The 562,788-nt window shown below is 36.0% G+C and overlaps 61 protein-coding genes, 2 long non-coding RNA genes, 5 other non-coding genes and 11 pseudogenes across 86 annotated transcripts; 29 read left to right on the top strand and 50 right to left on the bottom strand.

Moving 5' to 3' along the window:
* Positions 1-824: 824 nt before the first annotated feature.
* LOC132188236 (CASP-like protein 4D1) lies at positions 825-2,991 on the top strand. Its single transcript, XM_059602649.2, has 3 exons — positions 825-1,069; positions 1,665-1,794; positions 2,679-2,991. Exons 1-3 carry the CDS (start codon positions 933-935, stop codon positions 2,892-2,894), a joined length of 483 nt encoding a protein of 160 aa, XP_059458632.2. The 5' UTR covers positions 825-932; the 3' UTR covers positions 2,895-2,991.
* A 5,446-nt stretch (positions 2,992-8,437) lies between these two features.
* Positions 8,438-9,370, bottom strand: LOC148585136 (uncharacterized). The gene has a single exon (XM_088517709.1). The coding sequence runs from the start codon at positions 9,368-9,370 to the stop codon at positions 8,438-8,440; it is 933 nt and encodes a 310-aa protein (XP_088373835.1).
* A 3,577-nt stretch (positions 9,371-12,947) lies between these two features.
* On the top strand, positions 12,948-14,884 carry LOC132188093 (CASP-like protein 4D1). Its single transcript, XM_059602504.2, has 3 exons — positions 12,948-13,108; positions 13,677-13,806; positions 14,675-14,884. The coding sequence occupies exons 1-3, from the start codon at positions 12,948-12,950 to the stop codon at positions 14,882-14,884; spliced, it is 501 nt and encodes a 166-aa protein (XP_059458487.2).
* Positions 14,885-16,916: 2,032 nt separating this feature from the next.
* LOC132188650 (CASP-like protein 4D1) lies at positions 16,917-17,943 on the top strand. The gene is made up of 3 exons (XM_059603168.2): positions 16,917-17,112; positions 17,242-17,377; positions 17,542-17,943. The coding sequence occupies exons 1-3, from the start codon at positions 16,949-16,951 to the stop codon at positions 17,743-17,745; spliced, it is 504 nt and encodes a 167-aa protein (XP_059459151.1). The 5' UTR covers positions 16,917-16,948; the 3' UTR covers positions 17,746-17,943.
* Positions 17,944-21,710: 3,767 nt separating this feature from the next.
* On the bottom strand, positions 21,711-24,855 carry LOC132187243 (heat shock cognate 70 kDa protein 2-like). Its single transcript, XM_059601490.2, has 2 exons — positions 24,192-24,855; positions 21,711-23,667 (listed from the first exon to the last, which is right to left on the bottom strand). The coding sequence occupies exons 1-2, from the start codon at positions 24,406-24,408 to the stop codon at positions 21,845-21,847; spliced, it is 2,040 nt and encodes a 679-aa protein (XP_059457473.2). The 5' UTR covers positions 24,409-24,855; the 3' UTR covers positions 21,711-21,844.
* Positions 24,856-26,290: 1,435 nt separating this feature from the next.
* On the bottom strand, positions 26,291-29,211 carry LOC132186709 (heat shock 70 kDa protein 18). Its single transcript, XM_059600726.2, has 2 exons — positions 28,859-29,211; positions 26,291-28,674 (listed from the first exon to the last, which is right to left on the bottom strand). The coding sequence occupies exons 1-2, from the start codon at positions 29,070-29,072 to the stop codon at positions 26,480-26,482; spliced, it is 2,409 nt and encodes an 802-aa protein (XP_059456709.2). The 5' UTR covers positions 29,073-29,211; the 3' UTR covers positions 26,291-26,479.
* A 4,321-nt stretch (positions 29,212-33,532) lies between these two features.
* LOC132188094 (heat shock cognate 70 kDa protein pseudogene) lies at positions 33,533-37,798 on the bottom strand (annotated as a pseudogene). Its single transcript, XR_015912698.1, has 2 exons — positions 37,545-37,798; positions 33,533-34,374 (listed from the first exon to the last, which is right to left on the bottom strand). The product of XR_015912698.1 is annotated as a heat shock cognate 70 kDa protein pseudogene (transcript).
* Positions 37,799-45,593: 7,795 nt separating this feature from the next.
* Positions 45,594-49,428, bottom strand: LOC132188095 (heat shock 70 kDa protein 1-like; annotated as a pseudogene).
* Positions 49,429-50,396: 968 nt separating this feature from the next.
* On the bottom strand, positions 50,397-55,206 carry LOC132187099 (heat shock cognate 70 kDa protein 2). Its single transcript, XM_059601273.2, has 2 exons — positions 54,834-55,206; positions 50,397-53,075 (listed from the first exon to the last, which is right to left on the bottom strand). Exons 1-2 carry the CDS (start codon positions 55,045-55,047, stop codon positions 50,563-50,565), a joined length of 2,727 nt encoding a protein of 908 aa, XP_059457256.1. The 5' UTR covers positions 55,048-55,206; the 3' UTR covers positions 50,397-50,562.
* A 7,716-nt stretch (positions 55,207-62,922) lies between these two features.
* Positions 62,923-66,291, bottom strand: LOC132186277 (heat shock cognate 70 kDa protein-like). The gene is made up of 2 exons (XM_059600171.2): positions 65,977-66,291; positions 62,923-64,719 (listed from the first exon to the last, which is right to left on the bottom strand). Exons 1-2 carry the CDS (start codon positions 66,188-66,190, stop codon positions 63,077-63,079), a joined length of 1,857 nt encoding a protein of 618 aa, XP_059456154.2. The 5' UTR covers positions 66,191-66,291; the 3' UTR covers positions 62,923-63,076.
* A 1,397-nt stretch (positions 66,292-67,688) lies between these two features.
* LOC148585137 (uncharacterized) lies at positions 67,689-68,150 on the bottom strand. Its single transcript, XM_088517710.1, has one exon. The coding sequence runs from the start codon at positions 68,148-68,150 to the stop codon at positions 67,689-67,691; it is 462 nt and encodes a 153-aa protein (XP_088373836.1).
* A 3,953-nt stretch (positions 68,151-72,103) lies between these two features.
* On the bottom strand, positions 72,104-75,788 carry LOC132188098 (heat shock 70 kDa protein 1-like). The gene is made up of 2 exons (XM_088517382.1): positions 75,432-75,788; positions 72,104-73,926 (listed from the first exon to the last, which is right to left on the bottom strand). Exons 1-2 carry the CDS (start codon positions 75,643-75,645, stop codon positions 72,281-72,283), a joined length of 1,860 nt encoding a protein of 619 aa, XP_088373508.1. The 5' UTR covers positions 75,646-75,788; the 3' UTR covers positions 72,104-72,280.
* A 9,811-nt stretch (positions 75,789-85,599) lies between these two features.
* Positions 85,600-86,508, bottom strand: LOC148585138 (heat shock 70 kDa protein 4 pseudogene; annotated as a pseudogene).
* Positions 86,509-88,044: 1,536 nt separating this feature from the next.
* On the bottom strand, positions 88,045-91,848 carry LOC132186280 (heat shock cognate 70 kDa protein-like). The gene is made up of 2 exons (XM_088517333.1): positions 91,522-91,848; positions 88,045-89,863 (listed from the first exon to the last, which is right to left on the bottom strand). The coding sequence occupies exons 1-2, from the start codon at positions 91,733-91,735 to the stop codon at positions 88,218-88,220; spliced, it is 1,860 nt and encodes a 619-aa protein (XP_088373459.1). The 5' UTR covers positions 91,736-91,848; the 3' UTR covers positions 88,045-88,217.
* A 4,353-nt stretch (positions 91,849-96,201) lies between these two features.
* Positions 96,202-99,339, bottom strand: LOC148585139 (heat shock cognate 70 kDa protein-like). Its single transcript, XM_088517334.1, has 2 exons — positions 99,028-99,339; positions 96,202-98,064 (listed from the first exon to the last, which is right to left on the bottom strand). The coding sequence occupies exons 1-2, from the start codon at positions 99,239-99,241 to the stop codon at positions 96,425-96,427; spliced, it is 1,854 nt and encodes a 617-aa protein (XP_088373460.1). The 5' UTR covers positions 99,242-99,339; the 3' UTR covers positions 96,202-96,424.
* A 1,458-nt stretch (positions 99,340-100,797) lies between these two features.
* LOC132186278 (heat shock cognate 70 kDa protein pseudogene) lies at positions 100,798-108,212 on the bottom strand (annotated as a pseudogene).
* Positions 108,213-110,415: 2,203 nt separating this feature from the next.
* On the bottom strand, positions 110,416-111,705 carry LOC132188795 (heat shock 70 kDa protein 4-like). The gene has a single exon (XM_088517788.1). It carries the CDS (start codon positions 111,519-111,521, stop codon positions 110,505-110,507), a length of 1,017 nt encoding a protein of 338 aa, XP_088373914.1. The 5' UTR covers positions 111,522-111,705; the 3' UTR covers positions 110,416-110,504.
* A 3,526-nt stretch (positions 111,706-115,231) lies between these two features.
* LOC132188757 (uncharacterized) lies at positions 115,232-116,863 on the bottom strand. Its single transcript, XM_059603292.2, has 2 exons — positions 116,453-116,863; positions 115,232-116,169 (listed from the first exon to the last, which is right to left on the bottom strand). Exon 2 carries the CDS (start codon positions 116,150-116,152, stop codon positions 115,376-115,378), a length of 777 nt encoding a protein of 258 aa, XP_059459275.2. The 5' UTR covers positions 116,153-116,169; positions 116,453-116,863; the 3' UTR covers positions 115,232-115,375.
* A 6,430-nt stretch (positions 116,864-123,293) lies between these two features.
* CER10 (3-oxo-5-alpha-steroid 4-dehydrogenase family protein) lies at positions 123,294-127,039 on the top strand. Its single transcript, XM_059602032.2, has 4 exons — positions 123,294-123,718; positions 124,087-124,126; positions 125,397-126,151; positions 126,687-127,039. Exons 1-4 carry the CDS (start codon positions 123,650-123,652, stop codon positions 126,753-126,755), a joined length of 933 nt encoding a protein of 310 aa, XP_059458015.1. The 5' UTR covers positions 123,294-123,649; the 3' UTR covers positions 126,756-127,039.
* Positions 127,040-128,545: 1,506 nt separating this feature from the next.
* Positions 128,546-131,929, top strand: LOC132188637 (actin). Its single transcript, XM_059603152.2, has 5 exons — positions 128,546-128,806; positions 129,982-130,051; positions 130,217-130,610; positions 130,994-131,607; positions 131,699-131,929. Exons 2-5 carry the CDS (start codon positions 129,992-129,994, stop codon positions 131,762-131,764), a joined length of 1,134 nt encoding a protein of 377 aa, XP_059459135.1. The 5' UTR covers positions 128,546-128,806; positions 129,982-129,991; the 3' UTR covers positions 131,765-131,929.
* Positions 131,930-132,049: 120 nt separating this feature from the next.
* Positions 132,050-133,608, bottom strand: LOC132188639 (ENTH domain-containing protein C794.11c-like). The gene is made up of 4 exons (XM_059603154.2): positions 133,298-133,608; positions 133,080-133,202; positions 132,760-132,921; positions 132,050-132,646 (listed from the first exon to the last, which is right to left on the bottom strand). The coding sequence occupies exons 1-4, from the start codon at positions 133,402-133,404 to the stop codon at positions 132,256-132,258; spliced, it is 783 nt and encodes a 260-aa protein (XP_059459137.2). The 5' UTR covers positions 133,405-133,608; the 3' UTR covers positions 132,050-132,255.
* Positions 133,609-135,155: 1,547 nt separating this feature from the next.
* Positions 135,156-139,383, bottom strand: LOC132188638 (Nucleotide-diphospho-sugar transferases superfamily protein). The gene is made up of 10 exons (XM_059603153.2): positions 139,209-139,383; positions 139,064-139,112; positions 138,154-138,260; positions 137,936-137,981; positions 136,903-137,037; positions 136,684-136,773; positions 136,420-136,551; positions 136,231-136,314; positions 136,015-136,079; positions 135,156-135,709 (listed from the first exon to the last, which is right to left on the bottom strand). Exons 1-10 carry the CDS (start codon positions 139,319-139,321, stop codon positions 135,523-135,525), a joined length of 1,008 nt encoding a protein of 335 aa, XP_059459136.2. The 5' UTR covers positions 139,322-139,383; the 3' UTR covers positions 135,156-135,522.
* Positions 139,384-140,855: 1,472 nt separating this feature from the next.
* On the top strand, positions 140,856-140,928 carry TRNAK-CUU (transfer RNA lysine (anticodon CUU)). The gene has a single exon. It is a non-coding gene; the product is annotated as a tRNA-Lys (tRNA).
* Positions 140,929-144,463: 3,535 nt separating this feature from the next.
* On the bottom strand, positions 144,464-145,801 carry LOC148585140 (uncharacterized). Its single transcript, XM_088517860.1, has one exon. The coding sequence runs from the start codon at positions 145,592-145,594 to the stop codon at positions 144,914-144,916; it is 681 nt and encodes a 226-aa protein (XP_088373986.1). The 5' UTR covers positions 145,595-145,801; the 3' UTR covers positions 144,464-144,913.
* A 3,810-nt stretch (positions 145,802-149,611) lies between these two features.
* On the bottom strand, positions 149,612-152,297 carry LOC132187301 (O-Glycosyl hydrolases family 17 protein). The gene is made up of 4 exons (XM_059601574.2): positions 151,806-152,297; positions 151,108-151,686; positions 150,018-150,300; positions 149,612-149,855 (listed from the first exon to the last, which is right to left on the bottom strand). The coding sequence occupies exons 1-4, from the start codon at positions 152,253-152,255 to the stop codon at positions 149,827-149,829; spliced, it is 1,341 nt and encodes a 446-aa protein (XP_059457557.1). The 5' UTR covers positions 152,256-152,297; the 3' UTR covers positions 149,612-149,826.
* Positions 152,298-154,519: 2,222 nt separating this feature from the next.
* Positions 154,520-157,075, top strand: LOC132168157 (uncharacterized). Its single transcript, XR_015912739.1, has 3 exons — positions 154,520-154,794; positions 156,711-156,829; positions 156,914-157,075. It is a non-coding gene; the product is annotated as an uncharacterized LOC132168157 (long non-coding RNA).
* A 552-nt stretch (positions 157,076-157,627) lies between these two features.
* On the bottom strand, positions 157,628-157,893 carry LOC148585141 (putative cytochrome c oxidase subunit 5C-1). The gene has a single exon (XM_088517899.1). The coding sequence runs from the start codon at positions 157,869-157,871 to the stop codon at positions 157,677-157,679; it is 195 nt and encodes a 64-aa protein (XP_088374025.1). The 5' UTR covers positions 157,872-157,893; the 3' UTR covers positions 157,628-157,676.
* A 7,412-nt stretch (positions 157,894-165,305) lies between these two features.
* Positions 165,306-169,647, bottom strand: LOC132188536 (cruciferin (DUF506)). Of its 2 annotated transcripts, XR_015912611.1 has the most exons (4): positions 168,959-169,647; positions 167,116-167,332; positions 165,880-166,659; positions 165,306-165,538 (listed from the first exon to the last, which is right to left on the bottom strand). XR_015912611.1 is itself a non-coding variant. In XM_059603027.2 (3 exons), the coding sequence occupies exons 1-3, from the start codon at positions 169,184-169,186 to the stop codon at positions 166,169-166,171; spliced, it is 936 nt and encodes a 311-aa protein (XP_059459010.2). In that variant the 5' UTR covers positions 169,187-169,647; the 3' UTR covers positions 165,306-166,168. The 2 variants fall into 2 exon arrangements, 1 of the variants encoding a protein (XP_059459010.2); XM_059603027.2 differs by having other exon boundaries at positions 165,306-166,659.
* Positions 169,648-172,397: 2,750 nt separating this feature from the next.
* PSF2 lies at positions 172,398-179,390 on the bottom strand. Of its 3 annotated transcripts, XR_009440870.2 has the most exons (9): positions 179,115-179,390; positions 178,955-179,029; positions 178,728-178,842; positions 178,102-178,201; positions 177,991-178,021; positions 177,778-177,870; positions 176,638-176,790; positions 176,327-176,409; positions 172,398-172,458 (listed from the first exon to the last, which is right to left on the bottom strand). XR_009440870.2 is itself a non-coding variant. In XM_059602689.2 (8 exons), the coding sequence occupies exons 1-8, from the start codon at positions 179,160-179,162 to the stop codon at positions 176,392-176,394; spliced, it is 594 nt and encodes a 197-aa protein (XP_059458672.2). In that variant the 5' UTR covers positions 179,163-179,390; the 3' UTR covers positions 176,180-176,391. The 3 variants fall into 3 exon arrangements, 2 of the variants coding, with proteins under 2 accessions (XP_059458672.2, XP_059458671.2); XM_059602689.2 differs by lacking the exon at positions 172,398-172,458 and having other exon boundaries at positions 176,180-176,409; positions 178,728-178,803; XM_059602688.2 differs by lacking the exon at positions 172,398-172,458 and having other exon boundaries at positions 176,180-176,409.
* Positions 179,391-181,727: 2,337 nt separating this feature from the next.
* TPI (triosephosphate isomerase) lies at positions 181,728-186,985 on the top strand. Its single transcript, XM_059602065.2, has 9 exons — positions 181,728-181,849; positions 182,206-182,281; positions 182,791-182,914; positions 183,324-183,408; positions 183,565-183,697; positions 184,538-184,632; positions 186,020-186,098; positions 186,592-186,674; positions 186,761-186,985. The coding sequence occupies exons 1-9, from the start codon at positions 181,811-181,813 to the stop codon at positions 186,809-186,811; spliced, it is 765 nt and encodes a 254-aa protein (XP_059458048.2). The 5' UTR covers positions 181,728-181,810; the 3' UTR covers positions 186,812-186,985.
* A 4,729-nt stretch (positions 186,986-191,714) lies between these two features.
* Positions 191,715-194,868, top strand: LOC132186363 (receptor-like cytoplasmic kinase 176). Its single transcript, XM_059600296.2, has 6 exons — positions 191,715-192,024; positions 192,805-193,130; positions 193,350-193,485; positions 193,615-193,757; positions 193,863-193,986; positions 194,226-194,868. The coding sequence occupies exons 1-6, from the start codon at positions 191,973-191,975 to the stop codon at positions 194,624-194,626; spliced, it is 1,182 nt and encodes a 393-aa protein (XP_059456279.2). The 5' UTR covers positions 191,715-191,972; the 3' UTR covers positions 194,627-194,868.
* A 1,358-nt stretch (positions 194,869-196,226) lies between these two features.
* On the top strand, positions 196,227-200,000 carry LOC132186364 (transcription initiation factor TFIID subunit 11). Of its 2 annotated transcripts, none has more exons than XM_059600297.2 (6): positions 196,227-196,286; positions 196,691-196,971; positions 198,056-198,143; positions 198,653-198,752; positions 199,264-199,400; positions 199,672-200,000. In XM_059600297.2, the coding sequence occupies exons 2-5, from the start codon at positions 196,712-196,714 to the stop codon at positions 199,389-199,391; spliced, it is 576 nt and encodes a 191-aa protein (XP_059456280.2). In that variant the 5' UTR covers positions 196,227-196,286; positions 196,691-196,711; the 3' UTR covers positions 199,392-199,400; positions 199,672-200,000. The 2 variants fall into 2 exon arrangements, with proteins under 2 accessions (XP_059456280.2, XP_088373385.1); XM_088517259.1 differs by lacking the exon at positions 196,227-196,286 and adding an exon at positions 196,507-196,527.
* A 745-nt stretch (positions 200,001-200,745) lies between these two features.
* On the top strand, positions 200,746-205,326 carry LOC132186958 (Radical SAM superfamily protein). The gene is made up of 10 exons (XM_059601088.2): positions 200,746-200,995; positions 201,190-201,265; positions 201,397-201,494; positions 202,032-202,133; positions 202,771-202,857; positions 203,123-203,239; positions 203,411-203,514; positions 204,184-204,323; positions 204,408-204,544; positions 204,663-205,326. The coding sequence occupies exons 1-10, from the start codon at positions 200,783-200,785 to the stop codon at positions 204,837-204,839; spliced, it is 1,251 nt and encodes a 416-aa protein (XP_059457071.2). The 5' UTR covers positions 200,746-200,782; the 3' UTR covers positions 204,840-205,326.
* Positions 205,327-206,067: 741 nt separating this feature from the next.
* Positions 206,068-211,071, top strand: SCL30 (SC35-like splicing factor 30). Its single transcript, XM_059602084.2, has 8 exons — positions 206,068-206,195; positions 206,829-207,048; positions 207,210-207,287; positions 208,612-208,776; positions 208,872-208,918; positions 209,979-210,057; positions 210,150-210,332; positions 210,733-211,071. Exons 2-8 carry the CDS (start codon positions 206,837-206,839, stop codon positions 210,854-210,856), a joined length of 888 nt encoding a protein of 295 aa, XP_059458067.2. The 5' UTR covers positions 206,068-206,195; positions 206,829-206,836; the 3' UTR covers positions 210,857-211,071.
* Positions 211,072-212,124: 1,053 nt separating this feature from the next.
* On the top strand, positions 212,125-214,341 carry LOC132187675 (Calcium-dependent lipid-binding (CaLB domain) family protein). Its single transcript, XM_059602066.2, has 5 exons — positions 212,125-212,265; positions 212,763-212,828; positions 213,269-213,407; positions 213,817-213,952; positions 214,039-214,341. Exons 1-5 carry the CDS (start codon positions 212,199-212,201, stop codon positions 214,096-214,098), a joined length of 468 nt encoding a protein of 155 aa, XP_059458049.1. The 5' UTR covers positions 212,125-212,198; the 3' UTR covers positions 214,099-214,341.
* A 1,126-nt stretch (positions 214,342-215,467) lies between these two features.
* Positions 215,468-215,540, top strand: TRNAK-UUU (transfer RNA lysine (anticodon UUU)). The gene has a single exon. It is a non-coding gene; the product is annotated as a tRNA-Lys (tRNA).
* A 92-nt stretch (positions 215,541-215,632) lies between these two features.
* TRNAK-UUU (transfer RNA lysine (anticodon UUU)) lies at positions 215,633-215,705 on the top strand. The gene has a single exon. It is a non-coding gene; the product is annotated as a tRNA-Lys (tRNA).
* A 94-nt stretch (positions 215,706-215,799) lies between these two features.
* Positions 215,800-215,872, top strand: TRNAK-UUU (transfer RNA lysine (anticodon UUU)). Its single transcript has one exon. It is a non-coding gene; the product is annotated as a tRNA-Lys (tRNA).
* A 548-nt stretch (positions 215,873-216,420) lies between these two features.
* LOC132188506 (ternary complex factor MIP1 leucine-zipper protein (Protein of unknown function, DUF547)) lies at positions 216,421-219,294 on the top strand. Its single transcript, XM_059602983.2, has 9 exons — positions 216,421-216,496; positions 216,631-216,747; positions 216,833-217,148; positions 217,450-217,882; positions 217,963-218,062; positions 218,148-218,207; positions 218,529-218,612; positions 218,703-218,810; positions 218,900-219,294. Exons 1-9 carry the CDS (start codon positions 216,428-216,430, stop codon positions 219,206-219,208), a joined length of 1,596 nt encoding a protein of 531 aa, XP_059458966.2. The 5' UTR covers positions 216,421-216,427; the 3' UTR covers positions 219,209-219,294.
* A 153-nt stretch (positions 219,295-219,447) lies between these two features.
* On the bottom strand, positions 219,448-228,329 carry PAT2 (protein affected trafficking 2). Of its 2 annotated transcripts, XM_059600788.2 has the most exons (11): positions 228,019-228,329; positions 227,792-227,868; positions 227,167-227,416; positions 226,381-227,043; positions 225,321-225,494; positions 224,198-224,324; positions 224,007-224,116; positions 223,146-223,346; positions 221,738-222,747; positions 220,920-221,189; positions 219,448-220,187 (listed from the first exon to the last, which is right to left on the bottom strand). In XM_059600788.2, the coding sequence occupies exons 1-11, from the start codon at positions 228,232-228,234 to the stop codon at positions 219,818-219,820; spliced, it is 3,468 nt and encodes a 1,155-aa protein (XP_059456771.2). In that variant the 5' UTR covers positions 228,235-228,329; the 3' UTR covers positions 219,448-219,817. The 2 variants fall into 2 exon arrangements, with proteins under 2 accessions (XP_059456771.2, XP_059456772.2); XM_059600789.2 differs by lacking the exon at positions 228,019-228,329 and having other exon boundaries at positions 227,167-227,376; positions 227,792-227,867.
* A 6,149-nt stretch (positions 228,330-234,478) lies between these two features.
* Positions 234,479-237,035, bottom strand: LOC132188508 (uncharacterized). The gene is made up of 2 exons (XM_059602985.2): positions 236,890-237,035; positions 234,479-235,443 (listed from the first exon to the last, which is right to left on the bottom strand). The coding sequence occupies exons 1-2, from the start codon at positions 236,897-236,899 to the stop codon at positions 234,689-234,691; spliced, it is 765 nt and encodes a 254-aa protein (XP_059458968.2). The 5' UTR covers positions 236,900-237,035; the 3' UTR covers positions 234,479-234,688.
* A 4,488-nt stretch (positions 237,036-241,523) lies between these two features.
* LOC148585142 (uncharacterized) lies at positions 241,524-242,252 on the bottom strand. The gene has a single exon (XM_088517711.1). The coding sequence runs from the start codon at positions 242,250-242,252 to the stop codon at positions 241,524-241,526; it is 729 nt and encodes a 242-aa protein (XP_088373837.1).
* A 3,570-nt stretch (positions 242,253-245,822) lies between these two features.
* On the bottom strand, positions 245,823-256,998 carry LOC148585143 (uncharacterized). Its single transcript, XM_088517712.1, has 3 exons — positions 256,979-256,998; positions 256,162-256,748; positions 245,823-246,076 (listed from the first exon to the last, which is right to left on the bottom strand). The coding sequence occupies exons 1-3, from the start codon at positions 256,996-256,998 to the stop codon at positions 245,823-245,825; spliced, it is 861 nt and encodes a 286-aa protein (XP_088373838.1).
* Positions 246,626-249,039, bottom strand: LOC148585144 (uncharacterized). The gene is made up of 5 exons (XM_088517227.1): positions 248,869-249,039; positions 248,604-248,696; positions 248,423-248,524; positions 247,885-248,326; positions 246,626-246,765 (listed from the first exon to the last, which is right to left on the bottom strand). Exons 1-5 carry the CDS (start codon positions 249,037-249,039, stop codon positions 246,725-246,727), a joined length of 849 nt encoding a protein of 282 aa, XP_088373353.1. The 3' UTR covers positions 246,626-246,724.
* On the bottom strand, positions 249,321-255,183 carry LOC148585145 (uncharacterized). The gene is made up of 5 exons (XM_088517228.1): positions 254,980-255,183; positions 249,831-250,134; positions 249,567-249,692; positions 249,359-249,465; positions 249,321-249,326 (listed from the first exon to the last, which is right to left on the bottom strand). The coding sequence occupies exons 2-5, from the start codon at positions 250,126-250,128 to the stop codon at positions 249,321-249,323; spliced, it is 537 nt and encodes a 178-aa protein (XP_088373354.1). The 5' UTR covers positions 250,129-250,134; positions 254,980-255,183.
* On the bottom strand, positions 250,329-250,922 carry LOC148585146 (uncharacterized). Its single transcript, XM_088517197.1, has one exon. The coding sequence runs from the start codon at positions 250,908-250,910 to the stop codon at positions 250,329-250,331; it is 582 nt and encodes a 193-aa protein (XP_088373323.1). The 5' UTR covers positions 250,911-250,922.
* Positions 251,068-253,764, bottom strand: LOC148585147 (uncharacterized). The gene is made up of 4 exons (XM_088517229.1): positions 253,703-253,764; positions 252,383-253,597; positions 251,436-251,525; positions 251,068-251,173 (listed from the first exon to the last, which is right to left on the bottom strand). Exons 1-4 carry the CDS (start codon positions 253,762-253,764, stop codon positions 251,068-251,070), a joined length of 1,473 nt encoding a protein of 490 aa, XP_088373355.1.
* Positions 256,999-261,692: 4,694 nt separating the features above from the next.
* Positions 261,693-262,687, bottom strand: LOC148585148 (uncharacterized). Its single transcript, XM_088517713.1, has 2 exons — positions 262,668-262,687; positions 261,693-262,404 (listed from the first exon to the last, which is right to left on the bottom strand). Exons 1-2 carry the CDS (start codon positions 262,685-262,687, stop codon positions 261,693-261,695), a joined length of 732 nt encoding a protein of 243 aa, XP_088373839.1.
* Positions 262,688-271,422: 8,735 nt separating this feature from the next.
* Positions 271,423-272,513, bottom strand: LOC148585149 (uncharacterized). The gene is made up of 2 exons (XM_088517714.1): positions 272,494-272,513; positions 271,423-272,242 (listed from the first exon to the last, which is right to left on the bottom strand). The coding sequence occupies exons 1-2, from the start codon at positions 272,511-272,513 to the stop codon at positions 271,423-271,425; spliced, it is 840 nt and encodes a 279-aa protein (XP_088373840.1).
* A 16,694-nt stretch (positions 272,514-289,207) lies between these two features.
* Positions 289,208-296,048, top strand: IDN2 (XH/XS domain-containing protein). Its single transcript, XM_059599910.2, has 8 exons — positions 289,208-289,412; positions 290,347-291,268; positions 291,511-291,692; positions 292,097-292,186; positions 292,287-292,574; positions 293,023-293,232; positions 295,032-295,276; positions 295,770-296,048. The coding sequence occupies exons 2-7, from the start codon at positions 290,374-290,376 to the stop codon at positions 295,272-295,274; spliced, it is 1,908 nt and encodes a 635-aa protein (XP_059455893.1). The 5' UTR covers positions 289,208-289,412; positions 290,347-290,373; the 3' UTR covers positions 295,275-295,276; positions 295,770-296,048.
* Positions 296,049-297,375: 1,327 nt separating this feature from the next.
* On the top strand, positions 297,376-305,785 carry LOC132186104 (factor of DNA methylation 1). Of its 5 annotated transcripts, none has more exons than XM_088517302.1 (8): positions 297,376-297,704; positions 298,611-298,887; positions 299,918-300,066; positions 301,357-301,482; positions 301,612-301,824; positions 301,907-302,159; positions 302,789-303,461; positions 305,600-305,785. In XM_088517302.1, the coding sequence occupies exons 2-6, from the start codon at positions 298,632-298,634 to the stop codon at positions 302,135-302,137; spliced, it is 975 nt and encodes a 324-aa protein (XP_088373428.1). In that variant the 5' UTR covers positions 297,376-297,704; positions 298,611-298,631; the 3' UTR covers positions 302,138-302,159; positions 302,789-303,461; positions 305,600-305,785. The 5 variants fall into 5 exon arrangements, with proteins under 5 accessions (XP_088373428.1, XP_088373429.1, XP_059455894.1 ...); XM_088517303.1 differs by having other exon boundaries at positions 297,376-297,682; XM_059599911.2 differs by lacking the exon at positions 297,376-297,704 and adding an exon at positions 297,728-297,791.
* LOC132188911 (small nucleolar RNA snoR143) lies at positions 304,361-304,505 on the top strand. Its single transcript, XR_009440970.1, has one exon. It is a non-coding gene; the product is annotated as a small nucleolar RNA snoR143 (small nucleolar RNA).
* A 1,394-nt stretch (positions 305,786-307,179) lies between the features above and the next one.
* Positions 307,180-309,155, bottom strand: LOC132188272 (expansin-A4). Its single transcript, XM_059602693.2, has 3 exons — positions 308,886-309,155; positions 308,333-308,651; positions 307,180-307,752 (listed from the first exon to the last, which is right to left on the bottom strand). The coding sequence occupies exons 1-3, from the start codon at positions 309,031-309,033 to the stop codon at positions 307,443-307,445; spliced, it is 777 nt and encodes a 258-aa protein (XP_059458676.1). The 5' UTR covers positions 309,034-309,155; the 3' UTR covers positions 307,180-307,442.
* A 16,100-nt stretch (positions 309,156-325,255) lies between these two features.
* TBP1 (telomeric DNA binding protein 1) lies at positions 325,256-330,935 on the top strand. Its single transcript, XM_088517117.1, has 9 exons — positions 325,256-325,508; positions 326,597-326,745; positions 326,834-327,668; positions 327,793-328,002; positions 328,109-328,171; positions 328,273-328,352; positions 328,755-328,996; positions 329,783-330,097; positions 330,687-330,935. Exons 2-9 carry the CDS (start codon positions 326,665-326,667, stop codon positions 330,844-330,846), a joined length of 1,986 nt encoding a protein of 661 aa, XP_088373243.1. The 5' UTR covers positions 325,256-325,508; positions 326,597-326,664; the 3' UTR covers positions 330,847-330,935.
* A 2,888-nt stretch (positions 330,936-333,823) lies between these two features.
* Positions 333,824-337,452, top strand: LOC132188631 (scarecrow-like protein 14). The gene is made up of 3 exons (XM_059603144.2): positions 333,824-334,041; positions 334,360-336,871; positions 337,012-337,452. The coding sequence occupies exon 2, from the start codon at positions 334,539-334,541 to the stop codon at positions 336,753-336,755; it is 2,217 nt and encodes a 738-aa protein (XP_059459127.2). The 5' UTR covers positions 333,824-334,041; positions 334,360-334,538; the 3' UTR covers positions 336,756-336,871; positions 337,012-337,452.
* A 2,689-nt stretch (positions 337,453-340,141) lies between these two features.
* Positions 340,142-342,463, top strand: LOC132187207 (FtsJ-like methyltransferase family protein). 4 transcript variants are annotated; one of them, XM_059601441.2, is made up of 6 exons: positions 340,142-340,346; positions 340,438-340,524; positions 340,627-340,689; positions 340,876-340,977; positions 341,795-342,035; positions 342,122-342,463. In XM_059601441.2, exons 1-6 carry the CDS (start codon positions 340,269-340,271, stop codon positions 342,244-342,246), a joined length of 696 nt encoding a protein of 231 aa, XP_059457424.1. In that variant the 5' UTR covers positions 340,142-340,268; the 3' UTR covers positions 342,247-342,463. The 4 variants fall into 4 exon arrangements, with proteins under 4 accessions (XP_059457424.1, XP_059457425.1, XP_059457422.1 ...); XM_059601442.2 differs by having other exon boundaries at positions 341,798-342,035; XM_059601439.2 differs by having other exon boundaries at positions 341,795-342,463.
* Positions 342,464-343,182: 719 nt separating this feature from the next.
* On the bottom strand, positions 343,183-346,580 carry FZR3 (FIZZY-related 3). Its single transcript, XM_059600206.2, has 10 exons — positions 345,776-346,580; positions 345,468-345,590; positions 345,258-345,362; positions 344,770-344,949; positions 344,535-344,597; positions 344,230-344,424; positions 343,948-344,049; positions 343,783-343,845; positions 343,592-343,657; positions 343,183-343,464 (listed from the first exon to the last, which is right to left on the bottom strand). The coding sequence occupies exons 1-10, from the start codon at positions 346,265-346,267 to the stop codon at positions 343,411-343,413; spliced, it is 1,443 nt and encodes a 480-aa protein (XP_059456189.1). The 5' UTR covers positions 346,268-346,580; the 3' UTR covers positions 343,183-343,410.
* An 892-nt stretch (positions 346,581-347,472) lies between these two features.
* Positions 347,473-355,038, bottom strand: ARP5 (actin-related protein 5). Of its 2 annotated transcripts, XM_059600204.2 has the most exons (12): positions 354,817-355,038; positions 354,640-354,710; positions 352,660-352,784; positions 351,788-351,832; positions 350,952-351,054; positions 350,584-350,693; positions 350,203-350,312; positions 350,027-350,117; positions 349,509-349,952; positions 348,815-348,942; positions 348,168-348,507; positions 347,473-348,067 (listed from the first exon to the last, which is right to left on the bottom strand). In XM_059600204.2, exons 1-12 carry the CDS (start codon positions 354,915-354,917, stop codon positions 347,561-347,563), a joined length of 2,175 nt encoding a protein of 724 aa, XP_059456187.1. In that variant the 5' UTR covers positions 354,918-355,038; the 3' UTR covers positions 347,473-347,560. The 2 variants fall into 2 exon arrangements, with proteins under 2 accessions (XP_059456187.1, XP_059456188.1); XM_059600205.2 differs by lacking the exons at positions 352,660-352,784; positions 354,640-354,710; positions 354,817-355,038 and having other exon boundaries at positions 350,952-351,059.
* Positions 355,039-356,732: 1,694 nt separating this feature from the next.
* LOC148585150 (cyclin-dependent protein kinase inhibitor SMR4 pseudogene) lies at positions 356,733-357,124 on the top strand (annotated as a pseudogene).
* A 2,612-nt stretch (positions 357,125-359,736) lies between these two features.
* LOC132187678 (uncharacterized) lies at positions 359,737-362,364 on the bottom strand. Its single transcript, XR_009440842.2, has 2 exons — positions 361,866-362,364; positions 359,737-361,683 (listed from the first exon to the last, which is right to left on the bottom strand). It is a non-coding gene; the product is annotated as an uncharacterized LOC132187678 (long non-coding RNA).
* A 24,226-nt stretch (positions 362,365-386,590) lies between these two features.
* LOC132188235 (small polypeptide DEVIL 11) lies at positions 386,591-387,397 on the top strand. Its single transcript, XM_059602648.2, has one exon. It carries the CDS (start codon positions 386,745-386,747, stop codon positions 387,000-387,002), a length of 258 nt encoding a protein of 85 aa, XP_059458631.1. The 5' UTR covers positions 386,591-386,744; the 3' UTR covers positions 387,003-387,397.
* Positions 387,398-394,334: 6,937 nt separating this feature from the next.
* LOC132186685 (FKBP-like peptidyl-prolyl cis-trans isomerase family protein) lies at positions 394,335-396,904 on the top strand. Its single transcript, XM_059600694.2, has 6 exons — positions 394,335-394,484; positions 395,352-395,480; positions 395,622-395,755; positions 395,837-395,916; positions 396,314-396,406; positions 396,550-396,904. Exons 2-6 carry the CDS (start codon positions 395,372-395,374, stop codon positions 396,698-396,700), a joined length of 567 nt encoding a protein of 188 aa, XP_059456677.2. The 5' UTR covers positions 394,335-394,484; positions 395,352-395,371; the 3' UTR covers positions 396,701-396,904.
* Positions 396,905-397,283: 379 nt separating this feature from the next.
* SDIR1 (RING/U-box superfamily protein) lies at positions 397,284-401,460 on the bottom strand. 4 transcript variants are annotated; one of them, XM_059600691.2, is made up of 9 exons: positions 401,262-401,460; positions 400,144-400,280; positions 399,967-400,021; positions 399,803-399,855; positions 399,479-399,707; positions 399,178-399,292; positions 398,961-399,006; positions 398,104-398,229; positions 397,284-397,629 (listed from the first exon to the last, which is right to left on the bottom strand). In XM_059600691.2, the coding sequence occupies exons 2-9, from the start codon at positions 400,219-400,221 to the stop codon at positions 397,504-397,506; spliced, it is 828 nt and encodes a 275-aa protein (XP_059456674.1). In that variant the 5' UTR covers positions 400,222-400,280; positions 401,262-401,460; the 3' UTR covers positions 397,284-397,503. The 4 variants fall into 4 exon arrangements, with proteins under 4 accessions (XP_059456674.1, XP_059456675.1, XP_059456676.1 ...); XM_059600692.2 differs by having other exon boundaries at positions 400,144-400,298; XM_059600693.2 differs by having other exon boundaries at positions 398,104-398,226; positions 400,144-400,311.
* A 5,916-nt stretch (positions 401,461-407,376) lies between these two features.
* LOC132187146 (Eukaryotic aspartyl protease family protein) lies at positions 407,377-409,004 on the bottom strand. The gene has a single exon (XM_059601343.2). The coding sequence runs from the start codon at positions 408,838-408,840 to the stop codon at positions 407,527-407,529; it is 1,314 nt and encodes a 437-aa protein (XP_059457326.1). The 5' UTR covers positions 408,841-409,004; the 3' UTR covers positions 407,377-407,526.
* Positions 409,005-417,863: 8,859 nt separating this feature from the next.
* LOC132187088 (putative E3 ubiquitin-protein ligase RHC2A) lies at positions 417,864-419,688 on the bottom strand. Its single transcript, XM_059601260.2, has one exon. It carries the CDS (start codon positions 419,498-419,500, stop codon positions 418,367-418,369), a length of 1,134 nt encoding a protein of 377 aa, XP_059457243.1. The 5' UTR covers positions 419,501-419,688; the 3' UTR covers positions 417,864-418,366.
* Positions 419,689-423,475: 3,787 nt separating this feature from the next.
* Positions 423,476-431,850, bottom strand: LOC132186743 (DExH-box ATP-dependent RNA helicase DExH12-like). The gene is given in 6 exon segments (XM_088517838.1): positions 423,476-423,778; positions 423,781-426,945; positions 427,477-427,866; positions 428,277-430,891; positions 431,100-431,471; positions 431,622-431,850. Coding segments are annotated over 5 exon segments (6,525 nt in total). The 5' UTR covers positions 431,425-431,471; positions 431,622-431,850; the 3' UTR covers positions 423,476-423,748.
* A 1,355-nt stretch (positions 431,851-433,205) lies between these two features.
* LOC132187786 (glycerol-3-phosphate acyltransferase 5-like) lies at positions 433,206-434,928 on the bottom strand. The gene is made up of 2 exons (XM_059602220.2): positions 434,309-434,928; positions 433,206-434,134 (listed from the first exon to the last, which is right to left on the bottom strand). The coding sequence occupies exons 1-2, from the start codon at positions 434,864-434,866 to the stop codon at positions 433,220-433,222; spliced, it is 1,473 nt and encodes a 490-aa protein (XP_059458203.2). The 5' UTR covers positions 434,867-434,928; the 3' UTR covers positions 433,206-433,219.
* A 10,433-nt stretch (positions 434,929-445,361) lies between these two features.
* On the top strand, positions 445,362-452,746 carry LOC132186117 (pumilio homolog 2). The gene is made up of 9 exons (XM_059599937.2): positions 445,362-446,399; positions 447,280-448,850; positions 448,939-449,080; positions 449,229-449,336; positions 449,939-450,151; positions 450,282-450,392; positions 450,985-451,179; positions 451,762-451,936; positions 452,284-452,746. The coding sequence occupies exons 1-9, from the start codon at positions 445,809-445,811 to the stop codon at positions 452,328-452,330; spliced, it is 3,153 nt and encodes a 1,050-aa protein (XP_059455920.1). The 5' UTR covers positions 445,362-445,808; the 3' UTR covers positions 452,331-452,746.
* A 610-nt stretch (positions 452,747-453,356) lies between these two features.
* Positions 453,357-454,399, bottom strand: LOC132188501 (thaumatin-like protein). Its single transcript, XM_059602977.2, has 2 exons — positions 454,305-454,399; positions 453,357-454,208 (listed from the first exon to the last, which is right to left on the bottom strand). The coding sequence occupies exons 1-2, from the start codon at positions 454,360-454,362 to the stop codon at positions 453,532-453,534; spliced, it is 735 nt and encodes a 244-aa protein (XP_059458960.1). The 5' UTR covers positions 454,363-454,399; the 3' UTR covers positions 453,357-453,531.
* A 2,541-nt stretch (positions 454,400-456,940) lies between these two features.
* LOC132187197 (uncharacterized) lies at positions 456,941-460,601 on the top strand. Its single transcript, XM_059601420.2, has 5 exons — positions 456,941-456,985; positions 457,226-459,040; positions 459,474-459,675; positions 459,775-459,971; positions 460,047-460,601. Exons 2-5 carry the CDS (start codon positions 457,243-457,245, stop codon positions 460,121-460,123), a joined length of 2,274 nt encoding a protein of 757 aa, XP_059457403.1. The 5' UTR covers positions 456,941-456,985; positions 457,226-457,242; the 3' UTR covers positions 460,124-460,601.
* Positions 460,602-464,310: 3,709 nt separating this feature from the next.
* Positions 464,311-466,808, bottom strand: LOC132188657 (Concanavalin A-like lectin protein kinase family protein). Its single transcript, XM_059603177.2, has one exon. The coding sequence runs from the start codon at positions 466,624-466,626 to the stop codon at positions 464,608-464,610; it is 2,019 nt and encodes a 672-aa protein (XP_059459160.1). The 5' UTR covers positions 466,627-466,808; the 3' UTR covers positions 464,311-464,607.
* Positions 466,809-472,848: 6,040 nt separating this feature from the next.
* LOC132186576 (L-type lectin-domain containing receptor kinase S.4 pseudogene) lies at positions 472,849-475,890 on the top strand (annotated as a pseudogene).
* A 7,905-nt stretch (positions 475,891-483,795) lies between these two features.
* Positions 483,796-485,965, bottom strand: LOC132186574 (L-type lectin-domain containing receptor kinase S.4 pseudogene; annotated as a pseudogene).
* Positions 485,966-498,803: 12,838 nt separating this feature from the next.
* On the bottom strand, positions 498,804-501,004 carry LOC132187411 (L-type lectin-domain containing receptor kinase S.4 pseudogene; annotated as a pseudogene).
* Positions 501,005-503,026: 2,022 nt separating this feature from the next.
* Positions 503,027-520,513, bottom strand: LOC132188102 (L-type lectin-domain containing receptor kinase S.4-like; annotated as a pseudogene).
* Positions 520,514-527,857: 7,344 nt separating this feature from the next.
* LOC132187672 (L-type lectin-domain containing receptor kinase S.4-like) lies at positions 527,858-532,156 on the bottom strand. Of its 2 annotated transcripts, XM_059602064.2 has the most exons (2): positions 529,714-532,156; positions 527,858-528,007 (listed from the first exon to the last, which is right to left on the bottom strand). In XM_059602064.2, the coding sequence occupies exons 1-2, from the start codon at positions 531,690-531,692 to the stop codon at positions 527,980-527,982; spliced, it is 2,007 nt and encodes a 668-aa protein (XP_059458047.2). In that variant the 5' UTR covers positions 531,693-532,156; the 3' UTR covers positions 527,858-527,979. The 2 variants fall into 2 exon arrangements, with proteins under 2 accessions (XP_059458047.2, XP_088374048.1); XM_088517922.1 differs by lacking the exon at positions 527,858-528,007 and having other exon boundaries at positions 529,555-532,156.
* Positions 532,157-543,788: 11,632 nt separating this feature from the next.
* LOC132187489 (L-type lectin-domain containing receptor kinase S.4 pseudogene) lies at positions 543,789-546,209 on the bottom strand (annotated as a pseudogene).
* Positions 546,210-550,212: 4,003 nt separating this feature from the next.
* On the bottom strand, positions 550,213-552,531 carry LOC132187565 (L-type lectin-domain containing receptor kinase S.4 pseudogene; annotated as a pseudogene).
* A 5,935-nt stretch (positions 552,532-558,466) lies between these two features.
* Positions 558,467-560,694, bottom strand: LOC132188524 (L-type lectin-domain containing receptor kinase S.4). Its single transcript, XM_059603005.2, has one exon. The coding sequence runs from the start codon at positions 560,656-560,658 to the stop codon at positions 558,616-558,618; it is 2,043 nt and encodes a 680-aa protein (XP_059458988.2). The 5' UTR covers positions 560,659-560,694; the 3' UTR covers positions 558,467-558,615.
* Positions 560,695-562,788: the final 2,094 nt, after the last annotated feature.

Genomic DNA, 562,788 nt, shown 5'->3' on the forward strand with positions numbered 1-562,788 from the left:
TTTCTCTGAGGGAGAAATGCAAACCAAAATGGGTTTGGACTTTGGACTCGACAACCAAAAGTGCAAAATGGATCAGACAAGTGAATGGGTTCTTTCACAAATATACAAATTTTGACGTCTACAATTCACAAATTTCCTTAAACTTTATTAATGAACTTGACCCAAACATTGCATTATTTGCCTTAAACTTCCACATCTTTGTGGAAGATGGGGAGCCGTAGGACCAAATGATGGGGCACTGGAAGACTCGCTTTTGTTCATTCATTAACTTGACCCAAACATTGCATTATTTGCCTTAAACGTCCACATCTTTGTGGGAGATGGGGAGCCGTAGGACCAAATGATGGGGCACTGGAAGACTCGCTTTTGTTCATTCATTTTCGGTCAATTGGAATCCTTTTGTTTCTGTCCGACCAATTTCCACAACGATAATCTTTTATGTTTTCGCAAGATATTGATGCTATTGAAAGAGAAAGTAATGCTATAAAGAGAATTATAATTCTTGTGACTTTTAAGATTACTATTAAATTTAAAATTATTATTATTTGTTCCTTATATATATATATATATATATATATATTCTAATTTATACATTATTTTTCTTCAAATTGATTACTTTTTGTTCTTTATATATATATATAACGGGAGAGAATTCAGTTAATTGTATATTATAAATATTTTTGTCTTCTTATTTTTTGAAAGAAACAAAAATATCCGTACAATATAATTAATCGGATATTATCCACGAGAAAAAGATCCTAATTCCATAGAGGTAGAAGTAGACGGAGGGCCAGCTTTTGTCTAAGAAAAAAGTTGTCCTTTTCTATATGTTTCTGTAGAGGCCTGTCCAGATTGATTGTCGTCCCAACCTCTCGACTGTAATATAAATATGGCAGCATACATGTTTTAGAGTTTATAACAAGTTGAAGAAGATGGCGTTTTGGGTTTCTTCTTCTAAGGTCACGCTTTTCCTGAGGGGGCTTTCTGTACTTTTCCTAATAGCATCAACCATACTCATTATTACGGACGATAAAGGCAACTTCCGCTATAAGGATTTCTCTAGCTACAAGTAAGTAGTTCTTTCTTTACTCAAGAGTAAGGCTCACAATTTTTGATTTACGAATCTAATATAAGGATTAGCATTAAAGAGTCTAATCCGTTCAATTAAATTGATCGGGTTAGGATTGACTTGTATAATTTTATACTTATGCGTTGATATAATCTGAACTCGACACGTGACATAATGGCTGAATTTTTTTTTACATAATTTGGAAACTCAACACGAACCCAATACAAAATTATAGGGTTATGGTTGATGAGTTTGATCCGTTTAATTACATAACTCTGGTTAAGGTTGACCTATATATATATATATAGTCTTATACCCATATCTTGACACGACCCGAACTCGACATACAAAAACGAAATGTTACCCTCTTACTCATGAATATGCGTTTTCTTATACTTGTTTATTTTCAATGCGAAAATTTTAATTTTATTTAGTATTCACACACATGTTTCATGTATAATTACCCACTGATATCTTTCTCTTCGTCGAGGGAGGCCCTTGTAAGTTGTAATATTGGTAATACTATATCTTTCTTTTTCTATTATTTTCTCTTTGTTTTACTATTTAATTCACGTTAAACTTTTATAAACTGCAGATACATGGTTGGTACTGGTGTCATTGGCATTGCATATAACTTCTTGCAAATAATTTCATTTGCAATCTTCCGGATGTTGATGAACAACGATAGCGACGTATACCGCCTAATTGAATTTTATGGTGATAAGGTACAACCACCCCATTGCTTTAGTTGATCTAAATTATCCTTATCCTGGCACTAATTTGATCTATATTCAATACTTTGAAGCTCATTTTGTGCTTAATACCTATTTATATTTTCAACTAAATACTAATTTTATTCTCTAAAAAATGCATGAAGTTCTAATTTAGTCCTTTTTTTTTTTTTTTTTTTTTTTAGGGTTCTAATTTAGTCCTTGAAGCTTAAAAAATTGTATTAAATATTCAACATTTAAAAAGTAGCCGTTTAGATCCTTTTGTCAATTAAGTTTTTCCAAGGCTTATATATGCATTGTTATATATGCACGATTTCAGAGGAACATGAGGCCATAATGTTGTGACCTAAGAGAGACCTATTTCACCCTTATTCTTTCAATTCCTTACCTCTCTTAGAGTTTCTTTAAACCACACAAATTCTGAAAAAAACAACCCTTCAAGCCACGGAAGTTACAAGTTGTAAAGGAGATTGAATAGAAGATTGCCACAATTCTGGAGCTACTACGGTAGAAGAAAAACATGTCGTTTGTTTTGTATACGTTAGATTTTTTATTGCAAATGTTTTTTAAGTATAAACTGATTGTATGTTTAATCTTCTATAGTGAATTGGTTTTCTAGGTTTGACTGTCCCTAAGTGATATTATTTTTGAAAAATTCTTCAAAAGGTTTTTACTTCGTAACAAAGATAGTTGTTTGATCTTTTTACTGTTTTATTTAATTTTGGTGATGTTGTGTGCGGTTGCCATATTTTTATTGATTGAGATTATTGAAAAACACCTATTTATATATTGTCATTTGTGATCAAAATTATTATGTCCAAAATAACCTTTTGGTTCCATGTTAATTGCAGAGTTTGACCTTATAATTTGTTTTGCAGGCTGTATCATATATTTTAGCCACAGGGGCAGCTGCAGGATTTGGCGCTACCATAGAATTGAAGAAAGCCAAATTTCACAATGCTGATCAAGTACCAGTTGGCATGAGCGGATTTTTCAATATTGGATATGCATCAGTTCTCCTTCTCTTCCTCGCATTCTTGTGCACTGCAATCTTGTCTATTTTGTCTTCCTATGCACTTCCAAAGAAAGTTTAGCTGTTAAGGACCAACAAATGCTTCTTTTTCAATATTGGATGCCATTGATCACAAGTCAGCGGTTAACTAATTAAAGGGGAAACTTCACTTGCTCTCTTGAATTGTTACTCATTTTGTAATGTCTCCCTAAAGTTCAAAACTTCTCGATTTAGTATATCAAACTTTTAATTTTTTTCAATGTCCCCCATCCGCCCATTTTTTTTTGAAACTTTTGGCGGATTGAGGCAAGGGTATTTTTGCAAATACTATTAAATTCGAACCAACGCCTTAACACTACAAAAAATCAATTTTTTGCTGACACAAGTTTCCTGACGTATTAGGTGGTCTAACACATCAGAAAATCTTCCTGACGGGGCATTTTTTATGTGTTTCAGGCGTTAAAATTATGGGTGTCATAAATGGAAAATTTCTGACGTGTTGGATTTAACACATCAGAATTTTCTGACGTGTGAAAAATGGCCCGTCAGATAAAATTTATGACGAGTCAATTTATGACACGTCAAAAAGTTTTTTGACGTGTTAGAAAGAAACACGTCAGAAAATTTTCTGACGTGTCATTTTTTGACACGTCCAAAATTTTTTGATGTGTGGGAAATATACATGTTAGAAAATTTTGTCGTGTCAGAGATCATGACATGTCAGGAATTTCTGACGTGTCATAACACGACATGTCAGAAAATTTGGTGATTTTCAATTTTTTTTTTCCCTCCCCTATATACTTTTTGAATTTTTTCAAGACTGTACCCGAATTTTGGATTACAATTAACCTGATATACAATTTATCCATCCATCCATGCAAATAATATACAATTTTTCCATCAATCCATGCAAATAACATAAGTCATATCCATTAACATCAATCACAGACTATCCACCAAAACTAGCTTCAAGACACAAAAAATGACATATATACCAACACAAAATCACAGACTATCCACAAATAACATAATATACACTAATTTAACTATCTCTGTTATCATCAAGAAAACTACTACAAATACAATTACATTAAAAAAATAACTTATGTACAACAATTGTGAATGGCCAACCAGACGTTCAATGCTGATCATTGACATCGATAGCATCCTCTCCATGATGTCCATTACCTACAAATGATAAAACAAACAATCACCAAACAATATTCACCAAACAAATGAAATCCACTAGCTGCAAATGATAATACAAACAATCATTGAGCAACGTCACTATGTAAAGTGAAAGAAAAATGTCCGAATATTCACCCAACTCAGTTGTTGATTCTTCCACAGTAAATTAGATAAAACGTTGAAGTTAGTAGAAAATTCATTTAAAAAAAAAAAAAAAAAACTAAGTCAACAAATATATATATTATATGCATGGTCACAAAGCAATCAATGCTTTTGTTAAATTTATAGACATGAGAAGATCATGAGCTTCGTTTTTGCCATGGCAATTATGTGAGACATGAGAACTTTCTCTTTTTTCCATTGCAATTATAGAGCTTCCATGCCTTTTTAATGTCGGGGGTTCAATAGAAGAGATGATAAACAAAAAGGAAAACCTCCAACACACCTGCGAAAGTGAAAGCTTCATCCCTCTCTAGAATTGAGTGTTAGGTAGCTGCAATCCTATAAGAGTGATTTCATATAATTAACTACTAATTTCCAATTATTTAAAACACCCTTCCTTTCTCTATTTTATCTAAAAATATATTTTCAAAAACACCATATATAGTACTCTCTAAATATTTCTATACTCTATTAAATCATCTTTTTAATAATCTATTATGTAATTCCATATATGTGGACAATACATGTACTCCTTCTCAATGAGATTGATTTAACATGTAAAGTTAGAAACAAAAGCACAAGCAAGAATATGTATGGAAGAGGAACCACAAACCCCATTTTTGTTTTAATGACCAGATATTTAGCTTAGATTTATTAATTATATAGACTACGCATCTATTTTTTACGAAATATTGCAAGGCTAACTTCCATTTAAATGTTTAACTAATTAAGTCTTGAATTGGTTATTCACAACTACATGTACTGTTAAGTTAAACTAATATAGATTACAAAACAAGTTTTCTTTTCATATGATAATTAGAAGGTTAATTAGACTCTTTAGATCTTAGAAGCACACACTTGAATTGCATCTATTCATGGCAAGAGGGGCTAAAGAAAATTTATAACTAATGTCAGATCGATTTGTACCGTGATACAATTCATTTTTCTTAAGAGATTGTCTCTAACTTAATTTATGATTTTATAACTTATTATGCTATAACAATATACTTTTACAGCCCCATTCATTTTATTTCAAAAAATTTGCCAATGGCCTTCCATCTTATAAGATAAATAAAATAGATACATACATACTTTTAAATTTTTGATTGACCGATTCAATGTTCAAAGCATATAGATGTAAAACCCTGGGGGGGTAGTTTTTTACTTAAGGTTAAGTGTCAAATTCCTACATACATGTCAAGTACAACCGTGCCCAATCTATGGCTCGTTGTGCATTACTCCCCTCAAGATAGGATTGTCAAACATACAAAGCTACTCAACCTAGGTACTTTTACCCCCAGGCTATATCCATTTATATTTAGAGTTACAAAATTAAGTTTCTGAACAACTGTTCTTGATGATATTGATTTGCATGTATTGCTTTGTGCCATGCATTTATATCCATTTATATGCCCATAATAACTCTAAATAATTATCTCAACCAACACTATTTCATACCATACCAAATTAAAGCCAACAATTTTAAATATAAACATAATGCATGTAGCATTTTGATGGAGATTCCAGTAATATTTTAACTTGTTGAGGAGATTAACACATAGGAGTTTATATATATTCAAATCATATTATATTAACTACTAAAAATTATGATATTCATCTAGTGTAGACTTGATCGTTTCATACTCTCACACAATCACGTACACTAGATTCTTAATATTCTACAAGGACCATAGTGGTCCATCTCAATAAATATTGACGTGTCACATACAACACGTCAAAAAAAAATTTGTTGACGTGCCACTTTTGGCACGTCAACATTTACTGACGTGGCAAAACTTGGATACTGTTTACCGAGTCAAAAGATGGCCGGTTTTTTGTAGTGTAATCTTTTCAATTTTTTTTTTTAATTCTTTTTTTTTTCCTAAAACAAATTGGGGTATTTTGAGAATTTTAACACCCCTCAATTAGAAGTTAACGGAAAATACTAACGGATGAGTCACATTAAAAACAATTGAAAGATGAATGCACTAAATTTAGAGAAATTGAACTTTAGGGTTAAGTGAAGTTTTTTCTTAATTAAATTATAAGATTGCTTACTTATTAACTTTATTAATTATGAATTGTAATATCAGTTTGTAAAAAGGTTTGTAGTAAAAGTCATAGTATCCATTGCAATATTCTTTTAATTTTTTTTTTGTTTGTCCTGATTCTGGGGCTTATTAGGTACTTTACCATAAGTGAGCATGGCTTAGATAAAAGATGCTAATATTTGATAAAAAATAAATTAATTAAATATCTATATGCATACAATTTCTATGCTTTTTCCTTTTTCTGTTATACATGTGCCCCACAATTTTTCGGTCAATGACTCGGTCCTTACATTAAGCCGCCATAACAAAGTAAACCCTCCATTATATAGAGCACTTGAGAGGCTCATTGACTGGTTGCCGACGAAGCTATAGTCAATGGTGGCGCAGCTTCTCACTGAAGAAAACACATAATGAAATGAAAAATAAAGAAAATAAAGAAAATATTTTAAACTTTAAATTTAATTATTGTTAATATAGTGATAAAAAAAGGCAGAAGGTTAGTTAGAGCAGTGATCACTATCCGATGATGACAGCGAAACCATTTCCAATACTTAAGCCGGCCAATAGGCCAGTAGAGAAAGGGCAAGTGATCAAAAATAGGTAAAGGGTTTGATTAAAGGAAGTTCATTTTCCATATCAATTACTATCTCATTAGAATTACACATCATCATTTTCCATTAGTCAAATTGATAAAAGACTATTACGAGCTTTTAAATGTTTTAAGAACTTTATTATAACTCTCTAATGTTAATTAGAGACCAAAGTAAATTCATGGACTTTCAAGAACTAAAATAAGTGTTTGTCTTTCTTTTTTCTTTCTTCTTTTTTTTTTTTTTTTTTAAAAAAAAAAAAATTAAAGAATGGTGTTATATATTTCAACTTTCAAAGAAATTACTAGACTGCTTAATTGGTCATTAAAAACGGAATTTGCTGAATAAAAGAATTACAGAAAGGTGGCGTGGGGGCTTTGGCAAAAACATCCGAGCAAATCGAAGCATGGAATTGTTTCCTAATGAACTTGAAAACACAAGCAAAGCAAAGCAAAGGTTGTCTATAAGTACAGATTGATATTGTCCGAATTACTACCAGTAAAAAGACTTCCTCTGACATTAACGGCAAACAGCTCCCTTTGGCCCTAAGACTTTCACTAGCTACAGGTTTGTTATGATATTACGTTAAATAACGATGAACAAGCATTTTCATACATGTTTCATGTATAATTACCCAATGATAACTTTCTTTTTGTAAGTTGTAATATTAGTAACCCTAAATATTTCTTTTTGAATTATTTCTCTTTTGTTTTTACTATTTACTTCACGTAAAAGTTTTATAAACTGCAGATACATGTTTGGTACAAGCGTCATTGGGGGTGGATATAACCTCTTGCAAATAATTTCATTTTTAATCTTCGGGATCTTGATGAACAACAATAGCAACCTATTTGGCCTACTTGAATTTTATGGTGACACGGTACGTACAACCATCACATTATGTTATTTTAATTAAATGGTTCAGACTCGTCAACTCTAACCCTTCAATTTCGTGTTTAATTAAAATTAAAATTAAAGCTTTTATTTTATTTTATTTTGCAGGTTGTATCATAACTTTTAGCCACAGGATCAGCTGCAGGATTTGGCGCTGTTAAAGTTGACACATGGATGAAAATAATTTCCTCACATACACATCTGATTGGGCTTTCATTAGCTTAAATAGAATTGAATCCTACGGCTGTTACAAAGAGATAATGGCAAATTAAATGTACAGTTACAAAGAGATAATGACTGTTACAAAGAGATATTGAATCCTACAACAACTGTTACAAAGAGATAACATTAAATTCAATTAACTACTCAACATAATGTCAAAAACAAATATCTTGGAGCAGTAACGTGTGGAGCAATAAACAAAAACAAATATCTTGGAGCAGTAACATGTGGAGCAATAAACAAAGAGTAACGTCAATACTCCCCCTCAAGTTGGATCGTGTATGGAAATAACGCCCAACTTGCAAATTAAACCATGAAATGCATCTTTACCCAATGGCTTTGTGAATACATCTGCAAGTTGATGAGATGCAGGTATGTATCTTGGAGCAATAAGTTTGGATTGTAGCTTTTCCCGAACGAAATGACAATCTATTTCTATATGCTTGGTACGTTTGTGAAAAACTGGATTGATTGGAGGACGTGTCTCTGATTTTCCTATGGAGCAACACTTGCATTTATCACCAGATGATGGGTGGTGGTGACACCATGGCACAATCTTCAGCTTTAGTGGTTTTAACAGGAGCCTCGCTCTTCTTTGGAGGATACCCAACAAGCTTGAAGCAGCGATCTTTAGTGTGACCGTCACGGCCACAATGATCACAATGGTAGCGTGGCTTACGGTTGAGTTGGCCACCACGATTTGTGGGCTTGGTGGTAAAAGCTGCAGCATCTGGAGTTGAGGATAATGAAGAATGTATCTCTTGTTGTTTTTCTTCTTGACGAACGAGTGAATAAATTTTGGTTGTGCTAGGAAAAGGTTCCATGAGAAGTATTTGGCTACGAAGTGCAGCATATCGTTCATGAAGGCCTTGTAAAAATTCCATCGCCCTATCTTGTTGCAATTTTTCTGCAGTAGTTCTCCCATGTCCACATGTGCATGGTTGGATACTTACAAGAGAATTGAGCTCATTCCATAATGACTTGAGCTTTGTAAAATATGCAGAAACAGACATATTGTTCTCTTGTTTGAGAGAAGAAATTGACTGCTTCAACTGATAAATTTGTGGTGCATTGGATTGAGAGAATCGCTCCGAAAGATCTGACCAAATCTCCCTCGCAGTCTCAGCATATAAAATACTGCTACGAATCTCACTCGAAACAGAATTGAGAATCCATGAACAGACAAGATCATTACATCTCTCCCATTGAGGAAGATCAGTAGGTGAATCTGGTTTAATCAAGGTGCCATCTACAAAACCCAATTTGTTTTTGGCACGCAAAGCCATAGTGATAGCACGAATCCATGTGCCATAATTATCGCCAGATATAAGAGGTGTAACAAGCACCATGGTTGGACTATCTGAGTGATGAACATAATGAGGATCATTGATTGATCCCTGTGAATCACTGCTCTCAGAGGAAGAAACTACTTTAGGTTGTGCTTCAGTCATTGTAAAATGAGCACGAAAAAAAAAAATACGAATAGTTGAGGAAAAAAAATGTCTAAAAAAAATCGTTGCCTAATGCTTTGATACCATGTTAAAGTTGACACATGGATGAAAATAATTTCCTCACATACACATCTGATTGGGCTTTCATTAGCTTAAATAGAATTGAATCCTACGGCTGTTACAAAGAGATAATGGCAAATTAAATGTACAGTTACAAAGAGATAATGACTGTTACAAAGAGATATTGAATCCTACAACAACTGTTACAAAGAGATAACATTAAATTCAATTAACTACTCAACATAATGTCAAAAACAAATATCTTGGAGCAGTAACGTGTGGAGCAATAAACAAAAACAAATATCTTGGAGCAGTAACGTGTGGAGCAATAAACAAAGAGTAACGTCAATAGGCGCCACCAGAGATTTGAAGAAATACATGGGAGAAACATATAACATCACTGGTTTTTTTAGATATGGGATATGCATCAGCTATCCTCCTCTTCCTTGCATTCTTGTGCACTTCAATCTTTTCAATTCTATCTTCCTATGCATTTTGAAGGAAAGTTCACCTGTTAGGATCACACCCCAATTATCCCAATTAAGGGACTAATTAAGATGTATTTTTGGCTTCCGAGGGGCGAGGAGGTGATGACGTTCGAGAAGGATATTCATTTTTAGTTTCCTCCATTAAAATTGATACACAAATTCTACACATTTTTCAATTTTTATTTTTTTAAATTAGCTTCTAAAATGACATGTCACAATCTCACGAGATAATGAGATATTTTTTAATTATTTCCATGAAAATTACGATTTCTAAGAATTGTGAGATAAAAGGTCCATCTACCACTAATGGGCTAAGCAAGGAGCAAATTCTCAACGAGTAAAAAAGCAACTTGAAAAAATCTTGGGTTTCTTTTACTTGTTGGGCCCAACTAACCTGGGCCGCAGCATCTGTTCAATTAACCCCTGTGCATATGGATTTTTCTCTTTTGTCGGTTCCGGCCTGATAAAATGACATTTATTTATATTTAATTCTCATATGCATTTTAAATAGGAATAAAAATTTAATCAGACACAATAGCAGTAATAAGAATGTTACTGCCTCTATGTTTTATTGAGATCACGCACACGTGGACTTATGTCTTTCTTTGTTAGGAGTTGGGTGTGTATATATAAGATTTATATATATATATATAAACATCTTGCATTGATTAATTAATGAATATTTATGCATAGAGAAAAAATTGGAAATTTGGACTCCCAACCTACAAGGCAACAGCACATAATTTGGGGTGATCGAGGAACATGTATAGCTGATGATCGGATATTCTTCGACAATTGTATTTAATATTTGCTAATAAAAAAAAAGACCGACTGAGATTTCATCATGCAATTGGCTGGATTGCAATGCAATCAGGTAAGTAATTGAGAGAGGACTCTATCATGTCTGAACAAATTTTAAGTTATTCAAGCACGTGTTTAAATAAGTAAATTTCATTTTGAGAACTCACAAAATGAGAGTCAAATAAGCTGTTGTAACCGATCTCGGTGAAGAAATTTGTGGGCCTAACTCATCTCATAAAACCGGTTAAATAAGAGATTGTTACGCATTCCTTATAAATATGCCAAAGATCTTGTCTACAGGCAATGTATAATCATTTCTCAACACCCTCCCTCACGTGCAGGCCAGTATTTTTTCTAATTCTTGTCATGAGATAAGTAGTGTGAGTCTCATTCATCCTGTGGTAGGCTTTGATACCATGATGAAATTCGTGGGTCTAATTAATCTCATAAAACCGGTTCAATAAGAGAGTTGTTCATTCCTTATAAACATGCTCAAGATCTTGTCTACAGGCAATGTAAGATCATTCATCAACACTCAGTCCATAAAAAGTATCTAACTATTCTCGAATACTTTTTGCTCATATTACCTCCATATTTATTTTGTTTGGAAACTAACTCTCAATGAACAAGTTTAATTCAAACCTATATGACTCACCTACCATGGATGCGTTCTATATTTTTTATGGTGACAAGGTCCGTACGCCATCATCTTATTTGTTTAGGTAAGTAATATTTGAAATAGTGATTTAGTGAATACCGGCATGTATGCTGTTCATGCACGCCGATGTTATAATATTATAAAATATAATTAAAATAATATTTGAACAGCAAATATATATATATATATATATATATATAGATTATAACACCGGTGTGTACACTGTTCATGCATGTCGGTATTCACTAAATCACTACTCAATATTTGATTAATAGAGAAAAAGATAATAATATTTGTTTGTTAATTTTTATATTAATTTCCATTCACTTCATTTTTTGTCATGGCGGCGTTGCATTTTTCTTTTTGGAGCTAATGGTGTTGTGCTTAATACAGTAGTGTACTAGTGTTAGGACTTAGGGTTGCAGGAAAATTTTCAATTCCATCTATCTGTTAAGCTAATCACATCATATTCTTAAGGCATATGATTCTCAAATGAAATTTTAAAAATACATTTCATAAATGTTCGGTTAAAAATGCACGTTATTCTAAGAACGTAACATATTCAATTTAAAAGAAAAATTTATTTTTCAAATTTCCCTAATGCCAATTAAAAACAATGGCATGAGTGGAAATCCTTCCAAGAGTCTTGGCAGAATAATTTGGGCATGGTATGCATAGCATTTTTCTTTAGGGGCTAGCCAGATAAATGATAAAAAAACCAAATTCAAGAAATTCAATAGCAATTTAAAAAAGTAAGTCAATTAAAAGGACAAAAAAAAAAAAAAAAAAAAACTGTAATATTTCTTCTAGCATTACTCAAGATTTTGAAGTCAATCAGAGTGTCATGACTTTGCCGACCAAAGCCATGCATTTACCCTTCAAGATAAGATCGATAAATGGAGAAGGATTCTTTCCATTTGATAGAGCATTGTAGACCACGAAACTTTTGGCTCAAGTTGAGAGCATGCAAGCTGGCGCACGTTGGGGCTTTGGAAAATCACATCCGATCGAGCAAAGACAATGAATTATTTTTAACGTTAATATAGAGGGCCAGCTTTTGTCTACCAAAAAAATTGTCCTTTTCTATATGTGTCGGTAGAGGCCTGTCCAGATCTGATTGTGGTCCAACCTTTGGACTGGAATATAAGAATAGTGATTTACTGAAACCGGCGTGCATTAACGGTGTGGATAACGTTGTTATAATATTATAAAATATTATTAAAATAATATTTAAACAATAAAAAAAAATAAAATAAAATAATATTATAATAACGGCGTGCATGAACAGTATGCACGCCGGTGTTATAATATTATAAATATTATTAAAATAATATTTAAACAATAAATAAAATAAAATAAAATAATATTATAACACTGGCGTGCATGAACAATATGCATGCCTATGTTATAATATTATAAAATATTATTAAAATAATATTTAAACAATAAAAAAATAATATTATAATACCGGCGTGCACAATGTTCATGCACGCCGGTATCCATTAAATCACTACTCGGAATATAAATATGGCTGCATACATGTTTTAGGGTTTATAACAAGTTGGAGATTATGGCGTTTCGGGATTCGCCTTCTAAGGTCATTCTTTCCCTGAGGGGGCTTTCTGTACTTTTCCTAATAGCATCAACCATACTCCTTATTATGGATAAGTCGTCCGGTTCTAACAAAAAAGGCAACTACCGCATCCGCTATAAGGATTTCTCTAGCTACAAGTAAGTAGTTCTTTCGTTACTCAAGAGTAAGGCTCACAATTTTTGACATACAAATCTAATATAAGGATTAGAGTTAAAGAGTCTAAACTGTTTAATTAAATTGATCGGGTTAGGATTGACTTATATAATCTTATACTTATACATCAATACGATCTGAACTCGACACGTGACATATAATGGCCGAATTTTTTTTACATAATTTGTAAACTCAACACAAATCCAATACAAAATTACAGGGTTATGGTTGATGGATTTAATCTGTTTAATTAAATGAATTGGATTAAGGTTGACCTATATAGTTTTATACCCATATCTTGACACGCGAACATGAATTGCCACTCTCTTACTCATTGATAGGCGTTTTCTTATATTTGTTTATTTTTCAATGATTTTTAATTTTATTTAGTATTCACACACACATGTTTCATGTATAATTACCCACTGATATCTTTCTCTTCGTCGAGGGAGACCCTTGTAAGTTGTAATATTGGTAATACTATATCTTTCTTTTTCTTTATTTTCTCTTTGTTTTACTATTTAATTCACGTTAAACTTTTATAAACTGCAGATACATGGTTGGTACTGGTGTCATTGGCATTGCATATAACTTCTTGCAAATAATTTCATTTGCAATCTTCCGGATGTTGATGAACAACGATAGCGACGTATACCGCCTAATTGAATTTTATGGTGACAAGGTACAACCATCCCATTACTTTAGTTGATCTAAATTATCCTTATCCTGGCACGAATTTGATCTATATTCCATACTTTGAAGCTCATTTTGTGCTTAATACCTAATTATATTTTCAACTAAATACTTATTTTATTCTCTAAAAAATGCATGAAGTTTTAATTTAGTCCTTTTTTTTTTTTTGGGGGGGGGGGGGGGGGGGGGGGGGGGGGTTCTAATTTAGTCCTTGAAACTTAAAAAAAAATTGTATCAAATATTCAACATTTAAAAAGTAGCCGTTTAGATCCTTTTGTCAATTAAGTTTTAAACTTAAGGCATATATATGCATTGTTATATATATGCACGATTTTCAGAGGAACATGAGGCCATTATTTTGTGACCTAAGAGAGACCTATTTCACCCTTATATATACTTTCAATTCCTTACCTCTTTTAGAGTTTCTTTAAACCACTCAAATTCTAAAATAGAAACCTTCAAGCCACCGAAAGTTACAGGTTGTAAAGGAGATTGAATAGAAGATTGGCCACAATTCTGGAGCTACTGTGGTAGATGAAAAACATGTCATTTGTTTTGTATAAATCAGATTTTTACTTCAACAGTTTTGTAAGTATAAACTGATTGTATGTTTAATCTTCCATGGTGAATTATTTTTCTAGGTTTGGCTGTCGACCCTAAGTGATATTATTTTTGAAAAGTTCTTCAAAAAGTTTTTACTTCGTAACAAAGATAGTTGTTTAATGATATTTTTACTGTTTTATTTAAATAAAACACCTATTTATATATTGTCATTTGTGATAAAAATTATTATGTCCAAAATAACCTTTTGGGTTCCATGTTAATTGCAGAGTTTGACCTTATAATTGGTTTTGCAGGCTGTATCATACATTTTAGCCACAGGGGCAGCTGCAGGATTTGGCGCTACCATAGATTTGAAGAAAGTACTTCAAAATGCTGATGTACCACTTGACTTGAGCGGATTTTTCAATATTGGATATGCATCAACTCTCCTTCTCTTCCTCGCATTCTTGTGCACTGCAATCTTGTCTATTTTGTCTTCCTATGCACTCCCAAAGAAAGTGTAGCTGTTAATAAAGGACCAGCAAATGCTTCTTTTTCAATATTGGGTGCCTAAAATGTATGATTGATCACAAGTCGCCGGTTAACTAATTAAAGGGAAAATTTTACTTACTCTTTTGAATTGTCACCCATTTTGCAATGTTTCCCTAAAGTTCAAAACCTCTCGATTTATCGTATCAAACTTTTAATTTTTTTCAGTGTCCACCATCCGCCCGTCTTTTTTCTTCTTTTTTTTTTTTGAAACTTTTTGCAAAGATTGAGGCATGGGTACTTTTGCAAATACTATTAAATTCGAACCAATACCTTAATCTTTTCAGTTTTTTTTTTTTTTTTTTTTTGTTTTTTTCTTCCCTAAAACAAATGGGGGTATTTTGAGAATTTTAACACCCCTCAATTAGGAGTTAATGGAAAGTACTAACGGATGAATCACATTGAAAACAATTGAAAGATGGATACACTAAATTGAGGGAAATTGAACTTTAATTAGAGTTAAGTGAAATTTTTCCTTAATTAAATTATAAGATTGTTTACTTATTAACTTTATTAATTATGAACTGTAATATGAGCTTGTAAAATGGTTTGTAGTAAAAGTCATAGTATCCATTGCAATATTCTTTTAATTTTTTTTTTTTTTTGGTTTGTCTTGATTCTAGGGCTTAATTATTAGGTACTTTACCATAAGTGAACATGGCTTAGATAAAAGATGCTAATATTTGATAAAAAAAAATAAAAAATAAATTAAATATCTTTATGCATACAATTTCTATGCTTTTTTCCTTTTTCTGTTATACATGTGCCCCACAATTTTTCGGTCAATGACTCGGTACTTACATTAAGTCGCCATAACAAAGTAAACCCTCCATTTATACAGGGCACTTGAGAGGCTCATTGACTACTGGTTGCCGACGAGGCTATAGTCAATGGTGGCGCAGCTTCTCATTGAAGAAAACACATAATGAAATGAAAAATAAAGAAAATAAAGATAATAATTTAAATTTTAAATTTAATTATTGTTAATATAGTGATAAAAAAGGTAGAAGGTTAATTAGAGCATGAGTGATCACTATTTGATGATGACAGCGAACCATCTCCAATACTTAAGCCAGTCAATAGGTAGAGAAAGGGCAAGTGATCAAAAATAGGTAAAGGGTTTGATTAAAGGAAGTTCATTTTCCATATCAATTACTATCTCATTAGAATTACACATCATCATTTTTCCATTAGTCAAATTGATAAAAGACTATTACGAGCTTTTAAATGTTTTAAGAACTTTATTATAACTCTCTAATGTTAATTAGAGATCAAATTAAATTCATGGACTTTCAAGAACTAAAATAAGTGTTTGTCTTTCTTTTTTCTTTTTTAATTTTTTTAATTTTTATTTTTTTAAAAAAGAAAATTAAAGAATGGTGTTATATATTTCAACTTTCAAAGAAATTACTAGAATATTTTTTTGTCAAGTTGCTCTCATAATAATTATGACTTGACTTACATATCACCAAGCGTTGCCCCCTAAGCACGAATGGCTTAGACTAATTATAGGCAAGTAGGAATGAAATTGAATGAATTATTTTATAGTTTAAATTTAGTTTAATTACATTTAATGGGTATATAATGTCATATAAAAAACATTCTACTTGTTAGCTGTTTCAGTTAACGAAAAATTGTAGCAGTAGGATCGGAGGCCAGATGATTAAAATGTGCTATTAGATTAGACACTTTAAGGATGACATTGCAAAAGTCAAGGCAATTCAAAAGATTAAGCCAAGTTTTCAAAAAAAAAAAAAAAAAAAAGGATCATTAAGACACGTTCGCGTAAGACTAATTTCGGGGTCAATGGTTTTTGAGTCAATGATCTCGGCACGTACGTTAAGCTAGCTGCCATAACAAAGTAAACCCTCCATGTGGAAGCACATAATTGGAGCTTGTTGACCTTGGGATGCTGCTTGGTAATGAGGCTGATCCAAGTCAATGGTGGCCGAGCCTCTCACTTGGTTATAAATTGAGAGCATGCAATTCTGCCAATCCACAGCATAAGGCATTGCAGTTTTAGTGTATTTTGGTCGACAATGGCATCCCCAGCTGCTTCTCGGGTTGCCATTTTCATATTGAGAGTCCTTACTTTTATTCTCCTATTGATATCTCTCATTGTCCTCACCACCAGTGCAACAACAGGAGAAGTTGGCATTGATCAAACGATCAGAATACACTTCAACGATATCAATGCCTACAGGTGATCAGAATACTCATGCTCATGGAGTTTTTTTTTTTCTTTCTCTTTCTCTTTCTCTTTCCATACGATTATAATATTATGATAATTAACAAAGACCCTTTTGTTCTCTCTTTCTCTTTATAATTGCAGGTATATGCTTGCTGCGATTGTCATCGGATTCGCATACAGCCTCTTGCAACTTGCATTCTCAACTTGTCATCTTATTTCGGGAAATCGCTTAATAAGTGGGGATGGAGGCATTCTGGTTGACTTCTACTCTGAAAAGGTATATATAATAATTATAAAATATACTCTCTCTTTTGTAGGTAAGTGATGATAGTTTCAACATTTTCTTTTCTTTTGGATAAAAAAAGAAATCAGTGTAAATTTTGAATGAAAAGATGAGAAGATAGAGGCTGACCCGAAATGTTGTGTTATATATATATATAGGTTATATCGTACCTATTAGCCACAGGTGCTGCTGCAGGATTTGGAGTTACAAAAGATATGAAGGATTACTTTGAAGCAAATAACTGGTTTTTTGGGACGTTTTACGAAAAGGTGTATGCATCAGCTAGCATGCTTTTCCTCGCCTTCGTGTGCTCAGCTGTCTTATCAGTTCTCTATTCCTATCAACTTCCAAAGAAAGTTTGATTGTTGAGGCAAGGAAAATCTACCCCTGCGCCTCGTTGTTTGATTATTTTCTCTCTCTCTCTCTCTCTCTCTCTCTCTCTCTCTCTCAATAGTTTTAAAGTATGCATATTTATATTCTCCTTCAGTGGGCATCGATGTAGCTCTACTAGAGCAAACTCCCACTGATCACAAATAATAAATTACTAATTGAAATGTGTACTTCTCTCTTGGATGTGAAATTTCGAGTTGTTATCTGTTGATTAATTAACTATACATGCATGTTGTCATGCAAGTTGGCAAGTTGCACGTTTTGTTTTCATCGAGAATTAAGCTAATCACTAGCTCCCCTGCCTTCTACTACCTTCACGTCCCTTTTTTTTTGGCTTCAAATCCCACCAATTTGCTGTTCGAAATTACTAGTAAATGTGAGATGTCACTTATGAGGTCTATTTGTCTAAACATGCGGGTAAGTTGTTCAAGACCTAAAAAATCTTTCAAATTTACTATTTAAATTGCTAACAATCAAACATCAAATTGGCATCGGGCATAACCATTAAACACAGTAGGGTCACTGGCTCAGAATGTTCTTTACTTGGGCTTGACATAAATAAGAAATGATTAAAATGTTCATCGGGATGTAAGATTGATAAGGAAATTCTAAATACTCACATGACAATTACAGTGCTACATATTTTATGCCTCTTTTAGACAAAGCGGCACTTAATTTAACAAATTAAGAACAACTGCGAACAAATAATAATATATGTAAAGTGTAAATCTCTCCTCAATTAAAAACGCATAACACAAACTTTCCATCCCGTCATTAAATAAATCATCATGAAGTGAACGCGTCAACAAAACTATAAACCGCGGAAATTGGATCCCCACTACTGATGACTGAAATAATGAGATTGATATTCATTTAATCATTACTTTAATACCCCTTACGCGTAGGCTCAAACTAATGAAATATTTAATTTTAATGGGGTTATTTGACGGAATTAAGGTTCGATCCTAAGACCTTTAGCTTTAATACCATGTTAAATTATCAGTTGTCTCATAAATTTAAGCTGATAAGAAGATGTAAATTTAATCACTTAATCATTATTTTAACAATGTGCATATCCTGGTTTGAGTTTGTTTTGTTGTGTTGTGAGGTGGGTGTTGGGGATTATAATTTTGTGTCTGAAACTGAAGAGAAGATGGATCCCTTAGAGTTTTTAGTTTGTAGAGGATCTTCTGTTGGCATTTGAATTGGTGGATGGAATTTTTTTGTTGCTGGCCGAAATTAGAGAAGTTCAAACAAAACAGAGATGAGAAAGAACTGAGAAACAGAGGAAAAAAAAAAGGGAGAGAAGAGAGGGAAGAAAAGGAAAGAAGAAGAAGAGGAAGAGAAAAAGAAAGAAAATGGGAAGAAGAAAAGAAAGAAATGGAGAGGTGTAGAGAACCGAGAGGAAAAGTAATAAAAAGGTGACTTCAAATATGTCGTAAAAGTTGGAGATGCGGTGTACCATATGGTGGTTGTCTTCAAAGAAAAACTTATACCCAGTACAGGTACGATAATGATTTTATATAGAATTTATGGTGGACATGTGGAATAATGATTTGATATCAGGGGAATTATAAGGAGGTATCTGTATTTTTCCCCATTGGGATGCTCTATATATATATATATTGGGCTATTTTTCTCTTCCAACAAACATTTGCTACATAGTATCTTGAAAGTTTTTTTTATTCTTTTTTTCTCTCATTTCTCTTTCCCTCTTTCTCTCTTTTTCCATCATTTTCCCTCATAATAGTAAGATAAAAAAAAACAAGAAAAACAACATTGAGAGTTGAATGTTTAGAGATTATAGTAAAAAAATTATAATTAAAATACCAATTAAAAATTAATAGTTTTGCATATACTGATGACTCATAATACAAGAAGGGCGAATTAGAGTGTTTTCCAAAAAAGAAAAGAGAATGGGAGATTACCAAAAACAGAGTTAGCCGAGTTCCAGGCGACCTGGTTCTTGGGGTGATCAAACGCTCATTGCGAGTGAAGGCAACATGAGACGGCGTCGTCCTGTTGCCCTGATCGTTCACTATGATCTCTACTCGACCATCCTTCCATGCTGCCGTCGTCCCCGGATCAATTCCTATTGCTGGGCACTCTCCTAATTCTCCGGCCTTTCTAAATGAAGTAGACGAATGAAGACTCTGAGTCTTTTGTGCTCTTTATTGTGGTGTTATAAAATATTCATTCATCAAAGAAAGAAGGAAGACTTTTGAGTCAACGGCTCCGATTCACCGAACGATTCAAGATGCATGGTCCTAAGCGAATCAGACGATGGCGAATCAATTCGCACCCTGTTCCCCATCGATGACCCGCGCGAGAAAAGTCCTAAACTCCAGCTCACAGACGTCCACCTCAACTCAGGTGGTACAAATTCTCTCATCCCCACAACCACAACTCCTATCCCCGGCCACATGTGAGGGTTATTTATTTATTTATTTATTTTATATTTTATATTTTATATTTTATTTTATTTTAAGTGGGGGAAGGACAAAAAGAAAATTGCAAGAAACTAAAAAATAAAGACGACTGAGCCTTCAGAAGAACAGTCAAGAATAAATCAAATGAATGATCCGACTTATTAAGCGAATATAAAAAGCCAATAAAGGCTATAATAAATGACAAGATTCCCTAAACGGAACAAAATCCATCAGGGTTACCATCACGATCATCCGTGGTTGGTAGAAGACCATGTGAGGGGGTCTTTATTTGTCTTTCATGGGTTGTTTGCCAAAAAAAAAAAAAAAAAAAGAAAAAACTCTTATACTATTTATCTCAAATCCAACTCTAAAACATCCTTAATTTTTACATCACATTAATCACTCTTAAATCCTAGCAATTTGCTGTTTGAAATTACTAGTAAATATGAGATATCAGTTATGAGGCCTACTTGTTGTAATAGGTGGGTAAATAACTCAAAACCTATAGGGATAGGTAAGCCCCATAAAAGCTCACTCAAATTGTCTATTCAAAATTGCTATCGATTCGAGTTACAAAATTACAAAAAAGCTTTATATGCATGATTACGCAACCACTGCTGTAGAGCTCCTAGACTTTTCAATTGATGTTGGGATTGAATCCTGAAGGCCTAATTAAGTTGGCATCGAGCATAAACTTGTCTTATTGGGCTAGCTTGACCTAATTAAATAGAAATGGTTAAAATGTTGAAAGCGACCTAAGATTGATAAGGAAATTCTATGGGTTTGGCTTAGGTCTAGTTTTAAATTTGTAGTAATTTATTGTCTAAATTGCCATCACGTTTAATTACTAGCTAGCTAAATTGTTGCTAGCACTAGCAATATAGGTAGGTGCATGTGACAAAATGTCTTGATGATGCTAATAATCAATTTAACGTTATATAAATGTAAAATGTTTTTGTAATTTTAATAATATTTTGTATTTGAGATATTTGTTAATATTTTTAATTTTAAAAAAGAGAAAATAAAAGAAAAACAAAAATGTAAACAAAACAATTGTGCTTCAAGACGGCAACTAGGTTAGCTACTTAGTATTTAAGGAACAACATTGAGGTGTTAAAATTTTAAAATTGTATTGGTGGAGAACCCCACATACGTGTTTCACCCAATAAATGCATAATTTTGGCCAAACTTTTCTGTTATTTTTTATTTTTTTTGAAGCAATAACATCCTATGTGATTCTTTTTTTATTTTGTATTTTTTTTTTAATAAAAAATGGTATTTTTCTTCATAAAAATGGTTTTTTTTTTTAAATATAAAAAATAATCATTATTATGAAGAAAAATATCATTTTTTTTTTAAATACCAAATAAAAAAAGACCACATAGGATGTTATTGCTTCATAATTTTTTATTTTATTTTTTTATCTTAACTTTTAAAAAAAATGACCACATAAAAAAACAAAAAATTTAAGTAAAATTATGCAAAACAAAAATTATGCATTTATCATTTCTCCTTTCATATATCTTCGGTGCATGCATAAACAAAATAAAAGTAGGAGGAAAAAGAGACAAATATCACACATTTTTCGAGAGGAGACTTTTAGTTTTACCAACGACAAAATGTCGACGCTAACAAATAACAATCACTTTTTTTTTGTAGTTTTTTTGTAGGGAATGAGGTTGAGACCCACTTTTGCCATGTAATTAAAAACCGAATTTCCGCTTGAGCTCCCTTTCCTTTGTTGTCCTACGTCTTCTTCTGGTGCCATATTCTGCAACATCATGTCATCATTTTGTCCATTCTCAAGAATTAAGTCCATCACACATGCCACAGTATCATTCTTTTGAATGATGGGATTGCAGATTAACTTCAGTTGAGTCAGTTTCTCCTCAAACTCATGTACCTCCGCGAGCTGGATGCCATCTAACCAATGAATTGCCTGGCCAATAGCTGCCTCAATCGTCTCCTTACTAGTAGTGTCAAGTTTGTCACCAATTTTCTTATCATTGATAATGTTCCTCATTTTGAATGTATACTTCTCCAAAGCCTCCTTAGCCGTAACCCCCTTCTTGTGCTCATCATCTTCAACCTTGTATTTCTCTGCATCCTCCACTATCCTATCGATCTCTTCCTTGGGCAGCCTCGCCTTGTCATTGGTGATGGTGATCTCGCAACTCGTGCCAGTAATCTGCTCTACAGCAGATACATTCAAAATACCATTGGCATCTATCTCAAAGCATACTTTAATATCAGCGACACCCTCGGGTGCTGGAGGAATGGAGGAAAGTATAAATTCTCCCAACTGATGGTTATCCACAGTTCTTGCTCTCTCACCCTCAAAAACAGGGAACAAAATAGAAGTTTGGTCGTCAAACCTGGTGGTATAGTACCGCTCCATCTTGGTGGGAATGTCAGTATTTCTTGGAATCACAACTGACATCTCACCTTCACCGACCTCCACCCCAAGGGACAGAGGGGTGACATCCAAGACTACAATGTTTTCAACTTTCTCATTGCCCATACTAGCCAATTTTGCAGCTTGAATAGCGGCTCCATAAGCCACAGCTTCATCTGGGTTGATGTTCTTGTTAAGCTGCTTTCCATCAAAGAAGTCCTGCAACAGTTGTTGCAGATCAGGAATTCTAGAAGAACCACCAATAAGAACAATATCATCGATTCCACTCTTGTCCATCTTAGCATCAGTTAAACACTTGTCCACAAGCTCAATAGACTTTTTGAACAAGTCCATATTAAGTTCGGCAAATCTGGCGCGAGTAATACTTAAGTAGAAATCAATACCCTTATACAAAGAATCAACTTCAATGCTAGTCTCATTTGCTGAAGAAAGAATCATCTTTGCTCTTTCACAAGCAGTTCTCAACCTTCTTAGAGCTCTTACATTTCCACTAATGTCCTCATTTTGTTGCCTATTAAATATTTTAACGCAATGCTCTAACATTCTGTTGTCAAAGTCTTCACCTCCAAGGTGAGTGTCTCCAGCAACGGCCTTCACTTTAAAAGTACCATTTTCAATGGTAAGTAGTGAGAGATCTACAGTACCACCGCCCAAATCAAAGATCAAGACATTTTTCTTGCCTATATCTATCTCATCAAGACCATAGGCAATGGCAGCGGCAGTTGATTCATTGATTATTCGCATGACGTTGAGTCCTGCAATGTTTCCAGCATCCTTTGTGGCCTTACGTTGTGAGTCATTGAAGTTTGCTGGTACAGTGATTACAGCATTCTTCACACTTGTGCCAAGATAGGCCTCGGCAATCTCACGCATTTTATTAAGGACCATAGATGAAATTTCCTCGGCAGAAAAATGCTTCTCTTCATCTTTATAAGTGACCACAATTATAGGCTTGTCTTCAGGGCCTTCAATGACTTTGAATGGCCAAAGCTTGATATCGTTTTGAACTAATAAATCACTAAATCTCCTACCAATTAAGCGCTTTGCATCTGCAAAATAAAGGAAAAATAATTTGATAAGACTAAAATAGAAGAAGTGATCACAAATCTCAATATTGATGAGCTTTTAAATTGCCATTTATTTTATTTTTTTGTTTTTTTTCCGTCTTGCATTCCTTCAAACCAGCATATAGTTTGTTCAATTAAAGTTTAGCTAGGGGCTGAAATCTTAGACATATATGATTGAGACTATTGAGATGAATGATAAAAACCAGCAAATGCAAGATGCTATAACAACTTTCAGCCAAAAGCACCCATAGTAAGAAATTGTTAAAATAATAATTAAATTTACTTCTTTTTATATGATTAAACTTTTGAAATAAGTGATATTTTAACATAAATCAACATATTCAGTGCTAAACTACCCCTAATTTTGCATATACTGATGACTCATGTTACAAGAACGGCCAATTAGAGAGTGTTTCCCAAAAAAAGAAAAAGAGAAGGAAAGAAAAGAAAAGAAGTGATGAAGAAGAAGAAGAAGAAGAAGAAGAAGAAAGAGGGTGAGAGATTACCAAAGACAGAGTTATCGGGGTTCCTTGCGATCTGGTTCTTGGCTGCATCACCCACCAAACGCTCTTTGCGAGTGAAGGCAACATGAGACGGCGTTGTCCTGTTGCCCAGATCGTTTACTATAATCTCTACTCGATCACGACGCCACACAGCCACGCATGAGTACGTTGTCCCCAGATCAATCCCAATCGCTGGCCACTTATCTCCTTGGCCGGCCATTATATATCGACGTTTGGAAGATAACGGCAATATTGGAGTAGATGATGAACGAAGACTCTTGAGTCATGTGACATTTGTTTTGGGGTTATAAAAAATTCATTCATCGAACCAAGAAGGAAGACTCTGCAGAGTCAAGTCGTCAACTGCATTGAATGATTCAAGATGGCCCTGAGCGAATTGTCGGTCGGCGGTTGCTAGTGAATACATTAATGCATGAGAAAAGTCGTAAACTCCAGCTCCACAGACGTCCACCTCAACTGATCATCAGGTACAAAAGTCTCATCCACAATTTCCACATGATACAAAATTTCACTTCCTCTCCTCCACAAACTCCCATGCGACTTGGGACCCGTCATACGCGGTATTGTATGTAATAGCTAACCAAACCATGGTTAATATAATGCAATGCCTTTGGAGACATGATCAAGGAGAGAGTGGAGAAGTTGTGAGGAAGAAAGCTAGGGCAAAGCAAAAAGAATCTGCGAGAAAGTTTGTTTATGATGCATATTTTATTAATTATTATTTTAGAATTTTCCAATTTAATGAATTTCTTATGATATTAGATGCCGTAAACAGATCCATGATTTTTCACAGCCAATGGAAATAACTTCCTATAAAAAATAGGAAGAAAATGAATACTACTTCTTGGGTTGGGTAATGGATCAGCCAAAATGCCAATAAAGACCCCCAAAACAAAGAGTTAATTCTGCAGGCCCATGAATAAAAGGCCCAAATCTAATATCTATGCAAGCCCAGGGGAAAAAAGTAGAAATCCAGTCATCTAAAGGTGAAGCCCAAGTTCCAAGAGAATGCGGCCGAGCTTAAAGCGCCAAGCCGCGTGCTAAGTAAATGTAGCCGAGCTAAGAGTGCCAAACCATGTTCTGTATGAACGTGGCCAAGGCTGGCTTCGACAGGATCCACGATCCCACGATTTGCCACAATCCATGATCCCACTGTCCACAATTTCAACATTAATTATTTGCATTGGACTCTTCGGGAATGTAGGGGCCGAGAATACAAGGCCATACTCGACTATAACCGCTACTTAATGCCCATAAAGAAAAGTTCCTATCAGGCATGTGGTTAATTATTCTCAAAAGAATTCATTAATTTGTTTTCCCTGTGAAAAATATTGACTGACTTAAACATTTGAGCTATTTCTTGCTGGCACACTCGACAAGCTCTTATCATACTTTCTCAAAAATTGTTTTAACAGTACTAAACGTCTGCATGCATATATTTATTCAACCTACGAAATTATCTCAACTATAATCTGTCTGTTGCAAATATACTCCAATCCTAGCAACAACGTACTTGGCTTCCCGCAATAAGCAAATAGTGGACCAATCATACACTATTTAGTATTAAAAATAGATCTTGGGCTTAACTCAACCCAAAAGCTAGTTCAAGAGTTGAGGTTTCCCTTTACCTTTATCAATGGCTCATGGGACTTCCAACACGCCTCATCACGTGTGGCGGGAGGACATCCAAGCCAACACATGCGACAATAGGTGACGGTGGGCCACAACCAATTAATTGGGTTAGGCTCTGATACCATATTAAAAATAGGTCTTGGGCTAACTCAATCCAAAAGCTAGTTCAAGAGTTGAGGTTTCCCTTTATCCTTATAAATGGCTCATGGGACTTCCAACATTTAGTTAGTTAAAATTGAACAGTTGAAATCTGGTTGAGAATTCAAATTCATTCATTTGTTGATAATATTCACAATCTCAATGAGTTTTCAATTTTCATGCATGCTAGGCAAAATGCCTTGACATTCGTTCCTCTAAATACACACTTAATTAACATGTGAAAGCATTTTTATAGGATCTCCAATTCTTTCTTTCATTGAATCAAGAGTGATAAAGATCTTTATTGTAACCACTTTTTTCCCTATTCAATTAAAAAAAATAAAAGTGCTCAACATATTTTATGCCTATTAGACAAAGCAGTACACCAAGAACAACTGCGAAGAAATAATAATATATGTAAAGTGTAAATCTCTCCTCAATTAAACACACACACAGATACAAACACATAACTCAAACTTTCCATCCCGTCGTAAAATAAATCATGTTGAAGTGAACGCTTCAATAACACCAGTAACCGCAGAAACTGGATCCAAATTGAGGGCTGAAACAATGAGGTTGATACTCGTTTTAGCCGCTATCAAGCAAATCTTCTTTCCTCTTGAGCTCCCTTTCCTTTGTTGTCTTACGTCTTCCTCTGGAACCATGTTACTAATTGAATCAACCAAATCATTTTGTCCATTCTCAACCATATTCTCGAACATATTCTGCAAAACCGTGCTACTTGTATTAACCACATCATTTTGTCCATTCTCAATCATATTCTGCAACACCGTGTTACTTATTGTATCAACCCAATCATTTTGTCCATTCTCAAGAATCAAGTCCTTCACACATGCCACATGATAGCAATATTCGCCACAAGTCGATTCATAGGACCACCCACTGAACCCCTTTGATATTTCCATACTTCCACATTTTAGACACTCTGTTGAGATGTTTTCACTCAGGTGTAATGTCACTCCATCACCAATTAAGGTAGGTGGAAGATTTGTACAAGACGGGTCTTGTTGGGCCTGTGCTTCCTTGTTGAACCATTGTTGTCTATATATCTTTTCAATGGTGGGCTTGCAGATTAACTCCAGTCCACTCAACTTCTTCTCAAACTCATCTACCTCCGCAAGTTGGATGCCATCTAACCAATGAATCACCTCGTTAATAGCAGCACCAATTGTCTTCTTACTAGCAGCGTGAAGCTTGCCACCAATCTCCTTATCATTGAGCATGTTCCTCATTTTGTAAGCATACTTCTCCAAAGCCTCCTTAGCCCTAACCTTCTTCCTGTGCTCTTCGTCTTCAACCTTGTATTTCTCTGCATCTTGAACTATCCTTTCAATCTCTTCCTTGGACAGCCTCGTCTTGTCATTGTTGATGGTGATCTTGCAACTTATGCCGGTGGTCTGCTCCACCGCAGAAACATTCAAAATACCATTGGCATCTATCTCAAAGCATACTCTAACATTAGTGACACCCTTAGGTGCTGGAGGAATGGAGGAAAGCATAAATTCTCCCAACTTATTGTTATCGACGGTTCTTGCTCTCTCACCCTCAAAAACAGGAAACAAAATACAAGTTTGGTTGTCAAACCTGGTGGTATAGTGTCGCTCCATCTTGGTGGGAATGGCAGTATTTCTTGGAATCACAACGGACATCTCACTTTCACCGACCTCCACCCCAAGGGACAGAGGGGTGACATCCAAGACTACAATGTTTTCAACTTTCTCATTACCCACACCTGCCAAGATTGAAGCTTGAATAGCGGCTCCATAAGCCACAGCTTCATCTGGGTTGATGCTCTTATTAAGCTGCTTTCCACCAAAGAATTCCTGCAGTAGCTGTTGCACTTTAGGAATTCTGGAAGAACCACCACTAAGAACGATATCATGGACTTCTCCTTTATCCATTTTAGCATCAGTCAAACATTTCTCCACAAGCTCAATAGACTTTTTGAACAAGTCCATATTAAGTTCATCAAATCTGGCACGAGTAATACTTAAGTCGAAATCAATACCCTTACACAAACCATCAACTTCGATGCTAGTCTCGGTTGTAGAAGAAAGAATCCTCTTCGCTCTTTCACAAGCAGTTCTCAACCTCCTTACAGCTCTGGCATTTCCACTAATGTCCTCCTTGTATTTCCTCTTAAATATTTCAATGCAATGCTCTAATATTCTGTTGTCAAAGTCCTCACCTCCGAGGTGAGTGTCTCCAGCAACAGCCTTCACTTCAAAAGTACCTTTGTCAATTGTAAGTAGTGAGAGATCTGCAGTACCACCACCCAAATCAAAGATCAAGACATTTTTCTTGCCAACGTCCATCTTGTGAAGACCGTAAGCAATGGCTGCAGCAGTTGGTTCATTGATTATTCGCATGACATTGAGTCCTGCAATGCATCCGGCATCCTTTGTAGCCTTACGTTGTGAGTCACTGAAGTTTGCTGGTACAGTGATTACAGCATTCTTCACACTTGTGCCTAGGTTGGCCTCAGCAATCTCACGCATCTTATTAAGGACCATAGATGAGATTTCCTCGGCAGAAAAATGTTTTTCTTCATTTTTATAAGTGACCACAATCATAGGCTTGTCTTCTGGGCCTTCAATGACCTTGAATGGCCAAAGCTTGATATCTTTTTGAACTATAGAATCACTAAATCTCCTACCAATCAGCCGCTTTGCATCTGTAAAATAATAAGAAAGCAAAAACGATTTGATAAGACTAAAGCAGAAGAAGCAACAAATCTCAATAGTTATGAGCTTTTAAATTGGCATGACTTTTTTATTTTTAACAAATTAAGTGCTTCCCCCACCCCCTTCCCCCCACCCCCCCCCCCCCAAAAAAAAAAAAAGAAGCTGGGAGATTACCAAAGACAGAGTTAGTTGGGTTCCTGGCAACCTGGTTCTTGGCTGCTTCACCGACCAAACGCACTTCTTCAGTGAAGGCCACATAAGACGGCGTCGTCCTGTTTCCCTGATCATTTACTATGATCTCTACTCGATCATCCTTCCACACCGCTACGCACGAGTACGTCGTCCCTAGATCAATCCCTATCACTGGGCACTCTCCTCCGCCGGCCATTCACGAAGTCTCGAAGGTAATGGAAATGAAGTAGACGAAGGAAGACTCTGAGTGAACGGCACTGAATGGTCGTGATTCCTGAGCGAATCAGCCGGTAGCTATTTATATTATCACTTCATTTAAATTAAAGCAACTGTTGCCTGATGAAGCGCGTGAGAAAAGTAGCTCCACAGGCGTCCACTTCAACTCATCAGGTACACGTCTAATCCCCACAAGTCACATGATACAAATTTCAACTCCCTTCATCCACTGGCTTCTACATCGTTCTTTAATTCTTTCCCCCCATGGCCCATGTAAACTCCCGGGGGACCCCGGGAGGAATCTTTATGTGTGTTCTTTGTTCACATGTACCAAAGCTGATCAAATGCGTGTTGAGAAGACTGCGTCAAAAGATTCTTGTTTCCTCCTTTGGTACCGTGCTAATTAAGTTCATGCAGATAACAGGTTGCGTAATTAATAAGTTTATTAATTTGGAGTTTTAACTCATTGTACTCAAGTTCTTGCATTTTACGATTAGTTTTGAAATATTATTATTGTTCAATTAATGAACTTGAGCTTTAATGATGTATTAATGCAAGAAATCATCTTTTGTAAGAATTTGTAGATTGATTTTAATAAATAAAATAAATCATCTTGTAAATTTGTAATTGTGAAGCTTGAAAGGAAAAAAAAAAAAAAACTGTTATCTATATATGTGCAGATGTCATTTGATAGAAGATATTTTGGCCTTTTGTTCTTTCGGTCTTTCGTGCCTGATACATTGTTATTTTGTGGTAGCTAGATGGCATATCCTCCAATTGTCCGTTAATCAACAAAACGTGAAGAAAAATACAAAAGAAAGAAGGAGAAGGGAGGATGATCAGCTGCCAACTTGGGAGAAAAGTCTTGCGTAAGAAATTTTCCACAGTTGTTTCGATTCGATCCCCACAAACTCCCCGGAGGAATTTTATTTGTCTTGTTGTACGGAAGTTCCAACGAGGTATTCAAGTACAACTGATATACGCTAGCTGATGGAGTCTCGACTTGGGACCAGTGATACACGGCATTGAATAAGTAATAGCTAACCAAACCATGGTTAAATATGACACTAGACAGAATTAAGATTGTTAGCAGCATAAACTAATAAATTAAATATTGAAAAAGAATTCACGAACAGAAAAAATTACAAATAGAAAAAAGAAATACATTAATTACCCTAAATAAACAAATATAAAAATAATTTTGAAAACCTAAATTTAATTGATAGTTTAAACTGAATTGAAAAATAACAAAGACTAGTTACCTTTTATATAAGCTAAACACCTCCTAATTTACAAGGAAAATGAAAACTAAACCTAATTGAAAAAGAATGACATAATTCTAATAAAAAAAGGAAAACATAATCCTAATAGAAAAATAGAAACACATTCGTAATGGAAAAAAGAAAACTCAATCTTTATTAAAAGGAAAATTAAAACACACATAATTAAAATAATAGTTTTATCAATATCCTCCTCCATAAAAAAAAAAAAAAAAAAAAAAATTAAAAAAAAAGGTCTTCCTATAAAACACATATATGAAGAAAATGAATAGTACTAAACGTGTCAAAATATGACACGTTACTAAATTTTCAGTAGTTACGACTAATTTTTTAACATGCCAAACACATTACCATTGATACCTCACTAATCGTTAGTAACGTGTTAATACCCTTAACTCGTCACTAATGGTCCGTGCACAAAAAAAATATATTTTTGTAGTGTATTATATATAGTCACTCTTACGCAATATGAAAATAGTGGACCAATCATACACTATTTACTGGTATTTAGTTAGTTAAAAACAATCTGGTTGAGAATTCAAATTCATTAATTCGTTGATATTCACAATCTCAATATATATATATATATCTTTCAATTTCACACTTTCATCTAACAAATAACATAGCATGCATGCCTCCTTCGAATTTTTCTTCATATTTTTGTTTCTTATATAGATCTGTCATTCTATGTGGATTCAGGGTTTCTGCCTTATGGATTGGGTTCATGGTAGTATTTAAAGAAAGAATAAAAAATATATATATTTGACTAAAGTGGAGAAAGATCGAGGTAAAAAGGTTGATCTTTGATTCATTTAAAAAGTGGCTCTCACTACTAGTATTCCTGGACTCAGCAATGTTGAGCAAAAAAGGACAAATAAATCATATATTTTCATCCTTGTTTGAAAAACGACGTAAACAAATTTTACTAAGGACGTGGTTTAAGTCAGCAAAGATGGCCAAATTGTGTATTCAAGTTTCAACTAACATTACTTGTTAGGTCATTTTAGATATAATCATATGATTAATTTTTATCATTCAATTATGTATTATATGGATATATACTTGTATTAATCATAGATATAATTATATATTGTATACCAATTAATTATTGTATATTAATATTTTTTTGAGAAATACTTAATAATCAATATACATTGACTATTGTTAATTGTTAATCAATAAATAATAAGTAATATATTATATAAGATATTTTTATTAACGCATTATATACACATATATTTATTAATTAATATGTATATATAATAAATATATACGAGTCGCGCTAATTATAAGCGAGCCGAGTTTTATACGGGTATGGATCATTTAATAATTAAGTTTAGTTTCGTGTCCACGAGCAAATCATTTAACAATCGAGTCGACTACGAGCTAGCCGAGCTCGAGTGAGCTCACGGGTAGTTTTGTTCTTTTATATTTTTCAAATTATCATTAATTATAATTAATTAATTAATTGCAAATTGGTGACTTGCCATTGTGACACGTCACCCAATGGTGACGTGCCGGTGTGCCACGTCACCAATTGGTGACGTGTGATTATGTACACATCACTAATTTATATTCATTTCAATTTTTTAGTTTTATTTTTTCCTTTTTCGAAATTTTTTTAATTGTTTTTAAATTGGTGACATGTTAATATTTAACACGTCACCAAAAAAATAGTGATGTGTGAGAAAGTGACACGTCACCAATTGGTATGTGTGAAAAAATAAACATTGTAGACACGTTACTAAATCCCGATTTTTTTTGTTGTTGATTTTTTTCCAAATTTTATTTTGTTAGGTTGGCCACTTGGCGGATTGGGGTTAGGTTCTTTTTTTTTTTTTCAAATGTTTTCGCAACTGCTTTCACACCATGATTAATATCTTTTTTAGGCCAATACATACCATATATGATTAACACAAATCAACTTGCAGGTTAGATACTTGCCCCAATCTAATTACTTAATTAAGCTCTATTTGGTTTGCGGAATAGACCATTGGAATAGACTAGCTAATCCTAAGTATAACTATGCATTTGTTTGATAACACACTATTTCTAAGAATAGTTTATTTCCATGGGACTACTAATTAATTACATACACACAGGATTATCTAAGCTATTAAAAAATGAGTGGCTTAGCTAATCCTTAAGGAATGAAATACATTTTTCAAAAATACCAATATAATTTTTTTTTAAAAATTTTATACTTAAAACAAAATAAAAAATATGAAAAATAAAGTGGGTGGCTTGACCACCCATTGGGGTTGGTCGGCTACCCAAAGAAGAGGTTAGAGGTGGTCGGCCACCCTTTTCATTTTAGGGTTTTTTTTTTTTTTTAATATGAGTTTGAAAGAAAAATAATAATATCGATCTTCGTAATTTTGATTCAATTCCAATATTTGCAGGTGAGTTGTTATCAAACTAAGGAATATGAATAACCTTTTTTTTTTTCTAATTGAATAAGGAAAAACAGGTTACAGGAAATATGAATAGCTATTTTATTACGCACTCTTCTATTCTTTTTTTAGTAGTAGCTATTCATTTTCTAATGGACTAGACATTCTACGAGCCAAACGAGGCCTTAATATTTTAATTTTTTTTAATTAATTAATGTATAGTCGTGGTAATCCAATTCATGTAGCTAGTCCTATTTTGCCTAAAAGTGAACCATCGTTTCCATTTATGTACGTAGTGAGGAAAAGTGAACCTGCACGGACCAGTTGATTCCATGGAAGCCAAACGAGACAAGTTACACAATGACAAAATTTCCAGAGCAAAATCTACCCACATGTTGTGAATACTGGTCTTGATGAGAAGTTTGATGAGGGAGAGAGACTCTTGGGGTTCTTGGGTATGTGTGAAAAAATAAACATTGTAGACACGTTACTAAATCCCGATTTTTTTTGTTGTTGATTTTTTTCCAAATTTTATTTTGTTAGGTTGGCCACTTGGCGGATTGGGGTTAGGTTCTTTTTTTTTTTCAAATGTTTTCGCAACTGCTTTCACACCATGATTAATATCTTTTTTAGGCCAATACATACCATATATGATTAACACAAATCAACTTGCAGGTTAGATACTTGCCCCAATCTAATTACTTAATTAAGCTCTATTTGGTTTGCGGAATAGACCATTGGAATAGACTAGCTAATCCTAAGTATAACTATGCATTTGTTTGATAACACACTATTTCTAAGAATAGTTTATTTCCATGGACTTCTCCCTTATCCATCTTAGCATCAGTCAAACATTTCTCCACAAGCTCAATAGCCTTCGTGAACAAGTCCATATTGAGTTCTGCAAATCTGGCACGAGTAATACTTGAGGAGAAATCAATGCCATTATATAAAGAATCAACTTCAATGGTAGTCTCGGTTGCAGAAGAAATAGTCCTCTTTGCTCTCTCACAAAAAGTTCTCAACCTCCTCAGAGCTTTGGCATTTCTACTAATATCCTTCTTGTACTGTCTCTTAAATATTTCAACGAAATGCTTTAACATTCTGTTGTCAAAGTCCTCACCTCCGAGGTGAGTGTTTCCAGCAACAGCCTTTACTTTAAAAGTACCTTTGTCAATGGTAAGTAAAGAGACATCTGTAGTACCACCACCCAAATCAAAGATCAATACATTTCTCTTATCAATGGACACCTTGTCAAGACCGTAAGCAATAGCTGCAGCTGTTGGTTCATTGATTATCCTCATGACATTGAGTCCTGCAATGCTTCCAGCATCCTTTGTGGCCTTACGCTGTGAGTCATTGAAGTTGGCCGGGACAGTTATTACAGCATGCTTCACCGTTGTGTCCAGGTAGGCCTCCGCAATTTCACGCATCTTTCTTAGGACCATAGATGAGATTTCCTCTGCAGCAAAATGTTTCTCTTCACCTTTATAAGTGACCACAATCATAGGCTTGTCGGCAGGACCTTCAATGACCTTGAATGGCCAAAGCTTGATATCGTACTGAACTAAGGAATCACTAAATCTCCTGCCAATTAATCGTTTTGTATCTGCAAAATAAATATGAGAAAAAGGAAAAATGATTCAACAAGACTGAAGTAGAAGAACCAACGAATCTCAATTCACTAATACTTTGTTATGGTGGCATAAGACAATATTTTGAAAAGGACTCGGCATATTAACTATAACAAATGCAATCTCAATATACCTATAACAAATGTAACCTATAAATAGACTCGGCACATTAACAGTTCTTCAATATACCTATAACAAATATAAAAAGAAAAAGAAAAAGAAAACACTCTTGGCATATTAAGAAATGGAATGAAAGACCGGCACAAGATCAATGTAACCTCATAGGTTAAAGTAAAACAACTTAGGGGAAACTTCAGTTTGCCTCCTTGAACTTCCAGCTGATTTGGCAAGACCTACCTCAACTTTCAAATCTCTCATTTTGAACCCCTGAACTTTGATTTGCTCTCACTTGAGACCACTCTATTAGTTTACACCATTAAATTTATTTTTATGCCCAATATACCCTCACTTGAAACTATACCGTTTTGGCCTTAAAACTACAACACCCACCCCAGCCCAAAACGACGCCGTTTTGGGCTAGACAATTTTTTATTTTTTATTTTTTTAAAATGAAAAAGAAAATGAATTTTTTTTTTAAAAAAAAAAACGGAAGGGTGCTCGAGCCACCCTTTGCCGGACCACCTTGTTTTGGCCAGCCACCCCCATGCTCGGTATAGGGGTGGAGGAACCACCCCCATGACCAAGGGGGTGGTCCGGCCACCCCAAAAGGCCAAAAACAAAATAACGGGAATGGATTCTGGGCCGTAGGGGGTGGCCGGACCACCCCCAAAGGCCTGGGGGTGGTTCGGTCACCTCCATATCGGCCGTGTGGGGTGGCCGAAACCACCCCACCCAATCCTTTTTTTTTTTTTTGGCCTTTTGGGGGTGGCCGGACCACCCCCTTGGCCATGGGGGTGGTTCCTCCACCCCCATACCGGCCATGGGAGTGGCTTCAGCCACCCCCTTGGCCAAGACGGGGTGGTCCGGCCACCCCATTTTGGGCAAGGGGTGGCTCGAGCCACCCCTCTATTTTTTTTTTTTAGTAGTTTTTTTTTAATATATATATATATATATATATATATATATATTTTAATAGTTTTTTTATATTTTTTTATATTTTTGTCTAGCCCAAAACGACGTCGTTTTGGGCTGGGGTGGGTGCTGTAGTTGTAGACAATTTCAGAATTTCAACTAGCTGATTGAGGGTATAATGGATATAAAAAGTTAAACCGTTTGAGTTTAACATTGAAAACTAACAGAAGGGTTCAAAGTGAGAGCAAATCAAAGTTCAGGAGTCCAAAGTGAGAGATTCGAAAGTTGAAGGGAGTCTTGTCAAATAGGCTGGAAGTTCGGGGGCAAACTGAAGTTTCCCCAACAACTTATATGACTAATTTTCTTACGGGAAACTATCATTTGCCCCCATGAACTACAATGCATTTTCACTTTGTCTCTATAAACTACCAACTGTAACACCCGACTCCCATGAACTACCATTTTGTACCCAAAACTCCACTTTCGTCAGTTAAATGTATTAACTTAGACGGTCAAAGTGACAATGGGTTGTAATTCATGGAGGCAAAGTGATAATGAATTCTAGTTTATGTGGGCAAGATGACGGGTAGACCATCTGAATTAATGTCTTTGACTAACAATTAAAATGTGCATTTGACTGACCGAATGAGGGTTTTGGGCACAAAATAGTAATTCATGGAACTCGGGTGTCATAGTTGATAGTTTATGGGGGAAAGTGCCAAGACGTTGTAATTCATAGGGGCAAAATGTAGTTTCCCCATTTTCTTAAGTGATTTATCATCTATTTTTTGGACCAAGATCAAATTTGGTGATGTGAAATATATGGAACAGTTACCAATACTAGCATATGTGAAATATATTGAACAGTTACCAATATTAGAAAGGAAAACTAAAAATACAATTTTCTTTTGTTTTGTTTTGGTTAAACCATCCTCACTCCTCAAGGTTGAGAGGATGGTACAGCAACCCCCCTCAAGCCTGAGGGGTGATGAACCAAAATAAAAAATCTTTACAGTTTTTTTTTTTTTTTTTTTTTAAATAAAAATCTTTGGAGGTAATTTGGATATTTTAAGTACAAACTAACACATATGCTAGAAACTTATCGATTTTCCTTCCATCTTAACGTCAGAAGCAAACGGAGAGTGTAACTTGTAAAGGAGTTATAGTTTGAGGGAGGCTAAGTATCACTTTTTAAAAAGTTTGAAGGAGTCTTTATAAAAGGTGTATCAATTTGGAGGGTTAAATGTAGTTTTCCAAAAAATTAAAAACACTTTATATAATCAATTTTCTTGATTTTTTTTTTCTTTTGTCAAAAATCATCCATTTTTTGGGATTGAAACTCAACAGTGATGTGAAATATAAAACACTTAAGGTGATTGGTTATAAGTTTAATTACTTTTATAATTCTACAATGATGTAAAATGCAATTTAGTACCAATAAATCGAGCAACTAGGATGTTAAGGTACAAATTTTGGCAATTGTTGAGAACAATCAATGTATATCTACGAGAAGCATTTGGGGTTACTGACATTTGTTGGAAAATCCAAAATCAGGGCATTTAAAAGTATCAAAGACCGAATTTAGAATAGGCTAAATAATTGGAAAGTCACATACCTTTCTCAAGCAGGAAATAAAGTCCTCTTAAGAATAGTAATTCAAGCAATCCCAACTTACAACACGAGTGTCTTTTAACTACCAAAGACTTTTTGTAGGAAAATTAATTCGATGATGCTTAAATTCTGGTAGGGCAAAAGGAGAAAGAATCAAATATATATCCATCGGATGGGCTGGGAAAAATGGGTTTCTTGAAGTCCTAGGGTACTTCAAAGGGTTAATTTTCGGTTTTTGAGAGCTTGCAGCAAAAAGGTTCAGAAAATCTTATGTGAGGGTTCAAATTTCTTCATGTAATGGAGGAACTAGTATATAGATGAGAGATAAAAGAGTACTGTGAAGAAATGCTATGGGACATTAAAATAAAATTATAAGAATGCAATCAGATCTACCCAGACAAAATCAGATTCTTTTCTATAACTTGTTAAATACTACCTACCAGGTAAGAGATTCATAAATTTGGACGTAAAAGAGCTAACATGGGTATACACTAAAAATTACCAAAGATGGAGTTAGTGGGATTCTTGGCGACTTGATTCTTGGCTGCGTCACCAACCAAACGCTCTTTGTCAGTGAAGGCAACATAAGACGGCGTCGTCCTGTTGCCCTGATCGTTGACTATGACCTCTACTCGATCATGCTGCCACACTGCCACGCACGAGTAGGTCGTCCCCAGATCAATCCCTATCGCTGGGCCCTCTCCTTCGCCGGCCATTCTTGAATCCCAGAAGGATCACGAAACTGAAGTAGATGACAGGTTGAAGATGGCCACTTTACAGGACTTTGTTTCCTTGCTCAAGAAGTAGACACAGTTTTCAAAGAGTATCTTATTAAAGATTTTTCGTACCAGCTTCTATTGGTTGAGGGGTTTGAAAATAAAAGTTACCTCCTTTTCATGATTTCTAAAGCAAATACGAAGTTTCCTTTATCCCTGTTCCTTTTTTGAAGCTGGGTGTGTAATTTTATTGGTTTAATTCGTGGCTTTATTTAAATCATTCAACAAAATCTTATTAAAGATTTATCGTACCAGATTCTATTGGTTGAGGGATTTGAAAATAAAAGTTGCCTCCTTTGCATGATTTCAAAAGCAAATACGAAGTTTCCTTTATCCCTGCTACTTTTTTGACGCTGGGTGTGTAATTTTATTGGTTTCGTGGCTTTATTTAAATCATTCAACAAAATCTTAGAAGCATGGCTTTAGAACTTGTTTGGATTGCGTTTGAAGAATCTAATAGTATTTTTGACTCAAAAAGTCCGTTTGAAGAAAAAAAAAATACTCATTTGATAAAAAAATTAAAAGCGTTTTTAAGGGTCGAAAAAGCCTAAAAATCTCTAAAACACATTTTTTGCAAAAACTTAAAAATGAAGCTTTTGCCTAAAAGCGCTTTTTGACTTAAAAGTTCTGGCCAAGACCCAGCGTGGGTCACGGCCAGACCCGCGTGGGTCTAGCCTGACCCACAAGCTAGTCTGCCGGACAGAGAACCTTATTTAAAAAAAAAAAAAAAAAATTGGAATAATGGGTAAATTTAAAATTTTATAAAAAAAAGTCAGGTATAAATGTCATTGTCTTACTTTTAACGTTTAAAATCTGATGGAGGAGATCAAATTGACGGGTTTTGAAGTTTTGAAGGCTTGTCAAATCGCACGGTAATTCATAGATTTAAAGTAAAGTTACCCTAATTTATAACACAAATATGGAAGTTTATTGATTATTGAAAATGTGAGGGAGCTAGAGAGGAAGAAACACTGAGAAATATTTGGGACTACATTTTTCCCTTGATTCGTTTCATTACAAATGATGGTTTATTTATACAAGTGGTGGCACTACATACTAGCCGTTAGCCATTGTTAGCCGTTACAATGTTTTCTTTTGTCGCTTTGTTTCATTTTCTTCCTTTATCTCCTTGTCTTTCCTTTTCTTGCTTTGTCTCCTTGCCTTATATGCCTTAATAACAAATAGTACTTCAATTCATCCAAAAGAAAAAAAATAGGTTAAATACTAAATACCCTCTGGGGTTTCGTTATTTTATTTTTCCTCCCTTAGGGTTTGATTTTTATTATAGGAGGTTCATTGGATTTTGATAATAGACCAAATTAATTCTCTGTCAGTTGACCGTTAGTTGACTTAACGGAAGTCTACGTGGACCAATTAAATGTTGGCACATGACACCTACTTAATTTTTTTAAAAAAAAATTAAAAAATGTATTTTTTTTTTTAAAAAAAAAAACAAAAAAAATTGGGGTAGCTCGGCCACCCCCTTTGGCCATGGGTGTGGCCTGGCCACCCCCATCTGGCAGGATGGGGGTGGCCGAAACCACCCCCGGTGGGTACCGAGCCACCCCCAAAGGAGCCTAGGGGCCCCCAATTTTTTTTTTAATTAAAACAAAATTAAAAAAATTTAAGTAGGTACCACGTGTTAACATTTGACTGGTCCACGTGGACTTCCCTTAAGTCAACTAACGGTCAACTGACAGAATGACTAATTTGGTCTATTATCAAAACTACATAGACTTTCTGTGATAAAAATCAAACCCTAAGAAAAAAAAAAAATAAAGCAACAAAATTTCAGGGGAGGTATTTAGTATTTAACCCAAGAAAAAAAACATGCACATACACAAACTTCCCATCCTATCATAAAATAAATCAGCATGAAAACAACGATTCAAAAAGAGTACAAAAGGTAAATGCATCCCAAAGGATGGCTGAAATAATGAGCTTGAGAACCACTTCTGACTTACTCCCATACATACTAGCCTTCCTTCCGCTTGACCTTCCTCCCCTTTTTTGTACTATGCCTTCGTCTGGAACCATATTCTGCAAAAACACATTATTTTGTTCATTCTCAAGAATTAAGTCCTTTCCATGGTGGTGTAGCGTCACTCCATAACCAATATTTAAGGTAGGTGGTGGAAGCATCGGAGAACACAGGTGTTCGTCATGTGCTTCCTCGTGCAGGCATTGTTGTGTAGATATCTTTGCAATGATGGGAATGCAGATTAACTCAAGCCCAATCAACTTGTCCTCAAACTCATGTGCCTCTGCATGTTCGATACCATCTATCCATTGAGTCACGTGCTTAATAGCAGCTTCAATCTTCTTCTTACCAGCAGCATCAAGCTTGTCACCAATCTTCTTATCATTGATAATGTTCCTCATTTGGTAAGAATACTTCTCCAAAGCCTCCTTAGCTTTAAACATCTTCCATTGCTCATCATCTTTAACCTTGTTGTATTTCTCTGCGTCCTGAACCCTCCTATTGATCTCCTCCTGGGACAGTCTCACCTTGTTATTGGTGATGCCGATCATGCAACTCACGCCAGGGGTAGAAACATTCAAGATATCAAATTGGTATCTATCTTAAAGCATACTTTGACATCCTTAGCGATACCCCTGCGTGTTGAAGGAATGGAGGAAAGCTGGAGTTTGCCCAACAAATTGTTATCCACAGTTCTTGCTCGATCCCACCTTTAATACAGGGAGCAAAATAGACGTTTGGTTATCAAACTGGGTGGAAAAATAATACTCCTTGGTGGGAATGGCGGTATTGCAAAATAATAATAATTAAAAAAAGAAAAAAAAATCATTTGTGATAGAAAACATAATTAATAAATAAGAGAATATAATTAAATCGAAATCATGACAAGATTAACAAAACTAGCTGGAGGATGATTTGAAGGGCAATTAATTAGCTAGATGCCGATCTATGCATGGGCTTGTGAATGAATTGGGAATGTAATGTAAAGCCAGTATTTATAGATATCATATATATATATAACCGACCTCCTTTATTTTTTTTATTTTTTTATTTTTTATCAACAACCAATCTTCGCATCCATTTCCTCAATATTGTTGACTTTGATTCTCATGCATGCATGTACCGCGTAAATATGAAAAATAACAACCAATCTTCGCATCCATTTCCTCAATATTGTTGACTTTGATTCTCATGCATGTACCGCGTAAATATGAAAAATAAAAGACATTAGCCAAATTTCAATAACCCTCATCCACACACCGGAAAAGTCGTAACTGTTAAATTTTCCACAGTACGTCCACCTCAACTCAGGAAACCCTTGTCTCATCCACAAGACCAACTCCAGGGGGGCCGCCAGATCAGGAGTCGCCACTTGGGACCCCGTCAGACGCGGTATTTAATAAGTAATAGTTAACCAAACCGTGGTTAATATAATGCAATGCTTTGGAGATCATATGAAAGAAAGAATTATATTCTCTAAGCCAAATACTCTTTAGAAATTGGGTGCATTGAAACCCATCGTTTCCATTTATGTACGTAGTGAGGAAAAGTGAACCTGGACCAGTTGATTCCAAGGAAGCCAAACGAGACAAGTTACACAATGACAAAATTTCCAGAGCAAAATCTACCCCCACATGTTGTGAATACTGGTCTTGATGAGAAGTTTGGTGAGGGATCCCGGAGAGAGACTCTTGGGGTTCTTGGACTCTCTTTGTGTTTGAAAAAGAAAGACTTTTTCAAAATTTTGACGTTTATAGAACAAGTTGGAAGAAGTTTGAAGGAAAATTATGTTCATGCATTAAAAAAATGTCCCTCGCATGTTGAAAAGACACATATCATTTTATTAGACTGAATTGGAAAAAATTTTCCACCAATCCGATTTGAAGGAAATTTTTTTCCTGATATATTATATGATTCCATATTTTATAAGATATTTAGTATTTACTTTCTAGGATTAATAAGTTTGATTGTAATCACATCATTTTGATTTGGTTATCATATTTATTTTATCTTCACGTACTCCAAGATTTGATTATCATTCTTATTGTATCTTTTGAAATAAATCGTAAGTGCTTTAGACTTCAATGTCTAAACAACACAATATATAGCTAGATTATGTATTATATAGAAACTTGTACAGATTTGAAAGTAAGTCTAATCTAGATGACTAATCTGATCTATATAGTTTGAATATCAAATACAAGATAAGTGTTTAATCTGATCTATACAACTTAAATAGTAAATACATGCCAAACAGGTCGGGTAAAGCATGTCAAACGGGTAATTGGGCTAAATGGGTTGTGTCAACCCGTTTAACCCGATATTTTTTAGCTGGTCGTGTCGGGTCATGGGTCGTGTCAACCCGTTTAACTTGTTATTTTTAACGGGTCGTGTTGGGTTGACACAACCCAAAATGACCAGCTAAAAAATAGTGGGTTAAACAGGTTGACACGGTAACACGCTAATTTAATCGTGCCATGTTTGGATTTAGGGTTTCCACCCGTTTAATAAAGGGGTCGTGTACAAGTTGAGGGTAAATGGGTGGCGGGTCATAATGGGTCGACACGATAACTCGTTTTGCCAGGTCTATATGAGGCTCGTTTTCGCCAGCTTTAGGCCATGATGTAGTCGAGGCCCACGCCCGAGGTGAGTCATCAGACTCCACTAAACAGAGATTCCCCAGCCAATGTGATTGTGAGATCTTCAGTTGAGATTAGTGGATCAGGTAATGCTATATTTTTGTAGTGTTTTTGTTTTTCTTCTGTTAACACGTCTATCTTCCGTATCAATCATTTTAACGGTTAGCAACGCATTATTCCAATGGTTCACTTTAGATGAGACAATATTTGCACCACTATATTTGTGGTTTGATTTTTTTATTAATTATTATTGGAATTCGTAATGATATTGCAACTCTTATTGAAATTGACTATATCTGGGTTGGTTTGGTGGTGGATGCGGGTTGGAGTTTTGAATATTTAATCTTACCACATTTAATATTACCATATTTTTGGAATTTGGCACGTCATTTTGTTCTTATTAAATCAATAGTAGTGATGAACATATATATATATATATATATATATATATATATGTGTGTGTGTGTGTGTGTGTGTGTGTGCGCGCGCGCGCGCGTGCGCGCTTTGTGTGTTTTGATAGTGTAGATAGGTTGAAGTTATTGTTTTGGCTCCATTTTTAGTGTTTGGCAACGTGAGAAATTATACAATGTTGTTTGTGATATTGTTTGGCGTCCATTTGCTTTGATCATGAATACATAGAATAAATATGCAAAGAGCAAAATAAATTATAGATATAAAAGTGATTCTGTTGAGTATGACGTTGACGTTACTCAATGCTTAGGACTTGATAAGATTCTATCATATTATTTGCTGATTGTTTGTTTTATCATTTGCAATTAATGCGGATAAGTCATTCGGTGATGATGCTATTGACTTGGATTGAGTAAGTGGTTGGCTGTTCGTAGTTGGTGAAGTACTTGTATATTTTGTTCATGTTTTGTATTATGTATGTAGTTAGATTTAACTATGTCTCTATTTGTAATGACAGAGATAGTTTGATTAATGTTTGTTGAAACTGTTTTTTTTGTCTTTGATATATATAGCAGATGGAACTTGTATAGTTGTAATAGTTGATGGAACATTGTATATTTGTGATCGATGTTGCAATTGATGGATAGTTCTTTTGTAATAGATATGTAAATTGTGTATCAGGTCAACTTTGAAATTCGGGTATAACTCCAAAAAATTCAAAAAATATATACAGGGAGCAAAAAATAAATTTTTAATACATTATTAAATTACCTATTTTACTGATGTGGCATGTTATGACACGTCACCTTCTATTGACGTGTCATACCGTGTAACACGTCAATAAAAGCTGACGTGTCATATCTTGTCACATCACTAACTTTAATGATGTGGCTCATACTAGCACGCCAAAAATGTTATTGACATGGCAATACTGTCACATCAAAAACTTTATTGACGTGGCAATATTGCCACGTCAAAAACTTTATCATAGTGGGAATATTACCACGTCACCTTCTTTCTTGACTTGGCAGTATTTGCATCGTCAAAAACTTTATTGATGTTGCAATATTACCGCATCAATGAAGAGCATGACATGGCATTATTGCCACGTCAATAAAGTTTTTGACGTTGCAATATTGACATGTCAGAAATTGGTGACGTGGTAAAAATTACATGTCAAAAATTATTTTTTGACATGCCACTGTTTGCCATGTCACCAATTTCTGACGTGTCAAACATTAGCATGTCAAAAAATCTCCAATTGTGACACCATGATTTTTAACTTTTGACACACGTCACTAAACTTTAGTGACGTGTCAGGAGGCTTGACACGTCAAAAATGGATGGTCAAGAAAAAAGCAATTTTTTGTAGTGTCTATAACTTGTTAAATACTATCGGCACAATTTAGAAGGAGGGTTTTGTGAAATTTTTTCAAATTTTAATTATGCTCCGAAAACAATTGAATTCTCGTCTCTATGAGTAAAAGCAAAAATCTCTCATTTTCTTGTTTCTCCTTCTTTAAATTATTATTTTTCTCTAATTTTTGCAATTACTCAATCTGTTTCTCTTTCTTGTTTGAAAACAAGAACTCTAAAATCTCAACAAAAACTATGGAATATTCAATCTCTAAATTTTAATAATTTCTTTTCAGTATAACATCTCAATAAAAAAAATAAACTCATCATGTAGTAATATGAGAAACCTTTCTTTTCAAAATAATTTTTTTTTTTTTTTTTCAATAAAAATACAAAAGTTAGAAGAAGGGTGTACTTGGTAAAATAGGGAGGCCGAGCCAATTTTTGGCCAAATATCATAGGGTTGTTTGTTTGGCCACCCCTCTCACCGGCCTACTAGGAAGAGGTAAGGATTTTCATTTCCAGGTGGGGGGCTGCCAAGAAAAGGTCGGACGTGAAAAATGTTGCTAGGAACGTGAATTTTCTGTAGAGGCTGGGGATATTACTTGTGATATGGTGGAGAATTTGGAGGCATCGATCTATATATTAAAAAAAAAAAAAAAAATGTCGACCCAGAGATATTTTTAGTCATCTTGTAAATTTTTGTAATTGTGAAGCTTGAAAAAAAAAAAAAAAAAAAAAAAAAATTGTGGATAGAAGATATTTTGGCCTTTTGTTCGATCAGAAGAACGTGAAGCCACCAAGCAAAGAAAAATAAAACGCAACAAAAGAAATTACGAAGGGAGGGATCATCTGCCAACGTAGGAGAAAAGTCTTACGTAAGAAATTTTCGACAGTTGTTTCGATTCGATCCCCACAAACTCCGGGGGGACCCGGGGAGGAATTTTATTTGTCTTCTTGTAAGGAAGTTCCAACGAGGTATTCAAATATACTAGTTGATGGAGTCTCCAGTACTTAATTGGGACCCCGTGATACACGGCATTGAATAAGTAATAGTTAACCAAACCATGGTTAATATAATGCAATGCTTTGGAGACACTCGTCGGAGGATGATTAGAGAGCTTCCAGCTGAACTCCGTCGTGAGATGGGAAGAATGCGGGGAAACCATGCCTGAAAATTGGGGGTCTTCCAAATGGTAATTAATGGACACACTTTCCCTGTTATCAAGTGAAAACTTCAAATAAACTTTAAAAGTTGTTTTAAAACACCAAGAAACATTAAACATTCGCACCGTCAATGAAAAACCCATAAATTACACATAATATTTCAAATTTTCCAACTGCTACGCAACAAAGCCACGTCAAAACACACTGGCAACAAAATTTACTCAAATGAAGTCTTTTTTAGTCTTTGCAATGATGGGATTGCAGATTAATTCAAGTTCAATCAGTTTGTCCTTAAACTCCTCTGCCTCCGCATGTTGGATACCATCCAACCAATGAATCACCTGCTTAATAGCAGCTTCAATCTTCTCCTTAAGAGAAGCGTCTAGCTTCTCACCAATCTTCTTATCGTTGAAAATTCTCCCTGTTTTGTAGGCATAGTTCTCCAAAGCTTCCTTAGCCCTACCCTTTTTTCTGTGTTAATTATCTTCATCTTCGTATTCCTCTGCTTCCAGCAGCATCCTATGAATATCTTTTGTGGATAGCGAAGCCCTGTAATTTGTAATTGTGATCTTGTAACTTATGCCAGTGGTCCACTCCATGGCAGATACATCCAAGATACCATTGGCATCTATCTCAAAGCATACTCTGATTTTTATATCACCCTTGGGTGCTGCAGGAAAGCCAGAAAGCTCAAATTCTCCCAAATAGTAGTTATCCACAGTTCTTGCTCTCTCACCCTCATAAATCGAGACCAAAGCATGAGTTTGGTTGTCATACACGGTGGTGTAGTTATGCTCCATGTTGATGGGAATGGCGGAATTCCTCGGAATTACAACAGACATCTCACCACCATGTATTTTAACCCCAAGGGACAAAGGGATGACATCCAAGAGCACAATGTTTTGAATTTTCTCATTACCCATACCAGCTAAGTTTGCAGCTTGAACAGCGGCTCCATAAGCCACAGCTTCATCTGGGTTAATGCTCTTATTAAGACGCTTTCCATCAAAAAAGTCTTGCAAGAGCTGCTGCACCACAGGAATTCTGGAAGAACCACCACTAAGAACGACATCATGGACTCCTCCCTTATCCATCTTAGCATCACTCAAACATTTCTCCACAAGCTCAATAGACTTCATGAACAAGTCCATATTGAGTTCCGCAAATCTGGCGCGGGTAATACTTGAGGAGAAATCAATGCCATTATATAAAGAATCAACTTCAATGGTAGTTTCGGTTGCATAAGAAATAATTCTCTTTGCTCTCTCACAAGCAGATCTCAACCTCCTCAAAGCTTTGGCATTTGTACTAATATCCTTCTTGTACTGTCTCTTAAATATTTCAACGAAATGCTTTAACATTCTATTGTCAAAGTCCTCACCTCCAAGGTGAGTATCTCCAGCAACAGCCTTCACTTCAAAAGTACCTTTGTCAATTGTAAGTAAAGAGACATCTGTGGTACCTCCACCCAAATCAAAGATCAATATATTTTTCTTATCAATGGCCACCTTGTCAAGGCCGTAAGCAATGGCTACAGCTGTTGGTTCATTGATTATTCTCATGACATTGAGTCCTGCAATGCCTCCAGCATCCTTTGTGGCCTTACGCTGTGAGTCATTGAAGTAGGCTGGGACTGTGATTACAGCATTCTTGACCATTTTGCCAAGGCAGGCCTCCGCAATTTCACGCATCTTTCTTAGTACCATGGATGAGATTTCCTTTGCAGCAAAATGCTTCTCTTCACCCTTATAAGTGACCACAATCATAGGCTTGTTGGTAGGACCTTCAATAACCTTGAATGGCCAAAGCTTGATATCGGACTGAACTAACGAATCGCTAAATCTCCTGCCAATCAATCGCTTTGCATCTGCAAAATAAATATGAGAAAAAGGAAAAAGATTCAGCAGGACTAAAGTAGAAGAAGTATCGAATCTCAATATTGATGAGCTATATTGGAATGCCTTTGTTTTTTTTTTTTTTTTTTTTTAACTAATAATTTGTTATGATAGCATAAGACAATATTTTGAAAAGGACTCGGCATATTAACTATAACAAATGCAATCTCAATATACCTATAACAAATGTAACCTATAAAAAGTTCTTCAATATACCTATAACAAATATAAAAAGAAAATAAAAAAAACACTCGGCATATTAAGAAATGGAATGAAAGACCGGCACAAGATCAATGTAACCTCATAGGTAAAAGTAAAAGAACTTATATATATGGCCTATTTTCTTAAGTGATTTATCATCTATTTTTTGGGCCAAGATCAAATTCGATGATGATGTGAAATATTGGAATGGAAAACTAAAAACACAATTTTCTTTTTTCTTTTTTTAAGAAAAAAAAAAAAAAAGGTAGGCTCACGGGTGGTTGAACCATATATCCTCACTCATCAAGGTTGAGAGGATGGTTCAGCCACCCCCCTCAAGGCTGAGGGGGTGATGAACCAAAAAAAAAAAAGATCTTTACAGTTTTTTTTTTTTTTTTTTTTTTTTTGTTGAGGTAATTTGGATATTTTAAGTATAAACTAACACATGCCAGCAACGTATCGATTTTCCTTCCATGTTAAGGTCAGAAGCAAACAGAGTATAACTTGTAAAGGAGTTGTAGTTTAAGGGGGCTAAATATCACTTACATTTTCCAAGCTGGAAATAAAGTCCTCTTAAAAGCAGTAATTCAAGCAATTTCAACTTACAACGTGAGTGTCTTTCAATTACCAAAGACTTTTTATAGGAAAATTAATTTGATGATACTTAGGGTAAAAGGAGAAAGAATCAAAGATCCATCGGATGGGCCGAGTAAAATGGGTTTCTTGAAGTCCTAGGGTGGTTTTGAATTCAGAGATTTAGAATGTTTCAATACAACATTACTTTCTGCATACTATATAATACAGAAAAGTAAAGTAGCATTCAGATAGAATAATTATGGAAGCAAGCTTGGGTAGAAGACCCTCTTTTGCTTGGAGAAGTATTTAATCTTCTTGTAATCTTCTCAAAGCTAGCTAGACTTCTATGCAGAATCGAAGATGGGGCATTGGTTAGAATCTGGAAATTAGATAAGTGGCTGCCTATTCCAACTACTTATTCAGTCCAATCTCCTAGCTAGAACGATATTTTCAAGAGCAAGCATTTTCTATTAGTCACTTGACTCTAATTCCCTATCAACAAAAAGACTAATTGATTTGGATGGGTACTTCAAAGGGTGAATTTTCGGTTTTTGGCAGCTTGCAACAACAAGGTTCAGAAAATCTTATTTGAGGGTTCAAATTTCTTCATGTACTAGATCGGAGGAACTAGCTAGCTAGTACACAGATGTGAAATAGAAGAGTGTGAAGAAATGCAACGGGATATTAATTGGGAAGGGGGAATCAAAATGGCATAAGAGTCTCTTGATCGATGAATTCCGAAAAGCTTCACTAATGGCGAGTTACCTCCGCTAATTTTCTGACTTAGGTTTCAAACGCTTCAGAGGTGAATGACTCCTTAGCGGATCGAGATACCCCATTTATCTAACTGCCAATTAGCTCTTGTTACAAAAATAAAAAGAAATATTCCAGCTCTTAAGTGGGTTTCAAATAATTATACATGAGGCGTGTCTCAATTTATAACCAATCACCTTCTCGTGAAGTCTTTGTCTTTCTCCCTTTCGAGTTCTAAGAAAAACCATACATAATTAATACCTCCAGCATTTTGATTTAAATTTCTATTTGTAATTAAATAACGCTCTCTCTTTCTCCCTATAACTTGTTAAATACTACCTGCTACCAGATAAGAGATTCATAAATTTGGACGTAAACGTACAAAAAGAGCTAAGATGGCTATAGACTAAAAATTACCAAAGATGGAGTTTGTGGGATTCTTGGCGACCTGGTTCTTGGCTGAGTCACCAACCAAACACTCTTTGTCGGTGAAGGCAACATAAGACGGCGTCGTCCTGTTGCCCTGATCGTTCACTATGACCTCTACCCGATCATGCAGCCACACTGCCACGCACGAGTACGTCGTCCCCAGATCAATCCCTATCGCTGGGCCCTCTCTTTCGCCGGCCATTCTCGAATCCCAGAAGGATCACGAAACTGAAGTAGATGACAGGTTGAAGATTGTCACTTTACAGTGAAATAATGCGATCGAGAGTACTTAGTTTTTAATACCTAGCAGCACATCCAACGTATATGATATATATTTATATAGAGTGTAGAGTTTGTAATTATCTTAGTAACTATACAATGACTACGTATCTGACTCTAGAAGTAGATAATATTTAAACTAATATCTAATCTAGCTAACAGATATGAACTAGTCTAAGAACTATAATACAATGTAAATTCTTAGACTATGAGATAAATATTATCTCCTTCTAGCTAGATCGTGATTCTTCTTGTGGTTTATCTTGCACATGGCTTTGATCTTTATCTCTAACAATAGGTTGCAATGTAAAGATTCAAATTCAAATGTATATAAAGATGAGGATCGGACGAGCTTCCTTGTTAAAACAATTCTATTATATTCTCTTTGAGCTATATGGGAGTTGGGTGGAGAGGCTGGGGATATTACTTGTGATATAGTGGATAATTTGGTGGATAAAGATTCAAATTCAAATGTAGATAAGTATACTTCCCTTTTACCATTTTGCCGAAAATTTTGTCTCCCTAGGCCTACTCCATGTTCATGGAGAATAAAATATACATGATCAGTTCTTTTTTTTTTTTTTTTTTTTTTTTTTTTTTAATCCTTGAGAATTTGGCTGGACTTCGGCATTTAGGCTCATCCTCATCAGTGGACATACTTTCCCTGCTATCAGCTGAAAAAATAATAATAATTGGCATCGAGCGTAAGCAGTGGGGTCAGAATATTGTTGTCTACTTGGGCTTGAACTAAATATGAAAGGTTAAAATTAATGTTGAAAGGGAGGTAAGATTGATAGGGAAATTCTAAATACGCACACACACAGATACAAACACATAATACGAACTTAATTTCCCTCCCGTCATAAAATAAATCATCTTGAAGCGAAGGCGTCAACAAGAGTTGATGGCTGAAATAATGAGGTTCAGATCAACCCACCACGAACATAAATTATTGGTTTAAAGAACATAATTTATAACACCAAACAGCGTACTACAATTCATCCAAAAGAAAAAACATGCGCACATACACAAACTTCCCATCCTGTCATTAAATAAATCAGCTTGAAATCAACTCGTAAGCAGTATCAATCATGGTAATTGGATCCACATAGATGACTGAAAAAATGAGCTTGAGAGCAACTTTTGCCATCCACCCATACTTACTAGCCTTATTTCCGCCTGGAACCATATTCTGCAGCAACACATTATTCTGTTCATTCTCAAGAATTAAGTCCTTCACACATGCCACGTGATAGCAATATTGGCCACAAGTCGATTCATAGGACCACCCACTTAACCCCTTCGATATTTCCTTTCTTTGGCATTTTAGACACTCTGTTGAGACCTTTTCACGGAGGTGTAGCGTCACTCCATAACCAGTTAAGGTAGGGGGAAGCTTCGGAGAACACATGTGTTCGTCATGTGCTTCCTCGTTCAAGCATTGTTGTCTAGATATCTTTGCAATGATGGGAATGCAGATGAACTCAAGTCCAATCAACTTGTCCTCAAACTCATCTGCCTCTGCATGTTCGATACCATCTATCCATTGAGTCACGTGCCTAATAGCAGCTTCAATCTTCTTCTTACCAGCAGCGTCAAGCTTGTCACCAATCTTCTTATCATTGATAATGTTCTTCATTTGGTAAGCATAGTTCTCCAAAGCCTCCTTAGCTTTAAACATCTTCTTGTGCTCATCATCTTCAACCTTGTATTTCTCTGCGTCCTGGACAATCCTACTGATCTCTTCCTGCGACAGTCTCGCCTCGTCATTGGTGATGGTGATCTTGCAACTCACGCCAGTGGTTTGCTCCACAGCAGAAACATTCAAGATACCATTAAGAATAACCTCTTGCACCTTTGGAATTCTGGAAGAACCACCAGTAAGAATAACCTCATCTACTTCTCTCTTGTCCATCTTAGCATCAGTCAAACACTTCTCAACATTCTTTTGAATGATGGGATTGCAGATTAACTTCAGTTGAGTCAGTTTCTCCTCAAACTCATGTACCTCCGCGAGCTGGATGCCATCTAACCAATGAATTGCCTGGTCAATAGCTGCCTCAATCGTCTCCTTACTAGTAGTGTCAAGTTTGTCACCAATTTTCTTATCATTGATAATGTTCCCCATTTTGAATGTATACTTCTCCAAAGCCTCCTTAGCCGTAACCCCCTTCTTGTGCTCTTCGTCTTCAACCTTGTATTTCTCTGCATCTTGAACTATCCTTTCAATCTCTTCCTTGGACAGCCTCGTCTTGTCATTGTTGATGGTGATCTTGCAACTTATGCCGGTGGTCTGCTCCACCGCAGAAACATTCAAAATACCATTGGCATCTATCTCAAAGCATACTTTGACCTTAGCGACACCCCTGCGTGTTGCAGGAATGGAGGAAAGCTGAAGTTTTCCCAACAAATTGTTATCCACAGTTCTTGCTCTCTCACCTTCATAAACAGGGAACAAAATAGACGTTTGGTTGTCAAACTGGGTGGAAAAATAACACTCATTCTTGGCGGGAATGGCGGTATTTCTCGGAATCACAACGAACATCTCACCTTGACGGACCTCCACCCCAAGGGACAGAGGGATGACATCCAAGAGCATAATTTTTTGCACCCTTTCATTACCCATACCAGCCAAATTTGCAGCTTGAACAGCAGCTCCATAAGCCACAGCTTCATCTGGGTTGATGCCCTTGCTAAGCTGCTTTCCATTAAAGAATTTTTGCAACAGCTCTTGCACCTTTGGAATTCTGGAAGAACCACCAGTAAGAATAACCTCATCTACTTCTCTCTTGTCCATCTTAGCATCAGTCAAACACTTCTCAACAAGCTCAATACACTTCCTAAACAAGTCCATATTTAGTTCTGTAAATTTGGCCCGGGTAATACTTGAGGTGAAATCAATATCATTATATAAAGACTCAACATCAATGGTAGTCTCACTTGCAGCAGAAAGAATAATCTTTGCAGTCTCACATTCAGTTTTCAACTTCCTCAGAGATTTGACATTTTTACTAATGTTCTCATTGTGTTGCCTCTTAAATATTTCAACGAAGTGCTTTAACATTCTATTGTCAAAATCCTCACCTCCGAGGTGAGTATCTCCAGCAACGGCCTTCACTTTAAAAGTACCCTTATCAATGGTAAGTAATGAGACATCTGTAGTACCACCACCCAAATCAAAGATCAACACATTTTTCTTACCAATGCCCACCTTATCAAGACCATAAGCAATGGCTGCAGCCGTTGGTTCACTGATTATTCGTATGACATTGAGTCCTGCAATGCCTCCGGCATCCATTGTGGCCTTACGTTGTGAGTCATTGAAGTAGGCTGGGACAGTGACTACAGCATTCTTCACAGTTGTGCCAAGGTTGGCCTCGGCAATCTCACGCATCTTTTGGAGGACCATCGATGAGATTTCCTCAGCTGGAAATTGTTTCTCTTCACCCTTATAAGTGACCGCAATCATAGGCTTGTCGGCATGACCTTCAATGACCTTGAATGGCCAAAGCTCGATATCATTCTGAACTAAGGAATCACTAAATCTCCTACCAATCAACCGCTTTGCATCTGCAAAAATAATAAGAGAATAAAGGAAAAAAAAAAAAAAAAACAAACAAACAAACAATTTGACAAGTCTAAAGTAGAAGAAGCAACATAACTCAATATTGATGAGGTTTTAAATTGGCATGGATTTTTCCAACTAATTAATTGTTTTGTTGGCGTAGGACAATACTTAGGATTTGAAAAGGAGTTTTTGCAATCAGTAGGTTCAATATACCACTAATTAAGAAAGATATGTAAAAAAAAATATTACAATCGACACATTAAAAAATATTGGAATGAAAGACAATATGGCACAAGATCAATGTGACCTTGTAGGGAAAGGTAAAACAAGTGATATGACCAACTTTTTGAAGAAGTGATTTATTTTTTTTCAAAATAATCTTCTTCTTTTTGTCGAGATTAAATTCTATGTGGATATGAAAAACTTGTGATGGTGCTGAAATCCGCATAACTTATCCCGCATTGTAAAAATATTTGAAATAACTAAACAAAGAACTTAGAGGCCTGTCGAGGAAAACTCTCGAAAGACGGCTCTAATTCCTAAGTGTGACACTGAAAAAGATTTTGCTATATCGCAAATGAGTTTTTTTTTTTTTTTTTTTTTTTTTTTTTTTTGTTTAAGGTGAATGTGATCGATTGAATGAGTGAGGGACTTACCTCTCATGCTACAATTTTGCCACATGTTACCTTCTGATTGGGGTTATGTGTGGCTTGTTAGTGACTCATGGTCACAGGGTCTAGCCAGGGGAGTTCTCAATATTCCTCTGCTTGCTATGGCCCATGGGCCAGTCGACATCAAGGCTGAAGAAGCTTGGTGCTCATTCACCGTTTCCGGCGGAGGTTTTCTAGCTAGGAGAAATGCCGACAATATCAAGATTTGGGTCCAATTTAGGTGAAGAGAATGATCGAGTGTTTTCTAGTCTAATTCTGTTCTCTGCGGCCGCGAGAAAGATACTCCTAGGCCCGTATGGGCCTGGGCTGGTCAGCCTCCATAACGGGCGATCTGGCTCAAGCCCTAGTGAGGCAATTGCCCCCATTTCTCTGGCCGACAGAGTCACCGGTCAACTGTTAGGAATTGGAGGTTTTAATTGTGGCAGTTGGACCCCCAAGGCGGCAAAGTATAGGTCTTTCACTCGCACATTCACATGGCTTACTTCCCCCTTTTGGTCCCTCTCACAAAGGAGTGTTTTTTTAGCAATCAAACTAATGAGTGAAGGGCTTACTTTCCCTATTTTGTATTTTGTTCTTGACTCCTGGTTACCAAATCTGGCAAGGGGTAATGTTCCCAATAATCCTTTGTCTGCTACGGGTCAATTGCCATTAAATGTCACTACCACCATGATTGAAGCCCTTACCATTTCTGGTATGGGTCTTCCAGGAAAACTGCTAACAATATCAAGATTTGGGTCCAATTTAGGTGAAGAGAATGATCGGGTGTTTTTTTGGAGTCTAATTATGTTCTCCTACAAGCACCTTTAATTCATCTTTTCCAAAACACAAGTGATCAAATGTTTTAAAATAAAGTTCTCTAGCCCAATGTAAGTGAAACTCTTCTACTTTGATCCATTTAAGTGACTTAATGCTGATATGATACATGATTTCGTGCTTAGCAATTAGCATGAGATAAACTAAACAAGGGTGAGAAACACCAAATCTATAATTTAGTTTTGCATTTCTTCAAACCAACGTATAGTTTGTTCAATTAAAGAAAAAAAAAAAAAAAAAGAGAGAGAGAGAGAGAGAGAGAGAGTGGGAGATTACCAAAAACAGAGTTAGCAGGGTTCCTGTGGACTTGGTTTTTAGCTGCATCACCGACCAAACGTTCTTTGTGAGTGAAGGCAACATAAGACGGCGTCGTCCTTTTACCCTGATCGTTCACTATGATCTCTACTCCACCATTTTTCCACACTGCCACGCACGAGTACGTCGTCCCCAGATCAATCCCTATTGCTGAACATTCTCCTTTGCCGGCCATTATCGATGTCTGGAAGATGACGGAAATGAAGAAGCTGAAGGAACTCTCTGAGTCAACGGCACTGAATGGTTCAAGATGGTCCTGAGCGAATTATCAGTCGGCGGTTGCTTGTGAATACATTAATGCATGAGAAAAGTCGTAAACTCCAGCTCCACAAACGTCCACCTCAACTGATCATCAGGTACAAAAGTCTCATCCACATGATACAAAATTTCAATTCCTCTCCTCCACAAACTCCCATGCGACTTGGGACCCGTCATACGCGGTATTGTATGTAATAGCTAACCAAACCATGGTTAATATAATGCAATGCTTTTGGAGACATGATCAAGGAGAGAGTGGAGAAGTTGTGAGGAAGAAAGCTAGGGCTAGGGGTGGGCAAATTAACCGTTACCGTTTAACCGGCCGTCTACCAGCTTCGACCGAACCGATATAAACCGTAGCCGATATGCCGATATCCTTATCGGTTAAAAAAAGTATACCGGATTTCGGTCCGGTCCGGTCCGGTTAAGCGGTTCTTATCGGTTAACCGGTTAACCGATAAGAAACCGGAATTTTTTTTTTTTTTTTTTAAGTCCTAGTCCCAAAACGGCGCCGTTTAGTCTTTTAGAGAGGTTTCCAAATTCCCACAAGTGACACAGGTTTCCGAATTTGTGTAATGGTGTTGCCCATGACTTATTTTCCTTTTGCTAAGTGACTTTAATTAGTTAATACTTTGTTTATTATTCATTAATGAATTTTATTTTAATTTGGGTTTGGGTAGGTTTGATGTTTTTTTTTTAAGCGATGGCATTTGATGAGATTTCTTTGCCTTTGGTAAAAGCATTTTTCATTAACTAGTTTTGCTAGTCTAATTAGCATTCATTATGTTAATTAGTCCATTTGCTTTGGAAAAATGTATTTGATAATATTAAAAAAAAAAAAAAAAAAAAAAAAAGTTGAAGTGGATCAATATAAAAAAGCTTCAATTTTTAGCCCAAAAAACAAATATTTGGGTCCCAACAAAAAGTATTTGGTCCCTAAAACAACTCATTTTTAATAAATTATTTTAGCCCAACAAAAAGTATTTGGGCTCTCAAAAGTCAAAAAAACTCATTTTTGGTTTTTGGCCCAACAAAATAAATCAATATAAAGCTCTCGGTTAAATCGGTTAACCGGTTTAACCGGACCGTTTAACCGTGTACCGTTTTAACCGAAATTATCGGTTAAAATTCTTATTGGTTCGGTATCGGTTAATAAACCGTTTAACCGAAAATTATCGGTTAATAACCGATAAGGTCCTTAACCGGACCGTTTTGACCGATACCCAGGCCTAGCTAGGGCAAAGCAAAAAGAATCTGCGAGAAAGTTTGTTAATGATGCTATTTTATTAATTATTATTTTAGAATTTTCCAATTTAATGAATTTCTTATGATATTAGTGCTGTAAACAGATCCATGATTCTTCACAGCCCATGGAAACAAGTCTTCCTATAAAACATAGGAAGAAAATGATTACTACTTCTTGGGTTGGGTAATGGATCAGCCAAAATGCCAATAAAGAGCCCCAAAACAAAGAGTTAATTCTGCAGGCCCATGAATAAAAAGCCCAAATCTAATATCTACGCAAGCCCAGGGGAAAAAAAGCAGAAGTCCAGTCTTCTAAAGGTGAAGCCCAAGTTCCAACAAGAATGCTGCTGAGCTTAAAGTGCCAAGCCACGTGCTAAGTAAACGTGGCCGAGCTAAGAGTGCCAAACCACGTTCTGTATGAAGGTGGCCGAGGTTGGCTTCAACAGGATCCACGATCCCACGATTTGCCACAATCCATGATCCCACTGTCCACAATTTCAACATTAATTATTTGCATTGGACTCCTTGGGAATGTAGGGGCCGAGAATTCAGGATCCATACTTGATTATAACCGTTAATTAATGCCTGTAAAAGGGAAGTTCCTACCGAATATGTGGTTATAATTACTCTCAAAAGAATTCACTAATTTGTTTTCTCTGTGAAAAACATTGACTACTTAAGCATTTGAACTATTTTCCGGCACATTCGACAAGCTCTTAAGTCTTATCATACTTTCATTTTGCAGATTGCATCTCTTGAATTGCTGAGTCACCCATCTCAAAAATTGTTCTAACAGTACTACACGTCTTCATGCATATATTTATTCAACCTGCGAAATTATCTCAACTACAATCTGTCTGTTGCAAATATACTCCGATCCTAGCAACAACGTACTTGGCTTCCCGCAATAAGCAAATAGTGGACCAATCATACACTATTTAGTTAGTTAAAATTGAGCAGTTGAAATCTGGTTGAGAATTCAAATTCATTCATTTGTTGATAATATTCACAATCTCAATGAGTTTTCAATTTTCATGAATGATAGGCAAAATTCCTTGACATTCGTTCCTCTAAATACACATGTGAAATAATTTTCACATGATCTCCAATTCTCTCTTTCATTATATCAAGAGTGGTAAAGATCCTTCTTGTAATCTCTTTTTTCCTGTTCAATTACAAAAAAAAAAAAAAAAAAAAAAAAAAAAAAAAAAAGTGCTCTACATATTTTATGCCTGTTAGACAAAGCAATACACCAAGAACAACTGCGAAAAAATAATAATATATGTAAAGTGTTATGGGCCACCGTAACAAGGGATGAATAATTAATAAGAACGATAGATTTGTGGTAGGATAATTCGAAGAATCCTGGGCCTCATAGTTTTAGGGTAGTACGAGGAATCCTAAACCTCTTAAAACAACTAATAAAGTTGAATATTAACTTCTCATATATTTTATTGATTACTCTTAGGTTTATATAGATTATCACATAACAAAAATAGAAATACATATAAATAGAAAATATAATTCTAATGGGAGACAAATCCCATATTTTCTACTAGAAATATTGCTTTATGAGCAAGTTTCATATTTTCCTAATAAGAATAATAATATATAATTACCTTATTTAATAATAATTCTAATATACTATTACCGGGTCATAGACCCGTAACAGTAAAGTGTAAATCTCTCAATTAAACACACACACAGATACAAACACATAACTCAAACTTTCCATCCCGTCGTAAAATAAATCATGTTGAAGTGAACGCTTCAACAGCATCACTAACCGCAGAAATTGGATCCAAATTGGTGGCTGAAAGAATGAGGTTGACACACGTTTCAGCCGCTATCGAGCAAATCTTCTTTCCTCTTGAGCTCCCTCTCCTTTGTTGTATTACGTCTTCCTCTAGAACCATGTTACTAATTGAATCAACCAAATCATTTTGTCCATTCTCAACCATATTCTCAAACATATTCTGCAAAACCGTGCTACTTGTATCAACCACATCATTTTGTCCATTCTCAGTCATATTCTGCAACACTGTGTTACTAATTGTATCAACCCAATCATTTTGTCCATTCTCAAGAATTGAGTCCTTCACACATGCCACATAATAGCAATATTCTCCACAAGTCGATTCATAGGACCACCCACTGAGCCCCTTTGATATTTCCATACTTCCACATTTTAGACACTCTGTTGAGATGTTTTCACTCAGGTGTAACATCACTCCATCATCAATTAAGGTAGGTGGAAGATTTGTAGAAGACGGGTCTTGTTGGGCCTGTGCTTCCTTGTTGAACCATTGTTGTCTATATATCTTTTCAATGGTGGGCTTGCAGATTAACTCCAGTCCTCTCAACTTCTTCTTAAACTCATCTACCTCCGCAAGCTGGATGCCATCTAACCAATGAATCACCTGGTTAATAACAGCACCAATCGTCTTCTTACTAGCAGCGTGAAGCTTGCCACCAATCTTCTTATCATTGAGCATGTTCCTCATTTTGTAAGCATACTTCTCCAAAGCCTCCTTAGCCCTAACCTTCTTCCTGTGCTCTTCGTCTTCAACCTTGTATTTCTCTGCATCTTGAACTATCCTTTCAATCTCGTCCTTGGACAGCCTCGTCTTGTCATTGTTGATGGTGATCTTGCAAATTATGCCGGTGGTCTGCTCCACCGCAGAAACATTCAAAATACCATTGGCATCTATCTCAAAGCATACTTTAACATTAGCGACACCCTTGGGTGCTGGAGGAACGGAGGAAAGCATAAATTCTCCCAACTTATTGTTATCGACGGTTCTTGCTCTCTCACCCTCAAAAACAGGGAACAAAATACAAGTTTAGTTGTCAAACCCGGTGGTATAGTGTCGCTCCATCTTGGTGGGAGAGCAATGTGACCTTGTACGGAAAGGTAAAACAAGTTATATGACCCAACTTTTTGAAGAAGTGATTTATTTTTTATCAAAATAATCTTCTTCTTTTTGTCGAGATTAAATTCTATGTGGATATGTAAAACTTGTGATGGTGCTGAAATCCGCATAATTTATCACGCATTGTAAAAATACTTGAAATAACTAAACAAATAACTTAGAGGCGTCTCGAGGAAAACTTTCGAAAAACGACTCTGATTCCTAAATGTGACACTGTAAAAGATTTTGCTCTCAAATGAGTTTTTTTTTTTTTTTTTTTTTACAACATCAAGGTGAATGTGATCGATTGAATGAGTGAGGGACTTTCCTCTCATGCTTAAATTTTGCCACATGTTACCTTCTGATTGGGGTTTTGTGTGGCTTGTTAGTGACTCATGGTCACAGGCTCTAGCAAGGGGTGTTCTCGATAATCCTCTGCTTGCTATGGCCCATGGGCCAGTCGACATCAAGGCCGAAGAAGCTTGGTGCTCATTCACCGTTTCCGGCGTGGGTTTTCTAGCTAGGAAAAATGCTGACAATATCAAGATTTGGGTCCAATTTAGGTGAAGAGAATGATCGAGTGTTTTCTAGTCTAATTTTGTTCTCTGCAGCCGCGAGAAAGATACTCCTAGGCCAGTATGGGCCTGGGCTGATCAGCCTCCTTAACGGGTTATCTGGCTCAAGCCCTAGTGAGGCAATTGCCCCCATTTCTCTGGCCGACAGAGTCACCGGTCAACTGTTAGGAATTGGAGATTTTAATTGTGGCAGCTGGATCCCCAAGGCGGCAAAGTATGGGCCTTTCACTCGCACATTCACATGGCTTACTTCCCCTTTTTGGTCCCTCTCACAAAGGATCGAGGAGTGTTTTTTTAGCAATCAAACGAATGAGTGAAGGGCATACTTTCCCTTTTTGGTATTTTGTTCTTGACTCCTGGTTACCAAATCAAGATTTGGGTCCAATTTAGGTGAAGAGAATGATCGGGTGTTTTTTTGGAGTATAATTATGTTCTCCTACAAGCACCTTTCAACTCTTGATCATCTTTTCCAAAACACAAGTGATCAAATGTTTTAAAATAAAGTTCTCTAGCCCCATGTAAGTGAAACTCTTCTACTTTGATCCATGTAAGTGACTTAATGCATGATATGATACATGATTTCGTGCTTAGCAATTAGCATGAGATAACTAAACAAGGGTGAAAAAAAAAAAAAAAAAAAGGTGAGAAACACCAAAGAAAAAAAAAATAAAAAATAAAGAAAGAGAGAGAGGAGGACATTACCAAAAACAGAGTTAGCGGGGTTCCTGTAAACTTGGTTCTTGGCTGCATCACCGACCAAACGCTCTTTGTGAGTGAAGGCAACATAAGACGGTGTTGTCCTTTTACCCTGATCGTTGACTATGATCTCTATTCCACCATTTTTCCACACTGCCACGCAAGAGTACGTGGTTCCCAGATCAATCCCTATTGCTGAACACTCTGCTTTGTCGGCCATTATCGACGTCTAGAAGATGACGGAAATGAAGAAGCTGAAGGAACTCTCTGAGTCAACGGCACTGGATGGTTCAAGATGGTTAATCACTTCATTTATAGCAAGTTGGACCGCGTGAGTTTGATAATTTTAGTCCACGATCGTGCAGGGTCATTTTCCGCAAAATCCAGCTCCACAAAGGGCAGGAATCTTTGTTTGTCTTCTTGAACGAAACCGCGTGGGCTTGACTGTAATTCTAATCCAATTTATTAGAATTTTAATTTGTGAAAACTGTATTTGCAAGCAACTCAACTGGAACTGGAACTGGAAAGAAGGAACGGCTAGAAACACTTGGAAAAGTAGTTACCAAATCTGTTTTTATAATTTACATTGGGCGTCATGGTTACACATTCAAGCAAATAAAATATTATTTTCTTTTCAGAAGTTTGTTTAAAGGAAAACCATGTTGCTGAACAGTTTGTCTCCCAACTCTAATGTTCATGGCAAAATAAAATATCCACGAGTTCATATTAGAATTTGATTAATCCATGGCTTAAAGCTAAAACAGCCGTTCATATGAAGTTCTTAAAATATAAATTATTTTCATATTTTTAATATATAAATCAGCTTGAAAAAACCTAATTATTAGCGTATTAAGAAATATTGGAATGAAATACAATGATTCAATGGTGTTGTTAATTGTTATGTGACTTGGTCTTCATCAAGTCATGAAGTCGGCCAGCTGTGTTTTGTTCTTTCCATGTTGGTTTTTGAAAGTCTAAAGCAACATGAATTTGAAGTCTTGTCCTTATCAAACTTGGAGTTCCTCTCCAACACAATTGGGAATCTTCCCTTTACAACATTATGGCTTAGTGTAAAAAATAACTGATGTGATATAAAAAACAAAAAAATTGAGAAGTTGAATTTTTTGAAGAATAGTATCGAACATTAAGGTTTTTTTTGCCAAACAGGCCTTAAATCTCTTGCTTTTGACAACTGAGCTCCTTATAAAAGGAGTGCTGCCCATCTTGATTTAATTAACCCCAAAGAAAAAGGGGAATTTCAAATCACCTCTTGTTCTCTCATGGCTTAGTGAGCAGTAAAGCACTTAGAGTAAAAATAAAGTTTTCTTTTGTTATTATTCTCTTTTGTGTAATAGTGAGATTTTGATGTATTAGAACTTTGAACTTTGAGTATTTTTCTCCGCTACTCTTTGTACGTCATATTTTGATAAAATATCTTAGGGGAAAGGAGTGAGCTAGTATTGTGTGCAAACGTTGCCTCCAGCGGAGAGTATATTGATGGGGCTAAGCAGAAACAAGCTGAGAAAGAATGAAATATGTTCTTTTAGCCACCACGTTGGAACCCATATTTTATTCAGGACGAGCGATGGCCTAGCTTTGAAGCCAAATCCAATTTGAGCATGATTTGAACATTTTTGCTTGTGGGTTTGTTTGAAATACATTTTTGCTAGTTTTGGTTGATATTTACAACATGCCTCAAATCCAAATCCAATTTATTAGGATTTAATTTTGGGAAACTGCATAAATGCAAGCAACCCAACTGGAAAGAACGAACAGCTGGGCTTCGGCATTGAGGCTAAAAGTTGAAATGCAAGAATTTTTTTTGATTCAGTTTTCAAAGTGTCATGTATTTTTAAATGTATAAGAAGCAAAAAAAATTTTGCTAATGTTATTAAAAAAAGTATAAGAGAAGGCACATGCTATTAAAAAATATACATTTTTACGTGCTAAGAGATAAATGCATTTGTAAAACAAAATTTCTTTACTTTTCGAGATTTGAGTTGAAGGAAAAGACAGTTAAATGCCTTTCTATTAGCTAAAAGTTGCTTGCTTAAATGAAAATCACAAAAAAAAAAAAAAAAAATCCTTGACCTCGATCAACTCAAAATTTGAGATGATGGTGTAACTTAAAAAAAATTGCAAATAATTAATATTTCAAACAACTAGGAGTCTAGGAGAATAAAAAGCAAAGAAAAGAACCGACACATACGATTTTACACTAAAACAGCCGATTCAACAGCTGGGCTACGGCTATTTACTTTCCCTGTTATCAGCTAAAAACTCCGAATAAACTTAAAAGTTGATGTTTTAAATCGCAATGAAACATTAACATTCGCACCAATCCATCAATAACAAAACCATATATAAAGTAAACATCATATTTCACCTTTTCCAATTGCTACCAGACAAAGTCACGTCAAAACATAAGTCGGGATACTATTGCACTGATATGGTCCTATTAACGGACTCTAATTGTCATCATCAAAATAATTGTCTTCTATTTTATGAGACGACCTGCTCAATTTCTAGATATCTTCGCAATGATGGGATTGCAGATAAACTCAAGTCCAATCAGCTTGTCCTTAAACTCATCTGCCCCCGCATGTTGAATACCATCTAACCAATGAATCACGTGCTTAATAGCAGCTTCAATCTTCTCCTTATCAGCAGCCTCAAGCTTTTCACCATTCTTCTTGTCATTGACAATGTTCCTCATTTTGTACGTATACTTCTCCAAAGCTTCCTTAGCCCTAACCTTCTTCTTGTACTTATCATCTTCAACTTCGTATCTCTCTGCGTCATGGACCATTCTATGAATCTCTTCCGTGGATAGTGAACCCTTGTAATTTGTAATTGTGATCTTGCAACTCATGCCACTGGACTGCTCCATAGCAGAAACATTCAAGATACCATTAGCATCTATCTCAAAGAATACTTTAAACTTAGTGACACCCTTGGGCGCTGCAGGAAGGCGGGAAAGCCTAAATTCCCCCAACCAGTTGTTATCCACAACTCTTGCTCGCTCACCCTCATAAACCGAGACCAAAACAGAAGTTTGGTTGTCATACAAAGTGAAGTAGTCCCGTTCCATCTTGGTTGGAATGGCGGTATTCCTTGGAATCACAACGGACATATCACCTTCTGATCTTACACTCACCCCAAGGGACAAAGGGGTGACATCCAAGAGCACAATGTGCCGAACTTTTACATTACCCATACCAACCATGTTTGCAGCTTGAACAGCTGCTCCATACGCCACAGCTTCATCTGGGTTGATGCTCTTGTTAAGCTGCTTTCCATCAAACAAGTCCTGCAATAGCTCCTGCACCTTGGGAATTCTCGAAGAACCACCCGTAAGAACAACATCATGGACTCCACTCTTGTCCATCTTAGCATCAGTCAAACACTTCTCCACAAGCTCAATAGACTTCCTGAACAAGTCCATATTGAGTTCTGAGAATCTTGCACGGGTAATACTTGAGGAGAAATCAATACCAATATATAAAGAATCAACTTCAATGGTAGTCTCAGCTGCAGAAGAAAGAATCCTTTTTGCTCTCTCACAAGCAGTTCTCAACCTCCTGAGAGCTTTGGCATTTCCGCTAATATCTTCCTTGTGCTGCCTCTTAAATATTTTAACAAAGTGCTTTAACATTCTATTGTCAAAGTCTTCACCTCCAAGGTGAGTGTCTCCGGCAACGGCCTTCACTTCAAAAGTACTTTCGTCAATTGTAAGTAAAGAGACGTCTGCAGTACCACCACCCAAATCAAAGATTAATACATTTCTCTTATCATTGGCCACAATGTCAAGACCATAGGCAATGGCTGCGGCTGTTGGTTCATTGATTATTCGCATGACATTGAGCCCTGCAATGCCTCCAGCATCCTTTGTGGCTTTGCGCTGTGAGTCATTGAAGTAGGCTGGGACAGTGACTACAACATTCTTAACAGTTGTTCCAAGATAAGCCTCTGCAATCTCACGCATCTTTTTAAGGACCATAGATGAGATTTCCTCTGCAGAAAAATGTTTCTCTTCACCCTTATAAGTGACCACAATCATAGGCTTGTCGGCAGGACCTTCAATGACCTTGAATGGCCAAAGCTTGATATCATTTTGAACTAAAGAATCACTAAATCTCCTACCAATCAACCGCTTTGCATCTACAAAATAAATAAGAGAAAAATGATAAAATGATTCAACAAAACTAAATTAAAAGATCATGTAACCTCATAGGAGAAAGTAAAACAATTTTTTTAAGAAGTGTCTATTTTCGTCAAAATCGTCTATTTTTTTTAGGTGAAGATCAAATTCGATGGCGATTTGAAATATGTGGAACCGTTACCAACACTAGTATATGATTGGCTGTAAGTTTATTTTATTTGTTATTATTTTTATATAAAAAACAGTCATAGAGAAAGTGCATCTTAATGTTTCTTAAGATATCGCTTCAAATGATTTTCATGAATGTTTTTCAGCTCTTGATAGAGTTTTAAATTGAAAATTGACATCTATATTTATAGTTTTTAGGTCCAAACCTCTAATAACAAATACAAAGGATTAAAATAAACACTTAACAATGGGCTTATATATATATATAAAGAGGAGAACCTTGTATGCATGACCTACCAATTAGATGTGGTACTGTGTTAATTTATCCAAATTACTCCTAAAATTAAAATATATATATGAAAACTAAAATTTTCTTTTTTTTAAAAAAAAAAAAAAAAAAAAAAAAAAAAAAAAGAAGGCTCACGTACGGTTGGGTGAACCATCCCCACTCCTTAAGGTTGAGAGGTTGGTTCTGCCACCCCTCAAGGCTGAGGGGGTGATCAACTATGCCCTTAGCCTTCCTTTTATTTCTTTTAATTTTAATAAAGAAAAATTAAAGTTTTTTTAATAATTTTTTGGGAGTAATTTGAATATTTAAAAGAAAATAACAATGATCAATTTTCCTTCCAATGTAATGTCAAAAGCTAATAGGGACCATAATTTGTAAAGGAGTGATAATTCGAGAGGGCTAAGTATACCTTTTTTAAAAAAAAGTTTGAAGGTATTTTTATGAACGATGTGTCAGTTTGGAGGGTTATATGCATATAGTTTCTCAAAAGATTAAATATATGATCAATTTTCTTGATTTTTTGTTACTAAGATTATCTATTTTTTGAAAAGAGTAAGGTAAGTTATTATAAAGTCAGTGCTCTCCATCACCGTCCTTTAATTTCTATTAAAAAATAAAAATAAAAATCTGTTCGATTCCTATAAAAGGTTCTGTTTTTGGCTTTAGCCATTTTTGGAGATGAAACTAGAAGAATGCAATCAGATATACCCAGGAATAATCAGATTCTTAAATACTACCAGATAAGAGATTCATAAATTTGGACGTAAAAGAGCTAAGATGGCTATATACTAAAAATTACCAAAGATGGAGTTTGTGGGATTCCTGGCGACCTGATTCTTGGCTGCATCACCGACCAAACGCTCTTTGTCAGTAAATGCAACATAAGATGGCGTCATCCGGTTGCCCTGATCATTCGCTATGATCTCCACTCGATCATTCTTCCACATTGCCACGCACGAGTATGTCGTCCCCAGATCAATCCCTATCGCTGGGTCCTCTCCCTCGCCGGCCATTCTCGACTCCCAGAACGATCACGAAACTGAAGTAGCTGACAGGTTGAAGATGATCACTTTATGGGACTTTTGCTTCCTTGCTCAAGAAGTAGACACAGTTTTCAAAAGCTACTTAAAGAAAAAAGAGAATCTTATTAAAGATTTATCTCACCAGCTTGTATTGGTTGAGGGATTTCATGAAATGACTTTCATTCGTTTCTAATTTAAAGCAAGTACGGATTTTACTTTATCCATTTTCCTTTTTCGATTCTGGGTGTCCAATTTCTTTTGTTTCGTGGCTTTATTTAAATCAACCATGAACAAAAGCAAACCTTTATTTATTTATTTTTTTTTTTTTTTTGGTGTAAAAGCAAATTTTCATTCAACTAAGGAATAGCTTGAACAAAATATTAGAAGCATGGCTTGAGTTAGCTTAAAAAATAATTAAGTTAATTTCACGGGATGGGCTTAAGTGGGAAGAGTTTAATTTGGTTTTGGTAGTATCCCTTGGAGTCTAAGGTTCAAATCAAACAATATTTTAACGACACATTCCCAGGTAATATCAAAGTCTTACCATATGGAGGAAAAGCTTTGCACGAATTTAAAATTTACCTAACACGAATAGATACAAGAAATTGTCATACCCTAATACTTCGTAGGGACGAAAAGAGAGTTAATATACATTTTTTTCCTAAAAGTTGCTTACTTTATTTTAAGCTACTTTTTTTCAGGGACAGCTCTCAGCCTGGAAGCACATGGCAGCTCTCTATCATTCATCGTGATGACTAGTACATACACTACTCTCCCCTCTCCCTCTCTCTCCCTCTACATATACACGTGTGTGGTTCTCTCGGGCCTCATCTCTAGTGGGGGGGTAATTCATGGTCTCATTTTTGGAATAACATAATAGAACACAAGCCAAATATCTAGGATTACTCAAATATTAGAAGCATGGCTTGAGTTAGCTTAAAAAAATGATTAAATTAAGAGAAAAGTATGAAAAAGCCCCCTCAATTAACGGTTGTTTTTGAAATAGCTCCATGAAGTTTAAAATGTGTTAAAGTGGTATCAAACTATCAAAGTGTGTCAAAAATGACATTTTTTATTGTATTCTTATAATACCCTTATTTTCTTACAAACTGAATTAATAATAATAATAATAAACTAAAAAAATTAATTTTTTTTTTGTTTTTTTTTTTTTAGAAAAAAAAAAAAGGAAGGAGTGGCTGCCAGTTGGGCTATCTCTGGACCTCTGAGTTTTAACGGAATTCGTCAAATGTTTTAATGGAATTTGACTCTAGGGAATAAATTGTTTTTTTGGCATATCCCAGGCCTTTTGAGTTCACTTTCATTAGTTCATACGACAATGAGTAATTTTTAGTTTTTAATTTTTTTTTTTTAAAGGGTAAAATAAACTTCATTACACAGAAATATCATCAATTACAGAATCACAGACATACCAAGGGTAGTCCTCTCTCCACAATCTCTCCTCACCCAAAGATAAAGCCAACTTAGCAAGTCAATGAGCTGCCATATTTCCTGTGCGTTTCACATGACAAACACTCCATTGATGAGCACTTTGTAGGAGCAGCTTCGCATCATTAATCAAAGGACCATAACAACCCCATGTACATTCCTCTATACCCAAAGCTTGAACAATTTCCAAAGAATCACCTTCTAGAATGACATCATAGAACTCCATAAACACACATAATTCAGCCATTTTCCAAGCTGCCAGTGCTTCTGCCGTTGTAGGATCGGTAATATACTGTCTTGACGCCACCTGTGCAGCAAGAATCAGCCCATTATGATCGCGAGCTATGATTCCTATCCCCATTTTTTCCCCTTCTTTGTCTACAGCCGCATCCCAATTAATTTTTACAACACCAACAGGAGGAGTATGCCACCTCTGCACTATTGGATTCGATTGCTGAGGATGTTGCACCCACCGTCCCTCCTCTGTTTTCATAAACAAATCCATCTGTTCCTGAGCCAGCTTATACAGTGTTGAAGGGGATTGAAAATCACCACCAAAAATAACTTTATTCCTTTGCAGCTAGAGAAGTCTTGCAATTACTGCCTCCAACTGCATCCCATCGTCCTCCAGACGCCCATGTAACATTTCCAACACATGGACAAACGAAACTTCAGTTGAAGAGCATTTTTGTATCAATTTCATACATTCTGCCCAAACATCCACAGCAGCTGGACACGTCCACAATACATGCGCAACAATTTCACCAACCAAACCACAAATTGGGCACATGGGATCAGATATAATACCTTTTTTATGGAGATTAACCCCTGTGGGCAAAATATCATTACAAGCTTGCCAAAGAAAAATCTTCACTACCATGGGTCCTTTAATTTGCCATACCGCCTTCCATTGCTTTGATCTGATGGTCTTATCCGAACAACTTCCTTTAATTGCCTTAGACATTCCTTTAGCCAAATGGTACGCACTCTTAACTGAAAAAAAAAAACACCATTTTTCGTACCCACCCAAACCCTTCTATCATGTTGTCTCCCCGGGCAGATTGGAATACTTCACCAAGGCAGCTTCTTCCTTTATAAAATCCTCCTTCACAAGTGGTATATTCCACCACCTTGTATCTTCATCAATAAGAGTGCTTACCTTTGCATCCTGTTCTAACACCCTCACAATAGATTGTATGGAATATCTTGAAGGCACAGGAATCCAACGATTTTTTCAAATTTTAATAGAAGTTCCATCACCTACCCTCCACATCAATCCCTCTTCCAGTAATTTTCTTGCATTTCATACACTCCGCCAAACAAAAGATGGTCTATTTCTCAAACTGGATTCAAGAAAAGAAACTCCCAGATAATACTTTTCCTTGAACACTCTTGCCACCATAGAATCTGGATTTTGAAGGAGACGCCACCCTTGTTTCGCCAAAAGTGTCATATTAAAACATTCCAAATCTCTATACCCCATTCCACCCTTCTCCTATTTTTAGGTCAACCACAGTGTCTAGTTTTGCAATTATCCCTATTTTTTATACCATATGAACAATTTGTAATTTAAGCCAACTATAGCGACTAATTTTTTATTTATCCCAAAATGAACTCTCTCTTTTTCTTTTTTCTTTTTTAATTTATCCACTCCTTGGGTTTTTTGTTTCTATTTAAAAAAAAAAAAAAAAAAAATTTAAGAGAATAAGACCATAATTAATAATAATAATAATAATAATAATAATAATAATAATAAAAATGTGATCTTTTAGACACACTTTAGTAGTTTGATGTACTATTTTAACATACTTTAAATTTCACGAGACTTTTCTAAAAATGTCGGTCAATTGAGAGAACTTTTTTATATTTTTTTCCCCTTAAATTAAATATTTAAAGTGGAAGGAAAAGAGAGGTAAATGGCTTTCTATAAGCTAAAAGTTGCCTACTTCAATGAAAATAGCGCAAAAAAATAAAATAAATAAAAATTGGCCTCAACTGAAATTTTGATATGATGGTGTGACTTAAAAAAAATTGCAATTAATTAATTATTCAAACAACTACGAGAATAAAAAACAAAGAAAAGAGCAGACACACAGGTGCTCGATCTATTTGGCAAAGGCCAAAAATTGTTTAATACTATTCCTGAAAAATTTTAACTTTTCAACATTTTTTTTTATATTACATTAATTTTTATTATTATTATTTAAATAAAAAAAATTATTACAAAATAAAATCTTTTTACATTTTCATACAGAATATTTTTACGCTTTGTTCACCTTAGTAGAAATAAAAAATGTCAAAACCCTTTAGAGCATTCATAGCAACCTCATTAAAATAACCAAAAATATAATTTTCTCTATTTTAACAACTCATCTTTTTATAGCACTCACAACAGCCTCACTATTTAAACAATTCACTTTCATTTTTCCTTTTAAATACTATTTTTCAATGATTTTTTTTTTCTCTAACTTTTATATTTTTGAATGTTTGTATTTTTCTAATGGTCTATTTTAAGAATATTTGTCTTATTTAATATTTTTAAAATTTTGTAATTTTCCAGTAATATTCTTTCATGAACGGTAATATTCTTGGTTGGTTTTCTTCCGGAGAAAACCGTCTAGATTGTGAAGGAGGAAGTGGGTTTGTGGGGGCAAAATGGTGGAGAGAAATTGCGCTAAATGCTAATTAGGTGAGAGAAAAGAAAAAGAGAAGGGAGAGAGGCATGCAGAAAAAAAAAAAACAAAAACAAAAACAAAAAGGAGAGAAATTATTTTGTTTAATTAATAGGTGAGTGAAAAATATTCACTAAACTCACTATTCACTCACAATTTTATTTTGGTTAAAATAATAAGTCTGAAAAATAAAAATTTAATCTATTTTTATTAAATTACCTTATCAAATTAAATAACAAAAAAATAATTTTGATGAAGAGTGCTAAATGAAGTAGCTCAATTACACTTCAAGAACCCAACTCCTGATGAAGTAGAGCTAACCTGCGGATTTGTACGGGATCAATATATGTAATATGGACCGTTCATAAAAAAAAATGAACGGTATAGAATCTGCCACATCATTCGCATGTGAAAAGAAAAGGGATGTTGCAGCTTTGAATTTTATTCCTTTACAAGGATGTAAACGCCCCGGAAATGCAACGGACATCTCCATTGGAATGGACATTAGGTCACATCGCACATTTGGATGAAAAATGTTAAACTTATAAATACATTTTATATATATAAAAAAAAAAATTACAAACTAATGTGGTAAAATATGATTAAGTTTTTTAAAATTTAAATTTATCTTATATCAAATCATACTGTACTACATTAATTTTTAAAATATATTTATAAACCTAACATTTCTCATTTCTTTAAATATGTTTTGTAATGAAAATGGGTGTGCAATTACAGCGGCTGCGTGTTATGGGCTAATTAATAGTATTATATTTTTTTTTTTTTGAGAAAAGTATTATATTTTATTAATAGGTGTTTAGTATTTGCTTAATTATGTTAGTTTAACGTGCTGCCAGATGAGTTGTTAAGAATGTATTGCACGTGGGCCACTTGAAGAAGTTATTAGGGAATGGGTTAGTGGGTCAATCAACTTAGGAAATGGGCAAGCTTTGTGACCCTGAGCCACGAAGCTGAGTTAGTTATCAATGTAATGGGTTCAGTAACATAGTGGGTCAGTTCAAGTTGGAGTCAGTTATTTGGGTCAGCACTAATCTTTTAAGTGTAGTGGGTTAGCCCGTCAAAAAACAAAAACAAAAAAAAAGTGTAGTGGGTTAGTGCGTTATGAAGATTTTTCAAATAGCTTGATATTGAAATTGAATGACTCCTTTCTCATAAATTATTTCTTAAACCTAGTTCCCTGTGTCTTGGTACAATCTTTCCGAAAGATTGTGCAAGGGAACAAGGTTAATTTCCCATGGGATTAAGTTAAATGTCATTGATGCAGAAATTGTTCAGTTATTATCGTGGTAAAAATTGTATTTATACCAACAATACTGTTTTTTCCCGCTAAAAAATGAAAATCGTCCATGAACTGCTAAACTTACTGACCAAATTTTTGTATTATACGTAATTTTTCTTTATAAATTTAAGGTATTTAGATCATTTCAAATTTTTTAATGAGTTTGATTGGCTGAATGGGGTTTTGGAAAAAAAATGATATTTTGATGTGATCAAGCGATAAGTTTAGTAGTTCATAGGGTATATTAACGGACAATAGTAGTTCATGGAAAAAAAAATATAATTACCCCTTATTTCTTAAACCTAGTTCACTCTGTCTTGGTACAACCCTTCCTGAAATCCCAAATCCACCATAAACAATTTTACTTTGTTTTCTCCTGGGCTTGCTAGAAGAAAAGCCATTAGGTTTTGAAAATACATATTTATAATCCATTTAAAACCCTACGTTCATGAGTTCATTTAAAAATTTAATTCAACATCCGCCATGAAACATTAAACATTCGCACTATCAATGACAAGCCCATAAATTACACATCATACTTCAAGTTTTCCAACTGCTACCCAACAATTAAAGCCACATCAAAACACACTTGGGCAACAAAAATACTCAGAATAAGTCTTGATACATTTGCACTGATAAGGTGTTATACCTGACTCTATTGTCCTAATTATCATCTTTCTTAATCTTTGCAATGATGGGATTGCAGATTAACTCAAGTCCAATCAGCTTGTCCTCAAACTCATCTGCCTCCGCATGCTGGATACCATCTAACCAATGAATCACTTGCTTAATAGCAGCTTCAATCTTCTCCTTACCAGTAGCATCAAGCTTTTCACCAATCACCTTATCATTGACAATGTTCCTCATTTTGTAGGCATAGTTTTCCAAAGCTTCCTTAGCCATAACCTTCTTCTTGTGCCGATCATCTTCAACTTTGTATTTCTCTGCGTCCTGGACCATCCTATTAATGTCATTTGTAGATAGTGAACCCTTGTAATTTGTAATTGTGATCTTGCAACTTACACCAGTAGTCTTCTCCACGGCGGAAACATTCAAGATACCATTGGCATCTATCTCAAACCATACTTTTATCTTAGCAACACCCTTGGGTGCTTTAGGAATGGGAGAAAGCTCAAATTCTCCCAACCAATTGTTATCCGCAACTCTTGCTCTCTCACCCTCGTAAACCGGGAACAAAACCGAGCTTTGGTAGTCATTGAGGGTGGTGTAGTCCCCCTGCATCTTGGTAGGAATTGCAGTATTCCTTGGAATCACAATGGACATCTCACCTATACGAGTCTCCACCCCAAGGGATAGTGGGGTGACATCCAAGAGCACAATGTGTTGAACTTTCTCATTACCCATACCTACCATATTTGCAGCTTGAACAGCGGCTCCATAAGCCACAGCTTCATCTGGGTTGATACTCTTGTTAAGCTGCTTTCCATCAAACAAGTCTTGCAACAACTCCTGCATCTTGGGAATTCTAGAAGAACCACCAGTAAGAACAACATCATGGACTCCACTCTTGTCCATCTTAGCATCAGTCAAACAATTCTCCACAAGTATAATAGATTTCTTGAACAAGTCCATATTGAGTTCCGCAAATTTGGCCCGAGTAATATTTGAGGAGAAATCAATACCATTATATAAAGAATCAACCTCAATGGTAGTCTCAGCTGCAGAAGAAAGAATCCTTTTTGCTCTCTCACAAGCACTTCTCAACCTCCTCAAAGCTCTAGCATTTCTACTAATGTCCTCCTTGTGTTGCCTCTTAAATATTTCAACAAAGTGCTTTAACATTCTATTGTCAAAGTCCTCACCTCCAAGGTGAGTGTCTCCAGCAACGGCCTTCACTTCAAAAGTACCCTCGTCAATGGTAAGTAGTGAGACATCTGCAGTACCCCCACCCAAATCAAATATCAACACGTTTCTCTTACCAATGCCCACCTTGTCAAGACCGTAACCAATGGCTGCAGCCGTTGGTTCGTTGATTATTCTCATGACATTGAGTCCTGCAACACCTCCAGCATCCTTTGTGGCCTTACGTTGTGAGTCATTGAAGTACGCCGGGACAGTGACTACAGCATTCTTCACAGTTGTGCCAAGGTAGGCCTCTGCAATCTCACGCATCTTTTTGATGACCATAGATGAGATTTCTTCTGCAGCAAAGTGTTTTTCTTCACCCTTATAAGTGACTACAATCATAGGCTTGTCAACGAAACCTTCAATGACCTTAAAGGGCCAAAGCTTGATATCCTCCTGAACTAAAGAATCGCTAAATCTCCTACCAATTAACCGCTTTGCATCTGCAAAATAAATAAGATAAAATGATTCAACAAGACTAAAGTAGGGGAAGCTACAAATCTCAATATTGATGAGCTTTTATATTGGCTTGCCATTTTTTTTTATAAATAAATAGTTATGGTAGCATAGGACAATATTTAGGATTTGAAAAGGAGCTTTTGCACTTGGTAGGTTCAATTTACCTCTAACAAATATAAAGAGCAAAAAAATAACAATCGGCATATTAAGAGTTGGAAAGAAACACAATGTGGCACAAGATCATGTAACCTCATAGGAGAGAAAGTAAAACAATTTATATTGCCAATTTTCTTAAGAAGTGTCTATTTTCGTCAAGATCATCTATTTTTTTGGAGGAAGATCAAATTCATTGGTGATTTGAAGTATGTGGAACAGTTACCATAAAATAGGAATCATAGACACGAAATGCAGTGCATATTCTTTACATACAGCATAGGCCATGCTAACGGCTACCATATAGATAATTAGATATGTCATTAAGATTAATTTCAAGTTGGATAGATAGAGGACGCCTTTCGTCCACAGTCCACTTTATTATATCTTTTAGAGCATTGGATTGGGGAAGGTGGAGGTTATTACAGGAACATATGCGTGTATGGAGTGTTTCAAAGGACAACAACTTTCTTTTACATTAATTACAAGTTACTCAGGAATGAAGATTCCTGAGTACCAAAATGACAAGTTATATACCATAAGAAGTCAAATAATTGATGTTTTTTAGGTTTCCATGTAACATACAAAATGGAGCAATTAATGCATAGAACCATTTAATCAATTAATTAAACATTGGATTTAATTAGAAGCAACTTGATCCAATAACTTCGATCCTGAAACAAAAGATTTTCCTACACCGACCATATATAGATTGAATATCAAAGTAATAGAGAAGCAGATAGATGATAAATAAATAAAGATTAAAGAGATTATATACCTTCAGATAATAGAACATTAGCAATTCTAGAACACATGAAAATCAGGGAAAAGTTTATATTCAGAAGGCTTCAAAACTCTGAATATAAACTCTAGCCAAAGCCACAAAGGTTAGCAAATAGTCCATGGAAATTTAAGTCCTTCAACACAACAAATGTAGCACTCAGCAGATGGTCATTCTCAAATCTATTTAGGCTATACAGATTTAGCCTACTCTTATAGGAACTTTTATGGTTTTAAAAAATGGGAAACTCATTGATTAATATTATATATGGAGAAAGATCAAACTTTTCTATTCATATATAAATAAAAAATAAAAAATAAAAAACCAACATTTTGCAAACTTTCAGGATAGAAAGACCAACTTCGACGGTCTTATTGTCTCAATCTTAACAGATAGAAGGTTTTGAAAGTTTAATTATCTCAGTATAAAAGGTCTTATTGAAAATAAGCTTTTTTTTTTTCTTTTTTTTTTTTTTTTTTCTTTTGTTTTGCTGTAGTTTCACAGAGAAAAAGGAAAGAGAATGAAAGAAAAGGAAAAAAGAGGATGAGAGATTACCAAAGACAGAGTTAGCGTGGTTCCTAGCGACCTGGTTCTTGGCTGCTTCACCGACCAAACGCTCTTTGTCAGTGAAGGCAACATGAGACGGCGTCGTCCTGTTGCCCTGTTCGTTCACTATGATCTCTACTCGGTCATTCTGCCACACTGCCACGCACGAGTACGTCGTCCCCAAATCAATCCCTATTGCTGGCCACTCTCCTTCGCCGGCCATTCTTTTCGTCTGGAAGAAAACGGAAATGAAGTAGCTGAAGCCTGAAGGAAGATTCTGAGTCCGGAACGATCACAAAAGTGCAGTAGATGACAGGTTGATTTATAGACTCTGTTTCCTTGCTCAAGAAGTAGACAGAGTTTGTAAAAGCTACTTTTTCTCTGTTCAGAGAAAAAAATAAATAAATCAGAAGATAATCTTATTAAAGATTTATCGTACTAAACTATATTGGTTGGAGAATTTCAAAAAGTTGCCTCTTTTTCATGGACTGACTTCCATTAATTTCTAACGCAAATACGGAGGTTACTTTCATCCTTCCTTCTTATTTGTCATTTTTTTCCGCATAAAAAATTATTGACGAATCAAAAATTGATACGCCAAAAAAAATTTTTATTAATAAATTTTAAAAAATTATTAAAAATAATAATTAAAAAAAAAAAATCTGAAATTTTTTTATTCAATTAAAATAGTTTTTTTTTAAAAAAAAATCTTTCACCAATTTCGTTTCTCCAGCTCTCCCTTTCCATTTTCTCACACACTCTCGCCAGCTCTCCCTCTCTTCTTTTCTCCATTTTTGTTTCTCCGGCCAGCTCTCCCTCTCTTCTTTTCTCCATTTTTGTTTCTCCGGCCAGCTCTCCCTCTCTTCTTTTCTCCATTTTCTCACTCTCTCTCTCTTCTTTTCTCCATTAATTCTCAAAAACTCAAACCCAAAAAATCGTCAAACCCAACAAATCTTCAAAAACCCAAAAAAATCATCTTATCTTCTCTTCTTCTTCTTCTTCTTCTCTTCTCCTTTTTTTTTTTTTTTTTTCTTCTACTTCTTCTCTTCTCCTTTTCTTTTTCTTCTTCTTCTTCTCTTCTTTTTCTCTTCTCCTTTTCTTTTTCTTCTCCCCTCTAGAGGGAGCTGGCCGACTGTGCAGAGAGAAGAGGGAGATTGAGAGAGGAGAGAGAGAGTGTTGGGAAAAAAAAGAAAAGGGAAAGAATAAATGTTGAATAAAAGAATAAAGGGAAAGAAGAATAAAGAATAAAGAATAAAGGAATAAAGGGAAAGAAGAGGAAAAAAGTTGAATATTTCGTTCATTTTTTTAGTGACGTGTCAACATTTAACACGTTAGAAATTTCTGACGGGTTAAAATAGCATGTCAAAAAATTTTTGACGTGTGAAAATAGCACGTCACAAATTTCTGACGTGCTATTTTTGGCCACGTCAGAAAAATATTTACTGACGTGGCAAAAAATCTTGTACTGTAGCCACGTCAAAAATTGATTGTTTTTTTTTGTAGTGTCCACTAGTCCTTAGATCAGTATTTGTGAACAGGCACCACTATATCTATCGGGCACTGCTCATACATCAATCTCATTTATGGGTGAGAGTCGGATAATTCGGTTACAAAAATGAGGTTTGCACATTTTGCACTGTCATTGTCAATAAAGTCAAAATTTTCACCAGCTTATTATGCCGACTTTTTGTTCATTACCGAATGGCGGTCAATAATGTCGATTCAATAATATCAGTTGGTAATGATGGTCGATAATGTCGGTAAGCAAAGAAATGGAAAATTGGTCGGCAAAGTCAGTTGGTGTTGGTCAGTAAAGTCGATTCGGTCAGAAAATGTTATTCCGCCTACCGCACCGAGTTTGTCGGAAATAGAAAAAGTCTACTGCCTATCGGCTATCGGTTAAGCGGTGTCGGTCGGTTCTCGGTCGGTAGGCAATCAATAATCGGTAGGCAATTAATTTGTCCACCCCTTAATATACTATTTCTCTCTCCACATCTCTCTTTTCCCTAAATTTTATCCTACTATTTCTCTTCTATATCTCTCTTTTCCCAAAATTTTATTCTACAATTTCTCTCTCCACATCTCTTTTTTTTCAAAAAGTTGAAAAATAGGATATTTAAGAAAAGAGAAAACCTTTTATCATGAGCATCCTAATTACACCCATTTTACAGCCATCAATCAATAACCGACATATAAGCAAAAACATAAAAAGTGCACAAAAATAAGTTAGATCAAAATACACTAGATTTTAGGGTGATAAAATCCCTAAAGGGTTAACCTTCTACCTCTAGGTTTTAGTTTTGAATTCAAAAACGAGTTTTGAGGCATTAGAAACGAGTTTCGAGGCATTAGAAACGGGTTTTGAAACATTAGAAACGGGTTTAAGGCATTATAATTTAGTTTTTGGGCATTAGAAACGAGTTTTGAAGTGGGTCACGGCTAGCGGGGTTTGAGGCGTTCATCGCTGGCCAGACCCGTGGGTCCGGCGAGACCCATGGTGTGGGTCCTTGGGTCTAGCCTGGATCTTGCCGACTATGGGTTTTTTTTTCTCTAATTTGGTATAATTGTTCTCACTTTTATTTTTTGCATTTTTCTTAAATTGATGATGTGTCACATAGTAATTGGAGGCTGCAAAAGGAGTATTATCAGGATGGACCCGAAAATAGGGGCTCTCTTAAAAAAAATACAATCCTTATAAAAAAATAAAATTTAAATGATATAAATATATAAAAAAATAATAATAATAATAATGGGATGTATGTTGTCTTTTTTTTTTTTTTTTTTTTTTTTTTGATAATGAACTCAATTCATTTATTAAGAGGAACCTTGCTCGGCAAGGACTTTTACATGGATACAGTCAGGATACCCTCTGTTCCACAACATCTCCTCCTTTGTTGAAATTGCCACCTTAGCTAAAGTGTGAGCCATGTCATTTGCTTGTCTGCCCACATGTCTAACATGCCACTCTCTGTGTTGTTGCAAATTTCTCCTGGCCTCCTCAATTAGCATGCAATAACTCCCATGCCACAGAGTATCGCGTTGCAGAGCTTGCGTAATTTCCTTCGCATCACCTTCAAGTATAAGAGACCTCACCTCCATCTTTTTACTAATCTCCGTAGCATACCAGGCAGCCATCGCCTCCGCATCTGCAGGTTCCATGGCCGTGTGTTTGAATGTGCAGTAGGAGGCTAAGACAGCACCCATGTGGTCCCGAAGAATGACGCCCACTCCTGTAATGCTTTCCTCCTTAGAAATTGCCGCGTCCCAATTTGCTTTTATAAAGAACTGTGGAGGTTTTTCCCATCGTGTCACCATAGGACGCTCTGCTGCAGCAGTGGAAACTTGGCCTTGGCTCCGTGATACCCTGGTTCTCTCGTAAATCGCTATTTGCTCCTTCGCTTGTTTCATGATGGATGCCGGTGACCACATCTCCCCACCATGAACAATGTGATTTCGTCTGAACCAGAGCAAGCGTGCTACTGTGGTGAAGAGTTGAAAAGTGGCATCATCCAACTTTTCCATAAGCAGCAGAAATATTTCCTTAAAACTGGTGTCATCACTGCTGCATTTGTGCAATGCCTTTGGGCCCTCAAGCCAAACATCTCTGGCTGATTGACAATGCCAAAGGAGGTGTCCCACTGTCTCGTCGTATAAGCCACATAAGGAACAGAGGGAGTCAGATACAATGTGGCGCCATTTTAGATTTGCTTTTGTTGGCAAAGCATTTTGGCATGCTTTCCACAAAAACATCTGAAGAGCTGGAGGTCCCTTTGCCTGCCATATTTGCTTCCATAACTCCTTGGTGGACCATGAATCCGAGCAGGAACCTATATCCCTCTCCCTTGCCGCCTTTGCCATATGATAACCACTTCGAACAGAGTACACCCCATTCTTTGTTCCCTCCCACACAAGTTGGTCGGCTTGTCTTCCCGGGCAAATTGGGATTTTGCAAATAGTTTGCACCTGCAATTCTGAGAAAAGCTCTTGCAATTTTGGAACATTCCACCACCTGCTGTCCTGATCAATCAAACTACTCACCCGTTCCTCATTACACACCCCTGCAGGCCTTTGCAAATTGTGACTCAGCTTCGACTGGACCCATCTATCCTCCCATATCCTGATAGAGCCACCATCTCCTACCCTCCACAAGAGCCCCTCAGCAAGGAGTCCCTTTGCTTTCCAGATACTGCGCCAGGCGAAAGAGGGGTTGTGGCCCAATGACGAATGCAGGAAGGAGCTATCTCGAAAGTATTTTTCTCTGAAAATTCGACCAACTAGTGAATCCGGCTGCTGGAGTATACGCCACCCCTGTTTTGCCAAAAGTGCAAGGTTAAAAATTTCGATATCTCTAAACCCCAAGCCCCCACCAGTTTTTGCTTTGCTCATACTGTCCCAACTCATCCATGCAACCCTTGACAAGTTTTCCTTATGGCCCCACCAAAATCTCCGCATCATAGAATTAATTCGACGACACAAAGATTTGGGGAGTTGAAAGATACTCATTGTGTAAGTGGGGATCGCTTGGATGACCGCTTTGAGAAGGACTTCTTTGCCCGCCTGAGACAGGAATTTCTCCTTCCAACCTTGAAGTCTATCCCAAATCCGGCTTTGTATATTTTGGAAGGCTCTAGTTCGGTTCCTTCCAACAAGGGCCGGAAGGCCCAAATACTTCTCATAGCATTGTGTGGAGGTCACTCCAGCCACTTCCAAAAGGTGGGACCGCGTCTCTGGATCGGTGTTTTTGCTGAAAAAAATGGAGGTCTTATCCCTGTTAAGTTGTTGTCCAGAAGCTTTTTCGTACATTTTCAACACCTCCTGAATTTTGTTCCATTCAGCCAGGTTTGCCCTACAGAAGAGCAAACTATCATCTGCAAAAAAGAGATGACTTAGCCGCGTTCCCCGTTTTGAAATAGCAAGGCCTGTGATGTCCCCCCTTTGCTCAGCACTGTTCAAAAGAGAACTCAGTCCTTCTGCACATAAAATAAACAAATAAGGAGACAAGGGGTCACCCTGTCTAAGACCCCTAGATGGGGTGATGGTGTCATGAGGCCTCCCGTTCACCAAAACTGAGTAAGTAACTGTAGAAATACATTTCATGATCAGTTGTATCCACCTATTGTCAAAGCCCAATTTAGACATAATAGACTCCAAAAAATTCCACTCCACCCTGTCATAAGCCTTGCTCATGTCGAGCTTTAAGGCCATAAAACCCTTTTTTCCTTTTAATCTTCCATTCATCGTATGGAGAGCCTCAAAGGCCACAAGGATATTGTCTGAGATAAGCCTTCCAGGGATAAAGGCACTTTGATATGGGGAGATAATACAATCCAGCACCTTCTTGAGTCTATTAGCTAACGTTTTTGCAATAAGTTTGTAAAAAACATTGCAGAGGCTAATCGGTCTGTAATCTGTGACACTAGTTGGTTTCTTCTTTTTTGGAATCAGGGCGATATAGGTTTTATTAATTACAGGATCGAAAGAATTGTAATTTAAAAAACCAAGTACTGCCCGGCATACCTCTGTACCAACCGTGTCCCAAGAGTTTTGGAAAAAACTTGCTGCGAAGCCGTCGGGCCCTGGGGACTTCATTGGAGCCATATGGTTTAGTGCTTCCTTCACCTCCATCTCAGTATACTCCTTGGTCAGAAATATATTCATTTCGGCAGTGACACGTGGTTGCAAGTCTGCCAAACAAGCTTCCACCCCCCTGGTTCCACCCGTAGAAAACAGGTCTGCAAAATATTGAGTGAAAGCTTGGGAAATATTTTCTTGTCCAGTACGTTCAGCTCCAGAGGCATCACAAATGGCACCAATCCGATTTGTGTTTCTTCGGTGAGTGGCCCAAGCGTGGAAATAAGGGGTGTTGCGATCCCCAAACGTATACCAATTGAGTTTGGCTCGTTGTTTCCATTTTATGTCCTCTTTCTCCAGAATGGTATCAATCTCTTTCTGCAACCTCCTGATTTCCTCCAAGTTATGAGGTGACTCATCTTCTTGAAGTGATTTCAGGTGGTCAGAAAGTTCCCGCACAGTGAGCTCCATGTTCCCATTCTTATGCCGACTCCACCTTTTTAAATCCACTGCACATTGCTGCAATTTGTTGCAGATGTTTGACATGCTGCTCTCTTGTGCCCTCTCTTCATTGTGCCTAAGACCCCAACGCCCCCATGCTTCACTTACCACCTGCTGGTAGTCCTCCTCTAGGACCCAATTAGCTTCAAACCGGAAAGCCATTTTATTTTGTTTTATTCTTCTATCCTCTTCCAGCTTGACCAACATGGGTTTGTGGTCAGAGGACCTAGCCTCCAAAATGTATACTTCACATTGCCGAAACAACGTACACCACTCCAGGTTCCCCAAGGCCCTGTCCAGCCTTTCTTTTGTAAAATCTTCACTGTCACGCCCATTTGTCCAGGTAAACTTTGGGCCAATATAACCCAAGTCAGAAAGTTGGCAAGCTTCCAAGGTTTCCCGAAAAATTGCCATCTGACTTTCTCGACGGTTTGCTGCTCCCCACTTTTCAGAATTGTCAAGGATTTCGTTGAAGTCTCCCAAGCAAAGCCATGGTGTCGGTGGGAAATTTCGTAGGTGCTTTAGAAGGCTCCATGCTTCATGTCGCCTGGTGGGATTCGGGTGTCCATAAAAGCCGGTGAGTTTCCATGTTCTTTTTGCAGTTTGGGAATAAATCGATGCATTTATGTGCCGTCTAGAGTAGTTTTCGATGATAACTTCTACCCCTTCTCTCCACAACAAAGCCAGTCCCCCACTACGACCCACCGGATCCACTAGAAACATTCCAGGCAGCCCCAACTTAGTCCTTATTCGATCCATCTTCGTTTTAAAACATTTTGTCTCAATGAGAAACAAAATGTCGGGTCTCTTTTCCTTCACCAAGAGGCAAAGGTCACGAATTGCGCGGGGGTTCCCAAGCCCCCGGCAATTCCAACTAAGTAGAATCATGGTTGTTGGCGGGGCTGCGCCGCAGCCACCGCCGTTTCACTGTCCACTGTGCGTAGAGATGGCCCCTCTATCTGGCCATTTCCCAACCTTTCCTTCCCCAATCTTGTGTCAATCTCCTTTCGGGCCCATGTCTGCTCCATAGTGTGATTGTTATCCCTTTTCCTCTTATAGCCGTACTCCCCTTCTTTTTGAGAAAGGTTTCCCTTCATGGAAGGATCCATTTTCCGCTCCTCAGTCCTCATCTTCCCTTCGGCCCCCTGTGGTATGCATGTGAGCCCACTCCCCTTTCTTGCGATATTTTTCATTCTCCTCAGAGACGAGGGTGGGCTATTCTCATTCGGCCCATGGTGCATCAGCTTAAATTTTTTTGCTGACTTGGATGGGAACGCACTAATATCTCTTTCCTCCATTCTGACTTCAAAAAGTCCCTCCACACTTGGTGGGTGGGATTTATTAGGAAACGAATCTGCCGTTACGTCTGCAATTTCCTTGGAGCTGTTTGATTCCTTGATTCCAGGCGAAAGTTTTCCCCCGTTTCTGATTTGGCTAGAAAAGTAAAAAAGATTACCTTCCTTATCAAGATGTCTTGAATTGCTAGGGTTACCTTCTGAGGCGCTTCTTTCCATCTCAGGGGAGCTTAGGCGCCGCTTCTCGCCGTCCGGTGACTGTTCCCGTCGCCATGATGAAAAAAGTCCCTCGCCTCCAGTTTTTTTGGGTCGGCCTTCCAGCTTCCGTCGTGGATCGTCAGCTCGCAAGGATACCCCCCAATCCCCTGCTCCTTCTTCACCGTGTAGGCGCCTGGGCTTTTTGAAGGGACAGCCCATTGCTTCATGCACAATACGACCACAATGGAAACAGAAAAGTGGGAGGTTTTCGTATTTGAAGTTTACCCACACTGATTTCCCTCCGATGATCAATTCTCTGCCCCGTTCAAGTGGTTTTGTAATGTCAATACGAACACGTATCCTTTTGCTGAAAAGTTTGTCTGACCAACACCCGGAGACAACATACCCGGAGAGCCTTGGGCAGTGGGTATGTTGTCTTTTAAAACTCATTAGATAAACAAGATAAAGTTGGTTTTGATTAGGCATTTTGCATAAAAATATACATAAATTAATGTGAATGCTCTAAAGGAGTAGCTTGAACAAAAATATTAAAGCATGGCTTGAGTAATTAGTTAATTATCTTTTTAGTATCTAGTTTTCATTTTTTTTTTCTATATAAGTTTCAAATCATATTACAGATAGTATATGACTTAAGGAAAAATATCAATTTAATACTTCAGTCACATTCCGTTAGCCCAAACTAACGGACTACCACGTGTCGTCACATAAAAATGTTACATGTCCTAATAAAAATAAAAATAATTAAAAAAGACTACCCTATATATATAATTTTAAAAAAAAAAAGTTCAAAAATTATTGAGTGGCCGGGCCACCCCATTTTGTCCTTTAGGGGTGGCTCAAAGGCCGATCTAGGTGTGGCTTAGCCACCCCCAAGGGATGGCCAAAAAGGTGATGGCCAAAACCACCCCCAAAGGCCAAAATGGGGGTAGCCGACTACCCTATAATTTTTTTTTGTTTTTAGGGTTTTGTTTTTAAAATTTTAAAATATTTTTATTTTTATTAGGATATGTGACATTTTTATATGATGACACGTGACAGTCTGTTAGTTTGGACGAACATAATGTAACGGAGATACTAAATTTGTCTTTTTTCGTAAGTCAGATACTATCTATAATATGATTTGGAACCTAGGTGAGAAAAAAAATAAAAAAGTGAAAACTTAAGTACTAATAACGTATTTAACTCTAAAAAAATGATTAAATATTTAAAGGAAAAGGAAAAGAGAGAAATACACTTTAAAATGATCCAATTCATGCACCATAAGTTTTGTGATCACGATTCTTGAGTAACATTCAATTGTGACTACTACCACTAACAGAAAATGTAACTTTTTTTCTATTATTTAAATTTGTTCATTTACCTTTTGCTGAAAAGTTTGTCTCCCTCCTTCATATTCAGGGCAAAATAAAATATCCTCGTAATTCATCATTTCATTTCTTATTTTCCTTAAGAATTTGATTGCATGGCTTTAATTATAAAACAGCCGATTCAACAGCTAGCTGGGCTGCATTGTTTTTTTTTTTTTTTTTTTCAAGGATCGTATGTCCAGAAAAATTCTCCACCGCAGCCGGTGAAGACACGGATTATATCATTCGTTCTCTTCTAAAACTGCATTGCCTAGCTAGTGTCTTTTCCAACGAGCTACCTTTATCGATTGGGAAACTGGCCTTGGCCATCCTACTGATCGTATAATTCATCATGTCCTGTCTCTTCCAATAAGAAGTTCATTGTTTGCCTTGCCTGTTAGCAAGCTAGGGAAAGCTAGCGGCTTCCCTTTTATTTGTCTGAAAACAAATGAAGTCTTGAATTAGTTTTTTCTAAAGTTTGGGGCCATCCCCTACTTTATCAAATAATGGTGAACACTATTATGTTATTTTTGTCCATCATTTTAGTAAATTTACCTGGTTTTCCAAGATCGCTCAAGTTTAAGCCACTTTTAAACCCTCCCCTGGCAGTGTAAATTTTCATCTATCATCATCTAGCCATCTAGGTATAAGTAAGTTTGGATTCATTTGATAAAACTTTTTAGACAATGCTTTTTATTTTTTGGTTGAAAAAAAATATTTTGATACGACAATAAAGGAAAAATAGTTTTGAGTATTTTATTTTTTAAAGTTATTTGTTAATGTTTTCTGCTTTTTTGCTAAAAAGTAAAAAAGATCCAATATTTACACCTTGATTATCCCAAAATAGGTAGCGCATAAGAATAGAGTTGGAACTTAGCAACGTAATTTGTGAGTGGACCAGCGTGAAGCTTTAGCTTTGTTGCGAGCCAGAGCTCCTAGCCGATGATTGGCTACACATTTTGTGCTCAATTGATTTTACTTTCCCTGCTATCAGGTGATAACTTCTAAATCGCCATGAAACATTAACATTCGCACCATCAAAGACAAACCCATAATTAATTACACATCATATTTCAAGTTTTCCAACTGCTACCCAACAAAGCCACATCAAAACACAATCTGGCAACAAAAAAACTAGAATTATAGGGTTGGACCAATTAAGTAGGGATACTCACGCACTGGTAACATGATCTGGCCCTTGTCCCCTGCATTCGTTATACTGATAAGAGGAGCTGGTCAAATTGCTTAATGTTGTCTAAATATTTTTGCAATGATGAGATTGCATATCAAAAGATCAAGTCCAACCAGCTTGTCCTCAAAATCATCTGCCTCCGCAAGCTGGATACCATCTAACCAATGAATCAGCTGCTTATACCGCCAGTTTAATCTTCTTCTTACGAGCAGCGTCAAGCTCATTTTGAATCTCCTTTAAATCCTTGGCCATTTTCTCCAAAACTTCCTTAGCCTTAACCGTCCTCTTGTACATATCATCTTCAATGTTGTATTTATTTGCATCCTGGACCATCCTATTAATCTCTTCTTTGGACCGTCTTGCCTTGTAATTAGTGACGGTAATCTTGCAATTCACACCACTGGTTTGCTCCACAGCAGAAACATTCAAAACACCATTAGCATCAATCTCAAAGCATACTTTGATCTGAGGAACACCATTGAGTGCTGCAGGAATGGTGGAAAGCCTAAATTCTCCCAACCAATTGTTATCCACAACTCTTACTCTCTCACCCTCATAAACTGAGAACAAAACAGAAGTTTGATAGTCACAACATGTGGTGTAGTAATACTCCATCTTGGTTGGAATAGCGGTATTCCTCGGAATCATAACAGACATCTCACCTCCAATTACCCTCACCCCTAAGGAGAGAGGTGTGACATCCAAGAGCACAATGTGTTGAACTTTCTCATTAGCCATACCAACCATGTTTGCAGCTTGAACAGCTGCTCCATAAGCCACAGCTTCATATGCTCTTATTAAGCTGCTTTCCATCAAACAAGTCCTGCAACAGCTTCTGCACCTTGGGAATTCTAGAAGAACCACCAGTAAGAATGACATCATGGACTCCTCTCTTGTCCATTTTAGCATCAGTCAAAACACTTCTCCACAAGTTTAATAGATTTCTTGAACAAGTCCATATTGAGTTCTGCGAATATATCTGAATGAAATACCACGGGATTAAGGTAAATGTCATTGATGTAGAAATTGTAATCCGTCATTATCGTGGCAAAAATTGTATTTATACCAATAATACCCTTTTTTTCCTGCTGAAAAATGAAAATCGTCTATTTCTAATCAAAATGACACAATTCACTCAGTTTTTTTTTTTTTTTTTTTTGGGAAGTATACGTATAAGCACTAAGCAGCCAATGCCACTATGATAATTCTTCTGTTATTTTGCAAGTGACCAGGCATCTAGCATCATTGATTTGAATTTGAGTCTTTATCTTCTATATGCCCTGCAAGCTGAATAGTGGAGGAAATATATATTGAGCTTTGACTACATAAACATCTAATTTAGAGTATTCACAGTAGCCTAGCCAAAAGCCTTAGCAAATTGCTGAAAAATCAATTGAGTGTGAACAAGCATTTGGTGAGCACTCTCTACTCACCAAATTTTATAAAAATAAAAATAAAAAATAAAAAAAATTCAAAACATTCTCTCCCTCTCTCTCTTTTCATTTCATTTTCCCCTCTCCTCTTGGTATACCAACCTGAATATATATTTGGGGCAGGGGCGCCATAATTATAAAACGAATTTGAATATATATATATATATATATATATATATATGACGGTTAGAAAAATATAAATTTTATAAAATATGATCATTAGATAAAAGACAAATCTTTAAAGATATAATTGTTGGAAAAAAAAATTAAAAAAAATATATATCCGAATGAAATACCAAAAGTTTTTTTTTTTTTTTTTTTTTTCTAATTGAAGAGGAAAGAGGTTACAAAGGAGGATCTTTTCTGTTTTTGAAATACCGAAAGTTGATAGCTATATAATGTCTATGTACTTTGAAAAAATGAATGGCTAAATAGAAAATATCAATTTTTAATTATTTTGACTAGCAAATTTGTTGGGCTGGCTTATCTTGACATTAGAACATGCCTCAATCCAATTTATTTAGAATTTTAATTTATACGAAAACTAATTGTGGAAACTGCATTTGCAACTTGCTCCCGTCATCTTCAACATTGACCAACAATATTATTAGACAGAAAAGTTTCCTTGTGATCCAATTTGATTGAGACATCCTAACATGTATATTCTTTGGACCTAAATCCCAGTTTTAGAGGCCCAAGTTAAAACCGAAGTGGAATCTTGAAATCCCAAATCCACCACAAATAAAATATCATTTGTTTGTTTTCTCCTGGGCTTGTTAAAAGAAAAGCCATTAGGTTTTGATCGAATATACATATTTATAATCCATCTAAAATTCTATGTTCATGGCAAAATAAAATATCCATCAGTTTATCCAAGAACTTTTTTTTTAATAGAAAGAGGGGAAAAGGGCTACAGGGGATTTTTATCCAAGAACTTGATTGCGTGGCTTTAAACTAAAACAGCCGATTCAACAAAAAGCTACGGGCATTGAGGCTCATCCTCCATCGTCGGTGGACACGTACATTTTCCCTGTTGAATAAAAGTAGTTGTTTTAAATCGCCATGAAACATTAAACATTCGCACCATCAATGACAAACCCATAAATTACACATCATACTTCAAATTTTCAAACTGCTACCCAACAAAGCCACATCAAAACACACTCTGGCAACAAAAATACTCAAAATAAGTCTGGATACATCTGCACCGATAAGGTGTTACACCTAAATCTATTGTCCTAATCGTCATCTATTTTAGTCTTTGCAATGATGGGATTGCAGATAAACTCAAGTCCAATCAGCTTGTCCTTAAACTCATCTGCCTCCGCATGTTGGATACCATCTAACCAATTAATCACGTGCTTAATAGCAGCTTCAATCTTCTCCTTACCGGCAGCCTCAAGCTTTTCACCAATCTCCTTATCATTGACAATGCTCCTCATTTTGTAGGCATAGTTCTCCAAAGCTTCCTTAGCCATAGCCTTCTTCTTGTGCTCTTCATCTTCAACTTCGTATGTCTTTGCATCTTGGACCATCCTATGAATCTCTTCTGTGGATAGTGAACCCTTGTAATTTGTAATGGTGATCTTGCAACTTACACCAGTAGACTTATCCACGGCAGAAACATTCAAGATACCATTAGCATCTATCTCAAAGCTTTCTGTGATCCGAGGGACACCTCTGGGTGCCGCAGGAATGGGGGAAAGTATAAATTGTCCCAACAAATTGTTATCTGCAACTCTTGCTCTCTCACCCTCATACACCGGGATAAAAACAGAAGTTTGGTTGTCATAGACAGTGGTGTAGTTCTGCTCCATCTTGGCGGGAATGGCGGTATTCCTCGGAATCACAACGGACATTTCACCTCCACTTACACCCACCCCAAGGGACAGAGGGGTGACATCCAAGAGCACAATGTGTTGAACTTTCTCATTGCCCATACCAACCATGTTTGCAGCTTGAACAGCAGCTCCATAAGCCACAGCTTCATCTGGGTTGATGCTCTTGTTAAGCTGCTTTCCATCAAACAAGTCTTGCAATAGCTGCTGCACCTTGGGAATTCTAGAAGAACCACCAGTAAGAACGACATCATGGACTCCACTCTTGTCCATCTTAGCATCATTCAAACAATTCTCCACAAGCTCAATAGATTTCTTGAACAAGTCCATATTGAGTTCCACAAATCTGGCACGGGTAATACTCGAGGAGAAATCAATACCATTATATAAAGAATCAACTTCAATGGTAGTCTCAACTGCAGAAGAAAGAATCCTCTTTGCTCTCTCACAAGCACTTCTCAACCTCCTGAGGGCTTTGGCATTTCCGCTAATATCTTCCTTGTGTTGTTTCTTAAATATTTCAACTAAGTATTTTACCATTCTATGGTCAAAGTCCTCACCTCCGAGGTGAGTGTCTCCAGCAACGGCTTTCACTTCAAAAGTACCATCGTCAATGGTAAGCAATGAGACATCTGTAGTACCACCACCTAAATCAAAGATCAACACATTTCTCTTACCAATGCCCGCCTTGTCAAGACCATAACCAATGGCTGCGGCCGTTGGTTCGTTGATTATTCTCATGACATTGAGCCCTGCAATGCCTCCAGCATCCTTTGTGGCCTTACGCTGTGAGTCATTGAAGTAGGCTGGGACAGTGACTACAACATTCTTCACAGTTGTGCCAAGGTAAGCCTCTGCAACCTCACGCATTTTTTTGATGACCATAGATGAGATTTCTTCTGCCGCAAAATGCTTCTCTTCACCCTTATAAGTGACCACAATCATAGGCTTGTCGGCAGGACCTTCAATGACCTTGAATGGCCAAAGCTTGATATCGTTCTGAACTAAGGAATCACTAAATCTCCTACCAATCAACCGTTTTGCATCTGCAAAATAAATTAGAGAAAAGTGATAAAATGATTCAACAAGACTAAAGTAGAAAAAGTAACAAATCTCAATATTGATGAGCTTTTATATTGGCTTGCCATTTTTTTTTTTATGGTAGCATGGGACAATATTTAGGATTTGAAAAGGAGCTTTTGCACTTAGTAGGTTCAATTTACCTCTAACAAATATAAAAAGAAAGAAAATAACAATCGGCATATTAAGAGTTGGAATGAAAAACAATGTGGCACAAGATCATGTAACCTCATAGGAGAAAGTAAAATGATTTATATTACCAATTTTTTTAAGAAGTGTATTTTGGTCAAGATCACAAGATCAAATTCATTGGTGATTTGAAATATGTGGAACAGTTACCATAAGACAGGAATCATAGACACGAAATGCAGTGCATATTCTTAACATACATAGGCCCTGCAAATGGATACCTTATAAGTAAGTCATGAAGATTAATGTCAAGTTGGATAGACACAGGAATCACAATATTTTTTCTAATTTGATTGTGGAAGGTGGAGGTTATTACAGGAACATATGTATGGAGTGTTTCAAAAGACAACAACTTTCTTGTACATTAAAAGTTACTCAGGAATGAAGTCCTGTTCGCTTAGAGGAGCAAGATAAAGATAGGTAGTAGCAAAATAACTAGTTATATACCATAAGAAGTCAAATAATTGATGTTTCAGGATTTCAAGTTACATACAAAATGAAGCAATTAATGCATAGAACCATTTAATCACTCCAACATCGGACTTAATTAGAAGTCCAATAACTTCGATCCTGAGACAGAGGATTTCCCTACACTGACCATATATAGATTGAATATCAAAGTAATAGAGAAGCAGAGAGATGAAAATAAATAAAGATTAAGGAGAATACCTTCAGAGAATAGAACACTAGCAATTCTAGGACACATGAAAAGCAGGGAAAAGTTTATATTCAGAAGGCTTCAAAACTCTGAATATAAACTCTAGCCAAAGCTACAAAGGTTAGCAAATAGTTCATGGAAATTTAAGTCCTTCAACACAAGAAAGATAGAACTCAGCAGATGGTCTAAAGCCAAAAAACGTTCTCAAATCTATTTAGGCTATATAGATTTAGCCAACTCTTATAGGAACTTTTGTGGTTTTAAAAATGGGAAACTCATTGATTAATATATTATGGAGAAGGATCAAACTTTTCTATTCATATAAAAAAAAAAATAATAATAATAATAATAAAAAAAACCCAACATTTTGCAAACTTTCAGGATAGAAAGACCAACTTCAACGGTCTTATTGTCTCGATCTTACTGAAAATAACGCCTTTTTTCACATTTAAAAAAAAAAAGAAAAAAAAAGAAAAAAAAAAAAAGAAAAAGAAAAAGAAGAGGATGAGAGATTACCAAAGACAGAGTTAGTGGGGTTCCTAGCGACCTGGTTTTAAAAATGGGAAACTCATTGATTAATATATTATGGAGAAGGATCAAACTTTTCTATTCATATAAAAAAAAAATTAAAAAAAAAAACCCAACATTTTGCAAACTTTCAGGATAGAAAGACCAACTTCAACGGTCTTATTGTCTCGATCTTACTGAAAATAACGCCTTTTTTCACATTTAAAAAAGAAAAAAAAGAAAAAGAAAAAGAAGAGGATGAGAGATTACCAAAGACAGAGTTAGTGGGGTTCCTAGCGACCTGGTTCTTGGCTGCTTCACCTACCAAACGCTCTTTGTCAGTGAAGGCAACATAAGACGGCGTCGTTCTGTTGCCCTGATCATTCACTATGATCTCTACTCGGTCATTCTGCCACACTGCCACGCACGAGTACGTCGTCCCCAAATCAATCCCTATTGCTGGCCACTCTCCTTCGCCGGCCATTCTCTACGTCTGTAAGTCAACGGAAATGAAGTAGTTGAAGCCTGAAGGAAGATTCTGAGTCTGGAACGATTACGAAAGTGAAGTGGATGACAGATTGAATATGGTCATTCTATAGACTTTATCTCTCTTCTTTACCCATTTTCAGAGAAAAAATAAATAAAAAAGAAGAAAATAATCTTATTAAAGATTTATCGTACTAAATTATATTGGGCTGTGTTTAGCAATGGAATGAAAAAGTGGAATGGAATGGAATGGTACTGTAGTAGATTTGATTGATATGAGAGAAAATAGTAAGAATGTTTTTAGGGGTGTGAATGCGGACGGTTAAAAACCGCTCGCTAACCTCTAACCACTAACTGCTTAACCGTTTAACCGTATTAACTGCTAACCGCCTAACCGCTATAACCACCTAGCGGTTAGAGCTTATTGGGTTTACTAACCGCTAACCACCTTTTTATATAATATATTTTTATGATTATAATTATAATAATATTTATACATATAACATAATCACTTGATCATTAAATCACAATTTTTAAAAAAAAATAATTAAATCACAATTTGAGTATTAATATATTATCACTATAATTTATATGATTATATCACATGATCCATTGATCATTAAATCATTTGATTACATAATAACAAATTATACATATATAATATGACATAACTCATAAGTATACCAATTCATACTAATACAACAATTAAGCATCTAGAGACTTAATTCCAATGTATGTTATAACTTATAAGTCTATATATGTTATCAATTATAATTATACATATATGTATATGAATAATATAAATGAATAATATCAATACTTAATCATATGATTTAATTACAATTCAAATACTTTATTCAAGTTAATCATATTATTAATTATTAATGTACAATGATAATGTAATTCGTATAATATCAAACTAAGTAATTGACATTGGATTAAACAATGTGTTACTTATAAACACAGTTAAAGTATTAATGTATTATTATTCTAATTTTAGTAATATTATCACTATGATTGATATGATTATATCACATGATGAATTAATTATTAAATCACATGATTATATAATAACAAATAATACATATAATCATATATATCATATGTTTTATTTGAACATCTTTTACATGTTATGTTTAACTTTTTTTATATGTTATGATAGTTGTGTTAAACTTTTTTCTATATGTTGTGTTGAATTTTTTTTTAAAAAAAGAAGTTAACCAGTTATGATTAAGTACAAGTAAATGTAAATTTGAGGTCAAATATTTTTGATTTTTTAATATGGGCTCTTTTTATAGCAATTAGGCCTAAGAAGACACTAAAAATACAAAAAACAAATGAGGGTAGAAAATGATATAGTAATAAAAAAAAAAAAAAAGCCCACAAACGCCCAAAAAAAAGTCAAAAAAAACCCAAAAAAAGGCCCAATTTTGAAAAAGTGGTTAGTGGGCGGTTACCTATTTCACTAACCGCTAACTGCCTAGCTACACGGTTAGCGGTTGCAGTTAGTGAAATCTACTAACTGCTAACCGTAACCGTATTGACACCCCTAAATATTTTGTATAAAAAAGTGAAAAAAATTTGTTTTGTAATGATTTTTTTATTTGAATAGTAATAAAAAGTGATTGATATGATGTAAAAAGTAATAATGTTTAGGTTAATTTTGAGAATAATTTTTTAGATTTTTTTGTCAGGTCCGGTCTGGCCCTTTGCCAAACACAACCTTGGTTTATGGATTTGAAAAAGTTGCCTCTGTTTCATGAAATGACTTTGGTTCCCATTCAAATTGGTTTATATATATTTTTATGTAAAATAGTTAATTAAAAATGAGTTTTAAAAGATACTATACATTTAATTATCTTTATTTATTTTTTATTTTTTTTGTATCTATATCATTTAATTTTTTTTTTTTATATATAAGGATTGTATTTTTCAACTTTTTGGAAGAAAAAAAGATGTGGAGAGAGAAATAATAGGATAAATTTTTTGGAAAAGAAAGATGTGGAAGAGAAATAGTATGAGAAAATTTTGGAAAAATAGAGATGTTGAGAGAAATAGTATATTAATGAGATGGATACGTGAACATTTTCCGCTACATGTAGTGCATGTTCACAAATGAAAAAAAAAAAAAATTGCATTTGAGATCCATAATCTAATGTTAGAGGGTTTTTTTTAGTGTTTTGCTTACCTATTTTAGATAAAAGTAAGAAATGGCTAAGTACTCTTTGTGTTTTTTCGTGGCTTTAAGTAAAGGGGTAGCTTCAACAAAATATTAGGAGTAAACACTAGAAATTATTTTTTTTGTGTCATTTCAAAATAATATTCTTTTTTAAATTATCATTAGACTTTTAATTTATCATTATTAAATTTTTATCAAATTGTAATTTTAAAAGGTACCTCATTTTTTGAGTGGACACAAGATGAATTTCTAGGATTACTCAAACATTAGAAGCATGGCTTGAGTTAGCTTAAAAAAATGATTAAATTAAGGGAAAAATATGAAAAAGCCCCTTGAAGTTTAAAGTGTGCTAAAGTGGTATATCAAACTACCAATGTATGTCAAAAATGTCACTTTTTTATTGTATTCCTATAATACCCTTATTCTCTTACAAACTAAAATAAAAAACAAAATTAATAAAATAAAAAACTAAATAATTATTATTATTATTTTTTTTTTAAAAAAAAAAGGAGTGGCCGCCAGTTGGGCTATCTTAGGGACCTCTAAGTTTTAATAGAATTCGTCAAATATTTTAATAGAAATTGACTCCAATGACTAAATTGTTTTTTTTTTGCATATCCTAGGGATCTTTGAGTTCACTTTCATAGGACAATAAACGATTTGTAATTTAGGTGAACCACAATGTCTAGTTTTGCATTTATCCGGTTATCCCTAATTTTTTATACCATACAAGCAATTTGTAATTTAGGCCAGGTACAACAATGACTTATTTTTTATTTATCCCAAGACAAACTTTTTTGTATTTATTCACCCCTTTTTTTTTCCTTTTTTTTTAAAAAAAAATTAATAATTTAGTTTAGTTTTTTATTTTATTAATTTTTATTTTTATTTTAAAGAGTAAGGGTATTATAAGAATATAATTAAAAAAATGGTATTTTTCGCACACTTTAGTAGTTTGATGTACTACTTTAACACATTTTCTTGGTCAACCAGATGAAAAATGAAAGTTTTTCCTACATTTGTTATAATGAACTTTCATATGAAAGTTTTTGGGAAAACTTCACTAAGGACTCCCAAACTTCCACCAATTTTGAAATACCCCCTGAACTTCAAAATCTCTCAATTTAGTCTCTTAAACTTTCAATTGCTCTCAATTTGGACCCTTCCGTTAATTTTAGCCATTAAAAATTCAAAAAAAGACCAAAATATCCCTGATTTTTGTTTTTTTTTTTTAATAAAAGAACGTTTTAGAAGTTGGAATTTTATACAAAAGGCAGGGGTATAAACGTCATATGAAGTTTAAAATCTGACGGAGGGGTCCAAATTGAAAGCAATTGAAAGTTCAAGGAACTAAATTGAGAGATTTTGAAGTCAGGGAGTATTTCAAAACGGGTGAAAGTTTGGGGATCCTTAGTGAAGTTTCTCCTACATTTGCTAGGGTGACTGTAGCACTTTCTTTCTTTCTTTCTTTTTTTTTTTTTTTTTTTTTTTCTTTCCTTCTCTCTTCCTCTCTCTCTCTCTCTCCCTCATTGCTTGTTCGTTCTCTCCATTTTTTAGCTTCACTGGAGTGGACGACGCCGGTGAGGCCTGGGCGTTGAGCACCCTCTCAGAACCACATCAACATCATCATCAAAACCGCACCTCCACCAAGCCATGGATACCATTCACCATGAACATGAAAATGGAGTTCAAGAGAGATGAAGGCTTGGTTTTGTAGCCCATATCTCCAACCCACCACGCCAAGAGAGACGAGAGGGAGAGATGGTCTAATCTAATTTTGCTCCCCCATTTTGTGGTCCAATCTGATTTTCAGTGCTGATTTGTCGGTTTGGTTTTGCCAAGAGAGAAGAGAAAAATAGGGAAAGATTTGATTTCCAGTTGTTGATTGTTTTGCTAAGAGAGAGAGGAGAGAGATGAGAGAGGGGTTAGATTTTCCCTAGTTTGCAAATAAAAGTAGATTTTGAGCGGCTAAAATAGCCTGCATGTCATTTGTAGAAACACAATTTCTTCACTTTAAGATATTTGAGTCGAAGGAAAAGCCACTTAAATGCCTTTCTATTATCTTACAAAAAAAAAAAAAAAATGCCTTTCTATTAGCTAAAAGTTGCTTGCTTAAATGAAAATCACCAAAAAAAAAAAGAAGTAAATAATTAAATATTTCAAACAACTAGGAGAATTAAAAAACAAAGAAAAGAACCGACATATAGGATTTTACACTAAAACAGCCGATTCAACAGTTGGGCTACGGCGATTTACTCTCCCTGTTATCAGCTAAAAACTCCGAATAAACTTAAAAGTTGTTTTAAATCGCAATGAAACATTACACATTCGCAGCAATCCATCAATAACAAAACCATATATAAATTAAACATCATATTTCACTTTTTCCAATTGCTACCGAACAAAGCCACAACAAAACATAAGTCTGGACACTCTGATAAGGTCCTATTAACGGACTCTAATTGTCATCATCAAAATAATTGTCTTCTATTTTATGAGACGACCTGCTTAATTTCTAGATATTTTCGCAATGATAGGATTGCAGATAAACTGAAGTCCAATCAGCTTGTCCTTCAACTCATCTGCCCCAACATGTTGGATACCATCTAACCAATTAATCACATGCTGAATAGCAGCTTCAATCTTCTCCTTATCAGCAGCCTCAAGCTTTTCACCATTTTCCTTATCATTGACAATATTCCTCATTTCGTAGGCATAGTTCTCCAAAGCTTCTTTAGCCCTAACCTTCTTCTTGTGCTTATCATCTTCAACTTCGTATATCTCTGCATCTTGGACCATCCTATGAATCTCTTCCGTGGATAGTGAACCCTTGTAATTTCTAATTGTCGTCTTGCAACTTACACCGGTAGACTTATCCACGGCAGAAACATTCAAGATACCATTGACATCTATCTCAAAGCATGCTTTCGTATTAGGGACACCACTGGGTGCTTCAGGAATGGGGGAAAGCGTAAATTCTCCCAACCAGTTGTTATTCACAACTCTTGCCCTCTCACCCTCATAAACCGAGAATAAAATAGAAGTTTGGTTGTCATACTTAGTGGTGTAGTTCCGCTCCATCTTGGTGGGAATGGCAGTATTCCTCGGAATCACAACGGACATATCACCTTCATCTACACTCACCCCAAGGGACAGAGGGGTGACATCCAAGAGCACAATGTGTTGAACTTTTACATTACCCATACCAACCATGTTTGCAGCTTGAACAGCTGCTCCATAAGCAACAGCTTCATCTGGGTTAATGCTCTTGTTAAGCTGCTTTCCATCAAACAAGTCTTGCAACAATTGCTGCACCTTGGGAATTCTAGAAGAACCACCGGTAAGAACGACATCATGGACTCCACTCTTGTCCATCTTAGCATCACTCAAACAATTCTCCACAAGCTCAATAGACTTCTTGAACAAGTCAATATTGAGTTCTGAGAATCTTGCACGGGTAATACTTGAGGAGAAATCAATACCATTATATAAAGAATCAACTTCAATAGTAGTCTCAGTTGCAGAAGAAAGAATCCTCTTTGCCCTCTCACAAGCAGTTCTCAACCTCCTGAGAGCTTTGGCATTTCCGTTGATATCTTCCTTGTGTTGCCTCTTAAATATTTCAACAAAGTGTTTTAACATTCTATTGTCAAAGTCCTCACCTCCGAGGTGAGTGTCTCCGGTGACGGCTTTCACTTCAAAAGTTCCTTTGTCAATAGTAAGTAAAGAGACATCTGTAGTACCACCACCCAAATCAAAGATTAATACATTTCTCTTATCATTGGCCACAATGTCAAGACCGTAAGCAATGGCTGCGGCTGTTGGTTCACTGATTATTCGCATGACATTGAGCCCTGCAATGCCTCCAGCATCCTTTGTGGCTTTGCGCTGTGAGTCATTGAAGTAGGCCGGGACAGTGATTACAACATTCTTAATAGTTGTTCCAAGATAAGCCTCCGCAATCTCACGCATCTTTTTGAGGACCATAGATGAGATTTCTTCTGCAGCAAAATGCTTCTCTTCACCCTTATAAGTGACCACAATCATAGGCTTGTCAGCAGGACCGTCAATGACCTTGAATGGCCAAAGGTTGATATCATTCTGAACTAAAGAATCACTAAATCTCCTACCAATCAACCGTTTTGCATCTACAAAATAAATAAGAGAAAAAGGATAAAATGATTCAACAAAACTAAATTAAAAGATCATGTAACCTCATAGAAGAAAGTAAAACAATTTATGTTGCCAATTTTTTTAAGAAGTGCTATTTTGGTCAAGATCGTCTATTTTTTTTGGGTGAAGATCAAATTCGATGGCGATTTGAAATATGTGGAACAGTTACCAATACTAGTATATGATTGGTTGTAAGTTTATTTTATTTGTTATTATTTTTATAACAAAAGTCATAAAGAAAGTGCATCTTAATATTTTTTTTTGATAAGTATGTGCATCTTAATATTTCATAAGATATCGATTCAAATGATTTTCATGAATGTTTTTTAGCTCTTGATAGAGTTTTGAATTGAAAATTGACATCTATATATTTATAGTTTTTAGGTCCAAACCTCTAATAATAAATACAAAGGATTCAAAAAACAATTAACAATGGACTTTTATATATATATATATATATATATATATATATATATATATATATATATATAAAGAGGAGAACCTTGTATGCATGACCTACCAATTAGATGTGGTACTGTGTTAATTTATCCAAATTACTCCTAAAATTAAAATATATATGAAAACTAAAAATACAATATTATTTTAACAAAAGGAAGGCTCACGGGTGGGTGAACCATCCCCACTCCCTAAGGTTGAGAGGGTCGTACCCCTCAAGGCTGAGGCCTGAGGGGATGATCAACTATGCCCTTAGCCTTCCTTTTATTTCCCCTTTTTTAAAAAATAAATAAAAAATAAATCTGTTCGATTCCGATCAAAGCTTCTGTTTTTCGCTTTAGACATTTTTGGAGATGAAACTAGAAGAATGCAATCAGAAATACCCCCAGGACAATCAGATTCTTAAATACTACCAGTCTACCAGATAAGATCATAAGAGATTCATAAATTTGGACGTAAGATGGGTATACACTAAAAATTACCAAAGATGGAGTTTGTGGGATTCCTGGCGACCTGATTCTTGGCTGCATCACCGACCAAACGCTCTTTGTCAGTGAAGGCTACATAAGACGGGGTTGTCCTGTTGCCTTGATCGTTCACTATGACCTCTACTCGATCATGCCGCCACACTGCCACGCACGAGTACGTCGTCCCCAGATCAATCCCTATCGCTGGGCCCTCTCCTTCGCCGGCCATTCTCGACTCCCAGAAGGATCACGAAACTGAAGGAGATGAGAGGTTGAAGATGGTCACTTTATAGGACTTTTGCTTCCTTGCTCAAGAAGTAGACACAGTTTTCAAAAGCTGCCTAGTAAACAGAGAATCTTTTCGTACCAAATTATATTGGTTGAGGGATTTGAAAAAGTTGCCTCTTTTTCATGAAATGACTTTCATTCATTTCTAAAGCAATACGGACTACTAACTTTACTTTACCTCAGAAGGATTCCCCTTCATTTACAAAAAATTAAAAAAAAAAAAAAAAAACCTGACCTCATCCGAGTGTGCGACTTCAAAAAACATAATAATCGCAATTAATTAATATTTCAAACAACTAGGAGAGAATTAAAATAAAAAAAATAAAAAATAAAAAAAGACGGGATTTTACACTTCAAGTCAAATTTTGTTTTTAATGGTTAATATAAATTATCGTAGTGGTTTTTTCTCACGCACGCAGATGATTTGAAAATTATTAATGCATAATTCATGTCTCCTGGCCAGGCACAAGTGCTTCTGTTTGGCAACGGACCAAATGACCTGTATTATTTCTCAAAAAAATTTAACTTTCTAACATTTTTGTTTTTTATATTACATAAATTACTTTTTAGTACCATTTAAATAATAAAGTTACCACAAAATAAATAAAAAATTTCACTTTTTCATACCTAATATTCTTAATCTTTTCCACATCAATTAATTTCTGATATAATAAAAAAGCTCAAGGCCTTTGCCGAACAGGCCATATGTACTATAGATTATACATGATAGTAGTTTGTGGGTTATTATCTAAAATTCTTCGATAAAAGATTTGGATCAATGAGCTTTAGAGACATTATTTTGATTGAAAAACACGATAAATGATAGATAAATATTGAAATCAATGTTAATTGAAATAGAATAGTACGTGTATAATTTGGAAAATATAAATTGACACAGAGAGATATCATGTACAATTAAAAATGATCCAATTCATGCACCTTAAGTTTTGTGATCGCGATTCTTGAGTAACATTCAACTGTGAGTACTACTAGCTACCACTAATAGAAACGTGACTTTTTTTTATTTATTTAAATTTGTTAATTTCGTAGCTTTTGCTGAAAAGTTTGTCTCCCTCCTTCATATTCAGGGCAAAATAAAATATCCTCGTATTCATGATCACCTCATTTCTTATTATCCAAAAACAGCCGATTCAACAGCTGGGCTACGTCATTGAGGTTCAACCTCGTCGATCAGTGAACATATTACTTTCCCTGTTATCAGCTGGAAACTCCGAATAAACTTATACTTTGTTTTAAATCGCCATGAAACATTAAAACATTCGTGCTATCAATGACAAAACCATAAATTACACATATTTCAAAATTTTCAATTGCTACCCAACAAAGCCACATCAAAACACACTCTGGCAACAAAAATACTCAAAATAAGTTCCTTGCAACCATTGTACTAATAAGGTACTATTACGGACCCTAGTGTCCTAATTGTCATCATCAAAATAACTGTCATCTTTTTTATGAGAGGACCTGCTCAATTTCTTAATGTCGTCTAGATATCTTTGCAATGATGGGATCGCAAATTAACTCTAGTCCAACCAGCTTGTCCTCAAACTCATCTGCCTTCGCATACTGGATATATACCATCTAACCAATGCATCACGTGCTTCATGACAGCTTCAACCTTCTTCTTACCAGCAGCCTCAAGCTTTTCACCAATCTCCTTATCATTGACAATGTTTCTCATTTTGTAGGCATAGTTCTCCAAAGCATACTTTCAACTTAGCGACACCTTTGGGCGCTGCAAGAATGGGGGAAAGCCTAAATTCTCCCAACTAGTTGTTATCCACAACTCTTGCTCTCTCACCCTCGTAAATCGAGATCAAAGCAGAAGTTTGATTGTCATCGACGGTGGTGTAGTAATCCTCCATCTTGATAGGAATGGCGGTATTCTTCGGAATCACAACCGACACTATTCCATGATTGACCTTTATCCCAAGAGACAAAGGGGTGATATCCAAGAGCACAATGTGCGGAACTTTCTCATTACCCATTCCAGCCAAATTTGCAGCTTGAACTGCAGCTCCATAGGCCACAGCTTCATCTGGGTTGATGCTCTTGTCAAGTTGCTTTCCATCAAACAAGTCTTGCAACAGCCACTGCACCATGGGAATTCTAGAAGAACCACCAGTAAGAACGACATCATGGACTCCACTCTTGTCCATGTTAGCATCACTCAAACACTTCTCCACAAGCTCAATAGACTTCTTGAACAAATCCATACTGAGTTTCGCGAATCTTGCACGAGTAATACTTGAGGAGAAATCAATACCATTATATAAAGAATCAATTTCAATGGTAGTCTCAACTGCATAAGAAAGAATCATCTTTGCTCTCTCACAAGCACTTCTCAACCTCATGAGAACTTTGGCATTTCCGCTAATATATTCCTTGTGTTGCCTCTTAAATATTTCAACGAAGTGTTTCACCATTCTATTATCAAAGTCCTCACCTCTGGGGTGAGTGTCTCCAGCAACGGCCTTCACTTCAAAAGTACCATTGTCAATGGTAAATAGAGAAACATCTGCAATACCACCACCCAAATCAAAGATCAACACATTTCTTTAATCAATGGCCACCTTGTCAAGACCGTAACCAATGGTTGCAACCGTTGATTTACTGATTATTCACATGACATTGAGTCTTGCAATGCCTACAGCATCCTTTGTGGCCTTGCGCTGTGAATCATTGAAGTAGGTAGGAATAGTGACTACAACATTCTTCACAGTTGTGCCTAGGTAAGCCTCTGCATTCTCACGCATCTTTTTGAGGACCATAGATGAGATTTCCTCTGCAGCAAAATACTTCTCTTCGCCCTTATAAGTGACCATAATCATAGGCTTATTGGCAGGACCTTTGATAACCTTGAATGGCCAAAGCTTGATATATTTTTGAACTATAGTATCACTAAATCTCCTACCAATCAACCGCTTTGCAGCTATAAAATAATAAGAACAAAAAAAGATAAAATCATTTGACAAGACTAAAGCTAAAAAAAAACAATGAATGTCAAAATTGATGAGCATTTATATTGGCATGCCTTGTTTTTACTAATAAATTGTTATGGTGGCATATATATATAGGACAATATTAAGGATTTGAAAAGGAGGTTTTGCAGTTAGTAAATTTAATTTACCTCTAAAAAATATAAAATGAAAAAAATAATAATAATAACAACAAGCATATTTATAATTGGAATGAAAGACAATTTGGCACAAGAACCTCATAGGAAAAATCTACAAGAATTTATATGACCAATTTTCTCAAGAAGTGATTTATTTTTTATCAATATCGTCTACTTTTTCGGTCAATATCAAATTTGATGGTGATGTGAAATACATGGAAAAGTTGGCAATACTAGCGGATGATTGGTCGTAAGTTTATTATATTTGTTATTAATTATTTTTATAACAAAAGAACCGTAAAGGATAAAGTCATTTTAATATTTCTTAAGAGATCGCTTCCAATGATTTTTATGAATCATTTTCAGCTCTTGACTGGGTTTTGAATTAAAAATGGACTTCTAGATTTATAACCAATCGCCTTTCAACTCTAAACTCTTCATGTTTTTCCTTTTTCAAGAAAAACACTGTATCTTAATTGAGTTATGAAAAACCCTCATTAATCTAGTCTAAATTTATGTTTGTTTAATAATATTTACATATTGCCTTTAACCTGAGATTTCTAATTTCGTCAATTAAAATCTACTGCAATATGTTCCTTTCTTCCAACTTGAACACGTACACGGCACCGAGCATAGACAAATAAGGCCTAGTTTTTCTTTTTCTTTTCCTTTTTACTGTAGTTTTACATAGAAAAATGAAAGAGAAGGAATGAAAGAAAAGGAAAAAAGGATAGTGATAATAGATTACCAAAGACAGAGTTAGCGGGGTTCCTGGCGACCTGGTTCTTGGCTGCATCACCGACCAAGAGCTCTTTGTCGGTAAAGGCAACATAAGACGGCGTCGTCCTGTTTCCCTGATCGTTGACTATGATCTCTACTCGATCATGCTGCCACACTGCTACGCACGAGTACGTCGTCCCCAGATCAATCCCTATCACTGGCCACTCTCCTTTGCCGGCCATTCTCGACTCGGGAAGATAACGGAAATGAATAGGCGAAGGAAGACTCTTGAGTGAAACGGCAGTGAAAGGTTCAAATTGATTAAATACAAAGATTATAATTTGCAAATGCTTTTCTTCCGATTTATAAGACTGAGAAAGAAAAAAAAAAATTAATCTCTTCATTTAAATCAACTGTCCCCGATGGAGGGAGGGAGGCCAAAAGTTAATTGTTTTTGGTTTGTTAACTTTTTTTTCCATAAACAATACGGTTTGGGATTTTGGCCTTTCGTATTTTGGAGTCCTTTACAATTCTCAGGAAGTGTAGGAAGCCTAATCGAGGGGTCACTATCTCACAAATCAACATTTACTATGCAATTGGGCTGCGTAGAACATTTGAACCCCCAACTTTTGCAATTTCTCTGTGTCTTAGTAATTGTAGTATGAAAGTTTTGTTTGGGTTTACGATTTCAAAACTCGCAATTACAAAGAAAGTAATTTTTTTTTTTTTGTTAAAAAAATGTGACTTAAAAATGAGATGTTTAGTAAAACAATTAAACGTTTTGTAAAATTGTAATTTGGCGTTTAAAAATTGGTGTTAAGATTTGGATTTTGTATTCATCATTGATCATGTAAATTAATGTATACATATAGAAACAAGTAAAATCTCAACACCAAGTGAGGGTTTTTCTTTTTTTATTTCAAATGAGTAATTATTTCTACAAATTTGCCTTTAAAACAGGAAATAAAACATTTTATCTAAAGATTCGTTGTATATGACAATTCAACCATTAAAGTAAGGAAAAACAAAAGTCAAATTCAAATGGGTGCTCTCAATTTCACTGGGGTTTTACACAATTCTTGACTTTTCTAATACGTACTTTAATCAGTTACCAAAAAGTTTTATGAGATTAAAATAAGTGTTCTTCTATTTCAAGTTTTCAACAATTGAAAAACAGTTCGAAAATTAAATACATATGTCTAGCTAGGCACTTGTGTGCTATACATGATCATTGGTAATTTGTTATTAGTTATCTATATATAATTCTTCGATAAAAAAAATTATATTTAGATTATTGATGAGTTTCGTGGAGACATTATTTCGATTGAAATTCTCGATAAATTATAATCATTGAAATCAAAGTTAATTGAATAGAGAGAACATCCAATCCATGTATCATAAGTTTTGACAACAACCGATCGATTCAACAGAAATATTACCAAATTAAAGACAAATTTAAAACACTTGAAAAGTTGTGGGAGTACCATTCAAGTGTGACTATATATTACCACAAATAGAATTTGATTGCATGACTTCAACATTACGGTTGTTGTTTTAAATCGCTATGAAACATTCAAGATAGCATTGGCATTAATGGGTGGTGATAATTAAAGTGCAGATATTATTTCTTCCTAGTTCTCCTAATCTTCTTCTTTCCCTGCTCGTCATCTTTACCTTCATATTTCTCTACGTCCTGGACAATCCTAGGAATCTCTTTTGTGGATACCGGAGCCTTGTAATTTGTAATTGTGGTATGGCAACTTACACCAGTAGTCTTATCCACGGCAGAAACATTCAAGATACCATTGGCATCAATCTCAAAGCATACTTTCAACTTAGCGACACCCTTGGGCGCTGCAGGAATGGGGGAAAGCCTAAATTCTCCCAACCAGTTGTTATCTACAACTCTTGCTCTCTCACCCTCATAAACCGAGAACAAAACAACAGTTTGGTTGTCACTGAAAGTGGTGTAGTTCCCCTCCATCTTGGTGGGAATGGCAGTATTCCTCGGAATCACAACGGACATGTCCCCTATACCACTCAACACCCCAAGTGACAGTGGGGTGACATCCAAGAGCACAATGTGTTGAACTTTTTCATTACCCATACCAACCATGTTTGCAGCTTGAATAGCTGCTCCATAAGCCACAGCTTCATCTGGGTTAATACTCTTGTTAAGCTGCTTTCCATCAAACAAGTCCTGCAATAGCTGTTGCACCTTGGGAATTCTAGAAGAACCACCTGTAAGAACGACATCATCTACTCTTGTCTTGTCCATCTTAGCATCACTCAAACACTTCTCCACAAGCTCAATAGACTTCTTCAACAAGTCCATACTGAGTTCCGCAAATTTGGCACGGGTAATACTTGAGTAGAAATCAATGCCATTATACAAAGAATCAACTTCAATCATAGTCTCAGTTGCAGAAGAAAGAATCCTCTTTGCTCTTTCACAAGCTGTCCTCAACCTCCTCAAAGCTCTAGCATTTACACTAATGTCCTCATTGTGTTGCCTCTTAAATATTTCAACAAAGTACTTTAACATTCTATTGTCAAAGTCCTCACCTCCGAGGTGAGTGTCTCCAGCAACAGCCTTTACTTCAAAAATACCATCGTCAATGGTAAGTAGTGATACATCTGTAGTACCACCACCCAAATCAAAGATCAACACATTTCTCTTACCAATGCTCACCTTGTCAAGACCGTAACCAATGGCTGCGGCCGTTGGTTCATTGATTATCCGCATAACATTGAGTCCTGCAATGCCTCCAGCATCTTTTGTGGCCTTACGCTGTAAATCATTGAAGTAGGCTGGGACAGTGACTACAGCATGCTTCACAGTTGTGCCAAGGTAGGCCTCTGCAATCTCACGCATCTTTTTGAGGACCATAGATGAGATTTCTTCTGCAGCAAAATGTTTCTTTTCACCCTTATAAGTGACCACAATCATAGGCTTGTCGGCATGACCTTCAATGATCTTGAATGGCCAAAACTTGATATCATTTTGAACTAAGGAATCACTAAATCTCCTACCAATCAACCGCTTTGCATCTACAAAATAAATAAGAAAAGAAATGATAAAAGAATTCAACAAGATTAAACTAGAAGAAACAAGCAATCTCAATATCGACGATGAGCTTTTATATTCGCATGCCTCATTTTTATTTTTTTACTAATAAATTGTTATGGTGGGCATAAGACAATATTTAGGGTTTGAAAAAGAGTTTTTGCCGTTAGTAGGTTCAATTTACCTCTAACAATTATAAAGAAAACAAATAACAACCGGCATATTAATAATTGGAATGAAAGGCAATTTGGCACAAGATCAACGTGCAGGTAACCTAATATGAAAAAAACTAAAACAATTTATATGACCAATTTTCTCAAGAAGTGATTTATTTGTCATGATCATCTACTTTTTGGGTTAAGATCAAATTTGATGGTGATGTGAAGTACATGGAAAAGTAACCAATACTAGATAGCATATATCTGGTTGTTAGTTTATTTTATTTGTAATTAAATGTTAACACCAATCATAGTGTGACCCATTAACTGATTTTGTCATGCAACACCCCCACTTTATCGTACACGCCTTTGACTGCGCTTGCATATAGCAGGCTTAGCAGCCTAAGTAATAACTCATTACGCTGCTTTCCAATTCTCGTCGCGTATATATGGATATGTTTATTGGCATTCTATAGACACACACATATATTATATTTAACTAATTTGTTAATATTTTTTAAGTGATTGGTGTTGATATAACACATTAACAAATTCTATCAACTTTTCTAATGGCATGAACATATTTGTGCTTTTTGCTTACCACAGTGAGTGTTTTATCTCTTTTTAAAACTTAGATAATGATTTGCCAAAACCTCTAATCACAAGGACTAATTTTAAATTTATCCCTTATTTTATAGCAAAACAATCATAAAAGAGAAAGTCATTCTAATATTTCTTACCCGTCCCTTCAAATGATTTTTATGAATCATTTTTAACTCTTGACTGAGTTTTGATTTAGAAATGAACATCTAGATTTATAACCAATCACTTTTCAACTCTACATCTTTTCTTCTTCTTTTTTTTTTTTTAAGCTTTCTTTGGCTTTTTTCTATAGACAAAAGCTTCAAGGCAATCCCAAATAAGTTGTTGAACATGTTTAAGGGTGCGTTTGGGATTGCTATTTCACAAGAATAATCTAAGTTTTTAAAAAATATCGCAGGCGTTTGACATTGCGATTTAAAAAACACTTAATTTAAAATAGGAAAAAAATCTGCGATTTCTATAAGCAGTATATGGTATGCTTATTTGAAAAACGTGAATTTAAACCAAAATCACGATTTTTGCATGACAAATATTTGATAAAAAAAAAAAAAAAAAAAAAAAAAAAAAAAAAAAAAAAAATTAACATATTTTACCAAATGCCTTTGCGATTTTAAAAACGTAATTTTTAAAAATGCAATTTTTAAAATCAAACTTATTAAAACTGCAACCTCAAACGGACCCTAAGATTGTATTAAAAAGCTTAAACTATTTTTCATACATAAAAAATTATGTCAAACAAAAATAGAGAAGTTTGGTAAAAAACTTTAAAAAACTACATTTTGACTTTTTTATTTGAAAAAAAAAAAACAAAAACAAAAACAGAATGCCCAAACAGACTTTTTTTTATAAACAAAAATTCTATTTCTCAATGCAATTGTTATATCGGCGCCATTGACAATAATTTATAAAACCTGGGTTTTTTCTTTTGTTACTGCACTTTCACATAATAATAAAAATAGTTTTTTTTTTTTTTAAAAAAAAAAAAAAAAAAAAAAAAAGGTGGGAGATTACCAAAGACAGAGTTAGCAGGGTTCCTGGCGACCTGATTCTGTGCCGCGTCACCGACCAAGCATTCTTTGTCAGTGAAGGCAACATAAGACGGTGTCGTCCTGTTGCCCTGATCGTTGACTATGATCTCCACTCGATCATGCTGCCACACTGCCACGCACGAGTATGTCGTCCCCAAATCAATCCCTACTGCTGGCCACTCTCCTTCGCCGGCCATTCTTGACGTTGGGAAGATAATGGAAATGAATAGGTGAAGGAAGAGACTTGAGTGAAACAGCGGTGAAAGGTTCAAAGTTGGAATCAGCCGGTTGCTATCAAATACAAATTAAGGATACCTAGGAATGAAATAGCTGATCGATCTGAACCGTTGAATTCAAAATGAACGATCAAAAATCACGTTATCTGGAGAAAAGAAAAAGAGTCTGGTACGTCATCTATGGAAAAGAAAAAATTGCCGCTTGAATTTGATTAGAAAAATAATCTGCCGCGAAGAATCAGCCAACCAACAAGGAAACAAAACTGAAATGGAAACTCAAGATACACAAGGCAAACGGCTAGCATCTCTCAAAGGAAACCAAATCAACGTTAATGGCTAGAATGGTTCAACAAAGGAAATCAAGAATAAATCCCACGATCTCTGTAATTTTATTTCCCTTTGTAAACACTGTTATAAAATTATTTGGATGGTTCAAAAATTCATGTTGATACTAAATAATGTTAATATAAACAATTAACAATAAGATAAATAGAATGCAATAAATTAAAAAATAGAACAAGGAAAAATCTCACAAAATTATAGAATAATGTAAGAGTGTTGTCCTTAAAGTTTGATTTTATGCCTCTCGGAGCCTTTAACTTGGTGCGATTTGATCTCTTGATAAAAACCCTCACAAGATTAGACTATAACTTCTACGTTTATTAAGGACACACTTCCAAATAATGAAGTTCAAATAAACAACTCTTTGATTGAATTGGAAGAACATGAAAAAATGACTAACATATAATTCTATCTCTCTCTTAGTAAAAAATGAAAAATTTTGGAGCATAAAATGAAAATTCACTAAAGAGTATAACACTTTCTTATAAAGACTTAGTGGGATTTTTTTTTTTTTTTTCCTTTTAAAGCTTATTATCATGTAATCCATGTATTAAAAACAAACGGTTAACGCGTTTATATGCGTTGAAAACAATTGGTTTTAACTTCACTAGTTTTGTTATTATTTTATACCTAGATATGATTCGAATCAACACTCAATGGTATGTACAAAGTCTCTGGTCTTGTGGTTCTCACTTTCATTAAAAATAAAAAATAAAATACCAAAAATAACACTATTGGGGCAACGACGGGGCTGCAGAAGCTGCTATGGTACTGCCAGATGTGCTAGAAACAGTGCCGCAACGAGAACGACTTTAAGTGCCGTTGCATGAGTGAGAGCCAACATCGGCAGATGCAAATCTTCGGCTAGAACCCCATGCACATCATTGAGGGATACCCTGAAGAGGGTTAGAGGGGGTTGTTTAGTCAACCCAAGATTCGTTTGCTTAGCGCAAGGAGTTGTAAGCCACTTTTTAAATTCTTCCCTGACTTTGACAATGTTAATTTCATCAAATATCATCTTGTTTTTAGATGGTGTTTTTATTTTTTATTTTTGTTGAAAAAAATATTATGATACGATGTAAAGGTGAAAATAATTTTTGTTTGTTAATGTTTTCTGCCTTCTTTTTTTTATGGGGAAAAAGTAAGAGGCTCCAAAACTTTTTAGATGGTGTAATTAATTTCGAGCTCAATTGATCATCCCACTTTCTATCCCCTGAGCACCCAGCATTTGGTTGATGTCCAGAGGTTCTGGTTCTACCTCATTTGGTAATAGGAAAGTGTTAGAAAGCCAAACAAATGAACCCAGAAAAATTTTCAAACTGACGTGGCAGACCGTAATTAGCAAACAAGAGAGAGAGAATTATATTTTTTTTTTAATTTAAAAACCCTTGCCACATCAATTTGAAAAAAAAATTTGAATTCATTTGTTTGGCTCCTTAGCATTTCTCCTGATAATACAAAAGAGTTTGTTTCAGAAAATTTATTAAGTTGTTCTGATTTTAAATAAAAAATTAATTTGATCTCCAAGACAATTAAGTCGCAATTAATACTAATTGACTCGACGACATGCATGGTTAGATTTGGCACATTAACATTCGCACCATCAATAAACATACTTTCCCTGCTATCAGGTGGAAACTCCGAACAAACTTAAAGAAGTTGTTCTGAATAGCCATGAAACATTAACATTCGCAACATCAATGACACAACCATAAATGACACATCACATTAATTTCAAATTTTCCAACCCCTACCGAACAAAAGCCACATCAAAATACACTGGCAACAAAAATACTCAAAATAAGTCTAGATATATTTGCAATGATAAGATCCAATGACGGACACTAGTGTCCTGATTGTAATTATCCAGATAATTGTCACTTTCTTTTATGAAAGGAGATGCTCAATTGGTCATTGTTGTCGACATACATTTGCAAAGATGGGATTGCAGATTAACTGGAGTCCAATCAGCTTGTCCTCAAACTCATCTGCCTCCGTATGATGGATACCATCTAAAGTATCCAACCAATGTATCACGTGCTTAATGGCAGCTTCAATCTTCTTCCTACCAGTAGCGTCAATCTTGTCACCAACCTCCTTATCATTGATAGTGTCCCTTATTTTGTAAACATAGTTCGCCAAAGCATACATGGCTTTACACTTCTTCCTATGCTCATCATCTTCGACCTTGTATTTCTCGGCGTCCTGAACCATCCTATTAATCTCTTCCTGGGACAGTCTTGTCTTGTCATTGGTGATGGTAATCTTGTTACTTACACCAGTGGTATGCTCCACAGCTGAAACATTCAAGATACCATTTACATCAACCTCAAAGCATACTTTCATCTTAGTGACACCCTTGGGTGCTGCAGGAATGGGGTAAAGCCCAAATTTTCCCAACAAGTTGTTATCCACTACTCTTGCTCTCTCACCTTCATAAATCGAGAACGGAACAGAGGTTTGGTTGTCACAAGAAGTAGCGAAGGAGTTTCGTTCCATCTTTGTGGGAATGGCGGTATTCCTCGGAATCACAACGGACATCAACCCTCCAAAACTCTCCACTCCAAGGGACATAGGGGTGACATCCGAGAGCACAATTTGTTGAACTTTCTCATTACCCATACCAGCCATGTTTGCAGCTTGAATAGCGGCTCCATTAGCCACAGCTTCATCTGGATTAATGCTCTTGTTAAGCTGCTTTCTATCAAACAAGTCCTGCAATAGTTGCTGCACCTTGGGAATTCTAGAAGAACCACCAGTAAGAACAACATCATCTACTCTTGTCTTGTCCATCTTAGCATCACTCAAACACTTCTCCACAAGCTCAATAGACTTCCCCAACAAGTCCATATTGAGTTCCTCAAATTTGGCACTGGTAATACTTGAGTAGAAATCAATGCCATTATACAAAGAATCAACTTCAATCATAGTCTCAGTTGCAGAAGAAAGAATCCTCTTTGCTCTCTCACAAGCAGTCCTCAACCTCCTCAAAGCTCTGGCATTTACACTAATGTCCTCGTTGTGTTGCCCCTTAAATATTTCAACAAAGTGCTTTAACTTTCTGTTGTCAAAGTCTTCACCTCCGAGGTGAGTGTCTCCAACAACAGCCTTCATTTTGAAAGTATCATCATCAATGGTGAGTAGTGATACATCTGCAGTACCACCACCCAAATCAAAGATCAACACATTTCTCTTACCAATGCCCACCTTGTCAAGACCGTATTGGTTACGGCCGTTGGTTCATTGATTATCTGCATGACAATGAGTCCTGCAATGCCTCCAGCATCCTTTGTGGCCTTACGCTATGAATCATTGAAGTAGGCTGGGATAGTGACTACAACATTCTTCACAGTTGAGCCAAGGTAGGCCTCCGCAATCTCACGCATTTTTTTGAGGACCATAGCTGAGATTTCTTCTGCAGCAAAATGTTTTTCTTCACCCTTATAAGTGACCCCAATCATAGGCTTGTCGGTATGACCTTTAATGGCTTTGAATGGCCAAAACTTGATATCATTCTAAACTAAGGAATCATTGAATCTCTTACCAATCAACCGCTTTACATCTACAAAATAAATAAGAAAAGGAATGATAAAAGGATTCAACAAGACTAAAGTAGAAGGAATGAATCTCAATATTGATGATGAACTTTTATATTGGCATGCCTTATTTTTAGTTTTTTACTAATAAATTGTTATGGTGGGCATAAGACAATATTTAGGGTTTGAAAAGGAGTTTTTGCAGTTAGTAGGTTCAATTTACCTCTAACAAATATAAAGAAAACAAATAACAACCGGCATATTAATAATTGGAATGAAAGGCAATTTGGCACAAGATCAACGTGGTAACCTAATAGGAAAAAACTAAAACAACTTATATGACCAATTTTCTCAAGTGATTTATCTGTCATGATCATCTACTTTTTGGGTTAAGATCAAATTTGATGGTGATGTGAAATACATGGAAAAGTTACCAATACTAGCTAGCATATGTCTGGTTGTTAGTTTATTTTATTAATAATTAAATATTAACACCAATCATATAGTGTGACACATTAACTAATTTTGTCATGCAATGCCCCCACTTTGTTGTACATGACCTTTGACTGCGCTTGCATATAGCAGCCTAGCTAAGTGATAATTCATTACGCTGCTTTCCAATTCTCGTCGTATGGATATGTTTATAGGCATTCTATAGACACATATATATTATATTTAATTAATTTGTTAATATTTTTTAAGTGATTGGTGTTGATATGACAAATTAACAAATTCTATCAACTTTTCTAATGGCATGAACATATTTGTGCTTTTTGCTTACCCCATTGAGTGTTTAATCACTTTTTAAAACTTAAGTAACGATTTGTCAAAACCTAAAATCACAAGGACTAATTTTAAATTTATCCTTTATTTTATAACAAAACAATCATAAAAGAGAAAGCCATTCTAATATTTCTTACCCATCCCTTCAAATGATTTTTATGAATCATTTTTAACTCTTGACTGAGTTTTGAATTAGAAATGAACATCTAGATTTATAACCAATCACTTTTCAACTCTACATCTACTTCTTCTTCTTTTCCCTATAAAGCTATTTTTGGCTTTTTCTATAGACAAAAGCTCAAGGAAATCCCAAATAATAAGCTGTTGAACATATTAAAAAGCTTAAATTATTTTTCATACATAAAAAATTGTGTCAAAGAAAAATAAAGAAGTTTGGTAAAAAAAAAAATTTAAAAACTACATTTTGACTTTTTTATTAAAAAAATAAAAATAAAAATAAAAAAAAAAAAAAAAAAAGAGAGAGAAAAACCCCAAAATGCCCACCTAGAAAAAGAGTCTGCTACGGTGCTACCTCGTTGAAGTTTGAACGTCTAGAAAGAAAATCTTTCCGCTTGAATTTGATTAGAAAAATAATCTGCCACGTCATCTACAGTTTTGGATGGTTTGTACAAATTCCATGGGCCGTTGTCTCACTTTCATTCGCTAAAGCCCAACTCTAACATTATTGGGCCCAACGGCTCGACAACTTCCATTCTAATTTGGATCGTTGAGCGCTACTCCGAGGAGATTGACATTGTGATGGAGAGTTTGAGAGAGAAGGTGATGTGTCTGATGAAATTCCAAGTGGGGTTTTAGAAGACAATGAGACAGATTTCGTGTGGCTGAATTGAAATGGCGTTTCTTGGAAGGAAAGCTATCTGGCGTTTCCCTTCTTTTCCTACAATTCTCTCTCAAAAAAAGAACAACAGAACATACACCACAAAACTGCATAATCCAACATTTCCTATAGGGCCTGTACTCCTCGATCTCTGCATTCCGATGGTATACAACACCAGTTTAAATTTCTTGAATGTTGCCGGTTTATTCTTTGTAATAATATTAATAGCCCCATTCTTGATCATTTGGTCTCCTTAACATACCAACAGTCATCAGCATGAATAAATGGTTAGAATTGTGTTGTACTAAATGCTGAATGTGAGTTCCATCACTGGCTTGGTTAAGTACTTTAACAAATTCACATTGAGACAGAGCTCTCTGTTATCTAAGTATATAGAGCACATTTTATTTCCACCACTCTTTTTTTTTTTTTTTTCTTTTTTCTTCAAGGATATGAATAATAAGGCTGAACTTTTTTTTTAAGTTCTCATTTCAGGAGCAGACCCCTATGGTCGTGAGCTCTAATTATACTGGTCTGAGGTATGGCACCCGACATATTTTCTCCTTCATTGTTATTACCTTTTTTTTTTTTTTTTTTTTTTTTTAGTAGAGCTTGAAATAAGATCTCTTATTTGTACTTTATGTTTTCATTGAGTTTGGAACTGGTGCAGCTAAGGGTTGATATATTTTCTGTTAATGATATCCAAAAAAGAAAAAAATTACATATTGCAGCCTGGTGTTCATAGCTTTGTCGAAATGTAATGTGAGAACCTTATGAGAAATAACTTTGAATCATAATTGAGCTAAACATGCAGCCATCTATATACAGGAATCATGAATAACAATCTAATGCAACCAAGTTGATAAACTCTCAAGTCATGGAGAAAGCCAAAATCCAACTTCAGAAACTTGATTGCTAAGCCACAAAACTAATCTATCCAACAGTAACAGTAATACATATGAAAACAAACGCTAGGATAAGAAGAAAAACAAAGGCGTTATCTGAGGGGTAACACGCTCGGCCAAGGACCATGTCTAAGAAGAAAGATTGACTCAAGGATGAGAGGGAAGAGTAAATGATCTCATCAGTCATGAAAACACAGTGTAGGCTTCCCCAGCCTGTAGGAGACTGCAACAAACCAATTTTATTGGCTATTGAGAAACTTCCAAAGAGCCACAAATTGCAGTGACAGCAGAAAAGGTTGATGGATTAGGTATAATCAGCAAGAAGAATCAGTTATGGAACAGGAGTGGGAAGAATAAAAAAGTAGAAGGCAAAGAGGGTTACAACATTAAAGGAGAAGAATACCAACTAAGCAAAAATTAACTAGAGGTAGGATAGTATATATATGTGTCCACAAAAACATTACAGTCAATGAAATTTTCCTAAAGCCCAAACAACCCCATTAATTAAAAACAGAAGGTACAAATAACATTACAATCAATGAAATTTTCCTAAAGCCCAAGCAACATCAAACAACCCCATTAATTAAAAACAGAAGGTACAAATAACATTACAATCAATGAAATTTTCCTAAAGCCCGAGCAACATCAAACAACCCCATTAAACACGGAAGAAACAAATCCTTTCTAATATCTCGAGCACTAGCTGTGGTACCCTGAGGATCACTTAGACACCAGTTCCACTAGGAGGCCAGCCAAAGTTAAGGTGGGATCCCCTAAAAGAATGGTTACAATGGTCCTAAGGAATATCTTCACAATCCGCAAATACTTGCTACCTTTTCCACTACTTCCACTTGAATTACGTTGAAGTGGTAGCTCCAAGTTCTCCAATGCCAAACATTTATTATCATCTTTAGGCCTATTGTTCCAGCTCTCAAGGACCATTTCCATTGCGCAATACACATGAAAATGGTAATTCTCACTCTTTGACACATAAGACCAGCCTGGGATACCCTTGGCACTATTTGGAAGCTTCTTCTTCTTGCACCATATGCATTTCTTTGACGCCTTATCGCTAAGACGGAATTTCTCACCATCAACGTAAATTTTATTTTTGAGGTTGCGACAACATGGATGTAAATCCCAGCCCTTTGCTTCACAGTGGTAAACAAAGCCATTTATAGCCTTTCCACATGCATCACAATACCTTCTGCAGTTGTCACAGTTTCTCATACAGCATTTTCCTGGTGGTTGATTGTAGAATTTGAAGGTGGATTCCTTGAAGAACTCATGGTCAGTTTTGGGGGAGGTGAACGTGCATTCCACATGGAGATCATAGTCGCAAAGCTCACATCTATATCTTGATCCATAACCATGCTCCTTGCATCCATCACACTTGTATGGCTTTTGATAATTCTTTAGCTCAAGCTCATGCTCATGCTCCAGGTGTTTGATGTGTGTTTTCTTTATAATTGTTGTGCCGATGACTTCTTGAGACATTGTGAGTAAATCGATTCCTGCATGTAAGAAAAATTGCTCATCATTTCATCTTGGGTCTTACTTTGCACAACTGTATCATTAGGGAAAAGTAGTGTTGCATTGCTAGAGCTATGTAAGTTACATCTTTTGAGCATGTGATTGCTCTGGAACTGGAAGCATTAAAAAGCACTCTAGCAATAACACTCCTTGGATACAATGATGATCCGTAAATAATCATATGCAGCTTAATTTGATAAATGAACAACAAATGTAATTTCACTAGAGCAGCAAAAGAAAGAAATGCAAAAGATTTAAGGTTACCCTGATTGTGTAGCCTGTCGATGAGGAAGTTGATGTCAAATGTGTGCTGAACTTGCTTGATTGCAGGAGGCAGATTTATGAAAGAATGGCAAAAAACAAGCAATCTGACAAGACAGGAGTGTGATTGGATCTCTTTTTATAGGGCGTAAAAGATGTGGGAACTTTGAGGTTCACTTAGATTAGCTGGGGTACCGAAGCTTCATGGAATGTCCTACGCGGTTTGTCCCTGGTCGTTCAAAATTAGCATTGACTTGTGTCAACTGTCGGGGCTGGGGAGGTTGGGGCTGTTAATTATCTTCTGCATTGCAATAACCATATACTCCTGGAATACCCAAAACGGATTTTGGTCGGTTTCCTGTGCACCTTTCCGTGTCCTTTCCGTGTATTGGTTTGGAAACAACTAACTAGATTCATCTGGAAGTTGTATGGATATCTCAAGAGTCAGAGTTTCTTCTTTGAATGCAAAGTCTAAACATAGGACAGGAGGTCATTTCCTGGCTTTACTTGGGCTTCAAGATGGAGAAAGAGATCAGGGACCGGGAGGATTGTGGCCCCACTATATGTGGAAAAATGTTATGGACAGGGAAGTTTCCCTGTCTGTACTCACTGCATTACATCTGGTTTGCTCATCGTTCTTCAATGATATAAAGCAATCGGTCAATATTTTATTGACTAAAGATTTGGGTGAACCGGAAGGAGGAGAGAAAAGAGTGAAAGAGTAAATTTGGTTTGCTTATAGTGAATTGATTTAACACTCTTCACCAACGACAAGGTGTTATCCGAATTGGGTGCTGTCAATTATAATATAGCTTTTCTTATAAATGTGACAATTATGATTGGTAAAATTTATATTCAAACGGGACATAAATTTCTTATAAATTTAGTTTTAGAAAGAAAAAAAAATTCAATTTAGTCCTTTAAAAGTGACGTGTGTTTCTTGTCATATGAAAAACACATGTTTTTTTAATAGTATGTTATTCTCATATGCTTTTTTTTTTAATAGTATGTTATTTTCATATGCTTTTTTTTAATAGCATTAATAAAAATGTATGTGCTTCTTACAGGCTTAAAGACACATGACACTTTTAGAGATTGAATTTGAAGGATTCTTACAACTGAGTTAATTTGTAGGAAACTTATATTCAAACAAAAAAAATTGACTTGTCAATTTAATTAGGTAATGGCCAACTTGTCAACTATACAGTTTTTTTTTTTAAAAAAAAAAAAAAAAATTATTTTGTCACTTATGAACGGTCACATTAGATTATAAGAAAATTGTAACAAAAGTTACAGCAACCCAACTATTTTTAATCCTAAATAACTCATCATGCTCTTTTGCATTTCACTTGAAACAAAAAGCAGCCATTTTACGGTTACGATTTAATATTGTTGTATTTAAAGGTGTAAATGATGACATATTGTGAATATGTTATCATGTCATTCAAAATATTTAAATGATGTACCATCATTTATTTAATTAGATAAAATAACATTAAGGTCTGACCATAAAAAAAAAAAACTCATCCATTTCACTTCAAATTGAGAGGATCTTGTACTATTAACTATACTTTAAATTTGTTCCTAAGAGGTAACTCAATCGGTTAGGAACCACACCTTTTAAAGCAAAGATCACTAATTCGAATCCCTCATCCCCTCTTGTGTCATTAAAAAAAAAAAAAACTAGGCTTTAAATTTTAAAATTGATTAGGAGAGATGGGTGGTTAGTGAGCCACTAGTGTGCTTTATTAAGAGAGATGGGTGATTAGTCTATGTAATGTTATTTACAAGATTATTGCTAAAGTGCTAGCTAACCGAATGAAGAGAGTGTTACCCATGATTATTTCTTCTACTCAGAGTGCCTTTATACCAGGTAGACTTATAACAGATAACATATTGGTGGCTTTTGAAGCTCTACATACTATGGATAGTAGAATGAAGGGGAGGGAGGGTTATATGGCACTTAAGTTGGATATGAGCAAAGCCTATGACAGGGTGGAGTGGGATTTCTTGGAGTTGATGATGCGTAAGATTGGATTTAATGAACGGTGGGTTAAGCTAACCATGACTTGTGTTCGTACTGTTTCTTATTCAGTGGTAGTTCATGGGCAACCCTATGGCAAAATTATACCGACTCGAGGTATTCGACAGGGAGATCCACTTTCACCTTATTTTTTTATACTATGTGCGGAAGGGCTGAGTTTCTTGTTACAAAAGGCGGAGCAGGGAAGAAGAATTACAGGTCTCCCGGTTACTAGAGGGGGTATCCGATTGAACCATCTATTTTTTGCTGATGATAGTCTTCTATTCTGTAAAGCGAATAGGATTGAGTGGGAGCATATTCAGGAGATTTTGGAGATTTATGAGAGAGCTTCAGGTCAGAAATTGAATAAGATGAAGACTTCTTTGTTTTTTAGTAGGAATACTCCGGCAGAAACAAGAGCCCTTATCCTATCTCTTGCAGGGGTTTCTTCCACACAAAGGTATGAGAAATATTTAGGGCTTCCTGCTTTAATTGGTAGATCAAAAAGGATTGCTTTCTCTAGTATAAAAGGGAGGATTTGGGACAGAATGAGTGGTTGGAAAGAAAAGTTTCTATCTCAAGCTGGGAAAGAAATTATGCTTAAAGCAGTTATTCAAGCGATTCCTACATATTCAATGAGTGTATTTCTTCTACCTAAAACGCTTTGCCATGAAATCAATTCCATGATGTCCAAGTTTTGGTGGGGGCATAAGGAGAATGACACTAAAATGGCTTGGATGAGCTGGGAGAAGCTTGGAAGGGCAAAGGAGAAAGGTGGGATGGGGTTTCGAGATTTAGAATGTTTCAATTTAGCTCTTCTTGCCAAGCAGGGTTGGCGGCTCATTCATAATACTGATTCCTTGGTTGCTCAGATTTTTAAGGAGAAATATTACCCTAATGCATCCTTTCAAACATCCAATTTAGGGAGAAGACCCTCATATGCTTGGAGAAGTATTTGGTCATCCAGAAAACTTCTTCAGGAGGGTATGATGTGGAGAGTAGGAGATGGCAAGTCAATTAAAGTCTGGCATGATCGGTGGATTCCTCTACCAACTACTTATGCAGTTCAATCTTCTATTAATACTCTTGAGTATGATGCTAGGGTGTGTTCTTTGATTGATGAAGATACTAAATGGTGGAACAAGGCATTGGTTTATAGCATTTTTAGGAAGGAAGAAGCAGAGATTATATGTAGTATGCCTATATGTCCTAGACCGCAAAGTGATCGTATGGTGTGGGTAGGATCTCGCAAGGGAGATTTCAGTGTGAGAAGTGCCTATCACTTTGCTAAATCCATGATGGAAAGTACTATAGGCAGCAGCTCCAGTACAGACCATAGCATCCAAATTTGGAGGGATATCTGGCGTGTAAAGGGACCTCGGGTATTAATGTCATTTCTTTGGAAGGCTTGTGCTAATATCTTACCTACAAGAGAGAATTTGCATAGAAGAGGTGTGATTGAAGATCCTATGTGCCCCATTTGTAAGATGGAACCTGAAACAGTAAGCCATGTTCTTTGGAATTGTCCAGCAGCTTCGGATGTTTGGCTTGAATGCTCTTCACGGATCCAAAAATGTGTTGTGGTTGAGGACTCTTTTTTGAACATTTTTAAACAAATGCATGACAAGTTTGAAATGGAAGACTTACAGTTTATTGCCATCACAGCAAGGCTCATTTGGCTCAGACGTAATGATGTTGTTTTTGGTGGCGAATTCCTGTCTCCTTCCTTGTTAATTCGTAGAGCAAAAGAGCAGCAAGAGGTCTCTAATTCTGCTGATCAAGTCCGTCGTGATAACCTATTTAAGCCAAACACCTTGCTGGAAGCTAGTTGGAAGGCGCCGAATATGGGTTCAGTCAAGGCAAATTGGGATGTTGCGGTGGATCGAGAGAGAGGGAAGATAGGTATTGGTGTAGTAATTCGTGATTATGAAGGAAAGGTTGTTGCAGCTCTTAGTTGTTTTTTATCTGCTCATCTTGACCCTTCATCTGCGGAAGCCTATGGTGTGTGGAAGTTGGCTGATTTCTGTTCCAGAAGGGGTTTCCATAAGATTGAGGTGGAAGGCGATGCACTAGAGATTGTACAATCCCTACGTACAGATTCAATCTGTATGCAGAGCTATGGGCATCTGATTGAAGGGGCAAAATTATTGCTTAACACGGCAGCCTTCTGGGAGGCTAAACATGTTAGAAGAACGGGTAATGAGGCTGCCCATTTATTAGCTAAGTTTGCTTTTGTTTCCACTGTAGAGCAAGTTTGGTTTCTGGAATGTCCTACATGTATCCAGGAGATTGTTCTTGTTGAGCAGGAATGTTGTTAATTAATACAAGTCTGGATTCTCTTTTCAAAAAAAAAAAAAAAAAAAAAAGAGAGATGGGTGATTAGTGGGTAGCACCACAAAATTTAATGAATGGGATGCTCGTAATTATCTGTAATTACTATAAATTTTATTTTATTTTATTTTATCTGGCCATGTTAATATAGGCAGGTGACAATTAGCCTTTTAATTAAAAAAAAATTAATGACTGATTTTCAATCTTTTAACACATTAATCAAATTTAGGATAAACTTCAAAGGGCAATCTTTATGTCAATGTCAAATCAAGAATTTAAGTTGGAAAAACGATAAGTTTAAAGGTTGAGGACATGTTATACCAAACCAGTGAAGAGGACTGGACAGTCTGGACAGTTGGGGGCTAGGCGTGATTAATCGCTCAGCCATCAAGTTTGGCGTCGGAATGTGGGCTAGCAATGTAGTTGGCAATGCAACCAATTAATAACCAAAACAACAAATAAAAATAATTCAATAAGGAAAAAATAAATTATCTCCAAAATGTTGGACAAAGTATTCCTCAAAATTGGGTTAAAAAAATTTTCTTCAATCTAGTTTATAAAAGTGATATATGTTCCTTAAACATGTGAAAAACACATTTTTTTTAATAGCAAGAATAAAGTTGAAATAAATTTTATTAAAACTCCATGTGCATCTCACATATTATTTAAAAAAATAAACACATGTCACTTTTATAAATTAAATTGAAAGAAATTCATCTAACCCAATTTAGAAGAAATATATATAAATATATCATTTCTTGAAGCAATGGTTTATAAATTTTGAATTTCGATGTCAAATGATTAATCAATTTAAAAACTATTTCCATTCAGTTTATTTAAATTAAAATGCATTGTTTACTCAAATGTGAAAAACCATGGTAAATAAATGCATAAATTTTATGATTTTCTTTCTTCCTTCGGGGTAGGGACTCTCGAGGTCGGTACTATCACTACCTATAATTTAATTTTTTTAAAAGAAAATATAAAAAAATAATAATGTTAATATATATTAAAAAAAGTTGCATATCCCTCTCATTTTAGAAGAATATGTAGTTTTTATTGAAATACTATCATTAAAAATAAGTTTTTACTAAATAAAAGAATGATTATTTCATATAAATAGATATTTTATTTTGCAAACCAAAAGTTCCTTTAGTATTTCTTAAACTAAAAGTGCTATAATAGTCTAGCATCACTTTTACTTAGGGGTGTCAAAAATTATCGGAAAACCGAAAAATCGAAAAATCGAAAATTGGGAAACTGGGTCTCCAGTTCCTGTTTGAAAAAAATTCAAAAACCGGGTACCCCGGTTCCGGTACCTGGGTTTATATTTTATTTAATTATATATATATATATATATATATATATATATATATATGATAAGTTGAAATTTTCAGACAGTAAGTTTTGGAGAGTAGGAAAAATGGAAAACAAAAAAATATATTATTTGAATATTTATATACATATATATTTATTATTGGTAGTTTATATTTATTGTTGTAATATTTATATATATTGTTACTTAGTGTATAATATTAACATCTAAACAAGATTTTATGGAATTCTAATATTGGGTTTATTGGGTTGATTGTAGTAGTTGTGCATTTTCTGATGTTGGGGTCTTAAGCATCTGAAAATTTGGTCAATTGAGTCACTTATTTGATGTCTTTCTTTGCATAAAGTTTGGTTCTTACAATTTCTTAGGCTCACAATGAAATATACTGTTTGAATATATATATAAAGTATTTATTGTTGGTAGTTTATATTTATTGTTGTAATAATTATTCGGAACAATCACAAAAAATCTTATTTAATTTATATAAAAAGATTAATAGATTTTTTTTAAAATGAGCCAACTTATGAAAAAAAAAAAAAAAAAAAACTTATTTTAGGCCAAATACCTAAAATCAGCCCAAAAAACAATTTTCTTAAAAAACCGGTTACCGGGCCGGGTAAAACCGGAACAGGCCGGTAACCGGAACCCTGGTTAACCGGGGTCCTGGTTTCTCAAAACCGAGAACCGGAGTACCCCGATTCCGGTTCTCAGTTTTGGCCAAAATCCAGAAAACCGGACCGGGTTGACACCCCTATTTTTGCTTCCCTTACAATTATTTTAATAAAAAAATGTTTTATCTCCTCTTTGTTCTCTTTCTTTATTCTAATATTTATTAAAAAGAATATTTAAATGGTTTTAATTTTTTTTATTAACAATTGTTTGAAAGAATACTAAGTGCTTATTTGAGGAGAATAAAAATGCATTTAACACTTAAAAAATTTATTTAAAAAAATAAATATTTGCTTTATAAAAAAAATTAAAAGCACTTTTAAAGGCTCAAAAATGTTAAACGATCTTTTGACAAAAATTTAATTTTTTTTAACTTTCTGTCAAAAAAATATTTTTTTACTTAAAAATTCTATATATTTTTTTAAATAAAATTCCAAACATAATGTAAATAATATAAAGACGGAAGTTTATTTGAATAAGAAAAACAAAAATAATTTGGTTCGAAAAATATAAAGAAGATGGGGATTGTAGCAAACAATTCCGGCTCGTACGCCTACGCGGAGGAATTAAGGGCAGTGTGGTTCATCGGCCTGGACAGTTAGCTCTCCTACTCCCAACCACACGCCATTAATATATCTCCCTAACCCACCTATTTCTCTGCAATAAATCTTACTAGTATTCTCAAGGCCTACCCATTTTTGGGGATCTCATATAAGTTTCCCTCATCTTTGCTTTGCTGCTCAGCCTCTGGATGATCTTTGAAAAACTCGCTCCCTAATCAGAGGGCTTCGTCGCTTCGGCCATTTGGTGAAGTGGGTCTCTCTCTCTTTCGTGCTCAAAGATGAAAGTCTCTGTCGTTTCAAGGAGTGGTAAAGAACTTGTTAAGGGTGGCCTTGACCTCAGTGATTCCGTACGTTCTTCTTTTTTCTTTCTCTTACTCTCTCTTTTTTTTTTTTAGTTCCTAAAATAAGTGCTAGTTAATGTAAATCTCTGTCTGATTCCCGAGGAAAAACTGGAGGAAAGTAAACCCAAAAGAAGTTAGTCTTTTGATATTAGTTTTTCTGTTCTGGGGTTCAAAGAAATGGAAGACACTAAATTCAGCTGGGTCAGAAAGTGGTGCTAGGTCCATTTTTAGTGGAAGATTGGATTTTCGCAAAATAATTATGAACAAAAAAAATTCTTTTTTTTTTTCTTGGATTTATTTATTTCCGTTATAATTTTTCTATTTTTGTTTTAATGGAGCAATTGTGATTATTTATGTCTTTGTGTTTATTGCAGGCTACGGTAGCAGATCTGCAGGAGGCTATTCATCGGAGAAGTAAGTGCTGGATGTGCTTCCTTGTTGTTAGCCTTTTTATGCAAACTTTTAGATTGAACTACCAATTATACCTTGCTGATCACTTAATCAATGTTTAGCGAAATAGTTCATTTACATTTTTGAGAGGCAAGTTTCCTACATAGTGTTACTTTCCACTTGTGGGTCTAGTATTGGTGTCGTAGTGTGGATTTGAGAACGAAAACTGAAATTTTTGTTCTTAAATGTGTTCATTTCTTACTTATCAAAAGAAAAGAAAAAAAATTGTGGTCATTTCTTAAGTAAGTTACCCAAAGTTCTATAAATGGCTGCCAAATTTCGAAGGCAGGTGAACTTCGGATTCTCCGATTGACCAGGTCCTACATGGTGTTGTGTGTTTGGAGAGGCGTGAAGGACATCTTCTCTATTTCCTCTCTTCACTTGATCGGTCATTTAAATGCTCTTCCTTTCTTGAAATCATCTTATTAAGAACCAGTGAGATGCTTGCTTCCTTCTTCTGAAAGCTAATATCAGAGCTTTGGTTGTTAATTGTCTACATCACATAGGCACAACCTTTCTAGTAATGACTTTTTTCAACACAGATTTGATTGTTGAACTGCATAAAGCTAATAAAGATTTGATTTTAAGAGGCTAACACATTTTATTTGTATATACCTTGAAAATAGTTCTCCCTGCACATAGAATATTGTTTATCCAAGCATCACAGCATTTCAGAAACTTTATTTTTGCCCTTCTTGATTCAATTCAGTTATTTTGGCATTGCAGAAATCATTGTTCATTTTTATCTGTTAAAGCAGTAGGTCTTGTTTGAGATTTGTTTGACTAAGTTATTTTCAGATTTCAGAGAAACCATTATTTCTATATGGTGTGAATTTATGCATGCTGCAATGAAAATATTTATACTGTAAATTGCAATTTGTTTCCATATTTTTGTTGGGGATGTGATCTTTCTGTGAGAACTTTGTACTTCTAAGTTCATGGGATCACTAAGATTTGTCAACAAAATCAGCAATACTCTTTGTGCTTCATTTATCTTGATTGGTCTTCATGTGTCGCTAGAATTGAGGCATGGCTTTTCCTAGTTCATCATTTTTGGCTTTTTCACTAGTGGACTTAAATTTATTACTGCCAATGCTGAGATTGTACTTCTATAATTTGTTTAATTTTTATTTTTGCCCCAAAAAAGAGAAGGGCGAGTGCATTTGCATGTGTGTTGAGAGCCTTGCATGTCAGGCGATTTCATTAATCCAATTTGCTTGTCTTAAATCAACAGCCAGAAAGTTCTACCCTTCGAGACAGAGGTTAACCCTTCCCCTCCAACCGGGATCAAAGGAGAAGCCCATTGTTCTTAATTATAAGAAAAGTCTCGAGGACTATTGCCATGGAAACTTGGACCATTTGACTGTAGTGTTTAAGGACTTGGGTCCACAAGTTTCCTATCGCACACTTTTTTTCTTTGAATACCTGGGTCCTTTGATCCTTTATCCCATCTTTTACTACTTCCCTGTCTACCAGTATTTTGGATACAAAGAGGAGCGTGTCATCCTCCCAGTTCAGACATATGCTTTATACTACTGGTGTTTTCACTACTTCAAACGAATTATGGAAACATTTTTTGTGCATCGGTTCAGCCATGCAACGTCACCACTCTCCAATGTGTTCCGTAATTGTGCATATTATTGGAGCTTTGGCTCTTATATTGCTTACTATGTGAACCATCCACTTTACACCCCTGTTAGTGACCTCCAAATGAAGATCGGTTTTGCATTTGGATTGCTTTGCCAAGTCTCAAACTTCTATTGCCATCTCTTGCTGAGGAATCTTCGCAGCCCTGATGGGAATGGAGGGTATCAAATTCCTAGTGGTTTTCTGTTCAATATTGTGACATGTGCAAATTACACAACAGAGATTTATCAGTGGTTGGGCTTCAACATTGCAACTCAGACATTTGCAGGATACACTTTTCTTGTAGTTGCTGCTGCTATAATGACCAATTGGGCCCTTGCAAAGCACCGACGCTTGAAGAAGGTAACTTTCTTTATTTTTTGTTCAACAAGTAATTTTTAACTTCTTTTTTGCCTATAACTGCATGCGTTTGGATGCCTATGATAATGTGAATCAGATTTGATATGAAAGTTGTTTTTGATAAGGAAATTGTTAATCTTTTACGAATTCAATGGAAACTGTTACTTTATTGCATTGTATCTTAATCTGCATTCTTGAAAATCATAGAATGCCTCCCTTAAAATAAATAAAGGAGAATGACAAAAAGGCAAGCCTAGTTACTGCTACAATTATTTAAAAATAAATAAATAAAATTGAGGGTTATAGAACACAGATTAGTCCATCTAACGTAGATGGCAGGGAGGACATGAAGATTTAGGGGTGACATCAATCTGTCTCTCAGAGTCTTTGCACTTCTGAATATCTTGATCTGTATTCTATCTGTCTTTTGTAAAAGTAATTTCGACGACAGCAAAATGAGAAACTTAAAGTAGAATCCCTCACATCTTTCCTGTTTTATCAATATTGCTTCTTATATTTGTCCCCTTGTCATCTGCAGCTATTTGATGGCAAGGATGGAAGACCCAAGTATCCACGCAGATGGGTAATCCTACCCCCATTCCTGTAAAAGAGACTGCTCATCTTGCCGCTTGTTGGATCCTTTGGAGCCAAGATTTCGATTCGACAGCATGAATTCAAGATTGTTAGAGCTTTGTTCTTGTCAGAAATGAACTTCACATCTATTTAGACAACTTAATAGTCACTCCCATTTGAAGGACCTGAGGATAATAATATCTTTTTTCTATTTTTTTCTTTTTCTTTTAGCATGTTTCCTCTCAGTTTGTCATATTATTTGGAACCTTGCTGGTTTATCTTTTAATCAGGTTGGCAGCTTCTTGACTGTTTTTTATATTCACTAGTCTTTTCCTTTTGCCCTCTAGAACTGGAAAGTTCTGAATCATGGCTCTTACACAAAGCAATACCTTGAGATCTTGAAGATGAAATATTTGCAAGATTTGCTGATAAAAGAATATTTGTAGTTATAGCTTAAAGAATGAGTAGGGGCTGGTACTTGAATTTGGTCCATACTGTTCCTCCATTTTATAATGGCTGATAGTGATTTTTTTTTTTTTTTTTTCTCCTATTCATGCTGATAATGATGTCAACATCAAAAAAAAAAATATTAAAAAAAAAAAAAAAAAAAAAAAACCTAGCATGTTTAAAAAAAATAAAATAAAAATCAAACTAAAGTACTACCCACTTTTTTTTTAATCATATGTTCTTTCAACGCACTTTTAATCTTTTTAATCTTTTGCTTCTTGGTTCTATCATTATTTATTTCTTTGATATTTAATATGTTATATTTACTATTAGACGTTGTTAATTTTAGTTGGTTGTTGTTACTAGTTTCGATTGCGTGTTGTTGATTTGTGTACAAAATTAACTAAATCCTACTACTTACAATCGTTTATCTTTCAATAAAAATAATAAAATAGAATTAGTCATATTATTTATTGAAAATAATATACTAACAAAATAGTTTGTACCTTCTGCAATGGCTAATACTTTACATTACATAAGAACTTGGATAAGCACGTCCAAGTAGACAAAAGTGGTGGACAACTATTCTTGGCTGTAAGAAGTTGTCAAATCTAGTTTGGAGCATACTTTACGCTAAATCAAATTTTATATTGGATTATAATCTATTTTAAAAATTTTCCTTTCTCTAAAAGAAAAAAAAAAAAAAAAAAAAAAAAAGTCTACAACTTTTCCCAGATGCCAGTCCATACTCAGAAGAAAGATGTCATTATTTTTTTCTTTTGCATCCCAAAAAGCATATCTCAAAGGTACAAATATCATCACTTTAGTGGCTTTTTTTTTTTTTTTTTTTTTGAGAAATACAAAATCATTGAACAATGTCTATGAAGGGAAAGAAGTATGTAATGAGAACAATGAGTTATGAAAAGGGTTTAATTTTTTGTAATCATTAATCTATTTTACTGGTTAATGGGTGGTGGGTTCAGTTCCAGCTCTACATTTAAAAAAGAAAAAAAAAAAAAATTGGCTTGCATCTTGTTATTTGATAGCAATACATCTTCTATTATTGAATATGAACAATTAAAACTTATTCTTTTAAACATAAACTCATATTTTATGCTTAGAGATGTCGTTATTGAATAACAGAAAGTAATCCAAATAAAAATAAAAACAAAAAGTCATAAATAGTAATTAATATTAAACACGAATGTAAGAGAATCCGGATGAATATTCTATTTATTAAATAATGTTTGTTTAATTTTAATAATTATATTTTTAAATTAAAAGAAAAAAGGTCAAAATAAAAACAAATATTACTACTAGAAAACTAGGAAATCGGAAGCAAGAGGAGGCACCAGCCATTAAATCAAAATCATAATTAGATACTCTGGAGCGGAGGAAAGCCAGTCCAGCCCAATGGACGCGTTCTCTCTCTCTCACACCTCCGGTCCAGATTAATTCCGGACTGTACCCACCTCCAAAATCCAACGGTTTACATCGCATCTCGCGCCTCTTATATTCCCCATTTTCCCATTTCGCCCTCCTCTGTCTGTGTCTCTGTTGTCTCTGTCTCTCTCTCTCTCTCTCTCTGTTTCTCTTTCGCTCGCTCACCCGCCTTCGTTCTCCGTCAAATTCCGAAAGGTCAATTCCCCTATCTCTTTCTCGTCGATCTGTTCAGTTATCGCTCAGATCCGTGCCTCTCTTTCGTATATTTTCGAAATTCTCATTGAATTTCTTGAGTTCATTTCTCTCTCTCTTTTTATCTTTCTCTGCCTCTCAGTTTTGATTAACTGTTTTTAGCATCGTGATCGATTGCATGCACAAATGTGGATATTTATGATCTTTTTTTTTTTTTTTTCCTGATAGATTTAGTTTTGGGCTTAAATTTTTATTTTTCTGTTATAACATTGTAAGATGAAAACGTGTTGGATCTAAATGGAAGGACGGAGGAAGGGATTGGCATTGTGTTAATCGTTTTCAATCTTTGTGCTTTTGAGAAAACAATAAAATGAAAATTGTAGGAAAGTTTAGTAAAATGAAAACAAGAACAAAGAACACGGAACGACCAATGCTGTCTCATAAGGTTTGTCTTACACGACAATTCTAACTGTGTCTGAATTAAGGAAAAGAATAAAATTTGGTACCCTTTATAGATCTATATCTGTTTAATCTTTTTCTGTTGTCTGGTTGAATGCATTTTTTCTTTGTTGGTGTCTAACTTTAGCTTTTTATTGTGAAGTGCTTGATCCATTCTGTTGTTGCTTTGGAAAAAATAAATTTGCAATTGTTGATTGCAATGAGGTGGGGTTACATCTATGGGAAATTGCTGTTACTTTGATAGCTTTTTGTGGGGTTTTTTTTTTTTTTTTTTTTTTTTAATCTGGGTGACATCCTTTTCCCTCCTGTCGATTTGATAGCCGTGGAGAGATGTACAGAGAACTATATAATACTTTGTTATTGTCCTGCTGACTTTCATACTACAATGCCCAATCCATGGTAACCCATTTGCAGCACGACTATATTTTAGCATCTATCTTTCTGTTAAATTGGTTTGATTTATGCATCTTCTCTTGTGAACTAACGGAAAATGTTTTCTCAATCAAATTACCTAAATACTAAAGAAAGTTGTGTGCGTGTGTGTGGACATGCGTGTTCTTGTGTTGTGTCTCAATTGGGTTGTTTTATCTGTGTGATGTTCTAGCCGATAGATGCAAGATAAGTAGAAAAAATGGAAGGAAGGGAACTCCTTGATTGGATTCTTGTTCTGGTTGATAAATATTGTGCACTTTTTGGACTTATCATAGTTTATCCAGCAGGTTGTAGAAGATGGCAGATGCTGAGGACATTCAGCCACTCGTGTGCGACAATGGGACAGGAATGGTTAAGGTATTAATTGAGTCCTCTCTTTGGTATGAATTTTGGTTTGATTTTTAATATGCAAAGCCGTTATTCACTGCTTAGTTGAGGTACTGCTCAATTTTCGGGCCTTTTCTCCCCTTCTTTCTTTTGAGCGGCGAATCTGAGAGAACTTACTATAATATTACATTTTAGGCTGGATTTGCTGGAGATGATGCACCACGAGCTGTGTTCCCTAGCATTGTAGGCCGTCCTCGTCATACTGGTGTGATGGTTGGGATGGGCCAGAAGGATGCATATGTTGGTGATGAAGCTCAATCCAAGCGTGGTATTTTAACTCTCAAATACCCAATTGAGCATGGTATTGTGAGCAACTGGGATGACATGGAAAAGATTTGGCATCACACCTTCTACAATGAGCTTCGGGTTGCCCCAGAAGAGCACCCAGTTCTCCTAACTGAGGCTCCTCTCAACCCTAAAGCCAATCGTGAAAAGATGACCCAAATCATGTTTGAGACCTTTAACACTCCTGCTATGTATGTAGCCATTCAAGCTGTTCTTTCCTTGTATGCAAGTGGTCGTACAACTGGTAAGTAGTCAAAAAAATTATTTTAGTTAAGCAAGGGTTTAGAATAGAATTCTTCATTGAGACTGATGCAACATCCTTTAAATACCCAAAATTGCATGTGTTCTGCATGTCTTATTTCATCTTAACATATAAAAAGTCTAAAATTATTGTCATTCTTACATGGTTTGTTGTTACAGTACAGTATGCATGTAGCCTAAATTTTTAGGATGTTGTCTCACCTGTTAGGGATCAATTGGTGTAACTTAGGCCCTTGACCATTTTTTTTTCTGAAACTAATAGTTAGTTTGACCCTACCCTCTAAAGGCAGTTTCAGGAGTCGGAACATTAATATGATGCATCTCTCTTCCCGTTGTTGTTGATGGATTGTTGCCCTTGCCTTGCAGGTATTGTGCTGGACTCTGGTGATGGTGTCAGTCATACAGTCCCCATATACGAGGGGTATGCCCTCCCACATGCCATCCTTCGTCTTGACCTGGCTGGCCGTGACCTCACAGATCATTTAATGAAAATTCTCACCGAGCGTGGCTATTCTTTTACCACCACAGCCGAGCGTGAAATTGTGAGGGACATGAAGGAAAAGCTTGCTTATATTGCCCTTGATTACGAGCAGGAGCTGGAGACTTCCAGGACCAGCTCTTCGGTTGAGAAGAGCTATGAGCTGCCTGATGGGCAGGTTATCACTATCGGTGCTGAGCGTTTCCGATGCCCCGAGGTTCTGTTCCAACCATCCATGATTGGAATGGAAGCAGCAGGCATTCATGAGACCACATATAACTCCATCATGAAGTGTGATGTTGATATCAGGAAGGACCTGTACGGTAACATTGTCCTCTCAGGTGGTTCAACAATGTTCCCGGGCATTGCTGATAGAATGAGCAAGGAAATCTCTGCACTAGCCCCAAGCAGTATGAAGATCAAGGTGGTGGCTCCGCCTGAGAGGAAGTACAGTGTCTGGATTGGAGGATCCATTTTGGCATCACTTAGCACCTTCCAGCAGGTATGCTGTCATTTCATACGTGCATTTTAACATGATCAGTTGCTTTTCTATGATTACTGATGAAAGGATTTTGCTTATTTCTCGAGTGCAGATGTGGATCGCCAAGGCCGAGTACGATGAGTCCGGGCCATCGATTGTGCATAGGAAATGCTTCTAAACGTTCAAGAACAGGATTTTTGAAGAAACAAACAGGAAGAAGTGCAGCTTGCAACCCTTTCGATCCAGCTTTGTTATCCTTTGATGTAATTCTCATGTGGGAGTGGTGAGTTTTTGAGAAGGCGGGGGAGTTGATTTGAAAATTCGTCCATTTCTTTCATTTATTATATATTTTCCGATTTTTTTTTTTTTTTTTTGGTATACTCTGAGGGAGTATTTTTGAAATATTATATATGTTTATTACTGCTATTTAGGATCCTCTCTTAGATATGATAGTTGGCTCATCCTTTTTCCACTGGCCAAATGCAAAATACATCGAGATCTAATGCACAAGAGAATTACACGCTTTAAGAATAGGTATCAGTTAACATCTTATAAAAGAGCTACATTAAAAAAAAAAAAAAAAAAACATCTTATAAAAGGGCTGCTGTGTAACAGTAAAAACTAAAAACTGAGGATGTTAACTGTTAGAAAAAAAGAGGACACTTAAAGCTAGTCTGATAGCAGCGATGCTATAGACTGATTTGCATCGTCACAAAATGGATGATCTTGATCTCCGGCGTATCCTTGCCGGGAGCCTGAATCATTTTCCGGCTCTTTCGGCACTGAGTTGATATACCGATGAGTTTGTTGTGCTCTTCTAGTCCCTTCCTTGATGGAAGAATTTTCGTTACAGTGAGAATTACATTTCCCATATATTTTGAGAGACGAGTTTTTCAAGGCTGCATCTGTTGAAGAGAACCGGAGGCCGAAGCTCCCAAACCCTTCAATCCCATTTGTTAGCTTTCGAGTTCTAGCCCTCTCTTCCTTGAGAAATGGCTCACTTTCCAGAAGCTTCAACACCCTCTCAGATGAGTTGGTGACACTCGAGCCCCAGTTGAAACTGCACATTTAAACAGAGGGAAAGCTTATTGAAACAGGGGTTGATTGGACGATGATGATAGTGAAAGGAAATGAATAGAGAGATCTTTATATGATGCATGCCAAGTTGCCAACCCTCTCTCGTCGATATACTGAAATCTTCCAATCTCCTTGATAACTTGTTTATCGCACTGAAACTCCTCCGCAACTCTACGTGGTCCATGGGTTAGAAGATGTTCCAATAGAACTAGAGCATTGTAAGAAACCCGCCAATTCTTTCTATCAAATTTCAACAACCTGAATTTGCAACCAAAAAAAAGAGAAGAAAAAATATTGACAGATTATTAAATTAATCATTTTTTACCAGCTTAATATTTTGAAATAAGTGACGATTTAACCAAAACAAAAAAAAAAAAAAAGCGCCAATCAAATCGAACAAGAAGAAACTTAGAGACCTCTTGTGTAGAATCTCCACAATTCTCCAATAATCATCGACTTCAAAGGCAGCCCGAGAAATTACTCCCATGGTACGTGTGTCCTGTGGCCATGCATGTCCATTTGTGGCTTCTTCTGTCATTCTATGAATCCCACCCACAAGAACCCATATCAGAAACAAATCCAAAACTCCCATATATATATATATGAACTTTTTCAAGAGTAAAAAGTGACTTACAGCTCTGCAGGAGTGACATCCGTCAGCGCCAATCGGGCAGTTTTTATCTTCTCTGTCAAGAACAAGGAAGCTTGCCTCTTGAATCCATGGAAAAAATCACTGCCCATGTTGCTTTTTTTTCAATGGAAAAACTTCAACAGGCCTCTGAGTTAAGGGAAAAGGTGATAAAAAAACTCATGACACAGATTCTTTAGGAAGCCTTATCAACGTACGTAAGAAATGCAACCACTCCATTGTTTACTGCAATAAACCCCAACTGTTCCATAAAGGTGGATTTGCTTATGTAATGAGAGGAAGAATACGTGTTTCCACTTTCAGTTGGAATTATATGAAAAGATGGTGGCCATTGACATGGAAATTTCCAAGTGAAGTATGGTTACCCTCTTATATATATATATATATATATATATATATATATATATATATATCCTATTTCCAATTAATGAAGGAATGGCTTCAAAAACTAGTTGCAGCCAAAATATTGCAATTCTTACCAAAAAAGGCGGCTCCATCATGATGTAATCCCAAGTCTTATGTCTAGAAAGAATAGGTTAGGCATGGTTGTTATCTACCTACTTTACATTCACAATTTGTACGATTTCTTTACATGGAGGTAACTTGTGACATTTAAAGAGTGAATCAAATGATTCAAATCCTCTGTTGAAAGATTGAGATTTTTTGCTATTAAGTTGCCCGAATTTTTATGACAGATAAAAGATAAGAGTTGTGGGGTTCATTCTCTTAAGCTAATAATTTTTTTGTGAAGAGTCATATTAGAAACCACATTTTTATTTCATTTTGTTGATGTAGTAGTGTCAATCAAGTTTGATTTATAGAATTATTTCTTCTGTGAAATTTAGAATGCCTAATAATAGTGTAAAAGAGTTCTCAAAATCAGTATATTAGTGTGTTTGTGTAGATAAATACTTTATGATTTTGGAATGTTTTAAATTGAAGGTTTTAAAAGGCCTTAGATGAAGAAAGTCACATTTGGCACGAATTATTGGAGCTTTGAGCGATCAAATCATGAATAAAAATCATGATCATACGATTTAGTGATTTGATTTGGATCGTAGGATGATGATGTATGGGTGATCATACCATAACAAACATGGTCATCCTCATACCAAATCATTTCCATGAAAGGTGATAAGTTATATGAAAAGAGAAACAGTGCAACTCTTGGCTAAGAGTTGCATTGCATCATATAAATAGAATGTGAGGGTCAGAATATTCATACATATAATTCTCTCTGACATTTTTCGTTTCTCTTTGTCCTCCATCAAATTTCCACCCAAATGGTAACAAATCTTTCTAGCGAAAATTCTTTCATAATTCAACATAAGATGCTTCTAAGGTAAATCTAACGGTTGGATTTACTAGACCGTTAGCAAAGTCAACTATAAGATCAAATTAAGTTTAAACAAATGGTTGAAATTAAGTGATCGTTAATAATAATTACGGTCTAATAGTTATAATTAAATAACCATTAATAATAATTTAATATAAAGGTCAAAATTAAGTGTTTGTCAATATTTGATGGTCATATTTTATTGACTGTTAAATTAGCAATTAATCACTATTAGTTGTGAAATTTTATGTTTATCAGTGAACACATTAAAACTTTGATTTGATACAAATATATACTAATATATTTTGCACTTGTACTTTCTTAGTTGATTAGTTTGCATTGTCAAGTACAAGGAGACAACTAGTGCGCTTAGACTAAATCATAGCTTGAAGCCAGTCGGTACTAGGTAGTTTGTGTGGTTATCAGCTGGATCACAGGTTCAAGCCTTTGTGCCTAACATGTATTCTCCATCCCAGTCACTAGCATTAACGATTATTGCAGTGAAGCAATATCCAACATGTCGTCCATTTTTTTTGGTAAATATCCTACATAATTCAAGCACTTATTTGTTGTGAAGATCAGGTCAGAATCTGAATTTTGTCAGAAAAAAATGTACCCACAAAGAGCGAAGGGGGAGAAAACAAAAAAGAAAAAAGAAGTACCCCCAAATAATTTTACATGCTGAAACCCTAAGGTAAAGATCATGGCTTTGCATAAACAAGCTCCAAAAATTGCAAAATTTTCTTAATGGAAATGCTCTTGAAAGAAAAGAAGTGTATACCCTAATGCCTAATCAGGTGTGTCGCTTTTCTTTCTGTGGTATTGCACTAGGTCGAGTCGAGAGCACAATGCCCTTCCACATGAACTCCAATACTCAAGTAGAAACTGTCCACATTCGGGTTCGATATCCCACGGACATAAGGGCAAGCTCCCAAAGCATATTTGGTATGCTCAGTGGATTCACCTTGGATCCAGGAATTTCAGACCAGTTGACAGATATCTCGAGCATTTTGATGTCAAACCACTTGCATAGAAACACTAACTCAACATCAAAACACCACCTGCAGAGAGTCCATAATGCAAGTCAGTTCCCTAACTTCCCTCAACAGGTTCTACACATAAAAAGAACAGCCATCACAAGTCATTTCCAGAAAGGGAAGGGAGACCAACCAAATTGACTAATGAAAAATAAGAAAATAAAAAGATTACCCAGCCATGAGACCCTCTTACATTTCTACAAATTCGACAATGAAAGGATAGCATGGAAGGGTAAAAGAATCCTCTATTCTATTCAATAAGAAGAGCAAGCATCTGCATGATCTCAATGCAAAATGCCTCTATGAAAGTTGCATATCAATCCAGTTACCTCTTTAAACGGATGTTTTTGAAAAGCTTCCTTGCAGCAGCCCTAGTAAACATCTTGAAACCACACTGATGCAGTGATGAGTCAACATCAGGATAAAAATTGAAGTGTAATTTCCCAAGATAGAGCTTCATGGGTAAGCATAAATGAAGTCCTGGACTTCTATACTTGTACCAACTGGAGGTCAATTAATATTACCAAAAAATGAGGCAGAATTACCTGTGTGTCACGAATTCCAGAACCCGCAGTCAAGAGGACCACAAGATGGAAACCCTTCATCAAAAAGTTGCGGTACCATTTCCTCTGGGGCATATAAGCGAAATGATTCAACAAAGTAGAATATGAAACAAAATTGCCAAAGAAACGAAGTATAAAGCATATAAAATGGGCAGCATTAGAAGACTGAACTGTAGCCAGAGCTTTCTCCTCAAGATGAGCACGAGAACCAAATGCAGCCATTGGGATATCAGATATCCTAAAACTCGAATTGCTAGCTGCTGAATCTCCAGGCTGAGATTCCTTTCTGGCAAAAGCATGGATCTGGTGGGCATAAGAAAAGTATAAAATCAGGGATTTTACAAACCTGATTTTCAAGTTTCTCTAGTATAAAATCTTATCCCAAAAAAAAAAAAAAAAAAAGTTTCTCTAGTATAAAATGACGATGATACAAACCTGACTTTCAAGTTTCTCTAGGTCATTAACCTTAGTTGCTCCATCAGCATCCAGCATTAGAAGTAATTCACCACGTGAATGAAGCATGCCCTGTTTTACAATGCTTTCACAGAGGTAAAGAGCTTCAATCAATTGTCGTCATACAAAGGGGATAAAAAAAAATGGAACATCCAACAACATCAGAACATGTTCACAAGAGATGGTTCGAATTAGACTCACTTTTCTGATAGCTTCTCCCTTTCCATGATTTGTACCAAGAAGGATAACTCTCACATTGTCTACAGTGTATTTCCTTACAAAGTCAAAAGCTACTCTTTTTGTCCCATCAGTACTTCCATCATCAACAATCACCACCTGTTAAAAATTCATCCATTTGAAATGTAAAGGAGTAGCAGAAAATTGAAGTAAAAACTCAAGCTAGCAAAACACATTGCATAATTTTTTTGAAGGATATAGAAACATGTATAAATTAAAATAATGAACTGGCTCAGAAATTACTAGAAGAAAAGCAGCATTCTTTTAAAAATGAAAGCTTGTGAAAATTAAAAGGCAGGACTAAAGACCACATTTTGGATTCTCGTCCCAAGGCAATGCCAACATAAGCACACAGAAGGCAGTACCTGGCAACTAAGAACAAGACAAAAACCAAACTGCGCAAGGGAAAGCAGCAAGTAAATGTAGATGCCTCTAATGAACAATGGCTCAAGCAAGGAGGGCGGGGTGATTGAAGGTAATATTCATGAAGTGAGAGTTCAAATATTAGGGGCAATGGTTTACTCAATTAAACATGCTAAGGAAGATTATTTACTATGTACTGAGAATGGTTTGAATGCCTTATTTTTTTCTTTTTTCTTGTGTGTGTGTGTGTGGGGGGGGGGGGGGGGGGGGGGGGGGGGGGGGGGGGGGGGAGGATGGGGTGGTGTTATCTTCAATGTGTTGTCACTAAAGAGCTTTACATACTAGATCCACAAAAATGATCAAGCACAAGATCCCATTTTTTGAAAATATTACAGAACCCAAATGGGAAAACTAATCTACCATCTGCTTGTATGGAGGAGCCCTCACAATTCATATCCATTATATTGTTAAGGCAAAGCGCTAGAAAGATAGGCATCCCAATTTGAATTTCATTAATAGAACATGAATATGACAATGGATACAATCTGAGGGTTGCAATCAATGATACAATCATCCCTCATGGCCATCATAACCAACTGAGATGATCCCGAAACTGAAAGGAGAGAAATGATACCTCATAAGAAAATGACTTATCCTTTGCTGCACGTTGTTGAAGATAACTACAAAGTAAAGACATAAGTATCACTAAGAAACTCTCTTAGCAGTAGCTGTCAACATAAATCACTATGGTAGTAGGGGTCTGGTTGTCATGCTTAACTACAAACAAACACCAAAAACACATAGCTTGTTCAAAAAGAAAAGTAGAGTGCAATCAATTATACTCTAACTTACTTCATAGTTTCCTCGAGAGCTCCAGGAAGTCTATGCTCTTCATTGAATGCAGGGATTATTAAGGATATATACTTCTCCGCTGGATCAGAAATATGTGGGCATGGAACCTAAAAAATAAAATCATTCTAGAAACATTAAAATCATACCAAAACCACTACAAACACAACATTGTAAAGGGAATAAATTTATCAAAATAATGCTACCAAGAGAATTATTATAAGTCTTTGCAGACACTTTTTAAGTCCATATTTTGCTCAGACACTATATACTCTTCTCAGACTCAACAACAATGTCGACTTGACATCAGAAGTTTATAATTCTTCTAAACCTTTATATATATATATATTAAGCAGATTGTGCTAGGGTTTTATCATCTAATCTTCTCTGAGGGGATAGCTTCTCTTTCCATAGAATGCATCACCCAGGACCTTTTACCTCAACGACAAAAAGAGAATAATAAAATGGTTCGATTTAACTAGGGCATGAAAATGGTGACATAGATTCTTTGATAGAACCAAGCTGACCTTGCTATTCAGTTAGAGAACTACATTTCAGTTTGCCCATTTGGCGTATGCTATGCATTTGAATTGCTACATTTTAGTTTCCATTGTGTCAATTGTGTTTGGAACTTGTGCATCTTAAAATTGCTTTTACACTGAATTGAATCCATAATTCTTCCTAGAACAGCTACACATTTCATTAACTTCACCCATTTGTAAGTCCTCAACAAAGATCAAAATTGATTGCTTCAGATAATTTCTTCACAAAACAAGAACGAATTTCAATACCACAGAGTAACAGGAAACTAAATCTCAGGAATTTCAAATCCCTAATACTCCTAAAAATCCTAATCGAAGTTAAAAATGTATGTATTTCTATGTATGTACGTGCAAGTGCAATGTAGATTTACCTGTTTTAACGAATTAGGGTCCTCAAATATCGCGGGAGCTTCGACGTGCCTATCAAAGGATTAAATCAAATATCAAACAACAAATTAAGCATTTTATTGGAAAGGAAGAGATTTTGAGAAATTTGATGTGGGGATTGGAACGTACGCGTGGTTGTGCCTTCTTCGAGAAGCTTCGAAGAAGATCGCACAAACTAAGCCAAAGAGTGCGATCAGAATGAGGGCGAGCAAGAGCTCCACCACCGTCCACAGAAACCCCATTTTCGCTTGCGGAGTTTCTGTGCGTATTGGTCAGCCTCTAGTAAATAAGCAGGTTTGACAATTTTGGTTAGTTAATGTGGTTCGGAGTAAACTTGATTTTTAAAAAGGTTAAATACCTCATACCCTTTTAGGGTTTGTCAACTTTTTTTTTTTTTTTTTTCCTGAAATTTCACTTTTATCACAAGACCCCCTGGAGTTTTGATAAAAGACTAATTTAGTCCATCCATTAGTTGATCGTTAGGACTGACACGTGGACCAATCAAATGTTGACACGTGACACACACACACACATATATATATATATATATAAAATTTTAAAAAAATTATTTATTTAAAAATAAAATTTTAATTTTTTTTTCTTTTTTAAAAAAAAACTTGGGCTTAGCCATTTGGGAGTGGCCAGAGCCTTGGGGGTGGCCGAAACCACCCCCAACCACCATTGGGGGTGGTTTCGGCCACCCCCTGGTGCCCAGGGGGTGGCTCGGCCACCCCCATCCGGCCAGATGGGGGTGGCTAGGCCACCCCATGGCCAAAGGGGGTGGCTCTCCACCCCCAAGTTTTTTCCTTTTCTTTTTTTTTTTAATTTTTATTTTTAAATAAAAAATTTTTTTAAAAAAATTAAATATGTGCCACGTGTCAAAATCTGATTGGTCCACGTGTCAGTCCTAACGGCCAACTAACGGATGAACTAAATTGGTCATTTATCAAAACCCCAGGGGGTCCTGTGATAAAAGTGAAACCCTAAGGGGGAAAAATAAAGTTGGCAAACCCTAGGGGGATCTGAGGTATTTAACCCTTTTTAAAAACTATTTTAAAACGGTAAATGCTAAAGGCCCAACTTTTAAAAAACGCAGTTAACCATTTTGCAATCCTTAACCATTTAGCCAAATGGTTGTTTGATTTTGACTTTTAAAATTGCAATTCAGTCTTTAAAATTATACGTTTTTAAAAAAGCACCTCATTACCTTCGGATTTGAAAACACATATTTTCTGCTTTTTCAAACAACATTTTAAAAAAAAAACAAAACACACACACACAATCCCAAATAATTTATTTTTTGCAATTTAATTTAAAATCTCACTTTTTAAATTTTTTTTTTTTTTTTTAATAAAATTGCAATCCCAAACATACCCTTAATCCGGTTGTGTCGATTTACTTTAGTTGTTAATTTGTTAATAATTAATCCTAATACGATATGACGGGGCGATCAACTCGGCCCGTTTAATACACAAATCATGTTGGGTTGATCCAACTCATTTTATAAATAGTTCATATTAGGCCAATTGGTTAAACAACTCATCCATGGTTAAGCAAGTTGACCCGATATTGACTGTTCAATCGATTCAACTTAGTAGTGACACAAATCTGATTATATCAAATGTTAGCATGTTAATTTTGTATTAGGTTTGTATTAACTTCGCAAATTGTTAGCTCTACTTAAGATTCATAATGAATGGGATGGAATGGTTATAAGTTATACTCAAACAATATAGAATACGTGTTATATTGTTAATCAAACAACAAGAGCCATAAGCCCGTCTAGCTCAGTTGGTAGAGCGCAAGGCTCTTAACCTTGTGGTCGTGGGTTCGAGCCCCACGGTGGGCGCCTTGAGATGGTAGATTAAATCTGTTTTAGCCTACAACGTTTTACTGAAAAAAAATATGAAGCATATATTAATAGGTTTTTTTTTTTTAGCACGTATCGGTAGTATGATTACAGAGATTTAGAGGGATTCTTCTAATGATTTGATTATCAAAGCCTTCAACATTTTCTTGCAGCACATATATACTGGCTAATAGGCAGTATAAAACTACAAAGGTCTGTTTCTGATGGATTTGTTCCTAAAACCCTAGAAGTTTCTGAGTACAATTATGTTCCAATCAGAAGATCATAACATTGAGTTGAATGCCTTAAGCAAGGATGCATGGCAACATATACCCAAATCACCAGAATTTCTCAATAGCCTGATGCTACAATTACCATAACAAGTTTCCTTAAGGAGAAGACCATGCTAGTTTTAGATTAGGAATGATCACTGGATAAAGATTGTAGTTGGGACTTCATGCAGCATAGATGCAGTGGATCATAAAAACAACAATACTAGATTTACAGTTCTTCTCAAAATTAACCAAGAACAAATCAAGGAATTGATACAAAATAATAATAATAATAATAAAAAGTCAAAATCCTACTAAAAAAATAAAACAAAACAAAATTTTCGAATTACGTTTAAACGGATAAAAGTCTCATTCTACCTAGCTTGCGATGAAATCCCCGTTCAACGAGATATCGATTGTTTCAATCAAGGCTCGATTGTTGTTGGAACTTCATGCATCCTAGGTGTAGTGGATCACAGACACAACAGTACTACTAGATTCACAATTCTTCCTAAAACCAAGAATAAATCAAGGAATTGTGGCAAAAAAAAAAAAAAATCATATAAACCATCATAAACCGCAGATAAGCCCGTTCTAAATGAGTTTATATGTAAAAACAAGTCAAAATCTCACTAAAAAAAATGAAAGTTTGAATTGCATTCAACCGGGCATCGACGGTTTCGATCAAGGCCCGTTTTGAGCCAATAAATGTTGTAATTTGAAAATCTTGATGAAATAATACTTTATAGTCTTTTGAATAAGTTTTCCAACACAATCAAAATTGTCTTCCTAAGATATTGAAATCTCAAACTTCAAAGTCACTTTTTTATTTTTATTATTGTTATTATTATTATTAAGGAGGACCTGCTTGAAAATTGGCTTTCATCAGGAGTACTGAAGAGCAACAAAAGTGGTTCTCATGTTCTCTTTTTCTACTGGACCCTTGAATCAGTTGTGTCACACCAACTTGCCAGGGAGTCAGGAAATACCATTAAGGTGGGATGTCATGAAGTAGTTTGGTTCTTTAAGGCTCATATTATTAACTTTTATTGTATTTTCTGCAGTAATTGAAGAGCTGTTTGCAACAGATATTTCATGTGTCACTTTCACTTTAGTAATGCTATTATCAGCTTTCAGTTCCCATTATGGTACCAACGTTTGATTATCCATCTTGTGCTAACATAGTACTGTCATGATACTTTGAAACATTGCAGAGGACATGCCTCATTTGAAAGAGTATTGTCACTTAATACAGCTTTTATTACATTTTTTTTATAAATTGATGTGGTAATTCAAGTAATACTTGTTATGTCAACTACTAATTAAATAATTAAATTGAAGTAATATTACTCTTCACACTACTAATGTTGCATGTACTCTTAGGTGACTTTTTTTTTTACTTTCTGAAATGATTGACACGAAAAGCCATTTAAAACACACAATGTGAACCCGTGTGAATGAAATATGTATGATAAATGAGTCTAATAAGTAGCATTACTCATTAAATTCATCTACCAACTTTTGTTATTTACTCTTTTAGGAAACTTCACTTTAGACCTCCGAACTACCACGTGTTTTGAAAAAACTCCTCAAATTTCAAGAACTTTCAATTTAACCTCGTAAACTTTCAATTTAATTCAATTGACCCCCCTCCGTCAGATTCAACCGTTAAGCCCTAATAAAAATGACTAAAAAGATCAAATTACCCTTCAATTTTTGTTTTTTTTTGTTTTTTTTTTTTAATTAAGGGTAAATTTAAAAAAAAATTAAAAAAATGTTAGGGGTATAAAGGTCATGTTATCACTTTTAACGTTTAAAATCTAACAAAATGGTACATTTCATCAACTTGAAAGTTTAGGGAATGAAATTGTGAGTTTTTAAAATTTGCGAGAGTCTTTTTAAAATACGTGATAGTTTAAGGATTAAGTGAAGTTTTTTTTTTTTGAATTTTTTTGAATTTTTTTTTTACTACTGAACTAGTACCATATGAATTTTTAGGAGAATTATAGTAAAAAAGGGAAGTAGTTAAGGCTATGAATGTTGATTTAATTATGAGATGAAGTGAAAGGGACTTGTGACCGACAAGTGGCAAAAGACTTTGCTCAAGCAACCACTTTGGTAACATCAACAACACACTTGACCACATGTTTGTTTACTACTTTGAGAGCTTAAATTATAGCAATGGGGGGAGTACTGCTAAACTGATCAGCTATTTGGGCACGGCAAATTAATTATTCCGTACATACGCCATGTGATATATATATATATATATAATGCATTGCCATCGCATGCGATGGAGCTAACCATACACACTTTTCTTAAAGCTCATTTATGATTTTTATTCAAGTTGCTTCAGAATTTGGACACAGAGATGTCCAAGACTCATGTGAAAAAAGTGGTTGGCATGGGGTCTTTGCCTTCTCATGCCATGATTGAGACCACAGAGGTGGCCAGGAAATGGGAACAAGAAAAAAGAAATTGTTTTTCCTTTTCCTTCACTTTTGTAGACCATAATTCTGCGGTGGAGAAAATGGCCCTTCACCAGTCACACACTACCCCTACCCATTATTTCTGCTTTTTCCATCATGCCAAACAGCCTTTTGATATGCATTCTCTCATGAGTCATGATCATCATCATTGTCGTGCATGGCAATTGGCATCCATCCATCCATTTATAGATAGAGAGCTTAATTAATTAATTAATTAATTCTGGTATTTGGGTTTTTACATATTAATATTAGGGAGAAAAATGCTTTTAAAATTTAACCCTTCGAGAAATAATCAGATAAAATAATGGCACGGCACGTGTTCTAAACCAATTGCCGGGATGCATGTGTAGCTTCGACGTTTGTGTTCACGGGCTACCTATATATATTTGCATCAGCACAATTTACTAGAAAACAGTGACGAATTAAGATGGACCTCAAATTCACACACCAATGGAAGCTTGCTTCATGTATTCGTATGCAATTGCGTAAAAGCGCAGTACTTTTAAATATAATTATTAACATTATTCTTATCAGAATGCATTTAAAAAAGATAATGGGCTCAAAACATGAAAGAAAAAAAAAATTACTATATTATTTTAGAAACCAAACCATAATTTATTAAATGCTAATTATATATTTTTTTAAAAAAAAATTTCCAAACTAGTGCACCAAGGTCCCAAATGAAATGGGCTTAGAATTAATGACAAATAGAATTGATGGAGAAAAACGAAAAAGAGAGGAGATATGGGTATAGTACCGAATTATTACTGATTTATTAAAAGGTGATAGAAATAATTATTTTTACATTACCGTTATTCAAGAAAGGAATATTATCTCTACAGATCGACTACAGTAACCCTTTAATGTTTCACTTACCTCTCCTTCAGCACTGACCAGAGCTGGTCAGAATAGGTCCACTAACACGTGCCACAGTACTGCAAATGAACAGAGACATCAACAATTCGACATACACAGAGATAGAGACTCTGGTTTAATTATTCATGCTAAAATACAGTTCATTTTTCAAAGATGAAAAGAAAATTAGAAACAAAAACTCCAACAAATCAATAAACCAATCCCCCCATCATAATCATAATATGTGAAACATTCCACACAAAAAAGTCAGCTAATTTTTTTTTTTTCTTTCTAAAATAAGATGATGATGTTGATGATAAGGATGTGAGGAATATGATGACGATTCTGCAAAAAAAAAAAAAAAGTTGGCTAGTGAGCCATGGCCACAGGAGGCGCAAAGCTAATGGTTCGTTGGTTGGGCATGGCGAGCATGGCAGTGTGATCCAGGAAATCCTTGAGCTCAACCACGGACTGCAATATGGTCCGGAGATCGTCGGCGGATGAGAATCCCAAGCTGCCGACTTGTCGAACCGCGTACACATAAAACGTTATGCAGCCTTTTCTGAACTTAAACCTAGCCATCTCGCACCCATTCAAGCCTCTGATGAGCCGCTTGTTCACTTCTCCGAGCGGTATCTCCGGCGGCCAAACGCGGTCGACAGCCGCCTTCATGGTCTCCGTTTCGAAAACGAATAGAAGTACTTTGGATTTCTTGGTGCCAAGGCCTAGCGTGAGGGTATGCCAGGCATGGTGCGCCAGGATTGTGAAGTTTGTTGGCAAGAAAGCCGTGGTTGAAGGAAAAGGGAGTTTGTTTTTGTTGTTGGTGGTGGGTTTGGGATTAGTTGGTGGGAAAGAAAGCAGCCGGAGAAGTTCAAGAGGCCTAGCGCGGCGGATCGTGAACGATTTTACGATGAATTGACCGCCGAACCGGAGACCCTTTACGTCGGAGGTGGGCTTGAAAGAGAAATCTGAGGATGGTTTGGTTGTTTGGTGGTTTGGGTGTTGATGCTTTTGTTTCTTGTTCTTGTTTTTCTTCTCCTTTTGTTCCATGGTCTGTTGGGGGGGTTTGGTGTTGGTGGTGGTGGGTTTTCTTTGTATATGATAACAAAACCAATCTAAAGCTTTTGATGGTATACAAATAATATTGGGGTTTTCCTCTATTGTGTGAGAGATTACAGTCAGTTTTAGATTGGACAACCACTCCACTTCATATAAATTTGATTTTCTTTTTTTTATTCGATCTCCAGGGAAAAAAATAAAAAGGTTTTCTTTTGTTTGAGTTGTCAAATATTATATGGTTCTTATACGTGTCATTCTATTTAAAAAGTGGGATTTGAGTACATTGTTTGGGGTGGAGTTCTTGAGTACATCTCTTTTATTTTATTTTCTTTTCCTTTATATTATGAAACGGCTCATGATGCTGCCATTTCCTTTTATGGATCATATTTTCCTTGTCTCTGCAGCCTTTAAACCCTCCTTCCCTCCTCTCCTCCAAAAAAATAAATAAAAGAGAAATTCTATACATACTTTTATTCGTACGTTCATTAAAAATTCAGGATTGAAATATCTTACAATTAGTTATTTGAATTACAAATAATTCCTGCTATTTTAGATTGATTGCATGACAGGTATTTTGTGGATCCGTATTCCTAAAAATTTGATGTCCGAATTGCAAGTGAAAGAGTCTTTATAGGACCTACTTGCTCGAGTAAGGGTGAATTGCCGAAAGTTGCTAGGGCAATATTGCCGCTGTAAACTCATAGCTAAGGGTTTTCTCATATTTGCTGTCTTAATTACTAACAGTCTGAACAGAAAAATTATTAGGGATCTCAAACTAATTTTTGCAAGATATGAAATTCAAATTTGTTTAGCTAAACCGGCTGATCGATTCCTTAATTTCCGAAGTCAATAGCCAAAAGATATTTAAAAAGAAATAATAAACAAAAGCATTACATGTGCAGTGGGATGATTTTGGGCTCATAAATAATAATTACCCTCTCAATAAGGTAAATTGGGACCACATTATGATAATCCCATATGGGAAATTCCCCTAATCAAGAACTCCCATCTGTTTCCCGCAATCATAATGGAGCCCATTTGTTTAAGACCCTTGCATTGGATGGCTAACATCGATCCTTGATCGCCAATGCAGTTTTTCACTCTACGTGGATTGACCATTCGCCTTCACCATCATCTAAAACTTCTTCTTATATATTAAAAACTTAATTTTCTTTCAAATTGCATTTAAAAAATTAATTTAATTTACTCTATTAAACAAGTGATTCTCATATCAGAAAATAACATAGAGATATTAATTTCATGGTCCAAGCTAGAAGAAGAAGTGGTTGCCTGGCTTTGATTACCTGGGTTGAGAGAGAAAGGGAGAGGATCGGACAACCCAAAAGTCTTCTCAGTACAGTTGTTTCCTTCCAAAAGCAACAATATATATTGCCTTTAATCATTTCATGGGCAAGAAGTTTCAGAGGTCCTGAGAAGACCAACCAAAAAAGAGAGAGGGGCCACAATGGGGTTCTGTCTGTCGAATTTCATGTCCTTTGGGAGATATGGTTAATGGTTTGCTTTTATTTGTCATCCTTTCTTTATTAAAGCTTAAGAGAATTTTCTTGTGTTGGACAAATAAGAATTCCCATTTTCTAATTAATGTATGTGCTTGTCCACAATCATGCCTACAAATCAAAACTATAGCACTTGGTAAAGGTTATATATTAATATTTTTACTATTTATGCTTTCAAAAAAATATGACATTGTTTATACCCAAATTTTATAAAGAAAAAAAAAATCAAATTTAGTCCTAAGGTTTTCATGCGAGACGCAAATATAATTCTTGGGTTTTCAGTTTCAATACCCTTAGATTTTTCTTTGATTAGGTCATTCAGTCAATTTATTAATATCATGTGACTCTCGTTTGACATGTCTCGTGCCAATTGTATGTGCCATATGACAAAGTTGGCCGGAAAGCTTATTTTTTTAAAATGTTTTATTAAAGTTCAAGGACCAAATTATCGAAATTGAGAATCTAGGGATTAAGTCAAAATTGCATGAAAACTTATGGATTAAATTCAATTTTTCCCCAGATTTTAAAATTTGTTCTATCAATTTCTGGCACCAAAATTGATTGGTAAGTTGGTTGCTAAGGTTCTAACAACATTAATTAGCTCGGATCAATTGGGAACTTTAAGTAAGCTTATGTCTAAATCTACTTAATTGACACGATACCTACCCATAATCATCTATCAAACGTGCAAAAAACAGCTTTAACTGCCGAAAAATACTGCATAATTTGCCTGCATTTTCGGGTAAAACAAGAAATTGTTTGTACAAAGCATAAATGTGAATTAGGAGCTTATTTTTTTCAACACATGCAAATTTGGCTTATTTCCCGTGAAAAAAAATTACTAGAAATCTCTTATACAAAAATTAACGGTAAAGATTGTAAAATTTCCTTTAAGGCAATTCAGTAATTTTTTCACTGAGGATATTAAATTAATTAGCTAGCTTTCAACATTAGTTTTGAACGTGGTCTTCCTCAAGAAGCCATAATATTTTGAACCAAAAAAATAAAAACAAAAATAAAAAAATCAACTACTAAAGGGAAAACGTAAATTTCTTTTAAGAAACATCATGATTGGAATTATATGTTGTAGATGGAGAAATGGCGGAGAAAGGAGCTTTTGCTGTTGTTGTACAGGTAGGTTAGGTCTGCATGATTATCATGCTAACTATACTTATCACAGATCTAATTGCTTTATTTCTAATTTTCCTTTAGCAACGATTCTTGATCAGCAAACTATGTTATATATATATAGCTAGTGGGGAATTAATGAGTATAATTTCATCTTATTTCACTGTCATTGCGTTAATATAATGCAATGTGTTGGACGTGGATCAGTCCACCCACCAGTGGATCAAATTATGAAGAGTCACTTGATTATTTATTAGTTCTGAAAATCCCATGCAAAAGGGCAAAAAAGAAGAAGAAAAAAAAATCATAATTTAGTTCTTGGAAGCTTATTTTTAAAAAAATTCGTCAAATCCAAGGAGTACTCATCTATTCTCACATTATATCAGCCTACAGCTTTTAACTTTTGCTCTGTTGAGTACATGCACTTACTTTGGTCTAGCTAGTCAAAAGTTTAATTCGCTAGCCCATAGTTTTGAATTAGTACTTATAGCACTCAACAATGCAAAATAAACTATAAATAAAATAATAATAAAAATAAAATAAAATAACCACTAATAAGGGTGATAGTTGAATGGTCTTAAGGGAATTTCCATAAGATTTTTTTTTTTTTTTTTTGAGCAAATTTCCATAAGATTGGGCATGCACTAGGGACTGAGTTCAACTCCCACAATGGGAATCCTTTAGCCTATTAGTGTTAGTCACCTTGAGTCTCATTAATGCCATGGTGAGGCGGGTATTAAGCTATGGCTCTGTTGGTCTTGAGGGTCCTGCAGTTCCCACCGTCTAGGTCCCTCCTGAGCGACGCCCCACTGGTTGGTACTACTATGGTCACATCTAAGTAGGATAACTACAATTGGTCTCCCCCTCCAACCCTTTTTAATTAAAAATAAAAAAATAAAAAAATAAAAAATCGTTTGATTCTCACCCCTTTAAATTTTTTATTTCTCTTTTCTCCTTTGGTTCTCTCTTTTAGAGACTTTCTTTGTACTCTCTCTCTCTCTCTCTCTCTCTGCACGTACATAGAAGCCCTTCAAGACTTCACCACCACTGTTTTATATCGCGCTACGTACCTTAGTTCCATCACCTGCTCAGGGATGGAGCCAGAGCTTGAGTTAGGTAGTGGTCAATAGGCAAAAAAAAAAAATTTACCTTCAAGATTGTGTGTTGGATTAGTGGGAATAGATGAATTTTTGAAAATATGAGCTTCTCTATAAACAAAATTCAATGCCACCAAAGAGTTAATTGTGAACATCATAACATTGAACACCTCGTTCAATAGGCCCCAAATTTCTGGGAGGTGAAGACAATCGAGAGAGTGCTAGATATGATTTGGAATAACATTGCACGTGACATCATAATTAAACTGATGAGACAAAATTAGTAACGAGGCATATATTATCATCAAATTACCACAAATATGACCTACATAAACTAGAATTGGCCGTGTTAAATGCAACGTTTGTTACATCAAGATATTTGATGATAAAAACAAATGAATAAAAAGTCGCAATTAAGTGAATAATTTTCTCCAAGTATGGTTATTGCAGCCCTACAGTACCCACATCCTCCATTTCAATCTCATCCAACGTATCTACATGCGCCATGACCTGATCATCAACACGAGCACACAAAAATCGAATATTAATTACGACACTTTTACTTGTTTTCTTTTTTATTTGATGGAATATATATATATATATATATATATATATATATATATATATTTTTTTTTTTTTTTTTTTTTTGGGGGGGGGGGGTGTTTTACTTACTTGGGTCTTGGGTGGTCAGGACTCCGGTGTGAGCGAAATCACAGTTGTAATCGTGGCGACCAGACTTCTGATAGAAGGCATTCATGACGTATGATGCGTGGGAGGCAACGGCATTGGGTTGGAAGCAGGCTCCACCAGCTTGTATGGGCTTGCAATCCACACCTGAGCTGCAGGCGTAGTCTATGTTTGACTGTAGCGCTGCATTGCTAGCGCCTGGCTTTGGTACACACCACTTCTTGCCTGATACGGGTGTGGGTCTGGGCCTTGGTCTATTTTGACCCGACTGGTATAATACGAAGAATAATGACAAAGATTAATTAAATATTGAGAATCAAAAATTAATACAATAACGAATAAAAGACAACTAGTTTGACGTAACCAATTAGCATGTGATCCCTTAATTTCCAAAGCAATTTAATATATACTTAACACCACAAGATCTGCTCACCCGCAAAAGCAGAGGAAAAGAAAAGACAACTACAAGAAGGCGCCATGATCGGATCAAAATTTAAAAACACGTGCGTACTCACTCTAAGCATGTGCCAAATCAATTAGAAAAGATTTGCACAAATTCTCATCTTGTCAGAGCCAAGTCCAATCAACACGCCGGGTGCGATTGTGACCTACAAACTAGAGATTAGATCGGGTGGCCGCAACTACTAAATCTTCCTTGTCAAGAATAGTTGCGACCGTTCCGATAGCTAGTAGGGCGAACACTCTTTAGAGGTTTGAAGAGGATGACCCACCATCCCCTTCCCTCCAAAGGAGTGGTACATGGTTCATGCCCCCACTCCACATTGCAAATAATAACAATTTTGATGTTTCTGCTAGCAATAGGGCAAGGGACAAAAAAATATATATCTCAAAACTTATAAAAAGAAATTCGAATGTGCTTTTAAAATCAATACATTGCTCGTAGTCTTAGTAACGGATATATTCTTTAGAAAAACAAATTCCATTCCTCAAGAAATTAAAAAACAATATTCTTTTCTTTCCTTGTTTATCAGACAAACAACAACAGTTCTACTATAAAAATTATAATAATAATAATTAAAAAAGAAAAAAAAAAGAAGTGAATTATATTTCGTACCTGTTCATTGCGCATAATCCCAATGTCATATATCGGAGTGAAATCCGGTCGGAACAAGCCCCAGTTCCTCTCAGCGGTCGGACCCGGCTTAAGGTTCTCATCGAACAACGAGAAAAGGTAGGTCTCGAATCTCCGGTTGGGCATCAACGGCGTGCCTCTACGCGAGCTGACATGATGGACCAAGTGCCCATTAAACGTCGCCGCATGGGCCACGCTACAGGCTTCGTAGCCGTCGCAGTTGGTGGGCCAACCGGTCTCGCCCACGACCAAGCCCACGTCGCCGTACCCGACGCCCTTCATGGCCGAGTGGAGGGCGTCCATCATGGCGTCGAACATGTTGGTGTATGTAATGCCTGTGAACTTGTCGTGGATGCCAGCGTTGCGCTTGAAGAGCGCGTAGTTCGCCATCTTTGGAGAGTAGGCAAAGTAGGGGTAAGGGTTGACCATGAAGGGTGCATTTGTTTCGCGTAGGAATTTCAGCATCGGCGCGAATACGAGCCGGTCGTAGCCTCGCCTGAACCGGCCGAGACTCGGTGGCTCAGAGATTGAGAGAATGCCAAGAGAGTGTGGGGATGTGACCTGGTAATTAAGCCGACAAGAAAAACGCGCTCAAAAGTCAAAAACAAATCAAAGGAAATCTATGTACCCAAAAAAGGGGGAAAAAAACAGAGCCAATTAAAATTATAATAATCTCCAACCTTAATGTCCTTGATTCCGGCGAGAACAAGAGCCTGGTGGAGACTCCTCATCGCAGGGACAAGGCGACTAATGAGGATTTTGTCGGCGGTGGCCATGATTTCATTGCCAACGGCAATATAATTGATCCGTGTCTGCGGGTGGAACGGGGCGATGTGGGTGGCTACCCACTGGCGCGCGTTGGCTAGTACGGCGAGGGCGGGGATCTCACCGTTGCCGACGGTCACAGTGACGAGGATGCCAGTGTTGGCAAATGCGCGGAGGATGTCAGGGTTGGTGTCGAAGATCTTGATGCGGTCGATGATGGTCTGGGTCTTGAGGAAGTTGGCCACTTGAGCCGGCGGCGGAAGGTTGTTTGCCAGAGTGCCGTAGTTGACGCCGATGGAGTGTGCGGTGGCGGTGAGGTAGAGGAAGAGAGTGGAGAGGACGAGGATGGGGTGGGAGAGGGCCATGGTTTTCCGGACTTGGAGACACGGATTGGAAGGAGGGGGTTTCTGGTGTATTTATAGTGGGGAAGAATATAGAAAAATGATTGTGTTATTTCTGTGGGTAATTTTGTTTATCCAACAAAATTAAACCTACTAATCTTTTTTGGATAAGTTCTTGTTCAGAATTAGCAAAGTGCTTCAACCACCCTTCATTAGTTTCATTAATATCACCACGATTTTATGCTCCTTAAATAGTTCTGATTTTTTCTTAGTTTTTTTTTTTTTCTTTCTAGGGTGCTGAGATCTTATAGGGAACTAAGGAGGTAGGATGGTGTATGCAAATACAAGTTCTTCAAACTGGTTTGGAGTAAATTTCCTTCAACCTATTATAATAAGTGTCAAATGTCATCTTTTACATGTTTTAATTAATATTTTTAATAATCATTTTATTGTCATTCTATTAATTTAGAAAGTCAAACATTAATTTTTGAAAAACTTTAGCATGTTACATGAGTTATAACACTTGTCACTTACTAAAATATGTCGAAAGAAAATTTTTGAAATTTGTATCCAAATCTAACATTATCAGTTTATCATTAATTGTTTTTGATAATAACTAATTTAAGGGTAGATTAATAAGGGACAGGCTTACCTGCCGTAGACAAAACTACCGCATATCTGCGGTAGTTTTGTCGGAAGGCTGGGATTTTAAGTTGGGCTTTTTTTAACTCCAAAGGCTAACGTGAACTTTAAAAAAAAAAAATGCCGTTAAAAACAAACGTTTTGGCCGTGAACACCCTTCCAAACAAAAAACCCGAACATGTAAAAGATTCAAAGCGATGAAATCCAAACAAAAAACCCATTTGATCTGCTCGTTAATCGCGGCCTCACACTCGTCGGAGTAGTTCTTGCGAGAAAGCGAGAGGTGAGGGACGGTGGGATGAAATCGAGCTCCTTCTTGGCCTCCTCGAAGGGAGGGAACACGACGCCAGTGGGCGGAAGGTCGTTCGGACCCTTTGACCCATCCAATACTTTTTCTACCCAAATCCTTGGTTTTGGGTAGAAAAAGAAAACAAATCTGGTCGGTTTTGGGTAGAAAAAGAAAAAGAGAGAAAATAATGCAAAAGAAAATAGAGAAAATAATGCAGAAAATAATCAACCTTTGGAGGAGATATGCGGCCGGTAGAGGTTCAATCCTAGCTCCTTGACCAAGATCCTCAGCCCTGGTGGCTACTACAGCCAATGGAGCGCTGGTTTTGGGTATGGTGAGAAAAAAAGAGAGGGAGACGGTTTGGGTAAAAAAAAAAACAATTGAAGTTAACGGAATTTTTTACGGCTTTTTTTTTTTTTTTTTTTTAATTCCACGTTAGCCTTTTGGGTTTAAAAAACTCTAACTTAAAATCCCAGCCTTCCAACAAAACTACCGCAGATATGCGGTAGTTTTGTCTACCGCAGGTAAGCCTGTCCCGATTAATAATACCAGATTAGCTTAGTAAAATAATGATTGCCGTATATCATAAATCTTTTATAAAATTCAATGGGCCAAACCTAATAAGTAAGTAAGTAACAACAATGCATTCGAATCCAAAACTTTCGCAATCGGACACAGGATAACTTGATTATTAATTAGTTAGCGGTTTCTTTCACGTCTCGAATCAACTTGTCGTGTTTACGTGGCGCTTGGACAAAGTTTCCGAGTCAAATGTTCAAAGCTGACAAGAGTCCGACGCTGAGCTCCCGCTAAAATAAAACTTCCGCTTCACCGATTCTTTCTTGTATGATCCACGCGCTGTAAACACGAGAATGGCCCTTCGACTTTGGCGTGTGAACCCGACCACCTCTTTCAGGTTGGGCGGCGATCACGCACGCGCTTTTCTTTTAAAGGAAAAATAAAGAAAAGTGACTGGCCCGTGTTTTAGCGCGTTTTACGCGGGTTCTGAAGGTTCGGGCGGCACAGAGCCTCGAGAGAGAGAGAGAAAGTCCAGCCCGCCGCATATTTTGCTGTAAAGGTTTAGAAAGTGTGGGTTGGCTGTATACAGTGTAAATATCCAATTGTCATGATTAAATAGTTTGTGATTTTACAGGCGTTGGATCATGGAAGGTGTCTATGCTGAGACTCATTATTATGGTCCTAAACGAAAGAGGTTTGATAAAGACACAACACAAACCCAACTTAAAACCAACTTCTCTCTTACATGGCATTTATTTTTTTTTTTATTATATTTTTTTTAAAACCAAATTAAAGGCCTGTAAAAATCAAATTTCAGAAATCTTAAAAGTCTCTCTCAGTCCCGCTCTCCCTCCCGCGCTCACCCTCTCTCCTCCGGCGAGTTCATCGGCCACCGGAAATCCCCTCTCAGTCTCTCGCTCTCCCTCCCGTGCTCACCCTCTCTCTCCTCCGGCGAGTTCTTCGGCCACCGGAAATCCTCTCTCACTCCAGCACTCTCCCTCCCGCGCTCACCCTCTCTCTCCTTCGGCGAGTTCTTCGACACCGGCGAAGCTGTCCGTCCACTGTCTCTCTCACTCCGGCGAAGCCGAAGGCTCTCTCTCTCCTCCACCGGTGGTAAGCAATCCCTCTCTCTCATCCACATTCAAAATCTAGGGCTTTTTGATTTATGTGTAGTGGGTGCTAGAATAGTGTATTAGATTTATGTGTATTTAGGGTTTAGATTTCTGTTTTTTGAATATTATTGGGTATGGATTTGTTTAGGGTTTAGGGAGGTATATATCCACCTTGATATATCAAAAAGCTCAGTAATTTCTGACTGGTCGGAAAATGAATCCCGTTGGTTTGCTTGAATCGGATCCATTGCTGCTGCTCTGGATTTGGCCTGAGAAGAAAATTGTTAACAAAAAAAAAAAAAAAGCTCTGTGAGATGAATAAAATAAAATACTATACTAGATTAGAAGGGATTGTACTGGAGATGGGGTGTGAAGCAAACTGCCAAACTGGGAAAGAATTTGTACGTACAGAGAGCTAGAAAGAAGTTGAAAAACTTTTTCCGAGAAATTTGGATTTATGCACATAGTGCTCTGATCTCAATCCTTTTAAAGGAAAGAAGTGGAAGTGGTGGTAGATCAGACAAAGATTTATCTTTGTAGTTTCTGTACTGTGCTGACATTTTATTTGGATGTCATCACCAGTCCAACAACAGAGTACACATGTCAATATTAATATTTAACTGGGATGAACAAGGACTTCTTAACTTTTTGGATTGGTTTGCTATCCCTTTCATGTGTTTTTCTAAGATTAACATTTGAGGAGACATAGATTACATGTCTCTGAAATTCATTTATGATGGCCCACATTCAATTTAGCTCTGCGGACCTTATTAAACATCATGGTTTATATAGTCTACTAAAATCAGTGTTGTGACGAGGACAAACTCCTGCAAGATGTTTCCTTGTTAACCAAATCAGTTGTTAGAGTGCACTTCTTTGCAGCATCGATCTTGAGGATAGGTTTTAGGTTTGTTAGCTAATTGTACTGATGCAGGCTCTTATTTAATGTTTTTTACCCATTTAAGATAAGCTTCACCGTTTCCGAGTTCTTACACTCGAATCACATTTCTTGTATAAAGCCTAAGCTGGGATGGAGTTTGTGACTTCTCAGAAGTCGAAATTGAATTTGCTCAAAATTTTGACTGAATGCTTTTCTTTTGGACTGGCCTTGGTTTCACTAGACGGTTGAATACAAATCAAACCTTGAAGGACCACACCATTCTCATGGTTTTAGATCACCTTTAAAGATTGGAGATTGACATTGCAAGTTGTGTAGTAGATTGAGGGGATAAGTGTAGTTCCCCTATGGATAAGTAATGAGCAATTTTGTGGGAATGATTAATAATAATTTTTGTCATCACATGAAATATGATTCTGGTAAAGTCTCAACCTCTGTACATTGGAACCTTTTGTTTAGATCTACTTGGATTTGCTTAATGTTCTCACTTTCAAAATGTGAACACCAACCACTGACTACTTTTATGCTATTCCATGAATCCTTGGATATTGTTCCCTTGCTACTGATATATGCAATTCATGCTAGATTTTATACCTTGTTTGTCTTCAAAAGTCTATATCATGACTACCATGAAATTTAGGCTCATTGTAACCCCCATCAAATCCTATGATGCTGGAGTGATATGCATTGGATTTTTAGCTTATTGTATGAGTAATGATTTTAAATCTTTATAAATGAAAATTGGAAGCAAATTAGGGTACCTCATCTGCTGCAGGCTTTTCTTGGTTGGAATATTTTGGTCATTTTCGAAAACTCAACAACCTTATTTAATAAGTGATTGCATATTCTAGTTTGTCTTTTTGCATGTGTTTTGTGATTTTACAGAGAAAAGTAGTGTTTGTTTGTCTTTTTGCATGTGTTTTGTGTTTTTTCTTTTCAAGCCTATTTAAGTTCTTACTATTTGTATGCTTTTTATAGTTCACACTGCTTATACAATAATATTTTGAATTATACATTAGGTAAGTGGAAAAGTTACTCATTATAGCTGCCTAAATGGACAAGGATGGTGAAGTTGAATCTTTGTATACACGTATTCCAAATGATGAAGATTTTTTGGAGCAAGATTGCCCTCAAATAGGTTTGACTTTTCATCTTTTGTTTGTGTTATAATTTTGCTTTGACACACCAAGATGGCTTTTAACTTTGTATCCCGTTTTGATAGATGTGGATGAAGAAGTTGAAGAACCAAATGTCTTAAGGATCACTTGTTCGGATGAAGAGTTGGATGGGGACGAAAGTTCGAATGAAGAGTTGGATGGAGATGAAAAATTTGAAGAAACAGAGATGATCGGTGGGAATGAAGAAGTTGAAGAACCAAGGATGATCGGTGGGAATGAAAAAGTTGTCTCCAATAAAATTCAATCCCAATCTTGTAATTTACCGTTAGTTTTTGTTCAAGAGATTTTCAATAATTTATTCACACCTCTTTCAAGATATGACCAAAAGGAAGAAAAAGGGTCATTGGCAGTGCCAAACTACAAAATATTCAAAGGAGTTGGAAGTATGCGGAATTAAGTCAAAATGCAAGGACATAATTAGAAAAAGAAAAAGGTTTTATTAAGGAAAAATCTGGTATTGACAAAACAAATAGTAAAATAATTGGTGTTTAGCCTCTTTGAGACACTAAAAATGGGAAGCACATCATCCTCACAACCAGCATTTCTCTCCTCCCTCCAACTGTTTGGTGTTTTAGTTGTTGTAGGAGCAAAATCCAGAATCAAAGACAAATGTGTTGAATCTCTTGTTCAAACCAAACCAAAGTGAGAAAGACAAAAAGATAAAAATAAAAGTAAATATAAAAAAATAATAATAATAAAGAAGAAAAAAGAAAAGAAAACAAAAATACACCCAGTAAACAAAAATAGTAATCCACAAAATGATCAAACTGCAGAATGTGTCCACTCATGACAGAAACAAAGAAAGATTTATTCTTCGGCAGTAACAACACTAATCTCACTCTTCTCCAACAAGTCATAAAATTGCCACACTTTCCTCTGTTCATTCCAGTGATGCATTTTCCAGAGGCCACCAGCAGCCAAACCAAGTGCCAACCCAATGCATAACTCCTTCACAACACTTGGTCCTTTCAAGGTGGCATGAGCAACCCTAGAGCCAGCCATTGTGCTTCTTTAGTAGAAAGCTTGTAAAAGTCTGCAAGTAGAGACGACAGGCCATTTTCATTATTTTCTTTTTAAGAGGCACAAAAGTAAAATCAACAAGCCAATCAATTAAAATAACCAAAGCTGAGGAGAAAGTGCCTCTTGTTTGGGATATAATTCTTGTTTTGTGTCAATACAAATTCATTCATCAAAAAAAAAAAAAAAAAAAATCATAATCACAAGACATGTTACCTAGAATCAATAACTTCTAGCAGGTTACTAATGTAGTTGTACCCAAGCACCTGAAACCTCACATGTTAAACAAGTGAACACTGTACTCTTGAGAAGGAAATGGCATGCAAATTACTGCCTCTACCCAAACGGGAGATCAACATAGACAGGAAAACTTCTCAACTAAATTTTTGCTATTGTTCTTGCATCCAGAAAGGTCTTGATAACTTTCCACAGAATCCGAAACCCAGAGCCAGCATTAATGATAAAGAGTCTATTTAAAGTCTGGGAGAATATCAGCAACCAAAATTTAGTATGATACATAAGTGCACATAAGCCAATTATTCAGTATGCTAAGAGAGACCCTTTGCATTCATATGCCTTCAATTTTATATTTCTCCTAGACTTTGTTTAAACCACAAAAATTTCTAAAAGCCTTCGGCCATTGAAGTTTTGAGTTGCAAAATGAGACTTGATAGAAGAATTAACCAGAGTTCTGAGCTGTTGCGGTAGAGACAAATAAATCGTTTATTGGGGTACACAACAAGTTTAATTACAAAAGTTTTGTTACAGAGTATATTACCGATCGACACGAGTCTTACTGCAGCTAGGGGCGAAACTACATTGTGAAGCCCCCAAGCCTCAACGCGTTCCCCATATATATATATATATATATATATATATATAACCCTTTCAAAATCAAAATTTTACTGCCCAAAAAAGTTCTTTTTGGTTTTGTCCCCTGCACCTAAAATTCTAGTTCCACCCTTGATATGCAGCCTATGAAAGAACAAGGACAAGCTAGTTATTGCAACTTCAATATTGTGAAAATCTTGATAATCATATGCTGCTAGAATCAAATATTAATTGCAACCTGACAGCTTCATACTCATGCAATGAGTTGCACGGTTAGACATTCAATTTGTTTATAAGAAAGCAAAGATCAGTGGGCAAACTTCTAATAACCTTTAGGTATCATCACTGGTTCATCATACATTAATGTTCATTTTAAATTCCAAATCTGTTCTTGTCCAATTATCAGTCTCAAGAAAACATATACTTTCCTACTCCAAAACCGCACATTTGACACCTAAAAAGGCCATAAAGTACAATTAAATGTCAATGCCCAGGTTCAGTGGAAAGAGAAAACTTTCCTATAACACTAAAATTGCATCAATACAATAATACATATAATCTCCAACAAGAAGTTCCAAATTTTAAAACGATGCTTTACCTTACCGCAGCACAAGCACTCCCCACCAAAAACAAATATTCACTACCCAATCAAACATAGAACTAAAAAACAATAAAACCACCAAAACTGCCAGCTTTCTCGGCATCCAACCAAACAAAAACACATCAAAGACACAGAGGCCGAGAAAACAAAACCAAAACCCTAATCAGAAGAAAAAAAATCAATAATAAAAAGATCTAACAGGGGGATTTGAGTTTATAAGGAAGAAGACACACCAGGATGAGATCGAAGGGGGTGGCCTGGTCGACCTTGACGAACTCGGCGTCCCAGGCCTTGAGGTCGTCGTCGGAGGTGGAGCGTTCTTCGGACGCGGCGGCTGCTTTGGGAGTCTCGACGTGCTTCTTGCAGTACTCGGTGGCCGAAGACGTCGCCGGAGTGAGAGAGACAGAGACGGAACGTTGCGCCGGAGGAGAAAGAGGATGAGCGCGGGAGGGGGAGGGGGAGCGAGAGACTGAGGAATTTTGGATCTGAAAGGGAAAAAGACAGCGTCAATGATTTAAAATTTAAACTTTTATTTTTTTATTATTTTTAAATGCCATGTAGGAGAGAAGTTGGTTTTAAGTTGGGTTTGTGTTGTGCCTTTAACATTTTCCTAAACGAAAGCCCATCAAATCTATTGCGTCTGAATTTTTGTAAGAACATCGCAACCTCCGCCCAATTTTTTATTTTTTATTTTTCTTTGATAATGAGTATAATTGTATTTCCGTTAGTTTATTTTCGCGTAAAATAATTTAAAAAAAATATTTTATGTATTTTTGGGTGTTTGGTGTAACAAAAAATATTTTTTCTCAAAAACTTTCTTTAATTTTCAGAAAATTATTTTCATTTTTTAAAATATTAAACATTTTTCAAGTTTGACCATCTCATTTTCATATCAACAAACACAAATAGAACGTCCCCTTGTAAACCCCACCTGAACTTCACCAAGCCACTGCTGAGATCTGGTCAGGAATCACCGCGATGTATGGGATATTGGTATTTCCTTTTTATTTTATTTTTGGTTATAATTGTTCGAATTAAATAACACTTTTTTTTTTTTTCTCAATAAATAATGGTTTCGACTTTCGAGTACTTGAGAATCATGAAGTCACCAAAATAAGTACTTTCAAGTGAATTCACACGAATGAATAAGTCCAAAGGCCCTTAACCGTTGCTGAAACAAAATCCAAAACTGGCAGATATGCAAGCCTTACTTGGGCTTATGATCCGGAGAATGACAAAAGTAAAAAGCTGCCTAATTTGTTTTATTTTCATATATACCTTCTTTTTCTTTATTTGCCACCCTTACGTTACGTTTACGTGCATGGGCCTCAAATTCAGTTCATCTTTTGCACCGTACGTTTTTTTACTTTTTCTTTTGGGGGCATTATTAGGATTCTCTACAATTTTTTTTTTTTTTTAAAAAAAAAAAAAATTAAATTTTAAAATTATGTGAATTCAGGCCATTTTTTTACGTCTAAGCGATTTGAAATGAAACCGTCAAAAAATAACTATAGTACGCTAAGCATTTTCATTACAAAAAAGTGTTGTAGTACATATAATGAGAATATAAATACTATCTTATCTCATGACTAATATATTCAATATCGCCTCTTCTCTCACCCTAATCTCGATCTCCTACTCAAATCTGCAAAAATTGATGTTGCGCCGACATAGTCCCTTATCCAATAAGCACTTACTTGTATCGGATTCAGATACAGAATCTGATACTCCAAGTTATGGCGTCTACGACTCTGAGACACTGAAGCAAAATAAAAGGGGATGTCAAAAAAGGAAAACGAATAATAAAGAAAATTTTGTCGACGAAGAAAGTAGCCGAAATGTGAAGGCTTCGAAGGAAGATCCAGGTTTAAAGTTGCTAATTACTATCATTTAATTGCTATATATATACTTTTAAAGCCTACTCTTTCCATTTGTACACCATATTCAGTAAATGTTACTTGTATTCCAAGGTAAAAATATTAAATTTCTAATGAAGAAATTTTTTATGGGATTAATTGAAAACTAACGTTGCTTCTTAAATAATTATTTTAAGATTGTTTCATAATATGCAGATAATTCATCATTAATATTGGTGGAGCAGGCAAAAAGGTATCAAGAAAACATGAAACAAATTCCAATCCCTACAAGTCGTGGGTCGTGGCCAGATATTGATGATGATGATCTGTTCATCACATGGGAGGGATTAGTGAAATCCATGAAGCAGTTGTACGGACAGTCATTGCACTACCTAACCCATGTTCTTGTGAAGCAGTGGGATCGGTCAAGGATTGGTGCCGATGAGGAAGACAAGCCGGTGGACAACATTATTCATCGTCACAAGGCTGAGGGCATCGTTTGGGACGTGGAAGAAGTCCACCGGCGTTGCACCTCTCATCTGCACCTGGCTAAGCTTTGGCTACAAGACCCCGATTATCATGCTTTTGTTGATGATGTCATCCCGCCGTTTTAAGGCTATGTTCTGTTATGGAACTCGTGTCTCAATTCTAAGGATACTATGGCCCTGTTTGCCAATGGCCCTGGAACGGTACTGTTCCAGGGCCTTTTTTTAGGAATAAGTGTTTGATTGGTTTTAGTGAAAATGTTTTGTGAAGAAAAGTAAAAAAAAAATATTTTATATGAAAAAATGTAAAAAATTTGTTTTGTAGTGATTTTTTTATTTAAATAATAATAATAAAAATGATTGATGTGGTGTGGTATAAAAAGTAGAGATATTGAGATTAATTTTGAGGTAAATTTTTTTTTTTTTTTTTTGGATTGAGGGAGGCCCTGGAACGGTACCGTTCCAAGGCCATTGGCAAACACACCCTACAAAAAAAAAACATGGTTTATGGGTTTTTTGTATTGAGGTTGTTTTAGCAAAACGATCCCATTAAGAGAAGAGAAAAAATGTCCCAAAAAAAAATGTATGTGAAAGGGTAAGTGAGTCGTGATTCTTGAACCTTTGTTTTATTATTTTGGATAGGGTGTAAATAGCTGTTTATATTGTATGTGAAAGAATAAGTGAGCCCTGCACCTATTTGAACAATTAATTATACGGTTATACCCCATCCCAATCCACTTGGTTGTTATGTAGTCCCACTTTTACAGTCATAAACAACTTAATAATCCGTGAGTTTCTTCAAAATTAAGGATATTATTTTGAAATTTGTGTTTTACCAAATAATTTTGACCCATCGAAGTTACCCAAGCAAGTAAAATTGTTAGTACTGTATTTTCTCAATTTAGTAATTAATGTTATTTTACAATTTATGGTCATCATTAATCTGAACCTGTTTGACATCCTTGGCAGCATGGCGGGCAATAGTGCGGCGACGCTTGTTATCAGCATTAATCCTCCACATAAACGTACGGTTACATAAATATTCAATGCCCCACTAGGGAATCTAGTACGAGCTGACGTGTATTGCAATAATTATCGCTAAATCTGGTGATCTGTTGATAAAATTTTAACCGTCATAATACTTTTGTAATGAGGACCCATATTTTGGTTTATTTACAATTTACCCATGTTTTTCTCGTTTTCTTAGAGCCTAGATGTAGAAACAAGGATTTGGGTTCTAAGTAAGGGTGAAAATTTGGTTTCGGTTCTTGGTTATTGGTCAAAATTGGAACCGGAACTAGAATCCTCAGTATTGACTATTTTGAAAACCGGAACCGGAACTGGTTGGTACCGGTTTCAAAACCAGGTAACCGGTTTTTTTTTTTTAGGAAAAAAAAAAGAATTTGGACTTATTTAACAACAAGCATGGAGTATTGAGAGGCCAAAAATTTGTATTTTGGCCCAAAATTTTTGTATTTTGGGCTCTTTAGGCTCAACAAGTGGCTTGGAGTTGAATTTAGAAGTCGAGGATATACTCCCTTTTATGGAAAAACAAACTTGGAGGTTTTATATTTTGAGCAATGTGAGACAATTGTTAAGGAGAAAAAAAGAAAAAAAAAAGAAAGAAAGTGGGACAATTTTTGGTTCAGTGGCCCAACGCAAGGCAAAGGGCCACTGTCCACTGAAGCCAAAAAAAAAATATATATATATATATATATATATATATATATCCAATTACTCGGTTATAATCGGGTGCTAAAAACCGGAACGAAACCGGGGTACCCGGTTACCTGATTTTTCAACCGGTTTCAAAACCAACTCTCCAGTTTCTCGGTTCCCCTGTTTTTCGATTTTTCGGTTTTGGTTTTCTGATTTTTTTTTATACCCCTAGTTCTAAGGAGTAGCTCAATCGGCTAGAAACTACGCTTCATGAAACGGAAGTCACTATTTCGAATCTCCCCTCCTCCTTATTGTGTGGACATGTAAAAAAAAAAAAAAAAAAATGATTTGGATTAATAGGGGATTTGACTGATTTAACTTCACTCTTTTTCATTTTTTTCAAAAGAAAAATTGGAAGTAAAAGGTGATCCATAAATGATGGGTTATAAATTTAATGATGTATTAAGATGATCCAAAAATTATGGTGATGCAAAAACGATCAAAATTTCTAATAAAAAGTCATCCAAAAAATAATGATGGCCTTATAAAAGGTGCTGCATGATGGCCTTAGAGCATCTCTAGCAGTATAGTTAAAATAGAGATATTAGCTACATTTAACTATTTTTGTCATTTTTTTTGCTCCAACAGAATAGCTTCATATTAGCTATTATACCTTAACTGCTACAGTGAATAGCTTCATATTGCTATTCACTGTAGCACACTAAATTGTTGAATATAATATTATTTCACATTATTTGCTCTCTTCTCTCCCTCCCTCAACGTTTCTCTCTCTTCTTTCTTCTCTATTTATGAATTTATGATACAAATTCAAATATTTTGAATTACTAAAAACTCAACAAAAAGAAAAAAAAAGAATAGTATGCATATATTGACAAACTAAAAATGGAAAAATAAAAATAACACATAGGTATGCTACGTGAATCAATTCTATTGCAATTTACAAGATGATAAAAAAGCGGTTGCGGATTAAAAAAAAAAAAGATTAAAAAATAATATTTAATGAAATAAAGAATCTGTTAGAATTAGTATTAAAAAATTAATAGTTAAAATAGAGAATTGTGTTTTTTAACTAGGTAAAATACCTCTTACTGCTGGAGATGCTCTAAATAATTCTATTTGTAACCGGGGGTTACAATCGAAAAGAATTTTGGCAGTGTTGGCAAAAATGAACGACTTCCCATGGCTTTGGCTGGCTGCTCCCTTAGATGGCTTGCTGAGGAGCGGCTTATGAAGTCTGCAAGGGTTATAGGGTAAATACCTCTAATATTACTTGATGTTAAAACTTAAAATTGCAATTACAACCAAAAAAAAAAAAATTGCTAAAATTGCTAACAGGGTCGATAGCTTGAGGAATGAGGACCCCAAACTTGGCTAAGCTGGTCTCAAATTTACACGTGACTCTTATGTGATTTTTTTAAAATGTATATAAGAATTACATTCTTTAAAGACAAAAGTTAATTTAATGAGTAATTTACGTTCTATTAGAAAATATTCATCCAACCCGATTTGAAAGAAAATTTTGTTATTGAAAGCCTCTCTTCTCTTGTGTACATGCTTCATAACGCTTTATTTGTTAACCTTTTTTTATTTTATTATTATTTTTATTTATCCTTTTATTTTCTATTTTCAAACAAAAACATTAACAAATAGTTCAAAGCAGAAAACACAAATTATTTTCATTTTTATCACATTAACATATTTTTCAAACAAAAAATAAAAAATACCCTTTAAAAAACATTAACCATCGGAGTCTATCCTTACACGAAAGGAAGAAAATCCTCCTTTCAATCAGGCTTTAATTTCGAGGTTGCGTCTTTCATGTGATTGCTTATATACCACTCCCAAGTTTTGATATTTACATCAAACACACCATTCTTCCGCTTGTGATCAAGTAGACTTGGATTTGTTAATTTGAGGGGTCAAGCATCAAGCAGATTCATTGAAGCATCAAAGAAGGAATTGGCAATGCAGAAAATGCCATTGCACATTTTATAAACCAAGAATTGAACATTCCCAATCAATTAAAAAAGAGACGATGTTTTCGGCAAGTATAAAAGGACAGTCAATTCAAGTACTTTTTCCTCGTAGTTTCCAAATTGTTCCGCAGTACAACTTTGACCCTTCTGGGCGCCTGTACGACAGCCACACGAAGTTATCCATGCTTGGGAAGAGCTGGGCGTGGTCGTCATTGACAAATGACTACAGAAAAGGTCAAAGTTCCGCTATATCTTCAAACCATTCAACAAGTATAAAAGAAATGTGACTAGTAAGAATAACCAAACAAATTTCAGTCAGCTGTAGACATACAACCATCAGAAGCAACTATATTACTGAAGTGGAAAACTTATAGTTCAAGCAACATTTGACCCGCCAGAAAAGAGATACAACTCAAACTTTGTGAGGAAAAGATATCGAACACAAAAATATATGAGATATTATAACAAAATTTCCAAGACCCACAAAAATAAGAGGCAAGGAATACATTCAAGAAGATATTCAAAAACCGAAAGAAAATATAAGCTATATAGGATAATGCGCACCATGGTCAAGCAAGATACCAACCAATTCGCCGATGGCTGTTGGTGATGCAAGAGAGGACCAGCACTGGCTTGTTGGGTTCTGCACCATGATAGGGAAAAAAAGGAATGTCTCTGCCATGTTATGGCTTATTGCTATCACCATCGATGACGATATGAAACCTGCCCTTTGTTCAGGTCGTAACTTATTTAGCATCAGGGAGAAAGAATTGAAAATACTCAAAATAGAAAGCCGCAATACAATCTCTCTTGAGAGAAACTCTCTCATCTCCAAGGCCAAAATCTGTACACCTTAAAGATTCCGGAACAAAGAGTGCCTCCGCCTCTCAGGCTTCAGTCTCCAGTTATTATCGCTGTTCATGGGCTTCAAGAGTCGCTCTGCTTCCATTTCAGATTGAAGCAGAGACTGCAGCCTCTTCAAATGTCCACTACATTGCATATGGTCAACAAAACTAGTCTTGCTAATCTTCTGTTCTTCTGGATTAAACTGCCTCTCATAGGGCGACTGCCACTTAGCCTGAAGATATGCAAGTGATCTCCAGGGAGGAAGTGGCATTGAGTTCTGCTTGAGAGAAGATCTAGCAGCCTCAACCATTATCTGAAGAAACTGTTTCAGCCTGGACAAGGAGCCCACATAAATGACTGGAAGCGAATTCAATATTCTATCATATGAGTCAACAGCTCGAGCTATTTCAAAGTGACTTCGGAAATCAATATCAATGATCAAACGCTCAGAGGTTCCAGTGCTGTTGCAGTTGACCACATCAATATATTCATGATCCCCTGCAAACAAGTTATTAAATCATTCACATCAGTACTCCAGACAGATGTATTGTATTCCAGGGAAACCTCTCGACCATCCATTTTAAACAAAATGCCCCAACTCTACAAGGATATAACTCAACTCTCATTTAGTAGTCATAATAAATTGTAAATGATTCAGAAAAATCAGATAAACCTCCAAAAAAATTATGAATTGTAAAAGAACTTTTGCTCCACAAATAGATGTGATTTTCGGTTACAGAGGATAGATTCCAACTCCAGTGTACATGAATATAGCTAACAGATATGACAGAAACATGGTTACTAAAAACTCGCCAGATAGTAAATTCCTGGTAATATCCACTAAAAACTTCTTCTTTTTTTTTTTTTTTTTTTTTTCCTTCCCTTATTTCTCATAAAATTATTCATTTTTCTCTTGATTAAGACAATTGTAGTTCCAAGAGTTCACTAGCATACCTCCAGGGACCTTGCCAATACCCTGCCATTTGGTTGCACATACAGCAGCATCATAACCAGAACGTCTCAGAAGCTTTACCAGAGAAAATCTGATGCAGCTGGCGTTACATGCACTCGACTTGACAACTTGAAGGTCGGTCTCATTGATAGATAGTATAAGAGAATTAACCACTGAAAGCATGTCACTCTCATACTGAGCCACCGGGATCTTACAAAACTGTGATATGACAGAGAATCAGCAAAATGTTAGTAGTTTCAAACTGACAGAAAATTATTAGATTCTCTTGTAGTAGGTTAAATTATATGTTTAATACAAAATGGAGTTGAACCATTAATAGCAAGAAATTACAGATTTTAGTGAAAAACGCGAATATACCGGATCTTAATAGAAAAGCTATCAAAAAGAACCAAAGATTGAATTGGACTTGTGTATGAACTATCAATATGTTGCAATGATAACCAATTATTACTTCTCTAACTAAAAAGAGGCTCAAGAGTCAGAACTGAAAAACCAACAACCCTAATCAACATTTCTATTTAAATCATGTCTGATTATAGCAATTCAATTGTATTTACAAATGAACCCATCATTCAATCAGATTACATACTTTCATCTTCCAAAGAAGTACACTTAAGACACTTTACTATTCGTTGTGTCACTACCCACCTTTGTGACTTCAAACACTTTTGTAGTTGAAATCCTATACTATACATTCTGCATTTCGATTATAATAATTCTTGTACTAACTTTTAGCCTGCTTATCCAACCACACTCATACAACTACTTTCATGGTATTACACCTAAAAACATTCATTCCCCATTTTTCGAGTCTTAACATATGAAAAGAACATTGCAGGCAAGATGATCATACTCAAGGGAACAAATACTGACAATACATCTCCAACCCATCTGAAAATTCCATTTATGAGAGCCTCTAAGTTCATATCCATATCCAACCAAATGTATTGAGATGGCACTGGAAGGGATGGAAGTAAAAAATGAATACCATTCATAATGGAATATCAACACACTATTTTCCATGAGCTAATATAGATTTCACATATATTCACTGATTCCCTCAAATATACAGCCATCACAGATAATGCTAAATTAGAATCAATTTGGTTCACTGGAAAACACAAATGGAAAGGAGAAAAGGTTCACTGGAAAACACAAATGGAAAGGAGAAAAACAAATTATAACCAAATGAAAACCCAAAAAAGGGAAACATTTTGGATTTTTTTTCCGTTGCCCCTGTAGTTTCTAGGGATTAAGATTCCTCTACAATTGTGTGGTATTGTACAATATATAACTCTTAAAAACCTAACTAATGTTTTCCAATCAAATGGTTGGAATTTTGCCACATCAGTATGCATCATTTTCAAAAAATGAAATACATGGTAAATAATAAATTTGTGGTAAAATCCCAACCGTTTGATTTTTTTTTTTTAAATGGTGAGTTTTAAGGAATTGTACAAATAGAATAGCCTAGGAATTATAGAGGATCTTCATCCTTTACAAGAACCAAACAGGGAAGCCTTATGATTGACATCCCACTGAGGCAACCAAGTACTCTGAATCATTGTCCAAGGTCCCAAATATTGATAACTAAATGATGATAGCTAAAAAAAAAATCCAATAATTCACCGACTCTGACCAACATCTTTCTGGGACCGCTTCTTAATCTTCTTAATAAAGCAATCATTGCACCAATCGCCTTCCCATCAAACAAATTCACAAAATTCAACAAAACCATAATTTTCACGTAATCGACAAGTAATTGTGGTAAAGCAACATTTTATAAGGCTGGGGGGTAAATAAAATTTTACTGAGAGACTTTACCGGAATCTTCTCGGCGGGGTTGGTGAGATCGGAGAGAGCCGAGTCACTGTCACTGCTACACCGGGAGTCGGCCCCACCGCTCCCGTTCTCCAAGAAATCGCTGACCATAAGCGCCAAGTCGTGCTCGCTCTCGTGGCTGAACCCTCCTCCGATCTGGCCCGCTCCTCCTCCTCCACCGGCCCACCTCGCCAGCCAATCCCCTGCCGCCACGCACACCCGGCAGTCCATTACGCGTCGTTTCACCTCCTCCTCCTCCTCCTACTACACCTCCTCCTCCCCCCGATCACTACCACCGCGACGACTCCTCTTCCTCCTCGCGATACGTTAAAGCCATCATTTCCCAAAGCGCTACACACCGAATAATTTCGCGAAACCTAGGTTTACAAAGCTATCGTTCAAAGAGCAAACAGGGATATAAAAACCAATGGAATTCGAATTTGAATTCGTATTCTTCGTGTGAATTATTTATATAAGAATTAAGAGTTAACTGTTTTTGCTTTAGAAAATAATAAAAGAAACTCGGTGCCGTAGGTGCTTTTTGAGCAAAACGTGTTTGGTGTTGGTCGTAGCTTTCGGATGATCCAAAGGGAAGAAGAAGAAGAGAAGGAAAGAAAAACGCCTGTGCTGAGACAAACCCAAAATAATGGAGAATGCTAAAGCAACGGGAAAGGGAAATCATATAAAAGTGTGAAACCACGTGAAATGACGGTATTGCACTCGCCTTTTTGTTTTATGGATAAGGGGGAGAGAGAGAGAGAGAGATTGAATTTGGACGGGAAGGAGAGGGATATTCGTCGGTAACTAAAATGTGCCGGAATTTGTTTTTTCGTAAACAAAAATTAATCTCATCTTAATAATCTTTTTGGATAATTATCTACATTAAAATGGGAGCTAAATTAGCTAATTGCCTAATTATGAAGAGTAACAAGAGATTGATCATTTAATGGAGACCCATTGCCTATGAAATTTAATTATTGCTGGCTAATCAACCCCATTTTCCAATATGGCAGTTTGTTTTTTTATTTTTTGAAAGCCTATATGGTATTTAAGAGTAATAGTGAGACTATCTTTTTATTTTCATAAAACTGATATGGCTTTTAAAATCACCATTAAATTTTAAATGAATCATACTTGAATTTTGATCTAATTGTAATTTTGAAAGCTAAATCAACTTTAGGATGATAAAAAGAATCAAAGATGGTCCCTAGTATTACGCTGGCATTTATATGTGTTGGTATTGACTAACTTTTTTATTATCTACCATGAGTATTATTGTATAACGATGTATAATTAATGCAATAATAGTTCACACAATTATGAAATTTTATTTCCCATCTAACTTGTTTTCTTTTTAAATGTTGAATTTTGTCCAATAAGAAAAACTGTCAATTTAAAATTAAAACACACGGGGAAGTATTTAATAAAATCATAATTTAGTAATTAAAATTGTGGGTTAATCTTTAAAATTATAAATTTTTTTAAAACACACGTATTTAAACAAAACCTTTTTTTTCTTCTTAATTTTATTTAAGAAGACACAATTAAGTTAGGAAATGGTGGGCTAAAACCAACCATAACAAACCAAATATCGACCTTTCAGGGTCAACATCTAACCAACCAATTAAATAATCGTAAACCAGACTCGGAAAAACGTTTGGTGAATGATTAATTGGTTTTTAAGAAGACTTAGCACGGCGAGTGGGTGTGTGAATATTTAAGGCAAAGGAGATGGGATAATGTTAATTTCAAAGGCAGGCAAGATATGGATGAATTGGGGACCAAGCAATCACAGCTTCGAAAGAAATAGGAAAGAAGTGAAAATTTAACGGTCAAATTGCCTGAACTGAATGGAGGATGACGTGAGCCACACGGATAGAACCGCTTACGTCATATGCATCAATTACCAGACTCTTGACCAACGACTTGGATCACCCTCCTCTTCCGTTCAAACTTCAAACTATTTTTTTACCTACACAGAAACCCGCCAACACGAAACAGAAATGGTCAAATTAATTATAGTTTTTTTTTTTTTTTTTTTTTTTTTAGGTTTTTAAAAATATCTTAATATTAGTCTTATCTTGCTTTATTCCTATATGAAGATATTTGAATTTAATATATTCTTTTAAAAAAATAATAACTAAAAGATATTTGATTGTGTAATTTCAAAATCTAACTTAATGAATCATATTACCATTATAAAGACTAAAATGAAACAATAGATGATTAACAAAATTAAAAACGAACACATAATTTGTGGATTAAATTCATAGTTTGGCCAAAAAAAAATCGAAATCATTGTTTGAAAGCTCTTGTTAATGCTCCTTCTGTCTCAAAATATATAATTAACTATGTTTGTTAATATGTTTTGGTAAATGTTTTTGGTTTTTAATTTGAAAAAAAAAATTAATATGACATAAAGGAGAAAATTATTTTTGTGTCTTTCGAGTGCTTTGTGATTAAATTGTTTGAAACCGTTTTTATTTTCATAAGATAAAATAAAAGACAAAAACTACGGTTACGTTTGGTTTGCAAAATAGACCCTTAGAATAGACTACCTAATCTTAAATATAACTATTCTTTTGTTTGATAACATACTATTCTTGAAAAAGTTTATTTGCATAGAACTACTAGTTCGTTAGGGGTGGCCACGCGGTTCAATTACCAGCCACCCCGCGGTTCATTAAGGGTGGCAGCGACCACCCCTGGCCGCTTCTGTGGTGCACCCACCTCATTTTATTTCTTCTTTTTTTTTTCTTTTTAATACGAGAATAACGTAAACATTTTCATCCATTTACCAAAAAAACAGAATAATTGGATGGTTAAACGGTAGAATATTCGGGACACTTCGGATGATGCTTCGTTTTCATGGTAGTGGGCCCATGGTTTGAGTGATGACCGGCAAGGAAGACAGGCAGAGCTGGTGTTTCGTAACGAGGAGGGAGAGAGAACTCAGAAAGAAACCAAAAGAAAAATAATTATTACTAGCGCGGACGCGCCACGCCCGGTCCCATTGAGGGGACCACGCGCTCTGCAGCAGTATCTTTCTTTACTTTAAACGGAGGGACAAAGACAATTGGCACTCCAGCAATCAATCATGGCGCCAGGAGATGGACCAAGAGAGCGACCAGCCCAGCTCTCGTGGTTTAAAAATAGTGGATGGTCGGCAAAGCTAGAACTGGAGGAAGAATCCTCTATTGTTCTGATAAAAGGAGATTCACATTCAGGCCCACATTCGCTTTGGTTTGCACTTTGCATGGCGACACAAGGCAATAGTGCCTCTTCCAATGACTTTTGGTTACTATTTGTGGACACCTGATAAAAAAAAATTCCTTGGGGGGCACATTGTACTTGATTCTCTTACAAGATGGGTGCAGGACAGCTAGAGATTGAGCTCCACATGATGAAGATACTAAGCAGGTTCAATGGGTTAAATATCCTCAAAATTGTAAGGAATGTGTGAGAGGAGTTTTCTTGTGGACTCTTGTTCAGGCAAAGAAGCCCTGTTCAAAAAAAAAAAAAAAAAAAAAGTGACAAGAGTAAGAGAAGAAATCTCCGATCGTAAGAAAGCTCAGGCCGCTTCAAGGGGCTCAACTTGGATTGGAGAAACTGTAAGAAAAAAAATTTGCCAATTGGGTTTGATACTCACATATTAAAGGACATGTGACAAATTTATAAATTAGGTTGAAAAATATTCCTTCAACCCCATTTTGTGGAAATTTACGTCATTCACAAGGCTTACTAAAGGTTTGGAGTTAGGCAATAGTTTAATAAGTTGAACAAAATTTTCTTACGCCGAAAGCTCATCTTTATGCCTAACTTAAAGTTAATGCCACCACATAATAAGTGCCTTCCTTGGAGACTTCCGGTTAGTGCAGCTTTATCCCTTGGGTGTCCCTCTATAGGACCACTATGGCGACCCCAAGCAGAAAAAATTGAAAGCCTTGATACCTCCTGTCTGTATCAATCGTGGTTCTTGCATTTAATTGTTTGCCAAGTCAGGTTAAACCCTAACGATCACTAAGTAATAAACACATTGCTAAAACATAAAACCTCTTGGACTTAAGCGCTTGGCCCTATGCTCTACCACTTGGCCCTTGAAATGGACCCCTTCATAAACACATTCAATCCCCAACCAGGATCCCGTTAAGAAAATTTATTTGTCAAGTTAAGACAATAAACCACCGACATCCCCGATGCCGTATGTGATACAATAATACATAGATTCACATCATTTATATTATGAATGTTATTAGAAGCAACAACACAGTCTAGATGATAAAATACATGCAAGAAAAGTAAACCTTAAACAGGGAATCTAATAATTGCCAAAAAGAAGTGTAAAAGAATCATAACACAGCTAACAACTGTCAGATATAAAAAATTCCTATGCAAATAATACATCCTAAAATTGTAGATTAAACGATAATCCACATTATTAGCTGCCTAACACCCAAGTTGACTTCAAAAGAGACTTTAGTTGTCATGAAAACTCGTCAATGACTTAAAGAGTTTTTGTCGTAAGTGTTAAAACTAACGTGTACGCTGGATACGTCCTGTGCTGCCAACTCATAAATTACTATATGAAAACAGGGTCCTCCAATGTGAACAGAAGCTTAATCAAATAAAATCCAAAATCGGCAGATTGGTAATTTGGGGCTAATGTGGCAATGTTCAATCTACCATATACTTCCCGCTCGCTGTCCATAGAGCCAACGAGATGCAGATTTGATTGGATATAAAGACACGTTTGGTATGTAGATTAGAGCCTAGAATGGATATAATTATTTCATTTGTTTTGAATTTATTGGTCCTAGTTTCCGACGAAAATAGAGACATTGACAAAAAGGGCCCTCCACATTTTTCTCGTCCCTCTTTCTCTATGGCCATCCTATCTCTCTGAGATGGATGTGCACTTCCAAGTTCCATCGCAACAACCATAGCTATCTGCTCTGCATACAAGGGAGTTGTCAGAAGGGTGACTCGTGCAAGTCCACTCACGAAGTCGAGTGATGGCTCCACCCGCCTCATTATCAAACTCAACCATGCAAAAACGGCCCAAGTTGTCATCGCCAAGTTTGCTCTTTTGCTCACACGTTAGAGCAACTTTGAGTCCTATCCCAACAGAGTTCGAGGACTCATGGGTTGGGCGAGTCCTTCAACGTGTCACTAATTTATCATGGCCATTGCCCAAAGACTCGTTTGTTATGTGGCCCACTTTGATCGTGAAGTAGGTGTTACTCTCTCTTTTTTACTTCTTCTCAAAATTTGATTTGTCCTCAGTATTGTTCGAATAAAAGTAATTAAATCCTGATCATGAGCTATTGTTATTAGCCATTCTTTCTCCTTTATTTATAGAAACGGATCCTATCGAGCTAGTGCTTTTTATGTGGAGGGTAATATTGTCATTTGACAATTCTACCATTCACTTAAAAAGACAGGCTCCTCTCCTATTGAAATCAACCGGAAAGAATCTAAATACTTTATTTATGGGTTCTATATCGAAGTTACAACGAATACAAAGCCTAGAAGACCCACCCCCATGTGCAACACAACTTTACCTACCCATAATTTAGAGTGGGGGTTGTAGAGGGGGAACATGATACACGTTCTGGTACCCTCTACCTAACTCCTTGATGATTCTAAGATTTTAGTATTATTTCCAGTGCACAGTATAGACATCTGGCATATATTGATGAAATAAATATATATATATAACATGAGAAGAAGAGAGAAATGGCTTTTGGACCACCAATTTTCTGAGGCTCCGGTTTGTTTAAACTGAATTATGAAAGGTACTTAAATGCGTTTTCAACATCTAAATTCCCTTATTCTAATGTCGACGTCTACTCAAACAGATAAGATAAGGTGTACATGAGGCTAAGGTACACGTCTACATATCAATTATCCCCATATAAGTCAGACATGCAAAATAATGAAACCAATGATGACCACAAGAAAAAAAGGGAGAGACCCTCTTCATTTCATTGCCAAAATTTTATTTTGTTTTATTTAAAAGAATATATAAAGTCACATAATTTTTAAATGAAATAACAACAAATTCACTATGTGGTACCATATATACCGTTACATCAAATAAAAATAAAATCTCGACCAAGGAAGCAATTAAAAAATTGTAAAGATAATATTGAGAAACTTCACCATATCAATAACCAAATAAAAGGTAAGGGGAAAAAGTTGAACTTTTTTACATAAGAAAAAAATTCAATATCTTCTACGGAATGAATGAATGAAAACAAATAAAATAAAATAATAATAATAATAATAATAGTGTTACTATAATCTTTCATATAAAAACCTGTACTATAAAAGACAATTAGGATGTCTCGATTATAAGAGAGCAACTAGCGTGAGTTTCAGATATGGATCAATATGAGAATTGAGAACAAAGTTCCCCAACACGTTCAATAACTCCTTTTGTTTTGAGCCTTTCTTATCATAAGAATCTTAGAAATCCATCTCAAAATTAAGCTTTAAAAGAATATCTTAAAAAAAACATATTTCTCTCAAAGAATAATGTTTCAAGCAACCAAAATGAGATCCAACGTTTTCTTCTTTTGCTTAAAGAGATGAAGGATTTAAATGTAACAACTGCTCAAACCCCAAAAAATTGATTATATGACAAATGATAGTTTGAGAACCCTAAAGTAAACAACAAATCAAACTAATTGATGACCACAACGAGCCACTTAAGATATACTAGGAAAAAGACACAAAAACTCCCAACTACATCGATCCCAGACAACAAACGCACCCAGCCATCTGAACACTAGACATCTAGATCCCAGGACAATCAACAGAACCCTTGAACCCTTGAACTCTATCTAAAGCCATATCCCAAAAATCCTTAGCAATCAAATCTGGTTGCTCCCTCAACCAACCTGCTAATTTTCCCTTGTAAAGCCGTCAAATTAAATTAAACCACTTTTTTACTTTGTGCATTGGTCTTCATTCGACCTTTCCAAGCATCTAAGACGACCATCATCTTGTCATCAGTTGTTGACATATATAACTTCCCACAAATGCAATCATTTCTTAATCTAGCATTCCCTTCATTGACATTAAATATATAAACATACTCATGTTGACTTGCTAATCTGAGGGTGTGCATATGTAGTTTGGTCCACCATATTGTGTTTAAAATCAATGGTTATGACCAGCTAATTTGATTAGAAAAAAATATAGCAGGACCAAGACGATTCGTATCAGAATTTTCATAACTAATTAAGAAAAAAAGCAAACAACCAAATAAAGTGTTTAACTTGAAAGCTATTGCCATTTCATAATAACAAAGAGCAGAGCACAGTCAAAGATTCTGTTGGAAATTTTATCCATAGAGCACAGATATACCTCCAAGTTAGCTGGTTGAAATTGTTGTTTCTGATTGAGATGGAAGGTGAAAAGAGAAGATGACATTATCGCCGCAGATGCCGCTGGAAAACAAAAGGATTAGTTAAATAATTTAAACTCTTTATCCATTGACGATAATATCTTTTTGTAATAGGCCAGCAAAACCACTTTGCCAACCATTAGACATGCTTTAATTACATCAACCAAAAGGTAAGGTTATGAGCTTTGCAGAAAACCTTTGTTGTTATCATAAGCAATAAGAGAAACAAAAGAAAAAAAAGGAATAAAAGACAAATAATACTAGAACATACTCTTGCTGCATTATTAGCTACTTGTGGCCGTCTATCAGAAATTCTCTCTTGATCTGGTATTAGCTCTGGACTATCATGCTTATAAAATGCCTGTAGAGCTCTCCCAATAAATGGGCGAACTATATTTACTTCCATTGCAGATAGATTGTTAATCTGCAATTCAAAATTTAAAAAATTAGGACCATAAAAATCAAAGAAAAAATTGTTTTCATCAGAGATATATTCTCACCTGGATTCAACACAAAGTACTATACATTCACATATACAATGCATTAAAAGTAAATAAAATCACACATAAGAAAACAAAAACATTACCCCAATCCATGCTATAAGTTATGTACAGATGTCAGAGAGCAAAACCATTTTACGAGCCCTAACAAAGAGGTCTCATCATCTAGTATCCTTCAAGTATTCTTCTTACGCATACGACACATTGTCATGACAGATGCCTTGCTTTCAAGTTAATGTTGTTTATTTATAATAATTTAGGAATATCATTTGGTTTCGTCATAGTTATAAAAGAGAGGGCTGTTTTAGCAAGAGTCTGAACTTTGGATTGATTGCTCATATTAGCTTTTATGTGGAAACTATGCAATTAACCAAATAATTTGAAGTTAAAAAGGTGGAATTACCCCCATCAATATATCTTTCTATGAGCATTGTTTATGTTATGTAATCAACATCCAGTTCTGTATTGAGAAAGTTAAAAGTGAGAACTTTAACCCTAGTTCTGAAATAGTGAATTTCTTCCCCCTTCTCCTCGCCCTCCCCCTCCCAACGTGCACTCAATTTGAACACTGCCAAATCCCATAAACTCTAATATATGTCTCAATCTCACATGCATTTTCATTGTGCATTCCATATAACAGGAAATATTCAGATGTTAGATGGTTGAAATCGTCACTTTAATAGTTTATGAACTTGAAAAGTCAAAAATACAAAGCAAATTGGAGTGCTTTACATTTACACATTACCAAGGTACACTATCCTCTACAACGTCCAAATTCCACTTTGTAAAAAGGAACATGTTCCAAAAAAAAATTAACCCATTTTTTGATGTCTCTTAAAATTACAAGGCTACTAATACCACTTTATCGTATGCAGCATCAACAGATTCACAAAGGGACATAAAAAGCATACCTTCAAAGCGAGTGCACGCTCATTAAGTGTCTCTAAATTAGTCTCCACTTTATGAAACCTCACATCCCTGATATCCTCAATAAGAGACCTCACCTATATAAGAGATCTATTATCAAAGTCTTGGCAAAAGCTCAATGCATATTTATGCAAGTTAAAATAATCTTCTTCATTGTTTTTCTTTTTTTGATAAGGTTAAGAGAATCTTAAACTCACCATATACACATCCGGAATGTCATCACGTGCACTGTAGTCCACAAAGTTATAGTTGATATTAGCATTGTCAAGTGGAAAGATATAATGTTGTAGCAACTTCTCAACACTTACTGATCAAAAAGAAGTCTTGAGATTTCCACATAATGAAACGGTAGTTGCTCAAACACTCGTTGAGAATCCCGTTCTGCTTCCAAAACCTGCGTCAACTTTTCTAGTCCACAGAAAAGGAAATGATGAGAAACCTTTTTCATATTTTTACTTTAGTATTACAAGAATATAAAATCACCCAATTTCAACAATTTTTTTATTGGTAAGATCCACGCATGACGCACCCTGGCTTGAACCCCTGACCAAAACCTGTTTCAACATATTTTAGGGAATGGGTAATTCGCGCAGCCAGTTCAAGCTAACCAAGGCCATAGTGCTGACGAAAGAACGACCATGTCAAGAAGTTATTTCTTTCCTTTTGTTTTTTGGTAAGCAATTCTTTGGGATGTTATTCAGCTGATCTCCAATACCACCCGACAAGACATACACCTCCTATTACGTTGAGCATTATGTTGATTCTATCCTCTCCCAGAGGATTATGCTGACCTCGAAGAATGCATATAGTAGACGTCTTGATTCGAAAGGGTATATACAAAGTGATTAGTTTCTGGTGCGTGTGTATATTACAGTTGGTGTATGTGTGGGAAACAAACAAATAGGCACGCACAACAAATATAGTAAAAGCTTACCAACTGACATCCACAGTGGAGGTCGAATGGTGCACTTCCCTCTCTTCTTCAAAGCCACAGCTAGCCACAGCGGCACCTGAGTTGCCATTTGTGGAAAAAATGGTCCAAAATCCCCCTGTCAATACATTAAAAAAAATAAAGGAAAAGAAAGAAAGATAGATCATGTATGAGATTGCGTTTGGGATAGAGATAGACAAAGGGAGGGTAAAGGCGGAAAAGAAAGATACACAGATGAAATTGAGAGCATCCATTCTGAGATTGGGGACTATCTCGACCATCTCGTCCTCTGCAATGAACTCGACCTGAACAACAAACAAGATTTTCCAATCAATCCAAAACAATCATGCTAAATCTCAAACCCAGAGAGAGAGAGAGAGAGAGAGAGACCTCTTCAGCAGAGAAGAGTGATAGGTTGGGGTCGGATTGGCCGGCCATCTCTGTGGAATCAAATGGATCTAGGGTTTATGCTTATACAACGTCCGAACGGGTAATGATGTGATGAAATTAGAGGAAAAAGAGCAGGGGAGAGAAATGCGTCGAAGGATTTTGAAATTATGAATCAGGACTTGTGGAAAGAGGTGGCAGCAGAGATGGATATGGTGAATTTGAGATATTTGTGACTGAAAACCGTCTGCCCTACTCTCTCTGGTGGCGGGAAATCATGTCCCTCGTATAGGAGGGAAATTTAATTTTTCCTCCTCCTTTTTTTTAAAAAAAAAAAAAAAAAAATCTTCAAAATGAGTTTGAAAGTCATGTTAGGAAGCCCACAATTCCCAACCCAACTCTGTTTAATTAGTTTCCTGGATTTGTGTTTGGGTCCAACAACTCAAAATCCAACCTTTTGTTTTTTTCCTTAATCCAAGCCAATTCACTTTACCCGTATTTATTTTCAATGCCCAATTCGCACTCATAAACCAATGAGAGAACACTCGTTTTTGGATTATGAAATTAGCTTTTATGTATTTCTGTTTTCAAAATTATTCATACATAATTTTTGTAGTTTTTTTAATTCTTAAAAAAATATGAAAAATGAATACAGCAAAAACTCCTTTTTACATTTTTTTATTTTTTGACAAGTAACGCTAGATATTATATTTTTATTCTATAATTGTTTGACAATATTGACATGACATTCCAAAATAATCATTAAATTTTTTTATTTATTTAACAATGATTAATTAAATAGTTAATTAAGAGTGTCATGTCGGCCTTGTTGAATGAATATTTGATAAAATTATACTATCTAGTATTTTTTTCTTTTTCAATTGTATCTTTGCTCAAGTGGTTTTGGAGGGACTGTTTCTTGCCATTATACTCCTTTTCCCTTAAATTTTCTAACATGGCATATTGGATAAATCTCATTAATCTCCCAAGTTGGAATTTACTTGTGATCTCATGCAGTTTTTCGTATACAATCCTCATCAAAGCTTTCCATCACCATCAGAAAATGCAAAGAATTACTTTAAGATAAATGATGACATTGTTATCGGTGGCTCCTCATTTGTTGAAATTTTGAGTACATAATAATCAAAATTGTATCTCTCATCAGTCTTTCTTGTGATTTAAATTTGGATGAAGCTCTCACGGTCTTCTTTGCAGATAGGTTAGCAGCCTCCCTTCAATTTAATTGTTTTCATTTTGAAAGGTAACTCCTTAATCGTAACCCTAACTTTACAACAACCTCTCATTACTCGAGATTTTTATATCTCCCCCACCATCTTATAAATTCTTGCTACCATCTTAATATCTTCATCATAGGAAACTCAAAAAGTAAATAGAAATTTTTACTTTAGCGCTTACAATGCAACAAATGAGGTCACAACTAGACTCACACTAGTTGCATTCTTATCTCTCTCTCCCCCCCCCCCCCCCCCCCCCATTCGGTTCCCACATTTCCTATATGTAGTAGGAGGGATCCTCCCCCTCCCTGTCCCCCTCGGTTTGATTTTCAATTGTCGTAGTTACACAAAAGAAAAATGACCAAGCCCCAACATACAATGATTTCCTTAACTCAATGATTTTGGATACATTTAACATATAGGTAAAACAATTGCACGTGCATGGCACGTGATGAGGTATCTTCCTAATATAACATCCAATTGGGACAGCAGGGGAGACATTACAACCCTTTTGTAATTACGTAAGATACATTGTAAAAATCATTTGTTATCATGAATATCCTCCTAATTGATTTCCTACAAACACAATTTCATTGCAATATAATGACTCTAGATCAATTGATTTCAATATAATCTTTCTCGAAGTGTCAATCAAGACTTCTTATCGCCGGTGTAGCCTGTAGGTATGCCCAACAACAACCTTTTTTTTTTTTTTGTCAGCTACAAAAATTCCATTTTTAGCTATCTTTTTCTTGGTTGGTGGGCCAAAAAAAGTATTGGACTAGATAATTTATTTGGTTTATTTCTAGTTTTTTATTAATTGTAAGAGAATGTAATCTACACAATATGGTGGGCTTGTTTGTTAAAACTTCTTAATTGTAACATAAATATAAAAATAATTTGTAAGTATTTTGTGTTTTAAGTTTTTAATTATTTTTACTTTTTACTTTTTATTTTTTATTTACTAAAAGGCCAAAAATTGTCCAAGGAGTTACCAGCGAGCCCGGTGTTTTCTTACTGGGTCTTGTTGCGCACGATGTCGTTTAGAAATAGACATGACCGCATGAGTGGCCCATAAAGAGGGTAAGATTAGGTGGGTTAGCCTTTACAATTACACCAATCCGATAATCACCACCCGCTTTTGTGACGCAAAAACCTGTGGCTTGGAACCACAAAAACCCGTGAGCCCAAAGACAACAACCAATTAATTAATTTCATTACCTAACAAAAAAAAGGGAAATTCACTCCTATTGACCAAACTACCCATCTGCATGATGTTCCACGGTAGCCAATAGATGCCAGGTGCTCGGAGCATATTCCACGTATGAGGATGTAACGGTAGTTTCACTTGTTCTGAGATCCACATATATTTTGTTCCCAATAGCAACCATAAAAATACACATAAGTATCCTCGCTCACCAAAACCAGAAGCTCACTCTCTGCGAATTGCGATCGTTGTAAAAGATGGCCAGGAAGTTCTTCGTCGGCGGAAACTGGAAATGCGTGAGTCTCATCTTCAATTTTGATTATCTGCTCTGTTTGGTTGCCGAGAAAGTGAAGTTGAAGGCTCATTTTGCCGCTTAGTTCACTAGAAAAACAAGTTGCGATTTATTCACTTTCTCGGCAACCAAACAGGTCGATTGTTTTGGATCCGCTGCTCGATCTTATTTTTCTCTTCGCTAGTAGTGATCGATTCCGTTGGTCTAGTAATTTTGTTATTGTTTTTTATCGATCGCACAAAATTCGGTGTTGTATTGCATATTTGTCTAATTCCCTGTTAGAAATCACGCACACACTGACTCAGAGTTTTTGATTGTACGAATACCTGATTTTCTGGATTGAATTGAATGTGAATGCAGAATGGAACCACTGAGGAGGTGAAGAAGATAGTGTCCACGCTTAACGAAGCCCAAGTGCCTTCACAAGATGTTGTGGGTAAGTGAAACGAAAGTTGGATATTGATATATGTTGCGTTAACCCGGGAATGGTATTTAAAAGAGAAAGAGGCTGTATTACAAGTTTCAGTTCACTCTCAGAATTGTTTTTGTTATATACTTGATATGCATTATGTTGTTCTTCTTGCATATGTTCGAGGTTTTAGCGGCTATATGCAGGATTTAGAATAATTTTTGCACACTTTGTTTTGTTATTATTATTGTATTTATCTTCGAGTAAATCTCACTGTTGTTCCATGGAAAAGCTAACCTTGTAAGATTTCAAGAGTTCACACATCCACGTTAGTTTTATCTCAAAGTTGCTGCCATGCCACCTTTTGTTTTCTAGAAATCAATTCAGCTATTTTAATTCACATTTTCGTATAATATTTTTTTAATGAGTGTTTTTTTTGATTGCATGGGCAAATAATTTCCTCATTATTACTTCCAATTTTACAAGGAAACTAACCGCGTTTCTTTTATTGCATCAAAAACTTGTTCTTCTTGCAGAGGTTGTGGTAAGTCCTCCATTTGTTTTTCTTCCATTGGTAAAGAGTTTGTTGAGGCATGATTTCCATGTTGCGGCACAAAATTGTTGGGTCAAAAAAGGAGGCTCGTATACTGGGGAGGTTAGGTATGTTTTGATCTAGAAATACTTATTTACTTCTCGTTGCTGTCCTTGAATTGTATTTTTTAAGCGTCTTTACCTTGTTATGCAATTTGTGGTGTTGGATTCTTTAATGAAACATGTATCTATTTTAGGTTTTTGATCAAATGTTTAATGAAATATATTTCTGGAAGGAATCTAGACTTTTTGCCCTGGGTTGTTACTTAAATTTATGTAAATGGTATTGTGTAATTTGAGCAGTGGAGTGATTCTCAGTATCCTCTTCAATTTAGCTTGTGGCTCAGTTGCTGGTTCTTGTGATTCCATAGTTTCTTTGATGGTTCATCTTTGGTTATGGTTTTTTCATTATTGAGACAAAGTCTTGCGTATTTCTTTGTTGGAAGATATTTAAAGTTGATTTATTATCTCTGTGCAGTGCAGAGATGCTTGTCAATTTGGGCATTCCATGGGTTATTCTTGGTCATTCTGAGAGAAGGCTTATCTTAAACGAGTCAAATGAAGTAAGCTAGTTTTCAAAGACACCTAACTTCTTAAGTTTTGCTCATGGCGCTTGATTTATCATTTGACTACTGTTTCATGAGTGCTCATCATTTTTTAAATCAATTAAGGTGCCTATTTTGAGTAATAATTTCCTTTCTCTATGCTTTTTATTTCAGTTTGTTGGAGATAAGGTTGCATATGCACTTGAAAAAGGTTTGAAGGTGATTGCTTGTGTTGGAGAGACTCTTGAGCAGCGAGAATCTGGATCAACTGTGGATGTTGTTGCTGCACAAACTAAAGCAATTGCTGGTAAATAGTTCACTGCTACTTATGTGTCTTACCCTTGACATAAGAGGCTTTTTATTTAATATTCTAAGTTGGTTGGACTTCTTCTTTTTTTGTTTGACTTCCCCCTCAAGTTTCTAACATAACTGGTCTTTGGAATATCAGTTATAAAATGCAGTGGATATTCTGGAATTAAGAGAATGTGGCCTTTTGGAGGCACTCTTCGCATATCTTGATTGCTTTAGTCTTATTGTTGTCAGAACAAGTTTACTATTGTTTTGTGTAATTTTATATTTCATACTTCAGGTATTCTTTTGGGTTCAATATTTTCTTTCTCTACTCTCTCCTTCAGTGGTTTATATCTGAAGCAAAATTCGTCACAAGTACATATATTTAGTAACCATGTTTTATTAGTTTTTTCATTGTTGTCTCTTTGATGAATAATCGCACCTTACTTTCTTTTTAAAGATCCTTGGATTCGAAATAATAGATACAGTAATGAGTGCACAATCTTTTTTTCTGGGAACTTTAAGGAGAACCTGCTGTTTCAGGAGAGAATATTGGACAAGAAAAAGAATTAAGGGAGTTTTCAAATCTATTAACCAGTGAATTTTCCTTAGCCTGGTTCCATGTTTTATCATGTATCTTTTGTATGGACCTTCAACAGAACACTTGTAATGTATGATGATGGACGTGCTACTGTTTACTTTAACCTTGCGCTTGATTGCTAGTTCAGAACTTTCTATGTTCATTGAAAGCTCTGGTGTCCAAAGTTTATTTGCTAAGTGCTAACAATGTTAATCATGCTTAAAGGATTGCATTGATTTTTTGTGATGATTGCCTCTGGTGTGATTTTTTTTGCAGAACGAGTTTCGAACTGGGCCCATGTTGTTTTGGCCTATGAGCCTGTGTGGGCCATTGGTACTGGGAAGGTTGCTTCTCCAGCTCAGGCTCAGGAAGTAAGGCATTTGTCTTTTGTTTTCACTAAACTCGTTTCTTGTCTCTTAGCCTCACATTTAACTCAGAGGTGTTTCTATAGTATGCTAATAGTGAAGTTCAAGTTTTTGACAGTAGAATATATTAGAAAAAGGTACTGCTTGTTTTCAAAATTTGCCTGTGTCTGAAACATAATAAATGTGACTTCGTTTCCTTTTTCACTGTGGACTGTATAGCAGTTACTGCAAAAAAAAAAAAAAAGGATTCTACAGCAAAAACCAACAAAATACTGATCTGCGTTTGGAAAATTTTCCATCTATTCAATATGTGCAATTTCTTTTAAGTGAATAGATCCAGCTATACCCTGTTTTTCTCAGTTCTTTTTTTTTTTTTTTTTTTTTTTTTTTTTTTTATAATTATTATCATTATTATTATTATTTTTTTTTTTATAATTTTTTATTTTTTGTCTTGTAGGCGGATTTGTCAAAGGCATAATAAAGTAGTAGGGATGAATCCTATAGAGACCGAGTCTTTTGGTTTGCTGGCTTGTAATTGTGTAGCAAATTTGAATGTAATAATATACTGGTAGAGGAGTTGGAGAAAGAGGAGTATTTCAGTTTGGTTGGGTTTAGAATTATCATGATTATCAACATCATCATCATCATGATTATTGTTATTAGTATTATCGATATTGTTATTATTATTTTTTAAGCTTCTGCCAATAACCCCTAAATGTTCCTATTGAAGTTTAAGCCTGTCTTGACCAATAAATGCTTTTGCCTTACTAAATGTAGGGATAACTAGAAGTTTTGAGTGACATTTTAATAATTTGATGATATCGTATAAAGTAGTAAGGAGTATTAGAAATTCAATTAGCTAGTTAGTTTTTTTAAAATGTCTTTCTTTTCCTCTTTCCTAAACTAAGATTTTTGCAAAGCTAGATTATGGTTTTATGGTTAGAATGATGAATCAAATTTTTGTGTGTTAGAGAGAGTGAGAGTGAGAGAGGTGCTTGCACCTTTCTGTAAAGTAAAAATTGTTTTAATGCTAGAATATGGTTTCATTGTGAGAATAACTTGTAGTCAGACTTATTTTAGAGAGAGAGGAGCTTGCATCTGAAACATGTATATGGAGTTTGCTTTTGTAAATTTTGACAATCGAATACAATGTTAATCTGGAACACCATAATTGTTACCCAGTTATATGCTAGCATAATGCCCTCAAATGTTCAGTCCCTTATAACCCTCAAATGTATACAACTCTTATGGGGTCTTCCATGTCTATAATAATTCCTTGTCATATTGCTGTGCTAATTTTTAGTAAAGCTGTAGTACAGGTCTTGTTGCATCAAGTTGCCTTGTTTTCTAAATTATTTAGTTTTTTGACGCAAGGTTTTTAACTATATGACAGGTACATTTTGAATTGAGGAAATGGCTTCATGCAAACACCAGTCCTGAAGTTGCTGCAACAACCCGGATTATTTATGGAGGTCTCTTAATTTCTTCTGTCCCTCATCCTACTCTTGTCTTTGTCCTTCTGCCATCCAGGCATTATCCCAATTTTGAAGTTTTGCCAAATGAAGCAATAGATGCCCTTTGTTCTCATACCTCGCAATAGAACAATGCCAACAATTTAGTCTGACAATCGCTGGATAAGAGGGTGGCTACGAGTAGTGGATTATATGGTTGCCTCCTAGCATGTTGAATAAGTCATTCTGGTGCCTTTGGGTTTAGGTGAGACCGACTCTAGGAAGTTGTCGTGTGAGTCTGCACCTTTGCCAACAATGCCATAAAGTTAGGTTTTTGAATGTTCTACTCATTCTTGGCTGGAAAATGCAGTGTGTTTGCACTTGTTTGGGTTCCTCTTTCATGGGATGAATGGTGATTGCAGAGTAAAAATGGAATAATGTCAAAAGTTGTTTAATATTTACTCTTTCCAGTTTGCTTTGCTGTTTCATTACCTTAATTGCATACCTGTTGCAGGTTCTGTGAATGGTGCAAACTGCAAAGAATTGGCAGCTCAGCCAGATGTTGATGGCTTTTTGGTTGGGGGAGCTTCTCTAAAGGTATTAACGTTGCTGCTTATTTATTCTTTTAGAACTGTCTTTTCTCGTGCCCTTATTTTCGGCTGACCACTTCACACACTCTTCAGCTGGAGTTCATCGACATTATCAAGTCTGCTGAGATTAAGAAAAGTGCCTAAGCTTGCACCGGGTATGAGTAGGTGAGACTCTCAAGCTCTCATATGGGGACCTATTGAATCCGTGCAATACAAATTAAGAATAACTTTTTTGAGATAGTAAGTTCCGTTTTGTGTTCAAATAAGCATCTCAGACTGGCTTTTGTGTATGAATAAAGATGACCAAGTATTAACTTCTTTATGCCTCTAACAAATCTTTTTTATTACATCCAGTAACTTCATTCCCTACATGCTTTTGTGTGTTTTGGGGTGCATGCTTGTGTCTGAATCTCTGTGGAAATGATTGATATTTGCCCCCCTTCCCATAGAGCATAAGGACTACAGTTATAAACTTCATATATATCTTTTGGAGTGAAGGTAAGGCCGCCCAACTTCTTCAAAGCTGGGCCAGAAGGAAAGATAAATTTTGCCATCCGTGTACAAATGGCTCCACATATTATGAATAACTTCTTTACAGACAAGGTTAATTAGGTAAAGTAGAGTTTCCTCCTTGCTGTGGATTATGTAATGTCATTATTAGTTGTTTAGAGTTATTATAATATCTGGTCGTTATTGCGACACCACCGGTATGGACTTTTGAGAGTCAAGTGCCTATTAACTTCTAGGTGGCCTTAAATTTAAACCCCACGGGTTGCGGTCATTGCAAGCAGGGTATGGTTGGTAAAGTTGCATTATTGGAACCTGTGTGAACTGTTAACTATTTTAAGAGTAATGTTACTCTCACACATGCTACATTTTTTTTTTTTGTAACGCATGCCACATTAATTCGTGTAAAATGGGTTTAAATGATAGATTATTTTAATTTTCTCCGACCAAAGTAAAAATTGTCTTCGTTGTGGTTTGAGAAACACCATATTTATAACTATATTTTATCAATTCATGGACAAAATCCTTATTCTCCCATTCTAGACACATTAGCCGCCCCTATCCCCTGCCCGGGTGAACGCCACCACTCCTTCCATCTAACTCCATCGTCAAACAGTAATCCTTGTTCTCTGCTGTTGTTCCAACATCGGTAAGCAGTCTCTACAACAAGAAGTCTATTCGAAGATAGAGAAGGGTGTGAAGATAAAGCTTGTAACTTTGTCACCTGTTAAACGTTGCAAATGGCCTCACGTGAAGAGGCTGAGGGTTTGAAGGCTGGCCTGGCATTTTTTTTTGTTGTAATTCTGGCATATCTTTGAAAGTTGCAAGAATCCACTATAGTTGAACAACGTATTTATATGACCCAAAAATTCAGTGCTAAAGAGTCTTCCCGAAATTAATGACGTCTGGTCTTGTCTGTTTACTCTCACTTCCACCATGGAAGCTTTACAAGGCCCCCTTTACTTCCTGCTCCCAAATTCGAACCAGATATCGAGAATTTCAAATGGAGGCTCATCCAGAAGGGCGTGCGCCCAACCCCCGAAATCACCCACAAAACATAAACCATCTTTTTGCATAAGTGTGCAATGAAATATTGTGACCCATTATTAGAGCATCTCCGACTCTTCATATGGCTCATAGTAGCTAAATATAACTATTATGAGCCATTTTATCCTTTCATCATATGTTTCAAAATATAAAGTTTTGAAAAATTTACTATAGAATATGAAAATTTATTGCAGCACATCTTAAGACTTCAATTTTTTTTTTCTCCCTCTTTCTCTCATTTTGAAAAAAAATAATATTTAAATAAAATAGAAAGTATAATAGAGAGTATGTTGGAGTGTGTATAAAAAAAGTAGTAAAATAAAAAGGAAAATGATAGGTTTTCTTCTGGTGTCTTCCTAACTGTGATGTAACTTTTAAAATTATCAATAAATTAAAAGTCAATAATGATAATCTCAAATTCAACGATAATTTTAAAAGTCACATCACAATTGGGAGAACACCAGAATGACACTAGAAGAACATCTAGCATTTTCCAAATAAAAATTACACTTTTTCACTAATTATTTTAACAAGTATTGCTAGAGATGCTCTTATAGTTGGGCTCGGTTATTGATGGTGGGTTGTGATTGAATTTTAGGATTGGAAGAATTATAAGCATTTTTCAAAAAAGATTTTACGGAGCCTTTGAAGATAATTTGGACCTCATGCAAGTGTTGGATGCTTAAAAGTAAGTAAACTATAAGATTTAATATTGACCGTTGAATAAACTACAACATACATACTGTTTTATTTTAATAACAACATGTAAACCAAATCCTTTGAAAAATGCAATAATTTTGAATTTTTGGAATTAATCAAGAATTTTGTTACGGTCTTACATGATTGACAGTATCAGTATTGGTCATTGAAGTACTTGAGAGTGTACGTGCGATATCGCGCGTGCGTGAGAATGGGAATGGGACTGCTTCCTCAATCCTCATGGCTGGACCAGCTTATGGTGTCCGTGTGCTAGCCGATTCAACTTGTACCAAAAGCAAATGTTGCGTTGAATTTAACATTTAACATTTAGCATTTTCCTTCCCTGAAAGGGTAGCTTAGAGCACAAGAATGACTGTTTTTAGGGTGTGGACGTAAGGAATGATCAATTTTGTCATCCTTCTAGAACTGGCTCCACATATTATAAACGACTTCTTCGCAAAGATGTTATTAGTTAGGTAATTAAGCGGTACCTTTATTTGCTGTGGATTACGTCAAGTCGTCGTGAGTTGTTCAAAGTATTGCCCGTTTTGTAAAATCTGGTCTTTAATTGTGATGCCAACCAATATGGACTAAGAGAACACAAGTGCTTAATTATCAACTTCTACCTGCCCTTTACTGTAGACCCATGGATCATGGGTCATTGCAAGCAGGCTATATGGTTGGCAAAATTTCACTGCTTCTGTTGTATTCTACCAACCTTAAAATTGTCTTCATTTTTGTTTGACATATGTGTCTGAGTTATCACTTGATCTGGGAAAGTTGGGTTTGTATTACTTCTGAATTAAAGCCTCTCTTTTTTGACATATATGCAAGGAAGGATTAATTGTGATCACCCATTACAGTCCGCCCTTAGCTTGTTGATCTTGGCTTATAGGAGTGACAATTTGTGTTTACGTGTTGTGTCAAAACGTGAGTAAAGAGGTCAACACTAACCTGACTCATTTAAACTCGCTAATTTCATGTTAGGTCTACGGGCCGTATAAAAAATTATCAATCCTAAATATCGTATGTCAAGCTCGAGACGTGTTGAAGCATAAAGTGACGGTCATTAGGTATAAGATTATTTTGGTCAATCTTAACTTGAATCAAACCTCTCTTACTTAATCAGTTAATTTTATATTAAATTCGTATCGGGTTCACACGGGAAAAAGTACTTAAGCATGACTTTACACCCAAATATCAATGTTGATCGAATACATTAATAATTGCTAGTGTGAAATGATTCTTTAGTTAAGGCCACATATTAAGAATTGTTGGCCATCTCAATCCTACTGTTGGTCGGACTTGCTTCTGAGTAGTTCATGCCTTGCGTCATGCCTTGCGTAATTAACGTATTTTCCGGGAGGTAAATAATGATTGCCCAACTACATTTACAGGATAACTTGCCGCACGGGGTAGTCGTCAACGTTTGAAAAATACCAAATAACTTGGAAATTTGGGGAATGGCATTATCTCATATATTGACTGTCATGGTGAGTCATGAAGTTGAGAATCTGTGATGGCATGTGACGATCGATGAATTTGGTGAACGGTAAACCGCTTCACCGGAAGACACTAAATTATATAAATAACAAAGCAGGAGGCCAGCAGGAGCTTTGCGTGGATTCTATAGTCAAGGAAAAAGACTATTATGAGTTTGATCATTGTCTTATTAAGAATCTTTGCATGCTATTTCTATTAATTATAGACGATGATTTGTATTGAGACAGTTTTTTTTTTTTTTGGGTCGAAAGAATCGACATTTATTTTTAGAACATATGATTCAGAATCTTCTGTTCTAAAAACATATGTTAATTTAATAAATTGAAAATCGCCTTTGCCGAACAAGAAAAAATTATGGGGGCCGTGCGTGAAATCATGGATGTTGCAGGAGCACAGCTGCACAAAAGTCAGAGAGTACCAAACAAGATGGACTTTTTGTGAAAGAATCTTATAATCACGAACACCAAGACATTTTTCTGTTTTATTACTAAAGTCAACCTAAGTTTGGTTAGAGGAAGTTAGAAGGTGACGAGGATTTCTTGTATTTTTCCGACATATAACTCCAGCATTCCCATCTACATTACTATTGACTTCTTCAAGAATTTCGTTTGTTTAAATTAATTAACTCCGGCAATTACAGCCTCTATGGTCCCCCATTTGACGATGTTTATTCATATTTTGTTCTTCAAATTTCCTTGGAAATTAATATGTTACCACCTATGATTAATCAGCCATCATCAACACGGCTGATTACTGATAAAAAAGCTTATGCAAAGTTAATTTCAGACGACAGTCACGTGCATTCTTTCTCACACTTGCAGAGAAAGTAACCAAACAGTAGGCTATAGGTCAACTCCTTAACGTTTATCCGTCTGGAAGATATGACAAAAAGATCCGGGCAATCGGAGCAGAGTCCGGGAAAAAACAACTTTCCAAGAACACGAACACACGTACACGTACATAAGTCCCCACGGCACTACCTTTCGTGGGCTTTCCAGAGAAAGCATTCAATCTGGCGGTGGTAGTCAGCAAGTGACAGCTAATTTGCTGAGCGTCAAGGAAAAAGTCCTTGCTTTCACACTAGAATACCTGTTTTGTTTCTTTCACAGGATTAGCTGGTTTGACTTTCCAGATATGATCGTGTTGTTTATGATTTCTTATTTTGGTAATATAAAAAAGAAAAGAAGAAGAAGAAGATTTGATGACTTGTAAGGCAATCGATCCTTGTCGCTTCTACATATATATACTTCGCCGTAATATTTCTTGTTATTCTTTCAAATCATTTCTCGACTGGCGATTAAAATTATTTAATGCAAGTGAGAACTAGCTGAACTTCACTTTTGTTTTCACACCTGAAACACCCGCCATTATTACGGGGATTTTTCCTTTTTCTAAGCCTTTCCTACCGGGCTTGGCTGGCTCGCTGGATTGACTTCTGCTCCTTCCAAGTTGTTTACACTTGGGTTTCTCTATTTTCCAACTCTTAAGCAGTTGCTGCAGTGTCTTTCCAGTGGAGAGGAGAGAGATAGGATTTCAAGCTTTTGAATTCATGGGTTCGTGCTTCAGTGTTAGAATCAAAGCCGAGAGCCCTCCTCACAATGGTATGATTGCAGTTTCAGTATTCCACTTATCTTATATTCTTTCACCTTTTCCTGATGCGTCTTGTAGCTGTTCTTGGCCAAGAAATTGTTGGTTTTTTTTTTTTTTTTTTGAATTTGTTGTGATGGAATTGTATGCTTTGCGATTGGTGAAACATGCAATAGAACAGAGAATCTCTAGCCTGCTTTCTTTCTTTCTTTCGATTTCTTTTTGGGTGCTATTTTGGGTCCTGCATCTGGGTCTCTACATAGTTGGCTTGATTTAGACGAGGTTTCAATTTCCTGGAAACCAAATGAATGGTTGGCGGTGTGTGCTTGATCAGAGTTCTCTCTCTCTCAAATTAAAACAGTTTTCTTTTCATTTGAGGATTTTACAAAACCCCATTGATTTTGCTTTGCAGTTTTTTTTTTTCCTTTGGGTTGCCAAACAAGTTTAAGATAACAAAAAAATTTTGCTTTTTGAATCTATATACTTTCGTTGGATGGAAGTTTGAGAAAACTAAATCAGCTGTAGAAGTCTATACTTATTACTGATAACATTTCCATATAGATTTAGATTTATGAGTAATGCTATTTAGTAGACTACTATACGATTTTCGGGGTTCTATTGGCAATCAACATTGCTCCCTGCTCTGAACTGAGTTAATTTGAAGACAGAAATGCTCTTTTTCCCCCTACCTCTGTTACCATTTATAATTTGTGATTAAGTTTGTAAGAAGTGTGCTAATTTTTGTGTTCGAATTATAGATGAATTTACTAATTATATGGGATTGATGGGTGTAGGTGCGAATTCAACATATGGTAGAAAGGAAGGGATTGATTTGAGCTGTTTAAGCAGTAAGTTCTCACCTGTCTCAGTGCCTTCAACGCCTCGGACAGAGGGTGAGATCTTGCAGTCCTCCAATTTGAAAATCTTCTCCTATAATGAACTCAAAACAGCCACCAGGAACTTCCGTCCTGATAGTGTGGTGGGTGAAGGCGGTTTCGGTTGTGTCTTTAAAGGGTGGGTCGATGAGCATTCATTTGCGCCTGCCAAGCCTGGAACCGGCATGGTTATCGCCGCAAAGAGGCTTAATCAAGAAGGTTTCCAGGGTCACAAGGAATGGTTGGTGAGTTCTATTTCTACCCTTCTTTGGCTCCTTTGCATTTCTTGATATCTCTCTGAGATTCTGAGCCTTTTTGTTGAACCTTAAAGTTGTCCTTTTGAGTTGCATGTAATAGTTTATGATCTTTTTAAGGGATTGGATAACCTTCTTTTCAACATTACCAATAAGTTCAATCTTCAGGAGTTATGATTAATTAATTTTGTGGATCCTCTTGAACTGTAGGCAGAAATCAACTACCTGGGGGGGCTGGATCATCCTAATCTGGTGAAATTGATTGGTTACTGCTTAGAGGATGACCAACGACTTCTAGTGTATGAATTTATGCCTAAGGGCAGCTTGGACAATCATCTGTTTAGGAGTGAGTTCTTGATCTCCTTCTGCAGTATTTACTTATCAGCTTTTAATATACTTCACTGTCCCATTGTTTAAGACCTTAAACATCTCTGTTGGCATTGTGTAATCAAGAATCTTGATCATCTTGGAACAGGGGCTTCTTATGTTCAACCGCTTTCTTGGAACCACCGCATGAAGATTGCACTTGGTGCTGCTAAGGGTATAGCATTTCTTCACAGTGACGAAGTAAAAGTGATATATCGGGACATCAAAACGTCGAATATCCTGCTAGATAGCGTATGTTAAACATGTTTCAGTTGTTCTAATTTTAGGGATTCTGGAGGAGTTTAAGGCTGTTTAGTTGAACATGCTCTCTCACCCACTTCTCATATTAAATTGCAGAACTATAATGTAAAGCTCTCAGATTTTGGGTTGGCCAAGGATGGGCCTACAGGTGACAGAAGCCATGTCTCTACAAGGGTCATGGGTACCTATGGGTATGCTGCTCCTGAGTATATGGCTACAGGTACCTTAAAATTTTAAGCTTTGCTCATTTCTCCCAAGTTAAAAAACCTGAATTGTCTTGTTTCACCACTTGTTTCTTGAAACAAGAGAATGAACAGAATAACAATTACTTTTTCATCAAATTTCTGGCTTTTTAAGGAACTTAAGCATATGGGGATCTCAAGTGCAATTTGGGCTATCAAGTCCCAAGTTTCTCACAAGCTTTGTAACTGATACTTAGTTCATTCTATTATTGTGAAGGTCATTTAACGGCCAGAAGTGATGTCTACAGTTTTGGGGTTGTTCTCCTAGAGATGTTATCCGGCAAACGAGCCATGGACAACAACAGGCCACCAAGAGAACACAATTTAGTTAGTTGGCTTAAGCCTTACCTTACCAGCAAACGAAAAGTTCTCAAAGTTTTTGATTCTCGAATCGAAGGCCAGTACTCATTGAGTGCAGCCCTGAAAGCAGCCTACCTTGCAAGTCGATGCTTAGCAGTAGAACCCAAGTTGAGACCAAACATGAACGAGGTGGTAAGAATGTTGGAGCAGCTTCAGGACTCAGAAGACAATGGGGACTCTCCAAATTCAGGCAATGGAACTCGCATTGAAAAAGCTGCTTCTTATCCCGGCACACCTGCTTCTCACTTACATATATGAAGGGAGAATAAAAAAAGATTTGACGCAAGCTTTATTCATATTTATGCAATCTATGAAGAAGAAGAAGAATAAATGGATGGTTTACTGGATGAACGTTGTATCTTGTGCTCAGAGTATGCATTACCATTGTAGATTACTGTACAGTTCTGTTAATGGTTTCAGAAAATCCGTCTTTGAATCGTTTTCTTGTTGCGTCTGAAATATGATAAACATGAGAAAAGAAGCCTTTGCAGTTTGCAACATTTACATGATTGTTACACAATAGTGAATTTTATGAGCAAGAAACCAATTGGATAGAGTTTTCTGTGTGTGGTAAGTTACCATTTATTCTAAATTAATAAAGAGTAATTAAGTTACGATTAGTGTTTTTTTATATTCACTTACCAAATTTAGTCTCACCAAGTAAGAAACAAATGTAAAAATTTTACACCCATGTAAAATTATCATATCCAATTTGAGATTTAACTTTTGGGGTCTCCAATATTTTAAGGCCGAGTTGTTAATAATATATTCTTAATTATTTTATCAATTATAATTTGTCACCAACCGCTTATCGAGTATGAAAGAAAATGGTCGAAATTGGGTAGAGTTTCCAATATCAATGCCAAAAGGCCCAAAGCAATGGACCATGTACCCTAAATATTTTTCCAATTAAACGTGATTGTAACCATGTCAATTTATAAGGAATTGTAATAAAAGAAGCTGCATCTCAATATATATATATTAAAGTATTGTCTCTAGTAAAATTCCTTGAATCTCAATCATTTATTTGAAATTCTTACCAATACTCGTAAAAAAAATAAAACTTACTAATTATCAATTTTAACAATTCAATATAATTATCACATCAGCAATTACTATTTATCTGTACAACTATACAAGTGATAACTTTTGGAATCGGATCTTCTCTAATTCATTTTGGATTGGAGGGGATCAGTTCATGGTCAGAATCTCTTTAAAGAGATCCAACGACCACAAACATGCCACGTGTCCCACTTATTAAAAAATAATAAAATAATATAATAATAATTTTTTTTTTGATATGGTACTTGACTACCTCCAAGGGGCCACCGTTTGGCCTAAGAATGACTTCAGCCACCCCAAATCAGTCAGTCTGGGTTGGCTGAAGCCACCCCCATGGCCCTTGGGGGTGGTTCGGCCACCTCTCAAGGACCTTTTTTGTTTTTGGTTTGGGGTGGCTGGAGTCACCCCCATGGCTCTTGGGGGTGGTTCGGCATCCCCTCAAGGGCTTTTTTTTTTTTTTTTTTTTTTTGGCTCATGAGAGGTGACCCTCGAAAGTGGTTCAGCCACCCTCAAGGGCCAAATCTTAAATAAAAAAAAAAAAAAAAAAAAAGAGGCCCTGGACCGGCCGATCTTCGGCCACCCTTAGGCCAAACAGTGGCCTTGGGGTGGTCAGTCACCCCAAGGGCATATTAAAAAAACAAAAATAATTATATTATATTATTATTATTATTTTTTTTTTAAAATTAAATAATATTTTATTATTTTTTAATAAGTAAGACACGTGGCATCTTTATGCTCGTTGGATCTAATATCTAAGAATTCGAGTTCTCTATTTTGAGATACGATCGCACAAGTTGTTCGCTATAGCTGCGGTAACGTACGAGGCCCAATCCAAAGCAATCGCTCTCTCATTCTGGTAATGTTTTCTACTCTTAAAAGACCACATGCTTTGCACTCTATGCGTTCGATAAAATGTTTAGTTTATGCCTTTTAAGTAAATCTTTAAAGAGACTAGAGATTTGATCAGCAAGGAATTTGATCTCTGGAATTACACAGTTCAATACACGATGAAAAGAAGTCTGCCAAACACGATGTACTTTGTCGAAAAAAGAAAACTGAAAATGGTTAACTTGTTTATCTCGTTGGTTTACTAAAATGTACGTAGAGTTTGATCATAATCAAGAACTAGGTTTTTGCATTTTACATGTTTGTTGAAATGCTCAAATGAATTTCGGGAAAAACGAAAAGCTTGTTAATTTGTTGATAGTTTAGATTTTGTTATCACATTGATTGATAAAGTTATTATCATTGGAAAAGCAGAGGATAGGACTTAAGAAATCGATGGACCCGTTTGAAGTGGCATTTGAGGATGTTGAAGATTTGTCACCTGATTCACCCACTGATGATCCTGTTCACGTTGAGAATCAATTTCTCACACCCACTAACTCATTAACATCCCCAGCCCTGGCAGCGTCAACTGGGACTAATGCATCCACGGGCAACAATGAAGATGAGGATGAAGAGGAAGAGGAGGATAATGTGGACGTCAACATCAGAAATATTGCATTCAGGAGGGACCCCAATAAATTAGCCAAGACACGGTAAGTAGATTTATTTGATTTGGTGGACCATCAAAGAGAAATTCTAAACGACTAAGTTCCGTAGTTGAATTTTCGAATTTGGCTACCAATTTTCGTCATACCAGCAATTTGGTTAATGAAGAAATAGGATAGTTGGAAAGAGATCTTTTTTAAAAAGAAGAAAAAAGTAGAAAATAAAATCAACACACTCAAAGATTTAAGGTCGATAACTAGACAATGGGATCATCAATTTCTATAGTACCCAAAATTTAAAGAAATGGAAAAATAAACTAATTCAAACAAAAATCGTTTCTCAGATAGCCTAAGAGGGGGGCTTTAGATTAGCATACCTTTTCAAGGAGTTGTCTTATCTAATGGCCAAAAAAGATATGGTACAAAGAATTAGTCTTTTTTACTTTATCATTGGTATGGGGTATGCTTATATCGCATGGAAAAGGAAGAGAATCTGAGAAAAAAGAGGGAAAGAAGAAGCCTTCTGTTCTTGTCCACTTCTATTTTGTAATGGGCTAACATGACATGTTTGCTCTGGAAATTATATGAATGAGAAACCAACAAAACTTATAAAGATTTGTTATTAGAGTTTTCTTATACTTAATTGAAAGTCAAGTATCCTAAGAACTTCTCAAAAAATTTCAAAAGAAAAGTTTGCCTTTTTAATGGTTCTTCATATATGAAAATTCTTAGTTTTGACTTGGGAGAGCCGCAAGCTTTGGATGTTAGAATCCCCATAAAGATGATGACACTTATTGAAGGGGCTATGGCCCTCTGGTCTGCATGTGGCTTCATAACTGCTTCTAATGCCTTGTAGATATTTCTGTGAATGAATCACAGAAATAGAAGAAACCAAGATCATCCTCTCGTAATTGCTAGTTAAAACATTGTATGAAATGGTTTTTTTTTCTTCATTTTTTACTCTTCAAATGTTATGATAACTGATGTAGAACCAATTGAATGCCAATTAAAACACAATAAATAATTTAGCTTTATGGAAAAACTGACAGACATGATATTGTTTTGCATATGTATATTATGGATAATTACAACTACATGTTGCTTCACACTATTAGTTCTCTTTTCTTTGCAGGGCTATGCTATCACAGTTCACAGAGGCACAAACGGAAAGGTATGAGTCCTTTCGGAGATCTCGATTTAAAAAAGCTGACATGAAAAAGGTACATTTGTTCTGTATCTTTTCTGTGCATTTTCCCTTGTTTAGTTGGGTGTCTTTTCTAAGGCTTTATCAAGTTTGAGTTATTGACCACCTTAGAAACCCTCTTTCTTTAGCTTCAAAATTTGTTGGTTCCCCCCATTTTTGTGATCTGAAGTGGTGGTTATATTGAGGATCCACCCACCTCAAATGAAACATGTCCATTGTACTGAAAATTACCAATGGACATGCTTCATGCCTGTGTAGAGAGAGAGAGAGAGAGAGAGAGAGAGAGAGAGAGAAAATCTAGAACAAGATGGGCTTTCATTTCAATTACATGGTGGTGTTTCGGGTTTAATCTCTGCTCATTAGGAGATAATAAGTTGGCAAAAGACCTTTTTAGGCTTGTTGAGCTCTTAGTAGGCATGTATTTATTTCGCTTTCTTAAAGTGCAGCAATAGAACCTGTTGGTGATTCACTTATGCAATTGGAGTCTGCCATAATTTTTAGTTCTCTTACATGGTGAGAGTGCAGTTGTTACTGAGCATCACAGGGATGAAGACAATTTCTGAGCCAATGATAGTTGCAGTTTCAGCGACGGCAAAAATGTTTGTTGGTGATATTGTTGAGACTGGTACGCATATTTTATGCAACTCAAAAATGATGTTGACTTGTAACTTCCAAGTAACAGGTGATCCCCTCTGGCAGTGGTCAGGGGGACCTAGCAATGGACTTTGAGGGGCACAGCTTCCCAAAAGTTTTGCAAATTTTCATTTAAAGTCTACCTTTTACAAGAATGCTATTTTCAATATTTTTCTCTCTAGTTTTAAGGTCTTCCACATAAGCTCCATGAGAATAATTTTTTACACCTTACTCCCCGTGGGGACTTTTCACAAGACACGTAGGCTTAGCTCTGCCAAATTAAAACAGAAGGAGAAGCAAAAGGATATCTTTATTACTAGGTGAATATGAAATAGAATGACCAAACTGTCAGACATAAAGCAGTTTGATGCTTTCTCTATCACATTCTGCAGAATCACATGCAAGTCTAGTGCATGTCTTAGTCTTCCATAACTGTATTTTCAGATACTTGGAAATTAGCTCGGTGTTCTATGTATCTTCAATTGATACATTTCATTTTGCAGCTAGAATGGTTATGACCGAGAGGAAGGATTCAGGTCCTATTCGACCTTGTCACATCAGAGAAGCGTATAGAAGACTAAAGCTCGAAGGCAAAGTACCAAGGAGATCAGTGCCAAGGCTCTTCCAGTAGATGGAGCCAGTATGTAGTCCTTATGGCCTGATTCCTCATGTTTTCATTTTTTAGCATTATTCTTACTCTCATCCTCTGTATGTTACTATGTTAGGCTGTAAAATTTAAAAACATACCACATACCTAGCCAATAAAGTGGTCTTTTACCTTGCCACAAATGACTCATCTCTTAGTTTTTCCGAATGGAGAGGCAGCTGTCATATTTCTTTTCCTTTTTTTCTTTCATTTGGATCGTTTTTCATATCTTCCTAATTTATCCTTCCTTTTCCTTTCTTTTCAGGCCACCTGGGCTTTATTCTCACATTTGTGATGAAGTACATCAACTATATGTTGCTTAAGAAAGTCCAGATTTTCGGTCTCTGAGCTTGCAGACATCTCCCCTTCCAGTAGATACTAGTGTATAAAGTTGAAATCACAGCTCAAATCTCTTGTAGTGGTTTAGGATTGTGGTTATGAGCAATGTCAACGAGGATTATGATTTCTGACTCCTGTCATTGTTCATCTGAAGTTTTTAGTAAAATTGGCAAATATGATATTCTGCCCTTTTCATTGTCACAGATAAATCCAGGCTCTTGATACTTCTGAGCAGTTTTCTACACTTCCCTTACATGCATCTATAGCAGCTGATGTAATTTTGGCATACAAGCTCCATGCTGTAATTTTTTGGCCTTGTTATTTTGGGGTTTCAACTTTGTAGCTTGATACAACAATAGATGAATGCTTTAGCTTGCTGGTCTATGAATCCAGACGCTGACAAGTGACAACTGCTCGCATATAATTGCCTTTTCAACATGTCAAGATTTAAACGCTATGGAAAACTATTTTGCTAATCTTTTGCTATTATATTTAACATCATAATAATTACACCTTTTCTTTTTTTTCCCATCTCCACAACTTCCTAGGCCTACCATAAAGCCAGTTTAGAATGAATTCTCTTGAGAGAATCAATTTAGGGTTAACATGACACAAGAAATATGTGTTTCAATCTCAACGAGTTTAGTTTCAATTAGAACTGGATTCAAACTGAATTCACCAATTAAAACCCTCTTGCGATTTTATTAGACCAATATATTTTCTTGAGCGACAAAAAATGCTCAATTTATTTTGGATAATTTGTCCAATCCGAGGATAATTATAATGTCATGAAGTTTGGGATATGGTAATTGTGTTTTCCCTATTGTGAACGGACATGTACTAAGGTCGTTTTGCATACCCGTAACTACAGTCGTACGACCATGTAGGTTACCATTTGCAATAGACCCTAAACAGCATGTCGTTGAAGAGAACAAAGCAAATATCTAGGGGCTGTTATCGTCTTTTTCGTGCGAAATCTGAGGTTTAAGCGATGTTTATACTGCCGGGTGCTCTGCTTCTTTTGCGTTTGTGATGATATGAGGATTGGCACTTCAATGGCGCTTGTCCAACTCCAGCACGTGTGCTTCTCGCCTCTCGCACGTGCCGTTCGCCCTCGTGCCCTTTCCCTTTTTCCCTCCCGCAACTTCTCTATAGCCTCCCCCACGCGTGCCTCCCAGGCTGAATTGCAGCACGTGCTCCTCGGCATGTCCGAGCCGGAGCTCCAACAGCTCGCCCATGACTTCGATCAGGTAAAGACACAAAAAACCTCAATCCTGTGTTTGTTTCCCAAGAAAATGAAAGAAATTGACTAACGTGTGGTGGTAACACTTTTTGAAGTTCATTTTTTTTGTTCGAAATATCTGGACGACTTAAAACAGAAGGGTTCAGGCAATTGCGTATTTTGTATTGATACTTTTTGATTCTTGGGAATATTATGTTTTAGGAAAAGTATAGAGGGAAGCAACTCCATCATCTTATTTACAAGAGGAAGGTCAAAGAAATTCAAGACTTCAGTCACCGTGAGAAAATCCTCTCCTTCCTTCTCTTGGGTCACATTTTGTTTTTTCTGACATTTACATTTTCCCAATAAGTAAATGGGTGAATATAATTCTTTTTTTTTTATTGGTGTTATTGTCATGGTTTGTTACAGTGCCTCAGGCATTCAGGAATGATCTTCAAGAAGCGGGATGGAGGGTTGGGCGGTCGCCCATTTATGGCTCTGTCACTGCTGCTGATGGGACTATTAAGGTGAAAAGCAACATAATTGAATCGTTTCTTGTTGTAATTTGGTTATAATAATACATTTCTTACTTGGGCAGTTGTGTAAGTGTTTTGATGAAATGTATTGGTTAATTCATATGATGCTATAGTTCTTTCTCTCTCTTTCCCCCCCCCCCCCCCCCCCCCCCCTCTTTTTTTTTCCTTTATATATATATATATATTGGTAAGTTACGCACGTATCCGGTGGGACTTCTTTTTTTAGATGAATATCTGGTGGGACTTGAACCCACAATCTCACCCTCCGCCTTGCTACAAAAATGAAGAAGTACTATTTGAGCTAAAGCTCATTGGCCATATGATGCTAGAGTTCTATTGTTCATATGCTATTGTTTAGGACATGATCATAAATTTTGGGTAGCCAAGTGTGTGTATGAATATGTTATCTGCAAATGTCTTTGCTTCGCATTTTGAATTGATAATACTGTGATTCTTGGAAGTTATCTCTCTCTACTTTATCTTTACATTGATTCTCTTATTTTATTATACTTTCCATTGACCGTGCAGTTGTTAATTAAATTGGAAGACAACAGATTGATTGAAACCGTTGGCATACCAGTCAAAGATGACAAAGGTTCAGTGCGTCTTACAGCGTGCGTATCGTCACAGGTGATTTTCTAAGTGGAATTGTGATACCCTAAAAAGTTAGTCACACATTTGGGAAGATTGATTGCCCACATTAAATAGGTGGATTATAAAGGTGCTCATGAGTGCTAAGTTTTACATTGACTTTTTACTAGGTGAGACTAAGCTTTGTAAGTGATTATAGAGAGCTTCAATTGGAACTTGACTAACCCTTTTGGGGTGATAGTGTAGATGTGGCTAATTTTTTTCTATGTTGTTACAAATGATACCAGAGCAATCTAGTAACACCATGTGGCGCTTTGCTGGACATAAACCTTGATGATGACGTCAAATATTGAGTGGTGGAAATTATGATCCCTTAGAAAGTTAGTCACACGTTAGGAAGATGGATTGCCCATATTGAGTGGGTGGATTATAAATGTGCTTATGCGTGCTAAATACTACATGAGCTCCCTATAATTACTTATAAAGTTCAGATGTGACTAGCATTTTTCCTAGGTTATTAGAGTACTATTTAATGCCAATTTTTTGCCCATTTTCTGGGAGTATTCTTTCATTGGTTCTGGAAATTGTTTTTGTGTACATCAGCAATATATTTCTTGTTAATTTGATTTTTATACTAGGTTTGTTTTTTAGGCTCCTTATTGTTTTGGATATTCAGGTAGGCTGCCCCCTGCGTTGCTCATTTTGTGCCACTGGAAAAGGGGGATTTTCAAGGAATCTTAAGAGGCATGAAATTGTTGAGCAGGTACTCTTAATGTCTTCTTATATTCACTCTTCATAGTCCACTCTATGGTAGTTGTCTTTGAATATTTTATGGTATACACAATTCTGGACAAAGTTGCTAAGGTGGAATTGAGATACTTCAATTACTTCGGAAAAAAAAAAAAAAAAGAAGAAGAAGAAGAAAAAAACTGTCACTGTCATCATATACTAGAAACAATAAATGTATTCGAGCAGGCTAGAGTTTGTTTAACATCATGAAGTGGTTGTAAATACATTTGTATACATAGGTATTAGCTATTGAGGACGTCTTCAAGGATAGGGTAACAAATGTGGTGTTCATGGGAATGGGTGAGCCAATGTTGAATCTGAAGTCAGTACTTGAAGCACACCAGTGCTTGAATAAGGTGCGTTTTAGAACTATTACATGCACATAGTCTAGTTGCTTCACGACATTGTTATGTCTGTGAAAACTTTTTAATACGTGGTGTAATTATTTTTCATTTGAACTTGATTGTAATTTACTTCTAGAATTTTCCATTTACATGTTAAATTCTTGCGTCTTTCTTCTATTTAAGGATGTGCAAATTGGGCAAAGAATGATCACGATATCCACTGTGGGGGTTCCAAACACAATTAGAAAGCTGGCTTCTCACAAACTTCAGTCAACATTGGCTGTCAGGTGTGTCATTTACAATAGGAAATTAAAATTTTTTGGTTGATAATTCTGTCAACCATTTGATGATGTTGTTTGCGTGTGAGTAATTGTCCTTTTTTGTTGAAGTACACATGTTAAACTGATAAAATTGACCTAATATTCGACATCAGGAATTTAAACAGCATTAAGCCTATGATTCAACTTAATGTAAATCATTATGTCAAATTTGCGGTTTATCTTTTAAGCCTTTTGTACTTTGAGCAGAAATATTTGGCAGGAGAATGGATTTTACTGACCAAATACTGATGAGAAGTAGTGAATTCTGCCTGCCGTTAAGCCCTATGATGTAATATAAGTCATTGATCCAAATTTCTAAATTAATTCACGTCTTTTTTCTTTTTCTTTTTTTAGCTTCTTGTTCTTGTTCTCCTTCTCCTTCTTCTTTTTTCTCCAATAAAATAATGTCCAGGGTATTGACTGTAAATCAGATATCCTGGGTTTTGTGGTGTCGTCCCTTCTCATTTCACTGCTCCCCCATTTTAGCAATTTCTAGGATCTACTTTTGGTCTGTCCTGTAGGTATTTTAACTTGTTTTGTTTTTGCTTATACTTGTTTGATGTCGATATCTCTTTCTCAGATTATGCAGATGTAACTTTGTTTTCTTGTTAATTCTCTCGTTGTCTTGTGCATCAGCTTACATGCTCCAAACCAGAAACTTAGGGAAGCAATTGTGCCAAGTGCGAAATCCTATCCTCTGGATGCAATCATGAAAGATTGCAAGGACTACTTCCTTGAAACCGGTCGGCGGGTTTCCTTTGAGTATGCACTCTTAGGTACTGACGTTTCACTTTTTTGCACTTTTGTACGCCACTCCTTTAAATGACAGCCTTCTCAAAGTTATTATTGCTTATGGGCAGCTGGAGTCAATGATACAACAGCGCAGGCAGTAGAACTTGCCGATCTTCTCCATGAGTGGGGACGTGGTTATCATGTAAACCTGATACCTTTCAATCCAATAGATGGCTCGGAGTATAAGCGGCCACACAAAAAAGCTGTATGTTGAACACATGCTATTATGCCATAATTCTCGACAAGAACACGCCTCAATACCTCATCACTTGATTCATTTTGTGATTTATCTATAGATATATGGTTGTTATTTCATTTGGCAGGTGATGGCATTTGCAGCTGCTCTGGAATCACGAAAAATAACGGTTAGTGTACGGCAAACAAGGGGCCTGGATGCTAGTGCTGCTTGTGGTCAGCTAAGAAACAAGTTCCAGAAGAGTCCTTTGCTCGCCGACTCTGACAACCTGGAACCTCAATTAGATGTTGCAGCTGCATGTTGATGTATCTCTTTCCTCCATCTGTATGGAGCTTGATGAAGGAGGTGCATCGTGCTGATCGTGAGCGGGACGAATATAAACTTTGGATAATGCTGAGTCAACTGCAGAAGTGAAATTTTTCTGATGCATATTGATGATCGTTGGCAAAGAAATGTATATGGATGGTGCACTATGCAGAGCTGCTGGACACGCTGGATTGTGGATGCCCTGCAAAGTCACAAGCGAACTGACTCCTTTCCTCATAGAATCACCATTTATGTATTTTTAACTGTTAGGTTTGTTCCTTAAGGTGTAACTTGCATCCATAGCTGGTGCTGGTTTCTTTTCTATTATACAGCATTTTCTCGGTTCAATGGAACTTCGTGAGCAATGTGAAATTTGTGTATTAGTTGCACCAAACTTACCCAAATACTTCATTATGAATCTTGTTTTAGAATGAGGATGTGAAATTTCCTCCAACCCAAGTTGCAATGGAATGACTATTCCTATTCTTTGTTTAGTGACAACACATATACCTTGAAATTGGAACAAATTTTTTAAAATGCTCATTTTTTTAATTTTTTTTATTAAAGAAAACTTCTTAAAATCCCTTGGGTGTGCCTGGCCACCCATACAATATTCATATATTTTTCAAAACAAGAAATTTGGATTAAAAAAAAATTAATGTGGGCTTTTTGGAAAACACATTAGGTTCCTCTAAGAATAGCTATTTCTCTTTAGGGAAATAGTCATTTTTCATTGAAACGGCTATTCCAAGGAAGGATGGGATATATTTTGCATACTAAATGTTCCCTTACAATAATTCTGAGTAAATTGAAATTGCCCAATAATTTAAATAGTTTTAATCATATTTCTCAACAAGAAAGAAAATACATTTTAAAAATGAAAATTTTTTCTTTCAAACTAAATTGGAGAAAGTTCTTTCAACTTAATCTATATAATTTTCATGTGTCATTTAACATATGAGAAGCACGTAATTTTCTTTATAACATTAAAATATGTATTTTTTATATATGCTTAAAAAATATATACCAATTTTATAAATTAATTCCGAAAAACCGAGCTTAGAGAAAGATTCGCCTCAAAGAGGATAGAAGAAAAAAAAAAGCCCAACCCACTTATCAAAAAACCGGATCGACCCGCCCGATGTCATTTCAAAGACTGACTAGGGTTTAGACTTTAAAGTTTGAAATATCGTGGAAAATACCGAAGCGAGTTTTTTTTTTTTTTTTTTTTTGATAAGTCGGAAATTGAGGCTTTTTAAAAGCAAAATAGGCGACATAGTTCGACGCGCATACTTCAGATCTAAGTAAGAAGATTTTGGGTTCTCTCTGTTCTCTCAAGCTCTTGTTGTTGCAGGTAAATCTGCCTACTTTGTTCGTTTCGATTGATCAGGAAAAGAATGAAAAGAGATACCCTAAGGCTTAGTTTGGTTTCTGAGAAACCGCAAGCTGGGAATCTTTAGGTTTTCTATTCGGTGAAAACTGCTTAAGATTCCTCTGTAATTCTCTCTCTCTCCCCCTCGTTCTCTAGTTTGAAACCTTAGGGTTTCGTTTAGGTGGCTAGAATTCGCAGGAAAAGAAAACGAAAGTTTCGATCTTTGGTTCTGTTTTTAGGTTTTTATTTTTAAATTTGAAAATATTTAAGTAAAGTAGTTTTATTATGCTGGGTTGACTAGAGGTATTTGTTGTTCTCTCCCCGCCCCCCAAAAAAAATAAAAAGAAAGAAAATTCGAAGAATTGAACTCTTTTCTTTGCAACCAAGCAGGGAATCTAGGTGTCTTTTGTCTTGGCATGCGAATTGTGATGAGGTTCTGCGATTTGAAGGATTCATATCGACTGTTATTACATTATAAAATAAATTTTATTTTATTTTTTATTTTATTTTATTTCTAAGTTACCTTATTCATAATGGGTTTAGAAATTTCATTTAGCAAGTGAAAATGTGTATTTTTAGGTATTAGTCTCATATGGTTTGTGGTTGTGATGTTAGGTAGCATCATGAGGAGGTATAGTCCACCGTACTATAGTCCTCCTAGGAGAGGATATGGCGGTCGAGGGAGAAGCCCTCCTAGAAGGGGATACGGTGGTGGTGGTGGTGGTGGTGGTGGTGGTGGTGGCGGTGGTGGCGGCGGCGGTGGTGGTGGGTATGGTAGACGCAAGGAACAGAATCACGGAAGCCTTTTGGTTCGTAACATTCCTCTGGATTGCAGGTAGTGTTTTCTTTTACCATGGTTGTCATTTGGTTTGTGTTTCAGTGTAGCCATAGGTGGGTTATTGTTTATAGTTGTTTTGGCGGTTGAAGATTCCACCTTTGATGTTGTTGATTTGTCAAAACAAGTTGGTTAATTTAGATCTCTTTGTCTGTTTGCAGACCAGAAGAACTTCGAGTTCCATTCGAGAGATTCGGAGTAGTAAGGGATGTGTATATTCCCAAGGACTATTACACAGGGTGAGTTTTTGCCAGTAGAGATTTGCAGATGTATTATGTGTTACATTCCTGCCAACTAGCTTGCTAGATAAGACAGTGATGTAATGGTGGAAATAAGCTGGGTTTTGCGCACTGCCCACTTGGACTTGGAACAAGATTTAGCTTCAATAGAGCATAATTAGCGATTTCCAAGCATAGTTCATCTACATGCAGCCAAGTTTGCTAGCTTGATTGAGCTGCTTGTTTCAAACTAGTGGGATATTAGATTCTGTATAACAATCCAACACCTTAACTTCACAATGCAGGTCATTTATAATTATAACATGTTGCTGAAGCTCTTCTTTGCTTTACCCTACACCAGCTTTACATCACCGCTCAACTTAAAATTTTATAATTCTAAAGGGGCTATTGTAACTGCTGAACAACTACTTTAATTGTTGATTTTCCTAATTGAACCAAGCCAAGGCTTGTGTCTCAAAGTTGATGTTGAATAATTTGCTTGAAAGGAAGCATGAATTTGCTAAAGTTGAGTTCTTTTGACGTCGATGGCAATTAGGTGTTTGTATTTTGTGTTGCTAGTCTTTGCAAGCAAAATTCATAGGATTGATAAATATGGATTTGAATTGCTGATTGTTTGAGACTCCACTTCTTTACTAATTTTGTTTGGCATCTTTGGTTAAGATACGCGAGTAGGGGATGCAAAATTTGTCTATTGAGTTACATTCTAAACTATTTATGAAGGTATTTATTGTTCCTTTTCATAGTGAATTAAAATCTGAACTGGTTTGTCAGGGGGTATGTTGGTTTGAACTTTGAAGTTAAAACAAGCCCAAGCCCCACTTTTGGTGAAGACCTACTGTTTATCATTGCCTAACTTGTTGGTCCCCAAGAGTGTTAGAGTAATCCTCAAATGAAGGAAATTATATAATTACACAACCAATAGAAGTTTGATGAGGAAGAAGATTTATAGTCTTGACCAATTGAAGACTACATGAAGAGATTTTTAAGTTTGTGGGAACGTTGATTTCAAGTGCATCGTGTAACTACAAGAATGTGAAGAATTTTCAAGTCACTTGCCTCTTTTGAAGTTGACTTTCATACTTGACTATAAAGTAAAGGGCAGCCACTAAGCTTGGATTTTATCTGCTTTAAGTAAATTCAGCATGCACTTATCTGGAAGTGCTTCAGAGCTGATTTTTAGATGTGTAAAGAAAGGTATACCAAATAACCACATTGTGGCGGTATCTTATGGTGCTATTATTGTCAAGTCAGTGCCCTCATACAGTCTGTGTTTGCTCAGATTAGATCTTTCATCCAATGAAGCTTTCCCATGTCTTCTTTCTAGGGAACCTCGAGGATTTGCATTTGTGCAGTTTGTGGATGGTTATGATGCCTCAGAGGCTCAGTATCATATGAACGGGAAAATTTTTGCGGGGAGAGAGATATCAGTGGTTCTTGCTGCCGAAACAAGGAAAAGGCCAGAGGAAATGCGTCAAAGGACTAGGGTGAGGTAAGTCTGCCACTCCCCCCTCCTTACCTCCTACATTAGTTATGTTCCACGCCTTAAATGTATGGTGATTCCTGTCGGTTATTGTACTAATGCAGAGGACCTTCGGGCTCGAGCTATGGGGGACGGCAGTCATCTTATTATGGTATGCTGTTTCTGATAACTTCAGTTCTTCTCGATAGTTCTGTATCCCAATAGTTGCCATTGCTTTATGAAAAATTTCTCAAAATATCATTGCCCATTGGAGGTATTGCCTTACTGATTTTTTGTCTCTTAACCTATTATTGTTGTTAAGGACATTGGCATCTATTACATGTATTCTATTAACATTTGGAAGAATTTGGGTTATTTAGATTGCAAGTTAAGAAGCTTGGTCCGAATCTATTAACAAGATGCTAGTCAGTTTGTGGAATCACATTATAGGCCTGTTCATATGTTCAATCAGGTACGAGTGTAATCATTCCTGAACGTCAGGAAGATTGATGGATTTAGATCCTCTCTTAAGCCCAAGTTCATGTTCCAAAGTTCAAGGCTGGGCCTGCAAATCCTGTTTCTAAACAGTTTAGGGAAAGGACTTGAGGTCTATGGCTCCAACCACACACTTTTTTGCCTATTAACTTTTTGTGGTCTTGAAGTTTGAATGCATCAGTAATGAACTGCAGCCACATTGACGCTGTCTCTTTTTAAAACCTTTATGGCCATAAGGCTACTATTTAGTCTGTTTGCTATCTTTCATTTGTTTCGCATGTTTTGAAGTTAGTTCCTAACTTAGCAATTGTAATCTTTGACGCCGAGGAACCATTTCTTGTTTATAAGTCAATCTCTTCAAATGGTTGTTATGATGTGAATCATTTTGTTGCTTTAGGATGTGGTCCTGAAGTTGGGGTGTCATTTCTTCAAGATGCCTGCTAGCTCAGCTACTATAGTTTACTGAGGGTAGCATTTTCATTGACTTAAATGCACTTGATCTGCAAGCCACTTGTACTTCTAACTCAGCGGTTATCTTTGGAAAGGATAACCAAATGAATTATTTGGTGGTATTCTAATCATTCTTTTAGATGAAAGTTTTGAAGCTGAAAGTTATATAATTTATTAATTTAGAATCATGTTTTGGTCTCTATAGCATGGCTTTGCATTTTTTGTTTTCATATCCATTATGTGACTCCTGTTTAAAATATTCTTCTTTTGAATCTGATATCTCTCAGGACGATCTCGGTCTCGTTCAGTATCTCGTTCACGCTCCCCCCGCTATCCTTCAGGTTCTAGGAGTCGATACCGTTCAAGGTAAACTTGCAAGTTTACAAACTGCCATAATCTCTTTTCTAGTGGTCACTTGGGCAGGTTGAAACGTTACTGAATTATATTGCAATTGTCAGGTCCTCCTCACCTGTGCCAAGACGAAGGGCTGACTATTCAGTTTCCCCAAGTAGAAGGCACGCAGAGCACCCTCGATCACCAAGAGGTCCCCGAAGGGAGCGAGATGCTGATAATGGCAAGTCTTATTCTCCAGGTTATGACAATGCTGCTGATCAAAATGAAAATGGCAATGGATATCGCGAGTAAGTTTTAGAATTTTCTAACTAATTTTAACTTTGTTAGCTATACCATGTTGTACATAGGAGTCTTTGTTCTTTGAATTGCTTTGTGACGATGACGTGAATTGGTCCTCTCCATATCAATTGAAGTGGAGAGGATCCTATTCCCAAAATCCCACCCCACCCCACACATACAGACCAAATAGTGTGGCTAAAATTTGGGGCAGCCATCAGTTTGACCAGTGGCTTTTAGTGCATCCAAGGCATGCAGTGTTATGGAGACCTCTGCCCAAGAGGAACCATTTGTGCTAAAGAGTATTTAAGTTTTAATTTGATATTAATTAAATTTCTGGTTGTTTGCACTCTTTGTTTGATTCTTTTTCTCTATTGATTGCTTGTGCTTATGTCAAACATATCATTGTAGGAAACCTACATACGAGACTGAGGAAGCGCGAGGTCACTGGAGGTCATCGCCTGGAAGAGTATCAAGATCACCCTCTGGATCTAGGTCTAGGTCTGCCGACTTGTCACCTAGGCGCAGCAGATAATGGAAAGGCAGGATATGAAACTTTCTTGTTGTAACACTGGTTTCAATGGTATGCATATTGCAAACGGTAGTAGGATTGTGTGCTACCGGAGGAACTAATTTAAAGAATTTGTGTTGCGTGTGTTAGGACGCATAGAACTTTTATGGTTTGACTTCTATGTTTAAGCTTCAACTTTGAGAATTGGATATAAGTTATATCTGCTTTCCAATTTTTTACTCCCCTCCCTCCCCTTTCAGCCTTTCAGCTTTTGCATCTGTTTGAAAACCTTAGTCGAAGGTGATTTTTGAGCTGCCTTCGTCTCCGAAGAATTGGAGTCGAAGGCAGTTGGAAAGCCAGGATTGGACCGTGGTTGTGGTCGAAGTCGAAGAGTTTTGGTTGAAAATGAAGAGATTTTTGTTTTTCATCTTCTTCTTCGACAAAGAGTCACCAATGTTGTTGTTTATATATTTAGAGGAAAATTCTCTTATATATATATGAAATTTCGGGAGGGAATAGGGGGCTCAAAACAGCAGTGTGTTTTGAATGAATTTACAGATTCTTCAAAATGGCATAACGTTGTTTCGGACTTAAAAGGTGATGTCGGTGACGTTGGTTTGTAAATGTCGGAAATTTAAAATGGAAGGCGATTTGTGCAGGTTGGAAAATCAGTAGTTTGCACAGCTCTATTCTCATGAGATGGCTTACATATTAATTGGACCCTAGAACAAATGATTCAACCACTCTTTTATCCTCTACTATTCTATCTAGGTGCCAATTAACTTTTAGATTTTGATAGAGGTCGCTTTGAGCCATCGAAGCAACCTCAACATATCGAGATTGGGTCAATTTGGAATTTCGAGCTCTCTCTGGCTAGAGATGCTTGTTTGGCCCCCCCATGTTTGACATTCGTGTAATATGGCGATTTAGGATATGGAAATGGCCATGCTCAGTGGTGGCAAATTGAAATAAAAAAACGTTTGCAGGTATTTATAAAATGTTTTTAACCAAAGTGTATAAATGAATTTAATTTTTAACTGGTTTATGTCATGTGAATTTGTTAAGAGTGCTGATGCCATTCGAAGTACAATAAAATATAAATTAGCCGACGGTCCACAAGTAGCATTCACACGATGGCTGCGCCCCAAACGTGGCGGCCACTTGATATTACCTAGTATTATTAGTCTATTGGAGGAGGAAACCCATAAGCTGGCCAAATCGCCGGTCTTTGTTCATTTTTAGATCTTGACCGCCCGTCATTCAACTACCCATCACAAGTCTTCGATATGAACCATGATATACAAAGTCTTCTTGAGACACAACTTGTCAAAACTGAAATTTCAGAGACAGAGAGAGAGAGAGAGAGATGGCAATCGGGACATTGGAGGTGCTGCTGGTGAATGCAAAAGGCCTTGGAGACACTGATTTCCTAGGTATAATTTATGTATATTTTCATTTTTTTCATTTTTTCCTCTTTTTTGCTGGTATTCCAAGCTTGATATAAAAGACCATGCAGCACTCTGGAATGGCATTCATAAATTACCAGACAGATTCATGGGTTTCCTCGAATTGTTTTCTCTTTCATTCTTTGATTCAATATCTTCTTGGTTTTCTTTGTTTGTTTGTTTTTTTCTTTTTGGGTAATTTTTGTTTCTTTGTTTCATTCTTCTTCTCGTTTGCTGTTTTATCGATTAAAATGCAGAGTATGTTTCGACTTCCTTCAAGCTAACATAAATTTATCGCATGAACTGGGTCGTCTACCAGGCCATCAATGTCAACTATCATCGAACATCTATAAATTTATTATTTCGGTTTTCAGCTCATTGATCACGATACGATGCCGTCCCATTCTTTCAAGTCAACCCTGACCATTTATTTGATTTAACCTTTTTTTTTTTGTGTGTGTGTGTGTGTAATATATATATGGCAGATCGTATGGATCCTTATGTTCTGATACAATACAAAAGCCAAGAGCGCAAGAGCAGTGTGGCCCGAGGTTAGTTCTTTCTAGCTTCCCACTCACATTGAATATAAAATAGGACAAAGTTTCTATCAATTTTTGTCGGAGGAAATTTGTTTAAAAGATCAGTGACAGGGGACGGTAGTATATGGTATTGCAGAGTATTGCCCTTAGAAAATAGACAACCAAACTGGATTTTGTTAACCTAATTGAAATTTATCTACTCTCGTCAATTAGATAATGACTGGTCAATTAGTTTAGTCATAATAAACACTCCCCCAAGAACTAAGGCAAAAACTTTCAGATATGCTGCCTTTCTAGGTTCAGCCCCTTTTACAGAACAAAAAATACTTGGAAAACTACAGTTTTTATGACAACCCCCTTACATTTTAGTAGATTACGTAGTAAGAAACCTATAGTAAAAGTTGTAATAACCCCTAAAAAATGCTCTTTATAGAAATGTATGAGTGGTGCAGGTCAAGGTGGAAGTCCGGCGTGGAACGAGAAATTTACATTTAGGGTAGAGTATCCAGGGGAAGGTGACCAATACAAGCTCATTCTCAAAATCTTCGATAAGGACACATTCTCTGTCGATGACTACATTGGACAAGCCACGTAAGACATCATATGTTTCTTATTGACAGTTTATATGTTTTCAAGACTTCCAGAAATACTTCTTCCTTCAGAGGGTACTGTAATTTGTTAAGTTGCTTAAGTAGTGATAAGAGAATTCTACCTGGCTGTAATGGAACAATTCTTACATGCACATGATCTCCGTATACAACGACTTATATGATCGAGGATCTCTTGAAAAGTAGGTTGTAGGTCTCATTTGCTCCAGGCATTTGAGCCTTTCATCTGAAGTTATTCGGAGTAGGTGGGCTCTGTAGTCCGTCCTCTTAAACTACCTGAATTTCACCCACACACTAACGCTAATCTCACCGCTCGCAGCCAAAACAATAGTAGATGTAAATGTCTTATTTCTCTGATTTTTGTCTACATCAATTTTTTTTTCCATGTGAAGCATCTACGTGGAGGATTTATTGGCGGTGGGAGTGGAGAAGGGAGCTTCTGAAGTGCATCCTCGCAAGTACAGCGTGGTGAAAAGTGACCAAACTTATTGTGGAGAGATTCAAGTTGGTGTCACTTTCACCCAAAAGGTACTTCTAGATCTTCTCAGCTTGTGATATATAGCTGGTTGCTTTGTTTATAACATGGCAACCTTCTGGTTTGTTGGATTTTGTAGGTAGAAGAGAAGTATGATGGAGAAGAGCTTGGGGGATGGAAGCAAAGCCGCCAATACTAGTTCCATTGTCAGTTTGGTCCACATACATGGAACATATTTACAGCAGAGATAATGTTGTTGTCAAAGTTTTTCAGTTGCTTCTTCAAAGTTCAAACTAGATATACATGCTAAAGCAACAATAAATAAAAGTTCAGCATTAATAGATTAAATCTCCTCTCAAAACTAGTTTGGAGGAAAATTATGTCCTTGTTTTTGTATCTATTTAAGAAGTCGTGAAATTCCAAATCTGAAATTAGAATACTACCAACATATTTTGATTTACATCCAACATCGATTCTATTTAAGAAGTATTGCATTTTTGGACTTGGCTCGGCTGAAAACACACATGTTCAAACTTAGGTCACAAAGTCCTTAACTAAGCCCTTAACAAGTACTCAAATTACTCGGGTTGGGTATGTTTTTTTTAAAAGAAATTCCCAGAAAGAAAAATTCATTAATAACTCATTCACTATTTTCATTCACAAAGAGCGGAATTGCTTTAAGCTAAGCCTACACTTCTCTCCTTGCAAAAATCAATTGGCTTCCCCTTTTATAAATAACACTTTCTGTTGAATAGACCCATAAAATGGAATAATTATTTCATAAGAATAACCCCTATTTATTTGATAAATACCTCTTCATAGGAATAGTTATTCCATGAGAATTAACTATTTCCTTCCAAAAATGAATACCTATTTCTCTAAAAAAAAAAAGAGAAATAGCTATTCCTTAAAGAATAGACAAAGATTAGCTTTTATTTTTAAAATATATATATATAGAGCTTAGAAAAATAAGAAATGAGCTTTATTTTCGGTACTTTTAATTCAATTTCAATTATGACATCTTTTTGCTATCAAATTGAGGAATAAGAATACGTATTTCATTCTACCCTCATTCATTATTAATACTAACTATTCATTTTGTAAAATAAAATACCCATTCCGCAAATCAAACAAGGCGCAATTTTTTTTTTTTTTTTTGAAAGAATAAGCAAGCCACCAAATCATTTTAGTTTTTTTAATTTACAAACAAATCTCAAAAAGTTATAAGAAATATAAAAGAAACCACCTCAAAAAACTAAACAAATTTATCTCCCAATCACCTCAAATAGCCACCTGTAAAAGTCAATGTGTGTTTGTACCTTTCGCTTTCTCAATCATTAACATGGCATTCTTTTATGCTCAATTTTGTTGATAAGAGGATATTAAAAAATAATTGTAATCCTAATATTGTATATTTATGGTTGTACCTCTTGCTTAACACCATGCAAATTTCATTGATATTTGAGCGAAATTCTTTTCTCACCACCACAATGTGCAACAAAATTTCATCTCACGGAATGAAATATTCATTTGTAGTTAATATTGTATTTTAATCATGTTTGCATGAAGCCGTCTTAGCTCAGCCGGTAGAGCGCGTGGCTTTTAACCACGTGGTCGTGGGTTCGATTCCCACAGACGGCGAGAACATCTTTCGTTGACCAATTTCCCTTTTTTTATTTAAAAAAAATGAAAACCAACGTCTTAATTATATTAATCAAGCGTAGTGCAAGTAAGCCGTCTTAGCTCAGCTGGTAGAGCGCGTGGCTTTTAACCACGTGGTCGTGGGTTCGATTCCCACAGACGGCGGGATCATCTTTTCTTTCCAAGTTCCCTATTTTCATTATTATAGAAAAATGAAAAATGACGTTTTAATTATGTTAATCAAGTATACAGTAACTAAGCCGTCTTAGCTCAGCTGGTAGAGCGCGTGGCTTTTAACCACGTGGTCGTGGGTTCGATTCCCACAGACGGCGTAAATCAAGAAATTCTTTCTTTAATTGATTTTTTGAAAAAAATTATAGAGAAGGACGTGAAATGACAAAAGTAGGTGCCGTATTTCTCTTTTACTTATTAAAAAAAAAATAATGGACGATCTTTTAACTATTCTTTTTTTTTTTTTTGGATGAACAAGTCGTTGACTTCCCTCCTTTTCGTTGTCAAGTGCCACCCAAATGAAGGAAAGAAAAGAAAGGCTCCTCTGTTCATGGGCTTCACGTCTCCAACCCACCGTTGAAATAAATGTGCCTTCTTGAGTTCATGTGATGGCCATGCACTGCACAAATATACCAACGGTCCAATCACATTCACAGCCAAATGGATTCTTCCACCGCACATTCTCATGTTCTCTGCTCCCCTTTCTTCTCACCCCTGCTTGCACTTCACGTACCTATACAGCTATACTCTAGTCTAGTGGCACCCACGACAGCCACACCAATACGGCAATACTAATCTCTGAGCTCTATATCTTTCATGACTTTTGCTGTCAGATTGTTATATATTATGAGAGTTTCCTTCTCTTTGTTGCCGCAATGAAATTTGAGGACCTACTAATGCAACGAAGCGACGAGCGGCAGAGAAGGCTCGACCTCGAGGAAGAGGTGAGAACAGAGAACTTTTGCTCATTTCCTATCTGGGTATTTGACATTGAAGACGTTTCCAATTCCAATGCAAATAACTTAATTTCCTATCTGGGCCTTGTGCTCATTTCTCACAGCATAATTTGTACATACAGGTCAAGAAGTTACAAGCAGAACTAGATGGGGAACAGGCACTCAACAGGGTTTTGCGCTTTGCACTTCAAGGCCCAGTTTCCTCCCATTTAAGTCTTTCCTCATTGGTTCCACCTCAGGTATATATAGGATCAAATTCATGGCAATAATTATAGTTGAATGGAAGTAGGCTGTGTGCTCAGAGAGGAATGTATACTAATGCAGGTTCAGGTGCTTTTGGAAGAGCTAGCAATGGTGCAGGAAGAAATAACATGGCTGGAGAGAAAAGTTGAGGAACTGAAATTAAGCTTGCATCAAGAAAGGGAAGAGAATGTAGAAAGGGAAATCCAGAACTTCAGAAGGCTGCCAGAAGATAGTCATGACTTGCTATGTGTGCCCGAGAACTGGTCATTGCTTGATGACCAGCGTTCCAGATCACAAAATTATGATGATTTTAGGAAAGAGAGAATCACAAGGCAAAGAAGACTTTCGTTGGGTTCTGTGTCAGAAATCCTTAGCATGTCTTCTACAAGAGCCAATGGTAAACTAAAGATTTTTACCAAGAAGAATGTTCATAAGCCTCCTGCTTACACTAAGGTTTGAGAATCCAAAAAAAAACAAAAAAAACACGTAGTGAGTGAGCCCATTGATCGGATGATCCTCTGTTTACATGATGTCAACATGCTGAAACATGTATATGTATTGGTCCATACAAGAAAATCATGTTTATGTAAATTAAGTTATGTTTATTTATTTGCAAATACATATATATTTCTAGTTTGCTTCCTTCTTTCTTTTCACAATTTATCTTTCCTGTATTCGATTTTGGATGTGATGAACAGAAGAATGTCAAATGTCGAGGAGGCATACCAGGAGATCATTGAATCGATATCATCAACACCATATTAATAAAGAAGCAGCCTTCGAGAAACCAAATGAACTCTCAGAGAAACTAATAAAGTGCCTAATCGGCATATTTCTCGAGCTAAACCAGACATCTCTGGACAGAGAAGGATCAGCTGTAGTTCCAAAGCTTACTCTCCCCTGCACGAAATCAAAAGGCTTCATAGCAAAGACCACATTCAACTCATGCAGAACAGTACCCACATTCCTATTCAATGACACCAACTCGAATCTCGATCCTTATGGCATGTTGCCAGATTTAGATGGCGCTGTCAGGGATGTTGGTCCGTACAAGAACTTCATCCAAATCACAAGAAGCTCAATAGACATCGGCCGGTTCTCAGAGTTCTTACCGGCGATGAGGAAACTGAGGTTAATTTTGCTTCTGGGTATTTGAAACATACTGATAATTAGTAACCGAGTGATATTGTATGTTCTCAACTGTTTGGCAGGGTTTTGATGCGCAAGCTATGCAATGTCAATTTGACATTATTGACCTACAAGCAGAAGCTGGCATTCTGGATCAACATCTACAATGCCTGTATAATGCATGTACCGTAAGACACTCTTAAACCGACAACGTTTTGACTTTTGTGTATGGGAATATAAGTTTACTCTTGATTTTATCGAATTTCAGGCTTTTCTAGAACATGGGCTACCCTCTACAGAGGCCAAACTACTGGCACTTATGAACAAAGTATGTCGATCTATATTTGGTGTGCAAATGCTTGAATTGCTACAACTTGTACTATAAATTTTTTATAAATTTACTTCACTGTCTACATAAGTGTCACAAGGCACAATTTAAGAGTTGTTGGGGGTAATACAATTTTTACTACAATTTTTTTTTATAAACTGACGTTTTTTGCTTAATCGTTTTACTTGGAGTTATGGACTGACGCGTTAATTAGTAAAAGAATTGTAGTTAAAGATGTAATACTTCTATTGGCACTTACGAGAATATATATCCTTTCCAAGTCTTGTGCTGACATAAAAGATGGATCCATTTTTGACTCAGGCAGCAGTGAATGTTGGAGGAATAGTACTGAATGCTTTGGCTATCGAGCATTTTATTCTCCGACATCCATGTGAACCGCAGCAAGTATGTGATGAGATTAATATCTACCTACTTTATCAGAGCTCTTCTGGTTTTTTTTTTTTTTTTAGCTAACGAATTCTATATACTTGCAAGGGCCCAATGGACGAGAAGGAAACACTGCTACGGCATGCTTATGGTTTGGGGTATCCAGAACCCAACGTCACATTTGCCCTCTGCCGGGGCAGTCGGTCCTCCCCAGCAGTAAGTTTAACACAAACAATGTGATCATCTATTTCTAATCACATAAAAGTTCAATAAGGTTGATGAAAGAAAGATCCAATTATGTGCAGTTAAGGGTGTACACCCCAAATGAAGTAGTGAATGAACTGGGCAGGGCAAAAGTGGAATATCTGGAAGCTTCAGTGGGAGTCACCAGCAAGAGAAAGATTGTAGTGCCTAAGCTTTTGCAGTGGCACATGAGAGATTTCGCAGATGGCATGGAATCTCTACTAGAATGGATTTACAGCCAATTGCCGCGTTCTGGGTCATTGAAAAGATTGATGATGGAATGCCTGAATGGGGAAACAAGATCTCATATAACAAAAATGGTAGAAATCCAACCATATGAATCTGAGTTCCGCTACCTAGTGCCTTTCTAAGTGAAGAAGAAATAACAATGTCCCAGCAAGCAAATAATGTGAACATGATTCGACCACAAACAAGCTCGGTATATTAGCTGGTATGACATAAGTGTTATGAAAAGGTGGAAATTGCCACATTACTCTTCTCCTATTATGTATGATAAATACATATAGACCATTTTACGCACTAATTAGGAACAAAGACTCATTTGTACAATAACATGACTGATAAATTATTCAATAAACAAGCGAGAAAAAGAACCAAAATAAAATCACACGCCATTTGTTCAAATAAAGTATAGGAACAAATTTACAGTAGCATAGCCATTGTGTTTACTTGAGCAGTAGAAAGTTCAAAAACACTGAATAAGATATATGCCTTAAGAGCGTCAAGTAGAAACACCTCTTAACAAGAACAAAATAAGAGGCATTTGCGTATGACAACACAAATACAAAGTTCTTTATGCCTATATACAGAAACTGCAGAAAAAAAAGGGTCAAGAATGTTTTAAAACCTGCAATTCAACCACATATTTAAGACAATGAGTCAATTTCTTTGAGTTTTCACCTGTTCTCTTCCCAAACTTGGTGATTAACAGTTCCGCATTTCTTTTCCAAAACGACTAGTTACATGAGGACACCAGAGGACTCGGCCAAGAAATTCACAACTCTGTTCAACAGATTTAAGCCAAATACCGTTTCCTCACAGTTGACTTTTATGGACACTTCCAACGGATTGTGGCATTTTCCTTCAACAGTAATGGTAATCAAGCAGGGAATTGAGTTGCTCAAGATCTCGCTGCTGAACCGTAGGCGTAAACCTGATGCATCGTCAAGGTTGGCAGCAACCGGCATATCCACTGATACAAGGAAAAGATTTGCATTGCCAAGCATCTTCAATGCTAGGCACTCACAGATTACAAGAATGTTGTCTTTTGTTGCTAGGTTCTCATCCTTGCCCTTGTTTAGCTCCTCAACGTGGTCAGTGAACGTGCAACTGTTGTGCATAATAATGCAAGAGAATCCAATTTAGAATATGAAAGATGACCCAATTATTATACAACTAAATAAAACAGCCAGGAGAAAGAGAATGGTCTCCATAACTCCATATATAACCAGATATCTTTATATATGTCATCTTGATGTGTGACAGAGTGGAAAATCACATATTACAATTCATTTTCTTTTCTTTTCTTTTTTTCACAGCAGAAAGAAAAGGATAGGAAGGGGGGATGGTGGCACTTCCTATGCATGGCCAAGGCAACTCTGAGAAGGGTAGACTTCACTGGCCCCATAGAAGCTAGACACCCACCCTAACATGAATGTAACGGGATTATAACCCAAGCATTAAGGAGAACAAGTGCATTTACCATTCATCCACCTGCCACGGCAGTCAGATATTGCAATTTTACATACTACTTTCATTACATCTCATTACCTTTTTTCTTTTTTTCCTTCTTCTGGTTTTGTTTATCTATCCATAGGCATAATTGCCCAATTTGATAACAGAAGAAGAGTCAATGCTGGAGTAGTATTTCCAAACATGTTACTTCTACCTTTACAACTATGTCCAATAGTACAATGGGCCTTATATAGCACTACGAATACTGCATTAACATGAACATCAGGATTTCTGAATCCTATCACCCAACTCCGAGACAGTACAAGGAAAAGGCAACAGCAAAGAAGAAAATAAATAATTATAAGAGGATTCAATATGGTGACTGACCTCCTCACGTATTCAAACATTCCTCGGAGACGAGATTCCTTATCAGTGAAGGCTTGAATATCCATTGTAAGTGGTCTTACAAAGTATCCAATGTCTGGCCGCAACTTAACAGGAAGTTTCTTGCCATTACAAAATAAAGCCAGCTTCAGAGGCAATAGATGATGATGGAAGCGAGCCTGGATAATCCTCTTTTCTGTCTGACCAGGTTCCAGAGAAGTGATCTCTTCCATAGAAACCATATTTGGTGCGTCATTATGGGATGCCAAAAAGCTGCAGCATCAAGATAAGAAGGTTCAAAATGAATTAGTGCTTTAAAGGTCAGTATGTAAGATACAAGGAGAGGTTGGGGGCAGGGGAGGAAAAAATTAAGGTCACTGATACTTTTGAGACTATACCAATCATAAACGGTTTATGTGAAACTACAGTCATGGTGGCTGAAACTCAGGTGGATCTGGTGACCGTTAACAATTAAGACAACAGTTTAAAATCTTTGAAAATCTACCAAACTCAAACTTTTACACTCAGTGATATAACTGCACTCTTTGACCTTTTATAAATAATCAAACATTAATAAAATAGAGTTTCTACCTGGGATAACCAGCTTAGAGACAGACATGTTAGCACTTATAGAAATCACATCTAACCTCAAGTTTTTAACATCTCCAATGACATTCAAAGACATTCAACCAATGACATGAGAAACATCTCTAGGAACATCATATTACAAGACTTTCCTTGCATCTAAATACTTAGACACTCAACCTTGAAAGCGCAAAAAGAACTGGCAACATTCATTGACAAGTATGGATAGCAATCACCTGTCAGTAGCAACCAATGTTTGATCTGCAGAATTGGAGCCTTTGGAAGAATCCTCATCTTCTAAAATTATGTCTGACATGGGCTCCGAAGAACAATTTTTGAAGAAAGCTTCTACACCTACAAGATGAAGGGATACGGTTGAAACTTCAGATGAAAATGAATAATCCACCTTCAAGCCATTTCCATTTGCGGGATCTAAGAGTGTGTAGCTCTTCGTTTTAACTCGGTGCCCAATATCCCTGATGGAGATTCTTGCAGTAGATCCGCAGACTTGACTTTGTTCAGATGTACTCATATTGGATAAACCAGGCTGGTCATTCAACCAGGATTCAAGACCTCTCTTCGATATCAATTCCCCCAAATCAGCAGACCCGGACTGAGAAACTCCTTTCTCATTTTCACAAGCATTGCCAACATCTGAAATCTGAATCAGTGGATCATCATTGTCATCGCCTTCATTTACAGAACCAGTCTCATCACTGCCACCACTAACACTCGAGCGAGTAATAGAATGTTCAGAACTATAATCGGAAGCACTTTCCTGATCTAAAGACGCAGATACAGATTCAGGATCATCTGTGTCATAGGATTCACTATTTCTGGCTCTCTCTAAGGTATTTGATCCTTTATCCACATTTGAGAGGTCAAAGTCATCAAGTAACAAACTACACGGCTTTGGAAGGGGTTCATACCCTGGAGCTGCATGGAGAACTATCTGTGAAAGAGAACCAGGAAGATAAAATCGGTGGTTCATGGGTTCAGGTGACACTGGCTTCATCTGTCCTCCAAATATGTGTTCTGCAATTACACGTGACGGCTCCTTTTTTTGAGGTAGACTATTAATTTCTTCCTCCAGTCCTCGAGAACCTAAATTGCATGAAAAAAATTTCTTTATAAAACGTGCACGGTCACGAGCATCGTAGTTCAAGTCACACTCAGCCAGTTCAAGCACATAACTTAGAACTCTTTTGAAACTCCACAGATCTTCCCCTTCTGCACATAATAAGACCTGTAGAAAAGGCCAGTTGATAAAGCATGGTTTTCTCAAAAGCAGCAAAATCAAACAAGTCAAAATCGTTTAATTTCAAGAACTCCAGAAGAAGCACCAGGGGCATTCGTGATTCACACATTTATAGAGAGAGAGAGAGAGAGAGGGGGGGGGGGGGGGGGGGAGAAGAGAAGAAGCATTCATACCAATGGAAAACGTAATGGTAGCAACAATGGTGATTTAAATGACAACTCTCTTGTTAATCCAACCAAGGGAAATCATGGAATCTCTTGTTAATCCAAACACTGGATCACAGCCTTAGTAGATTAAATCAATGAGGTGGGGTGGAGGCAGGGGACACATTAAGCTAAAAAATCTTCTCGAGAGAGTAAAAGTGGTAGAAGAGTTGTCCTTAATACCTTCACAATAGAATTTAGTATCTGAAGCTTTGTTTCCAATGCTTCTGAAGGAAAGTGCGAAGCAAGATACTTAAGTACTGTCGTTAACATCCTCGGTATTGTATCCCCTAAAGAGCTATACTCCCCTACCATCCAAATAATCATTGCACGGGCTGCAGGTACCTTGAATGAATCCAAACGCCGAATCAACTGAATTATAACCTGTAGAAAATAAAAGGAGTTTACTTATGAATTGACATGATCACACATATGATTATTTCGAAGAACATATATGTCAATGATACATACACATAACTAGCATATGTGCTGTAGTGACCAAACCACGATGAAATGAGGAGAATTTTTTGAATTAGTTGTTAAGAGGACATAGATTAACCCATCTCAACTAATTGACAAAAAATAACATATAACATAGAAGTAGAATTGCCATAGAGGTGGATATATACTGTCATATGACAGTTCAACAGACAAGGTGATGTACGGGCCAGGGCTATACCCCAGTGTATAAACTCAACTATAAGATAGATGCAGAAAGAATTAACCAGTAACATTCCTAGAAGGCATTAAAGGCCATTGACATGCCTATACTAATGCAATGATATACCAAGGCTCTCCTTCAATGTTTCAATTTAAATATGCAACTAATGTTGTAAGTAGTTATGGAATGATAACATAAATTGGTAACTTGTGACATGAGGAGAAGTTCAAAATGCTAGAAAACTATAATGAATAGCAGAAAAGATTAGCATGGAGCACCTCCAAGCAACATGAGATCCAAAAGTACAACAAATGCAAACATTGAAACAACAGGGCAATGTTTGTGACATGAAAGCATCTTGACAACAGAAAAGTAAAGTGTACCTTCTCATGACTGCTTGGATCTTGCTTTATGATTGACTTAATGGACATTATTACTTGAATCAAAATATCCGCTTCTCCCTCCACAGATCCAGAGTCACCAGACACAAATTCTGCATAGTTGTATTGCTTTTAACAAACAAGAAAAACATTTTTTTCAAAGGACGCTAGAAAACAAGGGGCAGGCAACAGACCCTGTCTAGTCAGAGCTAAAAGCCCTTCCAAGCATGTGTTTGCCATTTTTGGGAGTAGTTGTGCACATAAACCAATTGCAGCAACAGTATCAGCAGCAAATCTCCTGTCTGGATCTCTAATATAATCCTAGCAACACACTAAAAGATAAGCATCAAGTCATGCACTAAAACCCATGAAGATGAACAAGACATAATGATTGGATCGAACAAAAATACAAATTACAAAATACTTTTTCAGACAATCCAAACAACAGCAAAACAATTACACATGAAGAGTGTGCAGTGAGTTGTAAGTTGTCCATATATGATGACTTTAACAGTTGATCAACCACTTCAAGATTGTCCAAGGATTGTCTTAGACATGACCTTAGTGTCACAAAAAGGAAAGCATTAAAACAGATTCCTTCAGATACTGCTCCCACCTACTCAATCTTTTCTCAACGTTAGCCAAAAATTTATATTTGTTTACCGTCCCTTAGGAAGCAGATCTGAAAACTTTTTTACTTTAACTGATGAATGTGTTCCAGTGTCTGTCCAATCAATGGTATGGTTAGATTATAGTCTTTTAAAAGGGAGAAATTAAAAAGCAAAGCAGCAAGCAAAGTTCCACACAGATTGACAGTATCAAGGTCATGTAGCAGTTAGCATAACATGCAGGAAAACGAAACCATTTGCAAATCACATCTTACTCATGAATCCTGCACCACTTGTTTGTACACAACCTTAATTTTATTTCGAAAGCTACAATCAAACTTAATTTTATTCTAAAGCTGTATTGCCTGATTAAAATTCTCATTACAGAAAAAAACGAACACATCTTTGTCTAACATGTCACAGACTTCAGTTTATATGTGGATTACCCTACTTTAATAAGCCCTCTTTCTCCCTAAACTAAGAACCGTAAAGAAATTACTCAAGACAACATTTTGATGTGGTAAGTAATTTAATCACAGTAAAGCCCAAAAATTACAGCAAAGCCAACAAAAAGTTTGAAATATGATCACCAATCCATCTGATATAAATGGACAAAAACCCCAACATTGACAAAACTTCCTCCAAAAGGCAGTCACCTATCTATTAGAGATTAATTTGCAAAGACCATCAAACAAATAGGGAAGTATACCTGAAACTCTTTAAAAATAAATGAAATGGATGAATCTGTAGCAATGGAAGACAGTATCTCAAGCTTCAGAGCTTTTATTTGATATGAATCTGAAGAACATATGAAGAAGTCTTCAAAGTGTGGAGCAAAGAGAGAAGGCATTGCTTTGGCAAAGACTTGAATGTTGCAGAGGACCTGCAAAAGTAAATTGATATAAACCATCCTTACCATCTTAGATACCATGCTGAAAATGTAGAATAAACAAAATTCAATATCTGAATTGGATAAAAGCAATATCTACTGCCATGATGCATAAGCATTGAAGCAACTCCAATACTATGGCTTACTAACTTCCAGAGAACCTTGAAAAGTTATGCATAGGTATCGTCCACATCATCTAATACACTTCATGGAATTGCACCAACCAACAGTAAGCACTCAAAAGTCACAACCATTCAAAACACCATAAGCTCATAGAGTTTTAAAGCAAATGTACTCACATATGTCCTTAAATGAAGGTGTGTTATACATGCCAAGGTTGATATACATAAAAAGATGAAGGAACTTAACCCACACTTTTCAGTATATGCTACGCAACAAATAGAGATGTGAAAGGATTTCATGCATTTCAATCTTAAATCAAACAACCAAAAAAGAATTATTTCCTGAATAAGTTCAAGTCCAAAATTTACAAATGATTTTCTTTTTCTTACACTGCATTTCCATTCTTCACAATCTTATTTCCCTCCCTCTTCCAAAATGGAGTTCGGTGATATAAAATGATTGTGACAGACACACCTTCCTACTTGAGGCTTCAGCAAACCGGCCACCTTTCATTACCTCATATGACAGCCTATTTTAACATAGTAGCTTCTCAAATAATGTACCCAAAAAGCCTAGGCTATAAGATATTTGAAAATCAATATATTTTGTTGTTCATTAAAATAGAATACTACACAAACTCCTTACAAGAAAGCCATAAGTTATACATATAAGTAGACATGCACATCAACGAGCAATACAAATAGAAGGAACATGTGAAATATACATACACCAATTAGTTCAAGGAAATGTAAAGTACCACATATTTCGAGGAACTTGATGATCTCAGGACAAACAAGAGTGGTTTGACAATTCTTTTGACATCCTCCCTTGGTGCCATTATCCAATGTACACCAGCAGCTGCAAGTACCACTGCACTATTATTGCTCCATAACAATGGGGACGTACACTGCAGCAGGATCTTCACATCATTGTTACTTTTTCCAGAAGTAAATTGTGAAACATTCAGTTCAGAAGGACCCCTATTTGTGTAACTTAACCGGGATAAGTATTCATCCGGCCCTTCAATATAACACCTGCAGACCATTTTTACAAATTCTGAGACATTATTCCCACTCATGTCAGCATCTAATCCAAAGTCATTATCCTCGCTCACATATCCAGTGTCTTCATTTACTGAAATTTTGGTAGCTGAACCATCATTTTCTGAATTGGAACTCTCCATACAGTGCAAAGAAAACATAAGGGACTCTTTAACAAGCCCATGCCTTGCTATTACAAAACGAAAAAGGATCCCAATTAAGACTATCTGCCCCCACTCTTCCACGTCGGGAAGAATCTCACATAACCTTTGATAATTTCGTCCAATCAGAGAAAAATTATTTGGACAAATAGAAGCAAATGAAGCAGCTGCAGCTCCAAGTACTCCAGGGGAATGGTCATTTAACAATATCCCAACAATCTGCATAGGGCATAAAACCAGCGACAAAAACCCTTTCAATTTATTTTTCCCCCTGAAATATCTACTTCTCAAAGATAAGAAATGGGGAAAAGATATTATCAGTTAAAATATAAGTTACCGGACCTCCTCAATTGCAGAGGTATGTTCCTCTAGGCGCAAATCATACAGTTTGGGAAGTGCATTTGCTGCAGATTTTCTAACATAAACAGAAGGATCTCTTGCACACTTTCCTACAGCCACCAGAACAAGAGGTGCAATTACATGTAGCCGGATTCCTGCCATGGTACGAAGCGCCCACCCCCTCACCAATGGATTTGGATCCCCCAAGTCCTTCTGGAAATAGTTAATAGATAGCAACGCTTCATTTGGACGCCTAAATGACCAAATAATAAGTAGAAGTAAGTAATGCCAAGTACCCAAACACGCTGCCCGTTAACTCTAAACACCATCTACATGCTTGCATAGAATCAAATAGAGCATAAGTTCAAAATCCATCCACAAAGCCATATCCTAGCCTCACTGGTGCAGAAACCAAATTAAATTGATTTTAAGCCCGAGATAATGAAAAATTATATTTAATCATCAATTTTAACCACCTAGTAAACAGTGTATGTGTGCGCATAGACAATGAACATGCATTTAGTCAACCTCGCAAAGATCCAGAAACTACCATAATTAAAACAAAACGAATGCATAAATCCTTTAAAATTTGAAGAAATTAGTGCCTGAAATTAACCAGTTAACGTACTTTTCAGCGTAATGCAGCAGGTACAAGTACACAAGCTTCTTCACGTCCAATGACTGAGACGCCACGTTTTTAACAACCTGTAATTCCATTTACAAAACTAAGTAAATAATAATAATAATAATAAAATTTACACAATTCACGGACCATTACAATACTAACTAAGCACTGGAGATTAGTTATGATTTTCAGAGCCAAACAGAGGAAAAAGCGTAAATCAAGTGAGCGACCTGGGGGAAGAAATTGGAGACGTCGAATCCCTGAGCGATGAGAGCGAGCAAACGCTTGAGGGCCTCGCATTTCTCGGAGTCGAACCTGCTGTCGAGGAGCGGTGCGATGTTGACGTCCTCCGGGTCATCGTAGAGGTGGGCGTCCGTTCCGATCCGGAACACCATCGTTGACGCCTTGCTCAGAGTCTCCGCCGTGGCTCCGAATTGAGGGAACATTTTGATTCCGATTCCGAGCTTGGAGAGATTTCTCTGTTTCTTTTCTCTCTTCTAAACGGGGCAGCTGGACATGGCTTGCTAATTCAGTCTGTTTGGCTGCGGGACTAGCAGACTCTCGTTACGGCCTAGAGCTTGCTATATTTGTTGCTGGATTGGTCGATATAGCCGGACGAGGCCAGCCTGACATGTGGATGGACCAAAATATCAGGCCCAGGTTGAACTGGCTGGGCTGGTCTGGTCTGGGCTGAGGTCTCCTATTTTTGTTCATTCTCTTATAAATTTAGAAAATTAAAAATGTATGAGAAACAAGCCAGGATGCGTATATATGGCTCTAGCGGGGAACAAACACTTTTTTGTTTTTTTTGGGATAACTGATAATTGAGCTTCGTTAAACAAACATAAAAAAATAATTGAGCTTCATTAAACAAACTTATATATAATTTTTTTGAAAAAAATTAATTTTTTGAAGCTTACAAAGGCTTCAACAAATTTAAAATAATTTAGCCTTGTCTTTTGCGTCTATAGACGCCAGCCGCTCCTCCATCGGACCTCCACAAGCCGGAACGTGAGGTACATGAGCCAACGAGTGGATCTCATTCGCTCATGTGTGTCGGTCACGCGCCAATGCGTGGAGCTTCTTCTGCGCTTTGCGTGTGACTCTACACCGCCACTTCTCCTAGTTTTCAGTGGTGGTTTCTGGTCTCCTGATTGCCATTGCCGGCGCGTAGTCTTCACGCTCCAAAGCATTGTTCGCACTGGTCGGGCTTACTCCGTCTCCTCCTTTGTTAGCGTTGTTTTGTGGGTTTATTTCTCGTTTTATTAGTACTATTTTTAAATTTTCTTGTAATTTTGTTGTTTTTTCTTGTGTATCTGTGCTGAAATTTTCTTCTGTCAGCTTTAAACTGTTCCTCATCAATGTTTTCTTTGTTGTTGTTGTTGTGACTATCCTTTGGGGTGTGCTGCAACAGTTTTCTTGATTGTACCATTTATGGTGCACCTTCACAAACCATCTCTTTAGGTAGCCAGGTTTCTTGGTTGTATTAAGAAGTTATAAGGCTGCGTCATTTATTTGATGCATTTCTTTTTATTTTCTGTTTACCTACTCTGATGAGAACGTTTTGGGGCTTATTGTTGGGTTGCCCAACCTGTTGATGTTGTGCTCCCCTCCCCTGTTTTCCCATATTTGCTCAAAAAAAAAAATGAGGTCCTTCACACATGCCTCATGGTAAGGCCGGCTCAGGCCTTAGGCGAGTTAGGCCCTCGCCTAGGGCCCCCAATTTAATAAGGCCTAAAAAAAAATTTTTGAGTTAAAAAAAATTTTATTTTTGACCAAAAAAAAAAATTGAAGGCCCAAATGTTATTTAATAGGGCCTAAAAATTTTTTTTATCCAAATTTAATGCCTCAATTTAATAAGACCCCAATTAATAAGCTCACTATAAATTTTTAAAATAATTCAAAAAATAAATTAAAAAAGGACAAAGCATTAAAGCCTTATACATCATTACGCCAATTCCCTAAAGCTCCTGATGCTACAGTACACGCCTACATCATTCATTCATCCTCTTGCCCTCTTTATTGAAATTTTTTGTTTTTGATGAGAAAATATAAACGTTAGAAATAAAATATTACAATTTATTTTCTATTTATTATTTAGCCATCTAGGGAAAGTCAAGAGCCAAAAATATAAACTGCTGTCAACTATGGGCATTTTAAATATCAGTCTCTATATTTTTCACTTTACCTCTCTTCTTTGCTTGTTCTTTTCTAAGTTTTTCTTCTCTGCCTATCTCATCATTTTCTCTTCCTCTCCGACTCTGAGTGACTAAGTCTCTTGTCCTATCTCCATGAACTGATTCATAATTCCTTTGCCAAATTAGGTTTTATTGTTCTATTTTTGTCATTTATTTTATTATAGTCATAATTATTTTTTGATAAATCGTGTTTGTTTAATTTGTTAGTATTTTTAATTAAACATGTCTACTAGAAAATATGCATCTGGATATGAAAAACTCAAAAAAAAAAAAAAAAAAAAAAAAAAAAAAAAAAAAGACAAATTGATTGAATCTCAAAAAAGAGCTCTAAATAAATTTGTTATTAGCAATAAACAAAATATTGAGGATAATTTAGGTGAAAAACTCATAAATGAACAAGAAACTCATCAAAAAGAATTAGAAGATAATGAAAATGTTATTGATGTATCTAAATCTATTGCTATATATATATATATATGTTACTTTAAAAAAGAAAAAATTGAATTAAAAAAAAAAAAATTGTTACTTAAAAAAAAAAAAAAAATTTAGGCCCAATTTCAAAGTTTTGCCTAAAGCCCCAAAATATGTTGAGCCAGCCCTGCCTCATGGTAATGATAATGGCCACAAGTGGAGACATAAGCCTAGCCCGAACCATTTTTTGATGGCCATGAGATCTTTTCACTCAGCTTTAGAGACACCCCTTCATTACATCTTTCATTTCAACTAGGGTTATTTCAAAATCTAATAGTTATTTTAAGAGTCACATAATCCTTTTTAAAAGGAAATAAGAGTAATTTTCAACATTACTCCAAATTCAATGATAAATCCATCAATCTAGAGTACAGAAATGGGTAAAAGATGAAATATACAATTGTTTTTATCATTTTTCTGACCATATATATTTATATATTCAAGATATATCTAATTACAATGATTATATATATACAAATTCTTTGTATATATATATGGGGCTAACTATTAGCCAGATACAAGCTTAATAATAACGGAAATTCCTTCCCCAAAAATTGCAGTAATAATGAGCATAAGAATCCCTTGTATTTTCGACGAGCTTAGCCTTCTAGCCCTCATAATTCCAGTCAAGTCCCCATGCTCGACAACCAAACTTCCAGTACGTACTTGTCGTTTCTCCACCACTTTGTTCGTCGAAATAAGCCTTTTTCCATTTGTCCAGAACCAATTCCTTCACACATCCCAAATGGTAATGATAATAACCACAAGTGGAGACATAAGCCCAGCCCCGAACCAACAATTCAAGCGAAAATTAATATACATAAATTTGAAGTTTGTTCTAATAAATGAGAATATATAATTGTTAATGATCTATTTGGAAATATATACTTGTTAATGGTCATGTGGGTGTCTAGGATGTTGTTTCTCAGTAATTTTTGGCATATATATCTTATGATCAGAAGCTCTTTTCTTTTTTTGTATTTATGATCAGAAGCTTGACTCGCTTAATTATCAGTGCATTTCCTTGTCGTACTGTTTGTCGACCAATCTCAAAGTGATTAAGTACACACTAGAGGGATGAAATTAAGATTTTTTATTAGGAGTAAAATAAAAATAAATATATGAGAGACTAAGCTTAATTTTAATAAAAGTAAAATCTAATTTTTAAGCTTAGATATACGTACGGAGACCCGGCCTAGCTAGGGCCTAGCATTACGGACGAAACTATATATCGTGACAAAACTATATATGATTTTTATTAAGAGTAAAATAAAAATAGATAAATGAGATATCGAGGTTAAGCTAATTAATTTTATAATTTGAGGTTAAGCTCAAATATACTAGCAGCTCATTTATTGTTTACTCGATCTTAATAAAAAGTCATAGGTTCATCTCCAACTCTCTGTATATTTAGAGTGCGTTTGGGAGTGCGTTTTTAAAAAAATAATCTGCGATTTTAAACCAAATTGCAACTTTGGGGTGTCTGGGATTGCGATTTTAAAAATGCAAATTTTAAAATCGCAAAAAAATCTGCGATTTCCATAAGCTGATTAGAGGGTGCTTATTTGAAAAAGTGCGAATTTAAAACAAAATCACGATTTTTATTAAAAAGACATTTGGCGCAATAGTTACCTTTTTTAGAACGAGAATTAAAAAAATACCAAGAATACCCACTTAAAATATATTAAAATCCTTATTTTCTCTTTTTTTTTTCTTCTTCATCATCTCTGTCTTGTTCATCCTTATTGGTAATTTAGTTATAAAATCGCAATTATATGCTAATATTATCCAAACACTCAATTAATAAAAAAAGTAATTTTAAGTATGTTTTATCAAACGCCTGTGCGATTTTAAAAAGTAGCGATTTAAAAAACGCAATTTTTAAAATCGTACTTATTGAAATCGCACTCCCAAACGGACCCTTAAGCTTAAAAATTAAATTTGACTTTGATTAAAATTATGATGCGAGGATATATAAGGAAGTTGTACAGCAACATCAGTGGCCTAGAATTGCAAGCCACTCTACCGATTATTCAAGAGGGAATGCTTACAAAAAAAAAAAAATTAATAAGAGTTTGTTTGCAATTATGTTTGAGAAATAAAGTTTTTAAGTTAAAAAACGTTTTTGGTTATTTTTAGATTTTTCGGACCTTTAAAAAAGCTTTCATTTTTTTTTACCAAACGGGTATTTTTTTTCTTTAAACGGACTTTTTGAGTTTTCAACGCACTTTTAAACTCCTCAAACGTATACACTTTTAAACTCATAAAACAGCCAGAATTGGATGGTTCTTCGGCTTGCAAGTATATTAACATTTTTTTCACCAGCCAGATTTATGTATGCAGTAATACTGATCACTATTGATGAGTAGAGTCGTTTCCTCAATCTTGTCGGTATGATCACTCTTGCCAACTTACGTCTATTTTTAATTACTTAGATGATATTAATTAATGGTGTCTGCAGGGTATCGAGGGAACCACATGTGATGTACTACTATGAGGCTAATGATCAATGCAACCTGCGGTGGGATGTTGCTGTTTGACATGTTTGTCTACTATTTTCCCAAAACACGTTCATCCTGAAGAGCCTTCTATCCTACAGATTCTGCAGGGGTGGTTTACGTGGGTACCGATATCATGATCTCCGGCCGCGAGTTTCTTGGTTGTTGAGTGTTGGTCTATGTTGGTGACTGAAGGGAGAAGAAGGAGGCTTTGAAAATATGAATGAAATAATATAATTTTTTTTTTTTTATAAAAAAAAAAAAAAAGACTGAAAAATAATATTTAAAAGAAAAATAGAAAAGAGAATACAAAAATTTGTTGGAGTGATGGAGAATATATATAAATAAAACAAACAGTCGTTAAAGTAGTATAGAATATTTTAGGTATGGTTGGGAGATGCTCTACGTACTAACACAATTATTGGCCTTCTTGCAGCATTTACGCATACGGACAAAGAGATTCTTTTCAACGAGTTTTTCGTTTGGATTATATTTTTGTCTTGGCCAGCGTTTACACATTAGAAAAATCAGTCAAGTCAACTTAGTAGGCCAATTAAAATATATAGCACACAACTTACGAAATCTTCAACGTGTACACCATATATATATATATATATATATATATATATATATATATTAGAGTTAATTTTGAGATAATTTTTTTTTGAGTTTTTGGGTTTGGTCCGGTCTTTGAGCTTCCAACTAACAAAATATCGATATCTCGCTGACACTGTACTTCCATGATGTTATTCATCTGGCCTAGCTATTATCTCAAAATATCTGTATTTTTTTTTTTGGTAAGCATTTCCTCTTGAATAATTGGTAGAGTGATTTGCAAGTCTAAGCCAAGGATGTTGCTGAACATCTTCCCTATCTTCGCAACATAATTTTAATAAAAGTCAAATTTAATAAAAAAAATTTGACCACTCATTTATTTATTTCTATTTTACTCTTAATAAAAAAATCATAGTTTCATCACAATAGTTTTGTCGGTGGTGCTAGGGTCTCCTTATAATATTTAAGCTTAGTCGCTCATTTATTTATTTTTTAGTCTTAATAAAAAATTACAGTTTTGTCCGTACATGCTAACAGTAGTAGAGGCAGAAGTACGTTAATGGTTGGGGGCCCTAAATTTATTAAAATGCCTCAAAATTATGTGTTTTATGAAATAGGCCTTCTAAATTTAATTTTTGACCCCTCCCCAAAAAATATTTTTCTAGTTTTGTCCCCCTAAACATAAAGCTCTAGTCCCACCCACCCCTGCATGCTAAGGTCTCCGTATATTTAAAAGTAAAAAAAAAAATGAATTTGACTTTGAATTGAATTATGATGTGAGGATAAGCAAACTGTTAGTTCGTGAGGAACTTCAACATGTGTAATATTTCAAAAGGAAAAAAAAAAAAAAAAAAAAAATCACACGTCTATAAATCAACAATGCTTTATTTATTTATTTTTAATAACAATGTTTCTTTTCTATTCATTTCATAAAAACTCAACAATAACAGAAATTCTTTCTCCAACAATTGAACCAATAATATATATGACCTGAAGATAAGAAATTTCATCTTCCCCGGCCACCCATTTCTCACTATGCGATGCACTCCATTATTCAATAAAGCAGTATTTGTCACAGAATGCTTATAACAATAAAGCATAAATATTCCTTCGGAGCTTCTTTAATTTCTTTCTATGGAGTAATAGGAAAGTGAGTAATGTATAACATTACTCACTTTCTATGCGAATAACAACTCAACAATAACAGAAATTCCTTCTCCTAAAATTGCACCAATGATGATCTGAAGAAGAAATTTCATCTTCCCCAGCCATTTCTCACTATGCCCCATTCCATTAGCGTCCCCAAGCCCTAGTTTCAATTCAAAGGTGCTGCTTCCATCAGTTTCTGGGCAAAGACAAGACGCCTTCCAGTTCTTGAGGGTCATGGCCTTGAAACATGCCACATGGCAACAGAAATTGCCACACTTGGAAACATAAGCCCATCCCCTAATCTCTTTTGAAACTTTCCTAGTTTGGCATATTAGGCATGCCTTTGATAGCCGTGAGATCTTTTCACGGAGCTCCAGAGTCACCCCATCAACTGAAATAATTTGTTGGAGCTTCAAACAACAAGGATGTATGCGGACTGGCTTCTTACACGAAGATTCGTACATAAACCCTCGGATGTTCTGCCCACATGCAACGCAAAATCCAAAGTTCATCCCATTCTCTGTATGCTGACCATAAAACTTGAATTTGCTTTTCTCGAACGGGTGCGGTAAGATTGAGCCGCGCGCGGCTAAACCGCATTGCTCGTGAAGATGAAAGTCACATTCCTCACACTGGTAGCATGGCTCAAACCCTTCCTCTTTACACCCATTACAATGATAAGGTGCTTGCGCCCCCATCCATGTAAGCTGGTGTGGGTGACTAGAATGCTGTATATCAGTAATTCTCGTCATATCTTGTGAGAAGTTTGCAAATCTCAGAATGTCTGGACAATTTAAGCACGAATAAGATGAATTTGAAGTTTGTTCGAATAAATGAAAAAGTAAAAAGTAAGAGTGAAAGCCATTCCAATTTCCACATATGTAGTAGATTAATTTATTTACCCTGACGATTTCAAAGATGCATGTGCAAGATTCTTCTTTTCTTCTTCTTCTTCCTCCTCCTTTTATGCTAGCAAAGGCATGCAAAATCTTTCCTAGCTCTTATAAGAGTTCTGAAAGTAAGTCTCTTTCTGATCAGGCTACTAAAAGATAAATTAAGAAGAGTCTTAAAATGAATATAATTTCAAGCTAAGTAAGCGAAACGGATCGATCAAGACTAATTTATTTTTCTCTTTTCTAAATGAGCAATTAATGTATATAATTAATCTTTTAGGTGGAGAATTTCACCAATCAAGGTTATGACTTAGAATTATCTAGATATTGTTGTAAATTACGCCAATCAAGGTTGAAATAATTCTGTGATCTGATTCAAAAATCTTATATATATATATCCAAGGATGTTCTTCCTCTTGTTCTTGTTCTTCTTTTGTTTTTATTTACTATTATTATTATTATTTTGAAAAAGAAAGTGAATTTGTAAATAGCTGTGGAAGATTGTTCTTTTGGCTAGCCAAACTTTTATTAATTCAATTCAATAAACAAGAGTTTAACCAGACACACACAAATTAACAAAGGTTAATTATCTGGAAGACCCAAGATAGAAATAGATTTGGATATATAAACGCAAAACATATTATATATTCATAAAAAATAAAAATTAAAAAAATTAAAAAAAAAAAAATTAAAAAAAAAAAAAAATCCCTATATATCACAAACTTGTCCACTGATCTAACACTTTTGCCCTCTTAAAATAAATGAAAGTTCGTAAAAGTGATACGTATTTTTATAAAATAAAATAAATATAAAATAATCTGTCGCTTCTTAATTTGGTTAATGGAAGTCCCAGCTTTATTTCGGAAAAAAAAAAGATCAGACTTCTATTTTGGTACGGAAAGGAGTTTGCGATATTGGTTAGTGCATGCAGTAATCTGCAGATCTAGCTAGAGAGTTGAGCAATATGAGTGAATAAATATTAAAAAAAAAAAGAAAAAAGAAGAGATCAGACTTCTATTTTGGTACGGAAAGGAGTTTGCGATGTTAGTGCACATGCAGTAATCTTCAGATCTAGCTAGAGAGTTGAGCAATATGAGTGAATAAATATTAAAAAAAAAAAAAAAAAAAAAAGAAAGAAAAAAGAAAAAAAGAAGAAGAGATCAGACTTCTATTTTGGTATGGAAAGGAGTTTGCGATGTTAGTGCACGTGCAGTAATCTGCAGATCTAGCTAGAGAGTTGAGCAATATGAGTGAATAAATATTAAAAAAGAAAAGAAAAAAGGAAGCAAGTATCTAAAAATGATTTATTCGACAAATATAAAAGCAGATCTACTCACCAGGATGCATTCCAAAGCCATGCAAGCTTCTTTGTATAATTGTGTTCTTCCTCCTTCTATTGTAGCAAAGGGATGCGAAATACAACCAATTCTGGAGTGTCAAAGGGTTCTGAAACCACCGACTTGTTTATGTGGAGTGGACAATAAATTTTAAGTGACCGGCTCTATGAAAAGAAAGTTCGCTGTACTTTCCTTTTCTTTTTTTTGACCAAGGAAGGACAAGATCAGACTTTCTTAGCTCCTTCTCGTTTAAGTCATGGCTCAGCAGCTATGTTTTCCCCCGATCAGAGCCGGTATTGTAGCTGGAACGGCACTGTTTCAGCTATAGTACCAGCTGATAATTGATTCTTTCAAGTCAAAAAAATCATCCCATATACTGTATAACAACTCTTTTTTTATTCACTTCCCAACCGATAATTCCAACTAAATTTTTTTTTTTTTTTTTTAAAGAAAATGAAAAACATTATTAAAAAAAAAAAGAAGGGAGAACCGATTGGGGGTGGCTCCTTGGCCAAAATGGGGTGGCCGGACCACCCCATTTTTGGCCAAAGAGGTGGCTGGAGCCACCCCCTGGCCGATCTGGAGGTGGTTCGGCCACCCCCTTGGGCAAAAAAAAAAAAAAAAAACAAAGGGGGACCGGGTGCATTTGGGGGTGGCCGGACCACCCCCAAGGGGCTGGGGTGGTTTCGGCCACCCCACACCGGCCGTATGGGGTGGCCGAAACCACCCCCAGCCCCTTGGGGGTGGTCCGGCCACCCCCAAATGCACCCGGTCCCCTTTTTTTTTTTTTTTTTTTTTTGGCCAAGGGGGTGGCCGGACCACCCCCTTGGCCATGGGGGTGGTCGAACCACCCCCATACCGGCCATGGGGGTGGCTCCAGCCACCCCCTTGGCCAAAAATGGGGTGGTTCGGCCACCCCATTTTGGCCAAGGAGCCACCCCCTGATCGGTTCTCGGTTTTTTTTTTTTTTTTTATATATATAATAATATTTCATTTTCTTTAAAAAAAAAAAAAAAAATTAGTTGGAATTATCGGTTGGGAAGTGAATAAAAAAAGAGTTGTTATACAGTATATGGGATGATTTTTTTGACTTGAAGGGGCCAATTATCAGCTAGTACTGTAGCTGGAACAGTGCCGTTCCAGCTACAATACCGGCCCTGGTTGGGGGCAAACATAGCTAGCAATACTCCCGGTCCTTTAAATGTTAAAAAATTCAATTTTTAAAAATAAAAATTCCCTTTTTTAAAAAAAAAATAAAAAATCGTTGTTCTTTAAATAAAAAATTTATGCTTTAAAAAAAAATTAAAAATTTTCGTTTTTAAAAAGTCATTTTTTTTAAAAAAAAAAAAAAAAAAAAAATTCTTTTGTTTTTTAATTTTTTATTTTTTTTGAATTTATAGTGGTATTTTTGTCTTATTGAGAACTATATAGGGCATTTTTATCTTTTTCCTAGCCTTGAAAGAGACATTGATATTATTTTGGTAGTTTGAGGGAAACATTGTCCCAATTGAAAGTTTGGGGGAACATTATCAATTGAGTGGTAGTTTTGAAGAGGGTATGTGGACTTTAATTAATGAGATAAATGCAAAATTGATATCTGTGGTTGGTCTAAATTACAAATTACTCATTGTAATATAACAAATAATTTATAGATTCTTATAGTTGACATAAATTAGAAATCACTCATTGTAATATAAAAAAATCATTTATAGGTCTTTATAGTAGGCTAAAATAGTAGTTTACTCTATAAAATCAATTGATTCAATTTCCATTAAGTAATTTAACATAATCCATTATTTTGTCACATCATACTGTTATAGTAAATTAACATAATCTCTTATATCCCCAAAATTTTACCATGTGTGTAACCATCCCTTATTTTCATTTTTCTCGCTAGGATTTTGAAGCATTTTGGGAGAATTTGACGGTCGCATTTTGTAAAGAGGCTGATGAAGATGAAGATGATGGAGGGTTACGCACGGGGTACAATTTTGGGGATATAAGATATTAAGTTAATGGGAAAAATATAAAAAAGCTCCCCAAATTACCAACTGTTTTCGATTTAGCCCCATAATGTTCCAAAAGTGATAAAGTAGCCCCCAAACTACCAAACTATTGCATTTTGGCCATTTTGTTAGTTAAAACCGTCAGTTTGGATGGAAACTGCAAAACGACGTCATTTTGTTACAAGTAAGTTACTACAATGCCCTTTTATGAAGAAAAAAAAATTATGAGAAAAATATAAAAAAGCCCCCCAAACTACCAGCCATTTTCATTTTAACCCACTAATGTTCAGAAAATGATAAAGTAGCCATCCAACTACCAAACAATTGCAATTGGCCACTCCATTAGTCATTACCATCAAATATGATGAAAAATTTAAAACTACGTCGTTTTGGCAAGGGTAAGTTACCAAAATGTTCTTTTTAGAAAGAAAAAAAAAATCATATTAAAACAAGCAAGCAAAACGACACTGTTTTGCTTGAAATTAGGGTTTCCTTACATTTACCAAAACGGCGCTGCTTTGGTAAGTGTTAGGAATTAAAAGAAAAACACCCTAGACCCCACACAGGTGACCCATGAAAAAAACCCCAACCCCAGTTTATCTCTCCCCAAAACCGCCGGCCACCACGTCATTCTATCTCCGGCAGCATGTAAATCTTATCCATAACTCAATCTTTTTATTGTATTTCATGGTATTCCCATAACGTAGTTTTTTTGTTTGATTTCTACAATGGGTAATAATTTTTTGGTGGCGCTTTGTAGCCACTGGATGGTGTGGCCGACGGTGATGGATGGTAGTGGCAATGGTAGCCATTTTGAGAGAGAGAGAGAGAGAGGGGTGTTGCGTTTTTTTCACTTGAGGGAGAAAGTTGCCGAAGATAGAACAACGTGGTGGCCGGCGGTTTGAGGGAGAGAGATAAACTGGGGTTGGGGTTTTTTTCTGCGTGGGGTTTAAGGTTTTTTCTTTTAATTCCTAACACTTACCCAAACATCACCGTTTTGGTAAGTGTAAGGAAAACCTAATTTCAAGTAAAACGGCGCCGTTTTGCATACTTGTTTTAATATGATTTTTTGTTTCTTCTAAAAGGGCATTTTAGTAACTTACACTTGTCAAAACGACGTAGTTTTGAATTTTTTATCATATTTGACAGTAATGACTAACGGAGTGGCCAAATTGCAACTGTTTGGTAGTTGGAGGGCTACTTTATCACTTTCTGAACATTATAAGGCTAAAATGAAAACGGATGGTAGTTTGGGGAGCTTTTTTATATTTTTCCCAATTTTTTATTATTATTTTTTTTTTCATAAAAGGGCAATATTATAGTAACTTACCCGTAACAAAACGACGTCGTCTTGCAGTTTCCGTCTAAACTGACGGTTTTGACTAACGGAGTGGACAAAATGCAATAGTTTAGTAGTTTGGAGGCTACTTTATCACTTTTGAAACATTATGGGCTAAATTGAAAACGGCTGTTAGTTTGGGAGGCTTTTTTATATTTTTTTCTAAGATAATTTACTGTAGTTGTATGACGTGGAGTGAGGGCTGATGTGTAATCTTAGCTAGTAATTAATAATAACACGTGTCACGTTTTTATTGGGTATAACGTGGCAAAGTGACAAATTTTGTTAAGATACTTAAACGAAATTCTTTTCAGAGAGTAAATTATTATTTTGGCATATCTTGAGTACTTATAAGTTATTTTTTATACCACAGAGAATAATTTGTAATTTATGCCAACTACAAGGACCTATAAATTATTTTTTATACAGCATGGATTGATCTATAATTTAGACTAATTACAAGGACCAATTTTGCATTTATCCTTTAACTAATTCAAAGTGTCATTATTCACATTCACGAGTCTCAATGTCCATACATTTTTCAACATCCATAATTTCTTGGAAAGTTACACTTGTTTTTTTTTTTTGGCATTTATAATTTCTTGGAAATGGAGTCAAGGTTCGAACTTAAAATCGTTGACTCTGATATCATGTTAAATCACCACTTATCCCACAAACTTAAGTTTATAAAAAAAAAAAAAATAATAAATAATAAAAAAAAAAAAAACGATAAATTTAATCATTAATCAACACTTTAACATCATTTAAATAACGAAATCATAAACAATTGTTCAAAGATACAAAGTTTTGAAGGAAATAGGACTTTAATCTCTTCCAAATTCTTCTCATGATCTTTAAATCTACTGTTATTCATCTTCCTCTATAAACAAAATAAAAGGCATGTAGGGATTGTTTTTCACACAATAGCAGTTCGCATATATACTACCGATAGTCCACCAACAAACATATACGTACACGTCGACTGCACATCTAAGTATACCTTAAAACAATTCAAAACGACTGAAAAAGAGAATACAGATGGCATAAGCCACATCACAGTATCGAAGAAAATGATCCACGGACTCTATTCTTCTTACGGATGCAACATCTATTTACTACAGTAATTTATGTACGGCTTCACAAGATTAATTATCGATCGATCCTTCTAGCCAAGGCGTCTTTACTCTTTACTTCTTCTACACGTTTATAAGCAAATTGATTGTTTAACGTACAGCGGCCTGACCAAAAGATATTCCAGAAGCCGGCCGGGGGCTACTTGGAGCGTCTTTCTATACTAATAAAAGCAGAAGAATCAAAGGAATTCCTTTTCCCAAAATTGCAGTAATAATGAGGCGAAGAGCGACTTTTATCTTCGACAGCCATCTCTCACTTGGGTTGGTTCCAGTAATCTCCCCAAGCCCTAGTTCCAAATTAACAGCAATTCTTCCATCAGTTTGTTGGTGAAAAGAAGACGCCCTCCATTTCTCCAGGGTCACGGCCTTCACACATGCCACATGGTAACAGTAATTGCCACAAGTGGAAACATAAGCCCAGCCCTTAATCTCTTTTGAAATTTCCCTACTTTGGCATTTTAGGCATGCCGTTGATGGCCATGGGATCTTTTCACGGAGCTTCAGAGTCACCCCATGCCCATGATCTGTAGTTTCACGATCGAGCTTTAAACAGGAAGGATGTATGCGGACTGGCTTCTTACACGAAGATTGGTACATGAACCCTCGGATGTTCTTCCCACATGCAACGCAAAATCCAAAGTTCATCCCATTCTCTGTATGCTTACCATAAAACTTGAATGTGCTTTTCTCGAACGGGTGCGGGAAGATTGAGCAGTGCGCGGCTGAAGCGCATTGCTCGTGAAGATGAAAGTCACATTCCTCACACTGGTAGCATGGCTCAAACCCTTCCTCTTTACACCCATTGCACCAATAAGGAGTTTTCGCCCACATCAATTTTAGCCGGTGCCGGTGACTAGAATGTTGTATTTCAGTAATTATCGTCATATCTCTGAATTTCTGGACAATTTATGCGAAAATAAACATAAATTTGAAGTTTGTTAGAATAAATATTAATTCTGCATCTGAACAAATGAAGAGCAAGTAAAAATCATTCCATGAATATACGTAGATTAATTTACCAGGACGATTCCAAAGCTGTGCAAGATTAATTCTTCTTCTTCCTCCCCCTTTTATGCTAGCAAATTAAGGCATGCAATGAAAAATCTTTGCTTTTATAAGGTAAGAGTTCTGAAAGTAAGTCTCTTTCTGATCAGGCCCGCTGATGTCCCTCATAGTAATTGGGCGGCACCTTCCTAGGCAGTGAGATTTGTGGAAGACTGACCATGCCTTTACGCGTATGCCTTGAAAACGTAGGCGGCCTTAATTAGCGTGTTAGACTAGTCATAAATTAAAAAATAAAATAATTTTTTTTCCTTTTTTAATTTAAACTTCTAAAATAAATAATAATTTTATCATTTGTGATTAGCTGGATAAGTACAACTTGATCCGGTCGGCAAAAGGATTATTCCTTGTCATCACATTCAAGGAAATTACGGAATAACATCATTCATATTAAGTAAAGAAAAAAAAAATTATTTTATGGTTAAGAGTTTATTGTGTTATATTTAAAAATGATGATTTATGGACGAAACTATGATTTTTTATTAAGAGTAAAATAAAAATAAATAAATGAGAGACTAAGCTTAATTTTAATAAAAGTAAAATCTAATTTTTAAGCTTAGATATACGTACGGAGACCCGGCCTAGGGCCTAGCATTACGGACGAAACTATATATTGTGACAAAACTATGATTTTTTACTAAGAGTAAAATAAAAATAGATAAATGAGATCGAGGTTAAGCTCAAATATACTAGCTCATTTATTATTTACTCGATCGATCTTAATAAAAAATCATAGTTTCATCTCCAACTCTCTGTATATTTGAGCTTAAAAATTAAATTTGACTTTGATTAAAATTATGATGCGAGGATATATATATATGAGGAAGCTGTACAGCAACATCATTCATATTAAGCCACTCTACCGATTATTCAAGAGGGAATGCTTACCCAAAAAAATGACTAAACCAGCCAGATTGGATGGTTGATCTTCAGCATGTAATTAGTATATTAACAATTTTTTCACCAGCCAGATTAATTTATGCAGTAATACTTTCTTCTTCTTTTTTCTTTATTTTTTTGTAAATACTACTTCATTGCTTATAACCCAAATTACAGAGGAGGAACAACAAAACAAAACAAATAAAATAAAATAAATTTGTGCAGTAATACTGACTATTGATCATGAGTAGAGTCGTTTTTCCTCACTCTTGCCAGCTTACGTCTATTTTTAATTACTTAGATGATATAATTAATTAATGGTATCTGCAGGGTATCGATCGAGGGAACCAAATGTACTATATATATATATATATATATATATATATATATATGAGACTAAATTGACAATAATATAATTTAACAAAAAAAAAAAAAAACTGAAAAATAATATTTAAAAGAAAAATAGAAAAGAGAATACAAAAATTTGTTGGAGTATATATATATATAAAACAAATAATCGTTAAAGTAGTAGAGAACATTTTAGGTATGGTTGGACTTGGAGAAGCTCTAACACAATTATTAATTGGCCTTCCTGCTGCATGTACGCGCGTATAGCGGTTGTTATATTAATTAACTTGGTAACAGGCTAGCAGCATCAAATTTTCTGCATACAAAAATGGAAAAGCTCAGTGAAAATGTTTATTGGACAAATATTATAAGCAGAATAATTCACCGGCCGGGATGATTCGATTCCCGAAGCCATACGAGATTCTTCCTTTTCAAGTTTTCAATCACCCCCTTATATATGTATACAGCCAAAACCACCCTGACTATATATATTAAAATTTATAATCTTGAGAAAACGGAACAAAATGAGCTAATTAATAAATATATATATCCAAAAAAATCTGAGTACATACAAAATAAATGAAGACACAGTCCAACATATGACTGCGCGTTAACTTGGAAATTGGTGGATCGAATAAGTTTCTTTAATTAACATTTTCCCTCAACTTGGGGTGGACTCTATACTCATTCACCGCGTGTGTTGTTTACTTTTAAGCGACAATTTTCATATAACCTATTCCCTTTCTTAAATATAATAAAATTTAAAAAATAAAAATAAAAAAGAGTGATATATGTGCAGCAGCTTCTATTTTCATTATCTATTATTTTAATACAAAATATTTATCTCTCATTTTTTTTTTGTCCTTAATTCATTGATCAGAAATGTATTTGAATTTTGTTAAAAAAGTGAGAGTAAATAAGAAACTTGCAGTATTTTGTAAAGAAATAATTTTTAATGGTATAAGAAAAAAATAAAAGAAACTATTATATTTAGATAGGAAAGCAAAAAATTGTTTTGTTTTCTAAATTTTGAAAAAATCAAAGGAAATCAGCATTATTGAATACTCTTGTTTAATGATATGTCATGCATGTATAGTTATACTGACACGGATAAATGATGTCAAGTAATAAGTTATACTGCAACTTGCTCATGATGGCTAGTGGCATCACTTTCATGTGGGGAAGGAAACTACCTATCATCACATGCAGCCGTGCAAGTCGGTTGACTCCCAAGCCTCTTGTTTAATAGTTGAATCTCAAGTCTTTTGCACGAGACATTGAATAAAAAAATAGTGATTTTAATTGGAATGGTAGGATTCACCTAAGTGAGAAAGAGAGACAATTACGCGTTAATTGCGTGAGAGAAAGAGAATGTGTTCGATCTAGAAGTGTTCAAAACCGGTTTTGCTATTTTTTATTTTTTATTTTTTTTAAAAAAAGGTCCACGTCACTTAGAAGGATATATCACAGGAGGTTCTTTTTTTTTTGTTGTCATTTTAGAAAATATTTCTTTTCACAATTCAGTAAGGATTTTTTTACCGGATTTTGTTGGGCATGCAGCTAGAATCCTTATTTTGATTTGGCAGTTTGATTTTATATGTGAAAAAAAGAACAACAAAAAAATTTGGCTTGCTTCGTCTCTTTATACGAGGCTTGTGAGCTTAGTTTAAAAATTCGAGTTTGAATAAGAATTCAATATTTTCGGTCTTTCCCTATTTATCAATTGCTGAATCACCTTACAACTTTCAGGCAAGCTTCTATTAAATTTATTACCTACGTTGTCAAAACAATCATAATTTCACTCGAGCGGCATCACAAAACCTTTATTCTAAGAATTGCCAAAATAATACTTAATCGTCTCCAAGAGATAGTTCAATTGGCAGGGACCACGCCTAATGAAATGGGGGTCACTAGTTTAAATCCATCATCTTCATCTTGTGCGGACATGTCAAAAAAAAAATAATAATAATAATAATAATACTTAATCAATTAGTTCATCTATATATGTAAAAGATGATCAGATTGGTACATACAAATTGTAACAGATGTTCATACATAATTCTCCACGGATTATATTATCCTCTTACATAAGAAAACATAATGATTGTCTGATCAAAAGAGCCAGATTGAGGCTAGCTAGCTTCCAGCTGGCACATATTTCTATTTCTATCCCGCGGTTAATTTCTTTCGTCCAAAGAAATTCCGTTTGTCAAAAAAATACATAACAAGAGTAACCATCGCAGATATTGGATCCCCGTAAAGTGCTTGAATAATGAGGGTTAGAACCACTGTTATGTCCTTACCAATCTTTACGGCCTTTTGGGTTACGTCCAATAGCAAGTTACTTGTAGTTGTATTTGTTCCATCTCTTTGTTGGTCAAATTTCTTGTCAAGTAATTCTTTCACACATTTCACATGCACTACAAGAAAATGATTTTTTTCTGACGTACGTTTTCTGACGTGTCAGGCTGCCTGACACGTCAGAAAACGTCCCTGACGTGGTGTTCCTGACGTGTCTCGCGCGTGAATATTATAAGTGTCAGAAATTTTTTTCTGACGTGTCAAATTCAACACGTCAGAAATTTCTGACGTGCCACAAATTGACACGTCAGAAAATTTTCTGACGTGCCACAATTTCTGACGTGTTAATTTGTAACACGTCAGAAATTTTGGTTAATTTTTTTAAATTCTTTTCCACCCCCCAATATATTTTTCTTTAGTTTTTTTGAGACTATACTCGAATTTTGGATTACAATTAACCTGATATACAATTTATCCATCAATCATTGCAAATAATTCTAGCAATTTTTCCGTCAATCTATACAAATAACATAAGTCATGTTATTTTTCCATCAATAACAAATAACATAAGTCATAACCTAATAAGTTAACACATCAGACTATTTTTCCATCAATCTTAACACACACAAAATAACATATATATACCAGTGTCAATAACCAACCACAATTATCAAAAAACTATCTCTGTTGTTATAAAAAGGGATATCATAAATACAATTACGTCAACAAAGTAACTTTTATACAAGTATGAATGGCAAACCAGACGGTCAATGCTGATTATTGACATTCATAGCATCTTCTCCATCACCTGCAAACGATAAAAACAAACAATCACCAAACAATATTGACTATGTAAGGGCAATTCATTTATGTCCAAATATTCACCCAACTCAATTGTTGAGTCTAACACAGTAAATGATATAACAACAAGAGGTAAAACGATGATGAAGTTAATTAGCCAAAAATGCATATAAAAAAAAAAACTAAAATTCTCCGCCTCAAGAGCAATCAATGTTGACGTTAAATTTATAGACTCATGCGCTTCATTTTTGCCATGGCAATTATGTGAGATATTTATTAACATTTTAATTTGTTGAGGATATTAACACATAGGACTTTACATATATTCAAATCATGTTATATTATTTCCAAAAAATTATGATATTCATCTAGTTAATACTTGATCGTTTCATACTCTCAAACAATCACATACACTAGATTGTTAATATTCTACAAGGACTATAGTTGTATATTGATCTCATAATACCAATAAAACAGTTCAAAAGCAACGCTCGTACGTACCCACATCCACCACCAAACCAACAATGATATATAAACCAAATTCAACAGGAATTACACAACATTAATTAATTAAGAGAATGACTACAACATATATATCCATACTCTAAATTTATAAGTTGACATATATATAGGTTTTAGAAGTTCACATGATATAGCTAAAGTTCTAGAAACACATTTGACCATTAAAAATAGAAGCAAGCAAGTTAATTCAAGAAAAGGTGGCCACTATTTTCTATCTCCTAAGGCAGCCCAATTGGAATGCTGTATGTGACAAGTCACGCAAGAATTAGTATATGGGTAACAATGCTTTCTGATTTAATACACATGAGGGATTTCTTCTTCAAAAATAATACATGAGGGAGGGATCCTCGGCCCCGCTACTCTAATCTAGGAAACAGTAGGCCCCTCCATAAAACTGAAAAGGTCATAAGATAACACAATTCCATATATATAGGTCATAAGTTATAAGTTATAAGTTATAAGTTATAAGTTATAAGTTATAAGGTCATAAGTTATAACTGAAAAGGTCATAAGTTATACGTTAACATATATATAGGTTATAGAAGTTCACATATATATAGGTAAAGGTCTAAAAACACATTTGACCATTAAAAAATGTCAGTACCTGCTTCGCCGTCGATCGACGATGGCACCACCGCAATATGTGGGGAAGCTCCATCTGGTGCAGAGCTGAACCGCATCATTGCCTCAATCTGGCGCAATCGGGCGTCAAACGCTGCCTGACGTGCATTGTTCTCGGCCACCAATGCATCTATCTCTTCCTTGTGCTTCGCCCTCTCCGCCTCAAGAGCTCTGTCAAGCGTTTCTTGTGATATCATGGAGTACTGGCTGGTGTTTTCTGACCTTGCTTGTGAAGGTGTATAGTATGAACGTATGGAGCCCCGCACGGGCAAAATACCCGATCCAAGCTGCCGAACCCTACCGGCGTATTCAGGCTTATTTCCATGGGCCTGTGCATACGGGTCGTTTGGCGCCCACTTGACCGTTCCCTCTGTGATGCTAGACGACGCTGCAGGGTCGGTGGGTATCAGCTCCTTCATCCTTTTCTGTATGTTACATTCATTATTGGGTCAGTGGGTCATACAACTGTTAATTGCAGATAATTTTAAAGTATATAAACAAAGAATTAAATTGTAGCATACACATCTTTCTTCCACTATCTCATTCGGATAGCTTTTGTCCGCCTTCGTGTGCGTGCTGATGTAACTCTCTGCACGAGTAGGATACTTGCCCAGACGTATGGCCTGCCGAAAAAATAGGGCATACAAATATTTTTAAATATATCAAATGATTTGTTGTTTACATGTTAAATTACACACTTACCTCCTCATCTGTCGCTCTGGCATAGCTCTTCGATCCGGTGCAATGGGGCTCTTTATTTAATGCTCGCAAGCTCTTCATTTTGTTCGCATAGTCCTACACAGTTACCATATTGATATGTTAATAATGTAAGGAAATTTGGTTTTAGTACTCTTTATATGCAACACTACACAATAAAGAGGCAATTTCGTTTTACATGACACTCGTACATGTTAATAAAACCATATAATGACACTACACAAAATGAAGAATTTAACTCATGACCTACCTTATTCTGACGAGTACACCATCTCTCCAATAAGATCTCCACGTCTTCGGCATTGTACTCGTCAAGTGTTTTGTCCCCCACTCTTGCCCGTATAGTATCCGGAGTATCTTCCTCCGTAATTGCACAGCGTCTTTTAAGCTCGTACCTCCAAGTCCGCAGCTTTGATCTCATATCCTTGAATGCTTCATTCTTTATGGCTTTCAAATTGAATTCGGGCGGGACGAAAAAGTATGCCTGCACATGTTCAAAATTATTAAATTACAAAAACTAAAATATATGTGTGCAACTTAGAGCGTATATATACATATATACATTATGAGTGTTTTAACATATATGCAACACATACCATCAAGGCGTCCCAAATATCCTCTTTGGTACGCTGCGGTACCTTTAACCAATCGTCCGGTATTCGGACATAATTGGAGCTCCTTACGATATCTCCAGCCATCCGTTTAAACCTCATGGAACTAATGCCGACGGGCTGGCATGCAGCATTGTACTCCATAATGATCCGCTTGCCGGCAGGGACTCCCGGCAACCTGTGCGAGTCACGGATGGTAAACACCTCAATAACTTCGTTTCCCTCTGAATCGGTACCTAATAAATTAAAAAATTACCGATGTAAGTTATGTCGAATTCAATACTAATTACAACTAAATTAAGACATATATACACAACATTCGAACATATCCACTTACTTATGGTGCGGACCTGCCGAGGGAGTAAGTGGTCGCCGGGAGCAGGGTCGGTTGGCTGCGGGTCAGCCGTGTCCTGTGTCGCACCAATACAGTCCTCCTCGGCCGATGTGTCACTGTCGTCGGGACCTGCTATATATGTTTTTTAGAATATTTAGAATTATATGAAATTGTAGTTGTAGTTAAATAATATAATTGATGTCGCACCAATACATTTAGAAATTTCCAAAAAACTTGCAATCTTTCCAAAAAAAAATTCGGTCATACCTGCGCTATGCTGGCTATCATCAAGGTGCTCTACATGTCCCTGCATACGCTGTCCAAGCTGGCTCTCTGGCAGATACCCCGTCTGGGCCATGCCTGCCCGACCGTATGGATTATGGAGAGGGATCTCCCCTTCCATATCGCCTGGAAGTACCGGTCGATACCCGTCCTGAATACCCAAAAGCTGAGCAACGTCTTGTTGCTCGCTATCATCAAGGTGGACTGACGGAGACCCAAGCGACATAGGCTGTCGCTTGAGAGACGAGCCCCTGCGTGCTCTTCTCTTCCCCCTATGGCTCATAGTAACCTGCAAAAAATACCACAAATTCAATTAATCACGTATACAATGTATGAAATATTCACTACGTTATGTATGCATGACTCACACGTATGAAATAAGATATACTGACGTTTTTTCCCAATTAAACAACTCTATTAAATGCGTTGATGGGCATATAGTGAACAACTACCAATCTAAACATATATATATATATATAGCTTTTATTCAATCACATACGCTTCAATTGGATCTAAGTCGGGTCTGACGTATTGGATATGATCCTGCAGATCCTGATCACAATTTCTGGTCAATATGAGCGGCTCACACTCGTGATAATTGGCACCTGAATCCTGATGCCCTTCACTCTGACCAACGTCGTATATATTTCTTGGTTTGGTCCTTACTGCGCAAACCCAATCCGGGTATCTGCCATCTTCTACGTAAAACACCTGATCAACTTGTGAAGTTAGCACATATGGCTCATCAGTAATCAATTCTCCGGTGTGAACAAGGTTTTTGAAGTTCACAAGTATCATGCCATACTCATCCACCTTGTACCCCTTGTCCCTCGTGGTGTCCGCCCAATCACACCTGAACATAACGTACGTAGTTCTGTCGTAGTACTCAAAATCAAGTACTTCCGTCAACTTCCCGTAGTACGTTTCGCCATCAACAGTCGGCACACACACCCCGCTGTTCTGAGTCCTCTTTCCGGCATCAGATGCAATTGTACGAAACAACTTGCCGTTAACCACATATCTATTGTATCTGACTGCTGACTCCCGCGGCCCTCTACAATGCATTATCAATTTCTCACCAAGTTCCTTCCTACATCGATCATCCAATCGATCGACCTGTGAATATTTACAATACAATGTTAACACTTGGTTAAAGAGTGTTCCAGTTCATTTGGAAAACATTATGCATGCAAATATAATCCGACAAGTGATTTTGTTAACATCACGTCATTCTTACGTAGTCACGGTACCAGTCGCAGAACAGCTCATAATGTTGGGTTTCCAACTGATCCTCTGTTGTTCGCCCCCTAAGCGTATCCATGTGCATTCTACAATTCGATGATGAAGTTAATTATAATTCGATACGGGAAATGTTACAAGTTCATTGAATATACAATATGGCGTAGAATGACATCGACTTACGTTCGCAATTGAAGGAAGTCGTCCGAATTGAACATAATATACCGGTGTATCTGTGTCATTGTGATTCGGTCGAGCCGGACTCGTGTTCCATGTCCCTTTGAACCATCCGGATTTCTTTGTATCCTATTGTGAAATGTTGGTGTATTATCTAAATATCTCGAACAGAACGTCACCAACTCAGTAGCTATGTAACCCTCCGCAATGCAGCCTTCAGGGGCCGCTTTGTTACGCACATTAGATTTGAAAACTCCAAGGCTCCTAAATATGAACGAATATACAATCAATCAGTGCAGTTAATACTTGTCTTGTATTATAGTTAAACCATAAAATATGAAATATTCGTAAACAAAGTTTACCTCTTTGCCGGATACATCCACCTATACTGTACTGGTCCACCGAGTCGGCATTCACCGATAAGATGCACGACCACATGAACCATGCTTGTGAAAAAGCTGGGGGGAAAAACCTGTTCCAACTTGCACAACGTGATATAGACGGCACACTGTAGTCGGTCAATATCCTCTTGTGTCAATGTTGTTGAACATAGTTCCCTGAAGAATGCAGACATCTCAACAAGTGGTCTAGCCACGTTGCTTGGAAGTGATCCACGCAATGCAATAGGTAGAAGCTGCTGCATCAATACGTGACTGTCATGACTCTTTAACCCCGATATCGTACAGTCCTTAAGTCGTATACAACGGGAAATGTTCGAGGCATATCCATCGGGCACCCTTACATTTCGTAACACTTTCAAAAAATGTGTCTTATCATCCTTGGACATCGTGTGGGTAGCTTGCCGCATATATGTCTTACCATTCTCGCCAGTGTAGGGATGAAGTGTACGTCTCAAACCCATTTCTTGCAAATCTAAGCGGGCGGCGAAGTTGTCCTTCGTTTTCCCTGGAATGTCCAGTATTGTACCAAGTATGTTGTCCATCACGTTTTTCTCTATGTGCATAACATCAAGGTTGTGCCGTAATAAATTATCTTTCCAATACGGCAACCTAAAGAAAATACTTTTCTTCTTGAATACTACATTAGAAGTATTCGTCTTCTGCTTCTTTCCTTTTTCTTTCGCAGCCTCCCTTGCCTGACCAGCGTTCTCATCCCCAAACACCATCCCTTCTAATTGGTTCATGATTTCGTTTCCACTTGGGACATCAGGGGCACATTCTAATTCGACGTTGCCGTCAAATGTTCTTTTGTTCCTCCTCCATGGATGATCCATGGGCAAGTATCGTCTGTGCCCCATATAACACCATTTATGACCATGTTTTAACCACTTCGACCATGTCGAGTTCATACAGCACGGACATGCCTTCTCACCCCTGGTAGACCATCCAGACAAATCTGCATATGCTGGAAAGTCATTAATTGTCCACATCAACTGCGCTCGTAGGACAAAATTTTTTTTCTTTGAGACGTCGTATGTGGGCACCCCTACATTCCATAGTTCTTGTAACTCCTCAATTAAGGGTTGAAGGTAGACATCTATATCCATTCCAGGTGAACTTGGGCCTGGAATAATCAATGATAGTATAAAAGATGTCTGCTTCATGCACATCCAAGGAGGCAAGTTATAGGGCATAAGCAGTACAGGCCAAGTGCTGTGAGATGTGCTCATGTTTCCAAATGGATTAAATCCATCCGAGGTTAGTCCGAGCCTTACATTCCTGCTGTCCGCTGAAAACTCCGGATGTAAATTGTCGAATGACTTCCATGCTTCGCCATCAGCCGGATGCCTCAATACGCCGTCCTTTGTGCGGCCTTCTGCATGCCACCTCATAAAGCGTGCAGTATGCTCTGACATAAACAACCTCTGTAGTCGTGGTACAAGTGGAAACCACCGCAACACCTTTACCGGACGTTTCTTGCCCGACGATATAGGTTGACCATCCTCATCTAAATTGATTGCATCCATCCATTTAGATTTTCCACATACGGTACATGAATCCAACTCCTTTGTGCCCTTCCAGAATAACATACAGTCATTACGACAGGCCGGTATCTTCTCATACCCAAGTCCCATATCTCGTAAAAACTTTTTCGCCTCATATGTATTACCAGGCAGCTTTTCATCACTCTCAGGCAGCAACTGGTTGATGAACTCTAGGAAGGCCGAGAAGCTTGCGTTACTTAGTCCACCAACGCACTTCAGGTTGTACAAGTGTACAGTCGCACTTAGTTTGCTATGTTTTGTTCCGTTATGAAGTGGTTTCTCCGCCTTTTTCATAAGCATATAATACTTTACTGCGTCACCTTCAGCGGCTTCTTCGTTTACAATGTCTTCACCCCCTTGCACTACGACTTGAGGCTCACAATTGTCTTCCCTGACCACTTCGTGCATGCCGAATAAGTCACGCAACATTGCGTGCATGTCTCCACCCTGATTTGCAGTTGCACCCGCATCTGAAGCCGGGCGATTCGAACCAGACGGTCTATCAGGACCCTGTACATGCTTCTCACCATGATAGTACCATAATGTATATTCCGGCATCATTCCTTTTCCCCCTGTCAAGTGGTCGAATACGAAATCCGGCGGGTGGCGCCGGTTATTTCGACAAATCTTGCAAGGGCAATTGATTTTTCCATCAGGGGTTTTACAGTTACTAACTGCAAACTCCACGAACAGTCTACACCCGTCTCTGTATTCCCTCGTACCCCTAGACTTTGTCATCCAACTCTTGTCCATTTTTCGCTACGTACATAAATTACGAATCAATAATATAAAAGACTTAAAAAATATATACCTCATTTCAAGCACATGCATATATATAAACCTAAATATTTCAACCACGTTAAAAATATAAACCTATATATACATTATCATATAGGTTTAAATTTTTTATGTGCAAATATAATAATATTCATGCATATATATATATATATATATATATATATATGGGGACCCTAAAATAATTAAATAACTAGGTTAGTTATTTAATTAATATGAAGTTCCAATATTCATGGATATGAATTTGTTAGAAAAAATAAGGGGATAGTACCAATTAAAGTGTGTATTCATTTGGAGTACTGTCTCTATTTAATTAATACTCATGTATAACTTACAAATTAATAAGAGATTTAATGTACGTCTCAATATTAAGACTCATTCAATTTAAGTATTAATTAAACAAAGTATGGAATTAAATCTCTATAATTATCACTACGTACTACACGTACTTAATTAGAAGGTCAAATGATTAAAATTGAAATTAAATAATGTTGTATAAATTATTTACTAATTAATAAGCCAACATTTTTCAGCTAAACAAACAAAAAATAAAAAAAATAAAACAACAATCCGGCGACATTTTAAAAACTATTATATTATGAAACAAAAACCTAGCTATCATCAGAAACATCATCTTGCATGCATGCATGTGCATATACAGCGAACGTACAATAAGTAAATAACATTTCAAGCAAAAAAAAAAAATAACAAACACCTCCATCAATTAATACCTACTCACAAATGCTCGATCAATCCAATATATATATTAACCAAACATCATACGGATTCATGACAAAATAAAACATAAATTTGATTAAACAAGACAAAATATATATATATATATATATATATATATATATATATATATATATATATATATATATATATATATATAATAAAACAGTATATATAAAATAAAACTATATATAAATAAATATATATATATATATATATATATATATATATATATATATATACCTGCAGGAGATCGAGCTGGAGGTAGTTGATCGACGACGGAGAAGTTTCAGCCGGCGAAGTGATGGAGATGGCCGGAGCACGCGCGTCACGTGAGCTGGAGAGAGATAGAGCGAGAGAGAGAGAGAGAGAGCGCGGGAGAGGGAGCTGATGAGAGAGAGAGAGCGCGGGAGAGCTCTGAGAGAGAGAGAGAGCGCGGGAGCTAGAGGGAGCTGTGGGCGCCGGAGGAGAGAAGAAAAAAAAGAATGGGAGGGAAGAAGAAGGCAGGCCGGCGGGAGGAGGTAGCTGGAGGGAAAAAAAAAAAAAAATGGGAGAAATCCCAAATTTAAACGCCAGCGTACGCCTGCAAGGCGTGGCCGATGGGACGGCCAGCAGGCGCTGGCCTTCCCAAGGCCACGCCTGACGCGCCATCTTAGCACGTCAGGAACGCCTGACGTGCCAAGATGGCACGTCAGTAATTATGTGTATATATATATATAAGTTAAATATTTGTATTATATTTTTATTTTATTTTCTTTTTGCTTCAATTCACATAATTTAGGTTTTAATTTAAAAAAGCATTAAATACTATTTTAGTATATGTGTTTAATTGGACCATTATTAAATATTTACTTCGTGGTATTTGGAGTTGTGTAATTATCAAAGTTAATTTTTCCTTCTTTTTTTTTTTTTTTTTTTTTTTTTTGGTTGTCTAAAACTTAATAGCCATCACGTTAAACTTATCAATTACTATCATGTGTTTTATATGCCGATACATTAATATCTTTTTTTAAAAAATAATTAATTAATTAAATTTGAGGGGGGAGTTCCAAATTACATCTTTGCACTAATTAATTGACACATTAATTGTAATATCGTGTGGAGATTATAGTTAAATGAAGTCCATAAAGCCTCAATTAATAATTTTGGGCCAGCAGCCTATTTCAATGCCTACCTCTATCGACATTCATGCATTAGGCATATTGAAGTATATAAATATTAAATAAGTTGTATAAACAAAAACAAAAAACCAAAAGAAAACAAAAATAATAATAATAATAATAAACATAATAATAATTATAGAAATAAAAATTTCTGACGTGTCGTTTTGACACGTCAGAAAATAATTTTGCTGACGTGTTTAATTAGCACGTCAGTAATTACTGACGTGGCAAAAAAAAAGACACTGTTTACCACGTCAGAAACTCCCCTTTTTTTTGTAGTGATGGTAACAGTATTCGTTGCCACAAGTGGAGACATAAGCCCAGCCCATAATCTTTTTGGAGATTTTCTTTCTTTGGCAAATTAGGCAGTTGGACTGAGCCTCTTCCTTTAGCTCTAGATTGGTGATCACCCCATTATTAGTACTCAACCCCTCACTAGTCTTGTTCCTTGGGAGCCTGAAACAACATGGGTGCAGGACAAGCTCTTTGGTCGGAACAAAAAGCTCCACGAATGCATTTTTCTTAGGCGGGCAGTGATGGTACCTGAATCCTGGGACATTCATCCCGCATGCAACGCAAGATCCAACATTCTCTGGAGGCAGCTTCTGAAATATGAACTGGACACTCTTGAAGAATAATGGGTGCGTGGTGGGGTTGCTTGAAGATAAATTTCTGCATTCCTCGTGAAGTTTGAAGTTACTGCAGTTCCTTCTGCCACACTGATAAAATGACCCAAACCCTCTTTCTTTACAGCCAGCACACCTATAAAGTGTTGTGTTATTCGATTTGATCAATTCAAGCGGGTGTTCGTGGGTATCTTCTAAGACGGTTGGAATATTGCAACAGATCCTGGACAGTGAGCAAAAAGATGGATATAAATTCGGAGTTTGATGATCTAATGAATAAGATCTTTAGACTTAATTTGATCATAATGTAATATATATATATACCATTAATTATCAATCCAAAAGATTTGGACAGAATTATGTTTTACTAATTATTCACACTTAAGATATTTTTTTAACATGTATATTCCAACAAAAATAATTGCTAATAATATCCTTGAAAATATTTGATACCCAAAACAGGAATTCGCCATGTGAAGAACAAAATGGTGATGCAGCGGTTGTACATCAACAAAATTTCTGCAAACAAATTAAATAGGAAAAGCTCAGTAAAATATTTCTTGTACAAATATAAGCGGATTCGAAAGTTGAGCAAAATGAGTGAATAAATATATATATTAAAGCTCTTATAATTAACTCACCAGGATGATTCCAAAGCCACGCGATCGAGATTCTTCCCTTGTATGGAGAGTAGGATGAAGAAGACTTCGGTAAAGGGGTTGAAGTTGGCCTAGACACTATTTATCACCATTTTAAAAAAAAATCAACATCAAAATATTTTCACATTTTTATTTTTTATATCACATCATTCATTTTTTATTATTATTCAAATAAAAAAATCACTACAAAACAAAACCTTTTCACTTTTCCATACTACTTTTTCACTTTTTTATATAAAACATTCTTACTTTTTTTTTTCACATCAATCTACATCAACTACAGTGTCTAGGCCAACCTATTTACCAAACACCACCCAAAAGTGATGTTTTTGGCTAAAATTAATAAGTAGCTTATAGTCAACGATTCACTACAAAAAAACCATTTTTTACTGACAGGAGTTTTCTGACGTGTTCTAGTGTCCGACACGTCAGAAAATTTTTCTGACGGGTCGTTTCTGACGCGTGTCGAGTGTCAGAAACGTAGGTGTCAGGAAAAAAAATTTCCTGACGTGTGAGTAGGCAACACGTCAGAAAATTCTGACGTGTGAGAATTACCACGTCAGAAAATTTTCTGACGTGGTAATTCTGACACGTCAGAAAATTAAAAAATTAATTTTTTTTTTTAAAAAAAATTTTTCTGAAATTTTGTTTTTGAATTAAAAATTTATTAATTTAAATTATTATTTTTTTTTTGAGAATTCCTGCCGTGCAGGTGATGCACACCTTCCTGCTGTACAGCTCCCTCACGCAGAGAAATTCGAATTTCTCTGCGAATTTCTCTGCAGATCTTTTCTCCCCATGCCAGCTTCTTCTTTTCTCCTCTTTTTTTCTCTTCAATTCGTTTTTGATCTACTTCTTTTCTCCATGTTCTCCCTTTTCTCCATTTTCTCACTGTCTCTAGCTCTCTTCTTTTCTCCATTTACAAAAACCCAAACCGAAAAAGTCTTCCAAAAATCAAAAACCCAAACCTCAAAACCCAACAAAAATCTTCAAAAACTCAAAAAATTTTCTTATCTTCTCTTCTTCTTGTTCTTGTTCTTCTTCTCTTCTCCTTTTATTTTTTTTTTCTTCTAGAAGAAAAGCAGATCTGCTTCTCTTCTTTCATTTTTCTTCTTCTTCTTTTGCTATTCTTCAATCTGCTGCTTGTCTTCTTTTTCTCTTCACATTTTCTTTTCTTCTTCCCCTAGAGAGGAGCTCCGTCCTGTGCAGATCAGAAGAGGGAGATTGAGAGAGGAGAGAGAGAGAGTGTGGGGAATAAATGAAGAGGCAAGAATAAAAAGAAAAAAAAAGTGGGAAAATTTTTAAACTCCCGCCCAAGCAGGAAGTTTCCTGACGTGCCATGTGTGGCACGTCAGAAATTTCTGACGTGCCACACATGGCACGTCAGAAAAAGTCTCCCAAAAAAAAAAATTATACATAATTATATATCTATATATAATTATCTGCATATATATATATATATATATATAAATATATACAGTTTCCTGACGTGGCAAAATGCCACGTCAGAAAATTTCTGACGTGGTACATTTCCACGTCAGGAAAATTCTGACGTGGGACATTTCCACGTCAGAATTTTTCTGACGTGGCATTTCACCACGTCAGAAAATTCTGACGTGGCAATGTGCAACGTCAGAAAAATTCTGACGTGGGACATTTTCACGTCAGAAAATTCTGACGTGGCAGTGTGCCACGTCAGAATTTTCTGACGTGTCTGTTGTAACACGTCAGAAATTTTCTGACGTGTCACTATTCACACGTTAGAAAATTATTTTCTGACGTTTTAAAATTCAAACGTCAGAAATTTTCTGACGTGGCAACAATTCTAGTACTGTAGCCACGTCAGAAAATATCATTTTTTTTGTAGTGATTGATAGCTGAGAAAAAGATAGAAAAGACAACATAGGTTGAGTTTGTTGAGGCTCACACATATAATGTAAATTGTGCAGAACTTCTTCGATTCTTTGAATGGTTAATTTATGGGGACCTTGTGCTCTGGTATGATATTTTTAGGGGTGTAAACTCAGTCTCGATTTTTGGTTATTGGTCAAAATTGAGAACCAGAACCAGGGTATCAAAATTGAGAACCAGAACCAGGGTATCTAGTTTTTTATTTTGGAAAACCGGAACCGGGTACTCGGTTATACAATAACCGGCCGGTTCCAATTGGTACCCAATTATCCGGACTGGGTAATCGATTATATATATATATATATATATATATATATATATATATATATATATATATATATTGGGCTTGTTTTAGGTATTGGGCCTAATTTTTAGGCGTATTTTAGGTGTATGTATTTGGTCTAATTTTTGTGCTTAATTTAACAATTTTTTTCTCATTTTTTTTTAAAAAAATTAACATATTTGTCCCAATAAGTTGGGCTTTGTTGTGCTTGTTCAAAAAAAAAACCTACAAAATCCCAAAAAAAAAAAAAAAAAATCCTAAAAAACCGTTGTTTTTCGCTTTTTGGGCCTAAAAAAATAAAAATCCAATGTTTAAAAATTCATTGTTTAAAAATGCCCTAAAAAAATGTTTAAAATTAAAAAATATATATATATATACCCGATTACCCGATTATAACCGGCTGCCAAAAAGGGGAACCGGATACCCGGTTACCAGTTTTTTCCAACTCTTTTCAAAATCGATTTTTCGGTTACCGATTGGTACACGATTTTTTTTTACACCCCCAGTTGTTATTAGCCTGAAATGCTTTCATGCCTGTCTGTCGTAGACAGTGTTGTCATTAATTGGTGAGCTTCAAGATTCCGTTTGGTACACTGAACTTGGCCAATTGTGATGGACTCCACACCGTGTTATTGAATCGTAGTAGACTTAGGCTCTATTTGGATGTATGTTTTCGAGCCCTAAAAGTATGTTTAACATTCAAAAAGTTCGTTTGAAAAAAAAAAGTACTCGTTTGGTAAAAATAATTGAAATTACTTTTAACTTTTAAGGGTCTAAAAAGCCTAAAATGGCCAAAATGTGAGGTTGAATTTTTATTTTTTTTAAAATAATAATTATTAAATTAGTGTATTTTGTAATTTTATAAACATCTTAGGGTATAAGGGACATTTCACTCATCAACCGTTTGATTTAACGTTGAATTTGAACGGAATGATTGGTATTGCAAACTTCTAAAAGATGTGAACCTTGAATTGACATTTTTTTTAACTTTTAAGTATATAATTGTAAAAGTTATAAAAGATCATAAATGATAAGTGAAGTTTTTGTTTATTATAACAGATACTCATATATGCATAATTCCCCGTGGATTATATATCCTCCTACATAAGAAAATGAAAAATTCTATACAAACTTCCATTTTTACACTTCTTAGTACTTTTTTTTATTTTTTTATTTTTTTTTAACTTCCACTTTTACACTTCTAAGTACTTTTCTTATTTATTATTATTTTTTGTTAGAGAGAAATACTTCAAGTATCTCCAGCAGCATTAGGTATTTTACGTAGTGAAAAAGTACAATTCTTTACTTTAGCGATTGTTTTTTCACTACACACTCCAACAGATTCTCTATTTCATTCTCTATTTGCTTTAAAATATTATTTCTCATTCTTTTTTATTATATTATTGCCAACATTTAATTAAAGGGAAAAACAAAAATAAACACATATGAGGAACATTCATCTCACATGCAAGTACTAATTCTTAAAATTAATAACATAAATAAACATTTCTATCCAACTGCAATTGATTTATTTCCATCCGTGTGTTTATATGCAATAATTTTTTTTGCATTAAACTTTTTTATCTAACTGCAACTGATTTGTTTCCATCCGTGTGTTTCCATGAAATAAATTTTTTCTGCATTCAATTTTTTTATCCAACTGTGTGAAGAAATTTTGTGTTTGAGAGAGAGATGTAGCAAATGTAAAGAGATGTTCAGAAGAAATAAAAGATGTTTGGTAAAAATATGTGAAATAAAGAAACAAGAAACAAAAGAAAAATAAACAATATTTTATTCATCTAGCTAGTAGCAATATTATAGCTATTCTAACTAATGGCAAGCTACTCTGTTGAAACTAAAAGAATAACAATAATAGCTAATATTAATCTTTTAGCTAAGCTAGAGATGCTCTCTTTAATGTTCATTTGCGACCTCAGCTGTTCACTGCAACTCTTCTTCCGTGAGAACAACTTCAGTGCAACTGCAGAACAGATTACAGAGGCAAGATACAGGGAAAGACAAAATAAAAATAAAAGAACAACACAATAACCCAAAGACTACAAGCACCTTAACTCTCTCTTTTTAATCACATATGCTTACTCTCTCTTTCTACTGGCTACTGCGGCAACATTAGAAACGCATTAAGGAAAGTAAAAGTGAGAGTATTCGTGTAGAATTTCTCTTGGGTAATTTTTGGGAATCCAATATTAGCATTTTTTTTTAACAAACGGAAGAAAAAAAAAATTGAATATAAATAAGTGCCGGCTGGCAGCCTCAGATATGGCTCTTTTGATCAGACCATGATTATATTTTCTTAGAGAAGAAGATTAACAATCGCGGATATTGTTTCCCCGAAAATTGCCGAAAGAATGAGCATTAGAACCTTTTTAGCAAGCTCCATACTAACCTTTAAGGCCTTTTGCTTTACTTCCAACTGTAAGGTACTTCTATCACTTTGTTGCTCGAACTTCTTGTCGACCAAATCTTTCGCACATTTCACATGGCAACAGTATCCGTTGCCACTAGTGGAGACATAAACCCAGCCCTTAATCATTATTGAGATTTTCTTTCTTTGGCAAATTAGGCACTTCGATGGGGCCTTTCTATTTAGCTCTAGATTCATCCCTTCACGAGTTATTTTACATGGGAGCTTGAAACAACAAGGGTGCAGCACAAGTGGTTTGGTCGGAAGAAAAGACTTTAGGTATGGATTTTTCTCACGGTACCTGAAACCTTGGACATCCTTCCCACATGCAACACAAGATCCAGCGTGCTCTGGAGATTGCTTATGAAATATGAACTCTTTCCCGGAGAATAATGAGTGTGTGGTGGAGGAGCCGTCGGCTGAAGATAAATCTTTGCATTCACTGTGAAGTTGATAGTTACAGCTCTTTTCGACACACTTGTAAGATGGCCCAGACCCTATTTCTTTACAGCCATCACACTTGTAAGGCGCTTTGGGATTCTGTATAAAGCTAAGCGGGTGTTTGTGATCTTCTACGAAGGAGTTGCAACAGGTCCAGCAGCTGCTACAGGAAGCAAAAAAGATAGATAATTCGGAGTTTTATGATTTAATGAATAAGATTTCTTAAGGAGACTCACACTTTAGACTTTTTTAATTTGATCATAATGTAATATATCATGTTGATATACCATTAATTAATCCAAAAGATTTGGAGAGAATTATGTTTTACTAATTATTCACACTTACGATATTTTTTTAACATGTATATATATTCCAACAAAAATAATTGCTAATAATATCCTTGAAAATATTTGCATTTGATACCCAAAACAGGAATTCGCCATGTGAAGAACAAAATGGTGATGCAGCGGTTGTACGTACAGCAACAAAATTTCTGCAAACAAATTAAATAGAAAAGGCTCAGTAAAATATTTATTGTACAAATATAAGCGGATTCGAAAATTGAGCAAAATGAGTGAATAAATATATTAAAGCTCTTATAATTAACTCACCAGGATGATTCCAAAGCCACGCGATCGAGATTCTTCCCTTGTATGGAGAGAAGGATGGAAGAGAGACAGTAAGAATGGATTAAAAGTTCCACAGTTGTATGTCTTTATATACATACAAAAATAAAATGAAGACATAGTCGAACATATGACTGCGTGCGTGTTTACTCGGAAATTGGGGTGCATGTGTAGTACCACAAGTCAATCATGAAAGTTCCTTTTTAACATTTTCCGTGTACTTAGACTAGTCTATAGTTCTACTCATGCACCGCGTTGTTTACTTGTAAACCGCTGTTTTCACAAAATAGCCTCACCGCGTGTTATCCTTTAATTAATGAAGGAGATCGAATGAGTAAATGAGGTTCTTATAAATTTTGTTTTTTGTTTTTTTTTTTATAATTAATTAACCTATTGGCATGGATAATTCATGATGCAATGTATATAATATTAATGAGCCATGGTAATGTGCACATCCATTAATTAATCATATAAGAACCCTAGCCTAGCTAGAGAAAGTACTGCTATATATATATATATATATATATATATATATATATATATATATCCGACGAAGTGTGTGTGTGTTTTCGATCCGGTGAGTCATGTCCGACGAAGTTGACTACATGCATGGATGAAAATTTATCACATGCTGATGCAGGACACAGGCATTTATTTATCATATTTTTGAGTCGCAATTCACAGCACACGGTATGCTTAGCACGCCTGTGCAAATTTTTTATTTTTTATTATTTTAATTTTTTTTAAAAAAAACTGTGCACGCAGCGTGCTGTTTTCATTCACCCTATTTGATTGCAGTCCAGATCGAAGACTTAAACCACTATAAGATTAGATGCAAACACGTCCATGTTATACAGGAAAGGGGTCCCCGGCCATGGGTTGAAATGAAATATTACTAGAGTTTTCTGACGTCTCAGGAAAAAAATTTTCCTGACCTGCCAGTGGGTAGAACGTCAGAATTTTCTGACGTTATACTGTCTCACACGTCAGAAAAATTTTCTGATGTGGTAGAGATGCCACATCAAAAAAATTTCTGACGTGGTAAAACTCCCACGTCAAAAAATTGAAAAATCAAATAAAAATTTAATTTTTCTTTTTTAAATTTTTTCTGGAATTTTTTTTTCAATTAAAAAATTTATTAATTTAAATTAATTTTCAATTTTTTTTTTTTTTTTTGGAATTTCTCTGTACGGCAGTTCACTCACGCATGTGTTTCTTTGCACCATAGTGCAGATCGATCTGCACCATGGCTACTCCCTCTCTTCTTTTCTCAATTCTCTCTCTCTCTCTCTCTCTCTCTTCTTTTCTCCAGCTCTCCCTTTTCTCCATTTTCTCACTCTCTCCCTCTTCTTTTCGATCTCCATGGTGTAGATCTGCACCATGGTTTGAGTTTTTGAAAATATTTTCAAAAACTCAAACCGAAAAATTCTTCAAAAAATTAAAACCAACCATCAAGAAATCAAAAAATCAATCTGAAAAAACAAAAACCCAAAAAATCTTCTTATCTTCTCGTCTTCTTCTTCTTCTCTTCTCCTTTTTTTTTTCTTTTTTTTTTTCTTCTGCTTTTCTTTTTCTTCTTCTCTTTTCCTTTTCTTTTTCTTCTTCGATCTTCTGCTTTCTTCGATCTGCTGCATGCGTCTCAATTTTTTCTCTTCACCTTCTATTTTTCTTCTTCCTCTAGAGGTGCCGTGCGCCCGTGCAGACAGCAGAGAAGCAGGGAGATTGAGACAGGAGAGAGAATGTGTGGAGAAAATAAATGAAGAGGTAAAGAATAAGAAGAGAAAAAAAAAAGTTGAGGGGTAAATAAAAAGAGGGAAAAAAGTTCAAAATTTCTCCCATTTTCTGAAATTGGGAGGGCCACTCGAGGTGATTTCCTAACGTGCTAGGTGTCACACGTCAGGAATCTACTCAGAAAAAAAAAATTAATAATGATCTATATATATATATATATATATATATATAGCTATATAAATATAAAAATATATATATAATTTTCTGATGTGGCAAACTACCACCTCAGAAAATTCTAACGTGCTACAATGCCATGTCAGAATTTTCTGATGTGCTATAGTGCCACGTCAGAAAAATTCAAAAAATATATAATTTTTAAAAATTACTAAATCTGTAATAATTTCCTGGCGTGGGAATAGTATCACGTCAGAAAATTAATGAAGTGGCAACAAAATATGTACTGTAGCCACGTCAGAAAAGCTATTTTTTTTTTTTTTTTTTTTTTTTGTAGTGATGGCAATTTAGGCACTTTGATGAGACCATCTTTACGGGGAGTTTTGCCCAATATTGGTGTAAATCGTATGATCATCGATCTCTTGTTCAAGCACTCTGAATCACGTGCAAGGCCGTGATTTAGCGTACACGGCGTGCTTAGCAGGCCGTGAAGGAAATTTTTTTTTTAATATTTTAATGCAAAAAAAAAAAAATTGTACTGGCGTGCTGAGCACGCCGCGTGCTCTTTTCATTCACCCGTGCAGAATACATGAGTTACACATCCTTTCCACGTACATGACAAATCCTGGCAATTTTGAATTAATTAAGAGCAAAAATTCCATTAATATTTTAGGTCAAGTTCATCAGATTGGATCATTAAAACACTATCTTATTAACAATGAGTGATGATAGAGAGAACACGGGCGTACAGCACCCCTGTATTTTTTTATATTTTTTAATAGTTATAATATTAAAATATATTATTTTAATATTAAAAAATATTAAAAAACACGAGCGCACGCCTGTGTTCTCTATATCATCACTAATTAACAATTAGATGACTTATCATTTCGAAATTAAGTATCTTACATTAATTATACAAAAAAAGACTTGAGTAAAAGACTTTTATGGTTTTCAATTAAATTTTAATTGTTTTGGTAAGTTAAAGACTTCTTTGGATAAGTAACTTTTATTATTATTTTTATGTATTTGACTAATAAACTATTAAAAGATAAGTGAAAAAGTCAGTAGATATATATACTCCCGTCATGTCTTCATCAAATCAGGTAAAGAAACAAACCATGATGTCTTTTAACCATTAATTTCAAGACTGACTTGACTGAGTCTTAAGTCTCAATTAACCATATTATGTAAAGGAAGAAAGACTTTGTCTCACACGCGCGTACATGTCAAACAAAAAGAAGAAGACTTTTGACTTATGACTCGGTCACTTGTGTTCCGACGAACTGATCCATGTCGCATTGATGCATCTCTTTTTCGACATCATTTTGTTTAAATTAATTATTAAGTTAAAAAAAAGGGTTAAATACACCAAACCCTCTTAGGGTTTTTCAACTTTTTTTTTTTTTCTTAGGGTTTCATTTTTATCACAGGAGGTCCCTGTGGTTTTGTTAAGTGACCAAATTAGTCCATCCGTTAGTTGACCGTTAGAACTGGCACGTGGACCAATCAGACGTCGACACATGACACATATATTAATTTTTTTAATTTTTTTTAAATTAAAAAAATAAAAAAAATAAAAAAAGGGAAAAAAATTGGGGGTGGCTCTTGGCCATTTGGGGGTGGCTCTTTGGCCATGGGGGTGGCCTGGCCACCCCCATCCGGATGGCCACCCCCATGGCCAAAGTCGGCCACCCCCAATTTTTTTCCCTTTTTTAAAAAAAAATTAAAAATTAAAAATTAATATATGTGCCACGTATTGATGTCTGATTGATCCACATGTCAGTCCTAATGGTCAACTAGCGGATGGACTAATTTGGTCACTTATCAAAACCACAGGGACCTCCTGTGATAAAAATGAAACCCCAAGGGAGAAAAAATAAAGTTAAAAAACCCTATGGGGGTTTGGAGTATTTAACCCTTAAAAAAATTATAAATGATAAAATCTCACTCCAATATAAATTTCTTACGAACTAAGTTTTATGATTTTTTTTTAATATAATTTCTAAAAATATTATGTGTTCTTTGAACATGTGAGAAACACATATTTTTTTTTATATTAATTTATTAATAAAAAAAGACATGTGATTTTCATATGTTAAGGGACGTGTGTGGCACTTTTAGAAACTGAATTAAAGAAATTTTCATTCAGGCCATATGGTAGCACACATTACTAAAAAAAAGTATTTTCTTGCATGTTAAGGGACACATGACACATGACACTTATAAAATGGCTATGTTGAAACATGTATGGCTATGTTTCAATAATGAGAACCCCATCAGATCGATCAAGTTTGGTTAACTCTAATCTTCTCATAAATAGGTGTATATGGGATATGTGAAGACTCATGGAGATTGCTCTTGGTCTTAGAAGAAGATTTTGGACCTTAGAGGCGTTCTTCAGGACAAGGCATTTTGATTGACAGTTCCTAATTGTGCTTTCTCGGTTAAGCGGGCTTGGCAGAGCTCGAGACAGTTGTGACCCTAATGCGATATAGCATAAGATAGTATGCCACAGTAAATTATTCATGGCCACTCTTTTATTTTTTGGCTTTCAATTAGAAGGTGATTGTATACCCAAGCCAAGAGATGAAATGTATTTTCTATGGATTGGGTGAGAAGAATATCGACCAATATCTCTTTCTTTGCTGCCCTTTCTCATGAAGTATTTGGTGTAATCTTTGGCATAGATGTAATATTCTTTTGGCTCACATGAAATGGAAGAAGTTTATTCGGCAGATGGGCTCCCAATTCGGAGGCAAATATTCTATATCTATTATAGTGAGAATTATGGTAGTTGCTACAATGTATACTTCTTGACGTTGAGAGAAATGCTAGATTATTCCAAAATAATAATAATAATAATAGAGATTTTGTTCTGTGTTAGATTTAAAGATGTCCGTAATTCTTCAAATAATTAATCGATTTTTTGACGAATTTGAAATTTTTTTAATATAATTTTTTTTTTTTTTAAGCAAATAAGGATAGGGTACAATTAATATAAACCAACATACCGAAAAATGATTAGACTTCCCAACAACAAACTTAAAACAGCAATACAATACAAAAAATACAAACAAATAAGAAATGGGCCAAAAAAATGGCCTTGTTCTCTAGATCTTGATCAACTGACCAAAAAATGGCACTAACAAAGTGATGTTTGAAGTAAGCCAAAGATCTAACTAGCTAACTTTGCTTGCTTGTAAGGTCATGGATAGTGTGAGCCTCTTTTAACTTTTAGGTCATCTTATTTTTAAGATTACATGTTGATTCTCTTTGTGTTTGTTGAATTTTTTTAAAAGTATTGATTAAAGGGGAATAGGAGTAGAATGTATATATATATATATATATATATATATATATATTACCTTTTTAAGGGAAAAAAAAAAAGAAAAAAAAAGAAAAAGAAAGAAGAAGTAGTACTCCACATTACAGTACACCGTTAAAGTAGATAATGAAGGTCACCTGTTATGCACAACGGCTCTTCATTAATCTTTCTAATTCTGGGCACGCGAAGCTGGGATGTCATTGGCGGTGTTACTGATATGGTGCCTCAGTGGTGTTCCCAATGCCGTCCCCAAGGCGAGTGCAAAGTACTAGACACGTGCAGCCGCGGAAAAGATAGTCTGTGGCTTCCTTATGATGTTCACACGTGAGCTCTCTTAAGTAAATTTGATGCATTTAATCTGGAGAAATGCTAGATACTATTTTTTTATTCTTCTAAAATTTTCTTAAAGTTGATATGACTTTTAAACTTACCATTAAATTTTAGATGAATCATACTTGAATTTTGATTCAATAGTGATGTTAAAAGCTACATTACCTTTAAGAGAATAAAAAGATGGTACCTAACATTACTCTTTAATCTATTTTAATTTCATAATTATAAGATAACTAATACGTACGTGGAATTTGATGTTTTTCTGACATTTTCTTAGGTAATTAGATTACAATTTTTAATATTTTGAGTTATAAATATTGATACGAAGATAAATTTTAGGGGTGAAAAGGTGGTTGCGTATAACGGTTAGTGACTCTAATCGCTAATCGCAACCGTCTAGGTGGTTAGTAAATTTTATTTTATACATATAAATAAAATTTAAGGAAAAAATTAATGGCTTTTTTATTTGTTTTTTTTTTTTTTTTTTACATGAAAAAAATGGCTCTTATATATTGAGACGGATGTACTTAATATTATGTCGTATTAATTTCCAATGGTATATTAATTTGAATAGTGTAATTATCAATATAATATTATAATTATATCTATGGTTTACCAATAAATTTCTAATGCTAATCATTTCATCAGAGATGATTCAAGCCAGAGTGCCATGCTTGGTATATATATGTGATAGTCATTATATTAATCGATGTGATTATATATATTTAATTTCTAGCGCCAATATGTTAATTTGGTATAATATTCTTATTGTGCTATCATTTCCAAATTTTCAAGGGCATTATATGCATTGTTAATTTGTTATTGTCAATTTTAATAAATGTCTAATGCTAATTAGTACAAGAGGAATGATTACATATAATCATTTCACCTGATAATTATATTCAAACCACTGTATAGTGCCATGCATGGTATATGCGATATGAAATATTATATGAATCGACATGATTATATATATTATATAACTAACGTTAATATGATTTTTTTTTTTTTAATTACTAAAGCTAATACGCGCGATTAAGCATGATGATTTTCAAGAAATCATATATATGATTAATAATAATTCAAATTGACTAAGAGCCTGTTTCAGATTGCATTTGAGAAATAAAGCTTTTAAGTCCAAAAGAGCTTTTGGGCAAAAGCTTCATTTTTAAGCTTTTGCCAAAAATGCGTTTTTGTCATTTTTAGGCTTTTTGAACCCTTAAAAGCGCTTTTAATTTTTTTACTAAACGAATACTTTTTTTCTTCAAATTGACTTTTTGAGTGTTAAAAGGACTTTTAAACCCATCAAACACAATCCCAAACAAGTCCTAATACTACCAAACTTTATCTTCATCTACTATCAGAAGCAAACAACGTGGTTGGTTTACTCTAACAAATTATAATAGATTATTCTAGATTAGCCAATAAAAGAAGCACACACCTATATATATTATACCAATTAATTATATAATAAAAAAATAAATAAAAATTTGAGAACTTTAGTAACATGTCAAAGTTAACACGTTACTAAATGGTGACGTGTCAACTTTGATACGTTACCAATTTTAAAAAATAAATAATAAATAAATAAAAATTTGAGAACTTTAGTAACGTGTCATAGTTGACATGTCACCAAATGGTAACGTGTCAAATTTGACACGTTACCAAATCGAAAACCGAAAAAATAAATAAATAAATAAAATTTTGGTAACTTTAGTAACGTGGCAAAGTTGACACGTTACTAAATAATAACGTGTCAAATTTGACACATCACCAAATAGTGAAGTGTCAACTTTGACACGTTACCAAAGAATTTAGTAACGTGTGAGAAACTGCCACGTCATCAAATAGTGATATGTAAAAAAATCATATGCTGTAGACACGTGACTTACTAAAAATGTTGTAGTGTGAACAACGAATTTGAGTACTTCTTTGTTGCTTTTCTCTCCACATTACCAGCTAGCTACAACTAAACCAGTCCTTGCTATTTCTCTTATGATAATGCTTACTTTAAATATTTTTTTAAAAAAAAAAATTGCACATTTAGGCTATTATTAGGCTCAAAATCCAATGTTTTTCCATGTGAATCACTGTTTTATAAGTGTTTTTTTTTTTTTTTTTGTCATTTTAGAAAATATTTGTTTTCAAGACTTAGTAAGGATCCTTATTTTGATTGGTAGTTTGATTTTATATGTAAAAAAATAGTTTAACACTTCGAGTTTGAATAAGAATTCAATATTTTCAGTCTTTCTCTATTTACCTTGGGTGGGGGATCCGGATTCCTTCCAATTGGGAAGAAATTTGAGATTCTTCAATTGTTAATCGTGACTATTTATTTTAAATTTAATGGTCTATAAAATCATTTAAATCTCGGTAAAATAAAAGTTAGCATTTAATACCTCGGTTATATAAAAACAGCTGGCATTTTATAGACTTTTAAATTTAAAATGAAATGTCACGATTAATAATTAAAAAATCTCCAATTTCTCCTCAATTGGAGGGAATCTCAATTCCTTGGGTGGTTAGGGTTTTTTCTCAACTCCATTCAAAACTTTTCTCTATTCCTGACTCACCTTACAACTTTCAGGCAAGTTTCTATTTTATTATCCTACGAGTCAGAACAACCATAATTTCACTCGATTGGCGTCACAAAAACCTTCATACTAAGAATTGCCAAAATAATACTTAATCGCCTTCAAGAGGTAATTCAATCGGCTGGAACCATGCCTAATAAAACAGAAGTCATTAGTTTGAATCTCTCATTCCCCTCTTGTGCGGACATGTCAAAATAATAATAATAATAATACTTAATCAATTAGTTCATCTATATATGTAAAAGATGCTCAGACTGGTACATACAAATTATAACAGATATTCATTCATAATTCTCCACGGATTATATCATCCTCTTACATAAGAAAACATAATGATTGTCTGATCAAAAGAGCCAGATTGAGGCTAGCTAGCTTCCAGCTGGCACATATTTCTATCCCGCGGTTAATTTCTTTCGTCCAAAGAAATTCCGTTTGTCGAAAAAATACATAACAAGAGTAACCATCGCAGATATTGGATCCCCGTAAATCGCTTGAATAATGAGGGTTAGAACCACTGTTATGTCCTTACCAACCTTTACGGCCTTTTGGGTTACTTCCAATAGCAAGTTTCTTGTATTTGTTCCATCTCTTTGTTGGTCGAATTTCTTGACAAGTAATTCTTTCACACATTTCACATGGTAACAGTATTCGTTGCCACAAGTGGAGACATAAGCCCATCCCTTAATCTTTTTGGAGATTTTCTTTCTTTGGCAAATTAGGCACTTGGATTGAGCCTTTTCCTTTAGCTCTAGATTGGTGATCACCCCATTATTAGTACTCAACCCCTCACTAGTCTTGTTCCTTGGGAGCCTGAAACAACATGGGTGAAGGACAAGCTCTTTGGTCGGAACAAAAAGCTCCACGAATGCATTTTTCTTACGCGGGCAGTACTGGTACCTGTACCCTTGGACATTCATCCCACATGCAACGCAAGATCCAACATTCACTGGTGGAGACCGCAGATGAAATTCGAACTGGACATTCTCGAAGAATAATGAGTGCTTGATGCCGGTGATGGGGTTTGTACTTGAAGATAAATTTCTGCATTCCTCGTGAACTTTGAAGTTAGTACCGCAGCTCCCGACACACTGGTAAAATGACCCAAACCCTATTTCTTTACAGCCAGCACACCTATAAAATGTTCTGGTATTCGTTTTAAGTACAAGCCGGTGATTGTGGGCATCGTCTAAGACGGTTGGAGTGCAACAGATCCTGGGCAGTGAGCAAGAAGATAGATAAATTCGGAGTTTGATGATCTAATGAATAAGATTTCTTAAGGAGACTCACACTAGTTTAGACTTGATTAATTTGATCATAATGTAATATATACCATTTAATCCAAAAGATTTTGACAGAATTATTTTTGACTAATTATTCACACTTACGATATTTTTTTTTAACATGTATATTCCAATTAACAAAAATAATTGCTAATAATATTCTTGAAAATATTTGATATATACCCAAAACTGGAATTCGCCATGTGAAGAACAAAATGGTGATGCAGTGGTTGTTAGCTTGGTAACGTACAGTAACACAATTTCTGCAAATAAAAAACGAAAAGCTCAGTAAAAAGCAGATTCCAAGCCAGACGAGATTCTTCCTTTTCTTCCTCTTGTTATGCATGCGAAATGTTTGCCTTAATTATACAAGTATGCATAGGATTTGAACACCTCCGTAATTTGGTTAAAAAAAGTGGTTCCCCTATCCTTACGTGGAAGTGACCGAACCATTTTCAATGGTTAAAACCATCCCCAAACTCTTGGAGGTGGCCTTCCACTTCCATTTGGCCTATGTAAGTGGTCGAAGCCATTTTTTATAACCAATCTAGCGGTGGTTCGACTATTGCTTTTGGCCGACTTGAGTCAGCCAAACCACCCATAATTATTGAGAATGGTTCAACCACTTTCAAAATAACAAATGAGAGTAGCCAAAACGACACATAAGAATGAATATATATATTAATTAATTTGTAACAACGTGTTCTTGAGAAAACAGAGCAAAAATGAGTGAATAAATGATATTAAAATTTAGGCATCCAAAAATATATACTTAAGTATATACAAACTAATTAAGCTCTTATAATTAACTCACCAGGATGATTCCAAAGCCGCCACGCGAGATTCTTCCCTTGTATGGAGAGAAGTAACAAGAAAAGAACTAACAAATGGAAACTAGAGAACTTCTGGAATTGAAAGAAGGAATCTTGCTGATTGTATTAGTTGCTTGTGTAACTTCATTACAGATCGAGGAGTATATATAGTATGTAAACTAATCTAACTAACTTACAAATCCATCTGTAAGTTTAACTAATAGCTAACTAAATGCAACTAAGTTAACTATATTAGTTTGTTAGTTAGAAGCTAAGACCGAGTGTATATATATAAATATATTATCCGACCTTTTTAAAAAATCATAAAATCAACCAATGAAAATCCAAAGCCACGCGAGATTCTTCCGCAAGTGCAAGTAGTGCAAGTACAGCAATCAATAGTAAATAGCCTCAGTCCAACTCCTTGTGTAATTTCCTTGCCATGGCAATTTAGGCACTTTGATGCGACCACCTCTACGAGGAGTTTTGCACAAGTATTAATAGAGAATATTTTAGGTATGGCTGGAGAAGCTCTACTAACACAATTATTATCGTTCTTGCTGCATGCATGTACGTATACGGACAAAGAGATTCTTTTCAACGAGTTTTTATTGGGATTACTCATATTGTGTTTGGCAAAAGACCGGACCGGACCTAAAATTCTAAAAAGTTCTTCTCAAAATCAATCTTAATATTCTTACTTTTTATATCACATCAATCACTTTTTATTACTATTCAAATAAAAAAAATCATTACAAAACAATTTTTTTTACTTTTTTATACAAAACATTTTTTTTTTTTTTTCATATCAATTAAATCTGCTACAATACTATTTCACTCCTTTTTTTCATTTCATTGCCAAACACAGCGAACAGAGAGACTCTTACGTGGGGACTGCTGGTAGGAGAGATTTGCATTAAAGGAATGTAGGTAGATGACACATGAGGAGACACAGGTCTTGCGGGGGGTCTCTTAGGCGTGAGAGACCGAGAATGTGTAGGCAAGTGAGACAAAAAAAATTCAGATAATGGAGAAGAATTTTGTGTGAAGGACCGTGTAGACGAAGACTTGTTGGGCAAAGGAGACAAAATAGGAGATAATTTTCACTGAAGGACCGTGTAGCAGGTGGAGATATGTGAGACAAAATAGGAGAGGCTCCATTAGGAGACAAAATAGGCTCAGATGATGGAGAGGAATTGTGAGCGAAGGACCGTGCATAGGTAGAGATATGTGAGACAAAGGTGACACGGTTTTTGAAGAGGAACCTTGGAGATGATGACTTGCTGTGCAAAGGAGATTCTAGTGGAGACCCATTGGGCAAAGAGGAGGATGTGTTCTAATATGTATTTGATCTAATTTTTGTGCTTAATTTAATAATTTATTTTCTAATTTTTTTTAAAAATTATTATTATTTTGTCCTAATAAATTAGGCTTTGTTGTGCTTGTTTCCCCCCCAAAAAAAACCTACAAAATCCCAAAAAAAAAAATCCTAAAAAATCTGTCTTTCGCTTTTTGGGCTTAAAAAAATAAAAATCCAATGTTTAAAAATGTCCTAAAAATTTATTGTTTAAAAATGTCCTTAAAGTCCGATGTTTACAAATGGTATAAAAATTCAATATTTAAAAATGCCCTAAAAAAAAAGTTAAATTTTTTTTTAAAAAAAATTATTTTATATATATACCCCAGTTACTTGGTTATAACTGGGTGTCAAAAACCGGAACAGGTACCCTGTTACCCATTTTTTCCAACTCGTTTCAAAACTGATTTTTTGGTTATCGGTTGGTACCCAGGTTTCAGGTTTCCCTGTTTTATGATTTGTAACAGATTATTTCTTACATCCCTAGTTGTTATTAGCCTGAAATGCTCTCATGCTTGTCTGCTGTAGACGTACAATGTTGTCATTTTGGTGAGCTTTTCAAGATTCCGTTTGGTACACTAAACTTGGCCAATTGTGAGTCTGTGACGGACTCCACACCGTGTTATTGAATCGTAGTAGACTTTTGAATCTGCATTTGAGAGATCTAAAAATGTGTTTAACATTCAAAAAATTCGTTTGAAAAAAAAAAAAAAAAAAAAGGTACTTGTCTGGTAAAAATAATTGAAAGCACTTTTAACTTTTAAAGGTCCAGAAAGCCTAAAATAGCCAAAATGTGAGGTTGAATTTTTATTTTTAAAAAAATAATAATTATTAAATTAGTGTATTTTGTAATTTTATAAACATTGTAGGGGTATAAGGGACATTTCACTCATCAACTGTTTGATTTAATGTTGAATTTGAACGGAATAATTGACATTGCAAACTTCTAAAAGATGTTAATCCTGAATTGACATTTTTTTAAAAAAAACTTTTAAGGATATGATTGCAAAAGTTATATAAGATCATAAATGATAAGTGAAATTTTTGTTTATTATAACAGATACTCACATATGCATAATTCCCGGTGGATTATATATCCTCTTACATAAGAAAATGAAAAATTCTATACAAACTTCCACTTTTACGCTTCTTAGTACGTTTTTTTTAACTTCCACTTTTACACTTCAAAGTACTTTTTTTTTTCAAAAAAAAAAAAAAATTTATTTTTTATTTTTGTATTTTTAAGATAGAAACACTTCGAGCATCTTCAGTAGCATTAGGTATTTTACCTAGTGAAAAAGTACAATTCTTTACTTTAGCTATTGTTTTTTCACTACACACTCTAACGGATTATTTATTTCATTCTCTACTTGCTTTAAAATATTATTTCTCATTATTTTTTTATTATATTATTGCCAACATTTAATTAAAGGGAAAAACAAACACATATATAGAAATTATTTATAAAAACAAAAATAAACACATATGATGAATATTCATCACACGTGTAAGTACTAATTTTTAAAATTAATAATAAATAAATTTTTCCATCCAACTGCAATTAATTTGTTTCCATCCGTGTGTTTCCATGAAATAAATTTTTTCTGCATTCAATTTTTTCATCCAACTGTGTGAAGAAATTTTGTAAGCGAGAGAGAAAAATTTTGTGTGAAGAAATTTTGTGTTTGAGAGAGAGACGTAGCAGATGTGAAGAGGTGTTCAGAAGAAATAAAAGATGTTAGATGAAAAAATGTGAAATAAAGAAACAAGAAACAAGAAATAAAAGAAAAATAAACAATATTTTATTTATCTAGCTAGAGTAGGAATATTGTAGCTATTCTAGCTAATGACAAGCTACTCTGTTGAAACTTAAAAGGAAGCAATAATAGCCAATATTGGTCTTTTAGTTAAGCTGCTAGAGATGCTCTCTTTAATGTTCATTTGCCACGTCAGCTGTTCACTGCAACTCTTCTTCCGTGAGAACAACTTCAGTGCAACTGCAGAACAGATTACAGAGGCAAGATACAGGGAAAGACAAAATAAAAATAAAAGAACAACACAATAACCCAAAGACTACAAGCACCTTAACTCTCTCTTTTTAATCACATATGCTTACTCTCTCTTTCTACTGGCTACTGCGGCAACATTAGAAACGCATTTAGGAAAGTGAGAGTACTGTAGCATTTCTCTTGGGCAATTTTTGAGAATCCAATATTAGCATTTTTTTAACAAACGGAAGAAAAAAAAAATTGAATATAAATAAGTGCCGCTGGGAGCCTCAGATATGGCTCTTTGATCGGACCATGATTATATTTTCTTAGAGAAGATTAACAATCGCAGATATTGGATCCCCGAAAATTGCCGAAAGAATGAGCATTAGAACCGCTTTAATAATCTTCTTACCAACATCCTCACCAACCTTTAAGGCCTTTCGCTTTACTTCCAACTGTAAGCTACTTCTATGACTTTGATGCTCGAATTTCTTGTCAACCGGTTTTTTCGCACATTTCACATGGCAACAGTATCCGTTGCCACAAGTGGAGACATAAGCCCAGCCCTTAATCTCTTTTGAGATTTTCTTTCTATGGCAAATTAGGCACTTCGATGGGGCCTTTCTATTTAGCTGTAGATTCATCCCTTCATGAGTTTTTGTACTCGGGAGATTGAAACAACAAGGGTGCAGCACACGTGGTTTGGTCGGAAGAAAACACTCTAGGCATGCATTTTTCTCAGGCGGAGAGTAGTGGTACCTGAACCCTTGGACAGCCTTCCCACATGCAACACATGATCCAACGTGCTGATCTGGAGATTCCTTATGAAATATGAACACGGTATTCCTGGAGAATAATGAGTGCGTGGCGGTGGACCCGTCGGCCGAAGATAAATCTTTGCATTCCCTGTGAAGTTGATAGTTACAGCTCCTTTCGACACACTTGTAAGATGGCCCAGACCCTATTTCTTTACAGCCATCACACTTGTAAAGTGCTCTTGGATTCCTTATAAAACTAAGCGGGTGTTCGTGATCTTCTACGAAGGTTGAGTTGCAACAGGTCCAGCAGCTGCTACAGGAAGCAAAAAAGATAGATAAATTCGGAGTTTTATGATCTAATATTGAATAAGATTTCTTAAGGAGACTCACACTTTAGACTTTATTAATTTGGTTAAAAAAAGTGGTTCGCCTATCCTTGAGACTAGCTTGGAAGTGACCGTATCATTTTCAATAGCCAAATGGGGTGGTTAAAAAACAGAAGTATATACAAATTATTAGACAAATTAATATAAGCTCTTATATATAATTAACTCACCAGTCACCAGGATGATTCCAAAGCCACGCGATCGAGATTCTTCCCTTGTATGGAGAGTAGGATGAAGAAGACAATAAGAAATGATTAAAAGTTTCACAGTTTGTATGTCTTTATATACATACAAATGAAGACATAGTCCAACATATGACTGCGAGCGTGTTAACTTGGAAATTGGGGTGTACGTGTAGACTTCACTTGTAGTATATATTCACAAGTCACTCATGGAAGTTCCTTTAACATTTTCCCTCAACTAGGGCCGGCTCAACATATTTTGGGGCGTTAGGCAAAACTTTGAAATTTAGCCTAAATTTTTTTTTTTTTTTAAGTAACAATTTTTTTTTTTTAATTCATTTTTTTTTCTTTTTTAAAGTAACATATATATATATATATATATATATATAGCAATAGATTTAAATACATCAATAACATTTTCATTATCTTCTAATTCTTTTTTATGAGTTTCTTGTTCATTTATGAGTTTTTCACCTAAATTATCCTCAATATTTTGTTTATTGCTAATAACAAATTTATTTAGAGCTCCTTTTTTAGATTCATTCAATTTTTTTTTTTTTTTTTTTTTTTTTTTTAAGTTTTTCATATCCAGATGCATATTTTCTAGTAGACATGTTTAATTAAAAATACTAACAAATTAAACAAACACGATTTATCAAAAAAAAAATTATGACTATAATAAAATAAATGACAAAAATAGAACAATAAAACCTGATTTGGCAAAGGAATTATGAAGCAGTTCTTGGAGATAGTCACTAAGTCTCTTGTCCTATATAGGACAAGAGACTTAGTCACTCGGAGTCGGAGAGGAAGAGAAAATGATGAGATAGGCAGAGAAGAAAAACTCAGAAAAGAGCAAGCAAAGAGGAGAGGTAAAGTGGAAAATATAGACTGATATTTTTTTTTTTTGAATAATAGTGGAATTTTATTGAAGCTCACAAAGAGCAAATCAAGAAAAGAGGAGTGGGGTCTCCTCCTTCCTAACAATACCATCAATACAAGATGGAATACAATGCCACCAATGTTTGTCAGTGACATGGGTACAAGCTTCTTTTGCTAAATGATGGGCAGCAGAATTTGCTCCCCTAGACACATGCACAAAGCTTGATAATATGAACCCTCCCAGTAGCCGCTTCACATCCTCCACAAAATGGCCATAGCTACTCTCACATGCTTCCTTAGAATTTATTGCATTCACAATCACTAAAGCATCTCCTTCAAAGAGAACCTTCGAATAGCCCATCTCTATGGCAAAAATCACGGCATGCAATGCCGCTAGTGCTTCTGCAGTCGTAGGCTCCACTTCTATCCTCATCTTGATCCCGCAAGCCATCAGGAATCTGCCATCTGCATCCCTTGCTAAGAAACCCAACCCAACGCAGCAGTTCCGGTGGTCTAAAGCAGCGTCCCAGTTCACTTTGATCGTTCTTCCCGGGGGGGGGCTGCCACCGACACACTTGTGGATTGTGGATAGTAATCTCCGGCCCCTCTGGCTGCTCTATAGCCCGCTGGAAGTGTTCTAGTTCAGCAGCAGCTTTTACAAATAATTGTTTGGGAGGAGTGAAAAAACTCCCATGAACTACATTATTACGTCTCATCCATATGCTTCTAGCTACCACCGCAAAGAGTTCCATCTCATGTTGCTCATATCGGTCAATCAAGTCTTCAAACAACTGCAAAAAGTTTCCCATACCACATATACTTTTCTGTAATTTGATGGGACCGCAGCTCCACACATCAGAGGCTGACGGGCAGGACCATATAATGTGCTCCGTGCTTTCCTCCTCCATAGAACAGATTGGGCATAAAGGTGAATCAGTCACTTTTCTCTTACACAAATTGGCTTTAGTTGGCAGCAGATTGTGGCAAGCTCTCCATACAAACATCTTCATTGTGTTAGGGACGTTCAATTTCCAGCACACTTTCCATGTCTCTCTCCCTCGTACCTGGTTGGACGGACCCCCACGTGCCTCAGCTTGCCAATCGACAGCCAAATGATAGGCACTTCGGACGGAGAACTGTCCATTGGCTGTACATCTCCAAATTAATTTATCTCTTGGGAATAAAGGACTGAGTGGTATGTTCTGTATCACTGTTGCTTCCTCCTCAGAAAAATTTTCTGAGATTAAGTCATGTTTCCATCTCCCCGTAGCCGCATCAATCAGAACATGCACCATGGAATTATCCGCAAGTGTAGTCGGTGTTGATTGGACGGCAAAAGAGGTTGGTTGTGGGAGCCAACAATCTCCCCAAACCCGGATGTCTCTCCCATCTCCTACCCTCCATATGGTCCCTTTCTTTATAATATCCTTAGCCGAGATGATGCTCCTCCATGCCAATGAGGGCCTTATCCTCACTTGAGCATCTAGAATCCACATTGTAGGGTAATATTTTGCTTTAAAAATACGAGCTACAAGGGAATCCGGATTTTGTAATAGTCTCCAAATTTGTTTTGCTAAAAGCGCCTTATTAAATAAGACCAAATCTCTGAATCCGAGACCCCCCTTTGCCTTGGCCGTACTCATCCGTTCCCAACTCATCCAATGGATTTTGGAGAAATTCTCCTTATGCCCCCACCAGAACCTCTGCATAAGCCTATTAATATCCTTACATAATGAGACCGGCATTAAAAACACCGACATACAATAGGTAGGGATGGCTTGAATAACGGCCTTCAACAAAATTTCCTTCCCCGCCTGGGAAAGGAAATTGACTTTCCAATTTTGCAAACGATTCCACACTCTATCCTTAATACTTTTGAAAGCTTTTGATCTCGATCTTCCCACTAAAGTTGGCAACCCCAAGTATTTCTCATATTTATCGATGGCTTGTAAACCTGACATCCGGGTAATTTCTTCTCTTTTAGCATCACTTGTATTTCGACTAAAAAATAGAGAGGTCTTGTCCTTGTTCAACTTCTGTCCTGAGGCCACTTCATATTTGTCTAAAATCTTAGTAAGCCGTCTCCATTCCACCGAGTTAGCCTTACAAAATAGAAGGCTATCGTCCGCAAAGAAGAGATGGCTGAGTCGTGGGCCATTCTTCGAAGTAGGCACCCCTGTAATAACCCCATTGTCCTCCGCTCTACTTAGCATAGAACTCAGCGCCTCTGCACATATAAGGAAGAGATATGGTGATAATGGATCCCCCTGTCTCAAACCTCTCTCTGGGATTATATGGCCAACCGGCTGCCCATTGACAATAATAGCGTAAGTGACTGTTCGAACACACTCCATGATCAATTGAACCCACCTTGCAGGGAACCCCATCTTGTGCATTACTAACTCCAAGAACACCCACTCCACCCTGTCGTAAGCTTTACTCATATCCAGCTTAATGCCCATGTAGCCTACTTTGCTCCACATACGGGTATGCATGGAATGTAAAGTTTCATAAGCTGCTAATATATTATCTGTAATTAATCGTCCTGGAAGAAAAGCACTTTGAAAGGGTGAAATTACATGAGGGAGGACCTCCTTGAGCCTATTAGCTAAAACTTTTGATATAATCTTATACAATACATTACATAAACTAATAGGCCTATAATCAGAGACACATTGGGGATTATTTTTTTTCGGAATCAATGCAATGTGAGTTGTATTAACAACAGGTTCCATAACAGCAAAATTGAGAAAATGTAGGACCGCTTCACATACCTCCGGGCCTACCGTACTCCAATGCTTTTGGTAGAATCCAGCCGTGTATCCATCGGGGCCTGGTGCTTTTAATGGCGCCATCTGTTTAAGCGCAACTCCAATCTCCTCTGTCGTGAAAGGTGCCAAGAGTTTGCTGCCCATTTCACAAGTCACCTTCCGCTCCACAGCATTTATACAATCAGCAATAGCACTCGGCCGAGCCGAAGTAAAGAGGCTCATATAATGAGCCACAAAAGCCTTCTCAATCCCCTCCGTCGTATCCCACGTTTGGCCATTTCCATCTACAATCTGCAAAATGGTATTACTAGTTCTCCGTTGCGTGGCACACGCATGAAAGAACTTCGTATTACGATCTCCATGGATAAGCCAATTCTCCTTAGCTCTTTGCCTCCATTTGTGTCTTCTTGCTCTAACATCCCATTCACCTCTTCCACTAGAGCACGTTCAGCCTCCAAATTAATGTTCCCTTCCACCCTTTGCAACTCTTCAAGTTCTTTTGTTTTGGACTGAATAATATCTTCTGTAACATGGACTGTTTTTTTAACCCATTTCAAAATGGATCGCTTGCAGGCCTGGAGCTTCCCGTGTACATTCTGCAGTGGATTCTGCCCCCTTTGTTTCATGTGCCAACTATTGCCCACCTCTTGCTTGAAATCTGGAAATGACTCCCAATTAGCCTCAAAGCGGAATGGACGGCCAGCTCTTCTCCTGACGCCACAGCCCTCAAGACATAGGAGGAGAGGATTATGGTCTGAATTGCGTCTGGCCAGCACCTGCACTTCGGAACAAGCAAAGGTTGAAAGCCATTCAGCGTTAGCAACGGCCCGATCCAAGCGTTCTTGCGTAAACTCCTTATCCGTTCTACCATTAGTCCAAGTGAATTTAGACCCTTGGAAACCCATATCACTGAGCCTACACTCCTCCAAAGCATTCTGGAAATCCTCCATTTGTCTTCTAGTTTTTGCAACAGCTCCCTTTTGTTCGGACAAACAAATTATCTCGTTAAAATCTCCGACACACAGCCAAGGGGTAGGGGCAAAAGACGATAAATACCGAAGTAGATTCCAAGCTTCCCTTCTCTTGGCTACCTCGGGATGGCCATAAAAACCTGTGAGTTTCCACTCCATCCCACTTGCATGCGTGCGAACGATAGCATTGATATGTCGCCTACTATAGTTTTGTATCTCCACCATAAAATTATTTTTCCACAATAGGATCAAACCTCCGCTTTTCCCTACACTATCCACCACAAACATATTATGCATCCCAAGTTTGATCCTCAAAAAATCCAAATTCTTGTCGTGCACTTTGGTTTCCATAAGGAAAACCACCGTGGGTCGCTTTTCCTTCACCATTTGATGAAGGTCCCGAACTGTCCGAGGGTTCCCAAGCCCTCGACAGTTCCAACTTAAAAGACTCATGTATGATGGCGGGGTTGCAAAGCAACCGCCGCCGTACCTTCGCCAACATAGCTCTCTTCCCCCCTTCCTCTTTTATTCTTTTTTTCTGTGTCTCGGTCATCTCCTCCAGCCCTGTCCAGGTTCTTTCTTTTCCCTTGACCGAGGTCCCCCTGGTCAGCACACACCGACTGCACCCGCCCCATCGAGTACGTTGCACTTTGTCTCTTAACGGGGGTCTTCGATCTATGGCTCTTCGTTGAACTCGCTGCAGTGCTGCCTTGAACTTTTGAGTTTCCGAAAACAAACATTGGAGCCACCTCAGCAGGACCGTCAGTTGAATGAATTGCACAATTCCCACTTGTCTCGCCACCTTGAAGCCCATCTATTTTGGTGTTATTATCTATAGTGGCCCACACCATCTTCTCTTTAATAGAGTCCCATTGGCCCACATAAATATTTTTTCCCCCACTTGAAAGATGCTCAGTTAAAGATTGGCTCCGTGTCATTACTCCCAAATCTTTTACATTATTGCTCCCCACCCCATTAGGACCCAAATCATAATCTCCTTCATTATCGCCAGAATCTTCTCCCCCATTAAACTCCTCATCCCGTAACTGAAGTTTTCCAGGATCTGCGCACCTTGAATTGGGGTAGTCAGAATGACTTTGAGTGCCCAAAATACCCCTCGCCGGAGTCTTTGCCGTTTCAGATGATCCTCCATCACTTTGGTCATTCTCCGCCTTCCCTTTTTTGCCATTCCCTTCTCTGCGTTGGTGTCCAGAACCTCCGGAAGAAAATTCTGGGTGGGCATGGCTGTTTCTCCCCCCTGCCACCCATCCTCCACCCCTCCCAAATCTTCGCGTTGGTGATGGGACCCGAAGCCATGGGCCGAACTCTACTTTCTTTCCGCCCCATGGATTCTCCTGCCTGCTGGTCCTCCACACCCATTCTTTCCATGCTTAATAACTCCACAAGTGAAGCAATACCATGGGATCCTCTCATATTGGAAAGCAATCCAAATAGACTTTCCCCTCAGATTTATAGTTCTTCCACGTGAGAGGGGTTTGGAGAGATCCAGCCGGATACGAACTCTCAGGAACTCCCCCCACCCTACACCTTCCTCTGTGACGTCAATATCTTCAACTTCTCCCACCGAGGCCCCAATTTTCATTCCCACCTCTCTACCCATGCAGGATAAAGGAAGCCCAAACATACGGACCCAGAATGAAGCTTTGTCGAACTCCAATTGGAATGGTGAAGTAACTCCATCATAATCGACTACAGCAAAAAGATGATCATCAAATTTCCACGGCCTGCCTTCTAGAATGCGGATTTTGTCACATTCATTCGCAAACTCGATAATGAACAAATTTGCGCCCAAAGATTTAAAAGTAACCCGATCAGATGGATGCCAAGCTCGGATCAATGGTGTCTTGAGAATGTCCTTTCCCACAATTCGATCTGCTAACAGTTTTCCAACAATACAGGCATTTCCCCTTGCAGCCACAGGAGCTATATCTGCCTCTCCTATAGCAAGGTCAGCCCCCTCCTCGTCCATCAACGTAAGATTCTCCCATAGGCGGGATAATTCCTCTGCTGTGTTCCCCATCGCTCCTAACTTCTCCTTTCGATTGCTCCGGTACAGTGCCCTCTCCACCCTAAGGACGGGGGATACAAAGCTTCACCTCTGGGTGCCGGAAGGAAACCCTAGAGAGAAGAGTCAAGAAAATAGAAGAGAGTTGAATTGTTTTCTATATAGACTGATATTTAAAATGCCCATGATTGACAGCAGTTTATATTTTTGGCTCTTGACTTTCCCTAGATGGCTAAATAATAAATAGAAAATAAATGGTAATATTTTATTTCTAACGTTTATATTTTCTCATCAAAAACAAAAAATTTCTATAAAGAGGGCAAGAGGATGAATGAATGATGTAGGCGTGTACTGTAGCGTCAGGCGTGTACTGTAGCATCAAGCGCTTTAGGGAATTGGCGTAATGATGTATAAGGCTTTAATGCTTTGTCCTTTTTTAATTATTTTTTGAATTATTTTTAAAATTTATAGTGAGCTTATTAATTGGGGTCTTATTAAATTGAGGCATTAAATTAATTTGGATAAAAACAAAATTTAGGCCCTATTAAATAACATTTGGGCCTTCAATTTTTTTTTTTGGTCAAATTTTTTTTTTTTTTTTTAAATTTTTTTTTTAAGGCCTTATTAAATTGGGGGCCCTTGGCGAGGGACTAACTCGCCTAGGGCCTGAGCCGGCCCTGCCGCCCTCAACTTGGGTGTACTTGGACTAGTCTATAGTTCTACTTGTTTACTTGTAAACTGCTTGTTTTCACGTTTGTTTATTTCTATAATTCTATACGCATTTAATTGTTGTCGTTTAACGTTTTAAGTAAAAGATGTGGATCAGAAAACCTTAATTTGCAGAAACAGCTTGCTCAACAACAGTTTTTTACGTGTGTTTATATATATATATATATCGGACCCTTTTTAAAAATCATAAAATCAACCAATGAAAATCCAAAGCCACGCAAGTGCAGCAATCAATATAGTAAATAGCCTCAGTCCGACTCCTTGTGTACTTAATTTCTTTGCCATGGCAATTTAGGCACTTTGATGAGACCACATGCATCATGGCATCTATTTATGACAAATCCTGGCATTTTTTAAGAGCAAAACTTCCATTAATATTTTTGGTCAAGTTCATCAGATTGAGTCATAAAAAACTATCTTATAATTAACAATTAGATGACTTATCATTTCGAAATTAAGTATCTTACATTATACAAAAAAAAAAAAAAAAAAAAAAAGACATGAGTAAAAGACTTTTATGGTTTTCAATTAAATTTTAATTGTTTTGGTAAGTTAAAGACTTCTTTGGATAAGTAATTTCTTTTATGTATTTGACTAATAAAGCAAAATAACTATTAAAAGATAAAGTGAAAACGGCAGTATATATATATATATATATATATACTCCCAGATCATGTCTTGATCAAATCAGGTAAAGAAACTAACTATAATGTCTTTTAACCATTAATTTCAGGACTCACTCGACTGATCTTCAGTCTTAATTAACCATATTATGTAAAGGAAGATGTCTCACACGTGCATGCCAAACAAAAAGAAGAAGACTTTTGACTAATGACTCGGTCACCTGTGTTACGACAAACTGATCATGTCGCATTCATGCTTCTCTTTTTCGACGTCATTTTTTGTTTAAAATTTATTATTAAGTTTTAAAAAATTATTCATGATAAAATCTCACTCCAATATTAATTTCTTAGGAACTAAGTTGTATGAATTTTTTTAATACAATTTCTAAAAATATTACGCGAGAAACACATGCTTTTTTACATTAATTTTATTAAAAATAAATATTGTAAGAATCATATGTTATTAAAAAAAAAAAAAAAAAATTGATTTTCATATATTAAGGGACGTACGTGTGGCACTTTTAGATACTGGGTCGAAAGAAAGTTTTGTGCAAGCCAGATGGTAGCACATACTATTAAAAAAATGTATTTCTTATATGTTAAGGGACACATATAAATAAAATGGCTATGTTGAAACACACACACGCGCGCGCGCGCACACACACATATATATATATATATATATATATATATATATATAATGAGAACTCTATGGAGTTAAGTTTGTTAACTCTAATCTTCTCATAAATAGGTGTTTATGGGATATGTGATGACTCGTGGGGATTGCTCTTGGTCTTAGAGGAAGATTTTGGACCTTAATCAGAGGCGTTATTTGGGACAAGGTGTCTTGGTTGACGGTTCCTAATTGTGCTTTCTCATTTAAGAGGGCTTGGGAGAGCTCGAGATTGTGACCCTAGCTAATGCGTTATAACACAAGTTAGTATGCCACAATAAAATTATTCATCACCACTCTTTTATTTTTTGGCTTGCAATTAGAAGGTGATTGTATACCCAAGCCAAGAGATGAAATGTATTTTCTATGGGTTGGGTGACCATCTCTTTCTTTGCTGTCGTTTCTGAAGATTTGGTGTAATCTTCAGCATATATAGATGTAATATTCATTTGGCTCATAGGAATTGGAAGAAGTTTATTCGGCAGATGCACTCCCGAGTCCCGGCCAATTTGGAGGCAAATATTCTATATCTATTATAGTGAGAATTATGGTAGTTGCTACAATGTATATACTTCTTGACGTGAGAGAAATGCTAGATTATTCAAAAAATAAAAAATAAATAAAAAAGAGATTTTGTTTTGTGTTAAATTTAAAGTCAACTTATTTAAAGATGTCCGTAATTCTTCAAGTAATTAATCGCTTTTTTGATGGATTTGAAATTTTTAATATAATCTTTTTTTTTTTTTTCCTAAGCAAATAAGGATAGGGTACACTAAATTAAAATACCCAAAAATGATTGGGCTCCCTAACAACAAACCCAAAACAGTAATATAATGCAGAAAATACAAACAAATAGGAAATGAGCCAAAAAAAAAATGGCCCGATCCTCTAGATCTTGATCAACCGACCAAAAAATAGCATCAACAAAGTAGAATTTGAAGCAAGCCAAAGATCTAACTAACTTTGCTTGCTTATGGATAGTGTGAGCGTCTTTTAACTTTTAGGTCGTCTTATTTTTAGGATTACATGTGGATTCTCTTTGTTTTTGTTGAATTTTTTTAAAAGTATTGATTAAAGGGGAATTGGAGTGGAATGTGTATTTATATATATTTTACCTTTTAAAGAGTACAAAAAAGAAGAAGAAGTAGTACTCCACAATACAGTACACCGTTAAAGTAGATAATGAAGGTCACCCGTTATGCACAACGGCTCTTCATGAATCTTTCTAATATCGTGCCTCAGTCCGTCAGTCGTGACTAAATTATTCCCAATGCCGTCCCCAAGGCGAGTGCAAAGTACTAGGCACGTGCAGCCGCGGAAAAGATAGTCTGTGGCTTCCTTATGATGTTCACACGTGAGCTCTCTCACGTAAATTTGATGCATTTAATCTGTTTTAATTTCATAATTATAAGATAACTAATACGTGGGATTTGATGTTTTTTTTGACATTTTCTTAGGTAATTAGATTACAATTTTTAATATTTTGAGTTATAAATATTGATAAGAAGATAACGTTTATCAATTTTAAGGAGAGGAAAATAGGAAAAGGATGATTCAATTATCTAATAACCTTTACTTTATGAAGTGTAATTTCCAGCCAACTCAATGCTAGCTCAATGCTTAAGTAAATTAGGTAATTGTCTAAGCCCCCAATAAAAATAAGGCCCCAAATAACTCTAGTATACTTAAGTTTCCTTTTATAAAATAAATAAATAAATAAAATAGAGCCTCAATTATGATAAAAAGTTAGTCAATTGTCTTCAATTAAAGCCTCAATTATGGTTAAAATTTTATTATGATAAAAAGTTAGCAGATACTCTTGAATTAAGGCTCCAATTACAGTAAACATAAATACAAAGAATTAAATTCAAAGATATCAAAACTTAAAAAGAAATGAAAGAGAAAAACGGAAAGTCAAGTTTCATCTGAACTTAAAGCCAATATATTGGCTAAGTTCATTCATTAAATAATTTTTAGAATAAAGTATTAAATATTTGATAACAAAAATGAATTTTGCAAGTCTGAAAAGAAAAATGATGGGCAAATGTAAGAAGAATGATTTAAAATTAAAATTATTTAATTAAATATTTTTTTAAAAAAAGGCCCACTTAAGTTTGTCGCCTTAATAGATTTTGATGACCAAAAATGTTAGATATGCAACTCATTTATAATTTTTTTTTGACATATGTTAATATATAATTGAAAAATGTTAAAAAAAAAAAATAGTAGGGATGTAACTTTAATCACATATTGATACATATCAGCAAATTGTAAAAAATTATAAGAGAAAACCCAAACTAATAAATGAATTGATCTTTCCTATAGTCTCTTTCGTTCGTTTTAGAAGTGTGAAAGAACCATATATCTCTTTTCTTCTTTTACTTAGAAAAAAAAAGAAAAAAAAAATCGGACTCTAATTTAAAAAACCACAAAAGTGAAAGAAAATAGATAATCTAAATCGGAAAATTGAAGAACATCATTTTTTCCTTAAAAATAAAAATAAAAAAAAATAAAATAAAAAAAAAAAGATAAAAGATAAAAGATAAAAGGAAGATCATTTTGTTTTTTTTTTTTTTAAAAAAAAAATTCAACGTCTTTTCTCAACATGCCATGCTTGAATGGTTTAGGACTCGATTGATTACTGACAGTTCATGGTTAGGCAATGGAGGCGCCCCCAGGCTAGCATAAATGTTCTTCGTCGTTTTTCAACTAAACCACCAGACGCGCTCCAAGCGCGCGTTTCGTCTTTCGCTGTTCAGTCTCCCCTTCTCTCTCTCAGAGAGTCACAGGAACTCACACTTTTTGCAGTATTGGTGCGCGCACAACTCTGACAGCACCAAACCCACTTCACTTCCATGTCTGTCCCAGTTCCTTGATCAAACCCAAACCCCAACTTTCCCAAGTCTTCAAAGGGAGACCCCGGGAAGCTCCAATTGTGAAGGTGATCTTCTCTGTTGCTCACATTTTCTTCTTTATTTCTTTCTTTGCATGCATGGATCTGTTTGGATAATTAGTCTAAAATGCACGATCTGTTTGGGCTTGATTTTCTTTCTGTGTCTCAGTTCTGGAGTTTGAAGCTCCAAACTGCTCTGTAAAAGTCATTTCTGTGTTCCTTTCCGCCGATCCGCTTGTACTTTTCTTGATTCTAGTTTTTATTTAAAATTGTTTAATACGGAGTTTTAGGCAATAGATCATGTGGTTGGATTGAGGCTTAGTTGAGCTGAATTGGAAATGGGGTTTAAGAGTAACTTTCTGTTACTGGTGTCTGGTTATGTGTATTTTGAATGTTTGATGGCCGTTGGAATTATGTGAGTGTGCTAGATTGTAGTCTGCAAGATTATCTCTGGGTTATGTTTAAAGCTCAAATTTTAACTCAGTATGGTTAATTGGCCTACCAATTATATGGAGTAAATGTTTTAAAATGTAGTTCTTGGTATTGTAGAGAATGTTCCTTTGGTGGGAAATGGTCCTGCCGACAACAACAAAAAAAAGAGAGAATTAAATGTGGAAAATTGTTTAATTATTGTGAAAGCTCCACGCTGGTTAAGCCAAAATGTCCAATTTCTTCTCGGTTGATCAAGGCTCTTCCATTGCTTGGGGGGGGGGGGGGGGGGGGGGGGGGTGTTGGGGGGCGGTATTCAAAACAGTACAATATTGGATGAATTATAGCAGTTCTGCCTTAAACCCTCGATCATGTCTATATTCTCTCTTTTGCTCAGATTACACTAGTTTCACTTCCTAGTGGTAACAATTGAGAAATCATCTATAAAAGAAATTTTGATAATAACCAATAGAAATTATCAATGTAAGAAAAGCGTGAAAGCTGATTTTAACCTCTTATGTGTGTTTTTTTTTTTTTTTTTTCAATTTTCCAGGTATTTTTTAACTTTAAGGGAGTTGTGATGGGTAACGGCTCAGACACGGATATTAGTGAATCTGAAATGGATGAGTATGAAGATAAATCTTATGAAGAATTGAAGAGTGGGAACCACAATTTCAAAAACTCAGACGAGACGTTTGCTTGCCCCTACTGCCCGAAGAAGAGAAAGCGAGACTATCTATATAAGGACCTTCTTCAGCATGCTTCTGGGGTGGGCAAAAGTAGTTCGGATAAGAGAAGTGCAAAAGAGAAGGCTAATCACCTTGCTTTGGTGAAATATTTGGAAAAAGATTTAGCTGGTCCATCAAAACCTGCTGACAAGAGTGATCCTCCTATTGACTGTGACCATGATGAGAAAATTGTTTGGCCTTGGACAGGAGTTGTGGTTAACATGCCAACTAGACGGACAGATGATGGGCGATATGTAGGAGAAAGTGGATCCAAGCTGAGGGATGAGTTGAAAAGTAGAGGGTTTAATCCCATAAGAGTCCACCCTCTATGGAATTTTCGCGGTCATTCAGGAAGTGCTATTGTGGAATTCCACAAAGATTGGCCTGGGTTACATAATGCTATGTCATTTGAGAGGGCTTATGAGGCAGATCATCATGGGAAAAAGGACTGGCATACTAGTAATGGCCAAAAATCTGGTCTTTATGCTTGGGTTGCCCGTGCAGATGACTATAATTCAACTGGAATTGTTGGGGAACACCTACGAAAGATTGGAGATGTTAGAACTATTTCTGAAATTATGGATGAAGAAGCTAGGAAACAGGATAAACTTATATCTAATCTGACAAACATTATTGAACTCAAGAACAGGCACTTAAAAGAGATGGAGGAAAGATGTAGCGAGACTTCAGTCTCTGTTAGCAACTTAATGGAAGAGATAGATACACTCGTTCAATCTTATACTGAAGGTTTGTTTTATTGTATATTTCACGTGTTTACTTTTCTTTAATCTCCTGAACTGGATTGTGCAATGCAATCTACTGCACTTGTTGGGTTAAATAGAATATCTTCTTAGCTATTTACAGCTGTAGAGTTCCTGAATGTTTGGCAAATTCTAGTGTAGATTTCACCATATCGGATTTGTTATTATCAGTTATTCCTTTTTGGTGTCAGGCTGGTATCGATTAATCTGTGCCATGTTTGCTCACAGATCTTAGAAAAGTGCAACTGAGTGCGAGGGATCACTTTCAGAGGATTTTTAATGACCACGAAAAGATTAAGTTGCAACTGGAATCTCAGAAAAAAGAGCTTGAGATGCGTGGGATAGAATTGGAAAAGCGTGATGCGCAGAGTGAAAGTGAAAGAAGATTGCTCGCTGAAGAGATTGAAAAGGTATCATTATTTTGGGCTTGATTGCTATCACAATTTCCTTATATTTCGTAATTCACATGCTATGATTATTGAAGAGGTATATTTTCTTTGATTAAAAAAAGTTTATTCAATATTAGAGAAATGGTCAAGTGTGTCTAATTCATAATGCATATCCCAACATCTCAATGCTGCCTAGAAGGGGAAGAGCAACTGCATATTTTTCCCCCCTCGGTAAATATCAAATGTAGTAACCACAGAATGATTGATTAGAAAACTATTTGAACTTGATACTGTCAATGTAAGTCCTATTATTTGCTTAAAATTTATTCAACCAATTGCAGTGTTAGCTGAAATGTTTTTGTATGATTATATATGCATTTGGCAAGATGATATGCTTGACCACCCTGCTTTTGGTTATCTATCAGAATGCCATAAAAAATAGCTCTCTGCAATTGGCCTCTTTGGAGCAACAGAAGGCTGATGAAAATGTCTTGAAACTGGCTGAAGATCAGAAGGTCTGTTAGTTGTTTTTTAGTGCTTAAACATTAATCTCGACATTTCCTTCCCAATTTCACAGAAGAAAATCGGTTCTATGTTACTATTGATTTCATACAGAGGCAAAAGGAGAAACTCCATAATAGAATAATTCAACTGGAAAAGCAACTGGATGCAAAACAAGCGCTGGAATTGGAAATTGAGCAATTGAGAGGGCAACTAAATGTCATGAAGCACATGGGAGATGATGGAGATGTAGAAGTTCTGCAAAAGGTGGAGGCGATACTCAAACAGTTGCGAGAAAGAGAAGGGGAGCTTGAAGATTTAGAAGATTTGAACCAAACTCTAATAGTGAAGGAGCGCAAGAGCAACGATGAACTGCAAGAAGCTCGAAAAGAATTAATAAGTGTATGTTCTTTTCCCCTTCAATGAAAAGCTGCAAGAAGCTTCTAAACGTATGCATTTTATTAGAAGTTAGTAGTAGGGTGCTATATCATGTAGATTATGCAAATTATGATTTATTTATTAATAGTAGGATCCCCAGAGGCGATTGACTCATGAGTTAAAATGCCCTTATTTTTCAACCCCAAACTTATTAGATGACCCTGAAATTTAGAAGTTGTGGGTTTCAAATTCTGATTATATTAGAGTGACATACATTTTGGTTGTTTGTATAAATGCGTTTTTCACTTGGAATAGTGGGATGGCCAGTGTTCTACCCTGTTATACATTAATTTGGACTGTGGATTATGGGGCTGGCTTATTGGAATCTTCCTTATGTTCTGATCTAAGCAGTGTTAAACCTAATACTAGTTCCAATAGCATGTGAGGAAATACTAATTCTCTTACTTTGTAGGGCTTGAAAGAAATGGTAAGACGTACTTGTATTGGTGTTAAAAGAATGGGAGCACTTGACAATAAACCATTCCATGAAGCAATGAAGAGAAAGTATAGCGAGGAAGAAGCAGATATGAGAGCTTCAGAGCTTTGCTCATTGTGGGAGGAATATCTGAAGGACCCAGACTGGCATCCTTTCAAAGTTACTACCATTGAAGGGAAACATCAGGTGTTATTCTTAGATATCATAATATCTGCCTCTCCTAGATATTACTCAGTAGTTCTGGTTTAAATCTGTTCCATAGTAAGTAATGTATGTTATTTTTCGTGAATGTTGTGCATGTTGCATGTCTTTATCTGGCATAATGTTTCATTTTAAAGGATGAAAAGAAGGAATTTGATTGTAAGCAACAGAAATACATGCTCGCCCTCAATGGGCCCCTTCCAAAATAGGCTCACCAGAACACCACAATCCCCATGAAATTTAGAGTCCACTATCACTCTCCACCAAGCTTCTGACTCAAGTCTACAGCACCAAATCCATTTACCTAAGAGAGCATGATCGCCATACAAATCTTGGATCAACTCACCAGGTGATATTTGAACTCTTCACCTTGCCTACCCTATAAGAAATCACATTAGAGCTTCTTAATACAGTTTGCAACACTTGTAGGGAAAGGAAAGAGGGACATTAAGTATGTAGGTAAGTTGGATAGGGTGCTCTTGATAAGGGTAATCCTACCACCTTTATTTAAATACAACATTTTCCAACTAGTTAACCAAGGCTATTTTCTCGATAACACCGCCCCTTATATGCTTGGCCTTATAGGATGCCCCCAACAGAAGACCAAAATACTTCCAAGTGCAAAGACAACCCCACAACCCAGCACCCCAGCCAGCCTAACCACATTATCAACATTTCCCATAGAAACCTATTATGATTTGGCTAAGTTTGTCTTCAAACCCGACACAACCTCAAAACATAAGAATAAGCTTCGTAAATTGCATAGATGATTTGGGTCGGCTCCACAGAAAAACAAGGTATCACAAGCAAACAAAAGATGAGAGATATCAATTCCTATCCCCACAAAGAAGCTAAACAACAAACCTCCACTCATTGCAACTGAAATCATCATACCCAACGCCACCATCACTATAACAAACAACAAAGTAGACAAAGGCCCCCTTGCCTCAAGCCACAGAGCTAATAAAGAAGCCTGTGGGAGAGCCGTTCACCAAAACTGAGAAACACATCGATAAAATACAATGAGCTATCCATGAGCTCCATTTCTCCCCAAACCCGCACCTTCTAAGCATGTAGAAAAGAAAATCCTAATTAACATGCTCATAAGCTTTTTTTAAGTCCATTTTACAAATAACTTCCAGTTCTCCGGATCTCATTTTGCTATCAAGGCATTCATTGGCAATAAGAATAAGATCTAAGATCTTCCTACCTCGGATGAATGCATTCTGTGACTTCTCCGGGTTATTTAATTGTCAGTTATCAAACTTTCCTCTAAATTTGAGGGTCAGATTTCAAGTCTGCTTTAGTTTGGTTGTAGCTGCCAAATATTGTGTTGCTTGTGTAATTAGATAGGCTGAATTTTTTAATTAGGAGGCAAAGTCCCTTGTAATTGACATGTCTGAACTTACAATTTTTTTTTTTTTTTTTTCTAAAAAAGAAAAAAGAAGGTATGTCTGAACATATGACCTGCTTGCATGCCTGTCTGGTAGTTTATCAATGTCCTCTTATGTAGCTTGTCGGGAGCGTGTGCTTTCTGCTGTCTATCCATTTGTACTCGATTAGTAAATCTGCATTTGTTAATTGGTCTGTTGTGTGTACTTTGAGACAATTCTTTTAAGAATTAGAAAATCTAAGTAATGTTCAATGATTCTGCTGCCCAAATTTATTATTGAAACTTTTAATAGATTGGTTGCAATGATATTCTAATATTCCCATAGTACATATTTTCTTTGCTTCCCTTTTAACATGACACGGTTTACTTAAGATGAATGCCATTGTTTCAGCAAGCTATAGATGATGAAGATGAGAAATTGAAAGGTCTGAGGAATGAATTGGGTGATGAAGTTTACAAGGCCGTGACAACAGCTTTAATGGAAATAAATGACTACAACCCAAGTGGGCGGTACATAATATCAGAATTGTGGAACTACTCGGAGGGAAGAAGAGCTACCCTCCAAGAGGGAGTCACATTGTTACTAGATGAATGGGAGGAAGTAGTAACTAAACGCAAAAGGGGAATGCGTTGAAGGTTGGTATAAGTTTCAGATAGTTTACTGTGAAAATTTAGGGCTGATGCAATGGATAGCCATTTGAGATATTCATTAATAATATTAGATTTTGGTAGGCTAGCATGTATATGAGTTTTGACTTTGGCCTTTGCTACCTTTCTGGTAAGATTTAGCTACTTCTGCTAGGTGGCAGTCCTTTGGGAACTGACTAGCTTTTACTTCCTAGGCGAGGTGGCAGGCATCTTTATATAGAAACAATTGATTATTAGTTATAAATTTAACAGCATCAGAAGCATGAGTATGCACGCCAAGTTACTTCATTCTCTAAAAGGAGTCTTCCGCAAATATTGCATTTATATTCAGCTCAGATTGTATCTACGTAAATAGTCTATCTATTATGCTGAAGTCATAGATTTCTCTATTCAATAGCCCTTACATACCCATGATTTCAGTATTTTGTAAGCAAAGCGATATTGAATTTTTCTGATGTGGAAACAATGTTGCTGGTTGCAGGAAATAAATATCCGAGTCCCCAAATGTAGCAACTATGGAGATGGAATGATCTTGCTCCCCTTTACAAGATGGGGGAATGTGTCTAGGGCATTTCTTCTCTGTAAATTATGAAATTTCATGTTGTACCAATTCTGCTCTCCATGAGACAACTTCTTGTATGAACTGCATTCATGCACTCACGCCAACACTTGGCATTCCTGTTCTACAATTGATGGAAAACCTATCCGACAATGTAGCCTTTGATCTGCAATTTGTGTTTTAAATAAGCTTTTCCCTGTTTTTCGATTGTCAAGAGTTACCATTGTAGATCAAGTATCATTCAATTAGAACGAAGCCATCTATCCATGGCTGGTCACTCTGTTCATGGGATCTTGCTTTGAAGGGCTTTTTCACATAACTATTGGTGGTACAGGATTACTTGGTCTTTAGTCACATCAAGAATAGGCTTAGCCGCTTAGGTCTCTTGATTATTTAGAAATTCTGCACTTGCAAGTTCCTCCCTTAGGTTAGCTGAAAGCATTGGATTGGTGATCAAAGGAAAAGTCCAAAAATTCTCCCCAAGGAAGGCCTCATGAATTTGTGTTTCTGATCATGTCCTATGAATTTGGATAATCTACTTGCAACTGATGCTGTAGTAAACACCTTTCATCATACTTGGGGTGCATTGCAATTGCTGAAATGTATTCTTATAACAGTTACAACTTCCTTTAGAAAGCATTATTAAGGTGCCTTCTTGGCAGCTCTGATCGTGAATTTAGAAGTGTAGTAGCACAACTGTGACTAGTTGGCCAAATTGAAATTTAGAAGGGGTGCCTGGAAGGGCCGACTAATATGCCTGCAAAATCTAGACGAATGGACTCTTAAAATATGCAGCAGCTGTGGTTATCAAGGCATGAAATGGGAAGGTTACCCCTTTTCTGGAATTTCCCATATTTCGTTTTAACACAAACATTAAAGAAAGAACTTGGAGAAACCCTTCTGAGATGCATAATATCTTGGACGAAGGTTCAAGAATGGTTCTTAATAATAGTGTTTTTGAGTTAAGTAGTAAGTAATGCTAGAAATTATATTTTTATTCTATGAGTATCTTACAATACTAACCTTTCATCTAACCCTTCAATAAATCATTATTTAAAATAATAATAATAATAATTCAAAGAATTAGTTAGAACTGTTACATTAGTATTGTGATATAAAAATGTAATATATAATATGACTTTTTTAAGCGTTTTCGGTATTGAATGAAAATAAAGTTATGTAATACACCACACTTTTATCTTACTTTATTGATGTGACATTGTCTATCAATTATTAAATCAACTCCTTTAAAAAATAAAAAATTAAACAACTAATTGACAATATTATATCAGCAAAGTAAGGTAAAAGCATAATATATAACATTTATCTTGAAAATATGACCTGGTTCTTTGTATTTTTCTTATCCATATTGATGAGGACAGCAAAATTTTTTCCCAATGCAATGTGATTTTTCATGTGATTTGTCTTGCCTTAGTAAATTTGAGTATACATCGAAACATACCTTTTTTTTTTTGTTGTTGTTAGATTGTTTTACACCCAAAAAACTGAGCCAAGATATACTTTCTCTTGTAAAATTGTTTATCCAGAGTGTAGGTTCTTCTGCATGCATGTGATTAGCCCAGTCTTACTCGAGTTTACTTCACTCTTATATCCTATGAACACGTTAAATGCATAAAAAATATGAGGAATAACATAATCAAATTTATCTCTAATGTTAGAGGTGTAATTCACATTTCTATTTATAGAATGAAGTCCGTAATTTCTTAGGGCTTTGTCCATATCAAAATCTGCCACCTTTTCTCCCCCTTCTCTGCCTTTCACTCCAAAGCCACTCACTGCAGAGCTCCATAGCTGCACAAAGGCTGAGCTTGAGAGTAGAAACCATTTCCCCAATAAGTATTGTAGTCTCTTTTCTTTGTTCTTTTTACTTGGTTTCTGGGTCCAAGTTACTTTTAGTGTGTAACTTCAAAACAAAAACAAAAGGTTGCATTTTGTTTGCCATTTTATTTGATTTGGGTGCAATGGATATTCCTGATTTGTTTGTATTTCCGATTACTTCCGTGATTTATGTCGATTCTGATTCGATTATGTGTGGTTCTCGAGCTTTCTTAAGCAAATGTCTACTTTTATGCTTCCTTTTTGCCTTCTTTTCTTGCCTGGGGGTTTTGGGAGATTTGGGTATTTGGGAATCGTAATATTTTTATAGTTTGTTATCCATCATGATGATGAGGATGGTTACTATGATTAAGATTAGGAAACATTATTAATGTGTTTTATTTTCCCATCTATTTATTAATATTATTTGCTATTAGATTAATCTGCCCAAACAATTTTCTATTCTAAGTTTTTTTTTTAAAAAAATTATTAGCCTAAATTTCCTCATCTCTCTCGCTCTCTCTCTCTCTCTCTTCAAGCCGTGAAATATTCCAACTCTCTCTCAGCTAAACTGGACATTCTCATTTTATGAAGCCACAAACAATTAATCAGATATTGGAAATTCCCATTGTTTCCTGTCAATTTGTTGCGTAAAAGATGTTGATTAAAACGTTAGGGAAGCTAAAGCTTGTATAAATTTGTAACTTACGATGGAAAAAGAAGCAGCTTTTACCTCTGTTATTTTCCACTTGTATAAATTGATGGTAAAATGCTCGTATACTTTTTACATCACAAACCTCTGTTTATGCATAAAATACCCTCAAAATATCCGTTTTCTAGATGCATGAAGTGCTAAATCTGATACCTTTGGCTTTACTTCATGTAATGGTTCAATTTGCTTAAACTTGTTTTTGACTGATGCTGCAGGCCCCTCAAATATTTGTCCAAATGTGGAACAACAACTATGAAGAGGAACTAATCAAATGCCGCAGATTTGCTGTGGGCCTTGCAAAGGAGATTGATTACAAGAACCTAAGGTTGTTGGAGATGGAGCATAAGTATAATGAGACAATGGCTACCGTTTGCAGACTTACAGAGGAAGTTAATTCCAAAGACAAAAGTTTTTTGGAGATGGAGCACAAGTACAAGGAGTCCTCCGCAACTGTTAAAAGGCTGATGAATGAAACAAATATGTTGCATTCAGGTATGTTATTCATTTAAGTTATAGAAGAAGCTCAGTGTGTCACTCCTTGATCATCGTTATCATGTCAAGCCTAATTGCATATATTCATCAGGCACTGGTAGGTGTTGTATTTAGTAGAAAGATCAAAGTTCTGAGATTGAATGTCTCTAAAAGAGGCTTCTCCTAGTTTTTTGACATCTATAAGACAATGATAAAAGTTTCGAGGACCGCAAGAGGACATTGGTGGAATTTAAGTCCTTTTTCTTTAATAATCTTTTTATTTGGACATCTGCGTTTTTAGCTCCTTAGGTGTTTAGTTTTCATGATGTCATTTTTTTTTTTTCCCCTTTGAGCTAGGTGTTTCTTTTGTATACTTTCTCTGTACCCGAGTTGCATTTTTCACTTTTAATGATATTTCGATTACTTATTAAAAAAAAAATTAAGATAATGGTTGTGTTTTTCTTCATGAACCATTTTCTACAGTTAGATTGGTTGTGCAGGACTGAAATTACGGTTTACTTCTCATTGCCCATATGAATAGAATCTTGTAGGAAAATATTGCGGCAAGATCTTCTATTAGTTTCTAAGTGACAAACCAGGAACTGTGTTCTCTTTTGCTTTCTGATACTGCAATCCAAGTTTTTTTCTAATTTCAACAAATTTTTAGAGATAATGTGAATCTGTCCCTATGGGAGACAACTTTGATCTATTAATGCTCCTAAAGCACGCCTGATTCTAAACTATGCTTAGTGGATGCAGGCTTGTCAATAGCATTTCTCCTAGAAACAAGCCACTTCAGGATATTATTGTCAGTCTCTGAACTTAATTTCTTGGACACATACATTATGAAGTTTGAACATGTCTCTGAAAGGGTTTGTTCCCTCCTTTCATGTTAGTCTCACTTCGATTCGTTCAGCTGTTCTGTGTCATTTACACCTATCAGTGCACTTACAGCTCGCATAGCCTTGCAAAACATTTAGATTTCTCTGGCATGTGTTTGATAAAATTTCCTTTGAATTTGTGTTTAACCCATACCCTTTCATTTCCCCAGAGATGCAAATAACGCAGTCCATCAACAGGAAGCTGAAAGAAGCCTTGAAATGTCAAAAGAAAGAACTCGACCAGCAAGCCAGAGAATTGAAGGAGAGTAAAGCTCACAAAGACCTGGAGCGAAGAAGTTTTTTAAACGAGATTGAAAAGGTTAGTACAGTAGTCAATAGACACCAAAGCATCTCTTTGAAAACTTCAATATTACAAGAATATTAAAAAGAATTACGTTGAATTGGCTCAATTGTACGATTGCATTCAGTTATTAATAAGATTTTTTTAAGCAGTTATTAATAAGATAATATTAAGCATGGAAAAGTGATGCAGCATCAGTTCAAGCCTTTGGCAACTTTTGGTGTTGTCTTGTCATTATCAAATTTCAATCTAGGGTGTGAATGGGAATGCTTATTCAAATTAGCATAGTTGTCATTGTTTATAGCATTTCTTTACTTTTAAGTGCAGTTACAGCATCTTAACTATAATTTTGTATAGAAGACCATCAATGGTGGTGGCTTAGTGGTCTTAAGAAAATATCCAAAATGTTTAGGCATATACTAGGATGAAAATTTGACTCCCGAAATAGAAATCTTCAATCTTATTAGTATTAACCGCCTTAAGTCTCATTGATGTCCTAGGCTGGGCCAACCTATAGTCTAGTTGGACTTGAAGGAGTGCATGTGGTTTCCACTGTCTAGGTCCCTTTTGTGCGGCTCCCAACGTGTAGAATAGCTACAATTGGACTCCCCCGCTTGCCTTTTTTATGAGAAAAAAAAAAAAAAAAAAAACTATAATTGTGTATAGAAGGATCTCAATTGATTCTCTTTTAAGTTCTTAAAGTCCTGAGCAAGCTGCAGTAATACATTTTCTTACTGCTGACTGTGTTAGTTGTATGACTGGTTATTAGGAGCTACATTCTATGTGGTATTATAGGGAACTCAAAGAATGTGCATAAACTGTGCTATAAAGATCAACCTATCAAAAAAAAAAAAACTGTGCTATAAAGATCAACACTCAGTAATCCTTTATACAAAAAGCAATATAGTTGAAATTTGGGTCTAAATACCCATTTCAGTCCCAGCTTCTCCTTAGATTTTCTTTCTATCAGATTGTAACTACTGCTCCACAATTCTACACTGTATCTATCAATATCGGTTACATCCAGTGAGCCTGCACTGAAAGGCAACCTCTAGATCTACTTTCCCACCGTTAATACATTGATGTCTCAACCATGCGCGGTCTCCTGAAGTGCAGGAAATAGTGTCATTCTAATCAACTAAAATGGCTCCCAAGTTATGCTTCACAGAATCTTTCTTATTTTTATTTATATTTTAAATTATTTTTCATGTCTTCACATTAATGTTTTATTATGTGAATAAGTTGGATGATGCACTCAATAATATACACTTGAATCCATAATAAAACATTCGATTGTAACTCATGCAGTTGAAAGAAGAATTGCAGGCTCAAGAGGAAAAGACAGATGCAGTAGAAAACCTCAACTCTGTTCTGATGGTTAAAGAGCGTATGATCAACCAAGAGCTACAAGAGGCTCGCAAAGAATCAATAGAAGTATGGCTTTATTCCCCCACTTTTTGCATACAATTTACCAGTTGTTTCGCTTTGCTAGTTCCACCTCAAAAACATGCTAGTAAATACAGGTGCTTAATAGTGTGATCTCATATCTGTTTTGCCATGCAGAGCTTGCAAAATATGTTGACTGGGCGATCAAAACTGGGAATGAAAAGAATGGGGGAGGTTGAATGGAAACCTTTTGGAGATATATGCTCACTGAAATTCCCCGGTGATGACTGGGAGAATATATCTGCTGAATTATGCTCAAAATGGCAAGAAAAGTTGATGAATCCACATTGGCATCCTTTCAAGAGAGTCATGGAAAATGGTGAACCCCAAGTATGTTCATATGCCTTGGATGCTTTTGTGACCTTTTAATTTTAGCTGTGACTTAAGAATACCAGAAAATTGTGAAATGCAGGAACAAATAGATGAAGACGACAAAGACCTGCAAGAGTTGAAAACTAATTGGGGTGAGGATGTATACAAGGCTGTTACCAAAGCACTGCTGGAAATTAATGAAGTCAATCCAAGTGGGAGGTATGCAGTCCCAGAAATTTGGAACTTAATGGAGGATAGGAGAGCCAGTATGAAAGAAATCATTCAGTATATAATCAAGCAATTGTGGATTCGTAAAAGAAAAGCTTGCTAATGTTGGCACCAGGTCTCACTTTGTAAGTTTTCTTCAATTCATACCGTATCGTTTTCGCAATTGTTGTTTAGTCTTCTACTGTCCATAATGAGGCATAATTTATGGTCTAGCTCAGTGCAACATCCAACAATGATAACACCTTCTGTAACACTATATTAGAGAGCCTATTGGAGATTTGTTTTTGCCTTGCTTGATTTAATTCATGTGCCAAGTGTAGGAATCACAGCAAACAAAATTTGGTACTAAAATATGGTTCAATGCCATACAAAGTACTAAATAGAGAAATTAAAGTTTTTTTTTTTTTTTTCTAATTGCTGTGTGCTTTGCCATGGACTTTGTCATGTTATTTGCTGAGTGGATCAGATTAGATATGGGTTTGTTTCTTAAAATTGTCAGTACTTCAAAAGAATGGATGAGACGAATTTCAGGGGAAAAAAGGTTTACAGGAATAGTATTAGGGCGATATTTTCAGTGCAAAGATCTGTTGCTTTTAAGATGATTTCTTTTCGGTCATTTCGTGGTTCAAAACATTGGCATGATCTCCATTTCTGAAGCTTTTATCTTTTTCATCTTCTTAATCCAACATTTACATAAATTTCACATTAAAACAATCTAAATATTCTTATGAATTTTTGTTTGACTTCCCATCAGGTACAAAGGGATGTAGCAGAAGCCTCACTTAGTGGTTAGCAATATGAAAGAAGAAAAATTGATCCTGCAGTTAGCAGAACTGAAAGAGACATTTAGTTTAGTGATTGAATCTTCAGTGTTTGACTACTTTTCAACACAAGATTGATCCTACAATGACATGTATGACATATCATCTCAACACGGATAAAGTATATACTTTTGGACAACAGTTGAGAGACACATTTTATGAATGCTAGGTGCAGCAGCACAATCTTTTCCGGTAGTGAAAAGGGAAAACGACAGTGAAAAATTTATGGCGGAATGATGGAAAAACCATAAACAAGAAGACAGGGTGGTTTTTATTTTTTGTAAAGAAAGTGGTGTACCCAAGAATAACTCCCAGAAAATAGGCTTTTTTTGGACCCAAAGTTAGCCTCAACAGTCTCATTTCTTGCAAGTCCTCTGGATCAACTGAACCCGGCTAAGTACGGATGGACAGCCGCACAAACAATAGTAAGAAGTGTGTACAATATCTGAATCACTGGCTCTTGGATTCCTAATACTTATTTATTCTTGGGGGCTAAGGGACGTTTGTATAATAGAGTGAGGGTTACGAAATCAAATTAGTTATTTCATGGATCCCCCTCTTTAGTGGACCACGAAAACACTCAATAAGAAAGGACTCATTACCAAGGTACGCATCATTTTAACCGAACAATTTTCTTCTACAAATTCGTTAAGTTTGTGGTATTCTTCAACTAATATACTTACGAATTAAAGTGACCGGCCGAAACTTGGTAGGATGTTTTGTGCTTAACATTTCTTCTTCTCTATAGGTTCCTTCAATTTAGGATTTGGTGTGTGACCAATTAATTCTTCATAACATGTTTTATTTTTGAATAAAGTAACATGTATTATTGTTACTTATGTTGGTCGTAGATAGATTCAATGATTAATTTAAAAAAGAAAAATATTAGGAGACGAAACGGGAGAATAAAAAAGAATTTTGCGTAGTTTGAACTCGCGTTCAAGAAAGAGGGTACTTTTGTCAATCTGCATCTGACACAGCTGGGCCTGAGTTGGCCTCCAAGCGGCCCAGATTGTCCAGTTACCGCCCTTGAAACCCTAGAACTCATGCGTGCTTAGATATAAAACGTCTTGCCTCTTAGTGGTAACCCTATTACGTCCTCTGTGTATTGCACGGGATCTGGATCTTTGTTCTCTGGTTTTCTCATAGAAGAGGGTCTGGCGATGATTACAAAGAGAGAGGCTAGAGTGGGGTTTTCCTACAAAGTGAAAAAAACCCAGTTCGATTTTGAGGAGAAAGACTAAAGGGTGCCGCCGACCCCAAAAGGGAAGGCTTCGGCGTCTCAAAATTTGTCTCTTTTTCTCTTCCTCTATCTGGGTTTACCCCCACAGTGACTGATCTTCCAATTCTTGTACACTTGATATGAGCCCCAAACCCTTAACATAGTTTTTTATTTTCTTGTTTTTGTGCATCTGTTGTGTTTGTTGTGAGAAAGCACTTGTTTGCTTTGTTTTCTCACTGAAACAACGGTGCGTACAGAGAAAGCCTTTTTGCTACTTCGCTTGTTTCCCTAAACAGGTTTTGGAAACAAAACCTGCTTTTGGGAGCCTGCGGGTGCGATTGGGCAGCGGCCAGACAACCGTAGGGATGGTTTCCACAGGTGACGGGTTTTGCTATCTCGTTTCATCTACTAAATCCCATCTCACATTTCCTACATTTTTCTATCTTCTGCAATTATTCTTTGTGCTGGTTCAAAATTGTTAGATTTGTTCTCAGTAGTAGTCATTTAGCAAATTGTGAACTCGAACCAATGCATTAACAAACAACTCGAACCAAAAACAAAAGAACATCCCAGAACTCATAAACTGACATATTTGGTCTTGATAAGAACATAAGCCGAGGGCTGTAAACGACTATACCAAAAATGATTTGGACCATAGAAGTTAGCTCGAGCAACAGTGTTGGGAAACATATTTATATTTTGGAACATCGAGTGCTCGATGGTTTGCCTAAACGACCTCCTCGACCATGATTGCATCATGTTGCGGCAAGATCCATCAACATGCTTGTGGTTGCGGGTTATGAATGCTGGTGTTAATTATGTCCTCGACTCAAGCATCCGCAGGAGATGCAATAGAGTTGTTAGAACCATCGGGTTGGCCCATATTGTTGCAGAGAGGTCCCAACCTAGCCCCTCGATCGTGTGCTTGTCCCGCTGCTCTTGTTGGACCTCACTAGAAATCTTGGAGTGCAGCCAAAGAATCTCACCCACTGATCTTTTGTGGATTTAAGCTATAGGGATTTGTAGTGTTTAGGACCATAGGTTTGGTGGAGATGTGCAGTGGTGGTGGGCATGGTGGGTGGTGGGCGATTGGTTTGAGAGAGTTGGCAAAGGATAAGAGTGTTGTCCTGATGTGTTTTGGTTCTTGATGGCTTTGGGCTTTGATTTATTCTAGTTAACTGGTTCCCTTTAGTTTGTAGTTTTTTCGACTTATTGGCATGCATCTTGAACTTTTGAAATTGCCATGAATACATAACTTTGCTAGCAACAAAAACATTAACAATCGATCTAAGACATAAAAGAACAATAAGGTGAGAATAGGTGTAATTATTAGAGATCATGTGGGAGAGGTGGCTCCAATCCATCAATAACTGACCCGGTTGTTGCAGAGGCTATGGCAACTGCAATTTTTACTAAAGATTTGGGGTTGCAAAATGTTGATGCTCTTTATGTTGTGCAGGCATGAGATAAGAGTGAATGAATTGGTGCTTATATGGTTAACTTATTGAAGATATTTGAACAGTTTACAGGTTTGACAAGTGAATCATGTTAGAAGGGTTGCAAATGGAGTCGCTCACATGCTAGCTAAGAAAGCACTTACTCACTTTGACGAACAAGTCAATATGGAGGAAGTTTCTCTTTGTATTCATGATATTGTATTTGTTGAACATTGTGTTCAAGTTCATCTCTATAAATTGAAGATTTGATAGCCCCTTTTTAAAATTTTTTTAAAAAAAAACACACACATTTATGTCATATTAAAACACACACTTTAAAAACAAAACTAAATTAAAACAAAAAGTAGCATCTAAAATGCATTAACAAATGGATCCTTTAATTATCATATTTATTTATATTTGCAAATTTTAAAAGAAATTTGGAAAATTGAAAGTCTACTACAATCTTTCCAAATTTCAAAATTAAAACCTTTGTCCCATTATATGATCAAATCAAACATAGTTTTTTTTTTCCATAGTTTTTTTGTAATTCAATCTATTAAACTAAGATTCATGTTAAAAATTACATGCTTTCAATGGCCTCTTCTTCATACTTAAAAGCTAATTCGACCAAAGGCAAATGCACAAGATTTGAAATTGGCTATAAATAACAAATTCACTCCCTTTCTTCCTCTCATTCGAAGATAGTTATAGTCCTAGCTGTTGGAGTTGCAATTTGAAAGTAAGAAGTAAAAACATGTGTTGTAATTTTATTTACAACACCTAAACCAAATTCAACTAAGAAATATTGAACTAAATCTCGGAATGAGTACTTGAACCCTTCTCTTGCATAGGTAGGGCTACTGCCCATTTTGGTTATGCTTGGTTATCCCATTATGATCAAATCAAACATAGTTTTTTTCCAAATTAAGTTGAAGTATTTATTTTTTGTAATTCAATCTGTTAAACTAGACGCACGTTAAAAATCACATGCTTTTACCGGCCTCTTCTTCCTTACTTAAAAGCTAATTCGACAAAAGGCAAACGCATAAGATTTGCAAAGGGGCTATAAAAAAACAAATTCACTCCTCCCTTTCTTCCTCTCATTCGAAGATAGATATAGCCCTCTCAAAACTTAGCTGTTGAAGTTGCAATTTGAAAGTAAGGAGTAAAAACTAACATATGCGTTGTAATTTTATTTACAACACCTAAACCAAATTCAACTAAGGAGTATCGAACTAAATCTCGGAATGAGTACTTGAACCCTTCTCTTGCATAGGTAAGGCTACTACTCATTTTGGTTATGCTTATGTAATGACAAAAAGTAAGAGTTTCAAATTAACTAGCCATTGATAATTACTTTTTTGGTTCTCCATTGTAGGAATCTAGCTTGCGCTAAGTAAAAAGAGCTCCCCTTAAGTATCATCTTTGTTCACATTCTTCCCTTATAATATAATTAGACAAAATAAAGCACAAAATACTCGCTACTCGTTAATCTTTAAACAGATACGACACATTTTCAATTGAGATTGATGATTCTTTAAAATCATAGAATGGTCATTAACATCAAAGTATATTGTCATCTTGTTATGTCACCATTAATTTAATAAAAATCAAGTCAAATTAGAAATATTCACACAATCTGAAACACTTGAGAAGACCAAAGTAAATTAAAATACTTCTTGTATATAGTATTTCAAAGTAAGAAAAGCCGCGGGCTTACATAAATTTGCAGCCACTTCAGCCCTTAAAACATTCACTTTTTGCTTTCCCTTTTTCCCCTTAAACCAAAGTCAAAAAGTTTCACTCCCCCACAAACACACTTTTCCCGCATTTTCTTACTCAATCAACTTTCCAAGAAAATAAAAATAAAAATAAATTAAAACCCAAATGACCAAAGTGATATATTTAGCGGGAAACTTGGGAATTTTACACCCTGAAATTCTTTCCGGTGAATGTTTGCCCAAATTGCCAATTGGAGGGGGCAATGTTCCATGAAGTGGAGCTACGGCGGTCACTGCCTGTAACTCTGAAGGAAAGTGACTGACCAACCAAAACCGCGTTTGATTGCCAGTTCTGACCCCAGTTTCGGCTCAGGGTCATCCACTCAGTTTTTGACCCTTTCACGCTCACCTTCACTATGTCCCCTGCACCCGCGACGTTGGTGACCAGAACCAAGTTGAAGTAACGGAAGCCGTTGATTGTGAACCTGATCCCACCCTGCTTTCGGCACGGCACTCTGAAAAAAAAAATTAAAAGAATTAAATCAAACCCTTTCCTCGTACTACGCGGTTTTGGGTGGTGTACACACAGGTGAACCTGTTTTTCTCTTGGGTGTCGTGTATTAACACGGAAAAGGGTGGGTCGAACCTGAACCCTTTTCAAATTGATGGACGAGAATACGAGATCCTATCAGAGAGGCTCGGGCCCACTTCTTTGGGTCTGGTTTGACGTTAGTCACGATAGACGATAAGATGGGGGGACGTGATGACACAGAGGATATGATTATCCGATGTAAGCATTAGATGAACGGTTGTGATTTTACGGTCTAAAACTATGTACTACAGGTAAATCACAGGGAAATCAATTTTCTGACACCGGTACTGTTCCGAGGTCTGTACGAAGTAGAAGAAAAACAGACAACAGACAATCACGATTCACATGGATAGCTTAAGAAAAATTGACTAAACGATTGTCGTCTAGGTGAATTACGTCAGGTCGTTTTTACAATACCACCGTACCTTGACCTCTCGTCAAACAGAGCCTGCAGGAGTTGAAAAATAAAAGCAAAAACGCAGAGTTCAAAGAGAGAGGCTCACCGGCGGTAAGAGACGGGGACAATTCCGGCACGGTACTCTGCGATCTTGAGGAACATGGGCATGGCGAGGTCGAAGTGGGGTCGAGGAGGGTTGCACCACCCGCCATTGTCGCTGGGAAGCGCGTAATTGGGAGGGCAAAAGTTGGTGGCGGTGATGAGGATGGAGGGGCTACCGGAGTGGCACCACTGTGGGTCGTTAGCGCACTTGATCTCGAAGCAAGCCCCGCAGCTGAGCCCGTTGTTGAACAGGGCAGTGCTCAGTGCAGCTGTGTTCACGCCGTAGCCTTGGCTGTAAAGGTTTCCGTACCCACAAGCGCCTCCTGTGGAGAAAGAAGAAGAAAATGATCAGTTACATAAGAAATAATTAGACCTTTTGGAAATGGGGTTTTGAATTTTAAAGAAGAATGCGAGAGTCTTGTTGGAAAATGCGGCTAGAAATAGTTGATTGCAAAAGATTCAAAGAAATTAAAACAGAGTCACAAAACAGAGCTAGAGAGGTTTTTCAATATTCTTAGACTTGATGAAGGGGAAGAGTGAGAGTTGGGGCACAATACCCATAGTTCCGGAGGCGTCATTGCCTCCATAGAAAGTAGCATGGGCGCTCTGCCAATCTCCACCACTGTAAACGCCTGGGATTCTGGCGTCAACCAGAGTGAGAAGTAGCACCAGAGAAACAATGCAGGCCACACTCGAAGCAGCCATAGCTTTCAATGCTCTTAGAGACTCTGAGAAAGATATGGCTCAACAATGCTGGCTTAGGACTTAGGAGTTAGGAGGATCTGGCTTGTGAGAACACAAGGCAGAGAGGACCGCTATTTATCGAGGCAGAGTGGCCAATTGTCAAAAAAGGTAGAATATGGGACAGAAATTATCACCCTTAATTAAGGGTGTTTGGTCTCTACCCCTAATCAAAACCAACTTTTTTTCCTTTTTTTTTTTTTTTTTTGTTTTTGTTTTTTTGTCACTCTAGGTTTGGCCAAAACTCATTCAACCCCTTGTAAGCCCTTTTTGATTTTCAATTGACGGGAGTGGCATTTATATATTTTGCATTTTTGTTAATAATAGTTGGGTTTTTTGGGGCAAAAGAAGGGATATGTAGTAGAAATGATGGTGTGGGACAAAAAGAACCTGGTCCTCAAGGTCGATACTTGATATGAAACCACTTTGCTTGATTTGCAAGTTGTGCCATCAACCACGCCGCTTAAGAAGATTGTTTTTTTGTTTCCTTTTTTTTTTTTTTTTCACTCCCTTTTTCGGTTTCTTCTTTTCTTTTCCCATCTTTGAAATCTTGACTAGGTGACCCAAATTTCTTTCCTTGTTTGATAGAAACACATAATATGATATAAATGCGGAATAATAATAATAAAAGGAAATAGAATAATGATAGAGATTCACATATCAAAGCCTTAATAAGCTATATATTTTCTTTTTATTTATGATCTGATTACACCGCTCTATTTATAAAGCTTTATATTTGATTTAAAATATTTCAAAAAAAAAAAAAAAAAACATATCCCTTAAATCAGGTTAACAAATATTATCTAAATCCATTGATTTAAGGAATACAAAATCAAAATTTATTCTAAAAGATTTATATCCTTAACAGTTTTGTTGTCTTGTTTTTGACTAACTATAGAGATTCGGATTATTAGCCCGTAGCTTCTTTAAATTTGTTTTCTTTGTATTTAATTTGTCTATATTACATAGGGATGTGGATGACAAATCTTAATCCAACCAATTTAATTTAACGGATCAAACCCCTTAACCATAATCCACTAATTTTATGTTGGGTTTATGTCAAGTTGTCATGTAAAAAATTGTTTGCCCCAAGATTATATATGAAAAATGTTAGACTTGTCATTCTTTTACAAATTGTTAATACGTGTTAACACGTGATTTGAGGGTGTTGAATTTTTTTTTAAGGTTGCTGGTTTGATTACAATCGCATGCTAATACATGTCAAAATATTGTAAAAGATTTGTAAATGTAACATTAATCATTATATATTGAAATATGAAGGTCAACATGCTTAAAAAAACTTATTTTCTTGGTGGGAATAAGAACCAAGTTTTATGACTTGCCATACTCAAAGTAGTGGGCACTCATGGTACGGACAGAATGTGAGTATGCTTGCTTCCTATAATGGACTCCCATCGATAATAGGATATTATTGTGATAATAAATTAATTAAATACTTAATATACATTGGTCAAACTCCACTCCAACATGAATTGGATTTTTTCCGAACTTTATGCCCAACCCAAGCCTACCTAAAAACTCCCTTTTTTTCTCTTTTGCTATTTTACGTAATTGTTATTAACAAGTAACATAGGTCTACTAACCCTACATGTTTACTTGTCCAACCCTACAAGCTTAGCATAAAACAACTAATAATTATATATAAATTTATAATTGATCACAAAATTTGACCTTAATTTCAAGCTGCACCCTAAATTTTCAATCGCATTAATATCTACACAATAGTATTACAATCTGAATACCAGTTTTAATTCATTAAAAGAAAAGAAATATATATATATATATATATATATATATATATATATATATATATATATATATATATTTGTGCCAAAATGGATCTAAAGTGTAGATCCATTTTGGCACAAAAAATCTGTATAAATTATAAAAAATATTTAAATACTTCAATTGCAAGACAACTTAATTATATAATAAATTTTCATTTTATAATAAAAATTTTGAATTGGAACCTTATTTTTATAATTCACTTTCAATTTCAATTAAATAACGTTGAATTTCTCTTGTTAACTTGGAATAAGTGATGTAAGTATCTAAAATCAAGAATCGGATCCTGGACTAAAGAGTATCCAATTCATAGCTAGAATTTAAGAAATTCTAGGGTCACAGATGAGACACATATTTTTGTAATAAAAAAATAAAAATAAAAATAATTTAAAATTTAAAAAATAAATAAATAATAAAAAGAAAGAATGAGGTAACTGGCCTCCCACGAACCACCCACATTTTGCAAGTTGGGGATGGTTTGGCTACCCCATAGGCCATGAGAGTGGTTCGACCACATTTTGCCTAGCCATTGAGCCACCCTCTACCCAAAATGAACTAAAGAAGATTTCGATTTCTAAAAACATCTTAAATACTACTTAAAAAGAGGTGTGCTGTTTATAGTCGAGAAAGTCAAATTTTAGTTTAAATAAATTAAAAAATAATAATAATAACACGTAATACTTGTGATTATCCTAAATACAACTGGCTGTGAAAAAGGGAAGAAGATGGCACTTATTAATTATTATCCGCTACAATTAAAGCTTTCCGCTTTCTTAAAGTGGAAAAATCAAAGGCCATTACCGCCGCAACAATTTACCCGCCAACAAGTAGAAGCTTTCTCTGCTTTTGGTGCGAATGCGAATGCGAATGCGATCAAGGCAATATTCAACGGACAAAGATGGGAGCCGGGGCGGGGCCCCACTTATCCGCATTTACCGCTCCACGTATCACGCCGTGCATCAGCCGTACGTCCGAGTAGACTCTCCAGCGCAGTCCCATGCGGTCTTGTGTGCGCCTTGGTCTTCGCTCTTGAAGTTGAACGTCTGTCTTCTTGTTACTCTTTTTTCTACACTAATTAAAATACTACCAATGCCTTGTTTGTCAAAGCTCAATGTGAAGCTGTCTCATTGTCTTCTTCCTTTTGGATAAGTTCTTCAATGAGTTTCTGGATTGCATTGGTAGGTGAACCTCGTAATAGCCGACATTCTCTCACATTTGCAATTCCAACAACAGAATTGTTAAGATTCAAATCAATAACCCTTCGGAAATACTACATTTTGTTTTAAATTGATATTAGCGTTTATAATTGGTAAAATGATTAAGAGTGTATAATTAAGAAGTCAATTACTAATTAATTAAATTTTTTTATTTTAGTATTATTTGACCAATTGCAAACTGTCATGTTAGTTTGTTAAAGAATTATAAATACACTTGACAGCACTTTTTTTTTTTTCCTGATCAACTTTTCCAAGACGTAAAGTAGCGACTTCTTTTGTGAATAATACAACCAAATTAAGCTCCCTCACCCCCCCTCCCTCACTTTGTTTTGTTTTTTCTTTTTAAAGTGTGGAAGTAAAGAATAATGGATCCATAGTGATAGAGAAATAAATGAGTGGGGGTTATGGGATAATGATGAAGTGTACGGGTAGTGAGGTGAAATCTTGGTGGCAATTTCACATGAATTAGGATGTTTCATGGGACTCAAATCTCAGGGGTCATAGGTGGCGGGTGGGTGTGTGTTGTTCAACTACGGCTTAATTATTTTGATTACGTGTTCGATCTTGTAGATTTGGTTGATGCCTCGAATTGGACAGTATGGCCTTGTCACCTCCAAATCCTTTATTTATTATTATTTTTTTTTAATGCAAGTAAAAAGGAAGAAATCTATATATTATTCCCACCAAGATTCTTCACATGCATGTAAATATTCTTTTTTTTAAAAAAAAAAAAAAGAAAGTAATATATGTGTGTGTGTGTTTGCTTTCTTTAAGTGTGTTATCAATATAATGATTTGTATCGATTGTCAACATAATCATTTTGTGCATTCCCTGTTGTTCCTTTATATACAATTATATCAAACATATAATTTGAATTAAAAACAAAAGAAAATGGGCTGTCATAGGATTCTGTTGACAGTAAATACAAACATCAAAAACCAAATTGCACGAGTTCAAACTTCTGGTGAAATTAATGATAGTAAACTCAAATTTGAAACGGGAAAAAATAAATTTACGTTTAAATAAGGCGTAAAAAGTAGGCTAACGAATCACATGATTGAGATTCTTTGAAGTTGGGCCCTTTTAATTGTGCAGTTTTGTTTATCTTACCTGCTACGGATATTCAATTGTAAATTAAAGCATAGCTGAATGACTAGTGTAATTATATTTCTTAAGTATCTCTAATATGTAGGCCGGCGTTTGCATGCTTTCAATATTCTAGTAAATTAATTAGACATATATGCCATGGAATGTAGAATTAATTTACGAAATATGTGGGTAAGGGAGAGAGCCCCGCCTACAATTCTGCTAGGGTTTCTTCTCCTAGCAGAGAGTGTCGCCTTGTTCTCTCCCTCCACCCTGGTTTTTCTTCCCCTTCCCTCCCCGCCTCTTCCCTCCCCTTCTTTTTCCCCTTTTGCTTATCTTTGTTTTCTGCTTGTTTGTATGTTTTTGGCACACTTTGTGGGTTCCATTCTTGGGGAATTCACTCAAACTACTCCTAATTTTTTGAGTGTGCCATTGATCTCCTCCCCGTCGCTTTGTCGTCCACCGTCTACTGCCGGGTTTGTTGTCGCACCCCCCACTGCATTTCACTGGCCCTATTCGCTTCCAACGCCAGCTTCGGTTTCTAGCATGCACCCAAGCAGCCTTTCTTCCAGCCGTCGTCATCCGCCTAGTGTGCTCCTATTTTTTGGCTTTTTGATTTTTTTGCTTTCATTTTCCCTGTATTTTTTCGTTTATGTTGTTTTTTCCTCTGTTATTTGTTCCTTATTTTATATTTCCTGGTTGTTTTGTTGCTTGTAATAAGGCTATGTTCTCTTGTTGATCCGTGAGGTATTTGTTTATGGTCTAAACCCTTGAGTTGTGGATGAGATCTCTATTCAGGCTTTCAAGTCAAGGAGGAAGAGTTTCTGCATGGAGGTTTTCTAATCCTAGGTCGAGGAATACGAGCTACCTACTCATTGGAATGAGTCTGTTTAGAGCAAATCTGTTATTATATCTGAAGATTAGTCATGGGTTAGCGGATCTTGTTTGAAATTGGGATGGTTGTATCTTTGATGTCATCTTCGACGTTTTGTAACCTCGTAGCTTCGGCTATGGTTACTTCAGAGCTTTTTGCTCTGTATTGTAAGAGGTTTATACTCGTATTATCTTTGAATGAATGTGACGGAAATGCTTTTCTCTTGAAAAAAAAAAAAAAATTACGAAATATGTGGAAACATATTAATCACTAAATGTGCCACAAAGGGCACAAACAAAAAGGGTACGTCCCCTGATTATATATGGAAAATATATAATTAGGAAAAATAATATGGTTGAATTAATTAGTGGGTAAATTCTTATGCATTGAAAACTTGCCTGATCTTTTGCAGACCTAGGGACCATTTACCATATTTATGTCTTCTCTTTAGAAGAAAGGGAAACCCTATGTTTATATATGTATATGGCTCTATTGAGCTTTACGCGATCCCCAAAAGGAAAAGTTCCAAGTTTCTCAAGCAAGCAATTAAATTTAGAATCATATATATCTTCTTCATCAACTTTCTCTCGCGCGCCCTCTGCACCACCACCACCACCATTACTGCCACTGTGGCTCAATCTTTTCCTTTCGTTTTTGCAGGGATTCTTTTGGAGGTCCCCATGTGCTTTAGTCTCTAGGCTACTTTAAGCTTGATGAAGCCTAACTACCACATCAACCAATTTAACTACCACCCATTATAGCTAGCTACTGAATAAAAAAAACAATCATTTCTGTGATCAATATAAGAAGAAGAGACAGGAGTTCTTTTGTTTTTGAAGAGGGTTGTGGGGAGGGAGGGCAAGCACACTTTACGAAAGCACCTCCTTCAAGCTCTAGGAAAATGAATCTGATACCCTTCTAATTAATTATGATACACTGAAGTGGGTCTTTATGTTTATTGCATATCAATCTTTATTTCTACGTAACAATTTACAAGATACTTCAGTGCTAAATAATTAAATTTATTTATAAAAAAAACCCTCAAACTGGTGAGATGAATCTTTATCTTAATTAGCGGCTATATATACCCCTAGGCGGATTTGTGATCTCATGTGACAGAATTGAAATTAAACCAAAGTTCCCAAACAACACTTTGTTTGGGGTTTTTGGATGAATTGAATTTCAAGAACAATTATTTGTATATCGAGATGGGTCCTGCCAAATTCTGATAATTGCACTGAAGTAGGTCTACCACATTTTAAAATTTACTTATTTGGTACATGTTACACAATTTCGCTGCAAAAGGGGACAACAAGTCCCATGATGTATAGGCGGTTGGTCGAGGCTTAGCAATTTCAAAACATCCCGTTTGAAAAAATAGCAATTTTAAATGCAGTTAACAAAAATATAAATTTTAAACGCATGTGACAAAATCATGAATCAACCTTTAAAATTGTACGTTTTAAAATACACACTTACCTGCAATTTTAAATCGTGATTTTTTTTTTTTTTTTTTCACATTTTCAAACCTGCAACTTTTTTAAAATGGGAAAAATATACTTTACCTTCCACTATCCACCCATTTGCACTTTTAACCTTAATGTTTAAAAAGTGACACTTTACCCCCCACCAAAACTTTCAAAGTATTATTATTTTTTTCCAAAATGTCCCTATCACAAGTTAAAAAATAAATAAAAATTGAGGGGTGGCCGGTCTGCGGTGGCCGAAGCCACCCCCAGGCCCAACCTGGGTAACCGGCCACCCCTTAATTTTAAAATTTTTTTATAATTATAAAAAATAAAAAATAAAAACTTAGAATGAGGGCATTTTGGGAAGAAAAAAAGTCAGAATGGTCGAATTGCTACAATTTTGAAGTTTGGGGGGGAGATGAGGGTAAAGTATCACTTTTTAAACATTGGGGGTTAAAAGTACAAATGGGTTGATAGTTCAGAGGGATAAAATGTATTTTCCACTTTTTAAAATGCACTTTCCAACTGAATACTTTTTGTAATTTTGGTTAAAAACATGCGTTTGGCCTGTGTGAAAGAATCCTGACCTAACACTGGGAAATTACAAGGCCAAACACACTCTTAAAACAAATAGGTCAACAACTAAGATCATAAGTCACTACTCGAGAACAGAATCCCAAAATGTATATATTAAGGATGGAAAAATTATTTTTTAAGGAAAATTATGTTATTACATTGGGTTAGCTATGTTGAACATTATAATTAATTTTTTTTTTTTTTTTTTTACTGTGAACAATATAATTCATGAGAAGCAAAATGATCTCGAAGGGAATGATGCACCCATAGTTCTTGCTTTTTGCTTAAGAGAAAGCTTGGTCTAGTAGTATATACGGATGAGACTTGAGAGCCTCTCGGTATTCAATACAATTAGAAATGATAGGGTCATCCACATTCTCAAGTAGCTTAATTTGTGGTTTTCTATCAATTTCCTTCTTAAACTCGTGTTGAGAAGAATGAATGCAACAATCCTCAAGGCATAATAAGGCATTATTACACTTAGGTTTCAGAAACTGAACTCTTACTTCTTCCCATTTTTTTCAATTTTACTATGTAATTATTCTTTCAATTATAGTTTCAATATTCCAGCCTGCTACTGCCTACTAGTAGAAGCAAATAATCCATGCCTGATGCCACTCTCATTCATTCCTATTAAAAAAAATGGTTCACCTACTTCTTGCCATTTTGGGCCGGTTTGGGTTAAGCCTAAAAAAGAAGGCCCAAATGGGACACTAGTTTATGGGTCTGACATAGAAGAAATTAGAATCCCATTCCTGAGTCAACTTAAAATGGGTTCGGATCCAATTCGGGGGTGGTACTAGATCTATCTGTTTTGGGCAAACTCACAAAAGTGGAAAGAAAGATATAGGAAGCAGGCAAAATGTCTATGAAACATTTTATCAAACAACCCTCGTACATAATATTCACTCAATAATATTGAGACACTATAGCTAAATATGATTCGTATATAGAAAACGTAGATATCTTCTGTATGTTGAAAAATGAGTGAAGCTTAAACTTTGCGATAAATTAGACCAATAGAAAGTGAACAGGCATCCTTCAAAGATTTCAATATTAGTTCTTTTCCATAAGTCAAGGGAAAAAGGAACTTCACATCCTCTGTTAGCAATTTCTTTTCTTCTTATTGATGAAAATAATTATTTTTTTTTTTTCCAGATTGAGTCAGTTGATTAAATTGACATCTATGATTAAAGCATGTGATTCTCACATATATTTTTAATAAGATTAATAGAACATGTGATTTTGAGTTATGAGCTGGCAAGCTTACATAACCCAGACACCAAGCCCATTTAATTCTGACATTGACCCACAAGCCCGAAAGTACCATATGGGCATAGAATGAAATTCATTCCCAAGCCATTGGTCTCATGCGCAAAATTCTGTGCATTAACAATTTATCACTTACGTTTAAACATCGGAGTTATCTCTCGCTATTACCCTCTTGCCATCTACTTCTTTTTTCTTTTGTAGGTGTGAATTTGTTAGTGTCCAACACAAACAAAACTATTCTAACATATGATATATGTCCATATAATAGAAGATTTTTCACATAAATTTTAAGAATGCCGTAGTGAATCATGTGCTCTAAGAATTACAAAAACAATTTAATAAATTAGGTTGGAGGAATTTTTTCCACCCAATTCAATGGAAAACTTTTTCCATAGAAAATTACTTGAAATTAAAATCTGTTATGGGTAGCTATCATACTTGGCATTATTGTCATATCCACTTCTTTCAGAAGTTGCACTTAAGACCCCAACAAAAATAATGAGTATCACCATTTTTAGTGATATAAAATCTTGGTGAAGGTTTCAAATGGTACAATTATTGAATATTATATGTTGAAATAGCAAGACCCATTACAGGAGAAGATCCAATTATTTTTGTCAACCTCATCTACCTAACCTAAAACTAGTTAGGAATGAAGTTTGAAAGTAGAACAATATAACATGTGAGTTTTGATTAAATACACCATGGGCTCTTAAAGTCTACCAATTTAACATTTTATGTAATAGTTTTTCTTCAATTACAAGCAACTAATAGCTTATTAAATCCACCACAAACTACACTTAAAAATGGAAGTCAAATCCTTAATCCTTTGCAAGTTAAGCCAAATCCATTTTATTCACACTCAAATCTGCTTAATTATTCCTCCTCCATATATATATATATATATTCAACTGTTCCCATTATACATCACCCATATTAATCAAAGGTTGCTTTTCAATTTCCCGTTGTTTCAATTGTATGACAATACTCTTTTAAAAAGCGAGTAATTAATTTTTTTTTAAAAAAATAGCTAAAATAGAAAAAATTGAGGAAGATGCTCCAACACTCCACCGTACCCAACCTTATCCCTCACGTTTCATCGTTAGTTTTAAAGAGTTTTAGATCTCTCAGGGGGACAGCTAGCTGGCGGAGCAAACATAGGCATGCTGTATTCACACGCTATCACATGCTGTTTTGAGAGCCCCTCTACAAAATACAAATCACACACACACACACACAGAGATATTTCTTCTAATTTTCTGTCCATCTTGCTGATTGTTATTAGTGGGCGTGGAAGCTTTACTTGTAGAACATGCTGCTGCATCAATACAGATACCTTCTCTTTAATTAATTCATACACATTTTTTATGTCAATTTTCGTCTCGAAGATTCCCTTTGTTTGGCTGTAAATACTTCACTGCCTTTTCTAACATTGCATTCTCGAGCCATGAGCTGGTTTTTAAATCTTAATGTTTTCCAAAAGTTGGAAAATTTATTGTTGAGTTCATCATAACTTTATTCTTACTCATTGTCACCGGATATTGCCAAAAACATGTAACTAATTAAAGCCTATAAAGTAAAAAAGCAAAGGGGCTTTTTTTTTTTTTGGTGAAGAAACGATTGTAAGCCAAATTCTTGATTAAGAGCATCTATAGAATAAGGGAAATTAATCTTCAATGGTGGTTACTCCGATACTTAGGTCATAATTCACTTCGATGAAGGAAAGTGTGTGATTAAGATTGAACATACCTCTTGATGACTCAATTTTTTTCTCTTATATATATGGAGTGTTTTTATGTACTCTTTCGATTGATGGAGTGGTTCATGAGCTAACATAATTTGATTATATGATCCCCACTTGATTGAACATACATTTTTATCATTTCTCGAATATAACAAAATGTCATAACTTAAAAAAATAAGTAAAACATAATGTCAGTGATCTAGGTGACAGGGTTTGAGATATGGTAAATGTAACCTATATTTATGCCCCAAGCACTCATCAATTAGGCTGGACATCTGCCTAATCAGATTGGGTCTGACCAACCCAAATCAGGTGTGGTTGTTTGTCCGGCCAACCTATAGGGTTTCGTTAATAATAGGTCGGCTTGGAGCTTTTATTGAAGATGGGTTGGGTTGAATCTAGCGTCTGCCCAATCGGATTGATTCCGACCAACTCAAATCAGGCGTAGTCTGACCGGCCTAGATTAGGCGTCATTGCTCATTCAACCTAGCTAGATAAAGTGTGTTTCTGCCAACCTATAGGGTTTCGTTAATAGTAAGTTGGCTTTGAGATTTATTGAAGATGGGTCAGCTTGGGCTGATTGGCATGCTGGGAAAGCTTGCTTATAAAGCATTTATTGTGTGGTATACCATAAGAAATTTCATCTAACTCGGTTGATTAAGTTGATATGTCAACTCAAATATTTTCATGGGCCAATTTAGCAAATTGAGTCTGCAGTAATCTTTTGGCAATAGAATTATCTCATCCAATGCTTACTACTTTAACCAACTCAATTTTTTTGACAAAGTTGATAAACGAGGGATCTTATGTCACATGCATGTTTGACATAAATCTTATTGCTAATCATTATGGTGACAACCGACACAGCCACCAATTAATCAGGCCACGTCATACAGATTGATCTTATTGATTTAACGTTGTGCATGAAGCAATATAAGTGTGGTTTGTTTAGTGAATTGTGATGCATACCCCAATTAATGGTTGACCCCATCACTATTATTATATAATCTTTTTTCAAAAAGCATATAATTCTAAAATGCATTTTTTAAAAATACATATATTTTGGAACCGACTGAATTGATAAAAATTATAGTTCTAAAATTTGTCCATGAAGTAATCAGATCTACTGAAATTCTTAAAAAAATTTAATTTTTGAAATTTTAAATTCAAACTATTCATTTTTTATCCAAATGCCATTAATCTGTCATATGTCATTGTTCCGTAATGGCAATGAAGAGGAATGGGCTTCTTTTCATCCAAATAAACACAATACCTCGTTTCTACCAATAAAGTGGGTAAAGCCTATCTCATTGAAATTACCATTAAATGTTAAGATAAGGTCCTTATTTTCGACGATGACTGGTCATGGGGTGAACAACCCAAGCCCAAACCCCCAACCCCCACCAGACCAGACACAGTTGGATTCCATCCCTACCCATTAATTAATTTTGACATGCAGAATCTAAACAACACTTGGCATCCAATGAAGGCGGCCAGACCTACAGTGTGACCGTGGGTTCGACCATACTCACAGCGTCATTGCGGGTCATTGATTCATTATATTTATACCCGACGTTAACAAGCTTAACATGTAGTACAACAGATCAGCCCTGGACAGAATCACCCCTGCCTTTAAGATCTTTAATCCTCACAAAATTTTAGAAATGTCAATGATGTATTTTTTAATTTTATCCAACCTCCTAATATTCCAATTCCGCCTCTCATATCAACCATAGTAGAACAGGAATATCTCCTACATCTCTTTCAATGAAGCTTTGCCAAACTTCTTTCTTTCTCTCTTTTATTTTTTATTTTGACAAATAATCTAATATATAGAATACTCACAAATCAGTCAAAATAAATATTTTTGTCAAACCAAAAAAAAAAAAAAAAAAAACAACCAAGGCATTATCAAACGGAACTGTTATATTCTTCTTCCTTGAAGAATGCGTGTCCAACACTTATTGTAAAGTAATGCAGACAGTTTTGACGGGACAACCGGGAAGAAAGAATGAGTTTGAGCCGCTTGTTTCTTTCTTTGATACTGTCGGTACCTTGTAGTTGTACGCTTTCTATGTACCACATAAAAAAGTAAAGTAAAAAAAAAAAAAAAAAAAGAAAAAGAAAACTCCACAAATCCCTTGTAACTGACGCCGTCGGACTTTCTTTGGCTTATCCCACTGCCACTACTCCATGCATGGCTGACACTTGACAGAACATATCCACACATACACCGTCTACGTCAGCTTCCATGCTCACGTCCCATCTGTCACCCTTTTCTACCCCAGTGAATCGCCTTCAAAAAATTCGATGCAACTCCAAATCATGATTAATTTTTTATGGTGGTTATTTTCATTTTTTACTGTGCATTTCTTATAGTGGTTATTTTCATTTTTACTCATTTCTTATAGTGGTTATTTTCATTTTTACTGTGCATACCAATCATGTTAAATCACAATTTTTTTTTTTAAAAAAAAAATAATAAGTTGTAAAATTAATTATTTAGCTAGCAATAACCGATTCTTAATCTTTTACGAATTGACTTCTTAGGGAGTTTGCAAAATTTCTTTAATTGTATTTCACAAGTTAGTGATAGGTTGCTTGAATGGCATTAAATTAAAATTTTATTTAATTTATGGAGATTAGTTATGATATTTCAGCAGTCATCAGGCTCGTTTAAACATAATATCAAACAATTGTGCGATTATAATCTAGTGGACATGTATAAATGTAAACACGGGTTAATTTATAATTTCAAAATTTAATGAAATAAAAATGAACGCTTGAGATTAAAAATAAAAATATTCTATAGTAATTCCATGTGACACCTTGAAACAGAGAGGTGCGTTCGCATATTCTACAAACATGTTTGTTTGACTTGCGGAATAGACCATTGAAATAGAATGGTTATTCTCATGAAATAGTCATTCTTTTGTTTGATATAAGTTTATTCATCGGAATAGTTATTCCCATAGGAATGACTAATCTCATCCACACAGGAATAGCTATTCCTCTAAAAAATGAGAGGAATAGCTATTCCTTATGGGAAGGACATGGTTTTTCAAAAAACTACTTTTTTTTTTTTCTTTCAAACTTAAAAAAATAAAAATAAAAAATAAAAAATCATGTGGGCATAGAAGGCCCTAGGGGTGGCTTTGCCACCCCCGGAGGGCCTCGCAATGGACCAGTGAGGCCCTCTAGGGTGGCGCGGCCACCCCCAGGGCCATCGGGAGTGGTCAAGCCACCCTTGGTGAGACTAAGCCACCCCGATTCACATCGGGGGTGGTCTTAACCAATTTTTTTTTTTTTTTTTTAATTTGAGATTTGGAAAAATTAGAAATCAAATGGGTTTTTTTAGTAATTTTAGTTCAATTTCAATTATGAAATATATGTTACTACCAAACTAAAGCATTAGAATAACTATTCAATTCCAATATCTTCCATTTTCAGTAATAACTGTTCACTTTCCCAATGAAATACACATTTCGCAAACCAAACAAGCCATGGTGTGTTGTGGGGGCGATGGTGCAATAAATATTTTGGATCTAATAAAATAAGTCTGTTTTTCAAATAAAATAAGTGGCTTTTGTTTAAAGCGTTTTCTAACTCCTTTTTATTTTTTTATTTTCAAAACAAAGTATTAAAAACAACTTCAAACACAAAATATTTAATAAATTACATCAAAACACTATTTCATTTTTTTTTTTTTTTAATGCAATACTTTTAAAATATTCTATCAGGAAAGTTAGGTGATAGACCATGAGACTCTTCCTATTACAATTCTAAGGATTAAGGATCTAACCGTCTTAATTTGTTTGGATCAATGATTATCCCTTAACAATCCCTTTTTTCAAAAAACAAAAAAACAAAAAACAAAATCTTTCATATATCCTTTAACAATTTAGGAGCATTATGTATTGTTTTGAAGTGTGTTTTAAAAAATTGTGATTTAAAAACATATAAAAATTTTGTATTTTCAAATCCAATGCAAATGGGTGTGTTTTTAAAAACATACAATTTTAAAAGGCTAAACTACAATTTAAAATGTCAAACTGTGATTTTATCAAACATTTAATTGTGTTTGGGTTTGAAAATTTGCAAGCCAAAGGTGTTTCAAATCGCTAAATCGCAATTTTACCAAACACTTCAATTATGTTTTCAAAAGTTGTATTTTTAAATGATATTGTTATTTTTAAAATTATATGTTTTAAACTCGCAATTCCAAACAAATCTTTTGGTGTCCAGATTACATTAACGTGGTCCATTCGATTTATCAAAATATTAACGTCGCCCCAATTATAAACCATTGATTCAATACACCATCTAAGATAGGGAACCCAAAAAATTTGTTAGTTAAATATATTAATTCTTTTCGTGGTCCCAACCAAATATTTTATTGACCTTTTTTTTTTTTTTTTTTTTTTTTTTTCTCTCTCTCTAAGTAGTAATTTTCCTTGTAGAGAATTCTTGGATTAATCTATCATAAATGATATTCCAAAAGTTGAGTTTCCTTGACATATATATGTTAATGTGTTTGATATGAATTGCACACTTAAAGCCTGTTTGATAATGCGATTTCAATAAGTGCGATTTTAAAAATTGTGTTTTTAAAATCGCTACTTTTTAAAATCGTACAGACGTTTAGTAAAATATGTTAAAATCGCACATAAATTTTTCAGGATTTTAAAATTTATGTTTTTAAAATCGCAATTCCAAACACTCAAAAATTGCAATTTGGTTTAAAAATGCACACTTAGTTTAGTAATTAAACGAATTTGTTAAACGTTTATTTATTTATTACTCTTAATTTTATATTTCATTACATATTCTATGCAAAGTCCAATTAACTCGACAATATCCAACCCTAACCGTTTTCATTCCATGTTTCTTAATAACAACAAACATATGTATTAAAATTTAACCAACAAATCATTATATATATATATTTCTTTATTTATTTATTTTTTATTTTTTTGACATGCCCACACAAGAGGGGGAGGAAAATTCGAACCAGTGATCTCCGCTTCATTAGGTGTGGTTCCAGCCGATCAACTTCTTTATTTATTTATGTCACATAGACATCTTTTTTTAAACTAAAAACAAAAAACACGTGCCAAACACATTAACAAATAGAGGCTTATATTTGCTTGATTTTGTGTTTTTAGGAATGTTTTGTGTTTGAGTTGTCTTTTAATGTTTTTGTTTTGTAGGAGAGAAAACAAAAAATTTAACACCCAGAGCTAAGGATTTAAAATTGCACCAATAATATAGGGGCTCAGTTTTCCTTCGAACTCGGTTCAAGGAAATTCCTTTAATTTAATCTATTAAGTTGACATATGTTTTTAGAGTTCAATTTAATAAACTAAATTAAAAAAAAAATCATCAAACTCAATTCGAACAAAAAACTCAATCATTTCCCTACCTCGATTAGTATATGGGACAAATTATTAGTTATTGGATATACTTAACTAATCAAATAAGAGCATGTTTGAAATTACGTTTGATAAATAAAGTTTTTAAGTTAAAAAGAGTTTTTGGACAAAAACTTCATTTTTAAGCTTTTGTCACAAGTACTTTTTGGTATTTTTAAGTTTTTTTACCCTTAAAAACGCTTTTAATTTTTTTATCAAACAAGTATTTTTTTTGTTTAACGAATTTTTTGAGTGTTAAAAGTACTTTTAGATCATTCAAACGCAATTCTAAACAAACCCTAAATGTTGTATTCATTTTTTTCCCAAAGGATTAGCCATTTAAATCACAAAACACTCAAATTTAAATTTATGTGGAAGATATAAAAACAGTTAGTGGGACCACTAAAACAAGTATAAATAAAGACGAGATGGGAATCTGAGGATATACCCTTCTCCCCAAAAATATACAGAAACCTGGGAGAGGTTTCGTACAGCCAGCAGGCACTCCACGTGGCGAAACCTATCCAGTGCAATAATAATAAGGGGTTGAGAACTGGTCTAAAAGAGGAGGAGAGAGAGAGGAGTCGGGGGTTTTGGCAACCGGCTATTTCCGGAACAACAATGCCAGGTTACCGGCTTGTTCGGTTGTGTGGACACGAAACTGTAAGATAATTCCACTATAAATAATTTAAGGGGTTTAAGCTACTGTTTTCCCTTTAGGGGGTTTTTGAGAAAAAAGAAAAAAAAAAAGAAAAAGAGAAGTTTAGAGAGAGAAAGAGAGGGAATTGAAAAGTGTTTGTTCGTTTATCGTGAATTGAATTCCGATTGATGGATCTTCTTGCATTTGCGGGAAATCTATGATCTTGGGGGGTGTTTTTATTTCTTCTTCTTCATTTCTTCTTCTTCTTCGGAATTGCATTTTTTTCAACAGAAGCTGTTAACGGAATTTAGAAACAACTTGAACCGGAAATCGATCTCCAAGAGGTGAGTTGATTGAGTTTGTATGGGATTGTGATGTTTTGGTTCGTTGAATTTGGGTTGTGATCTTGTTGTTCTGGGTTTCTCGGGATGTGATTTGGTTGAATTTCTTGGAAACTGTGTCATAGTTTTACTTGCTGTCTGATCATTTGGGTTCTGGGGAATTGTATTGGATTTGAAATTGTGGTGGAGATCGGGATCGGATCGTGAGAGTTTGGCTGCGTTTGGTGGTGTTGAATCGGGTTTGATTTGGAATTTGAACTCGACACGTTTCCGTGTTTGATTTGGTTACGAAATTCTCTTTGATTTGTTTTGGTTACGAATACGTAGTTGTGAAGCAAAAAGACGTTGAAAATTGGAATTGGCTTGTTTAATATCGATTTTTACGCGTTTAATATAATGTAACTATACCAAGCTTTTGAACTTGATGACGTTGTCCTTGATTTCTGGAATTACCACGTTCTGGATTTCAGGTTTATGGAATTCAAGTTTTATTGCTATATTAAGCAACCGATATGAATTTGAAATTTGGGCCTCCATTTCCAAATTGGATGGCCCGGTTTTATGCCACTGATTGAAATCTTCATTAACTACCTGGAATTTGATCTCCGGTTTGCTTTTGGAACTGATAATTGATATTATAATGTCTGTGATGTGGATCTATCGTGGAATCGTTTGATTGCTAAGGAATTACAGTACATAGATACAAACACAAGCTCTCACACACATATATTGCAGCAAAAGTATTGGTAACCTCCAATTTTGCGCCATACCTAATCCTTCTAACTTGGATTGCTAATGTTGACTTTTATTACCATTGCATTGAACCTCAAGTCCTTTAGATCGTTTAAAATTCTTGCATCAATATATTTTTCAATTAATTTGTCTGGATGGAAGGAGAAAAACATTATATTTAAACCTATTTTGACTTGGTTACAGAACTTTGTTTTAAATCAATCAGACTCAATATGCCAGAGTTATCTGGCTGTGGTTACTGATAGGAATCCTAGGAATTTACTCTAGTAAGATTCTGTCATGGTGAACTAGTGAGAATTGTGTTGACAATGGGTCTTTTTTTAGGGATTTGGTGGCAGTGAGGAGGATCTGGATGGTGAGGCTTCTTCGTGTTTAATGTGTTTCTATTGCCACGTATGTCTAAGCTATGGTGTTTAAGAAGAGGTTAGATCATGGATTTAATGGCTTCCAGGTCCCTGCTATACCTAGAGCTCCCAGATCTGTTCGAGTAAGCATTTATTGCAATTCTAGTCTTTCTATTATTCTATGTGCCCAACTCTAGTTCTAACTCTGTAAATCTTGGTTATTGGTTTCAGAGGAGGGGTCTGTATAAGAAGACAGTTGAGGATAGTCAAATCTGTGCATTTGAATTGCTGGCATCTATAGCTGGCAAGTTATTGCAGGAAAGCGAAAGTTCTGCTTCTAGTAATGCATCTGAAGGAAATGATCAGCCTTCCACTAGCAAAGATGTTAAACGGGAACAACAAGATAGGGATAAACCATTCATGGCAGGGTGGACTCAGGGAAGTTGTGGAGACAGTTCTTTGGCCTCTGAGCTGGCCTCACAAAACATCAATCTTAAGTGTATTCTGAAGGAATTTTCACATGCTGAAAGTGATGATGTTTTGGAACGCAATTCTATCATTAATAACTCTGACTGCTCACAGAAAGTCAGTGGGGATGTGAAATCTGTAATCTGCAAAAGCAAGACTGATTTTGGAAACTATTCTAGTAAAGCGGAGGGAGACTACCCTCATTTTGGGGAGTCTTGTGATGCTAATGTAAAGAATGAAATTCAAAGACAACAAGAGGTTGAGGGGTTGAAAACTGAAGGTGTTAATACATTTTGTTCAAAGGAGCCAATGGACTCCTCTCTAAAATCTCCTGCAGCGATTGACTCTGACAGTAATGTCAAGTTGCCATTGCGACAGGACCCTGTTCCTGATGCTTGTTTTTCCGGGCATAGGAATGATATTATGTTAGTTAGTAGAGATGATGACGAAAATTTATCTAGGTGCTTTAAACCTAGCACCAAAATAAAGGCTTCTAGGCCTCCACCACGAATTGCAGACCGAAGAATAAGGAAGTTGCTTAATTCCAAATACTGGAAAGTAGCTCCAAAATTGAAGGATTGTGAACTATCTAGATCTGGTAAGCAGCTGACTAATGGTTTGAACATACTATGCTTCATATTTATGCTATGCTTGTGTTTCAAGTATATTTGATTCTCACCATTCTTATCTTATAATGAAGTTAATGATTTCTGCATTTGTAGATGGGGGATTAAAACCTCTTTATCGCAAGAGGAAAACCTTTTGTAGCCGTGAAAGATGTCAGCGTGACATTCTCTTTAAGAGGAGGAAAATGTTTGACCAAAGCTCAGTAGTGATTTCTGATGGTGGGTTCAGTAGTGAAAGTGTTTCTAATTCACCCGAGAAAGGAATGACTGAAGATAAGACCACCTCTGCTGCAATGTTGCATGGAGGTCCTTTTCCACTTTATTAATCTGTTTGTGTTTCTTATTACTGTTGGGATGTGGTGTTTGTGGTCTTCAATAGTGGCTCTGAATAAATGCAATTTCTTTTGTGCAGCAAATAAGGTATCATCTTCAGTTATGGGTCATCAAGCACCCTTCCACTCCAAGGATTCTCACGGTACTAGAACATTTGGTTGTTTGATGTATATTCACTCGTTTCATTTTATTTTGTTCTGGTATCCCTGAGGTTCTTATGTGTTGTATGTTTTTTCTGCACAGTTAAGTTTAGCATTAAGTCCTTCAGGGTACCAGATCTTTATATTGATGTCCCAGAAACTGCCACTGTTGGTTCATTGAAGGTATTAAAGCGTCAAGTCTTTTCTTTTCTTTTCAGTTTGGCAATCATATTCTACTTAGCCCAAATCATGAAAAAGAGTTATATTGTCAAGGCTGCACATTGCAATGACAACCACACTATTTTTCTTTTTAAGGCTCTCCAACTGCTTTGCTCAGCCCTTTATCTGAAGTGACGAGGCTACATGCTAAAGTCTTCTGTAATATGATATAAGCATAAATGCTTTACAGATCTATTGTTTTTATCTTTTTTACTTTCCCTTGTATTTCCTATGACTCTTTTTTCAGTGATGGGGGCAATTGCTTGTCTGTTGCGCTGGTAATAGGTCTTCAGTTAAATCTTCCTAAGTGCAACTTTTTTTATTGCCTTCTACATCACATAATCGTATTGTATTACTTCTTTGTAGAGGTCCGTTATGGAAGCTGTAACTGCTATACTTGGAGGTGGATTACATGTTGGGATTCTTCTTCAAGGGAGGAAGGTTAGGGATGATAACAGAACTCTATTGCAGACAGGAATTTCTTGTAAAGACAATCTGGATTCCCTTGGTTTCACATTAGAGCCCAGTACAGTGCAAACTTCTCCACCTATGTGCTCTGATGATCTCCCTCCTCTGTTAACATGTGACTCATCTCAACTTTTAACCAGGTAATTCAAACGCGCTTTTTGCAAAACCCTTTGTCAGAGTTGGTATTTGCATTGCTTGATCACTTGTTATTATTTTAAAGCCCAAATGGTCATCAATTTCTTTTTTCCTTACTTTGCTTAAATTTTAACTTCTTTTTTATTTTTATTTTTTTTCACCTATCATCTCTTACAAAGATTCTGAAGTATGGCCATATCCAAGCTACCCCTATTAAGACACCATTTAAGTGTGACTTTGATAGGGATCTTTGAGGGCCATTGTCTGGTGCAATGTAGAGTCTTGGACTGCTAAGCACTAGTGTGCGGGCTTGAGTCTTGAGCGTGGTTACTTCATGCAAAAATTATTAAAGGGTCGGGAGGACTTTATGCAAGCCATTTCTCTTAGGACCCCACTTTGGTGGAACCAGTGTTGGCTACTGACCCTTATTTCTTATATGCATTTGAGTGGGTTGGACATTCAAAAATGCAACAAGAATTAGTGTGCTCTTTGTTTCGTAGCATCAAATGGTTCAGGAAAGTTAACTTTTATTAGTTATCATGTGGCCTAAATTTTTTGCTCATCAAAATAGAACAGGTTCCTCACCATGATTCATGATTGTCTTTTTATGATATTTTGATAACAAAAGCAGCCTAAGTTTTGACATTTTTGAATGGGTTGATAGTTTTGGCTTGAGTTCAATTCTATGGAATTGAGAATCGTTGGTGTTTTTGCATAATGCATTATAAGTGTGCGTGTGTGTGTTTTTTTTAAATCTTACTAAAGCTTGTATTATATTTCTATCTTTCCAGCTCCCCAGGAAATCCAGTTTTAGAATTGGGGATCTCTGATCCCTTAGCTGACTCTCCTCCACTGACCTATTCGGGTAACCACATTGAGAGTAATAATGATACAGTTTCCTCCCATATTGACACAACTGACAAAACGACATCAGATTCCAAAGCGCTAGTTGCTCTTCCAGCAATAAGCATGGAGGCACTGGCTGTGGCTCCCTTGAACCAAAAAACAAGGCATTCTGAACTTGTACAGCGTCGAACCAGAAGACCATTCTCTGTGTCAGAAGTAGAAGCATTGGTGCATGCAGTTGAGGAACTTGGAACTGGGAGGTGTGATTTTCTTTCCCACTTATTGGCTTTCCTATTGAGAGTTCTTTATTTTTTTCCAAAGAAACTTCAGCGTTTTAAATGGTTTCCAATTCCACAGGTGGCGTGATGTTAAATTGCGTGCTTTTGAGAATGCAGACCATCGAACTTATGTGGATTTGAAGGTAAAATATTTTTGGGGTTTATAATATGTGTGAATGGAAAAATATTTCTTGACAAGAGGGGTCCTCATTTTAGATACACGAATTCATAGGTGAAATGCTCTGTGCCAAATTCATATTTTTTATCTGATTCTCATAAGATATGGCTTTTGCTGAGTTGAACATTCTATAACATTATTATTTTTGAGTTATAAAATCCTTTCAAGGTTTTTAAGGAAAATTTATGTTCTTTGAAACTCTTTCTCTCTCTCTCTGCCTTTTCTTTTGCTCCTCTTCACTTTTGAGTAAATGACTAGTGTGTCACAGGATTCAGTGCTTGTGGGGGAAAGCATAAGGATTACATGGGTCGTTTTGGGCCGTAACTGTTATATAACTTTGCTGTTGCCAGCTTCCAACTTTTGCTATATAATGCGCTTTGCGGTTTTGTGCAGGACAAATGGAAAACATTGGTTCACACAGCAAGAATCGCCCCACAACAAAGAAGGGGAGAGCCTGTCCCCCAAGAGCTCTTGGACCGAGTCTTGGCTGCTCATGCTTACTGGTCTCAACACCCAGCTAAGCAACATGGAAAGCATCAGGCTGGAACCCTGAAGATCATGGAGGCCACAAGCAAATAGACTTGGAGTTGGAGGTGTACCTAATTGTGATGATGTAGAAAGAAAAAAAGAGAAATGTTGACAGGAACTAAAAGAAAATTGTACAAATTATTCAATTTCGTGTAATATTCTCCCACTCACTCGATTCATTGCTGCCTTTCCCCATGTGGATAGAGCTTGGCATTTGTAAATGATTTGATGGAATAAGGTTACATTCTAACAGAAGCTACAATGTTTTTTTCAGTTCAATTCATTCAGTTTGATGAATATATTATGTAGAAAGTGTAGAGAACAGAACTGGAAATTGTAGAAATCTTATTATCTTCCTTGATTCTTTCATTTGTTGTTGGTCTGAGACCCTGCCGAGGTTTTTTTTTTTTATTTTTTTTATTTTAAACACTGCATTTTGTTTCACTAGACACATACTGGACTCGGTCTCCACCGTCCTACTACCAAATGTCAAATTAATCTTAATATTTAATTTTGGAAAAAATATTTCATATTTGTATAGGCTCTTTTAAAAATATTTCACATTTAACTTGCTAATAATTGACAAATTGATTATCTTATAATAAGTTTGTGAAAAATAAACACGAGCGGTTAATAACTCCTATAAAATATTAGAAAGTTTATTTGACAGCACGTCACACCAAAGACTGATGAAATCAAAACAACTCCATGAAAATGACAGCATGAATAAAACTTCAGTGAAAGAATATCATTATCTTGATGAATAAGCATGAAAAAGAACGAAAGCCAACAATGACAATGATATCGCTATAATTAGGTAATCGAACAGAACTTTTGACTTAACATGGATGGACACTTAAAGGGTCTATTTGTTTGTTTTTTTTTAAAATTAATTTTATTATTTTCAGAGCCAAAGAGAAAAAGCTTAAAAAATGTCTTCAGTTATTTTATCAAACAAGTTTTTTTTTTTTTTTTTTTTTTTTTTTTTTTTTTTTTAAAGAATGCAAATAAGCATTTCTCTTTTGAAAAATGAATCAAACATGCCTTAAAAGCCTATGACTAGTCGTGCAATCAGGGATGTACAACTCAGAGAAACGCTAATCGTATTTGTGTTGTATTTCAAATATACATAATTAGAGCTTTGCAAAGTTATTTATATAGTCCAACCTCACATAATACAAAACCGATACATAGACATATACATGTATTTTTAATTCACCTATAATTTAACTTGTATAATTGACAATCTTTCTTCCTTCAATTCCTAATGTCCTCATAAGGCTATGTAGCCTATGTTGTTATGTAGTGTCCAAGTTCCACACCAAATTATTAGGTTAGTTTTGATGGCAATTGCCACGTGTCAGCAATATCTCTATGATCCTCCAAAATGATCGGTCAAAATTACAATGAGCGTTTTCTAGAATCACTTATTTAACTCAATTTCACTTTGTACACAACCAATGCATGACTTGCTGACATGTTTTCATAATCTATTCACCAAATGTAGGGCTTAATTTTCACAATTCGGGATATCATAATCTCCTTCACTCAAATCCCTAATGCTTGAGTCCAAGTTCATAATGTATTGCAGTGTCCCAACACCATATAACATTATAAAGTTGGCTCTAACATTATTTGTTTAGATTACTTACGATATAGAAAAACTACATTTGTATTATGCTTAAAATAACATGAAGAAACAATCAAAAACATAAAACACTAACTCAATTTAAAAGAAATTTATGTCCAAATTTGCTGTTTATAATCTTGTAAATTGGGCCGCTTTTAAAAAATTGCAAAAAAAAAAAAAAAAGTTCTCTTAAAGTTTTTCTTAATTTGTTTGTTCTCTTTATCTTTACGAAGAACATGCTTTCACATGGAGCTTAGATCTGATCTTTTTTATTTATGTTTTCCCGTGCATACTAAAACTGTGTTGTACCTCCGCACACCTAGAAACTCTTTCTTCAAGATATACTTTAACAAGGTTTTTGGCTTTTCCTAAATCAGTGCGGGAATATAGAGACAAAAGTCGTCAGCATCTCAGCATGGCCAAAATCCAAATCAATAATAACTATACAACCTTTTGTGCTTTATAATTTTAATTTATATTCCAACTTAGGATTAAGTTCAATTTTAAATATGTATAGATAAGTCTTTGGGTACTCTCATCTTGCAAGTTCGCTTTTAAGGGTGAGTTTTATCTAAAATATATATCGCTTGATATTAGAGTCAAACACTACGGAGGGTGTAACCTATAAGTTGTACTAAAATACTGATAGATGAGTAGAACCGCCAAAAGAAAAAAGTGCGGAATCTTGATACCATAAGTGTTGTTAGTGAAAAGCAAATAAAACTAGTTGAAGCACATGTTATCAAAAATCTATTAAATAACATCACTCAAAAAGTATATATATGCTTTGAATAGCTATCACGAGTAAGAGAGCATGTTCAAGATCCTGCCAAGAGTAAACAACCATAGTCCTATCAAAGCAGTATATGACACTCAAATCTTCCACCATTGATGCTGCTTTAGGTGAAGCTCAAGCAATTCTTCTTGCCACTCAATCAGAAGCCTCTCTTAGTGTCTGCTCGATCTCTCTTGCTTGAAGGGGATGCCATTGACATCATTTTTGCCATTCAACATCAAGACCTCTTCAATGATTGAAACTTTGCTTTCATTATTTTTGATATTAATATTAACTTGCTATTTTTTTCATAGCTGGAAAGCTTATAAAGTTTTTAAGAGTGTAAATTATGGTTCATATCTTTTAGCCTAATAAACCACTTACAATCTCGTATTTGGAAGCATTTTTAATTGTTCCCTATTATTTCTTACATTAAGATCAAAAAGGAAAAAACCTTCCTCCCTAAGTTTGTAACCTTTTCTCAATTGACTTAAAAAAAAAAAAAAAAAGGGGTACTAGGAAAAAAGAAAGAGGAAAAAAATAAGTGTGGAGCAGGAGAGGTGTACAGAATCCCCTGTGTTGGCAGGTACATATACTTGATCATTAAAGGAACAAGAAACCACTATGAAGCCTCTGAGATTTCGACGGCTGAGACTGTCCCCCTCCACCCAGGAACACCCAAATCCTCATCACCCTCAGATAGCAGCCTTGCTTTCACTCTTTCGTCTAAAAATGCCATCTTTCCAATCTTTCAGCAGAAGAGCTTAGGCTGTCCAATCCCCCCCACCCGCTCTCTCTCCCTAAGTTTGGCTCAGGTACATAGAATTTATATTCCAGCTGATTTGACGTCATGCAAGAAATGATTGATTTTGTTTGTGTAAAAAAGAATCATTCTTTTTGTGTTTAGTTTGATAATAACTGTGTGGTCCGAAACTGTAGCGTACAGTGATCAATATTTGTTGTTTTTTCATCTGTTTTAACTGTCTATTTCCTTCGATTCCATGTTATACTTGTGTTTCGTTTGGTAGTTGAATGAAGTTAAACTTGCGTCTCCGATGCGATTTATTGCTCAAAGTTAGCATTTTTCTTGACCCATTTTCACATGCTTTTGTTTTTGTTTTTATGTTTCTCAGGATTTCGGTTTTTGGCTTTGAAAACAGAAATTGCTCTGTTTACTTGTGAGGTTTGATTGTCTTTTTCATGTTTCTCGGGGTTTTAGATTGAGACAGAAAGTGCCCTGTTACTTATGAGATTGTATTGAGGTGAGTCTTTTTGGGTTTTAGAGTTGTGAATGTTTACAATCTAGACGGCTATGGATCAACCTTTTAGAGGATTCTATGGTTCTGCCGATGGATTAGAAGCAGATGATGAGACCCTTTTGGCGATCTCGAATCAGAATCTTATTAACGGGTTCAAAATGGACAGTAACTTTCTTGATCAAAGCTATTCAAGAATTCCTCTCTTGCCACCTGATCCAGTCCCTACCAATATGGAACTGACTTCAAGTTTGAGCCCAGAGGGAGATTCCCATGAGGACTGTGATTTTAGTGATGTAGTTTTGAGTTACATAAACCAGATACTTATGGAGGAAGATATGGAAGTGAGGGCCTGCATGTTTCAGGAAGCTTGGCTTCAAGCCACCGAGAAATCATTGTATGAGGCCGCCCTTGGAGAGAGGTATTCTCCTACACCTTATCATGGCCTGCCACCTTATGTTGATCAAAACCATGAAACCCCAGATGAAAGTCGTGCTTGGAATCACAATGATAATTCTACTACTAGTAGTACTAATGGTAACAACTTAGTGGATACTGGGTGGACTTTTTCTTTGGATGAATGCAGCTCATCACGTATTGTTTCTCAGTCATCCTATAGCTCGTCACTCAGCACTGGTAATGTTGTAGATGGGTCTGTGGATTCTCTAGTCAGCACTCTTAGAGTTCCTGAAATATTTTGTGAGAGTGAGTCTGCTATGCAATTTAAAAGAGGGTTCGACGAAGCAAGCAAGTTTCTTCCCAACGGAAATAGTCTCATAGTTGATTTTGAGAGTAATAGTTTGTTATTTAAAGAGTTGAAGGAAGATGCTAAGGAGGTAGTGAAGGTAGAGGGGAAGTATGAGGGTCAGCACTCCTCAGATGGGTTGAGGGGAAAGAAGAATCCTCATCCTGAGTATATGAACTTAGAGGGAGGGAGGAGTAACAAGCAGTCAGCAGTCTATATGGAATCAACTGTGACTTCAGAAATGTTTGATATGGTTTTATTAAACTGTGGAAAAGGCGATTCTCCTCTTTGGGAAGGTTTGAAAAATGGGAATGTGCTGCAGAATGGTCAGTCCAAAGGGTCCAGTGGTGGAAAGGCCCGTGGGAAGAAGAAGGAAGGTAAAAAAAGGGATGTGGTGGATTTGAGAACTCTCTTGACACTGTGTGCGCAGGCTGTTGCAGCCAATGACCAGAGGAGCACTAATGAGCTACTGAAGCAGATCAGACAGCATTCTTCTCCCACGGGGGATGGGATGCAGAGAATGGCCCACTATTTTGCTAATGGTCTTGAGGCACGCATTGCTGGTTCTGGTACTCAGATCTATACTGCCCTCATTAGCAGGCTAACATCAGCTGCCGATGTCTTGAAGGCGTACCATCTGTTTCTTGATGCATGTCCTTTTAAGAAGCTCGCAAATTTCTTTTCTAATAAGACAATTATGAGTTTAGCTGAAAAAGCAACAAGACTCCACATTGTTGAATTTGGTATTCTTTATGGTTTCCAATGGCCTTCCTTCATACAACGTCTCTCATCTATGTCTGGTGGACCTCCTAAGCTTCGAATTACCGGGATTGATCTTCCCCAACCTGGTTTCCGACCAGCAGAAAGGGTTGAGGAGACAGGTCGCCGCTTAGCAAAATATGCAGAGACTTTTAATGTTCCATTTGAGTTCCGTGCGATAGCACACAAGTGGGACACCATCCAAATTGAGGATCTCAAACTTGACAGTGACGACGTGCTAGTTGTGAACTGTATTTTCAGATTAAGAAATGTACTTGATGAGACGGTGGTGGTGGAGAGTCCAAGAGATATTGTTTTGAACCTGATTAAGAAGATGAATCCAGATGTTTTCATACTGGGTACCGTGAATGGGGCTTTTAGTGCACCCTTCTTTATCACACGATTCCGTGAGGCACTCTTCCACTACTCTACTCTGTTTGATATGCTTGAGACTAATGTGAGCCGTGAGATTGAAGAAAGGCTGCTGATTGAGAAGGAAATATTTGGGCGAGAGGCAATGAATGTCATTGCGTGTGAGGGCTCAGAGAGAATTGAGAGGCCAGAGACATACAAGCAGTGGCAGGTCCGGAATCTGAGGGCTGGGTTTAGGCCGCTCCCTTTGAACCGGGAGATTGTGAACATGTCAAAGGATAGGGTAAAGTCGTCTTACCATAAGGATTTTCTTATTGATGAAGATGGTGAGTGGCTGCTGCAGGGGTGGAAGGGACGAATTCTTTATGCACTCTCTTCTTGGAGGCCAGCTAGTTAGAGGCATGATTGCTAATAATTCATTGAAGGTCAAGATCATGGGATTCTCCTGTGGTTGACTTGCTCCCCTTTTTGCTATGAGATTTTGTTCTTGTATTTCTGATGCACGAAGTCAAGGTACTTTAGTTTTCCCTTCCTCCTTTTTTCTTTTAAAGAAAAAAAAAATTATTTGTCTTTCTTACTGTTATCTTGCCGTTGTTTTGGATGGTTAGGTAAGTGAACTTAATATTGATAGTTGAATATGTTTTGCTGAGCAGGTTAATTGGGGAACAGAATGTTGGCTGCTTTCTGCCCATCATCATGCTATGAAAGACCTATTCTTGAATTCTAGGCGGCGGAACCGCTCATTTTATTCCGAGATGAACAACAAATGCATCGCTTACCTTGCCTGCCCATATACTTCTTGTATCTCAAGAGCTACTGATTTATACCTCAAGGAACGTATTTAAAAGAAGATCCTCGAGCAAGGTAATAGCTTTAACATATCATATTTATGAGCGGTGATCATGCCTAGGCCCCTCTTAGTAGTTTGTAGAAATGTGAAAGAATTTGAAGAATCTCTACAACAGAAGAAAGAAGAATATCTCTGTTCTTGTTATTTGAGTTCTTGCTGACACTGCTTGGCATTTTTCAGTAGCTGATCATCATGTTCATATGGCTGCATATAAATCCAGTAACTTCTTCTTTTCTTTGCTTTTTTTGGGTGTTGTTTCTTGTTTCTCTATTGAAGGAAGATGTGTGGTTTTCTCAAAGATTCTGTTTATATTAATTTAATGGTGAAAATTTTGTCACCTTTGCTTTCATAATTAATGGTTTGTTTAATTGTTTAACGTGTAGCAGTGCATAATTTGCCGGCCATTTTCTTATCAGAGAAATGGAGCAGTTGTATTTACTTAATCCTTGTGTAATATTTTTTTTTTCTTTTTCCAACAATGTTAAATATATAAAATTGTTTCCTCTGAGAGATTGATTATATGGAGCAGTTGACTAAACATAAGATGATTGGAAAGAGAGACCCAATGGGAGAAAGAGAGATAAAGCCACTTCACTTGATTAATGAAAAGGTCGATGTTTACTGGATGGATTACTTGATCATAAGTTTCTTTAATTACTTGGTAAATATCCATTGCTTATTCTCTACTCTGAAGTCATGTAATCGAAAGATTGAAGAAGACATAAAATTGAAGGCATCTTTGACTTTTCATGCAACCTGTCCACGCCTGACAATTTTTTTATGATGCATGAGGTTTATACAACACCTAATTCTACAATTAGTATGTGTAATATTATATGTCATATATGTATTTTTTTTCCACAACTATTTTGTAATGTTAGCGTGACAATCTCAACCAAACCTAAATCTAAGAGGCCAATATTTGAAAAATGGGTCATCCTCTCTCTTTCCAAAGTAGCCCAAAGCCAACTATGGCTGATTTGATCAAAGTAGGAGCAAACCCTCGTCAAGAAGTGAACTCATCCTTAGGCTCTGTTTGGCAAATGACATAAATTCAAATTTTGGGACATATACTGTAGCATGATGGGAAGATAGACCATCAAGGACAACATAGTGTAGAGTGATAACTTCAGGTTCACGTTCACAATTCTTTTTTTCAACACACATTTTCAACACTATAGTGGTACTTGATTGGCCGCTTGCCCATCATGCTACAGTAACTGTTCCAAAGTCCGATGCCAAACAGGGCCTAAAAACTGGATTTAAAAAAAGATAGTGTTCAAAAACTAGTATACACATAATCAGAATCGTAATAATATGCTGGCATGGCCTTTCCACCTACACTTGTTCGGAATCTTCTGCCAACTTTTGCAAATTGCAGTGCAATCATGCAGGCAATTGAGAGACATTTTTTATGTTGATTTTTTTGAAAAAAATAAAAAGAATAGCGTGCTAGTCTTTGGTGTTGTTTAACAAACCCCTGTTTAAACGGTCTAAACAACTCTTAACTCACAATTGCAAAGTCACTGCAAATCCAAATGGAAATTGCCGGCAATCCCGAGCCTAAAAATTGGATTGAAAAAAAAGAGGTTCAAAAACTACTATACACATAATCAAAATCGTAATAGTATGCTGGCATGGCCTTTTCACCTACACTTGTTTGGAATCTTCTGCCAACTTCTGCAAATTTCAATGCAATCATGCAGGCAACGGAGAGACATTTTTTATGTTGATTTTTTTGAAAAAATAAGCAAAATAGTGTGGTGGTTTTTGGTGTTGTTTAACAAACCCTTATTTTTCTAATTTTTTTTTTTTTTTTTCTAATAACAAACCCTTATTTAAACGGTGTAAACAACTCTTAACTCATAATTGCAGAGTCACTGCAAATCCTTATGGAAATTGCCGGCAATCCCGATTTCAAATACTCGAGCTTCTATTTGAGGAGGCCGTGGTGTCACGTGGTGCCTATTATGTAAGTGAGACACCCCATACCTAGGAATGAAGTAGTTTTCCTCGTACATTAGTGTTGGTCCCCCTCTCTCTTGTCTGCCTGTCTCCCTCCTAGTGTTTCCAATTGGTTCATCTTGCTTTACTTTTAATATCCTAGAAAACTGTGGAGCTATTCCACTGTGACAAGGTGCATTTCTCTCTCTCCGCACGCGCAATCCAGATCAAAAAAGTCATACACAGCATTTAAATACTTGGTAATATGCAATTAAAACACACTCTAATGGAGACCACTCCTACAGGAGAAGCTCTTACAAGAATTAGAGAGAATCTCATCAAATGGACTTGGAGAGAGTTACTGTGGAAAAAGGTGATTCCCTAATACTCACTTTTGTCATCCTTAATCTGAATCACGCACAAATTTTGTAACATTGAACCCGTCGTAAAAGATGTTGGGAAAAATTCTTCATTTTTAAAAAGAGAATATTTTAATTAAAAAAAGATAAAAATAAATAAGAAAATAATATTCTCAACAGACAAGTCGACGTGACAGGTGCCTACTTCTAGGCAAAACTCTTAGTTGTTTCTGCACTTCAATTTTTTTTTTATTATTAAGCAGTTATTTAGATGAGCACTGTCTTAGAGAATGACTCGATGAAATAAGCATGTATATAAAGACGTGAACTACTTGGACAAAAGAATTTTATGAAGCTTCACGGTTCCCCTGAGATTGGCTATGGGTCTTTCCTGCACAACTTTGATAATGGTTAATTATTATCTGAATTATATCTTTTTTACAAATTTAATCGTGCTCAATTAACATGGGGATCTACTTATGTGGATAAAAAATAAGTCTAGGGCCCAAGACCTAGTTAAATTAAAAGCCCACCCTCGCAAGAGCTCCTAAAGCCCAAAAAGGAATTAGAAAGCCTCAAATAAAAAGAATTATTTATTAAAAAAAAAAAGACCTCCTGTCAAAGCTACGGTAAGTCCGGTTTAGGATACCTGGGTTTCACCAAGGCGAGGCGACCCGGGTTTAAATCCCGGCAATGGCAAAACCCCGTTGAACCTCAAAAGGGTTTTTAGATTACGAGCTTCTAAGAAAGAGAGTAGATGAGTGGGGCAGGAGCACCAGATTTCTTCTACAGAGAGGCTCAACGCCTTGGCTATGTCGCACGCTCCGCCTTCAAGGCACTTTTTCGTTTCTTTACGCCTTCCTTTCCCGCTTCATTTTACCAATCTAAGTCTAAAGTCTCTCTCTTTCTCTCTGCGTGTGAAACAGCTGCTTCAGATGCAGAAGCAGTACAAACTGATAACACCTGGTTCGTCCGTTCTCGACCTCGGCTGCGCCCCCGGTGCTTGGCTTCAGGTATTAATTGTTTCATGGGTTTTGATCGGTATCTTTGTTTTTTGCCTTTTCATCTTTTCTTTATGGGTTTCATGGTGTTATGGCTTTATTTTCTTGTTGTAGGTGGCTTGCCAGAGTTTGGGTCCGCTCAAAAATGGTGGGGTGGTTGTGGGCATTGATATCAAGGTGTAGTTTTTTAACTCTTTGATTCTTTAGTAGTTGTTGTTCTATTGGTGTTAGTTTCTATAAGCATATTGATACTAATGGGATTGTCGGTAAAGGATTTGACTTTTGGAGAAACAATTCCTTTTTTTTTTTTTTTTTTTTTGTGGTTGTAATGTTAATTTGTGAAATATGGAATATGCAGAGCAGAAGGTGAAGGTTCCTTCTCTTCACTGTGATGCAAGGGTTAAAACTGTTTCTGCTGATGTCATGAACCTCTCCAAAGACAAAGTTAGGGCACTCTCTCCTCAGGTATTACAATATGGGTATCTCTAAGGTATTCTAATTTGACATATTTTATGGTATTGACTATTTTCCATTACAGTCTAACTCAATTAGTGTTGGTAATGGCATGGAACTGAGTTACTTTCTTTCGTTTTGTCTTAAAGCTATAATCTTTGTCATTCTCACCCACCAAGGAAATAGTAAACCCTTACACTGGTCCAAGCTTGGTTGAGGGTGTTACTTAGGATCCAATTAATATTGAATGAAACCATCCCCCCATGCATCTGGTCTGGCTTTTATAGCCTCTATAATCTCATCAGCCTTCAAATGAGTAAGGCTTAGGATACTTCTTAAGTGTTGCACTATACTATGGATACAGGCCTAGCTGGGGAATGTTCATCCTAAAATGCTTTGCCAGAAGGCTAGTAGAGAAAGATAGGAATGGATGTACTTTCTGTAGATGATTTTTTTTTTTTTAATAAAGTCGAATCTTCATTTGGCTTAGTTAATCTAAAAGGTTCCTTAGTTTGGGGCCAACCCAAACTTCACAGGAACCTAATTTTCTGGAATTGTCAAACTATATCTGAAAGCTTAATTAACAGGCAGCATGGTCTATTGGTTGATTCTCTTCAATATGTTTGCCTCGTATTGATCTATTCCTTGCCTACTAATATCAGGTTGGCATTTAACCTCATTGCCTTAGTGTGTTTGAACCTTTGTAACATCAAACACCTCAGATGTGAGGGATTAGTTTCTCTCAAGGCAAACGATTTTTAGGGTCTCTCCCCTTTCTCTCTCCTTATAGAAGAGGGATACAGATGATTTTTGTTTGCCTGTTGTGCAGCAGAGAGGATTTTCTGTAATACTCTCAGATATGTGTCCCTTGGTTTCCGGAATCACAACAAGGGATGCAGCTTTATCAGTTGAGTTAGGAATGCGAGCACTTGATTTGGCTGTTGGTGGGGCTGCATTACCTAATCTGGGTGATAAACCGGATGGCCCAGCCTCTGATTCAGATAATAACGGTGTATTGAAAGCAGGAGGCCACCTTGTCATTAAGCTTTTGGAGAGTGAAGACGTGCAAGGTTGGATTTTATTTCATAGATCTAAAATTATTTTTTCTGCTGATTTGTTTGCATATTTTTCTTTCTTTTTGCCTTTTGCTTTACAGAATTCAGCCGGATATGCAAGCCACTCTTTAGAAAGGCATCCTGGCTGAGGCCTAAAGCTACAAGATCTTCATCTAGAGAGAATTATTTGATATGTCAAGGTTTGCAGTCACAAGCCAGGATGTAGCTTTTTTGTTCTATATTTGGCTTCTAGCACCATACGCAGGTAGCCAAAAGTAAAAATAGCTGGGCAAATCACGTTTTGGCGAAATGGTTCCGTTGTAGTAGGAAATATATAGCACTTTGTAACCTGCAATGCCGTGTTTATTAATTTTATATGGGAATAAATAAGCTTGGTTCCCAACCATAACTCACATGTAAGAAACCTGCAATTTCATTTTGAATCGTTTCTTTTTATCATGCACAATCATTTCCATTTGACTCCCATTATCTTAGGACATGAATTAGCTACGACCTACAAAACAGTTTGTAGCTAATTTATGTTCATTATCTTTTATGTTATTTTGGAGGTCACCCATCTTTCCCCTTGAGTTAGAGGAGGTAGTTGGCAATTGCTTGGCTCACCCGTTGAGGTGGTTGGCCACCCACCCCATTGGGGTGAGGGACCACTTTCTTAGGGGGCGACCGACCTCCCTTCACTTTAACCATGCCTCAATTCGGGGTCATTTATTTTGAATGAACATTTAAAATATATATATATATATATATGAGATGAAACAAACACCAAATTTTAGTATATAGAGTGACTCGGATTTGGATGTGGAGGTCATCAAATATTACCTAAACAAGGGAGAGAGAGAGAGACTGAAGGATAAGATGAAAAGGATTTTTTTGCTGAGAGTTGCTTGCGTTCAAGATTGGCTTAAACAGTACTGAAATCCTCTTATTGAGGCCAGGCCAGACAGGTCATCTGTTTGTTATGACCTTCCTAGAGCTAATTTCTAACTCCTTGGCAATCTAAACTTCGCTTTAATGGTAAGCTATGCTAGGCAGAGACTATTACACAGTTTTGATTCCACCAGGTTATGATCTTCCCTCAATGATGAATGAAATTAGGCTCTGGAAAGGGGACACTAGAAACTTTCAGGTTATGAGAGAGAAATTGCAAAATGTTATTGATGTACGAGTATTCTAAACAAGGAAAAACTTTACAGATTTGAACTTTACTGCAAACTGTAAAAATTACATTATAAAATTACATTTAAGGAAATAAATAAAATTACATGCCAGTTTTCCAGCAAATCCGTGGCTACTTATAAAAGTACATTATCATACACTTCCTTTTACCCCTTTGTGAGCAAAATATTTAGCTTCATATGTGCAAAGAGTCTCATCGTATATAGGTTCGTCCTAGTGACCAAAGACCTGTATCTTTAATTGGTGTCTGAAGAAACAATAGAAAACATGAGGAGGAGAATGAATTAGGATGAGTAAAAGTATTTGATCAGAAGATAGCAACTACAAGTTAATCTTTACCAAATTGTGATTGGATCTGCAATTGTCACACTTACCGTTTTCATGGATGGGAAGACATTCCAAAATCTGAGAGTTTCATCTCCCGCTCCAGTAACTATTGTCTGCAGAAGGAAATTTTCTTTTTTCTTTAAGCAATGGCATATGTAGTATATGTGAAAGCATGTTTGCCCTTGCATTTTGTTTGCAAGTGTTTGTAAAATGCTTTAAAGGAAACGATGTGTAATACCTGACCATCAGGTGACACTGCAAGGTAGAGTACTCGCATGCTATGTCCAGTTAGAGTTGCAACCTATCAAAGTCCAATTCAAAAGGGTATATTGATTCATGACCATACAATTGCAGACAGGTTAATCTGAAAATAAGAAGTTTAGGACTCAGAAAAAGCTAATACCTTTGACAGTGATGGATACTTCCACACCATAATTTGATTCTGGGAATACCCATGAGTGCTTACTAGTTCATTCACATTTTTACTCCATGCAAGATTGCAAACCTGATGGTTAAAGGAAAATTGATTTTTAAGTATAGTTGTACTTCAGCATATGAGTTCCTCAACAATAAATTTCGCATGAATTTATTATGTGTTATTTGAATTGGAAATACCCAATGAAGGATTTCGTAAGTTGTTTTTGGACTTTCTTTTAATTTATAAAGACCTAAAGGTTTTTAATACCTGGCTCCCCGTGTCAACACTGTTCAATTGGTGGCCGTTGGTGGTGTTCCAGAAGCGAATACATCGATCAGCTGTTCCACCTCCAGATGCAAGAAGGCCACTTTGGTGGGGTGACCAAGCAATGGCCTTGACAGCAGCTTTGTGCTGTATCAGTCTCAAAGCTGGTCGCTGAGAATGTTGGTTCCAGACCAGCAGCTGGAGTCATCAGCAAGACAATCGATTAGTAATGACTAGAGGCACAGCTAAACACAGAAAGGGCAAGAGGAATGAGGAAAAACAAACAAAAAAAACTAAGTGATGGCTACCTGATTATCATTGCCACCAGATGCAAGTTCCCTGTCATCATTGGACCATTTTAACCCACACACCTGTTTGCACTAAAATGTTAAGACTACAGTACCATTTAAAGACTGCTTCAATATATGTTGAATTATAACATGGGATAATTCAAAAGATTTGTATAGCCAACGCCAACTAGCTGGGAATAAGGGCTACTCATTTGATACAAAGGATTACTAGGAAATTTTTAGATGGCTTCACCTCAGACTTGTGACCAACTAGCTTGCTAACAAAGTCACTTGGAACCCGAAGATCGTGTTGCAGTATGTTGCGGTCCCTGCTTCCAGAAGCTAAGATTCGTGAATTCCATGCCAGGACTCCAGTTCTTGTTTGATGCCCTGCCATGGTTCGAACTTTCTTGCACTGAGTCCCATCCCAGACCTGTTACAGGAGCCACAACGCTAGCTAAATCTCAACTCCATAAATTTTTAGAATATAAATTCATTAATTCTTATTAACTATAACTTTAACATGGTATCAGATTCTTTCAAGTGTAGGGGTTCACTTATTAAGGGAGAGTTTGAGCTCACACGAAAAGAGGAGTGTTCGAATATAAATGAAATAATTAAATTCATCTATTCCTATTACCTTTAAGTTCTTAAGAAAAGTAAATGACTAAAAGAATATACTAGGCTGCAAAAAAGATGTGATTATAAAAGGACCAGATGCAAGATTAGAGAAGTAGCTACCTGAACTTGACCAAAACTTGTACCAATTGATATGTATGAACCCTCTCGGGTCCATTGTACTGAGCACACGCCGTCTTGGGGTCCCAAGTCACACAACTTCGTTACCTGAAAACAGAACATCATATTTGAATGTCAACAAAACCCATACAACAACAACTCACATTTTCATTGTTCAAAGTGTTGTCAACGAAGTAGAGTATTTAAACTTACTTTGCTGTTTGAAGCACTCCACAGATAAACAGAGGTGCCTAATCCAACTGCAAGGACATTTTGAGAGGACCAATCCACTAGGTTCAAGTAAAAGTCATCTTGAAGTGATGGGGCATCTAGAACCTGCAAACATTTATTTAACCTTCAGCGATCAATCTTTTTCTCTATTTTCCACTATGTTTATGCTCTTTATAATCTATTTAGCTAGTTCATTTGCTCTCATTTGCATCTCGGTGCCTCAGTTCAATCTCTTTGCTTTGAATTGAAAAAATGTTTTTCTTATAGTTTCAGGCACAAAAGAAAAGGACCTTATGGGGAGTCTTGGGGACCTTGCGAGGTGGCTTGGGAGGAGTCGAAGTCTCGGAAGAGAGCCCACTATCATGCCCTAAAATCGATGGAGAGTAGGGTGAACTCGGCCCCGAGCTCTCGGTCTTGAACCGTAGCATATTCTTGCTAGGACTCATCGGCGACCCTGGACCTGCAGGAGAAAAAGACCCAAAATCAGACCCGAAAAGTTCCATTCTCAACAACCTCGAATAGGCCTCGTTTCCCCCTTCTTTAGCTGGCGACGCCTTCTCGATTAGCCCGAAAGTGTGAAGCCTCGATGACGATCTGCAGGGTATGAATCTGTCACTGCACGTGGAAGATTTCGAGGGCGACGACAAGTTTGATATCGTTCGAGGCGATCCCAGATTCGGCACTGCACGAAAAGAATCGGAAAAGGTCTCTAGGCGCAGCGATGTCTCGGACATCCCAGCCGGGAGATTGAGCCCGGGTTTTCTTGGTTGTGGAGAATCCATTTCTGGGTCGTCTTTGATCTTTTCGCTTCCTTTGAGATCCTGGGTTTGAGAACGATAATGGGTTCCCTAAGGAGATCGACTTGTGGAACTGAGAAAAGGCCTCTCTTCTCTTCTGTAAGCAAAGAGGGCTTTTCTTGAGGTTTTGGGTTTTTGTGTGAAGGAAGATTTGTAACGGTCAAAAATGGTAAGGTTTATAGGAGCGAGGGAGAGGTCTTGAGTCTTGGGAAAGGAAAAGACAACATTCTCAACGGTCAAATTTTTACATAAATCAAGCTTGTCCAAGCTGGCACTTAGGTTTAGTTACGAAAGTAGCCGTTGCTTCGGATCTCACTATTCTATTGCTTTGCGCTCCCTATGCACTTTTAGGCAGCTTTTAATTACTGACTTATCAAAAGGAATAAAGCATTTTGCACACCAAGTATATAAGGATAAATCTGCGAATTAAGATCATTTCTATTTCAGTTCAGATTATCTAATGGTAAATATTAGTCTGCAGTGTGTACACGGTCAAGACTCTTACATCTTTTTAGGCTTTTGAATTTTGATTTCTATATGGTTAAAGCTAGTAAAAATTGTAAACATCATAATATAACTTCAAAGCCCATAAAAGAGATGACACATTTGAAGGGTACCTCAATCTAAGAGCAACTCCAATAGTTTAGCTAAAAGAGAAATAGTAGCTACATTTAGCTACTTTTGCTCTTGTTTTAGCTCCACCAGATCCATCACACCCAAGACGTTAGTATGCAGTATAGGTCACTCTCACGTTCAGACAGCCCGATAATGCAAATAGGTCATACTCTGTTTTTTTTTTTTTTTTTTTTTTTTTTTTTGTAATCTTTCTTTGGGTAAGTAATAAGGTCATAGTTTGCATGGAGTTTTTATTTAATGGTTTCCAAAGATCAAATCAAAGAAAGGGGCTCGACTATTAATGGCAGTACACAACTTGGCCTGTAAGCAGATCTTGCTCCGAAAACATGAGCCACCCAGACAGCTAAGAATTTTCTTCCAATGATTTGAAATTCAGATGTACATAACATAAGCATATAACCAGCTGGACAACCATGGGGTCAGAGATAACTGAGAATCAAGTGGCAAGCTAGCCATCTGCACAAACACTTCAGACAATCAATTGGAATAGATAAGAGCAAATATCAATTGCCTGTATGCATCGATGCTTAACAGCAGCAATAGAGGCGAAGGAAGGACCTCAAAAACTAGTCTAGAATTTAATTAATTTGGCGTCATCTAATGTAAAAGAAGATATACATCAATGTACTGTGATCGAATCATTTATAATGTATACCGCAATTGGTATTGGCGAAGCCAATCTTCACCCTTCTCATAATAATCCGCTTTACTGAAAGTTTGTGTTTGAAATTGTGAAGCAGTGGCATAAGCAGCAGCCCCACGCCATGCGTCAAGAACTGGATCCAATGCTCTTACCACCCTTATAGGTGACCCACATGGCCTAATCATCCGAATTCCAGCTACCAAGCGCTCACTAATACCAGGGAAAAGACAACTCCCACCAGTCATAAGTATTGAACCGGTCAGTCTCTCCTCCACATCTTGGCCCACAGATGGCAACCTCCTTATTGAGACCCCAGCCATCTCATCTAACCCTGACTGATCCACCCCTATCCAGTTGGGGCGAAATAAAATTTCAGGGCATCGGAACCTTTCAACCCCAAGAATGATCTGGAAATCTTCCTTGGTGAGAGGACGAAGCCGTGGTACTTCAACAGGTTGGGAGGTTCCTAATTCTGCTGGCTTGGGAATGAATGTTGGATCTATTTCCTGCAGTGGTATTAGTCCATTAAGACTTGTACCGATACTAAATAATCAAGACCAAAATAATAGTTGCAGAAATAGATTCAATTATAGAATGAAAACTGACCTGGAGCCTAGAAGAGATACGAGCCACTTCTGCTTCATCCTGATCGAGTCCCTCGTCATCATGATCATTATCTTTGCTCATCAATTTGTAGAGTTGCCAATCTTCATCCCTGGCACCAAAAGTATCCTCACCCTTTCCTCGATCAAAGGCTGCTGTAGTTAAAAGGCGCATCCTTTCCCTCTGGGCTGCATTCAATCTCTCACCACGACCGACACCTCCTGAAAAATTATTTCCATTTGTATGGTTCCCATTTGTCTTAAGTCGTTTCCGCTGCTCAACTTTCTCAGAAAGATCTTTATATCTAGCACGCAACTGCTCTAAATAAAGCTCTGGGTTCTCTCTACACAACCAAGAAAGAGAAATACAATGAATAAATAGAAGGTACTTCAATTAAAAGAATCTATACCACTAATCAAGTATTGAGTAAAGCAATCAATCTTAAAACCTAAGCGTTATACTTAAATCCAGACACAATGGGGGAGATGCTTTTTCCTGCTCCTTTCTCCCTTCTCCTCAGCAACCCTACTCAATTCAACTATATAAAGCCTTACTTTCAACTACAAAGGCTTATCCTTTTCTCCTTAACACCCGATCACAATAAATATAAAATAAAACAATAATAAAACAATCCTTGGCCCTATACATACAAGCGTTTTTCTTCATCTTGTTGGCTTTTCCTTTCTCGTTCTAATTCCGATTCAGAGCGTTTTTGTTTAGCTCGCTGCCGGCCTTCAGATGTGGTTTTAAGAAACAACTGCCTCCTCTTTTCCTTGAGCTGTCAAATGACCAAAACAAAGTGAGCACATACCTTTAATCATGAGAAAACTTGACAAAAAGGGGCTGGCAGAGCTATAAAGTAGCTGGTTTCCAAGACCGCATTGCAACCATGAGGTTGCATTTTCATATCCATCAGAAGCTCTAGCATTCAAATTCAGACTTTAGAATTCAATGGCCGCAATTCAAAATAAAAGTAAGACCTAAGAACTATGAATGTTAGGTTATGTGTATAAACTTCAGAATAAATGTTGGGAAAATATGGCTACATAAATAGGTGTTTGCAGCAACGATTTAATGTAAGTTGCTCCCTTTGTCTTTGTTTCTATTGCAATCCCTCTCATCGCATCATATTATGTTCTGCAATATTTGGGAATCACCATCCATACCTCGGTGTAGGTTTGGGATAATTCTTTGTTCCATAGTCTGGACAATAGGTGAATATTCCTGTAGTGCTCCTTGTTGGTCCCGAGGGATTGAGGAAGCTAGGTTATATCTTGAAAGTACAACCAATGGCAACTTAAAAGCGATGAGGCTTATGATCAGCCATTTGCTATAAAGGCATACCTGCTCTGGCGTCAGCATGTCGTCAGGGATATTGATGAGAGGAAACTTTTCACTTGTGGCAAGATCTGCCTTGTCCTCAGCTTCAGCTTGGTCACCCTTTGGTTCACCTTTTGCTTTTCGTAAAGATTGGGTGACTTTTGCAAGGGCAGCTTCAATTTCCTGCTTGGAGACATAGCCAGTCTCTGACAGGAAAGATGGAATATCATTCTCTTCCACTTGTTCGAGCTGCTGTAAAAGAAATCCCAAATCATGCAATTCATTTTCTAGTTCATTTATCCTAGATGACCTCTTTGCCTCAGCCATTTCTCGCAACCGTTGACCTTGTTTCTCCTTTATGGCTGCCTTTCTTGCAATCTCTTCTTCTGAAGGAGCCTCCTCAGCTGGCGGTGGAATCCATGGAAGCTGCCAACACCTGGTTTTATCTTCAGCTTCCTTGGCCCCTTTCTGTCACAAAATTGCCATAGTTTCTTGTCAGAGATTGAAAAGGAGAAGGGGACGAAAAGGGCCATACACATTACCTGAAACAATTGAGCTTCTGAAAAATAATCCGGTGCAATATAACAATGCTCCATCTTTAGGTCTTCAGCCTTCTCCCATGTAAACCTGGCCCTGTTGCATTTAAACAAATACTCAGAAGTTTTGCACAAACAGTACTGATCAATAGAAGCAGAACCTCAATAAATTTTATACTTACATGTGATGAGGGTATTTAAGTGAAAGAAGCTGCTTCAAGTAATCAGTGATGTGGTATCCACCAATATTAGTTCGGCAGCTTCCATTATAAACAGGCTCCCCATCAATAAACTAAGAGTCAAGATGAAACAAAATAATACGCCAATGTTAGTGCTATTTTCCTTCTTTTTCTTTCTCTCTCCACTTAGCAGTAAAATTACAGGTGGTAATAATAATTACTAACAATGATAACAACGATGCACAATGAGAATCACAAACCAAAGTTCCCAAACTGTTAAGGTTGCTCCAAAACATGGTTTAACATGAACCATATAAATCCTGGATATATATTTATGTAAAATGCCTATTGTTGAATAGAGAATGCAAGGCTAAGAAAGCATACCGGAATTACATGAGTTGTGGTAAATCCTGGGCAGATAGCAAGACCATCTTTATCACAAACCCCAAGTCGTTGATTATACTTATAGCTGAATGCAACATCAACACCAAATGCTGAGATAATAAAAAGAAAAGACAGATTAATCAAGCCAGCATTAGAGACATTAAAGGAGCAAAAGAGAACTAAAGCCAGTATAAAATATTTTCCAAACGAAGTAGGAAGGCATATACAATATAACAGAAAAGAAACAACAATGCCCACTGATCAGGCCCATTGCTTACACAGGCAAGGGCATGCCCTCCTTATGCAGCTCTTAAGCCAGCCCACTACGGATGTTTTTCAAAGTTTGACGTAGTAGTTAGTGATAGTACCTACAGATGGAACTCCATAAGTCTCAAAAAGAAGCTCTGCCATTTTACTACGGGATTGAACAGGGTTGCATACGCATTCCGTGATCAGGACAGGATGATCAATCTGTTCTGCCCTCAAGTGAACATAAAATCAAGAAAAAGATCTCGTGAGTATATTGACAAATCCAAAACCTTAATTACACAGTATAAAATATTTGGCATAAAGTAACATGCCGGATGCACGGTACAAAATAGAAAATACAAATATTGTATGGCATATTATGCAAATGCCTGCTATCAGCACCAATTTTACAGTCTGAACTCACTCTTTGTTTCACGACATTTCCAGTGGTCTCCAAATGCCACAGATAGCTTCTTTTTTTGTTGATAAGTTGAATTTTTATGTATAAAAAAAATAGTTGCTCAAGTGTTCTTACACAGCAAGAGGAAAATGCAAGATATTTGAATATTTAACACACACTCACAGTTGCTTCAAGGAAAATACCACAGATAGCTGAAGATGAATTTATTAAAATTCAAGTCCAGATTAATCTTATTTGGGAAATGATATGATTTTTTTTTAATCTAGGAACTATCCATTTCATTTGAAAACTCTCAAAGTCAATACTATGAATCCAAGCCACAATTTTTTTTTTCAAATTTAATAGAAAACCACAATGTAAAACAATAAGTTTGCCATGGTTTCTGTTAACAACCACCAGCCTCAATGCTAACAGAAACCATGGCACAATAGAAAACCACTGAACATACCAAAACAGATTGGCAAAAATTAACCCTTCGACAGTGAAAATCCTAAAGCATCAATATGTATAAAATTTTATCCATTTTCATCATACCTCTGATCCGTTTGCACCCATCCGATCAAAGGCAAAGTCAAGAATCTACAGATGCAAGAAAATATTAGTGAGGACACCATTCATGACACAGTCATGCATACACAAACACAAGCACAAGCACAAAAATTAGTGGAAATGTGCTCCAGATCATTCTGTTCATAATCAAATAATGCATTACGGCATTCGTGACTGAAAAGCATAACATGTCCCGCCTTGTGAAAAACATAAAAACCATATAAATGGAAAGATCATTTTTTTTTTTTTTGATGGGTAAATGGAAAGATCATATTATAGAAGGATTTAAGACAGAATCTTCCAAACCAGTTACTGAAACTCCTTAGATAACCATCTGGGTTGCAGAGTTCATTTTTTTACTCACATGGAACAGAAACGATAAATCAACTGTCAGTTACTCAAAAATAAATGGTGTATGGACTCTATTAGGTCAACTGTAGTAGCATAATATTTACTTTTCTGGTTAAAGGAAAAGTAGCATAAGATGCTAGTCTGGGTCGAAATCTCCACACTATAAGGTTTTCAATCAATATTGCCATGCTGTGTTGTGGAGAAATTTTAGAGAAAAAAAAGAAGAAAGCATTATCTGACAAATTTTAAGATTCTAAAATGGGTGCTTCACAATTCACACGATTAAATGTGTGGATAACAGAAAGGTGCTCGGATTTTTGCAGTAACTCAATTAGCTTTCCCAGGTTTTCAACAAGTTGGTTTTATTTATTAGTTTGCCTTCTGGTATATCCCACCAACCCACAAAACAGAATTCTCTGTTTAAGTAGAGCGGCAATGATAAGTTTTGATAAGCAAAAAATTCTGTACTTATAAAGTACTTGGTAAAGAAAGAAGGACAAGCTTACATATTCCATTATTTCAAACTGATAAACAACATTGCTATCAAAAGCTGAGCGAGGTCCTGAGCGAGTGCAATCGAAGTACTTCAACAATGCAGGATCATGGTCACCAACAATAGTGACAGTTTCACCTGCATTACATAGCAAAATCCCCATGCTGTAATTTATAAAAATAAAATAAAATAAAAAAATAAAAATTTAAAAACACACACACACACACACACTAGATAAATAAATAAACAAAAGAAGCGAAGTTCATTTAAACCTGTCTACTTATCAATTTTACTGTGGGATATGGAATGCAATTAGAGGCTCAAATTCAAATTTTCAATACTTTGTTCTGCCACTCTCTCAGAAGCTAACCAGAACCTAAGAATCTAAACACTCTTTTCGTCTCAAGAGAAGAAAAAAAAGGCAAAACAAAAAAATTTACAGAAAACTGCAATCGAAGTACTTCAACAATGCAGGATCATGGTCACCAACAATAGTGACAGTTTCTGTTATGGCCCTAATCACAGCTAATGTATTTAGTAGGTGTATAGCTAAGAGCATTCATATTGGTTTATGTATATTTTTATGCAAAATGGCTAATCAAAACCCATTTTATCTAGTTTGGCTAATGAGTCTTACAAGATACCATACATCCGATTATCTATTTTTTTATTTATATCATTTTTTTTTTTTAAGATTGTATTTTCCTAAAGATTCTATTTTTCAACTTTTGGGAAAAAAAGGATGTGGAGAGAGAAATAGTAGGAGAAAATTTTTGAAGAGAAATAGTATGAGAAAAATTTTGGGAAAAGAGAGATGTAGAAAGAGAAATAGTATATTAATGAAATGGATGTGTGAACAGTGCCCGCTACATGTAGGCACTGTTCACAAATGCAATAAAAACGTATTTTGCATTTGAGATGCATAATCCAATGTAATGGGTTTTTTAGTGTTTTGCTTATCTATTTTAGATAAAAGTAAGAAATAGCTAAGCCATTGGGAAGGAGTAGAGATTTCCAGCTGCCAAAATTGTTAGCCAAGCGTCAGCCATTTTTCCTTTTTTTTTTTTTTTTTAATTGAAGAAGAAAGATGTTACAAGGGGAATCCAAATTTGAGGCATTAGCACCAAATTTAGGATGATCGAATCCCTTATGGGTGATACCATCCCTAAAGGATTAATCTTCCACCCCTAGGTTTTAATTTTGAATCTAAAAACAAGTTTTGAGGCATTAGAACCTAAATATTAGCTCATAGAAATTTAACTAACAAAAAAAAAATAACAGAATTTTTTATTATTATTATTTTTTAATATTTGGCCGATGCTAGGCTGCCTCAATTTGGCAGCCGCATAGCACGACTCATTGGGGGGTGCTCTAATGTGTTTAGTAGGTGTGAGTTTTGTAGGTGAACTTTACAGCTACTGGAATCAAGGGCTTAGTGGGTAGTTAGTTTGAGTTAGTGGGCAGTTGCCTTAGAAGGGGATCAGTTGAAGCCCGTTTATATTAATGGATTGGGCGCACATGGGAGATAGGTGTGGAAAAATATTGTTATTTGTAATCTGCAGGCTGGCACATCGACTCAGCCATCCTTATTCCTGTTTGCATTTCTGTTTATCATATGTATTGTGTTGGATATTCAGATTATTAATTCAAATCCATTCAATTCAACCGTTCTTACATTCCATTTCTATCGCAACATCAAATTAGAATTTAGGTTCATTTTAGTTTCACTTGCATTACAAAGCAAAATCCCCATGCTAGAATAAAAAAACATAAAAACATAAACACAAAAGATAAATAACTAAACACAAGAAACGAAGTTTATTTAAACCTATCAAATCAAATTTACGGTGGGATACGGAATGCAATTATAGGCTCAAATACAAATTTTCAAAACTTTGTTCTACCACTTTCTCCGAAGCCAACCAGAACCAAAGAATCTCTTTCCCTCTCAAGAGAAAAAATAAAAAATAAAAATGGGGGAATTAAGCGGTACCAGTAGCTTTATGCCGTGGCCTCTGAACAATGTTGCGGAAAATAACTCGAGGCTCTGTCTCTCCTGCCCATCTGAACATTCAGGAACACACATTAAACACACACAAAGATTACATACACAGAACTAACTGAATCGTTTACATATGTATAGGCTGAGTTAGGGTTTGTTTGGGGATACCCGATACGGAAATAGGAGGCGCCATTGTCGATGACAATGGGAGTGGTGGAGGGGACAAGATTGTAATCGGATTGGCGTTCAATTTGTGAAATAAACGGCATTTTCTTCAAAAAATTTCCCTCGATTGGGAATGAGGAATTGGGGTTTGGGGGAGGAGGGTCGGGTCCTGCACCCTTGCTTGCTGCGACTGAAACCAAAGTCCAACAATCATAGTAGCAGCCGTGGGCCGGATTATTCCGGCCGGTTCAAGTCTTTTTTCTTTTTTTTTTGCTTGGAAGTTGGGAGAATAGTAAAAGAGAAATGCTTATTTTATTTTACATTAGTCAATGTTAAAAAAGAAATTTAAAACTTCAAGAGCTTTTTAACATTTGAAAATGCTTGGTACTATAATTTTTATTATAATTCCTAAAAAATTGCATGATAATTCATTTGATATAAGTTTAATTATTTAGAGGTTGACCTAACATATGATAATCATACGCTTTTTTTAATACCATGTGCTTCTCACATTTTTTTTTAATGGCTTTAATAATAAAACTTTAGGAACAGATGTCACTTTATTAATCTGATTTGTATTAATTAAACTAATTTATGTCAAGATATTAGAAGTGTTGTTTTGATGAACTCCCAAAATATGCAATTCTTTTGTTTGCATGCATTGAACATACTTGACTTTATGGGTTGTCGTAAACAAATTATTGGCTAAAAAAGGGCTCGAACTCTTGACCTATAGCATTTAACATGTTTATCACGGCTTGACTTATCACTTAAATAGTTAAACTCCCCTTTTGAGATTCTTATTAGGGAAAATTACACTCACTTTTTTAATTTAGCACCATATTTATAATGTCTCCCTCAATGTTTTAATTTGGTTAATGTACCCTATGAATCCATTATTAGGATTGTAATGTACACTCATCCCATTCAAATGACAAAAATACTATGAAAAAAAAAACAACTAAAAAAGACAAAAACAAAAATTCAGAATAGACTAAAGTAATGATTTTATTATTATGAATTTTGTTGTCTTTTTGGAATTTTTTATTTTATGTAGGATATTTTTATTATTTTGGATCCCTTTAATTGAATGGTAGATCAATAAAGTATATTAACCAAATTAAAGGATTGAAAAAACATTACAAATTGAATATTTGATTGAGAGGAATAAATATATTTTCTCTTCTTAGAATTGAAATCTCATCAAGACTCAACTTATCGTTTGAACTCTTCTATTGAAATTCCTATTATTCATGTTGGAATGAAATGAGATTATGTGAGATTTTTAGACATCATTATAGTGGGACTAAAAGAAGCTATTGCCTGCACTTCCATCAAAGTTTATCTTCAGGCCCATATACCCAACTACTTTAATTGTGGGCCGTAACCCATCAGAGTTAGAAGCCCAACAAAAAAGAGTCACGGCCTAACGTGGATCAGTTCCCAACAAAAGTCCCAACTTTCAAAGACGTGGGCCACCAAACTTGTCGGTGAAGTCCCTTGCGAAAACGACGTGGTCCGTCAAAGCCACAATGCACGTGCTCCATTTCTCCACCACAACCCAGCTGGCCCATGGCCCAGACTCCCCCTGTCGGACCCACCCCACCATGTGTCCACGACCACGAGCATAAAGCATCCGAAGATGCGAATCCCCCGCTACCAGCCATCCAAAAAAGGAGGGAAAAAACGTGTGGTCCAGATTCAAATCCACACTCCCCTGCCATTGAAGCTTCTCACGCGTCCAAGTGGCAAAAGCCAAAACCCCGTCTATTTTCCATGTCAATCTCAGCGTCAGTTACTTCCACCACACGTTTGGATAAAGTCAAAGAGTGCCTTCCGGAACAAGCTAGAGCCAAAGTCTCCTATATAAGTTGTCTACCAACACCTTCACAACGCTACTTTCTGTTAAGAGACTCAGACGGCGTTAGCGTACATACAATATTAATGGAGGTGGATGAGAGGATTGGGGCCGTCGAGGAGGGTTGCGGGACTCCTAGACATAGTGGGTGTCGATTACCGGCGGCATTCGCGTGCCCGCCGGCTCCGAAGAAGAAGCCGGTTTACTTCAAACAGCAGGCGCCGCCGAAGAGTGGTTACTTTCAGCCACCTGATCTTGAGGCTCTTTTTGCAATGGCGCCGACGAGGGAAGCTTGTGCTTAAGAAGCAGATCATGAAACCATTTTGCTTCTGTTATTTTTGATCAGTTAGACAATTTTCCTTAAACTGTGTCTATAATATGTTGCTGTAAATTTCTTTCTTAACCGTTGGATATGGTTGTAACGCGCGCTTTTTAGCATTAGGATTTGCTTAGTTTGCAATGTAAAAATTGATCTTTCGTAATAATTATAGTTAGTTATTCATTTTCAGAATTAGAATTATTTTGTTGGCAAATTCAATTAGTCTGATTTACGTACAGTAGATTCACATATTCATACATGGACGAAAATAATGAAAAATAAGATGAATAGTAATTTTTCTCATTCACCAATGTGAAAATTAAATATCTAAATAACAATACCCAAGTCTCAGCCTGTCATATTTTATCAAATCGTTTGATTGTTAATATTTAAAATGTATTAAATTACTCCATAGCTCGTGCAATTATCAATTGACTTCTTCCGTACCTCGTATTAACATTTTTAACCTGTAAATATGTGTTCAAATGATCCAGTGAGCTAACTTATATTACCATATACATGTCACATTGGACACCTCATGTCATTAACACCTAAGTAGCCCGGAGCTAGAACTTTTAAATTGAGGGGTGAAATTTAAAAAAATATAAATATATTTGAAGAAGCAAAAATCAAATTTTAAAGGTTTATTTTATAAAAAATACACATATATTTAAAATATATATCTATTGGAACGACCTTATGCCTTGGGCCCCAGGCCCAAGCCCAAGGCATGAGGTGGTTCCGCAATGATAAGAACCATAAAAATAAATAAATAAAGAAGATAATAAATTCAATAAAGGTAAAAATTAAGTCCATATTTTTTTTCAAAATAATACGTGTGAAACGTTTTCATTTTTTTTTTTTAAGTGAGTTATTTGAATATTTTGTAAAAAGTGTAATTTTTATTTAATAAAAAGGAAAATAATTTTTGAAACCCATATGAATTTTGATAAAGTTTTGAGAAGCAATTTAAGTTTTGTAAAAAATACAAATTGAGAGATTTAGTAGTAGCCACATTTAATAAAAAAAAAAAAAAAAAAAGTGTTCTGCCAAAAAAGGTTTGTTAAAATTTTGAGAAATATTTTTGAAAAATAAAAAGAAACTACTTCAATTTATGGTCAAGAGTCTAGCGGCCACCACCATCAAGCCGCTAAAAGTTAATTAGTGGCTTATGTAAGTAAGGTAAACAAGAGTTCATGGCGGACAATGTCGGGTAACCGATGACCATGTTCGGCAAAGTATTTTCCTTAGTCACTGTAGTTGATGTGAAAAAAAAAAAGGTAAGAATATCTAGTTAAAAAAAAAATAGTATGAAAAAGTGAAAAAAAATTTGTTGTGTTGCGATTTTTTTTATTTGAATAATAATAAAAAATTAATATATGATATAAAAAGTGAAAAAAGTTAAAATATTTTGATAGTTGAGTTTCTTTAGAAAACGATAATGAATAGTAACAAAGGAAAAACAAAGGCTTTGCCGAACAAAACTCATATTGCCATTGGAAACACTAAAGGAGTTCTGCCGTATGATCCACGAGGCAATAGCAAAAGCCCCTTTCACCTTGGGCTAGGAGGCAATGGGCCAAAAAAATAGCCCAATCCTCTGTATTTTGAGCAAAAGACAAATAAAAAAAAAAAAAATGGGCCGCACAATATAATTTTTGAAGCAGGATCGGTTTGAAAGCTGAAACAATCACCGAAAGGGAGCCGATCTGGAGCCGTTGAAGAGGAATAAGGAACTCTGGTTACAAATATCTTCGCAATCGAGAGAGACGTGGAGACGAAGACCCACAACCACGACAACCACAAGAGAAAATAAAAAGTATCGGGGTAGAGAAGTTGATGAAAGGTTCCATTGTTTGAAAGCAATGATAGAGTTTGAGGCCATTGTAGATGAATGAGTGATGAGTGGAAGTCTGAAAGGTTATGAATTTTAGCGGCAAACACGGAGGATGTGGTGTACTTTATGGATCAAATTATTGTACTATTGGGGCCGCAAAACTCAGTGATTAAAGGGTACGAGGCGTACTGGATGTCTGGTCTAGTGGGTTTCTCTGGTTATCGGAACTTCAGCATATATGGGCATTGGATACTCCTCATGCGTCATTTATGGGTCCACTTTGGGCAACATTATTGTACCGCACAGCTCTTTTGGTACTCACAATATATATATATATATATATATATATATATATATATGTTTAATTTATACAAACATTTTTATTGTTTTGCCTGCTGCATCGATCATTATAATACACAAGTTGTGAAAGCAACATTGTCATAATTCATGCACGTACGTTTACAAGAACACAATGAGTATTTGAAAAAACTAAGGCTGCGATCGAATTGATAACTTTTTTTAGCCCCATAATGGAGTTTTGGGGGGCATTGTACAGATCAATGTCACTCAGTTCCCTCCTCGATCTCCTAATTCCAAGAATTAATGTTTGTTCATGTTTTTGTTTTGAGAAATAAAAAAACATAGCCACATTGATATGTTTCTAGTCAAATCAGGCCATGATGAAAGAATATGTCGTTTAGATGACTCAACGATCATGAGATAGTAATTGCAGTCAATTGAATTATCTTCGACCCACATGTGGTTCACATCAATTACATGAACACTAGATCGGAAGTTGCAGTGATTGAACGCGTTAATAATACATGCGAAAATATAGCACCATTTAAAAGAAATGAAAAAGATATTCACCAAGACAAACCCACGAAAGGGATAAATTAAGAAGCTATATATAACAAATAAGTATTCTATTTAAGGCTAGGTAGACATGATATAACTATTAACTAGAAAATATTCCTTCCATAACGACCATGTATTTGCTTGTTCATTCACAAGTAGGTTGTCTTTGACCATCTCATCTGAAAATCAATCTGTGTTCACGAGAGAAGCTAAAACTTTGTATGACATTCGAAATCGCACTCTGTAAAGCATGTTCTAAGAACTATTCACATAAGCAGAATGACACTTTCACACTTCAACACAGTTCATAAGCACATGGCAAGGTTTAAAAGTAGTACAATTTTCACAATACCAATCAGCAGAAAGTAACCAAATGCTATTCTCATATATAAATATTCCCATTGTAACTGAGATGCTGCAATTAATCATGGTATTCACACGTACAAGCAAATAAGAGCAAGACGAACAATTCAAGTACACATAACTAATCACTATTATACAACAAAATCATACAATAATCAAAGTTTTTACATTCAATAGAAACATGTTTTAACAGGAGAGTCCACGCAAACTATTGCATCTTTTTAATAAAGATATTAAACCTGTGGTAATAGGAATTGAAACTAGAGAATCATGTTAACATGTAATAAATTTGGGTACATATATATTGCTCCATGAGTGAAGTGACAAATTATTTAAATGTGATCAACCACGATTAGAATTCACAACTACAAGATATGGTTCCTCAAAAATTTACACTTAAATGCAGAGTCGATCGTGTGCAATTGAACTTTTTCTAGCACATTCAAACATTCCCATGGATGAACATATATAGTTTACTTGGCCAAAAAAGCCAGTGAGAGCAATATTCCTTTGCCAACCCTAAAAGAATGGGGAATTACAGTCCACGCAACAAGTACAAGTTATTGATTACAAAGTAGAATTAATTTGATAGCAATGAGAATGAAATAGAGCTCTTACACGAAACCAGTACAAGTTCTTTATTTCAACTAGATTCCCTTTTTTTCGTCCCAAAAAACAAAAACAAACAAAATATCAAGTATGTTTGGTGACATTTTTTAAGAACACTTCCAGTTTTTAAAAACGCTTTACCAAATCAAGGACAGTTTTCCGACACTCTTCTGCCGGCCGGGAAATTTTTCCCGGCCGGCCGGAGAAGTGTAAGAGAAGCATGTATGCACCAAATTAAGCCTTGAATAAGACCAGCTGAGGTTGTTTTATTTCATTTTTACCCATATTTTAATGTTTTTATAAGAAGGATGTAATGTTAAAATAGGGTTTATGTATCATATTTTAGCCCAATATATGCCAAGAATGGTTTTTCAAAAATATATTTTTTTGAATTTAAAAATACAAGCACTTTTTGAACTCAAAACAGTTACTAAATATATAACCCAATCTTTTTTCTATCAACACTTTTTCATAAGGTGATGAAAAAAGTTACTTTCATGGACTCAATGACACAAGATTTTGGGATTGAAAAGAAAAGCCATTCAAATTATAATGTCTCATCTTATAATTAACCAGCCAAGCGTAATAAATTTCCTAGTCGATAGAGAGATCTAGATATAGGGTAAAGAAATAGACTGATTGAAACAGTACTATGCCATGCCCAAATAAAAACAAGTAACCCTAGATACACCAGACAGCTAATTTGCCAACCCTAAAATGGCAAAAAGATTTGAGAATTTCACAAGATTAATGCAGATTTACAGGATGAAGCTAGAGATGAACAAATCTCAGAAATCTCTGATCATTTACATATAAAAATCTGAATTAGCTGGAATTAATAGAGTGATGTTATATATAATACAGATCGAAATGAAGATCCAGAGTACTGAGAAAGAAAAGAGAATATATAAAAACACATGATTGCTTGGGGTACTACACAATATTAATCCACCGAAGTACTGACATACCTGCGGAGACCGGGGGATTTGCAGTACGGTGACCTTTATGAGTAATCTCTCGTCACTACTGAAAAGAAAATATCCAAGTAACACAGATTACAGTATATTACCATATGGATCATTAGAAGAACATTTCCAAACACAAATATAGTAAAATAGACTGTGTGTGCGTGTGTTTTTTTTTTTTTTTTTTTTTTTTAATCCATAAATAAAAAAATTTGATTGGAACAAAAGAATAGTATTAATTACCTTATAATTGACGTCTACATACACCGTTGGATAATCTGCTAGTATATATAAGCCATTTATTGCCGCTGCAGCATCATCAAGATTCCCAGATCATAGGCCATTGAAATTGGAGCAAGGGATGATGATCACCAGCCTCCCACAAAGCCCTTAAAAGATTGTGAATCTTGATGATGCTCCACCAGCAAGAAGTGACTGTTTGTTGTTAAATCTTAGTCGCTAGCCATTATCAGCCCATGCAAAAAGAGAGAATATGTGGGACGGAGGAACCCTAACCCTAAATCTCTCATCTCATGAAGGACAAGTAAATAAATTTCTTTTTCTTTTTTCTTTTTTTTTTAGAAAAAAAAAAAAAAGAAAAGAAAAAAAGAGAAGACATAAAATTTTCAAAAATTAATTCATTCCCATGTGTAGGACTATGATTTATGTAAGACCCACTTGATAAAAATAAATAAAAATCTGTATATTCATGAACTAAAGGACTTGTAAAAGTAAAAAGACTCACAGAGGAGAGATGGAGAAGTGAGGGATGGAGAGGGTTGAAGGGTGCATATATATAGAGTTTGAGGAAAGGAAGAGAAGGTATGAGCTAGCAATGAATAAGAGAGAGAGAGAGATAGAGGACTGTTTGGTGAGAGAGATAACAGTTATCCATCGTAATCTTAGGAACCAAATTTACCAAAAACTTAAAAACTCTCTGACCCAGTCCCTATTCCACAGATGTCAATAGCTATAACATATCTCTGAGAATTCGGGAAAATGATAACTTACCCATTAATGTAAATGGCGTTTATATTTATTTGGATGATATGTTGATGTTGCGTCCTCCACAAGCATTTTCAAGTGGGGGCGGCCGGGCGGAACTGACAGGGCCCTGACCCTGACCCAGCAACATATCAAGGGGGCGTCCATCCCCACTTCTAGGGTTTCTCTGGTCTCTTGCCTTGATCCCTATTTTGCCACTTTTGGATTCTTTTTAAGCTTTAAAAGAAGATTGAGCAAGTTTATTGCCTTTTCTGCTCCCTATTAAAGATTCATATTGTTTAATACCCAAAACGTCCTTTACTTTACCCATAGCCAAATGATGCATATTAAGTATGAGCAATGGTAGGAGATGTGACTTTTAAAATTACCTCTAAATTTTAGATGAATCATACTTGAATTTTGATCCAATGGTGATTTTGAAAGCCACATCAATTTTAAGAGGATAAAAAAAATAATAAAAATATATTTTCTAGCATTACTCATTAAGTATATATTAACTAAAACTTTAATTTACTATTTTTTAATAGCTTAAATTTTTTAAATAAGTGGGAGTTTAACATGAACAGTTGGCCACGTCAAGAGAGAAGGAAATTATGCAGCTAATGGATTGGCTAAGGAGGGAGTACTAGGAGAAGTCATTGATGAGATTTGGATGGAGAATATTTCAATTCACATTGTATCTATAATACAATACTGTTTTGTTAGAAAAGCTTGCTCTATTTTCTTGATTTCTATTAATAAATTCATTCAATATATATGTATATATTTGTCTACTTCTTATATTGATTTGCTCACCCTCTAGCCTCCATTGGCGGAGGGAGAGCAAATCAATGGTTCGATGACATAGTTCGGTTTAATTAGACTTTTTTGTTTTTCCCCCTCATCCATCGATTAGTGGTTATGGGGTGAAAATGCGGTTATAACCCGCACTAATTACTTTTGAAGGTGGTTATGAAAAATCGCTAACCGTCTAGACGGTTAAAGTTAGCAATTTTATGTTTTGAAAAAACGGCTAACTACATTTATTTATATTATATATACATACATGAAACGACGTCGTTTTTGTGTTTAAATATATGTATAAAAATCTAGAAATGATATCGTATATAGTAGGGTATTATGATATTACCATAAAAACGACGTTTTGTTTTGTTTTTTTTTTAATTTTTTTTTCTTTAAAAAGCGGTTAGCGAAGGAGGTTGGTGAATTTTACTAACCACATCTTCACCCCTACATTTCTTCCAAGCTCCATTCCATTAGATTTACTGATTATAATATGCAGTGTAACTGATCATATCATGTGTCCATGGCTAGGAGTTTCCCCTCCATCTTCTATAAGGTCGTCAATTTATTTACTGTTGATATGCTTTGCACGGAGCGGATGAAACGGTTTGTTAAAATATTAATTAATGGTTAACTTGTTCTTATTAGTTTAAACTTTTTAAATAATTAGAGATCATTTAACATATATGGTATAAGAGCAAATGTACTTAGTTTAAACATTGTCTTAGTAATTCACATTTCGTTTCAATTTAATATTCTACTTGTTAAGTCTTACTTATTGAGGAAGAGTTTGAACTCATACGTGAGGAAAAATACTAAAATATTAATTAAAGAGTAATGTTACATGCCACACTACCATCCCACTATTGTCTCACTATGCCGATATGGTATTGTCAATACACCCTTAGATTAACCCTTGTTAAAATAAACAAATAATAATGGCGGATATTTGTCATATATATCATTATAGTGAGATAGTGGTGTGGTGACAGTGGTGTATAGCATTAGTACTCTTGATTAAATGATTACATCAACTATTCTTTATGTTTTCAGCTTAAACTTTTGAGATTAATAGTGATTTAACACGTTCAATCTCTCTCATATATATATATATATATATATATATATATATATATATTTCATACTTTATTTGGGGGGGGGGGGGGGGAGAAATCGCTAGAATTATTGAACTTGACTAATCCCTAATTATATGAACATTTCCAATTTGGTGTCACCTCTAAGTACACGTCAACTGACCATTTAAATAATTCAAAGATGAATTTAAAGTCTAATCTCAGAGCAATATGCTAGTCTTTTTCTAAGTTTATGTCTCTCGGCTTATGATCAATCGATCATATGTGGTGCCTTTAATTACACGCATCTGTTCCTAAGAGATAGCTCAATCGAGTGAGAATTACGCCTTATGAAACGGAAGTTATTAGATCGAATCACTCTCCACTTACACGCATTTGAAACGGCCCTATTATTGTGGTTTAGCTCCTATACTTGCTGCTTCTAATATATATACCTTGTTACCTCAATTAATTAACGCATACAGTTTCAATTCATTCTATTAAGATAAATGGCCTTCAAATATTCAAAACATTAATAGATGTGATCTAGTGCTTTACGTCGTTTTCTTTCCCAATCTATTGATTAAGAAATAAAAACCATCCACATCTATCCACAGCTGGCCTTATTTAGTAGAGTTTAATTAAGTTTACAGAAGACCCCCTCCTAAATCAAGATTAAGGGTATCGGATATTTACAAAGATTGAAATTATAACATCCATCTCCCACTCGTCGACATAATGGAAGGGCCACTTGAGAATTACTTGTAAATGGCCTACAATTCTCCTCAGCGCGCGATTTTTCTTTCTTTTTTGTTTTATTTGTTTTTTACTTTTAGCTAGTTCTGTTCATCTTATCACTTACCAACAAAAAAACAAAAGGAAAAGAAAGGGAAAGTCTCATATTGCGTTCTCCATACATAACTTTTAGTGGGACTAGATATGTTTACACGAATCTTGTTGTACAAAACTGTATTATCCTTGGTTTCTTCTCTTGCATACGCAACATATATGCATATGCGCACTACCAATGTGACCATTTAGTCAATAGATTCATTCTCATTTTCGTCCAATTAAGCAGGTAGCATCTCCTCTCATTTTTCAAATTACTTAGAGAAAAAAAAAAAGAAAAAGAAAAAGAAGAATGTTATGTCAGTTTTGAATCTGAATATATTGCACAAAATATTCCAAGAAGTTGTTTGATATATTTTATATACATATATAGTACGATTAAACTCGTATGCATGTGAATAAAAATATTAAATATGTAATACATGCAATCCGACCATAAGTTGACACAATCACATAATGTTGTGTCAGTAGAGTCGGTAGTACTATCTTTCTTTCTTTCCTTTTGTTTTATGGTTTTTAACTAACCGGCCATGCGAAGCTTCTCACTTCCCCCTCTCTTTGGGGTTGAAGGCCGCTAGATGTGCTTAGTTGCCAAAGCCAAGTATATATGTTTTTAAGAATCTTTTTCTTTACAATTAATCTAGCTAGTAATTATATAATTAAACAATTGGGCACCTCAATATGGATATTAAATTGAGCGCCTAATGGAGATTAAAACGAAACACCTTTTACAAATATCATCTTTAATTGGCCATGTCAACTTGCAATACCCAAGAGCCAAAGTGCATACACACTCATAGTCGTCATGGATAAGGCTACAATTTGACTTTGTTAATGAGTTTTTTTTTTTTTATTTTTTTTTTTTTTTTTTTTATTTTTTTATTTTAAATGTGACATCAAATTAAAACTAATTGTAAGTTACTTAAAAAAAAAAGATGAAAGATAAAAAGGACAAGGAAAAACCTTTTATAAGCTCTCCTTTAAGATTCCTTAATTAGAGTAATGCTATTCCTCCGCACCTATCCATTACACGATGATATATGTTTTAAATAACCTTTTTATATTATTCACTTAAAACAGGAATATGAACTAATGAAATTGATTATATATATTTTATAGTCATGATTTAAAGTTATTGTATCTAATAATGTATATTATATTATTGTTAACATGTCTTTTAAAAAATTTAATTTAAAAATATATTGTTAGATATACAAATTTTAAAATATGTCATATCAACGGATGTGAAATCAGAGCGCAATAAATTAAAGTGAAGATTAAAATTTACTCCTCCTTCAAATTCAATGAAAAGGTAAGTAATTAAGTATTTAAGTGGATTAATCCGAGTGGCCGTCTGTCCAATGACTCTTGTGTGGCCTCCCCTAAGCTTCTTCGAGGATATTTTGGTCTAACAGTAACCATCCCTCAAGCCAACGCCGGCCGGAAGAGAGAGAGATGTGACAATTGATTTGTCTGCAATTGTACGGACGACAGTGGAGAGGAGCCAAACATTAATTAGCATTATAGCCACGGTTTTCCACACAGCCTCCTCGTACCATTTGCTTCGTCTTCTCAATCTAACTAGATAATCGTGTGCTACTTCATACTTGGAACCCCTTTTTATTACTAAAATAATTCCAATCCTCTCACTCATTACCCATCACGCTTGTTCATTTCCTAGCAGGCCGCTCCATAGATTTTGACCTATAGAAGTTGACTGCTTTAACTGAAACTTTTTTTTATAAATAAACATTTTTTTTTTAATTTAAAAATTATTGTTCTTCTTACTTTTAGCTCTTAGTTCTTTCCCAACTACACCTAGAATTCATCTATGCCTTTTAAGAGACATTTAGTATTAAGTTAATTACATATAATTTTTTTGATGTAGAATTTAATTTACTTTATTTCAAACTTTAATTATTTTAATGAACGAATATATGGTGTCATGGGTGTGCCTTTTCATTCTTCTTCCTCACTAAAGTCTCAAAATAGTTAGAAATTCAAACAAAAAAAGAAAAGAAAAAAGACACATTAATTTGAGAGAGAGAGAGAGAGAGAGAGAGAGAGAAGAAGATGGTATCTGATTCCTATCTCACAAGTGAGAAATTTTTAGATGAAGCAGGGTAGGCAGGCCGGCTGAGCCATATTATAGGCATCCCCAAGACAAACATACGTACGTACTAGGCTACTAGCTAACAATATTATAGGGGATGGATCCCTTATAGTAGCTAGACTGCCCAAGATTTTCCTTGTCTACTACTGATCACACCTATTTCACACCCCCAACAGGTAATTCCATTCTAGACGAAAACGATCGAGACCAATGAAAAAACTACGATCGAAGAAATATATATCTATTGGATTATGTGGGGTGTTTACCTTCAGAGTTAAAACACATGAAAATGTGGCTCTTCAATTCCCACGCAGAAGCATTTTAATTTTCCAAAGTTATATATATTATCATATAATAATCTATTTTTAATTCCATTTTATATTAGGGTTTTTATAAACATGCGATATATTGAGGTTTAACTGTTGTGCTCTTCTCGACAATAATTAATGTCTGCATGTACTATTCTTTTATTATTATTTTATTGAATGAATTGACATGAGAGATCGATTGGCTTAGAGATTTCTTTCAAATGTAACATCGTCTATACGTTGGCAGTTAGAACGAGACGATTGATATTTGGGTAAGTGCACGGCGTTTGGGAGGGAGATTTAATTAAAGCTAGATTCCAGGCTTCCAGCTATAATTAATCAGGAGGGCTATGTTGCAATCCGGAAAATAATGATATTTATTAATTACTCCCAGTTAATTAAGTCTGTCGTCCTGCTGGTTCTGCTGTCAAATCGCACTTCCTTGATGCTTTTTGAAACTTGTTAAAAAACAAAAGTTTGGGTAGGTTGGTGAGTTGGATCGTCGTCCTCACAATAATCATATGATCACATGTTTCCACCTCAGTGCATGGAAAAAACAAAAGGTCTTCGATCATGGGTCTGGCTTCTGTGTAGGGATACGAACATCTCCATTTTGCTCATACAAAAACAGAGAGTGAGAGTAGAAGACAAACTACTGTGCTTCAACTTTGATTTTCTGAGATATCTTCTTTTTCACTTTGTGGGGGCTACGTGCTTTTTCGTGCCCTACAACCTTTGTCTTCTTTGTAAATTCATTAATATTATACACTACGAATCGAATGAGTTGAGCGGAATTAGGGCATGGCTCCCAATTTTTTTTATTTTTTTATTTTATATATAAAATTGAGCATAAAAATTAGGCTTGACCTTTCGTCTAATTAATATTCGTTGGCCTCCAATTATGAATGAAGCAAGGAGAATGGGCGACCTTTTGGACGTTGTAATGAGTAATTACTACTTTTTGTCGCGACCCAAGGCGAAACAAGGATTTACGGTGTGAGGTGACAAATTTTTATTTTTATTTTTTTTTAGTTTGGGGAGATGGACAGGCTTATATAATACAAAAGCACATAAATAAATATAATCTTTTTATATGCGTGTGTGCGCGTGTTTATATAAAATAAAAGCATAGAAGTCTTACATTTAACCTCATGGCATCACAAACACACAATAGTATAAATAACTAGTAAAATAAACTAAACACGATCTATAAGGTTCAAGAAAAACGGTACATTTGAGTGTATACTCTCTTTTTTTTAACAATTTCCCGAAGCTCTAAATTACAACAATGCTAGAGTCGAGTCAAACAATAGAAACTGATTGTAGGTTAAAAGCAACTCAAATAACCCAAACCATTTAACTTTTTATTTTATATATTCAATCAGAATCCCAAACCAACTTGAGTGGGCTATTTTAGGTTTTTTATTGTTAGAAGCGAACTAGAATATGAATGGAAACAAAATGAATGAGGTATTTTAGGTTTTTTATGTTGAAAGAGGGGGTAAGCTAGAAAAAAGAATTTAAAAGGGACACAAATATATTGTTTTTTTTTGGGGGGGAGGCAAAACTAAAAATAATAATTAAAATGGGACATAAATATTATTTTGGGGGGACAAAAATATTAGTTTAGAATGACAAATTTATAAAATAGGTATATTTTAAGCAAATTTGTAAAAATTTTGGAGGGGCATTCGTCACCCAATCTAGACTGTAGATCCGCCCCTAGTCGCGACATCAAGCGAGCAGATCAAAAGCTCAATTCAAATGTTATCAGATGTCTATTTGAACCGACCGATCGATATGAAACATTTATTATTGAACGTTGCTTTCGCCTTCTAATTTTGCTCCAAGTGTTGATAAGCTATCAAACGAATCTCTAATGTTGCTCTCAGTTTCCTTTATCATCAAATGGCTATCAAAAGGCCAATTTTTTTTTTTTAATTAACAATTAACGATCTTAATTAGAATATTTGCTATGTTAATTAAGCCTTAATGTATTTTTCTCATAGTTCTGCATTATCATTTACATAATTATTTCACTAATTATGAATTGACAAATCAATTTATAATAAAAAGTTGTAGTATTCTAAATATTTTTTTCATAATAAATATTTAAAAAAAATGTGAAAATTGGTTAGATCACTCATCTTTTTGTCTGGCTTCCGTAGAAGAAGAACAAAGCAAGCCCTAATCTACGTAGCTAGCTGTGAAACGTTTTGTCAAAAGATCCCGGAAATTTCGCTGAAAAACGAGAGTGAACACTAAACAGCGCGCAGATGCTACGTAGCTTACCCCAAACGGAAATTCCATTGTCCTTAGGCTACCCATGCCTCTTTCGGCTGCCCCTTTTTTTCTGCATACATACACCGTCTCTTTTGTTTCCCTTTTCTCTTTTGAGACATGTTTAATTACACCATAATTTCTTTTTCAAATTCATCATAAAATAAAAATTTCAAAGAAATCGGATAATAGATATGGAAGAGAAAAATCTTGTATAGGCTGCCCACACAAGTCAAAATTAGTTGAACACATCTCCACACACCAAAGATGTGCCATCAATTAATTAATTAATCATCAAGTGCTAATTAAAGTATGAGAATTCCTTCATGCTCACATCCCATATATTGAGAGATGAGACAATTAAAAAGGTTATTAGCTTCATTAATTTCCAATTTAGGTCCTCTTCTTCACACATTATTTCTTAAAATGGCCAGGTGCCTGCCTCGTCACTCTCTCTCTCTCTCACAGACTGTTATTGAAAACAGTGTCAAATGGTATATATATATATATAGATGCATGGTTTGAGGGTGATACTGATAGAAAGTAAACGCATGGTAGATGTGAAGACTCTGAAGGCATGCGTGATCATGCATATTGATGATGGCATGCAACGCAAGGCAAGGAGGGGTTATGATTCTCTGAAAGCTATATATAAATATAAATACATATACTCTCTCTGGCCATTTTGTTTCCATGTGAAAGTGATGGAAGTGATATATATCACCCCGTTTACTCAACTCATCTGAGTCACATGTACATGCCACTTTTCTCTCTCTCTATTTCTCGTACAAAAGTGGGAGAACCCAGGGCCTGTGACAAGAACTTTGCACCGTACGGCCAAATTAAATTTCAAATCTTTCAATGAGAGAAAACTCGGGTATAATGTATCTTCCCTTTTTGAACCAATTAGGCTTTGACATGTAGTCGGGGATACCGAGTCTCTAGAACAATATCACTCATCAATTATAAGATGGATATTAGTGATCACCTGAGGGTTACATATGTTTATGCATGGGTTTGTCAAGAAGCTCATGTAGAGTCGTAGCTTCTGATTTCTTTCTCATTCACCTACGCCAGCCAGCTTGAGCCTTGCGTGTGTGTGTGTACATGTGTGTTTGTGTGTGTGTGTGTGTTTGTAACTGCCATCCCGTCTTGTTTGATCTTTTTTATTAATGCATTTAATTAAGGACAAAGCAGGGTCGAAGGAATTGATCTTCAGTTTAGCTTATTAAGTTGACATTTATTCTTACAACTTAAAAAAATGCAAGTGAGAACATGCATGTTTAAACTATATATATATATATATATATATATATATATATATATATGATAGTTTAATAGACTAAGTTCGAACAATCAAAGGAAAACTCTTTATCTTTAAATTAACAATCATGGCAACTATTACAGGAATTTCTGGATTGAAATTTTCAGCAATTTACTGTTCAAATAAATTTTAGGTTATCTGGCCACCTATTCGGACAAACAGGTTTCATGTGGACTCTCTCACATATTCTACCAAAACTGAGTAAAAAATTGTTGTAGATGCTTTTTATATGGAATATTGTAGCATTAATTTGGAAACCAATTCAACAAAATGCAATATTTTAGAAAAGATGAGTGATAAAGGCATAACTTTAGCCCAATGTTACTCTTATGTAATCATTTTTTTTTAAAAAAAAACAAAATATAAAATATAAAAAATTCTGAAGTAATAACATCATATGTGGTCATTTTTTTATTTGGTATTTTTTTTAAAAAAAAAAATTGTATTTTTCTTCATAAAAATGGTCCTCTTTTTTTTTTATATAAAAAAAATGGTCATTATTATGAAGAAAAATACCATTTTTTTTATAAAAAAAAATACCAAATAAAAAAATGACCACACATAAGATGTTATTGATTTAGAATTTTTTTTATTTTTTATTTTTTATTTATTTTTATTTTTTAAAATGATCACATAAGAGAAAATTTTAGCCAAAGTTATGCCTTTATTATTTGTTTTTTGTTTTTTGTTTTTTTTTTTTTTTTTTTTTAAAAAAAAAAAAAAAAAAAAAAAAGGTGGGTTGGGGGTGGGGGGCGGCGGGGGCAGTGATTTTACATGTGATCCATTCCATGCGTATGACATGTAGCATACAGAAATGGTGAATTGGACGTATATATTAACACAGCAGAGCATCTTTTTCAAGGCGAGACAGACCGCCGCTATTGGCAGGCCTCAGCCAAGGATATAGGCTTTTATAGATGCAACGCCCAGCAAATTATGGGCTTGTACTCAAGCCGTCAAAAAGTAAGGAAATAGATCCTTTAGTTTCTCGGCCCATTGAAGCCAGACGTCAAATGGGCTTAAATACAGCCCATTTCTCTACAAGTAGAGGTAGGTCCGGTTTCTTTGTCAATGATCCAAATCATTTCATTTTAACTAAAGAAAAATGTTGGATGACACATGCCAGCACGTGATTAGTTGGTGTTAAAAACGTTTTAGTGGCTAACGTGGAATGAATCACATATTGACACGTGTCAACAAGTTATGAAAGAGGTCGGAACAAAAATCTGACAAAATATCTTGGAAAATTAGAGTCATGTCAACTTACAATAAATTTTGGTCATTGTTGTACCATGGGAATGATATATGTGCTTAATCATAAGATCAGATATTCTTGCGATTGCTCCTAGCTTCCAGAAATCTAATTAATGATTGTCAAATTAACAAAAATATCATTTTCCTCCGGAATATATAACTACACATGCAAGGTTGTTCCAACAATTAATGAAGAACATAATAAAAAATTAATGAATATTTATGAATCCATGATCTTTTTAGAAGATAGTTTCTGCATGAGCAGGGAGCAGATAAGATCATGGAGGTCAGCCAAGTCGCAGAGGCAAAGACAAGATAGATTAATGTATATTCAATCATTGTAAAGGATTTCCTGTCGCTGCACATAATGTTTTAATCCATTTAAACAAAGATATTGAAATTCAGCAGCTGCTGCTCACATGGAGGCATGTGACATTCATAGAATCATATATACCATGCACTCCATGAACTGAGCATATATATATATATATATAGAGAGAGAGAGAGAGAGAGAGAGAGAGAATAAGATCATCGTTCTTCAAAACTGTGACTATATATATTGTAATATATTTTGAATTAAGGTCGGTGTGGAAGAATAGTATGATTTTGCAGTTGACTGTGCTATATGTGCATGCGTCACGAGAACATGATTGAGTCACAATCTGACAGTAGTGTAATTTGTTGGAGAAATTGGAGTGAGAGTAATATATACATTTGTATATTAGATAGTGAAATGGTATAACTTTAAGGAACATCATATGATGTTATCTCATGAATCTAGTTATGTTAGAATATAAACATCAGACTTATTAAAGTTGGCCCTTCGATTATGTTTAGGGTTTGAACTGACGAATTTTATTTTGATATCATGTCAAAGCATCAGTTATCACAAAATGTTTAAGCTAATGGGAAGATATGAATAATATATTTGTTTATTAGACAGTGAAATGATAGAACTTCAAAACAAAAAGCATCGCGTAGGATATTATTTGGCCCATCGTTCATGGTTTGGCCTTCTAAGGTAAATTTAATTAATTTGAGAGTCAGTGTTTGAATTTACGACCTTTTACTTTGACACCATGTAAATGAACTAATTATTCCAAAAATATAAGTTAATAGGAAGATGTGAATATAATTATCTAATTAACATTTTAACAATAAAGTCTCCTTTTGTTCATAAGGTTAATATTGAATTAAAGTTGACAAACTTAATAATACAAACTTAACAACAAAGTTTCCAAAAGGTAACTCAATCGACTGGGGATCACGCCTTATGAAACGAAGTTCACTGTGGACATGTCAAAAAAAAATTATACTATATACCTAAAAGTATAAAAGAATTGTAATGATGTGTTGAATATATGCAAACATAAATACATAAAATAAAATAACAAGAAATATAATTAAATGAATGCCTACATCAAAATCTTTGTTAGTGGTCCAAATCATTTAAGTGAAAAAAATAAAATAAAAATACATATACCAAGTAGGACAAAATGTTATAATCATGTATATGACTTTATCAGTTAAGACAATGGGTTGACCCGTGATCCCAGAAGATTTCTGTTCATATATGGCTTAAGTAATGCAGCAGTTTTGGCTCTTCATTTGATAATGAGCTAATTAAGTTAATTAATTAATTAAACCATTTTTTGTGCGGTTGCAAGAATTCACTAGGGGTGGGCAAATTAACCGTTACCGTTTAACCGGCCGTCTACCGGCTTCGACCGAACCGATATAAACCGTAGCCGATATGCCGATATCCTTATTGGTTAAAAAAAGTATACCGGAATTCGGTCCGGTCCGGTTAAGCGGTTCTTATCGGTTAACCGGTTAACCGATAAGAAACCGGATTTTTTTTTTATTTTTTTATTTTTTTTTAAGTCCTAGTCCCAAAACGGCGCCGTTTAGTCTTTTAGAGAGGTTTCCAAATTCCCACAAGTGACACAGGTTTCCGAATTTGTGTAATGGTGTTGCCCATGACTTATTTTCCTTTTGCTAAGTGACTTTAATTAGTTAATACTTTGTTTATTATTCATTAATGAATTTTATTTTAATTTGGGTTTGGGTAGGTTTGATGTTTTTTTTTTAAGTGATGGCATTTGATGAGATTTCTTTGCCTTTGGTAAAAGCATTTTTCATTAACTAGTTTTGCTAGTCTAATTAGCATTCATTATGTTAATTAGTCCATTTGCTTTGAAAAAATGTATTTTATAATATTACAAAAAAAAAAAAAAAAAAAAGTTGAAGTGGATCAATATAAAAAAGTTTCAATTTTTAACCTAAAAAACAAATATTTTGGTCACAACAAAAAGTATTTGGTCCCTAAAACAACTCATTTTTAATAAATTATTTTAGCCCAACAAAAAGTATTTGGGCTCTCAAAAGTCAAAAAAACTCATTTTTGGTTTTTGGCCCAACAAAATAAATCAATATAAAGCTCTCGGTTAAATCGGTTAACCGGTTTAACCAGACCGTTTAACCGTGTACCGTTTTAACCGAAATTATCGGTTAAAATTCTTATTGGTTCGGTATCGGTTAATAAACCGTTTAACCGAAAATTATCGGTTAATAACCGATAAGGTCCTTAACCGGACCGTTTTGACCGATACCCAGGCCTAGAATTCACCATTTAAGAAGAGAATTGACAGGCCAGTTAGATATATATATATATGATTAAATCAAAGCGTAAATGCCAAAGATGGCATGAGAAATATTGTTAGGATTCGTGTTCCCCATCCCATGAACAAAACATGCTAAGAAGTAGCTGCACCACACATCACTAAAAAGAAGAAAAAAAAAAAAAAAAAAAAAAAAAAAGGAAAGGTTTTTTAATATTCAGGGCTGATGATTGATGGTGCCTTGGCAATTAATGTAAAATATTTGATGATATTGTGGGAATGTAATTTAGAAAATCATTAATTCAATTATATATTTAAAAAATGCAATTTTCTCTCTCTTATTTATTACTCACGGTCTGCCATGTCAGTTTAAAAATTTTATGCAATTCTCTCTCTCTCTTATTTGTCACTCACGGTCTGTCATGTCATTTTAAAATTTTTTCTGAATTCATTTGTTTGGCTGTGTAGCACTTCTCAAAATATAATGGAAGAAACATTAATAGAAAGAGAAATAAAGTCAGGATTCCTTGTACTTTTTATCATTTTTACTTTGGCCACAAATTTTCTCCAAACTGATCGGGAGGAAATTTCTTTCAACCTACTATAATAAGTGATAAGTGTCATTCAACATTTTTGAGTTTTTAAAAAATTAATGTAGTTTTGAGGTCTTAGTTTTCAATTTGATACGAGTTTAGATACATTATAAATTTGAGACCCGTGTCAACATTTTCAGATAAATTGATACGTGTATATATCAATATATGTATATATGTGAAAAGACAATTGTATCCCTTAATAATTTATTTATTATTTTTTAAAAATGTGAATCACCTATCGAACCACAATGATGGTTGTGCAAATTAGAAACGGGTCTTGGGCTTAACTCAACCCAAAAGCTAGCTCAAGAGTTTAGGTTTTTCCTCACCTTATAAATGACTCATCTACTTAATACCCAAGCAATGTGGGACTTCCAACACGCCCCCTCACTTGTGGTGGGAGGACATCCAAGCTAACACGTCCGACAATAGGTGACGGTGGGCCATAACCAATTGGGCTAGGCACGTGTGGCGGGAGGACATTCAAGCCAACACGTGCAATAATGGGAGAGACAGTGGGCCACATCCAATTGAACCTGGCTCTGATACCATATTGAAATAATAATGTTGAAATGATGATGATGTTAGAATATTGAGCGAATGCAAGAGAGAGAATGAACACAAAAAACTTACGAGTGGTTTGGTATTTAGACACCTACGTCCACCACTGATACCAGTGTTGGGTGGTATTGGGCCTATCTCAACCCCAAAAGCTAGCTCAAGAGGTGAGACTTTCCCTCACACTTATAAAGTGACCACCAGCCCCTTCCACAACCAATGTGGGACAACCCCAACAATCTCCCCCTCATACACAGGGCACTGGGTCGGAGCAGCGACAACCCGTTTCTCCCATAAATTGTTGGGCTGAGACTTGTTGGTAAACCTGGGCTTTGATACCATATTAGAAATGGATCTTAGGCCTAACTTAACCTAAAAGCTAACTCAAGAGTTGGAATTTTTCCTTACCTTATAAATGGCTCATATCCTTAATACTCAAGGAATGTGAGACTTCCAACGGTGCATATGTACTCGTGACTTAGGAAGTTGTTGTAACTCATGAGCCACCCCTAACAAAAGGAATGCTGTGACCACCCTAATCAAATTAAGGTCACCCATTAACGTAGAATTGTAGGGGCGACTTCGTGGCCACCCCTACTATTCTAACAATGTTCTTGAATTTATAATGAATTTAAACTCTTGAGTTTCGAATCTATCAAATTGAAAACTGTAGTTTTGAAGGCCTACCTAATTCCCCCAACAGAAAAGTAGTTAGCCGCACAAGGTAGGCTAAGGTGTGGGGAGAGGGAGAGAGAGAGAGAGAGAGAAAGTGTTTCAAATTTTCAATGTTAGTTGAAAGTCATTATTTTAGCAAACGTTCCTGCGGCTGCAACCTGCACAAGTGTGGGACACATCTCATGCTGCCGAATCTAAAATGCCACCCCTTCCAGTAAACATGGCGTGCTCTATGGAAGCGGCTCCTCCTATTGCAATTCTCCTCAATAAATTATGCCAAGAGGAAAAAGAAAAAGACATCTTATTCCATGGTTTTTGCTGACGATTGATGATTCCCTGGCCCAAAGAAAGCGACCCCATTCTTTTTCTTTTTTTTAATATATATATATCATGATCAACTTGTAGTTTATGAAAGATATATACTAGCTAGCTAGGTAGTAGTCTAGGGTTTGTACCGGATGAGTGCAGTTTTTTTGTCAATTAGGAAATACATGAAATAAATTGTCATAAAGGATTCCTTGACACTATATATGAAGTCCCCCGGCAATAATAAGGCTCAAGTACTGACAAAAAATAAATAGATTGTTAGAACTTGGTAATGAATGAATTGGGTGTTTATAAAATGCAGGGATTTTGATCTTTATTATATATATATAAATACAAGATAATATATATCTTTGTTGGAGATACTCTGATGAAAAGGGCACAAAAATATCCTTAAATTATAAAAAGGAATTAATCATTACTCGACCACAAAATAACGACATACCATAAATACAAGCAAATTATTTGGTCTCATTCAAACGTCTCTGCTGCTTTCTTTGTTGATACACATAAATACCCCAACAAGAAAATTAAATATTTGACCTTGGCTCTCTCTCTCTCTTTCTCTCATGAAGTACGTACAGTTGTTGGTATATGAACTCCACTGGTTTGAAGGTTTAGATCATCACAAAGCTCACATGGGGGGGGGGGGGGGGGGGGGGGGGGCATGTGATAATCTCATCCGACTTGATTTTCAAACAATGGCTAAATTGACCAGACAGGGACTAATTAAGGAAGACATTGTTTAGTATCTGATGGTCGAAAGTTGCAGGGTTGTTGGAATATGAACTCTTTAAGTACTCACAGGTTATATATATATAAAAGAAACGCCACTGGTTTGAAGGTATAGAACATATATAGCTCACATGGGGGCCATGTGATCATAATTCCATCCCAAATATTCCAAAAATTGGCTAAATTTACCAGATAAAAGACACTGCTTTTCAAGTCTTATGGTTGAAAGTTGTACATATGATGTAGCGATAAACGTTTAGGTCCTGAGATCAAACTCTGTCTCTTACCATAGACAAAAAAGTAGGGTGCATGTGAGGGGAAATGGCAGTAGAAGTTGACATTAAAGGGGGACAACACAAAAGCAGAGCAACATGAAAAAGGATATAAAAGACGACAGTATAAGATAAGCTGGAGAGCACATTTTGTAATAAATAAAAGAAGAAGCATGGCTCTATATGCCTATAAGTCTGCATTAAAAGCAAAATTTGTGGTCCCAAACTTTGAATTAGAGAGGGAAATTCTTAAGAAAAGAAAAAGGGTGACGACCGAGTAGGACAAAATGTCTAGATCAATTATAAAACATGATTAAGCTTATATTAGTTAAAAGACAATAATGCTAATTTACAGCCCCATGATCACAGATGCTGCCTCATCAATACTTAAATGGGCTACTTTGCTTCTTTAATTATTTGGTATAAAAAGCTGCAGTCAGAAGTTCTTGTGCAGTTGCATGCATTTTGCATTTGAGAGAAAGATTTGACTAGTCAATTCAACTAATCAAAAGCAAAACAAAGATACCAATTAAGATCCCAATGGGAGAAAGCGAGATATATATATATATATATATATATATATATATATATATATATATACAGTGTGAATGTTCCCTATCAGATGAACAGGGCAGGCTGAAAAGGTAGCTGCATGCGCCCCATTTTGCGTTTCTGTTGCATCAAAAAGTAAATGAAGTATTAATGATTGATGATGCCCCGGCGGCACAAAGAAAGAGATGACTGAATTCGAAATTAGTTATTGGAAGGTGGTCTCAGAAATAATATAGCCAAAGAATCTAATATGGGATTTGCAGGTGTAGGGTTTTCTAGCTAGCAATTTCCTCTGCTGTCGAGGGTGAGTGACACCCATTTGAGTGAAAACGAAGTAATTAATTGAGCTGCATGCAGCAACAAAGTTTCATGTTTGTTTGTTCATGCTAGGTTGTGTTAAGCTAATTGTAAATTGTAATTAATCCTCAAGGCATATCTGTTTTTCCATGGGAAGTGGTCTGGTATTTCTAGACAATAATCTAGATGATCATTAAGAATGGAAATGTGTTCTGTTTCTTTGATTGGTCTAAGTGCATTTAACCAAACCAATGAGATATATAACACGATCTGTTGAAATCAATTACACTCTAGCTATAGATCACAAGCTTATACTTTAAGGTCAAGCAGAGGTAGATTAAATCCTCACAAACTTCTAAGGTCGGTTCTCGATAGGAGCTGGTCAGGAGAGATTTATAGACAACAATCAACATTGTGAGAGACTGGTGGGAAAGAAAAATAGGTTGTCTTCCATGGATTTGTTTGTCTAAATGCATTTAACCAAACGAATGAGCTAACATGGACATGAATTATATATGCATATGTTTCTGGTGAACTAAATACATTCTATATGGACAGATTGAAACTTTAAGCTCAAGCATAGCCAGGTAGGTAGCTAGAACATATCTTTAAAGATTCTCACTTAAGTTCAAGTTTTGATCACGCTCACTGTCCCCCAGAAGTCAGTTTTGGATGAAACAAAACCCTAGTTTTTCCATACATTTTAAGGATGTTATGTCTCGGCACCTTTGATTCTTGGAATGTAGCCATTTCCATGATGCAGTAGTCTCACTTTCAAGGCTCATATATGAGAAGATATGGTCAACTTAAGTAGTTGAATTCTTAATTAAAAACTTGAAGAAGAATTCTCACTGATTACTAGAACGATTTTTTCCTCTCACAATTAATGCTACCCCAGAAATGTGGATGTGTTTCCAAAGTTGATTTTCATATCGCAAAAGGCGACAAAAACATCAAAATATTCTCAATCGGTCGTGTCTAGTGACAAAAACAAGCAAGTCATTGCATTTCAACCCCAAAATCCTTATATATGTAATCCTCCCACGACTAAGACTTGATCAAAATATAAATACTAATACAAGCTGATGAAATGACTTCGAAATCACTCGACTCTTTATTGTTTGAACGGGTCAATATATAGGTTCAATTATAAGGATTAAGAGTTTAACCAAATACTTAGTAAACTCTCTTTAAACTTGCTTGTGAGTTCCAATTGCCTGTCCATTTAAACTTGACATGATATATAGCTCATAGGTGAGTCATCTAAACTCAGAGCCGAAGTAGGATTTTGGTTTATATGGGTCAAGATTAAACATATAGAGTTGAACAAAAATTGATTAAAAATATTAAAGAATTTAAAAAATGAAATAAATAAACAATTCAACAAAACTTAATTATTGCTTAACACATAAATTAAAATTAGACTTTATTTTTTTAAGCCTAGCATTAATTTATTCATTTTCCTCGACAAGTTTTCATATTTTGAAATCATTGCATGATTTCGTCATTAGTCATAATATTGAATATATCATTCTCAATGTACGTAACCTAATAATTATTCATCCACAGATTTCTTATTTAGTTTCTAAAACGACTTTTAACAATATTCATTAATGAAAAATATTCTTTCAATAGTAGCTATCGTAACTAGTTGAATCAATGTTAATGTTACCAATTAATAAACTAATGGATATACAATATCATTTCTTATTTCTATCATCTTTTTAACAAGTTGTCTAATCCTTTTGAATGTTGTAAATTCTTATCTAGAATGCATGTCAATGATGTGTATATGTTTGATGCTGGTTATTGTCTAAGTTGATAAGTCTGGATTAAATGAATCAGTATATTTGTTTGTGCTCATTGTTCAAAATATATATATATATATATATATATATATATATATATATATATATATTAGCATTCATAATATCTTCAAGCGCATCAATAGCAAAATATAAATCAGCTTCCTTATATTCATTTCTTGATTCAAATTAATTTTAATTCCAACGCGCAAGTTTGATAATTTTTATAAGGAAGAAAAAAAAAAAAAAATTCAACATTATCTTATTTACGCGTGTCAGCAGCAGATTCGCCCTCTCTCGCACTCGCACTAGCTGGCGGTTGACCAAAAGAAGAGGCAGTAAGGACTTTCGGTCTGAGCGACTAGAGACACAAAGCTTCGCTTATGCCGGTCGACACGTGTGCAAAGCGACATGAGCAACCCAAAATTAACGCATTTCTTTTCACATTCCAGAATCCAGATAGGTCGGTCCCACGCCGATACCATGTGCACCATGTGATCCTCACTAACACAGTTTCTGAATCCTGATGCCTTTCGTTTTTTCCTTTGTTTCTTCCTTATATATCTCTATTTGCTCTTATCAGAAATATTTATCCTTTTAATCTTTTTTAATTAACACCCCATTAGTAAATATTGATATAATTTCATACAACTTGATGATATGACAATAAAAATTAATATTAATAAAAAAATAAATTAAATATTAATATAATAATTAATTTTTACTTTCTAGTTATATAGCAATTATGATTAAATTTACTAAATAATATTATTCTTAATTTAAACTACCACTTGTTATATTTGACCTCCTTTCATTTAAGTAAAAAAATAAAAAAATCCCTCTATTAACTTCTAGCATTAAAACCAACCAAAAACAAAAAAACAAAAAAGAGTACAAGACATAGCCGCATATATTATAGACTTGAAGTGTTCAAATTGTCTTCTCTTTTCCCTTTCCCCATATGAAATAGAGAAAATATATATATATATATATATATATATATATATATATATATATATTCAAATTGTCCTAATAAGTGATTGAAACATAAGGAAAAATAAAATGAAATTGGGTAGTCAAACCATCTTCTCAAGCTATCTTCTTTCTTTTTATTTTTTTGTTGCATTCTTTTTTTACATGATAGGGTAGTTAAGCTAATTTAACATTTAAAATTGGAGCATTTAGATATTTCTAGTCCAAACTTTGCAAGTGAGCTCTTTATCCCTCCATTTTTACCTTAACAGCTAATAGAGAATGGTCCTTAAGCATCCATCTAGCTAATTCATATATAGTTGGAGGTATTCAAGTATTGAATTGGGATTTCATCAATTTGCTAATAGTTTGGGCAGCATATTGTAAAATAGTTCATATGAAACTCACTTGCTCAAATAAATTTTGGACTATTCGCTCACTGTAAGATTTTGAAAGAAGAATGAATTCTTTTATTTCACTATATATCTTCTTCTTACAAATATTTTATTATATAGACTGGAGAAGAGGAAACACATCCTGTGAATCAAGGCCCAAATCATGCATAATCAGCCTTTTTAACTTCTGATATTTATTACACAATAAATCAGATTCTCTAGATTTGTTCCTTTAACACTCGCTTACTCTTGATTTTTATCATGTTATTTTAAGACGGGGAAGTAATCCAAAACAATGGAAAACAAGGGGAAAAAAAATTCACTTCCGTAAATCATTTTTATTCTTCTTCTTTTTTTAATTATCAAATTCGTGCCTATCTATAGATGAGCATGGGACAAAGTTGGGATAAAGAGAATATTGGCGTTGTTGCACATGGGCATTCCAGATGCATTCAATTTGACTCTTACATCACTTCATATTTCTAAGAGAGTCAAAGTTGCACCCGTGCATATATATTCTATAAATCTAGAGTGCACTAGTTCTTTTGTTCACCATGCAAAATTGGGACCACCATGGTAAATGTGTTTGGATATTAATTATTTACTCAAGGTTCTACTTTAATTACCATACTCATTATTTACTATTCCCAAACACCACATGGAAACTCAAGGAGATCCTATTCATCATTAACAGTGTAATACTTACATTCCTATATTAATGATGAATAGTGTAAATAAAATTATTAAATTATAATGGCACTTATGAGTATTAGTTTTAAATTAGTTCCTCACTAGATGAAAGTAAGATTTATGAGTAATTTTAGGAAAATTTCAAATTGACTAAATCATTTTATAATAGTAATATAAATATGACTAACAATTTTCTGAATTTTTACAAAAACAATATTAGTGGTAATTAAGTGCATTATGTGTAATTGTTCCCAAGGACTGGGGACCACGCCTTATGAAGCAAAGGTCACTAGTTCGAATGCTCCCCCTCTTGTATGGACATGTAAAAAAATAAAAAAAATAAATAAATAGAGTGTGCATTATGTGCAATCTTACTATACCAACTAAAGATGATGAATTCCTAGTTTAATCTTCAATGATGGAAATGGAACTATCCTTTCAAAAAAAAAAAAATCTACCCATGTGCAGGATAATCTTTATAGTAAGGTTAAATACCTTTGAGGTACTTAAGGTAAGGCCTAGTTTTCAATAGGGTCGAAGATGGTATGTTACTTGACCTATGATACTTTTTAAATCAAGGTAGTCATTTAATAATGAACTTTACCACACTATTTCATCTATTTTATTGGCTCAAGCTTGTGAGATAAGTCATGATTTAAGATAGCATTAGAGTTAGAGGTTATAACTTTTTTTAAAAAAAAAAAAAAAAACCCTAGCCTCTCTCTAGTTCCTCTTCGGTGAGACTCAGAAGGGGGAGGGATGGATCCCCCCTCCCCACTTTTTTTTTTGTTCTTTCTTTCATTTTCTTTGCCATGGTTTATTTTAGAACTCAGTAACAGCGTCTAGATTCAGCAACAGCAGCAGCTATCATTTTCACCTTGTCTTTTGATTTTTCCTGGCACTTGGGTTTCGTCGATATTTTGCTGAGAAACTTAGATCGGCTCATTGTGTTGCCGATCTACTCTTTTGCCGTTGGCCCAAGCTTGTACACGCCACTACACGCTTCTCTGTAGTGCCATTGTGCCCGATAGACTCCAGACTTTTTCTCTCTTCTTTTTGGCACGTGCCAGATGTGATTCGTGCGAGCTAGAGTGTGAATCGTGTGGATCTCACGCACTTTGCATGTGAGCCTCATGCTCCGGGTTTCATCTGCCATTTTCTTGCTAGATCTTGCCATTGCAGCTGGTTTTCTTTGTTTTGTTGTATTATCCTGGCCTTTAAGCTGAGAATAGATAGTTTAGTGTGAGGATTTTGTCTCACGGCCGGGTCAATAAAGTTTGTTTTTTTAGAGATAAGACCTACTTATGTATTTAGATCTAATTTGCCATAGCAGATGTGCCTCTTAAATGAAGTGTGCACATGAGTTGGATCGGAAGAGGTAGATACATTTTTAATTGTTAGATTTTTAGTGTATCTACAATTATTACTATGTAAGAGTTTTACACCTTATATCTCTTATTATGAAATGAAGATGACAAAATTTCCTAAAAACAAGAGCTAGAGGTTATAAGTTCACGTCATAATTCTATTTTTCTTCACTTATTTAAGTTAAACATTGAATGTGTTAAGCCTAAATTGTTAATGAGAATTGACCCTTCCTTTTAATTCCCTTTTCCGGTTCTCCTTTATTTGAATAGAAAATATAAATATATATATTAATGAGAATTGAGGAGGTTGAGTACAAACATAAAGGAAAACGTTAGAAAATAATTGAAATTCCTCGATGGCTGAATCAGAGGAATTAAAGAAAAGAATTTGATGATTTTAGGATCTGATTCTGAAGAGATGTAACAAATGTACGTTGGATCATTCTCTTCACAGCTTTGGCAACCTGCAGACTCTATCACTGCGCTATATCCTATATCCATCATGAAAACACAGCAGAATCATTGCTCCTCCTCCTCTACACATACGTCTAACGTCTTAAAGCTCAAAATGGCACTACTCATTTATCATCAAATATGACGTCACTCTGTTTACTCTCAGCTATTTCATCGATCAACCCCCCGCCCACAGCAGAGCAACCACTCTCTCGTACGGTCACATCCACCCATGCAAACATGGAAGAATGGCCGGCCGGTTCATGATTGTTTTCTTTTTTTTTACCGGCTTTTGGGTTTTGGGTCCGGTGGTGGTCGGTGCGGTTCGTGCACCGCGTAAAGGGATATGGGGGGCGGGGGGCGTGGGTTTAGAGGCAGAGTTAGGCATACTTCCGAGACTGGGTGGAAGGTGGTCACTCCCTATAACTAGCGGACACCGAGATTACTCTTGTTTGGATGAGGAGCTGACACCTATTAATTGGTGGATTATTGGGAAAATCAAGGAGATCCCACTCTAATATAATTTCACTTTTTTGTTCTTGGCTTTTTCCTGCATTTTAATACCAAATCCTAGCCATACAAGTGTTCAACGGATGGAAAGGCTATACCTCGGATCATGTAAGCTAGCTAGATGCCTAGTAATTTATGCTTTCAAATTCATATGGATTGTTGTTTTCCATATTCTTAAATCTCACCCAATCGTTGATCTTTCAATTGGTTGATTTTTTTTTAAAATATTTGGGTCATTACAAATTTTACTATAGTCATTCCAAACTTACCTTTCGTATTTTATAAAAATAAATGTCATTATTGTTTAGTATAACTCTGTAATAAACTGTTGTTTTTGTGCTATTCAATATAAAAGGAGGGATTTTGCATTATGTACCCCACTCTTCCACGCGTGAAGAGTAAAAACAAGAAACGTAAAGGGGTTTTCTAATCAAACTATTTTTTTTTTTTTACCCAAATAAAAGTGTCTCACCTAGCATTGTTTGTCTTGATGCGATTTTTTTCCCTGTTTATATTAATTAATTTATCATAAACTATGATTTTGAGCTCTCAATGGGGCAAGAAAAACACAAACTCCCCTCCTATAATTTTGTTTAAATTAATGTATGATTACGTGACAAGAAAGTCTTAATCTCTAGCTAAACAAAAGAACAAGAAATCTCCCTATCTCCCTATCTCCCTATCTGCTACAAGTGGCTTCCACATCATGCACAGTCACTCCTCAAAGACCCTACTCAGCACCTAAAAACTTGAAGGGCGTGATGTCACAAATCCCCCATTTATCTGCCAATTGGAGGATTACTTGCAAAAACTAAAAAGCAGTGAATCTGTAATTTGATCTTGTGTAATCTTTTTGTTGCTTAAACCCTACAAATTTACAGTTATAGCCCCCCACAAGTTGAGTGAGATTTCGTGCATTAAATTCCCCTCCTCTCTCCCTTTCACTGAATTAAGTAGCCCATGACGTGTGCTTTGGGAACCCACATAATTAGAATAGTGTTATTTAGCAATTAAAAAAATAATTAATTTATATTTCAAAAAAAAAAAAAATAGTAGGTGGGCCTCTCGAGGCAAAGAAGGCCCAGGTGATACCCACTGCCACACCATCTGCAACACCTTTTCTTCCTTCCCAAACCCATTATAAATACTAACCCTAACCCACCATTTCATTTCCTCAGTGACTCAGTTCATTACTCACTTGACTCACCCACTGAATTTATTTTTTTGTTGTTGTTGGTTTCCTTTTTCCTCTTTTTCTCCGTGCACCCAAAAGCCAGAGAGAAAGAGAATTCTGTTGAAAAGTTTACATCCATGGCTTCCATTTCCTCTGCTACTACCGCAAGTGCCCCGCCACCGTTTTACTTTGATGAGAAGTGGAAGCTGTCAAAGAAGGAAGGGTCATCCAGAAGCCGATCCTCTACTGCTCCTTTCATGAAGAGCTCGTCGCACAGAAGGTGTTCTTTCACAAGAAAGTGTGCTAGGCTTGTGAAGGAGCAGAGGGCGAGGTTCTACATCGTGAAGCGCTGCGTCACCATGCTCATCTGCTGGAGAGACTATAGCGATTCTTGAAGGAATTGAAAGAGGGAAAGAGAGAGGAGGGGGTCTAGAGGGAGAAACTTCTCTCTTTCCTCTTTGGTTCTATGAGATCGTTGTTGGGTATGGAAGGAAGAGGATGAAGTATACGTGTATATAATTTTTGTTTTTTTGTTTTTTCTTGCCCTTTTTGATGTTTTTTGGGTTAGATTTTTTTTGAGCTCTGAATCTCCATTGAAGGAGGAGACGGGTTCTTGATCTTGCTGTTACTTTCACTGTTGCCTGTCTGAAAATAGAGAGAGAGATTGAAATTGAACGAGAATCAAAAATAGCTTCAGCATCCCAATATCGTTCCCACTTTAATTTAATTTCTCTGTTCGTTTTTCGTTGATGGGTTTGGCAGAGACTTAAGACACTTCTTGATTTCCCTATTTCTCATCTGGGTTCTCTGGCCATTGATGATTGAAGGGATGGGTCTATCAATGCGATCTTACACATCTCTATCTCTCTCTAGTCTAGATGGAGATTCCATTCAACCATTGCAGCTGAGGCTTGTGTGGATCTGGTGTGCTCTGCTGACACACACGATTATTTAATACAATTTTTCCCAATTTTTAAATCGATCATGCATGTCGAAAACTAATAAACAAAAGGTGGTATTCACAGAGGAAGATGGATCAACGTGTGAGAGAGACTCCATCATCATCATCCTTTGTGCACTTAATTTGCAGTGATTAAAGTTGAATTTTAGTACAAAAACTGAGATTTTACTTGTACTAATAATAAGCTAATGGCCGGAGAAGTAATTGGGCTCGACTCCCAATGTGTACTGCAATCCAAATGACCTATCTGTCCTTGAACCTCGAGTTCTTTGACCAGCAATGGACCACTTTGACCTCTTATCTCATGTTAGGCCAGTTAGGGGCAGTTCTGAACTTTCCCTACCCTGGTTTGCGTTTGTGAACCAGATTCTTCATAGAATTTTTCACAGCTGTGTTTGCTGTAGTTTGTACTGTGGGTGTGGGGGTGTTGCATCAATTATCATCATGGATCTGAGCATTTGGTTAAAAAAATGGGGTGGCTTTGGAAATCAAAAAGCTTGAGGGGTAAAAAGAGTGACCCAAAAAAGAAAGAAATTAAAAAAGAAAAGAAAAGAGTGACCCACGTACAGTAAAAATAGTTGTTTGTTTTTGGCGTGTAATACAAACAGAGACACTTTGGGAATGGCAAGTTGGCACGTTTGCTGACACCGCAGCACGAGATCTACACATGGGGCTCCCTCCCTCCCTCCCTCACACGCTCGAACCTCTTTGTTTTCACTCATATTTATTAATTAATCAATCAATTTCTACTAGTAAATATTTCAAAAAAATTCTCAGACTTTTCTCCACGTCTCTCATTGCTAGGCTTCATCTGATTCGACGGTTGGTTGCCTTATGCCTCTGGTTTTAATCTGAGCTAAACTGAGTATTTATTACTACTTAAAATAATTTATAACTATAAAATAATTTACTACTACCTAAGCTGGCAAATCATATAATTTTTCCTATGATAAATGAAAAATGTGTAAATTATATGCACTTTATTTTATATAAAATATATATAATTTTTTTTTTTTTTAAAGGAATCAGTTCAGTCTCATTCATTCATTAATAAATAAGCATAAAGTTCAAATAACATAGAGCAACCATAGCCAAAGCTACGAGATTATAAGCGTCAAAGATGACGTATTACATTTTAGACTCAAACAAAATTCGTTAATCTATGATTAATTTTTAAATTAAACAGTATATCTGCGCCAAATAAACTCAAACTAATAAATAAGTAACTCTTATTCCTCGAGGGTAGAAAACCCCAAAGCAAAGCTTATCCTCTTAACCCAAAAGCTAGGATAACTATCGCTTCAAATCTGGTCTAGCTATCACTTCAAATTTGATAAGGGGATGAGGGAATTGATTCGATGGGATTTCCTTTGCATGCTTTTGTCTGTTCTTTTTTCTTCTCACTTTCAATCGGGGGGTGTTCCTATTATTTTCAGGTCAAGGGATGAACTTTGCTTTCCATTATATATTTTCTTCTTTTCATGCACTTTTATAGTCAATGAAACAAACATCAGTCTCTATTTAGAGAGTTGAGATTTGATTATTAATCATTGGATTTAGCTTGGCGTGCCAAAGGAAAAGGGACCCCCCAGGAAACGAAAAAGAAAAAGGGCAAAATGATTGCATATATGACATTTTTTCAATGAGAAAGATTGCATAAATACAACAGATTTGAGAAGAAAAAAAAAAAAGTGGAAACATAGTCACCCCACGTATCCTAGCCCACTATTAGTTCGATGATTAGAAAATCTTGATGGATATTGGCGTGTCACTTGCATGCTGCACAATATGCTTCATTTTCAAATATTCTTTCTCTTTTCTCTCAATCAAAAAAGCATAGCTAGATACGATAACGAATCTAAACAGTTTCCATTTAGATAAAATAAACTTATCGTTTTGCTATGAGAAACTCTTTAATGTCTGGAGAATTATTTGGGTATTACAATTTTAAAAAAAATGTTTGGCGTACTACAATTTTCATTCAAAATGATATCGCCCTTCTAAACCTATTTTCTTACTTGGCCGAGCAAGAGAATGGAAAACTAAGTTTTTCCCTCAATTATCAAGCCTTTTTTTTTTTTTTTTTTTTTTTTGAAAAAATAATGACTTCATTCCTCAAACTAGTAAATAGCCAAGAGCATAAAGCTCTAAACAGCCAGAGCAGATTGCTCTAATAAAACAATATAATAAATATATTTGGGTATATCTTCCATCCATATTTGCTCAGTAGAACATTGTCAATTGAGTGGTAGTTTAAGGGAGTTATGTGGACTTTCTTCAAAAATTATAACTGACCTAAGATCATACATGCAATAAAATTAAATCTCACTATACAATGATTTTTATTTAAGGGAAAAAATACAAAAGTAGTCCTTGTAGTTTACTCGATTTACAATTAGTTTCATATGGTATTAAAATAAACTCAAAGGTCTACGAGATATGTAAAAAAAAAACAATTTAGTCTTTACAGTCAAATTTTATTAACTAATTTAATAGATTTCGTTAGCGTAACACTGACTTAAATCAAACAAATATCACAATTTTAATAGTTATAATGTTTCACGCTATCAGAATCTGTTAAGTCAGTTAACGAAATTTGACTCTCAAGACTAAATTATTTTTTTGGCATATCATAAAGATCTTTAAGTTCATTCTGGTACCAGATGGAGTTAATTGCAAATCAGATAAAACATACAAGAACTAATTTTACATTTTTTCCTTTATTTAAATAGAAAGAGTTATGTTACACATCATTTTTTATCTATTTTGCAAATTCAATGATTAATTGACCTATTAACTATATATATATATATATATAGAGAGAGAGAGAGAGAGAGAGAGAGAATAAAAGATGGAGTGAGAAGTAATTTTCATCATTTTTCAAATAGAAATGATTCTATTCCTAAGAGCCTATCGATGGCACTAGTTTCATATAGGCATAGGCATACAAAGGGTCAAAAAAAACACCCACAAGATTCTTAGAACTTTACATATCGATATAATGGGTGGGCCCACACCATCTTTTTCTTTTGGTAAATACCAATATTTATGGGCCCTAGCCCTAACCCTAACCTAACTCTAAACCTAAAGAAGATTCCTCAAAGGCCCTAAAACGTCCCTACGAGTAAAACCGTCTTGTGGCCATGGTTCTTGCCCCGAAACAATACTGGTAGTAGAAGACAAAACTACAAAGGATAATAAAAACAAATGGTTGAAATATATTTTAATCCATTTAAATTTTAAATTTTACCCTATTTGTCAATTTTTACAAAACTATATTTACCCCTCTTCTAACTACTATTTTTAAAAAAAATTTCTTCCCAATTTATTATTGGCATTACAATATTATAACAAAAATGCACTTTATAATTTTTTTTTTTTAAAAAAAGGAAAGTCATATTTACTCGGTTTACATATCAGTTCATTCTCATAATAACATTTAGAATAATATTACATATTACACTTTTATTTTATTAGATTAATGTGACAGTGTCTATCAATCTTTATATCAATCTTTAATTATTTATTTTTTAAATATTAAAATAATAACACTACCACATCAACTTAATAAATAAAAATAAAATAAAATAAAAGTATTGTACATAACATTACTCCAAAATTTAGTGTAAAATAAATAATGTGAAACCCATAATTGGAATGAAATAAATCAGATAAATGAAGTACAACTCATGGACCATTTTAGGCACATGGTATTATTGTAGGGGCCCGTAGAGAGCGTTGAGATACAGTGTCACTGCCCTTAGCTTCTCCACCTATTTGATTAAACCAAGTTTGGGCCATTATTAATGGTAGGACCCTAATATTCCTCTTCTCCAAGGACATGGTGTTTTGACCCTTTGGGAACACCCTCACATAACATTTAAGATGGTGTCTAAAACTGAATGTGACGTGCTGCCTTTTTGGGGAGTTTGGAAGTTGGACCACATTCAACATTCATACATTGCACTTGGATTGCATTGCCAACGTATTACTGTAGTGGGGTTTGCTGCCCCCGTGTTTTTCTCACCACCTAGGAAAATGTTAAATAGAAGGTAAAATAACGGAGATATTATTCGAATTCATAGTTTTTACTTTAATATTATATTAAATTACTACATGTTATGTCAATATATAAGAGACTTATAATAAAAATTATAGGAAAAACTTCACTTTGAAGCCCGTAATTACTACCCATTTTGACATGCTTTTTCAAACTTTAAAACTTCTCAATTTAAATCTTTAAACTTTCAATTGCAATTAATTTGAACATCTTCGTCAATTTTTGCCTTTAAAACCCATAAAAAAAAAAGAGACAAAATTACCCTTCAATTTTCTTTTATTTAAAAAAAATTGAAAAAAAATTGGTCACAGGGTGGCCCAACCGTTGGTCACCTTTGGATTTTTTTAATAATATATTTTTTAATTTTTTAATTTAAAATTAAGGGTACATTTATAAAAAAGTCATGAGTATAAACGTCATTGTCTAACTTTTAACATTTAAAATTAGATTGAGAAGTTTAAATTGACTGCAATTAAAAAGGTCAGGGGTTCAAATTGAAAGGTTTTAAAATTTAGAGCACATGTCAAAAAAAACGAGAGTAATTCAAGAGTCAAAAGTAAAAATTTTCCAAAATTATAATACCTTGATAACGCTTTTAATGAATACTGTCATGCATTTTCGCATCCACTAGCTTGAATTTACCTTTGGTGATTAAAAAATAGAATAATTATTAGGATTCCCTTGCTTATAAAGTTGTTGTGGGCATGAATGATGGAAGATCAAATCTATATTGGTAATTAAGATTGCTTTTAGTAGCACGCCATTTTTGCGAGAATATATAATAACATCACAAGCTTTTGACCAACACTATTCATAGAAGACCAGAGTTGCTTTTCTTGACTTCAATGCACAACACCCTAATCTCAAGCCTCAGGGAAAATTTGCAATAATGATTCACAATTCATCAATGAAAAGGCAAATTTGCAATAATGATTCACAATTCATCAATGAAAAGGCAAAGTTTCGAGTACGATTCAATTATTAAACGAGTTCAACATAAATTCTTACTCAAATATTAGACACAATAAACTCGTATAAATTCAACTTAGCTCCGTTAACGCTTATGAGCAAGTTCGTATGATAATCAATTTGCTTATTAGGATTGTCTTTGAGTTCAGGCCAGTAAAAATTGCGAATACCGCTTTTCCAATAATGATCACTCCCAATTCATGAATGAAAAGGTAATGCTTCAAGGATAAGAATTCTTTTCATTTTTGCGTTGATAATTTGATATTATTATATTTAATGGTGTATATAATATTATTTAACGACATTAAATATATTTAAATAAAATCCGAAAGGAACGTCCTCCGGTTTCATTTGTGAGGATCCTGTACCTCAAAAAATCGTGGAATCAAGGACTTTTAATGAATCATTTTGACCTAACACTTTTCCTTGGGCTAGAAAGTAGGGCAGACAAAAGCAGTCAAAGATATATATACTCTCATTGAAGTAGGGCACTTCAGACAAAACTTTTGAAACAAAAAAAAAAAAAAAAAAAATCACGTATAATACAATTGAACTAGGGATTCTTTAAATTTTTGGCCCTCACCCTTTGAAAATTAATTAATATTTACTTTATGAAGATGATGAGGAAAAAGAACAATAATCAATTACAGAGACAAACTAATTATTAAGTGATTAAATTTACCTCTTCTTATAAGTTTAAGTTTTTAAGATAATTAATAATTTAACATAATATCAGAGCCAAAAATTTTAGGATCGAACCTTAATTCCGTCAAATCACCTCCATTTAAATAAAATATTTTATGAGTTCACACGTGAGGAAGAGTGTTAAACTAATGATTAAGTGATTAAATTTACCTTTTTTATAAGTTTAAACTTTTTGGATAATTGGTAATTTAACATACGATTCTGTTGCCTATGAATTTTTTTTTTTATTTGAAAAAATACTTTAATATGATATAATTTTTTGTAAAATAAGATTCATGTGCAAGTATTTTTGCAAATTTTGTTAAATATTGACTCATGCTTAAATTTGTGCAATTTTTTATTCATTATAAAAAAAATATGGGCATTTTAAAATTTTTGACAAAATTTAACAAAAAAATCATAATGGAAGGGGGCCAATACAAAAAACTTGAAAATTTTTAACTTCAAAGAAATAATTTCAAAATACTTTAAAGTTCAAAGTCATTCTTCTGAAAGTATTCCCATTTTCCTTCCCCTTTAACTATGTCCGCTAGATTAATACGGCTCATTCTCATCTTTTTTTTTTTTTTGTATTTTATATTTGCTCAAACAATTGGGTAAGATTTTTCAATAAATTATTTCATAACTCAACTTTTGCTTGAATATACATATAAAAAGATAAATAATAATAATAATAATAACAACTAAGGGTGAAAACGTAGTTACGGTTAGCGATTATAGAGATTAACGACTATTGGCTAAAATTGTTAACTGCAACTGCCTAGATAGTTAGTAAAATCAACTATTAACTGCTAACTTTGTTTTAAAAGAAAAAAATAAAAAATAAAAACATCGTTTCTACGGTAAATTGGTAATACCCTACTGCATACAATTTCAACAGGTTGTTAACAATTTTTTATAACCAAATTCAAAATAGTTAGTTGTTAGCGATTATTAGTTAGGGCGGTTAGCCTGCCATGTCAATAACACTTCTCACGTGCTAGTCATGCGCGTGGACTATTCATCCGTAATTCCAATTTCCGCGTACAAAGCTGCCGGCTTTGCTCATTTGCGTGAAGTTCATCAAGACGCATATGGCCTCCGAATCTCTCCGCAATTCGTCACGATTCATCGTTACTTATTCGATCCGACAGCCCGAACTTTCCTTTTCGTTTCGGCAGCTTCTCCCTCGCTTCGAAACGGGTGAGTACCCCAACCGTTGCGCTCTCTTTCTCAAACCCTAGATTATCATAATTTTATTTATTTATATATTTTTTTTCATGTTAGTTTTTGATTCCACATATTCAATTTTTGTGTAAATGTAAGTTTTTTTCAGTAATTTAATTTTTTTGAATAGTGGATAATTTGGTCAAAAGCAATATAGTGATGGAGGTAGTGAAATTTTATTAGTATTCAATAGTTTCAGTACTTTATATCCAGCTACTTGTTCTTTTGACTGGACGTTCAGAAGTTTGATGTAGCTGTAATTGTTTTCTTTATCTTTATTTCTTTTAATACTGGATCTTGGAGAATTTTGATTCTTGAAAGAAATTGAAGAACCCTTGTGCTTTTGATGGGCTGGAAACCACATATTTGGTGCGAGCAGGATGTGAATTTGTTGATTTCTAGTCAATTTGAGTAATTTTTGGGAATCTTATCTCAATTTTTTTGGGATTTTTTTTTTCTCCTATTGGGGGATTTGCTTCATAAAATGTTTAATGAATCTGTGTCGTTCTTGAGCTTCTTAATTGTTTTCCCCTCCACCCCCTTGTTCAATCCATTGAGAAGGAGGGTCAATTTTTTATTTTTATTTTTATTTTTTCAAATGAATATATTGACAACTACAAGAATAGTAATGGTACTTGGACTGAATACGAAGAGTTAAGGGAAAGCAATAGCCTCATTCACATGGTAGCTCAATTTTGTTGTATTCGAACTTGAAATTTTAAATTGAGAACATTTTTTCATTTCTCACTAGTTTGCTTAAGCAATGCTCTATCTGTAAAGGTTTAAAGTCTGAGCAGTATTCAGTTTTTCCTATGTCTTGATCTTGCTCATGCTGCTGACCAGGCCATTGACAGTTTGGAGCCATGGGTGATACGATTGATTTAACTGGGGATGGAGGTGTCATCAAGACAATTGTAAGGCAAGCCAAAGCTGATGCCATTGCTCCAACGGATGACCTTCCTCTTGTTGATGGTATGCACTTGTTACCAACATTTACTATTTTACTCTTTATTGGTACAGTGATGAAACACTCCAAACTACTAATGGATAAAAGTGTTTATCGGCTCATTATAATCTCTAATCATCAAATTATACTTGTTTTGTGTTGAGCAGTTCATTATGAAGGTGTTCTTGCTGAGAATGGTGAAGTTTTCGATACTACACGTGAAGATAATACTGTGTTCTCTTTTGAGCTTGGAAAGGGCGCTGTAATTAAGGCTTGGGACGTTGCATTGAAAACCATGAAGGTCAAAATATGCGTCTCTTGATGGAATTCTGACAAGCATTCAGTCGAAGTTTTTATTTCATGCTGTGTTTGATTTTACCAGGTTGGGGAAGTTGCAAAAATCACTTGCAACCCAGAATACGCCTATGGCAGTGCTGGTTCTCCACCAGATATCCCGCCAAAGTAATGTTGTTTCACTTCTTATCTTATAAAGTCGTTTAGAAACACAATTAAAGAACTGTTAGCATGAGGGTAGTCCTACCAGGGGATGGGAATGGGTCTTTGCCAGGACCTATTTCCTTGAACAAATGCTTATAATCACTCAACAAATTTGTTGATTTAATGGTTGAATTTACAGAAGACAAAACATTGAAAAATGAGTCTGGATGGTTAGGATTCTACAAAGACCAATCCTTATATAGCATAATAGCAATGTGCTAGTGTTGTCCTAGTTTGTTTACGGTTGGTTTGACTAGTGTTGCATTTGCCTGGTTAATTGCCTTTAGTTTGTTGCAAATAACTCATTTGTCTCCAATTTCTGCAATATTAATGCAAGGACCATTATTTGTATCTCATGCAGTGCGACCCTTATCTTTGAGGTGGAATTAGTGGCTTGCAGGCCACGGAAGGGCTCGAGTTTGGGTAGCGTGTCAGAGGAGAGGGCTAGGCTGGAGTAAGTTAGATCTTTACCGTTTACATGTATTTTTCTCTGGAAATATGAGCCCAAGTCATTTTGTTATCATTTTTTCCCCTTTGAGATCCTCCTATTTTGAGAAACATTTGATGATTTATGTTGCATGTGAAACCTCAAATCAGAGAGCTGAAAAGGCAGAGGGAGCTTGCTGCCGCAGTCAAAGAAGAAGAGAAGAAGAAAAGAGAAGATGCTAAAGCTGCTGCTGCCGCCCGTATTCAAGCCAAGTTAGAATCCAAGAAAGGTCAAGGAAAGGGGAAGGGCAAAGGAAAATAGGGGCATATTACATATTTCGTTTACAAACAAACATATGTGATAACTGAATAGAGATATTAAACTCATTTCATTCCGTTTGAGTTGGGTGTTCAGACCATATATTAGTTTGGAAATCCTGTTGGTGTGTATGAACCATTCACAGGGGCAGCAAAACTCAATTTCATGATCAATCACACAGATATGAAGAGAAAGCTAGTTGTCTGATTCTTGGCTAAATTCTAGTTGGTTGCATGTAGTGGCAGGTAGCAACCATGATCTTTTCTGATGCCTTTACATGAAGCATCTCCAGGTCCCGTAATATTTTTGCTCAACAATTTTGCATCTTGTTAGAATTGATTACTAATAATATCAAATTAATCCCCCTACAAAAGAAAAACATATTAAACTATTGTTGATGGTGCAATAATACGAGATTAATGCAAATCCCCACCATATCACTATATCTTATGATCGAAATTAAATCTGGTCCTGATTAAAACAGAAAGGTAATTGAAAGGCTTCCCACGTTTGACCACCTCCCTACGATTGAATTGAAAAAAAAAAAAAAAAAAAAAAAAACCTAAATGAATTCACAATGGTCAGGTAATCCAATGGGATCTTCCAGGAATACAATTACAACATGTTGTGTGAGTGATGACATAGTATTCTATAGTGCCTATGTCAGATAATTACATCAATGAGGGCCATAAGTTACAACATGGATCTTCCACTTTGATCCGATCCATTTGATCCATATGTAAATTCCTATAGGTAAGAATGTATCCAATAGCATCATGCATCCATATCTAGGACCGTGCTAATAATCAAACCATGTAAGAAGCATCCAAACCACCTTGTCCATTTTCCTGCCATCCAGATCCTGCTCTATATTTACAAACAGGGCATGTTCCCTGTTGTCGCAGCCAGGGATCGATGCAGTTAGCATGGAACTGCAAGATGATAAAATACTTTAGTTAGAACTGAAATTAGGACATTCAAAATAACCAACTAAAGTTAATACTTAATCGAATATGAGGCTAATAAAATCTGGGAAAATGTATAAAGATCACTAGACTTCCATAAATCAGATCCATATCCAGACCAATCTAAGAAACTCGAGTAAATAAATTGAACCATGCAGAATATATATATATATATATATATATATATATATATGGAGCTTCTGATGACTCGTACTCAAAGAATGTATGGAAAGATTTATGGAAAGATCGTATCGAACCTTATGTCATAGATGAAGGGTATATCAATTATCAATGTAAAGGACAATGTGGTATGACAGTCAAAAGTAACAGAAAATATGAGATGCAAGAGAGGTGTATACCCCACTCTTAACTCTTGACAGAGATGAGTATTTTGCATAAATTCTGCTAAGAAACTACTGTTAGAGCAAGAGGACGAGGAACCTGATGTAAGCATGGCAAGCTACGGATGAGTTCTCCAGCATTAACTTGCTCCAAGCAAACACTGCATGTCAATTCATCTTCTGGGCCCTTTGTGCTCCCAACAGCATTGGCATTATCTTGCTTCTGCTAAAGAAAAAGGTAAACTGATGTCACTCTCTAGAATGTTATAAGAAAAAAAAACAAATCTGGGGCGGAGAGCAAGATTCAATGACAGGGAAAAAGAAGTGGTATATTTAAATAACATTTAAAATATAAACAAGCAAAGAGCCCGTATGTTACATGAACAGATTATATTGATAAATTGATTTCTAAAAACAACCAGTCTCCAACATGAAAAACTTAACAATACTTGCATTTTTCCTTCTATTACGTTAAAACTATATGGACCCTCCCCATTTGACCATCACAATTACCTATAAAAAATATAATTCAAAAGTGTAAACATCTTCCCTATGAATTTGGGGACGTTTAGGGGATAAAAGCCAAACCAGACATAATTTTCTCCAAAAAATGTCTGAATATTTCAGGCTACAAACATTTTGCACATGACAAATTATTTGATTTACCAAGAAGAAAAGGGGTCCCATAAAGAATGCAACTTGCAGACTTGCAGACAGTCCCATATGCTTTGAACTCAATGCATATACCACACAAAAGAGAAGGGATCAAAAGGAAACAAAAATGTGCACATGCATATTCAAAAACATATATATGAAGCACAAAACTTTTGGCTCGGAATATTTTTTTTAATAGACACAAGTCTGCGAGCAAGCAGTATATATATATATATAGAGAGAGAGAGAGAGAGAGAGAGAGAGAGAGAGCAAAAAAACAAAGGACCAAAATACAGCTACTACCTCAGAAGATGCCGAAGATGAGGCCTGTTGCATCAATTGGCCACCACTGTAAACAAAACAAATTTCTCATCAAATTATTAACATATCTTAATCCGTTCAAGGATTTCAACAAAACCTTGAAAATAAAGGGATCATAAACCCAGATAATAATCAACTACAATCAATGCATTCATCCAAAGCCCAACTCCAAACATCAAATTCAGCCAGGAGAACATACTTTTGAGTGCCCACAATCTTGTATTTGTGCACAGGAAGGGCATTTATCTCTTCCTCACTCATAGAAGGAACTGAGGGAACATTATCAGCATCTAGTGCTCTCAAAGTTTCATAATCTGAAATTAAAGTACCAAAATTACTCAAAAAAAATTAAGAGCCAAGAATATAGGGAAAAGGAATAAAGAACTAAATGAGTTGTTATAGGTTTGGTTGTCAAGCTATAATGATAATCTATTCAATCTCAAGCTTTAGAACACATAGACAATAATATCATATTTACAATTGAATCATAACTACTGCACCTAGATCATCAAATTCCCTATCAAGGAGTGCAAGCTGAAGTCTGAGGCCCTGTAAACGTCCTCTTGTTGCAAGTGCTATGGATGGGGGCATGTGCAACCGCAATTCAGTATGACCAAGAAGGCCACTGGCTGCCGCAGCATGAGCTTGGGCCTGAGCTTGAAGTTGCTGACAAGTTGCATACATCCTTAGTGTTGTAGCCATCAAGAAGACACCAAGCACTAGCCAGAGCTGCTCACAAAAGGACCAATTAAATCACTAATTTTCATACTTGTTTACTGTAAAGACAAAATTCCCCCTTGTACAAAATCAGTAAAAGAACATACCAGAAAATTAGGCGACATCTGGTGTGAGTTTAGTATCATGAATAGCAAGAGAACTGACACATTAACAAGTAATACGTTGGTGAGAAAATTCATTTTTTGGAATTACATATCTATTAACAAAATAAATCCAAGATACAAAAATTAACATAATCAACTCTAAGTACCTGTGACAAGAAAAGCGAGCGAATTGGAATTAACAGGACGTGCTGCATGAACACGCTGATAGAGAGCAGAATCAACATCAAAACCTAGAACTGAGAATGGAAACTAAACAAACACGAGACAAACATCCAGGGTACACCAGTAAACTCAGTCCAATGGGTAAATTACAAGAGACGTACCATTGCACGCCGCTCAGGTATAAACCCTGGAAATCCACTTTCTATATCTGCTCTTGTTCCCCGAAAAACAAAACTCATGGCTGTAGAAGTTTATGAGAGCTTCCCCAGAGTATAAAAGTTAATGTGTTGCAGCCCCCCTGAAATATTTCAAGCACCTAACAAAATAGCCTTCATGTGTGCAAAATCCAAAACCACAAATCAATGCAATATAAGGTAGATGATGCATGCAACAGAAAAGAAGTTAAATGTGATCAGAATACTAACAAGTGCTATAAAATACAGTAACAAATTTAGAAACCCTAGTTGTATAATCCACACAAATGACTAGCAGATGTATAGAGAATTGAAACAATTGTTTAAACAAGAAGCCTTCAAACGTCTATGGAAGAAAATTTCACAGCATATATACAAAACCAACAAGGTGCTGTCCCTCTTAATTGTCTATTAATCATAACTGTCATAACCAATGAAATGCTTTCGTTTTATCCTTCAAAAGCTCAAAATACAAAAGAAAAAAGCTGATGTTGCGCAATGACTGTTGAGGATTTCTTAACGACAATTTTACAAAATAAATCTCAGAAGCTTCTATCTGTCTAATTCAGTAACATATGTAGTTCATGTCCAACATCCAGTTAGCACTGCCCTGCTGATTCATCAAACAAATGGGCCGTTCTGAAATATGGGAGTCATTTACACAACGGACAGTATCAAATCTAGCATTATTCCTCTAATGGGGGCATTTGAAATAAAAAACTTTGGGGGCGCATGTTCATGTATAGTCTAATAAGCAATGTCCAAGTCACATGGGATACATAAAGAAAAGAATCCTACAGAATTAAAATTTTTAGAAAGAAGATCCTATTAGTCCTACAAATTCACTTACACTCTCTAATACAACAAGCAGAGCAAACAAAAAACAAAATCCAACAACAGTTACAAAATTCGAGATCAACCAAAAACCCTAACCCTAAAATCACATTCCACGCATTACCCACTAAACAAAATTCAGCAATCAACCCCATAACACACAACACATACAAAAATCATATAAAGCTTAGTGATCTTTCATCAGGAGAAACGAAAGCAATTGGAAAGGTGAAGAGGGATTTGTGACTCACGGGATCAGATCGAAGCAGCAGAAGCGATTGTAATTCAGAAACAGCGCTTCGATCTCCGTCGGAGAACACGGAACTGAGTCGGAGAGGAGAGAGGCCACCGAGTCTTGACTCGGATGCGTTCGTGTGCCTAAAGCCCAACGCCTTTCCTTTCCTCGTAAGCTTTCGTCAGAGCTGTTCGATTAGTACAGTCACTGCTTGAATAAATGGAGTCCGACGACGTCGTATTTAGACTAGGAGGGTGACGAGTGTCCTCCAATTAAATACTTAGAATTTTGTGAAAAATTATCAATTATAATATAATATAATATTTATTTAAAAAAAAAAACAATAATTAAGATTTAAAAAAAATTACTAATAATAAAATATTCTAAATATTATATATAGGACATAGTCTTTAGTCTCCAATGACCATATCCTAATTAAGCAGTACCTAATTGTATAGAAGCCTATGGATAACGATGAAAGAAAGGATTTATGTATTTAGGTTGTATTCTTTTGGATAAAATATATATAATAGTATGGTGACTCATTAAGGTGGGTGAACATATTAAATTACATCCTTTTTCTCATCTAATAATATATTTTTGTTGTACTAACTTAATTAGTTGCCTTATTAAGCAAAACATCTGCTACATGCCTATATAGCAAATAATCGATGAAAATGATAAATTCATACTTCTTTTTTGTCAAAAAAATTTATATTTATTATTTTCCTTTACAAATATAAGTAAAATTTGAAATTTGGCTACTCTATTATACTTTATATAGTTGTCTGAATAGTTTAGTTTTGTAAATGACGGTCGTTATACATAAAACAAATTAAAATCCCCAGTAACTTTATAGATATATCATCTTTTTAGAATTTATCATTTCATATTAATAATATTAATAATTGTAATTGTAACAAGTTATTTGAGTTATTATTGTTAAGGATTTATCATTTGAGTTAATTAAATAAATTAACTTGAATATTAAATAGGTCAATCTCAAATTTATATGTATGTATATAAATTTATTATGCATGCACACATATATTTACACATATATACAATTATACACACACATATATATATAAAGACTCACAATAATAATAACTTAAGCTATATCTATTAGATTCGAGAGAGTTCTAAGATCTTTACCAATGATGTTCTAATTACGAAACTAAAATAATACTATAAAAAATAATAAAATAAAGTTATACGAGTCGAGCCGAGTTTATACGATTATATTATATTTCATTTGTTGGGGGCACAAGTTCACACCATCGTAACAATAAATGAGTCCGTAGATATAAATTAAAGAAAATAAATATAGAATTGGGTTGTATATTTCGTTGGTAATATAATTGGGACAGAAATTTCCTCCAAACCGGTCTGGAGGAAATATCCTTCAACCCATAAAAAATGGTGCTAAGTGTCTAAGCATTTAACATGCACATTAAATATTAAAGGTTATTAATAGCAGCTTATTAACTAAAGTTAACTTTTTTTTTCTTTCTTTCTTTTAGTTCAACATTAGACTAACGTTTTCTTTTTTCACCAAGGTTAATTAAAAAGTGAAGACCTAACGTCGGATTAGATAAAAAACCAAAAATAAAAAAAGAAAAAAAGAAAGGGTTAGAACTAACGTTTAGAAGAAGAAGAGCTAACGTTGGCTTAGAAAAAAAAAATCACATATAAACATCCATTAAAAATAAAAGTGATGAAAAAACAAGAAAAATCGAAGTGTAAAAAAAAAATACAACAACCTTAGATAACTCTCTCTTAATTGGATAAATGAATAGTTTAAATAAAAAATACAACGACGTTAGATAACTCATTGTTAATGGGATAAATGAATAGTTTAAATAAAAAATTCAAAATGTTAGATAACTCTCTGTTAATGGAATAACTAAATAGAGATTAAAATTAATCAAATTATTATCAAAAACACGAAAACTCAATTGTTAAAATACCAAGAAGAGTACCTTAATATGATAACAATTTTCACATATATGCTAAAAAAATTTCGATCACATATGCCTTCTTCTCCTAAAGCAATAGTCTTTCAGCCGCATATGTAGAGAACTTGAGAAACAGAGAGAAAAAGGCATGCTTCTGATATGACTAATCAACTTCACCTTGTTTAGATTTACTAAAATTTTCTAACCTTGTTTAGATTTTTTTTTTTTTTTTTTTTTCTTCTTTTTAAGCCAGTAGCCCTTCTTCTTTTAAATGTTAGTTCTAACCACCACAACCCCCCCTTCCCCCCCCCCCCCCCCCCCCCTTTTTTTTTGGTTTAATCCACGTTAGGTCCTCACTTTTTAACGTTAGTTCTTACCTTGGTGAAAAAACAAAAGGTTAGTCTAACTTTTAACAAAAAAAATAAAAGGTTAACCTTAACTAGTAAATTGCTATTAATGACCTTTAATATTTAATGTGCATATTAAATGCTTAGACACTTGGCACCATTTTATATGGATTTAATGATATTTCCTCTAAACCGGTTTGGAGGAAATTTCTGTCCATATAATTGTACACAATTTTAGACCTATTTATAGTTAAATGAGGCCGATCATAATAGAAAATACGATTTAAATCATAGAATTTATATCTAAATTTTTTCTAATATAGTCAAGTTTAAACAATCTCTAATATTCAATGTTTTCCTCATATTTAATATTTGCTTGAATTGTAAAATTAAAAGGATCAAAATTATTTCACCTAATATAACATGAATTCATTCCATTAATGTAAATTAAAAAGAGAGAAATTTCAACCATTTAAACCCTACAATTTTTTTTTTTTTTTTTTGGGGGAAAACTTTAAAAAGCCCCCTTGAACTTTCAGCCGTTTTGACAAACCCTCCTTAATTTCCAAAACTCTCATTTAGGCCCCCTGAACTTTGATTTTCTCTCACTTTGGACCCTTTTAACTTTTTATACCCATTTTACTCTCAACCAAAATTATGTCTTTTTGGATTCCAAAACTACACCGTTTTGGGCTTCAAAACTACATCACCACCCAACCCAAAACGACGTCGTTTTGAGCATAATATTAAAAAAAAAAAAAAAAAACGAAATTGGGGGTGGCTGAGCCACCTCCTAGCCGATCTGCGGTGGCCAGACCACTCCCTTGGCCATGGGGGTGGTCGGACCACCCCCAAAAGGCAAAAAAAAAAAAAAGAGGGGGGGGGGGGGATCGGGTGCATTTGGGGGTGGCCGAAACCACCCCAACCCCTTGGGGGTGGTTTCCTTTTTTTTTTTTTTTTTTTTAATTTTAAAAAGAAAATTAATGTCTAAAACGATGTCGTTTTGGGCTGGGTAAGTATTGTAGTTTTAGGACACAAAACGACATAGTTTTGGGGAGGGTAAAATGGGTATAAAAAGTCAAATTGTTTAACTTTAACGTTAAAATGGTCAAAAGTAAGAGAAAACTAAAGTTCAGGGGCTTAAGTGAAAATTTTGAAAATTCAAAGAGATAATGTCAACACGGTTGAAAGTTTAGGCGACTTTCTGAAGTTTCCTTTTTTTTTTTGGGTCGATAGGAGTAGAATACTTTGTAATTAGTTGTTCGAATTGCAGCCAATTGAGTGAAGGGCTTGATGGAATCTACATTCTCGAATAGGTTTCAGTTTTGGGTTATCATCAAAATATGAAGATTGTCTGCAATTCATGGACCAAATTGCAAGTTGTTGAAGCCTCTCTAAAACAAAAGAGATCGAGCTCCGAGGAAGTGGAGACAAGTGTAGGTTTGAGCACCGCAAAACATGGAGGAAGAAGGTGAATCCATGTTGTTGGATAGATAGTCGATCGGATTACATGGCCCACATTCTGCGGGTAAAAACCAGGTGAAATGGACGCGGACAAGACTGCATGGTTGTTTGGAAGGAAGAAAGAATATATTTGGCAGAAGCATCTGTCAGTGCAAGCTACGCCATGTAAAAGCTCCCAAAAGCCATTGAATACAGGAGGGCCCCCTACGTTCTATGAGGCATTTATGCCCTTCTTTGCCGTATCATAATACAAAGATATTGTTCTAGTGTCACTTCCTGATGATCACTTGCCACAAAAGCAAGCATTTGACGCCCTGTACGTGCTGAATATTACTCCAATAGGGAATAGGGCCAATATATGTGCAACTACAGTGTTGTAGTACTACCGTGTGCATGCGCATCGCCAGAAGTTTAGACTTTGTTCTACTGTATTTATTTATTTCGCTTAGAATCTTGTAAAGATGGAAAATGCCAAAACTGGGTGATTTTGCCACCCTGTCGGCCAAATCTGGACCGTTTAAACCATGAACTCTGACCACCTTTGAAGGTGACTCAATTTGGAAGTGGTTAGCCGCCCGAGCCGACATCTTTCTAAAGAGTAATGATAAATACTATCTTTTTATCATTATAAATTTTTTTTTAAAGTTGATATGACTTTCAAAATCACAATTGAATCAAAATACAAGTATGATTCATCTAAAATTTGATGATAATTTTAAAAGTAATATCAACTTTAGAGGAATAAAAAAATGGTACCTACCATTACTCCTCTCCAAATCATTCATTTTGGATTGTTGAACCATGTATTATTTGGCCTTGTTATTAAGATTTAGGTAGTTCATTTTAAATAAATTGTCCACAATTAAATAAGGTATTTCACTCCATGCAATACCACTTAGATGAACGGTTCACAAAAGCAATATTGCATGGGATCCCAATCCACCGTCAACAACTTTCTAACAAATCTTAAAGCTAGCTATGTAAACAACTTTATAAGTTCAATGTTAATTAAACTTAGAAATAAATAAGCCATCTGGCAATAGCATAGTTTAGTGAAAATTTGATAATTGATTGATCAAATGGGAACATGTTGAATGGCTGGCGCTTTTCTGGGATGCCATTGGGCAGATTTCAAAGGGGCCAGCTGGCAGCAGCCATAAGACTTTCAAAACCCAGAAGTCAGAGCCTTAATTAATGAAGTTAAGCTTCTGATTAGCTGTGGTGCAACACCAAACTCCATAGTACATTTTTTCTAGTTTTTATTTTCTCAAATTTAATTTTATTCTCTTTTTTATTTCTCCTCAAAAATATAGAATTAAATTTAAATAGTAAAACAACTACTAGATGTGGTGTAATTTTTTATTTTTTATTTTTATTTATTTTTTTTTTTTTACAGCAGCATCGCCAAAATATAAGCTTTCCCCAGATGGCACCCACAAGCCAACTGCTCCCAAAATATAAATCTAGAAACTCCCTGGCCTCTACTGCACCGCCAGCCACCAGATCCATAGAGATTCACAGAATCCTGCAAATTAAATTATAAAATATACATTTTTATACTGAAAATTTGAAAACAGGAAAAAAAAAATTCACCCAAGATACATTTTTAAATTACATCTGATGTTCATCCCCCTCCAAGACTGTGCTGCCATATTAATAATAGGCCATAGGAGGTGGGTCATTAAAACCCAATTGTTGGAAGTTTCACATTGCTTGGGTATTAAGGAAATTGGTCATTTATAAAGGTGGGAGAAAATCTCAACTCTAGAACTAGCTTTTGAGTTGAGTTAGACTCAAAATCCATTTCTAACAGAAATACTCATTTCTAACTTGGTATCAAAGCTTAGCCCAATTAATTGGCTGTGGACACTGTCACCCATTGTCGCGCGTGTTGGGCTTGGATGTCCTCCCGCCACACGTGAGGGGGCGTGTTGGAAGTCTCACATTGCCTGGGTATTAAGGAGATTGGTCATTTATAAGGGCAAGAGAAAACCTCAACTCTAGAGCTAACTTTTGGATTGAGTTAGGTCCAAGACCCATTTCTAATAGCAATTCTACAATCACTCCAAAAAATTGTTAGGTAGTCTTTTATAAGGGGTTAAGATTCCCTAAATGTCTCCAAAATTTGAACAGCTTAATAGAGAAGAACTCATTCGAGATAATAAAGTTTTGCATACAAGTTAGTCAGAATAGTAGACCCTACAACCTTTTGTTTTAGGTTGTTCGAATTATTGCATTATTTGAATAACTCTCTCCGGCGATTCATTGCTGGAGTAATATTATTTATATTCATTTTTTACTGACCGATTTATTTAAGGTAATTTTTTTTTAAAATAATATCTGACGTAACAAGTCACTTAAATCATGTCAAGTTAGTAAATAATAAATTAGTGTAAAAATTGGCATGCAAAATACACTTTATAGATTGCATATGTGCTCCAACGGATGCAACAAGAGCAAGTGAATATAAGTTGTATGCAGTGAGCCTAAAAGTTTAGCCTACAGGTTTCACCTAAAGAGCCAATCCAAGCCTTTGACTTGCAAGATCACACCTAACCTCAGCTAGTCCAACCCTAGACTTCACCAAATCGAACTCCATCCACAAATTCTGCTGGTGATGATGACCAATCACGAAAGCCTCTATACCCAACAAGTCAGAGTTCCCAAATGTGAAACAATACACCGAATCACCACCCTTCACCATGCCCGGTACCCGATACATTAACCTCTCTCCCGATACGACCATTTCGGCCCCCCGAAACATCAGGCTCACTCTAGGCAACTGGGGCAAACTTGGCCGAGTCAAAGGGACTCGGTAGCACAAATCCATAGCTCCTTGAAAAACAAAGTTGGGATCACCCAAAGGACTCCATATTCCCTTCATTTGTTGCATGAACTCGTTCTTCAAAGCGGTGTAAACCGGGCCGAGTAGGAATGTGAACTGAGTACCCGAGTCGACCATGGTCTGTCCCGCCCCTGTATGATCCGGTACAAAGACGGATTTCGGGAGCGACAAAATTTTACCCGAAACTTTAATCCCTTCGAGTTGGATTGAATAGGCCACCCGATCAAAATATGGTAACGGTTGCGATATTTGAACCAAAGGGGTGTAGTTCAAGGGTTGGAGCCAAGAGAAACTCGATTCGCCGAAAAGCAGAACACCGGACGAGTCACGACCCGATATACAGTAGGAGAATTTCGGGAAACCCATTTGGTTGACGAACGACAAGGAACCCCGGTTCAGACCCATCAATCCGGTTGTCTTTGAGTCCTCCTCAGAGTTGGAACTGAACCCAGAATCCATGCACCCGAATATCGTACCGGGTCGGGCGGAGTTTCCGATATTGAAAGTTTCAAAGGCGAGGTTGCCCTCAATGGAGGTGGCGTCAGCGTACGAGATAATCGTGTGGCAGAGCTTATTCAGGTCACAGGAAGGGCGTATGGGTAGGGTCTGGGTCCGGGTTCTGCATACGGGGGAGGAGCATGGGATTGGGGAGTAGGAAGAAGAGAGAAGCGGGTTGAATATGGAGTTGAAGATTGGGTTTTTCTTGCAGTGGAGCCAAGAGAGCTCACTTCCTGTGTCGAGGACCATGGTAACGGTCTGTGGAGGCGAGCCAAGGGTGAGGGAGACTGTTAAGGTGACGTTGTGGCGGAAAGCAAGCTTGTTTGAAGGTTTTGGGGGTGACCCACCATGTGGGAGTGTCTGGGTTTTGAGGGGCAATATCAGTGCTTTCTGTATTGCAGCTGAGAGAGAGTATTGGGGTTGGTTTATGATGATGAAAAGGCTAATTAGCTCAAGAACAAGTAAATGTTGAAGAAAGGCCATGGAGGAAGCAATAGAGAATTTTTGAAATGAATTTTTCTGAATGCTTTGGTATCAGAGAGAAGAAGAAGAAGTCTCTGTTAGTGTTCGGGGCTTTCGAGGGGCCTGAGTGGGTGAGAGCTATCTCTCTTTCTTCTTTTAAATTGTCCGGTGACATGCATTGGACTTGAGTACGTCTTCTTTGCTTTTCTTTTCTTTTTTTTTTTTCTTTTTTTTAATAATTAATTAATTAATTAATTTTAATATGTATTTTGTATTTTGATGTTTTTTTGTTTGTTAATGTTTTGTGATTCAATCTGCTTTTAAATGTGATAAATATAGAATAAAATATAAAATACAAAAGATAACAAAAAAATTTAGGTGGTATAGATTTTGAGATCTATATATACGTCTATCACGATAGTATTCAATTATATCTCTATTGTATTAACTTAACATGTAATATTACAATTGATTCTATTATATTTATAGGGAATACAAAATAGTAGGTGAAAGAAGAGATAAGATTCGTCTATTAATGCATGTCAATTTTCCAAATTAATTGAAGGACCATATGTATATATAGGTGTTGCTTTTGTAGCCGTTAATAACCAAGGTGTCATAATCCTAAATCACTCCTTTAGGCTGCCTCTCCAGTATTTCTTAACCATGATTAGAATATTCTTTCAAACTTCTGTTAAAAAAAAAAAAAAAAAAAGATTAACGTAAGATATATACTTTGTTAATCTTATTAAAAATGAATAGAATTATAATAATAATGGTTTTAATCAATACTCACCTACTGTTTTGCAATTACCGACGAGTTGGCTGTTCTCTTGAAGGTATAAAAGGGGACAAAAAAGGTGATATTTGTATGGAAATCCGGAAGAACACAGCAAGGAAGGCACCACCACCACTACCAAATTGCATAGCCTGGAGATAAGAAACTCTTATTTTATGCCTCGACTCTTGAACACTTACTAGATAATTGAGTTGTTAAATCAGATTAGGTGTGCATCCGACACCTAATTAATTAATTAAGATTTGAACTTTCCGCAAACATACACGAAACTCTGTTTTGTGGGAGCCGCCGACTCCATTTTTTTTTTTTTTTCCTCGTTTCGATCCATAAATGATCCGGTGTCAAGCATTTAGACGTTTATAAACTAATAATGATAATAGTAGCAATTGGAGACTACCTTTTTTTCTTTTTTGACTTCATCCTCCTCTTTCCACACTAGAAGATTTGCCTCATTTCTCAAGCTCTCCATTTCATGAGAACCTTCCCCACACGATCTAAATCTAAATCTCAAACATGGGGTGACCAAAAAAAAAAAATAAAAAAAAAAAAAAACCCATTTTTAGCAATTTTGAATCTTTCAAGACATGGTGGTCGGACCGCCGGTTGGCCGTCACCACTCCCCAGCCATGGAATGAATATTAAAATTTCATTGTAGTACTCGAAGCCCAAATGCTACAATGATGTTATGGACTATTATCTATTTATTTTTTATTTTCTTTATGGACTACAATGATGTTATGGAGTAGTGGTTTCACGTGTAGAAGGCATTGGAAGAATGAAGTTTGGGACATGATCAATCTCAATCAAACATTGATGACGCCATTGGCGTTATTCCCAATTATTAATTAAGCACGTTGACGCTATGACGGCACCGGAAGAAACATAAGGGTGACTTTCGTTGCCCCAACAGACGAACAGAGAGGGTGTCCTTAATCCAATTACCAATTAGTTGGTTTCAGTTTTAGTCAAGCTTTCATGTCCAACCACGCGTCTTTTCGTCATCTATCAAACAGTCACTCATGGCTATTGTCAATTAGTAACCGCCAGCTAGGCTTAGATAGATAGATAAGGACCGTCAAAATCATCTGCGACTAATCAAAAAAGTTACATATATTTTTATTTTTATATTTTTAAATATATATTTCTTAACATGATAATTAAATTACCAACTACACAGAGGAGAGAGAGAAGCCGTTCTTTTCTATTCTCTTGGTAGCAGTATTCGGTATATTTATTTTGTAACCTCTTTCGAAGTCAATTTTTGGCAGTTTTGTTTTAAATTTAGTTTGTAGATCTAGATCTAGATCTAATTTTTCAAAGTCAGATCTACTTGTCTTCATCGGTCAAGCTGTATCTTTTTGGGATGTTTACAATGTCGTGCTACTTCAATGCTGCATATATATTGGGAATTTTGTTTTTTTTTTAGTTTTGATGTTTTGTTATTTTTTTCTTGATCTATGGGTCGATGTGAGTTGTTTTCCTGACCTTTTACGCCGAAGAGGAATATATCGGTGTGGGGATTATCGCTTACGGCTGGAAAATAAAGCTTAAAAGTTTGGGCTACCCATGTCTTAGATTTAATCTGTCTAGAGCAAATATGTTTCATAACTATAATTGTAAATGGGTTAACGAAATCTAAAAGTCATGGATAGTACTTGATTGTAAGAATTTTTTGAATGTATCTATGATTTTGTAACTTCACAGTTTTTTGCTATGATTTATGATATAAGAGCTTTATGCTCTTGATCTTTTATCAATGAAATCTAAAAAAAATTTCGTTAAAAAAAATAATAATTAAATTTATCTGTGATATAAGAGATTTATGCTCTTAATCTTTTATCAATAAATTCTAACAAAATTTCCGTAAAAAAAAAATTAAATTTTGAATTTAATGATAATTTTCAGTGTCACATTAAGGGCCTATTTGGGATTGCGTTTGAAGGGCGTAAACGTGATTTTAACACTCAAAAAGTCCGTTTGAAAAAAAAAAAAAAAAAAAAAGAAAAAAAAAAGTATGCATTTAGTAAAAAAATTAAAAGCACTTTTGACAAAAACTTAAAAATCAAACTTTGACTAAAATTTTTTTTTGACTTAAAAACTCTATTTCTCAAACACAATTCTAAATATGCTCTAAATATGATTGCCTATATAACAATATCTCCTGCCTAATGTTTGAAAATGTGCATATGCTGACAAAAAAAGTAGGAATACGAACCAATTAATGGTCAAAATTCAATTGTCAATTTGTCGTGGATAATGGCCCAAACACTTGTTTTTTGAGTTGTCTTCCAACCATTAAAAAAAAAAAAAAAAAAGAAAAAAAAAAAAAAGGTATTCTTTTGCAGTGCCTCGACATGACATGAGCTAAAAAGGTTTCAAATATCAGTTTCTTTTCAGAAAAAAGTTGAAATAATTTTAGTTTGGCTTTTGAATTTTGATCCCACATTCTTGGCTGAATCTGAAAAGAATTTCCTACAAGCCTTACATACATAAAACTTTAGAGAAATACCGCTTTCTGCATAATCTTATGGTTTGAGCGTCTCTTGACAAATCATTTAAAACATAAAATACTTATTATATTAAATCATTACTTATCTTAAAAATATATTAAACTCATAAAAGGGGAAGATGGAAAAAGGGAGAAGTCAAACATAAGAAAACAAAGGAAATGGGTGTGCCTTCACAATCAATGTCACCCGTGGATCGATAAAACTTTATATATTATTGCAAAGTTTGATGTGAGTTTAATTGATTCCTCCCAGACCCACGCCAATGCATTTTGTGTGTATTTTTAAAGTTTGTTAGGGTGACGGAGGCAGATGGATGTTGGCGTTTTGCTAACTTTCTAATAACTTATTGAATGGGTTCACGAATTCAATCATTGCAAGCCATAATAGATAGGCCCAATCCCTCAACTTGCTCGATAACTCACCTTTGCCGAATAGTCCATTCGATTTTCCTTTTCTTTTTTATTAAGTAAGGACTGCAACATCATCATAAGCATTTCCTCCTGTCAAGTTTATACAAAAGCTTTATTAAGAAATAATTCACGTCAATATTTTTTTCATCTCATCTTACAAATTTAATGGTGTATTCATCAATTCATTATGGAGATGATTAAAAGATGGTTGAAAAATGAATAAATTATATCATTTCTTAACTTTATTAGGAAATATGTAATCCTACTTACATCCTGAATTCTCTTATACGTGTGGTGCACTGGTGGCTTGCCTCGTAGAGATGGGCCGGGGAGTGGGAGTAAGTCGACCATGTATATGGCCTTAAAGTTGAAGTCCTCGAAGACTAGCTTGTCATTGACGCATTGGACAAAGGGCAAGGCGAAGAGGGGCCTCAGTCAGTGGGAGGGGTTGACATGGAGGAGGGAGGAGAAGAGGTGAGCCTAAATGTCTCGTTGGAGGTCCGGGTTGATGAGGTAGCCGCAATTGAGGGGCGGCAGACAACAGCAAAGGTAAAGTTGAAGGGATCATTGTGGTAGGAGGAAGTGGTGGGGCGTGGGGGACGAGCCATTTTAGGTTGTTGGCATGAATATAATAAAAAAATAATGTCTACAAGAAAGCAGATAAGAGAAAATAAAACTCGTTGGAGTGTATATAGAAAAAACAGTAGCTAAAATAGAGAATTAGTTCTTAGTATGTTAATAAAAAAATTTGCACAATTGATGAGATTATGGGACTTTCAAACAACTATTTTAGTAAGACAAGTGATATAGAGTAATATCACACACTCTCATTTTCACACTCATTTTTTTATGTACACCTATTGTCAGCTTTTAAAACTACCATTAGATGTGTAGCGTTATTCAATTAAGATATGATGAATTCATATCCTTTTGGGCCACAAGGAGATTCGCTGGATAGCCCATAAGTAACCTCAATGGGCTCGGAAAGTTCAATATAAACCCATAGGGGGACTATTGAAATGTTCATCCATTGAGATAGAATGCTCTCTATATACCTCTCGTTGTGTAATATAATCTATGAACAAAAATAATGCGCACTTTACAAAAGAAAGAAAATAATCAAGCAAGTTAATTAGTGCAGATTTCTCCAATCTATTATATGACGGATTGTCTCCACATTCACAAATCATGAAAAAATGGAGAGAGCTCATAGAAGTTAATGGAAGAGACCCTTATCAAAGTTTTTCCTTTGTTTGTGTAGATGCTGTTTAAAATATAGAAGTGACCCATGGCGGGTAACAAAGTGACTCTCGGTAGGGTCACACGGCATGTCATGAGGTGACCTACAGGCTACAGGTCAAAAAGTGGTGAGTAATTTTTTATTTTTTTATTTTTTTAAGAAAAAATGAAGGCATTTTGAAAATTTTATACCCTTCGTTTGAGATTTAACAGAAAATTATAACCGAGAAAAAACATTGCAAACAATTGAAAAATGGATACACTAAATCGAAAGAAGTTGAACTTTAGGTTGTTACATTGTAAAAGTTGTGACAATTCAGGAGTTTGAGTGAAGTTTTCTATTACAAAAATTTACATGAGAATTAAGAGAGTACTTAAGTGTTGCGCAGCCCCTTGAGCGTTATTGTTAAAATATTAGTTAAATAATTAAATTTATTTATTTTTATTAGTAATGGGTTCGGGTTGAATTCACTTGGCTGTGAATGATTTTTTGTGGTTTTTTTTTTTTTTTTTTTTTTTTTTTCTTCTAAATTTAAGAAAAATTAAAGAACTACTTATAATCCCTCTCTTCCACAACAGATGCCAGATGAGAATATGATCCTTTCCACAATAAAAGGAGCTACTTACGTACAAATATTGTTTTCTTGGATTTAGGACTTTTCTTTCGTTATTAACTATTTATAGGTGTGGTTAGATTTTATTTTAAGAATTGCAACGTGTTTGTTCGGGATATTACTCAAGTCAAAGAAAGCAAAAAGGAAAAGGAAAAGGAAAAGGAAAAGAGAAAGAGAAAAAGAGAAAAAGAAAAAGAAAACGGAGCCATGCCCATGTGTTTCTATATAAGTTGTCTGTTAAGGCATGAAAATGCAGTAACGGGAGTTGGTCGCCTTAGCTTCTGTATATATCTTGGTGGTTATGAAATGGCTGGATCTGGTTCCAACCACCCAATCCCACCTGAAAGAAGGGATTCGATTTCCTTATTTGCTCTTCTAGTGGTGGCTGCCGTAACCTTCCAAGCAGCCGTCAACCCTCCCGGAGGGGTTTGGCAAGATACCAATGACAATCATTACGCCTGTAAGGCAATTATAGCTTCTAACCCGAGTGCGTACAAAGCCTACATTTTCTGTAATCTTCGGTGACGTTTTCTTCGTCTGCCCTCGTTATTTTCTTTCTCGTATTCCACTCTCCATTTTTTCTGGTGACTTGGATGGCGTTACGTGCTATGACGGCCACATATGACATATCTTGTTTCAGTTGATTCCGTGCGGCCAACTGAAATTAACAGTCAACCCTTTACTTACGTCGGAGTTTTTCTTCCATATCTAGTAAGTTCGGTCGTGCGACTAGGCGGACGGAAGCAATATGTGCCACAAGTACAACGACAATGGAACAATATTTAACATCACATTTAATGGGGTGGATTTCTATTGTAATTTGTGTTTAACGATCATGTTATGACTAAGAACCAATCAGAACGTAGAATATGTATATGTGTTTGTATTGTACGTGTTAATACTCCAGGTCGTACGTGGAGATTTGTATTATCAATGTATGTATGTATGCAGCAGTATTATGTAAAAGATCGGGTTGCATTCTTGATCGGGATCCAGTAATACTCTGGCTTTGAGGTGCTAGTGGTCTGTATAAATTGAGTTTTTAAAAATAAATCGAACCGATTGAGCCTCAGACTCTATGTTTGTGAAGGAACACCTTTTTCCATTGTTCATTTTCTTAATCTTCACGGTTTCTTTGGAAACTTATCTATATTTAAGTTTATATGAGTATTCTTACTCCAGATGATTTTATCTATAAAAGAGCGCTGCGGCCTTCATTAGTTGCATTCACTAGTGACTTTCACCTTTCTGATCTCCTTCCAGTTTACTGAAGTGCTAATAATCTGTCTGATTTGAGTTTTTTAGTTTAGCCTTTATTTGCTTTCTGTTTAAATAAATTTTAAGATATTAGATTACTTATCTAAATAATTAGGCTTTATGTGAAATATTTTGTGTTGTCTCTCTAAATTGCGGTTACTGGTTTGACAAGAATGTCTAAAGGGTGCAGATTGTTTAGCTTAGGATCCATTTTGGATTGTGGTTTAAATAAGTGTGATTTTTTCAGAGGTTTGATAAGGACACAACACAAACTCAATTCATGGCCAACTTCTCTCCTACATGTAAAAAAAATTTGAATTTTAAACCAAATAAATTGTCTTTTTTTCTTCCATATTTTCAGAATCCCAAAATCCCCTCTATCAATTTTTTCTTTTTTAAATGATACTTAGGAGAGAAATTGGCCATAAGTTGGATTTATGTTGTGACCTTAACATTTTCCATTTTAAAAATTGCGTTTTTGAAATCGTTACTTTTTAAAATCGCAAAGTTGTTTGGTAAAATATATTAAAAAATACATTTTTTTATCAAATATTTGTTATGCGAGATCTTAATTTTAGTTTAAATTTGTGTTTTATCAAATAAGTATTCCTTAACCTGCTTATAGAAATTGCAGATTTTTTTTCTTCTTCTTCTACTTTTAGATTAAGTGTTTTTTAAATAGTAATGCCAAACGAGTTACGTTTTGCGCACCCTTAATCACGCTTAAAAACTGAAGCTTGATTTCTCTTCCATTTGTCGGTTTTTTTTTTTTTTTTTTTTTTTTCGAAGCACCTTGGTACTTACGAGTTTGACGAGTGCCTTTGTAAAGGCTAGCCCAGCCCAACAAAATTCATAAGAAACGGCTTCGATCTTGAGCCGGTAAAGTGCTTCCTGAACAATTGATGAGAGATTGTGGGATTTCAGAATTTTTCAACGACATTTTTTGTTCGATATGATATCCGCGACATGCATATATTATTTTGGGCCCTGGCAGTTTGTTGGATAGCCCATAACCTCAATAGGCTCTCAAAGTTTGGTTTGTATAAGCCCATTGAGAGCCATTTCTTGGTGAAAATTTTATTGTTTTCATGGTATATATGGTTTGGCGTTGTAACAAATAAATCCTTCTAGCATGCCTTCGTAACAAAATGATCTCATTCCAACAAATTTTGCTTATTTTTCGGTTACAATCTTTATGAAGTTATAAATTTACTATCATATATAATAATAATAATAATAAAAATAAGAGGTTTCACCCTGTTTTCACTCCATAATTGGCTAGAAAAGGTGACCACACCATCATTGCGGGTGTGGTCAAACCATCCCCACAGTAATAGGGTGGTTTTGCCACTCCCGTAATTAGCCATAGAAGGTGGTCGAACTACCCAAAGAGCCTCAAGAGTGGTTCAATCATCCGCAAAACTAATCGTTAGAAGGTCACTAACTACTTAAAAAAAGAAACAATTTAAAGTTTTTAACATGCAGTATAGCATGCCAAAATTTGTGCTGCTCACTTTGAATAAACAACCTATATTAGAGTTATCGATATGCAACAAAAGCGTGCAAGAAGGTCTTGTTGTATCTCTCTCGTTCTTACAATTTTTTTTCCTTAACATATAAAAAATACATTTTTTTTACTAGCGTGTATTTGTCATATATATATATATATATATATATAAAAGGGTATTAAACCAAAAAAAAAAAAAAAAAAAAGCATGTACTTTTTTAAAGACTGAGTTGACAGAATTTCCTCCGACATAGTTTGTTAACTCTGTCATTTTCTTGTATGCCCAAAAGCTAGTTTCCTCCATCATTGATGTGGGAGTTTCCAACTTTTTGGTATACTCTCACCAGTCACCATACATAATTATTCACTTTTAGCGTTGTCACAGTATGACTTAAAAAGCCCCCATGGGATGAGCATGGGAGAGGTGTCCGAATAGGAATCTGCTACATGAGATATTTATCCTCCGCTTCCATCATCACCATTTGACTCACCTAACTTGATTGCAATCGCACATCCAACAAGGAATTGCCAAGCTGTTTCTCAAATGTTTCAACGCAGACAAAGTCAATCTCTACTGCTCACAATTATTTTCTCTGTCTTGCCATCGAACGGCATATATATCCCTTTCAAATTATTTTTAGTTTTGAAATATTAAATTGCTTATCAGAAAGAAAGAAATTAAATCTCAGGCAACACACGTACGGTTCATGAGCTAAATAGCACCTTTGGTTATATACTTATATTTTATAATGACAGAAACATGGAAGATACAAACTGAAGCTAAGTAGATATTAAAATTTGATGAAAATCAATCTAAGAAAAAATATATATAAAAAAAGAAAATAAATAACAGTTGCACGTAATTCTAATTCAATTTCACGAAACTTTGCATAAGCACTATGGTACTGGTACACAAAACTCATGTACCTTCTTGCTGGTTGCTGCCCACAGAAGCCACCTTCAAACGCAGTCTCCCTCCCTTTCTCTCTCTCTCTCTCTCTCTCTCCGGCCTCTCCCGCTGCTCTTGCTAGCTCCCTCCTCTTTTATGCATATAAGAGTTCGATACTTATTTCCTTTCCTTCATAATGGAACTGTGAATTGGGAGACCCCCGATTCTCCCTTTCTCACTATATACACACTTACACCCCCCCTTCCCCTTGGAAACCATCCCAGAAGCCAAAGTTGACAACTTCTCGGCCATTTCCCATTTGTTACCATTCCCTACTCCTAGTATTCAATTCCAGAGACCAAGTCCTCCGCCTCCTCGACGTCAAAGACATCGATCTCGCTCTCCTAGCCGCTGGCCTATCCAAATTAGCGCTCGAACTCGACCCCGAAGACCCAATTCCCCGAAAGCACGAGAACAAATTCCGAACCGCCCGGCCAAACCCACCGCCCTCGCTCCCTCCCCTGCCCCTCGCCGCCCACGAAACCCTCCTCGGGGCACCGCCATTGTTGAACCCTCCATCGACTTCCGTGTACACCACCGGAAGCTCGCTGCCTCTTCCTCTCCCCCCGGAAAATCTCCCCACCGCAAACCCACCTCCCGGAAGCCTCCATATCGTCAGCCCGACGTTCTCATCCAGAGGCCGCGCCTGCCCGCTCTCGGCGAGGACAGGCTCCGCCGCCACGGTCGGTACATCCGCGGGCAGCTCGTGGCGGCAGACCGGACAGGAATTGTGAAGCGAGAGCCATGGGAGAATGCAGTCCGTGTGGTATATGTGCTTGCAGGGCATCTCTCTGGCCTCCGATCCCAATTCGAACTCTTCTTTGCACACGGCGCAGTGTGAATGCGTGGATATGTGGCCGTCGCCGATTTCGATCGTGGGCATCGCTTCAATGGCAGACTTCGAAGCCGGAGGGTGCTCGAACCGTCCGACGCCGTTTAGCTCAATCTGCGAGAGCTGCTCGAGGAGGCGGTCGAACCCGGACCCCAACAGAAACTCCGATACGCTCGGAGGCAACGGTCTGAGCCCGGAACCACCCCCGTCGTCGTAGTAAAGCTCGAAGCGACGTGTCTCTCTGCTACCGGATGGTGCCCGGAGCACGACGACCGGGTTGAAGGGGGATCCGCGGTCCACGCCGATCCTCCGGATACGGCGGATAGTGGAGCCCGTGTTGGCCTGGTCCGGATTGGCGGCGGAGCGTTGACCAATCATGTACATCGCGGCCGCAGGGATCCTCCTGCGCCGCGCGTCCAGGTGGACGGCCCGTAGTGGGTTGTCGATGGCCTCCACGAACCCGGTCTCGCAGTCGGGGCACACGACGGACGAGTCCTGGCTCAAAACCCTAACGAATCGGCTGCATCTGTAGCACCAATACGACCCATTTTCCAGCGTAGACATCTAGATACTAGATCCCAACAATTCAATCAAACAAACCAAGAATTAACGCTCTCAGGGTAATGATCAAAACTTCGCTTCGAAAATCCTAGAAATTCGAATACAAAAAGCTTCGAGACCCATTTGTGGGGAAGAGAGAAACGGGCGTTTGGGAGCCAAGAAAACGAAGGATGGGGAAGAGGATTGTAAACTTATAAGTTATAAGGGAAAGACAACAAAAACAGCCAAACCGCGTGGTCATTTGTTTTAGCGTGTTACCAACGCTTGATGAACTTCTTTCAACACGTGGTGGATATCCATTCGCCAGTGGCGTTTAGGATTAAAGCGAGATTTACAACGTAGCCGGTTGAGCCGATTAGAGCCGTTGGATTTTCAAAGATTCCGTGTGGTTTGGTCGGTTCTATCCTTCTGAACTTCCAAGCCGGCGCGAGAGTCAAACGTATGGTATACTTCAAACGGGAATGGTATCAACTTGATTTGCGAGTCATGGCTTCTGACAAAGCTAATTAAAAATATATATTATTTAATAAATCGATATATATTTTGACAAATTATTAGAAAAACATGTCATTAAAAATTATTATTATTTTTTTATTTTTACAAAGTTTTTTTACTTTCAATAATAATTTTTATTGTCACGTCATTTTAATTATATAACATATCATTACTTAAAATAATTTATAAATTTGTTATCATGATTCTTCAAATTTGACAAATCTAATTAAAATCTTTCTGTTGAAATTCTGTGCAGATTTTTACTCCAAAAATATATACCAAGAGATATAATCTATAATAAATGTCTTTTAAATGCGTTTTAATTTTTGAATTGATTACAAATTAGCAGCAACTATTATATATAGGTTTTAAAAGCAATTGAAATATATGGACCCACAAAGGATCCAAGTTGATAGAAGCTACTATTTTAGCGCATCATAGTAGTACCCCACCGGATTGCTGCTCCAGCGCCTTTGAAATTGACCAAAATGATTGGCTCAGAATGAAACGTGGCACACTCACCGAGGAGTCATGATTTGGTCGACGTGGATCGTGTTGATTACTGACACGTCTTCATTCACTCACGTCGCATGTATATCCACCCCCCTTAAATGTAACGATGCTTTTGGTTGTCTTTCAAATCTTAAAAATTCTATTTTTAAGGATGCAACTTCGGATAAAATTTTATTTTAATTTGGTTGGACAACATTTTTTTTTTTCTTTTAGAATAAATGTTAATTTATTACTAAACAAAAAAAAAAAGTCAATTTAATAAATTATATTAAAAAAATTAACTCCAATTTAATTTATAAGAAATTTATGTACATTTCATTATCAGTTACGTCTATTTAAGTGAGCATATCATTTTAAAACGTAAATTGAGATTAAATAAATTTGATACAATCTGATCGTTGAATAGAATAAATATTAAGAGGATTTATTTTATTATATAATGCAATTGCTTGCTGGCAAACCGAGAGAATCACACAAATCACTTGCCTACATGTAAAAATATTCACTCAATTCAGTCGGTTCCAACGTTGCATCTAAGCAATAATTTCAAATAATTAGTCTCTTTTTCAATTGAAATCCGAAGCTAATGGAATTTTCTCATGCTTCTCTACTGTCGGGAAGTGTAACCCACGCCATATTTGTAGGATAAATAGAGATATTATAGGTGGGGCTCCATGTGACCTCAATGTGGATAAGGGTAAGAGAGATTTGGATCCTATGCAATGGATAGTTTTATGTGAGAGTACACTCGTGCTATACGTGCTCCAATGGAAGCCCAACAGCTTTATAATTTATTGCACCAAATTTCTATTCGGGTCACAAAAAAAAAAAAAATGATTTCTTTGAAAATACTTTTCAATGTTTGGCTCATATGAAAAATGTGCGATAATGGAAAACGACTAGTAACCTCAGGTGAAGGTCTAATGAACTCCAACGACTTCTAGCAAAGACCTTTAACAACAGTCCGCCAAACTTTGGTAATTTGAGAATGAGAAGCTCAAACTCTAAAAAAAAATGGTTGACGGGTTTTAAAAAAAATGTAACTATTTTACATAATTTACAAAAGGTTTTCTTAGTCAACCTAAAATGTTTTCAGTTTGACCATGATTTTTGATCGTATCAAACACAAACACAAACACAAACAAAAAAAAAAAAACATTTTCCAAAAAAAAAAATTGATTTCGTAACAAACATAAAGAGTAACATAGAGTACTAATATCATGCAAGGAAAAGTTGTGAAGAGGCCTTTTATCACCTTTAACCGGTCTTATTCATTCTTTTAGCAATTGCTTCTGGCCTTTCTTTTGTAGGTTCCTCCCAACAACTTTATTGAGTCAAAAAGCTTTTCTCAAAATCTTCCACCATCAAAACTTTGTAGATTCTTGATTTCATTCTTGTGTGTAAAGAAGAGAAAAAAAATGCTTGTCTTTGTGGACTTGACCAGAATATTTGTATCCAATATTATTCATAAAGTTTGGCTTTTATTTATTTCTTTTATAAAAAAAAGCTATGTTTCGATATAAACTATTGGAGCTACATATATATAGTTTATGAAATGCATCATAATTTTTAAATTTTTAAATTTTGAGATATAAGAGATATGGATTTGATCCATTTACTTGGAATTCTTTTGTCTCAATCACCAAAGAACATATAAGAGAGAATTTTTGTTTTAGCTTGTACCTTAAGCCATGTTGGAGTAGGGTGAACCACCCAAGGAACATGGTGAACTTGTCAGAAGGGGGGAACTAATGAAAGTGTCAAAGCTACCTCACCAATGATGAATGAAGCCTGAAGGAACGATTAGATAGAAAGATAGCAGAAATTCATAAACACTTCAATATTAATCCAAATCTGCCTACCAATAAATCTTTGAAAAAGTCAAAGTATATATATGAGTGGCCTAATCTTTCGTCATAGACAACTAACTATGGAGGTTTAATTGGCAACAATAATACACTCAATATAAGAGAATGAATTGAGAACTGCAAATCTTTGTACACTACAAACCATGATATTTATATATTTTGAAAACTTCATTGTTTTATTTATTGCACTAGATTTTATCTATCAATTTTTTTCCTCTATAAAAATATGAACATATCATCATTCACAAAGAATACCCAACTACTCATTATATACTCTACAGGATACAAAGAAAAAATTGTTTTTAATAAATATTCTGATTTCATGCCAACATGTTATGATGTTATTATACGAGTAATGTTACATATTACACCACATCACACTCTTATCTCATTGGGTTGATGTAGTTGTGCCTATTAGTCCTTAGATTTTTTTTTTTTTAACAAGGATAACATCAGTTGATGAAATGAATCCCAAAAGAAAAGAACGAACAATAACATGTGTTGGTGTCAAGGACCACAGTAGCTCCACACCCGCTAGCCTACAGGTTATGACCTGCAAAGAGAGAGAACAATTAGAGTGGTTCACTTGCGCTTGCCAGTGAAACCCCTCTGACACTCAAGTTAGCAAAGGAAAGGTAGGGTGCGTAAGCCCCGGTGAGGACAAAATGATGGTAGATGGAGAGAGATGTCGTACCTTGGGTTCCCCTTCCTATTTATGTACATATCTGGACCTTCGAGTGTTTCCCTGGAGAGGTCATGGCTCAGCTGCCTCTAATGGTCGATCTCAAGTCTGATGATCCTGGGCCGCTCTGGTGGTCCTAAGCCTGCTAGGTTTGGGCTGCTCTGTCTGGACCCAACAGAAGTCTCTCAATTCCCTTGGATGATTAATAAATCTATCCATGAAAGTTTTTTAAATGTGTCCCTTGGCCCCACAAATGATGAGCCTTGCTTGGATTTTCTAGTGGTAAAGTATCCAAGTCCTACAACAGGTAATCGGGCTTACGGTTATAATGACATCAACACAAGCTCATCAGCCAAAACAAGATCACAAGAGCAGCAATTCAAGTATCAAATGTAATACAAAAGATGAGAAGCTTAAGGATAAGGATAACGTGTTGCTTACATAACTCTATCATTGTAATTCAAACTTTCAAATGCATTGTAATCTGTGTAGCCTATGTTTATAAATAGTTAAATACAGAACACACCTCTCTTACCATTATTAAAGTGGGTTTAAGAGCTATAATTTTCATAACAGATTCTAGTCTCTCAAGGTTTGCCCTCAAGATGAATGAATGAATCTTAGTACCTCTCTATAATTTTTCATAACAGATAAGAATATTCCCACTTTCATGTAAAATAATTTATTTGTTACTTACTCTTCCCCACTATCTTCATCTGGGCCTAGCCTGCTGCTTCTTTGACATCGACAGTGATGGTATACTCCTGGTCGCAACCCAGATATGAATCGCACATGAAATAGAGTGTGTACGTCTTCTTTCCAGCTTCTGCAGGGGCAAAATCAAGCTTAACCTTTGATTTCGTTTGCAGGGAAACCCTCTTGATGGCAAGCAACTGGTTAGTTTTGGTATCACCAACAACAAGCCACCACCCTTCTTCTTTGGCCTTGGGGTACCTGGGAGCATCAACAGGTCCCACCTCTGTCCTTCCCTCAAGATCCCGCTCAAGAGCGACTTGCAGCACCATATTCCTGCCAGCCCTCACCTTGTCATTATCCAGCACTTCAAAAGTCATATCGATGTTAGGAAAACGGTTGCAAAACCTCGCAATATCTAGCAACTGTTCATCCGACATCTGCAGTAGCTCGCGCCTCTCATCATCTTGCATCTCTACCAAATCAAATACGGTCTCTATATTCTTGCCAGGGTTTTCTTGGCATCTCTTGGCCAACTCCTTTGTGAAGTGTGGAAGCTGTAGAAGCATAGAATCACGCTCCCACATGCCCTGTATCACCATTTGGCAGACTTCCATGGCAAGAAGAGCAAGGCTCAGCCAACCATTGCTCGAAATAACATCAACCATTGCCTGAAGCAATCTAGTTGCAGAAAGAAGCACCTCTCGCTGGTCTGATGATAGGTTCCCACCCACACATTGCCTCGCAAAGTGGGGCTGAAGAAGTGCATTTGCTTTCACATGCGGGTCCGTGCATTTGGGATTCTCAAATGAAAATCTCTGGTGATTAATCAACCTCTGAACCACCTCTTCCTCCCCAGGTCGTATTGGAAGTTGTGCATATTCTGAAGCTGAAGCCAGGATCTCCAGAAGACCCTTCATCTTCGTTTTGGAAGTCAAAGAAGAACTGAAACGCTCTGTAGTAGTGTAACTGATGTAATAATACGATGCTATCAAGCCAAGATTCGAAGAAGAAAGGTCCGTATCATACTTGATAACAACACACCTACTTGCTTCCAAATCGCTCAATGTGCTCTCTACAAGCTCTGACAAGTGATCAGAAAGGTGTCTGTGACTAACTCCCTGAAGATTGTAATAGTTGGGATTTTGTGTGAGCCTCCTGTACATAAATGTCCATGTAAGATAATCCACAGCATTTTGCTTGTTCTCAATAATTCCAGCAACAACTTCTGCATTCAAATTATCGTGTAGAAAGTGGTGCAAATGGCTTTCAACTGGGAATGTTTCATATAAGAACTTCTTGTAGTATTCTTTACGAGGAGCATGGCAAAGAATGACACATTTCCCAGAATTATCTAGTAAAGGTCGACTTGCATGACCCATCATTTGCAACAGATCAGTAACAGGGTAATCAGTGTGAGAATTTTCCCGACCATCATAATATTGTGTTCCCATCACAACCACCAAGTGGGCTGATAATGACGAACCCCAACACATAGAACTGCTCATGACACAAACCTGAAGCCACCCAGCCACAATCAGCTGTGACACAACTTCTTGATCCAAATTAGTTAAGCCCTCATGCAAAAAGCCCACTCCATGACGTAAAGTGGCTTTCAACATTTCATCATTAATTTTGTCAACGAACGGCTCAATTTCTTCAGGGGTCTGCAATAAAAATGGCTTCTTTCCTCCTCCGTCCGCAACAGAGTAAGTCATCAGGTCCACAGCAGTGAGTCGGACATGCTTCCTTGTCGGAACAAAAACAAGAGCAGGCTTCTCATTCTTGGTATGTTGAACAATTGCGGTGTATGTTGGTTTTGTCATTGCTTGCATCCTCGCTTCAAAATTAGCTATATCCACTCCCTGAATGTGTATTTCCAATGGCACAGGACGTACGCCAGGAGGAAAATTGAAAAGGCCATGGGAGGTAGCACCAATCCATTCCCCAAGATCCTTTGCATTTGCAAGTGAAGTTGACAGAGCCACAATACGAATCTTGCCCTCAACTTGACTCGCAATGTATCTCATCCTGGAAACAATCACTTCCAAGATGGGACCATCTCGACCCCCTATCAAATGGAGTTCATCAATGATGAAGAGGCTAACCTGTTGAACATGTTTCCTTTGTTTCCAACGGCGGGACAAAGCATCCCATTTCTCTGGGGTACTGATTATTATCTGACCTTTCTCAAGGAGTTTCAAATCGGTAGCTGTTTCCCCAGTTAATTCAACCACCCGCATTTTAAGACCACCCTTTCCAAACTTCCACTCCCAATCACGATACCGTTCCTTGGCCAGAGCTTCAAGGGGTGCAATATAGACAACACGCATGACACTCTCAGGCCCTTTTTGATGATTCCTTAAGATAGCAAACTCTGTACATATGGTCTTCCCATTCCCTGTCGGTGCAGCAACTAAAACATTGTCATCTGTGTTATACAAAACAGTAAATACCTGCGTCTGAACAGGATTAAAATGGTTAAAATCCTTATATAGAGCTTCGTATGATGGATTCCTTAAGGCAGTCACAGGCAGTGGTTGCAAGTCCAATAGCTCTGTCGGTGGAGGATATTTTTCTGGCAAGATGAGATGCCTGAAAGAAACAGGTAAAACAGTTTGTGACCCAAGCCATCTAACTGACACAACACGGATGAAGTATTGTGGTGGCAATGGTTCATAAATTGGCACTGTGAAATTCAAAATGTGATCCTCATCAATATACTGCTTCTTCAGCATGAAATATTCACGATGAAGAATATATTCACCATCATTATCCTCCACAATCACCCAAAATGGTTCCACATATCCATGAACTATGTGCTCCCACTGAAAGTCTGGCGTTATTGTCAGCTCAACCCTTAAAACAGTGTGAGTAATTGGCTGAACATGTGCTGCAAGGTTAAGTTTAGGGAATTGGTGAATGAATTTATGAAGCGTCCTTCCCATGTTTGGGATGTGAATAAGCTCCCCTATTTCCTGAGATGAAAGGTCATAATACCTTTCCCAGGCCAAATCCTTCTTCTCTAACTTCATCAAAATATCATTTTGGATACCATTGAATTGGCGAAGGGGTGTTTGGACACTCCACATCCTCCTATTAACCATTTTCAGTAAGTTCAAAGCCTTCACAGCCAATTGTGCCCATCCACGTTTCAAAACTATCTCAAAAAGAGCTCGCAGAAGACGTCCCGCACTCTGAACACAAAGATAGAAACAAGTGAGCGAACACAGACAAAGAACTTGACCAAAGAACAAACAAAAGCAGACAATAAAATGAAATCAAAAGTAACAAAGGAAAGTAACTACTAGAGTGAGCTGAAACGTTCTGATGTGGGACAACAAGAAGTTGAGAAGAAAAGTTGGAGGGAGAAGAAGGGAAACAGTTTTTTTTAAAAAAATTCATCAAAAGCTAATTACCACAATACGAAATTATGCTTACATAGCCAAGGGATTAAACCCTAACCCTAGCCCTACTGACACTTAGGCTGACAGCCCACTAAAATAACATAACAACAACTTAAATTAACATAACACAAAGTCTGAAAAATAAAATAACATAACAATAAAATGTAACATAATCAAAAATGCCAAAAGTAAAATCTCCAGCTCTCAAGGCTGGTCATCCTCCGATATTAGAGTCCAAACACAAGTGTAATAACTTGCATATATTTGGTGTCCGCATCGCATGAAAAAAAGAGAAAACAAGTAAACAAGATATAAACAAACCTGAGTTATGAACACCATGTCAGATGTTAATGAAAGGCCTTCAAGCTTCAACTGTGAAATATATGCCTGCAGCAAAACATTAATCTTGGCACTAGGCTCTTCCAAGCTTTCCTTGATGGGAATAGGAACACGATCCAAAAGCTTTGCTAGCTCCATCTTCTCATCCTGTCGCACTGTAACATATTTGAATTCTTCACTGAGTGAAAACAACCGACAAAGCTCAATATCTCCCATAGTGGGCTTCAAATGCTCATTATACGTCAATATTGTCCCATGAGTTATATAATAGTAACTAGCAATGCGACCCAAGTCCGTGACCTGGAAATATCCACTTTTTCTATCGTACTTAACCAAATTATTTTTGTCCAATATGGTTGCAGCAGAATGTATCTGTACACAAAAAAAAAAAAAAAAAACCATGAGACAACAAACCACAGATACGAACGACAAACAATAATTTCCATAAGGGCTAAAAAAGAGACAGGAACGCCATCATAACAAAACAGTCGGATCTAAAACATATCTGGACATATAAGGATGCCTCACATACCCACATGCCACTGGTAAGATGTAGAATAGAACAAATCAACTTAGAGAACATATACTTGACCTTTCCCTAGTATAAGCATTAAAGATGTATATTTGTATGGAGTAATTTAGTCACACTTGTTATACTAAGCATAAAAGAAATAAGAGCATCAGGGGATAACAGCAGAGACTAGAAAAAATGAGAATGACAAAAAAAGATGCAATGTACAAAACAGCAATGAAACATAAAAACAAGACAATTTGATTCTTACCAAATCAGCCCTCCTATCCTCCAATGTTATATCTGTCGTGAGAACATCAGGTGCTAAACCATAAAGTGTAGGATTACGGAACATGCAGACATACAAGTAAGTGTACCCAATCCAATTGGAGGCTTCTCTAGCATTCTGAACAGTTCCAAGAACAATTTCTGCATTCAATTGGTCAGCCAATTTGGACACAAACTGACTTTCAATAGGAAGCTGCTGATTCATTAGAGAGAGATAATATTGTAGTTCACTATGACCAGTAATGATTATGCCCTCCCCATATGAATCATACTGAGGCCTCCCTGCACGACCCAGCATCTGCATAACATCCAGAGGACTTAGTTCGGTCCATGCACCCTTTTCTGGATTATAAATTTGGGTCCCTTTGATGATAACGGTGTGAGCAGGCAAATTGACACCCCAAGCAAGAGTTGCAGTAGAAACCAAAACTTGCACATGCCCATATTTAAATAGCTTCTCAACAAGCTGACGATCAGACCTTGCCAACCCAGCATGATGAATAGCGAAACCATATGGCAGAAGGTCTTGAAGTTCATTGCTCTTGACCAGATCTATATGAGTATGGAGAATCTCACGGCTTGCACTGTCCTCTTTCAAAAATCTACCAAGAGTATTGTTAGCAAGAGCAGTATCTCGTATGGCACGAGCTGTTTTGGCTGTTTCTTTCCTCGAGTGGACAAAAATAAGGACTTGATGCTTTCCTGCTAAAGCCATTACCTTTTCGTAACAGACATCATTCATCAACTGGAACCTCTGCAGTGGCTTCTTTACTGTGATTCCAATATACTGTTGGGAAAGAGGTACAGGTCTGTAACTATTGTCAAAGTAGAATAATCCTTTTTCCAGATCAACCCGTAAGAACAAAGCCACATCTTCATAGTTAGGGAGTGTAGCAGACAACCCAACCAACCGAATATGCTCTTTTGTAATTTCAATCTGCCTAACAGTTCTAGCGACAATACTTTCAAGCACAGGACCTCTGTTATCATGAAGAAGATGAATCTCATCAATGATAAGAAGCTTCACAAGCTGTGTATAAGTACGATCACCTGACTTCCTGGTAATGATATCCCACTTCTCAGGAGTTGTGACAATGATTTGAGTTTCTTCAATTTGTTGCCGAGTAAGTGACTGGTCTCCACTAAGCTCCCTGACCTTGACATCATAATACTGCAATCGATCGGACAAATTGCCGACCACTTCAGCGACAAGAGCTTTCATAGGTGCAACATATACGATCTTATAATTACTGTGATTGAATGAACCATCCGAATTCATGTTCAATGCTATTTGCTGAAGTATGGTGAGCACTGCAACATTAGTTTTCCCTGCACCAGTGGGAGCACATAAGAGGATGTTGTCAGCTTTATAAAGGGCAGTCTCATAGACTCTACTCTGTACCCTGTTCAACTCCTTCATTCCTTTGAAAGCTGGTTGTGCCCATTCTGGCATGTCATATATTTTTATAAGTTTATCATTTGGATCAAGTGGTTTTGGCTTCAATGCGGGCACGTGAATTTCTTCGTATCCCTTGCTAGAATGCCTGTAAGACCCATCAGGAAGCTCAATCTTTTTTGCCGCCACCAAAGGACCACCTTGTTCAAAAGCAATACTGTCAAGATCAAGCAACTGGCGCTGGCCCCAACCACTCTCTGCATCCCTATCAACAAGCCCTCTACTACCTCCGTCCCCGTCTCCACTGCTCTCATCCTTCAATCGGCAAGCCTCTTCTCGAATACTCTTCTCCAAGTTCTTTTGCCTTTCTTTTGCACTAGCCCTTGTGGCATGCAACTGATCAACAATTGCCACCAATTCCGGACCCAAACCCAGCATCTCCTCCTCGATATTCTTCTTCTGTTCATCGTCTCCAGCCCTTGACAACTGGGTACACCACACAATCTTCAGTCGATTCTTCAATAGAAACTTAATAAGATTAAACTTATCAAATTGGAGAAGCACCAATAGCTTCGACTCCACTTCCCTGCCATTACCTTCAGCAAGTATCTTAAGGACCTCTTCTGCAAGATTCTGGCACTGTTGCGGATCAATCTGCCTTTCAAATGCTTCAGAGATCTTCCTCTGAAGCCAATAAGCACCAATGCTCAGAGCATTAAGGCATGAACTCTCATTTTCTTCGCGCATATCATCGTCATCATCAATCCCAACCCCCATTTGCATAGCCCCAGCACCATTGGCTTCCACCACATCATCGTCCTCCTCTTCATCCTCCTGGACCATATCAAGATCACTCTCCTCATTCTCCTCAAAATCGACTGACACGCCCACATCGTCCTCAAGAGCATCATCACCATTGGCAGCAGCAGGTCCAGCTGCATCACCTCCATCTTGATAGTCCGTGATAAGCCTCCCAATCGAAACCAACTGATCAAAAAAAGGGTTGGGAATCGGATTCAGTAACTTCTCAATCTCTTTCTTCTTGTCGGAATTCTTAATTGTCTCATTCTTAAGGACGGCAAGGATCTCATCAGCGGCACCACTGACAATATTGAGAGGCTGGCCACCCAACTGTTGTTGAATGACACTCAGCATAGCCTCATACGCAGCCCTCGACTCGTTTGTCTTCGGCTGGTATACACCTTCTTCGGAAGAAGTCAAGACGCTCTCTTCTTGAAGGCGGCGCCGATTGCTCTGGCGGCCAGGTTGTCTCATTCTTAAGGACGGCAAGGATCTCATCAGCGGCACCACTGACAATATTGAGAGGCTGGCCACCCAACTGTTGTTGAATGACACTCAGCATAGCCTCATACGCAGCCCTCGACTCGTTTGTCTTCGGCTGGTATACACCTTCTTCGGAAGAAGTCAAGACGCTCTCTTCTTGAAGGCGGCGCCGATTGCTCTGGCGGCCAGGTTGGGGTTCGGCAAGCGGGTCGCGTTCCTTCTTCCTCTTGGCTTTCTGAAGCTTCTCGTCCAGTTCAGGGGGTTTCCCACGGTAGGCCCTATTGCCGAAGCTCTTGGTGTCGATCTTGCCCCAAAGGGACTCGGGCTCGCCAGTTGGCTCGTGGGTGTCCCGTGGGCGAGAGTCGGTGGTCAGGACCAGACTGGAGTTGGCTCGATACTCGTACTGCTTGTGTCTGGCATGCGCTTCCGCACCACCGCCCAGATGCGCCATTTCGATTAAGATCACTCGCCCTCTCAATTCCAAATCTCAGAAAACCCCTGCTTCAAATTTAAATTCAAATTCAGAACAACTCAAGTGTCTCAGCCTCTAAATGGTCAATAAACCCTAGATTCTTGAAGAACAATAACTTGATACATAAACCCTAAACGCATGTAATCAGCTGATAAAAGGAGAGGAAACACTTTAACCTTACTACTATTGTTGGGGTTATCCGCGAGAGGCCTTCTTCCTTTTCGGCCATCATATATTTGGGAAACAGTGATGCCCAAGCTATTGACGCGACTGAAATTACAATTTTCAACTTCAGACTGCGCCATGAACAGTGAAGGTGAAGTAAACTAAAGACAGCTACAACTGGACCCTTCCCTCAGTTCCCTGCCGACTCTGGTCTATCGCTTGCCATAGCCATGGACTTAGCTTATACTATTATCAACGGTCTAGCTTACAACCTGTAGAAAAAAGAACCGCGCATCTCCTCTGACAAAATCAACGGTCTAGTTATACTATTATGTTTAAGCAAAACGCTGTCGTGGAGGGCGTGAGGCAAACGTTGGATCATCAGGTTTATCAAATATTTATGAATGTTTTTGTGATATGTACCATTACTCGTTGAGCTAATTAACACCTAAATATTCTAATTAATTCATGATACACCATATATTATCATGTTCATAAATCATAAAGATTAACAAATAATTAATGTTACTCTTCACACATGCTAATATATGTGACGTATTTTAAATGGTTTTTCTTTTGTTTTTAAGTAATTAACATGATAAGTCTCTTAAATGAGTATGAATAGTAGTATTACTCAAATATTAGAAGCATTCCCAACCATTCCTTAATTGTTTATATATAGTTCGACAAAGTTTTTTTATTTAAATTGGGTGAGAAAAATTCTACTAAACTTGCATATATTTGTCGTGAGAGCACATGATTCTTATATGTATTTTTAAGATGATTAAAAAAGCATGTAAAACTTGTTATTAGTTAAAATGCATGTGAGAGTCAAGTGCTCTAAAGACGTATATTAATTTAATAATTAAACTAGATTATAAAAATTTTTTCTAACCCAATTTAAAAGAAAACTACTCTGCCATATACGTACACTATACTAACACTCTATATACACATTATAAATAGGTTTTATCACATACAATATGTACTGAGTTACTACAATATATGATGTAGACTTATTACTTATTAGGCATTATAAGATATATATTAAGGGCACGTTTGAAATTGTGTTGGAGAGGTTTAAAAGTATTTTAATTAACACTTAAAAGTCCGTTTAAAAAGAAAAGTATTCATTTGGTAAAAAAATTAAAAGCGCTTTTAAGGGTCCAAAAAGTCTAAAAATGACAAAAACGTACTTTTGACAAAAACTTAAAAAATGAAGTTTTTGCCCAAAAGTTATTTTTGACTTAAAAGATCTATTTTTCAAATGCAATCTCAAACAGGCTCTAAGAGTAGTGTAGGCCTCTAAGTTGAGCAATTAGTCTCTTGTGTTTTTCTCAAGGTTAGTTGCTTCCACTATTTTACCTATTTTATTTTACCGTTTATATATATATATATATAATACAAACCCCAACCAGGACCAGACATTAACGGTTGCAACGTGACCATGCAAACATTAATTAGTCGACCTCGTACACTATTTAAACAATTACAGAAACAATAATCCACCCCCCATCCATTTACAAAATCAACGCAAATACAAAAAGGAAAAAAAAAAAAAAAAAAAAGCAAATGGAGAAATCAATCTCATATATATCCTGATATTGTCTTAGTGAATAAATGGCTTGAAATTTGTCACCAGCTTCTTAATTTGATCAAGAAAGGAAGTATAAGATACAATCCCATCATTTCCAGCCAGCACCCTGTACTTGTCCTTCCTTGTAAAGTTCGTGCACTCGAACCCTAGCGTAGCAGCCAAGATTCTTTGCACGTAATTTGCAACATCATGCGGACTTTTCCCAGACGAACACGTGGCTTCTGCCGGTAACTGGTTCAAGAAAGTTACCTCGTACACTGGCCTCGGGTTCATGAAGAAGAAAATGGGGTCCAGCCCTTTCCAGCCCCTAGCCGTCGTTGCATGGAAGAACCCAACACGGTAATTCATGGCCACCGGAACAATCCGATCCGTTAGCTCAGCAAACAGCCCGCTGAACCTCAAAAGGAAGGGTTCCCGGCATGTTGTTCCTTCCGGGCAAACCGCCAGGTCTCCGATGGATAATTCTCGCTTGATTTTTTCCGCGTCGACTTCACGGATTCTGGTTAGCCTAACGGTAGGAATTGGCGATAAGATCTCTGAGAATCGAGAGATGGAGTACGTCACGGCTGGGATTTTTCGTCCGAGTACGGTGGAGAGGACGACGGGGTCCATTAGGGTCCGGTGAGTGCACACAAATAGTACTCCCGTGTTGGCACCGGATGCCGGCGAGGGTGGTTTGCCTTTGACGATAACCTTGCTGCCGAACAGTCGTGACATGTAGGGAATAGCACTAATTGGTAGCACCATGCCCATAACAATGCGGATTATTGCAAGTAAGATGCCTAAGGGCATCCATAGGAGGATTAAGAGGGCGGTGGATGGTGTTGGGCGCTTCACTAGGCGGCCATCGTGGAAGATCACCGGGAGCGGGCGGAGGACTTGGTGGTTATACTTTTGGTCGGCCATGAATGGTGGCTGCATTTGTTCCTGCATGTATACAAATTAATTAACCACCGTCACATATATAATTGTTTTATTAATTAAGGTGATAATTTCTAAAAATCTCTCTTATGTTATTTTTATGTCCCTCTAAAAATAAAATTGTTCATTGCATAATATATATATATATATATATATATATATATATATATATATACTTACCTTGCATAGCGATAAGAATGAAGAACCAGGCCTTGCTAAGCCTAAACGTGGTGGTTCATCTACAAACAACTTTGCCACCCGATCGGATAAAGGACGAATATCATCGTTGACGAACCCCGTTGCGTACCCAAAACGGTTCACAACAAGTTCGCTTCCGACAACCTCGTCAGCTCGCAAATGATACTTCACAAACCTCTCAACCATAATCCTCGGCGTCTTAGTCACCACAACTCTTTTGTCATAGAAGCTAAACACCTTCCATGCCTCCATATCAATATCATCCATGTAAAACTTTGGCAAAACAGCCCTCGCCACCGATCTGATCTCGGATTCACGAACGCCTGCGACAGCAACAAAGATCATGAGCTTCAGCCCGGCGTCTCCCATCCCCATCATTTCCAGCAAGCGAATCACCGGCCATAACATCAGCAACACTGCAAACCTAAACAAACCCGAGGCCTCGAATGCCACCAACAAGAAGTAGGAGTAAGCGTCGGTGTCCTTCAGAAGCGATCCTTCGAGCTCGGCAACAACCGACTCCACTGGGCTTTTTGTCATTTCCCCTTCTGGGTTTCCTAGTATTGTCCGTTTCAAGGTTCTTGGATGAGGGTGACAATGGTTTTTATGCTTATAAGAAGTGGGAATTGGGCAGTTTATCAGTTTACAACTACTTCTTTATATACTTTTTTTAGAATTTATTCTCTCTCTTTCTCTGTGGGTGGATATATGGGTAAAGACCAAAGGATTATACGCCACGTTTTTTATACACAGAGATCGATTACTTAACTCCAACAACTTTGTATCAAGGCCTACGTGTACAACTAAACCTAAAATAGCGTCTGAGTTGGGCCAGCCGTAGGTGAAGTTAGTCAACTGCATGTACATATATACCCACGTTGTTGCATATGGGAAGCTATCAGAAATTTCTGGGTGATTAATTCTGTGTCTCGTTCTCTGATTTACTCTCTACAAGTTAAGAGTAATGCTACTTTTTTAAAGTATTTATCACATTTATTTTATACCAATTTATGTAACATGTGACAATTCAAATGCTCGAGTTTACTCGTGCCATAATGCAATGTATAATCCTATGAGTGGGCTAGCTAGCTAAGTGTATGAATTTTCTCTTCGTTATTCAAAGAATAAAAGAAAAAGGAAACAACAAAAACCTCAACGTTATGCTTTGGTTGTTTTGTTGGTTCTAGACTTGCTATGTTCCCTAGTTTGATCCAATAGAATCTCTTGCTTTTTTCAGTTTTTTTTTTTTTTTTAATAAAAAAATGAGATAGTCCCCTCTATAATATCTTGGGATATATGGATTAATTGAGATGATAGTGTATGAATATGTATGTAATCTCATATTGTTTTGTGTATTGATGCAATTTTTTTTTTTTAAAATACCTAATTCATGTAACTCATTCTAAGTTATGTTAGTTAGACATTAATATGTACACCAATTTGCATAAATTGATATATTGATTTGAAAATCCATGATGAACCTATACTTAATTAGGATTTAAGTTTGTATCAAATTGATATCGATCTATGGTACGAAAGTTGCCCTAAAGCTCCTTATGGTACGAAATCTACCAAATTGATTATTCTGTGTACTCTTTTATTTGGATCCAAAGTGAAAAAGACCACTCTTTGTAACCCCTTTGACCCTTTCCTTATTTGAAAAAAAAAAAAAAAAAAAAAAAAAAAAAAAAAATTCAGCCTCTATGAGGGGAGACTAGGTCGGCTGCCCACCAAATGAAGGATGGTTGGCATTTCGATGGTTAGCCCTCCTTAATTTCTCAAACATGAATCAAATGAAATTTTAAATTATTAAACAATCAAATGCAACCAAATCTATCTCATCGATCCAACCCAATTTAATTGAACAAACTCAATTAGTCTTAGCTACCCAATTCAAATTGCCTTGTATCTTTAATTTGCTGACATTTCCAGAAGTCACCAGCAAGAAAGTTTTCATTTAGTCATGCCTACTTGATCAATTAATCCAACTAGCTTAAGGCCAAAATTAAAATGAAGAAAGATTCAAATTGCCATGGTTGAGTCTAATCGTGATCAATCTAAACCAACATATATATATAATTTTCTGTCACATTATTTCAAAGTAGGTTGGAATATTGATCATTTTGGTACATATATAAAATCGATTTGGCAATATATAGTATATATGAAGCTCCAAGATGGGTGTCATGCATGGGAAGCTTGCAAGTGGGAGCATGAAAGTAGGTTAGAAACTTATTTGCTTCCCCCGGCCGGTCGGTTGACCAACCTCTCTGTAAAAACACTTGTTTTCTTCAACTCTATTAATATGCTGCGCATGCCTTGCTTTGTCAGCCAAACACACCATTTTTTTTTCTCCCTAGGTTAGGTAAGGTTGGTTTGAATATTAAAACGTTTTTAATGCGCTGTGTTCACACTTCTTGGCAATCAACTTCGGCTGGAAGTGATGTATATTTCTTAGGCCTACTCTAATAAGTGTCAAGACAATCTAACATGTTTGGGTTTCTCAAAAATCAATGTTTGTGTTTCTAGGTTAGTAGAACGATAATAAATGACTGTTAAGAGTATTAAATAAATAGCAAAGTTTTCATCCAAATTGGGTTAGAAGAACTTCTTTTAACCACGTCTATAAAAATGACATATGTTAGTTTTTTTGAAGGGATAAATGCAAAAGTGGTCCATATGGTTTGCTTAAATTATAAATCACTCCATGTGGTATAAAAAATAATTTATATGTCCTTATAGTTGGCCTAAATTACAAATCACTCATTGTGGTATAAAAAATAATTTATAGGTCCTTATGGTAGGCCAAAATAACAGTTTATTTTCTGAAATCAATTTTCGTTAAGTAATTTAACAAAATCCATTACTTCGTCACGTAATACCTAATAAAAACGCGACACATGTTATTATTAATTTTTTACTTTAAAAAATGACAAAAATGATTTTTCACATCATTTTAGGACATCAGCAAAGATTACACATTAGCTCCCACTCCAAGTCATACTACTTCAATAAATTAACATAATCTCTTCTATCCCCAAAATTATACTATGTACGTAACCCTTTCTCATTTTCACATTCCTCGCCACAATTTAGGAGTATTTCGCGAGAATTTGACTGTCACATCTTCTAACCATTGAAAAATAAATAAAAACAACATTCAAGTTAATAAATTGTGACAAAGTTTTCCTTTAAATTAAGTCGGAGAAAATTGGGTTACTCTTTTTATTAAACTGCATTTGTCTTTAGAGCATGAAAATTGATTTCAGGGAATAAACTGTTATTTTGGCCTACCATGAGGGCCTATAAATTATTTTTTATACTACTTGGAATTTTAAGCCAACTATAAAGACCTATAAATTATTTTTTACACCACATTGAGTAATTTGTAATTTAGGCCAACCATAGGAACCAATTTTACATTTATCCATTTTTTTAATAACATGTGAGATGCAAACGAGTTTTTAGTAAAATTTATTCTAACTTTATTCATGCTATTAAAAAACATGTGGATCTCATATGTTCAAAAGACACATATCATGTTTATAGATTGAGTTTGAAGAAATTTCTCTAACCCAGTTTGAATAAAAACTTGAAAAGATTTTTTTTCAAACTGGTTTGGAAAAAATTTCCGTTCAATATATATAAATGAAGCTCGATCTTGGAAAGGCCGTCTTTGCTATACCACCCTGTTTCTAAGCCCATTCTCTAACATGCATTGAAACTGGGTCAACCCAAGACGGAAAGAAAATTGAAAAGCAAACCCAACTGATGCCAGCCGCTGCAACTCTTTAATTATATAGCCCAATACTTCTTCCTGTAAGATATGACAAAATATATATACTTACTGGGCTTGATTTACTATACCATTTTCCTTCTGTTTTTTCTTTTGGAAACAAAATCATTAAAAAAATAATTTAAAACATAAAACAATCAAAATTATTTTTATATTGATCATATCACATCAAAATATTTTGTTCAAAAAAAAAAAAAAAAAAAAAAAAAACATCATTCAAAACACGGGGAGCCAATGAGGTTGCCCCGGCCCATAAAAAGTTGAATCTTGAACCGATGACCTTCGGATCTGAGAAGAAGAGGATATATATAGGAAGAACAAAATAATGTGAGATTGGACGGTATGGGACACCGTTCAAAAGCTCGTGTATATCGTTTAGTCAACGCATGAAACTTGTCCTCCGCTCAATTGGATAGAGGGCGATGAGTGGGAGAGAAACCCCGAAGGCGAAGGGTTAAAAAAGTTTGTGGTATATATATATATATATATAGTCAAACACTCAAATCATTTTATTTTACGATTGAGATGCATGCACCCTGACTGGACACAAATCTAAGATGCTAATGCAAGTGGAAAACACGGGGAGATGCTTCGATTTTTGGCTTTCAATGTGATGCTGTCCCATTACAAAAGATGCATTGCCCAATGCCCCATCTCTTCCAATAACCCTTCACTACATGCATAATCATTCACTTCAGTGGTTGAATTTTTCCATTGGGAAAATGGGGAACTTGTACTCTTCCTCCTCCCCTAATCATCGTCCGTACTCAAAACCATTGATGGTCCTTAGAACAAGAACCACAACCACCAAATGGGGGTGCAAAAGAAGAACCCCATAGCTCAAATCCGGTAATCGGGTTCAAATCGAGAGTTCGAGTCAGGCCATAAAACACAACACTCCGAACGCTTAAATAACAATTGAAAACCTGGGTAGAAGAGAATCTTTCATTACGTTGTCCTAATTGTCTCATTATTATTAGCTGAAAATCTGACAGCGTTCTTAGTCTATTACAAAGCGAGACATGTTACACATAATTCTTTCAACTATCTCTTTTTATAAATTTAATGAATCCACCATTAAATTTGTAGATTCATATATGTCATACAAAAATTCAATAGTAAATTCATCAATTTACTATATATGGAGATGATTGAAAAATAATTGATAGAATGATTTTTATCTTTTCTCATTAACACATGACATACCTCACTAGGGGACACTAATTTGGTGCCACCCTTTGGTTGAGGTTATCCATCGTTTGCAAGCAAGAAACCTATCCAACTTTCATTCGAATTGAAATCCCCTCTAATTGAGGAGAAATTATAGATTCTTCAATTGTTAATCGTAACTCTTCATTTTATAACCGAGGTATTAAATGCGGCTTTTATTTTACCAAGGTTAAATGATTTTATAGACCATTAAATTTAAAATAAATTGTCACGATTAACAACTATAAAATCTTCAATTTTTTCTCAATCGAAAGGGATCCGAATCCTTTCATTCTCTCTTTGAAGAATTATCAAAGTCATCCCTATGGGCTCTCCCTTTCTATATATATATATCCGCTGTTCAATATTGACCATTGGATCAACAGTATCATCAATAGCGAATACAAGTGGGTTTGATTTCGGTTGGTTAATTAAATAAATAAAGGAGACAAGAATAATAAATAGCGGGGGCAGGCAACTCTCGATATTTTTTCACCGGCTTTTACTACTTAGCATAGTGGGTGCCCACGTGGCGAATAATTAATATGCTGACCACAAGGTGAACATCAAAAAAGCAACGATTAATGTTTTTAACAGAAATTGATGAATATTGTGTCAGCATCAAAGACAAGTTCATGAAACAACACATCACCTTAGCCCTAATTAAAACAAGATAAGAATCACATCATCACCCATGTACATGTACATGTACATGTACATGTATGACACTGCCACTTTTAAAGGTTCACCATTCATTTATATTAATTTTATTTATCATTCCTCTATTATTATTATTATTATTCTTTGTTAATAATTAATACCATCTAGCTATATGAGAGAGAGAGAACATGAGCACTGAAATCCATGGAATGAGGTATAATGTAGTTATTACTTATAAAAAAAAGAGGTATAATGTAGTTATTTCAAGAGGGGGAAACAAATAAATGTATCCACCTGTACTTCCTTAGATGGGGGAGGGATGGTTTATTTATTTATTTTTAAGTACATTAGAAACTGAAACAAACAAGAACTAAGAACAACAAAAAACAGAAAATCAAACTAAAAGAGGTGGGTCTTTGCCACTACAAATAAGATAAACAAGAAGTGAAGTAAATGAGTGAAAATGTAACTAGAATGAACCTTAGCCGCGGCCCAATAAGTCACATGATGAACACAAAAGTTTACACTTCTGTGAATGTTTTTTGCTCTCCAAGAGGGGAACAGGTTGAGGAATGGTTTAGGCTCTTCTATTTAATTGATATTTATTTTTATAGCATAGTAATAAATAATCAAGTTTATTCAAATTATATCTATTGATCTCGTTAAAAATATATGTAAGAATCATATATTTTAAGGATAAATGTCAGCTTATAATATAACATGGTCGATCTCAATTTGAGAATAGAGAGCAAATTTATTATGTTGCAATCTTGTTTGACCGAGAATTGTGGCCGAGCAAGTCTAGTTGGCAAATTTGAAGGAGCAAAACCTCTCGTTTGAATGAGGTTTGCAAACGAGGTAAATTTATCGATGTGAAAGAGGAGGCAAATTCACTTGTTTGCAACATCATTTGAATTGCTCGTTTGCTAATTTTTAAACCAGGTTCATTTGTTTGCAAACCCCGTCTTGAATAGCTTTGCAAATGAAATTCCTTGGATTCACCTAGCTACGCGGCATTCATCAAGAAGAAATGGAATGCATAATTACAACTTGTCAACACCAAAATATCTCTCTAAAAACCAATTTCTTTTATCTTCTGTGTTTGTGTTTCTTTTCGTTCAAAAAATGTAAACGCTCTTGTTCAGTTGTTCATATTCTTTTCTTGCTATCCGCTGTGTTAGTTTAATAAGACTAAGTTAAAGGAATTTATTCCATTTCATTTTTTTTATTAAAAAAAAAAACCTTTATCCAACAAAAAATAATAATAATAATATAACTTATAAAAGAAAGCATAGACAAGTCACGTGACCCAAACAGCCTCACATGTCTGCAATGTCATTGTTATCCATTGCCTCCAGTAAATGTAATTAAGGCTGACATAAAAAATAATATAGTATATATAAACATGCTTTTTTGCATATAAAAAGTGCAGCAAAGGCATCTTATTGCCTCTGCCTCTGCCTCTGGTATGGAAATCCCCGGTCCGGTTCACTGATATTTGAAATGGTCGATTTTTGTTGCTTTCTGCAGATGCTTTATTATACAGCTTTTCCACTCTATTCATTGTGTGGCAAGATTTGGAACAGCCTAAACAAGGCAAATAACCAGACATGGGTGATGGAACATTTCTAATATTGAAATGGTTTGGTCTGAGAAGCTCATTACATAATTGTTTTTCACTCTTCCTCTACTTTTCAATGGCATTTTTTTTGCATCCATAAGAACGAACAAACAAACAAAACAAAAAAAAGTTACCGTTTATTGGCTTTTAGCCTTGAATAGATGACTTGAATTTGTACCCATGTCTCTTGCCTAAATTAGTAGGATAATACTAGATATATAACTATGTCACACTCATGCTCATACTCATGCTCATGCTCTTGCTCATGCGTTGAATAGACGCCTAGCTTTTACGTCTAACTTGTTTTGTTTCAATAGCTAGGCGTAACGGCTGACCGATTACAAGCCAATTGGAGGTGAACCAATTTTGTTCACTCTACTTCTCGCCCACTAGGCCGGACGTACCACCACTATGTCGTTGTTTCCAACTAACATTACCCATTTGTGATCATTTTGTGGACAAAACGTCACCCTTTGCTTTTAGGCTCAGCATTCATTGATAATCAAGATTGTAGGTATTGTGGGCATGACTCTAGTAACATGCTCTATATTCAGGACTCAGGAGAAGAAAATGCTAGAGCTCAAGAGTCAAGACACATGAAACAATTTTATTATATCTTTTATTTCGGTGCATGAGAGGTACCAAATATTTTGTTCCACAATATGTACAAATTTATAAGATGTTTTGACACGGTATCAATTTTAAAGTGTTTTTTGTTTTAAATTATTTATTAACGATTTTATTTATTTATTTTTAAAAAAAAAGTAATATCTAGAAAGTAGGCTTGGTGGAAGAAAGGTATAGGCATGATGCTAGAGATGGTCCTTTTTCTTTATTACCATTCACCACGAGGCCAGTTGCGTCTAAAAACACATCATATCTTGCGGCTCTCCCTACAAAGGAATGGACAAACCATGAGAACCGGTATCGGGTTATACCACGAGCCGGTAGGTGGTGGTATTATTATTCATGGTCCCCTTCGTCGCACAGGGGAAAGTCTGCTCTTTTATGAATTTATGAGCAACGCTAATTTAACCCACTCTACATTTTTAGTGGTTGGCCCTTCAATTTCTCCGGTTAAATGCGAGTTTTTTAATATTTTAATTTATTCAATTCGTCGGTGAACTTAACACGAAATTAACGATTATAGTTGAGAAGTTTGATCATTTAATTAAGTGAGTCAGGTTATGGTTGATCTAGATAATTTTATACATAAACTTCAACACGACTTGAATTTGATATGCAACATTATGGCATGCAATTTTTGACATGACTCGTAAACTCGATATGAATCCAGTATAAAATTAGAGGGTTATGATTGAAGAATTTGATTTGTTTAAATAAACGGGTCAGATTATGGTTAATCTATATAGTCTTGTACTCATGCCTTGATACAACGTGAATCTGACACGTGAATACGAATTGCCACTCCTACTTTTAACTTAAGAAATTGTATAGCTAAACGAACTCAAAATTTACATTTTTGCGTAGTAGGGGAACACATTTTTAAAAACACGCTATTTTAAAGGCCAATTGATAAAAATAACAATATTTTACAAATTTTATAAAATGCATTTAAAAAATCACTTTTTCATTATCTTTATTTATGAAAATCGTTATTTTTTTGAACCATACCTTATGGTTTCACTTTGAAAAAAAAAATATATATATATATATATATGTATATACAGGGAACAAAAAAAACTATTCCTATCCATAAGCAAATAGTTGAAGTGCAAAGGGCCATTTACAATAATTTCGCTGCTTCCAAACGATCCACATATAAATGTCTTCCAAGATAGGAGCCCATCAGCCCATGCCATGTTGCCACCTGTCACCTTCCACCTGCTACGCTACAAAAAGGTCAAAATATCTACACAAGTTCTTTTTGGGCATAAGTATATCTCCCATGCCTATTATGGACATTTTCCAGGTGAGTTCCCTTTCAAAAGGTGCTATGCTATAACGCGCAGTCAAAAAGCGTGACAAAGGGGTCCCATTTTCGAGCGTCACACCGTGCACGTGTCCATTCTCTATTTGGAACGCGCGCTTCAGGAGCGGTGGGACTGTCACTTCTCTATTTTCCGACGATGACGTGTCAGGGTACCAGGGGTTGTGAAAACTGAAGAGAGAGAGGCTTTCTATAATTCTCTAGTTCTTCTTAGGAAGTTGCAAACCCAAAGGGATTTGATTATTAATTGTAAGAATTTTGAGATCAAGAGCCAACGGAGAATAGTTTCCTTTTTTTACTTATTTACAAAATTTCTAGTTAAATTATATGCGATATGAGAGTGTAATTTTTTTTAAAAAAGGAATTAAATATTTGATAAAATCGCAATTTGGCATTTAAAGTTACAATTTAAGATATAAAATCATACGTTTTTTTTAAAACGCACCTCTTTGTTTGTGACCCTTAAATTGAATATGCATCTTCAAAAGATACATTTTTTACAATTTTGTTTAACACCCTACTTTTAACCTACAAAATTGCAAGAGCAAAAGGGACTATCAGAGCATTCCAAAAGTCCAGCAGCGAGCATTCCCAGCAAACTCCTTAAGGAAGTCTGTTCTTTAAGTTTATAGAATATGTCCAAAAAATTACAAAAAAGGTCCCACAGCATATTCCCTAAATCAACCCTAAACATTAGGATTGTTACAGTGGAACCTAATGTTTTGAGTTTTACTATTGCAATCCTTATGATTATTAAATTTTTTTTTTAAAAAAAATGATTCTCTCTTTTCTCTCATCTCTTCTCTCTCATCTCTTCTCTCATGTCTCACAATTCTCTCTCATTTCTCTTCTTATATATAAGTCTCACAATTCTCTCTCATTTCTCTTCTTATATATATATATATATATATATAAAATTAAAAAAACAAATATTTTAATGATATAGGGAATGATTAAGAAAAGTTATTGGAAATATAGTTTGAATCTTTAAATGTAGGAAAAATGACGAGGAAGCTGCTGGAAATACTCTAAAGCTGCTTCCCTTCCCTACACATAGGGAGAATCTCAAAAAAATAACAAAAACTCACCTACAACAGCTTTCCTATACATTAGGATTGTTACAGTTGAACTCAATACATGGTTTATTATAATCATAAAATGACATTATCTTCGTCACACTTTCTTATGCAAAATAAATGAATATAAAAACAAAACAAAAGTAAAATAAATAATATTTTAATGTTATAGAGAACTATAAAATGAAGTTATTATAGAGTGTATTTAAATAAGAAAGCAAAAAGTAATTTTATTCCCTAAATTTAAAGAAAATGAGAAGAAAATTGTTGTGAATGCTCTCACTCTAGTAGTTGTAGCATGTTGGTGCAACTTTTGTTCTTTTAGGCCATAATGTAAATATGAACAAAAAAAACATGAACATAAGTAGAAGTGAATCCAATGAGATCTCTCCCATTGATTCAAAACCATATACTTTGTTTTGTTACCAAAGTTTTCATAATAAGCAAAAGAAATCTTGCAATGATACAACACAACAATGGCTACAATTTTGGCATTCCCTTGCGTTGACCCTCTGGCCTCTACCAAGGAGCAAGAATCACAGCCAAATCAGGCCTAAAAGAATCAACAACATGCTTAAATACACTGTATCTTTAAACATATGGAATTAATTTTTATGTATTTTTATTTTTATTTTTTAAAAAAGCAACTCAACATTTAATCCTAGAGATAAAACCCTAAAAGGCCTCGACTATAAGAACAAATCCTCTTAGAATTAATCCCAGCCGCGCACTTCCATATCCAACGGCCCAGATTCCTCCACTGCTCGTGCTTATCACTCCCCCTCTTCTCCACTGCACTGTCTCCCTCTCCTTCTTTCTTTCTGTTTCTCTCTCTAAAGATGGCTGAAACCATTATCATTCGTACTCGCTATGTACTCCTACACCGATCTCTAGCTCTCTGAGTAAATTCCAACCCACGAGTACAGAATCTTTCTACTTCAACTCAAACCCAAAACTGTCTGTTTTTTGTTTTTAGTATCTGCAAAATCTTGACCCATGGGTTTGTGATTCTAAGCACAAATATTAACTTTTTTCGAATCTTTAGCGAGAAACCCATTTGGGTTTCAACAATATTGAGCTGATTCTGTGCTCGAAGGCTCAATCTTTTAGCAGCTTCAGACCCTATCTTTCTCGTATGTGACGTGACGGTCACCGATACTTATTCCAAGATGGCGCCCGATGTTTCAGTGCGATCGGTGCTTAAAAACACGGATTTCGGCGAAGATTTGGGGGTGTTGATTAGGGAGCAGAGGCGGCAACAGGAGGAGCTGAGTGACAGAGAGAAAGAACTTAGTATGTACCGAAGTGGGTCGGCGCCGCCGACCGTGGAGGGCTCGCTGAGCGCAGTGGGGGGCTTGTTCGATGCCTCGGCGCTAATGGGTTTCACGAAAAACGGCGGGAAAGGGCTGGTGAGCGAGGATGAGCTTCGGGCTGACCCTGCCTACGTGAGTTATTACTATTCGAATGTGAATCTGAACCCGCGGCTGCCTCCGCCGCTTTTGTCAAAGGAGGAGAGGCGGTTTGCGCAGAGGTTGAGTGGCGGTGCGGTGGGAGGGATTGGTGATAGGAGGAAAGTGAGTAGAGGTGGTGAAGAGGGTGGGAATGGAAATGGAAATGGGAATCAATCGCTTTTCTCGGTTCAGCCGGGGTATAAGGAGGAGAACGGGAAGAGTGCAGCGGAGTGGGGAGGCGATGGGTTGATTGGCTTGACGGGGCTGGGGCTCGGAAGTCGGCAAAAGAGTATTGCTGAGATCATTCAGGTATGAAGTTATGTAGTGATATGTAATCGGTTTGGTTTGGTTTCTTTGATCATTTGTTTTGGATACTTTATGAGTTTTGGATGTGATTTTTTTTTGTCTGAAGTTTCTATCTTGGAGCTCGTATTTATTTCTAGGTCTTGCTTTATTTTTCGTTGTTTCTTGGTACTTTAGTTTGACACTGTATGCTTGGCTGAATAAGTCATTATGTTCATCTTCAAATTCTTTATTTTTGTTTAAGATCATGTTGGTGTATTTTTTTTCCCAGTTGCTCGTGCTCATGGACGAGCTCTCTGATGTTGTGTTATTGGTTTGTTTCCATGTATATTTATTTATACCTGTTTTTATCAATTTTAATCATCTGATTCATGCTATCATGTAATGATAGAATTGCTAAAGTCCTTGTGATCAGCAATACTTGATCCTCCTAAAAGAAATTAATTTGTTGTTCTTATTGACTTCCGTATTGCTTGTTTGGGTCTGCTTCTATTGTCGGTTCACCAGTTCCATCTTCTTTAAGAATGTAGAAAGACGTGGCTGTTAATTATCTATTAAAGTAGAAAATTTAGTGGCCATATTCATTAGCTAAACGTTGATGGTATCTCTGAACCTTGATCAGGTGAGAAACAATTCGTTCATAATTTGGAGAGGCACCAAATTGGAAGAGTTAATATGTCCTTGCACTAGGTTGTCATTTTAAAAAAAATTAGTGCAGTCGGGTTTGATACTGATATGCTGTATCCTAAAATCACGTTCTTATGAACAAGTTGATTGCTATTTTACTTGATATGTGCTTGCATTATCTCTTGTAGCCATTTTTGGTAAATGCTACGTTCTTGGAATGTGCTTAAAGCTTCACTGGATTTTGATTCTTTTAATGCAGGAGGATATACATGTATCATCTGTCTCAAGGCACCCATCTCGCCCTGCTAGCCGAAATGCATTTGATAACAGTGTTGAAACTTCAGAGCCCCAGTTTGCTCATCTGCACCATGAAGTGACATCTATGGATACTTTGCATTCTGATGGACATAAGCAGGGTATTTCTGCTAACCAAAACATTGGTGCATCAGCTTCTCATACTTATGCTTCTGCTTTAGGTGCCTCCTTGTCGAGGAGCAGCACACCTGACCCTCAACTCGTGGCCAGGGCACCTAGTCCTCGCATTCCACCTGTTGGAGGAGGTCGGGTTAGCTCAATGGATAAAAGAAGTGTTGGTGGATCAAACTCATTCAATGGCATGTCACCTAGTTTGAGTGAGTCTCCTGATCTGGTTGCTGCTTTGTCTGGCATGAACCTTTCAACAAATGGTTTGGAAGACAAAGATAGCCATCCAAGGTCACAAGTGCGACATCAAACTGATGATCATCATGACCTATTCAACTTGCAGGGTGAGCAGAATCATATGAAACAACATCCATACTTAAATAAGTCTGAATCTGGGCATTTTCATTCCCATTACGGCCCCCAATCAGCTAAAGGATCGTACCCAAACATAGGTAATAGCAGTGGTGTTGGGATGGATCTGAACAATTCTTTGTTAAAAGCTGATGAGAAAATAGAATTTCATAAACCTGCTGTATCATCTGCTAACTCTTACTTGAAAGGACAATCTACACCAACTTTTAATGGCCGAGGAAGTTCACCTTCTCACTATCAGAATTTGGATGGTATGAACTCTGCACTTCAAAACTATGGCTTGAATGGGTATACCATTAATCCTTCATCGCCTTCCATGATGGGTAGCCAGCTTGGGAGTGCTAATTTGCCACCCTTCTTTGAAAATGCTGCTGCTGCATCTGCATTTGGTGTTAGTGGCATGGACTCGAGAGTTCTAGGAGGAGGCTTGTCTTTAGGACCAAATATGATGGCAGCAGGAGCAGATCTGCAGAATCTTAGCAGAATGAGAAATCATACTGCAGGAAATACTCTTCAGTTGCCAATGATGGACCCATTGTATCTTCAGTACTTGAGATCAAATGAGTATGCTGCTGCACAGGCTGCTTCCCTCAATGACACATCAATGGATAGGGATTGTATGGGTAATTCGTACTTGGATTTACTTGAGCTCCAGAAAGCTTATCTGGGGGTGTTGCTTTCACCTCAAAAGTCACAGTTAGGTGTTCCATACCTTGGTAAATCTGCTAGCTTGAATCATGGTTATTACGGAAATCCAGCCTTAGGTCTTGGCATGTCATATCCTGGAAGCCCATTGGGTGGTCCCCTTCTACCTAACTCCCCTGTAGGATCAGGTAGTCCTGTCCGGCATGGTGAGCGAAACATGCGTTTTTCTGGGATGAGGAATTTAGCTGGGGGTGTCATGGGAGCTTGGCATTCAGAAGCTGGTAGTAACTTGGATGAAACTTTTGCATCCACTTTACTAGATGAGTTTAAGAGCAATAAAACTAAATGTTTTGAACTTTCAGAAATTGGGGGCCATGTTGTTGAGTTCAGGTATCTACTGTTTGTTAAACCTTTTTGTGTTGTTACTTAATGGGGACCTCCAAATTTTAATTCTTTCTTTGAATTCCTTGTTAAACAGTGCTGATCAGTACGGGAGTCGATTTATTCAACAGAAACTTGAGACTGCCACAGCGGAAGAGAAAAACATGGTTTTTGATGAAATTATGCCCCAGGCACTTTCGCTAATGACCGATGTATTTGGTAATTATGTGATTCAAAAGGTAGTTTTGTCAATTTATTTGCCTATGAATTTCTTTGAGTCTATATTATTTTTAATTTTTAATTATGTACAAGTATGTGGGAAGTGCTGGTGAAGAAATTGCGCTAGTTAAATGTATTTATGGCTAACAGTTAGTCTTTTGTATTCAGTTTTTTGAACATGGAACTGCGTCCCAAATAAGAGAACTGGCTGACCAGCTCAATGGTCACGTGCTGACCCTAAGCCTTCAAATGTATGGCTGTCGAGTTATCCAGAAGGTATGGTCATTCAGTTGACCTGACTAATGAGAGTTATGCATCATATCAATACATCCTTCATATTTGTTTATCCAGGTTTTCTTGCATGATCTTCAATGTATCATCTACCTTCTTATATCAACATGTGTTGAAGAGATGGGCTTATCAGTGTTATATAACATTCGTTGGCTATATGGGAAATCCTTAACATTTCCAGCTGACTTAATGCCAACATTCACCCGATTTAATAGTAGGAACCATTGCTGAACTGGTCTCTAAGAGTGGTGAAGACATTCCAGACATTCCTTTCTGAAGAGTTTTAGACACCATGCAGGAGTCCATACTCCCTTTAGGTTTGGGGTATATTGCTTTAGATGAGTCAGTATGTTAGCATTCTTTCATTTTTAAGCTAGTACAGAATGAGATGGTGCGTCAAATCATACCAAATCTACATATTTAAACAACTACATTTTTTTCTCAGCTTGTTAGGGATAATATATAAAAAAATTTCTTTTGCAAACATGTCTTTAATTGTATCCTAATGCTGATTGCATAAATAAAGGCATGTTTGACCTTGCAATAAAACTGAAGCTTCAGGGTTAACGTTCTGTGATTTACTCTAGGCTATAGAAGTTGTTGATCTGGACCAGCAGACTAAAATGGTGAAGGAGTTGGATGGTCATATTATGCGTTGTGTTCGTGATCAAAATGGGAACCATGTGATCCAGAAGTGTATTGAATGTGTACCTGAAGATGCCATCCAGTTTATTGTTACAACATTTTATGATCAAGTTGTGACGCTGTCCTCTCATCCATATGGTTGTCGTGTCATACAGGTTAAGAAACTTCCTTTTTTTTTTTTTTTTGCGTGCTGAGACTTTTGTGTGGGTGTGTTGAATGCTGTGAAGATGGGTGACTCAAAATGTAAGAATCCTAGTGCTGAAGTTGTATAATTTCATATGACAGAGAATCCTGGAGCACTGCGATGACCCTAAGACACAGCAAATAATGATGGATGAGATTTTGCAGTCTGTGTGCATGTTGGCACAAGACCAGTACGGGAATTATGTTGTACAGGTTTGTTGTACTTCTTGGAAGCTTGTTACCCGCAACTCCAATTTGAACTAATATGGGTTCATGAATGTGGATTATTGATATGACCTTGTTTTCAGGTTCTCCATTGTTTGCCCAAATCATTAGAACTTCCTTAAAATGAATAATAGTACAGTTCCTTCTGACCTGTTGGTAAAATTAACTCGACTTAAACTGTCCTACGTCTCAACTTCTGCAATTAAACGGGGGGTTATAATTATTACTGTGAAAGAAAATAATCTCAGAGCTCATTTTTTATTAGCTTTTTTATACATTACTACAATTTGACGGGAACTTGTTATTAGACCCACAATTTTATAGTTGCCTCGGGTGAGAGTCATATATTTGTCCATGAGAAACGGTAGTTCCAACCAAAGAACATGTTCTGTGGTTTGTTATCTCTCTGTCTATTTAAAGGGCTGGATGTACTTCAACATCCAAAACCACCACCAACCTACATGTGAGCACTTCATGCATGCCTATTATCATAATATGTCTGCATATCTTTTCTTCTTTCCTTTCCACTTTAACTACTAGTTGCATCAAGTGTTTTGACTGCTTACATGACTTTTTTCAGCATGTGCTGGAGCATGGAAAGCCACATGAACGTTCAGCCATAATAACTAAATTAACTGGTCAGATAGTTCAAATGAGCCAGCAGAAGTTTGCCTCCAATGTTATAGAAAAATGTTTAAGTTTTGGAACTCCAACAGAACGCCAGGCCCTGGTTAATGAGATGCTTGGTTCCACTGATGAAAATGAACCCCTTCAGGTTTGTTAATTGTCCAAGTCCTTCCTATCATTAAATATGACAAAGCCTGTTCAAGCATTTTGTTACATATATTTGTCAAGGTGAATTAAGTTCTTTTAAATAAAGCTCTCGTATTAATATTTGAAATAGAATAGGCCGGTATCAGAACCCCATCCTATCTCTCTTATTATTTCTTTTAAATAGAATAGGTCAGTATCAGAACCCTACCCTTCCACGCCTCTCATTATTCCATGGTGTACATTGTTAGTTTGAGATACCCCTGTATTTCAACAGATATTTTCTGATTTATGGGGCCGAACATGCCAATTGGGATTGTGAACCTTAGATTATCGAAGGTTTCTGTAAATATAGTGTTTGTCTCTTGGCATCACCAAAGCTTCATCTCAAGTGTTCTTGTAGTTATGCGTATTTTTTTTTTTTCAAGTGAATTGGGTATTTAAATTTTTAGATCAGCAGTTCATAAGGTTTCCTAACTCTACAGTTTTTGGCCGTTCTGTGTCTGCAAGGTAGTTCATTTGCTAATGTTTTTTTACCCTGGTTTCATGGTTACGCGAACTTTTCTGACCCATTCTTCTTTTCTAGGCGATGATGAAAGATCAGTTTGCAAACTATGTTGTACAGAAAGTGTTGGAAACTTGTGATGACCAGCAACTTGAACTTATACTTAACCGAATAAAGGTTCATCTGAATGCTCTGAAGAAGTATACATATGGGAAGCATATAGTTGCACGTGTAGAGAAACTTGTTGCTGCTGGAGGTACTTATATATTGTCTTCTTTCTTAAGTTTTTCTTTTGGTTCTTTTGCTTTTTACTCGTATACAAGATGAGAGTAAAAATTCCTGTTTCTGGAAACTTTTAATGCGATAGTTTTTCGTCATCCTATTCCTTCAAATGTTCATGGCTTGTCAATTGGTTGTGCATTGGTGAGAACTTTGAATATTTTTAGTTGTATGTTACGTAGTTTACTGATTCTGCGCCCTTCTCAGTTTTAGATTGTACATTTTCATCAATTAAACAGGGAAGATATATTTGGATTATACTAATCTTCAATGTTTAACCAGTGTGTAAGTAGCTTCTAACAGGGTGCTTAAATCTTTTTGCAGAGAGGAGGATTAGCATTATGAATCCGCAACCTGCTTCGATGGCATAGGAAACGAAGTTCTTGTACAGCTAACTGAGGATAGTATGAGCACCCCGTCTTTTTCTTCTGTTTCTCTTGTCTACTAGTGGCTCATTCTATCTATTCAGATAGAATAGGAGCTGATTGAAAATAAAAATTGGTGCTTGTACTTGAAACTGTACATTGTTAGTTTGAGGATATACCTAGAAACAGGCTAGTGAGGCTCAGATGGTGAACAGACCTGACGCCCCTTAAGAGGAGATAAAAAATTAGTGCACGAGTTTTAATGGTGTAAAAAGGGAGGAGGTAGTGATTTGTAATCGTGACTGTACAAAATGTTACCTGGTGGAGAGAGCCTTTTGTGTTTATTAGGAGAGTCCAGAAATTTTCCTATGTATGGAATTTGATTATTTTCTTTTATTTAAAGAACTTTTTCCCCACTCGTATCCCTAATTAGTCATGTTTAAAAATCATGGATCTGTGACTGCAGTGCTGTTTAAATATTTTGCTAGTTACGCATTGGCTAAGCCTTTGTGTTTCCATTGATTGGTGGGTAGGGTGATGGCCAATCAATTTGGAGAAGGTGGTTTATGTGAAATATTTTCTTTTTGACACCTTACTTGAACCTGGTTATTGCTTTCTTGAGAGGGATATTTTGTGCTTCACACAATGGCATTGGATTTATCAGATTGGGATCCCCTGGAATTTTAGGGAATTAGGGCAGGGAATAAGAGGGGAGATCCCAGGTACCCCGTGCTGCTCGGGCACCACGGGAAATTTGGATTGATCTGGGTCATTCAAAACACTAATTCTGTTTTTGGCTAAAAAAATGTGGATTAGATGTTGAAATTTGCATATGGATTTTTACACTTATCAATACTTATGGGAGGCAACTATAAATTGTGCAGTGGTAAGATTCATTTGTTAGAGAGTAATATTACTTTTCACGCTTGGTTATCACAACTATTTTACATTGGCTTCCAATATCAAATTAAGAAAAAAAAAAAGAAAAAAAAGCCACTTGAAACATGTAATCCTCTAAATTAAGATGAGCAGACAACTTAGGCCTCTACTTTTTGAAGTTTGGCAACACCAACTTAACTTTCATAATATGAAACGAACTTCAACTCTCCAATTACCCACAACAAAGAAAAACTTGAACCTTAGCAACTACAAGTTCAGTAGACATCACTTATATGAACAACACTAAAACATACACCTAAATCATCCATTAATTAGGAGGGCAAAACGTGATGACATACCGAGAAGCCCTGCATATCTTAAGCGCTGTAGAATCGTCGTATGCATAACTATAAGCTCGGGGGCATATGGCCTTGAAAAGATGGGCAAACACCGTTGGCTTGCAATTTTTTGGATTGGAGAACTCTCCGGTACAACAATACCGATCCGTTTTTGCAGCCAAACAAGCGCTCTTGCACCCTACTACCTTCCCTTCCCGCTTTACCACCAAGGCAGACGGGCAGCAAACATTCAAGTCAGCCTCACATGCCGCTACTCCGCACCCAACACCACCGCCTATCGGAACCATTGATACCGGAAGGTTAAACCCATCAACCAAGCTCACATCATAGTAGTGTAAGGCGGATTTGGAGGTTCCAAATGTCATTTCGACTAGTGTGGCCGGGGGAACTCCACCGACACCTTGGCAATGCAAGAGCCCTGCGCAGTCCCCAGTTTGGCATGATCTTTTGCCGGGTTCTTCATTGAAGCAGCAGCCCTGTCTGCCCCATATTCTTCCAGACCATTCCTCCGGGACTTCAAGGTCTACTTGCTCTCCGCTATAGAGATGGAAGCCACCATCTTTGGGTGTCGGCTGGCCTGCAGTGCCAAGAACTCCAGGCCATACGCTCTCCTTGCAGTTGTTCACTACAATGAGTTGAACCCCATCTGCAAACAGAAACCACAAAGCGATATTGTAAGTTTTCAACTGCTATATGCTACACAAATGAAGCGGAGGAAGGTGTTAGAAAGAAGAATATCTACCTGTGAAGGAGAGGGAGTAGAGAATGCAGAAGAAGATGAGAAGCGACGAAGTTGCCATTTTCTTCTTCTTTAAGATTCTTGGATGTAGAACTGTAATGTTCGTCCTGTGTATGTGTGAGAGCGCGATCCTAATAGGGAGAGGCTTTCTATTTTTCCGCCACCATGAAAGAAATTTTAACCGTAGCGCAACTGCTCGAGTAAAAACGGTTTACTATGTACATCATCAACGTACACGACAAACCCCCATGTACTGCAAAATAGCACCCACGCTTACGTAGGTTGAGAAATTCAATGATGTCTTTGTAATCCATATCCCAATAAATCCTTTGATGACATAGAGAAAAGAATCTTATGCTAAAAAGGGATGACTAAGTGGAAGGCATTATTGGTGCTTTAAATTTCTTCTCCTTTTGTTTGGATAATGATGGTACTAGTCCCATTATCCGTTGCTCAAAGAGAGTGAGAGAAAATGGAAAACAAGTGTCCAATAATTCCTCTGTGAATGCAATTCTTTCTCCTTCTGATCACCAAGACATGACAAATCTGAAATGCCTGATCAGCAGCTGAATATTCAAATTGTAACTCTGCTTGCCCTTGTCTGAAAGATTCAGTAATCTACTCTCTGGATTAATTTCATCAATCTAACCTGAAAACGATTAAAGAAGCAAATTGTAACATGAGTTACTCATTGGTATGGGAAGTCCTGATATAGGGAAACCATGATCGAAAAATATAGTTTTAATGCCATGACGCAATTTGTCCATTCAATCAAATATAATTGTAGCAGAGTTTCCCACTCTCCAAGCTCCGCTTCCTCCCTCCTCCCCACCCGCCTCTTTCCCCGCCCTACACACACCTATCCTCCTCTGTATATGTGTCTCACACACCTCCCTTTCCGCACGTGGATCCCATGCGCCTACTCCACACGCAATTGTCTCCGTTCATCTCTCATTGGATTTTTATTTTTTTTGTTGATTATTTCCCATACATAAGCAATGTTGGGACAAACTCACATATTCTCTAACACTTCCGGGACCTCGCCGTTACTAGTGCCCTTTTTGCCATCTAGACAGAGCATATGTCCATTGCATGTCATTTGCCGGGCACCTCTCATATCAGATAAAAGGAATGAACCTCCTCTTTAGTGGCAGTAGCTCAATTGATCTAAGTGCAATCTTTTCTACTAGAAATTGCAGGCGCCACCACAAGCACGTTCACTTGTGGACTACTACAAAAACCGTGGTTTATTGTGGCTCTTTTCTTAGCCCTCAAGCCAAAAAGCCACCGGACCAGCCTTTTTTTTTTTTTTGGCTCATTTCTAAATTCACAAGTATCTGCAACTCCGCTGCCCCTCTGCAAAAGAGAAACAAAGTTCATTGTAACTTGTAAGAGCATTCCCAATGGAAGAGCCAAATGTTACTTTTATCTAGAATAGCTCTTCAAATGTTCAAAAAACCTCCCACATTGGATGAGCCAAAAATATATGTAAAATAGATATTTGATTAGAAGAGCTAAAAAAAAAGTTAAATGTAACAGCACTTTTTAAGGGAGCCATTTTATTTTTTAGTGTTTCTCTCTCCTGCTTTATCTTTTTCCCAAATCTTTTCCCACCTTTTTTTTTTAGAAATATAGCTAATCGAATGTGGAGACACTTAAAAATGGCTTATCTAAACTAGATAAAAGTGAGTTTTGAAGAGCTATTTTACATAAAAATATGGCTCTTCCATTGGGAATGCTCTAAGTGATATCAGTTTTATTGTTATGCATCTAATTACAACGAAAATCATAATCATTTTAAATCAGTCCTATTTACAACGAAGATGATCAATAGATGAAATGGAATAGGAAACAAGGCAAGAGGATATGTTGTCCAAGCAGTAGAGAAGTGAAAAACTCCTATTTAGAACCAATCTCAATATACTAAGGAGGGGTTTTTAATTCCAAAGTTCTAAATGATTTTTATTTATGGAGTTTTTATAATTCAAGATCAACGCAGTAATCCAGGGATCTAATTCTACAGAAACTAGCACATTTTCAAGACGGTACCTACAATTCTTTGCAGTTCTTTCATGAAATCATCATATTTAGGTTAGCTCCAAGAGAATGGAACCCTTTACTACAGAGAATCAATCTTTGATCACGGTTAAACTAAATCTAGCTAGCTGTAACAAAATTGTATCTTTAGCCCCAATAAAGCAAATTCCCTCTTTGGTCTTTGCCATACTATATTCAATCTCGCAAAATCAAACCATTTTATGTTCCTAAGATCTAACCCCCTGTTTGTTTCTCACGAAAGTTGTTTTCCTGTCCCTCATTCTTCCTCCAAGAACCAAAATTTTGCTATAACAACAAAAAAAGGTTTGGATTTTTCGTTTTATAGAGGAAAAAACAAAACCAGACGAAAGTTTCAAAAAATCTCCGGTTCACCCGAATAGCCTGCGGTCTAGAATGGATAGGTAACCGGGAGTCTCGGTTTATCCTTGCTTCAGACCGGTCCAAAGCTTTGACCGCGGTTTTTAACCGAATCAATCGGTCAGACCGAACTAACTTTAAAGTAAACTCAACCGGGTGAAGTTGCCCTAACCGGTTCGTCCGGTTATCATCAGCGGTTTATAATCCCACATCCACCCTTAACTCGGTTCTCTCTCCCTCTCCAAAGCATGCCATAGAGCCCAAAACAAGTAAGCTCTCTCTCTCTCTCTGGCCTTTGTTGTTGTTGTTGTTGTTGTTGTTGTTTTTATTGTTGTTGTTGTTGTGTCTGTGTGCGTGCGTCTGTGTCCGGTTTTTTTGTTTCGTTTTATGAATTAAGTTATAAATATTGCATTTTATCTTCTTTTTTTTTTTGGGTGGGAAACTTTTGGGTGTATCATGCATTTTCTTTGCTTTTTTGGGTAGTAACTTTCAGCAATTTTCCACATTAGGTAATAGGGTTGCTTAAATGATTTCGGGTTCGGAGCCAGTGCCTGTAACATCCCAAAAATACGACCCAGCATGGAGGCATTGTCAAATGTTTATGATTGGGGAAAGAAAGCATCTCAAATGTATATATTGTTTCAAATTGTTTAAGGGTGGTGGGATTCATAGGATTAAGGAACATCTCGCAGGTCATAAGGGTAATGCCTCCGCTTGTCTTAGTGTTCCAGAGGATGTTCGGGTTTTCATGCAACAGAGTATAGCCGGGGTTGTGGTGAGGAAGAGGAGGAAGCAAAAGATTGAGGAAGCCATTGCGAGTGTTGACCCGGTTTGTAGTGAGATAGTTGCTCTTGATGATCAATGTGATGCAAGTACGGGTCTCCAGTTGGTTGGAGTTCCGGATACACTTGAACCGAATTCGGGTTTGTTAGTGAATGGGGAAGGGACTAGTAATAGGAGTGGGGAGAGAAGGAAGAGGAGGAGAGGCAAGAAAGCTTTGGCAAATGCTGAAAATGATGATGCTGGAGCTGATACTAGTAGTGTTGCATTGTGTTCAAAAAGGGTGAACAATCGTGTTCAGATGGCAATAGGGCGGTTTTTGTATGATATAGGGGCACCTCTAGATGCTGTGAACTCGGTTTATTTTCAGCCAATGATTGATGCAATTGCTTCTGGAGGGTCTGGGGTTCTGCCACCCTCATACCATGATCTTCGGGGCTGGATTTTGAAGAAGTCAGTTGAAGAACTGAAGAGTGAAACTGCCAAGTACGACGCAGCATTGGTGAGCACGGGTTGTTCTGTTTTGGTTGAACAATGGTGCACAGAAACGGGGAGAACGTTGCTATGTTTTTTGACGCATTGTCCTCAAGGAACTTTATTTTTGAAATCTGTGGATGCATCTGACATTTTAAATTCATCGGATGCTTTGCATGAATTGTTTAAGCAAGTGGTGGAAGAAGTTGGTGTGAGAAATGTGCTGCAAGTAATTACTAATGGGGAAGAGCAATATAGTATTGCAGGCAGGAGGTTGACTGATACTTTCCCTACTCTGTATTGGACGTCTTGCGCAGCTCGTTGCATAGATTTTATACTTGAAGATTTCGGAAATCTTGAGTGGATAAATGCGGTAATTGAACAGGCTAAATCTATCACGAAATTTATCTACAATCATAGTGTGATTTTGAATATGGTGAGAAGGTATACTTTTGGCAATGATATTGTAGAACGGGGGGTCACTAGGTCTGCTACAAACTTTACAACATTGAAACGAATGGTTGATCTCAAACACAATTTGCAGGCCATGGTTACTTCACAGGAGTGGCTGGACTGCCCATATTCGAAGAAAACTGAGGGACTGGGTATGTTAGATACTGTAGCTAGTCAGGCATTTTGGTCCTCGTGCATTCTGGTAGTCCACTTAACAAATCCTCTCTTGAGACTTTTGAGAAGAGTGGGTAGCGAGAAGAGGCCTGCCATGGGATATGTTTATGCAGGAATGTATCATGCAAAAGAAACAATCAAGAAAGAACTTCTTAATAGGGAGGATTATATGGTCTACTGGAAGATAATAGATCACAGGTGGGAACAACAGCGGCAACTTCCTCTTCATGCTGCTGGCTTCTACCTTAACCCAAAGTTTTTTTATAGTGTTACAGGGGCCATGCCCAAAGAGATCATGTCAGGGATGTTTGATTGCATAGAGAGATTGGTTCCTGAGATGGAAGTTCAAGATAAAATCATCAAGGAGATGAACTCATACAAGAATGCTATTGGAGATTTTGGGAGGAAGATGGCAATTAGAGCTAGAGACACTCTGCTTCCTGGTGAGGCTCCATTCTACTAGATTGGATTCTTTTGTTTCCCCTTCAGATGCATTGTCATGACTTTGTCTCAGCTAATATACTTGCCTTCTTTAAAAATGCTAGTAGTGTTTAAAGGCAAGCCTGCCGAGTTGATATGAAAACCCTGCTTATACATATATAGCATACATGGCCATCTGGAAGCATTTGTAGTCAGGCTCCCTGTAAATCATTAAATCACTTTAACCATTGCACTAAAAAATATGGGAAAGCCCCAAGCATTTGCAGAGATGGAAGCTTTCACCTATCATGCATGGGCCAAATACTTGCCCTGTGCTTCTTGCATGTAATTCAGAGGCAGAATTTCATTTTTCATAATTAATTTCTGTTTACTTGTTGTTTTGCCCTTTGAGCTCATATTCATCCAATCGTTTTCTGATCCTTGCTATTTGTTTAGCTGAGTGGTGGTCAACATATGGAGGAGGTTGCCCAAATTTGGCGCGTCTGGCCATCCGTGTTCTCAGTCAAGCTTGCAGTTTGCTTGGAGGTAGACAAAATCATATTCCTTTTGAGCAAAGACATGACACAAGTAACTACCTTGAGCGTCAACGCCTTAGCGACCTTGTCTTTGTTCAGTACAACTTGCGACTCAGACAACCGTGAGTAGCAGTCAATGGACATTTTAGATATATGTAAATGGTGGCTTACATTTATGGGAGGGTTGAAATCTTATTCTTTTGCCATTTAATTTTCTACAGGAATGGTAAGAGTAAAGAACATGATTCTATTGATCCTATATCATTTGATGGCATTAATGTTGTTGAAGACTGGATCTTGGGGAAGGATGTCTGTGTGGATGATTATGGGAGCATAGATTGGATGTCAGTTGTTCCACCTTCCACTAACACAATGCTTTTAGGATCTTCGAATGATGAAGCTGAAGACTTGGATACAGGTAGTTTTAGTTCCTTGGATGTGGAAATGTTATCAAAGGTTCCCAAGTTAATATGTTTTTTTGATCAATTTGCAGGGTTTGATGACCATGAGATTTTTAATAGGGAGAAAGACAGTGAGGAAAATGTTGAAGAAAATGTGGTGCGCCATTAAGAACAGGATCCGGCAGACTTCATTTTTATATGGAGAGTCCATGCTGATGACTTGTTACCTACTGCAGGATGATCTAGCATCGAAGATTATTAAGTAAATGCGCATCATGCCCGTCAATTGTCATGCCTCAAAGCACAGGTAGATTAAGATGGTTATCATGTTAGAGATAGGCTATTAGCTGATAATTACTAATTAGAATCATATGGTTGTATAGTTGAAGATACTCTTTGTACATCTCATCTCTTCCATAGCTAATTAAGCCATTCAAAGTTTATCCTTCTAAGTTCTATCCCTGCGTAGCGAAGTCAAGTATGAAGCAACCCTATAGATCATCTCTATTCTCTATCGAGAGCCATAAGCATGAAAGGTCGTCACATCTCTCTCACAACCTCAAGTCCTGTTCTTTTTGGCTTGTCCCATGTCATTGCTGTGCCTTCAACTGGATTTAAATTATCAATAAAAAGTCCATTACCTCGTATTTTCTTCTCCAAAAACCATTATATATGTTTGTTAATGGTTTTGAAAGTTTTTTTTTTTTTTTTTTTTTTTTTTTTGAAAAAAGTTTTTGATGTGATATAAAGTTGATCAGAAGTGTTTTTGATTAAAAATATTTTGTGGGCGTCCATTCAAGAAAATTGTTTGGTGAACTTTTTAAAGTGTATGTGTTTCGAAGAAACAAATGCTAATATGTTTATTTTGAGAAAACACAAACAATTGTGAAACTGACTTTCTACCTATAAAAAAGTTTTTTTTTTTTTTTTTTTAAAATGGTGGTCGTGTAGCTACCTTCAATGGAGGACTGGTTAGGCAATAACCCTTGTCCTAATGTGGTTCCCACGTGGCCACCTCTTACCAAGATAGAGGTGGTCGCACAACCACCTCTTGACTTGTTGGGATAGCTGTGGTGGCCACTCTTGTCCAACAGACGTGCCCACGTGACCACCTTTCTTTTTAAATTTTTTTTTATAAAACAATAAATTAGTCCTTAATCCTGAAAAATTTTTACTCAAAATATTTTTGTACGAAGGAGTGAAATTTTTTCTATAAAGTGCTTTGTGTTTTGTTTTTAACGGTGTTTTTTTCTTTCATGTTTTGAAAAGCAAATTGTTTGTTAGATTTTTGAGTAAAGTATGTTTTTGACTTCGAAAAAAAAAAAAAAAAAGATTTCGAAGTCACACCAACATGTTGACTTCAAGAATTGGGGTATATGAAGTCTATGGCGACTGAGGAGCTGATCAGTTTTGAATTGGGTAACTATGCAAACATGGGGTTCTCATGGAGTTGGCTGGTGACTTTAATAATTGGGGTACTATGCAAACATGCATCTTGAATTTCACATGGGGTTTTCATGTTTTAAATATGCTGTACATTTATTCTCTATGATTATGACACCAACTGAAGACACTGTATTATAGCTACCTTTTTCTTTATGATTAAGGAGGAGGAAAGGCACTGCTTGGGGTTTAGGCCGCGGAAGAAATTTTATAGGGAAAATTTTACTTATACCCTCCAAAGAATAAGTAATTTTACAATTATAACTTCGAAGTTTTAAAAGTTACATTAGTATCCTATGTTTCAATTCAAATTTGAAATTAAAAGGGGTTAAAACATGGGATGTTGACATTGCAAATTAAACTTCGATGTTATGATTGCAAAACCGCTTATACCTCGAGGGGGGTAAGTGAAGTTTTCCTAATTTTATATTAATTAACTTTGATGCCCTTAAAAATTAAGTTATTTCATTGACTTAAAAAACATAACCTAAAGATATCAAAAATTATAAAGAGGAAGAAGAAGAAAGAAAGGCACTGCTTGGGATATACCCACTGTTACTACTTAATTCAAAAGCCTCCCCGTCTAATCTAGTCGATACTCATTCCTTTGATTGAGGTCAACTCTCATCCAATACGACATTTGGCAAGTGTTCACCTAAAGTAGAAGAGGCCACCACAGTGTCTTGGCCCTGCAAATTGCATATTACTACTTTTCCATCTATTTTTACTTATGATGCTGACGGAGCTTTTTTAACAAAAGTTGACAGTCTAAAGTATTGAAGTGTTAATACTTGATAGACTGATAGTTGAAGAGATGAAATGAAAATGAGTGGACCGAGTGGTATTTCAGAAGGTTTAAGCATATTTTCACCATTAATGACCTTGGATGCCCTTAAAGAGATTAATTGTTTGGTATAATTTGGTTTTATGTTTGGTGCAAGTTGTCATTGCAAAGTAAACACCAATTTTGATTTGCTGGTCCAAGCGAAGAAAATACTAACTTTGATTTGCAAAGTAAAGAGCATTCACAGCAGCTTCTTCGTCATTTTCCTTACATTTAAGAATTCAAATTACTTTTTGTTTTATACACCTCAATAGCTTCCTTAATCATTCTTTATATCATTAAAATATTTGTTTATATATATATATATATGTGTGTGTGTGTGTGAGAGAGGAGAGATAACAGAAGAGAGAGAAATGTTTTTTTTAAAAAAAATTTATTTTAATAATCATAAGGATTATAATAGTAGAACCCTATACTTTGGGTTTCACTGAAGTGATCCTCATGGTTAAAACTCATTTAGAGAATTTACTGTAAGACATTTTTAAAATTTTTAAGACATATTTTCTTCACATAAGGACAGACCCCTTTGCTGAAAATGCCCTGGCTATACACTTCAAAGTGTGGTCTGGACACGTGTGGTTTAAATTTGGAAAGCGATATATGATAGGATAAAACAAAGGTGAAACCGAGGTGCACCGCTTTAAAACAATACTTGGAGGGCAATATCGACATTTGCCGTCGGGAAGGATGTTTTGGAATCTTTTATGATGTAATAGACAGGTTTCAGTTGGCAGTTTGCACGTTAAAAAGCTGCGAGTTGGGGGCAACCCACAAAGCTGGTTCCTACATAAGAAACCATGGCCACCTGCAATGTCTTGAAAAATTATTTAAATACTTGTTAGTACATGGGTTTATAGATTTTTATTGTCTCGTTTAGGGCTTAAATCTTATCATAAATGGTATTTGACTTACAAGAAAAAATCAATTGAGTACTTCCGTTTGTCCAAAACTAATAGAATGCCATGTATTATCACATAAAAATTGTCATGTGTCCTAAAAAATTAAAAATAAAATTAATTAAAAAATAAAACCTAAAAAAAAAAATTAAGGCAAAATGGAGGTGGCCGGCCACCCATAAATTTTCAATTTTCAAATAATTTTTTATTTTTTATTTTAGGACACGTGTCTGTTTTATGTGATAGCACGTGTGACAGAACCTAATGAAAGTACTAAGTTGGTCATTTTCCATAAGTCAGGTACTATTTATGGTAGGATTTAAATCCTAGGTGAGAAAAAATAAAAATCGGCAAACCCAGGTGCTAATAAAGTATTTAACCCAATTATTAGTAGTAAACCTATATTTTGTTTCATAAAGTGTTTTAATCATGAAATAAAACTTAAAAAAAAAAAAATTGAGTTTTTTTTTTTGTGCCTTTATCCAAGCATGTCATATTGGCCATGACTTCTTCAACTTTTATAGGCTTAACAAACGAAGTTTTTCTTTCAGAATTAGAAGTATGTGAAGTAGAGGTACTCAACTTATCAATAAGCATAATATTTTCAGATTCCAAAGAGTCAATTAAGGCATGTGATTTAGACAATTGAGTATAGAGGGATGAAATTTGTTTGTTAATGTTGTGAAATTTTGATAATTTTTTTTTTTAAAAAAGAATGATTTAACAAACTGATACAAATTTCCACCAAACCAGTTTGAAGGCAACTTCCTTGATCCATTCTAATAAATGCAAAGCATCTTTTTAACGTGTATAAATTCTTCAAAAAAATTAATGTTCAGGTTCCTAAGTTATTAAAAAAGTAATAAATAATTGTTAAAAATGTTAAAGAAAACATGTGCATCTCACATGTTAGAGTACACTTGACATTTATTAGAGTGAGTTAAAACTTAGCAAACAAGCTTTCCTTAAGAGTAATTATTTGAACCAATTGATGCTTTTTATTTTTCCCACTGCTAATAAGTAGAAAAATGAAATGAAGAGGCTGCTGCTGCTACTGCTGGGTGGAGCTCTTGGTCAAACCTTATTCAATTACTCTTCTTGCATTTTAATGTTGAATCTCACCAAACATTTTCAAGCCATAGCTTTAATGCATCTTTGGTCAATAGATGTATCACTACTAGAAATGTGAAATTCAATTTAGACCCTACAATAATACATCTTCTCTGTTTCCCTTCTATTCGGAAATGGAATATCAAAAAGGATACAATAAAATCATCCCCCATTTGCAGATGTTAATGAATTCTTGAACCAAAAATACAAACTCTAGCTACTACTATGCTTACACCCTGATGAAAAACTAAAACGATGATATAATTATCAACCTGTTTACATCACAACAAATTCACTAACATAACCACACAGAAGAACTGAAAATCCAAAAACAAAAAAGACTCGGAGATTCTATCATGGCTATCGAGGAATTGAAAGAAGTGAGCTAGAATAACCAGATTCAAGATCAACATCCCTATCATCCCCGGCCGATGAAGATGTTGTATAAGAATCCACATATTCTGAAGCCGCAGCGCCGCCCTTTTTTCCATCATATGCATCCGGGGCTTCCACTGCATCAGGCAGAGCCAACTCCCCTTCCAAGTAGCTCACCGCCTGCCTCATGGTGGGGCGTGCCTTGGGCGCATTGTTGGAACACATCAAGCCTAGTTTGAGCACCACAACAGCCTCAACCTTATTGAACTCACCGCCCAACCTGGCGTCTACAACCTCAAGAATTGAGCCTGCTCTCCACTTCTCCCACACCCATTCCACCAACATGAGCTCCTCCGGCAATGCTTTAGGCTCAATGGGTCTTCTCCCGCATACCACTTCAAGCAGCAAAGCACCGAATGCAAAAACATCTGAGCTGGTTGTAGACTTGCCTGTGCGTGTCAGCTCCGGCGCTAGATAACCCAGCGTGCCCACAACCCTGGTGGTGTTTGGATTGGAGCCGTGATCGTATAGTTTAGCAAGGCCAAAGTCACCAAGCCGTCCGTTTAGCTCAGAATCTAATAAAACATTCGCTGCCTTGATGTCTCTGTGAATCACAGTTTGTTCCCACCCTTCATGTAAATACAAAATCCCTGAAGCCACACCTTTGATGATCTTGAACCTTTGCTCCCAGCTCAGAATTGTTTTAGGCTCATCAAACAGATAATTGTCCAAGCTCCCATTAGGCATAAAATCATAAACAAGTAAAAGATCGCCTCGCTGCCGACACCATCCTAACAACTGAACCAAATTTCTATGACGAAGACGACCAATACTGGTAATCTCCGACGCGAATTCTCGCACACCCTGCTTTGATTCATGTGAAATTTGCTTAACCGCGACTTGGGTGTTCGAATTTGGCAGAGTTCCTTTATAAACTCGACCGAACCCACCGAACCCAAGGAGCTCTTTGTCTCTGAAACCCCGTGTTGCTTTCTTGAGCTCTTCGTGAGAAAATCTGTGCGGACCAACATCAAGCTCCCAGGGCTCAATCACATCAGAGTTCTTGATTTTTCTAACGAGGTAAAAAGACAAACCAATTACCAAAATTATAACCGCAGAGGCTGAAACTGAAACACCAATTTTGAGGGCTGTTTGATCTCCTTTAGGCCCAGGGAGTGAAGGGAGTTCGTTTAAATGGAGAGATTTAGCTTCCCCATTCATCTTAAAGCTCCAGCCCATTATAAAGTGCGAGCTGGCGAGCAAACCAGTTGAAGCAGAGAACCCAATGTACATGGATTCTTCAAGAATTGCTGAGAGGTCCACTTCGAAGGACAAAAGTGTAGAAATTGGTTTAACAGAGGAAGGCGAAAGCTTTACATCCAACCGATTACTTGACGAATCATATTCTATCCATGCCTGAATTACCTGACCACTGTTCAAATCAAGATCATGCTTGGAATTCTTGTCATCAAAATACGCGGCCGGAACAGATTTGTTTGACACTAAGCTATTGATGTCAATGCCAACATGGTTGCCATTGATGTCGTCGAGCTCCAAGTCCAGGACGGTGTCAAACTCCACAGCAAACATGTGGTGGTCAGACGAGTTGCGGACATCACTGGCGTTGCGTAGGCCAAGGTACTGGTTGGGGAGAGCCCCAGGAAGCTCTTTCGTGCGAGAGATTGTGAAGGCGAGGCCATGGCCGCCAAAAGTAGGATTCTGATTGACTATGGCGAAAGCAAAGGCGGTGGAGAAGGAAAAAGCTTTGCCATTGGTGGAGTTCTTGAACTGGATTGGCCGCGAGTAAAACGCGTGGCCCAGAACTCGCTGCGTTTCGTTTGTTAGCCGAAGTATGCCACTGTCTTCGATCTCTGAAGCGCCGTTTAAGCTTATGTTGCTGGCTGCACCACCTTTGAAACCCTTAAAGAATAGTTCGTCAAGCTGAGACTTTGCCCCATTAGAGAAAACCAAGAAAACCCAGAAAAGTAAGAGTCTTTCTGCCATGAAAACAGAATTGAGCCGAGTGGAATAGAGGATGTGCAGGTGTTGTGCTATGGGTGGTTGAGTAAGCGTTCAAGATGCTTGAAGAAATGCTTTGTTCACATCTTCCTTTGGTTCGATTGTAGAATCAAGGAAAGGGAAAGTGAAGGAAAAGATTGCGGGGTTTTTGGCGGTCCTGAAATGGAAATCCAGCGGCATATATTTATTTAATTTCACATGGGATTTTCAGACTGCTATGGAAAGCAACGTAACACTACTGAATACAGTCTACAGCTTAAAAAAAAAAAAAAAAAAAAAAAAAAATCAATTGTACTGCTTATAATAGGTTGGAAAATACAATTATAACCCTTTAAAAAAATTAATAAATAATTTAACACACGAAACCTTAAAACTATTTTAAACTTTAATATAAATTTCCTTCAAATTGTACTAAAACCTCTATATATTTCTTATCATATGAAAAAACACATCTAACAATTTTATAAATTGAATTGATTTAATTTTTTTTAAAAAATCTAATTTGAAAAACATTTTTTTCTTTACACTTCTATATTATATAAGGCGCACATTAATGGATAAAACTTACAGAAAGAACACGTTTTTCTCTCCTTTCACATTTATATTCCTGCGCGTATTCTCTTTTAGTTGCCTTGTTTGTGGGGTCGCAGGTTTTGGATTGTCTTCTTATCTGCAGCATCAACCTCATTTTTTTGTGGCCAAAATTCGGAAGATCACATGAAAGTGTCTATCCGAAAATAAAAAGGAATTTTAATAATATTTGTTAAACTCAAAGAAGCTTTGGTGATTGGTCATCTACCCTTCTCGCCATGCATGTGATGTTGCATCAAATCATACCGTCAATTTCAAGTCGTCAAATTTGTGTTCTAAGAACTTGGCTTAAAATTTTTATACGGCAAAGCGCATTAAATTAATGATTAAATGATTAAATTTAACTTTTTATATCGGTTTAATTTTTTAAGACAAGTGATATTTAACGGAGAGCCCTCCTATAACACCACCCTCAAATTTTTTCTTTTTCTTCTTAAAGTGTTGGACTTGATGGAAACAATCAAACAAATTTAAAGTTCTAGATCCCACAAATAGACTGGGATGGCTGAGTGTTTGGGTAAAAGTTTTGGGTCCACCAACAACTTTAATGGCTGGGACCTGGCCCTTTCCCTCCAGATCGAAATCTCCAAATAATTTTTCCCTTTTTAATTGGGCAGGCAATTATGAGAGATTCTTGATAAGACATTAAGGCTTAATTGTCCAAACAATGCTCGGTTTAAGCACCTGCTCAAACAATTAAACCTTATCCGAAGCCTTTTATAATTGTAAAGAATTTTTGCAATTCGAACAGAGAATTGTAGGGATCCTAATCCTTCCATCAAAGAATGCTTGTGAAATTTGAAATTTCATGTGTCTGAAATATGATTTCTGGGTTGTAATATTTTTAGGCCTTGGTTTAGGTTGGTGTTTATTTAGTGTTGGAATTGAAGGTTTGAAGATCTGGTTGGAATGAAAATAACTCTCATTCGAACGAAAATTGTGCATCAAGATTTATACATAAACACATAGCATCTCGATTACAATCACGATTAAAAGTCATTCTATTGAAGCTTACAAGACATTCAAAGTAAACTCTCAAAATGTTTCAATTGTAATCTCATTTGAAGTTGATTCGAACAAGAAGACTTTAAAATCCCTCGACCGCAACATTGACCAATCTTGTTTGATCGCCGTGCTTGGGTTTACCCCCATTCTTTTGCTCTTAACCGTATAAATGAAGTATATATTTGCACCCAACTTAAACCAATAAAAAATGATAAACTTAATTACTGTTGAAATATTGAGTTAAAATTGTCCATCGGCATCAATTGCAGTAGCTCTTAACGCAAAATATGAACCATAGTAAGGCTTTGTTGAAGACTTGAAGGTTTTATTGAGAATACTTGAGATTTTGCTAGGGAATAGAATGATCCAATGGTGGATATTGATTTTGTAGGATAGGAGCCTCTTGAGAGTGGTGAGCCTCTGCATGTATAAAGTTGGTGGCAACCATAGCAGCTTCACCAGTACTGGTTGTATTTGTTCCAGCTGTTCCAAATTCAAGGAGAGATGATCCAAAAGTTTATACATGTACCAAAAACTAACTGCATTGAAAGTTAACATCAGAAGCCCAAAAATAGTAAGCACTCAATTATGAATTAAAAAAAAAATTTTTAAAAAAAAGTAAAAAAAAAAAGAAGATATATAATCATTTAGAGAAATTCATCACAACTTGTAAATTCGTATTCGGTTAAGTAAAAACAATTTAAGGGTATGTTCATTTCAAAGTATGATGGTTTTTAAAAGAAATTATTTTCGAGAAAAATCATTAATTTTTCATTGTTTAGTATATAAGACCTTAAAAATAATATTGATCATGTCTGCTGTTCGATTTGTACAAAAGGGAATTGGGGAGGGGGGGTGAGGTTCGACGGGGCAAGGCAAGCAACCTGCAAAGGAAGGTGGCAACTTAGGTTTTGAAGATTAAGAACGAAAAATATTGGTAGACATAAAAACCGGCATAATTGGGATAATAACGTGGATAGTAAATCAAATATAACTTTTACTATGAGTATCAAAATTGCGGATATAAAACCAATCTAAAAGGCATTTTTGGTGCACGATGTGGCCACCGAACTACGCTCGATGAGCACCATTTTTCATGCATCATCATCTTTGCTAGGAAGAAAATATCTCCCATGCCCCACTTACTTACACTTATTTACCATATGCCCCCACCCACTCACCATATGACATGTGTCCAACTTTGTTGCACCTAGAAATAAGAGGAGAAGGAGAAACCTTTCCAAGGGGCTTCTTCCTTCTCTCCTACGAACCCTTCTAAGGACTTAAGGAGACTCATGTCTCCCTCTCTAAAATACATCTCTCTCTCTCTCTCTCTCTCTCTCTCTCCCCCAGAGACTCACTCTAACCATTCCCTTTCCCTTGTACACCCCACTCAACACGCGTTGATTCAACGATAAATTATCATTATATTTTTATCCATATACAAGATATTAACTTAAGCATCGGTCTTTTTTTTTTTATTATTATTATTTTTATTTTTTTTGTGGGCTTCCTTCTTCTTTTTTGAAGTTAAAGGCTGAAGAAAGTCTCTCTTTCTTTGTTCTTGATTTTTTTTTTCTTCTTTTTCTGAGCTTGTTCTTGGAAGACTTGAAGGCTGATATGTCTTCCTTCTTTGTTCAATTGTTGATCTTAGTTTTAATTTACTAAGGGCTCTAAAGAGTAAATATTGAAACACCAGCAACAAAAGTTTGCTGGTCCAACATTAACAGCTGCAAGAGGATCATAGAAGGAGTTCTACCAAGAGCGCCCCTTGAATTAGTGGTTGAAAGTTTGAGGGTGGGCAAGTTTAGGGCAAACGAAAAAGTTCCAGGGGGGTTGGGGGGACCTCTGCTGGTTTCGCCATTGATTCAAACTAATTATCTCCGCTTCATGAAACATGGTTCCCAACTGATTAAGTTAGCCTTTAAAAACAAATGAGAAGCTAAATTAAAGCCACTTAATTCCTGTTTGCATGTGTTATATATAAATACATGAAATATTTTAAGTAAAATGAAATAAATTGTGAGAATTTTTGTTTAAATTCATGCTTGTTGTTTTTATAATTTATACCATACTAAATTATCATTTATTAAAAAAAATTGAAGTAAAAAAAATCAAGAATTTATCCATTTCTTTAAAAATATGTAGCTATTCAGGAAAATGTTTCGAGGGATACCTCAATCAACTGAAAACTACTTTGAATTATTCATCTCCTTTTGTGTGGACATGTAAAAAAAAAAAAAAAAAAAAAAAAAACTAGTTTAACTAATGTTATCCATTCCATCATAATTAATTTTATCTTTTTTTCTTTCATTCTTTCTTTTTGTTTTGTTTTGTTTGTTTTTGGCTGTTAAAAAAAAAAAAATTCCCAATCAAAGATAGAGGAGAAAATTTTTTATCAACTTTAATTCATTAATTTCATAGAATACATTAAAAATTATTAGGTTTGGTTAAATCATTGAGATATATAACACTTCTCTCTCGTTAGGTTTGGTTAAATCATTGAGTCGAGTCCGTCAACAATGTCAAGGGCTGACATCTTAACCTGTCTTGTACCTAGACATACATTTGCAACCACATGGGATTTTATTATTAATCGTACGTTTACATCGATATCTGGAAATCGCTTTCAGTTTTCTAATTGGTAAAGACAAAAAAATAAAATGGTTAAATACCTCAAACTCCTTTAAAGTTTACCAACTTAATTTTTTTTTCTTTGAAGTTTCATTTTTATCACAAGACTCCCTAAGGTTTTGATAAAGGACAAATTTAGTTCATCCGTTAATTGACCGTTAAAACTGACATGTGGACCAATCAGATGTTGACACGTGGTACCTATTTAATTTTAAATTTTTTTTTTTTAAAAAAAAAAAGAAGAAGGAAAAAACTGAGGCACCCCCAGTTTTTTCCTTTTCTTTTTTATTTTTATTTTAAAATTTTTTTTTTAAATTTAAAAAAAAAATAATAAAAAAAATTAAATAAGTGCCATGTGTCAGTCTTAACGGTCAACTAACGGATTGACTAAATTGGTCATTTATCAAACCTCAGGAGGTCCTGTGATAAAAAAGAAACCCAGGGAAAAAAAAATAAAGTTGGTAAACTCTAGGGGGGTTTAAGGTATTTAACCCAAAAAAAAAAATTTAAAAAAAAAAAAAAAAAATTTCAAACGGAATAATTTCTCAAAGGATAGAATTACCTACCAATTGGGTCGTTGGAGTTCTTATAGCTCGGGCTTTAAAAAAGTAACACCTTTTTTTTTTTTTTTTTTTTGTTAAGCATATGACATTTCTCATTAAGAAAAAGCATGTGAGAATGCTATTTTAAAAATAATAATTAAATAACACATCACTCTTTTTCTTTTCTTTTCTTTTCTTTTTTTTTTTTTTTAAGAGAAATCGAGCAAATCTTATAATAAATCAACTTTAAGTATAACGCTCTACAAATATAATGTCAGAAATACAAAGCAAAACTTCCTCAATAAGGCCGTTTTCCAAACTCAAAAGAAAAAGCTTCCTTAGCTAAGCAGTGCATTGCACCATTTAGATGTCGTACATGGTTAACCTTTCATGTTTGTGGGCCATTTAAAGTCTTGCGAACCTCCTCTACAATGTGATCATAATGACTCCAATTTTTTCCATCCTGTCACAATGCCTGAACCACTTGAAGTGCATCTCCTTCCAGGTTCACTCGATGAAAACTTAACTCTCCACAAAAGAGAACAACCCTCAATGCTGCCAATGCCTTCGTTATATCAGGCTTGATAATATAGTCTTTTGGTGCTGACAGAGTTGCCAATACATGTCCCATACAATATTTTTTTCCTTCTGTACTTATCCACGGCTGCATTTCAATTGATTTTAACAAAGTCATCTTTTAAGATTTTCTAACGAAGAAACTTTGTATTATCCCTCTCTATTACTCCCTTGATTTGAGAGTTAGCAGTACAGTAGGCCTCCAAAGACTCAGTTGCATTCTTAACCATTACATTGCTAGGACTAACCTTTTTCCCATGAACCAAAACATTCCACCTTAGCCATATACACCAAATGACCACCACCATGACTTCAATCTCTTCTTCATTCAAATAACAAGTATCACTCTTTTAAAAATGAGTGATAAAAAAAATTTAAAAAAAAAGGCGGAAAAATTTTAAAATTTTTGAGGAAAACATGATGACTTGGGATGTTGTACCGTGGCTTCTGTCCCTCGTTGTAGGAATTGGGTCTTACAATTTGGCCCTAAAAGGTAACATGTGTTATATTATTAAAAATTACTTAAAATTTTTTATTTTATTAAAAAATATGAGTTTTTTTACATGATAACAAAATTTATATGTAACTTTTTTTTCTAAGAGATAAGTTATAGGAAATTTATGTCATTTATCAAACGGCCCTGTTTGCGTGCGGTACGATACTCTTTCAACTACAGTACTTCATTTAATAGAGTAACCTAACCACCAAACACCCTCATTTTTTTTTTTTTTTTTTTTTTTTTTTTTTTGTAAGAAAATTACAAGAAACAAAGAAACAGAGCAAAACACTCACCAAACACCCTCATTAACTCACCATGTCCGCTTACCCACCATATTAAAATGATTGAATCCCCTGAGTTTTCTACTAAAACAAACAATCTCCTGTTTTCACAACCTCACAGAGCTGAACTCCTTTTTCGCTCTCATGGCAGAAACACTCACCTCTCTCTGTGTTTTCCTTCTACTCCTATATCCTGTAAAGCCTCAAGGCGATGCTAGGCCCTTGTTGGAAGAGTTCGGCGGCGGGTTCAGTGCTGCTGGCAACAACATGAGCTTAGACGGCGTTGCAGGGGTTGACAACAATGGCGTACTTCGGGTAACAGACTTCTCGGCCATGGCACTGGGCCACGGGTTTTATTCACACCCAATCCAATTCAAGAACTCCAGCGGCGAAGTCATGTCCTTCTCCACCTCCTTCGCTTTCGCTATAATTCCCCAGCCTGGGATACAAGGCGGCGACGGCATGGCTTTCGCAATCTCTCCCGTAAAAGGGATTCCTGGGGGTGATTCAGGCTCTTATCTTGGCCTCTTCAACGCCACCAACAATGGGAACTCCTCCAACCACATATTAGCGGTCGAATTCGATACTTACAAGAACGTTCAGTACGGTGAACCCGATGGCAACCATGTTGCTATCGACATCAATAGCATCTCATCCATCAAATCTACTCCGGTCATGCAATTTAAGGGTAATGATACGACCGGTACCCCCCTTAATTTGACGAGTGGTCAGGTAATTCAGGCATGGATCGATTATAATTCGCCAACAAATCAATTAGATATCAGGCTTTCCACCGACTCTGCTGAACCCAGTTCTGTACTTTTGTCCTCTAAAGTTATCCTCTCAGAAATTCTTAACGAATCCATGTACATCGGGTTTTCTGCTGCTACTGGTTTAGCAGCGAGCTCGCATTGTATCCTGGGTTGGAGCTTCAACGTGAATGGAGACGCCAAATCTCTCGATTTATCTCAACTTCCTAAGCTCCAGCTCCCCACTACTGCCACTGGGAACAAAAAGAATCGTGGAGGCCTAATTGTTGGCGTCTCTGTTTCATGTGCTCTGGCTGTGATTTTGCTTACTGCTTTGTCGTTTTACATCGTCAGGAGGAAAAAGATGGCTGATGTGGTTGAGGAGTGGGAGCATGATATTGGTCCGCATAGATTTCCTTACGAGGAGCTGAATAAAGCAACAAAAGGTTTCAATGAGAAAGAGCTAATTGGATCTGGTGGATTCGGTCGAGTTTACAGAGGAATTCTGCCAAACTCAGACACCCAAGTCGCAGTCAAGCGTATTTCCCAACATTCAAAACAAGGTTTGCAAGCGTTTATATCGGAGGTTTCTACTATTGGGCGTCTTCGGCATAGAAATTTGGTTCAATTATTGGGTTGGTGCCGTCGGGAAGCTGATCTACTACTTGTGTATGAATTCATGCCTAATGGAAGTTTGGACAATCACCTGTTTGATGAGCCCAAATCAGTCCTGAGCTGGGAACAAAGGTTCAAGATCATCAAAGGATTGGCTTCAGGGCTTCTATACTTACACGAGGAGTGGGAAAAAGCTATAGTTCACAGAGACATCAAGGCCGGAAATGTTTTGTTGGATTCTGAGTTTAATGCAAGGCTGAGCGATTTCGGTCTTGCGAAGCTATACGAGCACGGCTCTAATCCAAGCACCACCAGGGTGGTGGGTACGCTGGGTTACATGGCACCTGAGCTGATGCGCACAAGCAAGCCGACGACCATGTCGGATGTGTATGCTTTCGGCGCTTTGTTGCTGGAAGTGGTATGCGGTAGAAGACCCATTAATCCTACAGCATCGTCTGACTCTGAGGAGCTGATGCTGCTGGCGGACTGTGTTTGGGAGAAGTGGGCTGTAGGAGCAGTGCTTGATGTTGTAGACCCGAGGATGGAGGGGAAGTTTGATGAGGATGAGGCGGTTTTGGTGCTCAAACTGGGCTTGATTTGTTCAAATGATGAAGCCGAGGCACGCCCGACGATGAGGCTGGTGGTGCGGTACTTGGAGGGCGAGCTGGCGCTGCAGGAAGAGGTGGCAATGCCAAATAAGAGAAAAAGTGGTGCTCGTGGTACTGTTGAGATTGAGGACTATACGCAATCCATTCCGACTACGTCGTCCGTGTATGACGTTTATGGTAGGTAGATAGGCCGTAGGCCGATACTTCAAAGCTCCCGTACTTTCTTTGCAAAAACACTTATGCCCAAATCTCTACAATTTTTCTATTTACCTTTCTACTATAAAAAAAAAAATATAGGTATTTTGAGAATTTTAACATAATTTAACGAAAAAAACTTAATGAAATGTTGATATTATAAAAATTAGAAGTTTAATACAGTAAATTAATTATTTTTTAACTTGAAAAGGCAATTACGAAAGCAACAAAGTTTATGGGGTTAAGTAAAGTTATCTTTTTTATATATATTATTCTCTTCCTTTTCATTTCCTTGTAATGTGTTTGTTTTGATAATCCTTTCTAAGTTTTCCTTTTTTCTTTTTTCTTTTAATGTTTTGATGTAAGCTGTAATAAGTTTTTAACTTTCTATGAATGCTTTATGAGAGAAATTGTTTCTTAATATTTTGACTTAATAAAAAAGTTATCAAACAAACCCTCGAACTTTCAAATGTTGTGAGGCTCAAAAATAAGAAGCCCGTGCAGACTATTTCTGTTAAAGCATTGGACTTGATGGAAACAATCAAACAAATTTAAAGTTCTGGATCCCACAAATAGATTGGGATGGCTGAGTGTTTGTTAAAAGTTTTGGGTCCACCAACAACTTTAATGGCTAGGACCTGGCCCTTTCCCTCCGGATAATTATTTGGGTCCACCAAATAATTTTTCCCTTTCTAATTGGGCAGACAATTATGAGAGATTATTGATAAGACATTAAGGCTTAATTGTCCAAACTGGGTTTAAGCACCAGCTCGAACAATTAAACCTTATCCGAAGCCTTTTATAATTGTAAAGAATTTTTGCAATTCGAACCGAGAATTGCAGGGATCCTAATCCTTCCATCAAAGGATGCTTGTGAAATTTGAAATTTCATGTGTTTGCAATATGATTTCTGGGTTGTACTATTTTTAAGCCATGGTTTAGGTTGGTGTTTATTTAGTGCTGGAATTGAAGGTTTGAAGATCTGGTTGGAATGAAAATAACTCTCATTTGAACGGAATTGTGCATCAAGATTTATACATAAACACAGAGCGTCTTGATTACAATCACGATTAAAAGTAGTTCTATTGAAGTTTTCAAGACATTCAAAGTAAACTTTATGAATGTTTCAATCGTAGTCTTATTTGAAGCTGATTTGAACGAGAAGACTTTAGAATCCCTTGACCGCAACCTTGACCAATCTTGTTTGATAGTCGTGCTTAGGTTTACCCCATTCTTTTGCGCTTAGCTGTATAAATAAAGTATATATTTGCATCAAACTTAAACCGATAGAAAATGATAAACTTAATTACTGTTGAAATATTGAGTTAAAATTGTCCATCGGCATCAATTGCAGTAGCTCTTAACGCATAATATGAACCATGGTAAGGCTTTGTTGAAGACTTGAAGGTTTTATTGAGAATACTTGAGATTTTGCTAGGGAATAGAATGATCCAATGGCGGATGTTGATTTTGTAGGATCGGAGCCTCTTGAGAGTGGTGATCCTTTGCATGTATAAAGTTGGTGGCAACCATATATAGCAGCTTCACCAGTACTGGTTGTATTTGTTCCAGCTGTTCCAAATTCAAGGAGAGATGATCCAAAAGTTTATACATGTACCAAAAACTAACTGCATTGAAAATTAACATCAGAAGCCCAAAAATAGTAAGCACTCAATTATGAATTAAAAAAAAGAAAGATATATAATCGATCATTCAGAGAAATTCATTGTCCTCATAATAACAAAGCGAACAACCAATAGAAAGAGAATTGGTTAAGGACCACACCTCATGAAGTGAAGGTCACTAATTTGAATCTCTTCAACCTTTTCTTGTGTGGATATATCAAAAAAAAAAAAAAAAGAATAATGCTTCGCCATTTGTTGAGTTCTTTTTCTAAGCTTTTTTAATTTTGTTTTGAATTGAATGAGATGTAATAAAACACGCGTGTCCTAGTGCTCATTGTGTGGCATTCTTAAGAGTATTAGTAAGCTCTTCAAATAAAAGTTAAATTTAAAGAAAAAAGTTCACTCTTTTTTTTTTTCTTTTTTTTTAAAAAAAATTTGAAAATACACTTTTAAAATAAATCAAATATTAAACTCCTTACATTTATCTCTACTTTAGTTAAATATATTTTTTTAATTATTTCTTTGTGAGGTTTTTTTCATAGTTTTAGAGAAAAACAAAATTTAGAGAGCTCACTATATTTGATTTAAAATGGGAATTTAGATTCCCATCGCCACTAGAGGCATTTTGATCCTCACAAGATTTGAAATTTTGATGGTTTGTTTGATAACTTTATTACTTTTTCCTTCTATTCGAAAAAGTCAAAATATTAAGAAACAATTTCTCTCATAAAACATTCATAAAAAGTTAAAAACTTATTATACCCTTATGTTACATCAAAACATTTTTTTTTTTAAAAAAAAAAATTCCTTAGAAAGGATTATCAAAACAAAACATTACAAGGAAGGAAAAGGAATAGAATAATATATATAAGGGGGAGGAGGGAACACTTCACTTAACTTTATGAACTTTCATCACTTTTACAATTGCCTTTTCAAGTTAAAAAACAATCAATTTAGTAATCAAACTTCTACTTTTTTGTAATATCACCCAACAATTAAGTATTTTTTTTTCCATAAATATTAAAATTTTTGAAGGTCTTCTCTCTAGGGTTTCCTTCCGGCACCTAGAGGTGAAGCTTTGTATCCCCCGTCCTTAGGGTGGAGAGGGTTTTGTACTGGAGCAATCGAAGGGAGAAGTGAGGAGCAATGGGGAACACAGCAGAGGAATTATCCCGTCTATGGGAGAATCTTACGTTGATGGACGAGGAGGGGGCTGACCTTACTATAGGAGAGGCAGATATAGCTCCTGTGGCTGCAAGGGGAAACGCCTGTATTGTTGGAAAACTGTTAGCAGATCGAATTGTGGGAAAGGACATTCTCAAGACACCATTGATCCGAGCTTGGCACCCGTCTGATCGGGTTACTTTTAAATCGTTGGGCGCTAATCTGTTCATTATAGAATTTGCGAATGAATGTGACAAAATCCGCATTCTGGAAGGCAGGCCGTGGAAATTTGATGATCATCTTTTTGCTGTAGTCGATTATGATGGAGTTACTTCACCTTTCCAGTTGGAGTTCGACAAAGCTTCATTCTGGGTCCGTATGTTTGGGCTCCCTTTATCCTGCATGGGTCGAGAGGTGGGAATGAAGATTGGGGCCTCGGTGGGAGAAGTTGAAGATATTGACGTTACAGAGGAAGGTGTTGGGTGGGGGGAGTTCCTGAGAGTTCGTATCCGGCTAGATCTCTCCAAACCCCTCTCACGTGGAAGAACTATAAATCTGAGGGGAAAGTCTATTTAGATTGCTTTCCAATATGAGAGGATCCCATGGTATTGCTTCACTTGTGGAGTTATTAAGCACGGAAAGAATGGGTGTGGAGGACCAGCAGGCAGGAGAATCCATGGGGTGGAAAAGAAAGTGGAGTTCGGCCCCTGGCTTCGGGTCCCATCACCAAAACGAAGATTTGGAAGGGGAGGAGGATGGGCGACAGGGGGGAGAAACAGTCATGTCCACCCAGAATTCTCTTCAGGAGGTTCTGGACAACAACGCAGAGAAGGGAATGGCAGAACAGGGAAGGCGGAGAATGACCAAAGTGATGGAGGATCATCTGAAACGGCAAAGACTCCGGCGAGGGGTATTTCGGGCACTCGAAGTCATTCTGATTACCCCAATTCAAGGGGCGAAGATCCTGGAAAACTTCAGTTACGGGATGAGGAGTTTAATGGAGGAGAAGATTCTGGAGATAATGAAGGAGATTATGATTTGGGTCATAATGGAGTGGGGAGCAATAATATAAAAGATTTGGGAGTTATGACACGGAGCCAATCTTTAACTGAGCCTCTTTCCAGTGGGGGGAAAAATATCTATGTGCGCCAATGGGACTCTATTAAAGAAAAGATGGTGTGGGCCACAATAGATAATAACACCAAAATAGATGGGCTTCAAGGTGGCGAGACAAGTGGGAATGGTGCACCTCTTACAACTGACGGGCCTGCTAAGGTGACTCCAATGTTTGTTTTCGGAAACTCAAAGGTCCAAGGCAGCACTGCAGTGAGTTCATCAAAGAGCCATAGATCGAAGACCCCAGTTAAGAGACAAAATGCTAAGTACTCGATGGGGCTGGTGCAGACGGTGTGTGCTGACCAGGGGGAACTCGGTCAGGGAAAAAGAAAGAACCTGGACAGGGCTGGAGGAGATGACCGTGACACTGAAAAAAAGAATAAAAGAGGTAGGGGGGATGTGAGCTATGGTGGCGAAGGTACGGCGGCGGTTGCTTTGCAACCCCGCCATCATACATGAGTCTTTTAAGTTGGAACTGTCGAGGGCTTGGGAACCCTCGAACAGTTCGGGACCTTCATCAAATGGTGAAGGAAAAGCGACCCACGGTGGTTTTCCTTATGGAAACCAAGGTGCACGACAAGAATTTGGATTTTTTGAGGATCAAGCTAGGGATGCATAATATGTTTGTGGTGGATAGTGTAGGGAAAAGCGGAGGCCTGATCCTTATGTGGAAAAATAATTTTATGGTGGAGATACAAAACTATAGTAGGCGACACATCAATGCAATCGTACGCACGCATGCAAGTGGAATGGAGTGGAAACTCACAGGGTTTTATGGCCATCCCGAGGTAGCCAAGAGAAGGGAAGCTTGGAGCCTACTTCGGTACTTATCGTCGTTTACCCCTACTCCTTGGCTGTGTGTCGGAGATTTTAACGAGATAATTTGTATGTCCGAACAAATGGGAACTGTTGCAAAAACAAGAAGACAAATGGAGGATTTCCAGAATGCTTTGGAGGAGTGTAGGCTCAGTGATTTGGGCTTCCAAGGGTCTAAATTCACTTGGATTAATGGTAGAACGGACAAGGAGTTTACGCAAGAACGTTTGGATCGGGCCGTTGCTAACGCTGAATGGCTTTCAACCTTTACTTGTTCCGAAGTGAAGGTGCTGGCTAGGCGCAATTCAGATCATAATCCTCTCCTCCTCTGTCTAGAGGGCTGTGGCGTCAGGAGAAGAGCTGGCCGTCCATTCCGTTTTGAGGCAAATTGGGAGTCATTTCCAGATTTCAAGCAAGAGGTGGGCAAAAGCTGGTGCATGAAACAAAGGGAGCAGAATCCACTGCAGAATGTACACGGGAAGCTCCAGGCTTGCAAACGCTCCATTTTGAAATGGGTTAAAAAAACAGTCCATGTTACGGAAGATATTATTCGGACCAAAACAAAAGAACTTGAGGAGTTGCAACAGGTGGAAGGGAGCATTAATTTGGAGGCGGAACGTGCTCTAGTGGAAGAGGTGAATGGGTTGTTGGAGCAAGAAGACACAAAATGAAAGCAAAGAGCTAAGGAGAATTGGCTTATCCATGGAGATCGTAATACGAAGTTCTTTCATGCGTGTGCCACGCAACGGAGAACTAGTAATACCATCTCGCAGATTGTAGATGGAAACGGCCAAACGTGGGATACGACGGAGGGGATTGAGAAGGCTTTTGTGACCCATTATATGAGCCTCTTTAGTTCGGCTCGGCCGAGTGCTATTGCTGATTGTATAAATGCTGTGGAGCGAAAGGTGACCAGTGAGATGGGCAGCAAACTCTTGGCACCCTTCACGACAGAGGAAATTGGAGTTGCGCTTAACCAGATGGCGCCATTAAAAGCACCAGGCCCGGATGGTTATACGGCCGGATTCTACCAAAAGCATTGGAGTACGGTAGGCCCGGAGGTATGTGAAGCGGTCCTACATTTTCTCAATTTTACTGTTATGGAACCTGTTGTTAATACAACTCACATTGCATTGATTCCGAAAAAAAATAATCCCCAATGTGTCTCTGATTATAGACCTATTAGCCTTTGTAATGTATTGTATAAGATTATATCAAAAGTTTTAGCTAATAGGCTCAAGAAGGTCCTCCCTCATGTAATTTCACCCTTTCAAAGTGCTTTTCTTCCAGGGCGTTTAATTACAGATAACATACTAGCAGCTTACGAAACTTTACATTCCATGCATACCCGTATGTGGAGCAAGGTCGGCTACATGGGCATTAAGCTGGACATGAGTAAAGCCTACGACAGGGTGGAGTGGGTGTTCTTGGAATCAGTAATGCACAAGATGGGGTTTCCTGTAAGATGGGTTCAATTTATCATGGAGTGTGTCCGATCAGTCACTTATGCTATTATCGTCAATGGGCAGCCGGTCGGCCATATAGTCCCGGAGAGAGGTTTGAGACAGGGGGATCCATTATCACCATATCTCTTCCTGATATGTGCAGAGGCGCTGAGTTCTATGCTAAGTAGAGCGGAGGAAAATGGGGTTATTACAGGGGTGCCTACTTCGAAGAATGGCCCACGACTTAGCCATCTCTTCTTTGCGGACGATAGCCTTCTATTTTGTAAGGCTAACTCGGTGGAATGGAGACGGCTTACTAAGATTTTAGACAAATATGAAGCGGCCTCAGGACAGAAGCTGAACAAGGATAAGACCTCTCTATTTTTTAGTCGAAATACAAGTGATGCTAAAAGAGAAGAAATTACCCGGATGTCAGGTTTACAAGCCATTGATAAATACGAGAAATACTTGGGGTTGCCAACTCTAGTTGGGAGATCTAGATCAAAAGCTTTCCAAAGTATTAAAGATAGAGTGTGGAATCGTTTGCAAAATTGGAAAGTCAATTTCCTGTCCCAGGCGGGGAAGGAAATTTTGCTGAAGGCCGTTATTCAAGCCATCCCCACATATTGTATGTCGGTGTTTTTACTGCCGGTCTCTTTATGTAAGGCTATCAATAGGCTTATGCAGCGGTTCTGGTGGGGGCATAAGGAGAATTTCTCCAAAATCCATTGGATGAGTTGGGAACGGATGAGCACGGCCAAGGAGAAGGGGGGTCTCAGATTTAGAGATTTGGTCTTATTTAATAAGGCGCTCTTAGCAAAACAAATTTGGAGACTATTACAAAATCCGGATTCCCTTGTAGCTCGTATTTTCAAGGCCAAATATTATCCTACAATGCGGATTCTAGATGCTCAAGTGGGGAAAAGGCCCTCATTGGCATGGAGGAGCATCATATCGGCTAAGGATATTATTAAGCAAGGGGCCATATGGAGGGTAGGAGATGGGAAAGACATCCGGGTTTGTGGAGACTGTTGGCTCCCACGACCAACCACTTTTGCCGTCCAATCAACACCGACTACACTTGCGGATAATTCCATGGTGAATGCTCTGATTGATGAGGCTACGGGAAGGTGGAAATTTGATTTAATCTCAGAAAATTTTTCTGAGGAGGAAGCAACAGTGATACAGAACATTCCACTCAGTCCTCTCCTCCCAAGAGATAAATTAATTTGGAGATGTACAGCCAATGGACAGTTCTCCGTCCGAAGTGCATACCATTTGGCTGTAGATTGGCAAGCTGAGGCACGTGGGGGTCCATCCAACCAGGCACGAGGGAGAGAGACATGGAAAGTGTGCTGGAAATTGAATGTCCCTAACACAGTGAAGATGTTTGTATGGAGAGCCTGTCACAATCTGCTGCCAACTAAAGCCAATTTGTGTAAGAGAAAAGTGATCGATTCACCTCTATGCCCAATCTGTTCCTTGGAGGAGGAAAGCATAGAGCACATTATATGGTCCTGCCCGTCAGCCTCTGATGTGTGGAGCAGCGGTCCCATCAAATTACAGAAAAGTATATGTGGTTTTGGAAATTTTCTGCAGTTGTTTGAAGACTTGATTGTCCGATATGAGCTACATGAGATGGAACTCTTTGCGGTGGTAGCTAGAAGCATATGGATGCGACGGAATAATGTAGTTCATGGGGGTCTATTCACTTCCCCCAAACAATTATTTGATAAGGCTGCTGCTGATCTAGACAACTTCCAGCGGGCTAGAGAGCAGCCAGAGGGGTCGGAGATCACTGTCCACAACCCACAAGTGTGTCGGTGGCAGCCCCCCCCGGGAGGAACGATCAAAGTGAACTGGGACGCGGCTTTGGACCGCGGGAACTGCTGCGTTGGGCTGGGTTTAATAGCAAGGGACGCAGCTGGCAGATTCCTGAGGGCTTGCGGGATCAAGATGAGGATAGAAGTGGAGCCTACGACTGCAGAAGCACTAGCGGCTTTGCATGCCGTGCGTTCTACCATGGAGATGGGCTATTCGAAGGTTATCTTTGAAGGAGATGCTTTAGTGATTGTGAATGCAATAAATTCCAAGGAAGCATGTGAGAGCAGCTATGGCCACTTTGTGGAGGATGTGAAGCGGCTACAGGGAGAGTTCATTTTATCAAGCTTTGTGCATGTGTCTAGGGAAGCAAATTCTGCTGCCCATCAGTTAGCAAAACAAGCTTGTACCCATGTCACTGACCAACATTGGTGGCATTGTATTCCATCTTGTATTGATGGTATTGTGAGGAAGGAGGAGACCCCACTCCTTTTTTCTTGATTTGCTCTTTGTGAGCTTTAATAAAATTCCACTATTATTCAAAAAAAAAAAAAAAAGTATTTTTTTTTTCCCCATTAAAATTCTCAAAATACTTTTTTTTTTTTTATTATAAAAAGGTAAAATGAAAAATTGAAGAGATTCGGGCGTAAATATTTTTGCAAATTTTGCATCATAACCAATGCCCGGATCTTTACAATTTTTTTTTTCAAAAACAAAAATAGGTATTTTGATAATTTTAACACACATCTGCTAGGTTTTTTTTGTCATCGATGGATATTTTGATAATTTTGACACATCCGTTAAGTTTTTTTGTCGTCCGTTAAGATTTATTGAAAATACTTAATAGGAGGGTGATATTAAAAAAAATTAGAGATTCGAAATAGAAAAGTGAGAGTTATTGAGTTTAAAGAACAGTTTTTTAAATAAAGATAAAAAGGGTGGAGCTTTCAACTATCGGCCTACGGCCGACCTACCATAAACGTCATACACGGACGACGTAGTCGGAATGGACTGCGAATAGTCCTCAAACTCTACAGTAAGACCAACACCATCACCTTTTCTCTTATTGGGAACCACCACCTCCTCCTGCAGCGCCAGCTCGCCCTCCAAATACCTCACCACCAGCCTCATCGTCGGGCGTGCCTCGGCCTCATAATTTGAACAAATCAAGCCCAGTTTGAGGACCAAAAGAGCCTCATCCTCATCAAACTTTCCCTCCATCCTTGGGTCTACTACATCAAGCACTGCTCCTACCGTCCAATTCTCCCAAACACAGTCCACCAGCAGAATCAGCTCCTCAGACGATGCTGTAGGATTAATGGGTCTTCTACCGCATACCACTTCCAGCAACAAAGCGCCGAAGGCAAAGACGTCCGACCTGGTCGTCGGCTTGCTTGTGCGAGTGAGCTCAGGTGCCATATACCCCAGCGTCCCCACCACCCTGGTGGTGCTTGGATCGGAGCCGTGCTCGTATAGCTTCGCAAGACCGAAATCGCTCAGCCTTGCATTAAACTCAGAATCCAATAACACATTTCCGGCCTTGATGTCTCTGTGAACTACAACTTGTTCCCACTCCTCGTGTAAATATAAAAGCCCAGAAGCCACACCTTTGATGATCCTGAACCTTTGCTCCCAGCTCAGGATTGTCTTAGGCTGCTCATCAAATAGGTACTTGTCCAAGCTTCCATTCGGCATGAAATCATACACAAGTAGTAGATCACTTTGCCGACGACACCAGCCCACCAATTGAACCAAATTTCTATGACGAAGACGGCCAATACTAGCAACCTCCGACACGAATTCTTGCAAACCTTGTTTTGAATGTTGGGAAATACGCTTGACAGCAACTTGGGTGCCTGAGTTTGGCAGAATTCCTTTGTAAACTCGACCGAATCCACCAGATCCAATTAGCTCTTTCTCTTTGAAACCCCTTGTTGCTTTATTCAGCTCCTCGTAAGGAAGTCTATGTGGAACAATATCATGCTCCCAGTCCTCAACCACATCAGCCATCTTTTTCCTCCTGACGACGTAAAACGACGAAGCAGTAAGCAAAATCACAGCCAAAGCACATGAAACAGAGACGCCAACAATTAGGCCTCTACGATTCTTTTTGGTCCCAGTACTGGCAGTAGTGGGGAGCTGGAGCTTAGGAAGTTGAGCTAAATTGAGAGATTTAGCGTCTCCATTCACGTTGAAGCTCCAACCCAGGATACAATGCGAGCTCGCTGCTAAACCGGTAGCAGCAGAAAACCCGATGTACATGGATTCATTAAGAATTTCTGAGAGGTTCACTTTAGAGGACAAAAGTACAGAAGTGGGTTTAGCAGAGTCCGTCGAAAGCCTGATATCTAATTGATTTGTTGGCGAATTATAATCGATCCATGCCTGAATTACCTGACCACTCGTCAAATTAAGGGGGATACCGTTTGTATCATTACCCTTAAATTGCATGACCGGAGTAGATTTGGTCGATGAGATGCTATTGATGTCGATTGCAATATGGTTGCCATCGGGTTCACCGTACTGAACGTTATTGAAAGTGTCGAATTCGACCGCTAATATGTGGTTCGAGGAGTTCCCATTGTTGGTGGCGTTGAAGAGGCCAATATAAGAGCCTGAATCACCCCCAGGAATCCCTTTCACGGGAGATATTGCGAAAGGCATACCGTCGCCGCCTTGTATCCCAGGCTGCGGGATTATAGCGAAAGCGAATGAGGTGGAGAAGGACATGACTTCGCCGCTGGAGTTCTTGAATTGGATTGGGTTTGAATAAAACCCGTGGCCGAGTGAATTGGCCGAGAAGTCTGTTACCCGAAGTACGCCATTGTTGTCAACCCCTGCAACGCCGTCTAAGCTCATGTTGTTGCCTGCGGCACTGAACCCGCCGCTGAACTCGTCTAACAAGGGCCTAGCATCGTCTTGAGGCTTTACACGATATAAGAGTAGAAGAAAAAAGCAGAGATAGGTGAGTTTTTCTGCCATGAGAGCGAAAAAGGAGTTCAGCTCTGTGAGGTTGTGAAAACTCGGGATTCAATCATTTGAATATGGTGGGCTACTGGGCTGCACTAACAATAGTTCTCAACCATTTTTCTATTTATTCCTTATAAAAAAAAAAAAAAAAAAACAATTCACAATAGTTTTTTATTTTTTTTTATATTTTTTATCATTATACTGTTTTCATAGAAATGTGTAAAAAAAAAAAGAATGAAAATAATTTATTTATAATTTAATAAAGCATTGAGTAGTTACAGTATTTTTCAATGCATAGAGAAACATTGTAACTATCTCTTGGTGTAAGTTAAATGGATTGAGGTCCCATTCAATTACTCAAAATTAAAAATTTTCATGTTACGAAATTGTGGCCCTTCATTTTAAATCTAATGGTTTATAAAATCATTTAAACCTTGGTAAAACAAAATCTAAATTAAAATCAAAATTTAATGTTTCGTTTATACAAAAGTAGCTGATATTTTATAGACCATTAAATTTAAAATGAAGTGCCATAATTTTATAATATAAAATTTTTCGATTTTGAGTAATTAGGAGATCTCAATCTAAGTTAAATAAGTGGGTGTGTTTTTATGTTTTTTTTTTTTAAAAAAAAATTAAAAAAAAAATTAAAACACTAGAAAGTGAATGCGCTATATGGTATTTGCTGTTAATGCTCTAACCAGACATGTTTGAGACATAACATAAATTTCCTAAAAAACATGCCCACAGTTTTTCAATGTGAAAACTGCAACGCAGCTTCCCAAGAAAAACTATTTCCATGTTGCTTCCTTTAATTTGTTCCGGGCATTTACACGTTGCTTCAACAAAATAAAGATCAATTATTGGAAAATGATATAAAGATCTTCTTCATTATAGAATAATATTTGAATGGCTATAATTTTTTTTAAAAAATAATAATAATAATAATTAAAGATAACCTTTAGAAGGATACAAGAAGACACGTGGTTGGAGGAGAAGCTTAAGGGATGATTACGTTTGGATAAGGAAGTAAAAGCTACATCAACATGGGTGGCAAGCTTGCCAGGCAACGTCTCCTTCTGTCTATCCGTACTAAGTGGGTTTGGACACAATTCGAGAATTTTTTTTTTTTTGGTGAGTGCACATTTGGAGAATTGAATGCAAAGAAACTTTTTTTTTTTTAAAAAAAAAAAAATTAATTTTATGTTTGGCATTGGCCTTTAAAAAAGGAAGTAACTTAGAACTTGGTTGATTTTTTCTCTCACGTGTGTTCACCTCTCCAAGTTGGTGTTGAAATTCACTTTTTCAACCTAGGTGAATTTCTAGTCCAAGTCTGATTTGGACTTTGTTTTAGCCGATGTGCAGTACTCCAACTTCGATTTGGAGAAGTAAACCGACTTTGAGCCTCTATAAAGAGGAGGCCTTGCAACAAGAAGAGAGTGAGAGGGAGAGAAACTTAGTAGCCACACATCTCATTAGAGTTTTTTCATTTTATTGTGCTTTATGACACTTAGAAAATAATAGAATTTTCTTTGTTAATTTTTTCTTTCTTTTGTATTTTTTTCTTTTGTGTGAGAGTAAGATTTAAGTGTATTAGGGTTTTAAGTTTTGAGTGGTTTTCTTTCTACTCCTTTATACTCTATCTTTGGTTAGTGAATTTCATTCGAATGGTTTTTGCCAGTGAATATAGGCTTGTTAAGTCGAACTACTAAATCTTGGTGTCATGTGTAATTGATCTATTTTCTATTTTACTCTTTTCTGGTTCTTTGAGATCCTGTATTTTAATTCCGTGCACAATAACAGGCAATGCGAGCAGAAGCGTACCTGCAGCTTGTGGTGGGGGAATGAATGACCCCCCAAAATCTTTTCAAATTTTCTTAAATTGCCTTAAAAATCTACTCATTTTATAAATTTGTCCCTCCAAAATGATATTTTTTCCCCCCAAAATAATCTTTGTATTCCCTCTTAATTTGTTTTCTTAGTTTTGCTCTCCAAAAATAATATATTTGTCCATTTTAATTATTTTTTATAGTTTTACCACCCCCCCCCCCTCCCCCACACCACTCTCATATATATATATATATATATATATATATATATATATATATTTGTGTTCCCTTTTAATTCTTTTTTTATTTTATTTTTTTAAACTTTGCCCCCTCATTCAATATAAAAAACCTAAAATACCCATTTCATTTAGTTTTCCTCTATATTTTAGTTCGCTTTTAATTAAAAACTCAATTTGATTTAGGACTTTGATTGAATATGTGAAAGAAAAAGTTAAATAGTTTTAGTTCTTTGAGTAGCTTCTAACCAACAATCAGTTTTTTGAATACTTATTTTGTCGTTTAGGTTTACAATATTTGTTTTGACATTACAAATTAGATGGTTTAATCATTTATGACTGCACCATTGTTTGACTCAACTATTAGCATTTTTCTTCTTGTTATTTAGGGCTTATGGGAATTGTTAGGAAAAATAGTTCATGCTAAAAGGTACTGCTTTTCTTGGACCCTATAAATCGTGTTTAATTTATTTTGCTAGTTTTTATTTATTTTATTTATTTTTTATTCTAAGCTATTTTGATAGTTATTTATATTATTGTGTATTTATGATGCCATGAGATTAAACATAAGACTTCTACGCTTTTATTTTATATAAACACACACAAACACACATATAAAGAGATTTGTGTATCAATATGCTTTGGTATTTATATAAGTCCGTCCATCTCCTTAACCAAAAAACAAAAAAAATTCCGTCCCCCCATACCTCAAATCCTAGTTCTGCTCCTGAATGTGAGATTATTTTTCAACATCCTCCCTTACGTGCATACCGATATTTTTCCTGGTCCTTGACTCCTTGTCACGGGGTAAGTAGTGTGGGCCTTATTCGTCATACGGTAGGTTTAGATACCATGAAGAAATTTGTAGGTCTAACTTATCTCATAAAACCGGTTTTATGAACTAAATTATTTTTGCAAAAATTAAAAATTAAAAAAAAAAAAAAAAAACCCAATGGGCAAATAAATACAATTTTTTTTTGGAATAAATAAAATATTAGTCACTATAATTAGCTTAAATTACAAACCGCTTGTGCGATATAAAAAAATATGGATAAATGCAAAATCAAACCATGTGGTTGGCTCAGTTGGCAACCACCTCTTTCATTTTTTTCATTTATATATATATAAGTTTAAAAAATTAATTTTTTAGTTTACTATTTTATTACTTTATTAATTTTTTATTTTAGTTTTTAAAAGAATATGAGTATTATAGGAATTTTTCAAAAAAAAAAATGTTGCATTTTTGACACACTTTGGTAGTTTAATAGGCTACTTTAATACATTTTGAACATTGTGAGGCTCTTTTACAAACGATTGTTAGTTTGTGAGGCTTTTTTTATATTTTTCCATATATATATATATTTAAAAAAAAATTATTAAGAGTTAAATGCAATTTTGGTACCTGTAGTTAGACCCAAAATCAAACAAACCCATCGATTTAAAAAAATGTTTCAAGTGGTACCTGTGAATATTGAAAAGACACACTTAGTACTTTCATCTATGATATGTCTAAATATTTAACGAATCTCTGCATCAACACCTGTAAGATGGTAACACATGTCCCTAATGCCACATATTGATGCCAAATTAGTAGACTAGATGATGTGGCATTATATTATAGGTGGTACTTATGCTTTTGATGCCACATATGTTGCAAAAAATAATAAAAAAAATGGTAACCCCAATTAAAAAAGAAAAAAAAAATCTAGAGAATTGGGGACAACTAAATATATATATATAAAAAAATTTTAAAATTTAAGAATTCAATAAAAAAAAAAAAACAATTAAAAAAAAAATGAAGAGTTTTTGGGGGGCCACCCCCATTTTAAAAATGGGAAATGCTACAATGCAATCAATCCCCCACATTATGCCCATAAACTCCTATGTGGCAAAGGCACTTGGCCTATTTTGCTATTTTATTATTATTATTTTTTTAAAAAAAATTAAATCAAAATCAGATAAGAAAAAATGGAAACTTCACTAAGCTCTTTTGAATTTCCGGCCGATTTTGCAGGCCTCCTATGAACTTCTAAATATCTCATTTTGAACCTTTGAAACTGCCAAGTAAAGATAGAGCGGTTCTCCTTCTTGTGGTCTGCTAAGGAGTGGTGGGCTTGACAGGTACGCCTTTAGTTGCTCGAAGGCTTCATCGCACTCTTCCCCCCCAAAGAAAAGCCTTTTGTAAGATTTTGAAGAAAGGCATGCACTTCTTTGTCGCTCTCGATACGGACCTCTTAAGAGCTGCGACGCGACCAGTGAATTGTTAGAGCTACTTAGTGTTGGTTGGGGGCCGCATATCCAATATTGCCTAGATCTTCTATGGGTTTGCCTCAATCCCTCTCTAAGACACTATAAATCCCAGAAACTTCCTAGCGGAGACCCCAAAAGCACATTTAGCCAGATTCAATTTCATGCGGTAGTGCCTCAAAGTTTGAAAGGTCTTTTCCAAGTCTTTCTCATGGCAGGTCGCTTGCTTTCTCTTTACTAACATGTCGTTTACATACACCTTAACATTTCTCCCAACTTGACCTCTGAACATGTGGTTCATTAACCTCTGGTAAGTCGCCCTAGCATTCTTGAGTCCAACCAGCATGACTCTGTAACAATACAACCCACGGTCCGTAATGAACGTTGTCATCTCCTCGTCCAAATCATCCATTTGAATCTAACTTTACCCTGAGAAGGCATCCAGGAAGCTGAGCAACTCATGGCCCGCGGTTGAGTCAACAAGCAAGTCTATTCGGGGCAACGGGAAACTGTCCTTGGGGCAAGCTTTGTTCAGGTCAGTGAAGTCTACACACATCCTCCATCTTTCGTAGTGCTTTTTGACCATGACGACGTTGGACATCCAGGGGGAATTTGACATATCTAATGAACTCCGCCTGCTTGCGTTTCTCAACTTCCAAACGGCATGACTCTGTAACAATACAACCCACGGTCCGTAATGAATGCTGTCATCTCCTCGTCCAAATCATCCATTTGAATCTGACTCTACCCTGAGAAGGCATCCTGGAAGCTGAGCGACTTATGGCCCGTGGTTGAGTTAACGAGCAAGTCTATTCGGGGCAATGAGAAAGCTGTCCTTAGGGCAAGCTTTGTTCAGGTCAGTGAAGTCTACACACATCCTCCATCTTTCATAGTGCTTTTTGACCATGACGACATTGGACATCCAGGGGGAATTTGACATCTCTAATGAACTCCGTCTACTTGCGTTTCTCAACTTCCACCGCTATGGCCTTACTACGCTCTACCAAGATGAACCTTGATTTTTGCTTTACCGGCTTGGCGACGGGATCCATATTCAACCTGTGGGTGATTACAGCGGGGTCAACATCCAACATGTCTTGGTGAGTCCATGTGAACACATTTATATTCTCTCGCAAGAATTGCGCGAGGCCAGTCCTCACCTCGCTGGTCATCTGTGATCCTATCTTCATAGCCCTATCCGGGCCATCAATTGGCACTTCTATCAAATCTTCTACGAGCTCACCCTGGCACAGGTTGTGCTTGTCGCGTACCTTCATTGTGACCGTGAGTCTTCATTTACACAAGGTTCTTTCAGCGTGGTGTTGTAGCAAAACCGCGCCGCTTCATGACTTCCTTGACTACTCCTATTCCTGAATCAATAGGGACTTCATGGTTAAATGGAACGTTGACACAACTGCTCTCAACACGTTCAACGTTGGCCTGTTGGTGATGGCATTGTAGGCGGAGGGCTTGTTAACAACGAGAAAGTTGGCCATGACCGTTACTTGAGTCGATTCACATCCTGTTGTGAGCAGGAGAGATATTTCTCCGATGAGGCAAACCCTCTCGCCACTGAATCCTACTAGTGAGGTGGTCATTGGTGAGATCCTTCCTTTATCTGTGGTCATCTTCTCAAAATAACTCATATAGAGGATATCCGCGGAGCTTCCTGTGTCTACAAGAACTTTGTGGACATTATAGTTGGAGATGAGGAGGGTTACCACTAGAGCGTCATCTTGGGGGAACACGATTCCCTGGAGTTTCTCATCTGTGAATGTGATCGATTGAGTTTCCTTTCTCTGTGCTTTTGATGGTCTCGCCGCAGAGAAAACTTCTCTTGAAGAGAGACTTCGAGCATGGTTCTTTCGAGCCGAATTGGATTCTCCACCTCCCACGAACCCCTCAGCAATCGTATTTATATTGCCAACTACTTTGTTGTGGACAACGATACGGTTGTCCGCCCGTCGCCTTCGCACAACTTCTTGGCAACCATCGTTTCCTTGGACTGCGAGGGGCTATTCTTCCTCTAAGTCCTCTTCTCCGTAGCTAAGGTTCTCTAGTTGTTGAAGTCCTCTAGGGGTAGGCAGATTAACCGGTTACTGATTACCGGCCGTGTAGCAGTTTCGACAGAATCGATATTAACCATAACCGATATACCGATATCCTTATCGGTTAAATTTTTTATACTGGTATGCTTATCGGTCCGGTTCAGTCTGGCTAGAAATTTCATATCTGTTAACCGTTTAACCGATATAAACCGTAAGTAGGGATGCCAAAATGACGTAGTTTTGCGATTATATATATACCTATGTAACCTTATCTTAGATCAAACCCTAAGCCATTGCCCATCTGATCTGCTGCTCCACGCCCTCCGCCATTGCCCATTTGCTCTCTGTTCTCGCCTCTCGCAGTCCCAGTCTCGCCTCTTTCTCGCAGATCAGTGTCACTCTGGGCTCTCTCCCTTCTCTCACTTTAGGCTCTCTCCCCTTCTCAATCTCTTAGTCTCTCACTCTCTCGCAACACTGTAGTCGTGGGTTGCCGTGAGGTTCGTGGTCGTCTGTTGTGGTGACAGCGTGGTTCCTCGATTTCGTGAGACCCTGACGGCGTGACCTTGTCTTTGTGCTCAGAAATCGTCACCTCTCTACGTCAGGTAATGTCTAGTATTTCCGATTTCAGGTAGTTTGGTTTGTGGATTTGAATTTGTCTAGTATTTATGGATTTGATTTGTGGATTTGTGTATTTTCGATTTGTGGATTGATTCTTGTTTGTTATTTACGATTTGTGGATTGATTCTTGTCAAGTATTTACGATTTGTGGATTAATTCTTGTCTAGTATTTCCGATTTCGGTAGTTTGAATTTATGGATATTGATTATGGATTGATATTTTTCTTGGGTCTTGTATTCTTCATTTATGGGGATATTGATTTATGGGTTAATATTTCTATATTTTTCGTTTAAAGTGTTTCGTTTTCTGTCATTTTCTTGTTGATTTTGTCATTTGGATGTACTCTTTTGGGGTGTTTTTAGTGTTTTGTATCATACTTTCTAGGCCCTAAAAGCAAACGATTTCAGTTTGTTTTCTCATGAGGGTTGGTTTTTCCATGTGTGTACTGTAGATTTTTATTTTTATTTTTATTTTTATTTATTTATTTTTTTTTTATGGGTGTGAGTTAAATTGGATTATTTTTCATGTCCAAAGCTTCAAACATTGGCAGTTTTTAAATTTTCTTCATTTCTTGAGTCGGGTAATATTTGTTCATTTCAGTTACTTCTGTTAATTTGTTCATTGTTCTAATTATTTTATTAAATTATTTTTACTAATCCTTTAAAAATTTCATTATGGTAGAAATTCGGTCTAATTCCCTCACATTTGACTCGGATTAAGGCTTGATGGATGAACTTTGCATGGTGATGGTTTGTTTAAAGTATTTGGAAAACTTTTTCACATCTTTTTTTTTTTTTTTTTTTCTTACTTGATATTTTTTTCTTACTCTTTAATATTAATCTCTAATAGCGATTAATTATGTTTATGTTTTGATTTGTTAGATTATTGAAGGAAGTAAATTTAAGGAATTGAAGATAATCCATTATCCATGTTTGAGATGGCTCGTGGAAATTATTGTATAAACATGTTGGTGTTTATCCATATTGTTGGATGGATTTCATTTTAATTTAGGTTTATCCAAATTGTTCGATAGATTTTATTTTAATTTGGGTTTGGGTATGCTTCATTTTGTTTTTGAGTTTTGTTAATTTGATGCATTGAGATTGCCAGGTGCTTGTGTTTGTGGTTGTTCCTTTAATGGTGGCATTGGATGGGATTTTTTTGCCTTTGGTGAAAGCATTTTTCATTAATTGGTTTTGTTAGTCTAAATGTCTAATTAGCATTCCTTTTGTTTTGTTAATTAGTCCATTTGCTTTGAAAAAATGTACTTTATAATATATAAAAACAGTTGTGAATCAGTATAAAAAAGCTTCAATGAGCTATTTTAGCCCAAAAAACAAATATTTTGGGTCACAAAAACAACTAATTTTTAATAAGCTATTTTAGCCTTACAAAAAGTATTTGGGCCAAAAAATAACTAATTTTTAATAAGTTATTTTAGGCTTTTAGCGCAACAAAAAGTATTTGCGCTCTCATAATAAATAATTTTTGGCCCAATTAATAAATAGTAATTTTGGCCCACGGTTAACCGATTTAACCGAATCATTTAACCGTTTTGACCAATAATTTCAGTTAAAACACCTTATCGGCCGGTAATCGGTTAAGTGACCGATTAACCGATTATTTTCGGTTAATAACCAATAAAAGGCCTAACCAGACCGTTTTGACTGATACCTAGGTCTAAAGTCCTCTAACTGCATTCCTGCGCGGGCTGCGGACTATGTCCTGCTCTCTGGTAGGATGTTCGCCTTCCTGGTCGCCTTTAAACCTCCAGTTCCTATTGTCGTGGCCACAAGCCCATGGTCGGGGCCTCCTATCTTCCTGCCAGCGAGGTCCACCTGCATAAGGGGGCGCCCGCCCCTGGTCCGCCACAAACCTGGCTAGTTTACCATTCCTGACGAGCCTTTCTATCTCTATTTTTAACGAAATGCAATCTTCTGTGTCGTGATCGTGGTCCCGATGATAGTCACAATATCTGTTCAAGTTTCGCTTATTTGCAGGGCTCGCATAGGCTGAGGTTGCCTCGCCTCTAGGATTGCCATGACCTCACGTAGAACTTCAACCAGGCTGGCATTTAGCGTGGTGAGATTGAGTTCTCGTGGGGTGACCTGCTTTCCCTTCTTACCTCTCTTGCCGAATAGTCCCTTCTTCGATGATAGGTTAATTTTGGGGACGTCCCTCTTAGGGATCCCCACAGTGGTTCTCCTGGGCACCGTCCGGGCCAGTATGGTTTCTTCTCTGTTGATAAACTCAACCGCCTTCTCCATGAACTTCTGGAGGTCCGCCAGTGGTCTGCGTGCCACTTCCATGGCCAGAGGGCTTTGGGGATGGATCCCATTCAAGAGGGCCATGAGTACCAGGTTCCCTGGTGCCGTTGCGACCCCAAGCCTTTCCTTCTGAAAACTCTCAATGTAGTCTTTCAAGGACTCTAAGTCTTTCTGCTGCACTATCATCAGGTAGACAACATGCATCTTCCACCTGTGTGTGGACATGAATTGGGTTAATAAATGCCTGGCGAGGTCCGTGAAATTGTCTATGGAGTTCGGGGGAAGGTTGGCAAACCACTCGCGAGTGGATCCTGTCAAAGTTAAAGGGGAAGCCCTGCAGGCGATCTCGTCCGGTATCTCTTAGAGGGTGACATGAGCTCGAAACAACTCGAGATGTTCCATGTGATCAACGGTTCCATAATAAGGAGTTAAGGTTGGGACTTTAAACTTGGTTAGTAATGGATGACTCAGCACTAACTGCGTAAAGGGCAGGTTTGTGCTTTCCAGCACATCTTCTATCGCGGTTTGCTTTCCCTTCATCTGGCGAGCCATAGCCTACATTCATCTTTTAACTCGCTATACATGGTTCGCCAATCTTCCTAACGCGTCGAGGGCTCGGGCTGCTTGTTGCGAGCTTGTGCCTTCCTGTCCACATCCCGCCTATGTTGCCCATGAATTCCTTCTACAACTTTGGTTTCCTCCTTTGGGGGTTGTACATGTCGTAGTCTCCGTGCTCGTACATCATCCCTTCGCCATAGTCAGGGGTGTACTGCATGTTGTGGTTAGCTGGTTCGTATGGCTCTGTGTACTCCAAATATCCCCTGCCGTAGCGGTCGTAAGCGCTTTCAACTTGGTATTGGCTGCTTTTATAGAATAGATTCTCTGGTTCACCATAGGAGTGGTAATGACCGTAGTCCTAGTGGCCATAGTTATTCTGGTAACCAAAGTATTCTCGAACTCCGTAAGTGTACCCGCACTAGTCTCCATAGGTGAAACCGCCATAATATTCTCCTCTGGGGGTTGACTCAAAGCTGTTGTGCTCACCCTGCCTGTAGCATGCTTCCAGTATGGCTCCATCATACTCGCGGTGGTCATCGTCCTCTTGATCTTGCTCTCCGTTGCCCCGCTGCTCCGAAGGGGGTTCTCTAGAGTGGGGCTTGACGCGATAGCTCTTCGTCCTGCCACATGAGATCACGGACTCGCCCTCACTCTAGCTCCAACTGAGAAGTAAGGTAGGTCACTTGGAGGTTGTTGGCTTCAGAGGCTCCGGCGTCATCACTACGCCTGGTTCTACCGAGAGGTCTGGTTTGGGTAATGACTGTGTTCGAGGGTGTTATCAAAGTGAAAGAGTTGGTGGTTTCGGGTTGTGCCAATGACGGTGGTGTGGAACATCCACCGACACGGGTATGGTCTCCGGTAAACAACATACATATTTCGGTGGAAAATAGCTACAGCACTTTGCGTGTCTTTCCCACAGACCGTGCCAAACTATTAGCACAATTTTCGGTCACCCTGAAGAACTTGAGTTGGGTTGAGATGGTGTGGTGCGTTGAAGAGTTATCTTCACTTAGATTAATGTTTGAACAGGAGGTGGAGAAGGAGAAGTGGGAGCTCAGTCAGTAGGAGAGCTATGTTTCATGAATTATTCTCTTTTTATTAATGGTGTATGCCATATATATATACATGCATATGTCTGATGGCTGGACGTTTTGCATACGTGTACACAGTGTCATATCTTACAAAGGATGGTCAATATCTTTTATTTGGTGGTGCAGCGACATGCGTTTGTCAGGTTGGTCATCCCTTTTTGAATGAATGTTCTTGTGACTGGATCGGTATGACCTGGCCTCGTCGTGGGCCCACTCTGGTTGGTGGAGAGGTGTGGCCTATATTCTTCATGCTGGGGAGATGTGCTTGGGTCAGGTCTATACGTGGTGGTTATGGTGAATGGTAGGATTGTACAATGAATGGGACGTGCACAGTGGGCCCCTTATGGTGTGCTTGCTTTAGGCGACGCTGGCTAGATGAGCGACCCACTAGTGGTGACATCTCACCTCGCTTTTGGCGAGGAGCCGATTTTCTCTCCAACAGAAACCATATGAAAACTACTTAAATTGACCTGATAATATCAAATACTACCACCAACTTTCTTTTTGAGGCAAGTGGGTGATAAGGAGAAATTTCGTGTTGGAGACAAGGAATTGGGTGGGGGGGGGGGTGGGTGAGGTTCGACGGAGGAAGACGAGCAATTGGCAAAGGACAGTGGCAACTTAGGTTTTAAAGATCAACGTAAGAATGACAAATATCGGTAGAATCCAGCATAATTGGAATAATATTGTATATTGAGCAGTAAATCAAACATAAATTTTGCTATGGATATTAGAATCAGGCATATATGACCAATTTAAAAAGCATTTTTCGGCGCACATGTCATGCCCACCCAACTACGCTCAATGAGCACTATATTTCATGCATCATCATCTTTTTCTTCCTCCAACTTGTATCTCAATCATGTTAGAGGTGCTGCTAAAATTTTTTTGAGAGTGCCGAGTGATAACTTGTGTAAGTAGGAGAGAATTTTTCATTTTTTATTTTTTATTTTTTTTTTGGAGTGCCGTGTGGAATTTGGGTAGAAAAACAGCAATTTTTATTTTATTTTTTTAATTTTTTTTAAAAGCTTTGGCGGTACCGTATCACCTCAAAGCCTCAAGTGGCTCCACCACTCTGTGTGTGAGAGAGAAGCTCAATAAAAGTTGGCTAAGTTGCAAGGTTTTTCACCTAGTGTGAAAGGCTATATTTCAGGTGAGATGAATCGAGTAGTGTTTCAATTCAGGGAAGGGATGCGGTAAAAAGAAAGAGAGACAACTTTTAGGAAAGGCCAATTAAAATTAGTCATTATGGCACCTATTTGCAATATGCACCCCAAGACCGGAGAATTAGGATCTTCTTCATTTTAAATAAATTAAATAACATTCAATTAATTATAGTGAGAATATTTTTGTCTCCTCAAAAAGTGAAAAATCAAATATCACTCTATTATAATTAGCTGAATATTATCCAGTTCATTTGAAATGAAGAAGATCATATTCTAAGACTGGGTGTTTCCGTTAGAAGAGGTGGCCAAACTATCATAAAACTCTTAATTAAATGGTGAAGTATATTTTATTTAAAATTATATTCCATCCTCTAAAGAAATAGCCTCTAAGAGGTAATTCAATCGGCTGAGACCACGCCTAATGAAGCGGAGATTACTATTTCAAATTTCTCTCCCCAAATTAAGATATTTGAGATGCGAATAAAACACACATGGCCTAGTACTCATTGTGTGGCATTCCTAAGTGCATTAGGGTAAATTTTGAAGAAAAACATTTACACTTTTTAATTTGGAGAGCCACTTTTAAAATGAATCAAATATCTAAATATTTATATATTTTTTACTTTAGTTAAATATTTTTTAAAATTATTTTTTTGTGAATTTTTTCATATTTTAAAAGAAAGACTAAATTTAAAGAGCTCACTATATTTGATTCAAAACGGGAGTTTAGATTCCCATTGAAGTTGGTCGGTCACTAGAGGCATTTTGAGCCTCACAAGATTTGAAAGTTTGAGGATTTGTTTGATAACTTTTTTATCGAAGTCAAAATATCAAGAAACAATTTCTCTCATAAAACATTCACAGAAAGTTAAAAACTTATTACACCCTTATGTTATATTAAAACATAAAAAAAGAAATCTTAGAAAGGATTGTCAAAACAAAACATTACAAGGAAAGGAAAAGGAAGAGAATAATATATAGAGCCTACCTACCATAAACGTCATACACGGACGACGTAGTCGGAATGGATTGCGTATAGTCCTCAATCTCAACAGTACCACGACCACCACCTTTTCTCTTATTTGGCACCGCCACCTCCTCCTGCAGCGCCAGCTCGCCCTCCAAATACCTCACCACCATCCTCATCGTCGGGCGTGCCTCGGCTTCATCATTTGAACAAATCAAGCCCAGTTTGAGCACCAAAACCGCCTCATCCTCATCAAACTTCCCCTCCATCCTCGGGTCTACAACATCAAGCACTGCTCCTACCGCCCACTTCTCCCAAACACAGTCCACCAGCAGCATCAGCTCCTCAGAGTCAGACGATGCTGTAGGAGTAATAGGTCTTCTACCGCATACCACTTCCAGCAACAAAGCGCCGAAGGCAAACACATCCGACCTGGTCGTCGGCTTTCTAGAGCGCGTCAGCTCAGGTGCCATATACCCCAGCGTCCCCATCACCCTGGTGGTGCTTGGATTAGAGCCGTGCTCGTATAGCTTCGCAAGACCGAAATCGCTCAGCCTTGGATTAAACTCAGAATCCAGCAAAACATTTCCGGCCTTGATGTCTCTGTGAACTATAGCTTTTTCCCACTCCTCGTGTAAGTATAGAAGCCCTGAAGCCAATCCTTTGATAATGTTGAACCTTTGTTCCCAGCTCAGGACTGATTTGGGCTCATCAAACAGGTGATTGTCCAAACTTCCATTAGGCAAGAATTCATACACAAGTAGTAGATCAGCTTCCCGACGGCACCAACCCAATAATTGAACCAAATTTCTATGACGAAGACGCCCAATAGTAGAAACCTCCGATATAAACGCTTGCAAACCTTGTTTTGAATGTTGGGAAATACGCTTGACAGCAACTTGGGTGTCTGAGTTTGGCAGAATTCCTCTGTAAACTCGACCGAATCCACCAGATCCAATTAGCTCTTTCTCTTTGAAACCTTTTGTTGCTTTCTTCAGTTCCTCGTAAGGAAATCTATGTGGACCAATATTATGCTCCCACTCCTCAACCACATCAGCCATCTTTTTCCTCCTGACGATGTAAAACGACAAAGCAGTAAGCAAAATCACAGCCAGAGCACATGAAACAGAGACGCCAACAATTAGGCCTCTACGATTCTTTTTGTTCCCAGTGGCAGTAGTGGGGAGCTGGAGCTTAGGAAGTTGAGATAAATCGAGGGATTTAGCGTCTCCATTCACGTTGAAGCTCCAACCCAGTATACAATGCGAGCTCGCTGCTAAACCAGTAGCAGCAGAAAACCCGACGTACATGGATTCGTTAAGAATTTCTGAAAGGTTCACTTTAGAGGACAAAAGTACAGAACTGGGTTTAGCAGAGTCGGTGGAAAGCCTGATATCTAATTGATTTGTTGGGGAATAATAATCGATCCATGCCTGAATTACCTGACCACTCGTCAAATTAAGGGGGGTACCGGTCGTATCATTACCCTTAAATTGCATGACCGGAGTAGATTTAATGGATGAGATGCTATTGATGTCGATAGCAACATGGTTGCCATCGGGTTCACCGTACTGAACGTTCTTGTAAGTATCGAATTCGACCGCTAATATGTGGTTGGAGGAGTTCCCATTGTTGGTGGCGTTGAAGAGGCCAAGATAAGAGCCTGAATCACCCCCAGGAATCCCTTTTACGGGAGAGATTGCGAAAGCCATGCCGTCGCCGCCTTGTATCCCAGGCTGTGGGATTATTGCGAAAGCGAAGGAGGTGGAGAAGGACATGACGTCGCCGCTGGAGTTCTTGAATTGGATTGGGTGTGAATAAAACCCGTGGCCCAGTGTCATGGCCGAGAAGTCTGTTACCCGAAGTACGCCATTGTTGTCAACCCCTGCAACGCCGTCTAAGCTCATGTTGTTGCCAGCAGCACTGAACCCGCCGCCGAACTCGTCCAACAAGGGCCTAGCGTCGTCTTGAGGCTTTACAGGATATAGGAGTAGAAGGAAAACACAGAGAGAGGTGAGTGTTTCTGCCATGAGAGCGAAAAAGGTGTTCAGCTCTGTGAGGTTGTGAAAACTCAGGGGATTCAATCGTTTTAATATTGCCGGTAAGCGGACATCAATTTCCTCCTACAACTTTTATCTCTTGGAAAAAAAGTGATATGTACATTTTGTTACCATGTAAAAAAAAAAAAACTCATATTTTTTTTAATAAAATGTGATTTTTTAAGTAATTTTTAATAATACGACACGTCACTTTTTAGGGGCGAAATTTAAGATGATGATCCAATTCCTACAACGAGGGACGGAAGCCACGGAAGTACATCCTAACTCCCAAGCCATCATGTTTTCTTCTAATTTTTTAAAATTTTAGATTACTTAGAACACTCCTTGGAGCTCCATTCAAATTATTATTATTATTATTATTTTTATTATTTTGGTAAGGTAATTTAACAGAAGTGGCTTAAGCATTCGCATCCGCCTCAATAAAAACTTAGTTAAATTTAGCAAAAAATCACTTTTTTCTACTTTACTTATCAACTTTTTTAAAGTATCTACATCCGGCTCAGCATTTTAATTATCAATTTTTAATATTTTATTTAAAATTTATTATTTTTTAATTTTTATGTAGTTCTATGAGAAAGGAAAAAGAAATTTAAATGATTTTTAATTAGAGAAGAGATGATGAAATGATTTTTTTCATTAATAAAATTATACATTGTTGAGTACTGTAGCTCAACAAACTCTTAGAGCATTCATAATAAAAGAGTTAAATGTTACTTTTATTTAAAATGACTAATTAGTTTTGTAAAAAACCCTACATTGGATTACCAAAAAAAAAAAAAAATACAAATGCAAAATGGATATTTAATTAGAAGAGCAAAAAAAAAAAAAAAAACTAAATGTAGTAGCAATTTTCAAGGGAGCCATTTTATTTTTTATTGTTTTTCTCACCTGTTTTATCTTTTTTCCCAAAACTTTTCCCAATTTTTCCTAATAACCTTTTTCAAAACTTTTTCCTAATAAATAATAAAAAATAATATTTTAATAGAATAGATAGAAATATAACTAATCGGATGTAGAAGCATTTAAAAATTTATTAGCTAAACTAGATAAAAGTGAGTTTTGAGGAGTTATTTTGTATAAAATTTATTTGGCTCTTCCATTATGAATGCTCTTAGAGCATTCCAAATGGAAGAGCCAAATGATACTTTTATTTAAAATAGATAATAAGGTTTGTAAAAAAACCCCTCACATTAGATTAGCCAAAAGAAAAAAAAAATGTAAGAAATGGATATTTAATTGGATTTAAAAAAAAAAAAAAAAAAAAAAAAAAGTTACATGTAGCAGCACTTTTTATGAGAGCTATTTTGCTTTTTATTATTTCTCTTACTTGTTTTCTCTTTTTTCCAAAACTTTTCTTATTTTTCAAATGATCATTATGAGAATATTTTTCACAATTTTTAATAAAATATATTAAAAAGATATTTAAATGATATAAATAAAAATATAGCTGATCGAATGTAGAAGACCTTTAAAAATTCATTAACTAAACTTGATAAAGTGAGTTTTTTGGAGCTATTTTGCATAAAAGTTTGGCTTCTCTATCGAAAATGCTCTTAGCTAGTTTGCTAGATGGATGGAGAGTGATTTTAACACTTTGGTTCAACAAAATAGCCAAAAATGGTATTTGTTGAGTTGGATGTAAATACTCTTTTCAATACTCTTATCCTCACTTTTCAAACTCACCATTTTAACCAAAATAAAACGGTGAGTGAACAGTATTCATTAAAGAAATAATTACCTATTGATTAAACAAATAAGAGATAAATGGAAAATTGAACTCTGTGGTTGGCCTAATTTACAAATTACTCCTTGTGGTTTAAAAAATAATTTATAGGTCTCTAGGGTAGGCCAAAATAACATTTTACTTCTTGAACTCATTTTTTGTTAAATGACTCAATGGAAACCCTTACAGTGCCACATCACACCCAATAAAAATAAGACACGTGTTCTTTTTTATTTATGCTTTTAAAAAAATGACAAATAAGCTTTTTCACGTCATTTTGAGGCTCCAACACACTTCCCGTCAAATTAATAAACATAATTCCTCTATATCCTCTGTGCCACCGTTGTCTTCATCTTCCCCTTACGATTCTTGCCGTCGTATTCATCTTCCCCACCGATTCTTGCCGCCGTCGTCTTCGCCTTCCCGAAACAATTTTTGAGATGCTTTAATGCCCAAAAACAAATCCGAATTTTCATAGAAAGATTGCCCAAAGAAGCACTAATCCAAAAACGCAGATGCCTAAAAATTTCATAGTAACTGACAGATCTAAGATCACCCCATTAGAAGATGAAGACGACGACAAGAATCGTTGAGGAAGATGAAAACGACGGTGGCACAAGGGATATTGAGGGATTATGTTTATTTAATTTAATGTGGAGTGTGTGTTGGAGTCTCAAAATGATGTGGAAAAGCTTATTTGTCATTTTTTAAAAGCATAAATAAAAAAGAACACGTGCCTTATTTCTTATTTAGTGTGATGTGGCAATGTAACAGTTTCCGTTAAGTCATTTAACAGAAAATAAGTTCATGGAGGAAAATGCTCTTTTGGCCTACCCTAGGGACCTATAAATTATTTTTTAAACCACAGGGAGTAATTTGTAAATTAGGCCAACCACATAGATCAATTTTGTATTTATCCCTTAATATTTTTCTTTCTCCCTTTTTACTTTTTTTTTTTTTTTGTCCGCAGGCCTCACTCCTTTCTCTTTTTATTTTCCGTCACCCATTCAGCATTTAGCACCATTTCTTTCCACAATTTCGCTCCACAAACCGACTTCCTCCTTCACAATTTGGGTGGTTTTTTCAGGAAGAAAATCAACCAAGAATATACCGTTCGAGAGAGAATATTACTAGAAAATTACAAATTTTTAAAAATATTAAATAAGAAAAATATTCTTAAAATAGACCATTAAAAAAATTCAAACATTTAAAAATATAAAAGTTAGAAAAAAATGGACAATTTTTTGAAAAATAATATTTAAATGGAATAATGAAAGTAAATTGTTAAAATAGTGAAACCGTTCTGAGTGCTCTAAAAAGGTAAGATGTTTAAATAGAGAAAAATATATTTTTGATTATTTTGATGAGTAATATTTGGTGAAGTGCTAGTAATGCTATAATAACTCGTTTCTAAAGTGTAACATTTATTCTTTAATTTATTTATTTTTAAAAAAATAGCATTCTCACAGAGTAATTCTAGAAGGTCTACTTGTGTCATACTAAAAATGATGTGGCTATTAAAATCACCATTTGATCAAAATTAAAAAATGATCAATCACAAGCTCAATAATAATTTTAATAGTCATATAATTTTTTAGTAAGACATAAGTAAGACACAAGTAGGCTTCCTAGAATTACTCATTCTCATATGCTTTTTTTAATGAGAAATGTCATATGCTTACAAAAAGGGTGAAATGTCTTTCTAGTACATGTGCTTTGAGTTAGAATTAAATAGTCACCTTGGTTTTCAAAAATATCATAAATGGTACTTATGGTAAACAAATAAACCCATTGATGTTGTTGTCATGATTCCGTTAGTTTTTTTAATGGAGCTCCACGTAACCCTTACACGTAGGCTGGTACCTTAAGTTTCAAGGCAACACATGGCGTGGTACTTGTGTTTTTTGGTACCACGTCAAATTAAAAAAGTTATTAAAATAATATGTAACAAAAAAAAAAAAAAAAAAAAACCATGGAAAATCGAACACCCCCTTCAATTTTAGGAATCATTTCGAAAATCCTACCCATACCCATCTTCTTCCCCTATACCATTTGACTACCTGATTGATTTTCTTTTACAGTGGTATAAACAATTAGCACTAAATTGAAATCCTGTAACAATTAACTTGCAATGCTCACATACACACTACAAATCATCAAACACCCATCTGACCTGAACACCAAACCACCATACAAATTCAGCATACGGACTGACGAAGCAGCGGGGTTGCAAGTAGACAATAAAACCAGCAGAAGCAACCACACTCGAACATATACTCTTTAAATTGCCAGCTGAAACCCCCCATTGTTCAATTATATTCCTCCTAAAGTACCCTGAAAGGCCCCTTGTATAATTCTAATACTCACTGCCCCCATTAAATTGATGAAAATAATACCGGCTGATGTAATTTACAAGCTTGCTTTTAACATTTCTGGTCCTAATTATGTGTCATCAAAGTGAAAACAGTCAGCAACTTGATGGACGGCATTGAGGGCACTAAAAAACACAGGTATCACACCACGTATCGCCTTGAAATCACATGTATCAATCCACCAGTAAAGGTTACGTGGAGCTCCGTTAAAAAAGCTAACGGAATCATGACGAAAGTATTAAGTGAGTTTATTTGTTTATCATAAGTACTATTTATGATATTTTAAAAAACTAAGAAAACTATTTAATTATGGCGCAAATCACAAATACCAGAAAGGCATTTAACCCTAAAAAGAAAAAATAAGTGTTACTTTTTTAAAGCCAGAGCTATATAAGAACTCCAACCACCCAATTGGTAGGTAATTCTATCCTTTGAGAAATTGTTCCGTTTGATTTTTAAAAAAAAAATTTAATTTTTTGTCTGCCAATTAGAAAATTGAAAGCGAGCTATCGATGTAAGTGTGCCTAGAGAAAAGACAGATTAAGATGTTAGGCCCAAACGGATTAAGATTCCTTTCAATTATTCAAAATTGGAGATTCTCATGTTAATAAATCGTGGGCTTTCATTTTAAATCCAATAGTTTATAAAATGCTAACTGCTTTATATAACCGAAGCATTAAATTTTGATTTTAAGCTAGCTTTTGTTTTATTGAGGTTTAAATGATTTTATGGATCATTAGATTTGAAACGAAGGGCCAACGATTTCATAACATGAGAATCTCTAATTTTGAGTAATTGGTGAAGATCTCAATATGGCCTGGACATTGTCGACTCAATGATTTAACCAAAGCGATTTTTGGATATTGATGTTGCCAACAGATGACTACGAGCTTTAGAGCCCTGGTATGTTCAGTAAAGGACTTGAAAAATAAAGTGGATTGATGTAGCGTCCCAAATTTTTAAAGTCTTATTTTAGAAATACTTATGTGATGATATATTATTCATATTAGGTAATGATATTTCTTTTGAGGTGGAGATATTTATTGATGATATTATGTAATAATATTTATTCTTGAGGAATTTATTAGATCTTATGAATATTATTGGAATAAATATTGATTTGAAGTTATTATATCATGATGTTGATTATTTTATTGGGAGATTTAAAAAATATGATAATTGATGATTGATTGATTTAATTTGGAGTATGATTGTAATAATTGGTGGTTGATTTTATGAGTGGGGAATTTGTGGGATTCAAATTATTAAGGGAAATTAGGTGAAAATAATATGGGAAATTTTATTAGATTTATTTTTAATACATTGGAGTGAAATTCACGCCTACTTTCCCAATTTTCTCACCTGCTCCCACTCTTTCTTTCTTATTCCTTTTTATTCTACTTTTCTATTATTTTCTTTCTTTTCTCCCTCTGCCGACAGCACTGCCCTTCCACTTTTCTTCTTTCTCTTTTAGCCCTTCTTTTTCCTTATTTAAATGCCTCATTCATACAAAAGAGAGGAGAGAAACCGAGGGTGAGATGGGAAATTTAAGAAAGAGAGCTGAAGAGGAGGAAAGAGAGTTTAGGCGGGAGAGAGAGAGAGAGAGAAAGTCAGTGAATGGATTGTTATGGGTAAGGACCAACTGCCGCAGAACGGTTTAAAGTAATTATCTTTGATGATCCATTCATATAATTCATTGTAAGTATTTTTACTTATTGAGTATGATATTGGTATTCAATAATATAGATCTTTATAGTTTTATTAAATATCTGACCTTTTGATATAATTGCTTCAACAGTGATTTATATTATTGTGAATCAATTGACTCATTATTTTACAGTTTTTTGTAGTGCTTGCAGGAATGGAAAGTCAAGTTAATTATGCAGTTGTGATTAGAGATTCATATTGAGATGTACAGAGATTCCAAATTGGTTAAGTTTTGTCAAGAGTTTAAAATGTCAGATAGATTTGTATAAATGTCTTGTACGACATAGCTTTGAGTATTTTTGTATAAATAAAAGTATTTTTAACAGTATTATTTTGTTTTGATAATTTTAGTTTTTCCGCTGTGTGAGATTATTTCAGTGTAACACTTGATTTTATTTACAAAGAAAAGAAGAGAAATATCGGAATGTTATAGTAGATTTGATTGATGTGAAAAAAAAAAAACAAAAAAAAAACAAAAAAAAAATTGTAGTGATTTTCTTATATGAATAATAATATAAAGTAATTGATGTGATGTAAAAAACAAGAATATCGGGATTGATTTTAAGATGAATAGTTGGGTTTTTTTTTGAGCCATTTGCAAGTGGTGTTGTGTTGCACTTTTGCAAAAAGCCAAAAAGTTTTGGTGTCCTTTGGCAAACACACACCATTTGGGACTGTTGTGTTGCACTTTGCAGAAAGCCAAAAAGTATGGTCAACAATTTTTAATATAATCTGGGAATTCAATAAGATCAATATAAAATTGAATGTCTAAAACGAGTATAAACTATTTATCATAGCACTCTTAGTGAGTTCATCAAACAAAAGTTAAATTTGAGTAAAAAAAACATATTTCTTTAAAAACCAAATATTTAATTATATTTTTTGCTTGACAATAATTAACTTTAAGCTAGAGTAGATAATTTGTTAAATGACATTTTTTTGTAAGTTTTTTTTAATAATAATAATAATAATAATAATAATAAACCAAATTTGAAGAGCTCAAAGCATTTACTTACAGTCTTATTGCCTTTCCGATCCTTCACCAAAACACCCAAAGTAAAATTTGTGATACAATAAACTTTCATATATTAAGATTTCAATTGAAGATGTCCAATTGTTTATCTCCTCTATCTTTGATTAGGAGTTTTTTTTTTTTGAACAAAAAAAAAAAAAAGAAAGAGAAAGAGAAAATCAATTATGATGGAATTGATAAACATTCGTTAATCTTTCTTGAATTTTTTATTTTTTTATTTTTTATTTTTGATATCTCCACATAAGAGGAAATTGAGGATTTGAACTAATGATTTATGTTTCATGAAGCGTGTTTTCTATCCGATTGAGCTATTCATTGGAGACAACTTTACTGAATAGCTACGTATTGTTTTTTTTTTTTTTTTTTGACATGAGCTACGTATTGTTAAAGGGCTAATAAAATGAATAAATTTCTCAATTTTTATAGTTCAATTTTTTATGATAAATGATAATTTAATATGATATAAAAACAAAAGTATGAATTTAAACTCAAATTCTCACAATTTATTTCATTTTACTTAATATATTTCCTGTATTTGTATTTAACACATGCAAATGGAAATTAAGTGGCCTTTAATTTAACTTCAAATTTGTTCTTAAGGGGTAACTTAATCAATTGGGGATCACGTCTCATGAAAGTTCTATATATATATATATATATATATATATATATGAAAGTCATCCTTTTTCTAGAGTAAGCTTCTCATTTCTAAAGTAAGTCATCCTTTTTTCCTTTTTTATAGGTAAAGTAAGTCTTCTAAAGTAAGTCATCCTTTTTTCCTTTTTTTATAGGTAAAGTAAGTCTTCTTTTTTTATATGGATAAGGTAAGTAATCCTTTTTTCGCTTTTTTTTTAAAAGATAAACGAAGTCATCCTTTTTCTTTTTCTTTTATAGATACACTAATTCTTTCTTTTTACATATATAATAGATAAAGTAAGTATTATTTTTGTGTGGATTAATAGATAAAATTGTCCCATCTCGTGGAATATTCCACAAAATCATATTGGATGCACAGATAGTCCACACATGTTCCAAAAATTTCTTTCCCAAAAGTCCCGTCAAGGACTTGTCCTCTCAAAAAAAAAAAATTAAAAAAGAAAAAGTAAAAGGATTTGTCCTCTCAAGTCCCATCTTTCTTTCACTCGGTTTTCTTTTCGGACAATGCTCCATTTTAGGATTCATAAAAGTAATTAAATTGATCATTCCAGTACATTTGAAAAGGAGAAAATTCTAAATCCTTTTCTCGGTGGGTGACATTGTGCTCACCTGCCCACCCGGGGCCCCCATTGAGAAACATTTTGGTAAAAAGTTTTTATTTTTTTGGTTTTTTGGTAATTGTCAAACTCATTTTTTCATGTTAATAAATAACTTTCGGTATTTGTTTTCTTGCAAAAAGTTGAAAAAAAATTTCACATTTGTATCCCATCAATCGTGTTAGAGTAATGCTATTTTTCATATTAGATTTTTATACCGATAGAATGCGACGTAGTTTAAGTAATTAACATGAAAAATTACTTAAAACTTGTAATATCATAACATTCTTAGCAATCTCACCAAATTTTACTTATCACTTTTGGTTATTTTAATAACTCACTTTTTTAGAGCACCATAACCATCTCACTATTTTAACAATTCACTTTCACTGTTCCATTTAAATATTCTTTTTTTCAAAGTTTTGTTTATGTTTATTAACTATTAAAGAAAGAGAGAAACGGAAAGCAAAAAAGAAGAGAGAGAAATAAGTTGTTTAATCAATATGAGAGTAAATAGTAAAATAACCAAAAAAATAATTTTAGTGATGCAGCAAGAAATGCTTTCAGCTAGTTTAAAGCTGATGTAAAAATCTAATGTGCAAAGTAGCGCAAGTAGCATTACTCTTCATTTTATCCCACATTGAAAAAGTTGAAAAAACTTTTATTGCTTCATAAGGAATTATCTTTCACTTAGTCTAAATTGGCTTTTGTAGGCGTGTCAATTCATAACCGCTATAACCGCTAACCGTCTAACCGCTTAACCGGTTAACAGTTAGAGGTTATTGGGTTTACTAACCGTAAATTTGATTATATAATAGCAAATTATACATATATAATATGACATAAGTCATAAGTATACAAATTCATACTAATATAACAATTAAGTATCTAGAGACTTAGTTCCAATGTATATTATAAACTTATAAGTCTATATATGTTATAAATTATAATTATACATATATGCATATGAATAATATAAATATATAATATCAATACTTAATCATATGATTCAATGACAATTCAAATACTTTATTCAAGTGAATCATATTATTAACGTACAATGATAATGTGATTTGTATAATATCAAATTAAGTAATTGACATTGGATTAAACAATGTGTTGCTTATAAACACAATTGAAGTATTAATGTATTATCATTCTAATTTTAGTAATATTATCACTATAATTGATATGATTATATCACATGATGAATTGATCATTAAATTATATGATTATATAATAACAAGTAATACATATAATCATATATATCATATGTTTTATTTGAACTTCTTTTATATGTTGTGTTGAACTTTATATATATATATATGTTGCGACAGTTGTGTTGAACTTTTTTTATATGTTGTGTTGATTTATTTATTTTATATTTTTTTAAGTTAACCGGTTGATTTAATATTTAAGAATTTTTTTTAAAAGTACAAGTAAATGTAAATTTGGGGTCAAATATTTTTAATTTTTCAATATGGACTCTTTTTATAGCAGTTGGGCCTAAGAAAACACTAAAAATACAAAAAATAAATGAGGGTAAGAAAATGCTGCAGTAATAAAAAAGCCTAAAAAAAGTCAAAAAAGCTCAATTTTGAAAAAGCAGTTAGCGGGCGGTTACCTATTTCACTAACTGCTAACCGGCAGTTAGTAGCAAACCGCTAGCAGCTACGTGGTTAGTGGTTAGCGGTTGCGGTTAGTAAAATTTACTAACCGCTAAGACGGTTACAATTAGCAATTATTGCTAATAACTGCTAATCATAATTGTATTAATACCCTAGGCTTTTGAATAAAAACTCTACTATTGTCACCGCTACAAAGCACCGACAGCATATTGCATAGTTGTATTGACCCGAGCCTATAATTTTTGTGTGAAATATAATTCATTTTTTAAACATGTATAGCTGATATTCCAACTAGGGCGGCTCTTTCATTAGGCCAATTAGGCATGAGAATTCCGTTATACTTATATAAGTTGTCAGAGGAAAAATTGCCTCCGGATCTTGGTGGCTAGCTAGGAGGGCAGATCTTGACGATTGTTTGGCCATCGGGTCCTTGGGTCACTGAGTTGAATGGCCGTCTAAAATCCATGGACCTTCGTGATACTTAAGGACTAGTTGGACTTTTCTGAAGAGTGAGCCCTTTTCAGGGTCCATTAATCTCTAGGGCCTCCACCAACAATTATAGCATTTTTCACCCATATATACGATCAAGTGAGGCAGTGCCAGAGTGGCAGCCATGTCACCATTAAATGAATAAGGGGCTACATGTTCCTTTGCAGAAAGCGCCAGCAAGTGGAAAATAGTAGCAAGTAGATGAGGTATAAATAGTGAAATGCTTCAATGCATTCTGTGGACCATCTCCCCACCATCTTCTCCCTATTTTTTTTCTTTTTAAATTTATTTAAAAAGAAAAAAAGAAAAAAAATAGGGAGAAGATGGTGGGGAGATGGTCCACAGAATGCATTGAAGCATCCCTTGGTATAAATACTAACGAAAAAAGAAAAAAGAAAAAAAAGGGAGAAGATGGTGGGGAGATGGTCCACATAATGCATTGAAGCATCCCTTGGTTTAAATACTAACGGATCAGGCTTTTATGCGGTAGTATGCTGTTGAGATTTTGGATGGCTCAAATTTAATCCATGCCTTTTTAACTCAAAAACTCATGCAATCTCTTTTCTTTCATCAAACAAAGAAACATTTATTTTAAATTAGAGTAAAAACAAGAGGAGTACACAAAATGAAACCTCTTATCCCAGTCTCGTCTCAAGATAATGGAGAAAGATGTCGAGAGGAAGATGCATGCCCATGAGAGCTTTCACATTTAGTAATCAGACTAGTGAGAGAAAAAATTTATCTAACAACACATTTGGCATGAATCGTGCTCTAAGTGCTAAAAGGCAGTAAATAACAATCTTCATATATAGATCCTTACATAATAAAAATCTCACAAATATAAGGGAGGGCGAGACTAGAAGAACAAGACATGCAAGCAATTTTTACTCTAGCTTTGATTGAAAACCACAGTTCATATTCTACCCATTACATACAAAACTACATTAGACATAGCCCACATTTTCAAACGTGGGCAACCCACTCTGTTATGCTCTGTTCTATGAAGCTAGAACAAAGGAAATTGTCAAATAGTTTATTGTTGTCAATAATTGATAATTTAGATTGTTCATTGTTTTTACATGAGATTTCCTCCTTTTTTTTTTTTTCCTTTTTTTTTTTCACATCCGAAAAAAATAGGTAAGTACAAAGCTTTTAAAGTTGAGCTCATGAGGAGCATCATTAATTTGAAATCTACTCTTTTTGAAACTTTTGCTAGTTTATTTGCATGGACTTTGAAAGTTAAGAGTACACATATAATTGTCTGCGCAAGCGCCTCAAATCACTTATGGCAATCATGGTTGTTAGTATTTCAAAATGTTTTTATAGAAGGCAAATCAATTCTTTTGTACTAACCATACATCTTTAAAAGAGGGAGAAGAGAGTGCTGTAGGCATCTAGACTAAGTAGGATTTTCATTATGACAAATCTCATTTCCCAGTAGCAAATAGAAGTTCATTTTGTTTGAAGGAAGAAAATATCACAGAAGAAAAGAGATGTTTGTTGTTTGGTCAAATGGCGTGAGTTTTGAGTTAAAAAGGCATGGATTAAATCTGAGGTTGTGTCTGAATCTAAATTTAAACATGTTTTGTTTTGCGTACTCCTCTTGTTTTTACTCTGATTGGAAATAGATGTTTTATTTTGTTTCACGGAAAAAAAGAGACGGTGTGAGTTTTTGAGTTAAAAAAGCATGGATTAAATCTGAGCCGCCCAAAATCTTAACAGCATATATGCGGTAGTTTTCACTGCCGCATAGAAGCCAGATCCAATACTAACGCAACAGCCTACCAGGCTACCAGGGGAGTGGCATGGCCTTTAGCCGACTACTTGACCCATTTGAAATGGCCCAGGCCCATCATCAAAAAATAGGTCAAGCAATTTCAACCCGTCTTATATAGATTAATTACATTGTCGCACTCACACCCTTTGGTACTAATTAAAGCCCACTTTCAAGAGTGAAATTCAAAGGTTTATGCCAAACAAGCAGAAGAGTGTATTGTCTTTTATAGTCATGCTAATACTACAAGATTGCTATATTAAATGCCAAAATGCATGCTAATAATATTATAAGACTATCTATGACACACACAATAGCCCCTCGTGCAATTATAAGACAATATCTTTGAATATCACCGTCCCATCAGTTTCAGCCATGCAGCAAATTCGCGCGAATCATGTATTTAGCCGCTGCCCAATCATTGATTTTCGGGCTTTTCTATCTTCACTATAAGTTCATTTCCAATCGCAATTTCCTTTACTACTTCTACCATAGTGACGATTCTTCTATATGCCTGAAAAATCCTCCACATCAATCAATGATTTACTCTCATAAAAAAACATAAGAAAACAAAAGATAGATCGGAAACCCAATGTCGTTACTCTTAACGATTCATATAAACAAAACCTCAGAAAAAGGCTAAATCGTCACCCCATAGAATGCTATAGAAATCAAATTTAGAGAGAAGACAAACAAACTCAAAAACAAAACACCAAAAAAACAGAGAGAGAGAGAGAGAGAGAGAGAGAAAAGAGAAAAATATATGAGAAAAAAAAAATCATAAACAAAACCCACAAAACATAAAACTTCGGCGGACGACAAGGATGGAGGTGGCCGGTGGAGAGGCGCGTGTCATGCTGGATCTAGCGTAGGAAAGCATATCTACTTTTGAAATATTTCAAGTTGAGAACATTGACAATAGAGATGTTGGAAAATTGGTGTTGATTATGGTGGGGGTTTGATCTGTGGAATAAGGCTTCAAAATAGGCAGATTGAAAGACCTCCAAAAAGACGAGAATGGGAGGGAGGGGAAGGAAGAGGAAGCTTTTTATGGCGTCTCATATCTCACTTTTCTCTTTTCCTCTAGTAATTTTTTCACTTGGGGACTTCAATCATGCATGTACTAGTGTTGTGAGTGTTAAGTCATATATTGAGAAAGTATAAAGAAAAATAGTAGTTAATATACTTAAGTGGACCATAGCCTATTAGCTTAGGCTTTTGAGTTAAAGTGGTGTTTAACTATGTATATTATGCTATTGGTAAAAACTCTATAACGACTTTATCTCCCAACAACTAGGTTTATTTGGATTATATAAATGACTATAAAGAACTTTAATTATGACTAATTTTTTTGTAAATATCGTATAAATTTGATTAAACATGTGCTTAAAGAATAATATTATTCTTTACACCCCTTTCAAACAGACTAATATTTAGTAAAGTATATCCACCAACTATATGGTCTTTCCATCTATTGAAAGTTATGGGAGGTTGGTGGGTGGGTGGGTTGCAAGGATATATAATAAAGTATATCCACCAACTATAGGGTCTTTCCATCTATTGAAAGTCATGGGAGGTTGGTCGGTGGGTGGGTTGCAAGGATATATTTGAAATTTTTATCAATCTACTTAAAGTTGTGACAATATATATAAAAATTTTTTCCTACCTACTTTGTTTTGATAATATAATGAAAAACTGCTCACTCCTTCACCCTAAGGAGTTAGCTCAAGTGATAATTAAGGGATTTGATCTTGATGGCAATCCGGTCTAAGGTAGAATTCCCTTAAATGCAAATATGGAAATACCTTATCATAATGGTTAAAAGTTTTGTAAGAGACATAACTTGTAACAATCATAGACAAGCAGAATGCTTTGCCATTGGTTGAGTTCGTGTGGCCTTCCAAAACCCCTGCATTTGATTTAAAGTGGGAATTTGGATTCCAATTGAAGTCAATCTACCACTACAATCCTTTCGAGCCTCACTTACAAGATTTGAAAGCTTGATGATTTGTACTGACAACCATTAAACTAACTCCTACTATTGATTCCTTTAACTTACTGTCATTTTTTTCCGGATTTATTTTTTTAATAAATGGCTTGTTTGTGGATAATGAGACACGGGGAGAAATGGGGACTTGGAAATTGGAATGAACTTCCCTCCTGAGCTCAGGTTGAAATCACAACAGTGCTACGACCACCACCACCACCGCCGCCCCCACGATCTTTTTTCTTATATGGCATCACCACCTACTCCCGCAGCTCCAGCTTGCCCTCCAAGTACCTGACCACCATCCTCATCGTAGGGCTTACGTCGGCGTATATATATATACGCGCCAAACACCGTTTTAGAAAATATTTTTCGACTGAAAGTATTTACGTCGAAACAAACGGAGCCTAAGAGTAAACTGTTAATCCGGGCACTCTTATTGAACTCTTTAAACAAAAGTTAAATTTAAGAAGAAAAACCTATTTTTAAAAAAAACCACATTTTAATTATATTTTTTACCTGACAATAGTTAAATTTGAAATAGCTTGTTAAATGGGTTTTTCTTAAAAATAAAAAATAATAATAATGAAAAACTAAATTTGAAGAGCTCAGAGCATTTACTTTCCTTTTTGATCCTCTAACAAAATAGCCAAAGTAGAATTTGTGATACAATAATTTTTCAAATATTAAGATTTCAATTGAAGATGTAAGAAAGAGAGAAAAATAAATCACTCAATTATGATGGAATGGATAACCTTCGATAACCTTTCTTGACTAGCTGCATATTGTTAAAAGTGCTAATAAAATGAATAAATTCCTCATTCTTTATCGTTTAAATTTTCATGATAAATAATAATTTAATATAGTATAAAAACAAAAATTATAAATTTAAAACTCAAATTCTCACAATTTATTTCATTTTACAAAAAATATTTCACGTATTTGTATATCACACCCACAAACGGAAAGTGGCCTTTAATTTAGCTTCTTATTTCTAAGTAACTCATCGTTTTTTTTATTTTTTATAGATAATGTAAGTAATCCGGTCCACCCAGCGCCGCCGTTTGCGAAACATGGGCGCAGAGCGCTGATTTGGGAACAAGTTTTTTTTTTAATTGTCAAATTCATTTTTCATGTTAATAAATAACTCAATATTTTTGTTCTCGCAAAACGTTTTAAAAAATATATGAAAAATTAGTTAAAACACATCATATTAATCAGTTTGAAGCTGATGTAAAAATCTAATGTGCAGCGTTGCACGAGTAGAATTAGTCTTCATTTTATCCCACACTGAAAAAGTTGAAAGAACTTTAATTACTTTATAACTTATAAGGAATTATCTTTTCCTTAGTCTAAATTGGTTTCTGAATAGAAACTCTACTATTGTCACCGACTCACCAGTACAAAGCACTGACCGCATACCGCATATTGCATAGTTGTATTGACCTTTTAGGCACACTTGCCACGGGCCTATATTGTTTGTGTGAAATATAATGCATTTTCCAAGTACATGTATAGCCTGATATTCCAACTAGGGGCAGCTCTTTCCTACGGACAATTAGGCACGAGAATTTGGGCTCTTTCCTAAGGCCAATTAGGCACGAGAATTTGATTATATAAGTTGTCAAAGGGAAAATTGCCTGTTTAATGACATTCCTTTGGCAAAGGTGCGTCGAAATCTTGGTGGCTAGCTAGGAATTGAAAACATATTCCTGTGATGGTGAAAATTTAGGAGGACTTTTAAACCACTACAAGTACATTTAGGAATTGGGCGAAAACTGGAAAGTTCATCCCAAAGACTCTTAAGCTGTGTATAATAGGCACTTACAGAGTTTGCTCCTTGTGTAAGAGTTGAAATGGCTTTCTGGAGTTGAAAAATCCTTGGGCCATTGCTCTGAGAAAACCTTTCATGGAGATCCTTCCACATATTAGCTGCATTGTCAATGAAGATGATGCTGTTGGCAATATCTTTTGACACAGAATTGAGCAACCAAGAAAGTAGCATGTTGTTGCATCGCACCCAACCATGCAGTGAAGGTTTCACAATACTTCCATCAACAAATCCGAATTTTTTCTTGGCAACCAGTGCCATCATCATGGATCTCCTCCAAGTGATAAAATTATCACCATGAAGAGGATGAGAAACAATCACAGATCCTGGATTGTCAGCATGATGAAGAAAGAAAGGATTAGATGGAAGTGGATTGTTGTTGTTCATCGATGCGTCAGAAGATTCAGGTGTGATTGTCACCACTGAATCAAACAGAAAATTGAGAGACAACTTTGAAGAAAGAACAGAAAGAAGAAGAAAGCTTAAGCTTTGAAGGAAAAGCTTAAGGAATGTTAATGGCGGAAACTTGAAGAGAGCTCGATGGCTCTGATACCATAACAGAGAAGAAGGAATTCGATGAACTGTTTGAATGTAGAAATGATCTGTTATTGATAAAGTGAATACAATCAAGTATTTTTACTGTGAATTACAAAGCTAAGAATTATTACACGTGAGAAAATATCTTCTAACTATCTCAACCAACTAACTAATTACTAACTATCTCAACCAAGTAACTGATTAACTAATAACATTAACGGCATAATACGGATAAAATACATACACTTGGAGTAGAGATTTTCGACTGCCGAAGTCAGCCAAGCGTTTGCCAAGTGAGATTTTTTTTATTTATTTTTTTTATTTTTAATTGAAGAGGAAAGATGTTACAAGGAAGATTATGGATGATCAAATTTAAGGCATTAGCACCGAATTTAGGATGACCTACCATTTTAGGGTGATACCATCCTTAAAAGGTTAACCTTCCACTCTTAAATTTTAATTTTGAGTAAAAACCAAATTTTGAAGTATTAAAACCTAAATACTAGCTCATGAAAATTTAGCTAATAAAAAATAACAAGAGAATCTCACTTCCTTTTTTTATTATTATTTTTTTTATTTTTTAGAGACAACCATGCGTTCAATTCGGCAGCTGTATAAAGGAACTCATATACTTTTTTTTTTTGACATGTCCACACAAGAGAAAGGGAAGGAAAAATTTGAACTAATGACTTCCACTTTATAAAAGGTGGTTCATAGCGGATTGAGCTACCATGAGGAACCGGACTCATACACTTGATATAACGTCATAAACCGAGGACTTAATACTGGATCTTTGAACTGTCGACCCACCTACCTTAAACGTTACACTCCGACGACATAGTCACAAAGGATTGCGCATAATCCTCAAACTCAACACCACGACCAGCAGCATCACTTGTTTTCCTGTATGGCATCGCCACCTCCTCCTGCAGTTCCAACTGACGTTCCAGGTACCTCACCACCTGTCTCATCGTGGGGCGTGCCTCAGGTGAATCGTTGGAACAAATTAAGCCCAGTTTGAGCACCAAAGCAGCCTCAACCTCGTCAAATTCCCCTCCATCCTGCGATCTACAACATCAAGCACTGCACCTACCACCCACTTCTCCCAAACCCAGCTCACCAGCATCAGCTCCTCCGACGATGCGTTACGATTAATGGGTCTTCTACCACAAACCACTTCCAGCAACAAAGCGCCAAAGGCATACACATCCGAGCTGGTTGTAGGCTTGCCTGTTGGAAGTCCCACATTGCCTGGGTATTAAGGAGATTGTCCATTTATAAGGTGAGGGGAAACCTCAACTCTTGAGCTAGCTTTTGAGTTGAGTTAGGCCCAAGACCCATTTCTAACATGGTATCAGAGCCTAACCCAATTAATTGGCTGTGGCCCACCGTCACCCATTGTCGCACGTGTTGGCTTGGATGTCCTCCCGCCACACGTGAGGGGGCGTGTTGGAAGTCCCACATTGCCTGGGTATTAAGGAGATTGTCCATTTATAAGGTGAGGGGAAACCTCAACTCTTGAGCTAGCTTTTGAGTTGAGTTAGGCCCAAGACCCATTTCTAACATTGCCTGTGCGCGTGAGCTCGGGTGCCAAATAACCCAGCGTGCCCACCACCCTGGTGGTGCTTGCGTTGGAGCCGTGGTCGTACAGCTTAGCAAGACCAAAATCACTCAGCCTTCCATTAAACTCCGAATCTAATAACACATTTCCTGCCTTGATGTCTCTGTGAACTACAGTTTGTTCCCACTCCTCATGTAAATATAAAAGCCCCGAGGCCACACCTTTGATGATCCTGAACCTTTGCTCCCAGCTCAGGATTGTTTTAGGCTCATCAAACAGGCACTTGTCCAAGCTTCCATTCGGCATGAAATCATACGCAAGTAGTAGATCACCTTTTCGACGACACCAACCCAACAATTGAATCAAATTTCTGTGACGAAGACGGCCAATACTAACAACCTCCGACACGAATTCTCGCAAACCTTGTTTCGAATTATGGGAAATACGTTTGACAGCAACTTGGGTGTCCGAGTTTGGCAGAGTTCCTTTGTAAACTCGACCAAACCCACCAGATCCAAGTAGCTCTTTCTCTTTGAAACCCCTAGTTGCTTTCTTCAGCTCGTCGTAAGAAAATCTTTGCGGACCAATATCATGCTCCCAGGCCTCAACCACATCAGCCCTCTTCATCTTCCTGACGATGTAAAACGTCAAAGCAGCAAGCAAAATCACAGCCAAAGCACATGAAACAGAGGCGCCAACAATTAGGCCTCCACGATTCTTTTTGGTCCCAGTGGCAGTAGTGGGGAGCTGGAGCTTAGGAAGTTGAAATAAATTGAGAGATTTAGCGTCTCCATTCACGTTGAAGCTCCAACCCATGATATAATGCGAGCTCGTCAATAAACCAGTACCAGCAGAAAACCCGATGTACATGTATTCATTAAGAATTTGTGAGAGGTCCACTTTAGAGGACAAAAGTATAGAACTGGGTTTGGCAGAGTCCATCACAATCCTGACATTTAATTGATTTGTAGGCGAATTATAATCGATCCATGCCTGAATTACCTGACCACTAGTCAAATTAAAGGGGACCGGAACAGATTTGTTGGATATTATGCTATTGATGTCGACGGCAACATGGTTGTTATTGGTTTCACCGAGCTCCTCATTCATGTAAGTGTCGAATTCGACCGCTAATATGCGGTTCGAGAAGTTCCCATTGTTGCTGCTGTTGAAGAGGCCAATATAAGAGCCCGCATTAGCCCCAGGAATCCCTTTTGTGGGGGAGATTGCGAAAGCGAGGCCATCGCCGCCTTGCTTCCCAGGCTGGGGGATTATAGCGAAAGCGAAGGAGGTGGAGAATGACATGACTTCACCGCTGGAGTTCTTGAATTGGATTGGGTTTGAATAAAACGCGTGGCCGGGTGCCATGGTCGTGTCGTAGTCTGTTAGCCGAAGTACGTCATTGATCTCAACCTCTTCAACTCTGGTTGCAACGCCGTCTAAGATCATGCTGTTGCCAGCAGCATTGAACTCGCTGGTTGATGCAACGCCTGCTGCACCGTCCAAGACCAAGTTGTTGCCAGCAGCATTGAACCCGCTGCTGTGTTCGTCCAACAAGAGTCTAGTATGGTCCAAATTAGGCTTTACTGGACATAGGAGTAGAAGGAAAATCCAAAGAGAGATGAGTTTTTCTGCCATGAAAGCGAAAAAAGAATTCAACTTTGTGACTAGAGAAAATTCAGGGTGTTAAATGATTTTGATATGGGGCTGAGTCCCAGCGCGCAGCTTCTTCCCTTCCCTACATATAAGCAAAATCTCAATCGTAAAAATTCAGCTGCAGCTTTTTATATTTTCTTTATACATTAAGATTATTACCACATCATTTATTATAATCATATGACATTCTTTCTTGTCTTACACCTCCTTATACAAAATAAATAAATATAAAAATAAATTTTTTTAAAAATAAAAAATATATACATATTTTAATGTCATAAAAAAATATAGAGAAAAGTCATTGTAAAGTCTATTTAAGTAGAAAAACAAAAAGTAATTTCATTCTTTACATATATATATATATATAGAAAGAAATTACTGTGAATGTTGTAAGTACAAGTATTAATGAGAAATTACTTGAGTGGCTGGACGGAGTAATGATTCACATAACGCAGACGTGTATGAACAGTCATGCATGCTCAGCAATTTTTTTTTTAATATTTTAATTAAAAATAAATAAAAATTACTGAGCATTTCATGCACACAACATTGTGTTTATCATTAGTCGGCTTGACGATGTGGATTTGAATACATGTGTCTAATGTTCATTGGTTTGGCATGAATAAGATGACAGTTAAGGGACCCAACTGCTTTGCTTTCTTTTTTTTGTAGGCCGCACTACTCATTACGAAGTTGCATGTTAAATTTCGTGGACGGTGTCCAACTAAAGCTGGTCAAAGAGCATCCATTACGGCTCAATTGAAAACAAAAAAAAAAAGGTTGAGAAAAGTCTCAGTTTGATTGATTTCAAAAATATCATTGATTGGTTATTATGAACGTTTACAAGCTTCCTATTATAGGAAAAGCAAAGCAATAAAGTAATCTAAAAGCATTAAAAGAATGAAAATGTGTTTTTTATTTTTATTTTATTTAACTAACTACTTTTTAAAACTATAAATTCTCTAAATATTTCTTTATTTTAACTAAATATTATTTTTTATTAATAAATATAATTGTCACGAAACTCATTCACTTTGATTCAATGTAAGATTTACCAAAATGCCACTCTAATAAAAAATAAATAACTTTTGCTCTTGGTGTATTTATATTTGGAGAATAATTAAAGCAAATGTTAAATTTAACTTTGAATAAAGAGTTTGATAAATAATATTTTTTGTGGATTTTGTTAAAATTTTAGATAAATGTTAAATATGAAGAGTTTGATAGAGATGCTCTAAATTTTTTTTAACTTGTCTCGTTAGGAAAAAAGTGATATGTACATTTGTTATACTACGTAAAAAAAAGAAACTCATTTTTTAATAAAATGTGGTCTTTTAAGTAATTTGCAATAATATGACACACGTCACTTTTTAAAGCTCGTGATTTAACCAAACCAAAAACCAGATGTAAACGGTGAACGGAGGATTGCCATTCCTATTCGAAGCAAAAAAGCAAAACGTCGAGTGACAGTTCCCGTCGCAACCCAATCATTGTTTGCTGGTGGCCGGTACCAAGAGACGACTACGAGCTTCAGAGCCATGTTGCCGTGGGAGTGATTACGTTGTGTTGCACTTTGCAAAAAGCCAAAAAGTACTGTCAACAATTTTTAATATAATTTGAGAACTTATAAAATTAATATAAAATTAAGGAATTAAAGTTGACCAAAACTGAACTATTTATCATAGTACTCCTAATAAGTTCTTCAATCAATACTTAAATTTGAGTAAAAAAACCTATTTTTTTAAAAACCAAATATTTAATTATATTTTTTGAAAAAAATAATTAAATTTGAATAGCTCAAAGCATTTACTTACAGGCTTATTATGAATGTTTTTTTTTAAAAAAAAAAAAAAAAAAAAAAAAAAAAAAAAAAGAAAGAAAAATAAAATCAGGGGTAAAGTAAACTTATTGTTGAAAAATGGAGCCAAATGAGTAAATTAAACAAAAGAAGTATCTTTTAGAAGACGTCAAAGGAATAGTATATAGTTGTTGTACCAACTAAGCCGTCAAAGAAATAGCGCATGGTTGTTACATCAACCATGAACTTTCATATTTCTTACAAACCCTTCTACACCTATATAAGGAGCATCAAGCTTCAATGTTTCAAAAAGCTAAGACAAGAAAAGATAGAGAGAGAAAAAGAAGGAAAGGTTGAGAGAAAAGAGTATAGAGAAATAAGTCTAGTGTTAGGCATATAAGAATTGCAGATCACAACATAGAAGAGTTGTGTGCAATCTCTCTCAGAAATATCTCTTGTAAAGTCTCCTTGTTATTTTCTTCCAAAGTAGTGAAATCTCTGCAACTCGGTGTATGTAGGCAGTATTGGTGGTACCACGTATAAATTTCTTGTATTGTGTGTGATTGTGCGTGTTCATAGTATTAATCAAAATACACGTGTATGTTCTGTCTAGGAAAGATTGAATTTTAAGTGAGACCGGTGTGACTCCTCCAATCTTACCTAGGAACATACCGAGTTGTATCTTTGGTAAAATACTATTTACCATACTTGTGTGTTGTTGTTTTCTTGACAGATTGGATCCCAAAATCCTGGAGAGGAATTAGCAACGCCTAATTACCTAACACCTATCCCCCTCAAGCTATCACCCCAATGACAATCTATCCTCAAACTATCAATTGCGATAATTTACCTCCAAACTACCAAAACAATGACAATGTACCCTCAATACTAGCAAAGTGACAAAATTACCGAAAATTGAACCAAATTCAAGCCAATCATACACAAGTAGTAGATCAGCTTCCCGACGGCACCAACCCAATAATTGAACCAAATTTCTATGACGAAGACGCCCAATAGTAGAAACCTCCAATATGAACGATTGCAAACCTTGTTTTGAATGTTGGGAAATACGCTTGACAGCAACTTAATTGGGTGTCTGAGTTTGGGAGAATTCCTTTGTAAACTCGACCGAATCCACCAGATCCAATTAGCTCTATCTCTTTGAAACCTTTTGTTGCTTTCTTCAGCTCCTCGTAAGGAAATCTATGCGGACCAATATCATGCTCCCACTCCTCAACCACATCAGCCATCTTTTTCCTCCTGACAATGTAAAACGACAAAGCAGTAAGCAAAATCACAGCCAGAGCACATGAAACAGAGACGCCAACAATTAGGCCTCCACGATTCTTTTTGGTCCCAGTGGCAGTAGTGGGGAGCGAGCCTAGGAAGTTGAGATAAATCGAGAGATTTAGCGTCTCCATTCACGTTGAAGCTCCAACCCAGGATACAATGCGAGCTCGCTGCTAAACCCGTAGTAGCAGAAAACCCGATGTACATGGATTCGTTAAGAATTTCTTGAATTGGATTGGGTGTGAATAAAACCCGTGGCCGAGTGCCATGGCCGAGAAGTCTGTTACCCGAAGTACGCCATTGTTGTCAACCCTTGCAACGTCGTCTAAGCTCATGTTGTTGCCTGCCGCTGAACTCGTCCAACAAGGGTCTAGCAATATCATCTTGAGGCTTTACAGGATATAGGAGTAGATGGAAAAACCAGAGAGAGGTGAGTTTTTCTGCCATGAGAGCGAAAAAGGAGTACGGCTCTGTAAGGTTACGAAAAGTCGGGATTCAATCATTATAATATGGCGGGTAAGCGGACATGGATCGTGATCCACAGCAAGCTGGGGCATTGCCCTTCAATATATATATATATATATATATATATATATATATATATATTAATTTTGACCATTGATTCTCATGGAATTTGCCATGTGTTAACTAATTAAAAAAATAATATTTTATTATTTAAATTTTTTTTAAAAAAATATAAAACAAAATGATATATATATATATATATATATATAGGGTGGCCAGCCACCCCACCTAGTTGAGAGATCGGGTGGCCGAACCACCCCTTAGGGCCATGGGGGTGTCCGAAATCCACCCCCAATAGCCGGCTGGGGGTGGCTTCGAGGGGGTCGTTTGGCTACCCTCTAAGGCCAAACCCAAAAGTGGGTTTGACCCTAGGGGGAAGCCGAACCACCCTCTAGGGCCACGTGAGTGGTTTCGGCCACCTCCAGTCGGCCCTTGGGGGTGGCTTTTGGCCACACCCATGTCTCAGGTGGGGGTGGCCGGCCGCCTCATATATTTTTATTTATTTTGTATTTTGTTTTATCATTTTGTTATATATATATATATATATATATATATATAATTTAAATAATAAAATATTATTTTTTAATTAGTGAACACGTGGTAGATTCTAAACTATTGGATGAGAATTAATGATCAAGATTTAAACAAAAAATTAAAGGGCAATTCCCCAGTTATTGTTGGAAATCCCGATTCAAACGGACATATTTGAGAAATGACATCAATTTCCTACAACTTATCTCGTAGAAAAAAAGTGATATGTGCATTTTGTTACCATGTAAAAAAAACTTGTATGTCCCCAAGAGGTAGATCAATCGGGTAGGACCACGCCTAATGAAGCGAAGATCACTAGTTCGAATCCTCATCCCTCGTCTTGTGCGGACATCTTAAAAAAAAAAAAAAAAAACTCGTATTTTTTAATAAAATGTTTTTTTTTTAAAACAATTTTTAATATAATTTGAAAATTCAATAAAATTAATATAAAATAAACAAATTAAAGTTCAACGAACTAAACTATTTATCAATCAACAGTTAAATTTGAGTAAAAAAACCTATTTTTTAAAAAACCAAATATTTAATTATATTTTTTGAAAAAATAACTAAATTTGAAGAGCTCAAAGCATTTACTTACGGGCTTATTATGATTTTTTTTTTTGAAAGAAAAACAAAAAAGAAGAAAAAGAAAAAAAGAAAGAAAGATAAAATCAAGGATAAAGTACACTTATCCCCCTCAAACTGCCACCTTAATAACAATCTACCCCCAAACTATCAATTGCGACAATTTACCTCAAAACTATCAAAACAATGACAATGTACCCACAGTATTAGCAAAGTGACGAAATTACCCATATATAATTTTCAATATAACAAAAATACCCTTAAAATTTTGAAAAAATAAATAAATTTTAAGATTTTGTTTTGATTTTAGTAAGGGTAATATTTCATTTTGTTAAAAGTGAGGGTACATTATCATTGTTTTGGTAGTTTGGGGGGTAAATTGTAGCCATTGATAGTTTGAAGGATAAATTATCATTAGGGTAATAGTTTGAGGGAATTAAGAAGACTTTACCCTAAAATCAATTATGATGGAATGGATAACATTCGTTAAACTTTCTTAATATATATATATTACATGTCCACATAAGAGATGATGGGAGATTGGAACTAATGACTTGCGCTCCATAAAACGTGGTTCTAGCCGATTGAGCTATCCTTTGAGGACAACTTTCCTAAATAGTTACATATTGTTAAAGGGCTAATAAAATGAATAAATTCCTCATTTTTTATAGTTCAAATTTTTATGATAAATGATAATTTAAAATGATATAAAAACAAAACAAAAAAAGTATGAATTTAAACTCAAATTCTCACAATTTATTTCATTTTACTTAAAATATTTATTGTATTTGTATATAGCATGCTCAAACGGAAATTAAGTGGCCTTTAGTTTAACTTTTCATTTGTTCTCAACTTGGGGAGCACGTCTCATGAAGTGTATGTTACAAATTTAAATCCCACTCTTTTCTTTCTTTGTGCCGACATGCAAATAAAAAATGAAAAATTAACTTCTCATTTCTAAAGTAAGTTATCCTTCTTCTTTTTTTTTTTTTTTTTTTTTTTTTTTTAGATAAAGTAAGTCATTCTTTTTATTTTACTTTTTTTATTTTTTATTTTATATAGATAAAGTAAGTAGTCCTTTTTCGCTTTTTATTTTTTTATAGATAAACTAAGTCATCCTTTTTGCATATATAATAGTTAAAGAAAGTCTTTTTTTTTTTTTGGTGGATCAATAGATAAATTAAGTCATCCTTGCTTTTTTATTGTCGCATCTCGTGGAATATTTCACAAAATCGTAGTGTATGCACAAATAGTCCACAGATATTCCAAAATTTTCTTCACAAGAGTCTCGTCAAGGATTTGTCCCCTCAAAAAAAAAAACGTAAAAAAAAAGGATTTGTGATCTCATGTCTCATCGGTTGGGAACCACAGCACCACGTTTTATAAAGTGAAAATCATTAGTTTGAATTTCCTTTCTCTTTTATGTGGATATGTCAAAAAAAAAAAAAAAATTATGTTAGAGTAATGTTATTTTTCATATTAGATTTTTATATCGACTAATGTGACGTATTGTAAGTAATTAATATGAAAAGTCATTTAAAACATGTCATATCAGTAAATTTAAAGTTGATTTGAAAATCTAATTTTCAGCTTAGCACGGAGTAGCATTGCTCTTCATTTTATCCCACATTGAAAAAGTTAGAAGAACTTCTATTGCTTTGTTAGAGCATTCACAATAGATGAGCCAAATTTTTATACAAAATGGCTCTTCAAAACTTATTTTATCTAGTTTAGCTAATGAATTTTTAAAGGCTCTCTACATTAGATTAGCTATTTTTATCTATATCATTTAAATATTATTTTTTTTACTCTTTATTGGAAAAAGTTAATAGGAAAAAGTGAAAAAGGTTTTGGAAAAAAATGAAAATTGGTGAGAAAAACAATAAAAAATAAAATAGTTGCTACATTTAGCTTCTTTTTTATGCTAATTCAATGTACGAAGTTTTTGTGTGAAATATAATGTATTTTTTAAGCATGTATAGCTGATATTCCAACTAGGGGTGGTATGAAAATTCGGTTATATAAGTTGTCAAGAGGGAAAATAGCTGTCGGGAACTTGGTGGCTAGCTAGGAGGGCAGATCTTGATGATTATTTTGGGCCATCGGATCATTGGGTCACTGAGTTGTATGGCCGCCTAAAACTGACGGGCCTTTGTGATACTTAAGGGCTAGTTGGACTTTTATGAACAGTGAGCCCTTTTCAGGGTCCATTAATATCTGGGCCTCCACCAACCATTATAGCATTTTTCACCCAAATTTAAAGAACCTCCCTCACGGAGACCCCTAAAACGACTTACATATATAGGACATCGTGAGGCAGTGCCAGAGTGGAAGCCATGACACCATTAATGGACAAGGGGCCTATCATCAAAAAATGGGTCAAGCAATTTCAACCCGTCTATTTAGATAATTACATTGTGCCGTCACACCCTTTGGTACTAATTAAAGCCCACTTTCAAGAGTGAAATCCAAAGGTTTATGCCAAACAAGCAGAAGAGATTGTCAATAGGACAAAATGCATTGTCATTTATATATCCATGCTAATACTACAAGATTACTATATTAAATGCCAAAATGCATGCTAATAATATTATAAGATTGCTATAACTATGCAACAAATTCCCACGAATCACATTTTTGGCCGCTGCTCAGTCATTGATTTTTAGGCTTTTCATCTCCGCTACAAGTTCATTTCCAAACATCATCTTCTTTACTACCTCTACCATAATGGCGATTCTTCTATATGCCTGAAAGATCCTCCACATCGATCAATGATTTACCATCATAAAAAAACATAAGAAAACAAAAGATAGATTGGAAACCCAATGCCGTTACTCTTAACGATTCTTATAAGCAAAACTTTAGAAAACGACTAAACCGTCACCTCATAGATTGCTACAGAAATTAAATTTAGAGAGAAGACAAACAAACCCAAAAATAAAACACAAAAAAAAAAAAAAATACATGAGAAAATAAATCATAAACAAAACCCACAAAACATAAAACTTCGGCGGACAGCAAGGAGGGAGGTGGCCGGTGGAGAGGCACGTGTCATGCTAGATCTAGTGTCGGAAAATAGATTTACCTTCGAAATATTTTGAGAAGAGAACTTGACAATAGAGATGGTGGAAAACTGGTGTTGACTATGGTGGGGGGTTTGATCTATGGGATAAGGCTTAAAAATAGGCAGATAGAATGACCTTCAAAAAGGCGAGAATTGGAGGGGAGGAAGAAATGAGTAAAAGGGGGGAGGGGGGGGAGGAGGAAGCTTTTTCATGGCGTCTCAATCTCACTTTTCTCTTTTCCTCTAGTAATTTTTTCACATGAGAACTTCAATCATGTATGTACTAGTGTTGTGAGTGCACTTGTAAGTGTTGAGTCCCACATTGAGAAAGTATAAAGAAAAATAGTAGTTAATATAAAGTGGATCATAGTTCATTAGCTCAAGCTTTTGGGCTAAAGTGGTGTTTAACTATATATATTATGATATTGGTAAAAACTCTATAACCTTAGCCATTTGTTTAAAGAATAATATTATTCTTCGCACCCTTTTCCAAATGTCTAATATTTAATAAAGTACACCCACCAACTATATGGTCTTTTTATCTATTTAAATTTATGGGAGGGAGGGAGGTGGGTGGGTGGGTTGGTTGTAGGGATATAATGGAATTTTTTTTTATCAATATGCTTAGGGTGAATGAAAACAGCACGCTGCGTGCTAATCACGCCGTGTGCTGTGAATCATAACCCATCTGCTTAACGTTGTGACAATATATATAAAAGTAGTTTTCCTACCTACTTTGTTTTGATAATATAATGAAAAACTACTCACTCCTTGACCCTAAGGACTTAGCTCAAGCGATAATTAAGGGATTTGATCTTGGTGGCAACCATAACATTTCCATCCTGTCTAAGATTGAATTCCCTTAAATGCAAATATGGAAATACCTTATCATAATGGATAAAAGATTTGTAAGAGACATAACTTGTAACAATCATAGAAGGAGAATGCTTTGCCTTGAGTTCGTGTGGCCTTCCAAAACCCCTGTATTTGATTTAAAGTGGGAATTTGGACTCCAATTGAAGTCAATCAACCACTACAATCCTTTCGAGCCTCACTTACAAGATTTGAAAGCTTGATGATTTGTACTGACAACCATTAAACTAACTCCTACTATTGATTCCCTGAACTTACTGTCATTTTTTCCGGATTTTTTTTTTAATAAATGGCTTGTTTGTGGATAATGAGACACGTGGAGAAATGGGGACTTGGAAATTGGAATGAACTTCCCCCTGAGCTCAGGTTCAAATCACATATATAATTAACCAAAGGTACAACCTTAACCAGGTAATTAAAGCTTAAAACCCAAACAGTAATTACAAAGAAAGGGAGAGAAGAAGAAGTGAAAAAAAAAAAAAAAAAGTGGGGAGGAGTTTTGAACTGTCGGCCTACCTTCCACCAACGTCATACACCGACGACGTAGTCGGAAAGGATTGTGTATAATCCTCAAACTCAACGGTACTACGACCACCACCATCACCGCGACCTTTTTTCTTATATGGCATCGCCACCTCCTCCCGCAGCTCCAGCTCGCCCTCCAAGTACCTCACCACCATCCTCATCGAAGGGCGTACGTCGGCGTCATCATTTGAACAAATCAAGCCCAGTTTGAGCACCAAAACAGCCTCAGCCTCATCAAACTTCCCCTCCATCCTCGCGTCTACAACATCAAGCACTGCTCCTACAGCCCACTTCTCCCAAACCCAGTCCACCAGCATCAGCTCCTCAGAAGACGCTGTAGGATTAATGGGTCTTCTACCGCATACCACTTCCAGCAACAAAGCGCCGAAAGCATACACATCCGAGCTGGTCGTCGGCTTGCTTGTGCGCGTCAGCTCAGGTGCCATGTACCCCAACGTCCCCACCACCCTCGTGGTGCTTGGGTTGGAGCCGTGCTCGTATAGCTTCGCAAGACCAAAATCGCTCAGCCTTGCATTAAACTCAGAATCCAGTAAAACATTTGCGGCCTTGATGTCTCTGTGAACTACAGTTTTTTCCCACTCCTCGTGCAAGTATAGAAGCCCTGAAGCCACTCCTTTGATGATCTTGAACCTTTGTTCCCAGCTCAGGATTGATTTGGGCTCATCAAACAGGTGATTGTCCAAGCTTCCATTGGGCATGAATTCATACACAAGTAGTAGATCAGCTTCCCGGCGACACCAACCCAACAATTGAACCAAATTTCTATGACGCAGACGACCGATAGTAGCAACCTCAGATATAAATGCTTGCAAACCCCGTTTTGAATCCTGGGGAATACGCTTGACAGCAACTTGGGTATCTGAGTTTGGAAGAATTCCTTTGTAAACTCGACCGAATCCACCAGATCCAATTAGCTCTTTCTCTTTGAAACCCCTTGTTGCTTTCTTCAGCTCCTCGTAAGGAAATCTATGAGGACCAATATTATGCTCCCAGTCCTCAACCGCATCAGCCATCTTTTTTCTCCTGACGATGTAAAACGTCAAAGCAGAAAGCAAAATCACAGCCAAAGCACATGAAACAGAGACGCCAACAATTAGGCCTTTACGATTCTTTTTGGTCCCAGTGGCAGACGGGAGCTGGATCTTAGGAAGTTGAGATAAATTGAGAGATTTAGCTTCTCCATTCATGTTGAAGCTCCAACCCAGGATATAATGCGAGCTCGTGAACAAACCAGTAGCAGCAGAAAATCCGATGTACATGGATTCATTAAGAATTTCTGAGAGGTTCACTTTGTCGGACAAAAGTATAGAACTGGGTTTAGCAGAGTCCATCGCAACCCTGACATCCAATTGATTTGTAGGCGAATTATAATTAATCCATGCCTGAATTACCTGACCACTCGTCAAATTAAAGGGGACCTGAGCAGATTTGTTGGATTTTATGCTATTGATGTCGACGGCAACATGGTTGTTATCGGTTTCACCGTACTCTGCATTCATGTAAGTGTCGAATTCGACCGCTAATATGCGGTTCGAGGAGTTCCCATCGTTGCTGGAGTTGAAGAGGGCAATATAAGAGCCCGCATTAGCCCCAGGAATCCCTTTTGCGGGAGAGATTGCGAAAGCGAGGCCATCGCCACCTTGCTTCCCAGGCTGGGGGATTATAGCGAAAGCGAAGGAGGTGGAGAATGACATGACTTCGCCGCTGGAGTTCTTGAATTGGATTGGGTTTGAATAGAACGCGTGGCCGGGTGCCATGGTCGTGTCGTAGTTTGTTAGCTGAAGTATGCCATTGCTCTCAACCGCTGCAACGCCGTCTAAGGTCAAGTTGTTGCCCGCAGCACTGAACCCGCTGCTAAACCCGTCCAACAAGGGTGTAGCTACATCAGCTGGCTTTACTGGATGCAGGAGTAGAAGGAAAACCCAGAGAGAGAAGACTTTTTCTGCCATGAGAGGGAGGGAGGAAAGAAGAGTTGAGCTTTGTGAGGCAGAAGAAATTCAGGGTGGTAAATGAATTTAATATGGTGGGTGAGCGCGTAGATGTTTGAGAAATTGTTTCGTTGAATTTTCTTTCTTTATTTTTTCTTTTCTTGGCCAATAAGAAAATCGAAAGAGAATCCCAGATAAGGATGTAAGCGCTTGCAAACGTATCCCTAGAACAAAGACGGGTTGACCTACTGGCCCCTGGCCCCGGGACTTCGTCGTCTTCACGGACCTTGCCTTAGTTTCCGATCATTGAGACAACCAGCTTCAGAACCACGTGGGATGGTGGTGTCTTGCACTTTGCATAAAGGAAGTGGCCTACTCGAAAAAGTGCTGCGAAGAGAAACTCAGAAATCGTGCTACTTGATTAATCGATTTCACATGGAAACTCTTCAGGTTATGTTTGAACACCACCCCACAATTACAGGCCATTTGAGTCTCACTTCATTGCTTCAATGTCAATTTTTCCAGCTTACTCCACGTGAATTTGGTAAGATATGAGCATATTATAGTGTTTTTGTTTTTTTCTAATTATGAGCATATTATAGTTGAAAGGTCTTTTTAGATGATTTATTTATTTATTTATATAATTATATTCATGTTTCAATATAATTCAAATTTGATAAGCCGATCTTTATGAATGATAATTTTTTATACAACTCGTAAACCTGATATAATTTTAACATGAAATTAATGAATTATGATTAAGTAGTCTATAAAATTCAATTAAACTGCTCAAATTATGGTTAACTTGTATAATCTTATACTATATTTTGACACTACCCAAACTCAACACACTAATATGAATTGCCCTTGGGGATGGAGGGAGGGGGGACTAGCATATGCCATGGCCCCCCTCAACTCCAAACAGCTAAACATTTTTAAGGTAAAAACAAAATTATAAGGTACTAACTCTCAGTAGCAAAATTTGTTAACCCCCCTACTCATAATAGTTTCTAGTTCAATTCAGTCCCTGATTGCCACCCCCAAAATCTTTCTTTTTTGAATCATATATAATAATTTATAAATTCTTTTATTTTAAATAAGAAGTAAAGTGGAATCCAAAGTGAATTTAATTCACTTACATTAATAAGAAAATAAATTTAATTATTTAATTAATATTTTAAAAACTCTCACAATTTTTCATATTGAGCGCGGTCATTTGTAGTAATTAAAAATGAGACTGTCGCAAAAGAGTTGCTACGAGGTGACGTGTAATCCCTCTAGAAGTAGTTGCAAATTGCAATCCTAGGGTCTTGTTTTAGAAGCACTAGACCTGCCCCCAGTCTGAAACCCGCCGCTCTCTTGGCTACAATCACTTATCACATCGTCCTCGAGGGCGACTTCACGTGCCCCACATGGTCGGCAATTTAATTAATTCATACGTATTTAAAATACATATATAATTTTTTTTTTTGGTAATTTTATATATATATATATATATATATATATTTCAACAAAGTAAGAGTAATACTATATTTTTATTCTACAATGATGATCATGAACAATAATATAAATTAAATTTTTATCTCATAATGCTGATGTAATAATTACAACTGATCATTGAATTAGTAATGAAGTTTAATCGGTTGGGACCATGCATAATGAAGCGGAAGTCCCTAGTTTGAATTATCTCCCCTCTCTTGTGCGGACATATAAAAAATAATAATAATAATAATCACAACCGATCCTTGAATTAGTCATTGTTAAAATTTTTATCTCATAATGTTAATGTGCTAGTTGCAACCAATTTTTTGATAAATTTTTATTAAAAAAATAAAGAAGAAAATAAAGGTTTAAATTCTCTTTTGCCCCGTAGGGTTTCAAACCTTTTTTTTTTTTTTTTCCTTAGAGTTTCATTTTTATCACAAGAAGTGCATGTGGTTTTCATAAAGATCAAGATGATACTTCTGTTAAAATTTTGTCCAAAACTTAACGGAACACCATATCAGCATCAATCAAATATCGCCACGTGTCATACAATTAATTTTTTTATAAAAAATTAAAAAGATTGAAAATATAGATTTAAAAAAAAAAAAAAAAAAAAAAAAAAATTTGAGGGTGGCCGAACCAGCCCTCGCATCCATGGCCTACTCAAAAGGAATTGGACCACCTTGAGATGCCCACAAATGCGCGCATGCCATGAACAACGGGCACTGCCTATCGGAGTTAAGCTTACAAGCTGCCCATGATTGGTGTCAATCAGCAGCATCGCCGCCTTCAAATTCCCATGACGACAAGCTTCATGCAATGGAGTCTCCAACCTGCTATTCTCAGCTGTGACCATGTCAGGCCACTGGGGGTGGTTTCAACTACTCCCAAACCTCCAGATGGGGCTGGCCACCCCATGGCCAAGGGGTGGCTACAATCACCATCACCCCAATTTTTTTTAAAAAAAATATATTTTTTAATCTTTTTAATTTTTTTTAAAAATTAATTATATGACACGTGGCGACATTTGATTGGTGTTGATGTGGCACTCTGTTAAGTTTTGGGCGAAATTTTAATGGAGGTACCATCTTGGTCTTTATGAAAACAACATATACTTCTGTGATAAAAATGAAACCTTAAGGAGAAAAAAAAAAAAAAAAAGTGTTTAAACCCTAGGGGGCAAAAGAGTATTTAACCTAAACATAAATTCAATAGTTAGTTGGGACTGTCATTGTGAGATAGTTGTATGATAAAATGTGATATATAATATTACTCATATCAGTTTAATAGATAAAGTAATGCCATAAAATTTAAGAGTTAATTGGGATTGTCACTTTAGCAATGTAAGATAATTACGATATATATATATATATATATATATATATATATTGGGAAAAAATATATCCACTCAATTTGAAATAAAACTTTGTTTGCTTGGACGGCTGTAAAACTATTTTATGGTTTTCTCTTTCTCCCAACGATGCCCGGGATTTTGTCCATAATCCCCATGTTTTGTAATTTTTTTTTTTTAAAAAAAATTAAGACAAATTACTTGTTAAAAAGAGAAAGTGCTGTCATAATTAGTAATGGACTTGTGATATCACTGTTTATATAATGAGTAAATGTGTAGTAAATTCACCTGTAAACGTCAAGTGTCATATTTGTGTTAGATATTCATAATGACGAGTCATTACTAATATAATATTATCCACTTAAGTAACGTCTTTACACAACATATTAAGACTTCAATATTGTTTACCTCCTCATATCCCCTATCTTTGATTAGGAATTGAAAAAGAAAAAAGTCACTCGATGATGATGGAATGGATAACATTTATTAACCTGTCTGCATTTGCCATTGCCTAATCTGCCTGTCCCACTTGAACCCAACCAAGAACATCTAAATTCATGTCCTTAAAAGTATGAATCAAATGATTATATTCACCATTATTTCTAGCAAAATTAAAATAGCACATTTGTTGTATTGAAATTTATTGTTTCACTTAATTTTTCAATGATTTGTCCTTAATACTAACCGATACCCACGGCGTAAGAGAATTTGGCAATCACTCAAATTTTATGACCATTAATCTAATTTCTTAATCGATTGGATGGTTTTCCCCTTTTGTCAACAATGTGGTATTACAAAAGAGACTATAAATTCGAACAGTATCTCTCACAATCTATCTTATTTCAATTGAAATATTAATCATATTGTCGGGTGTATGCCAAAGAAAATTGACCTAAGACATGTGACCTTTGATTTAAATCCCCATTTCTAATGTAAGTCATCCATACTTGTTCATTGCGGTTGCATTTTGTGATTTGTCCTTAATACTAACCGATAACCACGGCGTAAGAGAATTTGGCAATTACTCAAATTTCTAACTATTAATCTGATTTTTCAATTGATTGAAAGAGTGCCCCTTTTGTCAACAATATGGTAATTATAAAAGAGACTGAATTCGAACTGTAACTCTTACAATTTATCTTATTTCAATTAAAATATTTATCATATTATCGGGTGTACGACCAAGGAAAGTGACCTAAGACATGTGACCTTTGATTTAACTCCCCATTTCTAACGCAAGTAAGCCATACTTGTTCATTTTGTGGCGGAGAATGTGAAAAAATCCCGAAAATTCCACAAAAGCAGCATGGTTGCAGTAATAGTCCAAGAATATTCCAAAAATGTCTTCACAAAAGTCCCCATCAAGGATTTGTCCTCTCATCGTTTTTTCCTCTTAATGGGTGACTGTGATGCGCCCACCGACTATTGCGAATCATGATGATTTTAGTACGGAAATATTATGAGAATTTGCCGCACGGCACACGGAATAAGAAATAAAGAAATGAATCTAGAATCAAGATAAGATAGGAGAGAATTTTAACCACGAGATTAATTAATGTTTATTTCTCTCTTTTGAAAACAAAATAATACAATTTTTTTTTTTTTTTGAAAATATCCGATAATAATTTACTTTTTAAAACACAAAATACAAAATGTGTTTCCGAAAATAATAATAATAATTTCACTTACTCCATGAAGTTACATACCTTTTGTAAATACGTTACTAATGTTCAAAGTCTCTTACTTTGATAAATCGAACTTTGATTTTTTTCTATTTTTTCCCATCTGTTATAAATTACAATTAAATTAAACTATGGAATAGAGTAATTTTAATAAGGGTATTTTAGTAATTTCACACATTTTCGTTTTGATTTAACAAAACATTATAACGAAATGGAAAAAGTGAAAGGAAATCAAAGTTCGATATACCAAAATGAGAGACTTTGAACATTGAGAGGTGTTTGTAAAAGGCACGTAACTTCATAGAGGTAAGTAAAATTACCTCCAAAAAAACACAGTATACGCACTTTTTTAGATTTTTTCTTTTAACAAAATTGTTTACGCCTTCTAGAAAATAAATAAATGCTAATTTTTCAGATATAAAAGCATTTACATGTGGCTATTTTGTTGAGTCATGTAGAAAAAAACTTCACATTTGATTAGTTAAAGTGGCTAAAAGTTTGTTGAGATACTACGGTGCTCACGGTAGCTCAACAATTAATAATAATAATAATAATAATAATAATAAAATCAATCTTATTATTTCTCTTTTTGGAGAATTTGGTATGTAGATAAATAAATAATGTTTTAAATGAAAAGGCAAAAGTTGAGAGCTAAACCGCCTAGATATAGGTTATTATTTGAAAAAGTGAATAACTAAATAAAAAATGATTTTTTAGTTAAAATGTAGCTAAATATTTTATTTAGGTGTTACTATTTTAGAGAAAGAGATCTCCAATATGCGAAGAAGCTTCGGTTGTTGATAGCCAGGATAGTGACAAGAGAATATCTCCTTCTATCTATGAAGACAGGACAAGATCTCAAAGAAAAGATTAAATTAGGGAAAAATAGTATTTAGCACCCCAAATTACTAGTTATTTTTATTTTAGCTCTCTAATATTCAAAAAGTGATAAAGTAGACCAAAAACTACTAAACAGTTATAATTTGGTTAGTCTGTTAGTCATTACCTTCAAATATGATGAAAAATTCAAAACTACATCATTTTGGCAAGGTTAAATTACTAAAATGCCGCTTTGAAAAGAAAAGAAAAAATCAATTAAAAAAGTGCCCCCAAAACGATGTCATTTTGAAAGGAAAAAAGAAAAGGTGGTTTATGGGTGGCTCGCCGGCCATCCCATGGCCTATGGGGTGGCTGGCGAGGGGGTGGCCGACGAGCTTGCCCCACCCTGTTGGGGTGGCTGCCCAGCCAGCCCTAGGCACGTGGCGGCATTTGATTGGTGCTGACGTGGCATTCCGTTAAGTTTTAGACAGAATTTTAACGGAGATAACATCTTTGGTCTTTATGAAAACCACATGTACTCCCTGTGATAAAAATGAAATCTTCATGAAAAAAAAAAAAAAATGTTAAAACCCTAAGGGGCAAAAGAGTATTTAACCTAAAAATAAATTCAATAGTTAGTTGGGATTGTCATTGTGAGATAGTTTTATGATAAAATGTGATATATAGCATTACTCATATCAGTTTAATAGATAAAGTAATGCCATAAAATTTAATAGTTAATTGGAATTGCCACTTTAGTAATGTGAGATAATTACGAGATAAAAAAATATATATAATGTTAATCATAAATTAGATAGAGAAAAAAATATACACTCAATTTGAAAAAAAACTTTATTTGCTTGGACGGCTATAAAACTATTTTATGGTTTTCTCTTTCTCCCAAGGATGCCAGGGATTTTGTCAATAATCCCCATGTTTTGTAATTTTTTTAAAAAAATTAAGACAAATTACTTGTTAAAAAGAGAAAGTGTTGTCATAATTAGTAATGGATCTGTGAAATCGTTGTTTATATAATGAGTAAATGTGTTGTAAATTCACCTGTAAACGTCAAGTGTCATATTTGTGTTAGATATTCATAATGACGAATCATTACTAATATAATATTATCCACTCAAGTAACTTCTTTACACAACAGATTAAGACTTCAATAGAAGATGTCCAATTGTTTACCTCCTCAGATCCCCTATCTTTGATTAGGAATTGCAAAAGAAAAAAGTCACTCGATGATGATGGAATGGATAACATTTATTAACCTGTCTTGATTAGCTGCATTTGCCATTGCCTAATCTGCCTGTCCCACTTGAACCCAACCAAGAACATCTAAATTCATATCCTTAAAAGTATGAATCAAATGATTATATTCATCATTATTTCTAGCAAAATTAAAATAGCACATTTGTTGTATTGAAACTTATTGTTTCACCTAATTTTCCAATGATTTGTCCTTAATACTAACCGATACCCACGGCTTAAGAGAATTTGGTAGTCACTCAAATTCATGACCATTAATCATTTCTCAATCGATTGGACAAGTTCCCCTTTTGTCAACAATGTGGTATTACAAAAGAGACTATAAATTCGAACAGCAACTCTCGCAATGTATCTTATTTCAATTGAAATATTTATCATATTGTCGGGTGTACGCCAAAAAAAAAAATTGACCTAAGAGATTTAACTCCCCATTTCTAATGTAAGCCATCCATACTTGTTTATTGTGGTCGCATTTTGTGGCGGGGACTGTAAAAAAATCCCGAAAATTCCACAAAAGCAGCATGATTGCAACCAATAGTCCAAAAATATTCCAAAAATGTCTTCACAAAAGTCCGCATCAAGGATTTGTCCTCTCATCGTTTTTTCCTCTAAATGGTGACTCTGATGCGCCCATGGCCTATTGCGAGTCATGATGATTTTAGTACGGAAATATTAAGAGAATTTGCCGCACGCCACACGAAAAAAGAAAAAAAGAAATGAATCTAGAATCAAGATAAGATAGGAGAGAATTTTAACCACGAGATTAATTTAATGTTTATTTCTTTCATTTCAAATCAAAATAATACAATTTTTTTTTTTTTGGAAATATCTGATAATAATTTACTTTTTAAAACAATTTTCTGAAGAAAAAAAAAATCTAAAAATGGTTTTTAGATTTTTTTTTTTTTTTAACAAAATTGTTTACTCCTTATAGAAAATAAATAAATGCTTAATTTTTTAGGTATAAAAGCACTAACATGTGGCTATTTTGTTGAGTCATGTAGAAAAAAAACTCCGCATAAGGGCTAAAAGTTTGTTGAGATACTGTAGTGCTCAACAACAATTCGTATATAATAATAATAATAAAAAATCAATCTTAATGTCTCTCTTTTTTGAGAAAGGAGAAAGTAGATAAATAAATAATATTTTAAATGAAAAAATAAAAGTTGATAGTTAAACTGTTTAGAGTTTGTTTGTGGTTGTATTTGAGAAATAGAGCATGTAAGTCAAAAAGAGCTTTTGGACAAAGGCTTTATTTTTAAGCTTTTACTAAAAGTGTGTTTTGGCCATTTTTCAGCTTTTTGAACTCTTAAAAGTGTTTTTTTTTTACTAAACGAGTACTTTTTTTTTTAAAACGGACCTTTTAAGTGTTAAAAGCATTTTTAAGCCTCTCAAACGCAATATCAAACAAGTCCTTAGTCAAATATATGTGCTTTGAAAAAGTGGATAGCTAAAATTTTCTTAAAAAAATTAATTAATTAATTAAAATTTAGCTAAATATTTGTTAAGCAGAATATAAATGTTAGGGGAAACTTCACTTTGGCTTCCTAAACTTTCACCCGATTTTACAAACCTCCCTTGAACTTCTAAATCTTTAATTTTGGACTCCTGAACTTTCAATTACTCTCAATTAGAACCCTTCCGTTAACTTTAGCCGTTAAAAGTACAAAAAAAAAAAAAAAACTAAAATGTCCTTGATTTTCATTTTTTTAAAAATAAAAAAAATGTTTGGAAGTTGAAATTTTATACTAAAGTCAGGGGTATAAACGTCATGTAACGTTTAGAATCTCACGGAGGGTCCACATTGAGAGTAATTAAAAGTTTACGAGTCCAAAATGAGAGATTTAAAAGCTTATGAAGGATTTATAAAATTAAATGAAAGTTCAGTGACAAAAGTGAAGTTTTCCTGTATGTTATTATTTTAGAGAAAGAGATCTCCAATATGTGAAAGCTTCGGTTGTTGATAGCCAGGATAGTGACAAGAGAATCTCCTTCTATGAAGATAGGACAAGACCTCAAAGAAGAGATTAGGTCAAGACCAATGAGAGCAGCAAACATTTCATCTTCTGAGACATTAATGGAGTATGAACTTTCTAGTGCAGATAGTCACCATTTACAAATTGCTTCTGCCACTGAGAAGGAAGAAGGTACATCAACATCAAAATTGATTTTGAGAGCTCCCGGAGGAGCTTCCACCCAGCTATATATCATTTGAGGAGTTAACATGCTTCCAGGTTGCCTGTCTGTGCGCCTGATGAGAACAAACACTAGAATTAATTATCTGTTTAAACAGAGCATCAATATCAAATTTTGAGGAATCATGCACCTCCAAATTCCTATTTAACCAAATTAAATCTGGTTAAATAAAAAGTGAAATGGCTTAATACTTGAAATTGAGAGAATTTTATTCCTGAAAATTTAGGGACTAAATTTAATTTTTCCCTTGAAAATATTTGTAAAGACTAGGACTTGACATAAAAAAAGCACTATATAGTGGGAAGTGCCTTTTTCTTGTTCTGTTCTGTTTTTCCCTCAGACTTTGTTTGGGTGGCTAGAATCTGCCACGCCCCACGAGTGTGATTGGTGCTTTTGAGGCCCCATGCTGCCATGCATGATAGAGATTAGAGAGAGTCTTGGTGGTAAATCGTAATGACATCCACTGCTGCTGCCCAAGTTCCTCGGATACCCCCTGAAAAAGGTGGAGTTTTTCCATTGGGCTTGAAAGGGGGAAGGTTTGCCTAGCAACTAAACCTCAGCTGGGCTGCATGGATTCTAAACATCCCTTCTCTTGGGTTTTGAGAGAACCAACCGATGGTCATTTTTTTGTTCCTCTTTTTCTGGGCTTCCCGCTTTCCCTTCCACCCATTACCTAGGCAGAAACCCTTCAATATTTTCATAAGCTTGAGGTTAATGCATGATTTCATTGGCCCCAAGGGCTTGAAACTCTCTCTTTTAGTAATCGAGGGGTTCTTGAATCCCAAAGAAGCATGCATATAACATAAGACAATCATACAACATATAAACGTTGCCTAGGAAAGAACTTTGGACAGAGACTTGTAGTTGGCTGTTGGGTACGTAGCCTTTGGATTTAAGCTAAATAATGCTATATTAGCCACTTACTTAATAATCTGGAATTGGAATTTCTTGTGCAATTTCGTGGGGCCTTTATCCTCTGAGCTTGATTATATTTGAGAACATACTTAGCTGAAACATATATAGCATGATGGGCAACAGCATAAAGGGTATCTTTTATTGGACACTGCACTAATTTGTCTCTCAACTGTTTGTATAATGGGTTATCGCAAAATAACTTAAACTTCTGTCAGAATTCAGAAATGTATGTTGATCTTACGATAATGAACCTTTTTGAGTTTAGATTGCACTCAAAGCCCGTCTCAGCTCACATCAGGCTTTCCTCTCATAAGGCCGAGCTCACTATCAATTTTTTATGATTACCGTGCCGAATACCTTTTATATATAAAATAATCTATTTTCTTTTGAGTTTGAGGGGAATTTAGAATAATTTTATTGATTTAGTTTTCTTGTAGGTCTTCATCAATTCCTTATTTTATTTGGTTTATCTTGCCTTATTTCCTACACCTTAATTCCTCCATAAATACTGTCAAATGCACAATACAATTTCATATGGGTCAATGTAATGAAAATGGTTAAAGACATTTCGAGTGGGTACTTGTGGTTTAACACAACATCAAACAGAGCACTTAGTTTCAAAAACTATCGCAAATGACACTTGTTTACATCCAATATAGGCAGCTAATATTTTCGTCTAATAATTTAATGTGTGCCACATCAAATCAATCAACAACTATTACATATTTTATATGCATCATTAACAATTTTTTTTTTTTTTTTTTTTTTTGGGAAAAAAAAAATAAAATTGGGTTGGCTTGACCACCTCCCTTTGGCCCAAGTGGCACAAACTACACCCATTTTTTAAAAAATTATATTAATGAAGCATATAGGACATATATCATTTGCTTATTGGTTTGACTTGGTACACCGTTAAAATATTGGACTAAACATGAATAAAAGTACAATTCGCATTTGTTAGATATATACAAGTATCTTTAGTGATATGTTTTGAGACCGAATGATCCATTTGATATTGTGTTAAACCCCAAGTACCATAAATGTATTTGACCTTAATAAAATTATAACCCTAAGGGCTAAGAGTCTCAACCCAAAATTCTTTATCTATTTTTTCTTTCTTTGCTTACGCCTATTACACCCTTATTTTATATTTTACGTAAATATCTACACGCGGCAAGTGAAACTGCTAAGAAAAATGAGAAAGAAAAAAACACTCTTCGCCTATCTTCCTTCCATACAAATTTTTTAAAAACCAGCAATCTGATCTGTAGATGTGGATGCTACAAATCTAATGACAAAGCAGAACAAATAGTTTCTCTAGAAAAAATAAAGCATGTGAAAAAGCTATAAGCGGCAAGCAAAACAGATAAGGAAAGCAGGGCATATCAAAAGCTACACAAAGGCAAGAGAAACAGCATCTCAAGAAGTTGGCCCGTGGCCGGCCTCTTGGATGTTAAAAGCTCGTACTATATATGCGCAAACATTCATCTTGAATTTCACATGAGGGTTTTCATGTGTTTTCATGTTTTAAATATGTTGTACATTTATTCTCTATGATTATGACAGCAACTGATTAAGATACAGCATATTATAGCTACTTTTTTCTTTATGATTATGATTAAGACACTGAATTGCTTGGGATATAGGCTGCCGAAGAAATTTTATAGGAGAAACTTTACTTATACCCTTTTAAAAATAAGTGGTTGTACAATCATAATCTTGATATATATCATATGTTTTATATATGTTTGTTACAAGTTGGACGTTGCAAAGTCATTTAAGTAAACACCAATTTTGATTTGCTGGTCTTCTTAGGCTATACACTTCAAAGTGTAGTCTGGACACGTGTGTAGTTTAGATTTGGAAAACGATATGATATGAAAAAACAAAGGTGAAACCGACGCAATAGGTTTATATTGATGCAAAATTGGCATTTGTCGTGGGAGGATGTTTAGGAATCATGCGATGTACGTAGGGTTTTCTAGACAGATTTTAGTTGGCAGTTTGCACGTTGAAAAGATGGGAGTTGGGCGCAACCCACCAAGCTGGTTCCTACAAAAGAAACCATGGCCTTCTTCAAATGTCTTAGAAAAATTATTAAAAGAGTAATAAATGATCGTGTAATTAAAACTTAACAAACAAGCATTCCTTTGAGTAATTATTTGAACCAATTGATGCTTTTTATTTTTCCACCGCTAATAAGTAGAAAAATGAAATGAAGAGGCTGCTGCTGCTCCTGCTGGTGGGTGGAGCTCTTGGTCAAACCTTATTCAATTACTCTTCTTCCATTTTAATGTTGAATCTCACCAAACATTTTCAAGCCATAGCTTTCATGCAACTTTGTTCAATAGATGTATCACTACTTGAAATGTGAAATTCAATTTAGACCCTACAATAATACATCTTCTCTGTTTCCCTTCTATTCGGAAATGGAATATCAAAAAGGATACAATAAAACCATCCCCCATTTGCAGATGTCAATGAATTCTTGAACCAAAAATACAAACTCTAGCTACTACTATATATGCTTACACCCTGATGAAAAACTAAAACGCTGATATAATTATTAACCTATTTACATCACAATAAATTTACTAACATAACCACACAGAAGAAATGAAAATGCAAAAACAAAAAAGTCTCGGAGATTCTATCATGGCTATCGAGGAATTGAAAGAAGTGAGCTGGAATAACCAGTTTCAAGATCAACATCCCTCTTATTGCCGGCCGATGAAGATGTTGGATAAGAATAATCCACAAATTCTGAAGCAGCAGCGCCGCCGATTTTTTCATCATATGCATCCGGGGCTTCCACTGTCTCCGGCAGAGCCACCTCCCCTTCCAAGTACCTCACTGCTTGCCTCATGGTGGAGCGTGCCTTGGGCGCATTGTTGGAACACATCAAGCCTAGTTTGAGCACCACAACAGCCTCAACCTTACTGAACTCACCGCCCAACCTGGCGTCTACAACCTCAAGAATTGAGCCTGCTCTCCACTTCTCCCACACCCATTCCACCAACATGAGCTCCTCCGGCAATGCTTTAGGCTCAATGGGTCTTCTCCCGCATACCACTTCAAGCAGCAAAGCACCGAATGCAAAAACATCTGAGCTGGTTGTAGACTTGCCTGTGCGTGTCAGCTCCGGCGCTAGATAACCCAGCGTGCCCACCACCCTGGTGGTGTTTGGATTGGAGCCGTGATCGTATAACTTAGCCAGACCAAAGTCACCAAGCCGTCCGTTTAGCTCAGAATCTAATAAAACATTCGCTGCCTTGATGTCTCTGTGAATCACAGTTTGTTCCCACCCTTCATGTAAATACAAAAGCCCTGAAGCCACACCTTTGATGATCTTGAACCTTTGCTCCCAGCTCAGAATTGTTTTAGGCTCATCAAACAGGTACTTGTCCAAGCTCCCATTAGGCATAAAATCATAAACAAGTAACAGATCGCCTCGCTTCCGACACCATCCTAACAATTGAACCAAATTTCTATGACGAAGACGACCAATACTGGTAATCTCCGACGCGAATTCTCGTACGCCCTGCTTTGATTCATGCGAAATTCGCTTAACAGCGACTTGGGTGTTTGAATTTGGCAGAGTTCCTTTATAAACTCGACCAAACCCACCGAACCCAAGGAGCTCTTTGTCTCTGAAACCCCGTGTTGCTTTCTTGAGCTCTTCGTGAGAAAATCTGTGCGGACCAACATCAAGCTCCCAGGGCTCAACCACATCTGCCATCTTTTTCCTCCTGATGATGTAAAACGTCAAAGCACTAAGCAAAATCACAGCCAAAGCACATGAAACTGAGACGCCAACAATTAGGCCTTTACGATTCTTTTTGGTCCTAGTGGCAGTGGGGAGCTGGAGCTTAGGAAGTTGAGATAAATTGAGAGATTTAGCGTCTCCATTCACGTTGAAGCTCCACCCCAGGATATAATGCGAGCTCGTGAACATACCAGTACCAGCAGAAAACCCGATGTACATGGATTCTTTAAGAATTTCGGAGAGGTTCACTTTGTCGGACAAAAGTATAGAACTGGGTTTGGCAGAGTCCATCGCCACCCTGACATCCAATTGATTTGTAGGCGAATTATAATCGATCCATGCCTGAATTACCTGACCACTCGTCAAATTAAAGGGGACCGGAACGGATTTGTTGGAGTTTTTGCTATTGATGTCGAGGGCAACATGGTTGTTATCGGTTTCACCATGCTCTGCATTCATGTAAGTGTCGAATTCGACCGCTAATATGTGATTCGACAATTTCCCATTGTTTCTGGCGTTGAAGAGGCCAATATAAGAGCCTGGATTACCCCCAGGAATCCCTTTTGCGGGAGAGATTGCGAAAGCGAGGCCATCGCCGGCTGGGAACAAAGCGAGGCCATCGCCGCCTTGCTTCCCAGGCGGGGGGATTATAGCGAAAGCGAAGGAGGTGGAGAAGGACATGACTTCGCCGCTGGAGTTCTTGAATTGGATTGGGTTTGAATAAAACGCGTGGCCGGATGCCCATCTCGAGGTGTAGTTTGTTAGCTGAAGTACGCCATTGCTCTCAACCGCTGCAAAACCGTCTAAGGTCAAGTTGTTGCCGGCAGCACTGAACCCACCGCTGAACCCGTCCAACAAGAGTGTAGCTACATCAGCTGGCTTTACTGGATGCAGGAGTAGAAGGAAAACCCAGAGAGAGAGGAGTTTTTCTGCCATGAGAGGGAGGGACGAAAGAAGAGTTGAGCTTTGTTTCGTTGAGTTTTCTTTCTTCTTTATTTTGTCTTTTCTTGGCCAATGAGAAAATCGAAAGAGAATCCCAGATATGGATGTAAGCGCTTGCAAACGGATCCATAGAACAAAGCAGGCCCGACCCGATATATTTTGAAGCCTTGGGGTAAAAGTTTAAGTGGGGCTTTATATATAATATTTATTTTAATATTAATTATATTTTTATTTAAAAATTAATCTTCTCGCTTTTTAGGATGCAAAATTACTGATTAAGTTTTTATATTCAAAATTTTTTAACATTTTTTTTTTTTCAATTGATAATATGATTAATCCATTTAATCTCTCTTGTGACATTGTTGATTTTATATCAGATTTTATCAATTTTAATTTTGTAAAACTTCTTTTGGTAGAAGCAACTGTAACATTTATTGTTAATTAAATTCAAATCTAAATAAGGCTTGAATATGAATAAAAAGAAAAATATGGAAATTTATAAAGAGAGGAGTTTGTAATTGAATAAAATATTTTAAAAACTTTTCATCTTCTAGCATTTATTTATTTACTTTTCATCTTCTATTTGATTTTAAACGTTTGACACAATCGTTGATCGAATAAACTTTCCATTTTCTAATTGAGTAAACTTTCCATGTTCTATTTGATTTTAAACGTTTGACACAATCGTCGAAACTTGATCCTTTCCGATTAGATATATTTGAGGGTTATGTTTGTCACTTCACAAGGACAAAAAAGTGACAAAGTGGACCACGCTTAATCGGCTTGGATTAAGAGGTAGCTCAATCGGCTTGGACCACACTTAATAAAGTAGAGGTCACTAGTTCAAATCCCCATCCCCCTCTTGTGCGGACATGTCCAAAAAAAAGGATACAAAATAATATCTACCCGTTTAAGATTGTATTTTATTTAATAATATCTTTATTGTAATTTGATTCCCTTATTTATTGATATCAATTTTTTAAGTCTTACTTATTTCAAAATGTTAAAAAATCAAATGATATTAATTCCTTTTTGAAATTTAATATGCGGCCTTAATTTAAGCATATATATTGACTGTGTTTTTTTTTTTTTTTTTAAGGGAAACGGCAATTAAGTGTTGATGTTTTTTTTTTAAAATTTTATGGCAATTGTTTTATTAGGATTCATTAGTTGGGGCCTTATTAAATTGTGACTTTTTTAAATTACCTATTTACCATAATTAGAGGCCTTAATTAAAGAAAATGGAGGGTAATAAGTGATTTAATTTTTTTTAATTAATATTTTTAATTTGGAACCTTATTAAATTGGAGCCTAGGCGACCACCTAACTCGTCTAGTAGTTGGACCAGCCCTAAACCAAAGACGGGCCCCGGGATCTCGGACCTCCTAGCCTTGGTTTCCGATCATTCATGAGATAACCAGCTTCAGAACCACGTGGGCTGGTGGTGTGTTGCACTTTGCATAAAGGAAGTGGCCTAACCCCAAAAAAGTTCCGCTAAGAGAAACTCACTCAGAAATCGTGCTACTTGATTAATTGATTTCACATGGAATCTTCAGGTTATGTTTGAACACCACCCCACAATTACAGGGCTTTATTTTTTATTTTATTTTTTTAACCCAGGCCATTTGATTTCACATGGGAACTCTTCATGTTATGTTTGAACACCATCCCACAATTACAGGCCATTCGAGTCTCACTTCATTTCTTCAATATTGTCAATTTTTTAGAGTAATGCTGCAAGTTTCTCTTGTGTCTTTCTTGATTCCCTTTAAAAATGATATAGCTATTAAAATCACTATTGAACTTGTGATTAATCATTATTGGATTTTGATCAAATAGTGATTTTAATAGCCACATCTTTTTAGACTTCTAGAATCACTCATTTTTTCAGCTTACTCCACGTATATTTGGTAAGAAATGAGCATATTATAGTTGAAAGTTCTTAGTAGATGATTTATTTATATTCATATTTAGACACAATTTAAATTTGACATGCAATTTTTAGGGATAATAATTTTTGATACAACTCGCAAACTCGATACAATTTTAACATGAAATTAACAGATTAGGACTGAAGGGCCTATAAAATTTAATTAAAATGATGGTCGACATATATAATCTTATACCATATCTTGACACCACCCTAACTCAACACACTAATACAAATCGTTACCCCCATATCTTTCCTTTTTTGAATCATATAATCATATATAAATTCTTTTATTTTAAATAAGAAGTAAAGTGGAGTCCAAAGTAAGGGCCCGTTTGGGAGTGCAATTTCAATAAGTGCGATTTTAAAAATTGCGTTTTTTAAATCGCTACTTTTTAAAATCGCATAAGCGTTTGCTTCAATGTAATGAAAATGGTTAAATGCGCAATACAATTTCATATGGTTCAATGTAATGAAAATGGTTAAAGACATTTTGAGTGGGTACTTGTGGTTTAGCACGACATCAAACAGAGCACTTAGTTTCAAAAACTATCACAAATGATACTTGTTTACATCCAATATAGGCAGCTAATATTTTCGTCAAATAATTTAATATGTGCCACGGCAAATCAATCAACAACTACTACATATTTTATATGCGTCATTAATAATTTTTTTTTTTTAAAAAAAAAAATTGGGTTGGCTTGACCACCTCCTTTGGCCCGAGTGGCACAAGCTACATCCAATTTTTTTTTTTTTTTTTTTTTTAATTATATTAATGAAGCATATGAGACATATATGATATATCTATTGGTTTGACTTGGCACAACATTAAAATATTGGACTAAACATGAATAAAAGTACAATTAGCATTTATTAGATATATACAAGTATCTTTAGTGATATTTTTTGAAACTGAAAGATCCATTTGATATCGTGTTAAACCACGAGTACCAAAAACGTATTTTACCTTAATAAAATTATAACCCTAAGGGCTAAGAGTTTCAACCCAAAATTCTTTATCTATTTTTTCTTTCTTTGATTACGCCTATTACACCCTTATTTTATATTTTACATAAATTTCTACACGCGGCAAGTGAAACTGCTAAGAAAAATGAGAAAGTCTAAACACTCTTCTCCTATCTTCCTTCCATACAAATTTTTTAAAAACCAGCAATCTGATCTGTAGATGTGGATGCCACAAATCTAATGACAAAGCAGAACAAATAGTTTCTCTAGAAAAAATAAAGCATGTGAAAAAGCTATAAACGGCAAGCAAAACAGATGAGGAAAGCAGGGCATGTCGAGAGCTAAACAGGGCAAGAGAAACAGCATCTAAAGAAGTTGGCCGGTGGCCTCTTGGATGTTAAAAGCTCGTCCTATAAAAGCACATACATGCATCTTGAATTTCACATGGGGTTTTCATGTTTTAAATATGTTGTACATTTATTCTCTATGATTATGACAGCAACTGATTAAGATACAGCATATTATAGCTACTTTTTTCTTTATGATTATGATTAAGACACTGAACTGCTTGGGGTATTATAGGCTGCTGAAGAAAGTTTATAGAAGAAACTTTACTTATACCCTTTAAATAAAAAATATGTGGTTTTACAATCATAATCTTGATATCCTATGTTTTATATATGTTTGTTACAAGTTGGACGTTGCAAAGTAATTTAAGTAAACACCAATTTTGATTTGCTGGTCTTCAATTCTTAGGCTATACACTTCATGTGATGTACGTAGGGTTTTCTGGACAGGTTTTAGTTGGCAGTTTGCACGTTGAAAAGCTGGGAGTTGGGCGCAACCCACCAAGCTGGTTCCTACAAAAGAAACCATGGCCTTCTTCAAATGTCTTAGAAAAATTATTAAAAGAGTAATAAATGATCGTGTAATTAAAACTTAACAAACAAGCATTCCTTTGAGCAATTATTTGAACCAATTGATGCTTTTTATTTTTCCACCGCTAATAAGTAGAAAAATGAAATGAAGAGGCTGCTGCTGCAGCTGGTGGGTGGAGCTCTTGGTCAAACCTTATTCAATTACTCTTCTTCCATTTTAATGTTGAATCTCACCAAACATTTTCAAGCCATAGCTTTCAAGCAACTTTGTTCAATAGATGTATCACTACTTGAAATGTGAAATTCAATTTAGACCCTACAATAATACATCTTCTCTGTTTCCCTTCTATTCGGAAATGGAATATCAAAAAGGATACAATAAAACCATCCCCCATTGCAGATGTCAATGAATTCTTGAACCAAAAATACAAACTCTAGCTACTACTATATATGCTTACACCCTGATGAAAAACTAAAACGATGATATAATTATTAACCTATTTACATCACAACAAATTTACTAACATAACCACACACAAGAAATGAAAATGCAAAAACAAAAAAGTCTCGGAGATTCTATCATGGCTATCAAGCAATTGAAAGAAGTGAGCTGGAATAACCAGTTTCAAGATCAACATCCCTATCATTGCCGGCCGATGAAGATGTTGGATAAGAGTAATCCACAAATTCTGAAGCAGCAGCGCCTCCGATTTTTCCATCATATGCATCCGGGGCTTCCACTGCCTCCGGCAGAGCCACCTCCCCTTCCAAGTACCTCACCGCTTGCCTCATGGTGGGGCGTGCCTTGGGCGCATTGTTAGAACACATCAAGCCTAGTTTGATTACCACAACAGCCTCAACCTTATTGAACTCACCGCCCAACCTGGCGTCTACAACCTCAAGAATTGAGCCTGCTCTCCACTTCTCCCACACCCATTCCACCAACATGAGCTCCTCCGGCAATGCTTTAGGCTCAATGGGTCTTCTCCCGCATACCACTTCAAGCAGCAAAGCACCGAATGCAAAAACATCTGAGCTGGTTGTAGACTTGCCTGTGCGTGTCAGCTCCGGCGCTAGATAACCCAGCGTGCCCACCACCCTGGTGGTGTTTGGATTGGAGCCTTGATTGTATAACTTAGCCAGACCAAAGTCACCAAGCCGTCCGTTTAGCTCAGAATCTAATAAAACATTCGCTGCCTTGATGTCTCTGTGAATCACAGTTTGTTCCCACCCTTCATGTAAATACAAAAGCCCTGAAGCCACACCTTTGATGATCTTGAACCTTTGGTCCCAGCTCAGAATTGTTTTAGGCTCATCAAACAGGTACTTGTCCAAGCTCCCATTAGGCATAAAATCATAAACAAGTAACAGATCGCCTCGCTGCCGACACCATCCTAACAATTGAACCAAATTTCTATGACGAAAACGACCAATACTGGTAATCTCCGACGCGAATTCTCGTACGCCCTGCTTTGATTCATGCGAAATTCGCTTAACAGCGACTTGGGTGTTTGAATTTGGCAGAGTTCCTTTATAAACTCGACCGAACCCACCGAACCCAAGGAGCTCTTTGTCTCTGAAACCCCGTGTTGCTTTCTTGAGCTCTTCGTGAGAAAATCTGTGCGGACCAACATCAAGCTCCCAGGGCTCAACCACATCTGCCATCTTTTTCCTCCTGATGATGTAAAACGTCAAAGCACTAAGCAAAATCACCGCCAAAGCACATGAAACTGAGACGCCAAGGATTAGGCCTTTACGATTCTTTTTGGTCCCAGTGGCAGTGGGGAGCTGGAGCTTAGGAAGTTGAGATAAATTGAGAGATTTAGCGTCTCCATTCACGTTGAAGCTCCACCCCAGGATATAATGCGAGCTCGTGAATATACCAGTACCAGCAGAAAACCCGATGTACATGAATTCATTAAGAATTTCGGAGAGGTTCACTTTGTCGGACAAAAGTATAGAACTGGGTTTGGCAGAGTCCATCGCCACCCTGACATCCAGTTGATTTGTAGGCGAATTATAATCGATCCATGCCTGAATTACCTGACCACTCGTCAAATTAAAGGGGACCGGAACGGTTTTGTTGGATTTTATGCTATTGATGTCGACCGCAACATGGTTGTTATCGGTTTCACCATGCTCTACATTCATGTAAGTGTCGAATTCGACCGCTAATATGTGGTTCGACAATTTCCCATTGTTGCTGGCGTTGAAGAGGCCAATATAAGAGCCTGGATTACCCCCAGGAATCCCTCTTGCCGGAGAGATTGCGAAAGCGAGGCCATCGCCGCCTGGGAACCAAGCGGGGCCATCGCCGCCTTGCTTCCCAGGCTGGTCGATTATAGCGAAAGCGAAGGAGGTGGAGAAGGACATGACTTCGCCGCTGGAGTTCTTGAATTGGATTGGGTTTGAATAAAACGCGTGGCCGGATGCCCTGGTCGAGGTGTAGTTTGTTAGCTGAAGTACGCCATTGCTCTCAACCGCTGCAACGCCGTCTAAGGTCAAGTTGTTGCCGGCAGCACTGAACCCGCCCCTGAACCCGTCCAACAAGGGTGTAGCTACATCAGCTGGCTTTACTGGATGCAGGAGTAGAAGGAAAACCCAAAGAGAGAGGAGTTTTTCTGCCATGAGAGCGAGGGACGAAAGAAGAGTTGAGCTTTGTTTCGTTGAATTTTCTTTCTTCTTTATTTTGTCTTTTCTTGGCCAATAAGAAAATCGAAAGAGAATCTCATATATGGATGTAAGAGCATTCCCAGCAGCTTCCTGTTATATTTCTTAAGTTTAAGGAATCAAACTATTTTTTGCTTCTCTATGTCAAAATACACCACAATAACTTCCCTTAATCATTCCCTATATCATTAAAATAATATTTTTTACTTTTTTTTTTTTTTTTCTTGAAACTCTTTTCTTCTCTCTCATGTCTCCGTCTTCGTCTTCAAGCTGAGCTGTAGTTGCAAACCCACAAACGACAATGCAGAGATTATCTTAAAAAACCATGACTTTCTTCCATGACTTTTTTCAATAAGCACCCTCACTTCCTCCTTTCCTCCAAATCAAATCAGCCCTTCAACCTCCTTCACGCGGCATCACACTCCGCACACCATGAAATTCCCCAACCCCATTCCTCACTCTCAAATGGGTCTTCCCCAAACCCCACCACAATTCAATCCAAGCCGTAGAAGACCCACCGGCCGGAGCAACTGCAATCATTTATCAGACGCTGAAAGAACTGGGTTTGGGCTAGTTCGCCTTCAAAATCACCCAGACGATCAGACCCACAGACAGAGCCCCTGACGAATTTGCCGCTGATGTCGAAAAGGTATATAGAATCTTAAAGAAATTCCACTCGAGGGTTCCCAAATTGGAGCTTGCTTTGCTAGAATCCAGTATTGTTATGCGTTCGGGTTTAGCCGAGCACGTATCTAATGAGGCGGTTTGCCTCGGCCAGGAATGGTTAAGAAAGCGATTGAAGTATTGAAAATTTGGGTTTGCAGGGTTGTTTCTGTGTCAGCTGTTTGGTGAAGTGCGAGAGAGAGAAACAGAGGCGAGAGAGAGACGTGCGGGAAAAGATGTGAGAGGAGAGAGTTTTTTTTTTTTTTCACTTTAATAAGCACATGGATCGCTACAGTAGAACCCAAAACATTGGGTTCTACTGTAGCAGCTGAAGGTTTGAGGAAGCATATAGAGAGTCTGCTGTAGGTGAATTTTTGCAATTTTTTGAACATATTCCTTATACATAGGGAACAGACTCCCTTATAGGGAGTATGCTGGGAATGCTCTAAACGCTTGCAAACGGATCCATAGAACAAAGCAGGCTCGCCTTAGGGGAAAAGTTTAAATGGGGCTTTATATATAATATTTATTTTAATATTAATTATATTTTTATTTAAAAATTAATCTTCTCGCTATTTAGGATGCAAAATTACTGATTAAGTTTTTATATTTAAAATTTTCTAACATTTCTTTTTCAATTGATAATATGGCTAATCCACATTGTTGATCTTAGGTAGGATTTTATCAATTTTAATTTTAATTTTTTTTTTGGCAGAATCAACCGTAACATGTATTGTCAATTAAATTCAAATCTGAATAAGGCTTGAATATGAATATAAAGAGAAAAATGGAAATTTATAAAGAGAAGAGTTTGTAATTGAATAAAATATTTTAGAAACTTTCTATCTTCTAGCATTTATTTATTTACTTTTCCTATTTGATTTTAAACATTGGATACAATCTTCGAAACTTGATCCTCTCCAGTTAATTATATTTGATGATTATGTTTGTCATTTTACAAGGACAAAAAAATAATATATTCCTGTTTAAGATTGTATTTTATTTAAGAATATCTTTATTGTTATTTGATTCCCTTATTTATTGATATCAATTTTTTAGGCCTTATTTATTTCAGAATATTAAAAAATGAAATGATATTAATGCCTGTATCTTTAGTTTCGGCTATGATTTACTTTAGAGATTTTTGTTATGTTTGTATGAGCTTTAGGCTCGCAACTTTTATCAATGAATGAGTATGATATCTTTCAAAAAAAAAAATGATATTAATGCCTTTTTGAAACTTAATAGGGGGCCTTAATTTAAGCATATATATTGACTGTCTGTAATTTTTTTTTTCTTTTTTTTGTCGCAATTGTTTTATTAGGATTCATTAATTGGGGCCTTATTAAATTTGGACTTTTTTTAAATTACTTATTTACCATGATTAGAAGCCTTAATTAAAAAAAATGAAAGGTAATAAGTGATTTAATTTTTTTTAATTTTTTGACATGTTCGCACAAAAGGGGGGAGGGAGATTCGAACTAGTGACCTCCACTTCATTAAGTGTGGTCCCAGCCGATTGAGTTACTTCTTAGGGACTTTAATTTAAATTTTTAATTTGGAACCTTATTACGACCACCTAACTCGCCTAGTAATTGGACCGACCCTGCAACAAAGGCGAGCCTCGGGACTTCGTAGTCTTCATGTACCTTGCCTTGGTTTCCGATCATTCATGAGATAACCAGCTTTAGAACCACGTGGAATCGTGGTGTGTTGCACTTTGCATAAAGGAAGTGGGCTAACCCCAAAAGAGTTCTACGAAGAGAAACTCAGAAATCGTGCTACTTGATTAATTGATTTCACATGGAATCTTCGGGTTATGTTTGAACACCACCTCACAATTACAGGGCTTTTTTTTTTTTTTTTTACAGGCCATTTGATTTCACATCGAAACTCTTTAGGTTATGTTTGAACACTAGCCCACAATTACAGGCCATTTGAGTCTCACATCATTTCTTCAATTTGTCAATTTTTTCAGAGTAATACTACAAGTTCCTCTTGTGTCTTTCTTATTTATCTTCAAAAATGATGTGGCTATTAAAATCATCATTGAACTTGTGATTAATCATTATTAGATTTTGATCAAATGATAATTTTAATAGCCACATTTTTTTGGACTTCTAGAGTCACTCATTTTTTCAGCTTACTCCACGTGAATTTGGTAAGAAATGAGCATATTATAGTTGAAATCTCTTAGTAGATGATTTATTTATATTCATATTTAGACACAATTTAAATTTGATATGAAATTTTTAGGAATAACAATTTTTGATACAACTCGCAAATTCGATACAATTTTAACATGAAATTAACATATTAGAATTAAGGAGTCTATAAAATTTAATTAAAATGATGATCGATGTATATAATCTTATACCATATTTTGACACCACCCAAACTCATCACACTAATACAAATCCTTACCCCCACATCTTTCCTTTTTTGAATCATATAATCATATATAAATTCTTTTATTTTAAATAAGAAGTAAAGTGGAATCCAAAGTAAAGTTTATACTAATAAGAAGCTAAATGAAGTAATTTAGGTGGTCTATTTGTATCCTACTAAGAATGATGTGGCTATTAGAATCACTGTTTGATCAAAAATTAATAATGATTATTCACAAATTCAATGGTAATTTTAATAAGTACATCATTTTTAGTGAGATACAAGTAAAATACAAGTAGACTACTTAAAATTACTCAGCTAAATGAACACGATCATTTGTAGTAATTAAATATGAGACTGTTGCAAAAAAGTTAGTACGAGATGACGTGTAATCCCTCTAGTAGTTGCAAATTGCAATCCTCTAAGGTCTTGTTTTAGAAGCAGTACTCCTGCCCCTGTCTGACCCCCTCGCTCTCTTGGACACAATCACATCGTCCTTGAGGGCGACTTCACTGATGGCCATCGAGGACCCACATGGTCGGCAATTTAAATTCATACCTATCTTTGATTAGGAAACTTAAAGTCATTTTGATGACATTCTAATCGTTATAGCTTTTGGCTTTGATTTTACGCCTTTTAAAAAATAAATAAATGCTTAATTTTTCAGGTATAAAAGCACTTACATGTGGCTATTTTGTTGAGTCATGTAGCAAAAAAGACTCCACATTGGATTAGTTAAAGTGGCTAAAAGTTTGTTAAGAAAAAAAATTCAATCTTATATATATATATATATACTTTGAAAACGAGAATCTCCGTCTATGAAAATAGGACATGAGTGGAGCTTGAGCTTTCTAGTGCAGATAGTCACCACTTACAAATTGTTGCTGTCACTGAGAAGGAAGAAGGTACAGCAACATCAAAATTGATTTTGGGAGCTCCCGGAGGAGCTTCCACCCAGCTATATATCATTTGAGGAGTTAACATGCGATCCCAGGCTGTGAGTGTGAAATGGCTTAATACTTGAAATGGAGAGAATTTTATTCTTGAAAATTTAGGGTGTAATTTTAATTTTTCCCTTGAAAATATTTGTAAAGACTAGGACTTGACATAAAAAAAGAGCACTAATTAGTGGGAAGTGCCTTTTTCTTTTTCTCTTCTGTTTTTCCCGCAGACTCTGTTTGGGTGGCTAGAATCTGCCACGCCCCACGAGTGTGATTGGTGTTTTTGAGGCCCCATGCTGCCATGCATGATAGAGAGAGCCTTGGTGGTAAATGGTAATGACATCCACTGCTGCGGCCCAAGTTCCTCTGATACCCCCTGAAAAAGGTGGAGGTTTTCCATTGGGCTTGAAAGGGGGAAGGTTTGCCTAGCAACTAAACCTCAGCCGGGCTGCATGGATTCTAAACATCCCTTCTCTTGGGTTTTGAGAGAACTGATGGTCATTTTTTTGTTCCTCTTTTTTCTGGGCTTCCTGCTTTCCCTTCCACGTACCCATTACCTAGGCAAGGGCTTGAAACTCTCTCTCTTAGAAATCTAGGGGTTCTTGAATTCCAAAGAAGCATGCATATAACACAAGACAATCATACAACATATAAACATTGCCTAGGAAAGAACTTTGGACAGAGAATTGCAGTTGGCTGTTGGGTAGCCTTTGGATTTAAGCTAAATAATGCTATATTAGCCACTTACTTACTCCTCATACTATTGAGTGCAGCTTAATAATTTGGAATTGGAAATTCCTGTGCAATTTCGTGGGGCCTCTGTCCTTTGAGCTTGATTATATTTGAGAACATATTTATCTGAAACATAGCATGATGGGCAACAACATAAGGGGTATCCTTTATTGGACTCTGCACTAATCTGCCACTTGATTGCTCTCAACTGTTTGTATAGTGGGTTTCCGCAAAGCAACCTAAACTTCTGTCAGAATTTAGAAAGGTATGTCGATCTTACGATAATGAACTTTTTTGAGTTTAGATTGCACTCATATTTGTTTTAGTTTTTTAATTATATTAATGAAGCATATGGGAAATATAGCTGTCGTTTATTGGTTTGACTTGGCACGCTGTTAAAATATTGGACTAAACATTGATGAAAGTACCACTCGCGTTTATTAAATGTATATAAGTACCATCTGTAATATTTTTTGAAATTGAGAAATCCATTTGATATCATGTTAAACCACAAGTACCAAAACCGTTTTGACCTTAATAAAACTATAACCCTAAGAGTCTTAACCCTAAAATTTTTATCTATTTTTTCTTTCTTTGCTTACGCTATTGCTCCCTTGTTTTATATTTTACATAAATTTCCACACGAGGCAAGTGAAACAGCTAAGAAAAATGAGAAAGTCTAAACATTCTTCTCCTATCTGTAGATGTGGATGCTACAAATCTAATGACACAGCAGAACAAATAGTTTCACTAGAAAAAATTAAGCATGTGAAAAAGCGATACGCGGCAAGCAAAACAGATAAGGAAAGCAAGGCAAGATAATTAAGCATGTCAACGGATGAGACATCAAGGAACCTTCTCAATCTTGGGGAATCATCATCCACCCCACAACATGAGATATGTCTCCTGTGTTTATGGAACGTGTGTGTGTGTAGCTCTTTTGTATACATGTGTGATCGAAGCAGAGTGATTTGCCTTTGGTTGAGTTCTAGAATCGGATTGATGTAAATAAAAACCCAGAATTTGTTTTAAAATGGGAATTCAGATTCCAACTGAAGCCATTGAAGCCTCACCTTCAAGGTTTGAAAATCAACTATGGTCGGACAACCTCTTTAGCATGTTCATCCCATGTTCATAGGATTCTTATCCTGTTCATAGACATTTGGTCGGACAAAAGTAAATGAGAGGCTGGAAGAGATGGTAATTATAATTTATTTACTTCCAGATAAAAAGGTACAACTGTGATCGTTAAACGAAGGTTAAAAATCAAAGCCTAGCTAGTAAAAAAAACGAAACCTGAACATCCAAAACCATGTAGATCGAGGAGCTTGGAACTCTCTCATGCCTACCTACCTTCACCTGATCTGGTGGTACTCAAAGATGAAAATGGCGAGCTTAAACCAGCTTCAGCATCATAATGCGAAGCAGAAGTATTAGGATAAAATTGCAGATAATCCTCAGCAGCACCACTTGTTTTCCTGTATGGCTCCGCCACCTGCTCCTGCATCTCCAACTCGCGTTCCAGGTACCTCACCACCTGTCTCATCGTGGGTCGTGCTTCAGGTGAATCGTTGGAACACATCAAACCCAGTTTGAACACCAAAACAGCCTCAACTTGATCAAACTTTCCCTCCATCCTTGGATCAACAACATCAAGAATTTCTCCTACCCTCCACTTCTCCCACACCCAGTCCACCAGCATCAGATTCTCCGGCGGTGCTTTAGGATCCACGGGTCTTCTACCGCATACCACTTCCAGCAACAAAGCGCCAAAGGCATAAACATCGGAGCTGGTTGTAGGCTTGCCTGTGCGCGAGAGCTCAGGCGCCAAATAACCCAGCGTGCCCACCACCCTTGTGGTGTTTGCGTTGGAGCCGTGCTCGTATAGCTTAGCAAGACCAAAATCACTCAGCCTTCCATTGAACTCTGAATCCAATAACACATTTCCTGCCTTGATGTCTCTGTGAACTACAGTTTGTTCCCACTCCTCGTGTAAATATAAAAGCCCAGAAGCCACACCTTTGATGATCCTGAACCTTTGCTCCCAGCTCAGGATTCTGTTAGGCTGGTCATCAAACAGGTACTTGTCCAAGCTTCCATTCGGCATGAACTCATACACAAGTAGTAGATCACCTTGCCGACGACACCAGCCCACCAATTGAACCAAATTTCTATGACGAAGACGGCCAATACTAGCAACCTCCGACACGAATTCTTGCAAACCTTGCTTTGAATCATGGGAAATACGCTTGACAGCAACTTGGGTGTCTGAGTTTGGCAGAGTTCCTCTGTAAACTCGACCGAACCCACCAGACCCAATTAGCTCTTTGTCTTTGAAACCCCCTGTTGCTTTCTTCAGCTCCTTGTAAGGATATCTATGCGGACCAATATCATGCTCCCATGCCTCAACCACATCAGCCTTCTTTTTCCTCCTGACGATGTAAAACGTCAAAGCAATCCCCAAAATCACAGCCAAAGCACCTGAAACTGAGACACCAACAATTAATCCCGTGTGATTCTTTTTGGTACTCCCAGTGGGGAGCTGAGGGAGTTTATCTAAATAAAGATTGTTAGCATCTCCATTCACGTTGAAGCTCCAGCCCAGGATATAATGCGAGCTCGCGTCCGAACCAGTTGAAGCAGAAAACCCGATGAACATGGATTCTTGAAGAATATCCGAGAGGTTCACGTTATAGGACAAGAGTACAGACCTGGGTCTAGCTGAATCCGCCGAAACCTTTACATCTAATTGATTCGTCTGCGAATTATATTCCACCCAAGCCTGAATTACGCGACCACTGTTCAAGTCGAGGTCTGCCTTCCTCGTATCACTACCCATAAATTGCACAGCCCGAACAGATTTGTTCGATACTACGCTATTGATGTCGACGCCGACATGGTTGTCATCGAGGTCATTCAACTCCGGGTCCTTGAAAGTGTCCAATTCGATCGCAAGTATGTGGTTTGAGAAGTTCCCATCATCGCTGGCGTTGAATAGGCCGAGATAAGGGCCCGGAGCGGCCCCGGGAAGCTCTTTTGTGGGAGAGATTGTGAAAGCGAGGCCCTCGCCGCGTGCCCCATGCTCGGTGATTATAGCAAAAGCGAATGCGGTGGAGAAGGACATGACTCCGCCGCTGGAGTTCTTGAATTGGATTGGATATGAATAAAACGCGTGGCCGACAGCTTGGAGCGAGCCGTTTGTTAGACGAAGCACGCCATTGTTCTCAAACGCTGCAACGCCGTTTAAGCTCATGTTGTTTCTTGCAGCACTAGTGATAAACCCGTCGCTGAATCCGCTCAGCAAGAGTCCACCATCGTTTAGATCAGATTTTACTGGGTATAAGAAAAGAAAGAAGACCCAGAGAGGGATGAGCCTTTCAGCAGCCATGCGAGAGAAAAAGAACTGATGAGCTTTCTGAAGCAAAAGCAGAGGAAAGTGCTGTGTATTATATGATGAGAATTGCGACTCTTATACAAAGGATTTTTACAAAAAAAAATCCTTACAAACACATGTTTTTTTGTCCTTTTCCTTGCCACATGTGTTTGTAAGGGATTTTTTTTTTTTTTTTTAAAAAAAAAAAAAAAAAAAAAAAAAAAAAAAAAAATTGAAAAAATCCTCGTAGATCACTCCCAAACTCTAGCTCATTTTCTTCCTTTATGTTTAAGAAAAATTTCAAAAAAATTCGAAGCCCTAAATATAACTAATATTAAAGGGTATTTACAATGTTTTTCAATGTATTGAGAAACACTATAAATGCCAAATGCATTATTAAATTATAAAAAATTAATTCTCTCTCATCTTTCCTTCATATGTCCAAGCAATTCTCTCTTCTCTTTTCTCTCTCATTGGTTGCAATGATAAAAAGAAGTAGTATTTTATTCATATAAGGAAAAATAATGAAATTTATTGTGAAGTGTTTTTTATAGGGAATTAAAAATTAGTTTTATTCCCTAAATTGAGAGAAAATGGTTGAAAAGCTGCTGCTAATACTTTTAGGGCTCGTTTGGGAGTGCGATTTCAATAAGTGCGATTTTAAAAATTACGTTTTTAAAATCGCACAGGCGTTTGGTAAAACATACTAAAAAGTACTTTTTTTTATCAATTGAGTGTTTGGATAACATTAACATATAATTGCAGTTTCATGACCAAATTACCAATAAGGATGAACAAGACAGAGAGGATGAAGAAAAAAAAAAAAAAAAAAGGAAGGGTTTTAATATATTTTAGGTGGGTATTCTTGGTATTTTTTTCATCCCCGTTCTAAAAAAGGTAACTATTGCGCCAAATATCTTTTTAATAGAAATCGTGATTTTGTTTTAAATTCGCACTTTTTCAAATAAACATCCTCTAATCAGCTTATGGAAATCGCAGATTTTTTTGCGATTTTAAAATTTGCGTTTTTAAAATCGTAATCCCAAACACCCTGCTGCGATTTGGTTTAAAATCGCAGATTATTTTTTTAAAAACGCACTCCCAAACGCACCCTTAGTGTAGCAATTCTCTTAGAGCATTCTCAAGAGAATTCAATCTTGACCGTTGATTCAACTACAGCATACATGCTGTTATTTTAATAACAGCATGGAAGCCGGATCCTCTCAGCAGCTTCCTTATCATTTTCTCTGTATTTAAGAATCTAAACTACTTTTTGTTTCCCTATGTCAAAATATACCTTAATAGCTTCTCTTAATCATTCTCTATATCATTAAAATATTTATCTTTTTAATTATATTATATATATGAGAGGAGAGATGAGAGAGAATTGTGAGACATGAGAGGAGAGAAGAGAGAACATCATTTTTTTTATTTTATTTTAATAATTATAATGATTGCAATAGTGAAATCCAAAACATTGGGTTTCATTGTAACAATCCTAATGTTTAGAATTCATTTTAAAAAATATGTTGTGAGATTTTTTTATAATTTTTTAGACATATTTCTTAAATTTAAGAAACAAACTCCCTTACTATGAATCTGTTGGAAATAAGATGCCATTATGACGGGCAATGAGTGAAATGTTTTTTGAAATTGTTTTGTCTCATTTTTGTTTTTGTAAATTGGAAGGTCAGTTGCACCAAAAAAGATGGTGCAAAGTGGACGTGTGGTACTTGATTTCACATGGGAATCCAACACCAACCCATAATTATGTCCTTTTGTTTTTAGCAAAATATCATTCAATATAAATCTAAGAATAAAAATGATCATGATAAGGATGAGGATCAGGACGGTTTCATTTTAAGTGAAATTAAGACAAATTATTTTATTTATATATTTAACAGTGTAAACACATGGTGAATATATTATCCCAACATTTAAAATTTTTAAATAATGTGACATCAACCACGCTATATATATTATTAGGGGCGTGCACACTTAGGAAAAATATTTAACAATATCATTTTCACGTCACACATGACATTATAGCCCTAAATCGTTCCAAAATGTTTCGGGGCTAAAATATAATATATTTTTCCTATAAGTTTGTTATGCCTAATAAAATTTAAAAAGAAAACAAAAGAC

This window comes from Corylus avellana, chromosome 6 (genome assembly GCF_965113065.1).
Source record: "Corylus avellana chromosome 6, dhCorAvel1.hap1.2, whole genome shotgun sequence".
Classification (NCBI taxonomy): Eukaryota; Viridiplantae; Streptophyta; class Magnoliopsida; order Fagales; family Betulaceae; genus Corylus; species Corylus avellana.

What these genes read in the sequence shown, in the direction of transcription:
- LOC132186709 (XM_059600726.2), bottom strand. Translation starts at nt 29,072, where the DNA reads ATGGCCGGCGGAGGAGAGTGCCCAGTGATAGGGATTGATCTAGGGACG. An exon ending in CCCAACTAACTCTGTCTTTG is followed by an intron (nt 28,675 to 28,858) that starts GTAATCTCCCAG and finishes ATTATTTTACAG; the next exon opens with ATGCAAAGCGGCTGATTGGT.
- LOC148585147 (XM_088517229.1), bottom strand. Translation starts at nt 253,764, where the DNA reads ATGCCGGAATATACATTATGGTACTATCATGGTGAGAAGCATGTACAG. An exon ending in GTACAGGGTCCTGATAGACC is followed by an intron (nt 253,598 to 253,702) that starts GTCTGGTTCGAA and finishes CGAAGTGGTCAG; the next exon opens with GGAAGACAATTGTGAGCCTC. An exon ending in ATAGCTACTGAGTTGGTGAC is followed by an intron (nt 251,174 to 251,435) that starts GTTCTGTTCGAG and finishes ATCGAATTGTAG; the next exon opens with AATGCACATGGATACGCTTA.
- LOC132186958 (XM_059601088.2), top strand. Translation starts at nt 200,783, where the DNA reads ATGAGGATTGGCACTTCAATGGCGCTTGTCCAACTCCAGCACGTGTGC. An exon ending in CAGCGTGCGTATCGTCACAG is followed by an intron (nt 202,134 to 202,770) that starts GTGATTTTCTAA and finishes TTGGATATTCAG; the next exon opens with GTAGGCTGCCCCCTGCGTTG. An exon ending in GGCATGAAATTGTTGAGCAG is followed by an intron (nt 202,858 to 203,122) that starts GTACTCTTAATG and finishes TTGTATACATAG; the next exon opens with GTATTAGCTATTGAGGACGT.
- LOC132188637 (XM_059603152.2), top strand. Translation starts at nt 129,992, where the DNA reads ATGGCAGATGCTGAGGACATTCAGCCACTCGTGTGCGACAATGGGACA. An exon ending in ATGGGACAGGAATGGTTAAG is followed by an intron (nt 130,052 to 130,216) that starts GTATTAATTGAG and finishes ATTACATTTTAG; the next exon opens with GCTGGATTTGCTGGAGATGA. An exon ending in TGCAAGTGGTCGTACAACTG is followed by an intron (nt 130,611 to 130,993) that starts GTAAGTAGTCAA and finishes CTTGCCTTGCAG; the next exon opens with GTATTGTGCTGGACTCTGGT.
- LOC132188098 (XM_088517382.1), bottom strand. Translation starts at nt 75,645, where the DNA reads ATGGCCGGCGAAGGAGAGTGGCCAGCAATAGGGATTGATTTGGGGACG. An exon ending in CCACGCTAACTCTGTCTTTG is followed by an intron (nt 73,927 to 75,431) that starts GTAATCTCTCAT and finishes TTTATTTTGCAG; the next exon opens with ATGCAAAGCGGTTAATTGGT.
- LOC148585136 (XM_088517709.1), bottom strand. Translation starts at nt 9,370, where the DNA reads ATGACTGAAGCACAACCTAAAGTAGTTTCTTCCTCTGAGAGCAGTGAT.
- LOC132188631 (XM_059603144.2), top strand. Translation starts at nt 334,539, where the DNA reads ATGGATCAACCTTTTAGAGGATTCTATGGTTCTGCCGATGGATTAGAA.
- LOC148585149 (XM_088517714.1), bottom strand. Translation starts at nt 272,513, where the DNA reads ATGGCGAATTCCAGTTTTGG. An exon ending in ATGGCGAATTCCAGTTTTGG is followed by an intron (nt 272,243 to 272,493) that starts GTATATATCAAA and finishes CTCACTGCCCAG; the next exon opens with GATCTGTTGCACTCCAACCG.
- PAT2 (XM_059600788.2), bottom strand. Translation starts at nt 228,234, where the DNA reads ATGTTCCCTCAATTCGGAGCCACGGCGGAGACTCTGAGCAAGGCGTCA. An exon ending in ATCCAAGCAGTCATGAGAAG is followed by an intron (nt 223,347 to 224,006) that starts GTACACTTTACT and finishes TATTTTCTACAG; the next exon opens with GTTATAATTCAGTTGATTCG. An exon ending in TACTAAATTCTATTGTGAAG is followed by an intron (nt 222,748 to 223,145) that starts GTATTAAGGACA and finishes CCTTTTCTACAG; the next exon opens with GTCTTATTATGTGCAGAAGG.
- LOC148585139 (XM_088517334.1), bottom strand. Translation starts at nt 99,241, where the DNA reads ATGGCCGGCGAAGGAGAGGGCCCAGCGATAGGGATTGATCTGGGGACG. An exon ending in TCCCACAAACTCCATCTTTG is followed by an intron (nt 98,065 to 99,027) that starts GTAATTTTTAGT and finishes TTTATTTTGTAG; the next exon opens with ATGCAAAACGGTTGATTGGT.
- LOC148585142 (XM_088517711.1), bottom strand. Translation starts at nt 242,252, where the DNA reads ATGACGATAATTACTGAAATACAACATTCTAGTCACCGGCACCGGCTA.
- LOC132186280 (XM_088517333.1), bottom strand. Translation starts at nt 91,735, where the DNA reads ATGGCCGGCGAAGGAGAGTGGCCAGCAATAGGGATTGATTTGGGGACG. An exon ending in CCCCACTAACTCTGTCTTTG is followed by an intron (nt 89,864 to 91,521) that starts GTAATCTCTCAT and finishes TTTATTTTGCAG; the next exon opens with ATGCAAAACGGTTGATTGGT.
- LOC132186117 (XM_059599937.2), top strand. Translation starts at nt 445,809, where the DNA reads ATGGCGCCCGATGTTTCAGTGCGATCGGTGCTTAAAAACACGGATTTC. An exon ending in GTATTGCTGAGATCATTCAG is followed by an intron (nt 446,400 to 447,279) that starts GTATGAAGTTAT and finishes CTTTTAATGCAG; the next exon opens with GAGGATATACATGTATCATC. An exon ending in ATGAAAATGAACCCCTTCAG is followed by an intron (nt 451,180 to 451,761) that starts GTTTGTTAATTG and finishes CTTCTTTTCTAG; the next exon opens with GCGATGATGAAAGATCAGTT.
- LOC132186364 (XM_059600297.2), top strand. Translation starts at nt 196,712, where the DNA reads ATGGACCCGTTTGAAGTGGCATTTGAGGATGTTGAAGATTTGTCACCT. An exon ending in AATAAATTAGCCAAGACACG is followed by an intron (nt 196,972 to 198,055) that starts GTAAGTAGATTT and finishes TTTTCTTTGCAG; the next exon opens with GGCTATGCTATCACAGTTCA. An exon ending in AAAAAGCTGACATGAAAAAG is followed by an intron (nt 198,144 to 198,652) that starts GTACATTTGTTC and finishes GTGAGAGTGCAG; the next exon opens with TTGTTACTGAGCATCACAGG.
- ARP5 (XM_059600204.2), bottom strand. Translation starts at nt 354,917, where the DNA reads ATGCCGTTTATTTCACAAATTGAACGCCAATCCGATTACAATCTTGTC. An exon ending in TGGGTGCAAACGGATCAGAG is followed by an intron (nt 351,055 to 351,787) that starts GTATGATGAAAA and finishes AGGGCAGAACAG; the next exon opens with ATTGATCATCCTGTCCTGAT. An exon ending in TTATGGAGTTCCATCTGTAG is followed by an intron (nt 350,694 to 350,951) that starts GTACTATCACTA and finishes TTATTATCTCAG; the next exon opens with CATTTGGTGTTGATGTTGCA.
- LOC132188501 (XM_059602977.2), bottom strand. Translation starts at nt 454,362, where the DNA reads ATGGCAACTTCGTCGCTTCTCATCTTCTTCTGCATTCTCTACTCCCTC. An exon ending in CTACTCCCTCTCCTTCACAG is followed by an intron (nt 454,209 to 454,304) that starts GTAGATATTCTT and finishes TTCTGTTTGCAG; the next exon opens with ATGGGGTTCAACTCATTGTA.
- LOC132187146 (XM_059601343.2), bottom strand. Translation starts at nt 408,840, where the DNA reads ATGGCCTTTCTTCAACATTTACTTGTTCTTGAGCTAATTAGCCTTTTC.
- LOC148585144 (XM_088517227.1), bottom strand. Translation starts at nt 249,039, where the DNA reads ATGAGATCAAAGCTGCGGACTTGGAGGTACGAGCTTAAAAGACGCTGT. An exon ending in AGATAGTGGAAGAAAGATGT is followed by an intron (nt 248,327 to 248,422) that starts GTATGCTACAAT and finishes TGTAACATACAG; the next exon opens with AAAAGGATGAAGGAGCTGAT. An exon ending in GTCGATCGACGGCGAAGCAG is followed by an intron (nt 246,766 to 247,884) that starts GTACTGACATTT and finishes TATCGTTTGCAG; the next exon opens with GTGATGGAGAAGATGCTATG.
- LOC132187786 (XM_059602220.2), bottom strand. Translation starts at nt 434,866, where the DNA reads ATGACAAAAAGCCCAGTGGAGTCGGTTGTTGCCGAGCTCGAAGGATCG. An exon ending in CATTCTTATCGCTATGCAAG is followed by an intron (nt 434,135 to 434,308) that starts GTAAGTATATAT and finishes GTATACATGCAG; the next exon opens with GAACAAATGCAGCCACCATT.
- LOC132188639 (XM_059603154.2), bottom strand. Translation starts at nt 133,404, where the DNA reads ATGGGCAGTGATTTTTTCCATGGATTCAAGAGGCAAGCTTCCTTGTTC. An exon ending in GTGGAGATTCTACACAAGAG is followed by an intron (nt 132,922 to 133,079) that starts GTCTCTAAGTTT and finishes TTGCAAATTCAG; the next exon opens with GTTGTTGAAATTTGATAGAA. An exon ending in CAGTATATCGACGAGAGAGG is followed by an intron (nt 132,647 to 132,759) that starts GTTGGCAACTTG and finishes TTAAATGTGCAG; the next exon opens with TTTCAACTGGGGCTCGAGTG.
- CER10 (XM_059602032.2), top strand. Translation starts at nt 123,650, where the DNA reads ATGAAAGTCTCTGTCGTTTCAAGGAGTGGTAAAGAACTTGTTAAGGGT. An exon ending in GCCTTGACCTCAGTGATTCC is followed by an intron (nt 123,719 to 124,086) that starts GTACGTTCTTCT and finishes TGTTTATTGCAG; the next exon opens with GCTACGGTAGCAGATCTGCA. An exon ending in GGAGGCTATTCATCGGAGAA is followed by an intron (nt 124,127 to 125,396) that starts GTAAGTGCTGGA and finishes TTAAATCAACAG; the next exon opens with CCAGAAAGTTCTACCCTTCG.
- LOC132188524 (XM_059603005.2), bottom strand. Translation starts at nt 560,658, where the DNA reads ATGGCTGCTGAAAGGCTCATCCCTCTCTGGGTCTTCTTTCTTTTCTTA.
- LOC132187088 (XM_059601260.2), bottom strand. Translation starts at nt 419,500, where the DNA reads ATGTCTACGCTGGAAAATGGGTCGTATTGGTGCTACAGATGCAGCCGA.
- LOC148585140 (XM_088517860.1), bottom strand. Translation starts at nt 145,594, where the DNA reads ATGGAACAAAAGGAGAAGAAAAACAAGAACAAGAAACAAAAGCATCAA.
- LOC148585141 (XM_088517899.1), bottom strand. Translation starts at nt 157,871, where the DNA reads ATGGCTGGCTCTAGGGTTGCTCATGCCACCTTGAAAGGACCAAGTGTT.
- LOC132186277 (XM_059600171.2), bottom strand. Translation starts at nt 66,190, where the DNA reads ATGGCCGGCGAGGGAGAGGACCCAGCGATAGGGATTGATCTGGGGACG. An exon ending in TCCCACAAACTCCATCTTTG is followed by an intron (nt 64,720 to 65,976) that starts GTAATTTTTAGT and finishes TTTATTTTGTAG; the next exon opens with ATGCAAAGCGGTTGATTGGT.
- LOC132186104 (XM_088517300.1), top strand. Translation starts at nt 298,602, where the DNA reads ATGCTGCAGGCCCCTCAAATATTTGTCCAAATGTGGAACAACAACTAT. An exon ending in AACAAATATGTTGCATTCAG is followed by an intron (nt 298,888 to 299,917) that starts GTATGTTATTCA and finishes TCATTTCCCCAG; the next exon opens with AGATGCAAATAACGCAGTCC. An exon ending in TGGAAAATGGTGAACCCCAA is followed by an intron (nt 301,825 to 301,906) that starts GTATGTTCATAT and finishes TGTGAAATGCAG; the next exon opens with GAACAAATAGATGAAGACGA.
- LOC148585143 (XM_088517712.1), bottom strand. Translation starts at nt 256,998, where the DNA reads ATGGCGAATTCCTGTTTTGG. An exon ending in ATGGCGAATTCCTGTTTTGG is followed by an intron (nt 256,749 to 256,978) that starts GTATCAAATATT and finishes CTCACTGTCCAG; the next exon opens with GATCTGTTGCAATATTCCAA. An exon ending in TCACTACAAAAAAAAGGGGA is followed by an intron (nt 246,077 to 256,161) that starts GTTTCTGACGTG and finishes ATTTTCTTGTAG; the next exon opens with TGCATGTGAAATGTGTGAAA.
- SCL30 (XM_059602084.2), top strand. Translation starts at nt 206,837, where the DNA reads ATGAGGAGGTATAGTCCACCGTACTATAGTCCTCCTAGGAGAGGATAT. An exon ending in ACGGCAGTCATCTTATTATG is followed by an intron (nt 208,919 to 209,978) that starts GTATGCTGTTTC and finishes GATATCTCTCAG; the next exon opens with GACGATCTCGGTCTCGTTCA. An exon ending in AGGAGTCGATACCGTTCAAG is followed by an intron (nt 210,058 to 210,149) that starts GTAAACTTGCAA and finishes TGCAATTGTCAG; the next exon opens with GTCCTCCTCACCTGTGCCAA.
- TPI (XM_059602065.2), top strand. Translation starts at nt 181,811, where the DNA reads ATGGCCAGGAAGTTCTTCGTCGGCGGAAACTGGAAATGC. An exon ending in GCCTTCACAAGATGTTGTGG is followed by an intron (nt 182,282 to 182,790) that starts GTAAGTGAAACG and finishes TTCTTCTTGCAG; the next exon opens with AGGTTGTGGTAAGTCCTCCA. An exon ending in TCTTAAACGAGTCAAATGAA is followed by an intron (nt 183,409 to 183,564) that starts GTAAGCTAGTTT and finishes TTTTTATTTCAG; the next exon opens with TTTGTTGGAGATAAGGTTGC.
- LOC132188235 (XM_059602648.2), top strand. Translation starts at nt 386,745, where the DNA reads ATGGCTTCCATTTCCTCTGCTACTACCGCAAGTGCCCCGCCACCGTTT.
- LOC132188757 (XM_059603292.2), bottom strand. Translation starts at nt 116,152, where the DNA reads ATGTCTCAAGAAGTCATCGGCACAACAATTATAAAGAAAACACACATC.
- LOC132186685 (XM_059600694.2), top strand. Translation starts at nt 395,372, where the DNA reads ATGGGTGATACGATTGATTTAACTGGGGATGGAGGTGTCATCAAGACA. An exon ending in TTGCATTGAAAACCATGAAG is followed by an intron (nt 395,756 to 395,836) that starts GTCAAAATATGC and finishes TGATTTTACCAG; the next exon opens with GTTGGGGAAGTTGCAAAAAT. An exon ending in GAGGAGAGGGCTAGGCTGGA is followed by an intron (nt 396,407 to 396,549) that starts GTAAGTTAGATC and finishes ACCTCAAATCAG; the next exon opens with AGAGCTGAAAAGGCAGAGGG.
- LOC132187672 (XM_059602064.2), bottom strand. Translation starts at nt 531,692, where the DNA reads ATGGCAGAAAAAGTCTTCTCTCTCTGGGTTTTCCTTCTACTCCTGCAT. An exon ending in GTGTATGACGTTGGTGGAAG is followed by an intron (nt 528,008 to 529,713) that starts GTAGGCCGACAG and finishes AGGATCTTTCAG; the next exon opens with GCATATAGAAGAATCGCCAT.
- LOC148585148 (XM_088517713.1), bottom strand. Translation starts at nt 262,687, where the DNA reads ATGGCGAATTCCTGTTTTGG. An exon ending in ATGGCGAATTCCTGTTTTGG is followed by an intron (nt 262,405 to 262,667) that starts GTATCAAATGCA and finishes TTCCTGTAGCAG; the next exon opens with CTGCTGGACCTGTTGCAACT.
- LOC132188093 (XM_059602504.2), top strand. Translation starts at nt 12,948, where the DNA reads ATGGCGTTTCGGGATTCGCCTTCTAAGGTCATTCTTTCCCTGAGGGGG. An exon ending in AAGGATTTCTCTAGCTACAA is followed by an intron (nt 13,109 to 13,676) that starts GTAAGTAGTTCT and finishes TATAAACTGCAG; the next exon opens with ATACATGGTTGGTACTGGTG. An exon ending in TTGAATTTTATGGTGACAAG is followed by an intron (nt 13,807 to 14,674) that starts GTACAACCATCC and finishes TTGGTTTTGCAG; the next exon opens with GCTGTATCATACATTTTAGC.
- LOC132187675 (XM_059602066.2), top strand. Translation starts at nt 212,199, where the DNA reads ATGGCAATCGGGACATTGGAGGTGCTGCTGGTGAATGCAAAAGGCCTT. An exon ending in TGGAGACACTGATTTCCTAG is followed by an intron (nt 212,266 to 212,762) that starts GTATAATTTATG and finishes TATATATGGCAG; the next exon opens with ATCGTATGGATCCTTATGTT. An exon ending in CAAGAGCAGTGTGGCCCGAG is followed by an intron (nt 212,829 to 213,268) that starts GTTAGTTCTTTC and finishes TGAGTGGTGCAG; the next exon opens with GTCAAGGTGGAAGTCCGGCG.
- TBP1 (XM_088517117.1), top strand. Translation starts at nt 326,665, where the DNA reads ATGGTGTTTAAGAAGAGGTTAGATCATGGATTTAATGGCTTCCAGGTC. An exon ending in GAGCTCCCAGATCTGTTCGA is followed by an intron (nt 326,746 to 326,833) that starts GTAAGCATTTAT and finishes TATTGGTTTCAG; the next exon opens with AGGAGGGGTCTGTATAAGAA. An exon ending in TCATCTCAACTTTTAACCAG is followed by an intron (nt 328,997 to 329,782) that starts GTAATTCAAACG and finishes CTATCTTTCCAG; the next exon opens with CTCCCCAGGAAATCCAGTTT.
- SDIR1 (XM_059600691.2), bottom strand. Translation starts at nt 400,221, where the DNA reads ATGAGTTTTGTTTTTCGGGGAACAAGAGCAGATATAGAAAGTGGATTT. An exon ending in TACCTGAGCGGCGTGCAATG is followed by an intron (nt 400,022 to 400,143) that starts GTACGTCTCTTG and finishes GCTCTCTATCAG; the next exon opens with CGTGTTCATGCAGCACGTCC. An exon ending in AAGATTGTGGGCACTCAAAA is followed by an intron (nt 399,007 to 399,177) that starts GTATGTTCTCCT and finishes TTTTGTTTACAG; the next exon opens with TGGTGGCCAATTGATGCAAC.
- LOC132186363 (XM_059600296.2), top strand. Translation starts at nt 191,973, where the DNA reads ATGGGTTCGTGCTTCAGTGTTAGAATCAAAGCCGAGAGCCCTCCTCAC. An exon ending in AGGGTCACAAGGAATGGTTG is followed by an intron (nt 193,131 to 193,349) that starts GTGAGTTCTATT and finishes CTTGAACTGTAG; the next exon opens with GCAGAAATCAACTACCTGGG. An exon ending in CGAATATCCTGCTAGATAGC is followed by an intron (nt 193,758 to 193,862) that starts GTATGTTAAACA and finishes ATTAAATTGCAG; the next exon opens with AACTATAATGTAAAGCTCTC.
- LOC132188272 (XM_059602693.2), bottom strand. Translation starts at nt 309,033, where the DNA reads ATGGCTGCTTCGAGTGTGGCCTGCATTGTTTCTCTGGTGCTACTTCTC. An exon ending in TGACGCCTCCGGAACTATGG is followed by an intron (nt 308,652 to 308,885) that starts GTATTGTGCCCC and finishes CTTTCTCCACAG; the next exon opens with GAGGCGCTTGTGGGTACGGA. An exon ending in GTCCCCGTCTCTTACCGCCG is followed by an intron (nt 307,753 to 308,332) that starts GTGAGCCTCTCT and finishes TTTTTTTTTCAG; the next exon opens with AGTGCCGTGCCGAAAGCAGG.
- LOC132188638 (XM_059603153.2), bottom strand. Translation starts at nt 139,321, where the DNA reads ATGGGGTTTCTGTGGACGGTGGTGGAGCTCTTGCTCGCCCTCATTCTG. An exon ending in GCTCTCGAGGAAACTATGAA is followed by an intron (nt 137,982 to 138,153) that starts GTAAGTTAGAGT and finishes TTTACTTTGTAG; the next exon opens with TTATCTTCAACAACGTGCAG. An exon ending in TAGAGAAACTTGAAAGTCAG is followed by an intron (nt 136,552 to 136,683) that starts GTTTGTATCATC and finishes TATGCCCACCAG; the next exon opens with ATCCATGCTTTTGCCAGAAA.
- LOC148585146 (XM_088517197.1), bottom strand. Translation starts at nt 250,910, where the DNA reads ATGCATTGTAGAGGGCCGCGGGAGTCAGCAGTCAGATACAATAGATAT.
- LOC132188536 (XM_059603027.2), bottom strand. Translation starts at nt 169,186, where the DNA reads ATGGACTGCCGGGTGTGCGTGGCGGCAGGGGATTGGCTGGCGAGGTGG. An exon ending in ACCCCGCCGAGAAGATTCCG is followed by an intron (nt 167,333 to 168,958) that starts GTAAAGTCTCTC and finishes GTCATATCACAG; the next exon opens with TTTTGTAAGATCCCGGTGGC. An exon ending in TATTGGCAAGGTCCCTGGAG is followed by an intron (nt 166,660 to 167,115) that starts GTATGCTAGTGA and finishes ACTTGTTTGCAG; the next exon opens with GGGATCATGAATATATTGAT.
- PSF2 (XM_059602688.2), bottom strand. Translation starts at nt 179,162, where the DNA reads ATGGCCGGCCAATCCGACCCCAACCTATCACTCTTCTCTGCTGAAGAG. An exon ending in CACTCTTCTCTGCTGAAGAG is followed by an intron (nt 179,030 to 179,114) that starts GTCTCTCTCTCT and finishes TTTGTTGTTCAG; the next exon opens with GTCGAGTTCATTGCAGAGGA. An exon ending in AGCGTGCACTCGCTTTGAAG is followed by an intron (nt 176,791 to 177,777) that starts GTATGCTTTTTA and finishes TTTGAATTGCAG; the next exon opens with ATTAACAATCTATCTGCAAT.
- LOC132187197 (XM_059601420.2), top strand. Translation starts at nt 457,243, where the DNA reads ATGATTTCGGGTTCGGAGCCAGTGCCTGTAACATCCCAAAAATACGAC. An exon ending in TAGAGACACTCTGCTTCCTG is followed by an intron (nt 459,041 to 459,473) that starts GTGAGGCTCCAT and finishes CTATTTGTTTAG; the next exon opens with CTGAGTGGTGGTCAACATAT. An exon ending in AGCTGAAGACTTGGATACAG is followed by an intron (nt 459,972 to 460,046) that starts GTAGTTTTAGTT and finishes ATCAATTTGCAG; the next exon opens with GGTTTGATGACCATGAGATT.
- LOC132188236 (XM_059602649.2), top strand. Translation starts at nt 933, where the DNA reads ATGGCGTTTTGGGTTTCTTCTTCTAAGGTCACGCTTTTCCTGAGGGGG. An exon ending in AAGGATTTCTCTAGCTACAA is followed by an intron (nt 1,070 to 1,664) that starts GTAAGTAGTTCT and finishes TATAAACTGCAG; the next exon opens with ATACATGGTTGGTACTGGTG. An exon ending in TTGAATTTTATGGTGATAAG is followed by an intron (nt 1,795 to 2,678) that starts GTACAACCACCC and finishes TTTGTTTTGCAG; the next exon opens with GCTGTATCATATATTTTAGC.
- IDN2 (XM_059599910.2), top strand. Translation starts at nt 290,374, where the DNA reads ATGGGTAACGGCTCAGACACGGATATTAGTGAATCTGAAATGGATGAG. An exon ending in CGTTCAATCTTATACTGAAG is followed by an intron (nt 291,269 to 291,510) that starts GTTTGTTTTATT and finishes GTTTGCTCACAG; the next exon opens with ATCTTAGAAAAGTGCAACTG. An exon ending in CTCGAAAAGAATTAATAAGT is followed by an intron (nt 292,575 to 293,022) that starts GTATGTTCTTTT and finishes CTTACTTTGTAG; the next exon opens with GGCTTGAAAGAAATGGTAAG.
- LOC132187207 (XM_059601439.2), top strand. Translation starts at nt 340,269, where the DNA reads ATGAGTGGGGCAGGAGCACCAGATTTCTTCTACAGAGAGGCTCAACGC. An exon ending in TCGCACGCTCCGCCTTCAAG is followed by an intron (nt 340,347 to 340,437) that starts GCACTTTTTCGT and finishes CGTGTGAAACAG; the next exon opens with CTGCTTCAGATGCAGAAGCA. An exon ending in TTGTGGGCATTGATATCAAG is followed by an intron (nt 340,690 to 340,875) that starts GTGTAGTTTTTT and finishes TATGCAGAGCAG; the next exon opens with AAGGTGAAGGTTCCTTCTCT.
- LOC148585145 (XM_088517228.1), bottom strand. Translation starts at nt 250,128, where the DNA reads ATGAGCCATAGGGGGAAGAGAAGAGCACGCAGGGGCTCGTCTCTCAAG. An exon ending in TGATAGCCAGCATAGCGCAG is followed by an intron (nt 249,693 to 249,830) that starts GTATGACCGAAT and finishes CATATATAGCAG; the next exon opens with GTCCCGACGACAGTGACACA. An exon ending in TCGGCAGGTCCGCACCATAA is followed by an intron (nt 249,466 to 249,566) that starts GTAAGTGGATAT and finishes TTAATTTATTAG; the next exon opens with GTACCGATTCAGAGGGAAAC.
- LOC132188506 (XM_059602983.2), top strand. Translation starts at nt 216,428, where the DNA reads ATGAAATTTGAGGACCTACTAATGCAACGAAGCGACGAGCGGCAGAGA. An exon ending in ATCCATGTGAACCGCAGCAA is followed by an intron (nt 218,613 to 218,702) that starts GTATGTGATGAG and finishes TATACTTGCAAG; the next exon opens with GGCCCAATGGACGAGAAGGA. An exon ending in GCAGTCGGTCCTCCCCAGCA is followed by an intron (nt 218,811 to 218,899) that starts GTAAGTTTAACA and finishes AATTATGTGCAG; the next exon opens with TTAAGGGTGTACACCCCAAA.
- LOC132187243 (XM_059601490.2), bottom strand. Translation starts at nt 24,408, where the DNA reads ATGGCCGGCCAAGGAGATAAGTGGCCAGCGATTGGGATTGATCTGGGG. An exon ending in CCCCGATAACTCTGTCTTTG is followed by an intron (nt 23,668 to 24,191) that starts GTAATCTCTCAC and finishes TTTATTTTGCAG; the next exon opens with ATGCAAAGCGCTTAATTGGT.
- FZR3 (XM_059600206.2), bottom strand. Translation starts at nt 346,267, where the DNA reads ATGGATTCTCCACAACCAAGAAAACCCGGGCTCAATCTCCCGGCTGGG. An exon ending in CTGGTGGCAATGATAATCAG is followed by an intron (nt 344,425 to 344,534) that starts GTAGCCATCACT and finishes TGATGACTCCAG; the next exon opens with CTGCTGGTCTGGAACCAACA. An exon ending in AGTATCCATCACTGTCAAAG is followed by an intron (nt 343,846 to 343,947) that starts GTATTAGCTTTT and finishes GGACTTTGATAG; the next exon opens with GTTGCAACTCTAACTGGACA.
- LOC132187301 (XM_059601574.2), bottom strand. Translation starts at nt 152,255, where the DNA reads ATGGCCCTCTCCCACCCCATCCTCGTCCTCTCCACTCTCTTCCTCTAC. An exon ending in CCGGAATCAAGGACATTAAG is followed by an intron (nt 151,687 to 151,805) that starts GTTGGAGATTAT and finishes CTTAATTACCAG; the next exon opens with GTCACATCCCCACACTCTCT. An exon ending in CCTGACCACCCAAGACCCAA is followed by an intron (nt 149,856 to 150,017) that starts GTAAGTAAAACA and finishes GTTGATGATCAG; the next exon opens with GTCATGGCGCATGTAGATAC.
- LOC132188657 (XM_059603177.2), bottom strand. Translation starts at nt 466,626, where the DNA reads ATGGCAGAAAGACTCTTACTTTTCTGGGTTTTCTTGGTTTTCTCTAAT.
- LOC132188650 (XM_059603168.2), top strand. Translation starts at nt 16,949, where the DNA reads ATGGCATCCCCAGCTGCTTCTCGGGTTGCCATTTTCATATTGAGAGTC. An exon ending in AACGATATCAATGCCTACAG is followed by an intron (nt 17,113 to 17,241) that starts GTGATCAGAATA and finishes TTATAATTGCAG; the next exon opens with GTATATGCTTGCTGCGATTG. An exon ending in TTGACTTCTACTCTGAAAAG is followed by an intron (nt 17,378 to 17,541) that starts GTATATATAATA and finishes ATATATATATAG; the next exon opens with GTTATATCGTACCTATTAGC.
- LOC132187099 (XM_059601273.2), bottom strand. Translation starts at nt 55,047, where the DNA reads ATGGCCGGCAAAGGAGAATGTTCAGCAATAGGGATTGATCTGGGGACG. An exon ending in CCCTGCTAACTCTGTTTTTG is followed by an intron (nt 53,076 to 54,833) that starts GTAATCTCCCAC and finishes TTATTTTTGCAG; the next exon opens with ATGCAAAGCGGTTGATTGGT.
- LOC148585137 (XM_088517710.1), bottom strand. Translation starts at nt 68,150, where the DNA reads ATGGATTTGTTTATGAAAACAGAGGAGGGACGGTGGGTGCAACATCCT.
- LOC132188795 (XM_088517788.1), bottom strand. Translation starts at nt 111,521, where the DNA reads ATGATTGAAGTTGATTCTTTGTATAATGGCATTGATTTCTACTCAAGT.